The sequence below is a fragment of the Dendrobates tinctorius genome, unplaced genomic scaffold (genome assembly GCF_039654945.1).
Source record: "Dendrobates tinctorius isolate UK_male_01 unplaced genomic scaffold, ASM3965494v1 ptg000032l, whole genome shotgun sequence".
NCBI classification, from domain to species: Eukaryota; Metazoa; Chordata; class Amphibia; order Anura; family Dendrobatidae; genus Dendrobates; species Dendrobates tinctorius.
This window is the reverse complement of record NW_027361700.1, coordinates 10631537-11208252: the sequence shown is the minus strand read 5'-3', so window position 1 is coordinate 11208252 and position 576716 is coordinate 10631537. Positions and strand designations below refer to the sequence as shown.

At 44.4% G+C, this 576716-nt stretch overlaps 5 protein-coding genes across 11 annotated transcripts; 3 read left to right on the top strand and 2 right to left on the bottom strand.

Moving 5' to 3' along the window:
- Window positions 1–24259: 24259 nt before the first annotated feature.
- On the top strand, window positions 24260–63818 carry YWHAB (tyrosine 3-monooxygenase/tryptophan 5-monooxygenase activation protein beta). The gene is made up of 6 exons (XM_073572394.1): window positions 24260–24417; window positions 39310–39611; window positions 49307–49430; window positions 50962–51125; window positions 51443–51538; window positions 61422–63818. The coding sequence occupies exons 2-6, from the start codon at window positions 39318–39320 to the stop codon at window positions 61476–61478; spliced, it is 735 nt and encodes a 244-aa protein (XP_073428495.1). The 5' UTR covers window positions 24260–24417; window positions 39310–39317; the 3' UTR covers window positions 61479–63818.
- An 82665-nt stretch (window positions 63819–146483) lies between these two features.
- LOC141086401 (embryonic polyadenylate-binding protein) lies at window positions 146484–389715 on the top strand. Of its 7 annotated transcripts, none has more exons than XM_073572389.1 (16): window positions 146484–146623; window positions 159294–159492; window positions 159651–159844; window positions 160885–161000; window positions 260948–261087; window positions 286420–286514; window positions 287520–287657; window positions 330967–331062; window positions 331935–332201; window positions 335490–335577; window positions 336564–336689; window positions 337134–337190; window positions 347470–347594; window positions 381341–381434; window positions 387446–387576; window positions 389375–389715. In XM_073572389.1, exons 2-16 carry the CDS (start codon window positions 159300–159302, stop codon window positions 389453–389455), a joined length of 1941 nt encoding a protein of 646 aa, XP_073428490.1. In that variant the 5' UTR covers window positions 146484–146623; window positions 159294–159299; the 3' UTR covers window positions 389456–389715. The 7 variants fall into 7 exon arrangements, with proteins under 7 accessions (XP_073428490.1, XP_073428489.1, XP_073428488.1 ...); XM_073572388.1 differs by having other exon boundaries at window positions 146622–146733; window positions 336567–336689; XM_073572387.1 differs by having other exon boundaries at window positions 146622–146733.
- An 8794-nt stretch (window positions 389716–398509) lies between these two features.
- LOC141086399 (serine/threonine-protein kinase 4-like) lies at window positions 398510–471659 on the top strand. The gene is made up of 11 exons (XM_073572385.1): window positions 398510–398690; window positions 411516–411596; window positions 412908–413036; window positions 419876–419990; window positions 421639–421803; window positions 428400–428567; window positions 449509–449646; window positions 460920–461048; window positions 461648–461840; window positions 465395–465546; window positions 471289–471659. The coding sequence occupies exons 1-11, from the start codon at window positions 398656–398658 to the stop codon at window positions 471445–471447; spliced, it is 1464 nt and encodes a 487-aa protein (XP_073428486.1). The 5' UTR covers window positions 398510–398655; the 3' UTR covers window positions 471448–471659.
- A 508-nt stretch (window positions 471660–472167) lies between these two features.
- LOC141086400 (delayed-rectifier potassium channel regulatory subunit KCNS1-like) lies at window positions 472168–493707 on the bottom strand. Its single transcript, XM_073572386.1, has 3 exons — window positions 493529–493707; window positions 480595–481586; window positions 472168–472984 (listed from the first exon to the last, which is right to left on the bottom strand). Exons 2-3 carry the CDS (start codon window positions 481558–481560, stop codon window positions 472595–472597), a joined length of 1356 nt encoding a protein of 451 aa, XP_073428487.1. The 5' UTR covers window positions 481561–481586; window positions 493529–493707; the 3' UTR covers window positions 472168–472594.
- Window positions 493708–530959: 37252 nt separating this feature from the next.
- Window positions 530960–567313, bottom strand: MATN4 (matrilin 4). The gene is made up of 12 exons (XM_073572383.1): window positions 567217–567313; window positions 557511–558080; window positions 556285–556407; window positions 554737–554859; window positions 552784–552906; window positions 550316–550438; window positions 545090–545212; window positions 542343–542465; window positions 539411–539815; window positions 539067–539219; window positions 538083–538187; window positions 530960–531268 (listed from the first exon to the last, which is right to left on the bottom strand). Exons 1-12 carry the CDS (start codon window positions 567287–567289, stop codon window positions 531210–531212), a joined length of 2103 nt encoding a protein of 700 aa, XP_073428484.1. The 5' UTR covers window positions 567290–567313; the 3' UTR covers window positions 530960–531209.
- Between the last annotated feature and the right edge of the window lie 9403 nt (window positions 567314–576716).

Here is a 576716-nt window from a genome sequence, read left to right as displayed (position 1 = left end):
TAGAGAAAATTGGGTAGAAGAGGAAAGGAATAAAAAGGAGTTTTGAGTTATGTGTATTACAAAAATGTATCCTGTGAGCGGCCACCGCCATATAATGGTGGCACAGGGCCCTGTGCTACCTCCGATGGCAGCCATTTTGTCGATGAGCTATGTGTTAAATCTGGCGGCCATCTTATGGGTGGCAAATGTGCTACTTCTGGCGGCAGTCATTTTGTGGATGGAAAATGTGCTACTTCTGGCAGCAGCCATTTTGTGGATGGCAAATGTGCTACTTCTGGTGGTGGCCATTTTGTGGATGGCAAATGTGCTACTTCTGGTGGCGGCCATCTTAGAACGTCGCCCCAGATCATACAAACTGAACCATATCATCATGTGACTAACATAGATCTGTCTAAATTGAGTGAGGGACAATCCAGAAAGATGCACACAAATTCCGATGATGAACATCTTAGACTAAGGCTACACAACACACCACCAAATCCTTGTTACGCAGTAATGACCACTAACGGCCAATACTCTATTCCTTTGGGAAGTGAACAGGTTTTACCGATGTTCCCTGTCATAATGGTGTCCAGTGGGCTACCGACCCTTTCCCCTATCATTCCTGTCATGAATCCAGCAATCGTCCTACCAGGATCAACCCCAGCACCGACCCTTTCTACTGTCACTTCCACTGCCAATTTAGCCACACGAGATAGTTCAAGCAACGACCTCTCCTCCCAACGTTTCCGCTACAACAGCACTCTCACGCAGTCTACCTAACACTATACCCGGTACCTCACAGGTTCTTTCACAGTCAATTGCACACCTGTAAGGGACCGTGGCAACTGTATCAAGGGGGGCTCAGTCTGGGAGGGGGATGCTAACATCAAAGGAAGCACAAAGGCGAGGGAATTTTGGCAACCTATTCTTGAAAAAGAACTTCCTGAGGGACCCTTGTTAGTGGTGGGAAAGAGTGACATAACAACAATGGAAACGGACGCTATTGCTAATGCTGACAGCCCTCGGTTAGAGCACAATGGAGGTGTGGCTAGAGCTATAGTGGAAGCAGGAGGGGTGACTATTGAAGCTGACAGTCAAATCATTGTTGAGTCACGTGGTCAGATAGCTGTTGGGGACATAGCGGTGACTAAATATGGCAATCTTCCGTGTAGAATGATCATAAACGCTGTGACCCCTACTTTTGACCCTGTTCATCCAGACATTAATGCTCAACAACTTTGCGCAGCAATAACTCATATTTTAGAGTATGTGAATATTAGTGAGTAGATTGAGACCTTGACAATTCCCACTATTGGTGTTGGCATTATCGGTTTCCCTGTTCATGCATGTGCAAGAGAAATTGTTGGAATTATAATGAACAAGTGTAACACCCCAAGCATTTGCTGCCTCTCTGAAATCAGGTTAATTAGTAATGAGGACAGGACTGTTGAAGCTTTTAAGACTGCCTGCATCACCTGGACTCCACCTCATGATATTGGAGCTGGCCAAATATAGCCCCTCATTCCAGGACTGTTACCTCCTCCTGTTCCTCATACACAAGTGATTACATCTGTACTTGTGGTGCCACCTCTACTCCCACCTCAGGTCCCACCACCAAGAGTGCCAAAGCTCATGTCTGAGGAGCCCATCCTCTACATCAAGTTTACACCCCAGCAAGCTGCTACTCTGTTGAACCAACTTCCAGATCCAGAAAAACAGCCAATGCCTTTCTACAGAAGCATGTTTCAAATCCAAAGGAATTACTCAGCCACGTGGCAAGATCTCATTTCCCTGGCAAATTTTAAAGCAGGCGATGCATATTGGCCTGTTATGGAAATCGCGTTCAATGATGCCTCACTTGCCAGTGACACCACATGGGACTCTGGTGTTGAGTTCAGCCAACAACTTAAGACATGGGCCTCGGAAAAGTTGGCTGATCAGTCAACATCTGTCATGGGGCAGTTGGGACAAAGCAGGAGACGTGGAACCTGGGTCCCTGAACTGCCCCTCAGGCTAAGGGGGTGCCCTGACTCTCTTTAACTTGGGGGACACTTGAAGGTAGTGAGGCCAAAGTCCCCGACCTGTCCCTATCTCCTGTTTAGCCCTGAGCTAAACCACCAACCCCCTCCCCAGGAGGTGAGACAGGGAATAAGTGAACTGCACCCAATAACTCACAAAGGAAAATAAAACAGACACCACGGGGTTAAAGCAATTAAAACCCAAAACTTAGCTTTGCTCTGCTGCAAATGCTCCAAGCAACAGAGTAAGGATCCGATCAGCATCCAGCAGCAACTCCACTGCTCCAGATAAGCTGAACCCCCTCTCGACCAGGTAGGTCCAGTCTTCACCACGGTTGGATTACAAATGAACAATATTACCAACAGTGATTTACTGCACATGACGACCTTTTATAGGAAGGAGGGGGGAGTAGTCATCATCTGTTGGTTAATTCAAACGTGTAGTAACCCCAGCGGCCACCGGGGGCAAAACCAGCACCAAAACAACTACAGTTGTAGTAATCCCCAGCATCCACCGGGGGAAAAAGGTTTCTATAAGAATCCACATTCTGCCACGGCTCCAAAAATGGAGGATGTCATGCAGGAACCAGGGGAATCGGTGGAGAGATATCATGCTAGTCTAAATCAAATGTTTAATGACCTTGGCTTCAATAACCAAATAAAAGTTAAACGGACACTGCTAGTCTCCTCTTTTGTTGAGGGCCTTCAGGAAGCCCCGAGGAAGCAATTTCAAGCAATCAGAACTGATTATGCTACATTGGATCCTAAGCATGTTTTAACGATAGCTAAGGGATTCGAAAACACTCCTTGAGAAATCTACAACAACCTCGAACAAAAAGACCCATATTCTATGGACTGATGTGCAATATCAAAACCAGAAACCTCCGTCACCTCGTACCAAAGATGTCTGCTTCAATTGTGGTAGCCCGGGTCACTGAAAACGGGATTGTAGGGCCCTTCTTACAGGATGCAGATTCGAGAGCTACAACGAGGATAATCGCAGAATCAACTATCCTCATCACAATGACCAATACTACGAACAACCACCACAAGCTCAGATGCATCCAGATGCATCTACGTAACCGATACAAGGGCAAGCACGTGTCCACTACTGTGGCTTCTATGTCTGGTCCCATAGCCAAAGTAACTATCAACATTCAAGGCAAACCCTTATTGTTTCTTGTGGATACAGGTGCAGCCAGAAGTGTTATCAGATTACAGGACCTGCCTTCTCCCAATCTGATATCCTCTGAAGCCGTGACATGCGTGGGAGTGGATGGCAAGCCTACTTCTAACAAGCTCACCCACAAAATACAGGATGGACCATACGAAGATGTGTTTATGCATCTAGTGGTGTTCCCCACTTGTCCTACTAATCTTCTGGGAGCACACCTTCTCGAAAAGCTGAGAGTGACCATCGCCTATTCATCAGATGGTCTCATCATCACCATCACTGACCTGCTTGATCCGAGCGAAGAGTGTCAACTTCAAGCCGCACCTCTGCTTAAGATGATGGACGAAGCTGCTAACACCATCCAAAGTGTTCCGCCAGAAGTGATGTCACAAGTTCCATTTACTCTATGGTCTACTGACCCTGAAGATATTGGATGTCTTACTGTACCTCCGGTACGGGTCATTCTTAAACCTGGTGCTCAACTTCCTAGGGTGCCTCAATACCAACTCAAATCTGCCTAGGAAGAGACTTTGGGCACTCAAGTCAAGACTCTTGGAGAATGGGGCACTAGTCAAATGTAACTATTTCTGTAATACACTTTTGTTAACAGTAAAGAAGAGGACGTTAAAAGGAGAAGCCCCAAAGTACCATATGGTTCAAGATCTCCGGGCTGTTAATGCGGCAACTGTACAAGAAAGTCCCATTGTGTCCAATCCACATACATTATTATCAGAAATACCATCAAATGCTAAACGTTTCATTGTCATCGATCTGGTCAATGCTTTCTACAGCGTACCACTGCATCCAGAAGATTGGTACCTGTTTGCCTGGACGGTCTTACCACAAGGAGAACAGAACTCACCAAGTTATTTCTCTCAGGCCCTTGTCTACAGCCATGAAGGGAGATTAACCATCAAGTTGTCCTCTTTCAGTATGTGGATGATCTCCTATGTTGTCCTGATCGGGCAACCACTGAAGAGCCGAGTCTCAGTCTTCTCCTTCATCTTGCACAACAAAACTGTAAGGTGTCCCTCAACAAAGTCCAGTGGTGTCAGCCTAAAGTTGTGTTTTTAGAACACTGTCTCTCTCCAAATTTGAAACACCTAACAGGTGAAAGGAAACTTGCTATTAAGACCATTCCTCTACCAAAAGGACCAAAGCAGTTACAAGCTTTAAGACTTATCACATATTGTCATCAATGGATTCCAGATGCTTCCCAGCTGATGCAACCATTGTAAGATGACCTCAAGACGTCAGCGTTTCCACTATGTCCCAAATCCGTGGAAGCCTTCTACGCTCTTAAACAGGCCATACAGTCTGCACCAATTCTTGGAATCCCAAATTATCAACTACCTTTTTACTTGTTTGTCACTTAAGTAACAGGACATGCTTCCGGAGTCCTAGCACAGAAACATGGAGGAAGAACAAGACCAATCAGCTACTACCCTGCCCGCCTGGACTCTGTGTCTCAAGCTTCCCCGACTTGCCTCTGAGCCATACATGCTGCACATATGCTTCTGGACAAAACTCCTGATAAAAACATCCAGTTCTCTTAATGGCTCCACACGACATAAAAGCTATTCTTGACCAGACTCAATCTAAACACCTGTCGCTGCAGCGTCATATGAGACTCCAATGTTCCCTCTTGATTCCGGATAATGTCACTCTTGTCCGTTGCACCATCCTTATCCCATCCACGCTGCTTCCTCTTTCCAGGGGGGATGTGGATGATGATACTGATGCTCTTGGTGAAGACGCCTTTACACACTCAGTGGATCATGACTGTCTCGAACAAATGCAGGAAGAAGCAGCCTCCAAGAAAAACGTGTCTGAAGACCCATTCCCACATGCTGTCCTGACGTTCTTCACTGATGGTTCCAGATTTGCAGATGAAACAAGAAGGTTCCATGTGGGATATGCTGTGGTTACACATGACCAGGTCATCTCAGCCGGATTCCTACCACCGCACGTCTGAACAAGAAGCAGAACTTAAGTCTTTGACACTGGCTTGTCAGGAAGCTACGGAGAACGTGGTCAACATCTACATGGATTTAAGATATGTTTTCAGAGTGGGTCATGACTTCAGCAGTATCTGAGCAGCCAGAGTATACCTAACGTCCAGTGGAACTCCTGTAAAACATGCTGCTACCACACAAGAACTTGTGGCCGCTCTAGATCTACCTTCGGAGGTTAAGGTGATCAAAACCAAAGCTCATGGGAGATTGGATTCTCCAGAAGCAAGGGGAAACTTCTTCGCTGACAAAACAGCAAAAACTTATGCTGCAGATCCATTTGGGAAAGAGAACGCAGCTGTGTACATGTCACAAGACACTGAAGGGCCTCAAAGCTCTCTTATGAGGTTTATCCATCTACATCAAGACAAGACACAAGATGATAAAAAGAAGTCGTGGCAAGAAGGAGGAGCTAAAAAGGATGAAGATGGAGTCTGGAGGATGAACAAAAAGATCTGTCCACCCCGTAATCTGTACCCCTCGGTGACAGAATGGGCACACGGTATCACCCATAGAGGCAAGAATCAGATGAATGACTTGATTTGGAACACTTATATGGCACCTGGGATCTCTACTGTCACCCAAAAATATTGAAAGCCCTGCCTTGTGTATGCAACATGCAATCCAGCACCGCCTCAGAAAGTTACTCAGAAACATTTGGCTAAACCACTCTATCCCTTTCAGAGAATTCAAATCGATCATATTCAAATGCCAAAATTAGGGAAGTACGAGTATGTACTGGCAGTGACTGACATGTTCTCAGGATGGCCCGAAGCATATCCAGTAACCAACATGACTGCCAGAGTGACTGTTAATAGACTGATAACTGAAGTTGTATGCAGATATGGGGTCCCAGAGGTAATTGAGAGTGACCAAGAACCCGCATTCATTGCAGCACTGACTAAGGAACTATGGACATTAGTAGGGGCGGATTTGGGTTTACATACTCCATAACACCCTCAGAGCAGTGGAAAAGTAGAAAGACTGAAAGGCACCTTGAAAAATAAAATACTGAAATCCAGTCAGGAGGTCAGACTTCCTTAGCCTAGTTTCAGACTAGCGTTTTTGCCAGCAGCGCACGGTGGCGCCAAGCCCCGTCACGCTCCCTCCGGTCATCTCCGCCTAGTATCGCACATCGCTGCATGTAATCTGCACACCCTATCTTTAGCATAGGGTGCGCAGACCGTGCGCTGGCCGTGCGCTAGTAGGATTTTGCGTGCGCTGCGCCCTTTTGATGGTGCGCCGAGCGCACCAAAATGCAACATGGTGCGTTCGGCGCACCATCAAAAGGGCGCAGCGCACGCAAAATCCTACTACCGCACGGTCTGTGCACCCTATGCTAAAGATAGGGTGTGTAGATCGCATGCAGCGATGTGCGATACTAGGCGGAGATGACCGGAGGGGGCGCGGCAGGGGGTGGGGCTTAGCGGCACCGTGCGCTGCTGGCGAAAACGCTAGTCTGAAACTAGCCTTAGACATTTTGCCCACTGCTTTATACTCAGAAACACTCCAAGGGGTCCCATTAAACTCACTCAATACGACATTCTTTTTGGGGGGCCTCCAAGATTGGGTCAATATTTTCCACAACAGCTAGCCTTAGGAATTAATACTCTTGTAAATGATGTCATTGCTCTTACTAAAGAACTGTCAGTGACACATGCACAAGTTTTATCATCCATTCCAGATCCAGATTCCAGTGAAAGTACCCATACTTTCCAACCTGGTGACTATGTGCTGGTAAAGAAGTTCATCAGAAAGACATCCCTGGAGTTGAGATTTGAGGGTCCCTACCAAGTGCTCCTGACCACTCCTACTTGATGGAAGACCGACGTGGATACACACCTCTCACTGCAAGAAGTTCGTGCCTCCATCAGAACCTTCTACGTAATGTTGCATATCCTTTACTTTGCATGTTGTGCCATTCTATACTCCTTTGTAGGAGCACAACAGGTTGCAATCACCAAAGCTGGAGGGGGGAGTAATCACATTCTGGTATAACACCACTGCACACGTTGCTTCTTTTAAATTCGATCATTGTGGGCTACATGTACAGTGTGACACTAAATGGGTTTCATCACCTTCCACAATGAGTCAACCGGCACAGCTGAGATCAGGACAATATATACTGTATGTGTTACAGGTGATGGATGGGCACAAACTTGTAGTTCATGGAGGGCGGTCAAGTAGAACACTGGTGAAGATTGGGGGTATAGACCAAACACAGCCTCAAGAAAACAAGACTCACAGAGCAAATCCCTACTCACTAGGATGACATTCTCCCGTACAAAAGTCCTCAAGCCCTGTGATACCATTGGCCAATGCAACCCTTTAGTCCTCAACCTGGAGAACTTTCAATCTGTCGATAATGGCACCTATCTGCTGGGTACATATGTAAATGGAGTGTGTGCCAATTGTGCCCATCTAGGTCAGTTCATATTAGCAGACATAAAAGAAATGTCAATAAACTTAACAAAATGATAGCCATGGCAAACCCCACATTTGAAGATAATCTTGCTGTTGAAACGGGATACACTGAGAGCAACTTATGGTTGAATTGGATGAAATATACAGCCAATCAATATAATAAATCCAATTTCTTTGTCTGTGCAGGAGCGAGACTCCACTTAGGATCTGTCACTCTAGACTTACCCCCAGATGTGTAAAAATGTTTCCTGAGTCTGTTCACTAACAAATCACTTGACGAAACAAATTGCGAAAACTGGAAAAATAAGTAGCCCGTAGTCACAAAAACACCTAATCTGCGTCAAGGCATTACTATATACCCAGGAAAATACACCTGTTATACTAATATTGAAGGGAGCATATTTTTGCGGAATTTTAAAAAGGGATATTGCAGAAGATACAGTAATGCAACCAGAGGAGACCTGAGCAACCAAACCAAGTCTATTTCTGATATTTTCATGATATGTGGAGACATGAAGATCGGAACTCATTTAGAAAGAGAGTGGATAGGAGAAAGTACACTAGCCAAAGCCATAATGCCCTTCTACATAGCAGCAGAAGGTGAGGAAGCCCTAACTTTATGAGATCTCCACAGAACAAAAAGGGAAACAAATTCGGAACCAAAAGGCAGTTTCAACCCCGACATTTATATCGATGTTATAGGGGTCCCAAGGGGGGTACCACATGAATTTAAAGCCATTTATCAAGTCAAAGCAGGTTTTGAATCATTTATCTAGTGACTATATATAAAAATGTAGACTGGATCAATTACAACTATTATAATCAACAGAGATTTGTCAATTACACTAGAGAAGCTCTTCAATTAGGCCCTACATCAATAACGGTGTTTCAAAACAGAATGGCCCTTGACATGATATTAGCAGAAAAAGGAGGTGTTTGCAAAATTGGGAAATTTGCATGTTGTACCTATATTCCAGATAATACAGGTCCCACCGGAAAGGTTGCAATAACCATAAAAAAGATGAATTCCCTACAAAAAGAATTAAAAAGGAATTCAGGTGTAGAAGATCCCTGGGACCAATACTTTTCATGGATGAAGGGATGGCAGAGATGGCTAGCTCAGATAGGTGTTGTTATCCTTGTCATATAATTATTGCACCTATTATTGTTTGTTGTGTTCTTCCCTTTGTAAGGAAGATGATCGAGAAAGGAGTAGAAACATCAGTGCCCATTTTCCTAGCTCAAGAGGTTAGTTATTCTGCAGATATAGAACAGTTAGTCCCTCTTCAGTCTTTTACAGTCCCCAACTAAACCTGAGATTATGGAACCTGCAGACTGGGTTCTTGTGAAGGTGATAAAGATGAAAAACTGGCACCATCCCAAGTCCTGTTGACTACTCCTACTTCGGTCAGGATTGCTGACTGCCTCCTGGATTCATCTTTCACACTGTAAACTTGTCAGACAGGTAGGGACAGAGCAGGATCTGACCTGCTTGTCAAAGTCCAGCTACAAAGGGAGGTTTTCCACAAGGCAAAACTTGTCTCAAATTGGTGAAAATGCCAATTCCCCCCTCTCACGAACGAGATGGTCAGATCTAGGATGTGTACATCAGGGTTAGTCACATGTGTATTCTTTGTAACCATGGTGATGGAAGATTGGAGAGTAATAGACCCAGCAGGTTGGAAAGTCTGAGGACATGGGTAGTGCGCTCCTATATACCTCCTGATACCTCCTAATTGATCACACATTCCATGGTGCCTATAACATCCGTATTGTCATGAAGCCTCTGATGTCATAGTGACACTTAACACTGATGGGTTAGGGAACCACGGTAGGATCAAGGGAAAAAAAAAAAAGTTTAATAAAGTATTTAAGGGGGACTGTTGAGGAGAGCCATAAGAGCAAATACTTAACCTCAAGACATAAGAGATTGAGAGAAACGAACCATAAAGTGTATTATTTTACCTTACATAAGCTTGCTCAGATCAAAGTTTGACACTAGAGATGGCTGCCATTTCCTGTTTCACCACACACCATACTCTGGTATCCAAGATGACGCCTACCCTGATGACCTCATGCATCCGCCCACCCTAATGACCTCATGGACCAACCCAGCCTGATGACTTCATGGATCCGCCCATGGACTAGCTCATTGCCCAACCCACTATCCAATAGAATACATCAGGTCACTCCCATTTTAGAGCTAACCGAGCCCCCTTACAGGGGTTATATAAATCTATGTTCGGATTAAATAAAGGTTTTTTTGGAGCTGAGCCATATATTGATCAAGAGAGCTTACATCCAACTCTGTGTCTGGTGTTATTTCTTTAGTGCATGCACTTGATCTGCTAACAGCTAAATCAAATGGTCATTACTCCATGCTAATTCTCTTGGATCTCTCTGCAGCATTCGACACTGTGGATCATTAGCTCCTCCTCACTATGCTCCATTCCATTGGCCTCAAGGACACCGTTCTCTCCTGGTTCTCCTCCTATCTCTCCGACCGCTCATTTACTGTATCTTTTGCCGGTTCCTCCTCCTCTCACCTTTCCCTTACTGTTAGGGTCCCCCAAGGATCGGTTCTAGGCCTCCTCCTCTTCTCCTTGTACACTGCCCCTATTGGTCAAACAATCAGTAGATTTGGTTTCCAGTACCATCTCTATGCTGATGACACCCAATTATACGCTTCTTCTCCTGACATCACGCCAGCCTTTCTAGAAAACACCGGCGATTGTCTAAACGCTGTGTCTAACATCATGTCCTCACTATATCTGAAACTGAACCTGTCAAAGACTGAACTCCTGGTGTTTCCTCCCTCTACTAATGTACCTATACCCGACATTGCTATTTCTGTGTGTGGTTCCACTATTACTCTCCAGCAACAGGCCCGCTGTCTTGGGGGTCATACTTGATTCCGAGCTTTCCTTTGCCCCCCACATTCAATCAGTGGCTCGCTCTTGTCATCTGCACCTCAAAAACATTTCTAGAATTCGACCTTTTCTTACTTTTGACTCTGCAAAAACTCTTACTGTTTCTCTTATTCATTCTCGTCTCGACTATTGTAACTCTCTTCTAATCGGTCTCCCTCTTACCAAACTCTCCCCTCTCCAATCTGTCTTGAATGCTGCAGCCAGGATCATATTCCTCACCAATTGTTACACCGATGCCTCTACCTTGTGCCAGTCATTACAATGGCTACCCATCCACTCCAGAATTCAGTATAAACTTATTACCCTCACCCACAAAGCCCTCCATGGCTCAGCACCACTCTACATCTCCTCCCTTGTTTCAGTATACCACCCTACCCGCGCCCTCCGTTCTGCTGATGACCTGAGGTTAGCATCCTCAATAGTCAGAACCTCCCACTCCCGTCTCCAAGACTTTACACGTGCCGCTCCAATTCTTTGGAATGCACTTCCCAGGTCAATACGATTAGTCCCCAATCCCCAAAATTTTAAGCGTGCCCTGAAAACGCATTTATTCAGACTGGCCTATCGCCTCAACACATTAACCTAATCTATCCCTGTGTGGCACAGCTAAAAGTTTTACCATAACCAGATTTCCCGCATCATGTTCCCACATGCTTTATGCATCCATTAGCCCTCTGTGTTTGTACTGTTACACACTTATCATTATGGCTGGTCCATACAATCAGGGTAACTGTTACCACCCACCTTTCGTGTCTACCTCTTTCCTCATAGACTGTAAGCTTGCGAGCAGGGCCCTCTTTCCTCTTGGTATTTGTTATAATCTACTGTATGTGATTATTGTTATGCTGTAATGTCTATTGTCTGTACAAATCCACTACGAAATGTAAAGTGCTGCGGAATATGTCGGCGCTATAAAAATAAAATTTATTATTATTATTATTATTATTATTATCTATTAGGCCAGGAGCAGGCAGCTAGTGAACATTTCTTATTGTTCAACCTCACATTGTGAAGTGTCACCATGAAGGTTTGATGTGGCAGACGGACAAAGTCTATCTTCAGACTCTGTCTTACAATATTCAAAACTCAGCGACGGGGGAAGATGTTCTCCCAGGACAGGATAAAGAGGGAAAGTCTTCCCCCACCGCTGACCTGGCGTCATTAAGAGGGCTTTTAAAAAGATGAAGAGGGGCCACCGAACATAAATCCGGTCTCCTTTCTGTCCTTAATCTCCTACTTTTCTTTCTTTCCCCAGAGGACGTCCCCTATTAAGGATGACTTTCTCGTCTTACTAGGGAATCCGGGAAAGCCCTTAATTTTGTCACTGGACTTCTCCAGGATGTCATCTAATTTCTTTATAAATAGAAATTGGCCATAACATAGAATTGTGCATAGTCTATTTTTTTTACTGCAAATCCCCTGAACAGCCCTTTAGTCATAAGGTTCGTCTGGTCCCATTTGATAGGCCTGCTGACCTAGCCGCTTGCCTTACAGAGCCTGCGGAAGTGTCCGCTACAAATGCTGCAGCTTCATGTAACAGGGGCATGTTGGCCAGGATTCTCTCCCTTGGAGTCTTGTCCTTGAGCTTCTTCTCTATCGGCTTCAGACCCCCTGCAGCTGCCTCTCAGGTGTGCTTAAGATATCCATCCGCTTTCTTGTCTAGCGGATTCCTGAACACCTCGGAATCCTCAAAGGGTAAGGGGCAACCTTTTGATGACTTAGCTACTGCTCCATCAATTCTATGGACCTTTTCCCACATCTCTGAGTCCTTTTTCGGAAAGGGATATCTCATTTTTGAGGATGAGGGTAAGGCCCCAGTCCTTTCCATTTTTTACCATTTATTTAAGAGCACCTGGATTTTACTATTAACCGGAAAGGTGCCCTTTGTTCACTCTACTCCAACCCTCCGAACATTACGCCGTCCAAGGACCTAGATGTCTTCACTTTTTTCAGGTCCATTGTCAACCTAACGGCTCTGACTAACCCATCAGTGTCCTCTGCTGGAAAGCATGGTCTGCCCTCCATATCACTGTCCAAGGAGGAGGAGGATGTGGACTCACTACAATATTCTCACTCTAATAGTGGAAAATTTTCTGACTCAGTAGAGACCTCCATAGATCTTTTCTTTCCCTTTTTTAAAAGCGTCTTTAGGGAGCCTTCCAGTTCAGCCTTGATCAAAGACCTAAGGCTTGCGGCATAGTCTGGGGTCTCTTCCGCAATTGTTTTTTGTATGCAGTCTGAAAAGTTTCTTCTGCCAGTTCAGTTAGCAGGGTTTAAAGGTACTGTCACACTTAGCGATGCACCAGCGATCCCGACAACGATATGACCCGGTCAGGATCGCTGGTGCATCGCTAAGTGGTAGCTAGTGAGCTGCCAAACAGGCAGATCTCACCAGCGACATAGCAGCGGTCGGCGGTCGCTACTTACCTGTCAGACGAGGCGATGAAGACGTCCTCCCGCCTGCGTCCACGCGTCGCTCATCGCCACAGCAGGAAGCTGACGACGAGAAACAGCCCAGGCCGTTCTCGCGCGATCAGCGATAACCAGCGGGGGAGCCGGTCAGAGGTAAGTATCACACATAGCGATATCACTAGCAATATCGCTGCTACGTCACAAAACTAGTGACGTTGCTAGCAATATCGCTTAGTGTGACGGGCCCTTTACACAGGGCACACTCTCTATTCCTCTTCTTTGCGCTAGTTTTCCTAGGCTCCTATTGATTTAAACAAAGAAAATGGCCCTATTAAAAATGGTGACATTCACAAAGTTCACTCACCACCTGCTGTCACTTTAAGGGTCCCAGATTTGGAGGCAGTTCAGGGATACATATGACGTCATTCGGGCACGCCCATTCCCAGAGTGCCTTGCGCCCGTGACGTCAGAGGAACGCAACCCCGGAAGCTCAACCCCGCCAGAACCACAGAGTCGGCAAGCGGGGAGACGGAGGAGGGAGGGCGGCGGACCAAGACAAACCCAGCATATTTGTCTGTGCCGCCAGCATCCGCTCATACATTAGAACCCCCACTGGACCCTTGGACAGCGCTTCCAGCAACCAGAAGGCCAGTCCACAGGCATACCGCCTGTTCTTCCGGTACAGGGACAGGAGTGGGTAATAGAAAAAAATTAAAAATCTTCCTCTGTGAAACATCGATTTGATATCCAGCACAAAGGTCCCCATCAAGGACAGGAAACCAACTGATGCGGGGGAGAAGTCCCACCCTTTTATTGCAGTAGGTTTCCTGTCCTTACTGGATGGATTCCTCTTTCAGGTGTGTTGTCATGGGTAAAGGGAAAATCTGGATTAATCTGACCAACTGGTAATTTTTCACTACTGTGTGATTGCCTTTCTGTGTCCCTTATATAGCTATGGAACTTGATCTGGTCATCCGTGCCCCTATTCTTTAAGGAGTTGTTCGTTCAGACACCTTACTTAGAGATCCAGCATTGTATTCAACTGCAATATATCTGACTATGCAGCACCTGCTCTCCAGCATCAGTCTTAGGCCAGTTTCACACATCCTGATATTTCCGGTACCAGAAAAATCGGTACTGGAGATATTCGTGTCCATGTGTCAATTTGTCACATTCGTGTGGCATCTTGTGCTGTTGGTGTCCGTGTATTGAAACAATTTGTTTCAATGTTCACACTATGACTTTTAAAACGCACACAGATGGCACACGGACTCCATCCGTGTGCGGTACGTGTTTACATGGACCCATTGACTTGTATGGGTCTGTGTGATCCGTGCTGTCGCTCAAAAACGAACATGTCAGCGTGTTTTGCACATGGCCACCCGGTCCGTGAAAACACGCTGACATGTACATAGACCCATTCATTTGAATGGGTTTACGTGTGTCAGTGTCTCCGGTACGTGAGAAAACTGTCGCCACATGTACGTACCGGAGACACTGAGGAGTGAAACTGGCCTTACTGTAACCTTTTATCATTGATAATTTATGTCCCCTGGATGCCCTTTCGCTAGATGGTTTTTTCCTCAATCATAGGATCAATGTGCTCCACACAGCTCAGTATACTCAAAAGCCCTCCATACACATTAGACTGTCAGCTGCACCTACTGCTACTGAGAAGTTCAGCTGACAGTCTAGTATGTAAGGGGGCACTGGCAAACCGACTCTCAGGTGAGATCAGGCATGTGTCATTTCCGATTATCTTTCTGAGGTTTTTCATAGTGTCGGGATCCCTCAGATATCTCTTTCATCTGAAGGACCGATGTTCTTGGGTGTAAAGCACCATATGTCTCTAATTGATTGCTCCGTCGAGAAGAATAACACAGACAAGCTGTATAATACAACTCGGGATGCCTGCTGCGCGCCTCTCCCCCAGCCAGGCTTTTCCCTTCTTTTATAGTAAAAGAATTTAGATATCTACAGACATGCGCAATAAAGAAAAGAAAAATAGTTAAACAACTTGTCCTCCCACCACACAAATCACATAAGAAGGAAATATTCGACCTTGGTTAACAAGGGAGATGTCTGAGACATCTCCGAAAGAGAAAAGATAAAGTTCAGCATAAATTCATTTAACTCATTCAGTTCTTATCATTCCCCCCTTTGACATCTTCATTTTCCACAATCTGGAACACTGGATCCTGCAACAACAGCGGATAGTGGCTCGTTCACCAGGTACTATCCCAGGCCGACGGGTTGCCCGAGGGAGACAGGTCTTCTACCTTCTCCATCCCCCAGATACTGAAGCCACGTCCATCATTGCAAGAGTACGCTCCTTCATGCCAGAAATGAGATGTCACCCTAGGATTTAAAGGAATAATAGTTCAATTCTTGTTGTTTACAGTCAAACTTCCTTATCTATTTCTGCATCTTTTCTTGCATATAGAGATACACCAAAAAACAAGTTTCAGTAGCACATATATTACAAGGAGACAAACAGCAATACGTAATAAACTTAGTATAATCCCAGCTATCCAGCCTCCAATACCCTTAAACCAATTAGCTGGATTAAGAAAAGAGAAGGTGTCTGACCACCAACTGTCCTTAGTACGATTATTGTCTTTATCGTACTGATCTCTAAGTCTTTGAACATCCTCAATTTTTGATCTTAACTTTAAACTACTGTTGGGATCTATATAATGACAGCAAGCGGGTCCGATGACTTGACACATACCTCCTTGCGCTGCAGTTAAATAATCTAATACTATGGTATGCTGATTAGTGACTATGATAAGCTGATTTTGGACAGCAACGGTGGTGTTCAGTATATCCAATATATCCCATATTTGGTCGTCTAAGTAATCTGTAGCCCTGACTAATTTATCCCACATTTGAGTAATCATAGGATAAATAAAAATAGAACTGACAATTTTATTAGCCACACTCATCTGCACTATATGTGGTCTCCCAGAGAGGCGAGGTGTATTGTCAGCAGCTCTTTTGTACAATGTGTGTTTAGGTATGCTCTGAGTATTCAACTGGTCATTCGGAATAACAAAGGTAGCTGGAGTCAAACGACCCAGAGTACAAGCACCTTTTACCCCTACTGGCAACCATTTATATGCATCGTCTCCACATACCCAGTACATGTCACTAGGTAGGTCCCATAGGGCTGAATGTTGTAGTACCAGTCTATGAACTAAATCTATGAACGCAGATGCATTCTGGAGCATGCACCAAGGTGAAAATTGTCCTAAAGGACTACAATAACCTGCATCAGGGTTTCCACAAGGGGAGGTTCCCTTCTTATATTCCGAGGACTCGTTACAAGGCATATTACCAGGAATGTTAATACAAGTTTCGTTAGTGCCCTGGGGAAATAAATTGGAGTACTCCCATGACATATTATGTAACTTTCTTTCTAGCAACATTGGTTTGAAGGCATCAGTAGAATGAGAAGTTACATCAAAGCTAACTTGTAAACCATACGTTGGAACTTGCCCCAAGTAGGTTAACCGAGTCCTTTTCCTGGGTACCCAAGCCCCCCCTTTATATGCCAGATATTGAAGGTGTGTATTACTTCCTGAAAGGTTACCCTGCCACCAAGGGTATCCTACCCATCCCACAATAGGTATTCCAACAGTTGTGTTCCATAACTTCACATTATTTGTGGCATTATTAGCAAGTGTATCAGAACAACTGGTCCAGGCAAATAATTCCTCGGGTGGCACAGGAATAACAAGGAACGGAATACTAGTGGCTGATACTGGTGAATGTGTGCAGATCCAGCAATCTGCTGGAGACTGAGTGTCATTTGACCAATCATTCAGTAATTTTTCATGATGTTGTATAAACTTATTATTCAAGGACATTGGAGAATTTAGACTGTCCCACGCAGCTACCATTATTACAGATAATGCAACAAAACCAAACCAAAACATTATGCACTCTTATGCTTTGTTAATTCCTGTGGCTAGTTTGCAATGCGATGCGTGGATCCAGGTTGGTCGTCCTTCCAACTTAACAGAAGTAGGCGTTGTTAGGAGTACTTGGTAAGGTCCTTGATATCGGGGTTCAAGGGTCTTTCTGGAGTGTTTCTTGACATATACGTAATCACCAGGTTGTAGGCAGTGGGTTCCTTCCACACTGTCTGGATCTGGAAGAGAAAACTAGAGAATGCATTTGAGTTAAATGCTTTTGCAACTGGATTACATAACTTGTCAAATTATCCACATTGAGTGTTAAGACCTGTGGGTAGTACAACCCTGTGTTTGGTGGTCTTCCAAACAGTATCTCGAAGGGTGACAGTTTAGTTTTCCCCGTGGGTGTGTACCTTACTGAGAATAATGCTAATGGGAGACACTCTGGCCATGGTCTATGGGTCTGCTCCATGGTTTTCTGTATTTTTAATTTTAGTGTCCCGTTCATTCTTTCTACCTTCCCTGAACTCTGTGGGTGGTAGGGTGTATGAAATGCTTGTTCTACACCTATCATTTGCTTACATTTTGCATTACCTCAGCAGTAAAGTGTGTACCTCTGTCTGATTCAATTGTTTCAGGGACACCGAATCGTGGTACTAGTTCCATCACTAGTTTCTTTGCAGTGGTTCGAGCTGTAGCCGTTTTCACCGGGTAGGCCTCTGGCCATCCAGAGAACATGTCAACACACACCAGAACATATTCATATGGTCCACTCCTGGGGAGTTGAATGTAGTCGATCTGTAGTCTCTGGAAGGGATATAACGGCCTAGGACTGTGTTTCCGTGGAGTTTTCACTACCTGTCCGGGATTGTGTGCTAGGCATATGGGACAGGAGGTACAGTGTAGCTGCGCCACCTTCCCAAACCCAGGAGCAATCCAAACCTTCGTGACTAGGCGTGTCATTCCATTGGCGGACATGTGAGTTGGAAGATGAACTACTTCTGCCATCCTTGGGTACAAAACCCTAGGCAAGCAGTACTTCTGATCTTTCTTCCATATTCCGTTCGTCTTCTCAGCTCCCATCTTTTCCCAAGTTTCCTTGTCCGTCTGAGCGGAGTCTTCTTGGAACTTTTGTAAGTCTGTAAACAATTCTGATGCATCCTTGTGCACTATGTTTACTTTGTCTGGAGTCCCCAAGGCAGCTTGCTTCGCCACCTGGTCTGCTTTCTCGTTGCCTTTTGCTTCCATGTTGTCTTTTCTGGTGTGTGCTGGCACCCTCATAACGGCCACCCCCTGTGTCTGGGCCACATTCTCGAGGATTTCTCTGATCAGTGTGGCATGTTTTATGGGTGTTCCTGCTGCTGTCATGAAACCCCTTGTGCGCCACAAGACCCCAAAATCATGTACTATCCCAAAGGCATATCTCGAGTCAGTGTAGATATTTGCTGTTTTTCCTTTGGAAAGTTTTAATGCCTCATTCAGAGCTGTCAGCTCAGCCTCTTGTGCGGACTTGTGGGGTGGAAGTGCCTTTGCCACAATAGTCTCATGTGGTGATACCACAGCATATCCTGTGTGGAATTTTCCACTTTCATCGGCATATCTGCTGCCATCCACAAAAAATACAAAGTCTGGATTTGACAATGGTGTGTCTGTGACATTGGGTAAGCCAACAACTTCTTGCTGCATCAGTTCTATGCAATCATGTTCAACCTCGTGTGGGGGCTCAAAAGAAAGCGATAAGCGATAATGTGTTCTCATCTATATCCCCCCCTTCAAAATCTGCAATTGGCAACAATGTAGCCAGATTCTGATTCTGAGTTTTGGTAAACGTAACATTAGGAGGCATAAGCAAGGCACATTGCAATCTGAGTTGTCTTGCCATAGAAATATGTTTAGAAGAAACCTGATTCAGGATACCGTATATATCATGTGTGGTACAGACAGTTAGTGGGTTATCCAGTACAATATCAGAAACTTTGTCAAGTAGCAATGCGATTGCAGAGACTGCTCTGACACAGGATGGTGTTCCCTGTGCTACAGAGTCTAATTTGGCAGAATAGTATGCAAGGGGTCTATTCTTTTTGTCATGTTTCTGTGTCAAAATGCCAGTAGCATGCCCTCTAATTTCAGCGGCCATCAGTTGAAAGGGTATATCATAGTTAGGTATACCTAATGCTGGGGCTGACACTATGGCCTTCTTCAGATACTGAAATGAGTCTCGTGCAATGTCAGTCAGTTGGAAAGGTATTGTGTTGATGCAATCATACAGTGGCTGCATGTGTTCACTAGCATGTATGACCCATTGGCGGCAAGACGAAACTAAACCAAAAAATGCTCTCAACTGCTTATGGGTTGTCGGTTCCTTCATTTGTTGTACAATTGTGATTCTGTCATTGGTTAAGTGTCGGGTACCATGTGATAGACAATGTCCTAAGAATATGACTTTTGGTTGGCAAAACTGTAATTTTTCTCTGTTGACCTTACATCCATTGTCTGATAAAAACATCAGTAGTGAAAGTGTATGGATTCTACAGTTAGCCTCATCAGGTGCACAAAGCAACAGGTCATCCACATATTGTAAGAGCACAATATCAGGTGGATGTGGCCAGCCGGCCAACACAGACTGTAATGCTTGCGTGTACAATGTGGGTGAATGCTGCATGCCCTGTGGCAGTCTGGTCCAGGCATATTGTTTGCCCTTAAATGTAAAAGCGAACAGATGCCAACAGCTTTTGTGGAGGGGCACTGAGAAAAATGCGTTTGACAAATCAATCACTGAAAAACATTTCGATTGACTAGGGATTTTTGCCAATAGCGTGTGTGGGTTAGGTACTACTGGTGTCAAAGGAACAAGGACCTTATTTATCTCTCTCAGATCATGTACCATGCGATATTTCGGGGCATCACCTGGTCCTCCTTTCTTTTTGACAGGAAACAATGGCGTATTAGCTTGTGATTTAATTGACACCAATGCTCCATTGTTTACAAGATCAGTGACTTGTGCCTCAATAGCAGCCTCTTGTTGGGCACTGATAGGGTACTGCCGCAGCTGTGGCAACCTTGTGTCTGCGGGCACCTCCACCACAACTGGGGATACGGGAAGTAAGCCAATATCCGCATTCCCTTTTGCCCATAAGGTATCAGGTAATTTGTCTAGGGCTGGGTCCCATGGTTGTGATGTGGTGTCATCAGGATTTTGTGACTCGAGAGCTTGAATTATCGTGCAAGCCTCAAGAGCATCCTCATCCTCATCTGAGATAGTAAGATGTACTGTACCATCTTCAGCAAATTTGATATCTGCCTGCAGTTTCTTTAGTACATCTACTCCCAATAGGCAAATTGGTGCTCTTTTGACAAACAAAAATTTATTCAGGAACATTTTAGGTCCTATCTTAACTGGTAAAGGTTTGCTAAAAGGAATTAGGCTAGATTGTCCACTGAATCCTGAGACAAAAGTCGAATACTCTGAAAGGAGGTCTGGAGTTATTACTTTGTCATTGACCACCGAAGAGGTTGCTCCGGTATCTAATAGAAAGGGTACCTTTTTACCATTCACCTGAATTTTAATTACTGGCTCCCTAGAATCGAGTGTCATTCTAGTGGCATTTAGTCAGTCGGTTGTGTCCTCCTTTCTAGATTGATGTTCCCTATCTGCTTTTCTCTTTCGGCAATCTCTTTGAAAGTGACCAGGTTTCTTACAGTAATGGCAAGTAAAAGTCTTTCTCCTTGGTCTCCCTACCGGGTCTTCCAAATCTAGTGTAAGAAACACTTTCCCTTTTTCTCTTTTGTTTTCCCTTAAGTCCATCTCAATTCCCATGGCTCTCTGCTTTAGACCATGGGCATTGTCTGCTGACCTCCAATCGGGAGTACAATTTTTCAACTTCAATTTCATTTCTGGCGTTAACCCATCTATGAAGGACTTAGCAAGCAGTCTCTGTACCCCCGGGTTTGTAAGGTCTAGTCCCTCATCGCTAAATCCCATCTCTAATGTCTGGTAAAAATCAGCTACTGTTTGTCCAGGTTGTTGTGAAACAGCTGTCTGTGAACCTCGCTGTCTCTGTTTGTCTCCCATGAACGTGTCAAGGACTTCTAGGAATATTCCTGCTGATGCCTGTGTGCGAGGGTTGTCTGCTGCATCCTCCGCTGGCTTTCTAATTGTCAAAGCCTGCCAGAGCTCGTGTTGGAGTGGCAGAGGTAGTTTTAATCTGAGCATATCTTCCCCGTCATTCCAGGTACCTCTGTGTACCATCAACACCTGTCTTAAGTAAGCAGCAAATCGGGCTGGATTGATAATCGGGTCAGGGGCGTTAGACAACAAAGCCATACATTCAGTTGCAGTCCAAGGCTGGTAATGATTAGTAATTATATATCTAGTGACGTAATCCCCCTGTGCTGTAATCTCCCTGAAGGGTCTGCTTTGTGATCTGACAGGGGCTAATAGGTTGGGCGCATGGTATCGGGGTGCACCACAGGCAAGACAATTCTCCCTCCAATTGGGGTTTTGTTGACCACAATTACTGCAGACCCATCCAGGTTCATCACTGCCACTAGGTGGCTTAACAGCTATTTGCGTCTCTGGGTACAGCTTAGCCGGTGGTGGAGGTGAACTGGGAGTTGTGGCAGGAGCCATAGGTACTGGTGGTGGCACTGACAAAGGGGTTGGATAGGGTGGAGGCTCATGCATTTTCTCCACTGGGTCATCTGTCATTCTGACCTTCTTTGGACGTATCCATTTCCCTGTCTTCTCTTTATATGCCCACTTTTCCCTCTGAGCAACTTGTGAACATTTTAAACATGCTTCAACCTGTTCTCCCCATCCCGCATCTGCAATTTTTCCTGACTTCGTGTCTTTTATTTCTTTCCATTTATCCTCATTCAAAGCCTCTTTCCCTTCTACCTTGATTTTTTTAATACCTTTTCTAGGTCTCTTACTGAACTTTTTCCATATCTATCTTCAATTATATCACATAACCAATTTCCCTCCTCAGGTGTCTTTCCCTGACTGTTCCCCATTTCTTTATCCTGTTTCTCTTGTTCCTTCCTGTTAATCCTCCCTTCCTTAGGTGGTGTATTAGGTAAGCTCAAGACTAGGCTCTACTATACCTCGTTACCTTCTTCCTAAGGTGCTAACAGGCTAAATGGGGTGTCTGTTCCTCGTTGTACTACGTGTTTCGTGTACTTATATGCTATGTAACATCCGAACAGAAGCACTCCCACAACACACAGGATTGTAAACAAAGTATCCATCTATCGGGGTTCTTCAGTCATATCTTGTCACAGGCTCATTTCACGGTCCTGTGCTCATTCGATCACACTCTTATCTGTCACAAGGTTTATTCGTAAAGGGTGTTGATTTAAGCTTAGGCGGTGACCTCCCCGAAAGGACGCTGTCACATAACCCAGTTAGGCAATATCACCACTCTTTGAACGAATACCTACTGTGCAGCTTATTTTTCTACTTTCCACAACCTTTCAAATCAAAGTAGCCATTCAACAACCTCCCTGATTCCTAACACGGAATCTTCTATTGTGGAGAACTTGTCCGTCGGGGCTTTGCAGCATGAACTGTTCACCCAGCCTTATATTCCGTAATGTCAGACCTCTCCCATTTCGATTTGCATCAGCTCTTTTTCTAAAAATAGCTGTGCACAGACAGAACCTACAGTAACCTCTCATTCGAGCAGAAATTACATATGCGTGTCACACCCGATTTCCTCAGAGTTCTTATATGGACCTGATCTTACGGCCCCTCCTCTACTAGATTCCCCTTTATACGGACCTTAGTTATAATGATACATTATGAAGAGCAGAGAAGAGAAAAATTGATCTCTTACCTGGCCAGGTGTTTAGGTCTGCTGTTCACAATTTCATCAGTAACCGGAGTTATCCGTAGATCAGGTAGTCTTGGAGAGGTGCCTATATCAGGTCCCTGTTTCGGGCACCAGGAAACTGTCGGGATCCCTCAGATATCTCTTTCATCTGAAGGACCGATGTTCTTGGGTGTAAAGCACCATATGTCTCTAATTGATTGCTCCGTCGAGAAGAATAACACAGACAAGCTGTATAATACAACTCGGGATGCCTGCTGCGCGCCTCTCCCCCAGCCAGGCTTTTCCCTTCTTTTATAGTAAAAGAATTTAGATATCTACAGACATGCGCAATAAAGAAAAGAAAAATAGTTAAACAACTTGTCCTCCCACCACACAAATCACATAAGAAGGAAATATTCGACCTTGGTTAACAAGGGAGATGTCTGAGACATCTCCGAAAGAGAAAAGATAAAGTTCAGCATAAATTCATTTAACTCATTCAGTTCTTATCAATAGATAGCACATGAATGCTTGGCCAAGGAGAGTTCCTGTGTATGGGGTAGACCGCCAAGATGGCTGCCGGCTGAATGATCGGGCAGAAGCATCCTTCAGCCGGCAGCCATCTAATGTGTTAGGGGGGCCTTTGGACACAGATCAAATCATTAAAAAAAGGGCACTGGCTGTGTAATACAATGGCAAGTCTCCTCATCATGAAGTGGCTACTGACACTAATCAGGCTCTGTGAACAATGCTGTTAAAGGTTCCGTCTGTCATGTGTGCAGCCCATAGGAGACGCATAGTGCGGCAGGCACATAGGGAACACATAGGGCGGCAGATAGGGAACGCATATCTAAGGCCTGCCCTTGTGAGGGTGGGCGGCAATGGGATGGCTGGGCCAGACAGCACCCGGTTTTAGGAACTTATAGGGGTGCCATGTGACAGCTCCTGGATGACCCCCATGTTTAGTATCTGCAGATCCCGCCATTTTGATCACCTGCCAGGGTGAACTTGCTCCTCTTATACACGGTGTGGCGGTGTAACCATGATATGGGATAGTAACAGATGGGGCGCTAGCTGAACGCGGATGGCTGCCACCAGTCTATCGTTCTGAGTAGCTTCTGACCCTGGCCATCTCTCCTGCGCTAATATTACCCCTCGTTCACACCTGCATACAGTGAGGCGTAGCTCATCTAACTGGATTATTCAATGACTATTCCTCACATCTGACCCAGGCTATGTGCTCATGGCTGACGAATAATCTTTCTGAAATAGTTTGCAAAAACATAACAAAAGCACTGAGGCTAATTATTTCTACAAGTACACAATGACTGAGAATGAATATTCAAAATGGCGTCCAGTACGCTGAACGACTGCCAGGAGCGGTAGCAGTCTGGAGTGACACAGGCGCCATTATCCAGCACACTGACAGCCTTCACCATAGACACTGAGGCTCAGGCTTCTCTTCCCGCCCAGACGTACTTCCTCGCCTCTCCCGCGCCGCTGCACCCGATGACGTCACCGCGGTTACCATGGTGACAGTGAGATCACCCCCCCCTTCTCCCGGCAGCCGCTGGTCCCTTGTTGAGAGGCGGGTTGTGGAGTGGGGCGGGGCTTGAAGGAAGCGGAAGTGGCGGCCAGAACGGAAGTAGAACGGCATTGAGTCTGCAGAAGGGACAGTGAGGAAGCTGAGCTCGGTCGGATTACTATCGGCACGTTATCACCGGACAGCGGTTCTCAGGTGCGGACGCTGAAGGGTAGGGGACGGGGGAGGGATGGGCGAGGCACGGGCTTCCGGGGTTCTCGGGGAGTCGCTTCATACATGGGCGGGGAGAGTGGCGGCCTGCTCCCCGTAGTCTCAGTCCGAGGCCCCGTCATCTGCGGTGTCAGCCACCTGTCGCGCCCTCCCTGGCCGCCTGCTGCATAGCGGTGCTGTTATGTCTGCCGGCGAGGGGTGCGGACGGCGGCCTCCATTACCGCATGTGCAACGTGTGTGGCTCCCTGGGAGGATTAACCCCTGCTGGCCTGGCTTCCCATCCCCAGTGTGCGGTTTCCTGCCGGGCATGGTAATGAATCGGGGCCTCTATGGGGATCTCCTGTACTATTCATTGCATACAGTGGCATGAACGCAGATCCAGCTGCCAGCATTGCAGGACTTCTGGTCTTCACACTGTTGAAAATCTAATTTATAGAATCTTTTTAGATGGACTCAGCAGCACAGAATGACTGTTCACACCAATCCCACCGCTCGGTGCACCATGGCAGGGTTTATAATTTATTGATGCCTTCCCACCCGCTTGTGGCCCTGCTATCTCCACCCTCCTCCCTTATTGGATTGACAGCTCTGGCTTCATAGAGCCACAGAAGGGAGTAGATGGAAACTGGGAAGGTGTATGTAAATGTCTGGCTCCACCATGGTGGGGTCCCATGTATGGGGTTTGAACTCCATTCCTACTGATAGGGAATGTAGATTGTGAGCCCCATTGGGGGCAGCGATAATGTGTAAATTGCTGTGGGATTAATGGCGCTATATAAGTGAGTAAAATAATCCAGTCCCTCAAATACCCTATAGAGGGGGATGGGTGTTACTCCATTCCCTACTTATTAGCCACAGCATAGACTCCGAGCTAGTAATCTCTGGAGAGCTCGGGGCCATCTATGCATGATGTGACTCATCAGTGGGAATTGTGATACTTCACCGCTTATGACTTGATATTCTTGTAAAGAGACTATCATGAGGTACATTTATGGGTTATGCCTTACACTTCTGCCACATGTGCCCCACCTATGGGAACATGGCACCTATCCCCAGGAAGGGGGTCCCAGCTGTGAGGGGGAGGTGGCCATTCATTTCTATGGGGATTTTGAGCCCTGTTGAGTAGTTGCTGCTCCTAATACTTGCTTTTAATAGCACTTTACAGCTTAAATGAATGGTGAGAACGGGCACCAGCTTGGACAGGGTATTGGGCGAGCCCACTTCAGGAGATGGGTATGGATCCCAGCTCTAGAACCTGTACCAAACTTATATATGGTATTTTGTAGCAATATGCCCAAATATCTCATGAGACAGTACTTCCAACAATTGAGGGATTGATATGATGAAAATCCCTATCTGAAAAAGGGCTTACTTTATAATTTCCCTCTCTCAGCACACACTTGAGCCATTTTCATAGGATGCCAATAAACCAGTGAAGTACCTCCTTACATTGGGAGGTCCAAACTGCATGACACCATTTTATCACCTTAAAATGGCAGAACGATTTTAATTAAGGTTGTTCTAAAAGTATCTTTAAATGTGGTTAGAATATAAACTTGCAAATATATTAGTATGTAATGTATATTAATATGCCATGATCTTCAGGTATTGCCACCAGTCCCAGTAGCTCTGTCCGGCTGGCATTCGACTCAGGAGAGCATTTTATTTTGGGGTCAGCAGGTGACTATTGCTGTATGTGAAGGGGACTGGCTGACCGCTCAAGTCATTAGCTGAATCAGCCCCTTTCTCGCTCTACAACAGTCTTAACGTTACAAAATGAGCAGTCAGCCAGCCCCCTACATACGCAGCACTGGCCCCACATAGGAAACTCCTTTATGTGGACCACAAGCCAGAAGTGGATATGTCGGGACAACTTATGATTTTGAAAATCAAGGCACCTTTTATTCTCAGGCTGAATTCAGATGTCCTTAGACCTAGGTCTTGGTGAGGGCTGTGAAGTCCGGACTGACCATGGATCTACTGATCTGAACCCAACAGAATCATGCACGAATTTGGCCATAGCAGTTGACAATGCAGCTAGCTCTGAAAGACTAAGGCCCAGATTCATCTAGGCCAGTGATCTTCACACCTGTCTTGATGAGGTCAGTGTGGAGTGCAAGTCTCCTGATTCATTAAGAGATGCTTTTTTCTTAATGAATCATGAGCGTCTGACAAGTGCACCTCACAACAAATATACTTGCATAAGATTTCTGGTGTAGCAAATGCTGTAACTCATCAGATTTGACATTCGGGGGTCGCCACCCCCTCTTCCACCACAACACCGACCACTTTGTCACAGTTGGGTGAAAATCGTGTAAAACCTATAAAAGTTGCTAAATTTTAGGGCAGTTTCACATTGCCAACTTTTACTTTTTAGAGTTTTTTTTTTTTTTTTTTTTTTTTTTTTACTCCAAGTTTGATGTAAAAGCTTTGAATCTGGCAGCTTTTTTATTTCAGTGGTATCGGCTGATAAGCACTATTTTAGGTTAACTGCTCCATGAAGGATCAACCTACAATATTGCCTATAGGCAAGTCACACCACTGGGTGACAGCATGTGTAGTGTTCAGGAGCTGATTGCTGATACCGCTTATGTTACCTAGCATTTGTGTATAACAGGAGCAGCGGCGTTGATGTGGTATGCACACTGGATTCCATAGGCCCCCTGTGACTTGATCGTGGGCTGCCACCCATAGGTTATCATGGTAGTCAGGAGATTAACTCAAGGCCTCCAATGCTGTCATCTTGGTACTCCTGTTACATTCGGACTCAGACTGAGCTTCGTGGAGACCTGGATTCCATTATATTCTGCATTACTATTGTATTTTAGTATGTAGAATAAGCTATTGGGACATGTATAAGTCCCCTAATGGGACTAATAATTAAAATAAAAATTAAAGAATATATACAAATTTGAATGGTGTTCCTTTCCCACTTTAAAAATAAAGAATACAAAATATATATACGGTATCTGTGGAATGGGTTCCCTTTTAAAAAAAAAAAAAAAAAAAAAATCCTCTCCTTTCTTCTGAACAGAGGGATTTTTAACTTAATTGCTAATGGCTGATTGCCTTGGGTAACGCCCACCTCTCCTTTCCAGCAGCCATGGCCAAACATGTAGTGCTTACGAGTTCTTTGTAAGTGCTGGCCTGGAGCGCACTTCTAGTTCCCAGGTTAGCGGTGTATGGATGCCACTGGACCAAACTGTCAATCTGACCTGGCCACCCACGGCAAGCAGGAGGTTGGGGGGAGCACTGAGCTCCTGAAAAAGATAAGATTCCCCCTTTTAGTTTGACTTTAATTGGAGAACTAAATTTTACACGTGTAATGTATTCTTTCCTCCCATCAGGTGAGCAAGGAAGCTGCTGTTTTGTAATCACTATGTCTGTTTAAATGCCCATGGACTGGTAGTGGTGGCACATGTTAGCCCTCAGTGTGCCATCAGTTATTGCCACAACCAATGTGTGGCCTCCAAGTGCCTGATGCTGAGGAGCGGTGATCAGATAACTAGTTGTCTGCAGGTCACCAGTAAGGGTACCGTTACACTTAGCGATGCACCAGCGATCCCGACAACGATATGGATCGCTGGTGCATCGCTAGTGAGCTGCCACACAGGCAAATCTCACCAGCGACATCGCAGGGGTCGTGGGTCGCTACTTACCTGTCAGACGCGGTGATCCTGACGTCCTCCCGCCCACGTGTCGCTCGTCGGTGCCACAGGAAGCCCAGCAGTAAGCGCCCAACGAGAAATGATCCAGGACGTTCTCGTGCGACCAGCGATGAGCAGCGGGGGAGCCGGTCGGAGGTAAGTATCACATGTAGCGATATCGCTAGCAATGTCGTTGCTACGTCACATCGGTGACGTTACAGCGATATTGCTAGCGATATCGCTATGTGTAATGGGCCCCTTAATAATCTCAGGGCCAGAGCCACTCATTACACTTCATCCTCACTATATAAATTTATGGCCTAAAATGATCAGATGCCTGCACACAACCTATAGGTTGTAAAGTACTTGTCTTTTATCTTATGGCATGAAGAGGAAATCTAGTGCCTTGTGTACTGCCTGAATCTAATCATTTGTGATTGTAATCCTTTTTGATTCATTTCTTTTGGTTTACAGCATCTGCTATAATTTGGAAAATCTGTAATTAAAGAGAATGTCACTATGAAAATCAGCCCTGAAAAATGGGTAGATACCCGTAGACAGATTACAACCATGTCCTTATTTCTGGACTCGCCCTGTCTCCTGTAGTGATCCGACAGTCTGTGCTCTGTAGTGTATCATCTGGACTCCTAAGCTCTGACAAACTGTAACCGGACTCTTACATTCCCCAGTAGCATACGTCGCACAAGCTGCTTGGCAGCTTACTGCTGGCTGGTGAAATCCTGTAATTTTCTTTTCAGCTTTCTGCATAATGTAGAAGCTATGGCCTTTTTAGTAATGTGACAGATTTACTTGACAAGAATGCCTGCCTGCTTTGAAATCCCCAAATTTGAGAGAAAAGATCACCTCCTAACTGTGTGGATCGCCCATTTGCTGCTGTAGTGAAAAGGGGGAATAGGGATTTAAACACTTGATTCTTTTTTCAAGGCCAAATGTTGGAAGAGTCTTGCTGCTCCTTACACATTAAAGCAACCCTAAACACCTACATTAAATATGGCTATAGATTACTAATGTGTAGCCGCCTTACTGAATGTCCTCCATTATGCTTCCTCTGTCAGATCAGTGCTGTCTTCTCCCAGAATATCTACCAAGGGATTGACAAATGCTGTGGAAAGCCTGACCACTCCGCTGCCGCAGGACGTGGCTTTATAATGGATGCCAGTCCATCACACCCCAGTATAAAGCTATGGGAGGCCTGGCTCAGACTTTCCATAGTGCTCCTCATGCCGCCATTTAGGAGAGGAAAAAGGGGGTGCCAATCTGACAGAGGCAGTGGTAGCATATAGTGATTATACACAAACAGTAGGAATGTTTCGGCCCTATACAAAGCTCCATTCCTTACTGAAAAGTCTGCCGGAGCAAGATGTGCCAAATTCATTAAGAGGGTGTGCACCAGTGTAAGAAATGTACCCAAGTCCAGGGACTCTACTGCTTTTCTTTTGTAACTTATTCCACTTTTGGTGTAAATTACGTTAAGCTGCATTTTTTTTTTTTTTTTTTTTAATTTGCAAAATGTCATTTGTTATTTTGCTAGTGTTCTGGCAGAAACCGATGAATTTTGCATCTTGGTGTCTGGATTGGAGACACTTTACATTATGGATAACATCTTGCTACTATGTAGTATGAAAGGCACACTTCAGTATAATATAATTTTCGTTGTGGACCACGCTGCTTTTGGCATGATTTGCAGTAAATCTGTTAGCCAAGTTATCAACTTGTCCATAAACCTTAGGTTGCTGGCTACCAGACACTCCTTAGGGCGGTGGCTGTTCCTCCAGATCTCCGCCTTCCCCATATACATGTATGCTCAACTTGGCCGAATGTTCATGTGTTTTCATCAGAGTAAGCCTCCGCAGGACATTGGGGCTTATACCCCCTAAAAATGGTAAGGATTGGGCTGTGAAATGCAATGTGCCAAATGGTTCCTAACACACATGTTGGGGAAGTCCTCTATACACACAAGTTAGATGCCGTTTGTCACAATGACATAAAGATCGCAATGTTGCATAGCAACATTTACTGTGATTGCGCAACCACTGCAAAAAACAAACCTGTTTGATGGAGTCGGTCACCTCAAAAAACACACTTTACATTAACCATGTAGTCAAATAGGAGACTTGACCATTATAAAAATCATACATTTGATGTGCAAATGAGGGTGTTGGGTGCACTCTTGGTGTGGCCACGAGCGCTCAGTGCACCGTAACGCCCCTCAATTACCATGCTTTTCAGACTACATCTGTGAAGATTGACAGCGGTCATGTGACCAAGGTGAGTGCTGCTTGAAAATCCAGCCTGGGTCTCTGGCTACTCGATGTTAATGCTCGAGAAGGGAAGACCTTTTGCTCTCTGTTGTGGCTGCATTCTATATCAGCCTGTCAATCTAAGTAGAGGGAGGTGGCGGAGCATAGTAATTAAGGGTAGGGATGGTGCACTGAGCACTTGGCCACACCAAGGATGCGCCAAGCGCCCTCACTGGCAAGTTGCACAATCTGCTTTCTATATACATCAAAAACAATGGTTGTTACACCAAAGGTATGATTTCTATAGGGGCAGAGTCCCCTATTTGACAATGTGGTTAGGTTAACCCCTTAGCGACCGCCGATACGCCTTTTAACGGCGGTATTTATCTGTACTAAAACCACAGCGCCGCTAATTCACGGCGCTGTGGAGAAAGTGAATAGCGCCCCCCTGTCGGATTTTCTCCGGGGTCTCGGCTGCCGGGGTAGCCGAGACCCCAGAGAACATGAATCTGTCGGGTTTTTTTTTTTTTTTTTCCCCCGACCCCGCTTTTGCGATCGCCATTATTAACCTTATAACGGCAACGGCAAAAAAGCCGCGATTTTACATTTAATTTCTCTTTCCTCTGATGTGATCGCACATCAGAGGAGAGAGAAAGAGGGTCCCCGATTTTCCCCCCCCCCCCCCCCCCTCGGTACCTTTCCGTGGTCCTCTGTCCCCTCCCGGTGGTCCTGTCCCGCCGGCGTTCTCCGGTGGGCGCCGCCATCTTGGATCCGGGGAAAATGGCGGGAGTCTGCCGGCTCCAGCTGGCAGATTCCATTCATTCATTTTGATAAAATAAACAAAATAGTACATAACCTCCCCCCGTTTATCACGTTTAAACTTTATTTAGTTAGGCCAACATAACGAAATAAAGAAAATATTTTTTTTTTTTTTTTCAGTTTTCCATTGGGATTAAGGTTAGGGGTGGGATTAAGGTTAGGGGTGTAGCAAGAATTGAGGGGTTTCCACTATTTACCAACTTTGGGGGTCTAAAAATTGGTCTAAAAAATCACTTTTGTGGAAATAAGACTTTTTATTTTCACGGCTCTGCGTTTATAAACTTCTGTGAAGCGCTTGAAGGTTCAAAGTGCTCACCACACATCTAGATAATTTCCTTGGGAGGGGGGGTCTAGTTTCCAAAATGGGTGTCACTTGTTGGAGTTTTCCACTGTTTAGGCACATTAAGGGCTCTCCGAACGCAACATGGCATCCGATCTCAATTCCAGCCAATTATGCGTTGAAAAAGAAACAGCGCTCCATCCCTTGCGAGCTCTGCCGTGTGCTGAAAAAGTGGTTTACCCCCCACATATGCGGTATCGGCGTATTCAGGAGAAAATGTACAACAAATTTTGTGGTTGATTTTCTCTTAACACTTGTGAAAATAAAAAAAAATTGGTTCTGAAGTAATTTTTTTTGCAAAAAAAAAGTTAAATGTTCCTGTGAAGCACTTAAAGGGTTAATTTCTTGAATGTGGTTTTGAGCACCTTGAGGGGTCTAGTTTTTAGAATGGTGCCACTTTTGGGTATTTTCTGTCATGTACACCCCTCAAAATGACTTTAAATATGATGTGGTCCCAAAAAAAAAAAAAAAAAATGGCTTTGTAAATTTTGTTGTAAAAATGAGAAATCGCTGGTCAACTTTTAACCCTTATAACTTCCTAACAAAAAAAATTTTTGCTTCCAAAACTGTGCTGATGTAAAGTAGACATGTGGGAAATGTGTCACAAAAATTTCTTAAATAACATCTCTCTGATTAAGGGCATAAAAATGTAAAATGTTAAAATTGCAAAATTTTAAAAATTTTCGCCACATTTCCTTTTTTTCATAAAAAAAACACAAGACTTATCGAAGAAATTTTACCGCTAACATGAAGTACAAGTAGGAAGTAGCAGGATCCATTAAAGCGTTCCAGAGTTATAACCTCATAAAGGGACAGTGGTCAGCAGGGCTGTGGAGTCGGTGCTCATTTTGGTGGAGTCGGTATAAAATGGACCGACTCCGACTCCTAAAATATACAATAAATTGGGTACAGTAGTTCAATGCAGAATATGCTGAATTTTTTCATAGGAATTTGGGAAAGTTATGAAATGTCCTATAAATGACGGTTCTATTCCTGATCTAAGGCTACATTCACACACAGCGTTTTTCCTGCATTTTTTTGAGGATACGTTTTTCAGTTGCAAAAGCAGCTCATCTTTTTAAAAAACCGCATCACCTGAAAGGTTTTTGAGCTCATAGATAATGTTTTCAATAGCAAGAGCAGATTAGAAATCTGCTCTATCTATATATCCATTTATCCATATCTGTCTATCCATATCATATCTGTACCAAAGAGTGAAAGTCGGATAGCACACAGACTAACACTCCTTTTTTTTTTTTTTTTTTTTTTTTTTTTTTTGCACCAGTCAGGTACACTCATAGCTGCCCAAAAGGACGCCCAGGACAGGCATTGCTCGTCTTCAATAACATCAACTGATAGTTGGAATACATAGACTGCATTCATCACCACATCTTAAGGTGCAGGCTTTATTTTCAAGTGTAGGGGTGTGAAGTATGAGGTTCTGCAGCAGTTGAGGTGTGCAGTATGAAATTCTGCTGAACAGTATGAGGTTCTGCCCCCCCAGGTTTGATCCTGGCTGCGCCCATAGTGTGAATGTAGTCTGAGAATCTAGGCTTTATCTTAGCCGATATAAGTCATAGTGTGTGTGTGTGTATGTATGTGTGTGTATGTATGTATGTATATATATATATATATATATATATATATATATATATATATATATATATATATATATATATATAATTTTTTTTTTTTTTTTGATGCCTTCAGAGGGAATCTACAATTTTCATAGTCATGAAAATAAGGAAAACGCTTTGAGAAGGTGTGTCCAAACTTTTGGTCTGTACTGTGTGTGTAAAATTTTATATATATATATATATATATATATATATATATATATATATATATATATATTTTTTTACACACACACAGTACAGACCAAAAGTTTGGACACACCTTCTCAATCAAAGCGTTTTCCTTATTTTCATGACTATGAAAATTGTAGATTCCCTCTGAAGGCATCAAAACTATGAATTAACACATGTGGAATTATATAATTAACAAAAAAGTGTGAAACAACTGAAAATACTGTATCTTATATTCTAGGTTCTTCAAAGTAGCCACCTTTTGCTTTGATTTCTGCTTTGCACACTCTTGGCATTCTCTTGATGAGCTTCAAGAGGTAGTCACTGGAAATGGCTTTCACTTCACAGGTGTGCCCTGTCAGGTTTAATAAGTGGGATTTCTTGCCTTATAAATGAGGTTGGGAGCATCAGTTGTGTTGTGCAGAAATATGGTGGATACACAAGTGATAGTCCTACTGAATAGACTGTTAGAATTTGTATTATGGCAAGAAAAAAGCAGCTGAGTAAAGAAAAACGAGTGGCCATCATTACTTTAAGAAATGAAGGTTAGTCAGTCCGAAAAATTGGGAAAACTTTGAAAGTGTCCCCAAGTGCATTGGCAAAAAACATCAAGCGCTACAAAGAAACAGGCTCACATGAGGAGTGCCCCAGGAAAGGAAGACCAAGAGTCACCTCTGCTGCGGAGGATAAGTTCATCCTAGTCACCAGCCTCAGAAATTGCAGGTTAATAGCAGCTCAGAATAGAGACCAGGTCAATGCCACACACCGTTCTAGCAGCAGACACATCTCTACAACAACTGTTAAGAGGAGACTTTGTGCAGCAGGCCTTCATGGTAAAATAGCTGCTAGGAAACCACTGCTAAGGACAGGCCACAAGCAGAAGAGACTTGCTTGGGCTAGAGAACACAAGGAATGGACATTAGACCAGTGGAAATCTGTGCTTTGGTCTGATGAGTCCAAATTTGAGATCTTTGGTTCCAACCACTGTGTCTTTGTGCGACGCAGAAAAGGTGAACTGATGGATTCTACATGCCTGGTTCCCACCGTGAAGCATGGAGGAGGTGTGATGGTGTGGGGGTGCTTTGCTGGTGACACTGTTGGGGATTTATTCAAAATTGAAGGCATACTGAACCAGCATGGCTACCACAGCATCTTGCAGCAGCATGCTATTCCATCCGGTTTGTGTTTAGTTGGACCATCATTTATTTTTCAACTCCACAGCCCTGAGTAGCGTTTTTGAACGCTCAGGAAACTAGTTTCCTTCCCAGAAAACGCGCGTTTTTTCCACATGGTTTTTGCGCAAAAACTGTGCGTTTTGATGCGTTTTTTGCCGCACGTCTTTTGTACTATAGGAAATAGCCAAAAACGCAGACCTAAGCGGAAATTAATGAACATGCTGTGTTTTTTTTACCGCTAAGTGTTTCCTTAGCGGTAAAAAACGCATCCATTGGCACAAAAAGGCCAAAATACATTAAAATGAATGGGATGCTTCTTTTAAGCGTTTTTGATGTGGTTTGACCCTGAAAAACGCATCCAAAATGCTTAAAAACGCAACGTGGGCACACAGCGTTAAAGAACAGCTCCATGGGGAAGTACAGAACCCTTGAGCTACTTCTATGTAAATTACGTCGTTTTTTTTCTTAACTCATGCACTGAAAACCCAGTGAAATTTCTGTAACGTGCCTCAAACACTCAGGAATAACCCTATACGACCAGGTTTCTATCTCAATATGTAGTAGATGTAATAATAGCAAATACCGCCATGTTTCTTTCCTCATATGCAAAACTGTTATGAATGGGTCACCGAGGAGAAAAAAAAAACAAGCTAAGCCACAGAAAACCAGAGAATTCGGTAACTATGCAGATCCCTGATCTTACCACACAACTAGCAGTAGCCGTGGAGCGTGCCTACGATGTTCCTAGACGCCTCGTCACGACCGGAGGACTACATAAGCCTAAAGCAAGAAAAGGGAAAACTAACTGCCCCAGAGCAGACCCCCAAAGCAATAGATAGCCCCCACACATGTATTGACGGTGAAACAAGATGAAGGCACAAACACAGGCAGGAAAATAGGCTGAGCAAATGATGGGGCCCAAACTAACTAGACAGGAAAGGCAAGTCACTGTCTGCAACCTGCAAAAAACCCTACAAAAATAATGTCCAACACTTCTGATAGCAAAATTAACCCTGAAGTCACTAGACTTCTCCCACTATATCAGCACTCTGGAATATTCTGAGACAGAGCAAAAAGAGACTGAACTAGTAAGGGACAAAAAGCCAATTGGCAAAATACTGAAAAATAAGAGTGGAAATTCATCTCAGCCCCCAGCCGGGGCTGGCAGACCACACAAAAAACTGAATAGACCAACAAAATCAAGTGTGAACATTAGCAGAAAAACTTAGCTTTAGATGACTGGAACAGAGCTGACAAGCCAGAAGGAATCACCAGCAACTGAATAGGGCGTCGGCTGTCTTATATCCAATCTGAGAATCCTGAGATCCAATTGTCATCCTCATTCTCAGGTGGCAGATCTCCACCGATCAAACCAGCCGCACCACCTCCCGTCACCACCAGAGGGAGTCCAGAAGGGGAACTCACAACTGGTGAGAATGAACTCGCAACACAAAACATTGCAGGACCTCTGTTATCTATGGTTATAACCACTGACATAGGGATAGCTAGTTTCTAGTGGTTGTAGATTGTAGCTCAAGACCGGCCAACCCCTTCATGACCCAAGCTTTTTTCGAGTTTGTTTTTCGCTCCCCTTCTTTCCAGAGCCATAATTTTATTTTTCCGTCAATATGGCCATGTAAGGCTAGTTTCACACTTGCTTTTTTTTGCAGCGCGTTTTTCCCGCAAAAAAACGCATTGAAAAAACGCATACAAAAGCATACAACTGCTGCGATTTTTTTCAAGCATTTTTATGAGCATGCATGAAAAAAACGCAGCGTTTTTAAGCGTTTGTATGCGTTTTTAGTGCGTTTTTACCGCGTTTGCGTTTTTTCCAACATTTTTAGGTGGCCCCTCACACTACCCAAACCATGACTTTACTAACCCTGACCCTAACCCTGACCCTAACCCTTAACCAAATCATACTTAACCCTAACCCAAACCCTAAACCCTAACCCTGACCCTTAACAAAACCATACTTAACCCTAACCCTGACCCTAACCCTTAACCAAACCATACTTAACCCTAACCCTGACCCTAACCCTTAACAAAACCATACTTAACCCTAATCCTGACCCTAACCCTGACCCTAACCCTTAACAAAACCATACTTAACCCTAACCCTAACCCTGACCCTAACCCTTAACCAAACCATACTTAACCCTAACCCTGACCCTAACCCTTAACAAAACCATACTTGACCCTAACCCTGACCCTAACCCTTAACAAAACCATACTTAACCCTAATCCTGACCCTAACCCTGACCCTAACCCTTAACCAAACCATACTTAACCCTAACCCTGACCCAAAACCCAACCCTAACCCTGACCCTGACCCTAACCCTAAACCCCCTTAACTAACCCTAACTCTAACCCAAACCCCTAAATTCCATGGTTAAAAAAAAAAAACGCATATGCAAAAAAACGCTTACATGAGCATGCCAGTGCGCACATATGCGCATCCATAGGCTATAATGGCCATTTTTAGCGCAAAACGTGCGCATATGTGCGCATGCGCTTTTTTGCAGGGCCAAAAAATGCAACATGATGCGTCTGGAAAATCCAATCGCACACCCCAAAAAAACGCAGCGCATGAAAATCGCATACATGCGCTTACAAGCGCGCAGGTATGCGCACCCATGTTAAATATAGGGGAAAAAACGCATGCGCAGGTTAGCGTTTTTTTCCAGCGCTAAAAAACGCAAATGTGAAACCAGCCTAAGGGCTTTTTTTTTGCGGGACGAGTTGTGCTTTTGAACGACATCATTGGTTTTACCATTTCATGTACTCGAAAACGGGGGAAAAAAATTCCAAATGTTTTGAAATTGCCAAAAAAAGTGCAATCCCACAATTGTGTTTTTTTTTTTTTTTTTTTTTTTGCTAGGTTCACTAAATGCTAAAACTGACCTGTCATTATGATTCTCCAGATCATTGAGTTCATAGACACCAAACATGTCTTGGTTCTCTTTTATCTAAGTGGTGAAAAAAAATTCCAAAGTTTGCTTTAAGAAAAAAAAAAACCTGCGCCATTTTCCGAGATGTTTTTAATCATACCATTTAAGTGCAGATACGTTCTTTTGATCGCCTGTTATTGCATTTAATGCAATGTCGCGGCGACCATAAATCGTAATTCTGGCGCTTTGATTTTTTTTCTCGCTATGCCGTTTAGCGATCAGGTTAATTTTTTTTGTTGTTTTTTTTGATCGGGCGATTCTGAACGCAGCAATACCAAAGGGGGGTGATTTGAACTTAAGTTTTTTTTATTTTTAAAACTTTTTTTTTTTTACTTTTGGCATGCTTCAATAGCCTCCATAGGAGGCTAGAAGATGCCATAGCGCAGTCGGCTCTGCTACATAGAGGTGATGCTCAGAACGCTTCTATGTAGCTGAATTACAGCATTGCTATGAGTGCCGATCACAGGGAGGCTTTCATAACAATCTGCCATCAACCACCATAGAGGTCTTGAGGGAGACCTCTGGTTGTGATGGCAACGCAGCGATGACCCCTGATCATGTGACGGGGGTCGTTGCTGTGCGTATTTCTGGACCGGCGTCCGGAAGTGCATTTAAATGCCCGTTGTCAGTTTGACAGTGGCATTTAACTACTTAATAAGCGCGGGCGGATCGCGATTCTGCTTCTGCGTATTGCAGGCACATGTCAGCTGTTTAAAACAGCTAACATGTTGTGGCTTTGAAGTGGACTCACCACCGGAGCCCACCTCAAAGCAGGGGAGTCTGACCGCTGACATACTATTCCGTCAATTGGCAGTAAGGGGTTAGAGTATTATTTAATCAATAAAACACATGGACATTTTTTTTTTCTCTGCCAAAATTGATTCATTATCAGAATTATCAAATTCTGAGGTCAATTCTGTATTCAGTGAAGATTGTCTGTCCCATTACTGAGAGAGGAGATGGCAGCTGCTACTGATACAGTAAGTGTGTGCACATAGGAGGGGGAGGAGCTCTGGCTCCTTCCATATACATAGAATCTCATCAGCAGCACCTGTCATCTCCACTCTCAGTAATGGGACAGACTATCTTCACTGAATACAGATTTCACCTCAGAATTTTGATAATGACGGATCAATTCTAGCATAATAAAAAATAATTTCTCTAAGATATTACAAAGTTACTTATTTTCACGTGCACTATTGATTTATGAAATAAGAGTAAATCGTTCTATTAAGTTTCTGCAGAATGGAGGCAGCATTTGGAACACTGAGGTGTGGGTGCACCCTTGTGGTGGCCGAGGCTCATTGCATCATTCCAGCCACTGGATTTGTGTGTCTCGCCTCCCTCATTGGTGATTGACAGCTCGGGATTGGCTGGAGCAAGCACTGTTTGCACAGAAAGCTCAGGCAATCGCCAATGAGGAGGCGGGACATGCAAAAATAGTGGACGGAGCTGTTCAGCCACACCAAGGGTATCCACAGCTTGATGGCATGTTTGGTAAAGCTTTTGTTTCTGCATAAGAGGAGATTAGGTCACTATAAGGGCTATAGTGCTAACATATTCCCCCACACTGTATATAACGGCCTTGTACAGACCGTAAAGACATTAGCGTAACGCATAATTCAACAGATGCTTAGAGGAGCGACTGCCCTGCTTGCAATCTGTGCTTAGTTTGTACTATTTGATTGTGTGACTCTCTCCAACCCTCACTGTAACATGTAAGTCATAGTGGAAAGAAGTGGTTTCATGATTGTGTGATTCATCACTTGTCAGATCGACTTGCAACCAGTGTTAACACTCGCCTAATTTCTAACTTGTCACTGCCACCATCTCCTGTCCCATAGAACATGCATTAATTGTCCCACTTTTGTCTCTCTAGATTTCATCATGGACAAGAGTGAAATGGTACAGAAGGCCAAGCTGGCTGAGCAGGCCGAGCGCTACGACGACATGGCTGCTGCCATGAAAGCTGTGACTGAGCAGGGAAGCGAGCTCTCGAACGAGGAGAGGAACCTACTCTCTGTTGCCTACAAAAACGTTGTAGGTGCCCGTCGGTCCTCTTGGCGTGTTGTCTCCAGCATCGAGACGAAGACTGAAGGAAATGATAAAAAGCAGCAGATGGCACGTGAATATCGTGAGAAGATTGAGGCAGAGCTGACGGAGATCTGCACAGATGTTTTGGTAATGGCACAGCTATGATAAACGAAATCCATCACACATTCCCTTTAGGGATAGATATTAGTACATAGATAATTAACACGTTTGGTTTGTGTTATCATGGCTATACATTTTTACCTTTCAAAAACCCTTCCTTGCTGACTGCCATGTTGGAGTCGTACCTCTCCCGTATAGGCCATACTGCAAGGGGTGTGCACTGAATGGTAGCTGAAATGTATAGGACTTTATTGTCAGAATTTTTTTTTTAGGATGTGATGGAGTACAACCCCTGAGACCAGGGGACAGTCAATGTAGGACCATATTTGGTGGCATAGTGTCACCATATGGCCCAGGTGTTCTGACCTGAAGCATTTGGCACCGAACCACTGGAATATGGCTCATAGAAATGGAAGATAGTGGCAGGGGGTACAGACTTGACCGTGGACCTTTTTGTTCCTCACATTGTTTGGACCCCAGCACATGCCTCACTACTAATCTTGTATTAAAAGGTTATTTCATTTTAATAGGAACAGAAAGTTACTATATTTAATGCTTCATATGCATATTGAAAGGTGACATTAGACGTATGTGAGATATCAACATTTGCCCTGAACATTGCATGTGTAGGTCAGTCAATCCTCTGATTAAGATGTACAGTATTTTATGTTAAAGGTACTGTCACACTTAGCGATGTACCAGCGATCCCGACCAGAGATATGACGCGGTCAGGATCGCTGGTGCATCGCTAAGTGGTCGCTAGTGAGCTGCCACACAGGCAGATCTCACCAGCGACATCGCTGGGGACGGGGGTCGCTATTTACCGGTCACACTAGACGATCCTGCGTCCTCCCGCCCGCGTCCACGCGTCGCTCGTCGTCACAGCAGGAAGCGCCGCAGGAAGCTGACGACGAGAAACAGTCCTGGACGTTCTCGCGTGATCAGCGATAACCAGCAGGGGAGCGGGTTTTAGGTAAGTATCAGACACAGCGATATCGCTAGCACGTCACAAGTTATAGCGATATTGCTAGCGATATCGCTTAGTGTGACAGTACCTTAAGCCTGTGTTGGGGAAAGAAAGAATTGGGCATATTGAATTTCAACATGCCTGACCCTTTGTTCTCAAGGGAGATAAGCCACCACCAGTTGTCCTTGGGCTTTCTCTGATTTCCAAACACATGCTTGCATATCTGCTACTCTGTATTAATGTGTATGGGGGTTTTGGGAAGAGTAGTTGTCAGCCGACCGAGTGTGCAACCTGGCTCCTGGATAACTGGCCCGTTTTAGTAGCAGGTGATGTTTGAACACCAAAGTGTAAATGAGGAGGGATGTTTTGTGGTGTTTTCACAGATGTCAATCAGAGCTGAACCTTACATAAATGTACTATTATTAAAGTTCCTAAACCTGTATATTAAATATCTTGCTAGTATGAAGCTGGACGTACATGCGTTGAGCTGACAGCTACCTGCCCTACTCTCCCTGTAGAAGGACTGTGTATATTTCAGAGAGGGGAATGTATCATTGCCAGACATGTCTTTGGGGCAAATGCTGCAGATATCACTGGCACAATGTAAGGGAACACCCTTACACCTTATGTCAGCCAAACGCATGGCCTTTGGGCAGCTATAAGGCTTGGCCTACACAGCTATAGATTTCTCTTTCATGGCTACATGATGCCCACCCATCCAGTGCTGTCATCCGCCAGCTGTCTGTTACTCAGCAGTGGCCCATGTGTGTCCATCCACATCACTTCTGAATGAGCTGAGAAATGATTCACTAGTTTTCCTGATTCCCTATAAATGACACCAGCATGGCATTTACCCGGTTCCAGTGTCCCAGAACACGACTGGTTAATCTTTGCATGTTTTGGTTGCTATAGCAATACTTGTTCTCTGCATCTTTTAATAGCATTTTTCTTGCGATTGGTTGCACTTGGCATTAAGGTAGAAGTAGTATGAATCCACAGCGGGGCCATTTTTCTCATTCTCAGTGATGTCGTATCTAAATATAATCCATTGTGCGTCCACCTAATTCATAACTCATCTCACCTCTGACTGCTACTAGGGGCTTTATTCAGCTGCTCTATGATCCTGCAGGGGATCACTTCCTTATACTTAGGAGAGAACGGCCTCTTATTTTTAAGCTACAAATAGTGCAACATCTTGGCCTAATTTTTCCCTGTTGTGCTTCAGCAACTCTGAAGAATCCACACCAGTTCCAAAACAATTACACTATTTTTATTGGATGATTATGATAAAACATCTACTTTGGTGCTCCCCAACAGGGCCGCTTTGGCCTTTGTACTCATGAGATGAGACGTACCGGGAGGCTGAGTGTACTAAGATTTCTTCTCCCACTCCACTCTGGTTTTTGGCTGTTGCCTGAAGGGCAGTGTTAAGTGTGTGTTTTTTTTTTTTGTTTTTTTTTTGTTTTTTTTTGTTTTTTTTTAAATGCTGAAGTGGTTCTTTAAAATCTGCAACAATATCGAACATGGGTGCAGATTTTTTTTAAAATCTGAAACGAGTTACTTTGTGCAGATTAAATTGTGCAGATTATCTCAACCTTCCTGCCACTGTATTCCTCGGAGAATATTTTGTCAGTAAATGGTCAGCAATTCCACTGTGTGAACATACCATTATGATGGTACGTATCTTCCATTATAGAAATAAACATGGGCCTCATTTTTTCTATGGAAATGCCAAGTAACGGTGTCTCCTATATTGGTTTGCAGGTTAAATGTTTGTAACATGTCCCACAGGAGTATGAAATGCATTTTGTATGGAGACTAGTACTTAATGTGGCACTGTGCAATGCCCAGTATAGCAATGGACTTCATACTCATGTAGACGCAAAGTATGTAATGTAAGGATTCTTTTACACTTGCCATGTTTTTGCTGCTCCAATAGATTTCTATGGGGCTGCAAAAACACATTGGCGCGCTGTGTGCCGTATCGCCATGAGGCCGTATATGTGGGGCCTTGTATATGGGGCACTATATTTTTCACGGCCTCCATTTAAAACAATGATACCGCAAAAACGGTAGCTTGTTTTTGCGGTACACCGTATTTGCGGATTGCCGTTTTCCAGGACGCCCCTCCTAACAGCACCACCAGAAGGTTGTCCTTATCCTTGATAGGGACAGGAACACAAAGAGGTTAAATAGCCCCTATTCACCAACACCCTTCAGTGTTTTTCCTGTCCCTATCAGGGACAGGCTCAGAGGAGCGCAACGGTGCGTGTACCTGTGAGGCCAGCATGAGACGTCGGGACCCGGTAGCAAGAGCTACTGGGAGCGGTGCCCTCTCAAAGGGTTTTCCGGTGGTGATCCCCACCGCAGCAGCGCTGAGACTGCTGGAGGTCCCTCAGTGCTGGGATCAAGCTGGCTGCTCCCCGTCGGCGCGCAACCCCTCAGAGGGCTCGGCGCCACAGCAGCTGCTGCTTCTGGCTGCAGGATGCCGGCGCCTCAGGTCCCGGATTTCCGGCGCGCCGCATCATCGGGGGCGTGCAGGTGACTACTTCCGGGGGCGGTGCCAGAAAACATAGCGGCGCCCAGCGCAACGCAGCCTGGGCAGACAAGGTACCCCACAGGGCCGCTGTCGCAGGGATCCTGGCGCGCCCTGTACATGGAGGGGCGTCAGTAAAGGGTGGATAACAGAGCCGCACAGATCCGCGCACCGAAGGATGTGCAGCAGGTCATCAGCAGCAGCTGGGCTCGGAAGGAGGACGAATCAGATGTCTTGAAGCTGGGTAAGGCGACTACTTAAGACACACTGACTCAGAAGAGATGGAAGGTGGTAGCCATCTAGACGTCCAGTCCCTAGAGCCAGATCCGGACCATGTGAGTAAAGGGGTAGTAGGGTTCCTTACAGGTCTCCATACACAGACACACTGGACCCTCTTTCCTATATATTTTGCAGGCCAAAGAGGCACCTAAGCAGTCCACCTCTACCACCAGGAAAAAACCTAGCAAATGCCCCCTATGCTCGGCCAAGCTCCTGTCAGGACATACAAAAAAGTTATGTGAGGCCTGTATATCAGAATTCCTAAGACAAGAACAGTCCTCTCTCCTGGACAATATGAGATCTGTAATACGAGAGAAGGTGCAGTCCACAGTCGCAGCACTGGTAACGGCACAATCCCGCGCCCTAAGAGGCCCAGATGGGAGCTGGAACGGAGTTCGGAGGAAGGAGAAGTGTCAGACTACTCCGATCCTGACTCCGGCGAAGGTTTGCCCGGAAGAAAGGAAGAGATACCGCTTTTCGGCGGAAGATAGACGTACTCCTACAGGCAGTCCGAGATACAATCAAGGTAGATTCTAAAGAACCACGAACAACCCAAGATGAGATGGTCGGAGGGCTGAGAGCCCGTAGAAATACAGTATTCCCTGTTAATAAACATATAACAGCGATGATATTGGAAGAATCGGGGAAGAAATTAATAGTCCCAAAAGACTTCAGGTACCGTCTTCCTGTTGATCCAGAACAGACAAGTGTGGGAGACAGTTCCGAAGATCGACATACCTGTTGCCAGAGTGTCAAAGATAACGTCTATCCCCTATGAGGATTCATCTGGCCTAAAAGATCCGATGGATAAGAGATCAGAGGACCTCCTCAAGAAAGCCTGGGAACCTTCAGCACCAGTTATGAAAACTAACAGCAGCCACCTCGGTAGCCAGATCAATGAGCTTATGGGTGGGGGAACTAGAGGATCAGATTAGAGACAAAACCCCCAGAGAGGAGATCCTAAAATCACTATACCTCCTGAGAATGGCTACCGTCTTCATGGCGGACGCCTCGGCGGAATCGGTCCGTTTTGCCGCAAGAAATAATGCCTTATCTAATGCAGCAAGGCGGGCGTTGTGGCTGAGATCCTGGACAGGAGACACTCAGTCGAAGAACAAACTGTGTTCTATACCCTTCTCTGGGCTCCACGTCTTCGGGCCCGTATTAGATGAGCTGCTTGAGAAAGCTTCCGACAAAAAAGGCTTTCCAGAGGAAAAGCCTAAACAAACGCCTTTTTTTCAGAGGACCCGCTCCCATCCCAGACAGGACTATAGGGGGGAAGGGAAAGTCTGGCAGGTGGAGCTACCCGAAGGGAGGAAAAGGAAGTTCTCCTCAGGAGCAGAAGGCAAGACCTACCAGAGAATGACGCCAGGAAGATAGAAGGGAGACTCCATTACTTCCAAAACATCTGGAAGGATATTACCCAAAACCCGTGGGTTCGGAATACGGTCGCAGAAGGTTACAAAATAGAGTTCACCGAGCGACCGCCCAGGACATTGTGTAACCCAGTCTCAGGTGACCCACCAAAGACTTTTAAAGGATGTACAGGATCTGATAGAGATAGGGGCCATAACCCGCGTTCCCCATGCTCAGATTTCAGGGTCACTATTCAACATTATTCTCCATAAAAAAAAAACCAGGAGGAGAATACCGGACCATAATCTAAAGTTGTTAAATCTGTGGGTGACCTACAACAGATTCAAGATGGAATCTCTGAAAGCAGTCCTACCATTAATAAAAAAAAACTGTCATGTTCACCCTAGATTTAAAACGTGCCTATTATGTGCCCATCCACATATCTCACCAAAAATTCCTCAGATCACGGGAAAATACAACATTACCAGTTCCGTTGCTTGCCATTCTGACTCGCCTCGGCACCCCAGATCTTTACAAAACTCGGGCCATGATCTCTGCTACATCTAAGGAAAAGAAATACCCTTAACATACCGTTCTTGGACGACCTGCTGCTAGTGGCAGACTCTCCACAACAAATGGAGCAAGACCTTACATCCACCATATTGGTCCTACAGAGCCTAGGTTGGGTAATAAATTGGAAGAAGTCCAGCCTAAGACCAGAAAGAGAGATGTTTCTCGGAGTCATACTGAACTCTAGGAAAGTGTTCCTTCCTTCCCCTGCACAAACAGCAGGCAATCGCGCAAGAGGTCCAGTGGGTCCAGGGATGCAAGTACATCTCCATAAGGAAAGCTATGAGAGTCCCGGGTCTCATGACTTCATGCATCTCCAGTGTATAATGGAGCCAGTTCCACTCAAGAATCCTACAAAGAGAAGTCTTGGTGACCTGGGACGGCAGAGAAACATCGCTAGACAAAAACATGAGACTCTCCGAGGAAGGAAAGCAGTCTCTTTCCTGGTGGACAAACGCACAACACCTCGGAAAAGGAAGACCCTGGAGACTGTTGCCATGTACAAACATCACTACAGACGCCAGTCTCAGGCTGGGGGTCTCACATGGAAGGTCGATACCTCCAGGGGACATGGGGCCCATCAGTATGCAACCGGTCCTCGAATTAGAGAGCTAAGGGCAGTCTGGGAGTCGCTAAAAACGTGCCATTAAGAACTGAAGGGTCAGAATGTCGGGATCTTCTCAGACAACTCGACTACAGTTGCCTTCCTTCAGGGGAGGCCCCAGATACCATCACCTTCAAGACCTAGCGCACAAAATCTTTTGCTGGGCAGAACGGACAGTAACCTCAATTACAGCAGTCCACCTGAAAGGATCCAGAAATCAGGTAGCTGACTTCCTGAGCAGAGAGATCCAATCTGTAGAGTGGTCACTAAGCAAGGAGGTCTTCACACAGCTATCCCAACACTGGGGGACACCAGAGATCGACTTATTTGCCACATGAAAGAATTAAAAAAAAAAAAAAAATTTTTTTCCGCTCAACCCGGCAGACAATCCCAACAGGAGTAGACGCTTTAGCTCAGGAATGGAACATGGAGCTCGCTTATGCCTTCCCGTCGATCCCTCTTATACCAAGGGTCCTAAGAAAGATCCAGGAAAGCAGAGCATCAGTAATATTGATTGATCCTTACTGGCCCAAAAGAAGCTGGTTCTCCTTACTAAAATGGATGGCACGGGAAGACCCGATACTATTACCAGCGAGACGCGACCTGTTAGCTCAAGGACCCTTAGTTGTAGCATGTCTGGTTTCTGATGAACTATCGGCCTGGATCCTGTGGTGGAGATCCTAAAATCAAAAGGACTCTCTAACTTGGTAATATCTACTATGCAGAATAGTAGGAAGCCAGTAACCTCAGCGATATACCAAAAAATCTGGAAGACATTCTGTTCTCTGTGAGGGGCCAGTATCAGTCGTCCGGGGTCCAGATATCCCGCAGATTCTCGACTTTCTCCAGGCAGGCTTTGACAAAGGACTAAGGCCTAGTACGCTGAAAGTACAGGTGGTCAGCCTTAGGCTCATACTTCAACTTCCCCATAAGCCAATCATCCCTGGGTAGTGAGGGTAATAATAATAATCTTTCTATATAGCGCTAACATATTCCGCAGCGCTTTACAGTTTGCACACATTATCATCACTGTCCCCGATGGGGCTCACAATCTAAATTCCCTATCAGTATGTCTTTGGAGTGTGGGAGGAAACCCACGCAAACACGGGGAGAACATACAAACTCCTTGCAGATGTTGTCCTTGGTGGGATACGAACCCAGGACTCCAGCGCTGCAAGGCTGCAGTGCTAACCACAGTGCTAACCACTGAGCCACCGTGCTGAGGGTCATAAAAGCTACTCAGCGGATGAGACCCACAATCCGTAGCTCAATACCACCTTGGGATCTTAGCTTGGTCCTAAATGAGCTGCGCAAAGACCCATATAAACCACGAGAGCAGGCCCCCTTAATATCAGTGACATTTAAAACCCTATTTCTAGTGGCAATAACTGCTGCTAGACACATAGGGGAGATTCAGGCCTTGTCTATAGAGCATCCGTATTTGAAGATCCAGCAAGACTGCATCGTCTTAAAATTAAATCCAGCCTTTCTTCCCAAAGTGGTTACAGACTTCCACCGGAGTCAAGAAATTGTACTACCGGCTTTCTGCCAGAATTACAACAACGAGAAGGAACGCTCTCTCCACCTCTTGGACGTTAAAAGAGCTGTCCTCCCAATACTTAGATATTACAAAAGACTGGAGAGTAGACTCTAACCTCTTCATCCAGATAGCAGGCAAGAACAAAGGGAAGAAGGCATTGAAAGCTACCCTGGCTAGATGGTTGAAGTCAACTAGCAGTGCAGCATATGTGTCGGCAGTAGAGACTCCGCCAGAAAACCTTAGAGCCCATTCTCTAAGAGCAGTTTCTGCCTCATGGGCAGAGAGCGCGGGAGCATCTATGGACCAGATATGCAGGGCCGCAACCTGGTCTAGATTTAATAACATTTAACTTATGTTTGCAAAAGGTATCCTCAGACAGCCTTTGGGAGGAAAGTCCTCCAGGCTGTAATCCCGCCCTAGTTGGAGTAATTTGGTAATTCTCCTGGTGGTGCTGTCAGGAGGGACGTTCTGGAAAGTAGGAATTAGTCCTACCGGTAATGGTATTTCCAGGAGTCCATCATGACAGCACCCCTTATATACCCTCCCTTGAATTTCCTATCTAATATCTGATGTAACATGTGTGGTAGGAAGTTCAATAAAATTATGTTGCATCCATCCTGGTGTGGTACTTAGAAAATCACTGAAGGGTATTGGTGGGGAGGGGCTATTTAACATCTTGTGTTCCTATCAAGGATAAGGACTACCTCCTGGTGGTGCTGTCATGATGGACTCCTGGAAATACCACTACCGGTAGGAATAAAGGGCCTGTCACACTAAGCAATATTGCTAGCAATATCGCTATAACGTCACTGTTTTTTGTGATGTTATAGCAATATTGCTAGCGATATCGCTATGTCTGATACTTACCTCCGACCGCTCCCCCGCTGGTTATCGCTGATTGCGCGAGAACGTCCTGGACCGTTTCTCGTCGTTAGCTACCTGCTGGGCTTCCTGCTGTGGAGACGAGCGACGCGTGGACGCGGGCGGGAGGACGTCAGGATCGCCTCGTCTGACAGGTAGCGACCCCTGCAATGTCGCTGGTGAGATCTGCCTGTTTGGCAGCTCACTATTGACCACTTAGGCCTCTTTCACACTTCCGTTTTTGACCATGAGTCAAAATCCGCCAGTTTTGAAGAAACGGATCCGCCATTTTTTTTTGCGGATCCGTTTTTTTCCCCATTGAGTTGCATTACTGGCGGATCTTGACGAATGGGCCTTGCAACATTCTTTTTTTTTTTTTTTGCTGTTGGATCCGCATTTTCCATTGCGCATGCCCCGAGAAAAAGTCAGGGAGAAAATTAACCCTGAAATCCTTTCTGGCAGACGAAAAAAAATCCCCCCCCCCCCCCCCCGTAATATCGCTGGTCGGGATCGCTGGTGCATCGCTAAGTGTGACAGTACCTTTTATTCTTACTTTTTTTTCCCTCCAATTTGTTACAACAGGGAAAAACGTCTATCCGAGAAGGTTTTTTGCGGGAGACCGCAAAAATCACGGCAATACGGCCCGTAATAACGGGCTGCAAAAATAAACGGCATGTGTAAAAGAACCGCCAACACAGGGTACCATGACTGCTTTTATTGTAGCCTCTATACAATCCTGCAACAAAATCTCTTAGACTTCTTTATGTAAAACAGGTAACATCAGCATTGTGTGCATTCAGCCTAATTATTGCTGAATCCTTCTTCTGACTTTTTAATTACTGCAGCACCCCTTACTGGAGATGCAGTGCTATTGCAGTTCATAAAATGTTAACCCAACTCATTATTTTATTGTATCATTTTTCTTTAGTTTAGGTAGTTTTAACTTTAATTTGAAGGTGCCTATTCTGCACTTAGTGAGGATATTATTGACTGTTCTTTCTTTCTGCAGGACCTACTGGATAAGCATCTGATTGCAAATGCAACTCCACCAGAAAGCAAGGTTTTCTATCTGAAAATGAAAGGGGATTATTACCGATACCTTTCAGAAGTAGCCAGCGGGGATCAGAAACAAGGTGAGGTGTTGGCGTAGCGTGCATCGTTCTGCATTTGACAAATTTTGTAAGCAAAGGCTTCCTACAGTAAGTTACATGACAGACTAATCTTATTATCCAGGTTGCCTTTTTCCTCCACTAGCCATACCCTTCCTGGTCCCAGCTGCCTCACTTTTAATCCTGTACTTGACACAAGACAGTGTTGTCTCCGCACGTGATCAGAGCAGTGTATGAAGGAGGCTGACATACTTCATAGCCACATGAGCCCCCTTCTCTGCCGATGTGTCGGTGACATGGTCCATACAGTTGATTTACATAGCTGTTAAACAATGACAGGTATTGTCATGCTCTCATTTGTCACAATCTGTGACTGATACAAATTTGTTGCACTGCTTGATACATATTTGGCAAATTTTGGCCCGTGTAAAGCAAGCAGTGAAATCCTCTGAAATGACAACATATAAATTGACATTCTTTATATTTGCAGTCTGCAAATTCTGTGTGTAGATAAGATTTGCTAAAATCTTATCACCTTTGCTACGGATTTTCTGCACCCAAACCTAGCCAAATATTAGAAACTCATCGGCCTTGAGACCACATCCTTATACAGTGCATACGATGTGCAGGGGGAAAATCGATCTCATGGTTTTAAAGTACTTGGCTCAAAGATACATAAAGCCTCTTTTAGAAGTCAGCGATTTTTCTAGAACATAATTTTTTCCTTGTGTATTAAAAAGACAGCTTTTCCTATCCATTGCAAGTTTAGAAATGGACAACACACAGATGGAAATATGTGCTGTCAGTGACTTTTTTTTCTTTTTTTTTCCACAGACCCATACATTTGTGTGGGTAATTCTGATCCATGAAGCTTTTTTTTTTATTGTGTACAGTGTCCATAAATACCCAAATGTTTTATAGATAATGCATGTTCTCCGTGGAAAACACAAAACATGCATGTGATTGACAGATGACTGAATAAGTCCTGACTGCCGTCACTGACACTCGCCCAGAAAAGGTTTACAAATCTCAATAGTGTTTTTAATAGGTAATGGGCCTGACAAAAGGGATAGTTTTGAGTTGCTCTCTGCAGTCATTGTGGCAGCTTTATTCGACAATCCATAATTACATACTGATCGGTGGTCTTTTGTACAGCACAAAAGATCACTTCATAATTTAAATGAGAGTTTTACATGTTCATTAGGTGCCTGTTTACACTTCAAGATTATTGTGAAGTGTGTTCCTAGGAGCGCTTGTTCATGATCTTGCAGTGTAACTTGGATTACACTTGGATTGGTGTATTCTGACTACATGCTTTAGATTTCAATTTGCCAACAGCATTTAAGGAGTTAATAGCATCGAAAGGAGATCCTGGATCATTTAAGTACCCAACATTGGACATATCAATGCGTCCAATGTGGGAAGGAGTTAAGTAATTGCATGACATTGAGTTTTGTCTTTCACTTTTTGACCACTTGTGCTGGCCCAGAAAGTGGATTATCCAGTCTGTCTGTACATCTGTCATTCTGGTTTCACTTTTTCCCCCTCTGTGTAGGTACTGTAGCCAACTCCCAGCAGGCCTACCAAGAAGCTTTTGAAATTAGTAAGAGCGAGATGCAGCCGACACATCCTATTCGACTTGGACTGGCCCTCAACTTCTCAGTCTTCTACTATGAAATCCTCAACTCTCCAGAAAAAGCCTGCAGTCTAGCAAAATCCGTAAGTGTCTCGTGTACGGTGTTGATTTCACAGCAGACAGCTGATCCTATTGGTGTGCCATTTGTATTCTTGTCACTACCCAAATGTATATATGCTGTTTGGCGCAAATCGTGTCTGTAAGGGGAGATGGCGTAAAAAGTCTCCTTGATCTCTTTATTTGGAAATAGTACATCCAATATAGGGAAGATGTCTGGGCAACAAGCAGTCTGTCTGTAGCACTCCTGCCCTCTTATGGCCGCCCGTCATGCCCTTCTTACACTTGGCAGTTACTTGTCTTGTAGACGCATATGTTTAATAGTGAACACTTGTCTTTCCAGGCATTTGATGAGGCGATAGCTGAACTGGACACATTGAATGAGGAGTCCTATAAAGACAGCACTCTTATCATGCAGCTACTAAGGGACAATCTTACAGTAAGTATAAGGTGCCATTTCTACAGGGTCAGAGAGTTACCGAAAGCTCATTGACCGCTCTTATGGGAGTGCTAAGTGCACATATTACAGTGGGTATGGAAAGTATTCAGACCCCTTTAAATTTTTCCCTCTTAGTTTCATTGTAGCTGTTTGGTAAATTCAAAAAGTTAATTTTTTTCTCTGCACCCCATCTTGACTGAAAAAAAAAAAAATATAGAAGTGTTTGCAAATTTATTAAAAGAAACTAAATTTCACATGGTAAAAGTATTCAGACCCTTTGTTCAGACACTCATATTTAAGTCACATGCTGTCGATTTCCTTGTGAAACTCCTTGAGCTGGTTCTACTCCTACCCTGGAGTCCAGCACCCTGTTTAATTAAACTGATAGGACTTGATTTGTAAAGGCACACACCTGTCTATATAACACCTCCCAGTGCATGTCAGACCAAATGAGTCATGCGGTCAAAGGAACTGGCCAAGGAGCTCAGACACAGAATTGTGGCAAGGCACAGATCTGGCCAAGGTTGCAAAAGAATTTCTGCAGTACTCAAGGTTCCTAAGAGCACAGTGGCCTCCATAAACCTGTCAGCAGTTTTGGCCGATACAAGATGTGGCCACTGCCTGTCAAGGCTTATCTACAGCATTCTAGAATGCTGTGGATAAGCCCCCTGATCTGACCTGAAGGGTAAGAAAAATAAGTTTTATTATGCTCACCCACAGGGTGGTCCGGTCCGAAGGGTGTTGCAGGTCTTGGTCCGGCGCCTCCTATCTTCTTGTGATGCTGCCCTCCTGCTTGCTTCATGGCTCCCCGTCATCGTGCTCCTGCGCAGGCGTACTTATCTGCCCTGTTGAGGGCAGAGCAAAGTACTGCAGTGTGCAGTTGCTGGGAAAGGTCAGAGGCCCAGCGCCTGCGCACTACAGGAATTTGCTCTGCCCTCAACAGGGCAGATAAATATTCCTGTGCAGGAGCGTGATGCCGGGGAGCCTAGAATGCTGTAGATAAGCCCTGAAAGGCAGTGGCTGCATCTTGTATCGGCCAAACCTGATGACAGGTTCCCCTTTAACTGGAAGAAGTTTGGGACCACCACGAAGTCAACTGTCACTGCAGCCCTCCACCAGTCAGGCCTTTATGACAGAGTGGCCTGACGGAAGCCTCTCCTCAGTGCCAGACATATGAAAACTGACAGTTTGCTTAAAAACACATGAAGGACTCCCATACTATGCGATATAAGATTCTCTGGTCTGATGAGACGAAGAAAGAATTATCACCAAAAAGTTCTAAGCGGTATGTGTAGAGAAAACCAGGCACTTCTCATCACCTGCCCAATACAATTCCAACAGTGAAACGTGGTGGCAGCATCATGCTATGGGGGTGTTCTTCAGCTGCAGGGACAGGACGACTGGTTGCAATTGAAGGTAACATGTATGTGGCCAAGTACAGAGATATCCTGGAAGAAAACCTCTTCCAGAGTGCTCTGGACCTCAGACTTCGCCAAAGGTTCACCTTCCAACAAGACAATGACCCTAAGCACACAGCTAAAATAACAAAGGAGTGGCTTCAGAACAACTGTGACCATTCTTGACTTGCTCAGCCAGAGCCCTGACCTAAACCCAATTGAGCATCTCTGGAGAGACCTGAAAATGGCTGTCAACCAACGTTCAGCATCCAACCTGACGGAACTGGAAAGGATCTGCAAGGAAGAATGGCAGAGGATCCCCAAATCCAGATGTGAAAAACTTGTTGCATCATTCCCAAGACGACTCATGGCTGTACTAGCTCAAAAGGGTGCTTCTGCTCTATACTGAGCAAAGGGTCTGAATACTTATGACCATGTGATATTTCCGTTTTACTCTGTCGCCTTATTGGGGGACACAGAACCGTGGGTGTTATGCTGTCCACTAGGAGGCGACACTATGCATAATCTGAAAAAGATTAACTTTGGCTCCTCCTCTGCAGTATACACCCCTGGACGGCGTCAGCCTTCTCCAGTTTTTGCTTAGTGTCGCAAGGAGGCACACCTTTTTTCTTTTTTTCCTTTCGTCGGAACAGATGAAGAAAAGTGGGTCTCCAGCGAGACTCCCGGCATGGCTCCTTCCTTGGCCCCCTTTTTAGGGGTGCCCAGTTGAAGTGGAGATGGCGGTTCCCCATGTTGCTCCTTCCCCAGTCCCTCGGGTACTGGTCCGAAGTTGAGACCCCCCCCCCTCCTTCCCCAACCCCCTTCAGGGTCTGGGTTGAGGCAAGGATGAAGACCCCCTGACGGTGACAGACGCACCCTCCCTAATCCCCCGCAGGGGGCATTAGGTTGAGACGCCGCAGGTAGGGTCGGAGTACAGACAGCATTCTGCACCAGGGACCCCAGACCAGCTGTGGGATCCTGCTGGTGCCGGGGGAGGGTGCAGGCAGACGTGGCACAGCAGAGACAGGGCTTTCTGCGCCCCTGCCTCTGCAGTGGCTCCATGGCGCTCCAGGGACCCCCCACACAGGAACCGCTAGCCCTGCTGCCCCCACCGCTAGCCAGTCGCCCATTCCGGGGGGGTCCGGTGCAAATCCGACCCCCTCCCGGACTACCGCACCGCTCTGGAGCCCTCCTGGGCATCGGGCCTCTAATTTAGACCGCGGCTTCGGCCTAGCCGAAGCTGCCGCCTTTTCCCCGCCCCCCGGATGACGAAAATGACACTGCAGTGTCATAGAAGGGGCGGATCGAGGCAGGAAGGGCGCGCTTTTACATGGCCCAGCACGCCCTTTTCCAGCTCTCCGCCCCCTTCCCTCTCCACCTCAGAATCCGGTGGCCATCTTGCTGCACCTGGAGGAAGGCAGCACAGTCTCCGGGGGGCACAGGACGTGGGGCTTATCAGCGCTGGACCTAAGGGGAGCACCGGTGGGGTAAGATCACAGCTGGGCCCTTGGTACTCAGCTGTGAATTCCTATACCATATAGCGCTCTTCTACTCCTTTTTCCTCTGCGTAGATACCCCTGTAGGGCCTCTATTAATCAGCCTAGGTACTATGTCAGGCTCAAAGAAAAGAACCAGGCAAGACTGCTTTTATGCAGTCTGCACAGCCTGCAAGGTCACTCTCCCCAGCGGCAGCACGTATCCGCACTGCCGGGACTGTACCCAAAAAACCGGAGCAGAACCCCAAGAAGTCCCTACCAACGCTTCTGCGACCGCTACTGCGCCGGAATGGGCAACTCAGATGTCGCAGTCTATGGCAGTCTATAGATAACCTGACCTCCACATTACTGCAGGGTCATGTCTCGGCTATGAACGTTGCCCAGCAAAGGGACGTCCGGTCTCATTCCGACAGTTCGAGTAAGCGGACCCACAGGTCGCGTTCATCTGCGTCCTCACATAGCAATAGGCCTTCCCCCTCCAGGGAGAGACACAGTGGCTCCAGGTCACCGAGGCCGTCCCCTGATAGGGAAAGACAATGCTGATCTCCACAATCCCAGACCAGGGAAAACCTCCGCTCTAGTTCGCCCGCTAGGGAGCTCCTTAGCGATGCGCAAGACTCAGAGGGCATATGTGACTCCAACTCAGATAACGAAACAGGGGCCGCTCTGCTCCCTTGTCCCCCTAGCAATACTGCGATAGTTGAGGATATCGTCTCTTCCATCCTTCGGGTGCTGGACATTTCAGATCCAACCCCGGATGCACCAGAACACAAGGTTGCCTTTGAAAGTGTTCAGAAACCATCGAAGGTCTTCCCTAATCACCCGGAATTTAAAAAAAAAAAAAATCCTTTCTAAGCATTTTTCGCAGCCTGAGAAAAAATTCGCCAAACGCAAGTATTTGGAAGCAAAGTACCCCTTCCCACAGAGACACCAAGGATTGGACAGATCTGCCTGAAGTGGACCTTCCAGTCTCTAGACTAGCAGCACAAACGCTTCTCTCGCTGCCGGACAGTTCAACCCTCAAGGACACAGCAGACAGGCAGGTTGAACGCATGGCTCGTTCAATCTTTGAAGCGGCAGGTGCCTCTCTGGCTCCCGCATTTGCTTCAGTTTGGGCAGCCAAGGCCATCATGGCCTGGGCTGATCTCTTGCAAAAGGGCCTTCAAGCCTCAAATCCTCAGCTGGCGGACCAGGCGGTGCAAATTGCAGTGGTGGCAGATTACATGGTCCATGCAGCGTTGGACTCTGCAAGAGGGGTAGCGGCAATAGCATCAAACGCCATCACAATCCGGCGTATTCTCTGGCTAAGAGCATGGAAAGCGGATGCGGCTTTAAAAAAAAAAAAAAAAAAAAAAAGTCCCTAACAAATCTCCCGTACTTCAGTGGCCGTCTTTTCGGTGAAAAGCTGGATACAAAGATATCCAATGCTACCGGGGGCAAAAGTACTTCCCTCCCTCAATTAAGACCAAAACGCACGTTTAAAAGACGTAATCAATCTCGTTTCCGATCCTTTCGGAATTCTTCAGGCTGGTCCGTCTCACGCCCAGCACAAAACCGTAGTCGTTCCCACCGCAGGGACAACACACGTGCGGCACTGAGGCCGGACAGGAACTGGCAGTCAAAGGCAAGCCAAGCGAAATCTAAAGGAGGAAAACCTCAGACTTTTCCCTCATCTTGACTCATGCCCTCCGGAAGACACCCCACTTGTAGGCGGACGACTGCTACTCTTTCAGCAGGTCTGGCTGCCTATTACAGACAAGTGGGTCAAGGAAAGTGTCTTCAGGATACAAAATCGAGTTTACTACCAGCCCACCGCACAGGTTTTTTCCCTCTGTCCCTCCAAAATCCCCGCTCAAAGCTCAGGTCTTCTGTCAAGCGGTTTCTTCCCTCCGGCAAGCAGGAGTCATAGTGCCGGTCCCAGCAGAAGAGCGCTTCCGAGGGTTCTACTCCAACCTGTTCGTGGTGCCCAAGAAAGGAGGCAGCGTCCGACCCATACTAGACCTCAAGCAACTCAACAAGTATGTTCGAGTTCGTCACTTTCGCATGGAATCCCTCCGGTCAATCGTTGCGTCCATGGAAAAAGGAGAATATCTCGCCTCCATAGACATACAGGACGCATACCTGCATATACCGATTGCTCCCGCCCATCAGAAGTTCCTCAGATTCGCAATCGACCAAGACCATTACCAGTTTGTGGCCCTCCCGTTCGGTCTCGCCACGGCTCCCAGAACATTTACAAAGGTCATGGCAGCTACCATGGACGTTCTGCACTCCAGAGGCATAGTAGACGTTCCATACCTGGACGACCTTCTCATCAAGGCCCCCACCCTCAAGGACTGCGAGGTCAACGTCTCGATCACGATCGACACTCTGAGGCGCCTGGGGTGGTTAGCCAATTTACAGAAGTCCTCGACTACCCCGAGTCAGTCTGACCTTCCTGGGGATGTTATTCGACACCTCCAAGGGTCTGGTGATTCTTCCCAGAGACAAGGCACTGGCTCTCCGTCTGGGAGTTCACACACTCCTCCGCAAGTCCCCCAGATATCTCCGGTATGCCATGAGAGTACTTGGCAGGATGGCAGCAGCAATGGAGGCGGTACCGTTTGCCCAGTTTCACCTCAGACCCCTTCAACTGGCCATCCTCAAGTCCTGGGACAGGAATCTGTTCTCCCTCGACAGGGAGTTCCGGTTATCAGCAAAAACCAGGAGGTCCCTGCACTGGTGGCTCGAGCCAACCTCGCTTGCAAGGGGAAAATCCTTTCTCTCCGGTCAATGGAAGGTTTTGACCACCGACGCAAGCCTTATAGGTTGGGGCGCGGTGTACCTGCATCACAGAGCGCAAGGCAGGTGGTCACCAATGGAAGCGACCATGCCCATCGACATCCTGGAAATCCGGGCCATCTTCCTGGCGTTGAAAGCCTTCCATCACTTGCTAGCAGACTCTCATATCAGAGTACAGTCGGACAATGCCACGGCAGTGGCATACGTGAACCATCAAGGCGGCACCCGCAGCATCCAGGCGATGACCGAAGTAACACGTATCCTACAATGGGCGGAGAATGCGAGGTCGGTACTCTCTGCGGTTCACATTCCGGGTGTGGACAACTGGGAAGCCGACTATCTCAGCCGACAAGGAATGGACTCGGGGGAGTGGTCTCTCCATCCCGAAGTTTTCTGTCAGATCTGTCATCGTTGGGGCACCCCAGACGTGGATCTAATGGCATCACATCTCAATGCCAAGGTTCCCAATTTCATGGCCAGGACGCGCGATCCGCGGTCGCTCGGAGCAGATGCCCTGGTTCAGGACTGGACCCAGTTCCAGCTTCTGTACATTTTTCCACCTCTTCCCCTGATCTCCAGAGTCCTGAGGAAGATCAAGCAAGAGGGAGTTCCCACCATCCTGATCGCTCCAGACTGGCCCAGGCGTACATGGTACGCAGACGTCGTGCAACTCACAGCAGACGCTCCCTGGCGTCTCCCCACACGTCCCGACCTTCTGTCACAAGGCCCGTTCTTCCACCAGAACTCAGGAGTTCTCAATTTGACGTCGTGGCCATTGAGAACTGGGTTTTGACCCAAGCAGGTTTTTCACCGGAAGTCGTTAAAACCATGATCAGGGCTCGAAAGCCAACTTCAGCCAGGATTTACTATCGTACCTGGAAGGTTTTCTTCACATGGTGCGAATCTCGTGGACAGATCCCACTCCCCTATTCTCTTCCAAGGGTCCTCGGTTTCCTTCAGTCAGGCCTGGATGCCAGGCTATCCCTGGGCTCGCTGAAGAGATGTCAGCGCTTTCAGTGCTTTTTCAGAGGCGTATTGCTAACAAGCCGCAAGTGAAGACTTTTCTCCAAGGGGTTTCCCGATTGGCTCCCCCTACAAACGTACGTTGGAGACGTGGGACCTCAACCTGGTCTTGACAGCACCACAGTCACCTCCTTTTGAACCCCTTAAGGAGGTCTCACTCCGCTTTCTATCACAGAAAGTGGTTTTCCTGGTGGCGATCACCTCGCTACGCAGGGTGTCTGAACTTTCAGCTCTTTCCTGCAGACAACCCTTCCTGGTTTTTCATCAGGACAAGGTGGTTCTACGTACAGTCCCATTCTTCCTTCTGAAGGTTGTGTCCAGCTTCCATCTCAATGAGGAAATCTCACTACCGTCCCTATGCCCGGCTCCCGTTCATAGGGTGGAGAAGGCTCTGCATATGCTTGACCTTGTTAGGGCATTGCGTGTTTACGTGTCTAGGACTGCTCCTTTCCGGAAGTCTGATTCACTTTTCCTTCTTCCAGAAGGTGTTTGCAAGGGCCTACCGGCTTCCAAAGCCACCCTTGCTGGGTGGATAAAGTCCACCATTCAAGAGGCTTACCGCCTCAACAATTCTCTTCCGGCCGGTATCACGGCACACTCTACGCGGGCGGTAGGGGCCTCTTGGGCCATTTGGCATCAGGCCTCGGCACATCAAGTGTGTAAGGCGGCCACTTGGACTAGCCTGCACACATTTACAAAACACTACCGAGTGCATACCCAGTCATCAGCGGATGCGAGCCTGGGTAGACGGGTCCTGCAGGCGGCAGTACCCCAAGTCTAGGGGACTGTCAGCACAATATTCGTCCACTGCTTCCCGCCCAGGGACTGCTTTGGGACGTCCCTCGGTTCTGTGTCCCCCAATAAGGCGACAGAGTAAAGGAGATTTTTGTGTACTCACCGTAAAATCTTTCTCTTAGCCTTTAATTGGGGGACACAGCTCCCACCCTGTTGCCCTTGCGGGCCGTTGTTACGGTTGGGTTCTCATATTGTTGTTTGAGCTCGTTTATAGTAGCCTTCTTACAGGCATGGTTATGTTTCTAGTATTTTCCTCCTAATGCTTTTGCACAAAACTGGAGAAGGCTGACGCCGTCCAGGGGTGTATACTGCAGAGGAGGAGCCAAAGTTAATCTTTTTCAGATTATGCATAGTGTCGCCTCCTAGTGGACAGCAGCATAACACCCACGGTTCTGTGTCCCCCAATTAAAGGCTAAGAGAGATTTCACGGTGAGTACACAAAAATCTCCTTTTCTTGCTTAATAAATTTGCAAAAATTTCTACATTTGTTTTTTTTTTTTTTTTTTGTCAAGATGGGGTGCAGAGAGTACATTAATGAGGCAGAAATGAACTTTTTTGAATTTACCAAATGGCTGCAATGAAACAGTGAAAACTTTAACCCCTTTACTTTACCCCCAAGGGTGGTTTGCACGTTAATGACCGGGACAATTTTTACAATTCTGACCACTGTCCCTTTATGAGGTAATAACTCTGGAACATTTCCATGGATCCCGGTGATTCTGACATTGTTTTTCTCGTGACATATTGTACTTCATGTTAGTGGTAACATTTCATTCATATAACTTGCGTTTATTTGTGAAAAAAACGGAAATTTGGCAAATTTTACAACTTTGAAACTTTATGCCCTTAAATCAGATATGGCACACAAAAAACTTAAGTAACATTTCCCACATGTTTACTTTACATCAGCATAATTTTGGAACCAAAACTTTTTTGTTAGGAGGTTATAAGGGTTAAAAGTTGACCAGCTATTTCTCATTTTTACAACACCATTTTTTTTTTTTTTTTTTTTTTTTTTTTGGGGACCACATCACATTTTAAGTCACTTTGAGGGGTCTATATGATAGAAAATACCCAAAAGTGATACGATTCTAAAAACTGCACCCCTGACGGTACTCCAAACCACATTCAGGAAGTTCATTAACCCTTCAAGTGCTTCACAGGAATTACAATAAAGTGTCAGATCGCTGATCTGACACTTTACACAGCCCTGTCAGATCAGCCATCTGACAGGTGCTGCAGGGGCTTTCTTAGTGCCTGCTGAGGAAGCCGCCTCCCTGCAGGACCCAGAAGGCCTCGCAGCCATCTCGGATCCAGGGGCCTGCAGGGAAGAGGCCCTCGGAACACAGTGTACTTGGGGGAGCCCCCTCCCTGTGTGATTCTTCCCTATGCCCCCGGGAGACTGCGATCATGTTTGATCGCAGTGTGCCAGGGGTTAAAGTATCGGGGGCGGTCATGGACCGCCCCTCACACACAGTGCCGGGTGTCAGCTGTGATAATCAGCTGACACCCGGCCACCATCAGTAGCGCTCCCCCCGTGAGCGCCGCTGATCGTGGTGACGTACTATCCTGTCCCCGGTCATATGGGCCCAGGTACCATGGACTGGATAGTATGTCAGAAAGGGGTTAAAGGGGTCTGAATACTTTCCCTATCCACTGTACCGGTTTGGGAACTAAGAAAAAGCCACGTTCACACATTCAGTATTTGGTCAGTATTTCACATCAGTATCTGTAAGCAAAACCAGGAGTACGTGATAAATACAGAAGTGGTGTTTCTGTTATACTTTTCCTATGATTGTAGTCCACAAACCAGGAGTGGATCAAATACTGATGTAAAATACTGACCCAATACTAAACGTGTGAATGTGGCCTTAAGGCGTTTTTACTTTAGACCATTTCTTCTGTCTCCAATATTTGTAATCTCTGGCACTGACAAATCTATGTTTAGAGACAAAATGCAATTAAAACGTTGACTGTTCAAAGGTTGTGTTACTACTGCTGTAAATATTTCTGCCTGTGATTTTCCTGCCCATTTTGCAGCAAAGAACTAGTGTAAGTTGGCTTTCACTAACTTTTCTATAGTATAGGTAAAATATATCTTGTAATGCAAACAATGAGGTGTTTGCTACGCGTTAATACCTTTATCGAACTACTTGTTCAAGGAACCTTGTCACACTGAAATTTATTTTGGCCACCTCTCCAGTGCAGTCTAAGTTTAAACAGTCATTAATGTCTGCTGTGTGTGTGTGTGTTTTAACACCTGGATTGTTAAAAATATTTTTTTTCAGGGAAAAGGGCTGTAAATAAAAGCTATGAATCTGAATAAAATGGTTCTGATATTAGTGGTTGATGCCATTGTAACAAAGACTAATGCTGCACTTTGTTTTCCAGCTATGGACTTCAGAGCACCAGAGCGAGGAGCCTGACAACGTAGAGGGAGACAACTAACAACTGCCACATGTCATCTTTTTTTTTTTTTTCTTTTTTTTTTTTTTTTTTCCTTTTTTTCTTCCCCACTGTCACTCTGTATTGTATACCCCCTCGTGCGATCAGTAACTAGAATAGTACATCGACTTTCACAACCTCCGTGTAGCAGAATAATTTGTGAATTTGAGGAAAAAATTCAGGTGTTTTACCGGACAAATACATTCTAATATTCCTGTATATATGATATATCTCTACCTGTATATCATATATATGATTTAAATATGTAATTATGTCTTTTTTTAACTGAACACTGTGATTATGGGGTTTTGCTAGTAACATTCGAAGTTTAAGATGCCATCTCCCACCCACACCCCTCTCTTACAACATTACAACTTATTTTAGGACAAAAAAAGTCGAAGTACAATTCTGCTGTACCTGTACTACAGGATGTTGGTGACCATACTGTAACCCCCGGGGTGGATTGGGTTCATAACATGGTGTTTTGTTCCTGTATCGATCTGTTTTGATTGAGTTGAATATTACATATAATTTGTAAGCCTGGATATAATAAGTCTCTTTTTGATATTTAATCATATTTGTTTTTTTCTATTAGTGTGATGCTCACTTTTTTTGCCACTGTGTTAAAGGAAAAAAATTAGGACATTCTTACATCAGGGGCTCAAACAGGGTATACTGTAAAGTACACCAATATTGGTAACTATAAATGACTGTCGGATTTAGAAAAGGAGAAAATAGAGCGTATATGTAAGGTCTTCCCATCATTTCTGCTGTGGAGTATCTTCAAAATCTGGTCTTTTTCTTCCTTGCCATAGTATTTTAACTGTTTACATTTTTGCTTCTTTTAATCCATTTAACCCCTTGTTTTGTTCACACCTTATGGTGATTTTTTTTTTTTCATTTTTTTTTTTCTCTTCATCCCTTCCCGAAAGCTTTTTTTTTTTTTTTATTTTTTTTTTTTTTTTTTTAAAAGGGATTCTCCTGAATGTATAAAGATCTGATTAATAAGTAGGCCTGTGGCTACTTTCCGGAATCTGCAACCACCGCACCCTTCCTCAGTTCAACATAGTGGTTTTCCAGGGATTTATAAAAATGGAGACAAGAGATGGCAATGGGTTTAGAAAACAAACAAAAAAATTATTCACACTGTTGTGCCAGTTTCTGTAGCTATCATGGGGGTGTCAACAGTTAGATGACTGCTGCAGCAAATCACTTGCCCTTAGAAGTTGTTCCTTACATGTTTGAGGAGCTAATGTGATAGCTGTTAGAACCAGTCAGACAACCAGGGACCACATGTGGTGGGGGATGATTGAAGAAGCGAGCATAGGTTTGTATTTTAAATTCTGTGCTCTTGGTTTATATTTTTTTTAAATTCCCTTTGAGTGTATATTGCCATAAATCACTAGGTAAACTTTCCAAGTAATACTGCCGCTAAAATGCAGCCGCATCGTTTTTTTTTTTTATATGGAATGACTTGGCTTCTACAAAACAGCCTTCTCCTACCATGCTGCCAATCCAGTGCTGAATTATGAGATGGCCCAGTTGCTAGGAACACAAGACTATAGCTTTTTGTGTTGTCAGGTGGCACATCCCTAGCAACCAGTTTGTCAAATTAGGTTTAAGACCAGGCAGGAGAAAGGAGGTCTGGCAAGTAGCAAAGCCCTCCACTCTTTACTGCCGCCTTTATCAGAATTTTGTTACAAAGGTGAAGAGCCTCTTAAGAACGATCTTTAAAATGCGTGGCCCACTTTGACACTTTCACACCTTTCATTTATTTGGGAGTCACTAGTCATCACCAATATTCTAGGCATTATTGCATTAAAACGTAGATCGACGCCATCAGTTGTTCAGTCCTATTACGGCGCAGAGTACTGTATTTAGTTAGTCACTGTTCAGGCTGTCACAGCATCATTCCGACTCTTTACATTCCACCTGGCTGTATCTTTTTCTCAGCGTCTGTCTACTTCAAGGCAAAAATCCATGCACTGATATTTCAGTCTCCGAACAAGACGTACAGTTAATACTTGCGCTTTATAAATGCAGTAGTGAATGTGGAACTGAGCCTGTCTGTATATCTGGTAGCTCTTTATTTTTTTATTATTGTTTTGGCTTTGTTTTTACTGACCAGTATTCTGCCTAAAGGTTTGCTTCTGTGTTGGTTTGATTACCTAGCACACACGTGGTTGTGAAAAATTTAGTCTAGCGCAAAAAAAATAAAAACAAAAAAAAATGGTTATTGATGTACTCAAATTTGTGTATGTATTTTCAACAGTTCTAGTTTCACCCTACACAGAATAATCAGGAACATGTAACAATTCAAGCAAAATAAATAATCCATGTTAATTGTGTCCTGTGTGTTTACTGCTGTTTGTCACAATAGGGGAAAATCATTACTATTACATAATCTGATCACGCTCTGATGGTAAGAGCTAAAAATGCCTAACCAAGCTCTGAAACTTGATTTTTTTTTTTTTTTGCATATTTACTAGCTGAAGAGCCTGGCGTTGCCTGGGCATAATAACTAACTGTGGTTAGTTTAAAACAAATCTAATATATAATTACCTTGTAATGTCTTCACTTCCTGTTCCGTCCAGATGTGTCTGAATCCCAGAATTCCAAGCGGTGGAAGTTCACTGACTGCCATATTGAGACACCCAAGTGATGGATGTCTCAATATGGAAACTGCTGGTGGTACCAGCCTCTTGCGTGGTACCACCAGCGGAACACAGTCACGATCATGCTGCCGGGATCATCCAAATAATTCACTGACCGCCGCCATCTTTGTACAGGAGGAGAGCATGCGCAGTTTTAATGTGACCGCCGCTATCTGTCTGCACAAAGATGGCGGTGGTCTTATTTACTGCACCTGCGCAAATTCCGCGCAGGTACAGTAAATCATTCGGCTGATCCCCGCGGCAGATGTGCAGCGTGTCTACAGGCAGAGGAAGCCGGTCACGTTAAAGGGGTTTTCCTACAAACGAAAGTTCATTTTAAAAATCGTGTCTTACCGTGTACGGAGCATACCACATCTCCTGGGCAAAGGAGGAAGCAAAAGACAATACTGACATTACAGCAGGGGATCACAGAGGATTCATTTTGTGAGGTATAATATTTCACTGACTGTTTATAAACAAAATTTTGCCTAACAGAATGTATCCTCTGCGATCACCTGCTGTAATGTCTGTATTGTCTTTTGCTTCCTTCCCTGACCAGGAGCTGTGGTATGTTCTGTACACGGTCAGACCATTTTTAAAATGAACTTTCGTTTGTGGGAAGACCTCTTTAAAAAGCAAATATCAATGCCAACATAAAAAAAAAACCCAACAATATACTATCAAAGCAAGTTACTGCAGAAACATAAGGGGGATAGCATATGATGGGGTAGGCAGGTCAAAGAAGAGAGTACAGATGGAGAAGTCAGCACATGGGGGGGAAAGAGGGTGAATGAGCACATGGGGGGAGGAGATGCTCGACGCTGCAAAGCCTGCCTCCATCCGTGACATTACCGCCTTCCCGATTCGATAGCATCGGGCCTGCATCAAGTAATGATTATATTTGTACATAAAGACGTTTCATATATTCAACACTACAGATTTACAACACAAATTAAACGATAACTTAAGTATTGATAGTATTCTATTTTCATCTCATTCAAGAGCCTTTTGATAAACAACATTTTTGGTTTTTCCTTTAGATGAAAAGATGAACAGATTTTTGTTCTAAGTGCAACGAATCAATAGGCAACCCTGGCACAACATTCTCGCCAAAAAGCTTCGACAATCATCCAGGGTCGTGGAGGGGCGTTGGAAGAAAACGCGCCTGCCAGACGTCACTGCTTTCAAACAAGCTACACTTGCCTTCAAATTAGCCCTCGGCTAAACAGTCCTATTTCACAAACCTTGTATCATCCTACAACCCAAAACAACTTTTCAGCACATTCACCTCTACCCACCACTGCCACCTCCAATTCCCCTCATCTCTGCCGAGGACTTTGCCACCTACTTCAAAAGTAAGATCGACCAAACAAGGCAAACCTTTACTGTTCCACCACTCTGTATACCAGACCTCTGCCCTTCCCTAATAACCTCCCTCTCCAACATCACTGAAGGAGAGCTTACCCATCTTTCCAAATCACACCACACCTGTGCACTTTACTCCATCCCCACCTGCTCCCCAACCTCACTAACATTCTCATTCCAGCCCTAACCTATCTCTTCAACCTATCGCTATCTTCTGGCACCGTCCCCTCTGCCTTCAAACATGCTACCATCACACCCATCCTCAAAAAAAAAAAAAACCTTGACCCAACTGCTATGCCCAGCTTATCGCCCCATATCCCTTCTCCCGTTTGCTTCCAAACTCCTTGAGCAGCATGTCTATGCTCAACTTTTCACCCACCTCTCATCCAACTCCTTGATAACGTCCAATCTGGCTTCCGCCCCCCCCCACCACTCCACCGAAACTGCCCTGACCAAAACTACCAATGACCTACTCAGCCAAAGCTAACAGTTCTCCAGCCTCCTCCTTGACCTGGCCTCTGCCTTTGACACAGTTGACCACTGACTACTGCTTCAGATTTTCTTCCCTTAGCATCAAAGACCTTGCCCTGTATCGCCTCTTACCTTTCCGACCGCACATTTAGCGTTTCCCACTCCTATGCTACCTCTTCATCCCACCCTCTCTGTTGGAGTCCCCTCAAGGCTCTGTCCTGGGGCCCTGACTTTTTTCCATCTATACCTTTGGCCTAGGGCAACTCAAAGTCCCACAGCTTCCTGTACCACCTGTATGCAGATGACACTTGGATGTACCTCTGCTGTCCAGAATCCCAGAGTGTGTATCAGCCATATCCTTCACCTCTCACTTCCTAAAACTCAGTGTATACAAAACTGAACTCATCTTTCCTCCATCTCGTGTATCTTCCCTACCAGATTTATCTATTATGGTAAACTGCATCACGCTCTCTCCCGCTCCTGAAATCCGCTGCCTCTGAGTAACTCTCGACTCTGCCATGTCCTTCAAACCACACATCCAAACTCTTGTCGCCTCCAACTCAAAAATATTTCCAGAATCCGTCCCTTCCTCAGCTCTCAATCTAAAACTCTTGTGCATGCCCTCATCATCTGCCTCGATTACTGCAACATCCTCCTCTGTGGCCTCCCCACCAACTCTCTTGCACCACTCCAGGCTGTCCTCAACTCTGCTGCCCGTCTAATCCACCTCCTGGCTAATCCCCTGTTTCTCCCCTCTGCAAATCCCTCCACTGGCTCCCAATTCCCCAATGAATCCAGTTTAAACTAATACTGACCTACAAAGCCATCCACAACCTATCCCCATGCCATGTGCACACGATGCATTTTTCCTGCGGATCCGCAGTGGATTTTACCGCGCAGATCCGCAGTGTGATTTACAGTAGCATGTAAATCAATGGAAAAAAAAAACGCTGTGCACACGTGGTTTTTCCCCGCGCGGTACGAAAGAAGCAGCATGTCACTACTTTTGTGCGGTTTCCCACCTGCTCCATTCTCCAAATCTGCAGGGGGGAAAACCTCAAAAAAACAGGAAGAAATCCGCAGGAAAAATGCAGGTCATTTGACCTGTGGATTTCTTCAAAACTGCGCGGAAAAATCCGCAGGAGGAAAATCTACGTGTGCACTTAGCCTTAGCTGCAATGACAGGGTCCTCTCCCCTCTGCACCAGTCTGTCACTGTAAATTTCTTAACTGTAAACAATATCTATAACTTTGTATGTAATCCCTTCTCATGTACAGCACCATGGAATTAATGGCGCTATATAAATAAATAATTTTTGGCAGTTCCAACTCTTGAACAGGCCATGTAAAGTTGACCATGAGAAAAGCATGGAGATTGCAAATCGATCTCTACTATCAAGGACTGTCCTTGAGCCTTATTAATGGACATTGCAAATGCCAGTTGAAGTGGAAAATGGAGGCGTTTAAAATCAAAAGGCAAATCAGATGGAATGAGTGGAATTCTTGGAATGAAAATGTCCTCCTTTGGCACATCCTGTTGCTCAGCTGTGTACCTAATTCTGTCCTGTGTGATACTGTCTGCTGAGCTGTGTATCTAACCCTATCCTGTGGGATACTGTCTCCTGAGCTGTGTACCTAATCCTATCCTGTGTGATGCTGACTGCTGAGCTGTGTACCTAATCCTGTCCTGTGTGATACTGACTGCTGAGCTGTTTATTTAATCCTATCCTGTGTGATGCTGACTGCTGAGCTGTGTATTTAATCCTATCCTGTGTGATACAGTCTGCTGAGCTGTGTATCTAATCCTATCCTGTGTGAAACTGTCTGCTAATCTGTGAATCTAATCCTATCCTGTGTTATAGTCTGCTGAGCCATGTATCTAATCCTATCCTATGTGAGTCTGCTGAGCTGTGTATCTAATCCTATCCTGTGTGATACTGTCTGCTCATCTGTGTATCTAATCCTATCCTGTGTAATAGTCTGCTGAGCCATGTATCTAATCCTATCCTGTGTGATACTGTTTGCTGAGCTGTGTATCTAATCCTATCCTGTGTGATACTGTTTGCTGAGCTGTGTATCTAATCCTATCCTGTGTGATACTTGGCTCCCCCTACAGTCTGTCAGAGGGTGGTCTGTGTTGACACAGTAATAAATTGTTATTGCCAGCTTTACAGAAGGACGATAACACCATCGAAATGATAAGAATCATAGGCCTCAGTGACCACAACTGTCTACAAGGAAAACTGTTGCTCATAGCAATCAATCACATCTCAGCTTATTTTAAACAGCTCTGGGGAAATGAAAGATACTTAGTGATTGGTTGCTATGTGGAGTGGGCGTAGCTGATACACACACACACACACACACACACACACACTCATTTTTATATAGAGAGATTTATATAGCACCACTGATTCCATGGTGCTGGACATGAGAAGGGGTTACATACAAATTACAGATATCACTTACAGTAAACAAACTAACAATCACAGCAGGCTTAAGGGCCCGCTACACACGGCGAGATTGCTGATTTTGAGACACATCAGCGATCTCTCCAGCGAGATCGCTGTGTGTGACATCCAGCAGCGATCGGCCCCCCCGCGGGGTATCGCTGATCGTGCTGGATCATCCTGGGCCATTTTTTCATCAATGGTCTCCCGCTGGCCAGCGCGCATCGCTGTGTGTGGCAGCGGGAGCCAAGCGATGAGCGACGCTGCACGCGGGTTACCAATGTAAACATCGGGTTTCTAAGGGCTGCGAGGTCCTTAGAAACCCGATGTTTACCCTAGATACCAGCGTGCACTGCAGGCAGGGCGGCGCACAGATCAGAGAAGCTCTGCTATCTGCTACTCCAGTCTGTCAGACCGGAGAAGCAGATTGCAGAGCTACGCCGGTCTGTCAGCGCCGCTCTGCCTCCACCTTCCGCCCTGCCTGTAGTGCACGCTGGTATCTAGGGTAAACATCGGGTTTCTAAGGGCCCCACAGCCCTTAGATACCCGATGTTTACGTTGGTAACCAGCGTGCTCGCTGGTCCTGATCGCTGGAGGGGCTGTCTATGTGACAGCTCACCAGCGATCAGCTAACAATGTCCCAGCGATCCCATCCACGTCGGCTCGTTGGTGGGATCGCTGGGACATCGTTATGTGTAACAGTACCCTTACATTCTACAGGATGGTGGGGAAGGAGACAGTAGGTTGTGGGGTTGCAGTCATTTCAGGCTGTAAGCTTTCCTGAAGAGGTGGGTTTTCAGGTTCGTCTGAAGGATCCGAATGTGGATGATAGTTGGATGTGTTGGGGCAAAGAATTCCAGATGATGGGGGGATATTTGGTAGAAGTCTTGGAGGCGGTTGGGTGAGGAGCGAATAAGTGTGGAGGAGAGAAGGAGGTCTTGGGAGGACCGGAGATTACGTGAGGGAAGATATCAGGAGATTATTAAGAGATATATGAAGAAGGCAGGTTATAGATGGCCTTGTAGGTCAGTATTAGTAATTTGAACTCTATACGCTGAGGGAATGGGAGCCACTGCAGAGATTTGCAGAGGGGAGGAGTAGTGAGGAGAGAGATGAATAAAGCCCCCGTCACACATAGCGATCTCACTAGTGAGATCGCTGCTGAGTCACAAGTTTTGTGACGCAACAGCAATCTCACCAGCGAGATCGCTGTGTGTGACACTTCTCAGCGACCGGCCCCCCTGCCAGGTATCGCTGATCGTCCTGGAATGGCCAGGACATTTTTATGATCGCTAGTCTCCCGCTGGCCAGCATGCATTGCTGCGTGTGACAGGCGGGAGACCAGCGATTAGCTGGTGCAGGGAGCTGGTAACCAAGGTACACATCGGGTTTCTAAGTGCCACGCGCCGCTTAGAAACCCGATGTGTACCTTGGTTACCAGCTCCCTGCACCAGCACGCTGGTAACTAAGGTACACAGTTGGTAACTAAGCAACGTGCGTCGCTTGTTACCTACGTGTCGCTGGTGCTGATCGCTGGTGAAGCTGCCTATTTGGCAGCTCACCAGCGATCATATAGCGACACACCAGTGATCCTGACAAGGTAATATCGTTGTCGGGATCACTGGTGCATCGCTATGTGTGACGGGGCCCTTAGTCAGGCAGCAGAGTTAAGGATGGACTGGAGAGGTGCGAAGGTGTTGGCAGGGAGGCCACAGCAAAGGATGTTGCAGTAGTTGAGGCGGGAGATGATGAGGATGCATGCACAAGCATTTTAGTAGATTTAGTGTTGAGGAGAGGATAGATTCTGGAAATATTTTTGAGCTGGAAATGACAGGAGGTGGAAAGAGCTTGGACGTGCGGTTTGAAGGACAGGGCAGAGTCATGAGTTACTCTGAGGCAGTGGACTTCCAGTACGGGGAAAGCGTTATGTCTTTAATTGAGATAGATAGGTCAGGTAAGGAAGATCTGTGAGATGGAGGAAAGAGGAGATCAGATTTGTCCACATTACATTTGAGGAAGCGAGTGGGAGACACTGAATGTGCAGTTGGAAAGGTATGAGGAGATCCAGGATAGGGTGAGGTCTTAGATGCCAAAGGAGGAGAGGATCTGCAGTAGGAGGCAGTGGTCAACTGTGTCGAAAGCAGAGAACAGGTCTAGAAGGAGGAGTATAGAGTATTGTCCGATAGCTTTGGCTGTAAGTAGGTTGTTAGTAATTTTGGTCAGGACTGTCTCAGTGGAGTGATGGGGGTGGAAACCAGTTTGCAGATTGTCAAAGAGCAAGTTAGATAAGAGTTTGGAGGAAAGTTCAGCGTGGACGTGCTGCTCCATGAGTTTGGAAGCGAATGGAAGCAGCGATAGCTGGACATAGCTGTTGGGTTGAGGGTTGGCTTCTTAAAGATAGTTGTAATTGTTTGAATTCAGAAGGGAAGGTACCAGAAGTTAGTGATAGGTTCAAGAGGAGGGTTAGGGATGGGATAAGAGTGGTGTGGTGAGGTTGGGGAGGAGGTGGGATGGGATGGGATGGGGTCGAGTGCACAGGTGATGTGGTGTGATTTGGAGAGGAGACAATTAAGCTCTCCTTAAGTGATGTTGGAGAGGAAGGTTATGGGGTTTGGGCATTGGTCTGGTATACAAAGGGGTTGTGGTGGTTGAACAATGAAGACATGCCTTGTTTAGACAATCTTATTTTTGAAGTGTGTGGCAAAGTCCTCAGCAGAGATAAGGGAGGTTTGAGGGGGCATTGGTGGGCAGAGAAGGAAGTTAAAAGTTTTGAATAACTGTTTGGGGTTGTAGGATAGAGAAAATACAAGGGTTGTGAAGTAGGCCTGTTTAGCAGAGGTGAGGGCAGATTTGAAAGCGAGTGTTGCCTGCTTGAATGCAATGAAATTGTCTTGCAAATTTTCCTTCCAACGCCCCTCTGCAACCTTGGACACTTGATGGATCTTTTTAGTGATGTTATTATGCCAGGGTTGTCTGTTGATATGTTGCACTCTGCCATGAAAGAGAAGGGCGACCGCGTCAATAGCTGATGCGAGAGTGGCATTGTAGAAAGCAGTGGCACTGTCTGTGTCGTGGAAGGAGGATATGGATGCCAGTGGTAGAATAGAGTCAGAAAGCGTGTGGATGTCTAGGTGTGTGCAGTTTCTGCGGGGGAGCGCATGTTGCTGGACATGGGTGGCATGTGAGGACAGGGATGAGAAAGTGAGTAGATGGTGGTCGGATAGAGGGAGAGGGGAGGTGGCGAAGTTAGAGAGCAGAGACGTGTGACAACCGACCAGGTCTAATGTATGTACGTCTGTGTGGGTGGCTGAGGAGGACCATTGAGCAAGTCCAAAAGAAGAGGTAAGGGACTAGAGTTTGGAGGCTGTTGACTGAAGGGTATCAGTAGGGATGTTGAAGTCACCCATGATGATAGTGGGGATGTCAGTGGAAAGAAAGTGAAGAAGTCAGGTAGAGAATTGGTTAATAAAGGCAGTGGCCAGGCCCGGAGATCGGTATAGGACGGCCATTTGGAGGTTGGAGGGAGAGTACAGAGTGGACTTCAAAAGAGGGGAGGGAAGAGGTGGGATTGGGTTAAAGGTGCAGTTAGAAGAAAGGAGAAGACCCTCTCCTCCACCGTGTCTGTTGCCGGGGCGAGGAGTGTGGGTGAAATAGAGGCCGCCGTAACAGCACAGCAGGGGAGGCGGTGTCAGCCATGTTTCTGTGAGTCTGATGAAGGCAAGATTGCGAGAAAAAGGTCATGAATCACATGAAGCTTATTGCAGATGGAGCAGGCTTTCCATAGTACTCCAGAGAGAGGCAGCAGGGGGGGGTGGACGTCATGGACACGGGTTTTACGTTGGAGAAATTGCGGTAGTTCATATTAGATAGGGAGCGGTAGGAAATGGAATTAATAGGAAGTGTTAGCTGTGGGGGTCCAGGATTGGGAGATATGTCACCAGTAGTGAGGAGAAGCAGAGAGAGGGAGAGGAGGTGGAAGAAAGAGAGTGGCCGGCTTGTTTTATATTTTATAAGGCGAAATCTGAGGTTGAGGAGCAGGTTGGTTAGAGTGTGCTGGGGTTTGGGGATAGCGAAGGAGAGTGAGGATTAGTGGAGCAAATACTGTAAGGGCATATGTAAACATGGTGGAGTAAAATGGTTTAAAAGAAAAGCTAAAGGTACTGTCACACTTAGCGATGTACCAGCGATCCCGACCAGCGATATGATGCGGTCAGGATCGCTGGTACATCGCTAAGTGGTAGCTAGTGAGCTGCCACACAGGCAGATCTCACCAGCGACATCGCTGGGGACGGGGTTCGCTACTTACCTGTCACACTAGGCGATCCTGCGTCCTCCCGCCCGCGTCCACGCTCGTCGCTCGTCTTTCCACAGGAAGCTGACGACGAGAAGCGGTCCTGAACTTTCTCGCGCGATCAGCGATAACCAGCGGAGGAGCGGGTCGTAGGTAAGTATCAGACACAGCGATGTCGCTAGCAATATCGCTATAACGTCACAAGTTATAACGCTTAGTGTGACAGTACCTTAAGTCCAAGTGAAAATAAATGCTTACTCGGTAGACCTACCCAAAAGAGACAGATACATAGTGTAGGGTCCTGACTCCTGCCTTGACTAACCGCCATTGAAATACCTGCAACTTCTGTATACTTAGCTGCAGCTATACTTTGCTGCAGGACGCATGCATCCACCCCACACGCATGCACACCTTAGAATGCTACTAAATTTATAGGACTGAGTAGAGGATCAGGTGAAAGGGATTGTGGGAGCTGGTTTGGCATAAAATAGCAGTTGACTAGCACACCAGGGGTGGATAGATGGTCAAAGACGCTGGGCCTGGCTACATCTACATGCTATAACACCTTTCGCCAGATAACATCTAGAGTGACCCCAGCATGGATATACTGTAGTGAGCAGTGAGTATTAAGTACAATGCAACAAATGAATTATACCAAAGATTTAGCAGGTATATATATATATATATATATATATATATATATATATATATATATATTGCAGGGTGATAGGCAGCAGATGAGACAGCAAGCAGAGGTGTAGCATTGCATCATTAAAATATATTGCAGAGTGACAGGCAGCAGATGAGACAGCAAGTAGAGGTGTAGAGTTGTACCAAAGAGAGATTATATGCACTTCACACAGACAGTGAGATGCCAGGGAAAGTTGTGTAGATTTGAAGAATACATGGAATGCCGCTGATTATGTGTAGTCTCCATCACACGTTTCATCCTTTTTTCATCAGGGGTTGTGTGCCTGGGAGGGCCGGTTTAAATAGTATCAGCTATCCAGTCGTGGTACATTGTATCAGCTGGACAAAGTTTGCTCCGCTAGAGCAATCCATTTCGGTCAGCAGACTTGTGGACCACAAATGTACCACTGTTGCTATGAAATGGCACATGCGCAGGTGACCATTGTAGCCATCTTCAGAAGAACCACTCAAGGTGGACACAAGCGTGTCTCCGTGGAAAGTATGAGTCATATGAGAAAAACCTGTATGGCTGAGCCCTTTCTCTAAATCTCGTGTACACTTTAACATTTCCATTATCCTCTACTCATATTGTGGTAGTTATCTGGCCGATATGTGGCTGCACTGTGCTTTCTTACGCAGAAGGGCACTCCAAAAAAAATTGTAATTAAATATATATATAATTTTATTTATTTTTGGGGCCATTTCGTTCCCTGATCTGTCAAAATCTTCGGCAGACCCGGCCTGCTTCAGGGTACCGGGCCGCATAGTCCATGACCACTACGTTGTATTGATGCCCTTGTGCAGCCTGTTTGTTGGGCTCTCCATGCATGTGCTGTGACTGATGCAGCCGCGACACATGCAGCTGCGGCGCCGATCTGCTGTTCAGCCTGCACAATCCAGGAAACCAGGTTCTCTCTGCAGCTTATTCGGTAAGCGCTATAGCTTGCCGAATAAGAGGGAACCTGAACAAATTTGCTCAATTCTAGCTACAATCCATCTGCTTGGAAGACAAAGAACAACGAGCAGCTATGTGTCCAGGACCGTGACGACGCCAGCAGATCAGGTCTTTACCAACAGCCTTTGGCAACCCTTCAGAGTCTTCTTTGGACCTTGGACTTTCCTCAGTGGTGGCTCTGCTACCCCTCTTTTCGAACTCAGGCTCTCGCTGGGTACCCCAGTATGGAGATGCACCACCCCCTGGCTTCCTGAGGGACCTCTCGACTACCTGGTACCTTTCTACAAGGGCCACCTGGTCATCCGCATTCCGGGAGTTTCCCTGGGCAACCTAGGTCTGCATTGGCCTGGGGAGGGAGGGAATAAAACTGTCCATGACCACCCACTTCACTTGACTATCTGGGCTGGAGGGGAAGATTCTGGATGCAACCACTTCTGTACCAGATGCAGTAGGCCAAACATCTGAGCGCGAGGGTGTTTGTCACCACAATATGCCCAGTTATGAACCCTTTGGGCACTGACAGACATAGTGACCCTGGAGCATGCCAATATCTCTGTTTTTAATTCATCATATTTCCGGGCATCTTTAAGGCCAAGTCATAATAAGCCTTCTGGGGTTCATCAGTCAAATAGGGGGCCAGCACCTCCACCCACTGCAATGGTGGCAACTTTTCCCACTCTGCAACCCGCTCGATCACCGTTAAAAACGCCTCTAAACTGGAGGGAGGATCTCCAGTCCTGCCGAACGAAGACTGCCCCAGAAGTCCAGCTATTTAAAGCTCCAGACCACATCCTGGGGTGGAGATAAGGTGGACATCCTCCCACCCGCTCTATGGAAGTCCCCATAAAAGCCAACCCAATATGAAAATTAGCTGAACCCCACAGGTCACTTAGTGTGCTGGAAGAAAACAATCTGGGTCTCACATCACTGACACCATTAAGCGCAGTGACAAATATCGCCCCGCCAGTAATTTACCAGTGGCTTTGTGTGTATGTATATATATATATATATATATATACATACACACACACAGGTCCATATATATTTGGACAGAGACAACATTTTTCTAATTTTGGTTCTAGACATTACCACAATGAATTTTAAACAAAACAATTCAGATGCAGTTAAAGTTCAGACTTTCAGCTTTCATTTGAGGGTATCCACAATAAAATTGGATGAAGGGTTTAGGAGTTTCAGCTCCTTAACCTGTGACACCCTGTTTTTAAAGACACCAAAAGTAATTGGACAATTGACTCCAAGGCTATTTCATGGACAGGTGTGGGCAATCCCTTCGTTATGTCATTCTCAATTAAGCAGATAAGAGGCCTGGAGTTGATTTGAGGTGTGGTGCTTGCATTTGGAAGGTTTTGCTGTGATGGAAACATGCGGTCAAAGGAGCTCTCCATGCAGGTGAAACAAGCCATCCTTAAGCTGCAAAAACAGAAAAAACCCATCAGAGAAATTGGCTACAACATTAGGAGTGGCAAAATCTACCGTTTGGTACATCCTGAGAAAGAAAGCACTGGTGAACTCATCAATGCAAAAAGACCTGGTTGCCCACGGAAGACAACAGTGGTGGATGATCGCAGAATAATCTCCATGGTGAAGAGAAACCCCTTCACAACAGCCAACCAAGTGAACACTCTCCAGGAGATATGCGTATCAATATCCAAATCTACCATAAAGAGAAGACTGCATGAAAGTAAATACAGAGGGTTCACTGCATCGTTCAAGCCACTCATAAGCATCAAGAATCAAAAGGCTAGACTGGACTTTGCTAAAAAAAATCTAAAAAAGCCAGCACAATTCTGGAAGAACATTCTTTGGACAGATGAACCCAAGATCAACCTCTACCAGAATGATGGAAAGATAAAAGTATGGCGAAGGCGTGGTACAGTTCATGATCCAAAGCATACCACATCATCTGTAAAACACAGCGGAGGCAGTATGACGGCTTTGGCATGCATGGCTGCCAGTGGCACTGGGTCACTAGTGTTTATTGATGATGTGACACAGGACAGAAGCAGCCTAATGAATTCTGAGGTATTCAGAGCCATACTGAGTGCTCAGATCCAGCCAAATGCAGCCAAACTGATTGGTCGTCGTTTCATACTACAGATGGACAATGATCCAAAACATAAAGCCAAAGCAACCCAGGAGTTTATTAAAGCAAAGAAGTGGAATATTCTTGAATGGCCAAGTCAGTCACCTGATCTCAACCCAATTGAGCATGCATTTCACTTGTTAAAGACTAAACTTCAGACAGAAAGGCCCACAAACAAACAGCAACTGAAAACCACCTCAGTGAAGGCCTGGCAGAGCATCAAAAAGGAGGAAACACAGTGTCTGGTGATGTCCATGAGTTCAAGACTTCAGGCAGTCATTGCCAACAAAGGGTTTTCAACCAAGTACTAGAAATGAACATTTTATTTACAATTATTTAATCTATCCAATTACTTTTGGTCCCTTTAAAAACAGGGTGGCACATGTTAAGGAGCTGAAACTCCTAAACCCTTCATCCAATTTTAATGTGGATACCCTCAAATGAAGCTGAAAGTCTGAACTTCAACTGCATCTGAATTATTTTGTTTAAAATTCATTGTGGTAATGTCTAGAGCCAAAATTAGAAAAATGTTGTCTTTGTCCAAATATATATGGACCTAACTGTATATATATACAGCTCTGGCAGAAATTAGGAGGCCACCATATCAAAACCCTGTCATGGGCAGCCCATTCTCCAGACCTGAACCCCATTGAAATCTTCTGGAATGCAATCAAGAGGATGATGGATAGTCACAAGCCACCAAACAAAGAACTGCTTAGATTTTTGCACCAGAAGCAGTGTGTAAGACTGGTGGCAAGCATGCCAAGACAAGTGAAATCTGTTTTTAAAAATCATGGTTATTCCACAAAATCTAGATTTCTGTACTCTTCCTGAGTTAAAACATTAATATTGTTGTTTCTAAATGATTATAAACTTGTTTTCTTTGCATTATTTGGGGTCTGAAAGCACTGGAGTTTTTTTTTAATTTTGACCATTTCTCCATTTCAGAAAAAAAAACTAAATTTATTGCTTGGAAATTCTGAGACATGTTGTCAGAAGTTTGTAGACTAAAAGAACAATTTACATTTTACTCAAAAATATACCTATAGAGAGAAAACTCAGACAAACTGAACTTTTTGAAGTCGTCTCTTAATTTTTGCCAGAGCTGTATATGTTACATGCACGCCGCTAGGTTCAGATAGGTGCGGAACAGATCTCATGAATTCTTTGGAACTCTGGGGGAACCGTTACTCAGGGTGACCATGGACTGCAGCTTCCTCAGGCACAAGATGAATCCACTTGCTCACACAGATACAACTAATAGAGTCATCATGAACATGGACAGTATAGCTTAATGTCACAGCACATTCAGTACAATTCAAGTCTCTTACGCACAGGCCTTATAACAGTACAGCTGCTTCTTAGATGCACATTGTCTAACAGTTCAGCACAGATCAAGGCACTACAAAGGCACAGCAGTACACAGCATTTCTTCTAGCACAGTGAGATGGAGGAGGGGGAGGGTTTGCTGAGGGAGATTAACCCTGAAACACAACTTCTTATCGTACTTATCTTCCTGCTCCTGATAGACTTTCTCCAGTAGCAGTATAAGGATTAGCCCAGCTCCACTCTGTAATGGAATCCTGTGTCCCTATGGTTCACTTGCCTGAACGTATTTTAGATACAGATCATACACCACTCATCCCTTTCGGCTGCTGCCAGAAAGTAAACAAATTTCCCATAATCCCTCTGGGGCTCTGCTAACCACTCCCTGTCTCCTGTGACTGTGTTAACCCCTCTAGTTGCTTGATGTTTTTGAATCAACAGCAGTTTAGCACTATTTCTGTATGTCACACGCTTCCCTCCTTTTTGAATGCCGTCCTCTACATTTGCCTCAATTGATGGATCTGACCAGTTTTAAGACAGTGGTGGAAGTCATGCCACTTCATATACATATTGGCATAACATTCATAAATATTAATAACAACCTATTCTTATGACCTTTTACTTGTCAGACTCCTGTAAGAAATAAACAAAACAAACAGCATCTCTTCAGCTGGAGCTTTTCATACGTCTTCAACCAGCTCTCTTTCTCACTAGGCCTTAACAGTTCTTTGCTTGTAAAAAGTCTTTTAAGGAAAATCAGAGCATGAAAATAAGTCTTTCCACCAGGAAACATCTTCCATACTGCTTCTCGGTGGTGAATACAACTGAAGTGGGCTTACCTGGTCCGTATGCAGGGATACCTGTTTCCAATTGACAGTCCTTGGCACTTGACTAGGTTCACCAAGTGTCTCATACATCAGCATCACGGGCCTCCTCACTTCTCGAGTCGACATCCTTCTGATGGGTGGTTCCTCAGATACCACAGGTTCTTTGGTTGCAGGGGTTTCTTCTGCTGCACTCATATTCGTACTTCCTCAGATGCTCTTGGAACTGCCTCTGTAAGTTCCTGTACTTCTCCTGAATCATCTGGTTCTGCAAAGTCTGGTAATACCACTCCTTCTGAGTGTCGATCAGTCTTTGCAGTGATCAGTGTTCGATCATCAGAACTGAATTGGACTTCATCTGTTCTTCTTGTGAGAAACTCTAGAGCCTCTGGACTTAGTTCACTCTCCTGAGGATAGTACATCCCTCTCCTTGCCGGTCCGCGAGATACAACAATGTGCTCTTCTTCATCGGATCTCTCAAGGTCATTATCCACCTCCAGAGCTTCAGTTTTGGGGTAGTCCCGGAGTCGATCTCGATCTATGTCGATCTACTTCTGGGGAGACTTGCTGTGGTGGGAGATAATCACATGGTAGTAGTAAATTCTGATGGACTATTCTGGTTTTCTTGTCCCCCATTTCCAATCGGATTTCATACACTGGACTGTCATCGGCTTTCCTCCTTATGACCACATACACCTTGTCTTCCCAGTACGAATAAAGTTTTCATAGACCACCTTTGTCACTTATGTTGTTGACTAGCACCTGACTTCCCTGTGTTAATTCTGCTCCATAACTTTTCGATCATAGTACTCCTTACTCTTGCTCTGCCCTTGTGTAGCCACTTTGGAGACTATGTTGTATGCCTCTGTCATCCATTCCTTCTATTTCCGAACGTACTCCGAATACTTTCCGTAAGTCTCTGACACCGGAATGTTGAACATGATGTCGATTGGCAGTCTTGGCGATCGTCCATACAATAGGAAGAAAGGTGATTAACCCGTTGCCTTGGTCTTGGTTCAGTTATATGCATGTACCACTTTTGATAGCGAACTCTTCCAATCTTTCTTCTTGTCAGCTGTTAAAGTGCGCAGCATTGACAATAACGTTCCATTTGTCCATTACCCTCTGGGTGATAGGGTGTTGTATGGGATCTCTGAATTCTACCGTACTTTCCTAATTTGGCAAAGAGCTGGTTCTCAAATTCTCTTCCTTGATTGTGGTTTGGGAACCCAAACTTCAAAGTAAATTCATTGAAGATCTTCTCTGCCGCTGTTCGACCAGATTTATTAGTGGTGGCATATGCTTGAGCAAATTGAGAAAATGGTCCATCACCACCAGGAAGTATTCATAACCTCCCTTGCACGTCTCGAGATGTTAAAAGTCTATTGAGACCTTCTCAAACGGATATGTAGTCTGGATGTTGCCCATAGGTGCCCAGGTTGATGTGTTGGGACGTTTATCTTTTAGTCACCCACACTCTCTAGTCATGTACTTCTCAATATCTCTCTGCATGTACGGCCAGAAGAAACGTTCATGGATCAAGTTTTTTGTTCGTTCTACTCCCAGGTGTCCCATGTTTTCATGGAGTTCTTTGAAGACCAACCTACGGTACACTCTGGGTAGTACCAACTGCTGTTTTTGTCCTCCTTTACGATGCAGGATACCATCTTCACTGAGGTAGAGCTTCGTCCATTCTTTAAGTAAAACCGATACTGTTGGTGACTCATTATCTCTCTCTCGTTTACTTGGAAAACAATTTTGGTCCACATAAGGAAGTACTCTGCCAATTATCTGATCTTCCTGTTGTGCCCTATTGACTGTTCCTTTTGGTACTTGTTGAATGGACAGGGGGTGATCTTGTTCTATCACTTTTACAGTGGTTTCCACCATCAACGGACACCACAATGGTGTGTCTTCCTCTTGATGAGCTTGTACTGCTTGGGTAGTGCTCTCAATATCTTCCAGACTGACTTCCTCTGAACATTCTTGCATGAACTCCTAAGGCTCTATTGGCATTCTCGACAATCCATCAGCATCCACATAGCATTTCCCTGGCCTGTACTTAATACTGAAATGAAAGTCAGCTAGTTCCGCTACCTATCTCTGAACCTTTGCATTCAGTTTGGCTGTAGTGAGAACATAGGTCAAGGGGTTATTGCCCTTGTAAACCTCAAACTCTTTGCTGTAATAGAGATAATCTCTAAATCGTTCACAGATGGCCCATTTCAATGCCAGGAACTCCAATTTTCCAGAATGTAGATGGTAATTTCTCTCGGCGTTTGTCAATGTTCTGGAGCTGTAACCGATGACTCTCAATTTCCCATCTTGATGCTGATACAGGCCAGCTACCAGTCCAACTTGAGAAGCATCACAATGAAAAACAAATGGTGAGTTGAAATCAGGATATCCCAATATGGGTGGTTTTACGAGGTAATGACTAGTTGTTCCAATACCTCCCGGTGGTCTGATGTCCAGTCAATGGGCTGCTGGGATGAAACGGCGTTGTTTCTTTTAAGTCCAGTCTTGCCCGCGTTATTTTTTTTTTCCCTGGGTGTTGTTGAGATATAGTGGAGCGGCAATCCTGGAGGCGTTCCGGATATAAGTACGATAGTAGGAGAGGAATCCTATGATCCGCCTCACCTCCCCGACAGTAGAAGTCCGCTTATCTTTTAAGGCCAGTACCGGAGTGATTTCTGCTGGGTCCATGGTATATCCTTCTCTTGGCACAATTTTCCCTAGAAATTGGACTTGCCTTTTGAACAGTTCACACTTCTTTGGGGTCAACTGAACTCCGTGCTGTTTATACCGCTGAAGTACAGTCCTCACGTGTTCAACATGCTCTTGGAAGGTTTTGCTGTGCACCACACTGTCATCCAAGTACGGCTGACAGATATCGTCCCTCAGTCCTTCTAAACATGTCTCCATGCTCCTCTGGAATTCTGCTGGAGCTGAACTGAGCCCAAATGGTATGCGGATCCACTCATATAATCCCGATGGTGTGATGAATGCTGTCAAGGGTCTACTGGACTCCTCGACAAACCCTTGGTGATATGCCTTATCCTGATCGAGGACAGAGAACCAGGTATTTCCTGATAAGCTATCCAGTATATCTTGGATTTTTGGTATCGGGTGTCGATCAGGTACTGACCTTCGGTTTAGTTCCTGGTAATCACAGCAGAGTCTCAACGTTCCGTCCTTCTTCCTAACACAGAGAATAGGAGAGGAATAAGACAACTTTGACTTTTGGACCCAACCTCTGTTGATTAGATCTTGTAAATATTCTTTCACTTCACGGTGTAATGATGTTGGCACCGACCTATAACTTTTGGTTACTGGGGTCGTGTCTTTCAAATTAATTTTCAACTGCAATGACGGAATACAGCCTACAGTATATCAGAGTCATCTTTAGAGAATGCATGACACTCTTCTCTCAGCATCTGTTTTGCCACGGCTAGATTTTCAGCACACAAGTGTTCCAGGGGTATTGGGGGATCCCAGGATCCCGAGACAGGTTGTGCAACTTCCTCCCCTGGGCAACTCCTGTTCCTTGGTGAGGGGACTGAATTCATGGTAGACCACTGGGCAGGTCTCACACCAGCTGGATATACCGCTTTGATGGTTTCAATGTGACCTAACACAGTCTTTGGATCCAGTCTAATTTCATGTTTTGTGGTATTCATCACTGGCACTGTCACTTGGGCAAACCCACCAGTAGGAATCGTAAGCACAGTCTCACCTTAAACTAGGCCTTCTGGAAGTTCAGAGGAGTCTTTTTGGCATGAACAGCCTCTTCTGGACCTTTCTTCCCATTTCTACCTGGTCTCCACACCTCACTCCCACCATTTAATTTGCAGGGATAATGGTTGGGTGCAGGCCTACCTTGACTTCTTTCAGGTCCATTGTATTCTGTGCTTCCTTTACTCTATGAATCACATCTTCTGCCACAGCGTTTGTAACAATGTGGCAATTGCATCCACCATTAGTATCCCTGATTTGTGTTTTGTGATGACCTCACTGATTACATTATAACCCAGGATGGGATCCTCTGCCACATTCTGATCACTGGTCATGAGAAAAGGTACCAAAAGCTTGATGGTGTTGCTGTTCTTTGTGGCCCTGAGTTGGAAAACCACTTCCACCCAGCCTATGAAAGGAATTTTGGTCTGGTTGACAGCTTTGCCGTGGAGTTCCACTGGGGTCCTAAGAGTTCCATTAGTGACTGAAGGCAGATATTTGGTGTCTTCTCCATTCTTCATTTAAAAGGCTCGCTTGGGCTCCTTTGTCCCACAGTGCTTTTACCAGGAGTCCATCTAGCTGGCACTGCATATAGCACCTTTCACCGATTAGGCTGATGAGGCTATCTTTACTGAATCCTCCTCCCAGGAGTATGACGTTAGACCTCCGCACTGGGCATTAAGTAACTGATGCCCCTGTGTCTCTTGCAGCTGTTGTAGATGGGAACACACTTAGGGATAGTGCTGACGTAGTTATTTTACCCAGTGGTGGGATTCAAATTTTTAACAACAGGTTCTGTGTTTGTGTGTAGGAAAACCACCCCCATTTTTAAGCCACACCCATTATTAAGCCACACCCATTTACACACACCTTTTTCTCAAACATAAACAAGTAGGGGCACAGTCAAACAGTTGAAAAAAAATAAACTGGAATGGTCCCCAATAGGCAGGCACAGGTCCCCAATAGGCAGGCACAGGTCCCCAATAGGCAGCATTGTTCCCTATAGGCAGCACAGGTCCCCAATAGGCAGACACAGGTCCCCAATAGACAGGCACAGGTCCCTAGTAGGCAGCACAGGTCCCTAGTAGGCAGCACAGGTCCCCAATAGGCAGCATTGTTCCTTATAGGCAGCACAGGTCCCCAATAGGCAGCATTGTTCCCTATAGGCAGCACAGGTCCCCAATAGGCAGGCATAGGTCCCCAATAGGCAGGCACAGGTCCCTAGTAGGCAGCACAGGTCCCCAATAGGCAGGCACAGGTCCCTAGTAGGCAGCACAGGTCCCCAATAGGCAGCATTGTTCCCTATAGGCAGCACAGGTCCCCAATAGGCAGGCACAGGTCCCCAATAGGCAGCATTGTTCCCTATAGGCAGCACAGGTCCCCAATAGGCAGACACAGGTCCCCAATAGGCAGGCACAGGTCCCTAGTAGGCAGCACAGGTCCCTAGTAGGCAGCACAGGTCCCCAATAGGCAGCATTGTTCCCTATAGGCAGAACAGGTCCTCAATAGGCAGCATTGTTCCCTATAGGCAGCACAGGTCCCCAATAGGCAGGCATAGGTCCCCAATAGGCAGGCACAGGTCCCTAGTAGGCAGCACAGGTCCCCAATAGGCAGGCACAGGTCCCCAATAGCCTAGGCAGCACTGCACAGGTCCCCAATAGGCAGGCACAGGTCCCTAGTAGGCAGCACAGGTCCCCAATAGGCAGGCACAGGTCCCAAATAGCCTAGGCAGCACTGCACAGGTCCCCAATAGGCAGGCACAGGTCCCTAATAGGCAGCACTACACAGGTCCCCAATAGGCCGCAGCACATACAGTAAAACTGACCTGGCATTGGTTGAGTTGAGGGAGGCCTCCTGGATGGCCAGGCCCCGCACCGCCCGTCCTGCTCCTCTGGGTCACGGTGTGCACAGAAAGCAAATCACGCCTGGCCTGGGCTCAGCTCACATTGACTGGGCAGCGGTGACTCCTCCAGCGAGCTCAGCTCGAGCCTCCAGTTACCTGCCAATAGCCGCACTGCGCCGCAGGAATCAGTGCGCGGGGCGGGGGCCGCCGGGGTGTGCTGTGCTCTGTCCAGTAGTCAGAGTCAGACAGAGCAGAGCACGTATCAATGCGCGGTATCCGGCGGGCTGGGCTAGGAAGCAGAGCAAGAGTCCTCCTCTGCTCCTGCTCCTTGCCTGGCAGGCTGCAGCAACATCAAAGTACCGGATCGCGGCTCTGGATCTCCCCGGTTCGGGGAACCAGCTGCTTTTTTAACAACCGGTTCCACCAAACCGGGGAGAACCAGCTGAATCCCACCCCTGGTTTTACCTCATGCACCGTTCTGGGGGTTGGTGGGATTTGGACTTGCTTCTGGGGCCTCCTCTGTGTTGTGGTTACCAGTCGCCCCACACTGGCAACCTCCTGTCTTTTAACCCAAACGACCGTGACCATTGGCATTCCTTGGCATAATGTCCTTCCTCATCACACCTTAAACAGTGGACACATACCGCACTCTGATTTGATGAACGGCATGACTCATAAGCCGGGTATCTTCTGTTTTGGAACCCACTCCTGGGTCTGAGAGATACAGAGTCTAGCCTTGAACGAATCAGCTCTTTCACCTCCATCAGCTCAGCTCGCAGTTCTCCTATTACTTCTTCCCTGTCAGCTCTGGCTGTCCTCCATTTTGTTGGTGATTTAAGATTCACTCTTGGTGGTGGTACTGGGGGGTCTTCACAATGATCCTTGGAAGGCAGCCGTGGGTCTCTAACTTCAGCTGACTCATTTTGGTGGTTTTAGAAGCAGAGCCCTTCTTTAACTTCTGTTCGCTCTCTGACTCCAAACTAGCTGCCTCATTCATTATTTCAATTAGAACTTCGTCCAGAATGCCAGGATCTTCTAGGTACTGTTTCAGCAGTAACTTAATATCTTTGCTGATTATGCCAGTTCCCAATGATCTCAAGAACTTCTTCTGGACTAGCTCAGCATCAAACTGCTCCTCCGCCCCTACATCTCTACATGCGAACAATAGTTTATCCTTAAGTTGAATCGCACTGAACAAGAAACTTTGTGCTGATTCAGTAGAGTTCTGTGAGATGTTATTGAGATGGTGGAACAATTCTGAAGGACTCTCTTCTTTATAGTGCCCTTTTAAAATCATCTTCAACTGTGGTAGGGTAAATTGACTTCATCTCTAGCATACTGGAGAGGTTCAGTCCTGGGATGATCGCTTTCACCACCCCTTCAATGATCTCATCTCATCTGGTTGGTAGCCTTTCAATAATCCTGCATAGATCTGGTGCAACAAAAATAAAGATTATTATAAGATAGCTTCTCTTTCTGCTCACACTCTCTAATCTGTCCCAGGATCTTGAACTCTTTCCATATGATGATTTGTGGTGTTGAAGAGTACTGTTTTGCTGATTTATCAAGCCCAAGCAGGTTAAAGGTTCTGTCAGAGTCTGTCACATGTTCAGAGGGTTGGGTAGATTTCTGCAGGGCTGTTGTTAAGGGGAAGAGTCCTGAGGAGATCATTTGCATATTCTCAGTGCCTTCTGGGATAAGTGAAGAGTCTCCGCGAGCTCAACGATCACTGGGTTTTGGCCGTTGCAGCTGAAAAGAGGACATTGGAAAACCAGGGGAAGAGTCCTGAGGAGATCATTTGCATATTCCCAGTGCCTTCTGGGATAAGTGAAGTCTCCTGTCGGTGCGCGAATTTTGGCTCATCTTTCATCGTTTTTAAGAAATCTCAATATGGAGGAGGCCAGGAGCCATTTGGTGAGCTGCATTTCTTGATACATGTTCACAGACTTACCAGTGGAAAAGCCAAACTTCACATGCCACAAATGCAAGCTTGAGTCCCTGTTGGAGGAAAAGTTGCAAAATCTCGAAGAGAGGTTAGCTACGTTGAAGATCATTAAGGAAGGTGAAGAGTTCTTAGACAGAGCAGAATTATCTCTTCATGTTACAGAAAGAGAAGAAATTCGAAGTGCACCTGAATAAACAGAGGAATGTAAACATGTGACCCAGAGAAGCAGGAGGATAAGGAGGCAGTCAGCACCCATACTTCTCAGGAACCAGTACCAGGCTCTCACGCAGGAAAACGATGAAGAAATACATCAGGATAAGACTTTGCCCACAAATAGCAACCTTGTACGCCTTCAGAGTCCTCCTGGATGGAGAAAGAAAAATGTTATGAAGGGGACAAATTGGGGACAAATGACACCGCAAGAAACGACCTGGAAACCATCTGCAGAGACTTTGAAAACTTAGGCAAGAAAGTGAAAGAACTGGGAGCGCAGGTGATCTTCTCTTCCATCCTCCCAGTGGATGGCCATGGAACAAGGAGGTGGAATAAGATTCTGCAGGTGAACAACTGGCTACGTCGATGGTGCCATCAGCAATGATTTGGATTTCTGGATCACGGAGTGAATTACCTATACGATGGACTACTTGCTAGAGATGGGGTGCACCTTACGAAGACTGGAAAACATGTATTTGGAAGTCGCCTTGCTACACTTGTGAGGAGAGCTTTAAACTAGAACAACATGGGAAGGGAAGCAAAAGACCAGAAAAAGCCATACACCTGACAAATGCTATTGAGAACTCTGCTATTAGAAGTGGAAAGGAAGAACAAAGAAAAAAAAATCTAATTAATACAAATATTGGAGAAAGAGAAACCAATCACAAACTAAAATGTTTCTATACTAATGCACAAAGCATGGGCAACAAACAAGGAGAATTGGAACTACTAACACAGGAAAAGAAATATGATGTCATTGGAATCACTGAAACTTGGTGGGACAATACACATGATTGGAATACAAGACTAGAAGGATACAACTTATTTGCAAGAAACAGACTTGATAAACGAGGAGGAGGTGTCGCATTGTATGTTAGAAACGCGTATATCTGCACAGAGATTGAAGCTTCAGAGACTGGGAGTTCTGTGGAAACTGTTTGGGTAAGAATACAAGGACAGAACAATGGAAAGGACACCATTGTAGGCATTTACTACAGGTGGCCTGTGCAAGCTGAAGATATGGATGAACTCTTTATGCATCAAATGGCCAAGTTCTCCAAAAAATATGACATAGTTGTCATGGGAGATTTCAACTATCCAGACATTTGTTGGGAATCTCTCTCAGGCAAAACTAACAGGTCAAGGAAATTCTTATCCTCTCTTGCTGACAACTTTATCTTTCAAAAGGTAGGGGAGAAAACAAGGGGAACTGCTACCTTGGATCTAATCCTTATAAACAGGGAGGAAATGGTTGAGGAGGTAAAAGTGGCTGGAACTCTAGGAGGTAGCGACCATGCTATTTTAGAATTTTGGATAACTAGAGGAGGAAGACCTGTGAAGACTCAGACGTCAAGGTTAGATTTCAGAAAGGCAGATTTTAAGGGATTCAGAAAGAGAATTGGAGGGATCCAATGGCTGGATATCCTTAAAGACAAAAATGTCCAGGAAGGATGGGAAATGTTGAAAAATGAAATTCTCAAAGCACAATTGTTAACAATTCCGAAAAAAGGAAAGAATAGGAAGCATTTAAGGAAACCAGGATGGATGAACACAGAACTTAAGCACATGCTAAAAAGGAAGAAAAAAATGTTTATAAAATGGAAAGAGGGAGGCATATCTAAAGAAGAATATAATGCTGTCTGCAGAACCTGCAGGGCACAAATCAGATTATCTAAAGCTGACAATGAATTGAGGCTTGCAAGAGATGTCAAAAGCAATAATAAAGGATTTTGGGGATATGTCAAAAGTAAAAGAAAAGTAAAAGATGCTATAGGATTTTTACAGGATGAAAATGATGAAATGGTAAGACAGGATGTTGAGAAGGCCAAACTTTTAAATTCCTATTTTGCATCTGTTTTCTCTCAGAAAGGAAATGTAACATCAACTGTTCTTCACTGTCCCATTAAGGGAATAGAAGAATCCAGGATATCTATAAATAGAAAGATAGTGATGAAACACTTAGCTAACCTAAATAAATTCATGTCTCCAGGTCCAGATGAATTACACCCCAGAGTACTGAAGGAGATAGCAGAAGAAATTTTTGAACCCCTCTCCATAATCTTTGAAAATTCTTGGAGAACAGGAGAAGTCCCAGAAGACTGGAGAAGAGCAAATGTTGTTCCTATCTTCAAAAAGGGGAAGAAGGTGGACCCAGGCAACTATAGGCCGGTGAGTCTGACTTCTATACCAGGAAAGATCTTTAAACAAATTATTAAACAACATGTATGTCAGTACCTGGATAAGAATGAAGTGATTAAACAGAGTCAGCACAGCACAGGCTTTATAACAGTACAGCTGCTTCTTAGAGTCACATTGACTAACAGTCTCTTTTGTTAGCACAGATCAAGGCTCTACAAAGGCACAGCAGTACACAGCATTTCTTCTAGCACAGTGAGATGGAGGGGGGAGGGTTTGCTGAGGGAGATTATCCCTGCAACACAACTTCTTAGCATACTTCCTCCTCCTGATAGACTTTCTCCAGTAGCAATATAGGGATTAGCCCAGCTCCACTCTGTAATGGAATCCTGTGTCCCTATGGTTCACTTGCCTGAATGTATTTTAGAGACAGATCATACACCACTCATCCCTTTTGGCTGCTGCCAGAATGTAAACAAGTTTCCCATAATCCTCCTGGGGCTCTGCTAACCACGCCCTGACTCCAGTGACTGTGTTAACCCCTCTTGTTGCTGGATGCTTTTGAAGCAACAGCAGTTAGCACCATTTCTGCATGTCACATATATATATATATACACAGTATATATAATCCGTGCTACAAAGCAAGAATGCTTTTAATAACAAGTGCTAGCATTTTTTTTACAAGATTCAGAGTGAAGTTTGATGAATACAAGAGAATCTCAATCAATATAGAAGTTTTTTTTTTTTAAATCAAGAATAGGATAGAGGTGAAAGATAACGACAGAGTTGTAGCCATAGCTCCATTCTTAGGGCTTCGCTTACCCCAACTCTTCTCCTCGGACAGACAGGGTCTGTCTGTCATATCAACACATCTCGTACCCACTGTGCTGGCAGCTACATCTTCGCTGCTGTGTCCCCTTTTTCTTCCCTGCGTTCAAAGGACTGGAGGCAGAGTCCAAAGCAACTTTAAACAACACAGGTTTATTATCTTCAGGACACAGCACATCCATTACACTTCCAGCACATTCTTCACAATACCAGCAGCACATTTCCCTGTCTCCCTGCTTTTTCCTCCACATCACGGAATAAGTCAAAAAGATATAACGGGACAAGGTGCCCAGTGAAAATGCCACTGTGATATATCTCCCTTCAGCCTGCTTCGCCTCAGACTCAGAAATTCTCCCTACAGGGTCCTCCACCACGTCAATGGTTAATTTGCCTGCGCACTTTTATGGTGACTCACTCTATTTTCTTCTGCTACTCACTTTGCTTTCCACTCCACTGCTGTGCATACTGTGCTCTTTACTCTTCTCTTCCTCTCTCACTCTTCTACTTTCCAGGGATGGCTGGGCTTCTGCTTGTAACGTTAGGTGGCAGCCGAGCAACTCGGGCCATAGGCCGCCTGAGCACACACCGGGGCCTCCCCTCACTTCCCATGTGCAGCCAGACTCTCTATCCTGGTGGATAGATGGTGGAACAATTCTGAAGGACTCTCTTCTTTATAGTGCCCTTTTAAAATCATCTTCAACTGTGGTAGGGTAAATTGACTTCATCTCTAGCATACTGGGGAGGTTCAGTCCTGGGATGATCGCTTTCACCACCCCTTCAATGATCTCATCTCATCTGGTTGGTAGCCTTTAAATAATCCTGCATAGATCTGGTGCAACAAAAATAAAGATTATTATAAGTTAGCTTCTCTTTCTGCTCACACTCTCTAATCTGTCCCAGGATCTTGAACTCTTTCCATATGATGATTTGTGGTGTTGAAGAGTACTGTTTTGCTGATTTATCAAGCCCAAGCAGGTTAAAGGTTCTGTCAGAGTCTGTCACATGTTCAGAGGGTTGGGTAGATTTCTGCAGGGCTGTTGTTAAGGGGAAGAGTCCTGAGGAGATCATTTGCATATTCTCAGTGCCTTCTGGGATAAGTGAAGAGTCTCCGCGAGCTCAACGATCACTGGGTTTTGGCCGTTGCAGCTGAAAAGAGGACATTGGAAAACCAGGGGAAGAGTCCTGAGGAGATCATTTGCATATTCCCAGTGCCTTCTGGGATAAGTGAAGAGTCTCCTGTCGGCGCGCGAATTTTGGCTCATCTTTCATCGTTTTTAAGAAATCTCAATATGGAGGAGGCCAGGAGCCATTTGGTGAACTGCATTTCTTGATACATGTTCACAGACTTACCAGTGGAAAAGCCAAACTTCACATGCCACAAATGCAAGCTTGAGTCCCTGTTGGAGGAAAAGTTGCAAAATCTCGAAGAGAGGTTAGCTACGTTGAAGATCATTAAGGAAGGTGAAGAGTTCTTAGACAGAGCAGAATTATCTCTTCATGTTACAGAAAGAGAAGAAATTCGAAGTGCACCTGAAGAAACAGAGGAATGTAATCATGTGACCCAGAGAAGCAGGAGGATAAGGAGGCAGTCAGCACCCATACTTCTCAGGAACCAGTACCAGGCTCTCACGCAGGAAAACGATGAAGAAATACATCAGGATAAGACTTTGCCCACAAATAGCAACCTTGTATGCCTTCAGAGTCCTCCTGGATGGAGAAAGAAAAATGTTATGAAGGGGACAAATTGGGGACAAATGACACCGCAAGAAACGACCTGGAAACCATCTGCAGAGACTTTGAAAACTTAGGCAAGAAAGTGAAAGAACTGGGAGCGCAGGTGGTCTTCTCTTCCATCCTCCCAGTGGATGGCCATGGAACAAGGAGGTGGAATAAGATTCTGCAGGTGAACAACTGGCTACGTCGATGGTGCCATCAGCAATGATTTGGATTTCTGGATCACGGAGTGAATTACCTATACGATGGACTACTTGCTAGAGATGGGGTGCACCTTACGAAGACTGGAAAACATGTATTTGGAAGTCGCCTTGCTACACTTGTGAGGAGAGCTTTAAACTAGAACAACATGGGAAGGGAAGCAAAAGACCAGAAAAAGCCATACACCTGACAAATGCTATTGAGAACTCTGCTATTAGAAGTGGAAAGGAAGAACAAAGAAAAAAGAATCTAATTAATACAAATATTGGAGAAAGAGAAACTAATCACAAACTAAAATGTTTCTATACTAATGCACAAAGCATGGGCAACAAACAAGGAGAATTGGAACTACTAACACAGGAAAAGAAATATGGTGTCATTGGAATCACTGAAACTTGGTGGGACAATACACATGATTGGAATACAAGACTAGAAGGATACAACTTATTTGCAAGAAACAGACTTGATAAACGAGGAGGAGGTGTCGCATTGTATGTTAGAAACGCGTATATCTGCACAGAGATTGAAGCTTCAGAGACTGGGAGTTCTGTGGAAACTGTTTGGGTAAGAATACAAGGACAGAACAATGGAAAGGACACCATTGTAGGCATTTACTACAGGCCGCCTGTGCAAGCTGAAGATATGGATGAACTCTTTATGCATCAAATGGCCAAGTTCTCCAAAAAATATGACATAGTTGTCATGGGAGATTTCAACTATCCAGACATTTGTTGGGAATCTCTCTCAGGCAAAACTAACAGGTCAAGGAAATTCTTATCCTCTCTTGCTGACAACTTTATCTTTCAAAAGGTAGGGGAGAAAACAAGGGGAACTGCTACCTTGGATCTAATCCTTATAAACAGGGAGGAAATGGTTGAGGAGGTAAAAGTGGCTGGAACTCTAGGAGGTAGCGACCATGCTATTTTAGAATTTTGGATAACTAGAGGAGGAAGACCTGTGAAGACTCAGACGTCAAGGTTAGATTTCAGAAAGGCAGATTTTAAGGGATTCAGAAAGAGAATTGGAGGGATCCAATGGCTGGATATCCTTAAAGACAAAAATGTCCAGGAAGGATGGGAAATGTTGAAAAATGAAATTCTCAAAGCACAATTGTTAACAAATTCCGAAAAGAGGAAAGAATAGGAAGCATTTAAGGAAACCAGGATGGATGAACACAGAACTTAAGCACATGCTAAAAAGGAAGAAAAAAATGTTTATAAAATGGAAAGAGGGAGGCATATCTAAAGAAGAATATAATGCTGTCTGCAGAACCTGCAGGGCACAAATCAGATTATCTAAAGCTGACAATGAATTGAGGCTTGCAAGAGATGTCAAAAGCAATAATAAAGGATTTTGGGGATATGTCAAAAGTAAAAGAAAAGTAAAAGATGCTATAGGATTTTTACAGGATGAAAATGATGAAATGGTAAGACAGGATGTTGAGAAGGCCAAACTTTTAAATTCCTATTTTGCATCTGTTTTCTCTCAGAAAGGAAATGTAACATCAACTGTTCTTCACTGTCCCATTAAGGGAATAGAAGAATCCAGGATATCTATAAATAGAAAGATAGTGATGAAACACTTAGCTAACCTAAATAAATTCATGTCTCCAGGTCCAGATGAATTACACCCCAGAGTACAGAAGGAGATAGCAGAAGAAATTTTTGAACCCCTCTCCATAATCTTTGAAAATTCTTGGAGAACAGGAGAAGTCCCAGAAGACTGGAGAAGAGCAAATGTTGTTCCTATCTTCAAAAAGGGGAAGAAGGTGGACCCAGGCAACTATAGGCCGGTGAGTCTGACTTCTATACCAGGAAAGATCTTTAAACAAATTATTAAACAACATGTATGTCAGTACCTGGATAAGAATGAAGTGATTAAACAGAGTCAGCACAGCACAGGCTTTATAACAGTACAGCTGCTTCTTAGAGTCACATTGACTAACAGTCTCTTTTGTTAGCACAGATCAAGGCTCTACAAAGGCACAGCAGTACACAGCATTTCTTCTAGCACAGTGAGATGGAGGGGGGAGGGTTTGCTGAGGGAGATTATCCCTGCAACACAACTTCTTAGCATACTTCCTCCTCCTGATAGACTTTCTCCAGTAGCAATATAGGGATTAGCCCAGCTCCACTCTGTAATTGAATCCTGTGTCCCTATGGTTCACTTGCCTGAATGTATTTTAGAGACAGATCATACACCACTCATCCCTTTTGGCTGCTGCCAGAATGTAAACAAGTTTCCCATAATCCTCCTGGGGCTCTGCTAACCACGCCCTGACTCCAGTGACTGTGTTAACCCCTCTTGTTGCTGGATGCTTTTGAAGCAACAGCAGTTAGCACCATTTCTGCATGTCACATATACACTCACTGGCCACTTTATTAGGTACACCTGTCCAACTGTGTGTTAAGACTTAATTTCTAATCAGCCAATCACATGGCGGCAACTCAGTGCATTTAGGCATGTAGACATGGTCAAGACAATCTCCTGCAGTTCAAACCGAGCATCAGTATGGGGAAGAAAGGTGATTTGAGTGCCTTTGAACGTGGCAAGATTGTTGGTGCCAGAAGGGCTGGTCTGAGTATTTCAGAAACTGCTGATCTACTGGGATTTTCACGCACAACCATCTCTAGGGTTTACAGAGAATGGTCCGAAAAAGAAAAAAAATCCAGTGAGCGGCAGTTCTGTGGCCGGAAATGCCTTGTTGATGCCAGAGGTCAGAGGAGAATGGGCATACTGGTTCGAGCTGATAGAAAGGCAACAGTGACTCAAATTGCCACCCGTTACAACCAAGGTAGGCAGAAGAGCATCTCTGAACGCACAGTGCGTCGAACTTTGAGGCAGATGGGCTACAGCAGCAGAAGACCACACTGGGTACCACTCCTCTCAGCTAAGAACAGGCATCTGATGGCTACTTTCAGCAGGATAATGCGCCATGTCATAAAGCTCGAATCATCTCAGATTGGTTTCTTGAACATGACAATGAGTTCACTGTACTCAAATGGCCTCCTCAGTCACCAGATCTCAATCCAATAGAGCATCTTTGGGATGTGGTGGAACGGGAGATTCGCATCAGGGATGTGCAGCCGACAAATCTGCGCCAACTGTGTGATGCCATCATGTCGATATGGTCCAAAATCTCTGAGGAATGCTTCCAGCACCTTGTTGAATCTCTGCCATGAAGAATTGAGGCAGTTCTGAAGGCAAAAGGGGGTCCAACCCGTTACTAGCATGGTGTACCTAATAAAGTGGCCAGTGAGTGTATATATATATATACACAGTATATATAATCCGTGCTACAAAGCAAGAATGCTTTTAATAGCAAGTGCTAGCATTTTTTTTTACAAGATTCAGAGTGAAGTTTGATGAATACAAGAGAATCTCAATCAATATAGAAGTTTTTTTTTTTTAAATCAAGAATAGGATAGAGGTGAAAGATAACGACAGAGTTGTAGCCATAGCTCCATTCTCAGGGCTTCGCTTACCCCAACTCTTCTCCTCGGACAGACAGGGTCTGTCTGTCATATCAACACATCTCGTACCCACTGTGCTGGCAGCTACATCTTCGCTGCTGTGTCCCCTTTTTCTTCCCTGCGTTCAAAGTACTGGAGGCAGAGTCCAAAGCAACTTTAAACAACACAGGTTTATTATCTTCAGGACACAGCACATCCATTACACTTCCAGCACATTCTTCACAATACCAGCAGCACATTTCCCTGTCTCCCTGCTTTTTCCTCCACATCACGGAATAAGTCAAAAAGATATAACGGGACAAGGTGCCCAGTGAAAATGCCACTGTGATATATCTCCCTTCAGCCTGCTTCGCCTCAGACTCAGAAATTCTCCCCACAGGGTCCTCCACCACGTCAATGGTTAATTTGCCTGCGCACTTTTACGGTGACTCACTCTATTTTCTTCTGCTACTCACTTTGCTTTCCACTCCACTGCTGTACATACTGTGCTCTTTACTCTTCTCTTCCTCTCTCACTCTTCTACTTTCCAGGGATGGCTGGGCTTCTGCTTGTAACGTTAGGTGGCAGCCGAGCAACTCGGGCCATAGGCCGCCTGAGTACACACCGGGGCCTCCCCTCACTTCCCATGTGCAGCCAGACTCTCTATCCTACCCCCCCCCCCCCCGCTAACCCCTCCTATCCTAGGGCGGCACGGTGGCTCAGTGGTTAGCGCTGCAGCCTTGCAGCGCTGGGGTCCTGGGTTCGAATCCCACCAAGGACAACATCTGCAAGGAGTTTGTATGTTCTCCCCGTGTTTGCGTGGGTTTCCTCCGGGCACTCCGGTTTCCTCCCACATTCTAAAGACATACTAATAGGGAATTTAGATTGTGAGCCCCATCGGGGACAGTGATGATGATGTGTGCAAAGTGTAAAGCGCTGCGGAATATGTTAGCGCTATATAAAGATTATTATTTATTATTGTTAACTCCTAAGTGTCCTACAGCTAAACCTTACTATGCAGTGTACTCAGTGCCCCCATCTAGTGGCCCTTTTACCTAACTGCACTGTACCTATCGTACCTATAGTATAATGCAGCAATAATACAACAGCAGGAAATACACGAAAAAACATCACAGTGAGATACATAGCAATTATATACACGTAAATATAAATAGCAGCATAAGAATTTAAAGGAGTAAAGCTCACACCCCTTACAGAGGGATAAAAGATGAACAGAATCAGTAGACAAAATCATAGTCAGGAAGACAGCAAGGGTCAGATACCAGGTGATCAGTAAAAGCCAAGTCAGGAGAGCAGTATGGATACAGTGGAGCCTGGTGACAGAGGCATTACTGAAACATATCCAGGTAAAGATATTACAGTCAGAAGGCCACAGGTAGATGATGAAAGTCCTTCTATACAGGTCCAGCAGTGATGGGGGTCTGCTGAACTTGAGGGCGCTAGATGTGTAGGTTTTCCCTCTTTTAGATGACACTAGGGGAACAGTGACATCATGCAAATAAACGAGCAGCCCTGGATAATCCACGCCGACAGGATCATAAGACCTGGCAGAAGATCGAACCTAAGAGAAGAGAAATAAATATAATGTAAATGATGGGACTCCATATTAAATGATTCTACTGGGCGATCACTGAGACCAGACAACAGAGGAATCTTATTCATACAGATGTCAGGAATAACTTGCAGCCATCATACATGTGACAATCCCAACACGGACATGACATCTGCTCCTTATGAATTATTGTCACCGACTGGCATACATCATACAACATGGAGCTTACTCTCACACTTACCTCGTCTCTTTTCCCCCTTTTTTTACATTTTCTGAGTTTTCTTCCTCTATACTTTATTATTATTATTATTATTTATTGTTATAGCGCCATTTATTCCATGGCGCTTTACATGTGAGGAGGGGTATACATAAAAACAAGTACAATAATCTTAAACAATACAAGTCATAACTGGTACAGGAGGAGAGAGGACCCTGCCCGCGAGGGCTCACAATCTTCAAGGGATGGGTGGTAATACAGTAGGCGAGGGTAGAGCTGGTCGTGCAGCGGTTTGGTCGATCGGTGGTTACTGCAGGTTATAGGCTTGTCGGAAGAGGTGGGTCTTCAGGCTCTTTTTGAAGGAACTATACTCAGATTTATTGCAGATTTTACTTCCTCCTCAGCAGGAATTTCTGATTAGAAAGAAAAATAACTCAGTAACTACATATTCTTATAGGATCTGCTTTGTCTCCTGTATATACTAGAATTGTTCTTGTCCTGTCCCCTATAGTCTTGATAATCTGGCATTACATCATAACAGGGCAGAATAAGTTCTAAATACCGTACATGAGCTAATCTGAGGGCCATTAGATGTATCACTGATCTGGAGCAGTAAATGCCACGTGGCGCTTCACTAATGAGCAATATTCTACTACAGGCCTTTTAATGATATAGATTCCAGGATGATAAATCATAACTCACCGAATCCATAAACAAACTGGCCAAAATTAGGAAAATAGAGATACAGTATGGGCAACATAATTGGGATAAATGAAACGTGGATAACATAGGAGATCTATTACAGAAAAACCATGTGGAAATATTTGAGCCTTAATCCCTTTGTGACATTGGACATACTATTCCGTCCATGTGCCCTGGGACTTAATGCCTATGGACGGAACAGGACGTCATATGCGATCAGCCACGCTCACAGGGGAAGTGCGGCTGATCGCGGCCGGGTGTCAGCTGATTCTCACAGCTGACACCCAGCACTAAGTCCCAGGAGCGGTCACGGACCGCTTCCGGCACTTTAACCCCCGAAACATTGCGATCAAACATGACAACAGCATTCCGGGAGCAGGCAGAGGGGCTGTCAGCTCTGACAACCCTTCTGCCTTTGGATCTGAAACCCTGTAGAATACTAGCAGGTGCGTAGGATGCAGTGATGAGCAGGAGGCAGATCAAGTGTTAACGGGTGTTTTTATATAACAAGAGGAAAAAAAGATGACAAAGCTTTCTCCACGCAGGTAGTTGATATGTACAAGTCACACAGTGGTATTGCGCGGGCAGAAATATGAAAAATACAGTATAACGTGGTGACAGCCTGACTTCAGCTGTCACCAATGGTAAGCTAAAAATAGCTAACGACGGGAAAGGGAAAATGTAAGGTTTAACATCTCTGACGTCCAGAGGAAGGTGGTTGGAAGATGCCACGATGGTGCCTCAGGAGGTGCATCGCATTGATGATGAGGTCCTGGATGTACCGGAGGCATTGTCTCTTGGCAGCGGCAAAGAGTCTGGAAACTTTAGGTGGGCCGCTATATGTCCGGGTACCAGTGGTTCTTCTTCCGGCGAATGAGGAGGAGAGCTCCGGTCTCAAGGCCGCAGCCGCGGCTGAGCAGTTAAAGTCTCTGACGGCGGCTGTGCACCCCAAGCTGGTCACTGGTGCTGTTGCTGGGGGAAGGGTAGTACACACTCAAGCGTAGTCTGCCGAACGGAGGGTTGCCCGCAGGGAGGAAGCAAACAAAAGCCCCGGGTTCCCACTCAGCACCTTTTATAACAGACCCACCCTTGGCAGCAGGGGTCACAGGTCTGTTCCGGTCAGGTTCTCTGTCCCCCTGCAACACTAGTGGCAGTCCCAATGGTTCCGGCCCAGAGACACCGTTGCCTCTATTGTTCTGGTCCTTCCTCTCACAACCCCGCGGCATGACGCAGGGTCCCGATCGCTCGCATGGTAACCCGATGTCATCATGACAACATCAGGGTTACCAGAGCTCAGAGACTTCCTGTCATACGCAGTGCATGTCAGGAAGTCTCTAAGGTCAGTGTGCACAGAGTGCAGCGCTGACAGGTTATATGGCATGCAGACCTGCATGCCATATGAGCGATTAGCCTGCACAAAATGAGTGTCCCAAAGAGGGACACAGTGTAAAAGTAAGAATGAAATAAAAAATGTTTTTAAATAATTGTAAAAATATTTAAAAAATAATAAAAATAAAATCAATATTTATTCTATCATTAAATTAATATTTCAATAAAAAAAATCTAAAAACAATGAAAGGACCCATATTTAGTATCGCCGCGTCCGTAATGACCCGACCTATAAAACTGTCTCACTAGCTAACCCAGTCAAGTCGCCAAGCTCCATCACCAGAAAAATAAAAAAAGATATAGCTCTCAGAATAAAACAATGCAAAAATAATTATTTTTTTCTAGAACATAGATTGTATTGTATAAAAGCGCCAAAACATAAAAAATTATATAAGTGAGGTATCGCTGTCATCGTACAGACCCGAAAAATAAAACTGCTTTATCAATTTTAGCACACACGGAACGGTATAAATGCCCCCCCAACCCAAAGAAATTCATGAATTGCTGGTTTTTCTTCATTCTGCCTCCCAAAAATCGGAATAAAAAGCGATCAAAATTGTCAAGTGCCTGAAAATTGTACCAATAAGAACATCAATTTGTCCCGCAAAAAACAAGAGCTCACATGACTCTGTGGGCCAAAATATGGAAAAATAATAGCTCTCAAAATATGGTGATGCAAAAAATATTTTTTGCAATAAAAAGCATCTTTAAGTGTGTGATAGCAGCCAAACATAAAAACCCGCTAAAACACCTCTTTCACAAATCCTGATATTTCCGTTACCGGAGATGTCAGTGTCTGTGTGTGTAATCCTTGCGGCACACGTGTGTCATGCGTGTGCCGCATCAGTACCACATGGAGGGGCGCAAAGGAAGAAGCGTTACAGTAAGTAAGCACTGTTCCCCGGCTCTACGTTATAAACTTCTGTGAAGCACTTGGGGGTTCAAAGTGAAAACCACATATCTAGATAAGTTCCTTGGGGGGGTCTAGTTTCCAAAATGGGGTCACTTGTGGGGGGTTTCCACTGTTTAGGCACATCAGGGGCTCTCCAAATGCAACATGACACCCACAGACCATTCCACCAAAGTCTGCATTCCAAAACGTCACTACTTCCCTTCTGAGCCCCGACGTGTGCCCATACAGTAGTTTTCTCCCACATATGGGGTATCAGCGTACTCAGGACAAATTGGACAACAACTTTTGGGGTCCAATTTCTCCTGTTACCCTTTGGAAAATAAAAAATTGGGGACTAAAAGATCATGTTTGTGGAAAAAATATGATTTTTTTTTATTTTCACACCTGGGCATTATAAACTTTAGTGAAACACCTGGGGGTTCAAAGTTCTCACAACACATCTAGATAAGTTCCTTGGTTCCAAAATTGTCCTGGTGTAAAGTAGACATTGTGGAAAATGTTACTTATTAAGTATTTTGTGTGACATATCTGTGTGATTTAAGAACATGAAAATTCAAAGTTGGAAAATAGCGAAATTTTCAAAATTTTTGCCAAATTTCCATTTTTTTCGCAAAAAAGCAAGTCATATCAAAGAAATTTTACCACTATCATGAAGTAAAATATGTCACAAGAAAGCAACGTCAGAATCACAGGGATCCATGGACGTGTTCCAGGGTTATTACCTCATAAAGGGACAGTGGTCAGAATTGTAAAAATTGCCCCGATCATTAACGTGCAAACCACCCTTGGGGGTAAAGGAGTTAACAGAAATAAACACTTGAAATAGATCACTCTGTGTATAATGACTCTATACAGGGTCAGTCTGGCCTGGCGGGGTGCTGGGGAAATCCCCGGTGGGCCCTTGCAGAAGAGCAGGAGAGGGGAGAAAAAAGAAAAGATGTATTGGGCCCTTTAAAAGCGCGAGGGCGTGTGCACGCAGCTTGATAGCCGGGATGCACAGAATAGTGGAGAGCTGGGCTAGGGAGCAGGAGAACAGCTGGGGTCACACACACAGCCACGTCACAGCTATCAGACCAGGCTGTAGCCGCGTCTGGTAAAAGTGACATCATGCCGCGTGCCCTGCACTGCTGCTTCCGTCTGGAGAAGTGCTACAATAAAGCATGTGCCGGTGCCTACAAGTAGTATTCAACCCCCTGCAGATTTAGCAGGTTTGATAAGATGCAAATAAGTTAGAGCCTTCAAACTTCACACAAGAGCAGGATTTATTAACAGATGCATAAATCTTACAAACCAAAAAGTTATGTTGCTCAGTTAAATTTTAATAAATTTTAAACATACAAGTGTGGGTCAATTATTATTCAACCCCTAGGTTTAATATTTTGTGGAATAACCCTTGTTTGCAATTACAGCTAATAATCGTCTTTTATAAGACCTGATCAGGCCGGCACAGGTCTCTGCAGTTATCTTGGCCCACTCCTCCATGCAGATCTTCTCCAAGTTATCTAGGTTCTTTGGGTGTCTCATGTGGACTTTAATCTTGAGCTCCTTCCACAAGTTTTCAATTGGGTTAAGGTCAGGAGACTGACTAGGCCACTCCAACACCTTGATTTTTTGCCTCTTGAACCAGGCCTTGGTTTTCTTGGCTGTGTGCTTTGGGTCGTTGTCTTGTTGGAAGATGAAATGACGACCCATCTTAAGATCCTTGATGGAGGAGCGGAGGTTCTTGGCCAAAATCTCCAGGTAGGCCGTGCTATCCATCTTCCCATGGATGCGGACCAGATGGCCAGGCCCCTTGGCTGAGAAACAGCCCCACAGCATGATGCTGCCACCACCATGCTTGACTGTAGGGATGGTATTCTTGGGGTCGTATGCAGTGCCATCCAGTCTCCAAACGTCACGTGTGTGGTTGGCACCAAAGATCTCGATCTTGGTCTCATCAGACCAGAGAACCTTGAACCAGTCTGTCTCAGAGTCCTCCAAGTGATCATGAGCAAACTGTAGACGAGCCTTGACATGACGCTTTGAAAGTAAAGGTACCTTACGGGCTCGTCTGGAACGGAGACCATTGCGGTGGAGTACGTTACTTATGGTATTGACTGAAACCAATGTCCCCACTGCCATGAGATCTTCCCGGAGCTCCTTCCTTGTTGTCCTTGGGTTAGCCTTGACTCTTCGGACAAGCCTGGCCTCGGCACGGGAGGAAACTTTCAAAGGCTGTCCAGGCCGTGGAAGGCTAACAGTAGTTCCATAAGCCTTCCACTTCCGGATGATGCTCCCAACAGTGGAGACAGGTAGGCCCAACTCCTTGGAAAGGGTTTTGTACCCCTTGCCAGCCTTGTGACCCTCCACGATCTTGTCTCTGATGGCCTTGGAATGCTCCTTTGTCTTTCCCATGTTGACCATGTATGAGTGCTGTTCACAAGTTTGGGGAGGGTCTTAAATAGTCAGAAAAGGCTGGAAAAAGAGATAATTAATCCAAACATGTGAAGCTCATTGTTCTTTGTGCCTGAAATACTTCTTAATACTTTAGGGGAACCAAACAGAATTCTGGTGGTTTGAGGGGTTGAATAATAAATGACCCTCTGAATAAACTTTTCACAATTTAAAAAAAAATTAAACAAAGAAATAACATTCTTTTTTGCTGCAGTGCATTTCACACTTCCAGGCTGATCTACAGTCCAAATGTCACAATGCCAAGTTAATTCCGAATGTGTAAACCTGCTAAATCTGCAGGGGGTTGAATACTACTTGTAGGCACTGTATATGCCTGTGTGTATGTATGTATGTATGATGGTATATGCATATGCCTGTTTGTGTATGTATGCATGATATATGTGTATGTATGCATGGTATACTGTATGCCTGTATGTATATGCCTGGATGTATATGTGTCATGATCCCTGTGCAGGGTTTTTACCTGCACATCAGGGGTTAATTGTTGTGGCCTCTCTTTGGCTCAGAGAGGGCTTCTTATAGCACTTGGAAGCTCCCATCCCTGTCAGTTATACTTTTGCCCTCGGCTGAGTAGTTTGCACCTTGTGTGCTTGTGCCTCGTGCTGTTCTCTGTTTGATTCCCTGTCGCTGATCCGGTTCGTCCCCCCGTCTTGGTTTGTGTCTAGTGATTCGGTTCTGATTGCTGTCTGCCTGGTATTTGACTTCTGCTCCGCTCTGACTGCCCGCTTTGTCCATCCCTCCTGTACCTCTGCTGCCCTCTATTCTTCTGACCTTTGGCTTGTTCCTGACACCTCTTTCATCATACCCTCATTGGTACCGTTGTTACCTTTCTCGGTCCATATCCCGGATTTCCCAGTTGACACTCTCTGCTGTCTCCCCAGTGAGTGTCGTGGCAGACATCGCCCCCGTCCCACCTCTGGCGGTCACGTGTCGCAGGTTCTGCAACCCTGTGGGTACATATGCTCCCGTTGGCTCACGGGGTGCTACCTGGCCCCGTTCGCCACAGACTTAACCGGTTCCGTGCTGAGTGCACATCACCGGTTAGTGCTCATGATATTATGTATGCATGGTATATGTGTATGTATGTATGGTATATGCCTGTATGTATGTATGTATGTATGATAGTATATGTCTAGGTATATGTCTGTATGTGTATGCATGCATGAATCATAGAATCATAGAATCATAGAGTTGGAAGGGACCTCCTGGGCCATCTGGTCCAACCCCCTGCTCAAAGCAGGATTCGCTAAATCATCCCAGTCAGATGTCTGTCCAGCCTCTGTTTGAAGACTTCCATTGAAGGAGAACTCACCACTTCTCGTGGCAGCCTGTTCCACTCATTGATCACTCTAACTGTCAAAAAGTTTTTTCTAATATCTAATCTGTGTCTCCTCCCATCCAGTTTCATCCCATTGCTTCTAGTCTTTCCTTGTGCAAATGAGAATAAAGTTGATCCTTCTACAATGTGACAGCCCTTTAGATATTTGTAGACAGCTATTAAGTCTCCTCTCAGTCTTCTCTTTTGCAAACTAAACATTCCCAAATCCTGCAACCTTTCCTCATAAGACAGGGTTTGCAGACCGGTCACCATTCTGGTCGCTCTTTTCTGAACTTGCTCCAGTTTGTTGATGTCTTTTTTAAAATGTGGTGCCCAAAACTGGACACAATATTCCAGATGAGGTCTGACCAAAGAGGAGTAGAGGGAAATAATGACTTCACGTGATCTAGACTGTATGCTTCTGTTAATACATCCTAGAATTGCATTTGCCTTTTTTGCTGCTGCATCACACTGTTGACTCATATTCAGTCTGTGATCTATTAGTATACCCAAGTCTTTTTCACATGTGCTGTCACTTAGCCCTATTCCTCCCATTCTATATCTGCTTTTTTCATTTTTATTGCCCAGATGTAGTACTTTGCATTTCTCCCTGTTAAAAACCATTCTGTTAGTTGCTGCCCACTTCTCCAGTTTATTTAAATCTTTTTGAATCCTCTCTCTCTCTTCTCTAGTATTAGCTATCCCTCCTAGCTTTGTGTCATCAGCAAATTTAATCAGTTTACCCTCAATTCCTTCATCTAAATCGTTGATAAAGATGTTGAACAATACAGGGCCCAGGACAGAGCCCTGTGGTACCCCACTTGACACATTCTTCCAACTGGATGTGCAGCCATTTACGACCACTCTTTGGGTCCGATCACTAAGCCAGTTATGAATCCACCTAACAGTTGCCTTGTCCATTCCATACTTAGTCATTTTTTCAATAAGGATTGTATGAGAGACTTTGTCAAATGCTTTGCTGAAGTCAAGATATACTATATCTACAGCATTTCCTTGATCCACCCAATCAGTGATACCATCATAGAAGGAAATTAAGTTAGTCTGACATGACTTATTAGTTACAAACCCATGCTGACTCTGTTTAATCACTTCATTCTTATCCAGGTATTGACATACATGTTGTTTAATAATTTGTTCAAAGATCTTTCCTGGTATAGAAGTCAGACTCACCGGCCTATAGTTGCCTGGGTCCACCTTCTTCCCCTTTTTGAAGATAGGAACAACATTTGCTCTTCTCCAGTCTTCTGGCACTTCTCCTGTTCTCCAAGAATTTTCAAAGATTATGGAGAGGGGTTCAAAAATTTCTTCTGCTATCTCCTTCAGTACTCTGGGGTGTAATTCATCTGGACCTGGAGACTTGAATTCATTTAGGTTAGCTAAGTGTTTCCTCACTATCTTTCTGTTTATAGATATCCTGGATTCTTCTATTCCCTTAATAGGACAGTGAATAACAGTTGATGCTACATTTCCTTTCTGAGAGAAAACAGATGCAAAATAGGAATTTAAAAGTTCAGCCTTCTCAACATCCTGTCTTACCATTTCATCATTTTCATCCTGTAAAAATCCTATAGCATCTTTGACTTTTCTTTTACTTTTGACATATCCCCAAAATCCTTTAATATTGCTTTTGACATCTCTTGCAAGCCTCAATTCATTTTCAGCTTTAGATAATCTGATTTGTGCCCTGCAGGTTCTGCAGACAGCATTATATTCTTCTTTAGATATGCCTCCCTCTTTCCATTTTATAAACATTTTTTTCTTCCTTTTTAGCATGTGCTTAAGTTCTGTGTTCATCCATCCTGGTTTCCTTAAATGCTTCCTATTCTTCCCTCTTTTCGGAATTGTTAACAACTGTGCTTTGAGAATTTCATTTTTCAAGATTTCCCATCCTTCCTGGACATTTTTGTCTTTAAGGATATCCAGCCATTGGATCCCTCCAATTCTCTTTCTGAATCCCTTAAAATCTGCCTTTCTGAAATCTAACCTTGACGTCTGAGTCTTCACAGGTCTTCCGCCTCTAGTTATCCAAAATTCTAAAATAGCATGGTCACTACCTCCTAGGGTCCCAGCCACTTTTACCTCCTCAACCATTTCCTCCCTGTTTATAAGGATTAGATCCAAGGTAGCAGTTCCCCTTGTTTTCTCCCTTACCTTTTGGAAGATAAAGTTGTCAGCAAGAGAGGATAAGAATTTCCTTGACCTGTTAGTTTTGCCTGAGAGAGATTCCCAACAAATGTCTGGATAGTTGAAATCTCCCATGACAACTATGTCATATTTTTTGGAGAACTTGGCCATTTGATGCATAAAGAGTTCATCCATATCTTCAGCTTGCACAGGCGGCCTGTAGTAAATGCCTACAATGGTGTCCTTTCCATTGTTCTGTCCTTGTATTCTTACCCAAACAGTTTCCACAGAACTCCCAGTCTCTGAAGCTTCAATCTCTGTGCAGATATACGCGTTTCTAACATACAATGCGACACCCCCTCCTCGTTTATCAAGTCTGTTTCTTGCAAATAAGTTGTATCCTTCTAGTCTTGTATTCCAATCATGTGTATTGTCCCACCAAGTTTCAGTGATTCCAATGACATCATATTTCTTTTTCTGTGTTAGTAGTTCCAATTCTCCTTGTTTGTTGCCCATGCTTTGTGCATTAGTATAGAAACATTCTAGTTTGTGATTGGTTTCTCTTTCTCCAATATTTTTATTAATTAGATTCTTTCATCTTTGTTCTTCCTTTCCACTTCTAATAGCAGAGTTCTCAATAGCATTTGTCAGGTGTATGGCTTTTTCTGGTCTTTTGCTTCCCTTCCCATGTTGTTCTAGTTTAAAGCTCTCCTTACAAATGTAGCAAGGCGACTTCCAAATACATGCTTTCCAGTCTTCGTAAGGTGCACCCCATCTCTAGCAAGTAGTCCATCGTATAAGTAGTTCACTCCGTGATCCAGAAATCCAACTGTGTGTATGCATGTATGTGTATACACATGCATGTATGTGTATGTATGCATGGTATATGTGTATGTCCTTGGGTGTTTGCATATCTGTGTCTGTCTGCATATGAACTTCTGTGTATGTCTCCATGCGTGCGTCTGGTGTTTACATGTGCATTTCTGTGTGACTTTGAGTGTCTGCATGTGATTGTGTGTGTGCGTGTCTCCCTGGGTGTGCTTGTAGATGTCTATGTGTGCATTTGTGTGTATAAGTGTCTTCACTAGTGATGAGTGAGCAGGTAAATGCTCGGGTGCTCGTTGCTCGGATTGAGCAAATTGGGATACTCGGGTTCTCGGACAGAACAACGAGACCAATGTAAGTCTATGGGAGACCTGAGCATTTTTACTGCGATCCCCCCGGGGGGTCCTTTTCAGGTCTAAAAACATCTGAAAATGATGGAAACACTGCTCAAATGACATGGGAACATCATGGCACATCCCCCTGGAAGCATTTCTGACTCCTAGGTCATAGCTCTAAACAATGTTGTCAGAGTTTCACGCTCTTTTTACATGCGCACCAAAAAACCTACAAAAACGAAACCAAAATGGATTTTGCTGGGAAATATGTTAATGAACATCCTTTCCAGGTTAATGACTTTTATCTAAGACAAAATATTTAACCCAAAACAAAAATATTCCTCCACCACTTGGGCTATGTTCACACACAGCGTTTTTGAGGCGTTTTGCAACTTTAGAATTGCTTTCAACCAATACAAATGCATTCACTGGGAAATGTCATTGTAACATTTAACAACCCTAGCTGGCCATGTGGTGTGTGACACATAAGCAGACACATCTTGGCTAATTTATGAAGGAGGGACTCTTAAAGTCACAGAGCCTATTTTTACAGGGGCATCAGGTGGCATTAACCTTCTTAAAGTGCCATTATTAAACAGTGGGTCTCCTATGCTGTTATTGCCTATGCAGTGAGTGGATGGGCTGCCAAGAATTACGACGCACCCCAATACCCCTTTCACGAAAGGTACAGGAGGGCTTCCTGAAAATATGTTGCATTGAATGCAAGGTCTGGCCTGCCCCAAAGTTACATGCACCCCAATAAGCTTTTCAAGCCACATACTGGATGGCCACAGGAATATCAACTTCACATTATTCATTTTGTACTCCCATACTATTTTCTTATGCATTAACAGCAAGGCCTGCCCTGCTGCTAAGTCATATGCACCCCAATATGCCTTTGAACCCAGGTACTGGATGGGCACCGGAAAATCCGCTTCACAGTATTCATTTTGTACTCCCATTCTGATTTCTTATGCATTGACTGCAAGGCCTGCCCTGCTACCAAGTCATAAGCACCCCAATAACCCCAATCCCCTCCTTGGAAGAAACATGGAGGAGGGCCTCGTAAAAAAGTGTCCCATTAAAGAAGAGCGGGTCTCCTAAACGTGTAATGCCCATACACTAAGTGTATGGGCTGGCAAACATTTTCCCTGTGGGGTATAACTCAATCTTTTTTTCAACAAGTAGTTAACGCCCAGCATAACCATCCACCCTTGTTATTAATTCGACACTGGCTGTAGCAGCATGGAACACATTAACCCTGGTGATCTAGTGGCACTGGCAGTGGATAATAAGATGTGGAAAAAGGCCTCATTAAAAAATAGGCCCAATGTAAAGGAGCGGGTCTCCTACACTTGTAATGCCCATACACTAAGTGTATGGGCTGGCAAACATTTCCCCTGTGGGGTACAACTCAATCTTTTTTTCAACAAGCATTTTACGCCCAGCATAATTTGACACTAGCTGTAGCAGCATGGAACATGTTAACCCTGGTGATCTAGTGGCACTGGCAGTGGATGATGAGACGTGGAAGAAGGCCTCATTAAAAAATAGGCCCAATGTAAAGGAGCGGGTCTCCTACACTTGTAATCCCAAACATTTCCCCTGGTACATATTTTTTTAAATTTAGTGACGGGCATCATAACACCCTTGCCAAAAAATAGAGTGGCTGGAGCATGAAGGAATACGTTCACCCTGGTGATCGAGTGGTGATGGACGGTGAGGATGAGGAGAAGGGGGAGGAGGACATAAAATAGCAAAAATCAGGAAGCGTATACATGTGTGGGTGTGAAGAGGTGCATGGCAATACACCTCCCAAAAAGACACTACATTGGAGGGTATGTTTCGCTGTCATCATTTGGTGGTGTCGAGAAGTCTGGCCCAACCCATTTTTTGTTCATTTTTATAAGAGTCAGCCTGTCTGCATTTTCTGCTGACAGGCGAATGCGCTTATCTGTGATAATTCCACCAGCGGCACTAAAAACCCGCTCTGACAAAACGCTGGCGGCAGGGCAGGCCAGGACCTCAAAGGCGTAGAGAGCCAGTTCATGCCAGGTGTCCAGCTTGGATACCCAATAAGGCACAGAGGAATCACGGAGGACGTTGGTACGGTCAGCAAGGTACTCCCTCAGCATCTTATAAAACATTGCATTCCGTGTGACATTACCCTGCGCCTCAGGGCCAGGGCGATGGGAGAGTCTGAGAAAACTGTCCCAGAACTTTGCCATAACTTTACCAATGTTCCCCTGCCTCTGCTGGATTGGAGTTGTGTCTCTCCCACCTGTCCTCCTTGGTTGTCCAACAAACTGTTATCTCTGTCACCAGCGTTTTGAGATGGGATTTTTTTTAATAATTCTGCAACAATGGCCCTCTGGTACTGCACCATTTTAGTACACCTGTCTGCCTCTGGAACAAGAGATTGAAAGTTCTCCTTGTAGAGTGGGTCTAAAAGTGTCACTACTCAGTAATGACTGTTATCCAATATTTTTACAATACGAGGGTCATGGGAAAGTCAGCCATGAGTGCCAGATTGGTAACAAGCAAACCTTCCGTGTCCTCACCAACAGGAAGACTGACCAAGGTGTCCTCCTCCTCCTCCCTGTCCTCAGGCCATCCATGCTGAACAGACGGTATGACAATTGTGGTTGTAGTACCGTCTATAGCGCATGAAAGTAGCACCTGTTCTTCTTCCTCTTCCTCATTGTCAATCAATCCACGTTGGGATGACATGAGGCTGGGCTGTGTGTAATCACCCTGAATGGTTCCTTGCTCCATGTCCTCATGCTCTGCCTGCAATGCATCCTCTTTCATAGTGAGCAGAGAGCTTTTCAGAATGCAGATGAGCGTGATGGTGATGCTAATTACGGCGTCATCGCCGCTCACCATCTTGGTGGACCCCTCAAAGTTTTGGAGGATGTTACATATGTCTGACATCCATATCCATTCCTGAGGTCTTATCTGTGGAGTCAAACCTGAATAACGACGGCCTTGTTGATGCTGGTATTCAGCAACTGCCCGCTTCTGCTCACAAATCCTTTCCAACATATGCAGTGTAGAGTTCCAACGCGTGGGGACATCACACACCAGTTGGTGAGCCAGAATCTGCAATAGCTGCTGAAGCATGGCAAGGGCGCTGACTTTCTAAAATGGGCACACAGGAGGCGTACTTTCACAAGCAGATCCGGCAGCTCCGGGTAACTTTTTAGAAAACGTTGAACAACAAGGTTAAGCACATGGGCCAGGCATGGTATGTGTGTCAGTTCGCCTCGCCTCAGAGCCGCCACCAGGTTCCTGCCATTGTCACACACAACCATGCCTGGCTGGAAGTTCAGCGGTGTCAGCCACACATCTACCTGCTCTTTCAGAGCTGTCAACAACAGCACTGTGCGGTTTGTCACCTAAGCAAATTAGCTTCAGCACAGCCTGTTCCCGCTTGGCTTTGGCAGTGCTGCAGTGCTTCCAGCTTGTGACTGATGTGCTCATTTTGGAGATGGAGGCAGAAGAGGAGGAGGAGGTGCAGGACCTGTACACAGTGGGGGCAACCCTGATCGATGTAGGGCCCGCAATCCTTGACGTCGGGACGACGTGTTCCATACTAAGGTCTGACTGGGTCCCAGCTTCCACTATGTTAACCCAGTGTGCCGTCAGCGAGATGTACCGTCCCTGGCCACATGAACTTGTCCACATGTCAGTGGCTGGGGGAACTTTCCCAGTAACTGCATTGTTGAGGGCACGGGTGTTACATCTGTGCCTATACCTCAGCGAGACCCTCAGCGGGGTTCCCGTCCTCATGCTATGAGGGCTGTACCTCTGCGTGACCCCCGACGGGGTTCTCGCTCTCCATCCCTTGCCTGCTGTCTTGCTGCTCCCCATAGCTTCCTGTCGTGAGCCCAGAACATCCCTTGGTATGAGATTAAGGTCACGCGTGCGTGCTCTCTAGGTCTCTTAAAGAGACTGCATGCATTTTTCAAAAAGAGGAATTAGCCAATGGCAGCGCACTGATTGCTATTTCTAACCCCTCCGCCATAGGAAGGGCGCCGGTGCAACGAGTATCTACTGTTGCTAGTTCTGGTTCTGTGTCTGCTCTGTCTGCGCTTCTGCAGTATTCCATCTAGTACGCTGCTTACACTGTTTGTTTCCACAGAATATCAGCGACCTGTTATTTGGCTATCCAGGACGACGTTTGTACCAGCTGCTTCAGTTCCGTCTTCTCCAGCCACTTAGTCATCCGAACTTCTGCACTATGCCAGTTCCATTGGAGTCAGCTTCCTCTTGCATACCCGAGATTTCCCGGTCACCGTCAGGGTTAGCTTCTACCCGTATACCCGGCTCCCGTTGGTCAGCTCTACCATACCTGTATATTCTGGTTACCCGTTTGTCCCGCTTGGACAGCTGCGACGTGTCTAGGGTCTAACTGGAGGTGACACCTGTGTTCTCCCGGTACTCCATTCAGATTCTGTTCGAGGGGTCTTACTACAGATACCTGGGGCTCACAAGTCATTCCCCCTTCGGAGCCCCCTGGACCGTGGTCCCGAGGTTCCACTAAAAAAATAAATGAATGAGAACTTCACCACCTGTGCCTCCGTTTCCATTTGTTACAACGGGTAATGTTGTGGGACATGTGCTTGTGTAATGCCGGGACGGCACAGCGGTAGAAATAGTGGCGGCTGGGGACCAAGTACCTTGGGATGGCTGCAGAATAAAGCGATGCAAAATTTTTTATATAAAATTGTTTTCATAGCATAAAAGCGCCAAAACATAAAAAAAGACATAAAGGACATATCGCTGTAATCGTACTGACCCGAAGAATAAAACCGCCTTATCAATTTTACCGCATGCAGAACTGTGTAAACGCACCCCCCCAAAAGAATTTCATGAAATGCTGATTTTTGTTCATTCTGCGTCCCAAAAATCGGAATAAAAAGCGATCAAAAAATGTCATGTGCCCGAAAAGGATACCAATAGAAACGTCAACTCGTTTTGCAAAAAATAAGACCTCACATGACTCGGTGGGTCAAAATATGGAAAAATTATAGCTCTCAAAATGTGGTGATGCATAAACTATTTTTACAATAAAAAGCGTCTTTTAGCGTGCGACAGCTGCCTGTATTTCAAAGGTTCCAATGGATTGTGATGAATAAGAAAATGCTCACACAAGAATTGAATTGACTAAATTGAACAGTATAAACAATAAGTATACACGTGAATTAAACATACATTACATTATTCAGGTAGAATTCAGGTCCATCTCTTTCTCATCTCCGTGTCCTCGTCTGGTCTGTACACATCCCCTCTGCCCTCTGTCTCTCTCTGTGTCTATACTGTTTTACACATACAGCAGCCTGTTCTGCATCATGCTGAGTTCCAACACATTTGTCCATTACTAACTTATTCTGACCCTGTGCTACCACCAACGCATTCTGGGCCTCACATAGCTGTATTTCCAATTCCTGCACTTTAGTTAACATTCTTTGCAGGATCCAGCCACACTTACCAAGAGCACAAAATTCTTTCCCTTTTTCTACTTTTACTTTCTGCAAGCATTCTGCTACCTCAACAGGCTCTGCATCTTGCCCATATTTGTCCCAATGTTCACTTGAACCAACACTGTGCGACCACATAGTCGCCAACATATTTTATGGGGTTTGGGTTTCCTCCCACCCTGGAGTCTCAATAGACTCACTTACAACCACTTTTTGTTCCATTTCCGACAACTTTCTTTCCATATGGGTGTTTTGCTCATGCATATCTCGGTATGCACTGAGTAAAATCCACATACGCCGACCTAAAGACACTACATCACCTGCTTTAGCAGGGACACCCCTGAGTACATCAACAACATCAGTGGGTGCTGACCCTTTGAGCTAATTCTCCCAGGGTTCTGCCAATCCACAAAAACGCATTTCCTATAATATTGTATGGAGCTCTGGTCCAGCCAGGGATCTCCACACAGCCATCCTCTTTCTTTTTCCCTTTCTTAAACATTTTGTTTTTCTGACTTTGTGCCAAAAACCCAAACATTTTGGCCTAGTGCCAACAAATTATTCTCTTACTCTAAAATAAGTTAGGACGTGAGGATTATTTCTTATCCCAACAAAGAAAAAAAACTTCTGAGCCTTCTGCGTATCCTGCCGACTATGCCAATTTATGTATTGCCAACTGTTTAGCAATAAGGTTCGGATACGGCTTTAAAGAAGGCACCAATTGGATATGACACAATTTTATTATACAATGATTAATTTAAATGATAAAGCACCAACTTAATGAAATATATGACAATGATATAGCAATTACGGGAAATAGAAAATAGTAGGATATTGCATATACTTATATATTCAAACTACAAAGATTTTAGTACATATACTTACATCAGAAATTAGAAGAGAAAAGAATCTTCACTAGGGGCATTTACATCTGTCCGGAAATACTTCAGCTGGAGGAGCGGTCAGCGAAGACAGAATGCTTCCTAGGATCTACACTGTGAAGAGCGTCCTCTTACACAGGTCCACAAAGCTCCTGCCTCTTCTGACTGCCTCCCCGGCTTTTATATGCTTTAAAAGGTTTACACAATATAATATTGTGTAAACATGAAAATACACTGCCAAATATAAAAACCCACTATAAATAGTAAATCAAACCCCCCGTTATCACCCCCTTAGTTAGGGAAAAATAATAAAATTAAAAAAATGTATTTATTTCCATTTTCCCATTAGGGTTAGGGCTAGGACTAGTGTTAGGGCTGAGATTAAGGTTAGGGGTGTGTTGGGGTTAGGGTTGGAGTTAGAAGCACCTGAAGGGTTAATAAACTTCTTGAATCTGGTTTTGAGCATCTTGAGGGGTGCAGTTTTTAGAATGGTGTCACTTTTGGGTATTTTCTATCATATAGACCCCTCAAAGTGACTTCAAATGTGATGTGGGCCCTAAAAATAAAATGGTGTTGTAAAAATGAGAAATCGCTGGTCAACTTTAACCCTTATAACTTCCTAACAAAAAAAAATTTTGGTTCCCAAATTGTTCTGATGTAAAGTAAACATGTGGGAAATGTTACTTATTAAGTTTTTTGAGTGCCATATCTCTGTGATTTAAGAGCATAAAAAGTCAAAGTTGGAAAATTGCAAAATTTTCAAAATTTTCGCCCAATCTTCATTTTTTTCACAAATAAACGCAAGTTATATGAATGAAATTTTACCAATAACATGAAGTACAATATGTCACGAGAAAACAATGTAAGAATCACCGGGATCCATGGAAGCGTTCCAGAGTTATTACCTCATAAAGGGACAGTGGTCCAGTAAAAATTGGCCCGGCATTAATATGCAAACCACCATTGGGAGTAAAGGGGTTAAAATTGTAGGATTTTCACGTTGTGCTAGGAAAAGGATCTGGCTGTATTGTGCAGTGTCAAAAAGCAAATGGAGAAAAAAAAGGGTGCTTGATTGCTTTGCAATAAAATATGCTCTATTAACCTGGTAAAAAAAAATTTCATAGCCAATTAGACCTGGGGCTAGGTATATACGGTCAATATATCCTATAGGTAGCAGCAGCAGACAGGAAGGAAACGGACCCTCTTGATGTATGCAATGGTATGTATATACACACATACAGTGCCTGCAGGCCTTGCACTGATATGTATAGAGAGACGTACAATCCCCTGCCTACCTAAAACTGCAACGTATATATTCCGGAATTAGTCCTTAGAAGGACTGTAGGTTTAGCTGGATTTGTGTAGTTTAGGATGGTAGACGCCACACTGACTAATAAATCCCCTAATATGACCCTATCTCGGCAGCAGCTCTCCCTACCCTATCTAAATCCAGAGCTGAATGCACCAAGCAAGGGCGGCATCCAATCTCTTATACCCCTGATGATGCTGTGCGGCCAGCCAATCACTGCTTGACCACAACAAAGATGACTGCGGCATTTCGTTGCCTGGCAGACAATCCCCGCATCGTGATTGGGTCTCTAAAGACAACCAAAAAAGCTGGGTGGAGACCCAAGTTCCCGCCGCGTAATCCCAGAAATGCTCGGTGCTCGCCAAGTACACGGAGTACACAACGAGTAGTGGCGAGCACGTTCGCTCATCACTAGTCTTCACATGTGTGTGCATGCGTGTCCACATTTCTGTGTGTGCGCTTGTCTGAGTGTGAATTTCTGTGTGTGTATCTGTGTGTGTATGAGCATGACTGCCTGCATGTTTACATGTGCATTTTTGTGTGTAAGTGCGCTTGCCTGTGTGTATATTTGTGTGTCCCCATTTCTTTACGTGCAATCTGCAAGTGTGTGTCTGCTGCTGCATGCACGTGTGCGTGTCTTCGTGTATGTATGTGTGCTCTGCATGTCTGTGTGTGTCTTTGTGCTTTTCCAAAGATATATTATAATTGGGGAGATATGGGGGGAAGAAGTTTTATCAGACAGTATGGGGAGAATGTGTGAAGAAACAGCATGGAGAGGGGAATGGATGGCGTAACAGAAGAGGATGTATGAGGAGACATTATGAGATTAGGAGGAATGTGAGAGGAGACAGCATGGGGGGAGAATAGTGTAAGGGCACACAGAACAGAGACTAGGTAGTGTGGGGGAAGTACATAGATGCGGCAGTATGGGGTGACAGGGTGAGGGCACAGCAAGGGGGGAACAGGGGACAGTATGCTGAAGAGAGGTAGTGTGATGAGGGGGAACAGTATAGAGACTGTGCAGTATAGGGGGTGTGAGAGGACAGTGTGAAGAGGAGACCAAGTATAGAAAAGAGAGGACAGTGTGGAGGGCATGTACCATAAGAGGGACAGTGTGGGTCATATTTTGTGCAGGGAATCTAGTGAGGGGCAATTATTTATTCAGGGGCTCAACGTAGGGCAGATATTTCTATTCAGGGGCATTATAATGACACTGCTATTTTTAAGGGCATCATGTCTGGATGTGCTGCAGAAGACCGGAGAAAATGTAAGTTTGCGGAGAATAGCTGTGTATGAGAAGAGTCATCATGGAGTCTGGTCATGATGGAGATGAAAAGAAAGAGAAAGACTCTAATCAGAGAAGACATTACAGGTAAGATACCTGGATGTAAATGCTTATTTGTGATCCAGCCTTTGTCTCATCAGTGTTGTTGTTCCTAAATTTTCTAACCTTATCATAACTGTCACCTTAGGGATGTGATTGTATGGAGCGGGTTCAGGAGCTGAGCCTGCTCCATACCAGTCAGATGTTGGCAGTGATATATAGCCAGCATTTGCCTGTAACAGCAGTGAACAGAGCTCACCTTGATTGCTGCTGTTCACCAGCTCCCATCAGCCTCTTGTGACGCAGTTGCAGATTGCTGAAGGGTTGCCATGTGTTGATGCCATTTAGTCGTTCAATGTAGCCCAGCCTGAGGTTGGGCTCCATGGACGATGTCACGATCACAGTGCCGGGACGTTATTACAGCACGTTCACTTTGTAGTTAGCGGTAACTGTTATATCTCCCTTCTTGCACCGACCACTTCACAGGAAGCGACTGGCGGAAGGGAAAATAAAGCTTAATTTTCTCCCTCCAGCCAACGCTTTCCCATTAAGTCGGCTAACCAGGTTTTAAACCCCATTTACCTGCAGATTAACCATACTCGTATATCTGCAGATAAATAGTGTTTCTCAAGGTGACAACTTACCCTTAAAGGGACTCTGTCAGTACAGAATGACTATTCAACCTAAGTCCTGCTGCTTGGTGCTTCACGGCAGGGCCAATCATGAAAATTCACCTTACCACCTGTTTGTATTCCATCACTCTCCACCTCACTGTAATGTGACTGACAGCTCTGGCTTCATAGAGTCAGAAAAGGATGGAGATGGATGGAAAACAAGCAGGAGGGAAGGTGTATATATAAAAAAAACCCAAAAAACTGTAAATCAGGGGCCGGGTGTAGAGAAAGCCGGGAGGTCTGGAACATCAGGATTCATCACTTGCTGCTACCTAGAGTTAACTCTCCTGGTGGGCCCCAGGCACCCCAGTCCTACCCTGACTCTATATAATATATGAGTTTCACTTTTTGTATTGAAGAACTGAAATACATTAACTTTTTGATGATATTCTAATTTTGTGAGAAGCACCTGTATATCCTTACACAGATATTACTTGAGAAAGGCAGCTATATGCCGAAACGTCGATAAATTATATCTGTGTCCACAAAGGTTTAACCCCTTCCTGACATCAGACGTACTATCCCGTCCATGGGACCCGGGCCCCTATGCCCATGGACGGGATAGTACGTCTAGCGCGATCAGCGGCGCCCACGTGGTGAGCGCCGCTGATCGCGGCCGGGTGTCAGCTGATTATCACAGCTGACACCCGGCACTATGTGTCAGGGGCGGTCACGGACCGCCCCCGACATGTTAACCCCTTGCACACCGCGATCAAACATGATCGCGGTGTACCGGGAGTTAAAGGGAAGCATCGACAGGGAGGGGGCTCCCTCCGTGCTTCCCTGAGCCCCCCACAGCAGCGCAATGTGCAGCGCTGCTGCGGGGGACTCCTTTCCTCCAGCGCAGGCATGAGGAAGCCTTGTGCACTGCCTGTGACAGATTGCTGATCTGTCACAGTGATCTGTGATGTGACAGATCAGCGATCTGTCACAGGACAGTGATGTCCCACCTGGGACTATGTAATAAAGTTAAAAAAAATTAAAAAAAAGTGTAAAAATAATTTTAAAAAAATCGCCAAATAAATTAGTAAAAAAAAATAAAAATATTCCCCAATAAATTCATTTTTTGAAAATAAAAAAAACCCAAAACAATAAAAGTACACATATTAGGTATCACCGCGTCCGTAACGACCCACCCTATAAAACTGTCCCATTAGTTAACCCCTTTAGCGAACCCCTTAAAAAATAAAAATAAAAAACGAAGCAAAAAATAATGATTTATTATCATACCGCCAAACAAAAAGTGTAATAACGCGCGATCAAAAAGACGCATATAAATATCCATGGTACCGCTGAAAACGTCATTTTGTCCCGCAAAAAACGAGCTGCCACACAGCATCATCAGCAAAAAAATAAAAAAGCTATAGTTCGCAGAATAAAGCGATGCAAAAATAATTATTTTTTATATAAAATAGTTTTCATTGCATAAAACCGACAAAACATAAAAAAAGACCTAAATGAGGTATCGCTGTAACCGTACCGACCCGAAGAATAAAACCGCTTTATCAATTTTACCGCACGCGGAACAGTGTAAACGCACTCCCCCAAAAGAAATTCATGAAACGCTGGTTTTTGTTCATTCTGCGTCCCAAAAATCGGAATAAAAAGCGATCAAAAAATGTCACATGCCCGAAAATGGTACCAATAAAAACATCAACTCGTCCCGCAAAAAATAAGACCTCACATGACTCGGTGGGTCAAAATACGGAAAAATTATAGCTCTCAATATGTGGTGATGCAAAAAACTATTTTTACAATAAAAAGCGTCTTTTAGCGTGCGACAGCTGCCAAAAATAAAAACCGCCATAAATAGTAAATCAAACCCCCCGTTATCACCCCCTTAGTTAGGAAAAAATAATAAAATTAAAAAAATGTATTTATTTCCATTAGGGCTAGGGTTAGGGCTAGGGTTAGGGTTAGGGCTAGGGTTAGGGTTAGGGCTAGGGTTAGGGCTTGGGTTAGGGCTGAGATTAGGGTTAGGGGTGTGTTGGGGTTCGGGTTGGAGTTAGAATTGGGGGTTTCCACTGTTTGGGCACATCAGGGGCTCTCCAAATGCAACATTGCGTCTGATCTCAATTCCAGCCAATTCTGAGTTGAAAAAGTCATATGGTGCTCCTTCCCTTCCAAGCTCTGCCATGCGCCCAAACAGTGTTTTACCCCCACATGTAGGGTATCAGCCTACTCAGGACAAATTGCAAAACAATTTTTGGGGTCCAATTTCTCCTGTTACCCTTAGGAAAATAAAAAATTGGGGGCAAAAATATCATTTTTGTGGAAAAAAATGATTTTTTTATTTTCACGTCCAAGCGTTATAAACTTCTGTGAAGCACTTGGGGGTTCAAAGTGCTCACCACACATCTAGATAAGTTCCATTGGGGGGTCTAGTGTCCAAAATGGGGTCACTTGTTGGGAGTTTCAATAGTTTAGGTACATCAGGGGCTCTCAAAACGCACATGACACCCACAGACCATTCTATCAAAGTCTGCATTCCAAAATGGCACTGCTTCCCTTCCGAGCCCCGACGTGTGTCCATACAGTAGTTTTCTCCCACATATGGGGTGTCAGCGTACTCAGGACAAATTGGACAACAGCTTTTGCGGTCCAATTTCTCCTGTTACCCTTGGGAAAATGAAAAAATTGGGGACTAATTGATCATGTTTGTGGAAAAAATACGATTTTTTTATTTTCATGCCCGGGGATTATAAACTTCTGTGAAGCCCTTGGGGGTTCAAAGTGCTCACCACACATCTAGATAAGTTTCTTAGGGGTTCTCGTTTCCAAAATGGGGTCATTTGTGGGTGTTTCCACTGTTTAGGTACATTAGGGGCTCTCCAAAGGCAACATGACACCCGCAGACCATTCCATCAAAGTCTGCATTCCAAAACGTCACTACTTCCCTTCCGAGCCCTGACGTATGTCCATACAGTAGTTTTCTCCCACATATGGGGTGTCAGCGTACTCAGGACAAATTAGACAACAACTTTTGGGGTTCAATTTCTCCTGTTACCCTTGGGAAAATAAAAAAATTGGGGACTAATTGATCATGTTTGTGGGAAAAATACGATTTTTTTATTTTCATGCCCTGGCATTATAAACTTCTGTGAAGCCCTTGGGGGTTCAAAGTGCTCACCTCACATCTAGATAAGTTCCTTAGGGGGTCTAGTTTTCAAAATGGGGTCATTTGTGGGGGGTTTCCACTGTTTAGGTACATTAGGGGCTCTGCAAAGGCAACATGACACCCGCAGACCATTCCATCAATGTCTGCATTCCAAAACGTCACTACTTCCTTTCCGAGCCCTGACGTGTGTCCATACAGTAGTTTTCTCCCACATATGGGGTGTCAGCTTACTCAGGACAAATTGGACAACAACTTTTGGGGTTCAATTTCTCCTGTTACCCTTGGGAAAATAAAAAAATTGGGGAATAATTGATCATGTTTGTGGAAAAAATACGATTTTTTTATTTTCATGCCCTGGCATTATAAACTTCTGTGAAGCCCTTGGGGGTTCAAAGTGCTCACCTCACATCTAGATAAGTTCCTTAGGGGGTCTAGTTTTCAAAATGGGGTCATTTGTGGGGAGTTTCCACTGTTTAGGCACATTAGGGGCTCTCCAAAGGCAACATGACACCCGCAGACCATTCCATCAATGTCTGCATTCCAAAATGTCACTACTACCCTTCCGATCTCCGACGTGTTCCCATACAGTAGTTTTCTCCCACATATGGGGTATCAGCATACTCAGGACAAATTGGACAACAACTTTTGGGGTCCAATTTCTCCTGTTACCCTTGGGAAAATAAAAAAAATGGTGACTAAAAGATCATGTTTGTGGAAAAAATATGAATTTTTTATTTTCACGCCCGGGCGTTATAAACTTCTGTGAAGCACTGGGGGGTTCAAAGTGCTCACCACACATCTAGATAAGTTCCTTGGGGGGTCTAGTTTCCAAAATGGTGTCATTTGTGGGGGGTTTCCACTGTTTAGGTACATCAGGGGTTTTCCAATCGCGACATGGTGTCCGATCTCAATTCCAGCCAAAAACGTCAAATGGCGCTCCTTCCCTTCCGAGCTCTGCCATGCGCCCAAATAGTGGTTTACCCCCACATGTGGGGTATCAGCGTACTCAGGACAAATTGCACAATATCTTTTAGGGTGCTGTTACCCTTGGAAAAATAAGAATTGAGGGTGAAAAGATCATTTTTGTGGAAAAAATGATTTTTTAATTGTACGGCTTTATGTTATAAACTTCTGTGAAGCCATTGGGGGTTCAAAGTTCTCACCACACATCTAGATAAGTTCCTTAGGGGGTCTAGTTTCCAAAATGGTGTCATTTGTGGGGGGTTTCCACTGTTTAGGTACATCAGGGGTTTTCCAATCGCGACATGGTGTCCGATCTCAATTCCAGCCAAAAACGTCAAATGGCGCTGCTTCCCTTCCGAGCTCCGCCATGCGCCCAAATAGTGGTTTACCCCCACATGTGGGGTATCAGCGTACTCAGGACAAATTGCACAATAACTTTTAGGGTGCTGTTACCCTTGGAAAAATAAGAATTGAGGGTGAAAAGATCATTTTTGTGGAAAAAATATGATTTTTTAATTGTACGGCTTTATGTTATAAACTTCTGTGAAGCCCTTGGGGGTTCAAAGTTCTCACCACACATCTAGATAAGTTCCTTAGGGGGTCTAGTTTCCAAAATGGTGTCATTTGTGGGGGGTTTCCACTGTTTTGATACATCAGGGGTTTTCCAATCGCGACATGATGTCCGATCTCAATTCCAGCCAAAAACGTCAAATGGCGCTGCTTCCCTTCCGAGCTCTGCCATGCGCCCAAATAGTGGTTTACCCCCACATGTGGGGTATCAGCATACTCAGGACAAATTGCACAATAACTTTTAGGGTCCTGTTACCCTTGGGAAAATAAAAATTGGGGTGAAAAGATCATTTTTGTGGAAAAAATATGATTTTTTAATTGTACCGCTGTACGTTATAAACTTCTGTAAAGCCCTTGTGGGTTCAAAGTTCTCACCACATATCTAGATAAGTTCCTTGGGGGGTCTAGTTTCCAAAATGGGGTCACTTGTAGGGGGTTTCCACTGTTTAGGTACATCAGGGACTCTCCAAACGTGACATGGCGTCCGATCTGAATTCCAGCCAATTTTGCATTGAAAAAGTCAAACGGCGCTCCTTCCATTCTGAGCTCTGCCATGCGCCGAAACAGTCGTTCCCCCCCACAAATCAGGTATCAGCGTACTCAGGACAAATTGCACAATAACTTTTGCAGTCCAATTTCTCCTGTTACCCTTGGTAAAATAAAAAAAATTGAACCTGAAGTATTTTTTTTGTGAAAAAAAGTTAGATGTTCATTTTTTTTTAAATATTCAAAAAAATTGGTTTTGAGCACCTTAAGGGGTGCAGTTTTTAGAATGGTGTCACTTTTGGGTATTTTCTATCATATAGACCCCTCAAAGTGGCTTCAAATGTGATGTGGTCCTAAAAATAAAATGGTGTTGTAAAAATGAGAAATCGCTGGTCAACTTTTAACCCTTATAACTTCCTAACAAAAAAAAATTTTGGTTCCAAAATTGTGCTGATGTAAAGTAAACATGTGGGAATTGTTAGTTATCAAGTTTTTTGTGTGCCGTATCTCTGTGATTTAAGGGCATAAAAATTCAAAGTTGGAAAATTGCGAAATTTTCAAAATTTTTGCCAAATTTCCGTTTTTTTCACAAATAAACGCAAGTTATTTGAATGAAATTTTACCACTAACATGAAGTACAATATGTCACGAGAAAACAATGTCAGAATCCATAGAAGCGTTCCAGAGTTATGACCTCATAAAGGTACAGTGGTCAGAATTGTAAAAATTGGCCCGGTCATGACCGTGCAAACCACCCTTGGGGGTGAAGGGGTTAAATTTTTGGTTTTGCCTCTATTTCATATTTAATAAAATTTTCACACGTTGCATGCCGAATTTTGCCATTTTTTAAATTTATATTGTACTTTCTGATAGGGATAAAATTTGTTCAATTTGACTTGTGATGATTTATGAAAAAAATGGAAATTTGGTGAAAATGTTGAAAATTTCACAATTTACAAATTTTTAATTTTTACACCCTTAAACCAGAGTTCACAAAATAGTTAATAAATAACATTTCCCACATGCCTACTTTACATCACAATTTTTGAAACATAATTTTTTTTGTTAGGAAATTAGAAGGGTTAAAAGTTGACTAGCGATTTCTCATTTTTCCAACAAAATTTTCACAACCATTTTTTAGGGACTACACCACATTTGAAGTGACTTTGAGGGGCCTAAATACCCAAAAGTGACACCATTCTAAAAACTTGCACCTCTTGAAGTGCTCAAACCAAATTCAATAAGTTTAAGTCTTCAGGTGCTTCACAGGAATTAATAGAATCACAAACTAAAATGTTTCTATACTAATGCACAAAGCATGGGCAACAAACAAGGAGAATTGGAACTACTAACACAGGAAAAGAAATATGATGTCATTGGAATCACTGAAACTTGGTGGGACAATACATATGATTGGAATACAAGACTAGAAGGATACAACTTATTTGCAAGAAACAGACTTGATAAACGAGGAGGAGGTGTCGCATTGTATGTTAGAAACGCGTATATCTGCACAGAGATTGAAGCTTCAGAGACTGGGAGTTCTGTGGAAACTGTTTGGGTAAGAATACAAGGACAGAACAATGGAAAGGACACCATTGTAGGCATTTACTACAGGCCGCCTGTGCAAGCTGAAGACATGGATGAACTTTTTATGCATCAAATAGCCAAGTTGTCCAAAAAATATGACATAGTTGTCATGGGAGATTTCAACTATCCAGGCATTTGTTGGGAATCTCTCTCAGGCAAAACTAACAGGTCAAGGAAATTCTTATCCTCTCTTGCTGACAACTTTATCTTCCAAAAGGTAGGGGAGAAAACAAGGGGAACTGCTATCTTGGATCTAATCCTTATAAACAGGGAGGAAATGGTTGAGGAGGTACAAGTGGCTGGGACCCTAGGAGGTAGCGACCATGCTATTTTAGAATTTTGGATAACTAGAGGCGGAAGACCTGTGAAGACTCAGACGTCAAGGTTAGATTTCAGAAAGGCAGATTTTAAGGGATTCAGAAAGAGAATTGGAGGGATCCAATGGCTGGATATCCTTAAAGACAAAAATGTCCAGGAAGGATGGGAAATCTTGAAAAATGAATTTCTCAAAGCACAGTTGTTAACAATTCCAAAAAGAGGGAAGAATAGGAAGCATTTAAGGAAACCAGGATGGATGAACACAGAACTTAAGCACATGCTAAAAAGGAAGAAAAAAATGTTTATAAAAAGGAAAGAGGGAGGCATATCTAAAGAAGAATATAATGCTGTCTGCAGAACCTGCAGGGCACAAATCAGATTATCTAAAGCTGAAAATGAATTGAGGCTTGCAAGAGATGTCAAAAGCAATAATAAAGGATTTTGGGGATATGTCAAAAGTAAAAGAAAAGTAAAAGATGCTATAGGATTTTTACAGGATGAAAATGATGAAATGGTAAGACAGGATGTTGAGAAGGCTGAACTTTTAAATTCCTACTTTGCATCTGTTTTCTCTCAGAAAGGAAATGTAACATCAACTGTTCTTCACTGTCCTATTAAGGGAATAGAAGAATCCAGGATATCTATAAACAGAAAAATAGTGAGGAAATACTTAGCTAACCTAAATGAATTCAAGTCTCCAGGTCCAGATGAATTACACCCCAGAGTACTGAAGGAGATAGCAGAAGAAATTTTTTAGCCCCTCTCCATAATCTTTGAAAATTCTTGGAGAACAGGAGAAGTGCCAGAAGACTGGAGAAGAGCAAATGTTGTTCCTATCTTCAAAAAGGGGAAGAAGGTGGACCCAGGCAACTATAGGCCGGTGAGTCTGACTTCTATACCAGGAAAGATCTTTGAACAAATTATTAAACAACATGTATGTCAGTACCTGGATAAGAATGAAGTGATTAAACAGAGTCAGCATGGGTTTGTAGCTAATAAGTCATGTCAGACTAACTTAATTTCCTTCTATGATGGAATCACTGATTGGGTGGATCAAGGAAATGCTGTAGATATAGTATATCTTGACTTCAGCAAAGCATTTGACAAAGTCTCTCATACAATCCTTATTTAAAAAATGACTAAGTATGGAATGGACAAGGCAACTGTTAGGTGGATTCATAACTGGCTTAGTGATCGGACCCAAAGAGTGGTCGTAAATGACTGCACATCCAGTTGGAAGAATGTCTCAAGTGGGGTACCACAGGGCTCTGTCCTGGGCCCTGTATTGTTCAACATCGTTATCAACGATTTAGATGAAGGAATTGAGGGTAAACTGATTAAATTTGCTGATGACACAAAGCTAGGAGGGATAACTAATACTAGAGAAGAGAGAGAGAGGATTCAAAAAGATATAAATAAACTGGAGAAGTGGGCAGCAACTAACAGAATGATTTTTAACAGGGAGAAATGCAAAGTACTACATCTGGGCAATAAAAATGAAAAAAGCATATACAGAATGGGAGGAATAGGGCTGAGCAACAGCACATGTGAAAAAGACTTGGGTATACTAATAGATCACAGACTGAATATGAGTCAACAGTGTGATGCAGCAGCAAAAAAGGCAAATGCAATTCTAGGATGTATTAACAGAAGCATACAGTCTAGATCACGTGAAGTCATTATTTCCCTCTACTCCTCTTTGGTCAGACCTCATCTGGAATATTGTCTCCAGTTTTGGGCACCACATTTTAAAAAAGACATCAACAAACTGGAGCAAGTTCAGAAAAGAGTGACCAGAATGGTGACCGGTCTGCAAACCCTGTCTTATGAGGATAGGTTGCAGGATTTGGGAATGTTTAGTTTGCAAAAGAGAAGACTGAGAGGAGACTTAATAGCTGTCTACAAATATCTAAAGGGCTGTCACATTGTAGAAGGATCAACTTTATTCTCATTTGCACAAGGAAAGACTAGAAGCAATGGGATGAAACTGAATGGGAGGAGACACAGATTAGATATTAGAAAAAACTTTTTGACAGTTAGAGTGATCAATGAGTGGAACAGGCTGCCACGAAAAGTGGTGAGCTCTCCTTCAGTGGAAGTCTTCAAACAGAGGCTGGACAGACATCTGACTGGGATGATTTAGCGAATCCTGCTTTGAGCAGGGGGTTGGACCAGATGGCCCAGGAGGTCCCTTCCAACTCTATGATTCTATGATTCTATGAATGTGGAAGGAAGAAGTGAACAAACTTTTTTCCACAAAAAATATTTTTAGCCTCACATTTTTTTATTTTCACAAGGGTAACAGGAGAAAATGGACTGCAGAAACGATTGTGCAATTTCTCATGAGTACGCCGATACCCTGTATGTTGGGGAAAACTACTCTTTGGGCGAATGTCAGTGTTCTGTTCTCACTAAATGAAGCAGAATTCATGTAGCTTATACAGGCAGCTATACCGCTATACCGGGGTCCAAGCAGGAGACTGTAGGTTGAATATGTGCTTTATTGAACGTAATGGTATATTGGCGCAGTGAAACTACAATGCAAACATATATACACTCAGTCAGTACAGGGTACATTGGAATACATATATACATTATAAATCAACATCTGCACTACTAGCTGAGCAGGGAAAACTAACTAGAATATACAATGCAGGCTAAAAAAAGCCCTAGCCAGCTCACCAACCACAGCTGGAGCACGGAACCTCGTCTGGATCCAAACGAATGTCAATTGTAGACAAGGAAAGAAGAAATGAAATTGGAATACATATATACATTATAAATCAATATCTGCACTACTAGCTGAGCAGGGGAAAACTAACTAGGCAGGCTAATATGGGACAGAAATTAGATACAGGAAGCATGAGTACATACAAGTGATGCTGTCACAAAAGGAGAAGAGAAATTAGATGCTTCCAGGATGCAGGCTGAGGGAAAATGGAGAACTGCAGGAAAAATGGGGGCTGGACTAACCATAATCCTTTGCAAAGCTTACCAGAATGCATTGCAATGGAGGGAAAAAGAGATTCAGGAACTGAAAGTAAAATAACACAATAACACTGCGGTTATGACTCTGGTCACTAGAGGGAGCCAGAAACAATGAAAACAATTGAATCTATGGAAAAAACTGAACATTCTGCATATTCACTAGTAACCGCTGTAAATATTATCAGACAAACAATAGAAGATTATGAATTAAATGTCAGAGACAGAACACTCCCCGTCTGGCATCAAATGGATGTCACTATTCTTTTTCTCCGAAGACAACAATAGGACCAGCTCAGTTACTGGTCTGGAGACTGTCTTAAGTTCATTCCCTTTGTCCATCCTCAGTTCGACTTTGCAGACGTTGCCATCCTTACTCGGGAATGTTGCAGTCACTAGTCCAAGTGGCATAAACAAAAAATTTTTGGCACTCAACTCGTTGCAAAGATGAAGAATTTTTATTTGCAGTCACAAATATAGACGTTTCGGCTGTATCAACTAGCCTTCATCAGTAAACAAGACTGCTCCTATCTCTATAATTTTCTGGACATTATATTGTATGACCAATAGTAAATTAGGTGCTATTGGAGGGGATACCATCCACCATGTAAGAACTGGTATATAAACCTGTAGATTTCAATGAGAAGGGGTAGTAGAGAAATATTCCAAACGAGATCATATACAGGATTGTCAGATCTGTGACTTTGAAAAGCTCCAAAGGTTGCACCAACTAGAAGTTGGCATAAACATCCTATGGCTATGCCTGAAGGGAATTGTCCCAAAGGGGATTACTTGTGGGATTGTTAAATCCTGTGACTCATAGAAAACCCCAATTTCACGTTGTAAGAACAGCAGCTGGCTGTAGTTTCAAATGTCTGTTGGTGGGTGGCAGCAGGACCTGTGTGAACACGGCATCCACCGCTGGTGTGGCAGGTCCAAGTGGCCACTGGTTCCGATGGGCTTGACAGTCTTTCACAAGGATGAGGTCACCAATGCCTTGATTAGGCCTGGTAGATTGCCACTTTATCCGTGGCTGCAGGGTAGACAAGTATTGTTTGCGCCAACTGTCCCAGAATGTGTTTGCAAGACTTTGTACCTGTCTACATTGGTACCTGTAGAGGTCCTTGGCATCAAATCCTCCTGGAGGGGCACTGGATAGTCCTGTTTTCTGGGTAAGGAGAGTAGCTGGAGTCAATGTATGAAGTGTAGACACCTGAGGGCGGATTCCAGCATCTGAGTCCTCTCTCACTAGTTCAACGGTGTTTGGAAAACGTTCCTCAGTGTACAATAGTTTTGGTCCTGAGAGCCATGTTGTCCTTCCTAGTCGACTTGCGTCAACTGCTCTAGTTGCATGCTCTGCAGGATTTTGGTTCGTGGGGATGTAATGCCGCTGTTTTGGATGAACTAATCTCCTAATTTGTAGCACTCTGTTGTTGACATAAATGTAGAATCATCTAGTTTCAGTGTGGATGTATCCCAGGACTACTTTGCTGTCTGAGTAGAACTTGGCTTGTATCAGGTCGATGTCTGTTGTGAGTTCATTTTCCCCTTCACCATTGAGGTCTGATGAACTCCCTCTTCTGGTGAAGGAAGGTAGTGAGGCTGATTACAAAGCACCTGAGCAGAATAATGATGACTGGGTGACTGGGATTGCTGACTGGATATAAGGCAGCCGACGCCCTTCTGCCTTGCGGGTGATTACTCTGAGGGATTCTTGGAGACCAGTCTGATTCCTGCTCCTCAAAAGCTAAGTTTTCTGCTCTACTTTTTGCATTTGTGTTTTGGTTTTGTTTTGCCTTGTTTTTCTGGATTTCTGCCTTTCCCTGCTGGGTGAGCTGAATTCCTTTTTGCTCTGTCTGCAGATAATACCTGAGTACTGATAGTCTTTTTGAAGCCTAGCGTCTTCAGGGCTTTTTTCCCTATCAGTCTGTTGGCCCTTGTTTTTGAGAGGGTTTTGGCGGATTGCAGACAGCAGCTTTTCTATTCTGTCCTATTTAGTTAGCTTGGGCCCCATCATTTGCTCAGCCTATCTTTCTATCTGTGTGTTTTTTCATCTTGCTTCACCGTCATTATATGTTGGGGGCTGCCTATTGCTTTGGGGTCTGCTCTGGGGCAGTTTAGATTTCCCTTTCTGTCTTTAGGCTATGTAGTTCTCCGGCTGTGATCGAGGGGTCTAGGGCACCGTAGGAACCCCCCACGGCTACTGCTAGTTGTTGTTGTTAGGTTCAGGGGTCTGCAATCCGATAGCTGCCAACTTCTCTGGTTTTCTGGACTTAGCTAGTATTTCTGTTTTTGCCTCCTACGGTGACTCATTCATAACAGATGTCCATCTCGGATGCGATGAATTCAGCTAACTCTACGGCTAAGACTGCAGCACAAAGCTCCAACCTGGGTATAGTGTACTCTGGCTGTGGAGCAAGTTTGGCCTTCCCCATAAGGAATCCAATGTGGCTCTGACATTTGGAGTCTACAGTTTTGAGATAGGCAACAGCAGCAATTGCTTTGACAGAAGCATCTGCAAATGCATATAGTCTTTGGCTTTGTATTTCTGTAGATGGCACAGGGGTGTATGGTATTGGAACATTCAGGTTGGAGAGGGCTGCTAAAGAGTTCTTCCATACTTCCCACTGGATTCTCTTATCAGGTGGTAGAGGTGCATCCCAGTCAGATGTCTCCTTAGTTAAGTCTCTTAGTAAGGCTTTGCCTTGTATAGTAACAGGAGTTGCAAAACCCAAGGGATCATACAGGCTGTTGATGGTAGACAGGACACATCTCCGTGTGAAAGGCTTTTCTTTCTGGCTGACCTGAATGGTAAAAGTGTCTTACTGTAGATTCCAGAGAAGCCCGAGGCTGCGTTGCATTGGTGTGGGGTCTGACCCCAGGTCCAGGTCTCTGAGACCGTTACACAAGTCTTGTGAAGGGAATGCTTTCATGCGTTCTTGGCTGTTTGAGGCTATTTTGTGAAGCCTGAGGTTAGAGCAAGCAAGCATCTCTTCGGCTCTCTTGAGAAGACTGATGGCAGTCTCATTTGAAGGCATGGCTTTCAGACAGTCATCAACATAAAAGTCCTTTTCTATGAATTTTCTGACATCTGATCTGTATTCTGCTTCTCCTTCTTGAGCTGACCTTTTGAGTCCATAAATGGCAACTGCAGAAGGACTATTGCCAAAGATGTGCACTCTCATGCTATACTCTGTGACCTCTTTAGCAGGATCATTGTCTCTGTACCAGAAGAATGTTAGGAAGTTCCTGTCTCACTCTCTCACAAGGAAACAATAGAACATTTGCTGGATGTCAGCGATGAAAGCAATGGAATCCTTACGGAAGCGCATAAGTACTCCCAGCAGTTTGTTAATGAGGTCTGGTCCTGTCAGTAGAACATCATTTAGGGGGACATCAAACTTAGCACTGGAGTCAAACACCACTCTAATCTGGCCCGGTTTCTTAGGGTGGTATACTCCAAACATGGGTAGGAACCAGCATTCTTCAGAATTTTTGAGAGTGGGAGCTAGTTCTGCATGGCAGTTCTCAAAGAACTTTGACATGAAGGAGAAAAAGTGATCTTTCTTATCCGGTTTCTTTTGCAGATTATGTTTGAGAGAGGAGAAAAGTTTTAATGCCTGATTTCTGTTGTTTGGTGGATGTGGTCTGTGGGTTCTGAGGAGAAGAGGTACGACCCAGCTATTGGTCTCATCTTTTACATGTCCCTTGTCGATTACCTCTAAGAACAACTTGTCCTCTACCGACATTGCTACTTGGTTGTCTTGCTTAGTTCTCTGGAATACTGTGCACCCCAACTGATCCTCATAGCTTCCTGACACCACACTGCTGTCATGAGTAAAGTCTAGTAAATGATTGGGTAGTTGGATGCTGTGTGGTAGTTCCTTGACATGGAACTCGTTGTTGCAAGGTTGAAACAGAGATGGGCGTCCTTTCTCCAATGCATTTGTTAGCATACTTGTCACAGAAGATGGGGCGTGCATATGTCCCAAGCATACGTTTCCTATTATGACCCATCCTAGGTCTAGCCTTTGGGCATAGGGAGCATTGTGGAGTCCATTGATATAACATCTCACTTTATGGACCTGTAGGATATCTCTTCCCAACAGCAGTATTATCTGAGCCTGATGGTCGAGTTCCGGTATAAGGTGTGCTATGCGTTTTAAGTGAGCGTGATGAATTGCCACATCTGGCGTAGGTATTTCAGATCTATTGTCTGGGATCTGGTGACATTCGATGATTGTAGGTAGTGGTAGGCAGAATTGTCCGTCTAAGGTCTCAATTTGGTAGTCAATGGCTTTTCTACCTGCTGTCGTCACAGTACCTGCACATGTCTTTAATGAGTAGGGGGTGCTTGGTCCTTTGATGTTGAATTGGTCAAAGAATGTTGCTCTAGCCAAGGAGCTATTACTTTGATCATCCAAGATAGCATACAGTCTGACAGCTTTGTCTCTATGACCCTTTGGGTACACTCTGACGAGGCATATTTTTGAACAGGACCTACTGTCTATTGTCCCTTTACAGACATCAGTACATTGTGAAGTGATCTCTGGTGTAGCTGCATCAGTGCTCCTTTCCTCCCCACCATGCTCGCTGTCAGCTTGCGTGTTTTGTGCACTCCATGGAGCTGGGTCAGGGTGTACGGCAGTGTTATGATCTGTGGTGCCACATTCTGTGCATTTTACGCTAATCTTACAATCCTTGACGAGATGAGTTGTGGGTGAGCAGCACTTGTAACAGATACCATTCTCTTTCAGCGAACTTATGCGATCTGGCATAGATTTTCCCCTGAAGGCTGTAACGTTTTAGGTAAAACTACGTCAGAGAGTGGACCCTCTGGATCGCGGATCCGGAGCCCCTGGGCCGAGCACGCCAGGTGAAGACCGACCCCTATACAGGGATCGTTTGGGGCAGGACCACAGAGGACGGAGGCGCGACAGCCGGTACCAAGAGGGACGGCTCCACGGACATAAGGGGGCTCGGAAGACGGAGGGCTGAAATACGGGCAGGGACCGGAGGCACAGAGGAAAACACAATACGGGGAACGGCAAGAGGACAGGCCTGGGCTGACTGGAGACAGAGGAGAGGGGCACAGAGGATAGCAAGGCAGCAGCGCCTGGACAGACTGGGGAGGGCGAGGAAAACGAGGCCGAGGACGGCAGGAAGGCAGAGCCTGGAGGCCCTGGGGGAGAACAAGGCAGAGGACGGAAGGGCTACAGGAGTACTGTAGTGGCCAGAGGGTGCAGAAGCGACACGATCATCAGGCGTCCTCCTAACAGCGAGGACGCCTGAAATATACTAACCCCCGGAAGTACGTCCACCAGTCCAGCCCCTCAGCGCCGCCCACCACTGGAGAGAGAGAGCGGGAGGGGGCGTGCGCGTGGCAGGGGGCGGGTGCCAGGAGACGCAGTGAGGGCGAACGAGGGACGGGCGCGCGCCCGGACGGGGGCGCGCAGGTAAGGGAATGCTGCGGCGTGCGCTGCCGCTGGAGGGGCATCGGCGGGCATAGCCGCCGATGTCACAGTACCCCTCTCCTTACGTCCTCCCCTACTGAGATTGGCCAAAAACCTTTTCAGAATCCGGGGAGCGTTGATATTTTCTCGAGGCTCCCAGGACCTTTCCTCGGGACCAAAACCCTCCCAATCGATAAGAAAAAGGGTCTTACCCCTGACTCTTTTCATAGCCAAGATGTCCTTGACCTCAAAGACGTTGTCCGAGATAACAGGTGAAGGAGGGACGATGGAAACTGGTTGGAACCGATTCAGGACTACGGGTTTCAAGAGCGAGACATGGAAAGCGTTGGGAACCCGGAGCGAAGCAGGCAACCTCAGCTTATAAGCCACTTCATTAATGCGTCCAATCACTTCAAACGGCCCAATGTACCGAGGACTCAACTTGTAAGAGGGAACTCTCAGACGGATATGTCGAGTTGAAAGCCAGACTTTGTCACCTGGATGGTACGGAGGCACGTCCTTTCGTCTTTTGTCTGCATGTTTCTTGATTCGGTTGTTGGCACCTTTGAGCGCCTCCCTGGTCTCTCTCCAAATCTGCGAGAATTCCTTTGCGAGAGAATCAGCTGCGGGCACTCCCGTAGACATGGAAAAAGGTAACGGAATACCTGTGTTTTGACCGGTTACCACAAAGAATGGTGACTTGGCGGTAGATTCGCTGGGATGGTTATTGTGCGAGAATTCAGCCCAAGGTAGGAGCGCGACCCAATTGTCCTGATGGGCGTTGGAGAAGTGACGTAGGAAGGATGGTATGCGGAGGAGAAGTCGAGAGATGTACCCATAAGCCGGCAGAGAGCCCTCCAGAAGCGAGAGGTGAACTGGACCCCCCGATCCGACACAATCCGCTGAGGAAGACCATGCAGCCTGAAGATCTGGTGGATGAAGATCTCGGCCAACTTCGGGGCGGACGGCAGTCCCGGTAAGGGAACGAAGTGGGCCATCTTGGAAAAACGATCTGCTACGACTAAGATGGTGGTACATCCAGCTGAGCGGGGTAAATCAGTCACAAAATCCATGGCGATCTGCTGCCAGGGGGCCTCAGGAACTGGCAATGGGTGAAGAAGACCGGCGGGCAAAGCCCTAGCCACCTTGTTCCGGGCACAGATTGTGCACGAGGCTACATAGTCCATCACATCCTGGCGAAGCGTGGGCCACCAGTAATACCGGGAAAGCAGCAAGAGAGTCTTCTTAGTCCCAACGTGTCCAGCAACTTTGGAGGAATGCCCCCAGTGCAACACCTCTGTACGTCTGCCTTGAGGGATGAAAGTTTTACCAGGCGGAGGAATAGAAAAATTCACAGGGGCCACGGTGATCATCTTAGTAGGCTCGATAATATAGGATGGGACTTCATCCCTCTCCGATGACTGTAACGACCTGGAGAGGGCATCGGCCTTGATGTTCCTATTACCAGGTCGAAAGTGAAGTTGAAAGCCAAAGCGGGAGAAATACAGGGCCCACCTGGCTTGCCGGGCATTGAGTCTTTGGGCAGACTGCAGGTAAGCCAGGTTCTTGTGGTCCGTGAGGATGGTGAAGGGATGTACAGCCCCCTCGAGTAAATACCGCCATTCAGCCAAGGCCATCTTAATGGCAAGTAATTCTCGGTCTCCAATGGAGTAGTTGCACTCCGCAGGCAAAAAGGCTTTAGAAAAGAAGCCGCAAGGGGACAGCCGTCCGGATGAAGCCTGCTGGGACAGGACCGCCCCCGCTCCAGTGGAGGAGGCATCCACCTCTAGGACGAAGGGCCTGCTGGTCACAGGCCGATGCAAAATGGGTGCTGATGCAAAAGAACGTTTCAGAGCCAGGAAGGCGTTTTCAGCTTCGGGGGACCAGCTGTTGGGCTTCGTTCCCTTACGGGTCAAGGCCGTGATGGGTTTGGTAACCGTAGAAAAATGAGGCACGAAATGACGGTAATAATTTGCGAACCCAAGGAACCGCTGGATGGCCTTTATCCCCACTGGACGAGGCCACTTGAGTACCGCACTGAGTTTTTCGGGATCCATCTTCAGACCGGAATCGGTGACGATATATCCCAAGAAGGGCAGTGATGTCTGCTCAAAAAGGCATTTCTCAATCTTGGCGTAGAGTTGGTTCTCTCGAAGGCGATGCAAGACCAAGCGTACGCTCTTGCGATGGGAGGACAGATCGGGCGAGAAAACGAGAATGTCGTCTAGATAGATGACCACACAGGAATAGAGTAGATCCCAGAACACCTCGTTGATAAATTCTTGAAACACAGCTGGGGCATTGCAAAGGCCGAATGGCATGACTAAGTATTCATAATGCCTGTCACGGGTATTGAAGGCCGTTTTCCACTCATCCCCAGCACAGATCCGGACCAAATTGTAGGCTCCCCGCAGATCTAACTTCGTGAAGATCCGAGCTCCTCTCAGCCGGTCAAAGAGCTCCGGAATCAATGGAAGGGGGTATCGATTTTTAACGGTGATATTGTTTAGGCCCCGGTAATCAATACAAGGCCGCAGTGATCCGTCTTTCTTCCGGACGAAGAAAAAACCTGCGCCAGCAGGAGAGGAGGACTTCCGGATAAACCCCTTGGACAGGTTTTCATGAATATATTCCATCATGGCAGAGGTCTCGGCTGGAGAAAGAGGGTACGTTCTACCTCTGGGAGGAACAGCTCAGGGAATCAGGTCGATAGGGCAGTCATAGGACCGGTGCGGAGGCAGGGAGTCCGCTTCCTTCTTGCAGAAAACATCAGCGTAGGCGAGGTATGGAACAGGAAGGCCCGGGAGATCCGTTGGCCTAGGCTGAGAATGGGAACGAACAAGGGTACGCAAACAGCTTGCATGGCAGGTGTGCCCCCAGCGCAAGATCTCCCCGGAACGCCAGTCGACAACTGGCTCATGCCGCCTAAGCCAAGGTACTCCCAAGAGAATGGCGTGGGATAGTTGAGGCAGGACATAAAAGGCAATCTTCTCGGAGTTAAGTGCGCCAATTTGTAGTTTTACTTCAGTGGTAACCGTGGTGATGAGTCCAGGCAGAGGTTTGCCATCGACGGAGGTGATTGCTCGGGGATTACTTAAGACGACCACGGGAATCTGGAGTTTGTCAACCTCTTCCTGGCGGATGAAGTTGCCTGCTGCGCCCGAGTCCACATACGCCTCCACGGAGCCACGCCCCCGACCTGTAATAAGCAGAGCTGAAAGAGTAAGTGGAAGAGAGGGGGTCTGATCACCTAGGGGGCCCTCTCCTACCTGGCCTAGGCGGATGCGTTTCCCGGTCTCTCAGGACAAGTGCGTACGAAGTGATTGGCCCCTCCACAATATAAACAGAGTCCCTTAGTCATCCTCTCCTTGCACCGTTGTTCGGACAGCTTGACGCGATTCACCTGCATAGGCTCGGGAGCAGAGTTACTAGAGAGAGCAACAGCGCGCGGAATGGGAGCTTGGTATAATCTAAAGGGCCTCTTCTCCCTGGCTGACTCTCTAGCGCGTTCCTGAAAACGCAGGTCAATACGAGTAGCCAGAGAGATGAGATCTTCCAGGGTGGTTGGGGGGTCACGCCCGGCCAACTCATCCTTGATTTTACTAGAAAGACCTCTCCAAAAGGCACCGACCAGGGCTTCATTATTCCACCCCAGCTCCGAGGACAAGGTCCGGAAACGGATGGCGTATTGCCCTACCGTAAGGGACCCCTGGCAGAGGTTAAAAAGGGCCTCCGTAGAGGAAGCAAGGCGTCCAGGTTCATCAAACACCTTACGGAATGTTTCCAAAAAACTCTGGATATTAGTCACCACCGGGTCATCCCTCTCCCGCAACGGATTCACCCAAGCCAACGCCTCTCCCTCTAGATGGGACACTATAAAGGCCACCTTAGCACGGTCCGTGGGGTATTGTTGGGGCAGAAGCTCAAAGTGCAGTCTGCACTGGTTTAAAAATCCCCTACACAACTTTGGGTCCCCACAGTACCTAGGCGGCTTTCCAAGACGGGGAGGGGGGAATGAGACAGCGTCCCGGGCTTGGGTAGAAGCGGCCGCAGAGGACTGCAAAGAAAGCAGCCGATCATCCACGGACGCCATATACCCCAAAATGTGAGATTGCGCATCGCGCTACTGCGCGAGCTCCTGCTGGAGGCTGACTAAGAGAGGTGCATGCGCTGGGTCAGCGGTTTGCAGGGCGGAGAGCCGGGTGTCCATGGACTTCATGAATGACATAATTCGGGTCTGATTCTCTCTTAAGAAAAGCAGTTCTTTTTGAGTGGCAGCCGCGGCATCGGCGGGGTCCATGGCCTGATGATACTGTAACGTTTTAGGTAAAACTACATCAGAGAGTGGACCCTCTGGATCGCGGATCCGGAGCCCCTGGGCCGAGCACGCCAGGTGAAGACCGACCCCTATACAGGGATCGTTTGGGGCAGGACCACAGAGGACGGAGGCGCGACAGCCGGTACCAAGAGGGACGGCTCCACGGACATAAGGGGGCTCGGAAGACGGAGGGCTGAAATACGGGCAGGGACCGGAGGCACAGAGGAAAACACAATACGGGGAACGGCAAGAGGACAGGCCTGGGCTGACTGGAGACAGAGGAGAGGGGCACAGAGGATAGCAAGGCAGCAGCGCCTGGACAGACTGGGGAGGGCGAGGAAAACGAGGCCGAGGACGGCAGGAAGGCAGAGCCTGGAGGCCCTGGGGGAGAACAAGGCAGAGGACGGAAGGGCTACAGGAGTACTGTAGTGGCCAGAGGGTGCAGAAGCTACACGATCATCAGGCGTCCTCCTAACAGCAAGGACGCCTGAAATATACTAACCCCCGGAAGTACGTCCACCAGTCCAGTCCCTCAGCGCCGCCCACCACTGGAGAGAGAGAGCGGGAGGGGGCGTGCGCGTGGCAGGGGGCGGGTGCCAGGAGACGCAGTGAGGGCGAACGAGGGACGGGCGCGCGCCCGGACGGGGGCGCGCAGGTAAGGGAACGCTGCGACGTGCGCCACAGATGTTCTGCGTGGGTTTGCAGCTGGTGACGGTGTGGCATATGACATTGCAAAATCAAAGCTGTGATCATTTCTGATTGTCGCTTGTTTGTGTATAAAGTCTACAAAAACGAAGAAGGGAGGGAATGGAACACTGTGTTTGTATTTGTATGTGGAACCATGTGTGAGCCACCTCTCCTGTAGAATGTAGGGCAACTTTTGGACTATAGGGTTAACACCTTTGGCTGTGTCAAGGAATGCAAGTCTTTGTAGGTCACCTTCACAATTGGCAACTAGGACTTCCTTTAGCATGTCATCTAGTTCTCTAAGTTTCTGGAGATCTTTGTTAGATATTTTAGGAAAGTCATCGATTCTTTTGAACAAAGCTCTCTATATCACCTCTACTGAGCCGTAACACTCATCTAGCCTCTTCCAGATCTCTTTAAGGCCAATTTGAGGGTGGTTTGTATTAATGTCTCTGATCCTTACTGCGTATTTGCCTGACTCTTCTCCCAGGTATTTGACTAAGAGGTCTATCTCTTCCCTGTGTTGTAGCCCCAAGTGTCTAGTGACATTTTGGAAGGAAGCTTTCCAAGCTCTGAAACCTTCAGCGTGGTCAGTGAATTTCATGAGTCCCTTGGCAACCAGATCACATCGTGTGAAGAACTTAGCAAATTCTGTTGTGAACCGGTTGTCAGCAGAGTATACTGGTAATGGGTCACCCTGATAGTGATGTGAGGTGCGTTCATACCTGTTAGTATCCTCAGGGTGACGACAGCCGGTGCCATATTGCTTCGGTCTGATGTGTGGTGTGTCAGCAAGGTGATTCATGTTGGTTACCTGGTGAAGGGCAAGGTAGTTATTAGCAGAATTGTTTTGCTCCACGTTTTCCTGGAGCTGAGCCTCATGATGACTCTCACTCGCTTCACTGGATGTGTCATGTTCTTGGTTATAGTTTGGATCAGGAAGTTCATCAACATACTGAGATGTGCATTGTGGCGAATCTTGCAGTGGCAACTTCAGACTTGACGTACTGCTTTGGCTATGCAGCTCAGGATTGTGCGTGGCTTCTAGCGATTCTGCTTCCGCTAGTGCTGCAGCAGCTTCTCTTTTTACTGCTAGACTCTCTAAGGTGGGATCTACGCGTGCCTTCTCTAACTGCGTCTTTCTCTCTTCTTCATCTCTTTCTAAGCGTAACTGTATGCGTGACTTTCGCTCTTGGTCTTCTAAGCGTGCTTTTTCTCATTTAAGTTGCATCTCTTCTTCAGCATAGCTTGCCCGCATTTTCGCGACTTCAGCATTTACGCGTGCAATGGCGACCGCACTGCTGATGGATAAGTTACAGATTTTGTCCTGTGTGATTTGTGGGACATGATGTCTTGGGGGACTGCTGGGCTGTGCAGAGATTGCTGTAGTTGTATTAGTCTCTGTGTAGCCGGTGACGTGAATCTCACTAGATGGATTTCTGCAGTTTCACTAGTTCCGGCAAGCTGGGTGGAAGGCTGTTTTACTGGCCTCTGCAGGATGGAAGACTCTTCTTTCCCTGAGTTCCCACTAGCTGAAGTTTCACTGCTGTCCTGCAAGATGGAAGGCTCTTCTCTCTGCATTCCCACTAGCTAGACAGACGCTGTTTCACTGTTCTGTCTTCACTAAATGAAGCAGAATTCATGTAGCTTATACAGGCAGCTAAACTGCTATACCGGGGTCCAATAAGGAGACTCTAGGTTGAATCTGTGCTTTATTGAATGTGATGGTATATTGGTGCGATGAAACTACAATGCAAACATATATACACTCAGTCAGTACGGGGTACATTGGAATACATATATACATTATAAATCAACATCTGCACTCCTAGCTGAGCAGGGGAAAACTAACTAGGCAGGCTAATATGGGACAGAAAGTAGATACAGGAAGCATGAGTATATACCAGCATACCCGTGATGCTGTCACAAGGGGAGAAGAGAAGAGAAATGAGATGCTTCCAGGATGCAGGTTGAGGGAAAATGGAGAACTGGAGGGAAAATGGGGGCTGGAATAACCATAATCCTTTGCAAAGCTTACCTGAATGCATTGCGACGGAGGGAAAAATATTCAGGAAGTGAAAGTAAAATAACACAATAACACTGCGGTTATGACTCTGGTCACTAGAGGGAGCCAGAAACAATGAAAACAATAGAATCTATGGAAAAAAAATGAACATTCTGCATATTCACTAGTAATCGCTGTAAATATTATCAGACAGAAAATCAAAGATTATGAACTAAATGTCGGAGACAGAACAGTCAGGGCTCTGAAAGGAAGGAATGATGTTTTGGAACGCAGAATTTGATGGAATGGTCTGCGGGTGTCATATTGCATTTGGAGAGCCCCTGATGTATCTAAACAGTGAAAAACCCCCACAAGTGACCCCATTTGGGAAACCAGACCCTTCAAGGAATGTATATAGACATGTAGTGAGCACCTTGAACCCACAGGTGTTTCACAGAATTTTACAATGTTGATTTGTGAAAATGAAAAAATACATATTTTTCCCACAGAATTGTTGTTTTAGCTCCAAAGTTTTTCATTTTCACATGATAGCAGGAGAAAGTGGACCCCAAAATTTGTCATGCAATTTCTTCTGAGTACACTAATATCCAATTTCCGGTCAAAAAATACTTTTGAGGCACAGTGTAAAACTAAGAAGAAAAGTGTTAGGGGCTGGCGGAACATACCAAATAATAAAGATGGTATAAGGAATATGGTGCATTCGCAGCCCGGGGTCCCCCGTGCAGAGATGATAAACTGCAGCTAGACAATGACGAATGATATATAACAAGAGGTAGCCTGACACCGGCGGGTAACCACTAACCCGGTGCGTGCAAGGACAGACTCTGTTACTTCACGGAGTTCGCACTAGCCGGCGTATAGCATGACCTGTTAAACGTCACAGATCACAACTATGTAAACTACCGCTCAGAGCGGGTACAATGTCTACCCTGGTGGACACCACTAACCAGCATAAGAACAGTGCTGGTAAGCGAACGGCGTCGCTCTGGCAGACACTGCGGTATCAGCGTTATGTGAGGCCTGTGCGGCCCAGCGCCCCAAGGTGCTACAGGACGGAGAGCAGACTACACTGTGGTGCTAAGCAGTGCTAGTTGCTAACTCTTGGACCCTAACTCATGCGTATCAAAGGGAGGGAGTCTTAATGAGTCAGTCACCAGTCTCATACATCTGTCATCACTCACACCACTAAACAATTCAGCATCAAAGTCTATCATGGCGCATGGCGGGGCGACCATGCGAACCTCTTATAGCAGAGTCCTTCCGGGACCTTCCAGGTGGTCCAATCCAAGCTGGAGAATGACCTGAACATGTGACCTCCAATCTCCAATGGGAGATCGTCCCACGGTCATGCTCAGTGGACTGAAAGGAGGACTTAGCCCCTGGAATCATTTGCTGCTGGCCAGCATGCGTTGCTATAGCTGGACCAGAGGTGCCAGCAGCAACCAAACCCACAATGCTGGTGTGAGCACAGCACCAGGATCGACAAGTCTGCTGAGTAGGCTCCACTGTGGCTGGAGAGGAATGGGGGACCATCAAAGGCAAAGCTCGGGATTCCTGCTGTGCAGTGCCAGGAACCCGACGCCTAACATTACCCCAATGTTAGGCGTCGGATTCCTGACTCTGCACAGCAGGAATCCAGAGCCAGACATCCAGCAGTCTCCCATTCTGCTCCGGGTGTTGCTCAGCAATCACGGCGAGCCAGGCGTACTGCTCAAACTCGCTCTGACAGCCTGGGTGTTGCTGCCACCTCTGGTGCAGCAATGGTAGCGCAACCTGCTCTGCAGGGAACCGCTCCAGAGGCCAAGTCCTCATGCCGTGCTACTGGGCATGCCCGCAAGGTGACCTCTCACTGGAGAGCAGGGGTCACATGTTCAGGTCCTGTGTCGGATCTGATTGGTCCTTTCCAGGGTACTGGAAGGTCCCAGAAGCGCATGGCTATAAAAAGCCCGCATGGTGGCTTGGCCATGTGCTAGTGTAGCATATTATGCTGTGTGTGTATGGTGATGGATGCATGGACTGGTGTCTGACTTATTATGAAACCCCTTCCCTTGGATATTACGAATGGTGACTGTGTGTTGGGTTAGTCAGCTCCAGATTGTGGCAAGCTACACGCCACCAGCAGAGGGAGTTCATCAGACATCAAAGGTGAAGGGGAGAATGAACTCACAACAGGACTTGCTCCAACCAAGTATTCTTCCCGAGGACCACTATGTGAGGAGAGTGGCAACGCAACCAGGGAACTCCTAGGAGACCCTGATCGATGCCCTCGGGCATAATGAGGGGAGATAAGGTCTTTTGGTGGGACGGAGATAACGAGAGCCTAAGGGGAGCAGTCTGATGTGTAATTTGGGAGGGTAGTGTCGAGCCATTCACCACCATGATGGTAACGGGGTGAGGTAGCAGCACCAAAGGGACTGTGTGCCGTTGGGCAAAGGCTGAAGACATAAAATTGCCCTCTGACCCGGAGTCCATGCAGACCTCTACCACCAAGGTGGGAGCACCACTCAGTAGGCCTCCTCCGATTACCACTAGACGCGGGCGTTTCCCGACCGCTGTGGGCACCTGTTGGCCAGGTGACCAGGCTGTCGACACTGGAAACAGAGTATGGGGGTGCGCACCGAGCGGGACTTGGAGCCCGTGCGAGACACCTCCATGGCCTCAGGAGGCTCAATCCTCTGATCGGGGGGTTCCAGAGGTTTAGAGAAGGTTGGAGCCAACCTAACCCTCGATCTGGACTGGGAGCGCTTCAACCCGCGCTCCGTGAAACGGAGATCTATGCGGGTGGAGATGGTGATAAGTGCCTCCAGATTAACGGGAACCTCACTGGTGGCCATATCGTCCTTGACGTGCTCCGCCAAACCCCTCCAGAACACTGGTATAAGCACCTTGTCAGGCCATTCCATTTCAGAAGCCAGTGTCCGGAAACGGACGGCATAATGGCTGACCGAGGAGGAACCCTGTACCAGTGCCAACAACAGAAGTGCGGTATCATGTGTGACCCGTGGCCCCAGAGAGACCTGTTTCAGAGAGACCAAGAACTGGGAGCCACTCTGTACCACGGGGTCACCATGCTCCCACAGTGGAGTGGCCCATTCCAGAGCCCTACCCGACAGGAGGGAGATAATGAATCCCACCTTAGCCCGTTCTGAGGGGAATCGCGTAGCCAGCAGCTCAAGCTGAATAGAGCACTGGCTCACGAAACCCCTGCAGGAGGTGCTGTCCCACGAGAACTTATCGGGCAGCGGGAGATGGGATAACGTTGGGACAGGAATGGACGTGGAGGCGCGGGAGACAGCTTCTGCAGCTGCCTGAACAGCGACTGCAGTGACATCTGCAGCTGAGGCTGACCGCTCGAGAGCTGACAACCTGCCCTCCAGCTGCTGGACATATCTTAGCAGACGCTGATCGTCCGTCATTGCTAGCCAGACCCTGGCACTATGATAATGTTAGGGGCTGGCGGAACACACAAAATAATAAAGATGGTAAAAGGTATATGGTGCGTTCGCAGCCTGGGGTCCGCCGTGCAGAGATGATGCTAGACAATGACGAATGATATATAACAAGAGGTAGCCTGACACCAGCGGGTAACCACTGACCCTGTTCGTGCAAGGACAGACTCTGTTACTTCACAGAGTCTGCACTAGCCAGCGTATAGCGTGACCTGTTAAACGTCACAGATTACGACTATGTAAACTACAGCTCAGAGCGGGTATGATGTCTACCCTGGTGGTCACCACTAACTAGCATAAGAACAGTGCTGGTAAGCACACGTAACTGCGCACGGCGTCGCTCTGGCAGACACTGCAGTATCAGCGGTATGTGAGGCCTGTGCGGGCCGGCGCCCCAAGGCGCTACAGGACGGAGAGCAGACTACACTGCGGCGCTAAGGCCTGTTTCACTTTTTTTGGCGTCCGCCAAAGTGTGAAAAAACGGATTCGTTTCTGTTTTGCCACAAACGGATGCTACTGGATCCATTTTTTGGATGGATCCGCTTTAGCCACTAATGCAAGTCTATGGGAAAAAAAAAAGATCCGCCAAAAAAAATGGCGGATCCGTTTTTTTTTTTGCAAAACTGCGGATTTTGACGGACGTCAAAAAACGAAAGTGTGATCCATCTCTAAGCAGTGCTAGTGCTAGATGCTAACTCTGACTCTTGGACCCTAAATCATGCGTATCAAAGGGAGGGAGTCTTAATGAGTCAGTCACCAGTCTCATACATCTGTCATCACTCACACCACTAAACATTATAGCACCAAAGTCTATCATAGCGCATGGCGGGGCAGCCATGCAAACCTTTTATAGCAGCGTACTTCCGGGACCTTCCAGGTGGTTCAATCCAAGCTGGAGAAAGACCTGAACATGTGACCTCCAATCTCCAATGGGAGATCGTCCCACGGGCATGTTCAGTGGACCGAAAGGAGGACTTAGTCCCTGGAATCAATCGCTGCCTGCCAGCATGCGTTGCTATAGCTGGACCAGAGGTGACAGCAGCAACCAAGCCCACAATGCTGGTGTGAGCAGAGCGCTGGGATCGCTGAGTCTGCTGAGTAGGTGCCACTGCGGCTGGAGAGGAATGGGGGACCATTGAAGGCAAAGCTCGAGATTCCTGCTGTGCAGCGCCAGGAACCTGATGCCTAACAGAAAGAAATGCAATATTGGAGTTCAGATTTTGCAGAAATGGATTGAAGGTGCCATGACACACTGGCAGAGGCAGAGTCCTTGAAGTGCCAGAGGAACAGAACCCTTCACAAGTAACCTCATTTTACAAACTACACCCCCAATGATTTCAAGTAGGGGTGCAGTGATCATATTGACTCCACATGTACCAGTAAAGTGTAAGCCCCCTATATTTCCGTTAACAGATGACAGACCTGAGTGGGAACTTGTTTTTTTTGTGGATTGAATTGAAGCTTTTATTGTGAACATTTTACATAATATTTGGGATCACATTTATCCAGCGCTCTACACTGAGCACTTACATCAAGGTTTACATCTATATCTCCGAATGACATTCAGATGAAATGCCAGAGGGATCCATTCACTATAATGAGGCAGCAGCATTACTCCGGACTCCATCTGGCCTTTGTTCAGCATTGTCCTTATTTTCAGAAGTACACTAAACTGTGGCAGACTGCACACCTAAAAAGACGTACACCGCCGGATTGTAGGCGGCCAGAGAGCATCCACAGTGCTTCCATCTGCCTCATTATAGGGAATCTTCTGCCGGAGGTTCTATCTCAATCACGTATTTCAGAGTTTTACATGGAAATCCCGGGGGAAGCGCTCAGCACAGAGCGCATGATAAATGTTGTCCGGGCCATACTGCTGCAACAAAGGCAACCGGGGGGGGTAGTTAAGGCCGAGTCACTTAAAGGCACGGTCCACAGACAGAGTTCACTGAGCAAACGAGCAGCGAGTACCTCCGGCCCCTTGTACATAGATAGATGGGACCAATGTAGCTTTTCCCCACAGATTACCTTCTCTTCTGGTCACAGAAGTCCAGGCAAATAAAGGTTCCGGAAGGCAGCTGTATTCCAACAGGAAAAAGAATTCTTTAATGAACAGTGGTAAAGAAGGAGAAGGGCACGAGTACAACACTGGTTTTCCTGCTCTTTTCCTGTCACGCCGTCCAACCACACCCACAGCAGCTGCAACAGTCAAATATTATAGGAATTCCACGCGCTGGGATAACCCCTTCAGAAGTGGGGGCACTTCCAGAGTCCTGGGGCCCGTGTTGCTGTCCTTAGCCCTTTTGTCCAGTCCTTGGTCCGCAGCAACAGACCTCTCCTGTCTGGGGGGGGGGTCTGGAAGTGTCCCGTCTTGAAAACACGTCTGCCTGGGTCAACGTATCCAGGCAGTTCTGGCTGCAAGTCCAGCCTCCCTAATTCTGCTGGACCAGCCCCTATTTTAATGATTGCCTGTCCCTAACTCTGCAATAGTGACACATTTAGGAACATTATACATTGCATATACAACACTTAAAGGGAAACATCCCAATACATTACAGGTACATACCACATACAGCATAATGAAACAATAACATACAGGTGCATCATATGGTGGTTAAAGGGTACAACATATCAAGTACATGAGAGGTCACAAGGAAGGAAAAGGTGGCACAACTTAGGGGACCGGCCACCTTCTTACAGTGCGATCTTTGGGAGACAGAAAGGAACAAATCAACAGCAGGTAAAGAATTGATTTTATTTATTTTGTATGCTTTTTCTCTTACAGAATAAGTGGTTCATAGAATTAGATTAGACGACTTCATTCTTCTGGTCAGTGCGATTACAGTGATGCCAGATTTACATGGGTTGCTTCTGTTTGGCTGCTGTCACACACTAAAAGACACTTTTTTTATTGCAAAAACTAGTTTTTTCATCATCATACTTTGAAAACTATAATTTTTCTGCATTTTGTCTGACAGAGTCGTGAGGGCTTGATTTTTGTGGGACAAGTCATTTTTATTGGTACCATTTTCGGACACAACATTTTTGATCACTTTCTGTTCCAATTTTTGGGAGGCAGAATGAACAAAAACCAGCAATTCACGAATTATTTTTTTTGTAATGCCGTTCCACATGTGATAAAATTGTAAAGGCAGCTTTACTCTTCGGGTCAGTACGATTACAGCGATACCATATTTATACCGGTGTTTTGTATTTTGGTGCTTTTACACAATGAAAACGAATTTATACAAAAATAATTATTTTTGTATAGCTTTATTCTGAGAGCTATAACTGTTTTATTTTCTCACTGTATAGCGGCTTTTTTTGTGTGACAAGATGACGTTTTCCGTGATATCTTTTTATCTACATTTATTTTTTTGTGATCGCGTTGTATTCCACTTTTTGTTGGACAGTATGATGAAAAAGCGTCGCTTCCCCCCCCCGTTTTTTATTTTTTTATGGTGTTCACCGACTAGTGTGACAGTTTTTCCAAATGCGGCGATACCAAATATGTGTATCTTTTTTTTACATAGAAATACCAACTTATGGGTACAATATATTTATTTTATTTTTTTAATAAAAATATTTATCAATTTTTTTTTTATTTGTTTTTTTTTTTTTTACTTGTTTCCTCTATGGGATTTTCACTTTCATAGATCTGATCTGATCTTTGGAGCAGAAACTCCCATGTTTTCAGTTTTACGTTTTTGAGGAGGATTTGGAGAGTCTTTGCTAAGTTTCTTCTCCATGAACCTCTCAAAAACTCAGTGTGAACGTTCCCTAAAGGGGATTTTACATTGAATAAGCCAGGAAGAAAATTCAAAACATATTTAAAATGGATTTTTTTCTCCATCTATGGCTGATAATTTTTGGACATTATTTAAAATTAACCCCTGAACACTATAGCAGATATCTGCCGTGATCACAGGTGACTGTGACGGATATTTCCATCATACTTGTCGGGTGTGAACTACATCTGTGCCTGCGCCCGGCTCCAGTGGGATCCCAGCCTAATCCAAAATGGGGCCATTTTTGTGTTATTTTTCAGTTGTCACGGTTGCAGTTGGCGCAACCACGGCCCATAATGAACAGTCCATGACGTTTTTCTTGTATAGGGACTTAAAATGTCTCATAAATAGGTATTAATGTATTAAATGGTAAAAATAAATGGCACCACATATGACATAAAGTCTGCATAAAAATGAGTGCAGCCTGGGAGCACAGAAGTCCATAGCAACCAGGCAGGTGGGTGGTTGCTATGGACACTTCCAGCACTGTTAGAGCAGAGCAGCCTTCCCAGCATGCCCCACGGCCTGCACGCCGGAGCGCTCGCAGTCGGAGGCTATATGAGCGGCAGGCCCCGCCCCCCGGCCTGTGTCCCGCTCCTGCGCTGCGGGCTGTGCTGTCTGTGTGACTGACGCTCCACGGTAATGGCAGCGCCGGACTTCCCGCCATTATGTGCTGCATGGTGTAACGGAGCGCTGTGTGCCGGACCGGGGTCGGGGCAGGAGTGGCATACTTCTGGGTGATGCTAAAGGTTACATAGTGAAAGTTGTGCATTAGTGTTGGTTGAAGGGGCCCTCTATTCTTATACTACATGGCTGCTGATGGGGGGGTGAGGACTTGTGCACACTGTTAAACATTGCAGTATGGAGGTGCACATGACCTATTTATTTCCCTGATTTGTAACCGTGTGTGGGATATGGGTGATTCCGCCAAATTGGATGGTTAAGGCGAAGGCGCCCAGTGACTTATTCTCCCCGCGCAGCAATGCGCCGAGGGAAAGTATGGGGCAGGTTTTGGAGGCCGGTTTCACACTGATACACGTCCCCATTAGTCCATAGACTGATGACGCTCAATAAATGTGAGACATTTTTGACCGAGTCCCAGCTCTCGCTTCACGGGCGTGGAAAAATAATGGCTCGTACTCAGCTCTTTCCGTGTGTCATCCGAAGGCCGTGTGTTTGTTACGGTTTAATGGGCAGGAGAGGTTTTTTTATTTTATTTTTTTTTGCTTACAAGAAAACCAGATTTCATTCACCCTGGAGACAGACAGAAAATGGGACGCTGATGAAATATGGTCAGTTTCTGCTCAAATGCATAAAAAAGAGCGGTCTGAATGAGACCTAAAGGGGTTGTAGTATGATTGCAACCTTACCGCAAGCTATTTAAAGGGGCTGTCCTAGCTGGGTACACTATCACCTTTCAACTACTCGGGTCCAGAGTCCTCCATCTGAATGTGAATGGAGCAGGGGTCGATCACGTACACTGCCGCTTCGTTGTCAATGGCGCTGACGTTAACTAAGGTCGATGCTCGGCTGTTCCATAGATTTTGAATGAATCTGCAAAGTAAAAATAGAGTATGCGGATCCCTCTTATGGTCATCGGCAATTTATGTGCCATCCTGTGGATATGCTGCAATAGTTCAGACTTTCTTAGCTGCTGCTGGAGGCATTTAACTGCTGCTTAGACTGAAAGGGAACCCATTACCGTTTAGACCTTTATGCAGGTATTGTAGTAATGTGGTGTTTTTTTTTTTTATACAACTGCTTATAGTTGGACAAAATCAACATATATAATCACGGCTGACTGATTGCAGTAGCACCAGGACTAGTCTGGGCTCAGTAGCTGCAGTCACTCCTCTTTGTACTTTACTGATATGCCCTGCACTGCTTAGCCTACTTCTGATCCTCCCCATAGGCCTGACATCTTTGTCTGCTCATAGAGTGTAGCTCTCAAAAGCAAATGTTTCAGCAAGCCCCATGTAGAGTAGAGCTGTAAGGCCTCTTTCACACATCAGTTTTTTGCCTTCAGGCGCGATCCGGCTTTTTTTTTGTAAAACCGGATCCGGCAAAATGCAATGCCGGATCCAGTTTTTCCCCATTGACTTGCATTAGCGCCGGATCGTGCCGGATGGCATTGCGTTTCATCCGTTTTTTGCCGGATCCGGCAACTTGTCTCATGCCGGCATCTGGAAAAAACGGCTACTGTAACGTTTTCTGTCTCCGGCGAAAAAGCCGGAAGCGCCGGATCCGGCGCTTCCAGCTTTTTGCTACAATGAAAGTCTATGGGCGCCGGAATGCGCCGGATCCAGAAAAAGACGGATCCAGCCACCGGATCCGGTTTTTTTAAGTCTGCGCATGCTCAGATCCAATTGGCCAGCCCCCAGGAACAGATATAACCTGCTAGACGGATCCAGCAAAAAAACGGATCCGTTTCTACAGTTCTCCAAAATTTATGCCGGATCCGTTTTTTCTAAAAATAGCCGGATCCTGCCTGACGGCAAAAAACTGATGTGTGAAAGTAGCCTAAGTTGGAAGCACCTACGTCAGGACACAAACTACCTTGGATAATGGTAGGCTGAGGACACGTGAGCCGAGCAGGACTGCAGCTACTGCATCCAGACTCTGCTTAATAGACACCTTGCATGACTTGTCCGGGTTATTTTGCATACAGTGAGCGGATCTGTAAAAATAAAAACATTGCCACAGGTAGTGAGAGGGGCAGTTTAAAAACATTGATGGACCCGATTTTTCCCTTTTAACACCACATCTGTGTGTTTGGTAAATATGTTGCAAGTACCTCCCAATATTCCTAGACTTTTAGTATACAAACACACCCTTAAACGGTTGGATGTTTATATCTACTGAGTTACAGGGGTCTGACCAAGTTGCACTCTGACTGTTCAAACCAAGTACAAGCGTTTGGTACTTCACTGCAGGGCCAATCATTTATGTACACTTTCCCACCTGCCTGGTTTCCTTTTATCTCTGGCTCGATGAAGCCAGAGCTGTCAATCAAAGGGGGTGTGGAGACGGAGAAAACAAGCAGGTGGGAAGGTGTATTGAAATGATTGTCCACTGTGAAGCACTGAGCGATGTGACTAAGGGTGTCTGCACATGCTGCGGAATGCTCTGCCGATTTTTCCGCGCGGATTTAGTAAAATCCGCAGGTAAATCTGTAGGTCAAAAGACCTGCGGTTTATCTGTGGATTAGCCTGCGGGTTTGCCCTGCGGTTTATCATCTCTACAATGGAGCAGATGGCAAACCGCAGCGGAATCTGCAGAAAGAATTGACATGTCAATTCTTTCTGCGGATTTTAAACTGCAGCAAATCCGCGCGGAAAATTCCGCAGCATCTGTACTGCAGTTTTCATTTTGCATAGAAAATAAAGGTACTGTACAACGCAGCAGAATCCCCAGCGTGTGCACACACCCTAAGGGTGTGTGCACACGTTTCGGATTCTGCTGCAGAATTTTCCGCTCGGATTTGTCTAAATCCGCGGGTCAAAAGACCTACGGTTTATCTGCGGATTTATTGCGGATTAGCCTGCTGTTTTCCCCTGCGGTTTGACACCTGTCACAGAGCAGGTGTCAAACTGCGGCGGAATCCGCACAAAGAACTGACATGCTGCGGATTTAAATCCGCAGCAAATCAGCGTGGAAAATTCAGCACCATGGGCACTGCGTTTTTCTTTTTACATAGACTAAAAGGTTACTGTATAACGCAGCAGAAACTGTTGCGGATCCACAGGGCCAAATCCGCTGCGGATCCGCAGTAGAATCCACAACGTGTGCACACACCCTTAGATTGAAAAGTCACTCTCCTGATGAGTCCCTTTAATTCCCCCATACACAATAGTTGGCCATCAGCTAAATTATTGTTTGCACTGCACCTCACACAGGAGTGTTCAGCCTCTGTGTTCTCTGAGAGCCGCTGCCATAATCACCTCTGTAAAAAAGAATCAACTGTCTAATATGTTGGTGGTTTCAGTGTTGGGACTACCAAGTAGATGGGGTATGTTGCCATGTCCCTTTCCTTCCATGATACAGCTACTGAATAAATGTAGCTTTGGCCCAGTATCCACATAGAATTGTTCTGCCATTGACCTTCCCCCGCTGGTTGCACAGCAGAATCCACGTTGTATTTAGATTTTCCTCCAAATTACCCATGTGTTTTATCCCCTATACCAGTGATGGCGAACCTTTCTGAGTGCCCAAACTGCAACCTAAAACCCAGTTATTTATGACGAAGTGCCAACACGCGCCAAATGCCCCATCATGATCCCCTTCATGCAGAAATATGCCCCATCATGATCCCCTTCATGCAGAAATATGCCCCATCATGATCCCCTTCATGCAGAAATATACCCCATCGTGATCCCCCTTCATGCAGAAATATGTCCCATCCTGATCCCCTTCATGCAGAAATATGCCCCATCCTGATTCCATTCATGTATAAATATGCCCCATCATGATCCCCTTCATGCAGAAATATGCCCCATCATGATCCCCTTCATGCAGAAATATGCCCCATCATGATCCCATTCATGTATAAATATGCCCCATCATAATCCCCTTCATGCAGAAATATGCCCCATCATGATCCCCTTCATGCAGAAATATGCCCCATCGTGATCCCCTTCATGCAGAAATATGCCCCATCGTGATCCCCTTCATGCAGAAATATGCCCCATCGTGATCCCCTTCATGCAGAAATATGCCCCATCGTGATCCCCTTCATGCAGAAATATGCCCCATCGTGATCCCCTTCATGCAGAAATATGCCCCATCCTGATCCCCTTCATGCAGAAATATGCCCCATCCTGATCCCCTTCATGCAGAAATATGCCCCATCATGATCCCATTCATGTATAAATATGCCCCATCATTATCCCCTTCATGTAGAAATATGCCCCATCATGATCCCCTTCATGCAGAAATATGCCCCATCATGATCCCATTCATGTATAAATATGCCCCATCATGATCCCCTTCATGCAGAAATATGCCCCATCATGATCCCCTTCATGCAGAAATATGCCCCATCATGATCCCCTTCATGCAGAAATATGCCCCATCATGAGCCCCTTCATGCAGAAATATGCCCCATCATGATCCCCATCATGATCCCCTTCATGTAGAAATTGCCCATTCCAACACCTACATCATTTCCTCCTCCCCATCGTTGCCCTCTCCCCGTCACTCCCTTCATTGGCACTTTCCCCATCACTCCCTTCATTGGCACTCTCCCCATCACTCCCTTCATTGGCCCTCTCCCCATCACTCCCTTCATTGGCCCTCTCCCCATCACTCCCTTCATTGGCCCTCTCCCCATCCCTCCCTTCATTGGCCCTCTCCCCATCCCTCCCTTCATTGGCCCTCTCCCCATCCCTCCCTTCATTGGCCTTCTCCCCATCCCTCTCTTCATTGGCCCTCTCCCCATCCCTCTCTTCATTGGCCCTCTCCCCATCCCTCTCTTCATTGGCCCTCTCCCCATCCCTCTCTTCATTGGCCCTCTCCCCCTCCCTCCCTTCATTGGCCCTCTCCCCATCCCTCCCTTCATTGGCCCTCTCCCCCTCCCTCCCTTCATTGGCCCTCTCCCCCTCCCTCCCTTCATTGGCCCTCTCCCCCTCCCTCCCTTCATTGGCCCTCTCCCCCTCCCTCCCTTCATTGGCCCTCTCCCCATCCCTCACTTCATTGGCCCTCTCCCCATCCCTCACTTCATTGGCCCTCTCCCCATCCCTCCCTTCATTGGCCCTCTCCCCATCCCTCCCTTCATTGGCCCTCTCCCCATCATTGACACACACCCACCCACACACACACACACACACCACAGCAGCTTCACTGGCATAGCGACTACACTCACCTCTCTGCACGCCGGCAGCTTCCTTCCTCTCACTGGCACAGCAAGGATGAGGCGATGTCGCGTGCCCTCTCTGGCACGCGTACCGTAGGTTCTCCATCGCTGCCCTATACATTGAATGGGTGAAATCGACAGTGAACATTTATGCGCATGCGTTCGATATGACATCAGACAAAAATGAGTGTGTCTCATGGGATTTCTATTTGCATGCGTAGGCATGTCCTTGTGTACCAATGCGTTCCCATACACAGTAATGCGTTTTTCTGACGCATTCATCCACATGTGCATGCCTGCGCATATTTGACGCCTCAAAAAATGCAACATGTTGTGATTGGCAGACACTGCCGCACATGGCGAAATGACGCATGCGTACGCAAAATCACGTGAATGCATGCCTATCCCTGCGTACACCATGTTAAATATGTGTACGCATGCGGATCTCTGTGGAACAAACGCTGCACACACAAACGCTAATGTTGAAACCAGCCTTAGAGAGTCCATAGCAGACTGTTTTCTTTGGTGGATTTTTCTGACATGTGCAACAATCCACATGACTCTGGAGAGGTCGATTTCTCCCCACCCATACCTCCTCCTGGGCCCCCCGGCCCTCCGCCCTCCTTTTACGTTGATTAAAGACAAGCGACAACCATTTTCTTTGGGTAATAACGGCCACAGCAGCCTATTTATTGATATTATTGATGATCATGACACTTGGTGAGGTCCTCGAAGTTATGCCGGTCTCCCAGCCTTACTCCTAGCCGCGTTCTCCTCCGACTCAGAAGCAACATGCACCAAGGGAAGGGGTTCCGCTCTTGACCATGTGATCCCGACGTTCCATCGCCGGGAATCACCCAATCCCATATTAATGTGAACCCAATGTTTCATCGCCGGGAATCACCCGCGAACTTATGTTACTGTGATCCTGACGTTCCATCGCCAGGTATCACCCAAATGTCCAGTTAATGTGAACCCGACGTTCCATCGCCAGGTATCACCCAAACTCACCAGACCACCACCACCTCAAATGAAGGGGATCCATGCATTTAAAGAATCCCCAATACTAATTTTACCCAACTTCGAGGACCCACCAGCGCCACACCGAGAGCACCTTGACCACCTCAAGTGCTCGAGACCCCACCATTCAGCCATGCTGTGGCCTTTTCTATGCCCTCTTGCAATCCCAACGTCCACAAGTCAGTCCCCACAGCGTTCAAATACACTCTGTCTGCTAACCAAAATTTTTTATCCATATTGTCAAAACTCGCATGACGCACCGCAACCCCCCCGTTCTGCACCACGGAATTTGGATACTACTTTGTTGATTTTAATTCGAGCCTTGTTAATCCTTGTGAAGGATCGGGCTCCCCTCCAATGTTTCCTGGTTATCGTGTCAGACCATATTACTTTTATTTTTGGGAACGCCCCCCCATAGCTGCTTCAAGTCTATTTTGATGTCCCTAACCAGTGCATTCCCGGAGCGGACCCCCAGGTCATTACCTCCTACATGCAGGACTAAAATATCCGGCGTTCCGTGGCGCCTTACTGCCCGTTGAAATTCTTGTATTACCCGACTCCACACCAAACCCCTAAACCCCAACCACCTAATTAAGGCCACATCCCTCTTAAAACCTAGCTGTCTCCCGTCGGTCCTTATGTCGGCTCGAATTGCTCCCCAGTGAACATAAGAGTGCTTAAAATCCAGATTAAAAGTGGGTCTCGGCCTGTAATGAAACAAATATGAGTTAGTCCTTTTGCTTACTCAAGAAGTTGGCCACCTTGCACTTGTGTGGCTGTACATAGGACCGGTACCGTTGTGACTCCCACTGGCCAATTCTCCTTAGCACCTCTGAGCTCAAACCTCCTACCGCAGCCTCTGTGGCAGCGCTGATGCGGAAGGAATGACCTCCATAGCTGTGGGGATTCCTGCCCGCTGCTTCCAGGCACTTTCGGAACACCTTGATGAACTGGTATTTGGATAAGAATGACCCGTCCTCGTGACATAACAGGGGTCCCCCCTTGCATGGGCCTGCCGGCCATAAATACCTCAGAGCATTGCCAAGGGCACATAATAGACTCCTTTACCCATCCCAACCGTACTTTTTTACCCTTACCCCATTGATCTGTCTTCGACTTCCTGATCCAAAATTCTATTTCCTTCTGGTTGGACGTGATGTCTTCGGCTAAAATGCCCCCACTTTTGCTCTTTCCAGGCGCCACTAATTTACCTATTCTCATTGCCCCGAAAAAGGCTAACGAGAACTCCAACCTAAACAAACCTATCTCAAATTGCGACCTGCAGACTCCTTCTAACTGCTTCCCTAGTAATTCCAATAACCCGAATGACACCGGCCTCCTGTTATCCAATTGAATCTTTCCCTTACGGTAATCTCTGAGCGCCTGCCTTACTAAAAAATTCTTTGTCAGGTCTGTGTTTCGAAGTTTAAAACCAAAAGCTAACCCAGAAATTAACTGGTTTATCTTCGCTATGGATCACTTACCATCTGACACTCTCCTGATCCCCATCAATAACACGCCAACCTGCTCCTCGTCGGCTATCTTCGTTCCCCTCACCTAACCATTCCTCCCAAAGCTGCCATGCTCGCTGATAAGCTGCCCAAGTGCTGCTAGATAATGATAACCTGATTAATGGCTCCGCAGCCCTTATACCACACTACAGAGCTCGGGAGGGCATGGTAAGCCCTCTTCTTCCGCTTCCGGGGCCAATGCCCGGAACCGCTCCCACTGAAAACGAGAGAATGCATCAGCTATTTAGTTATGTTCACCTGGGACATGTGACGCGGTGAAATAAGCATTAATAGACAAACATGCCAACATCAACACCCTGCTTACTGGTGGGGAAGAAGCGGTAATATTATTTATTGCCATCACCACGCCCATGTTATCACATTGGAAACGAATCTATTTCTTAGTTTCTTTTTCCACAAAGACACGCCACCAAGATAGGGAAAATCTCCAAAAGCGCTATGTTTTTAACTAAGCCCGACCGGACCCACTCCTTGGGCCACCTTGCCGCACACAATTCCCGTTGAAAATACGCCCCAAAACCTGACCTCCCCGCTGCGGCCGTATACAGATCAATGTCTGAATTTCTGCACAAATTGTCCATCATCAGAGATCGCCCGTTATATTCCTTCAAAAATGTGCTCCAACCTTCCAAATCCGCTTTGTTTTCAGCTGACAAGCGCACAAAATGATGAGGCGATCTCGCACCCTCCGTAGCACCGGCCAACCTTCTTGAAAAGACTTTACCCATGGGCATAACCCGACATGCAAAGTTTAAACTGCCCAGCAGAGACTTCAACACTCTATCTACCTCCGCCTGTAGCGCCGCCACCTTCTCTTCCGGTAACCGACATTCCCATTTCTCAGTATCTATCACGATGCCCAGGAAAGAAATACACGACGTAGGGCGGACGATTTTTCCGGGCCAGGGGGACCCCGAATTCCTTAGCTACCCACTCCAGGCTCTCCAAAATGGTATAACACACCTGGGAGTTTGGTGGCCCTACACACCAGAAATCGTCCAAGTAATGGATCAATGACTCCAAACTTGAAATGTCCTTTACTACCCACTCCAAAAACGTGCTAAAAGTCTCAAACAATGAGCATGACAAAGAGCAGCCCATTGGTAAACACCTGTCCACAAAGTATTCCTCTTCCCAAAAGCAACCGAGCAATCGCTGACTACTAGGATGTACTGGCAGCAGCCGAAAGGCTGATTTCACGTCAGTTTTTGCCATTAAGGCCCCTCTTCCGTATTTCCTAACCCACCGCAAGGCCTCATCAAACGATGCGTAAACCACGGAGCATAATTCTGGGTCGATGCCATCATTGACGGACTTGCCCCGTGGGTAGGAAAGGTGGTGAATCATGCGAAACTTATTTGGTTCCTTTTTTGGGACAATATCCAAAGGAGAGACAATTAGCTCTTGCACTGGTGGGAACTTAAATGGACCCGCCATTCGGCTTAGCAGCACCTCTTTTTTTTAATTTATCTCTCACCACCTCTGAGTGCTGATAGGCCGAACAAAGATTTTTTAAATTCTTTTGTATTTTAAATGTTGGGGAAGGAATACTGAAACTGTCTCTGAAGCCTCGTGTTAGAGCCAAAGCAGATCTACTATCGGGGTATCTATTTAGATATGGGAGCATCGCGTGTAACTTGATTGGTGTTTGACCCCTGACCAAAACCTTGTGCTCCTGCCCTACCGCTACTCTTGCTGAAACATTTGGCTGCCCCGTGAGTGGACCTGTTACATGTTGCACATATGTGTTTGAATCTGCAGCCGTGTCCGAACTTACATTGGCTGTCATTAAATTGCCAACACAAACCAGTTTTTTGCGTTCCTGCTCGAGCCTGAAAACTACCTGCCGACTGGCTTCGTGACCCATACCCAGCATGGCCGGAATTACCGGCCCACCCCTGAAAGGGGTTTCCATGCCTATGATTATGTGCCATAAATTTTAACCAGAGGCTAATATCTTTCTGATCCCATCTAATCGAAGAACGAATGGCCTTACGCTGGCGAAATTGCTCGTCATAACGTAACCATTTTCAGGCGCTTTCTCCCCTACAACACTCGCCAAGATAGCGAAGGCCTGTAACCAATTCGTAAATGCTTGCGGTATCACCGGACCTCGCCGGCCTTCCTCTTCATCCTTTTTAGTCCCCCCTTTTCCAGACCTCTCAAAGCTCAACTTATCCGAAGGCAGAAGTGAGAAAATATCCACGTACTCATCTTTCCAAATTTTGTCCTCCACTTTTTTTAAAATGAGCGCCTAAGGGCCCCAAGAAACAAATGTATACCTACCCCCGTGCCCTGTCGTCCGAACGACTATTCTCCTCCTCTGCTAACTGCATTGTTTCGGACTGCCCCATGGCACTTTCACTCACAGTAGCGCCCCCCTTTGCAGAGTGTACGGGCTAGTCCAAGCTGCTAAGTGTGCTTGCCCTGACCTCCTCTAAGCGGTCTAGCCTATTCTGTAGGCTTGTCAGCAACGCAGTCAATTCGTTGCTGGGTAAACTGTTGGTCGGTGTGCTGGGAATTATATTCTCTTGGTATTTCCTGATCTCCCCCACCCCCATTTGACTGGCCCACTACCATGGACGAACAAAACACAGAGCCATAATTACCAGGCTGCCAGGGCGTTGATGTCCCTCCGGCCGTCACGGTTATGGAATCCACCTCGTTGTCCTCCACATCGGATTGGTCCTGGTCGGGGTGCCACACGGGTCCTGTGATGCTTGGTTCGGAGGCCCTGAACGGCCGTGTATTCGCTGGCTGAAGACTTAGCCGCCCGGTGTCTGCGCCTCTCCTCCCCGAATCTTGTTCCGGTGGCGTGTTGGGGTCCCTAGTCTGCCGCGGCCTGCTCCTCCTCACATCCCCTGGGCTCCGGTGGTCCCCCAAGGGACTGTGCTCTAACAGGCATGTCTAATGACAGCCTTTTAGAGGGCCTAGTTTCGCGGGAGGTTCTACGGGGCCTACCATTCCCTTCTGGCACTACAGTGGCCATCCCCCCACTCTGCAAATTTTGTTCAGGCGCCTCCCTGGACACCCTATTTCCAGGGGTCCTTTCTGAAGGACCCCGGAAACCAGATGGCGGCGCCCGTGTCCGGCGCCCAGCGTTACTTCCACCCTTAAGTGCGGGGGGGCCATCGTGCTGCGGGCCTGCAGTGTGGGTGCGCTGCTGGGTGATTAGCGCAGCGGGGGGGCCACCGCGCCGTCGGCACCTCTCAGCTGTGCCGTCACCGCGATGTTCTATGCAGGGGCCGCCGCGCTGTGAGCCTCGCCGGACAGGACTGGAGCTGCTGCTGTCGCTCTGGCGATCTAATGCTGCAGGGGGGTCGCTGCCATGCGTGGCCTGCTCTGCAGGGGGGCCGCTGTGCTTCGCTCTTTGTCCCTGCCTGCTTTGGCGAGAGCCATCCGCTGCAGGGTTGTCCCTCAATGGTCCCTGCTGTATCGCTGCCCCACCAGTACTGTGCCCTAATGCCCCTCACCTTCTCTGGGACCCCTCTCCTGACCTCCCGGAGGTTGAACGTCGGGACCTAATGGGACCCCCGCTGATGCCTAGGATCTTATTAATGGAATCCTCCAGCCACCCCAGAGAGTGCATGCTGTCTGCTTGCTGAAGCTTCCCTAACAGGTCCTCCATACCGGTGAGCCCTACGGGCGGCTTCTGGGTGGGAGATGCTGATAGTCGTCTTGCTGTCCAGTCCTTCGCAGATCAGAAAGGGGCTTCACTAGCCCTGGTCAATCCTTTTGTCTCCCTAACCCCACCTCTACTACCTATGTCATATCCCCTTTTTCCCAAACCCTTACCTCTTGTCTCATCTTACACCCCCCCCCCCCCCAAGCTGTACCTGCGTCGTCCCGCCCTCCCAGCGTCATGTCAGACTTTCTTTATCACTTTGTTCCCATGTTCAGCTGATCCTTGTATTGTGCTGTGGAATACGGATTGTAAGGGTGTGTGCACACTTTGCTGCAGGATTTTCCGTGCGGATTTGTCTAAATCCGCAGGTCAAAAGACCTGCGGTTTATCTGCGGATTTATTGCAGATTAGCCTGCGGTTTTCCCCTGTGGTTTGACACCTGTCACGGAGCAGGTGCCAAACCGCTGCGGAATCCGCACATAGAATTGACATGCTGCAGATTTAAACCTGCAGCAAATCCACTCTGAAAATTCTGCACCGTGGGCACGTTTTTTTTTCAATTTACATAGACTAAAAGGGTAATGTACAACGCAGCAGAAACTGCTGCGGATCCGCAGGGCCAAATCCGCTGCGGATCCGCAGCAGAATCCGCAACGTGTACACACACCCTAAATCTTGAGTTTGGCTTTTTACATCCACTTTTTAATTCTAAAATTGTTTGTGTGAATGGAGGTGCCCACTGCCGCTCCGTTGATTCTTAATGGAGCAGTCGGAGATGGCAGACCATTGCACTCAGCTGGTCTTTGGCACTTCCAGAGCCATCCCCCACTTTTCACACAATCCCTGGTTCTCGGGATCGGTGGAAGACCTAGCAGTTGGCCTCCCCAGTGATTGGGAAGTTCTCTAGTCCCATAGATAAAGATAAATTCTAAACTTGAGAATACTCAACGTACTCATACAGAGGTTGAATGTGTGAAGCTGACCTTATATAGTGAAATCCACGCAATTTGGTGTAGATTTTCGGTTGCCCCATGTGAATTCACCTGCGATAGATTTATGAAGTTTCTTCACGTGGCCTATTCTTCTGAGTGTGAAATCCATGTATTTGCTGCTGCAAGAACTCAGCTCTGACTAATAGAGTAGATTTCACTCAGAAAAAGTTCTGCAATAAATCTGCCGCAAGTATAAATGTCATCCCAATGACAACAGTCACATGACACATCTTCCAAATTGAGATAAATCGGATTCTTGAATATTTTTAACCTTTAAATCCTTTCTTAGCAAACCATGAATGCAACAGGGGCGGGATACCCATTGGCCTCACTATATGTAGGTGATCTGCATACAGATGTTACAGAAGCGATGCTGTATGAGAAGTTTTCCCCAGCTGGTCCGATAATGTCCATCAGAGTATGCCGTGACCTTTCTACCCGCCGATCCCTCGGCTATGCCTATATCAATTTCCAGCAGCCAGCAGATGGTAAGTGTACACTTTTGTTTTGTCTCTTCAGACCCTCAGTGTATCTAGGCACTTTATCATATGGAAATCTTGAAATGCCTGGTGACAACCCTCGTTGGAGAATATGTATTATCTTCATGGAAATATGTTTTTACACAATGCCAACTTTTTTTTTCTAGCTGAGAGGGCTTTGGACACAATGAATTTTGAGGTCATCAAAGGCAGGCCGATCCGTATTATGTGGTCTCAGAGAGACCCGGGGCTTCGGAAATCTGGTGTGGGCAATGTGTTTATCAAGAATCTCGATGAGTCTATTGACAACAAAGCTCTGTATGACACCTTCTCCGCGTTTGGGAACATTTTATCTTGTAAGGTAAGCCTGTATGTTTCATCTGATTCACTAAAGGCTTTTTTTTTTTTTTTTACAGTCTCTTTCCTCAACTGCAATGTGCAGGAAGCTGTACAGCAGCATATCGTCCAGACTTTGTCGTACTACAGAGGTATTGTCACGTTTGGAAGTTAACCAGTAGGATAGCTTCCCAATTGCCGGGGGTGACCGTTGGGACCTCCACTGAGCCTGAGAACTTGGGCCTCTGAAAATTCCTGTGTGGATTGAGTGGTGTTGATCATGTGTCTTTTCATGTCATTCATTCTTAATGGGGGCATCGGTGATACCTGAGCGCAGCTCTCGTCTGGACTTCAGCACTCACAAAAGAACAAATGGAGCCAAGGTGTCCATGATTGACCACCTATCCATTCACATTGGTCTTTTCAGAACTCAGATTATCATGATTGGTAGATGTCCCATTGGTCAGATCCCAGCAAATGGGAACTTACTCCCTATCCATAGAATTAGAGGATAATTTCCAAAGTTGAGAATACTCCTTGAAGTGGGGTTCAAGCCTCTACAAAAGCAACATGTCATGGGACGACAAGCTCTGTGTGGAGATGTTCGATGGAAAATGCAACAATTTTTCTGGCGTGTTCACACGACATGCAACATATAAAAGAAGCTTCATACGCCTTGCATGAGTCCCGCAGTACAGTACGTCCATACACTTCTGTGAGCACGATCTTATGACTCCATACAATTCTGCGTTTGTATGAAGCTGTAACACAAACTTGTGTGTGGAGATTTTTCAGAACTGGTGAAATGGAAAGTGACATAGTTGCCTATAGCAATCAGATGACAAAAATGGAAGCAGTTACCCGATGGACTTTCCCGCTGTCAGTTTTGATCAATTTTTACAATGTGTAGCAGCCACCGCCAGATGTTAAGAGTACACATGTAAAAGACATATTGTACAGTGGTGAATCCACTGAATAAATGAAGTGCAGTCTTCATAACAGAGATGCTTGTCATAAACCTGACTTTTAATTGCTTTATGTTGAAACTAAAATTCCATCTTCTAGGTGGTTTGTGATGAAAACGGATCAAAAGGATATGGTTTTGTTCACTTTGAAACACAGGAAGCTGCCAATCGGGCAATAAAGACCATGAATGGCATGCTGCTCAATGACCGCAAAGTGTGAGTACTTTTAATACATACTGTGATATCTTTATTCAGACTATACATGGATGGCGGTCCGACAGCTGCATTACCAGAATGGAGCGATATTCACACGTGACCGCAACTATAGTCATTCTCGATATGAGTGAATCTTTTAAAATTTGAGTTTGCACATTACAACATTTTTATCCAAAATTTGATTCACTGCAATTCCCCTGAAAAATCGTGTGTAACACTCCGGGGTCTCCTAGGACTGTATCCAATTTCTTTCCAGCTTTTTAACGCAAGCTTATCAGTAATTTCAAAGTGATATTAACATATGTCTATAGATGGTAATTGTTGGTAACTTTTTTTATAGTTATTAAAAGTCCATATTCCCAGTACCATAAAAAAATAGCATCCCATGCAGGGGGTATAGAATCGGCCAATCGGGGCTATAGGATCAATTTTGGCGGCTTAACCCCCTAGATACCACTAAGTGTCAGTGACCTCTATATTTTTACCAGATGCATGTGCTAATGGTTGGGTCTGCCGGCAACAATGGTCTATAAACAACTCTTGGGCTTAGTGTCAGTGTACCATTGACGGGTCTAATGCAATACGTTTTATATTAAAATACATATATATTATACAATACAGTATTGCAGTGCAGTAGACTGATTTAAAACTTAAACGAAACTGCAGAAAAAATATTTCGCCAAAGACAAGCACGACTAGAGTTCAAGTCCTTTTCCTCTCTGAAAAGACACTTTGCATGTTATATTTTTCCAGAGGAGCATGCAAGGTGTTTAAGTCGTCTTAAACCGGCATGCCATTTCTGGCTTGTCACTTTCCACAAGTAGAAACCTTACCTCTTAGATCTCAGTTTTAGCCTCTCAGGCTAAGTTCACACTTGCGTATGGCAGGTCAGCGGATGGCTGCGTGCGTCCTCCCTTAAGCTCCTCCTACTTCTGTATGCATCCTGCGTACCTATATTTAACATTGGGTACGCAGGGACACGCGTTGTATGCAGATGCGTCCGCATGCGGCATTTTGACGTGTCCGCCGACCGCACAGAAATGCAGCGTTGCGTTTCCTTGCGGTCGGAGGACACGTTAAAACGCATGTCCCTGCGTACCCATTGTTAAATATAGGTACGCAGGACGCATGCAGAAGTAGGTGGAGCGTAGGCGGAGCTTAACCCCTTCCTGACATCTGACGTACTATCCCGTCCACGGTACCCGGGCCCGTATGACCGTGGACGGGATAGTACGTCTACCGCGATCAGCGGCGCCCACGTGGTGAGCGCCGCTGATCGCGGCCGGGTGTCAGCTGATTATCACAGCTGACACCCGGCACAATGTGTCAGGGGCGGTCACGGACCGCCCCCGACACGTTAACCCCTTGCACACCGCGATCAAACACGATCGCGGTGTACCGGGTGTTAAAGGGAAGCATCGGCAGGGAGGGGGCTCCCTCCGTGCTTCCCTGAGCCCCCCACGGCAGCGCAATGTGCAGCGCTGCTGCGGGGGGCTCCTTTCCTCCAGGCCCCCGAATCCAAGATGGAGACGGGGGCCTGAGGAAGCTGGCTTCCTCAGTGCCTGCAAAGCGCAGGCATGAGGAAGCCTTCTGCAGTGCCTGTGTCAGATCGCTGATCTGTCACAGTGATCTGTGATGTGACAGATCAGCGATCTGTCACAGGACAGTGATGTCCCACCTGGGACTATTTAATAAAATAAAAAAAAATATAAAAAAAAGTGTAAAAATAATTAAAAAAAAAATCGCCAAATATATTAGAGAAAAAAAAAAATATTCCCCCAATAAATCCATTTTTTGGAAATAATAAAAAAAACAAAACAATAAAAGTACACATATTAAATATCGCCGCGTCCGTAACGACCCGCCCTATAAAACTGTCCCATTAGTTAACCCCTTTAGCGAACCCCTTAAAAAATAAAAATAAAAAACGAAGCAAAAAATAATGATTTATTATCATACCGCTAAACAAAAAGTGTAATAACGCGCGATCAAAAAGACGCATATAAATATCCATGGTACCGCTGAAAACGTCATCTTGTCCCGCAAAAAACGAGCCGCCACACAGCATCATCAGCGAAAAAATAAAAAAGTTATAGCTCGCTGAATAAAGCGATGCAAAAATATTTATTTTTTATATAAAATAGTTTTCATTGCATAAAACCGACAAAAACATAAAAAAACGACCTAAATGAGGTATCGCTGTAACCGTACTGACGTGAAGAATAAAACCTCTTTATCAATTTTACCGCACGCGGAAAGGTGTAAACGCACCCCCCCCAAAAGAAATTCATGAAACGCTGGTTTTTGTTCATTCTGCGTCCCAAAAATCGGAATAAAAAGCGATCAAAAAATTCCACGTGCCCGAAAATGGTACCAATAAAAACGTCAACTCGTCCCGCAAAAAATAAGCCCTCACATGACTCGGTGGGTCAAAATACGGAAAAATTATAGCTCTCAATATGTGGTGATGCAAAAACTATTTTTACAATAAAAAGCGTCTTTTAGCGTGCGACAGCCGCCAAACATAACAACCGCCATAAATAGTAAATCAAACCCCCCGTTATCACCCCCTTAGTTAGGGAAAAATAATAAAATAAAAAAAATGTATTTATTTCCATTTTTCCATTAGGGATAGGGTTAGGGTTAGGGCTAGGGGTGTGTTGGGGTAGGGTTAGGGCTAGGGTTAGGGCTAGGGTTAGGGTTAGGGGCGTGTTGGGGTTCGGGTTGGAGTTAGAATTGGGGGTTTCCACTGTTTGGGCACATCAGGGGCTCTCCAAATGCAACATGGCGTCTGATCTCAATCCCAGCCAATTCTGAGTTGAAAAAGTCAAATGGTGCTCCTTCCCTTCCAAGCTCTGCTATGCGCCCAAACAGTGTTTTACCCCCACATGTAGGGTATCAGCCTACTCAGGACAAATTGCAAAACAATTTTTGGGGTCCAATTTCTCCTGTTACCCTTAGGAAAATAAAAAATTGGGGGCAAAAAATATCATTTTTGTGGAAAAAATGATTTTTTTATTTTCACGTCCGAGTGTTATAAACTTCTGTGAAGCACTTGGGGGTTCAATGTGCTCACCACACATCTAGATAAGTTCCGTGGGGGGGTCTAGTGTCCAAAATGGGGTCACTTGTGGGGAGTTTCAATAGTTTAGGTACATCAGGGGCTCTCCAAACGCACATGACACCCGCAGACCATTCCATCAAAGTCTGCATTACAAAACGTCACTGCTTCCCTTCCGAGCCCCGACGTGTGTCCATACAGTAGTTTTCTCCCACATATGGGGTGTCAGCGTAGTCAGGACAAATTGGACAACAACTTTTGGGGGTCCAATTTCTCCTGTTACCCTTGGGAAAATGAAAAAATTGGGGACTAATTGATCAAGTTTGTGGAAAAAAATACGATTTTTTTATTTTCATGCCCGGGCATTATAAACTTCTGTGAAGCCCTTGGGGGTTCAAAGCGCTCACCACACATCTAGATAAGTTTCTTAGGGGGTCTCGTTTCCAAAATGGGGTCACTTGTGGGGGTTTCCACTGTTTAGGTACATTAGGGGCTCTCCAAAGGCAACATGACACCCGCAGACCATTCCATCAAAGTCTGCATTCCAAAACGTCACTACTTCCCTTCCGAGCCCTGACGTGTGTCCATACAGTAGTTTTATCCCACATATGGGGTGTCAGCGTACTCAGGACAAATTGGACAACAACTTTTGGGGTTCAATTTCTCCTGTTACCCTTGGGAAAATAAAAAAAATTGGGGACTAATTGATCATGTTTGTGGGAAAAATACGATTTTTTTATTTTCATGCCCTGGCATTATAAACTTCTGTGAAGCCCTTGGGGGTTCAAAGTGCTCACCACCCATCTAGATAAGTTCCTTGGGGGGTCTAGTTTACAAAATGGGGTCACTTGTGGGGGGTTTCCACTGTTTAGGTACATTAGGGGCTCTCCAAAGACAACATGACACCCGCAGACCATTCCATCAAAGTCTGCATTCCAAAACGTCACTACTTCCCTTCCGAGCCCCGACGTGTGCCCATACAGTAGTTTTCTCCCACGTATGGGGTATCAGCATACTCAGGACAAATTGGACAACAACTTTTGGGGTCCAATTTCTCCTGGTCCCCTTGGGAAAATAAAAAAATGGTGACTAAAAGATCATGTTTGTGGAATAAATACAAATTTTTTATTTTCACGCCCGGGCGTTGTAAACTTCTGTGAAGCACTGGGGGGGTCAAAGTGCTCACCACACATCTAGATAAGTTCCTTAGGGGGTCTAGTTTCCAAAATGGTGTCATTTGTGGGGGGGTTCCACTGTTTTGGTACATCAGGAGTTTTCCAAACGCGACATGGTGTCCGATCTCAATTCCAGCCAAAAACGTCAAATGGCGCTGCTTCCCTTCCGAGCTCTGCCATGCGCCCAAATAGTGGTTTACCCCCACATGTGGGGTATCAGCGTACTCAGGACAAATTGCACAATAACTTTTAGGGTCCTGTTACCCTTGGAAAAATAAGAATTGAGGGTGAAAAGATCATTTTTGTGGAAAAAATATGATTTTTTAATTGTATGGCTTTATGTTATAAACTTCTGTGAAGCCCATGGGGGTTCAAAGTTCTCACCACACATCTAGATAAGTTCCTTAGGGGTCTAGTTTCCAAAATGGTGTCATTTGTGGGGGGTTTCCACTGTTTTGGTACATCAGGAGTTTTCCAAACGCGACATGGTGTCCGATCTCAATTCCAGCCAAAAACGTCAAATGGCGCTGCTTCCCTTCCGAGCTCTGCCATGCGCCCAAATAGTGGTTTACCCCCACATGTGGGGTATCAGCGTACTCAGGACAAATTGCACAATAATTTTTAGGGTCCTGTTACCCTTGGAAAAATATGAATTGAGGGTGAAAAGATCATTTTTGTGGAAAAAATGATTTTTTAATTGTATGGCTTTATGTTATAAACTTCTGTGAAGCCCATGGGGGTTCAAAGTTCTCACCACACATCTCGATAAGTTCCTTAGGGGGTCTAGTTTCCAAAATGGTGTCATTTGTGGGGGGTTTCCACTGTTTTGGTACATCGGGGGTTTTCCAAACGCGACATGGTGTCCGATCTCAATTCCAGCCAAAAACGTCAAATGGCGCTGCTTCCCTTCCGAGCTCTGCCATGCGCCCAAATAGTGGTTTACCCCCACATGTGGGGTATCAGCGTACTCAGGACAAATTGCACAATAAGTTTTAGGGTCCTGTTACCCTTGGGAAAATAAAAATTGGGGTGAAAAGATCATTTTTGTGGAAAAAATATGATTTTTTAATTGTACCGCTGTACGTTATAAACTTCTGTAAAGCCCTTGGGGGTTCAAAGTTCTCACCACATATCTAGATAAGTTCCTTGGGGGGTCTAGTTTCCAAAATGGGGTCACTTGTAGGGGGTTTCCACTGTTTAGGTACATCAGGGACTCTCCAAACGTGACATGGCGTCCAATCTGAATTCCAGCCAATTTTGCATTGAAAAAGTCAAACGGCGCTCCTTCCATTCTGAGCTCTGCCATGCGCCGAAACAGTCGTTTCCCCCCCACATATCAGGTATCTGCGTACTCAGGACAAATTGCACAATATCTTTTGCAGTTCAATTTCTCCTGTTACCCTTGGTAAAATAAAAAAATTGAACCTGAAGTATTTTTTTTATGAAAAAAGTTAGATGTTCATTTTTTTTTAAATATTCAAAAAAATTCCTGTGACGCACCTAAAGGGTTAATAAACTTCTTGAATGTGGTTTTGAGCACCTTAAGGGGTGCAGTTTTTAGAATGGTGTCACTTTTGGGTATTTTCTATCATATAGACCCCTCAAAGTGGCTTCAAATGTGATGTGGTCCTAAAAATAAAATGGTGTTGTAAAAATGAGAAATCGCTGGTCAACTTTTAACCCTTATAACTTCCTAACAAAAAAAAATTTTGGTTCCAAAATTGTGCTGATGTAAAGTAAACATGTGGGAAATGTTAGTTATCAAGTTTTTTGTGTGCCGTATCTCTGTGATTTAAGGGCAAAAAAATTCAAAGTTGGAAAATTGCGAAATTTTCAAAATTTTCGCCAAATTTCCGTTTTTCTCACAAATAAACGCAAGTTATTTGAATGAAATTTTACCACTAACATGAAGTACAATATGTCACGAGAAAACAATGTCAGAATCACCGGGATCCATGGAAGCGTTCCAGAGTTATGACCTCATAAAGGTACAGTGGTCAGAATTGTAAAAATTGGCCCGGTCATGAACGTGCAAACCACCCTTGGGGGTGAAGGGGTTAAGGGAGGATGTACGCAGCCATCCACAGACCAGCCATACGCAAGTGTGAACTTAGCCTCACCTAGCCAAATCACTTCTCATACTTGGCACTGACCAAAGGCAATACATCTGCAAATTGTAATTATGGTGTGGCTTATATCCTTATTTATCTTTTAAGTCATGTTTCAAGGCTCGATAAATGGTCGATATTTACTTTTAGGATTGCTACTTCCAATATGTGGCACAATAGCGTTCTAGTCCTCTTTATTTCTGAAGAGACAATTTGCATATTTAAAAACAACCACTTAATTGGTAGCTCTTCCTCCATAAGTGGGGCTATAAATCTGCCATATTATTTACCCTTTATGATGAACTCCATAAAAAAAGCCAGGAATGTAGCAATGTTGCCTTTTCATCATGCTGACACACAGGAAGTGGAATAAATAGCTGTAAAAAAGTTGTTACAAAAAATACCAGAAAACAAAAAGCTAAAGTACACAGAAAAAAACTTTTTTTTTAGTCTGTAAAAGTAACACAACATGAAAAGCTTATAAAAAAAAAAATTGCTATCACTGTAATCATACTGATCCGAGAAATGACTGTCTTATCACTTATACCAACAAATAAAGTTTCACTCTGTAACACTATAGCAAAAAAACATGAAATGTATTCAATCTGGTTTGCGTTACGGCTCTAGAAAATAGGAATTATTGAGAATACTTAGCAAAGCAGTAATGCATTTCAAATTTCAGATATTTCATGTTTTTTTTGCTATAGCGCTACAGAGTGCTACTCTACTTTGTTAGGAAGGTTCACATTTGCGGTTGAGTCCACAGCATATCATCCACATTCCCAAACGCATGTTTACGCAGCGCTTTTTATCAGCATCATCGTACGCATGACGTCTAAAAAACGCAACGCTTGCATGCGTGTGTATCCGTTTTTGCACGCGTTTTTGTTTTTTATGCACATGCGTTTGATATGTCCAACTTTTTTCCAGTAACTTTTCCTTGACATCAGACACCCAGTAGGCGTGTCTCATGGGATTTCTATATATAGAGAGACACTGCACTGAGGAATTCCTCATCTTCGGCTGCTGTATCTAACAACAAGATGGATCTTGACCTGGACAGCTTCTTAGAAGATCTGGATTTACAATTGAAGTTGGCTGCTGCCTTTGCTTTTGCTTGTCAAGAACAAAGAAGAGAGACTGAGAAGACGTCGTCGTCGCTATTGGCAACACCCCATCTTTGAACTCCGAGAGAGCCATGGAGCCAACCACTCCTTGTACACCGAGCTGCCGCAAAACCCTGAGAAGTTTTTTGACTACACCAGGATGTCGCAACAGAGCTTCCATGAGTTGCTGCTTTCTCGTTCGCCTTATTGGGGGACACAGAGACCATGGGTGTATGCTGCTGCCACGAGGAGACTGACACTATGCACAAAAAAAGGTTAGCTCCTCCTCCGCAGTGTACACCACACCGACCGGCAGGGAATTCCTCAGTTTTAGCTTAGTGTCAGTAGGAGGTGGACACGGGTCTTTCATTAGACCCATATCTACCTCGATGTGCGTCGTTCCTTTTCAGGGTCGCCGGAGGGATACAGGGTGAATAGTCACCTCTGTAGTCCCACGAAGAGGCTGCGAGTACGGCGCGTACTGCCGCCCCGTATCCTCGCAGCTCTCTGCACCAGGACCAGCAGCCTTCCGTGCGGACGCCAACATGTATACGTGTCGGCTTTTCTGAGAGTCCTGGTCGTCCGTCTCCCACCCACTCGCCTGCCAGAGCCTGTCGGTCGGATGAGACGCAGACAAGCTTCACAGAAGGTACCTTTATTTTCAGGGTTCCCAGGGACAAGAGTTTGTAGCACTGCGGGCCCGGGACAGGGTGAGTATTAGATCCCCACTCGTCTCTGGACTTGGTCAGGAGAGATTGTAGCACTGCAGGTCTCCGTGGCCGTCCCGCGCTTCCAGGCAGCCTTTTTTGTGGTCAGCCGCTGTCCCTATCCCGGACAGGGGTCTCTTCCCCGGCAGCGCTCATGTTGCGGTTCCTCCGCGCCGCCCCTGTGCTGACAGGCGGCTGCCGCGATTAATTTAGGCCCCGGCTTCAGTTCGGGCCTACTCCTGTATCGCAGCCACGTTCCCGCCCCTTTCTACTAAGCGGGCTTCTCTCCCGCCCGTTCCAGGCCCTCCCACCGCTCTTCTCAGCCTGTTCCTGGCCAGGGGCGGTGCCGTTTTCAGCAGGTGGTTAGCCCCGCCCTCCTTCCCCTGGGAGCGCGTTTTTCCCTGATTCCTCTCAGGCGGTCGCCATCTTGCAGCCGCACAGCCGGACGCCCCTGTCAGCCGGATATCGCTCCCTGGGCCTGTCGCTCTGACCTGCAGATGCAGAGAGGTGGATACCTTCGTCTCTGAGGTCACCGGACCGTGAGTAGCTCTGCATCTGCAGGCTGACACCCTTCTCTGCACCCTGTCCCCCAACCTTCCGGCACTACCTCAGGTTTCACTATGTCTAACTCCAAATCTGACCGTAACCGCCCTGCGGCTCCCTCCTGCACTCTGGTCAAGTTCTTTGCATGCTCTTCTTGCAATCGCAAACTTCCCTCAGGTCAGTCCACTTCCCTCTGCCTGGATTGTAGCAATCCTATTCATCCTGATGCCGCCCAGGAGCCATCTAGGGCCCCAGGCGAGAGTGAACCCCCCATGCCTGGCTGGGCCTCGTCTCTATCACAGTCAGTGGCAGACCTCACCAGGGTGTCTCAGTCCCTAGTAGCCGTCCTGGATAAGTTGCCCCTGGACACCTCTACAGGGTCCAGCAGGCCTCAAGAGGTTCCATCTGAGTCGGCCAGCGTTAGTCGCAAAAGACCCAGGCAGGATCTCCAGCCGGAATCCTCTCCTTGCCCCTTGTCACCACATAGTCCTTCTCGGCAGCCTCCCTCCCGGGCCTCCTCTCCCGAGTCAGGTGAAGCGCTCTCGGACAGGTCAGCTGAGGGGATCTTAGAGCTGGATTCGGACCAGAATGCGAACATGAGGGTTACTGTGCAGAACCTCATTGCAGCGATCCATCAGACCTTTGACATTGCTGACCCCCCTGCAAAATCCTCAGATCAGGAGGTTTCGTTCAGACGGGAGGAAACACCCTCCAGGGTATTCCCTTTACATTCCGAGTTTGGAAAGATTTTTACCAGGGAAAGAGGGGATCCGACCAAATGCTTTCAACGAGGGAAGCGTCTCGGCGTTCTGTACCAGTTTGCTAAAGAGCTCACGGACAACTGGTCTGCGTCTCCCTCGGTCGATCCGCCCGTGTCCAGGCATTCGAATACCACGGTTCTCCCGCTTTCAGGCGTGGCGTCTCTAAAGGATTCTAATGATAGGATCATAGAATCCCTAGCGAAGTCTGCCTTCGAAGCGGCTTCGACGGCGGTATGCCCAATTTTTGCTTCATCTTGGGCAGCAAAAGCCATAGCCACTTGGGCAGAGGATCTTCGTCAGGGCATCCTAGAGAAAGCACAACCAGATCGATTGGCCGATCTTGCCAATCAGATTTCCCATGCGGGGGATTATCTGCTTTCTGCTTCTTTGGATGCCGCATCCTGCGCAGTTCAGGCGTCAAGTAACGTTGTGGCAATCCGACGTACAATTTGGCTCAAGGCCTGGCAGGCGGACCTGTCTTCTAAAAAGTCTCTTACTAATCTGCCTTTTCAGGGAGGGCGCCTCTTTGGATCCCAATTGGACCAAATTATTAAGGACGCCACCGGTGGCACGAGTTCTCTCCTGCCTCAGTCCAAGCCTCGCAGACCCCCACTGAGGCGTCAGTTTCGACCCTTTCGGGCTTACCGCCGTTTCAATACGGCGGAGACGTCCTCCAACCAACAAAGACCGCAGGCACGCCAAGATAGGAAGAAAGTTTCCTTCAGACCCACTCCCTCCTGGCGCTCCCACTCTTCGCAGGGCAGACCATCCAGATCCGGATAAAAAGAGAGAAGAGCCAGCACTGCCAGTGGTCAGAACGCATAACATGAGGTGCATATGCACATATCTTACTGCATTCAAAATGAGACATTTAGCAAAATATTGATCAATATATTGAGCCACCCCGTCACACCAAGGCAATCTCATATGGGGTGTCCTACTCTACATTTTTATTTATTCAATGTGCCATTGCGGCCTCCTAAATGTTTTAAAAGCAAGACCATATCAAATGCAATCCATACCTGAAGCATATCTGCATCACTCCCGTGCAGCCAGATGGAGCAGGTGCAGATGAAGGCCAACCAGGTCTGAACACAGACATCTCAGGTTTGACCTCCACACACTGCCTGACCAGCAAACACAGATGAAGGGCAATGCAGGCTCAGACATGGATGCAAAAATAAATAAAGCCTGGGGCAGGGCGGGGCTGCCGTGAGTGTGAACAGCAGCCTAGATCAATCACAATAAACACAGAAAAGATGGCGAACATGACCCAGCATGCACGGCAACAGTGGTGGTCAGCCACAAAACCAATTTGCAATAAAAAGAGAGAAGAGCCAGCACTGCCAGTGGTCAGAACGCATAACATGAGGTGCATATGCACATATCTTACTGCATTCAAAATGAGACATTTAGCAAAATATTGATCAATATATTGAGCCACCCCGCCACGCCAAGGCAATCTCATATGGGGGGTCCTACTCTACATTTTTATTTATTCAATGTGCCATTGCGGCCTCCTAAATGTTTTAAAAGCAAGACCATATCAAATGCAATCCATACCTGAAGCATATCTGCATCACTCCCGTGCAGCCAGATGGAGCAGGTGCAGATGAAGGCCAACCAGGTCTGAACACAGACAGCTCAGGTTTGACCTCCACACACTGCCTGACCAGCAAACACAGATGAGTGTTGTGCACACTCACGGCAGCCCCGCCCTGCCCCAGGCTTTATTTATTTTTGCATCCATGTCTGAGCCTGCATTGCCCTTCATCTGTGTTTGCTGGTCAGGCAGTGTGTGGAGGTCAAACCTGAGATGTCTGTGTTCAGACCTGGTTGGCCTTCATCTGCACCTGCTCCATCTGGCTGCACGGGAGTGATGCAGATATGCTTCAGGTATGGATTGCATTTGATATGGTCTTGCCTTTAAAACATTTAGGAGGCCGCAATGGCACATTGAATAAATAAAAATGTAGAGTAGGACCCCCCATATGAGATTGCCTTGGCGTGGCGGGGTGGCTCAATATATTGATCAATATTTTGCTAAATGTCTCATTTTGAATGCAGTAAGATATGTGCATATGCACCTCATGTTATGCGTTCTGACCACTGGCAGTGCTGGCTCTTCTCTCTTTTTATTGCAAATTGGTTTTGTGGCTGACCACCACTGTTGCCGTGCACGCTGGGTCATGTTCGCCATCTTTTCTGTGTTTGTGATTGATCTAGGCTGCTGTGCACACTCACGGCAGCCCCGCCCTGCCCCAGGCTTTATTTTTGCATCCATGTCTGAGCCTGCATTGCCCTTCATCTGTGTTTGCTGGTCAGGCAGTGTGTGGAGGTCAAACCTGAGATGTCTGTGTTCAGACCTGGTTGGCCTTCATCTGCACCTGCTCCATCTGGCTGCACGGGAGTGATGCAGATATGCTTCAGGTATGGATTGCATTTGATATGGTCTTGCTTTTAAAACATTTAGGAGGCCGCAATGGCACAGTGAATAAATAAAAATGTAGAGTAGGACCCCCCATATGAGATTGCCTTGGCGTGGCGGGGTGGCTCAATATATTGATCAATATTTTGCTAAATGTCTCATTTTGAATGCAGTAAGATATGTGCATATGCACCTCATGTTATGCGTTCTGACCACTGGCAGTGCTGGCTCTTCTCTCTTTTCATCCAGATCCGGATGTGGACGGCCCACATCAGCATGACTATCCTCGGACTCCCCAGGGTCCCTTCCAATTGGGAGGTCGACTCCTGTTCTTCAAGGACGTCTGGCTGGCCTCAGTAGAGGACGCTTGGGTCAGGGAGGTTGTATCGTCAGGATACAAGATAGAGTTCGTCTCTCTTCCACGGGATCGTTTCTTCGAATCCCGTCCTCCAAAAGATCCAGCTTTGATCCTGGGGTTCTTTACGGCCATCGTCTCTCTCCTCAGTTCCGGGGTGATTGTGCCCGTTCCAGAATCGGAGCGGTTTACAGGGTTTTATTCAAACCTGTTTGTCGTGCCGAAAAAAGACGGGGCGGTCCGACCCATCTTGGATCTCAAGCTGCTCAACAAGAGAGTCCGTTTTCGCCACTTCCGGATGGAATCGGTTCGTTCGGTAATCGCTTCCATGGTGGAGCAGGAATTCATGTGTTCAATAGACATCCAAGATGCCTATCTACATGTTCCCATATTCTCCAGACATCAGAAGTTCCTGCGTTTTGCGGTTCGCCAGGAACATTACCAGTTCGTCGCGCTGCCCTTCGGTCTCGCCACCGCTCCCAGAGTCTTCACGAAGATCATGGCTGCGTTGATGGCCTTGTTGAGGATCAGAGGTCTCGTTCTTTTTCCGTACCTCGACGATATTCTGATCAAAGCTCCCTCTTTCCAACAGGCACGCCTAAGTTTGACGATCGTCCTGGACACTCTTTCCGATTTCGGGTGGATCGTCAACAGGAAAAAGTCCTGTCTGGTCCCTACTCAACGTCTTGTGTTTCTGGGCCTACTGTTCGACACTCGTCGGTCAAGGGTCTTTCTCCCACAAGAGAAGATTCTCTCCCTGCAGCAGGCTGTACGATTGCTGCAGACCACACGATTTCCATCCCTCCGAACAGCTATGAGGGTCCTGGGAAAGATGGTGGCGGCGATAGAGGCAGTTCCCTTTGCCCAATTTCACGCCAGACCTCTCCAACACGCCATTCTGTCGAGGTGGAACAGGTCGGCTCTGTCCCTGGATCGCCCTGTTCGTCTTTCATGACGGATCAAGCGGTCACTCAACTGGTGGTTGACGTCTCCTCTCATCCTCTTGGGGCGGTCTTTTCTTCCTGTTCACTGGCAGATTGTAACAACGGATGCCAGCCTCCTCGGCTGGGGTGCAGTGTTCCGCAATCACACTGTTCAGGGTCGTTGGTCGACTCAAGTATCTGCTCTGCCGATCAACGTACTAGAGATACGAGCGATCCATCTGGCTCTCGTCCACTGGGAAAGGCTCCTCAGGGGCCTGCCTGTCCGGATTCAGACAGACAATGCCACAGCGGTGGCATATGTCAACCGCCAAGGAGGGACATGGAGTGTCTCAGCCCTGGCAGAAGTGTCCAAGATCCTTCAGTGGGCAGAGATTTCGGTACCGACAATCTCTGCGGTACACATTCCCGGCGTAGACAACTGGGCCGCAGACTTTCAGCCACGAGGGTCTCGCGGCAGGAGAGTGGTCCCTACATCCGGAGGTATTTCTTCAGATCTACAGTCGTTGGGGAACCCCAGACGTAGATCTGCTAGCTTCTCGCCTCAACAGGAAGGTCCCACAGTTTGTATCCAGAGCTCGAGATCCTCTCGCAGTGGGCGCCGACGCTCTGGCCATTCCTTGGTCACAGTTCGAGCTCCCCTACCTGTTTCCTCCCCTGCCTCTTCTTCCCAAGCTGCTGAAGATCAAAGCAGAAGGAATTCCAGTCATTCTCATCGCCCTGAATTGGCCCAGAAGGTCTTGGTTCACGGACATTGTCAACCTTCTTGCGGACGCCCCCTGGAAGCTTCCAGACAGGGCAGATCTGCTGTCTCAAGGTCCGGTTTGCCACCCCAATTCTCGGCCGCTCAATTTAACGGCGTGGCTGTTGAGACCGAGGTTTTGAAACGAGCAGGATTCTCCGGTCGAGTAATTCATACCATAATCCGAGCCAGGAAGCCATCATCTTCCAAAATTTACTACCGTACTTGGAAGGCCTATTTCACTTGGTGTGAGGCCAATAACATCGCGCCTATGTGCTTTTCGCTCCCTTCAGTTCTGGCATTTCTTCAGGCAGGGCTGGATGCGGGGCTTGCTCTCAGTTCCTTGAAGGGTCAAGTTTCGGCGCTGTCCATTTTATTTCAGAAGACTTTGGCCTCCCGCCCTCTGGTCAAAACCTTTCTTCAGGGCGTGGCTCACACGGCTCCTCCGTATCGAGCGCCCGTGGATCCATGGGATCTTAATCTGGTTCTTGAGGTTCTGCAAGGTTCTCCCTTTGAACCTCTCAGAGAAGTCTCCCTTTCCCTTCTCTCCTGGAAGGTAGCCTTTCTGGTGGCCATCACCTCCATCCGGCGCGTGTCGGAATTAGCGGCTCTTTCCTGCCGCTCTCCTTTCCTGGTACTTCACCAGGACAAGGTAGTTCTGCGGCCTCCGCCCTCTTTTCTTCCGAAGGTGGTGTCCTCCTTTCACCTCAATGAGGATATTGTTCTGCCGTCCTTCTGTCCGAGTCCATCTCACCCTCGGGAGCGGTCCCTGAACAAGCTGGATCTGGTCAGGGCGATGAGTCTATCTGTCTAGGACGTCTTCCTTGCGAAAGACGGGCTCTCTTTTCGTCATTCCAGATGGGGCGCAGAAAGGTCACCCGGCTTCCAAAGCTACTATTGCTCGCTGGATCAGATCGGCAATTTTGGAGGCCTACCGGGTTAAGCATCGAGTGGCCCCTCCGGGGATCAGAGCGCACTCTACCCGGGCAGTGGGTGCTTCCTGGGCGGTACGCCACAGAGCCTCCGCGCTGCAGCTTTGCAAAGCTGCAACCTGGTCTTCGGTTCACACATTTGTGAAATTCTATAGGGTCCACACCTACGCTTCGGCGGACGGACGCCAGCCTAGGTAGAAGGATTCTGCAGGCAGCGGTGGTGAGTCCACTGGCCTGATGGAAGTTTGTTTCCCACCCCAGGGACTGCTTTGGGACGTCCCATGGTCTCTGTGTCCCCCAATAAGGCGAACGAGAAAACAGGATTTTTGGGTTGCTTACCGTAAAATCTGTTTCTCGGAGCCTTCATTGGGGGACACAGCACCCTCCCATGTTCTACAACTCCTGTTCTTACTTTGGTTGATTGGTTACAGTTTTGTTCTGTTTTCAATCTATTCTGTTACTTCTACTGCTTTCTCACTAACTGAGGAATTCCCTGCCGGTCGGTGGGGTGTACACTGCGGAGGAGGAGCTAACCTTTTTTTGTGCATAGTGGCAGCAGCATACACCCATGGTCTCTGTGTCCCCCAATGAAGGCTCCGAGAAACAGATTTTACGGTAAGCAACCCAAAAATCCTGTTACCTGTCCAATGATCCATTGCCAGGCAGGACCAGGACACACCGCTCTGGCGAGCAATTCCTAGAGAGGAACGTCTCTTGGTCACCATTAGGTACGTAGTGTTGTATCTTTAACCCTACCCTATACCTTATCCCTAAAGCAGTGTACTGATTTTTGTTTTTCATTTTCTTTTCCGCAGATTCTTGGCTACTGGAGAGACATTGTCCTCATTACATTTCCAATTCCGGATTGGGGTATCAACCCATTCTGGGATTATTGTAGATACTTGTCCTGCTTTAGTTGGCATTCTGAGGCAAGAATTCCTCACCCAACCCACAAGTGAACTCTGGATTGAAAATGCTTCAAAATCCCAGGAAATTTGCAATTTTCCTAATTGTGTTGGGGCTGTGGACAGCAAACACATTAGGATTATGAAACCAGCTGGAAATGGAACAGAGTACTTTAACTATAAAAAATATTTTTACATAGTTCTAATGGCTATTGCGGATGCCGAGTGTAAATTTGTTGCTGTGGACATTGGCTCTTTTGGCCGAGGCAATGACTCGTAGACATTCAAAAACTCAGACATGGGCAAACGTCTGTATGGGAATGACTTTAATTTTCCGGCGCCACGACCGCTGCCCAACACTGATGGACCGCCAATGCCTCTTGTGGTTGTGGGTGATGAGGCTTTCCAAATGTGTACTAACCTAATTAAACCATACTCTAGTAGAAACTTAAATTACACCAAAAAAATTTTCAACTACAGAGTGACCAGAGCACGAAGAACTGTGGAATGTGCGTTTGGATTGTTGGTTTCAAAATGGCGAATTTTGGGTACATACATTAACCTGAAAATCGAAACTATTGATGAGGTTGTGAAAGCATGTGTTCTTCTGCATAACTACATTATGGTAAAAGAGCGACCAAGCCTACAACCTGAGGAACCGGTTACATTGCATGACTACCAAATTAACCCTCTCAGAACGACTGTTGAAGTTGCAAATATGAGGGATAAGTTTGCTGCTTACTTTATTTCAGATAATGGACGTGTGCCCTGGCAAAACGAAATGATTTAATCCGGTAATATAAATCTACCAGTTATGTTTTCTACCTGTTATTTTCCTGTAAGGTGAATTTTTAAATACCTTTTATGATTAAATGTACCTGTGATGTTAACATGTACATGTTTTACCCTTAGTTTTTCATGATTTAAATATAAACTACCTTTCCTCACATTAAAAATTGTGTATGTGTTGAATTTACCCTTAAAAAAAAAGTTTGTGTCTGCGTTAGCGCAGAAAGAAAAACAAGGTATAGCGGTTACAAAATAAAGTTTTATTTAACACAAATTTTTATTAACACCAAAAATAAAAAGTTACGGTTGGGGTGATTTTATTTTTTCGACGTGGTTTACGGGAGGTGTAATGGGTAGGACCTTGGGTATGTGGAGCTGGGAGGATGGGGTAACGGTCTACAGATGATAATACAGTGCAATCAGAAGGAACAGACAGACAAAAGGGAAGGTAATGACATATTGGAGGGTGAGGGTGGAGGTGGTGGGTTTAAGGTGGGAAATATTTTTTGGCTCCTACTTTTGGACCTGAGGGCAAGATTTTTGGTTTTAGATTTGCTTGACCTAGGTGGAGTGCTTGGCTCTGTAGCTGTGCTCTGGCAAGGTGCTGGACTGTGCAGGGGTGCTGGACTGTGCAGGGGTGCTGGACTGTGCAGGGGTGCTGGACTGTGCAGGGGTGCTGGACTGTGCAGGGGTGCTGGACTGTGCAGGGGTGCTGGACTGTGCAGGGGTGCTGGACTGGGCAGCGGTGCTGGACTGGGCAGCGGTGCTGTAGTGAGCAGGGGTGCTGGACTGGGCAGCGGTACTGTAGTGAGCAGGGGTGCTGGACTGGGCAGTGGTGCTGTAGTGAGCATGGGGTGCTGGACTGGGCAGCGGTGCTGTAGTGGCCATGGTTGCTGGACTGAGCAGGGGTGCTGTAGTGGTCATGGGTGCTGGACTGAGCAGCGGTGCTGTAGTGGGTAGGTGTGCTGGACTGAGCATGGTTGCTGGACTGGTCAACATACTAGATCCTGATGGCTGCAGGGTTGCTCTACTTTGGAGGATGGTGCCGACTGCAGGGTTGAAGGACTTGTCAGCGTGGTCGGTCGGTGAACTGGAGGCAGTGGTGGAGGTGGATAGTTCGGTGCTGTGGGAGCTGGATAGTACATTTGCTGCTGGTAGTATCCTCCGGCCTGTTGACTGTAGGATTGTGACTCCTGTTACTGCTGCTGTAATACATGGCTGCAAGCAACCTGGCAGGCCTGCATAACAGACAGCTGGAGTTGAGGTGTAAGGTTTTCCAGCACGTTACGCTCAATAGCTGGAAAAAAAGACATGCCAGTCTATTAAGGTCGGCTTCCAGGCCGTCTAGGCGATTGCTGACTTTCTTGAACCCACTCTGCACTCTGTCAGCAAGCAACCTAACCCCATCCTGAAAGACCGAGCTTAATTGCATAAACTCGGCCATGCCTGACCTCTCCCAGGCCCTCTGCCGCTTTCGAGAAGACCTACCAAAAGCAGAGGCAGAGGGCTGGGAGAGGGGGAAAACCTGATGGTCCAGCTGCCTCTTCCCCAGCCTGCGAAGCCTGCAAGGTTGCTCCATCGCTGGTGGATGACTGGGACTGTGGTTGTTCAGTGGCTCGTAGATAAGGGACCGCTTCAACCGAGGATGCTCTGGGTTGTGTGGTGCTGCACCAGTTTCTGTGAAAAAAAAGAGAATGTTTTTTTAGTGAATCAATAAATTATTCACTACAGGTTCTGTCTGTGGGGGAAAAAAAACACATTAGTAAAAAGAAAAAAATATATACTTACGTTCGCTGAGCCAGCGCAGGCCTTAGAAAGGCAAGGTCCTGGTGACTGCTCCTGCTCTTCATCATTACCAGGTACCTGTTAAGAAATTACAGGATTTAACACATGTGCAGTGCAGTATTGCCTGTCAATACATACCAATCAGTAAAGTGAAGGTAATTACTTAATCTTTGTCCTGTCCACCCTGGGAAGACTGTTCTTCAGTGGAGGACATAGTTAAAGAGCAGGCAGCAGCCAAATGAAACACTACAGAGAAAAAAAAAAAGACTAATTTAAAGATCAAAAAACAATTTACACCACAAAAAAAGACAACAATACTTACATTACAGGCAGTACTTCCAGCACCACAGCAGTCAGCACAGGCCAGGGACAGACGGCAGCAACAGGCTTCAACCACAGCACCAGGAGATGGCCACAGGAACAACACAGCACCAGGCCACACCCACTGCCCCACAGACAATCAGCCAGTCTAGAAGGAACAGAAAAAGCATTAAGAGACAGACATTTTGTAAGCTTCTATACTTACATACACAATCTTGACCTCACCAGGAGATGAGATGGTGGAAAACACAGCACCAGGAGACAGCCACAGGAAAAACACAGCGCCAGGCGGCACACCCACTGCCCCACAGACAATCAGCCAGTCTAGAAGGAACAGAAAAAGCATTAAAGGGAATCTTGTCACCCATATTTAGTGATATCATGTAAAGATATCACTAAATTGTGCGCCCCATAAGGATTCTAGTAGGGCTTTTGACTCCCCCCGACCCCGCACCTTTGAGGCATAAATACCTTTTTTAGCTTGTTGGGGATGCATGAAAATCACCGCGGTCCGATGGGCGTGGCTTAGTGGTCTTCTCCCCCCCCCCTCCTCGGCTTGCTCCACGTAATCTTCGTCTGTGAATACCACGGACGCCGTTGGTTTCCGTGCTTGCGCAATGTAAAGGCCCCCGGCGCCTGCGCAGTATGCTTTGCCCAACTGTGGTCGAAGCATAAAATCGCTACTGCGCAATCGCCGGTATTTTCCAGTGCGGTCTATGCCCCGGAAGTCTTCACATGCAGGACACACTTCCGGGGCATAGACCGCGCTGGAAAATACCGGCGCTTGCGCTGTAGCGATTTTATGCATCGCCCACAGTTGGGCAAAGCATACTGCGCAGGCGCCGGGGGCCTTTACATTGCGCAAGCGACGAAACCAATGGCGTCTGTGGTATTCACAGACAAAGATTACGTGAAGCAAGCCGAGGAGGTGGGGGGGGGAGAAGACCACTAAGCCACGCCCATCGGACCGGACCGCGGCGATTTGCATGCATTCCCAACAAGCTAAAAAGGTATTTATTATTATTATTATTATTATTATTATTATTATTTATTGTTCTAGCGCCATTTATTCCAATGGCGCTTTACATGTGAGGAGCGGTATACATAAAAACAAGTACAATAATCTTAAACAATACAAGTCATAACTGGTACAGGAGGAGAGAGGACCCTGCCCGCGAGGGCTCACAATCTTCAAGGGATGGGTGATGATACAGTAGGCGAGGGTAGAGCTGGTCGTGCAGCGGTTTGGTCGATCGGTGGTTACTGCAGGTTATAGGCTTGTCGGAAGAGGTGGGTCTTAAGGCTCTTTTTGAAGGTTTCGATGGTGGGTGAGAGTCTGATATGTTGTGGTAGAGAGTTCCAGAGTAGGGGTGATGCGCGAGAGAAATCTTGTATGCGATTGTGGGAAGAGGAGATAAGACGGGAGTAGAGAAGGAGATCTTGTGAGGATCGGAGGTTGCGTGCAGGAAAGTACCGGGAGACGAGGTCACAGATGTATGGAGGAGACAAGTTGTGGATGGCTTTGTATGTCATGGTTAGGGTTTTGTAATGGAGTCTCTGGGCAATTGGGAGCCAGTGAAGGGATTGACAGAGGGGAGAAGCTGGGGAATAGCGGGGGGACAGGTGGATTAGTCGGGCAGCAGAGTTTAGAATAGATTGGAGGGGTGCGAGAGTGTTTGAGGGGAGGCCACAGAGCATGAGGTTGCAGTAGTCAAGGCGAGAGATGATGAGGGCATGGACTAGGGTTTTTGCAGATTCTTGGGTGAGGAATGAACGGATGCGTGAAATATTTTTGAGTTGAAGTCGGCAGGAAGTGGAAAGGGTTTGGATATGTGGTTTGAAGGAGAGATCAGCGTCAAGGATTACTCCGAGGCAGCGAGCCTCAAAGGTGCGGCGTCGGGGGAAGTCAAAAGCCCTACTAGAATCTTTATGGGACGCACAATTTAGTGATATCTTTATATGATATCACTAAATATGGGTAACAGATTCCCTTTAAGAGACAGACATTTCCAAAGCTTCTATACTTATATATAGTCTTTTCCTCACCACGACAGAAAGCAGAGCCAAACTGGAACCACACTGGAGCTAAACTGGAGCCACACTTGAGCCAACAAGCATGTCTAAAATTAAACATAAAATTTTTTTTATAGAAATTAAAAAAAACAATGATAGACAGGTATTTTCTAAGGTTCTATACTTACATAGCCTGTGTTGTGGTATCATCCAGAGTCCAGATAGTTATGGCCTTGCTGTGTCCACACTTCCTTTTATAGAGCTCTCAATTATCAGCTAGATGAATCACTTCCTGGGCCAACTCATTAAAAAAAACCCGCATGCTTATAGGGCGCCAGTGCATATGCATGTCCTTGAGGACACATGCATTCCCATAGCCAGTAATGCATTTATTATGCACACTCATCCACATGCTCATGACTGCGCATATTTGCTGGAATTTTGCCGCTTCCAAAAATCCAACATGATGCGTTAGCCGGACCCCGCCGCACACCTATAAACAACGCTGACGCATGCGAACTGATGCAAACGCATGACCCAGCGTACACCATGTTACAGATGGGGAAACATGACACATGCTGATTGCTGTGAATGAAACGCTGTGCAAAAAGATGCAAATGTGAAACCAGCCATAGTTACAGTCATATGTTAAAGTTTGGGCACCCCTATTAATGTTAACCTTTTCTCTTTATAACAATTTTGGTTTTTGCAACAGCTATTTTAGTTTCATATATCTAATAACTGATGGACTCAGTTATATTTCTGGATTCAAATAAGGTTTATTGTACTAACAGAAAAAGTGCAATATTCATTTAAACAAAATTAGACCGGTGCAAAAGTATGGGCACCCTTATCATTTTCTTGACTCCTAACTACTTTTTACTGACTTCCTGAAGCACTAAATTGGTTTTGTAACCTCATTGAGCTTTGAACTTCATAGCCAGGTGTATCAAATCATGAGAAAAGGTATTTAAGGTGGCCACTTGCAAGTAGTTCTCCTATTTGATTCTCCTATGAAGAGTGGCATCATGGGCTCCTCAAAACAACTCTCAAATGATCTGAAAACAAAGATTATTCAACATAGCTTTTCAGGGGAAGGATACAAAAAGTTGCCTCAGAGATTTAACCTGTCAGTTTCCACTATGAGGAACATAGTAAGGAAATGGAAGAACACAGGTACAGTTCTTGTTAAGCCCAGAAGTGGCAGGCCAAGAAAAATATCAGAAAGGCAGAGAAGAAGAATGGTGAGAACAGTCAAGGACAATCCACAGACCACCTCCAAAGACCTGCAGCATCATCTTGCTGCAGATGGTGTCACTGTGCATCGGTCAACAATACAGCGCACTTTGCACAAGGAGAAGCTGTATGGGAGAGTGATGCGAAAGAAGCCATTTCTGCAAGCACGCCACAAACAGTCGCCTGAGGTATGCAAAAGCACATTTGGACAAGCCAGTTACGTTTTGGAAGAAGGTCCTGTGGACTGATGAAACAAAGATTGAGTTGTTTGGTCATACAAAAAGGCGTTATGCATGGAGGCTAAAAAACACAGCATTCCAAGAAAAACACTTGCTACCCACAGTAAAATTTGGTGGAGGTTCCATCATGCTTTGGGGCTGTGTGGCCAATGCCGGCACCGGGAATCTTGTTAAAGTTGAGGGTCGCATGGATTCAACTCAGTATCAGCAGATTCTTGACAATAATGTGCAAGAATCAGTGACAAAGTTGAAGTTACGCAGGGGAAGGATATTTCAGCAAGACAATGATCCAAAACACAGCTCCAAATCTACTCAGGCATTCATGCAGAGGAACAATTACAATGTCCTGGAATGGCCATCCCAGTCCCCAGACCTGAATATCATTGAACATCTGTGGGATGATTTGAAGCGGGCTGTCCATGCTCGGCGACCATCAAACTTAACTGAACTGGAATTGTTCTGTAAACAGGAATGGTCACAAATACCTTCATCCAGAATCCAGGAACTCATTAATAGCTACAGGAAGCGACTAGAGGCTGTTATTTTTGCAAAAGGAGGATCTACGAAATATTAATGTCACTTTTATGTTGAGGTGCCCATACTTTTGCACCGGTCAAATTTTGTTAAAATACAGATTGCACATTTTCTGTTAGTACAATAAACCTCATTTGAATCCAGAAATATAACTGAGTCCATCAGTTATTAGATATATGAAACGGAAATAGCTGTTGCAAAAACCAAAATTGTTATAAAGAAAAAAGGTTAACATTAATAGGGGTGCCCAAACTTTAACATATGACTGTTGTGGGGATGTGACTCGCTCAGGTGCAGCGGGAGACAAATGTGAGACAGGTTCTTCCACAGTGCTTGCAGTTTATTCACGGCATAAACGCACAAGGCAACGTAACACCAAACAAATAGCCTTTTAGCTCAGGCAAAATAACACAATGTCCGTAGTTGTAGACTCAGAGCAGGAGTCTCAGCACACATGGGAGGTTTAGTCCTCCCCACACACAACTCCTTGGTTCAGGAGCAGGCCACATTATAAGGCTGTAGCCACACCCACGTTCCCAGCAGCTGACTGGTCACCTGACTGTGACCTCACCACAGGTCCTTCAAACAAAAACAATAACAATATCTGTTATGCTTTACTTCTGCCTTACATTATAGAGACAAGCCATTTATGAGACACATATCTCCCATCGATTACACGACCCTTAGCCCTGCCACACTGTATATAATGAATGGAGATGGCTACTCTTAGATCGCACCTATACATACCTGTTTTGAAGTGACGGTCAGTCTTTTGTTTATTACTTGTAGTGCACTGTGAACAGTGCAAAGAAGAAAAAAATGCAATTCCTAAACTGCTGTTTGTGTTCATTCCACCTTCCAAAAATTAGAATATGGCCAAGTTCACTCCAAGTATAAAAAAAAAAAATCATCCGATTTTCTTGCATGAAAAAAAGGGATGATTTGTCATCCATTGCCATCAGTACGATATCTGTTTTTATTCATCAACCGATAATATGGACAACCCCTGCTTAACCCCTTAACGAGCGCGAATACACATAAAAACGGTGGCCTTTAATGGGCCTTATTCCTTCATCGGGATTAAGGGAATAGCGCCGCCCCATGACCAAAATTCCCACGGGTTACAGCTGTATATAATAGCAGGCACCCTGCAGCGTCAGCCCCCCAAACTGATTAAACTCTTACATAACGCTGTCAATCACGACTGTGGTATCTAAGTGGTTATAAACTGTGCTCACAGGCACTGAGACCAGAGGTCAGCGTAATAAATATACATGTCCCATAGTGGGACTTGGTGAAAAATGGTCAATGTGTAAAAAGCATAAAAAAAACTATTCAAGTCTGGTATTGCTGTAATCATACTGACACCACAAATTAATCAGTATTATCACTTTTACCACACGATGAATGGAGCAAAAAATAAACAATTACTGAATTGCTAGTTTGTTCTTTCTTTGTCTAAAAAATCTGAATAAAAATTGATTAAAAAAATTGTGCCCTAAAATGATACTAAAACAATCTCCAACTGGTTGCACAAAAAATAAGCCTTCATGCAGTTCTGATCTCCAAAAAAAGTTTCAGCGCTCAGAATGACAACTTTTTTAAATTGTTGTCAAAAGCATTTTTACTGTAACAACAAAACCTAAAAAAAATATAAATCTGGTATCACTGGAATCGCAGGGCTTGGAAGGGAAGGAGCGCCATTTCACTTTTTGAATGTAAAATTTGCTGGAATAATTAGCAGACGCCATGTCGTGTTTGGAGAGCCCCTGATGTGCCTAAACAGAGGAAACCCCCAACAAGTGACACCATTTTGGAAACTAGACCCCTTAGGGAACTTATCTAGATGTGTATTGAGCACCTTTAACCCACAGGTGCTTCACAGAAGTTTATAACGTTAAGCCGTGAAAATAAATAAAAATCACATTTTTCCCAGATAAATCTTTTTTCGCTCCAAATTTTGTATTTTCACAAGGGTAACAGGAGAAAATTGTTTTGCCATTTCTCCTGAGTTCCGATACCCCATATGTGGTCAAAAACTACTTTTGAGGCACATAAGGGAAAGTAAGCGCCATATTACAGTGCCAATTTTGCTGCACTGGTTTGACGGTGACATGTTACATTGGCAGAGCCCCTGAGGTGCCAGAACTGAAGAACCCCCCCCCCCCCCCCCCCCATAAGTGACCTCTTTACAAACTAAACCTCTCAATGAATTAATCTAGGGATGCAGTGAAGAAAAAATAATTTATATTTTTACCACCAAAGTTGTTAGCAAAATGGCAGCAAAATTTGTCCCACAATTTCTGCTGAATGTAGATATACCCCATGTGTGTGGCTTTACAGTACTACTTGACCATACGAAGAGACCTCGGGAGGGATGAAGCGCAATTTGACGTCTGGTGCACAGATTTTCCTAGAATAGTTTGCGGACTTCATATACAGAACCCCTAAGTGCTAGAAAAGCAGAATTCCCCCCTCAAGTGATCCTATTTTGGAACTTATACCCCTTAGGGAATTTATCTACAGTTATAGTGACGATTTTGACTCCATGTTTGTTTTACATAAACAAACAGCTGTGTAACATATTGCAAATAGAAACACCAGCAAAAAACGTCAAATGCCCATGCTATAAGGCGACTCAATATCATACTACAATGAAGGAGGAACAACGAGTAAATGTAGCCAAAAATTTAAAGAAATAATTATATTTATCAAACAAGTTAAACTTTAATAAATATTTGTAATACAAACATCATATATAGAACATGCATGGTCATATATCAATGTCATGTGACTGACTCCATAGGTCAATATAATGACCAAGAGAAGCGGGACCCACAATGTAAATAACATATGTACTGTTCAGAAAAAAAAAGGGTTTTTTTCCCATATAAAGAAGTTAGAGTATATTTTTAGATTCACATGTTATCCAGGGATAGGGATTTAGACAGTACTAACTTCCCCAAAACCCACTATTATTATACCGCTAAATGAATAACTTCCCATAGACACAAATTAGCTCCTTTATAATCCAGTGCACAGTAAAGAAATATCTAGAAGAAGGTAAGTGCAGAGTAATTACCCATAGCGGCGTGTGTGCAGTCCCGTCTGGACCTCTGTCAAATACCCCGACACGCGTTTCATGATGTCGCTTCCTCAGGGGGCTGTGTAACATAGTAACATAGTTAGCAAAATACATGCAGCTAAACGCTCCGATCCGAGTGCACGCGGCAGTGCCGGGTATTGACGTGCGAGACTCGTCTGAGTTTCTCGCATGTGAGTATGAACCCTAACTAAGATCCTCAAGTCCTTCTCCATGTCAGATTTACCCAGTGGTTTACTGTTCAGTGTGTAATGGTGATACTGATTCCTTCTTCCCATGTGTATAACCTTACATTTATCAATGTTAAACCGCATCTGCCACCTTTCTGCCCAAGTTTCCAACTTATCCAGATCCATCTGTAGCAGAATACTATCTTCTCTTGTATTGTTATTTGGGGCACTTGCGCACTGGTTGGGCTCTGGCATGGGTAAGAAAATATGGTGTCACTGCTAATATTCTGGCTATTACCTATGGGCTGATATCCATTCATTGGGGTAACCATTATAGACATTGTTGCATAATATAATATGGTTGGTTAATACAATTTTCTAAGCAACATTTAATGACCATTGTATGCCCCCCTTTTTCTCCCTTGTGACTGGTGATGTTCCAGGACATGCAATGATGTACTTGTATTTACATATTGTGCACTATGCACTTTATTACTGAATGCTGCTATATCTCGCATGTCAGGTATCTCCCCATCTGTTCATAGCCATGTCCTCCATTGCTCTCATGGTTATATTGCTGCCCGCTTGTTCTTTTCTGAATTGATTTCTAGTATTGGATTCAATTGTTCTATTATGCACGTGTGTTATTTCAATAAAGACAATTTGTAACTTTACAGAATTTGTCTTCTGACAATTTATAATTGAGTACGCCTCGTGGTATATCCATGCTAGTATTAGGACAAAAAAAAAAGCTCTCTCTGGTTTTTATACATTTCCATGTGTATAACCTTACATTTATCATTGTTAAACCACATCTGCCACCTTTCAGCCCAAGTTTCCAACTTATTCAGATCCATCTGTAGCAGAATACTATCCTCTCCTGTATTGACTGCTTTACATAGTTTTGTATCATCTGCAAATATTTGATATTTTACTGTGTAAACCTTCTAACAGATCATTAATAAATATGTTGAAGAGAATAGGTCCCAACACCGACCCCTGCGGTACCCCACTGGTCACAGCAACCGATTTAGAGAATATACCATTTATAACCACCCTCTGCTTTCTTTCTATCACTAAGCCAGTTACTGTATATACTCGTGTATAAGCCGAGACTTTCAGCACATTTTTTCTTGTGCTGAAAATGCCCCCTCGGCTTATACATGAGTCATTGTGCAGAAACCAGTGGGGGGGGAGCGGCGGCAGGAGCCTTGGACATCATGCTCACCCTCCTGTGTCATTGCTGAACGTCCCCTGCATGCTCCGTTGTCCCAGAGCTGGCAGCTTATTCCTGCGTTGAGCGGTCACATGGTACCGCTCATTAAGGTCATGAATATGGACGCAACTCCGCTCCCATAGGCGTGGCGTCCATATTCATGACCTTAATGAGCGGTACCACATGACCGCTCAAAACAGGAAGAAGCTGCCGCACCAGGACAACTGAAGATGCAGGGACATTCAGCGATGGTACTGCAGGGTGAGTATGGACTGGGGGGAAGCATGGGGGAGGATGGGGGAAGCACGGAGCAGGATGGGGGAGCACAGAGGTGGACGAGGGGGGGGGGGGGGGCAGGGAGCTGAGCCATACATTGAAGGATGGGATGGGTGAGCCGAGCCATGCATACTGGGAGGAGGGAGAGCCACACACAGCAGAGCAATGATGACGGGACAGTGTACACCCAGCTTATACTCGAGTCATTAAGCTTACCCAGTTTTCCGTGGCAAAATTAGGGGCCTCAGCTTATGCTTTGGTTCGGCTAATACTCGAGTATATACGGTACTTACCCGTTTACACACATTTTCCCCCAGACCCAGCATTCTTATTTTGTGTACCAACCTCTTGTGTGGCACATTATCAAACGCTTTGGAAAAATCAAGATATACCACGTCCAGTGACTCACCTTGGTCCAGTCTATAGCTTACCTCTTCATAAAAACTTATTAGATTGGTTTAACAGGAGCGATTCCTCATAAACCCATGCTGATATGGAGTTAAACAGTTATTCTCATTGAGATAATCCAGAGTAACATCCCTCAGAAACCCTTCAAATATTTTACCAACAATAGAGATTAGACTTGCTGGCCTATAATTTCCAGGGTCACTTTTAGAGCCCTTTTTGAATATTGGTACCACATTTTCTATGCGCCAGTCCTGTGGAACACACCTCGTTGCTATAGAGTCCCTAAATATAATAAACTAGCTTGGCCCGTGCGAAATTTTCGCACATTGGTCGTGGGGGTGCAGGCAATGTCAGAAAAAGTAAGCTGGTCAAATTTAAGGCTATGGGCCCACGTAGCGTTTTAAAACGCACAATGAAAACCGGACTCCTTCCCAGAAATCGCGCATTTTTTTCCACGCGATTTCACCGCAATTCTGTTCGCGATTTTGCCGCGATTTTCTCAAGCACTTTCCAAGCGATTTGAAGCATCGTTTGGAAAGTGATTGACAGGTTGGTCACACTCGTCAAACATAGTGTTTGACAAGTGTGACCAGCTTTTTACTATTGAGGCCGCCTATGCGGCAACAATAGTAAAAGCTAAAATGTTAAAAATGATAAAAAAATAAAAAATCGGGGTATATTTACCTTCCGACGTCCTGCGCTGCCATCCCGGGCCTCAGCGTTCCCAGCGATGCCTTGCGAGACCTGTGATGACGTTGGTCTCGCGTTACTATAGCGATCTCGCGAGACCACGTCATCACAGGACCTTGCCGCAAGGCATTACTGGGAACGCTGAGGCCCGGGAATGCAGCGCGGGATGTCGGAAGGTAAATATACCCCGATTTTTTTATTTTTTATTTTTTTTACAGGGGTATGGTACCCTGGGCCTGGAGGATAGTCTCCTCTCCTCCACACCGTGGGTACCAACCGCACATGAGACGCTTAACTTCCCGCATGGTGGGCATAGCCACATGCGGGAAGTAAGCGATTCTCATGCATTCCTATGGGTGCGGAATCGCGGCAATTCTTTGCGATTCCGCACAAAAGAATGATCATGCTGCAATTTTTTCCGCGATGCGATTCCGCTGTGGAAAAAAGCGCAGCATTAGCACAGCATGTGCGGAATGCCATAGGAATGCATGGGGTGCGTCATGTACAAGATTTTTAAATGTTTTCGCAGTGTTTTCGCGCCGAAAAAAGCGGCAAAAACGCTTAAAAATCGCATCGTGGGCAGACAGCCTAAATGTATTTCTTGAGCTGATGAACACAGACAGGTATTTATATATGTAGATTGGTAATACAATAAATTGGTTTGATAAGTAGAGGCCAAAAAATGTTTTCCGGTTGCGGTGCCGTCTGCAGGTCATTGTGTCTTTCTGCAGGTTTATGAAAATTGATGTTTAAACTGTATTAATTGATAAAATCGTGAATGTGTGGTTTGTTTGGCTGTTTTCTTGCTGAAGGGAGCAAGTTTACCTTTCAAATGGTGTATCATTTGTGTGTGTGGCGAAGTAATCACCGAAAGAGCTGTGCATTTTTACAAATGTGTTGGTAGTGTGCTTTGGGGTACTGTGGTGCCACCTGCAGGTCATTTTTCCTTACTGCAAGTTTATGAAAATGAATGTTTAAACTGTATTTTGTGATCAAATCGTGGATGTTTGGTTTGTTTGGCTATTTTCTTGCTGAAGGGGGCAAGTTTACCTTTCAAATGGTGTATCATTTGTGTGTGGGTGCAGTATGAACGGTGATACAAAGGAATCACCGAAGAAGTGTTTAGAAATAATAAAATGGATAATGGCTTGTCTATTACATTACTTAGTTCTCTTAGTACTCATGGGTGTATGCCATCCGGACCCGGAGATTTATCTATTTTAGTCTTATTTAGCCGTTTTCGCACCTATTCTTGGTTTAGATTGGTTTTCTTTTGTCTCTCGGCATTTCATTTTCCACCGTGAATACCGTGGAGAAGGTGTTTAACCCCTTAATAACCAAGCCATTTTGTAGGTCAAAGACCATGCCTTAATTTTGAAATCGGACCACTGTCACTTTATGTAGTTATAACTCTGGAACGCTTCAACGGATCCCGCTGATTCTGACATTGTTTTTTCCTGACATATATGTTAGTGGTAAAATTTCTTCGATATGATTTGCGCTTATTTATGAAAAAAATGGAAATATGGCAAAAAATTTTAAAATTTTGCAATTTTCAAACTTTTAATTTTTATGCCCTTAAATCAGAGAGATATGTCACAAAAAATAGTTAATAAGTAACATTTCCCACATGTCTACTTTAATTTTTTTTTTATCAGGAAGTTATAAGGGTTAGAAGTTAACCAGCAATTTCTCATTTTTCCAACAAAATTTACAAAACAATTTTTTTTAGGGACCACCTCACATTTGAAGTGAATTTGGGGGGTCAGTATAACAGAAAATACTCAAAAGTGACACCATTCTAAAAACTGCACCCCTCAAGGTGTTCAAAACCACATTCAAGAAGTTTATTAACCGTTTAGGTACTTCACAAGAATTGAAGCAATGTGGAAGGAAAAAGTGAACATTTAACTTTTTTTACCCAAAATTTTTGTTTGGACACAATTTTCTTTATTTTGTCAAGGGTTTCAGGAGAAAATGAACCACAATATTTGTTGTGAACTTTCTCCTGAGTACACAGATACCCCATGTGTGGAGGAAGACCAATCTTTAGGCGCACGGCAGTGCTCAGAAGGGAAGGAGCATCATTTGAGATTTTGAATGTCAAATTGGCTGGAATCGACAGCGGACGCCATGTTGAGTTTGGAGAGCCCCTGATGTACCTAAACAGTGGAAACCTCCCATAAGTGACCCCATTTTGGAAACTAGACCCCCCCAAGGAACTTATCTAAATGTGTGTTGAGCATTTTGAACCCCCAAGGGCTTCACAGAAGGTTATAACGTAGAGCCGTAAAATTAAAAAATCATATTTTTTCCACAAAAATGATCTTTTCACCCCCAATTTTTATTTTCCCAAGGATAACAGGACCCCTAAAGTTATTGTGCAATTTTTCCTGAGTACGCTGATACTCCATATGTGGGGGTAAATTACTATTTGGGTGCATGGCAGAGCTCGGAAGGGAACGAGCGCCATTTGACTTTTTTGGCTGGAATTGAGATCGGACGCCATGTCGCATTTGGAGAGCCCCTGTGTGCCGAAACAGTGGAAACCCCCCACAAGTAGCCCCCTTTTGGAAACTAGACCCCCCCAAGGAGCTTATCTAGATGTGTGGTGAGCACTTTGAACCCCCAAGTGCGTTACAGAAGTTTATAATGTAGAGCCGTGAAAATAAAAAAAATCATTTTTTTCCACAAAAATTATCTTTTTTTTTCCCCCAAATTTTTATTTTCACAAGGGTAACAGGAGAAATAGGACCCCAACAGTTGTGGTGCAATTTGTCCTGAGTACGCTGATACCCCATATGTGGGGTGGATCCACTGTTTGGGCGCATGGCAGAGCTCAGAAGGACCGATGCACCGTTTTGGAATGCAGACTTTGATGGAATGTTCTGCGGGCGTCATGTTGCGTTTGCAGAGCCCCTGATGTGCCAAAACAGTAGAAACCCCCCACAAGTGACTACATTCTGGAAACCAGACCCCCAATGGAGCTGAACTAGATGTGTGGTGAGCACTTCGCCCGGGCGTGAAAATAAAAAATCATTTTTTTCCACAAAAATGTTCTTTAATGAGCTATAATTTTTCCATATTTCGGCCGACAGTCATGTGCAGGCTTGATTTTTGCGGGAAGAGCAGACGGCTTTATTGGTAACATTTTTGGACACATAACGTTTTTTGATCGCTTTCTATTCTGATTTTTCTGTTCATTTTTTGAATGAACAAAAACCAACAATTTAGGAATACTTTTTTTTTTTTTTTTTTTTCCCCCTCTGTTCCGCATGTGGTAAAATTAGTATGGCAGCTTTATTCTTCGGGTCACTACGATTACAGCGATGCCTTTTATATAGTTTTTTATGTTTTAGTGTTTTTTACACTAACTTTTATTGAAAAAATAATTTTTGCATCACTTTATTCTGCGAGCTATAACTTTATTTTTTCGCTGATGATGCTGTATGGTGGCTCATTTTTTGCGGGACAAGATGATGGTTTCAGCGGTACCATGTTTATTTATATCTGTCTTTTTGATCGCGTGTTATTGCACTTTTTCCAAGCGGTATGATGATACCGCTTAGAAAGAATAATTTGCTGCTTTTTTGTTTTTTTTACGGCGTTCACTGAAGGGGTTAACTAGGGTGACACTTATAATGATGGGATTTTTACGGATGTGGCGATACCAAACGTGTTTTTTTTGTTTTATTTTTTTTACATAAAAAATGTAATTTTGAGGGGATTTTTTAGGGAATTTTTTTATTAATACTTTTTACATATTTTAAAAAAAAATTTTTTACATTTTTTTTTTTTTTACCTTGTCCCTTCATGGGACTTTGACTTTCACTTTCACATTAGGTATAATACATTGCAATGCTCCATCATTGTAATGCATTATACCAATGCTGAAAGCTGGTGTCGCCATGCTATGAGCATGTTCTCACCAGCTTTCCATAGGTAAATGACCCGGATGTTGTCATGGCACTGGTCAGGCCCCGCGATTACATCGCGGGGACCAACCTGAGGCAGAGGGAGCCCCCTACCCTCTGCCTTCCCCTCTGAACGCTGCGATCGCAGCAGTGAGGGGGTTAACAGCCAGGGGCGTTGGGGGCTCCGCTCCTGGCTGTCAGCGCAGGACGCTCAGCCACTGAAAGCGCTGAGCTCCTTCACTGACCGGGCAAGGAGAAGCTCAAATTTCAACTTCTCCTGCTCATACCTGCTGTGTTTGGTCTGTCAGATTGACTGACCAATCACAGCGCTATGGGTGCAGGGACCGAGTGCAAGGGTCCCTGCCTCCCTTGCTGTGCCTCTCAGCTGTCATAGACAGCTGTCGGGACTGAACTGAAACTGCGTGTTTACACGCAGTGACAGTTCAAAGGCAGGACGTGCAGAGTCCGTCATGGTGCGGAAAGTCACCTCCTGCCATGACGGACTCTGCTCGTCCATAGACATTAAGGGGTTAATAAATTAGCTTTTTCCAGGACGTCCCCATGACAGCACCATGGAGGACCTCCTCCTCCTCCTTGCAGGGACAGGAAAGCACACGAGAGGTTATTAGGTCCCACTCCAGCCCCTTTGCCTCAGTGTTTTTCCTGTCCCTGCATGGAGGGACACACGAGAGCAGAGCTGCGCAAGCTTACCGGCGGACTCAGGGGGATCGTGCGACTGGTCCAATCTCCTTCCCCCTGTCAAGTGGCCCAGGGCTGAAACTCCCCGGTGGGGAGTCCCTCTGCCCCAGAGACCAGTGAGTGGACGAGCTGCTGGGTAGAGCCGCTCCTCCCGGTGGGAGGCTCTCTCCTCAGGCGCCATGTCCTCAATCCAGTGGAAGTGCCGGGAACATGTGTTCCACATGGTGGAACACTGAAGCAGGCAGTCGACAGAAGGGGGCGAGCGGCACTTCTGGTGACGTCAACGTCCGGGGCCAGCGTGCGTTCCAGACAGTGGAACTCAGGAGCAGCAGCAAAGCTTGACAGAACAGGGCGAGCGTCACTTCCGGTGACGTCAGTGCCAGGGGCCAGCTTGCGTTCCACACAGTGGAATGCGGAAACCGCAGCGGTGTCAGGGCGAATGTCCCTGCACAAGGCCAGCTTGCGTTCCACACAGTGGAACGCCGAAAACGGCAGCGGTGTCGCGAACGTCACTTCTGGTGACATCACGGCCGGGGGCCAGCTTACGTTCCACACAGTGGAACGTGAAAACTGCAGCGGCGTCGGCTAAGCTGGACGAACGTCACGTCCGGTGACGTTAGCGCCGGGATCCAGCATGCATTCCATGGCGTGGAACGCGGAATCAGCCTCCTAGACGAATCAGTGACATCAGGCGGGCACGGAAATAAAGGGGATCTACTGTAGTGTGCGTCCCAGTTCAGGGAACGTAGACACTGCAGAGAGACAGCAGCTGCCAGACCTGATGCCTGAGATGGAGTGTGGAAACATGGAGGACAGGAGTGAGGACGCAGGGGTAAGTGCGCATAACGCAGAACTCGCACTCCTGACACTCTGCCCCCCTGCACTTAGACACTCAGGTCATAGCCCTCACTATCCCTATTCTTGTACCATCTAGGATAAAGATACCCCACAGGCTCCTACACTCACAGCAAAAAAGTCAGGCAAGGCCTCGGCAAAATTTAATCGCTGCCCCATATGCCACGTGAAGTTGCCGGATACCTACAGGAAAACCCTCTGTGACTCCTGTACATCCAGTATTGTTAGGGAGGAACAGCCATCCCTCCTGTCCGAAATGAGAACCCTAATTCGTGAGGAGGTGCAGGCCTCCCTATCCACTATAGTGCAACAGCAACTCCCCAGTCCGGGCCCGAGTTGTAAGAGGCCTAGGAGGGGAATCAGAGCTTGATCTAGGCTCGGATGAAGCATCGAACATACTTGACTCAGACCAGGAGGAGGGCTAACTGCCAGTAGAAAATCCGGAACAGAGCAGAAAGTACGTATTCCCAGTCGAGGACTCCGAAGAACTGGTACAGGCTGTAAGGAATGCTATGCACATGGAAGTCCCTCGACCACAGTCCAGGCAGGATGTAATGTTGGGAGCTTCACATCCCAGAGGCAGACAGTATTCCAAATAAGTGAACATTTCCGAGCCATGATATCACAGGAATGGAAGGAGGCTGAGTGTAGACTTACAATGTCCCGAGATTTTAAAAATCGCCTACCATTTGATCCGGATGACATCAGAACATGGGAGGAAATTCTTCAGGTGGACGTACCAGTGGCTAAAGTCGCAAAGAAATCGTCCATCCCATTGGAGGACTCGTCAAGCCTGAGAGACCCCATGGATCAGAAGGCAGACATTCTCCTGAGGCGTACTTGGGAAATGTCAGCAACCCTGATAAAGACGAACATAACGGCCACATCTGTGGCCAGGTCCATGTTCTTGTGGATGGGTCAGTTGGAAGAACATCTAGCCAACAGGACCCCTAGGGCAGATATATTGGACTCTCTACCCCTTTGAAATCTGCCACGGCCTTCTTGGCCGATACTTCGGCCGAGTCAGTGAGGTTCGCAGCTATAAACAGCTCACTGTCCAATGCAACCCATAGAGCCATCTGGCTAAAATCCTGGTCGGGGGGATAATGCCTCCAAGAATAAATTGTGCCATTCCCTTCTCAGAGTCTAGAGTATTTGGGCAGGCTCTAGACGACATTCTAGAGTTTGCATCCGATAGCAAGAAAGGTTTCCCCGAGGAAAAACCCAAGAGATTTCAGCCCTTTCAGAGAAGGCTGGCCCCTCGCAAACAACCTGACTATAGAGATCAGGGAAAATCCAGCAGAGGAACCTATAAGGGTTCCTACAACCAGAGCAGGAGGGGCAAGGGATCCCTTTTCGGATCTAGCTCTAGAAGGCAATGATGCCATCTGTATTGGGGGCAGGCTCAGTCACTGTGCGGAGCATTGGGGACAGGTCACCAAGAACAAATGGGTCCTAAGGACAATAGCAGAGGGCTACAGAATAGAGCTTGCATCAGCCCCGCCCCAGAGATACTTCACACCTACAACCATAGCCGCAGACTCCACGATGCTGATGGATCTTCAAGAGCTAGTCATTTCGGAAGTCATAACTTCGGTCCCCCCGTCAGACATAGGCAAGGGACACTACTCCTCCCTATTCTCGATCATGAAACCTTCCGGGGAAGCACACACCATCATAAATTTGAAACCGTTAAATGCTTGGGTCACATACAAGAGGTTCAGGATGGAGTCGATGAGATCGACGGTCCATCTCATAGACAAGGATTCGGTGATGTGCACTCTCGATCTGAAGAGTGCTTATTACCAGGTCCCGATGCATCCGACCTCACAAACTTCTGAGATTCGCCGTAAGCCTACCAGACGGTACCTGCCACTTCCAGTTCCAGTGCCTCCCGTTTGGCCTGGCCTCGGCTCCCAGAATCTTTGCAAAATTGGTCATGGAGGTGGTAGCCTACCTAGGAAGCCAGGTAATTACAATTGTACCTTACTTGAACGACTTTCTCCTGGTGGCCCGGTTGGCAGAAACCTTAGTTCGACACAGAGATCGGACCATTTCGGTAATGGACTACCTCGGCTGGGTGGTAAACTGAAAGAAGTCACATCTAACACCAGAGTCCTGAAAAGTGTTTCTAGGTATGCTCCTAGATTCCACTCGCAGAGTATCCTTTTTGCCAAAGGAGAAGCAGGAGTCTGTGAGAACCAGGATCGCAGAGTTACTAAGTCATCGAGTAACCATAAGGTCAGCCATGAAAGTCCTGGGGGTAATGACAGCATGCATCCCCTGCGTCAGATGGGCTCAGGCCCACTCAAGACCATTACAGAGGGAGGTCCTCAGCTTGGGATCGTCACCAGGCTTCCCTATACAAGACAATACATCTGTCAGCGGGAGTGAAAAGACGCTGGTGGACTCAACGCAGAAACCTAAATACAGGTGTCCTGTGGATCCCTTCTCCTTGTGTAGTAATCACCACGGAGGCCAGCAGGTGGGGATGGGGTGCTCACCTAGAAGGAAGAATCTTCAAGGGCAAATGGCCCGAAGACATCAGCTGCAGGTCATCGAACTACAGAGAACTTTACGCAGTGTGGGAGGCCCTATGAAGAAACCGTTTACGATTAAAGAATCAGCATGTGAAGATTTTAACAGAAAATGTTGCGGCAGTAGCATTCCTGAGGCACCAAGGGGGTCCCAGGCACAGACCGCTGCAGGACCTAGCGTGGAAAACATTCTGGACAGAAAACACGGTCCTCTAAATAACCGTGGTATACCTGGAGGGGGCGCAGAATGTGGTAGCAGACTACATGAGCAGGCAAAGAGTCAGCCCAACAGAATGGGAACTGTATCAGGATATATTTTGGATTCTGTGCAACCGCTGGGGTACTCTCCACATAGATTTGTTTGCCACAAGGAAAAATTCAAAAGTGGTCAGATTCTATTCCCTGAACCAGTCAGAGGTGCCGGAGGGGGTCGACGCTCTGAGTCAGACATGGGACAAACTGCTGTCCTACGCCTTCCCATCGTTGGCACTTATTCCAGCAGTGCTCAGGAAGATCAAAGAAGATCGAGCAATGGTCCTGCTGATCTTCCCATTCTGGCCGAGAAGGAGCTGGTTCCCGCTGCTGGGGTCAGTGGCCATAGAGAACTCAATCAAGCTCCCTCTGTGGAGAGACATCATCCACCAAGGTCCAGTCTTGCACCAGACCCCAGAGAGACTATACCTTTCAGCATGGATCCTGAGGGGGACATCCTGAACGCCCGTGGTTTATCTGATCAGGTCATATCCACCATGCATATGCATAAAGACTTGGCACACACAAGTGGATTCCGATGCAGAAAGATAATTTAATAGAGTACAGTACATACATACAGACGTTTCAGACTAAAACCTTCATCAATGTACTGTATATCAAGAATAATAAATCTAGTATAATTACTTACAGAAAATGTGAAAAATAAGTATATACAAAATATCTGGGTTACAGAGATTCGGAGCATGAGACAATAATGCACAGACACATCAAAAAACATTACAGCACAGTGCATATGGTAGAAAAAAGGATTCAGAACAATATTGCGGACCAAGACAGATAAGATAGAGACATATGCAAAACACAAGCCGCGGAGACACCATCACATGTTTCTCAACGCAAGCAATGACTAGCCAGGTCTTTCCCCGGGAAGTAACAACCACGGGAAGGGCAGTCTCCAATGAAGGAAACCACCTATGCCAAAACATGGTATCCATCCACAGACAGCTGTTTCGGGGTATTGCCCCTCATCAGTGTGGAGTAGGAAACTGGCCAGTAGGAGCAATGCCTAGTAGAAGACTGTGAAAAATGAGGATGAATGAACTCATGGAGATCAACATCCAACACTGCGGAGACACCACCACATGTTTTGGCATAGGTGGTTTCCTTCATTGGAGACTGCCCTTCCTGTGGCTGTTCCTTCCCGGGAAAGACCTGGCTAGTCATTGCTTGCATTGAGAAACATGTGATGGTGTCTCCGCGGCTTGTGTTTTGCATATGTTTACATATTTCCCATAAGGGATGGGGGCATTGCTCTAGAATCACTGCGTTGAGAAACGTGATGGTGTCTCCGCAGTGTTGGATGTTGATCTCCATGAGTTCATTCATCCTCATTTTTCACAGATAAGATAGGCACATACCAAAGTGTTGTACTGTGAGCTCTTAGAGATTGGGCCTAGAGTCAGACCTAGGAAGAAGATAGGTCTGCTTAAAATGAGTAGGAGTGGATAAGTACTAGGTGTGTATAGTCAAGGAGCTAAAGAGGTTACATACCAATTGATGAGGAGGCATCTGGGCCGTCTCTCTATAAAGGGGAATGAGAGATGCGGCTAAGTAAGGTAAGGTCACATGCAAAGATGTAACACACTAATGGGAGTGTGAGAAATGCCAATAGTTTCTTACCGTAGCTGGGTGAGCGTTAAGTGTAGCGGGTGGATGCGCTATCCGCCGCGAATCTGTGGCGCTACATTGTGAGGAGCGTCAGGGTTTATATCCAAGACAACATGGTGGCCGAGCGGAAGTGCGCAACAGGAAATGGACCGACGTGCGCTCCACCAACAGCATGGTGCGCTTCAGGCACTGGGAAATGATGCGACAAGGGGGCGTGAATAAGACATGCCTACCAGGGTGCGCTCATACATACTATTGGATTGGCCGGTTACCATAGGAGTGCAGAATAGTGAGTCTGTTGTCATAGTTACTAACAGGACGTTGGAGCAGGAAGTGCCAGAGTGTTAGAATGAAGGCAGTGGATTCTCATGCTCAGGAAGTGGTGACTCAAACAATTCATAGCTGTTGGTTCTGTAATAAAGATAGGTACAATTAATATCATGAATGCAGTATTGTTATGAACTAGTTTGGTCACACAAGGTTACAACTATGTCATGATAAAAGAGATGACTGCACATCATCTTTATTTAACCCCTTGGGTGCCAAAGTGTTGAGCTCATGGATCCAGTAGGCCTCTCTTCTTTTTAATAAATTAATGCTGTTACCCCCCTGCGTAAAGGATGGATTTGTTCCACAACCTGGAATTTTATTTGTGCAATTGAATGGCCAGTATTGATGGAATGATAAGGGATCTGAAGAAGCATATTTTTGCACCGGATGGTGGACTTGTGCTTGGATATCCGATCCCTTATGTGCTGTGTAGTTTCACCTACATATAGTAACCCACAGGGGCATTTTATAATGTATACTACAAACGAGCTATAAACAAGTGTAATACTCTGTAATGTTATACTTTTTCCCAGTGTGGGGATGATGGAAACAATTGCCTTTTTGAACATTATTGCACTGAGTGCATTGGAGACAGGGGAAGGTACTGAATTTTGGATTAGTCAGGAAGCGTTATTTGGGGGGATGAGGAGAACCCACATCTGCTTTGATAAGAATGTCACGAATATTGCGTGGTCTCCAGAAACATGGAAGGAAAGGTTCTTTGAATGTACCTACATTAGGATGAGCCCTTGTGAGAAGGTGCCAAGGGCGCCTAATGCTTGAATGATGATGATAAGCTAGTGGATGGTAATCGTGCACAAAAGCGATACGATTGGTCAATTTTGGTAAGGGAGGAGAGGAAAGGTCCCAGGTATTAAGTGTATTCTGAGGATAACCCCTCTCTAAGAATTTTGTACGCATCTCATTCATGCGTAACTGTTGGACCTCTGGATTAGAAGCTATTCTCTGTACCCTTTTCAATTGTGAATTGGGTATCGCATTTTTCATCTTAGTCGGGTGGAAACTTTCATAATGGAGCAGGCTATTACGGTCTGTGGGTTTCCTGTAGAGATCAGTAGAGAGAGAACCTGAATCATCCTTAATAACGTGTCTAGAAAATTGATCTGATTAGTATGGTGTGACATTGTGAAACTGAGACCTGGCCAAGATGTTTGTAGGAGGGAAAGAAAGGATTGTAGTGTATCTAAGGACCGTCCCCAGATAAAGAAAATATCATGAATGCAGGGCTGTGGAGTCGGTAAGCCACAGTTGCGACTCCGACTCCTGGATTTTATCAGGCTCCGACTCCAGCTCCGACTCCTTCATAAATGGCCAATTCATAACAACAAATTTACTGTTGTAAAATATTAAACATCGTGCTTATTCAGTTTCTCACCATCATATAAGTAATCAGACCACTTAGAGCAAAAACTACATTTATTAGAATACAATTAGAATATAGAAAATAACTTTTATAAACTTTTCTAAACTGTAAGTAAATATGCAATAAACACTTTTGTGCAGTTAATAAGAAGAAATCTATAAATTTGTCCTCAGAAAAAGTATTGCCTCTGTCAGATCCTCCTTCATGGATGCCCTCAAATCTGATCTAATTATTTTGAGAGCAGAGAACAACCTCTCTACACTAACTTGTGTTGGTGGCAAAGCAGTAACCACTCGGGCAACATCTCTGACAATGTCAGGATACAGAGGAATCGCTTGTTGCACTGTTATTTTTGATGAACGGTCAAATTTCTCAATTTCTTTTAGTGCACATGAAAAATTCTGCTGAAATGTACTGGCTGTGTTCCTTGATGGGGATGACTCTTCTATGCGGGAACGCTTTGCACGGTCCTTGTGATCCAAATATTTTTCGAAATTAAATTCTTCATCAGTTGATGATGAGGGTGAAGATGTGGCAGGACGACCAAATTCTTCTTGTTCCTCCTGACTGCAACCCTTTCATCCTTACTGCTATTTCAAACAGAGCTTCTTTTCCTTTACTTAGCTGTTGATCATCTAGAAGAATCCGATGCATTGGGTCTACATAAACAGCTGCCAAAAGAATGTTATTTTGTAATAGTAGCTCCTCTCTCCGTTTCATTGATGTAGCAATGCCACTTGCAATTAACCCTCCTCTTTGGGACAGGCGAAACATCAGGTTCTTCCACTCCTTTAAGAAAATACCTGCAGTTAAGTCCTCTGCTTGTAATTTTTAGTCACTGTAAATGGGTGCTCTAGCAATTTTTCCAGCTCAGTCACCTGATTCCACTGACTTTCATTTAGCGTCAGTTGAGGGTTAGCCATGTCTACAAGAAAGGTTTTCAGTTCAACCAAGCGCTGATTCATTAAGTAAGTACTGCCCCATCGTGTGGCTTGATCAATAATTGCCCCTTTTCCAGCACGTCTCTTCAAAATTGAGTCAACTTTGGGGGTTCTGGCAACAGTAGCCAATTTTCTCACCTTGCCAATCAGTGCAGCAGCATGTCCTTCTTGCAGACTGTCTCTTATAGCCAGCTGTAGCGTATGCACAACACAGCACATGTGATGAATGAAAGAACATATTGACACAGTTTCAACAAGATCATCTAAACTATCATGTTGCTGTTCATCTGAAGCAACTTCAGTTTGCTCCTCAGTTACAATACTGTGTTCCTCTATTTCAAACATTTCTGTGTCTGTGGACCCAGAATGTTCTTCTAGCTGCTGGTCACCATCATTACTCTCATTCATTAGCTTAATAGTACTTATCATATTTGAAGCATTGTCAGTTACGACAGAAAGAACTTGCTCTTTTTTAAGTTCATAGTCTTGCAGAACCTTTTCCACCAAGACCTGGAGAAACTCACTGGTGTGATGAGCTTTGGTGTCTTTTACTGCCAATGTCTTGGTAACTATTTCATTTTTGTCACAAACAAATCGGACATTGATGGCAAAATAATTCACTCTGTGACGTGTGCAGGCATCCATTTTAAGAAACAGAAAGCGTCCCTTGAGAGTTTTTTTAAGTTCTTCCTTTTGTTTAAAAGCTTCTTCGATTACTAATTTTCTAATACTCTCTCTCTCCAGAGAAACACCAAGCTTGCGGGCCATTTCCCCATTCAGACACACAAAAGCTGGTCGTGAAAATAATGAAATAGGCACACTATCCTTTACAACAAGCTCTATGATCTGTTTTTTAAATGTATCTACTGTCATTGTCACAGTAACTTTGTCACTGACAAAATATCTTGCAACTGATGGCTGCAAAGTTCTCTGCTCCTTTGTTTGGCTGGAAGAGCTGGGCACTGGTTCATTGGTTTGGATGCAGTCTTTCTCATCCACTGCTTTCAGTACTTCTGGATGAAAGCGCTGTAAATGTCTCTTTAGATTAGAAGCTCTGGTAGGAGCATTTTTATCTTTGCCTGAATATGCACTCATCTTGGCTTCACAGCATTTGTTTTCGTCTGGATCATTTGTCATACACTGACAGACATAATGTTTTCTATCTTGAGTGATGGTGAAATGTTCAAATACAGCTGATTTAATGTGATGCTTCTTTGACATTCTCAGGTTTTTAATTCTGCATTCACAATCCAAATGACAATTGTTTTTCCTAAAAACAATTGTACAAAATTATTGCCAGGTCGTACAACTGATATAGTGGTCAGTAATACTGTTATTATTCCTCATGTACTCACAGTTAACTGATGCAAAGTTTGTTGAAAGGATAATACTTCTTACAGTCTTCCTCTTCTGAGTAGCAGGCAGCTGTGAGATGCTTGGAAGATGCACACCTAGTATGATCTAGTCTAGAGGAGGAGCTTTACTACTAAGAATTTGCAACACATTTTCACTTTCAGTTTCATACATTGTAAGTAGGGGGGTTGGGGAAGCATGAGGTTAACCAAGTATAAGATTAGATAAGGGCAGTGGAGAACAGTGACACACAAGAAGTAAGAAATGTCTCTATCTCCAGCAGAACTGCTTATCACTGTTGTTCATAGTTTGATAGAACATATATATTTGAGTAACATTTATAAAATTCATATGAAAGTTCAATTATGAAATATTAATACATTTTTTTTAAAGCTGGAGTCGGTACATTTCTACCGACTCCGACTCCAGCCAAAACTAACTCCGACTCCACGACTCCGAATGCGACTCCACAGCCCTGCATGAATGTACTTCTTCCACACCAAAGCATGAGTGCGGAGGAGGTCATCTTGGTATATGATAGACTCTTCAAAATGGGCTACATAACCATTTGCATACAGAGGTGCAGTGTTAGAGCCCATTGCGGTCCCCTTCGTTTGTAGGTAGTATGTGTCTTCAAAAAGGAAATAATTTTTTGTTAATACAATGGACAAAAGTTCACAACACAAATTAATTTGTTCAGGATGGAGGTGGGACGACTCTAGCAATCTACGCACTGATTTTATACCCTCCGTATGGGGTATAGAAGTGTATAAGTCTTTGACATCAAATGTAACTAAGATGGCATCATGAGGAACATGACCTAAATTACGAATAATATCCAGAAAGGCCCCTGTGTCTAATATAAAAGACCCTGTTTGTTTAATAAGGGGTGTTAGGATTTTCTCAAGATATTTTGAAATGGGGGAGAAAATGGACTCCGTGGAGGCCACAATGGGTCTCCCTGGTGGGTTATTCAGATCTTTGTGTACTTTGGGAAGTACATAAAAAACAGGTGTTATGGGCAATTGTTTGGTTAAATAATCACATGATTTTTGGTCTAACATCCCCCTCAGTTTATACTTGGTTAATGTATCCTGGATTAAATGTCTAACTTCATTCGTTGGTTCACCCCTAAGTGGTTGATAAACCGATGTGTCGCTTAATTGGTTATAGACCGCCCCCAAGTACAATGATCTGTCCAGGACCACTATCGCTCTCCCCCCCCCCCCCCCCTTGTCCGCTGGTTTAATAATTATATCCTTATCGTCTCGTAGGGTTTTTAGAGCCTGTTGGTCAAGTGTGGTAAGGTTAGAAGGAAAGTGAACTCTCCCTTTATTGATGTCATCTTTCAGGTTCTGAAAGGTGTCATCTATGAAGGAGATAAAGGTCTCCAGGGCATGGGATCCCATGGGTGGTCTATAATTGCTCTTATTCCTGAGGCCTAGACTGTCTGAGGATATTGGTAAAGACTGTGGTGGTACAGGTTCATCCCTGGGAATTGTAGTATTCGAGAAATGTAAATTTAATCTTAGTGATCTATAGAACCTTTGTAGGTCCATATCAAGATCAAATGTATTGTATCTATAACTAGGACAAAAAGAGACCCTTTTGTAATGCACGGTATTCAGCTATACCTAGATTTTTTGAAGAGATGTTGATTACTAGAGGGTTGTTACCTGTGAGCGTGTTATACGACTGAAGTCCATATTTCTGCGAATGTCTCTTCCCCCTGCTGGTCCTCTTCTTCTTGACGATCTGCGCCTCTGTCCTAAAAAACAATTCGATGGAGCCTGTCTCTCGTAGTCTGAGCCTGAGGATGAGATGTCCGTGGTGGATCTGTAGTTTGAATGGGTGTTGAAATTGCCGGAGTTGTAGGATTCTCGCCATTTGTAGACTCTGTTCTTGTCTCGGTATCCCTTCGGTGTTGTTCAATAACTCCGTTAATCTTGGTCTTCAAATTGTTGAATTCCTCTGTAGTGGTTGAAGATGCTAGTTGCGTCTCAATATTGGATATTTCTTCATTGCACTTTGCGATTCCCTGGTGCAGATGCTCTAACGTGAGGGTTATAAGGTCAAAAGAACATTTGTTGTTCATTTGCTCAAAACGTGAGCAAAACTCATGTGAATCACTGAAGAGAGTGGGACGTAAGGGGATACGTAGTCCCCTGGGTATCCTCTGTACTTTGAGATATTCCGTTAGTGACACAGTGTAACTCAAAATTGGTGCAGCATCTGAGTTCCTTCTCCAAATCGCGACCTCTGGTCTCTTTGGGAGGAAGTCTGAGGAAATCGCTAGGCAGAGTGGTTTGTGCTATAATATTTGATATCTCCCATGCATTATAAGAAAAGGTAAGTGATGTCATGGCCCATACCCCATACAGAGGGTATAAAATCAGTGCGTAGATTGCTAGAGTCGTCTCACCTCCATCCTGAACAAATTAATTTGTGTTGTGAACTTTTGTCCATTGTATTAACAAAAAATAATTTCCTTTTTGACGACACATACTACCTACAAACAAAGGGGGCCGCGATGGGCTCTAACACTGCATCTCCGTATGCAAATTGTTATGTAACCCATTTTGAAGAGTCTATCATATACCAAGATGACCTTTTCTGCACTCATGCTTTGGTGTGGAAGAGGTACATTGATGATATTTTCTGTATCTGGGAGGGTCCTTGGATACACTACAATCCTTTCCCTCCTACAAACATCTTGGCCAGGTCTCAGTTTCACAATGTAAAACACAAGCCGCGGAGACACCATCACATGTTTCTCAACGCAAGCAATAACTAGCCAGGTCTTTCCCCGGGAAGGAACAACCACGGGAAGGGCAGTCTCCAATGAAGGAAACCACCTATGCCAAGACATGGTATCCATCCACAGACAGCTATTTCAGGGTATTGCCCCTCATCAGTGTGGAGTAGGAAACTGGCCAGTAGGAGAAATGTCTAGTAGAAGATGAAAAATGAGGATGAATGAACTCATGGAGATCAACATCCAACACTGCAGAGACACCATCGCATGTTTCTCAACGCAGTGATTCTAGAGCAATGCCCTATCCCTTATGGGAAATATGTAAAAACATGCAAAACACAAGCTGCGGAGAAACCATCACATGTTCCTCAATGCAAGCAGTGACTAGCCAGGTCTTTCCCCGGGAAGGAACAACCATGGGAAGGGCAGTCTCCAATGAAGAAAACCACCTATGCCAAAACATGGTATCCATCCACAGACAGCTGTTTTGGGGTATTGCCCCTCATCAGTGTGGAGTAGGAAACTGGCCAGTAGGAGCAATGCCTAGTAGAAGACTGTGAAAAATGAGGATGAATGAACTCATGGAGATCAACATCCAACACTGCAGAGATACCATCACATGTTTTGGCATAGGTGGTTTCCTTCATTGGAGACTGCCCTTCCCGTGGTTGTTCCTTCCCGGGGAAAGACCTGGCTAGTCATTGCTTGCGTTGAGAAACATGTGATGGTGTCTCCGCGGCTTGTGTTTTGCATATGTTTACATATTTCCCATAAGGGATGGGGGCATTGCTCTAGAATCACTGCGTTGAGAAACATGTGATGGTGTCTCTGCAGTGTTGGATGTTGATCTCCATGAGTTCATTCATCCTCATTTTTCTCAGTTTCACAATGTCACACCATACTAATCGATAAATTTTCTAGACAAGTTAGTTATTAAGGATCATTCAGGTTATCTCTCTACTGATCTCTACAGGAAACCCACAGACCGCAATAGCCTGCTCCATTATGAAAGTTTCCACCCGACTAAGATGAAAAATGCGATACCCAATTCACAATTGAAAAGGGTACAGAGAACAGTTTCAAATCCAGAGGTCCAACAGTTACACATGAATGAGATGCGTACAAAATTCTTAGAGAGGGGTTATCCTCAGAATACACTTAATACCTGGGACCTCTCCTCTCCCCCCTTACCCAAATTAGTCTGTGCGGCCCCCACTGCTCCACCAACGCAAGATGGTGGTGCTGCATGGCGGCGGACGGTCCCTCTCCTCGCCCCTGCAGGGCAGACGGAGCTAGGGTGCCTGCACCGTCCAAAAATGGATTACCTCATGGCCTCGGCTGAGGGCACGTATGGATGACTGGGGAGGGCCCCGGGGCAGCGAGAGGCTCCAGGTCAGCTAGGGCTCGCAGGTGATCCAGCAGGCTCCATTCCTCTCCCTTCTCCCTTCTCCCTCCTCCCTTCTCCCTCCTCCCTTCTCCCTCCTCCCTTCTCCCTCCACCTGCACGGGAGGGCCGCATTAGGAAGATCCCCCAGCGGGTGAGGACTGCCGGCGGGATCATCGGGATAGCGGGGCCGCCAGTGCTTGGGCGGGCAGTGACTAAATTTAGCCCGCGGCTTCGGCCAGGCCGCGGGTGGAAGTCCCGCCCCCCCGGCGTGACATCATATCCAGCGCCGCCCCCCATGGCCGGGGCGGATGCAGGATAAGATTGAGGCCCCAGCTTCAGAGCAGGGTAGGCTGCGATCGGGAGAGCACTCGCAGCCTACCCAGAGGTGAAGGAGCAGGCAGACTCAGGGGCGCGGGAGAGACACGCAGGAGCCGGGTAAGTGCGACCCCGTCCCGGAGCCACACTAGAAAGGGTTACCCTCCTCCTACTCCTCATTCCCCTTGAAAGGAAAAAAAAAAAAGATATATAGGGAGAGAAAATTGGCCTATTTCAGCGGTATGTCTGGGAAAGGAAAAAAAGCACACGTTCCTTTATACCGCAAGCGTTTCCTGTGGGGTTATGTTCCCACGAGCGCAGACTGTTAAGTTATGTGAAGCCTGTAGTTCCGAAAGCGCCCAGGAGCCCTCCCCCGCAACGGAGCCCAGGGGTCTGGATCCCCCGGAATGGGCGTTATCACTTTCTCGGTCCATGGTTTCGCTTATGAAGGCGATTGAGACCCTTCAGGCTTTGGATAGCGGTAGAGACGACGGCTCGCCTGTTTGGGAGGGTTCATCCACCTCACAAGAGCCTCCGGCCTGCAGGGGCCGTACACTCTCTAAGCAGACGCATAGGGAGAAAACCCATATGGTGTCTCCGGGCCCCTCCGGTGCTTCGGCATCCGTGAGTGCGGCGTCTCGCTCACCGTCACCATTTTCTGGGAGCGAGCAGAGTTCAGGTGATGACGTGGAGGAATCCTTGGACCTGGATACCCCGGGGTGTCGGGAGACGGTAGACAGTCTCATTGAAGCTGTCAATCAGACTCTAGGTATTGAGGAGGATGTGTCCCTAACCGCAGGGCATAAGATATCCTTCAAAAAGGCCAGGCGACCACATAGAGTGTTTAGCACTCATCCAGAGTTCGAGGACATAGTACAGCGGCACAGGGAACGTCCAGACAAGCGTTTTTCAGGACAAAAGACGCTAGAAACGAGATACCTGTTTGCACCAGAGCTCTGTAAGAGATGGGCGGAATCTCCGATTGTGGATCCCCCAGTGTCACGCCTGGCCTCAAGATCCCTGTTGTCAGTACCTAGTGGTTCTTCCATTAAGGACCCCACGGATCGGCTCATAGAAGGTTTAGCCCGCTCGGTGTATGAGGCATCAGGAGCAGCGCTCTCTCCTTCATTTGCGGCAACATGGGTAGCAAAAGCCATGATGTCATGGTCGGATTCTTTGAATAAAGTCCTACAAGATAGAGACTTGCCTACGGAGGTATCTGAGATAGCAAATCAGATCGCGATGGCGGGTGACTATTTAATTAATGCGTCCTTGGATGCGGCTAATTGCGCGGCACTAGCGGCAGCAAATGCCATCGCCATTAGGAGAGCCTTGTGGCTAAGGCTATGGCGGGCTGATTCGATTTCTAAGAAATCGTTAACTTCCCTGCCGTATCACGGTAACCGGCTATTTGGTGAGAGATTAGACAAACTCATTTCGGATGCCACAGGGGGAAAGAGCAGTTTTCTCCCACAGCAGAAGATTAGACTGCCTTTTCGTCAGCCTCAGGCGCGCTTTCAAGCATTTCGCACCCCCCGGATGGGCAACAGCGGCCAGTTCTTCCGCCCCAGTTCGCTACAACCAGGACAAGGAGCGTCAGGTCACGTACAGAACCAACCCGCTGGGTAGGATGCGGGGCCGACCGCCCAGGTCAAGGGAGGCCAGGTCCCAGAGGCCCTCAGCAAAATGACTCGAGGCATCAGGTACTCGAAGACAGCAGAGTAGGCGGACGTCTGCTCAGGTTCCGCCACATCTGGGTCGAAGTGGCACACGACGCATGGGTGGCGGAATTAGTGTCATCCGGGTACAAAATTGAATTTGTCAGAAATCCTCCAAGATGATTTTTTGTTCCCGTCTTCCCAAATCGGAATCCCGGGCAGAGGCATTGCTAGGGGCCATCAGGGTTCTTCAGCGCAGCGGGGTCATTGTCCCGGGACCACAGTACGAAAGAACTCAAGGATTTTATTCCAACCTGTTCGCGGTCCCCAAGAAGAACGGAACAGTAAGGCCGGTTCTGGACCTAAAGCTCCTGAACAGGTTCATCAGAGTCAGGCACTTTCGAATGGAATCCCTCCGGTCAGTGATATAGGCCATGGAGCAGGGAGAATATTTGGCCTCGATCGATGTCCAGGATGCTTACCTGCACATCCCTATTTTTCCCCCGCGTCAAAGGTTCCTACGGTTTGCAATCGATGGTAGACATTTCCAATTTGTGGCCCTGCCTTTTGGGTTGGCCACGGCCCCCAGGATATTCACGAAGGTAATGGCGGTCGTCTACCTTCTCGGGGCATAGTGGTTTTGCCGTACTTAGACGACCTCTTGGCAAAGGGTCCGTCCTTTCGGGCATGCGAGGAAAATGTCAGCATCACGCTGGATACCCTATCTCGCCTAGGATGGTTGGTCAACGGGAAAAAGTCATCCCTTATCCCTGCTCAGAGGATTCCGTTCCTAGGGCTGATTTTCGACACCTCCCGATGGTTGGTAATTCTCCCTCAAGACAAGGCTCGGGCGCTCCGGCAGGGAGTTCGGAGTCTTCAGCAGCCAGGCCCTCACACTATTCGATTCGTGATGAGGGTTCTAGGGAGGATGGTGGCGGCGATGGAAGCAATTCCATTCGCTCAATTTCATCTTCTTCCCTTGCAGCACGCTCTCTTGGCAGCTTGGGTCAGGAGTCCGTTCTCCCTCGATCATCGGAGCAGGTTGTCCTCTCAAGTCCGACGAGCACTTCGGTGGTGGACGCGTGACTCTTCGCTTCTGCAGGGGAAACCCTTTCCCCCAGATCAATGGTTGGTGATCACAACCGATGCGAGTCTTCTCGGTTGGGGAGCAGTGTTTCGCCATCACACGGCTCAGGGGCAATGGTCACCTCAGGAGGCTCGGCTCCCGATCAACCTGTTGGACATTCGCGCGGTGCGGTTGGCACTGCAGCATTTTCAGCACTTGCTAGCAGGACGCCCAGTCCGGGTTCAATCAGACAACGCCACGGCAGTGGCGTACGTGAATCACCAGGGAGGCACGCGCAGCAGGGCAACCATGCGCGAGATAGGGCATGTACTCCGTTGGGCCGAGAGGCACCACTCGGTAAACTCAGCAGTTAACATACCAGGCGTGGAAAATTGGGCAGCAGATTTCCTAAGCCGGCAAGGTGTCGCGGCCGGGGAATGGTCCCTGCACCCGAGGTCTTCCAGCAGATTTGCCAACGGTGGGGGACTTCGGACGTGGATCTGATGGCCTCCAGGGAGAACGCCAAAGTGGACATGTTTGTCGCTCGGTCTCAGGACCCGCGAGCAATCACAGTGGATGCGTTGGTCCTACCATGGAACCAGTTTCGGCTCCCATACCTGTTTTCCCCACTGCCTCTTCTTCCGAGGGTCATCAGAAAGATCAAGACAGAGGGGGTCCCGGCAATTCTGCTGGCCCCAGACTGGCCCCGTCGAGTATGGTACGCGGATCTAGTGCAGCTTTTCGCTGACGTGCCTTTTGAGGATGTTTTTAAACATTTCCCATTTATTATCTGTATTCTTATTTTTGAGGATATTGTCCCAGTCAACCAGATTAAGGGCATCTCTAAGCTTGTCAAACTTTGCCTTCCTAAAGTTCAATGTTTCTGTGACTCCCTGACAAGTCCCCATAGCGAAAGACAAGCGAAACTTGACATTATTGTGGTTGCTATTTCCTAGTGCCCGACCACCTGCAGATTTGTTATTCTCTCAGGTCTATTAGATAGTATTTGGTCTAAAAGTGCTACTCCTCTGGTTGGATTCTGTACCAATTGTGAAAGATAATTTTTCTGGGTTATTAGCAGAAACCTGTTGCCTTTATGGATTTCACAGGTCTCTGTTTCCCAATTAATATCCAGGTAGTTAAAGTCCCCCATAACAAGGACCTCATGGGTTGCAGCTTCCTCTATCTGCCTTTGCAGTAGATTTTCCATGATTTCTGTTATATTTGGGGGATTGTAACACAGACCTCAATGAGAATTTTGTTACTATTTTTCCCTCCATGTATTTTGACCCATATGGACTCGACATCCTCATTCCCTTCGCTGATATCGTCTCTTAAATGGACTTTAGACAAAACTTCACATAAAGACAAACCTCTTCTCCTTTGATTTTTATGATCCTTTCTAAACAGACTGTAAGGGTGTGTGCACACGCAGTGGATTACTTTACTGATATGCCCTGCACTGCTTAGCCTACTTCTGATCCTCCCCATAGGCCTGACATCTTTGTCTGCTCATAGAGTGTAGATCCCAAAAGCAAATGCTTCAGCAAGCCCCATATAGAGTAGAGCTGTAAGATGTAAGCACCTACGTTAGGACACAAACTACCTGGGCTAATGGTAGGCTGAGGACACGTGAGCCGAGCAGGACTGCAGCTACTGCATCCAGACTCTGCTTAAGGGTGTGTGCACACTCTGCGGATTCTGCTGCGGTTCCGCAGCGGTTTTGGCCCTGTGGATCCGCAGCAGTTTCTGCTGCGGTGTTCAGTACCATAATATCCTATGGGATATGGAAACCGCAGTGCAGACGGTGCGGATTTGCTGCGGTTTCTAATCCGCAGAAAGAATTGACATGTCAATTCTTTCTGCGGATTCCGCTGCGGTTTACCATCTCCTCCATTGTAGAGGTGATAAACCGCAAGGCAAAACTGCAGGCTAATCCGCAGGATTTACATGCAGATTTTGCAAAATCCGCATGGATCAATCCGCAGCAGAATCCACAGCACACACCCTAACTCTGTAAGTTAACTGCCCAGTCATAGCTTTCATCTAACCATGTCTCGGTTATTCCCACTATGTCATAGTTACCCGTAGATATTTCTTCTTTGCCTCATTGGGGGACACAGACCCATGGGTGTTATGCTGCTGCCAATAGGAGGCTGGCACTAAGTGAATACAAACAAGGTTAGCTCCTCTGCAGTATACACCCTCCTGCTGGCTCCCAGAGAACCAGTTCTTGCTTAGTTTATGTAGGAGGCACATGAGTCTGGTTTTCAGACCAGAAGTTTTTATTTTATTTTTCAATTTTAACTTTTGACCCCTTTTTGATTTTTTACTTCTTCCATGGATCAATGTGGCGACGGATCCTGTCAAGGTTCCGATCTCGCCTAACCATCAACAGGCGAGAACGGCAAGTGTCGCCTCCCCGTATCCTCTCCTGTGATGTGGGATGCCATTGCCTGGGCTGATTTTTAGCGGCGACGGGTCCCTTAAAGGGCACCGATCTCCCCGCACTATCAACAGACGAGCACATGGAGTGTCACCTCCATGTATCCTCTTCTGCAGTCAGGCTTAATGCTGGACAACTGGGCCTGTCCACCCTGGGGCTTAAACTCTGTGGATGTACAGGGGCACCCCTTTGGCGTCTGTGCAGCCCCCACTGCATCTCCACTGATAAAGCAGATGATGCAAGGAGGACGACGGTCCCTCTCCACCTCCCTAACAAAGGGAGGGTGGATCGAGGGTTCCCTGCACCGTCCAAAACAGCAGCAGCGTCCTAGAGCTTTTTTTTTTTTTGTCTCTGACCTGCTGGATAAAGCTGCGTACTCGGCCATCCGGGAGCTTCCGGGTAAGTGCCAGGTCTGAAGCGGCTGAAGGGCTCTGCAGCGGTCCGGGAGGCGGTGGACGGCGGATCCATGTTTTTTTTCTCCTGCGGGGAGGGGGTTTCTTTCATTTTCCCTGCTTGGCGTGATCGGCACCAAAAATTTAGTCCCTGGCTTCGGCTTTGTGTAGGCCGCAACCCGGAAGCTCTGCCTGCGCTATGATGCGCTCTGGCGGCTCCGCCCACTTTTTGAGCGCTTGTCGTCCAGGACTAGAAGCGCCTCTGCAAATCTCGGTGGCTGTTTTCATCCTCCTGCCACTTCCGGACACGAACTGGCATCTGGAAGCGGCTGCTCACAGGCCCCGCTCCCTCCTTTATCTCCTGCTGCTTCCAGACACGAGCTGGCATCCGGAAGCTGTGACTGCCCGGCGATATATGGAGCTGAGAACAGCGCTATTCCAATGCGGACGCCGGGGATCACATGTTCTGGGTAAGGAGGCCCCGTTCACTCCCCCTCTGCTTTATTCCCCTGCAGTCTTCCCTGGTCGGGGATGTCCCTATTAAAGGCAGTATGGGTAGAAATCTCTATTAAAAGCACCACATAGGGGCCCAGTCCCAATAGGACTATTACATTCTTCTTCACAAAGCCCGCGACCCCAAATGAGCTCATGAGCCCTCCGCCGCCACTGATCCCAGTGTATGATAGCCCCCGAGTGAGCTTCATCACTATCGCAATCAATGGCTTCTCTGGCCAAAGAGATTGAATACCTCGGTGAGCCATCTGTAGATCGGCGCATTCGCAGGACTGATACAGATGGATCCTCTCCTACACAGGAGCCGTCGGCTAGCAGGGGCCGCAAGCATTCTAGAAACGTACAGGCGTCTAGAAAACTGATCAGTAGTACGTTACCTGAGCAATCATGTGCCTTGGCGTCCGTGAGCTCTCTCTCTCGCTCTCTCTCACCAGAGGTTTGCAGCGTCGGCGAACAGGACTCTGAGTAGGAATCGGATGTTTCCTCAAATCTGGACTTGCCAGAGTTCCAGAATACGGGGGATTCGCCTTTTAGGGCCGTTATCCAGACTCTGAAGGTTGACGAGGATTCCGGTTCTGTCCTGGAACCCACAATGTCTCACAGGAGGCTAATCGCCCTCATACAGCGTTTGCCATTCACCCAGAGGTTCGGGTTATACTTAATCGGCACAGAGAGTGACCTGATAAACGCCTCACAGGTCAGAAACCTCTGGAGGCGAGGTACACCCCCTTTTTCAGCTGATCTGCGGAAAGATTGAGCTGAATATCCTGCTATAGACCCACCAGTATATTGTCCGCATCCAGAACCCTTCTATCCTAACCGGATAGTTTATCAACCCACGGAACTCGGGTTCATCACTATCTACTGTTTGCCGTGGTGGGGGTAGCTAAAGCCATAGTTTCCTTTTAGATGCGGCTAGCTGCGCTACACTATCAGTGGCAAATGCCATCACGTTCAGAAGGACATTATGGCTCAGTAAATAGAAAACGGACTCTGTGTACAAAAAGTCTGACGTCTCTTCCTTACCAGAGTGGCTGTTTATTTAGAGTGACGCTGGTTCAGCTTGTGGGTTTTGTCGCTGTCGCAGCCCATGACGTCACTGGTCACAGCGATACAGTCCCTTCATGAGCCTTTCTTTATCGGTCAGGGTCTTCGCCAGCCTGCCTCGGATGATTCCGCCATCTCTAACGCAGCACGTGGGTTCAGTAGATTAGCATTGCAGCCTTGCAGCGCTGGAATCTTGGATTCAGATCCCACCAAGGATCATACAAACTTGTTGATAAGAGGGGAGTTTCTAACATCCATTGACAACGGGACCTCCATATTCAGATTTTCCCCTCTTTAGACATTCCTGTGCTTCGCCATTCCCAAACAGCATGCTACCTTTCCCACAGTGCTCTCGAAGGTCATGACGGCCATCATGTCCTTCTTGCACTCTCGGGGTGCGATCGTTCTGCCCTACTCAAGACAGCCTTCTAATCAGGGGTCCATCCTCCAGGACTGCGCAAAGTGCCTTAGTTTCACTGGCGATATTCTTTCTCAACTGAGCTTGCTGTTAAATGTATTCGTCTTCGCTCGTTCCAGCCCAGCGGATATCCTTTATAGGAATGACCCTGGACACCTCCGAGAGTTGGAGATTCTCCCTCAAGACAAGGTCTGAGCCCTTCAACAAAGAGCCCCGCGCTCTTAGCCACTCATCCCATCATTCCATCCGGTTTGCCATGAGGGCAATGAGGAAAAATGGTCGCAGCAATGGAAGTGGTCTCCTTCACTCAGCTGCATCTCCTTCCCCTGCAGCATGCTCTTCTGGCGGCTCGGGACAGGGACCCGTTCTCCCTCGAGCGCCAGTGCCGCTTGACCCGGCGGGTCAGGCAACCTCTCAGGTCATGGACATTGAGGTCTTCTGTCTTCCAGGGGAAATCCTTTTCTCCCGGTTTAATGGCTGGTAGTGACTATCGATGCCAGCCTCCTTGGCTTGGGAGTAGTTCTTTCGTCACGACACTGCTCAGGGGCGCTGGTAAACTCGTGAGTCGAGCCTCCCCAGGAAATCCGAACAATCAGGATAACCCTACTACAGCAGTTCCATTGTCTCCTGGCTGGTCACCCCATCCGAATTCAATCGGACAAAGCCACGGCTGTCGCATAGATCAATCATGAAAGGGGTACCCGTAGCAGGGCGGCCATGCACGAGGTAGCCCATATTCTCCAATGAGCAGAGGAACCATTCAGTATTTTCAGCAGTCCATATCCCAGGCATGAAAGATTGGCTAGGAAAAACTGCCGCCCGTCAGTCTCACCTTTGGACAGTGGGAACTTCATCTGGAGGTCTTTCGACAGATATGTATTCGTTTAAGGACTCGGTCGTGGATCTGTTGGCTTCAAGATTGAACGCCAAGCTTCTCTACATAAGAGCTCGGTCTCGGGATCCCAAGACCATCACGGTGCATGCACGGGTCTCTCCTCGGCACCAGTTTCGTCTTCCGTACGTGTTTTTTCCCCGCTTTCTTATCTTCCGAGGGTCATCAGGAAGGTCTAAACAGAGGGGACTCCAGTAATCCATGTCGCCCAGGTTTTGTCACGCTCGGCATGGTATGCAATTTAGTGCAGATAGTCGCCGATGTCCCGTGGTGACTACCGGATCATTCAAATCTGCACTGCCAATGTCCGTTTTATCATGAGAACTCGGGGGCCCTGTGTTTAACAGCCTGGCCAGTGAACCCTGGAAGCCATCTCAAGCTGGGTTCTCTCATCAGGGCTTCCCACCATGATTGCGTTGGGAAGCCTGCATCAGCTGGCATCTATCACCGCACCTGATAATCTTTTTTGCACGGTGCAGGTACTGCGGACGTCCTCATGTCTTCTGTTACCTCCGTTTTGGGAATTTTCTCCAGACTAGTATGGAATCAGGTTTGACGCTCTCTCGCGCGCTCTCTCTCTCAAAGGCCAGATCTCGGCCTTATCTGTTTTATTCCAGTGCCGGATTGCTTCCATTATGTAAGTGATGATTTTCTTTTAGGGAGTCTCCCATGTGATATTCCACCAAAGAATACCGTGAGACCTGGGACCTTATAATGATCCTGGGCGCTCCTCAGCAGACAACTTTCGAACTGTTGCAGGATGTCTCATTGCCAGTACTGTCTCTGAAAGTCGTCTTTTCTTGTTGCAGTGCCGTCTATCAGGCAAGTCGCAGACCTAGCCACTCTGTCCTGTCGTGTTCCTTTCCTGATTTTTCCACTGGAACAAGGTGGTCATCAACTCGCCTCCGTTCCTTGTTGTTCAAGGTGGTCTCGTCTTTCCACCTTTAAAGAGGACATTGTCCTTCTCTCTTTTTGTCCAGCAGCGGTACATCGGGTGGAATGAGCTCTTAACACCCTGGATGTAGTGAGGGCTCTCAGAAGGTTCGTCTCGAGGACAGCACCCTTCAGTAGGTCGGACACCCTATCCTTGCTTCCTGAGGTTCTCAGGCAGGGTTTAGCTGCTTCAGGGCCACAATACCAAATGGTTTCGCTTGGCTATTCAGAAGTCCTACCACAACAGAGACAAGCCTATCCCAGCGGGGATTAAGGCACACTTTACTTGGTCAGTGGACGCTTTTTGAGCCATTCGACATCAGGCGTCGACAGAGCAGGTCGGCAAAGCAGCGACTTGGTACAGCCTACATTCTCAGACTTCTGCACATGCGGCCCTTCGCAGACGTATTCTGCAAGCTGCGGTAGCGCAACTTTAGTCAGTTGAGACATGGGGGGGGTCGATCTTTTATGTGGCTCCCCACCCATGGACTGCTTTGCAACGTCCCATAGTCTGTGTCCCCCAATGAGGCGAAGGAGAAATAGAGATTTTTGTGAGTACTCACCGTAAAATCCTTTTCTCCGAGCCTCTCATTGGGGGGGACAGCACCCACCCTGTTAATCTTTTTGGACAGAGACAACATTTTTCTAATTTTGGTTCTAGACATTACCACAATGAATTTTAAACAAAACAATTCAGATGCAGTTGATGTTCATACTTTCAGCTTTCATTTAAGGGTGTCCACATTAAAATTGGATGAAGGGTTTAGGAGTTTCAGCTCCTTAACATGTGCCACCCTGTTTTTAAAGGGACCAAAAGTAATTGGACAGATTAAATAATTGTAAATAAAATGTTCATTTCTAGTACTTGGTTGAAAACCCTTTGTTGGCAATGACTGCCTGAAGTCTTGAACTCATGGACATCACCAGATGCTGTGTTTCCTCCTTTTTGATGCTCTGCCAGGCCTTCACTGTGGTGGTTTTCAGTTGCTGTTTGTTTGTATGCCTTTCTGTCTGAAGTTTAGTCTTTAAGTGAAAGTGAAATGCCTGCTCAATTGGGTTGAGATCAAGTGACTGACTTGGCCATTCAAGAATGTGCCACTTCTTTGCTTTAATAAACTCCTGGGTTGCTTTGGCTTAATGTTTTGGGTCATTGCCCATCTGTAGTTTGAAACGACGACCAATCAGTTTGGCTGCATTTGGCTGGATCTGAGCACACAGTATGGCTCTGAATACCTCAGAATTCATTCGGCTGCTTCTGTCTTGTCACATCATCAATAAACATTAGTGACCCAGTGCCACTGGCAGCCATGCATGCCCAAGCCATCACACTGCCTCCGCCGTGTTTTACAGATGATGTGGTATGCTTTGGATCATGAGCTGTACCACAACTTCGCCATACTTTTCTCTTTCCATCATTCTGGTAGAGATTGATCTTGGTTTCATCTGTCCAAAGAATGTTCTTCCAGAACTGTGCTGGCCTTTTTATTTTTATTTTTTTTTTTTAGCAAAGTCAGTCTAGCCTTTTGATTCTTGATGCTTATGAGTGGCTTGCACCGTGCAGTGAACCCTCTGTATTTACTTTCACGCAGTCTTCTCTTTATGGTAGATTTGGATATTGATACGCCTACCTCCTGGAGAGTGTTTTTCACTTGGTTGGCTGTTGTGAAGGGGTTTCTCGTCACCATGGAGATTATTCTGCGATCATCCACCACTCTTGTCTTCCGTGGGCGCCCAGGTCTTTTTGCATTGATGAGTTCACCAGTGCTTTCTTTCTTTCTCAGGATGTACCAAACTGTAAATTTTGCCACTCCTAATGTTGTAGCAATTTCTCAAATGGGTTTTTTCTGTTTTTGCAGCTCAAGGATGGCTTGTTTCACCAGCTCCTTTGACCGCTTGTTTCCTTCACAGCAAATCTTCCAAATGCAAGCACCACACCTCAAATCAACTCCAGGCCTTTTATGTGCTTAATTGAGAATGACATAATGAAGGGATTGCCCACACCTGTCCATGAAATAGCCTTGGAGTCAATTGTCCAATTACTTTTGGTCCGTTTAAAAACAGGGTGGCACATGTTAAGGAGCTGAAACTCCTAAACCCTTCATCCAATTTTAATGTGGATACCTGCAAATGAAAGCTGAAAGTCTGAACTTCAACTGCATCGGAATTGTTTTGTTTACAATTCATTGTGGTAAAGTCTAGAACCAAAATTAGAAAAATGTCTGTCCAAATATATATAGACCTAACTGTAAATGATCTCCTACTGCTTTTGCACTGGACTGGTTCTCTGGGAGCCATCAGGAGGGTGTACACTGCAGAGGGGGAGCTAACTTTTTTGTATTCATTTAGTGCTACCCTCCTAGTGGCAGCAGTATAACACCCATGGTCTGTGTCCCCCAATGAGTGGCTTGGAGAAAAGGATTTTACGGTGAGTACTCACAAAAATCCCTATTTCTGCTTCTAGTTCTTCATCTTGTTTGTCAGGCTTCTGGCATTTGTGAGCATGCAGTTCAGAAGATTTGATTTGGTTTTGTTCCAATCTCCTCTCTGTGGATTGTTTTAGAAATTTCCTTGTTTGTTTTAATCATCTTATTAGTTTTAACCAGTTCAAACAATACAAATATAACATGTTCTACATAATATATGATTAATTGAAACAATCATCTCTTAACAAGTGTCCACAGTGTGGAGATTAATACACTTTAATGTAATAATAATATTGATAGTCCTCAACGCCAGAGACTAATTACCATATATACTCGTGTATAAGCCGACACCCCCCCCCCCCCCCCCCATTTTGCCACAAAAAACTGGGAAAACTTATTGACTCACGTATAAACCTAGGGTGGAAAATGCAGCAGCTACTGGTAAATTTCAAATATAAAAATAGATGCCAATAAAAGTAAAATTAATTGAGACATGAGTAGGTTAAATGTTTTTGAATATCCATATTAAATCAGGAGCCCCATATAATGCTCCATACAGTTCATGATGGGCCCCATAAGATGCTCCATACAAAATACACCCCATATAATGCTACACAAAGGTTAATAATGCCCCCATAAGATGCTCCATCGAATAATAGGCTCCATAGATTATACCCCCATAAGATGCTCCTTAGATTATGCCCCCATAAGATGGTCCATAGATTATGCCCCATAAGATGCTCCATAGTTATGCCCCCATAAGATGCTCCATAGATTATGCCCCCCATAAGATGCTCCATAGATTATGCCCCCCATAAGATGCTCCATAGATTATGCCCCCCATAAGATGCTCCATAGATGATGCTCCATAGATTATGCCCTTATATGCTGCTCCATAGAATATGCCCCCATATGCTGCCCCATAGAATATGCCCCCATATGCTTCTCCATAGAATATGCCCCCATATGCTGCCCCATAGAATATGCCCCCATATGTTTCTCCATAGAATATGCCCCTATATGCTGCCCCATAGACTATGCCCCCATATGCTGCTCCATAGACTATGCCCCATATACTGCTCCATAGATTATGCCCCCATATGCTGCCCCATAGACTATGCCCCCATATGCTGCCCCATAGACTATGCCCCCATATGCTGCCCAATAGGATATGCCCCCATATGCTGCCCAATAGGATATGCCCCCATATGCTGCTCCATAGAATATGCCCCATATGCTGCTCCGTAGACTATGCCCCCATATTCTGCCCCATAGACTATGCCCCCATATTCTGCCCCATAGACTATGCTCCCATATGCTGCCCCATAGAATATGCCCCCATATGCTGCCCCATAGAATATGCCCCCATATGCTGCTCCATAGAATATGCCCCCATATGCTGCTCCATAGAATATGCCCCCATATGCTGCTCCATAGAATATGCCCCCATATGCTGCCCCATAGAATATGCCCCCATATGCTGCCCCCATATGCTGCTTCTGCAAAAATGCCACACTCACCTTTCCTGCTCAGGACCCCGCACCTGAGATATTCACCTGTCCGGGGTCCATCGCTGCTCACCGCTGTCTGCCGCTTCCTGTGTCAGTGACTGTTCAGCCAGCAGAGGGCGCAGCACGCACTAACCATGTCACCGCGCCCTCTGCTGCCTAAACGTCACTGACAGGACGCAGCAGACAGCGGTGAGCAGCGATGGACCCTGGACAGGTGAATTTCACTATACGTACCCCCTCCTGGCGCGGTCTCTGCAGCCCCGCTTCTCCACGGTCTCCCGTCCTGCCTTCAGCGGTCACGTGATACTGCTCATTACACTCATGAATATGCGCATATTCATGAGTTTAATGAGCGGTACCACGTGACCGCTGAAGGCAGGAAGGGAGACCGTGGAGAAGCGGGAGGGCTGCAGAGACCGCACCAGGGGGGGTCAGTATGATCTCAGACACCCCCACTCCCTCTCCCCTGCTGACCCCCAGGTATATGACTCGTGTATAAGCCGAGGGGAGGGGGAATACCAAAGATAAAGAAAGATAAGAAAGAGGACAGGGGGGAAAGATGGAGAGGGTTGAGGTGCCATCCCATTGAAGGATGGGTGGAAGGAGCCGCGGTCAGGGTAAAATCTGGCCTTATCTAAGAGAAGGTTTAGCGATAGATTGTGATTATATAGTGGTTTTAAGATATCTTGTTGATTCGAACTCAGGTTGTCTCAACTATCCGTTGAGGTGGAGGTCAGTCTCCCCACTAGATCACAGTATTCCTTGCATTTCCTGTATGGTACCAATGGAGCCCAAACCCTACTAAATTTATTATGTGAGAAATGGGCATAAGCAGCTATTTCTTCAATGTAATATAGCTGGTCTACTTTCTAAACCCATTCCGAAGTGTTCGGACAAATTTTGGTACTCCATTTAGTGGGAATGAGGAGTTTGGCTGCTGCAGAAAAATAAAAATGTTTTATGCCTTGACTTGGGTGAGCTGTTCATACAATTGAGGAAGACGTGAATCTGCTTAGGGGGTTCAGAGAGCGAGCACACCCTAGTAATAATTCCCAGAATATTCCTCCAGAATAGTTTTATCTTCTCACATGACCACCTTATATGTAAGAACGACCCCTCTGCCGACTTACACCACCAACACGTTGGAAGGATGTTGGGGAACCAAATGTGTGTTTTGTCCGGGGTTGTGTACCATCTTGTAACAATTTTGTAAGAGTTTTCCTGTACTCTAACGCACTTGGAGGGGCCAAATGGGCTTTTGTAGATGTGTTCCACTTCCCTCTCCCCCAATTTGAGAGCCAATTCCTTTTCCCACATTGATATGAATGCTCTTCTTAAGGGAGTCAGTACTCTCTGTGGTTATTTAATCTGAGGGCCCCGTCACACATAGCGATCTCGCTAGCGCGTTCGCTGCTGAGTCATAAGTTTTGTGACACAATAGCGATCTCACCAGCGAGATCGCTGTGTGTGACCGCAATCAGCGACCGGCCCCCCTGCCGGGATCGCTGCAAGAAACCTCTGGACATTTTTTTTCGTCGCTGATCTCCCGCTGGCCAGCACACATCGGTGTGTGTGACAGGTGGGAGACCAGCGATCAGCTGGTAACTAACGTACACATCGGGTATCCAAGGGACGCGCTGCCCTTGGATACCTGATGTGTACGTTAGTTACCAGCGAGTTGGTGCCGCCGCCTCACGCTGGGGACCAGGAGCCCGCGGAGTGTGTACCTTAAGTTTGCCGCCGCACGCTGGGGACCAAGAGGCAGCAGGACGCCGCCAGGAGAGGCCGGGGATGCAGGCGCGCCCTCTGCTGGTGGAGGACTGGAACAGCAGGCACACTTGTCCGCTGCTCCCGGGCTTGCTTCTCACCTCGGCGTCGGCGTGCTGATCGCTGGTGAAGCTGCCTGTGTGACAGCTCACCAGCGATCACATAGCGACTTACCAGCGATCATGACACATTTATATCGTTGTCGGGATTGCTGGTAAGTTCCTATGTGTGACTCCAGCTTGAGTTAAGTGTTTCAAAGATTGTTGGCTCTCTAGTTGGGATGCCAGTCAGCAGATAGACTCTTATTGCCTTTTTGAGTCTGGAAAAATGAAGAAAATTAATCGTGTGATTAGTATGAGTAGCCTTCATCTCTGAAAGTGAGGCAAGTGCATCATCCACCATGAGCGTTTCCACTCTAGTTTTGATCATATGGAGAAAATCTGCTGACTTTGTTCTAGTCTGGTCCAGGTAAAGTCCTGGCAAATCCATGATTCTAGCTAACGGTGATGGGAGCTGCATCAGTATTGTTGAAGTGCTTAGCCCAAGTATGTAAAATGTGCCTAGTGATTGCATTCGGTACTTCCAGGCTATATATGAACTCCTTAGACGCATGCAGGATAGCGCAGACCGGCATTGGAGTCAAGTTAACTACTATCCTCGTCCACAATTTGTTTTTGGGGCTTCTCGCCCAATCGACAGCCATCGATTATATATCTGCTGTGTGGTATTTCTGTAGGTCAGGTACTCCCATTCCCCCTTTTGTTCTAGGCAGTGAAATGGTATTAAAGTTGAGCCTAGACTTCAGTCCTTTCCAGAAATATCACCCAAATATGGAGCGTGCTTTATGGAAGAAAGCAATGGGGACCTTTATAGGGAGTATTCTCAAAACATAGCGAAATTTAGGTAAAATGAAACGTTTAAGCATATTTTTACGTCCCATCCAAGAAATAAATGGTCCGCACCGTGACCTTAATTGTCTCTATTTTGGAATTCAGGAGTGGTAGGTAATTAAGCGCGAATAGCGAGTGCCACTGAGGGCTTACTTTAATGCCCAGATATGTACCGTAATCTATCGGGAGGTCCATTTGATTGGAAATTTAGACTTAATTTCCTGTAGAGACTTGGTCTGAATATTCATGCACATCGCTTCCAACTTGTCTAGGTTAATTTCAAAATTTGATATTTCTCTGAATTTTTCAAATAAACCCAGTGCCGCTGGAATTTCTTTATTCGGGTTGGTTACTATCAGTAAAAGGTCATCCTCAAAGGCTGCCGCTACATGCGATTGCGCCGCTATCTGGACACCTTCTATGTCTCAATGCTGCCTGATGTTTTGGATCAAAGTTTTCATAGCTAGTATGAATAAGGACGGGGACAAGTGACGTCACTGCCGGTTGCCATTTCTAATCTTGAAAGGTGGGGACAGGTCCCCATTCACCTTCACTCTTGCAGTTGGGCACGTATACATTTGAAAAATAGCCTTATTATTGGGGGATGCCAAGTTTATTAAGGGTTTCTTTCATATAAGTTCAGTCCACCCTGTCGAACGCTTTCTCCACATCTGTTACCAACAAAATCAAGGACCTACGGTGAATATTCGCGTGCTGCATCACATACAACACCCGTATTGAGTTGTCCTTGCCTTCCCTGCCTCCAATAAAACCAGTTTGTTATGGTGAAACAAGCAAATCCATGACCATGCCCAGTCTCTTGGCAAGCATCTTTGCAAATAGTTTTAGGTCATTGTTTAACAATGATATTGGTCTATAACTAGCGCACATTTCTGGATCCTCGTCCTCTTTATGGATTAGTGAGCTGTGGGCCTCAAGAGCTTGTTTTGGGAATGTCTCTCCCGCCAGTACCTCATTGCCAAGTCTCAGAAGATGAGGACTTTAAATTTCTTGAAAGGTTTTGTAGTAGGGGAAGCAGGTAGGCCATCTGGTCCTGGACTTTTACCCACGTGGCAATTCAACAGGGCGGACCAGAGTTCCCGTGCAGTGAAGGGCCTAATTAAGCTGAGCTGTTGTGCCTCTGATTGTTTTGGGATATCAAAAGACCTAAGGAAATCTTGTATGTCTTCTCGCCTCTTATCCAATTGCGCCATGCTTTCATGAGAACGTAAATTGTAGAGGGAAGACTAGAAGTTTCGGAAAGCTGTCTCTATACTATCTGGATCTCTAAGTTTAGGATTATTTGTGTCTTTTAAGATATAAATGAGCGATCAAGCCTTCCTTTTTTTTTTTTAATATGGGAGACCATGACTTTTGATGCTCTAACTCCATGTGCAAATAGGCAGTGTTTCCAGTGCATAAAGTTTTTTGCTGAGTTTTTATTCAGAATATCTCTTAAAGCTTGTGTTTTTTGAACTAGAAGAGTTAAGGTCCGGTTACATTTAGCGATGCACCAGCGATCCCGACAGCAATCCGACCCGGTCAAGATTGCTGGTGCATCGCTAAATGGTCGCTAGTGAGCTGCCAAACAGGCGGATCTCACCAGCGATGCAGCAGCGGTCGGCGGTCGTTACTTACCTGTCAGACGGCAGCTCTGCTGACGACTTCCGCCCGTGTCCATGGAGTCGCTCGTCGGCGCCAGCAGGAAGCCGACGACGAGAAATGAACCAGGACGATCTCGCGCGATCAACGATAGCCAGCGGGGAGCCGGGTCACAGGTACATGTCACATGTAGCGATATCGCTAGCGATATCGCTGTTGCGTCACAAAATCGTTGATGCTTTAGCGATATCGCTAGCGATCTATGTGTGAAGAGGGCTTTAGAGTATCTCGTGTGTGTAAACGCTTGAGTTTTTTTCCAGGGCTTGAATCTCTTCATAAAGAGAGTCAATAGTGGTCTTTTTTGATTTGGTAAGGTATGAGGCAATTGATATTTCTCCTCTTACCACAGCCTTATGTGCTTCCCAGATTATAGGGAACAGTACCTGATCTTGAGTATTAAGTTCAAAGTGTGTGGTTAACGTTTTAATTAATCTATCCTTGGAAGCCTGATTGGACATAAGAGATTCATTTAGTCTCCATACGTTATTTTGGGGTCTATGGCCTATTGCAACTTGAATTATAAGTATGGAGTGGTCTGAGTGGACATTAGATACTATTTGAACATCTTTCAGTTCTGATAGTGTTAGGAAAGGGACAAAGAGGTAATCTATTCGACCATATGATGACTGAGCTTGTGTGTAATGGGTAAAATCTTGTGCATCAGGGTACAAGCATCTCCAAGTGTCTATCAGATGTTCTGAGTGTAAACTGAAGAAATACGGCTTAGCGCTTTTTTGGATAGGGTGGATTTCCCTGTAGAGGTATCCATCTCTGGTTCCAAAGGTGCATTTAGATCCCCTCCCAAAACTAAGGTCCCTTCTATGTTTCCTCCCTCTACTAATGTACCTATACCTGACACTGCCATTTCTGTGTGTGGTTCCACTATTACTCCCCAGCAACATGCCCGCTGTCTTGGGCTCATATTGGACTCCAAACTTTCCTTTGCCTCCCACATCCGATCACTGTCTCGCTCTTGTTATCTGCTCCTCAAAAACATTTCTAGAATTCGACCTTTTCTTACTTGTGACTCCGCAAAAACTCTTACTGTTTCTCTTATTCATTCTCGTCTCGACTATTGTAACTCTCTACTAATCAGTCTCCCTCTTACCAAACTCCCCGCCCCCCCCCGCCCCTCCAATCTGTCCTGAATGCTGCAGCCAGGATCATATTCCTCGCCAATCGTTACACCGATCCCTCTACCTTGTGCCAGTCATTACACTGGCAACCCATCCACTCCAGAATCCAGTACAAACTTATTACCCTCACCCACAAAGCACTCCATGGCTCAGCACCACCCTACATCTCCTCCCTTGTTTCAGTATACCACCCTACCCGCATCCTCCGTTCTGCTGATGACCTGAGATTAGCATCCTCAATAATCAGAACCTCCCACTCCCGTCTCCAAGACCATACACGTGTTGCGCCAATTCTTTGGAATGCACTTCCCAGGTCTATACGATTAGTCCCCAATCCCTACAATTTTAAGCGTGCCCTGAAAACGCATTTATTCAGACTGGCCTACCGCCTCAACACATTAACCTAATCTATCCCTGTGTGGCACAGTCAAAAGTTTTACCATAACCAGGTTCCCCTCATAATGTTCCCACATGCTTTATGCATCTATTAGCCCTCTGTGTCTGTACTGTTACACACTTAACATTATGGCTGGTCCATACAACCAGGGCAGTTGTTACCACCCACCTTTCGTGTCTACCTTTTTCCTCATAGATTGTAAGCTTGCGAGCAGGGCCCTCATTCCTCTTGGTATCTGTTATGATCTATGTGATTATTGTTATGCTGTAATGTCTATCGTCTGTACAAGTCCCCTCTGAAATGTAAAGTGCTGCGGAATATGTCGGCGCTATAGAAATAAAATTTATTATATTATTCCATAAATTTTTTGGCATCTCGCATTATGTTTGCGAACCAGATATCCTGTTTTGTGATAGGGGCATAAATGTTCCCTATTGTAATCAGTTTGTGGGCGAGTTTCCGTTTAGGCAGTCTGTTTAACGGATTGTGTTACAAAGCGTCATTAACGCGATGTAACGCATCCGTTAACGCTACCATACACTGCCATTACCGAGCGCATCGCTAACACGTCATAAGTGGCATGAGTTAGAGATGTGCCGTCATTCTGTGATGGACCCTCGGACGCGGTCTGCAGCGTTCAAGGGTCAGTCACTGCTAGTGCAGATGGAGCATCTGCGCTAACGCGATCAGAATATAAGTAGCGTTAGCGCAGTCTAACGCTATGTGAACCTGGCCTAAACAAAGATATACTGGCCCTCGCCGTCCCCCATCCCGTCCATAAACTGAAAAGGAGTGTGTTTAGAGATTACAATTGCGACACCCCTTGATTTCCTTGAAGACGAATATGAGTGAAACCAATTGTTGTAATAGTGCCTTTCTAAGTTCGGGGACCTCTCCTGAATGATATGGGTCTCTTGAAATAAAGCAATATCTTCGCCTAATATTTGATGTGTGTAAGAAGCCGCGATCTCTTAACCGGTAGTCCTCTTACATTATATGACGCTATAGTCGTTACTTGTGTCTGACCAACCATGGTAAGCTACTGTGGATATAGGTATCTTCTGTGTGACCTCTTTCCCATCAAAAGGTATAGAAAATAAGGAAGAAAAGGGTACAAAACAAGAGAAGAAATTAGGGATAAAAACATCTTAACCAAATATTCGTAATATCATTAGTGAAATGTACATCTCAACTAGGGAAACTTGTTTAACCTGATAATGTGGTATTATGCTATTCAACCTCCAAGCTAACTGTTCACTTAACCAGGGCTGTGGAGTCGGAGTCGTGGAGTCGGAGTCGGTGCTCATTTTGGTGGAGTCGGAGTTGGAGTCGGTATAAAATGGACCGACTCCGACTCCTAAAATATATAATAATTTGGGTACAGTAATTCAATGCAGGATGTGCTGAATATTTTTTCATAGGAGTTTGGGAAAGTTATGAAATGTCCTATAAATGGCTGTTATATTCCTGATCTAAGGCTACATTCACACACAGCGTTTTTCCTGTGTTTTTTGAGGATACGTTTTTCAGCTGCAAAAGCTGATCATCTTTTTAAAAAACTGCATCACCTGAAAGGTTTTTGAGCTCATAGATAATGTTTTCAATAGCAAAAGCAGATTAGAAATCTGCTCTATCTATCCATTTATCCATATCTGTCTATCCATATCGTATCTGTACCAAAAAGAATGAAAACCGGGTCGTACACCAATATATATTCTGTTCTATCTAAATATCTTGATTATTGGATCATAAAAATGATTAAATGTCTGAGGTTCACATTGTACTACAATAAATTTTTCACTTAAATATAAGCAATGTGTGGGAGTCGGAGTCGTGGAGTCGGAGTCGGTGTAAGGGAAATTGAGGAGTCGGAGTCGCAGGTTTGGCTTACCGACTCCACAGCCCTGCACTTAACTATATAATTCTATAACATCCTGTGAATAAAATAACAAAATTATTATACTCATCAAGTCCCTTATAGACTTCAGGTGTTCTCAGATTGATTGGGCTTCATCGCTTTCTTCTTGGTTCTCTGGGTCTTTGGAGCATCGACTTTTTTCCACTGGTCCTGAACTGTAAGTCCAAGATTCCACAAATTATATCCCTTGGAGGTTCCGATGGTTTTGGTTTGGTCTTTAATGCCCGATGGGCTCTCTCCAGGACCAGTAGGGGTTTGTCATTGGGATCCAGAAGAGAAGAGAATAAATCTGTCAGAATCCCTGTGGTATCCTCCTGCCCGGTAGCCTCTGGCACCCCTCTGATCCTAAGGTTGTTTCTTCTCTTTCTGGTCTCCATGTCCTCAAAGGCTTTGTGCAGAAGATTAATATGGTCCTCATGGAGTTGTAGGCCTGCTGATTACCTCTTTTGCGTAGACAGATTAGCTTGTGCCCCCTCCAATTCTTCAACTCTATGTCCTATGTTGTATATCTTTCTTGATCACAGCTAGATCCTTTGCCAAAGGTGCAAGAGAGGTTGTGAGGATGTTCTTGATAAAATTCCTGGAGATTGGTTTATCTGCATCTGTGGAATCATAGCCCTCCTCTTCCTCTCCCTCCGCTTCCCTGAGTAGGTCCTCAGATTGAGGTGCACCTTGCTTAGTTCCTTTTTGTTTTGTGAGGAATTTCTCCATCTTGCATACTGAGACAGCTTCACCAGATGTGCGTCCAATTTTGACCATACTGATTTACTTTTGCTTGGTTAGGTTGAGTTTTGGTTTCCCTATTGTTGAGAAGGGAATTAAATTTACATTTTAATTACTGTTGGTTGCTTGAGACTAGAAAGACTTCTAAGTTGCCACTAGATCTTTAAGTACTACAGGAACTACAGCCACTAGATGGTGCTCGTGTTACACTCACAGGTAATTAGCTTTCTGAAAATGCACTTACCATATATACTCGTGTATAAGCCGACTCCCTTAATTTTGCCACAAAAAACTGGGAAAACTTCTTGACTCGCGTATAAGCCTAGGGTGGAAAATGCAGCAGCTACTGGTAAATTTAAAAAATAAAGATACCAATAAAAGTAAACTTGAGACATCAGTAGGTTAAATGTTTTTGAATCAGGAGCCCCAAATAATGCTCCACACAGTTCATGATGGGCACCATAAGATGCTCCATACAAAATACGCTCCATATAATGCTGCACAAAGGTTGATAATGGCCCCATATGATGCTCCATAGAATAATATGCCCCATATGCTGCTCCATAAAGGTTATGGGCCCCATAAGCTGCCCCATAAGATGCTCCATAGAATAGGCCCAATAAGATGCTCCATAGATTATGCCCCCATATGCTGCCCCATAAGATGCACCATTGAATATCCCCCATATGCTACCCCCATAATATACTCCATTGAATATGCCCCCATATGCTGCCCCATAAGATGCTTCATTGAATATGCTTCCATATGCTGCCCCCATAAGATGCTCCATTGAATATGCCCCCATATGCTGCCCCCATAAGATGCTCCATAGATTATGCCCCCATATATTGCTGCTGCCGCTACTGCAGGTATTAAAAAAAAAAACAAAAAAAAACGACATGCTCACCTCTCGTTGCTAGGGGCCAGGTGCCGGTGTGCTGAGCAGGCGGACACCGGCGCGCTATGGGGGACAGGTGTCGTCGCTGGCTCAGGACCTGGCACCTGAGATATTCACCTGTCCCGGTTCCAACGCTGCTCGCCGGGTCCCTCTGTCAGGGACATCAAGCAGAGGGCGCGCACTGACTGTCATCGCGCCCTCTGCTGTCTGAACGTCACTGACAGAGGGACCCGGTGGGCAGACAGCGGTGAGCAGCGTTGGAACCGGGACAGGTGAATATAGTATATACTTACACCCCCCAGCGTAGTCTCTGCAGCCCTGTTCTCCCACGGTCTCCCTTCAGCGGTCACGTGGTACCGCTCATTAAAGTCATAAATATGCACATATTCATGACTTGAATGACGGTACCATGTGACCACTGTAGGAAGGAAAGGAGACCATGGGACAAGCAGGGGGCTGCAGAGACCATGCCAGGGGAGGACAGTATGATGTGACTCCGCCTTCCCCACCTACCCCCTGGCTATATGACTCGCGTATAAGCCGAGAAAGGGGGGGGACTTTCAGCCCAAAAAAATGGGCTGAAAATCTCGGCTTATAGGCGAGTATATACGGTAAGTAACTTTAAACAGCTTTCCTCCAATCTTCCTGAATTATTTTTGCAGACTACAGATTGATGGGATTCAGCAAGTTCAGGACCCCCATTCATGGCGCCATGTACAGTAATTCTTTGCAACATGGGGCCTTGCTCTCAGGCAATATATAAATAAAGGCTGCGTTACTTGCTATGTGTGTACACTGTTGGTCTGCCTCTCTGCTTAGGATTGTAATCTGTGGCTATTGTCTCTGCACCATAATGCTGCAGTGGCCCTGCTTTTGCCTGTTATCTGTGGCGATGCCTATTTCCCAGTTTCCTGCTCCTTCTGCCAGGTAATCCTTCACTGCGGTCTCTACTGCAGCTTCACAGTCTTCCTTTTGCGCCACCCTGGGCCGCCTGATCTTCCTGCCGGATCCGAGCTCTATGTAGGGTCGGCTAATAGCCAAAGCCGCGTAACTTCCAATGTCCGTCTCCCCCTCCACCCCGCTCCAATACTTTAGCAGCGTCAGGGCGTTGTAGCCAAGGCCAGTCCTGGGGTAATCCTAGTCTCGGCGGCAGTTAAACCTGGCCACTGGAGCATGAGCGCTAGTGGGGGGGGATGGTGCAGCTGATACTTACCATGTTCTCTCTCAGCCTCTAACCCTGACCGTCGATCCGGCACTCTCACTCCACAAGCTGCGCAATGTCAGTCTCTCTTCCTTCGCAAGATCTGGACACAAACACCAACATGGGTGCGTAGAGGGAGCGTCCGATGCGTGTAGGCTTCGTGGGATCCATGTAGGCCCAGCTCCTTCATAATCTTGCTGAGTCTTCCGGTTCCCAGGACCAACTCAGACAGGAAAAATACTTTCTGCAGGTGGGCTCTACTGCCCTGGGTGTTGTATGTCCCAGATGTCACTGCCTAATGTGGCTTCCCGGGGTTAGATGATGCAGATTTCTAGTCAGGTTCAGGAGCTTTGTTACACACTTCCTGTGTCCTCAGCAGCCATCTTTCATCCCCCTTTAGAAATTTTCTTACCTCCCTTCCGAGTATGATGTCTTGGGTCATGTTTGCCGCACCTCATATCCTTGATCAGTATATTTTCTGGTTTCATGTTCGAGTCTTTTTTTCTTCCCGTCCCCTCTTCTTCTAGTTTAATGCCCTCCTGATGAGTGTAGCGAGTCTTCTGGCGAATGTGTGTTTACAAGGTTTGTTGAGGTGTAGTTCATCTCTGGCGAGGAGTCCTTCGTACAGGTAATTAACACTGTGGTCCAGGAATCCGAACCCTTGTTGTCTGCACCATCGTTTTAGCCAATTTGCATCAAGGATCCTATTCAATCTCCTGGTGCCATGCCTGTCTACTGGAAGGATAGAATAAAAAACTACCTGTGCATCCAGTTCTTTTATTTTCTTCCCCAGCTCTTAAAAGTCCTTGAAGATTATCGGTAGGTCCTTCTTTGTTGTGTCATTGGTGCCAACATGTATCAGAAGAAATGGGTGGACATCCTTGGAACTGATGAGCTTTGGTATCCTATCGGTCACATCCTTGATCTTCGCACCTGGTAGGCAGCATACTTCTCTTGCGGTTATGTCCGGTCTGCAGATGGCTGCTTCTGTGCCTCTCAGTAGTGAGTCTCCCACCACTACCACTCTTCTTCGCTTCTTGGCTGTACTTTTTGTTGTCACTTCTGGGTGTTGCTGTGTGCCCTTCTCTTTGCTTACTGGTAGTGACTCATCCTTTGATGTGCCATCTTCGCCCTCCACAAGGTCTTGGTATCTGTTTCTCAGTTGTGTGGTTGGTGATGTCGCCATGGTCGTCTTCTTTTGGTCACATGCTTCCACTCGTCTGCTTTTGTAGGTTCTCTGACACTTTCTTCACCTTCTGTGATCAGTAGAGATGCTTCTGTTCTGTCTAGGAAGTCTTCATTTTCTTTGAGTTTCAAAGTTGCAATTCTTTCTTCCAGATTCTTTTCGTCTAAAAGGGCCAGTAGGCTACACTTCTGGCAGGTGAAGTTGGATTCTTCTGGTCCATCTGTGAACATGTAGCACATGTTGCAGCTCACTAGGTTGTCCCATCTGCCATGTTCCTCCTAGATCCTGCTGACTTGCTGTGTATCTTCTTTCTTGTGTAATCTATCTACTCAATCAGCCAAGCTTTCTTGCAATAATGTCCTAGAGGCACAAATTTGCACGCTGTAAGGTGCGCGGTTTGGAGATGCTTTACAAGCAGCTGGTCCGGCTGTACCTAATGATCTTCTTGCTGAGGGAGACTCGTCACTTCTCCCAGAAGGCACCTGGAATATGCAAATTGTGCTCCTCAAGCTTCAATTCCTGCTTTGGTGATGCTTTCCATGCAGCTGGAACCGGCTGTACCCAACAATCTTCTTGCTGAGTGAGACTCTTCTCTTTTCTCAGAAGGCACCTGGAATATGCAAATTGTCCTCCTCAAGCTTCAATCCCAGTGGATGTTGCGGAGTGAAAATTACAAACTGCCGTTGTAGTGACCAGTACATTATGCCCATCTCATGCATCTGGAGACTCGCACATGTAAATTAGGTGGGCTCTCATCACTATTGATGAGTGATTTTGTTCGGAAAACTGTCGCCAAGCATAATAAATTTAGCACGAATATGGCACATTCGGATTCGTGATCGGAAACCTAATCAAAATTTTATAAAATCGGTAAACAAAATAAGTGCGCGAAAATAATTGTTGCCACAAAAATAATTTCAGCACTTTAGCAATGATAATGGTGTATCTTGAGCGTTTGGCACATGTTTGAGGGGAGGGGGATTGCAGAGCTCAGAGGCACGGCGTTCTTGTAAGCACAGCAGTCATTTTTTCCCCCTAACTTTGTGTGCACATTGCGGCTAGCCAATCAGGGTGCAGGAAACACCCACAATGTCTTGGCACAACGGCTTGTGTCATTAGCTGCTCAAATCACATGTCCATCTCCATATAAATAGCGGACATCTTGTTTTAGCACCATTTTGACACTGTAACAGCGCAGAGAGGCATCTCCTGACGCTGGCACTGTTAACAGCAAGATTTTAGCTAGTTAGGCGTTTGAGTCAGATAGTGTAGCTGGACAGTGTCCAGTGTGGCTGTAAAATTTACCTTCCGGAATTTTTTTTTTTTGGGGGCCATTATTGTGGTCCACAGACAAAACTAGCAGGGCACATGTTGTGCACAGCTTCTATTGTGCTCTGTGCACGAGTATAGCATTCTAAATAATATTATTTCTCTAGGTAAATGTGAAAAAGCCTGCTGTATCCCACATTTTAGCTCGTTAGCTAGGTGGTTGTTTATCAGTCAGATAGTGTAACAAGCTACTGTCCAGTGTGGCTGTTAAATTTACCTTCCAGCATTTTTTTCTTTTTTGGACATTGCTGAGGTGCCCTGCTGCCTTTCTTTGCGGACGTGTTGTGCACTGATTCTGTTGTGCTCAATGCACGAGTATAGCATTCTAATTCACATGTAGCTAGTGAAAAAATATTAAACAGCCTGCTGCATCCCACCTTGTCATTTAGTCTTGTGGGGATCTAAAACTATCTGCAGACCTAAGGCACATTTAAAAAAAAAAAAGTTATAATCTTTTCTGTTGCTAAATGTGATACAGCTTGCTGTATCCCGACGTTGTCATTTTGTGGCGGTGATATGAACCTGTCTGCAGAACTAAGGCATATTAAAAAAAATATATAATTTTTCAATTGCAAAAAGTTAGACAACCCGCCGTATCACGCTTTGTTTGGGTTGAAATTAAGCTGTAGAGGCCTGATCCATAGGCCACAAAAGTAACGGCGTACAGTAAGGGACCTGACTTTAAAATAGTTTGCAGCATCTAGTGTGTTATAGAGGGCTTCATCCATGGGCCACAAAAAAATTCTTCTGTTCCTGGTGTCATACAGTAGGGGCCCGAACTTGAAAATTGTTTGTAGCATAACTTTTGTCATACAGGCCGCATTCACACTCAATTATTTTTTCTGTGACTAACATGATACAGCATGCCATATTTCAACTTTGAATTTACTGTCACTGAAATTCAGTTGTTTTGCAGAGGTGGTGCAGAGTTTAAAATCTAGTTTTTGGTTGCTAATATTGTGCTCCTACCACATTATCTGAGCAATATGACTGGGAAAAAGCAAAGCTGTGGTGGAAGGGCAATTAGGCTTGGTGTTCAAGGTGTACGTAGGGTAGGTGGTAATGTTTGTGAAAGCACTAGTGAAGGAACGTCACGTCCTATGCAATGACAACTGACAACTTATGTTACTGGACAGGCTACACCACTACCTACCTTTCTTTGGCAGACGCACAGCGGTACGCCTTGTCGATGATGCCCAGAAAGAGCATGTACTCTAGTGGATGGCAAGTGTAGCTTCAACTGGCGCCTCCTCCTCTTCCTCCACCTCAATATCACACCCAGTACAGTCCACAGAGGTGGCACCCAAACTCCCCTTGCTTCCCCCCGCGTCCCAACTATCCAGCCGTTCAACTGACTGTACGGAACCACAGATGGGTGAGTCTGAAGAGCTGTTCACACATTATATGCCATGTTTATCAGAAGTGTACTCAAAAGCTTCCCAGAATCAAGTGGAGGATATCTACACCGACGCCCAAAATTTTTTTTAGCTTGGATCTGGGGCAGGGTGAAGTACGGTCCGAACAGCATCCTGACCCTCATCAGACGTTAACCCCTGGGGGTGGGGGGAGGCGTTCCTGATGAGACTCAGATATCTGAGGCTCACGCAGACTGTACTGTGCTGTCAGGGCAAGAAGAGGAGGAGGGTGACTCCAAGGGTGAGGAATGTGATAACACAGAGGATGATGTTACATCCCAGTTGGGGTGAATGTAAAGAGGCACACAGCTGAGTAGGTCATCTGAGGAGGAGGTTACGTTGCTCCTTATGTCACAGACACATAGTTTTGCAGCGACGACGAGCGATGCATCCTCAGCCACAACTGTGCCTCTGATCAGCAGCGTCCGTGGGTCTGCAGCTCGCAGGGATGGCAAGGGTTGCCTAGCCTGGGCCTTTTTTGACTCTGCAAAGGATGAGCCAACTCACGTTATCTGCCTACTTTGCAAAAAAAAACTGAGTCGAGGTAAAAAGTGCAATAATTTGATGATTACATGTATGAACCTTCACATGTGCAATCAACATGCTTTACTGTGGGAATCCCACTGCGCAAAAATATGGACTTCAACAACCATCAGTCGCCCCATCAATCGCATCTGCTGCTTCCTCCTCCTCTTTTACGATACAATACCCTTTATTGATCCCGAAGGAAATTGTTATTACAGCAGCGTTACAAATAGCGTTCCAAACACTACAACATTACAAACAGCATTATGTAAAGGAATTCCTAGACTCAGATCTTCCACATGACTAACCACATTAAGTAACAAACAATTTGTGTAAGTGCAGGTACTTAAATCTTAGATCTCTGATCATTGCTATTATTGCACCAGCCATAGGTCATTGTCGTCTTTATCCCTTAGGAAATTGTTATATATCCCCATCGTAGTAGGCACAAACTATTTCCTGAATTTCTCCTTCTTCCACCTAAGTAGGATTAGACGGCTGCTTTATGTGCTCTTCTACTTCAAGAACAGCTTGTATAGTGGGTGTGTATTATTATTCATTATAGCCCTACACTTCTTCTGAATCCTATCTTCCACTACCGCCTCAAGAGTCAAGATGGAGGCCAACAGCCACGCTTGCCTTCTTGATAAGTTTGTTGAGCTTATTAGCGTCAGCCACTCGCACACTACTGCCCCAACAAATGATGGCAAAAAAGATGACGCTTACCACAACGGACTGGTAAAACATTTTGAGCATTTTACTGCACACATTGAAAGACCTGAGTGTCCGTAGAAAGTACAGTCTGCTCATTCACTTCTTGTAAACCTTCTCCGTATGACCCATCCAATCGAGTTTGCTGTCAAGGTGGACCCCCAAATATTTGTAGCTCTCAACCATCTCCACCTCCTGGCCAGCAATAGGGATCAGTAAGTAATCCTTTTTCCTTCTATAACTCACCACCATCTCCTTGGCTTTCTTCACATTTAGTTCTATACAGTCTGGCAGCAATCCACAAAGTCAGAAACCACCCTTGCATATTTCTCCTCCCCCTGGTCCCCCACAATGCCCCCTACAATCACTGAGTCATCTGCAAAGCCGGTTGTCCCCTGAAAGTGTTGACTGCCTAACTTGCATTAAGATGAACAAGTCATGGATCTCCAAGGACTTTTGCACCACAATCGCAGACTTTACAGACTAGGTGATATTGCATTTTTTATTGTGATGTAGTAATGTCACGTAACTGCACTCTATGATGTCTTTAGTGTGGCGGCTGCTGCTGCTGATGTTAACACAAATTTGTGGAAATGTGAACAGTCATAGTTTGTGTACACCTGCTGGGTTAGCTGTAGTGGAAGTTGTCTCGTCTCAATTGTACTATTTCTATTCTCGTGACCGTTATTCGACTTCGGTGGTGTCAGGCCCTCATTTTTTTAAAATGTGAACACTCCTTGTTGGGTGTCCATCTGCTGAATTGGGTGTAGTGGAAGAACTGTCGGTCCTTATTATACTATTTCTTTTTTTTATTCGTTTATTGAACTTCAGGACATAAAACATGTACAACATACAATTGGCCCATGTTAATAAACATTTTCCACAGAGCATACATGTTTCCATCCATTATTAGAATATAAAGCCAAATAATTATACACTATTTTTTTTTTTTCTTAAAAGAACACAGTAGTATTGTACATAACCTTCCCAGTATGCGCAAAGGACAGTTGGTTATATATCAGAAAACATGTATATCGAACAAATCACATAAGCCTTTTAGCATATTATTCGGATGAGTAAATCTAATCAGAAATTCCTAAACTAAACAACAACAACCACTACATCAACCTATATCTACTATTTCGCAGCCTAGCATCCTGCAGCATATTATCTCGTATGTGATGTCTCAACCTTGCAGGGTAAGGTGGGAGGAGTTCCACCTCCCCCAAATCTTTTCAAATTTACCCGGGCATCCCCTGTTTTGGTATAACGTGCGCTTGTATGGAATAATCGAATTCACCAAGTCATCCCAAATTCTAAGAGAGGGGGACAAAGTTCCCATCCACCATTATGCCAGTACCTTCCGTGCCATAAACAACGTCTCACGCAGGAAGACCCCATCATATCGACCCCAAATCTCCTCATCCCATACCCCAAACAAGCAGACCAGTGGCTCCAGAGGGGCCGGGGCCTGTATTAGGGATGACAGTAATGATGTCACCTCTCCCCAGTAATGCAGGACAGTGGGACACTGCTATATCATATGAATAAAATCTGCTTCTGGTGCGTGACACCTTAAACATTCTGATGACTGGTAACGGCCCATCCTGAAAAGTCTTGTCGGAGTCAAGTACGACTGGTTGATTATATATAATTGTATCATTCTGTTGTTAGATGCTGATACTCCAATTGGAGATTCCAAAATCTCCTCCCACTCCTCATCCTGCGTATTAGGGATGAGCCGTTACGTCTTTCTCCTGACAGAACTTATGGCAGATTCTGCTCCCGCTGACAACATGTATGTGTATAAAGAGGAGATGAGACCCTGAGGGCCCTGCAATTTGAGGATTCCTATCAGAGGCAGAGATGAAATACTGTAGTATGGCCCACACCCCTACCTCTTACATGCGATTGAAGAGCTGATCTCAGTTGTAAATAGCGGAAGAATTGGGATCTTGGGATATCATGCGCGACCTGTAAATTGCTCAAAAGACTTCAAGGTCCCCTGATCATATAAGTCTCCCATCGAAGAGACATGCTGAATCCAAAATTCAGTGGATGGGTGGTTTAGCAATTCTGGAAAATAATCATTATTCCACAGGGCCATTTCGGCTATAAAATCTTTAAACCCAGACACTTTCTTGATTTGCCTCCATGTTACTCGTGCCAATCGAAGCAGGGGTAGCAAACGAGGGGCATTAGTTCTTTCTACCTCAAGAAAACCCAGTAGGCAATCAGTCTGTGCAGCATGAAGCAGGTGACTTTCAGAGTTGGGAATGTAGCTACCCGGCATCCAGTTACTTAAAGCTTTAGCTTGCCCAGCCAAATAATACAGGAAAAAATTTGGTAGCGCCGCTCCACCTTCTTTTTTTGGTCTTTGTAAGGTAGCCAATTTAAGTTTGGGCCTGGTTTTCCACCATAGAAAAGACGTGATCTGGGAGTTAAGACTCACGAAGAAAGATCTGGGCACCATCACAGCACTGTGCTGAAGGGAGTAGCTAAGCTTGCGAAGCAATATCATTTTAATCAAGTTAATGCGTCTGGCTACAGACAACGGAAGTTTGCTCCAGGATGTAAATTTAATTTTAACTAGTTCCAGCAGTAGGTGGACATTAAGTTGTAAATCAAACGCACTATCACGGGATATATAGATACCCAGATATTTAAAATTAGATACAATAGACAGTGAGGAGAGAGCCTCCGGCTGCGGCATCGGGACATGAGAAAGGGGTAACAGAGCCGACTTCTCCCAATTTATATATAAGCCTGAGTATTTTCTAAATCTGTCTATTAGGGCTATCACTTGCGGCAAAGTTTCTTCGACTTCATCCATGAAAACCACCATATCAGCATATAAACCTATTGTGTCCACTCGACCCGCTACACCGATTCCCTTAATGCCAGGGGAAGACCGTATATGAATTGCCAGTGCCTCAATTGCAAGAGCGAAGAGGGCAGGGGAGAGGGGGCAGCCTTGACGAGTCCCCCTATGTAATGGAAAAGACTCAGATATAGAGTTATTTACTATGATTCGGGCCTTGGGTTTCATATATAATATTTTGATCCACTTTATAAATTTATCACCAAATCCATATCTTTGCAAGCACGCAGAGAGAAAAGGCCACTCGAGAGTCAAAAGCCTTGGCGGCATCTAACGACGCTGATGCCCATTTGTTGTCAGTTATTAGGGAGCTATATTGGACTATTGACTGAACCCGTCTGATATTAATGGAAGTGCTCTTACCAGGCATGAAACCCGTTTGATCAGGATGTACAAGGTTCAATATAATTGAGTTCAGCCTGGTAGCTAGGATCTTAGTAAAGATCTTATAGTCCACATTCACTAATGAAATAGGATGGTAAGATCCACATTCCAAGGGGTCCTTTCCTTCCATCCTAAGCATTATAATATTGGCCTCATAAAAAGAATCAGGCATAGGCTCCTCCTCCCAAATTCCTCGAAATACCTTCAACAGAAGTGGCACCAGTATATCTCGGTATTTCCTATACGATTCAATGGGGAACCCATCTGGTCCTGGGGCCTTTCCAGAAGCCATGCCCATTATGGCATTTTCTATCTCTTCTGCGGTGAATGCAGCGTCCATAAGGGATCGTTGTTCAGGGTCTAATATTCTACTATTTCTACTGTGGTGAAATCGATGCCACTTTGGTGTCTGCCAATAATTTTTGGAAATGTGAACACTCCTGGTTGAATCTCCTTCATGCTTGTTGCATGTAGCAGTAGGCCTCAGAGACCGTCAGTCCTCCACTTCCTTGGACTCAACTACCCGTGTTATTATCCTTACATTTTTCTGACAATGGTGGTCTAGAAAACTGATATTTGTGCCGTGCCCCCTGATTGTGGCTCAGCATGAAAGCAGGTAGAGGTGTTAAATGTGGTATCAGGGCTCCCAGCAAAGGGGCCCTACACCAATCCCTCCACCCACCTTGTCTTACTGTTCATTTGAAAGCTGTAAATGCTGACCAAGACACCGATACCTCATGCCTGGCTGATTGCTGCAGTACCATGCTAAAATCTATACTGTGGGTGAATTGAGGCCACTTTCCTAGTGTCTGTCCCTCGTTTGATGTGTTTTGGCAGCATTTGGGGCTGTTATAAGGTGTTGAGCATGTGATTGTTTTTGCCTCCCATTGACCTGAATGGCATTTGGTAATGTTAGGCGAATATTCGACAAATTAATTGGCGAATATTGCAATTTCGGCGAACATAATCCAAACCGAACATTACAATATTTACTCATCTCTACTCCTCACTAAAGAAATGCCAAACATGTGGGAGCTAAATGTGGTTTAGGCACACTGGGGCTCAGAAGGGAGGCATTTGGATTTGGGAGCTGAGAATTTGCTGAATTTCTTTTGGAGGGCGAGGAGCCATTTTGCTTTTCCAGTGCCTTTATGCTACCAGTAAAGTGGAAGACCCTATATTTCCGTTAACAGATGAAAGACCTGAGTGAGGGCTTGCTTTTTTTTTTTTTGGATCGAGTTGAAGCTTTTATTGGCAACATTTTACATAACATTTATCACATTTATCCTGTGCTCTACACTGAGCACTTACATCGGGGTTTCCATGTAAATTTCCAAGTGACGTGACCGATGAAACCCCTGATGGATCCATTCACTAGAACGAGGCAGCAGAGTTACTCTGGACTTTGTCTGGCCTCTGTTAAGCGATTTCCGTTTCAGAAGTGCACAAAACTGTGGCCGACGGCACTTTTATGCAATACTGAAAAGACTGACAACGCCGGATCACATGTCCTATGGTGTCCACAGTGCAGTGCCTTCATCTGACTCATTATAGAGAATCTTCCGGCAGAGATTCCGTCTGAATCACATATTTCAGAGATTTACACGGAAACCCCGGTGTATGCACTCAGCGCAGAGTGCAGGGTAAATGTGCGCCTTACTTCGATTTTTGGGAGGTAGAATGAAAACATCCACAGCAGGTGAAGAATGTTTTATTTTTTACGCTGCTCATGCGGTATAAGTAATTAGGCGACTTTATTATTCGGTTATTCCAAACAAAGGAGATTTGCTAGATATTAACCCTAAATTTTTACATTAAATTTTAAGTAGACACCATAAACATAATACCAAAAAAATTCTACTTAAGAAAAATTCCAAAACTAAATTATTATTAAATATAAATATATATTAACCCCTTCCTGACATCCGACGTACTATCCCGTCCACGGTACCCGGGCCCGTATGACCGTGGACGGGATAGTACGTCGGGCCCTTTAATGCGATACCGCGACTAAAGTCGCGGTGATCGCATTAAAATTCCGACGCCATCTCACCATACAAAAGATGGCGTCGGCATCCCGGGCTGCGATCCGCCCCCCCGGCATCCAGAGCGCTGTGATTGGCTGTTCAATTCTGAACAGCCAATCGCAGCGTTTCTCATTGTTTCAGCCAATCAGCTTGGCTGAAACAATGATGTCCTAGGCTGAGATCGAGTACTGATGTACTCGATCCTAGAGCCGGTGCCTGGCAACGCCAGGCACCGGCAAAAAGCACCCGGATTGGCGCGATCGCCGATCTGATCGATCGCGCCAATCGCAGTGCACAGCGGCGCTATATCGCCGCTGTGCCCTGCCAGTACCGGCCGGATCGGTGCTATATTAGCACCGATCCTAGGCTGGAGCCTGATGCAGGCCCAGCAGGGCCTGCAGGAGTTGGCTGGCGCGATCGATTAGATCGGCGATCGCGCCAACCACAGGGCACAGCTGCGGTCACCATGTGACCGCTCTGTGCCCTGCTAGTGACCTGGGCATGACCTGCCTAGTAATCGGAGCTGTGAGCTCCGATTCTAGGCAGTTGCCATGGTCACCAGGCAGATCAGGGATTGGTGGGATCGATGTAATCGTTCGATCCCACCAATGACAGGTCACAGCAGCGATGTGACCGCTCTGTGACCTGCCCCCTGACCTGCCTCTGACCTGTCTGACCTGTCTGCAGGGGTCCTCACTCTAGCTGAGGATTCCTGCAGAGGTCGGGCGCAGCAAGAGCTCCTGTGCTGGGTATTGTGGTGCCACAGCTTGTAGCATCACAATCCCTGCAGAAGAAAAGAAAGAAAACTACAACTGTAAGTGCTAATTGATCCCTGATCCCCTGCCCAATCTATCTTCACCCCTCCAATCTATCTTCACCCCCCCAATCTATCTTCATCCCCCCATCCCCCCCTCCACTCCCCCCTCTTACCCCCCTTCACCCCCCTTTTACCCCCCTCCACCCCACTTTTGCGCCTCCTCCGTGCGCAGCCGGCGAGCGTTGATCGGTGACGCAGTTCACCGATCAACACTCGAGCTCGCTTTTTTCCTTAGCCCCCTTTGCGCCACTTCCGTACACCCATCCCGCAGCCGCAAAAGTTGGATAAGTGACACACGTCACTTATCCAAGCTTGTGCCTGCCGTTTTTCATTTTTTTTCACCCCCCTTTGTGCCACCTAACTACAACCCTAACTGTTGATCCCTGCCCAATCTCTCTTCATCCACCCCAATCCCCCCATCCCCCTTCCCCCTATTTTTACCCCCCTCCACCCCACTTTTGCGCCACCTCCGTGCGCAGCCGGCGAGCATTGATTGGTGACGCAGTTCACCGATCAACACTCGAGCTCGCTTTTTTTTCCTTAGCCCCTCCGTACACACATCCCGCAGCTGCGAAACTTGGATAAGTGACACAGTTCACTTATCAGAGTTTGTGCCTGCCGTTTTCCTTTTTTTTTTTTTTTTTTTTTTTCCACCCCCCCCCTTGCGCCACCCCATGCGCACATCCAGCAGCCTAGTTTTGATAAGTGACACTTATCAGCTAGGGCCTGCTGTTTTAGACTTTTTTTACACAGCTTTTTCTTTACAGAAAGTTTACACCAATCACTCCCCCCCCCTCACGTACACATACAGTTTTCAATAAAGTGTACACCCAAGCACCATATTTACACAAAAATGTCATCAAATTCATCCCAACAGCGCTATTCAGTGGAGGAGGCATATGCTTTACTTGCCTCCGACACTGATAGCGATTTGGATGGCGATCCGACTTTTCTTTATTTTTCGGATTCTTCATCCTCTTCTTCTTCGTCTTCCCCCTCCTCATCTTCCTCCTCGGGTCCTGCGGAACCGCCATGCAGACGCTCCAGGACAGAAGATGAGGCAGCGCCCACCATGCCCGCAGCTGACCCAGTGCTCCCCGTATGGACCTCGCCCCCCGAAAATTACGAGCCACTGCAGTGTTCCGAATGGTAATGGCCCGGACGCGTTTTGAGGCCATCCACAAGTTTCTGCATTATACTGATAATGCAGAGTGTCCCGCACAAGATGACCCCAACTTTGACCGTCTGTTCAAAGTTCGGCCGGTCATCGAACACTTCAAAAAAAAGTTTGCTGAAGTGTACGTGCCCCAAAGGGACATCTGCGTGGATGAGTCCTTGGTTCACTTCAAGGGAAGGCTGCGATTCCGTCAATACCTGCCCAGTAAGAGGGCCAGGTATGGAATCAAACTCTATAAGTTGTGTGAGAGTACCTCAGGGTACACCCACAAGTTTAGAGTTTACGAAGGGAAGGACACCCGGATTGAACCCCCTGAGTGTCCTCCTTTCCTGGGAGTGAGTGGGAAAATTGTGTGGGATTTGGTGCACCCACTGCTGGATAAAGGTTATCACCTCTACACTGATAACTTTTATACCAGCATCCCACTCTACAAATCCCTCTCTGAGCGATGTACCGCAGCCTGCGGTACTGTCCGCAAAAATCAGAGAGGCCTCCCGAAGACGCTACTTGGGCAGATGCTCCGAAAAGGTGAGAGCAGAGCCCAATGTAGCGACCACCTGCTGGTGGTCAAGTACAAGGACAAGAGAGATGTCCATCTCTTGACCACCATACACGGTGATGGCAGTACCCTCTGCACTGTACGGGGTACCTCTACACAGGTGCTCAAACAGACATGTGTAGTGGGGTACAACAAAGACATGGGGGGAGTTGATCTCTCCGATCAACTCCTCCAACCGTACAATGCATTGAGGAAGGCCAAGGCGTGGTACAAAAAGCTGGCCGTGCACATCGTCCAAATGGCAATGCTCAACGCATTCCTGCTGTCACAATGTGCATGCCCCAGCGATACGGCGTACCTTCATTTCCATGAGGTAGTGGTTATGGCCCTGATGTTTGGCGCTCAGGAAGGAGCGGGCCCCAGTACTTCTGGTACTGAAGGTGCTCGTATTGTCCCAGGTCAGCATTTTCCGGGGGTGGTCCCGCCAACCCCAAGAAAAGGTAAGCCGCAAAAAAGGTGTCGAGTGTGTTACAAAAAAGGAATACGCAGGGACACCACTTATCAATGCGACACCTGCCCCGAAAAACCTGGCCTGTGCATGAAGGATTGCTTCAAATTGTACCACACCTCCATGCACTACTAATTTACATTAGATTAGTTGGGGGCACTGTGACGAACAGCCCACGGCCGTTCGTCCACTTACGGAGGCGACTAACGGGGGTCCCGCTGCCACCAAAACGCGACGGACAGCGGACCCTGTGTCACCACTATGTCACAGTCCCACCACTGACACGGGTGTATCAGAGGACGGTGGGACGAGACACAATGCCGGCACACGGCTATCACAGGCACAGTTGGGGCTTATCTTAGTTATCCCACCACTGGCACCATGTGACAAAAATATCCAGCAAGCTAATCTCGCTCTACAATTTGCCGCAGGGGGGGTTAATTTGGATCCCCCACCACTGCTATCAATCTTCCAAGTACTGCGGGGATTTTTGTATATCCCACTTTCTCAGTTCCACTTTGGAACTCGCAGCTCTCCGGCGCCCCCCTTACCCTCAGGTCAGTCAGGGAACTGCACCTAGGATAATTAGTTGCCGGACGGGCTGCCTGTTGTGAACCGGCAATCAGGCTTCTGCAGTAAGGGAATTACCAATGCTGTGGCCGCAGCCCCTCATTCAGCAATATAAGACCCTTCTAGACTGCTAGCAAGCCGCAATAGCCGTACACAACGCGCTGCCACCAGTCACGGTTACTTAATTCACAGTGTTAAATTAAGAGGGTCCGTGGCAAACCCCTTGAATTAGTAGCGATTATCTATCAAAGGCGTATAGTTCGATTCTTAGAGCATGGAGAAAGATCTAAATAATTAAATCATTTATTTTCCGAAAGAGGACAGTGATTACAGATAAAAGTTGCTATAAAATTGAGACATAAAATATGTACAGTACAGGTATAAAATAAAAGTGGAGAAAACAAAGAGATTACACTCACAGTTCCATATTGTTCCTTAGGCAGACCATGCGGCTTTAAGGGGGGAGGAGCCACACGTCTCCACTCATCTGGAGTTCTTGTCAGCACGGACTCTGCAGCTGTTCTGTTCTGGTTTGCCCAGGGAATGCCTTATAGGCTTTGCTTTGTGACATCACGGAGAGATGCATTCTGGGTTGATCCCACCTCTCTCTTTTGGATGTAGAATTACACTAGAAAACTTATACTAATCATAACTCCGTGGGGGCAGCCCGCACAGACACATATAGGGCATCATTGGTTGTGATTTGTTGAGTACAATGATTCAAGACCAAATATGCAGTCGTTCTGATACACCGTTTAGAAGGAACCCATATTTCAGGTTCTGTAAGTCTGAGAATTATGCCACAGGCGCCGTAAGGACGCCGGGGTCGCGCAGATCACAAAAATGATTGTTATATCTCTGCTGGGTATGGTTTTCGTAATATGACTTATTTTTATGTTTCCCATATACCGGCATACAGCCTGTGTTTTTCCGAACAAAGGGATCCCTTCCCCCTGCTCTTCGAGAGGAAGTTGGTTTAAGGTTTCAGAGCTAGCCCAGGCAGGGGGGCACTGGTCAGTGTGTGTGAGCCATGGGCGAAAAGAGGAGGGGGGGGGGGAAGGGGCTGCATGAGCTGACAGCCTGCATTGTATATCACAGGCACATCTAGATTTGTTCTTTGGGGGTCTAGTATCCAAAATGATGTCATATGTGGGTTTTTTTCCTGTTTAGGCACATCAGGGACTCTGCAAATGGAACATGACGCCAGCAGACCATCAAAGTCTGCATTCCAAAACAACACTACTTCCCTTTCGAGCCCCGACGTGTGCCTAAACAGTTTTTTCCCACATGTGGGGTACCAGAGTACCCAGGACAAATTGGACAACGACTTTTGGGGTCCAATTTCTCCTGTTACTCTTGGGAAAATTAAAAATTGGGGACTAAATGATCATTTATGTGGGAACAAAACAGGATTTTATATTTTCACGCCTGGGCATTATAATCTTTAGTGAAACACTTGGGGGTTCAAAGTGCTCACCACTAGTGTTGAGCATTCCGATACCGCAAGTATCGGAATTCCGATACCGACATCCGATATTTTTTCAATATCGGGCATCGGAATCGGAAGTTCAAAGTTGATTGACAGCCGAAATGACGTCATCATGATGCGCGGTGTGTGCGCATCATGATGCGCCGTCATTTCGGGCCTTCCGGGGGTCTCTGCCGGCCTGCCGGGGGGCTGTGTGGACTGCCCGGGGTCTGTACCGGCCTGCCGGGGGGCTGTGCCGGCCTGCCGGTGGTCTGTGCACCCTGTGGGGGTCTGTACCGGCCTGCCGGGGGCTGTGCTGATGTCCGGGGGTCTGTGCAGGCATCGTCCGATGGGACTACAAGTCCCATCGGGCGATGCCTGCTACCATGACAGTGATTGACACATTAGCCAATGATGGGACAGTAGTAGTCCCATCATCCGGCTAATGTGTTAAATGTTTAAAAAAAAAAAAAAAAATACTACATACATACTACATGCATGCTACATACATACTACATGCTACATACATACCACATATATACTACATGCATGCTACATACATACTACATGCTACATACCACATATATACTACATGCATGCTACATACATACTACATGCTACATGCATACTACATATATGCTACATGCATGCTACATACATGCTACATACATGCTACATACATGCTACATACATGCTACATACATGCTACATACATGCTACATACATGCTACATGCATGCTACATGCATGCTACATGCATGCTACATGCATACTACATGCTACATACATACTACATGCATGCTACATACATACTACATGCTACATACATACCACATATATACTACATACATACTACATGCATGCTACATACATACTACATGCTACATACATACTACATACATACTACATGCATGCTACATACATACTACATGCTACATACATACCACATATATACTACATACATACTACATGCATGCTACATACTACATGCTACATACATACCACATATATACTACATACATACTACATGCATGCTACATACATACAACATATATACTACATGCATGCTACATACATACTACATGCTACATACATACCACATATATGCTACATACATACTACATGCATGCTACATGCTACATACATACTACATACATACTACATACATACTACATGCATGCTACATACATACCACATATATACTACATGCATGCTACATACATGCTACATACATACTACATGCATGCTACATACATACTACATGCTACATACATACCACATATATACTACATACATACTACATACATGCTACATACATACTACATGCATGCTACATACAATACATTCATACAATACATACATAGACATACAGTACATATAACATAGAGTAACATACTTACCAATACTTGTCACATTGTTCCCCGAAGCCATTGTCGTCTACGGAATAAATATTAAAATAACAAACCACAAAAATACTCACCCATGATCCGAAGCAGTCCACGAGTGTGTCCCACGACGATCTTGGGTAGAGAACTGTCCCAAGATCGTCGTGGGACACACTCGTGGACTGCTTCGGATCATGGGTGAGTATTTTTGTGGTTTGTTATGTTAATATTTATTCCGTAGAAGACAATGGCTTCGGGGAACAATGTGACAAGTATTGGTAAGTATGTTACTCTGTTATATGTACTGTATGTCTATGTATGTATTGTATGTAGTATGTATGTAGCATTTAGTATGTATGTAGTATGCATGTAGTATGTATGTAGTATGCATGTAGTATGTATGTAGCATGTATGTAGCATGCATGTAGCATGTATGTAGCATGCATGTAGCATGTATGTAGCATGCATGTAGCATGTATGTATGTAGCATGCATGTAGTATATATGTAGCATGCATGTAGTATGTATGTAGCATGCATGTAGTATGTATGTAGCATGCATGTAGTATGTATGTAGCATGCATGTAGCATGCATGTAGTATGTATGTAGCATGCATGTAGTATGTATGTAGTATGTAGCATGTAGTATGTATGTAGTATGTATGTAGCATGTAGTATGTATGTAGTATGTAGCATGTAGTATGTATGTAGTATGTAGCATGTAGTATGTATGTAGCATGCAGCATGTAGTATGTATGTAGCATGCATGTAGTATGTATGTAGCATGCATGTAGTATGTATGTAGCATGTATGTAGCATGTATGTAGCATGCAGTATGTATGTAGCATGCAGTATGTATGTAGCATGCAGTATGTATGTAGCATGCAGTATGTATGTAGCATGCAGTATGTATGTAGCATGCAGTATGTATGTAGCATGCAGTATGTATGTAGCATGCAGTATGTATGTAGCATGCAGTATGTATGTAGCATGCAGTATGTATGTAGCATGCAGTATGTATGTAGCATGCAGTATGTATGTAGCATGCAGTATGTATGTAGCATGCAGTATGTATGTAGCATGCAGTATGTATGTAGCATGCAGTATGTATGTAGCATGCAGTATGTATGTAGCATGCAGTATGTATGTAGCATGCAGTATGTATGTAGCATGCAGTATGTATGTAGCATGCAGTATGTATGTAGCATGCAGTATGTATGTAGCATGCAGTATGTATGTAGCATGCAGTATGTATGTAGCATGCAGTATGTATGTAGCATGCAGTATGTATGTAGCATGCAGTATGTATGTAGCATGCAGTATGTATGTAGCATGCAGTATGTATGTAGCATGCAGTATGTATGTAGCATGCAGTATGTAGTATGTATGTAGTATGTATGTAGCATGTAGTATGTATGATGCATATATGTAGTATGTATGTAGTATGTATGTAGCATGCATGTAGTATGTATGTAGCATGCATGCAGTATGTAGTATGTATGTAGTATGTATGATGCATATATGTAGTATGTATGTAGCATGTAGTATGTACGATGTATGTATGTAGTATGTATGTAGCATGCAGCATGTATGTAGCATGCATGTAGTATGTATGTAGTATGTATGTAGCATGTATGTAGCATGCATGTAGTATGTAGTATGTAGTTAGCATGTAGTATGTAGCATGCATGTAGTATATATGTACTATGTATGTAGTATGTATGTAGCATGCATGTAGTATGTATGTATGTAGTGTTTTTTTTTTTTTTTACATTTAACACATTAGCCGGATGATGGGACTACTACTGTCCCATCATTGGCTAATGTGTCAATCACTGTCATGGTAGCAGGCATCGCCCGATGGGACTTGTAGTCCCATCGGACGATGCCTGCACAGACCCCCGGACATCAGCACAGCCCCCCGGCAGGCCGGTACAGACCCCCACAGGGTGCACAGACCCCGGGCAGTCCGCACAGCCCACCGGCAGGCCGGCACAGACCCCCGGCAGAGACCCCCGGAAGCCCCGTACAGACCCCCGAGAGGCTGTACAAGGGCAGGAAAGGGTTTTTCCAATTCAGATACCGGAAGTCTCATAGACTTGAATGGGACTTCCGGTATCGGCATCGGCGATACCGATACTTTTTTTAAAGATCGGCCGATCCATTCCGATCCGATATTTTGAAGTATTGGACGGTATCGCTCAACTCTACTCACCACACATCTAGATAAGTTCCTTAGGGGGTCTAGTTTCCAAAATGGGGTCACTTGTGGGGGGTTTCTACTGTTTAGGAACATCAAGGGCTCTGCAAATGGAACATGACGCCCGCAGACCATTCCATCAAAGTCTGCTTTCCAAAACGTCATTACTTCCCTTTCGAGCCCTGACGTGTGCCCAAACAGTAGTTTTCTCCCACATGTGGGGTATCAGGGTACTCAGGACAAATTGGACAGCAACTTTTGGCGTCCAATTTCTCCTGTTACTCTTGGGAAAATTAAAAATTGGGGACTAAATGATCATTTATGTGGGAACAAAATAGGATTTTTTATTTTCACGCCTGGGCATTATAATCTTTAGTGAAACACTTGGGGGTTCAAAGTGCTCATCACACATCTAGATAAGTTCCTTAGGGGGTCTAGTTTCCAAAATGGGGTCACTTGTGGGGGGTTTCCACTGTTTAGGTACATCAGACGCTCGTCAAACGCGACATGGCGTCCGATCTCAATTCCAGCCAATTTTAGGTTGAAAAAGTCAAACGGGGCTCCTTCCCTTCTGAGCCCTGCCATGTGCCCAAACAGTGGTTCCCCCCCACATATTGGGTATCAGCGTACTCAGGACAAATTTGACAACTTTTGGGGTCCAATTTCTCCTGTTAACCTTGGGAAAATAAAAAAATTGTTGCTAAAATATTATTTTTGTGACTAAAAAGTTAAATGTTCATTTTTTCCTTCCACGTTGCTTCTGCTCCTGTGAAGCACCTGAAGTGTTAATAATCTTCTTGAATGTGGTTTTGAGTAGCTTCAGGGGTGCAGTTTTTAGAATGGTGTCACTTTTGGGTATTTTCTGCCATATAGACCCCTCAGTGACTTCAAATATGAGGTGGTCCCTAAAATAATGGTTTTGTAAGTTTTGTTGTAAAAATTAGAAATCGCTGGTCAAATTTTAACCCTTATAACTTCCTAACAAAAAAAATGTTGTTTCCCAAATTGTGCTGATGTAAAGTAGACATGTGGGAAATGTTATTTAGTAACTATTTTGTGTCACATATTTCTCTGTTTTAAGGGCATACAAATTCAAAGTTTGAAAATTGCAAAATTTTCAAAATTTTCGCCATTTCTGTTTTTTTCATAAACGCAAGTTATAGCGAAAATTTTTTACCACTAAAGTGAAGTACAATATGTCACGAGAAAACAATCTCAGAATCGCCTAGATCCGTTGAAGCGTTCCAGAGTTATAACCTCATAAAGGGACAGTGGTCAGAATTGTAAAAATTGGCTCGGTTATGAACGTGCAAACCACCCTTGGGGGTGAAGGGGTTAAATATATTATTCGGGTTGGTGTGATTACAGAGATACCAGATTTATATCGGGTTTTTGTTTGGCTGTTGTCACACTAAAAGACGCTTTTTATTGCGAAAACTAGCTTTTGCATCACCACATTTTGAGAGCTCTAACTTTTCCATATTTCGGCCAACAGGGTCACGTTATAGCTTGTTTTTTTGTGAGACGAGCTGACATTTTTATTGGGTACCATTTTTGGTCATATCACATTTTTTGATCGCTTTATAGTCTGAGTTTTGGGAGACAGGATGAACAAAAAACAGCAATTCGGGAATTGCTTTATTTTTTTTTTTTTTTTTGTACCGTTCCACATTTGGTAAAATTGGCAAGACAGCTTTATTCTTCGTGTCAGTACTAGAGTTGAGCGAAACGAGTCGGTCAATTTCAAAAGTCGCCGACTTTCGCAAAAGTCGGGTTTCATGAAACGAAACCCGACCATAGCGTGAGGTCGGCCACGAGGTCGGCGACCATGGCGCCAAAGTTGCGTTTCAAATGATGCTTCAGCGCCCTTTTTCAGCCAGTGATGGAGGACGCACACTGTGGGCAACGCGATGATATAGGCAGCGGTCACCACCATCTTTGAGAAGGGCATGCAAGTGATTGGCTTGCTTTGTGTGGCATCACAGAGGCTATAAAAGGGCGTGCACACCGACCGCCATCTTACTTCTGCTGATCTCAGAATAGGGAGAGCTGCTGCAGCTGCTGATTCTGTAGGGAGAGCGTTAGGCAGGGAAGAAGATACAAAAATCTGCTTCTGCTGCTAGCGATTTTGCCTGTACAACACACCAGTTAGTGTGCAGTGCAAGGGGAGGCTATATTTTGGTGCATCAGCTCTGTTGGTTATTAGGCTGCCTTATAAGGCTCCCTGATAGCTGCATTGCTGTTTTCACACTGCTGTGCAAACTGCTTTTTTAAAAGCAAAAATACTTTTCATCCTCTTTTTTGCCCAGTTACCAAGCGTTCATTTTTCCACACTTTTGTGTGCAGCAGTCCTGCTTTATTAGGCTGCCTGCTGCCATACTTGGGACTGAGAGCATCATTGTCAGCTTGCTAAAATCTCTAGGGAGATTCAAATTCTCCCCAGTCCTATATAGACATTTTATACACCATCCAATTTCAGCCTGTTATATTGAGGTGTAATCTACACTGGGCCTGAGATATTAGTTCAGTGTCCTCAAGTCTGTAGGGAGATTGAAATTCTCCCCAGTCCTATATAGACATACACCATCCAATTTCAGCCTGTTATATTGAGGTGTAATCTACACTGGGCCTGAGATAATAGTTCAGTGTTCTCAAGTCTGTAGGGAGATTCAAATTCTCCCCAATACTATATACACCTTGTACCTTGTTTTACAGCACCATATTGCTGGTGGTATTTTGGGTACATTTTCCCAAAATGAGGAAGTGTGTTGGAAGAGGCCGTGGAAGTGGGCGGGGGTTGCCAGCTGGTAATGATGGTGTTGGTGGTGGTGGATTTGCTGGTAGTGGCAAAAGCACAATAGCACTTAATGCAGGAGGTGTTGAGCCTGCGTCATCGTCTGGCTCCATAAGGCCTCGAAGGCTCCCTTTTCTGGGAGTAGGTAAACCACTTTTAAAGCCGGAGCTTCAGGAACAAGTTTTGGCTTACTTTGCTGACACAGCCTCCAGCTCTGTCGCCTCCTCTTCTGAACTTTCAAAAAATGAAAGCACTGAGTTGTCATTGGAGGCTCATGGTCAGGAACCACACCTTTCCTTGTGTCCTTCAACCCTTCCAAAAGTAAAGGATACAGCAGGCCACACTACAGATTACTCCATGGAGCTCTTTTCACATACCATGCCTGGGTTATCAAGTCAAATTGTGAATTACCCAGTCCAAGAAGAATCTGACATGGAGTGCACTGATGCACTGCCACTGCTAGATTTATCTGCTGGTACATTCACTCTGAGCACTACATTGTTCTCGCAGTATACTGAGCCAGAATCTGACCCTGATGAAACTCAGGTGCCCCTTCCCACATACTATACCACCTTACATGGTGACACAGAGGAAGGTGCACATGACATTGAAGAGGAGGTGATGGATGACCCAGTTGTTGACCCAGATTGGCATCCATTGGGGGAAGAGGGTGCCGCTGCCAATAGCTCAGAAAAGGAGGAGGTGCATCCGCAGCAGGCATCGACATCGCAACAGCTGTTATCTGGCAGGCCCGAAGCCGTCCAAAAACGGGTTACAAAAACCAAAAGAGTTGCAGGACAGCTAGGCCAGATGGTCAAATTAGCACAGCGTGCAAGGCCTCAAAATGTCTTCCATAGTAGGAAGAGTGCAGTGTGGCACTTTTTTAAACAAAATCCTAATGATCAGGCCAAGGTTATCTGTAAGAAGTGCGCAAAGACCTTTAGCCGAGGGAAAAATCTGAGAAATTTGAATACCAGTTGCATGCTTAGACATTTAACCACCATGCACTTGCAAGCGTGGACGGACCACCAAACCTCACGTACCACATGTGCAACTGCTCCCAATGAAGGTAGTCAGCAACGCTACATCATTTCCCCCACTGTAAGCCCACCGGTTAGCACACCACCAGCAGCAAATGTTGAGGTGTCGTTGCAAGGCCAAAGCAGTCAGGGAATCAATGTTATTGCTACGAAAGACTGAATCTAGGCCATCAGAAAGAACACCAACTCCATCACCATCATCAACCCTCTCTCAGACCGCCCTGTCCACCGCTAGTTCCACCATATGCAGCTCTCAAGTCCAGCTCACCCTACCAGAGACTGAGTAGGACAAGAAAGTACTCATCCTCCTATCCGCGTACACTGGGTTTGAACGCCCACATTGCCAAACTAATCTCGTTAGAGATGATGCCCTACCGGTTGGTTGAAAGCGAAGCTTTCCGCGAACTCATGGCCTGCGCAGTACCACGCTATGACCTACCCAGTCGGCACTTCTTTTCTCGCAAAGCCATCTCAGCCCTCCACCTTCATGTGAAAGACCGCATTGTCCATGCACTCAAGCAATCAGTGAGTGGAAAGGTGCACCTCACAACAGATGCATGGTCCAGTAGGCATGGCCAAGGGCCGTTACGTGTCCATCACTGCGCACTGGGTTAATGTGGTGGATGCAGGGTCCACGGGACAGCGGCGGTGGGACAGTGCTGCCTAGCCCACGGTATAGGAAACAGTTGGCTGTAGGCGTTCGACCCGACTCCTCCTCCAGAAGCGAAAGGTCGTCCACAGAGCGCAGTCGCACGAGCACTCCATCCGCAGCTGCCAGTGTTGCACACTCTGTGTCCCACTATCGAACAGCTAGTGGTAAGCGTCAGTAGGCTGTGTTGAAGATGATGTGTTTGGGCGACAACAGACACACCGTGGAGGTACTGGCCGACTACTTGCAGCGACAAACTGAGTCATGGCTGGGCAGTCTACATCTTGAGGCAGGCAAGGTAGTTAGTGATAACGGCCGGAATTTTGTGGCAGCCATAGCCCTTTCAAAACTCCGACACATACCTTGCCTGGCTCACACCTTGAACCTGGTGGTGCAGTGCTTCCTCAATAATTATCCTGAGTTAACAGGCCTGCTCCAGAAGGTCCGAAGACTGTGCTCGCACATCCGCCGGTCGCCCGTACACTCCAGTCGTATGCAGAAGCTGCAGCGATTGCTCCAACTTCCCAAGCACTGCCTAATTATCGACGTTGCAACAAGGTGGAACTCCACCCTGCACATGGTTGAGAGGCTGTGCGAACAGAGGCAGGCTGTAATGCATTTGTGGGAGGATACATGGCCAGGCACTTTGAGGGCAGACATGGAGTTGTCGGGTGTGCAATAGTCAAAGCTGAAAGACCTCTGTAAAGTCCTTCAGTGTTTTGAGGAATGCACATGACTGGTAAGCGCAGACGACGCCATCTTAAGCATGAGCATCCCACTTATGCGTCTGCTCATGCAAACTTTGACGCATATTAAGGAGCAGGCGTCTGCAGCCGAGGAGGATAAGGAATAGGAGGAGGGAAGCCTTGATGAGTCAGCCATTGTCTGCTACGGGATCTCTCCTGGACGAGGAGGAGGAGGATGATGGGGATGATAATTTAGGGGAGGAGGATGCTTCTCGTGGGGGCAAGAGAAAATGTTGGCGTGGCAAGGTCTGGTACAGGGTTTGTGCGTGACTGGAGGGATGTGGATTTGCCAGAAAGTGCTCCTCCACCCAGCACTCGCAGTGCATCATTGACACCTGGAACATTGGCCCACATGTTAGATTATGCCTTGCAGATCCTAAAAAGGGACCCCCGCATTGCCAAAATGATGAACGATGACGACTACTGGTTGGCCAGCATCCTGGATCCATGCTATAAAGGCAAATTCCAAAACATCATGCCACAGGAGAACCTTGACCTAATATTGGCTAACAAACAAGCAACTCTGGTAAGCCATTTGTTTGAGGCATTCCCAGCACACAGCAGCGGTGATGGTTCTCCAACGAGCCGTAGGGGGAAATATGGAAGAGGTGTTGGTGGTGCACACATCAGAAGTGGCGTTGGAGACGGGTTTCATGACCATGTTGTGGACTGACTTTTCAAGTCCTGCTCACACGACTGGTAATACTGCATCGATTGAAAGTGACAGGAGACAGCAGTTGTCAACTATGGTTACAAACTACTCGTCCCATATCGATGTTCTCCCTCACAGGTCATTCCCCTTTGACTATTGGGCCTCTAAACTGGACGCCTGCCCTGAAATGGCACAATATGCCTTACAGGAGCTCGCTTGCCCTGCTGCTAGTGTGCTATCGGAAAGAGTCTTCAGTGCTGCTGGCTCAATCCTGACAGAAAAAAGGACCCGTCTGTCGACCCAAAATGTTGATGATCTAACCTTCATTAAAATGAACCATGAATGGGTTTCAAAGGATTTTGTCCTCCTCTTCCTCGGACTACTCCAATTCCTTCATTTGCAGCTGCTGAATGTCCAACATCAACATATGCCATTTTTTAAACCTCCCTAACTGGGCTGTCTCCCCCCCCCCCCATGGCCGGGGTCATCACCTAGCGCACGCAACCGTGTGAGTGCTATTGCCCTGGACAGGTGGGTGGGCCGACTCTTGGGCGCGTGCACTGGCACAGGGTCCCTCATAGTGCAATCAAATGTCTCTGACGGTGGGGGTGCACACCCGCCGTCACACACCGGCGTACTATGAGGGGCCCAGTGCCAGTACCGATGCCCACGAGTGGGCCCCCCTTGCTTGGGCAGGTCCCCAGCATTTGCAATATTTACCTCTCCCTGCTCCTCCGCTGTGTTGTTTGGGCTGTCAGATCCTTCCCTGGGACTGCCACTACAAATTTGGTGAACTGATAGATGATGGTTAAGACGTAGCTATGCCCTGTCCTGCTGGCCGGGCTCTAGCTTCAGATGATCAATGGCTTCCATTTCTTATGGACGTCGACTCACAATGAGATGCAGTGGTGGTTTATCATCAGCTTTCACAGTTTTCCTACTCACAGACGTGTGACATTCCTGCCCACATTTTTAAATGTGCCCCCTCATGCCAATCCAGTAGAATCGCCTACAGCCTGTGACTTCTGTCTGCTGCACTCCAAAGTTACCTGACAGATCATGATAGGCAGTGAGGACCATGTCTACATCTCTCCCTGTGATCAAAATTTGATGGAGATGAGTAACGGTGATGGGATCAACGGTACTGCGATACAGCAACCCTTTCTTCACAAAGAACTGTTTTCGCTGTCTCCACACACAAAGTAATTGAGGGTCAGCATCGCCTCTGAGATTTCTCCAGGGAGTTTTTCCCGTGACTAGTAATTCCTAAATTTCTGCAATCACTTGACTTTGTCTGTACTTTTATCCTTCTATTTCCTCTTGCGGAGAGTCTGGACTGTCTTACTGGGACAGAAATATATGAAATATATGAAGATTTAAAAATACCACAACAGTGTATACTGGTATAATATAAATCTTTATTTTGAGACTACAGGTAAAATTAGCAACAAATGCATACAATAGTGACACCAAGAAAAATTGGCAGCATGAAAGAGCACAGTGTACCTATATCAGATGGTATCAAATAATCAGGATGTGCTGGATAGTAAATAGAGTTAGCATAGAAGAACCCAGAGAGACAAAAATTACTAAACCGGCATAAAGCCAATGAGTGGCCAGAAAAACAAAGGTAAAAGTCCTTGCCAACTAACATCAGATTATAATGGAATAGATATACAAAGTCCCTTAGGGCTTCAAGAGCCATAGTAACTCCAGCACATACCAAAGAAGGGGTTAACACGGGGCTACCACACACTGCCAGACCCCAACGCGCGTTTCAGATAAAGTTCCTTCCTCAGGGGGCGTATCATAGAACTGGTGTGAGCGCTATAAATAGGGGGCTGAGAAAAATAAGGCCAATAGCGCAAGAGAAATCGGACGGTCCCCCCCCTCCTGAATCATAACCGCTGACGCCGACAGTTGCACGGGGACCCGTGGTGTCAGGCGTCAGACCGAGACCAGGAGGAGGCGGAACAGGAAGTCGCGCCGGTTCGCGCTTGCGCAGAGAGGGAGGGAAAGTACCGCGGCCATCTTGGGAGAGGGCAAACATGTGGGAAAAGAAAAAAAGGGTATATATCCAGCACGATCTAAGTAAGACATGTAAAGAGCAACATAGAAGGATAAATATAAGCAAAGTGACAGCGCCCAAAGTTAATGCAGTTAACAAGACATATTAAATATACAGCGCATATGTAATAAGAGAATTATGTCAGAGGGTAAATATTATTCTAGGGTAGATAGAATAAATGAAATACAATAGTCCATATACAAAATTGCGTCCATACAAGAATACACAGTACATTACATAAAGGCGTAATAATACAAATGCATGTATAAAAATCACGTATATAAATATGGCACCCAAAATTCATAGTAACAGTGTTGAAGACATATATAAAAAAGCCATACAAAGTTAGGCTAGTTTCACACTAGCGTTTTTGAGCGCAGCGACGGCCTGCGCACGGCCGCCGCTAAGCCCCGCCCCCTGCCGCGCCTCCGCCGGTAGCTCCGCCTACCGGCGCATGACGCTGCATGCGCCTTGTGTCCCCTATCTTTATCACTGGGGGCGCAGGCCGTGCGCAGTATACGTTTGGTGACGCATGCGTCCTTTTGACGGTGCGCCGACCTGCGCCAAACGCAGCCTGCTGCAGTTTAGTTGCACTGGCGCACCGTCAAAAAGGCGCATGCGCCGCCAAACGCATATTGCGCACGGCCTGCGCCCCCAGCGATAAAGATAGGGGACGCAGGGCGCATGCAGCGTCATGCGCCGGTAGGCGGAGCTACCGGCGGAGGCGCGGCAGGGGGCGGGGCTTAGTGACGGCCGTCGCTGCGCTCAAAAACGCTAGTGTGAAACTAGCCTTACCCTGATTTTAATATACTCTAAATGACCCCACTTGACCACCCAACACCAAATGGCTATTAATATAATGTAATCAGTATCACTATTATGACAGCAGCTCACAAGTGATTAAAGAAATGGAGCGAAAAAATTTTGGGGCTAAAAGATTATTTTTGTGAATTTTATTTTATTTTCATGGCGCAACATTAAAAACTTTAGTGAAACACTTGGGGGTTCAAAGTGCTCACCACACATCTAGATAAATTCCTTGGGGGGTTTAGTTTCCAAAATGGTGTCGCCTGTGGGGGGGTTTCCACTGTTTAGGCACATCAGGGGCTCTCCAAACACGACATGGCGTCCTATCTTAATTCCAGCCAATTTTGCATTGAAAAAGTAAAACGGCGCTCCTTCCCTTCTGAGCTCTGGCATGCGGCCAAACACTGGTTTACCCCCACATATGGTGTATAAGCATACTCGAGACAAATTGCACGACAACTTTTGGGGTCCAATTTCTCCTGTTACCCTTGGTAAAATAAAAAAAAATGGATCTGAAGTAAATTTTTTGTAAAAAAAAGTTAATGTTCATTGTTTGCAAACATTCCATAAATTCCTTTGAAGCACCTGAAGGGTTAATAAGCTTCGTGAATGTAGTTTTGAGCACCGTCGGGTGCAGTTTTTAGAATGGTGTTTCTTTTGGGTATTTTCTATCATATAGACCCCTCAAAGTGACTTTAAAATGTAATGTCTTAAAAAAAAAAAAAAATATGGTGGTGTAAAAATGAGAATCTGGTGTTTAATTTTTAACCTTTTATAACTTCCTAACAAAAAAAAAAATTTGGTTCCAAAACTGTGCTGATGTAAAGTAAGACATTTGTGAAATGTTACTTATTAAATATTTTATGTGCCATATCTCTGATTTAAGGACATGAAAATTCAAATTTGGAAAATTGCAAAATTTTCTAAATTTTTTGCCAAATTTCCGTTTTTTTTTTCCCCAAACGCAAGTCATATCAAAGAAAATTTACCTCTATCACGAAGTACAATATGTCACGAGAAAACATTGTCAGAGTCACCGGGATCCATGGAAGTGTTCCAAAGTTATCTCATAAAGGGACAGTGGTCAGAATTGTAAAAATTCACCTGATCATTAACATGCAAACCACGCTTGGGGGTAAAGGGGTTAAATGGGTTTTCCATTTTCATAAAAGCAGCCCATGGAGGGCACTACCGCTTCATCCTAGCGAGGATAAGTGCCAACATCTGGGAAATAAGGGGTTCCTAGCAGATGACTTTTCCCCCTCACAAATTCTGAAAATGAATCCCCCAAATGATACTGATGCTTACATTTCTTTTTCGTTTTCAGATTTGTTGGCCATTTTAAATCACGGCGGGAGAGAGAACTGGAATATGGGACAAAAGTTATGGAATTTACGAATGTATACATCAAGAATTTTGGTGATGAAATGGATGACATACGACTAAAGGAAATTTTTTCTGCCTTTGGTATGTATCACATAAAATATCACACTTATACAGAGAAGCTACAGAAGCAAGGACTGGGGGAAACTATATGCAGAAGGGTAAGGAATTGGCTAAATAACAGGAAACAGTCGTCATAAATGGTACATTCTCTGTGCTGGGGCCAATTCTTTTTAACCTCTTTATTAATGACCTAGTGAATAGGATTGCGAGTAGTGTCAGTTTTTCCTGACGACTCCAAACTATGTAGGATACAAAAGCCTAACCTTGACATGACAATATTGCGAATTGATCTGGATAAGATGTATGAATGAGCAAACACTTGGCAAATGAAATGAGAGCAGTCGCTGAGAAAGCCTGCAGCAGTGCCTGTCAGATCGCTGATCTGACACAGCGCTGTTCAAAGTGTCAGATCAGCGATCTGACACTAGACAGTGATGTCCCCACTGGGACAATAAAATAAAGTTAAAAAAAATACGTGTAAAAATGTACAAAAAATCCCTAAATAAGTAAAAAAAATATTCCCGAATTCATTTTTTGGAAATAAAAACAAAACAATAAAAGTACACATATTGCCGTGTCCGTAACGACCCGCCCTATAATAAAACTGTCCCACTAGCTAACCCCTTTAGTTAACCCCTTAAATAAAAATAAAAAACAAAGCAAAAAACAATGCTTTATCATCATACTGCCGAACAAAGTGCAATAACACGCAATCAAAAAGACAAATATAAATAACCATGGTACCGCTGAAAACGTCATCTTGTCCCTCAAAAAACGAGCGGCCATATAGCGTCATAAGCAAAAAAATAGTTATTGTTCGCAGAATAAAGCGATGCAAAAAGAATTTTCTATATAAAAGTTTTCATTGTATAAAAGCGCCAAAACATAAAAAAAGACATAAATGAGGTATCACTGTAATCGTACTGACCCGTAGAATAAAACCGGTTTATCAATTTTACCACACGCGGAATGATGTAAACGCACCCCGTAAAAGATATTCATGAAATGCTGGTTTTTGTTCATTCTGCGTCCCAAAAATCGGAATAAAAAGCGATCAAAAAATGTCACGTGCCCGAAGATGGTATCAATAAAAACGTCAACTCGTCCCTCAAAAATTAAGACCTCACATGACTCGGTGGGTCAAAATATGAAAAAATTATAGCTCGCAAAATGTGGTGATGCAAAAATTATTTTTACAATAAAAAGCGTCTTTTAGCGTATGACAGCTGCCAAACATAAAAGCCTGCCATAAATAGTAAATCAAACCCCCCTTTATCACCCCCTTAGTAAGGGAAAAATAATAAAATAAAAAAAATGTATTTCCTTTTTCCCGTTAGGGTTAGGGCTGGGGTTAGGGTTGGAGTTAGAATTGGGGGGTTATCACTGTTTAGGCACATCATGTGCTCTCCAAGCGCAACATGACGTCTGATCTCAATTCCAGCCAATAATTCTGCGTTGATAAAGTCAAACGGTGCTCCTTCCCTTCCAAACTCTGCCATGCACCCAAACAGTGGTTTACCCCCATATATGGTGTATCAGCCTACTCAGGACAAATTGCACAACAACTTTTGGGGTTCAATTTCTCCTGTTACCCTTGGGGAAAATAAAAAACTTGGGGCAAAAATATCATTTTTGTGGAAAAAGATTTTTTTTATTTTTATGGCTCTACATTATAAACTTCTGTGAAGCACTTGGGGGTTCAAAGTTCTCACCACACGTGTAGATAATTCCTTGGGGGGTCTAGTTTCCAAAATTGTGTCATTTGTGGGGGGTTTCCACTGTTTAGGCACATCAGTGGCTTTCCAAATGCGGCATGGTGTCCAATCTCCGTTCCAGCCAAAAAAGTCTAATGGTGCTGCTTCCCTTCTGAGCTCTGCCTTGCGCCCAAATAGTGGTTTACCCCCACATATGGTGTATCGGTGTACTCCGGACAAATTGCACAATAACTTTTGAAGTCCTGTTACCCTTGGGAAAAAAAAAATTGGGGGTGAAAAGATCATTTTTGTGGAAAAAATGATTTTTTTAATTGTACGGCTGTACGTTATAAACTTCTGTGAAGCCCTTGGGGTTTCAAAGTTCCCACCACATATCTATATAAGTTCCTTGGAGGGGGTCTAGTTTCCAAAATGGGATCACTTGTGGGGGGGTTTCCACTGTTTAGGCACATCAGGGGCTCTCCAAACGTGACATGGCGTCCGATCTGAATTCCAGCTAATTTTGCGTTGAAAAAGTCAAACGGCGCTCCTTCCCTTCTGAGCTCTGCCATGCGCCGAAACAGTGGTTCCCCCCACATATCAGGTATTCAGGACAAACTGCACAATAACTTTTACAGTCCAATTTTTTCTGTTACCCTTGGAAAAATAAAAAAAAACTGGACCTCAAGTAATTTTTTTGTGAAAAAAGTTAAATGTTCATTTTTTTTTTTTTTTTTTTAAAACATTCAAAAAATTCATGTGACGCACCTGGAGGGTTAATAAACTTCTTGAATGTGGTTTTAAGCACCTTGAGGGGTGCAGTTTTTAGAATGGTGTCACTTTTGGGTATTTTCTATCATATAGACCCTCAAAGTGACTACAAATGTGATGTGGTCCCTAAAAAAAAAAATGGTGTTGTAAAAATGAGAAATCGCTGGTCAAGTTTTTAACCCTTATAACTTCCTTAAAAAAAAAAAATTGTGCTGATGTAAAGTAAATATGTGGGAAATGTTACTTTTGAAGTTTTTTTGTGTGCCATATCTGTGATTTAACCCCTTCACCCCCAAGGGTGGTTTGCACGTTCATGACCGGGCCAATTTTTACAATTCTGACCACTGTACCTTTATGAGGTCATAACACTCGAACGCTTCCATGGATCCCGGTGATTCTGACATTGTTTTCTCGTGACATATTGTACTTCATGTTAGTGGTAAAATTTCATTCAAATAACTTGCGTTTATTTGTGAGAAAAACGGAAATTTGGCGAAAATTTTGAAAATTTCGCAATTTTCCAACTTTGAATTTTTATGCCCTTAAATGACAGAGATAAGGCACACAAAAAACTTGATAACTAACATTTCCCACATGTTTACTTTACATCAGCACAATTTTGGAACCAAAATTTTTTTTTGTTAGGAAGTTATAAGGGTTAAAAGTTGACCAGCGATTTCTCATTTTTACAACACCATTTTATTTTTAGGACCACATCACATTTGAAGCCACTTTGAGGGGTCTATATGATAGAAAATACACAAAAGTGACACCATTCTAAAAACTGCACCCCTTAAGGTGCTCAAAACCACATTCAAGAAGTTTATTAACCCTTTAGGTGCGTCACAGGATTTTTTTTAAATATTTAAAAAAAAATGAACATCTAACTTTTTTTCATAAAAAAAATACTTCAGGTTCAATTTTTTTTATTTTACCAAGGGTAACAGGAGAAATTGAACTGCAAAAGTTATTGTGCAATTTGTCCTGAGTACGCAGATACCTGATATGTGGGGGGGAACGACTGTTTCGGCGCATGGCAGAGCTCAGAATGGAAGGAGCGCCGCTTTTTCAATGCAAAATTGGCTGGAATTCAGATTGGACGCCATGTCACGTTTGGAGAGTCCCTGATGTACCTAAACAGTGGAAACCCCCTACAAGTGACCCCATTTTGGAAACTAGACCCCCCAAGGAACTTATCTAGATATGTGGTGAGAACTTTGAACCCACAAGGGCTTTACAGAAGTTTATAACGTACAGCGGTACAATTAAAAAATCATATTTTTTCCACAAAAATGATCTTTTCACCCCAATTTTTATTTTCCCAAGGGTAACAGGACCCTAAAAGTTATTGTGCAATTTGTCCTGAGTACGCTGATACCCCACATGTGGGGGTAAACCACTATTTGGGCGCATGGCAGAGCTCGGAAGGGAAGCAGCGCCATTTGACGTTTTTGGCTGGAATTGAGATCGGACACCATGTCGCGTTTGGAAAACCCCTGATGTACCAAAACAGTGGAAACCCCCCACAAATGACACCATTTTGGAAACTAGACCCCCTAAGGAACTTATCTAGATGTGTGGTGAGAACTTTGAACCCCCATGGGCTTCACAGAAGTTTATAACATAAAGCCATACAATTAAAAAATCATATTTTTTAAACAAAAATGATCTTTTCACCCTCAATTCTTATTTTTCCAAGGGTAACAGGACCCTAAAAGTTATTGTGCAATTTGTCCTGAGTACGCTGATACCCCACATGTGGGGGTAAACCACTATTTGGGCGCATGGCAGAGCTCGGAAGGGAAGCAGCGCCATTTGACGTTTTTGGCTGGAATTGAGATCGGACACCATGTCGCGTTTGGAAAACCCCTGATGTACCAAAACAGTGGAAACCCCCCACAAATGACACCATTTTGGAAACTAGACACCCTAAGGAACTTATCTAGATGTGTGGTGAGAACTTTGAACCCCCATGGGCTTCACAGAAGTTTATAACATAAAGCCATACAATTAAAAAATCATATTTTTTCCACAAAAATGATCTTTTCACCCTCAATTCTTATTTTTCCAAGGGTAACAGGACCCTAAAAGTTATTGTGCAATTTGTCCTGAGTACGCTGATACCCCACATGTGGGGGTAAACCACTATTTGGGGGCATGGCAGAGCTCGGAAGGGAAGCAGCGCCATTTGACGTTTTTGGCTGGAATTGAGATCGGACACCATGTCGCGTTTGGAAAACTCCTGATGTACCAAAACAGTGGAACCCCCCACAAATGACACCATTTTGGAAACTAGACCCCCTAAGGAACTTATCTAGATGTGTGGTGAGCACTTTGACCCCCCCAGTGCTTCACAGAAGTTTACAACGCCCGGGCGTGAAAATAAAAAATTCGTATTTTTTCCACAAACATGATCTTTTAGTCACCATTTTTTTATTTTCCCAAGGGTACCAGGAGAAATTGGACCCCAAAAGTTGTTGTCCAATTTGTCCTGAGTATGCTGATACCCCATATGTGGGAGAAAACTACTGTATGGGCACACGTCGGGGCTCGGAAGGGAAGTAGTGACGTTTTGGAATGCAGACTTTGATGGAATGGTCTGCGGGTGTCATGTTGCCTTTGGAGAGCCCCTAATGTACCTAAACAGTGGAAACCCCCCACAAATGACACCATTTTGTAAACTAGACCCCCCAAGGAACTTATCTAGATGTGTGGTGAGCACTTTGACCCCCCCAGTGCTTCACAGAAGTTTACAACGCCCGGGCGTGAAAATAAAAAATTCGTATTTTTTCCACAAACATGATCTTTTAGTCACCATTTTTTTTATTTTCCCAAGGGTACCAGGAGAAATTGGACCCCAAAAGTTGTTTTCCAATTTGTCCTGAGTACGCTGCTACCCCATATGTGGGAGAAAACTACTGTATGGGCACACGTCAGGGCTCGGAAGGGAAGTAGTGACGTTTTGGAATGCAGACTTTGATGGAATGGTCTGCGGGTGTCATGTTGCCTTTGGAGAGCCCCTAATGTACCTAAACAGTGGAAACCCCCCACAAATGACACCATTTTGTAAACTAGACCCCCCAAGGAACTTATCTAGATGTGTGGTGAGCACTTTGACCCCCCCAGTGCTTCACAGAAGTTTACAACGCCCGGGCGTGAAAATAAAAAATTCGTATTTTTTCCACAAACATGATCTTTTAGTCACCATTTTTTTTATTTTCCCAAGGGTACCAGGAGAAATTGGACCCCAAAAGTTGTTGTCCAATTTGTCCTGAGTACGCTGACACCCCATATGTGGGAGAAAACTACTGTATGGACACACGTCGGGGCTCGGAAGGGAAGCAGTGACGTTTTGGAACGCAGACTTTGATGGAATGGTCTGCGGTTGTCATGTGCGTTTGGAGAGCCCCTGATGTACCTAAACTATTGAAACTCCCCACAAGTGACCCCATTTTGGACACTAGACCCCCCACGGAACTTATCTAGATGTGTGGTGAGCACTTTGAACCCCCAAGTGCTTCACAGAAGTTTATAACACTCGGACGTGAAAATAAAAAAATCATTTTTTTTCCACAAAAATGATATTTTTGCCCCCAATTTTTTATTTTCCTAAGGGTAACAGGAGAAATTGGACCCCAAAAATTGTTTTGCAATTTGTCCTGAGTAGGCTGATACCCTACATGAGGGGGTAAAACACTGTTTGGGCGCATAGCAGAGCTTGGAAGGGAAGGAGCACCATTTGACTTTTTCAACTCAGAATTGGCTGGAATTGAGATCAGACGCCATGTTGCATTTGGAGAGCCCCTGATGTGCCCAAACAGTGGAAACCCCCAATTCTAACTCCAACCCGAACCCCAACACGCCCCTAACCCTAGCCCTAACCCTAGCCCTAACCCTAGCCCTAGCCCTAGCCCTAACCCTAACCCTAGCCCTAGCCCTAACCCTAACCTAACCCTACCCCAACACACCCCTAGCCCTAACCCTAGCCCTAACCCTAATGGAAAAATGGAAATAAATACATTTTTTTTATTTTATTATTTTTCCCTAACTAAAGGGGTGATAACGGGGGGTTTGATTTACTATTTATGGCGGTTTTTATGTTTGGCGGCTGTCGCACGCTAAAAGACGCTTTTTATTGTAAAAATAGTTTTTGCATCACCACATATTGAGAGCTATAATTTTTCCGTATTTTGACCCACCGAGTCATGTGAGGTCTTATTTTTTGCGGGACGAGTTGACGTTTTTATTGGTACCATTTTCGGGCACGTGAAATTTTTTGATCGCTTTTTATTCCGATTTTTGGGACGCAGAATGAACAAAAACCAGCGTTTCATGAATTTCTTTTGGGGGGGGTGCGTTTACACCGTTCCGCGTGCGGTAAAATTGATAAAGCGCTTTTATTCTTCGGGTCAGTACGGTTACAGCGATACCTCATTTAGGTCTTTTTTTATGTTTTTGTCGGTTTTATGCAATGAAAACTATTTTATATAAAAAATAATTATTTTTGCATCGCTTTATTCTGCGAGTTATAACTTTTTTATTTTTTTGCTGATGATGCTGTGTGGCGGCTTGTTTTTTGCGGGACAAGATGACGTTTTCAGCGGTACCATGGATATTTATATGCGTCTTTTTGATCTCGCGTTATTGCACTTTTTGTTTGGCGGTATGATAATAAATCATTATTTTTTGCTTCGTTTTTTATTTTTATTTTTTAAGGGGTTCGCTAAAGGGGTTAACTAATGGGACAGTTTTATAGGGCAGGTCGTTACGGACGCGGCGATACCTAATATGTGTACATTTATTGTTTTTTTTTTTTTATTATTTTAAAAAAATGAATTTATTGGGGAATATTTTTTTTTTTTTTTACTAATTTATTTGGCGATTTTTTTTAATTTATTTTTACACTTTTTTTTAAATTTTTTTTTACTTTATTACATAGTCCCAGGTGGGACATCACTGTCCTGTGACAGATCGCTGATCTGTCACATCACAGATCACTGTGACAGATCAGCAATCTGTCACAGGCAGTGCACAAGGCTTCCTCATGCCTGCGCTTTGCAGGCACTGAGGAAGCCAGCTTCCCCAGGCCCCCGAAGGCCCCCGTCGCCATCTTGGATTCGGGGGCCTGGAGGATAGGAGTCCCCCGCAGCAGCGCTGCACATTGCGCTGCCGTGGGGGGCTCAGGGAAGCACGGAGGGAGCCCCCTCCCTGCCGATGCTTCCCTTTAACTCCCGGTACACCGCGATCGCGTTTGATCGCGGTGTGCAAGGGGTTAATGTGTCGGGGGCGGTCCGTGACCGCCCCTGACACATTGTGCCGGGTGTCAGCTGTGATAATCAGCTGACACCCGGCCGCGATCAGCGGCGCTCACCACGTGGGCGCCGCTGATCGCGGTAGACGTACTATCCCGTCCCCGGTCATACGGGCCCGGGTACCGTGGACGGGATAGTACGTCTCATGTCAGGAAGGGGTTAAGGGCATAAAAATTCAAAGTTGGAAAATTGCGACTGACCTGACCGAACGGAGCATGTAACGTTTTTTCTCCCTCCGGATCCGCTATTCTGTGTTTTAACCCGCAATTCTGTCTGGCTGCTGGATGAAAATCTCTCTCTCGCGCTCGCTCTCTCTCTCGCTCTCCTTACCGCTCCAGCGAAATCCCCCACATCACGGCTGCTGCTCCCGTATGTCCATCGCAGCTATTCATCTCATGGCCCCGACATAGCTGGCTCCCGTGAGGTCAAGGCCCCGAGGCTCCCGCGAGATTACAGCCGCTCCCGGAGAACACTACATCACCGGTATTTTTTTTTTTTTTTTTTTTCCAGGCGCGGTTCCTTTAAATTTTCACCATCGGCATTCCTTTAGATTTTCACCACTATTTTGGCGGATTTGGACTGACAGAAAAAACTGAAGTGTGAAACAGGCCTAACATGAAGTACAATATGTCACGAGAAAACAGTGTCAGAATCACCGGGATCCATGGAAGCGTTCCAGAGTTATTACCTCATAAAGAGACAGTGGTCAGAATTGTAAAAATTAGCCCGGTCATTAACGTTCAAACGAACCTTGGGGGTAAAGGGGTTAATGGACTTCTCACAGTAGTGTTGATATTTCTATCTGCTTCAGATCTGTTAGTCCTCTAAGCGATGTGCTGTCTAACCCCACCCCCAATTCTGTACATAAGCAGAAAGCTGGCAGTCAGTCAGTTGAGATGGGAAAACTCGAATAGTAAGGTACTGGGTCCATATTGAACACCTAGTGTTTGTGCTTGGCCCCCGAACATGGACTACTCCAGGATGTCCTTGTTACTGTTCTGGTTCGGCACCCCGAACATCAGCTGTTTCCCATGCTGTCAGCTGCATGACGGTGCAAGAAACACTGGCGGCGTTGATCGGCAGTAAGATTGCCACCAGTCAGAGACTTGCGGTCCCCACTGGTCACAGGCGTCGGTTGATTAGCGATTGCTACACTCATCGGCTAAAGCCTGCTGTCGCTGATAACAGTGAGAGCATGCGCCACTGATGAAAGTATTCATCAGCCGGCGCCTGTGCGCTATAATAAACGAAAAAAGACATGTGGTTTCTCAATTTTTGAGAACTAGCCCAGGCAAAACTGACAGCTGTGGGCTGCAACGCTGAGCTGTCGGCTTTATTATGGCTAGTTATCAAGAATAGAGGGGTCTCCCGGCGTTTTTTTATTTAAATAATTTAAAAAACGACATGGGGTCCCTCCCCAGTTTTGACAACTAGCCAATCTAAAGCAAACCGCTGGATGCTGGTCTTCAGACTGGTAAGTGCCCATGGATATTGACCACCCCAGCTTAAAAATAGTCTGCAGCCACCCCAGAAAAGGGCATCTATTAGATGCACCGATAATGAATAAGAATAAAAGCTAAAAATAAAAAACAAGAGAAAATGAAATTAAAAAATATAAAGAAGTATAAAAATGAAAAAATAAAAAAAATTTAAAAAAGGTATTGCAGGAAAAAATATGAAAATTTGTATACAAGAAAAAATATTACATGGGGTAATAGAATAAAATTTGTTGAAAGGACAATGAATAATACATAATGTCAGAAAGAAAGGGGAAAAAGGATAGACCAGATACTAATAAAAAAGAGAGCTAAGATAAGAAATATAGTAAAGGGACATATATGAAATAGAAACCACACCTGTATGGGGCCATATGCATATAGAGAAAAAAGGGAAATACCTGGTAAGGATGTGGTGTCCAATGTAGTCATGCTGTAAGATGGCGCAATAGAAGTGCATGTGAAGCAGGGCGTCTTAAATATGTTGTCATAGGGTGAAAAAAAACACCCCCTTCTTTTGTCAGGCAGATGTCAAGTGCGCTTGCGCAGTATATGGGGCGTTCCTATACTATGGCGAGCAGAGGATGCATGCGCCGTTTGAATCTGTTACTGAATATAAGATGCGGGCACTAGAATATACTAGTGCTTGAGTGTAGGAAGCATAATGCGCAGGCGCGCGCGATATGTGATAAATTGTAGGTGATTGAAGGAGGAAATGAAATGCACAGATGCAAGCGCTGGAATATTTTAGCACTAAAATGTAGGTGGTTAAAGGAGAGAACATTAAATGAGGTGCAAGCACTTGATCTATTACAGATCTATCATGTAGAACAGTCACATCGGGAGATCACTGAGCTGCCGTGAGAGAGGTCACGGGAGTTCATCAGCTGATCAGCTTTGGTGATCTTCCTTACGGCACCACTGCTGCGTGAGAAAGCATGTTTTGAACTTTGTAGAAAAGTTAGGATGGACTTGTATCCCAGTTTGGTGGAGCGGGAACTGTATATGATGCACTCCTTTGTGTTCAGATCGCCTCTATGTAGCAGAATTACAGCATTGCTATGAGCGCCGACCACAGGGTGGGGCTCATAGCAATCCGGCATCAACATCCACAAGCTCTCCAAGAGACCTCTGGTTGTTATGCCGACGAACCGATGACCCCCAATCACCTGACGGGTCAGCGGTGAGCACATTTCCGTCTGGATGGCCTGGAGCGCTTGTTAAATGCCGCTGTCAGAGTGACAACGGCATTTAACTAGTTTAGACCAGGTTCACGTAGCGTTAATGCAGTCCGTTCAGCGCATAGCGTTGAGGGACTGCATTAACGCTACTCACATAACGCGATCGCGTTATGTGAGCCCGCTAGCGCAGATGAAGCATCTGCGCTAGCAGTGACGGACCCCGAACGCTGTAGCCCGCGTCCGACGGTCCGTTACAGAATGACGGCACATCGCTAGCGCATGCCGATTTAGCTCATGCGCTTTATGGCATGCACTAGCAATGAGCTCCTAATGGGGGTGAATGGCAGCGTTAACAGATTGCGTTACATCGCGTTATGCCGCGGTGTAACGCAATCCGTTAAACAGACTGCATTAACACACTGTGACTCCAGCCTAATAGGCGCGGGTGGATGGCGATTCCACCCCCGCCTATTTATTGCAGGCTCATGTCAGCTGTTCAAAACAGCTGACTTGTCCCGGCTTTGATGCGGGCTCACCACCGGAGCCCACACCAAAGCAGGGGGGTACTGCCATTGGACGTACTATCCCGTTCGGTGGCAGTAAGGCGTTAAACAGGAACTCTTTACTCTCTACAGAGAGTTGGGCAGAATAGAAAAGATGCAAATTGTCTCTTTAGAGTGGAAGTGGACTAGAACTCTAGTGCCACCTATTGGAAGTAATAATCCTAAAATTCAATATTGACCCTCTAATGATAATAAGAATAACTTTCTTTATGCCTTTTTTTTGAACATCTGTAAGCTATTCCCTACCTTTCCAAAGCCAGTTTTGGGGGTAGTCCTCAGAAGGGCTAATTAAATATTCACTCTCCGGAGCTTTACACTCTTCAGCAAGATTTATCTCCCTATTAGAAAATTCCCTCTTAATATATGAAGAGGAGGATCTAACACCCCTTAGATCACTTCAAATGTATCCCATACTATTAACCTATCTTAAAAATCTTTATGGTCAACCTGTTAACCATCCCCAACTGATCAGGGATTCTATCCTGCTCTCCTATAAGAGATATCCAAATTTGGTGTATGCAAAATCTTTTGGGTCTGTTCAGATCTGCCGTTTGTTGTTGTATTACCATTGTGTAGTGATCTGACACTGCTGCAGGAAGATGCAACTCAAATCAGAAAATACAATATTTATTACCAATTACATGATCTATTCTAGATAATCATCTGGCTTCTGGTGTGTAATGAATTCATTCTTAACCACTTAACGACCAGAGCTATTTTTGATTTTGCACTTTCAGTTTTGCTTCCCTTTTTCCCAGAGCCATAACTTTTAAATTTTTGGTCAAAAAGGCCACATGAGGGCATCTTTTTTGTGGGATGAGTTGTACTTTTTAACGACACCAGTGGTTTTAACATAACATATATTGGAAAGTGAGAAAAAAAATTTCAAGTGCGGTGAAATTGCAAAAAAAAGTGCAATTCCACAATTTATTATTTTTTTTTTTTACTATGTTCACTAAATGCTAAAACTGACCTGCCATTATGATTCTCCAGGACATTTTGAGTTTCATAGACACCAAACATGTTTAGATTCCTTTTTTTATCTAAGTGTTGAAAAAAAATTCCAAAGATTGTTTAAAAAAAAAAAAAAAATTGCGCCAATTTCTGATACACCTAGAGTCTCCAATTTTTGTCATCTCGAGTTTGGGTGTGGGCTTATTTTTTGCACGCCGAGCTGGCGTTTTTAACCCATTTCTGACATCAGATGTACTATCCCATCCATGTGCCCTGGACCTATTTGACCATGGACGGGATAGTACGTCTCACCGATCGGTCGCGCACACGGGTGGTGTGCGGCGGGTGTCAGCTGATCCTCACAGTTGAAACCCGACACTAAGTGCCAGGAGCCACTCCCGGCTCTATTTCCCCCAGAATACTGCGATCGAACACGATCGCAGCATTCCGGGAGCATGCAGAGGGCTGACAGCCCCCTCTGCCTTTGGTCGGAGACACCGCTGTGTGACGCGTGGTCTCGATCGCTGCCATGGTAACCCGATGTCATCATGACGACATCCGGGTTACCAGAGCTAAGAAACTTCCTGTTATGTGCAGTGCATGATCAGGAAGTGTCTCAGGTCAGTGTGCAGGAAGCTGCTTCATCTGCATGCTATAGAAGCAATCAGCCTGCAAAAAAAGATTGTCCCATAGTGGGACAAAGTGTAAAAGTCAGAAAAAAGTTTAAAAAAAAAATAAAAATCAATATTCTATCACTGAATAAAGATTTGAATGCAAAAAAAATCTAAACAATAAAAGTACACATTTGTTATCGCCGCATCTGCAATGACCCGACCTATAAAAGTCCCACTAGTTAACCCCTTTAGTGAACACCATAAAAAAAGGCAAAAAACAATGTTTATCATCATACCGCCGAACAAAAAGTGGAATAACACGCGATCAATAAGACTGATATAAATAAACATGGTACAAATGAAAACGTCATCTTGTCCAGCAAAAAAACAAGCCCCTATACAGCTCCATCACCGGAAAAGCAAAAAAGTTATATCTCTCAGAATAAAGCGATGCAAAAATAATTTTTTTATATAAAAGTTTTTGTGTAAAAGCGCCAAAACGTAAAAAAAAAATAAATGAGGTATTGCTGTAATCGTACTAACCCGAAGAATAAAACTGCTTTATCAATTTTACCACACGTGGAACGCTATATGCCCCCCCCCCCCAAAAAAAAAAAAGAAACTCATGAATTGCTGGTTTTAGTTCATTCTGCCTCCCAAAAATCGGAATAAAAAGCGATCAAAAAATGTCATGTGCCCGAAAATGGTACCAATAAAAACATCAACTTGTCCCGCACAAAAACAAGACCACACATGACTGTGGGCCAAAATATGGAGAAATTATAGCTCTCAAAATATGATGATGCAAAAACTATTTTTTTGCAATAAAAAGCGTCTTTTAGTGTGTGACAGCAGCTAAATCGAAAAACCCGCTATAAGGCCTCTCCTGATATTTCCAGTACTTGAGATGTCAGTGTCTGTGTGTGTAATACTTGCGGCATACGTGTGCCGCATCAGTAACACAAGGACGGGTGTCAGGGAAGAAACGTTTAAAGTAAGCGCTGTTCCCCGACGCCGGGAGCTGAACACTGCTCTCATTCTCCTCTGCTTTGCCGGCGATCGGCACAAGCAGGGGAGAGTGATGAGAGCCGTGTTCAGCACCCGGTGCCAGGGAACAACGCTTACTGTAACGCTTCTTTTCCCTTCCCCATGAGAGCACCGCACTTGAGAGATCGTATCCGCTCCCAGGAACAGGAAACCTGTAGCAGAGATAAAAGAAGGGGGCAGCACCTCTCTCCTTAGTTTGGTTTCCTGTTCCTGCAGGCGGATGCCTGTGGCAGACTGCTCACCTCTAGGGGGATCTCCCTCTGACTAAAGCCGGTCCGGAGGCTGAGGTCCACGGGCTTTGTAAGCAGCTGGGCACGGTAGCGCGCGCCCGGCGTCCTGGGAGCTGCAGCACGTGCCCTATCCTCCGCTGGACTCCCCGGCGGTCGCTCCTGTTGGGAGGCTGGGCCGGGGGAGGCGTGTCCACAATGACGCTGACGCCGACTGGGTCGGAGACTACTTCCGGTCACATCGGAAGTGACTTCACACACCGGAGGAGACAGTGTGCTGGACACTTCCAGGAGGGAGCAGCTCCAGGGGCGCACACACCACTCCTCCACATAAAAAGATACGGTGCGCAGGCAGTAGAGAGGCAGCAAGCTTCTCCAGCATGGCGGACCCAGAAACTGAAGTGCGCGCACTAGAGGAAGACCCGCAGGCTAACGGGGTACCCAGAGGGTTTGGGCGAGTGCCTTTATAAGGCAACACATGTCAGTAACAATTGCCCCATGTCATGTCCCTTCTTTAGGGAAAGGCCGCATCTAAACAAAAAAATAAGGAATGTGCATTATGCAAAAAGACCCTGGCTAAAACTTATGACAAGCGACTCTGTCGTTCATGCATTAAGAAAACAGTGGCCGAAGAGTCACTGTCCCTATTTCAAAGTATTAAGGCTATTATCCGGGACCAAGTAAAGACAATGTTAAAAGAGCAGTTCAAAGAGCATACTGCACTTAGCTCCGACAAACCCACCGCAACCCCAACCTCACCCCCACCTCCTACGGAAATTGGGACCCATGTAGACTCAGAGGAAGAGCCGGGAGAAGTAGGCTCCTCTGATGACTCAGACCTGGACTCCTCAGACGAGGATATCGGAAAGTTGCTCAAACTCATAAGGTCTACCATGGGGGTTGAAACACCTAAGGAGCCGCAGACTATTCAAGATGCCATGTTTAGTAATTTAGAAGGGAAAAAATGCAGAGTTTTTCCCTTTCATGATAACCTGCTAAATTTAATAAAAAGGGAATGGAAAAAGCCCACAAAAAGATATCTATACCACAGACACTCAAACGTAAATACCCGTCCGATGAGGAGGTATGCGAGAAATGGGAAAAAGCTCCCAGATTGGATGTTGCCATCGCCAGTACCTCCAGAGGAATAGCACTGCCATTTGAGGACATGGGCGCCTTAAAAGATCCCCTCAACAAAAAAGCTGATGCGTTTCTAAAATCTGCTTGGGAGGCGTCAGCATGGTCATTCAAACCAGGGGTAGCCGCCACTTGCACAGCGCATGCTATGGTCAAGTGGTTGGAGGAATTGAGTGAGCAAATAAAGAATAAATGCCCAAGGGAGAGGCTGCTAGAAGCAATACCTTCCCTACAGAAGGTGGCAGGATTCCTGGCTGATGCCACAGTGGATTCCGTCCGAGGTGCCACCCGTGCATGCGCCCTTTCGAATTCAGGTCGCAGAGCACTTTGGTTAAAAAATTGTGCAGCAGATTTCCAGTTGAAGGTCAAGCTCTGTGCCGTCCCTTGTGAGGGGCAGTACCTCTTTGGGAAGGTGTTAGACGAAATTTTGGAGAAAGCGTCAGATTGGAAAAAACGATTACCACCCCCCTTCCCTAGGTGCCGGTGGGGTGACGCTCGCTCGTCCTTTCGTGGATCAGGGAATAGAGGGAGCCTAGGCCGCCCGGATGATAGGGCCATGCGGGGCAGACCCTGGAGGGGAGAGGAAGGAAAAGGGATTCCTCTTCAGTAAGGCCACCCCGAAATCTGATACTTAACAATGACGCCAGAATACCGGTGGGGGGAAGGCTTTGGTTTTTTGTTCATCAGTGGACAGCATTACCCGCCTCAAAGTGGGTAACCGATCTGTTATCCGGAGGTCTGCGACTAAACTTTCTGAGCCTCCCGCCGCAGCGAATAAAAATGACCCAGGTGGCCGAAAAGAATCAGGCCAAGCTAGAAAACAAGGTTCAACTCGTACAAAAAGTACTAATAAAGGTACCATACCATCAAATAGGGAAAGGGTTCTACAGCACCCTGTTCCTCACGCCAAAACTAGATAGTTCGCTGAGAACAATATTCAACCTGAAAGCTTTGAACCAATATATCAGAACGGAAAAGTTCAAGATGGAGACCTTAAGGTCTGCAGTGAAATTACTCGACCCAGGCTGCTACATGGCAGTAATAGATCTGACCGACGCCTACTACCATGTGCCAATATGGGGGGAACATCAGCAATACCTAAGGTTGGTAGTGGAGATTGCTCAAATCACCACTCCTCTCCAATATTAGTGACTCCCCTTCGGGGTGTCAGTAGCCCCTCGTATATTCACAAAGATCATTGCAGAAGTAGCGTCCTTTGTGAGAAATGAAAACATACTATTAGTGCCCTATTTGGACGATTTCCTTGTCATGGCAAACAACGAAGAAAATTGCGGGAAGGCGGTCGTGGAGGTTCTGGAAATATTAACCAGGTTAGGCTGGATAATCTAAAAAAGTCCAGATTAGCTCCGGTTCAGATGCAGGAATTCCTCGGAATTCAATTAAATTCAGTAGAGCAACAGTGTGTCCTCCCAGAAAGAAAGATTCGGACTATCCAACAAAGGATACAACAATTACAACCCGGTCAGGCTATATCGATAAGAGAGGCAATTTCACTCCTGGGTACCTTAACAGCAACAATCCCAGCGGTCCGGTGGGCACAAGCCCACACAAGAGAACTATAGTGGCAGATCCTATCCGAGCAAGGGAAGGATCCTTACAACTTGAATCAGAAGATCATCTTCTCGCCTCAAGTTCAGGAATCATTAAAATGGTGGCTAAGCACCAAAACTTTGAGCAGGGCAATGCTCTGGACTGTTCAAAACGCGGTGGTGCTAACCACGGACACAAGTCCGGTGGGTTGGGGGGCACACCTAGGAGATCGAATCCTACAGAACTAATGGGAGCCCTCAATGAGGAGAGCATCCTCAAATCTAAAAGAATTGGCAGCTGTAAGGCAGGCCCTTCTTCAAGTAAAAGTAGTTCAAGGGAAGCTTGTCACAATATTATCCAACAGCACAGCTATAGCCTACATAAACCGGCAAGGGGGTACAAGGTCAACAACCTTGATGGCAGAGGCCAGAGAGTTATTCACACGGGCAGAAAACAACCTCTTGTCCTTGTCTGGTACACATTTGAGAGGGGCAGACAATTATCTAGCCGATTTTTTTTTTTAAGCCGTCATGTGTGGCACCAGGGAGAATGGTCCCTAAATCACAAAATATTTGGGGAAATCTGTGCCGCCTGGGGCACGCCGGAGGTAGATCTGTTCGCTACAACAGAAAATCGGAAAGTAGACAGGGTCTACTCTCTAAACCCAATAGAACGTCCAGAAGGGGTGGATGCACTACTACACCACTGGAAGTTTCATCTAGCCTATGTGTTTCCCCCGATCCCGTTGATCCCGGTAGTCTTGAAAAAGATTCGGGAAGACAAAACTCCAATAATCCTTGTCGCTCCCTTCTGGTCAAAGAGGGCATGTTTCACATGGCTCAGACGCATGTCTAATTCGGACCCATGGATCCTCCCGGATATCCCGAATCTTCTATATCAGGGCCCAGTGGAGCATCCTCTGGTTCACAGACTCCATCTCACGGCGTGGAACTTGAGGGGACTCCTTTTAGCAAAGGGATCTCAGCCCCGTTGGTGACCACCCTGCTCGCTAGCAGGAAGAAGGTAACCTCACTCAAATACCAAAAAAATTGGGAAAAATTCTTAGAGTTCACAGGCCGACAGTTATCCGAAACAATCCAGGAAGTCCCAATAAAGGAGATCCTGGAATTCCTCCAAAAAGGGCTAGAAAGATTGTCCACAAGCACCCTAAAGGTGCAGGTATCTGCCCTGGGTGCGTTGTTTGATCAAAAACTTCACGATCACCCTTGGGTCTACAGGTTAATTCGAGCCTCCTTCACAATCAGACCCTCAAAATTACTAACTAAGGTAGCTCCCTGGGATCTAAATTTAGTATTAAATGCCCTATCATCTCCTTTTGAGCCTATTACTTCCATCTTGGTAAAGGCGTTAACATTGAAAACAGTACTCCTGGTTGCCCTGACGTCAGCTCGACGTGACTGCGAGCTGAAGGCCCCATACACTACCTTTCTGGATGAAAGAGTAATCATAAAGACTGACCCGGCCTTCCTGCCGAAGGTTAATTCCAAATTCCACAGGGACCAGGAAATAATTTTGCCCTCGTTTTGTGCCAACCCCAAAATCCCAGGGAGAGCAAACCTTTCATTGTCTAGATCAGGGTTCCCCAACTCCAGTCCTCAAGGCCCACCAACAGATCATGTTTTCCGGATTTCCTTAGTATTACTCAGGTGATAACTGCATCACCTGTGCAATACAAAGGAAATCCTGAAAACATGATCTGTTGGTGGGCCTTGAGGACTGGAGTTGGGGAACCCTGGTCTAGATGTCAGACGTTGCATCCTTCAGTATATAGAAGTCTCAAAGTCATGGCGACAGTCATCAGCCCTTTTTGTCTCCTTCCAGGGGACAAACGGGTAAAAAAAGGCTTCAAAATCAACAATTGCACAATGGCTACGTATGGCTATTTCACTGGCTTACTCTTCTTCAGGTCAGACTCCCCCCACTGGGTGTAACGGCTCACTCTACAAGGGCCATAGCCACATCCTGGGCTGAAAGGGCAAATGCATCTGTAGAACAGATTTGCAGAACAGCAGTATGGTCTTCACCATCCACTTTCTTCCATCACTGCAGACTAGATGTAGGGTTCTCAAATCTTGCCTTTGGGAGAAAGGTGTTATATGCTGTTGTCCCACCCTAGGAGTCTCTTCTATTTCTTCCTTTCTTCCTCTCATGTGCGTTGCCGTCATTGGGAAGGGAAAAAATTATAATTACTTGCCGGTAATTTGATTTTCCAGAGCCATGACCGTACCGCATTAATTCCCGCCCTATCTTGGTGATGGTTGTGTGGTGCACCAAAGTGTGTGTGTGTGTATATATATATATATAAAATAATATAAAATATATAAGAAAAAAAAAGGTGGATATGAGTAACCTTGTCATATAATATACATGTGAACTAATAAGGCGGCTACCTTGCATACTCTGAAACAAACTGGGGAGAGAGGTGCCGCCCCCTTCTTTTATCTCTGCTACAGGTTTCCTGTTCCTGGGGGCGGATACCATCTCTCATGTGCGGTGCTGTCATGGCTCTGGAATATCAAATTACCGGTAAGTAATTATCATTTTTCCTGCCGCAGATGTGTCACATGGATGACATCCACATGTGTTATGTGTATGCACGTGTGCTGGATGTTTTGTGGCCCATGCTGACATTAAAAAAGCAATTGAGAAAAAGAAGGGGAGACTGAAAGCTCAATAGGGTCTTATCCCACGTTACACAAGGATGACACACCAAGAGAACTCACCTGAAGATGAGGTACAAGCATGTAATAATGGCGGATGCTTCAGATCCACAGGTCGATCCACTACCTGATACAGTATATGCTCAGTAGGAAGAGAGGATTATCCCCGCGCTGCCGTAATAAATAAATTCCAGGAGTGGTTAAAGGATTCAACGTGGTTTATTCAACGCGTTTCGGGGTTCAAGTGACCCCGTCGTCAGGACATACCACATACAAAATTCTGACACACCCATGCTGTCAATATGATCACTGCAACCTAGATGAATTCATTGAGAGGTGTAGTTTGTAAAATGGGGTGACTTATGGGGGGGTTCTGCTGTTTTGGCACCCCATGGACTCTCTTAGTGGGTCATGGCACCTGCAAACCATAAAGGTAAAATCTGGCGCTCCTTCCCTTCTGAGCACTGCCATGTACCCAAACAGTGGACTACCCCCACATATGGGGTATTGGCATACTCAGGACACATTGCACAATAACTCTTGGGGTCCAATTTCTTCTGTTACCCTTGGGAAAAAATTGGGGGTGAAAAGATCATTTTTGTGGAAAAAATGTGAATTTTTTTTTTTTTTTTATTTTTTTTTTATTTTTATTTTTTTACAGCTCTGTTATAATCTTCTGTGAAGTACTTGGGGGGGTTCATTGTGCTCACCACACATCAATATAAGCTCCTTAGGGGGATCCAGCTTCCAAAATTGTATCACTTGTGGGGGGTTTCCACTATTTAGGCACATCAGGGGCTCTCCAAATGCAACATGGCATCCAATCTCAATTCCAGCCAATTTTGCATTGAAAAAGTAAAACTGCCCTCCTCACCTTCCGGGCTCTGCCATGTGCCTAATCAGTGGTTTACCTGCATATATGGGGTATCGGCATACTCAGAAGAAATTCCACAACAACTTTTGGGGTCCAATTTCTGTTAACCTTGGTAAAATAAAGCAAATTGGATCTGAAGTAAATTTTTTGCGAAAAAGTTAAATGTTCATTTTTCTTTTCTTTTTTCAAACATTCCAAAAATTCCTGTGAAGCACCTGAGGGGTTAATAAACTTCTTGAATGTGATTTGAGCACCTTCAGGGATGTAGTTTTTAGAATGGTCACTTTTGGGTCTTTTCGATCATATAGACCCCCTCCAAAGTGACTTCAAATGTGATGTGGAAATGATGTGGTGATGTAAAAATGAGAAATCGCTGTTTAACTTTTAACCCTTATAACTTCCTGCAAAAAAAAATTTGATTCCAAAATTGTGCTGATGTGTAAAGTAGACATGTGGGAAATGTTAATGTATTTTGTGTGATTTAAGGGCATGAAAATTGCAAAATTTTCTCCAAATTTCCATTTTTTCACAAACACACGTATGTCAAAGAAATTTTGCCACTATCATGAAGTACAATATGTCACGAGAAAACCGTGTCAGAATCACCATGGAAGTGTTCCAGAGTTATTACCTCATAAAGGGACAGTGGTCAGAATTGTAAAAATTGACCTGGTCATTAACATGCACACCACACTTGGGGGTGTAACGATAATGTAAAATATCATGTATGATTTCCCTGGAACATTCCAGAAACTTCCATTCTCTACACTTTCTAGAAGAATGCATAGCTTCCCAGAGATAAGTGAACCTCCCCTGTTCTTTTCCCCCTTGTCACACATTGCAGCTTTTTATTCTCCCTCTGCCTGACTGTAATGTGAGACTCCAGTGTGTGATCCACTCACTCTTTCCTGTCCACCCCCTCCTTCCTCAGGAGTGTCTTTATTAGCAGAAAGAATTTCCTTTGTCTCTTTTCCACCATGTGAAGCTACTCTCATAGACAATAATGAGAATCTAATCATTTGGTCATATAACACCGCCAGATTATAATAGAAATATGAAAATGACATATTGGGACGTGCTCCGATCGGGCTTCCCTACAGTGGTTCTTGCTAAATTCTAGCACCAACAGAACCAGAGAAATGGATTTCTCCAACAGAGTGGAATAGACCGCTAGTGTTTGATGTCATTACAGAGCTAATTTCAATATAAGATGAATGATGTTTCTGCTGATATTCTGCTAGGTTCTCAAGCCAAGATATAATGGTTATAAGTTTTCAGAACCCAAATCTGTACTTTGAGAAAGGTGAGGCCTGTCACAAGCCAGCCCCATTAGTGATGTCACAAGCCCAAAGGTATAAGGTATTTTCCCCTACCCCTCCCTCATTCTAGCCTGGGATGCCGTGGCAATAAGATCTCAAATGAATGGTGACATTTGGCTCCTCCTCCCCACATGGTTCTGTCTGAAATGATCTAAGCAATATGTAAGTTTCTCTTTTTTTTAAATCCCTTTTATTTGTAGTTGCATTGTACATACTGCTATTGTCTCATATCTTAAAACCTTTTTATCTTCTGTAAACACTGCCCATCTTTTGGGAATAAACCATAAAATTTATTAGTTCTGTCTCCTTGCTCTGTGACAAATTCACTTGCCTATAAGCTAATTACGCTACTAATTTGGGTTAGCTTCGAACCCCTCTATTAATTTTAAATATTAATAAGAGAAGTCTGAAGATGGTGGCAGCGAAGTGTGCTCTGGGCAGGTGGGCCAGCTGGCAGAGACGGAAAGGGTTTTATAAGCTGATTTGTCTTGCTGCGGCCAGGATTAGTTAAAATTCCCTCACTGCAGCGGCCTAATAGCCAGTGCACAACAAGTAACCCGTCCGGCGACTAATTATCCTAGGTGTAGTTCCCTGACTGACCTGAGGGTAAGGGGGTGCCGGAGAGCTGCGAGTTCCAAAGTGGAACTGAAAAGTGAGATATACATAAAATCCCGGCAGCTTGTAACCTATTGTGGCAGCGGTGGGATAACCAAAATAAACTCCCCTGCGGTAAATTGTGAGGGCAAGACTAGCTTGCTGTTTATTATCACATGGTGCCAGCGGTGGGATAACTAAGATAAGCCCCCCTGTGCCTGTGATAGCCATGTGCGGCCAAAGGTCACACCCCCTGATCGTGACAGGGGGTAAAGGGGTTAATGATACCATTTTGGTGGAGATATGATCTTTTGATCGCCCGCTGTTGCATTTTAATGCAATGTTGCGGTGACCACAAAAGCTTAATTCTGGCGTTTTCACTTTTATCTCGGTACACAGTTTAACAATTGGGTTAATTCTTTTTTTAAATTGATAGATCGGGCAATTACCAAATATGTTATATTTAATTTTTCTTTTTTAAATGTTTTATTTCAAATGGGGTGGAAGGGCGGTGATTCGAACTTTTATATTTTTTTACTTTTTGAATATTTTTAAAAACATATCTTTATTCTTTTGGCATGCTTCAATAGTCTCCATGGGAGACTAGAAGCTGCCATAACCCGATCAGCTGTCATACAGGCGATGATCAGATCGCCTGTATGTAGCAGAATTGCTGACTTGCTATGAGCGTCTGCCACCGGGCAGCTCTCTCAGCAGTCCGGCACTGACAATCATAGAGGTCTGCAGGAGACCTCCGTTTGTCATGCTGACACACCGGTGACACGCGATCACGTGACAGGGGCATTTAACGAGCGCTTCCAGCAATCACACTGGAAATGCGCACACCGGTGATCCGCATCACGTGATCGCGGGTCACCGGTGTGTAAGCATGACAACCGGTGGTCTCCTGGAGACCTCTATGGTTGTCAGTGCTGGATTGCTGTGAGCGCCACCCAGTGGCCAGCGCTCATAGCAAGTCAACAATTCTACTACATAGAGGCAATCTGATCATCGCATTTATGTAGCAGAGCTGATCGGGCTATGGCAACTTCTAGTCTCCCATGGAGACTATTGAAGCATACCAAACGTTAAAGAAAAATGGAGACGCTACGGGTATCGGGGAAAATGGCGCAATATTTTTTTTTCCTTAAAGGTTGGAATTTTTTTTCACTACTTAGATAAAAAAGAACCTAGACTTGTTTGGTGTCTATGAACTCTCAATGAACTGGAGAATCAATGGCAGGTCGGTTTTAGCATTTAGTGAACCTAGCAAAAAAAGCGAAACAAAAAACAAGTGTGGGATTGCACTTTTTTGCAATTTCATCACACTTGGAATTTTTTTCCCGTTTTCTAGTACACGACATGGTAAAACCGATGCTGTTGTTCAAAAGTACAACTCGTCCAGCAAAAAATAAGCCCTCACATGGCCATATTGATGGAAAAATAAAAAAGTTATGGCTGTGGGAACGAGGGGAGCGAAAAACGAAAAAGCTCTCGGGTGAAGGGGTTAAGCTGAGCCATACTGACTGCAAAATAATAAGGTTCAAAATACTGCTTAAGTGTAAATATTTGTGATCTCCAGATTCCCACTAACCTTAAGAATGTCTTCATTGCTTGTAACTATAAACAGACTAGATGGTGGCCCGATTTTAAAGCATCGGGTATTCTAAAATGTATGTAGTTTATCTATGAAGATTTAAGAGGCGCTGATTGGTCGTGGCCAGCCAGCCGTGACCAATCAGCGACGCGGGATTTCCGTTACAGACAGACAGAATTAGACGATTATATAGTAGATATGGTAAGTAAGATTCTGCCAACAGTGGGATTTAAGAAGCAAATGGGGTTGTTCATGAACTCTCCTCACGTCGAACTTAGGCATTATCCTTCTTTAGATCTGAACTCCCTGAGCTAACAATTATCACAAATCTGTATAACATAGTTCCTAAAATCCCCTCTCCATATAGTTTTGTGGGCCATATCAGAGTTATGGGTAACAGACCTGTTAGACAACAGAATGGAGCAGGGACACCAACTGATGAGTTCCCTCCTTCATCCCGATTCTTACTTCAACCTGTCTAAAGAGCCCACATTATACATGAGCATTAACGTGTCCTATATAATTGTCTTAATCTCCCTTCTCTACCTTTTCTCCTGGAATCTCAATCTGCCAACTTTAAATTATTTTACATTTGTCATTATTACCTCTTATTTTACTCTTATATTGTGCCATTAATACCACAGCGCTTCACAGACCTTACTTCTTACAGCTGTATGTTGACAGCTGAGTTACTTTTCACCCATTTTCACCGCTCAAAAAAAGCTTTTTTACTAAGCTGTGAATCACTAATGCACTATAAAATTTACAACATATCTGTCAAAAGGAGATTACATTGTAAAATGTGATAATCTGTCTCCTTTATGACTTTATGTAAATCATCCACTCAGCCAGCACCACAGCTTGTATACCAGCCTGATGCCCTTTAATTTCCATCCACCATACTTTGATCTGCCTGTAATGTGATGTCTCCACTTTACATTAGAAGAATATTTAGAATTGAGAGTCCTCAGTGGTTGATACCATCTTTTCAGTTAGCCATTAAAAGGTAACAAATTGCAAGCTTTCGAGACTACTCAGGTCTCTTCATCAGGCATAGACTAATACAACATCTGAAGAATCACATTTATGCACAGCACAGCTTGCAATGTGTTACCATCTTTTCAGTTAGCCATGAAAAGGTATCAACCACTGAGGACTCTCAATTCTGAATATTTTTCTATCTACTGGCAAACACGGTACAAAGATATATATCTTTCCTGTATCCACTTAAAATTATACACCTAGTGCGTACACTCAGTCCATTTCTCGGAGTGGTAATTTCAGGGGCACTTTGAGTCGAGCACTAATTCATCAGGAGGGACATGTACTGTACATACATTACTATAGGTTTATTCTATGCCGTTCAGATTTATAGACCAAAGGTGTTTTTTTTAATCGGCCTCAGTATCTTCAGTGATGCTTCTCTTTTTCTTCTCCCCTCATCTGGAGTTTTTTGGTCATGCTGCACTTTTGAAGGACTTTAAAGGTAACTTCAAACTCCTCTTCAGAGAACCCAGTTACTTGTCAAGAATTTTAGCTTTCCAGAAACCTTTCAATAACCCAATGCAAGGTGCTTCCTGTGCAGACTGTAGTGCTGCTGTATGTGCCGGCGCTCTGCCTCTCTTGCGGTCATGCTTTGATAACCTTTTGTTTTTTGTTCTCATTCCTCTTTTTAAAATGTACATTTCCATGAAAGATGATGACTGAATATACATAAAAAACATGTAGTTTTCTTCTTTAGGAAACACTTTAAGCGTAAAAGTAATGATGGATGAGAGCGGCCGCTCACGTGGATTTGGTTTTGTTAATTTTGGAAATCATGATGAAGCACAGAAAGTAGGTGTTCTTGTATCCTGCCACGAGTGGACAGTGTTCCCTGCTAACTGAATTAATAACATTTATTGATATGTAAAGTTTAACTAATTTTGAATATGTTGAAATGCATGCAGTTTTCCGTGCAGTAATTGGTCACATTAGGCTGTGTGCACACGCTGCGGATTTTGCTGCGGTTCCGCAGCGGTTTTTGGCCGCTGCGAACCCGCAGCAGTTTTTGCTGCGGTGTACAGTACCATGATTCCCTATGGGAATCAAAAACCGCAATGCAGACGGTGCGGAATTTTCCGCGCGGATTATCTGCGGTTTTCAATCCGCAGAAAGAATTGACATGTCAATTCTTTCTGCGGATTCCGCTGCAGTTTGCCATCTCCTCCATTGAGGAGATGAAAAACCGCAGGGCAAAACCGCAGAGCAATCCGCAGGTAAAACCGCAGGTCTTTTGACCTGCGGTTTCACCTGCGGATTTTACAAAATCCGCGCGGATGAATCCGCACCTAATCCGCAGCGTGTGCATACAGCCTCAGTTTTCTACAGAATAAAAACATGTATGTTAAGGATTCTCTTCCATGAGATGCAAAAGAAAACTTCTAGCATAAATTGAACACTGCTGTACATTTTAATAGTTTTGTAGCAAATCCACAATTTCTGCAGCAGTTTTTGGATTATCTCATGGGTGCATTTGTTTTAAAAGCCTTTCTTATGAGCAAAATTTGAAGTGACTTCCTGTCCCCAAATCTTTATCTGCAATGGGAAATGAAGCATATTAAGCCCTTGCCACCAATCCCTTCATATGAAGGTGAGAAGGAACCTGTTTTCTTGTCAATTAGAATTTTTTAAAACCTTTTTTAAAAAAATAAATAAAACTGTGTGACTTTAATGAAGGCAAATCTTAATGTGCTTGTGGTCAGTGATGATTAATTGGTCTTCATATATAATTTTGATTTTAATATCATCTTCGTGTACAAAGCATTTTTCTGTTAATATGATGCTCATTATTCACTTCAGGCAGTTACAGAAATGAATGGCAAAGAAATAAATGGACGCTTGCTTTATGTTGGACGAGCTCAGAAGAGGATAGAACGTCAGAGTGAACTGAAACGCAGGTTTGAGCAGATCAAACAGGAGCGAATCAGTAGATATCAGGTAATAAAGGTCTTTACCTTCTAATAAAATAGTATTCTATTATGAGTGTTATGTGTTATAACCTGCTGTGGTCCTCTGGTAGTTTAGCAATGAAAAATTGTCAAACCCAGCACGTGCTCTCGAGGAGGGTAGAGATAGATTGAAAACATGTAGATGGAAAGTTGCAGTTGCGCACACACGTTTGCACACTGCATGTGCTGGATTTGCAGTTATTTTTGTCACCTGTGACCGCACCAACGAGAAAGGGGATCCGCACCCTCAAGGACAGATGTCTTTGATGGAGCATTCTTGGATAGCGGTTGAAGATAGAAGAGAAGACAGAAGTTTTTCCAGACCTGGGCTGGTCAGTATCGGGCAAGGCACGGTCTCTGATTCGACCGGCGCCAGGGGTTTGTAAGTGCTGCGGGGGCCCGAAGGGCTTTCGTCTGTCTGACAGTGTGTGCCTCTGTCACCTTCACTGTTTGGTGGCCCGCAGTCACAGGGCGCTGGGACCTTTCACCCGGGGTTGTACTTAAATTCATTCAGGGGCGGGTTCTGGAAGATGTAGGAGCATGCCAGCAGATTTAATTTAAGGGAAGATTTCCAGGCAGGGGTTCATGTGTACCACCATGGAGAGGGGGAAAGGGTTCTACTCCCCACTTTTTCTCATAAATAAAAAGTGGGGAGTGCTCATACAGGATGATAATTAACCTGAAAAACTTAAATTCCTAAAGATCCACACGTTCAAGATGGAGTCAATATAATCAGCCGTAAAGCTGCTCTTCCCTGGTTGTTATATAGCCGTAATAGACCTATGGGATGCCTATTACCACGTACCAATACATGTGAAATTCCAGAGATTTCTCAGGGTGACGGTAACAATAGGGGGAGACAGGAGGCATTTTTAATGCAAGGCCCTTCCATTTGTTCTGGCAGTGGCACCTTGGGTGTTTACAAAGTTAACATTGGAAGTTATGGCTTAACTCCAAGGAAAAACAAACTGATTATTCCCTTTTTAGACGACAACTCTACGAATCATAGAATCGTAGAGTTGGAAGGGACCTCCTGGGCCGTCTGGTCCAACCCCCTGCTCAAAGCAGGATTCGCTAAATCATCCCAGACAGATGTCTGTTCAGCATCTGCTTGAAGACTTCTAATATCACAAAACAATCACTGACCTCAGGGAGACCAGTCAAAGAAAACACTGCGGCAGGCGGCAAAGGCGCTCAATCAGTGAAATCCTAGGTGCAATTCTCCCTGGGAAATACGAATATGCAAATAAAGGCCGTGGAGCCTCATTTAAGAGTCTCAAACATGGGACTAGCCAGATCTTCCTCCAGGGAAGGACCCAGCCAAGGGGTGGCTCCTTTCGGAAACCACCATTACCACCATATTAAGTGGCCCTTAAAGTCAATATCCAGCTCTTTACGAGTTTACATAAATGACAAGGGAAATACCAAGGCCAGGTATCCATCCACAGACAGCTGTTTTGGGGTGTTGCCCCTCATCAGTGTGGAGTAGGATTCTGACTAGGTGGGAGCAATGCCTAGTAGACCATCATCACGAAACAATCACTGACCTCAGGGAGACCAGTCAAAGAAAACACTGCTGCAGCCGGCAAAGGCTGTCTGTGGATGGATACCTGGCCTTGGTATTTCCCTTGTCATATCTGTAAACTCGTAAAGAGCTGGATATTGACTTAAAGGGCCACTTAATATGGTGGTAATGGTGGTTTCCGAAAGGAGTCACCCCTTGGCTGGGTCCTTCCCTGGAGGAAGATTTGGCTAGTCCCGTGTTTGAGACTCTTAAATGAGGCTCCACGGACTTTATTTGAAGACTTCTAATGAAGGAGAACTCACCACTTCTCGTGGCAGCCTGTTCCACTCAGTGATCACTCTAACTATCAAAAAGTTTTTTCTAATATCTAATGTGTCTCCTCCCATTCAGTTTCATCCCATTGCTTCTAGTCTTTCCTTGTGCAAATGAGAATAAAGATGATCCTTCTGTAATGTGACAGCCCTTGAGATATTTGTAGACAGTTATTAAGTCTCCTCTCAGTCTTCTCTTTTGCAAGCTAAACATTCCCAAATCCTGCAACCTTTCCTCATAAGACAGGGTTTGCAGACCGGTCACCATTCTGGTCGCTCTTTTCTGAACTTGCTCCAGTTTGTTGATGTCTTTTTTAAAATGCGGCACCCAAAACTGGACACAGTATTCCAGATGAGGTCTGACCAAAGAGGAGTAGAGGGCAATAATGACTTCACGTGATCTAGACTGTATGCTTCTGTTAATACATCCTAGAATTGCATTTGCCTTTTTGCTGCTGCATCCTGTGATCTATTAGAATTCCTAAGTCTTTTTCACATGTGCTGTTGCTTAACTCTATTCCTCCCATTCTGTATATGCTTTTTTCATTTTTATTGCCCAGATGTAGTACTTTGCATTTTTCCTTGTTAAAAACCATTCTGTTAGTTGCTGCCCACTGCTCCAGTTTATTTATATCTTAAAATCTGCCTTTCTGAAATCCTCAGGACTCTTCCCCTGGTTTACCGATTTCCTCTTTTCAGCTGCAATGGCCAAAATCCAGTGATCCTTGAGCTCGCAGAGACTCTTCACTTATCCCAGAAGGCACTGGGAATATGCAAATGATCTCCCCAGGACTCTTCCCCTGGTTTACCGATTTCCTCTTTTCAGCTGCAACGGCCAAAATCCAGTGATCCTTGAGCTCGCAGAGACTCTTCACTTATCCCAGAAGGCACTGGGAATATGCAAATGATCTCCCCAGGACTCTTGCCCTGGTTTACCGATTTCCTTTTTTCAGCTGCAACAGCCAAAATCCAGTAGGAAACTGAGTAAGAAACTCATTCAATCATTGTCAGAGACAAGTGGAGGAAGTATGCGGCACCTTAACAAGCTTAGGATGGTGTTTGAATGTAGAAAAATCAAGATTAGAGCCAAAAAGACACAAATCTTTTTAGGGTCCCATGCTGGACTCAGACCGTTAGGAGTGCCAATTTCCAAAGCAAAAAAAAGTGTAAGAAAAAAACAAAACAAAAAAGTCTGATCTCTGTGGCAATGCTAAATCTAATGACTCAGGAAAGTGATGTCCGTTCTAGGCTCCCTAACCTCCTGTATCTCAGCAGTTAATTGTGCCCAGATCCACACACAAGATTTACAGTGGAATATTCTAGAAAACTAGATTGCCTTACAAGGACATCTAGAAGGCAATTTAACACTTCCCAGAGGAGTAATCCATTCTCTCAATTGGTGGTTGAGGATAGTTAGTCCTAGAGAGTGGGTGTGCCTTTGTATCCAACATCACCAGGGAAGTTACCACAGATGACAGACCCAGGGTTTGGGGGGGCTAATTTGGACAGTCATCTAATCTAAAGAGCCCGTTACACTAAGCGATATCGCTATAACGTCACTTGTTTTGTGACGCAGCTGCGATATTGCTAGCGATATCTCTGTGTGTGACACCTCCGACCGGCTCCCCCGCTGATTATCGCTGATCGCGCGAGAGCGTCCTGGGCCGGTTCTCGTCGGCCACTTCCTGCTGTGGTGACGAGCGACGTGTGGACACGGGCGGGAGCACGTTAGGATCGCCTCATCTGACAGGTAAGTAGCGACACCCGACCGCTGCTAGGTCGCTGGTGAGATCTGCCTGTTAGGCAGCTCACTAGCGACCACTTAGCGATGCACCAGCGATCCTGACCGCGTCCTATCGTGGTCGGGATCGCTGGTGCATCGCTAAGTGTAACGGTACCCTTAGGTGCATGGACAAAAGAAGAGAAGATGGGTATCTCAAACATGTGGAAACTTCTTGCAGGGGAAAACGCACTGAGCAGATTACTGCCCCTCCTGCAGGGCCACCACGTGAGACTGCTCTCTGACAACCATGTCACGGTCGCATACATAAACCACCAGGAGGGTAATCACTCCAGAGTCCTGATAATCACAAAGCAGATATTTAAGCTGGCAGAAGCAAACTTCCTGTCATTGTTGGCCCGTCTTATGAGTGCGATGGACAATATCAAAGCAGGTTTCCTGAGCCGCAAACTGCTGCGACCGGATTGTGGCCATGAGGGGTGGTCCGGAAATAGATCTTTTCCCTTCACCTGTGACAGCACGACCTGAGAGAGGGATCCGCCCCGCCAGGACAGGAACCTACTGAAATATAAGGGGCGGCACCTCTCCCCCGCTTCAGTTGGGTTCCTGTCCTGGAACGGGATCCCAGTCTGACAGCGGGCGGTGCCTGTCATGGAAAATGGACGCAGGGCCATCCCGGCGCAGGAAGAGCAGGTCAGCTTACCTGCAGTGCCGGCCGTCGGTGGCCTGGAAGCGCAGTCCCCGGGGTTCCTCCTGCAGGCCCCGGGTTTGTGCCGGTGCGGTATGGCGGCCTCAGCAGCGGGGCTCTCCTCCGTGTCTCCCTCCCCCTGCGCGCGCCCAATCCTTCTCCCTGGGACGACGGGGGAAGCTGGGGTGGCTTCCGGCGTCTGACGTTAGCGGCGCGATGCACCCTGGGAGTGCGCCGGCTGACGTCACACACGCGACGGCAACATGGCGCCTGGTGCGGCGCCGGCAGCAGTAAGAAGAGCGGTCGGCAGTCGCAGGGGGGAGGGGTACCGACCACTCACCGGATACACCTACAAAAAGGAGGGCAAGGAGCAGGACAGCCAGGTGTTACAATAGGGTCACAGCAGGAGTGTTCACCGTCTCCACCGTCCCTGCCCCCGTCGCAGACCTTTGCACGTAAACATGGGAGCCGTTCAAGCGGCAAGAGCAGCAGCCGCCCGAGCCACAGATCGAGGGATTCCTCGACGTCAAGAGAGCGCAGACCGCATGCTCCAACACAGCCTCAGAGTCCGGTACCCGACTTTGTGGGTGGTGAGTGAGCTTTGAGAATGTTAGACCAATATTAGTAGGGTCCTTCTTGTGTGTTATTTTTTCCTTAGGGAAAAGGCAAAAAAGCAGGGCGCAAAAGGAATAATAGAGAGTGTGCTATATGCCAGAGCCCCCTAGCAAAAGATTGGCAAAAGGACCTTTGCGCCAGCTGTATCCAGCGGACTATGGCGGAGGAGGTACCGAGCCTTGCAACTACCTCAGATCAGTCATAAGGTCCGAGGTAGAAGGCTCACTTAAAATATTATTAAAGAAAAAGAAAAAAGTAGGAAAGACTCCCCAACTTCGTCGTCAGACTCTTCCTCGTCTGAATATCAGGTCGAACACAGGTCCTCCTCCTCGGATAGTGATACGGGGGGCAGGCCGTGTTTTCCGGTAGAGGATACAGACGCTCTCCTTAAGGCCATTAGGACAACCATGGGCCTACAGGAGGAGAAAGCAACTAAGTCCCTAGAAGACGTAATGTTTGGGGGGTTACAGGAAAGGAAAAAGTGCACCTTTCCGGTTAATGAGAAAATTCAGGCGCTCATTGAAAAAGAGTCGAAGAAACCTGAAAGATCAGGTAACCTTCCCTCCTCTTCAAAAAGGAGATATCCCTTTGAGCCTAAAGATACGGAAATATGGGACAAGGTCCCAAAAATTGATGCAGCAGTATCCAGATCATCCAAAAGGTCGGCCCTGCCCCTAGAAGACTCAGCAGTGCTGAGAGATCCGCTAGATAAAAAAGCAGACTCCTACCGAAGACATGCATGGGAAGCAGCGGCATGGGGACTGAAACCAGCAATAGCTGGCACCTGCACAGCCCGCTCCTTAATGATCTGGTTACAGCATCTAGAAGAAAAACTCGCATCCAAGGTGTCAAGGGAAAAATTTTTGGGAGAAATGTATCTTCTACATGGAGCAGCCGCCTTTTTAGCAGACACCTCTGCCGATTCCATGAGATTGATGGCAAGGGCAGCGGGGTTATTAAACGCCGTAAGGCGTGCATTATGGCTTAAAGGCTGTCCTGGAGACCTACAATCAAAAGCTAAATTATGCTCTCTTCCATGTGATGGACAATTTCTTTTTGGGAAAAATTTAGACGACATCCTGGAAAAAGCAGGGGACAGGAAAAAGGGCTTCCCCAGATTTACGGGAGATCTAAGACGACCGCCCTTTCGGAGGGGAAAATTCAATAGGGGCCGTCCTCCGGGGGATCGAAAAAGATGGGAGGACAAAAAGAAAAAGTCTGGATTCATGTTTGGGGGAGCCGCTTCATCCGCAAAGAAGTCCCCACAATGACGCCAGTATCCCTGTAGGAGGGAGACTGATGCTCTTTTATCAGGCCTGGGAAAATATATCTTCCAACACTTGGATTTTAAACATCATAAAAAAAGGCCTAAAATTTCCTTTTTTTTTTTTCAAAGGCCGAGAGCATTGTTTGTGGTGACCCCCGTCAGGAAAGGGTTAGAAGAGCAGTTGACCCTAGAGGCAGAGATCCTAAGTCTGCTGGACAAACACGTTCTGATCGAGGTTCCTAGCGAACAGGAAAGAAGGGGTTTCTACTCACCCCTCTTCCTAATGAAAAAAAAAACGGATCATTCATTCAGGACGATTATAAACCTCAGAGGCCTCAACCAATGGATAGAAACCAGACCTTCAAAATGGAGTCAGTGACTTCGGCCATAAAACTGTTACACCACAATTGTTTTATGGCCGTAGTCGACTTAAAGGATGCCTATTACCACATCCCGATCCATCCAGAGTACCAAAAATACTTAAGGGTAGCTCTCTACATCCAGGGCAACCTCAGACATTTTCAGTTCAGAGCCCTTCCATTCGGCATATCCATAGCCCCGGGGGGTGTTCACGAAGGTAGTAGCAGAGATGACAGCCTTCCTCCGAATCCACAACACAATTATAATACCCTACTTAGACGATTTTCTAATTGTGGGCAACTCGGAACGTCACTGCACAGAACAGGTGGAAAGGGTAAAAAATACCCTACAGAGACTGGGCTGGATGGTGAATGTCAAAAAGTCAAGGCTACAAAAAGGCAAATGTTTTTAGGATTCATCTTGGACTCTGAACAGCAAAAGTGTCTTTTACCAGAGGCCAAGGTGGAAAAGGTGAGGAATATGACCCTGGCAGCAATAGACCAACCTCACACGACCCTGAGAGGGGCAATGTCCTTACTAGGCACACTGACAGCCCGTATTCCAGCGGTCAGATGGGCACAATTTCATACCCATCAACTGCAACCAGAGATCCTATCAGCACAGAAATTGCTAAAAGGGCGTTTAGAAGGAAGGCTGGAACTTTCCTTAAAAGTCAAAAACTCTCTCAGATGGTGGCTAGACAGAACAAACCTCGTAGCAGGTACATTATGGCACAGGCCAGTATCCGATGTGATTCTGACGGACGCAAGTTCCTTGGGGTGGGAAGCACACCTGAGGGGACGGGCAGCCCAGGGGCCCTGGGGACACCAAGAACAAAACGCATCCTCCAACCTAAGAGAATTAATGGCAGTAAACAAAGCCCTAAGGATATTCATCCCCAGTCTAGAAGGCCGCAATGTCCGGGTCATGTCGGACAACAAAGTGACAGTGGCTTATATCAACCACCAGGGAGGGATAAGGTCACACTCCCTAATGAGCGAAACCAACGAAATCTTTCGCAGAGTAGAACGACACCAACACTCTCTAATTGCCTTACACATCAGAGGGGTGGGGAACATACAAGCCGATTTCCTAAGCTGCAACACATTGAGGCAGGGAGAATGGGCCCTAAATCACTTGGTGTTCCAGAAGATAGTACAACTCTGGGGAGAGCCAGTAATAGACCTCTTTGCCAACAAAAGCAACAGGCAGGTAAAAAGATTCTGTTCATTGAACCCAAAAGAAGACCCATGGGCAGTGGACGCATTGCAAATTCCGTGGAATTTCAAACTGGGTTATGCCTTTCCTCCGGTAGCTCTAATCCCAGCAGTGGTGAAGAAAATGAGAGGATCAGGCCAGAGTGATCTTAATAGCCCTGTTTTGGCCGAAAAGGCCCTGGTTCTCACTACTACAGATGATGTCCCTCTCAGATCCATGGGTGCTGCCAGAGATTCCAGACCTGCTAGCTCAGGGTCCGGTATTCCACACACAAGTCAAGGGGGTTCCATCTGACGACTTGGAATTTGAGAGGTCACTTTTAAAAAATAGAGGGTTCTCCCCTGGGTTGGCGGCTACACTGATGAAAAGTAGAAAGCCAGTAACAACTAATATAGACGATAGGACATGGAATAAGTTTCTGCAGTTCCTAGGAACACCGTTAGACCAAGAACCCCAGATCAAGGCCATCTTAGAGTTCTTACAGGCAGGACTACAGCTAAGCCTAGCGGTAAATACACTGAAAGTACAAGTTTCAGCACTAGCCGCTCTATATAACTGCAATATAGCAGCAAACAGATGGGTAGCCAGATTCATTAAATCATGCCAGAGGTCTAGACCAATCCCTTTGCCAAAATATAGCTCCCTGGGATTTAAACCTTGTGTTAGAAGCTCTCACGAAGAAGCCATTTGAACCAGAGCAACAACAACCAGTAAAATATCTTACCCTAAAAATCATTATTTTAGTGGCCCTTACATCGGCACGTAGAGTGAGTGACTTGCAGGCCCTCTCAGTTAACCCACCTTATACCCAGGTGTACCAGGACAGGGTTGTCCTAAAAACAGACCCTGCTTATTTATCGAAAGTTGTATCAGATTTTCACCGAAGCCAGGAAATTGTCCTCCCCTCCTTCTGTGACAATCCAAAAAACCCAGGAGAGGAGAAATTCCATAATCTAGACATTAAAAGAGCCCTCTTAGAGTATTTATCAGTAACTAGCCAGTGGAGGAGGTCCCAGTCCCTATTTGTAGCCTTCCAGGGTGCCAGGAAGGGTTACAGAGTATCGAAAGGGACTATTGCCAGATGGATTAGGGAGGCCATTAGTATAGCCTACTCAGCTAGTGGTGTTCCGATTCCTAACGGCATCAAGGCTCATTCCACCAGAGCCGTGGTGACCTCCTGGGCTGAAAAAGCAGAGGTATCAATTGAACAGATTTGTAAGGCCGCTACCTGGGCCTCACCCTCAACCTTTTTTAAACACTATAGATTAAATATCCTCCTCTGCTGACTTAACCTTTGGTAGAAGGGTGCTGCAAGCGGTGGTCCCTCCCTAAGGTGTTCGAAGTCTCCAAAAATCTCTCAGGTGGTGCTGTCATGGGTGAAGGGAAAACCACAATGGTTACTTACCGGTAACCGGTTTTTCCGCAACCCATGACAGCACCCGTATATCCCCCCCCTTTTTCACCGTATGGGTGTGCACGTTAACAGGGTGTGTTTGTGTGATGTGGTGTTGGATAAACATGTAACTAACCGGGAAGTCCTCTAAATGCTCTGTAACCAACTGAAGCGGGGAGAGGTGCCGCCCCTTATATTTCAGTAGGTTCCTGTCCTGGCGGGGCGGATCCCTCTCTCAGGTGGTGCTGTCATGGGTTCTGGAAAAACCGGCTACCGGTAAGTAACCATGGTGGTTTTTGCAACCAGGCAAAACGGCAAACTAGATTGTTCTGTTCATTGAATCTGAGGGAAGACCCTCAGGTGGTAAACGCCTTTTTGATCAAATGGGAATTCAGCCCTGCCTATGCTTTTCTTCCGATATGTCTAATTCTGCCTGTTCTAAGGAAGATCAGGGAGGAGGCAGCAAGGGTGGTTCTCATAGCCCCCTTCTGGCCCGAGAACTTGGTGGTTCTGGCTGAAGATGTCAATCACCGAACCCTAGATTCTTCCAGAAATCCCACACCTTCAAGATTAGTGTAAAGGGTTCTCTTCTAATTTGGTCTCCACCTTATTCGGTAGTAGAAAGCCAATAACCAAGAAAACATATGGTAGCATCTGGAAAAAAAATTCCTATAGTTTACAGGAGCTACGGTGGGGGGTGCTTCTCAAAGCTATCCTTCAATTCCCTCAGATGGGGTTAGATCGAGACCATTTCATTACTACCCTAAAGGTTCAACTTTGTGCCCTAGGGGCACTGTATAGCTGCAACCTCTCAGGCAACGAATGGGTGTATAGATTCATTAAATTGTGTATAAGATCCAGACCTATCCCTATATCAAGAACTCCTCCTTGGGATTTGAATTTAGTGTTCAATGCGTTAACAGAACCACCCTTTGAGCCTCTAAGTTCAGGGTCTATAAATATTCACACTAAAAACTATACTACTGGTAGCTTTTACATCAGCTTGTAGGGTGAGTACATACAGGCTTTATCAGCAGATCCTCCCCTTTTCCCTGGTGCTGGATGATAGTGTAATTTTGATGCCAGACCCGGCTTTTCTACCTAAGGTCATGTCTAAATTTCATAGATAACGAGAAGTAGTTTTGCCATTCTTCTGTCCTGACCCTAAAAATTGTAAAGAAAAAATTCATACCCTAGATGTTAGAAGATGCCTTTTGCAGTATTTAGCATCTACGGAGTTTTGGAAGGAAGGATAGGGCTCTACTTGTCTCCTTTTAGGGCAATAGGAAGGAATCAAGGGTTTCGAAAGGTACCTTATCGAGGTGGATAAGAGAAACCATCAAGATAGTCTATATGGGGGCAGGAGGAGCGAATAAAAAAAGATCTGAAAAGCCCACTCTACGAGATCAATGGCAATGTCCTGGGCAGAAAGATAGGACATATCCATCGAACAGATCTGAAAGACTGCAACATGCTCTTCCTCTTCTACCTCTTCTAAGCACTGTAGGCTAGATCTGTCTTCCTCCTCTGACCTCACGTTTTGGGGAGGGTTTCTACATGCTTTAGTCCCTCCTTAATATATTTAATTCTCTGTATTTCTCTTGTTGGTGCTATCATGGATGACAGGAAAACACTTATTACTTACCGGAAATGTGTTTTTTTTCTGAACCCATGACAGCAACCTTATACTGTGGGCTAAAAATGCTAGGGAAGCCTTCTGCCAGCTAATTCAATGAGAATCCTGAAGTGCTGTGAATGTGATTAGTAATTTTCCTTTGAGTATTTGCAGTACGTTTTATTCTGCATAATGTCAAGTCTTTGTGCTGATTTTGTGTTTTTCACCCATTGACTTCAATTGAGTCAAATACGCATCAAAAAATGTAGGTAGAAAAATGTTTGCGGATTTGCTGAGTTTTTGTGGGCTTCCTATGGAGTTTCCCACGCTTCATCTGTGTGACAGCTTGAGAAACTCCGGAGGTTCTGATCAGCGGTAAGATCGTTACTGTCGGTCACACAGTCGGATGTCTGCGTGACCCTGCAACTGTGGTCCGCGATAAAAAGCGTACCGCAGGTCGTCAGCCTCATGGCAGCTCAGCTCTATACACTGCGGGAATGATGACTCCTGTCAGTCTGTAGCAAGCGGCCGGTTAGAGCAGTCACATCTACCTACCGTTCTGCAACTGAGATCGCCGTGAGACACTCTAAATTTACATGGACTATGGCGCATAGAGTATTTTGTTTTTTTATTGTTTACAGGGGACATGGGCATTGAGGATTAGGTGTTCGGTGACTATGGTGAATTTAAATTTAACCCCTTTCCTACAATGGACGTAATATTCCATCCATGTGACCTGGGACCTAAGTCCCATGGACGGAATATTACGTCATAGCGATCAGCTGCACCCACGTGGTGAGCGCCGCTGATCGCGGCCGGGTGTCAGCTGATTATCACAGCTGACACCCGGCACAATGTGTCAGGGGCGGTCACGGACCGCCCCCGACACGTTGACCCCTTGCACACCGCGCTCAAACACGATCGCGGTGTACCGGGGGTTAAAGGGAAGCATCGGCAGGGAGGGGGCTTCCTCCGTGCTTCCCTGAGCCCCCCACAGCAGCGCAATGTGCAGCGCTGCTGCGGGAGGCTCCATCCCTGCAGGCCCCCGAATCCAAGATGGCGACGGGGACCTTCAGGGGCCTGCAGGGAGCTGGCTTCCTCAGTGCCTGCAAAGCGCAGGCATGAGGAAGTCTGCGTCTATGCCTGTGACAGATCGCTGATCTGTCACAGTGATCTGTGATGTGACAGATCAGCGATCTGTCATAGGACAGTGATGTCCCCCCTGGGACAACCTAATAAAGTTAAAAAAAAAAAAAAAAAAAAAAAAAGTGTAAAAATAATTTAAAAAAAATCGCTAAATAAATGTAAAAAAAAAAATATTCCCTAATAAATTCATTTTTTGGAAATAAAAAAAGACAATAAAAGTACACATATTTGGTATCGCCGCGTCCGTAACGACCCGCCTTATAAAACTGTCCCATTAGTTAACAAACTTTAGCAAACCCCTTAAAAAATAAAAATAAAAAACGAAGCAAAAAATAATTTAATATCATACTGCCGAATAAAAAGTGCAACAATGCACGATCAAAAAGACGCATATAAATATCCATGGTACCTCTGAAAACGTCATCTTGTCCCGCAAAAAACGAGCCGCCACACAGCGTCATCAGCGAAAAAATAAAAAAGTTATAGCTCGCAGAATAAAGCGATGCAAAAATATATTTTTTTATATAAAATTGTTTTCATTGTATAAAAGCGCTAAAACATAAAAAAGACATAAATGAGGTATCGCTGTAACCGTATTGACTCGAAGAATAAAACCGCTTTATCAATTTTACCGCACGCAGAACGGTGTAAACGCACCCCCCAAAAGAAATTCATGAAATGCTGGTTTTTGTTCATTCTGCGTCCCATAAATCGGAATAAAAAGCGATCAAAAGATGTCACGTGCCCGAAAATGACACCAATAAAAACGTCAACTCGTCCCGCAAAAAATAAGACCTCACATGACTCAGTGGGTCAAAATATGGAAAAATTATAGCTCTCAATATGTGGTGATGCATAAACTATTTTTACAATAAAAAGCGTCTTTTAGCGTGTGACAGCTGCCAAATATAAAAACCCGCCATAAATAGTAAATCAAACCCCCCGTTATCACCCCCTTACTAAGGGAAAAATAATAAAATTAAAAAAATGTATTTATTTCCATTTTCGCATTAGGGTTAGGGCTAGGGTTCGGTTTAGGGTTAGGGCTGGGATTAGGGTTAGGGTTGGAGTTAGAATTGGGGGGTTTCCACTGTTTGGGCACATCAGGTGCTCTCCAAACGCAACATGGCATCTGATCTCAATTCCAGCCAATTCTGCGTTGAAAAAGTCAAATGGTGCTCCTTCCCTTCCAAGCTCTGCCATGTGCCCAGTGTTTTACCCCCACATATGGGGTATCAGCCTACTCAGGACAAATTGCAAAACAACTTTTGGGGTCCAATTTCTCCTGTTGCCCTTAGGAAAATAAAAAATTGGTGGCAAAAATATCATTTTTGAGGAAAAAATATGATTTTTTTTATTTTCACGCCCGGGAGTGGATTTACTGCATTGCTGTCATGTTACCAATAATTTTTAACTGCTTCCCGACCGCCCACTGTAGATAAACGTTGGCGCTTGCTGGGCTTTGTGCAGCGCCGACGTTTATCTGTCGGCGGTTTTGTGCCCCCCGGGACCCCCACATACCTTATAACGCGGGGATCCCGGTGCACAATGCATGCTGGGACCCCCGACGTCATCGAGACCTGATTGGTTCAGGTCCTGATGACGTCAGCGTCACAGCAGCCAATGGGAGCGATCGCTGGGAAAGCTGCTTGTTTCCCGGTGATCTCACTCATTGTAACGCGGCTTCTCCTCTGATCTCACACTGACAGATGATCAGAGGTGAAGCAGCGTTACTGTGTGACTAGATCGCTGCCTGGCACAGCTGATCGCTGCCTGGCACAGCTGTGCCAGGCAGCGATCTTGTCACACAGTAACCCTGCTTCTCCTCTGATCATCTGTCATTGTGAGATCAGAGTAGAAGTCGCGTTTTATTATGTGCCAGGCAGCGATCTTGTCACATAGTAACGCTGCTTCACCTCTGATCATCTGTCAGTGTGAGATCAGAGGAGAAGTGGCGTTACTATGAGTCAGATCGCAGGGCAGCGATCTTGTCACAAAAAGAAAAAAAGTAAAGAAAAAAAGCAGTTACACAGGTTAGGGTTAGGGCTAGGGCTGGGATTAAGGTTATGGGTGTGTTGGTGTTAGGTTTGTGGTTAGGGTTATGGTTAGGGCTGAGATTAGGGTTAGGGGTGTGTTGGGGTTAGGGTTGGAATTAGAATTGGGGGTTTCCACTATTTAGGTACATTCCATCAAAGTCTGCATTTCAGAACGTCACTACTTCCCTTCCGAACCCACCGTGTGCCCAAACAGTAGTTTTCTCCCACATATGGGGTACCAGCATACTCAGGACAAATTGGACAACAACTCTTAGGCTGTGTAAACACACAGCGTTTTTTTAGCGGTTTTTACCGCGGTTTTCACTATAAAACCGCTATAAAACCGCTAAAAATAAGGTGCACAGTCATTTCTATGCATTTTGCACTTTTTGTTCACATTGATGCGTTTTTTACCGCAAAAAAACCGCATCGCGGTAAAAACCGCAGCATGCACATTAATTTTGCGTTTTTTCCGCGGTTTAGGCTTCTCCCATGCTTTTAGAAACCGCTGCGGTAAAAAACGCATCAAAAACGCATCAAAACCGCGCAAAAAAACGCACAAAAACCGCCGCGGAAAAATAGGTGCGGTTTCTGGGAAGGGATTCAGGTTTTTGTGCAGAAATTTTCTGCAACGTGTGCACATACCCTTAGGGTCCAATTTCTCCTGTTACCCTTGTGAAAATAAAAATTGGAGGCTAAAAGATCATTTTTGTGGAAAAAAAATGATTTTTTTTATTTTCACGGCTCTACATTATAAACTTTAGTGAAACACTTGGGGGTTCAAAGTGCTCACCACACATCTAGATAAATCCCTTGGGGGGGTCTAGTTTCCAAAATGGGGTCACTTGTGGGGGGTTTCCACTGTTTAGGTACATCAGGGGCTCTGCAAACGTGATATGACACCCGCAGACCATTCCATCAAAGTCTGCATTCCAGAACATCACTACTTCCCTTCCGAGCTCCACCGTGTGCCCAAACAGTAGTTTTCTTCCACATATGGGGTACCAGTGTACTCAGAACAAATTGGACAACAACTTTTGGGGTCCAATTTCTCCTGTTACCCTTGTGAAGATAAGAAATTGGGGGCTAAAAGATCATTTTATGGAAAAAAAAAATGATTCTACGTTATAAACGTCTGTGAAGCACTTGGGGGTCAAAGTGTTCACGACACATCTAGATAAGTTCTTTAAGGGGTCTAGTTTCCAAAATGGGGTCACTTGTGGGGGGTTTCCACTGTTTAGGTACATCAGGGGCTCTCCAAATGCGACATGGCATCCGATCTCAATTCCAGCCAATTCTGCATTGAAAAAGTCAAACGGCACTCCTTCCGTTCTGAGCTCTGCCGTGTGCTCAAACAGTGGTTTAGCCCCACATACGGGGTATTGGCGTATTCTGGAGAAATTGCACAAAAAATTTTGTGGTTCATTTTCTCTTTTTACACTTGTGAAAATAAAAAAAATGATTTTGAAGTAAAATGTTTGTGAAAAAAAGTTAAATGTTTATTTTTTCCTTCCATATTCCATTCATTCATGTGAAGCACCTGAAGGGTTAATAAACTTCTTGAATGTGGTTTTGAGTACATTGAGAGGTGCAGTTTTTAGAATGGTGTCACTTTTGGGTATTTTCTGTCATATTGACCCCCCAAACTCACTTAAAATGTGAGGTGGTCTCTAAAAAAAATGGTGTTGCAAATTTTGTTGTAAAAATGAGAAATTGCTGGTCAACTTTTAACCCTTATAACTTTTTTTAAAAAAAAAATTGTTTCCAAAATTGTGCAGATGTAAAGTAGTCATGTGGGAAATGTTATTTATTAACTATTTTGTGCGATATCACTCTTTGATTTAAGGGCATAAAAATTAAAAGTTTGAAAATTGCAAAATTTTCTAAATTTTCGCCAAATTTTGATTTTTTTAACAAATAAGTGCAGATCATATCTAAAAAAAATTTACCACCATCATGAAGTACAATATGTCATGAGAAAACATTGTCAGAATCAGTAGGATCCGTTGAAGCGTTCTAGAGTTATGACCTCATAAAGTGACACTGGTCAGAATTGAAAAAATTGGCCCGGTCACGAAGGCAAAAACAGCCTCTTGTGCGAAGGGGTTAATAAATAAAACATTGAAAACAAACTTCTGTGAAGCACTTGGGGATTCAAAGTGCTCACCACACATCTAGATAAGTTCCGTGGGGGTCTAGTTTCCAAAATGGGGTCACTTGTGGGGAGCTTGAATAGTTTAGGCACATCAGAGGCTCTCCAAACGCACATGACACCCGCAGACCATTCCATCAAAGTCTGCATTCCAAAATGTCACTACTTCCCTTCCCAGCCCCGACGTGTGCCCATACAGTAGTTTTCTCCCACATATGAGGTATCCGTGTACTCAGGACAAATTGGACAACAACTTTTGGGGTCCAATTTCTCCTGGTACCCTGGGGAAAATAAAAAAAATTGGGGACTAATTGATCATTTTTGTGGAAAAAATACAATTTTTTTATTTTCACGCCCGGGCATTATAAACTTCTGTGAGCACTGGGGGGGTGCAAAGTGCTCACCACACATCTAGGTAAGCACCTTCCATCACGAGTCTGCAGGAGATGCACATGAGTAGAGATAATCTCTCAATACCTAATAAGGCCTGGCTGAGTCACGCTTTTCATTCAGTGGGATCAAGTTATGCAAGAGGAGTTTTGATTCTTATACACAAAGATACTCAATTTGATCTTCTCCGCTGTAAGATAGATGGAGAAGGGAGATACATCTGCCTCCACTGTAGAATCTTTAGACAGGAATATATACTTGTGTCAGTGTATATACCTCCCCTGTACAACTATTCAGTAATGAGGGAGGTTATGTCAACTGTAACTTTACCCATGCACAAAACCCGCATCTCTTTGCAGAAAACGCAGGTGCGTTTTTGATGCGGTTTTTCAATGCGGTTTTGACTGCAGATTTGTCTTCGTTTTTGACAGCAATAAAGATACCTAAACTTTGACAAACTTCACTAAGGAAAAAAAAAATTGTGATGTCATTTCCTTGTCCAACCTTTCTTCTTCCATTCTCCATTTTGCAAAAAAAAAACCCCAATATGAGTGGACTGTTGCTCGAAGAGTAGAGCGCAGAGCAGACCCAACAGCAGCACAGAAGGAGAAGGAGAGCACGAAAAATGTGGGTGCACCCTATCGTTGCTGAGCGCACATAGAAGGGGCACTTTTATGTGCTCCTCACAGATTTGAGGAGGTAAGTTACCAAATATCTAAAGAAAATATCCTAATTAAAATGTGTCCGAAAAAATAGTCATATACTAACTAACCATTTTTTTTAATGTCAAATTTTATTACGGACTACCAGACAAATTTGTATAATTCTGCCGTCTAACGATCCCAGCATTTGACAGACTACTCGCAATATTGTCACCCCATCTAACATTGTCCGATATGGTCATGAGGAAGGCGATCACTGCTGAGGAGAGACTGCTCATCACCTTGTGGTAAGTACTTTTTTGTTTGTATGTCATTCATTAGGCCTTTTTCACACGTCCGTGTGTCTGGTACGTGTGGTGAAAGTTTTCGCATGTCCCGGAGACCAGGGCTGTGGAGTCGGTAAACCAAACCTGCGACTCCGACTCCTCAATTTCCCTTACTCCGACTCCGACTCCACGACTCCGACTCCCACACATATTGCTTATATTTAAGTGAAAAATTTATTGTAGTACAATGTGAACCTCAGACATTTAATCATTTTTATGATCCAATAATCAAGATATTTAGATAGAACAGAATATATATTGGTGTACTACCCGGTTTTCATTCTTTTTGGTACAGATACGATATGGATAGACAGATATGGATAGATAGAGCAGATTTCTAATCTGCTTTTGCTATTGAGTAACATTATCTATGAGCTCAAAAACCTTTCAGGTGATGCAGTTTTTTAAAAAGATGATCAACTTTTGCAGCTGAAAAACGTATCCTCAAAAAACACAGGAAAAACGCTGTGTGTGAATGTAGCCTTAGATCAGGAATAGAACAGCCATTTATAGGACATTTCATAACTTTCCCAAACTCCTATGAAAAAATATTCAGCACATCCTGCATTGAATTACTGTACCCAATTTATTATATATTTTAGGAGTCGGAGTCGGTCCATTTTATACCAACTCCGACTCCGACTCCACCAAAATGAGCACCGACTCCACGACTCCGACTCCACAGCCCTGCCGGAGACACTGACACACGTAGACCCACTCAAATTAATGGGTCTATGCACGTGTCATCGTGTTTTCATGGACCGTGTGTCCGTGGGCAAAACACGCTGAAATGTCAGATTTTTTCCAGTTGCACGGTCCACAAATTGTCACACACACGTGCACACAGAGAACGCACATTGATGTCCACTGTGTGACACGCATTGCACTGGTGAAGAAACGCTACCGGAAGCACTGTTCCCTGGCGGCAGGTGATGAATATACTGTCATCATTCTCCAGAGCTCGGCAGGATTTCAGTGTGATCAGGGAAGGAATGGGACTTGTCTTCAGCACCTGCCACCATTTAACTGCGCTTAGGCCGGTTTCACACTAGCGCATTTTCAGCGCGCGCACGGCCGGGGGTAGCTCCGCCCCCGATCCGGCTCTCTGCCCGGCGTGCCCGCCCCTTCCTTGTAGCGCCGCCTCCTAGCGGACAGCGGCGCCTGCGATCGGCGCACCCTATCTTTAGCATAGGGTGCGCCGATCGTGCGCAGGCCGTGCGCTAGTTGCGCTTTGACCTGCGCTGCGCACTTTTGACGGTGCGCCGTGCGCGCCAAAATCAAACTTTTCGGATTTTGGCGCGCACGGCGCACCGTCAAAAGTGCGCAGCGCAGGTCAAAGCGCAACTAGCGCACGGCCTGCGCACGATCGGCGCACCCTATGCTAAAGATAGGGTGCGCCGATCGCAGGCGCCGCTGTCCGCTAGGAGGCAGCGCTACAAGGAAGGGGCGGGCACGCCGGGCAGAGAGCCGGATCGGGGGCGGAGCTACCCCCGGCCGTGCGCGCGCTGAAAATGCGCTAGTGTGAAACCGGCCTTACTGTAGCTCTTTTTCCCTGCTAGACATCCATGGGGGAATGATGCAGCACATGGTTGCCACATGTGTGCCACACAGACACATGGAAATGGATATCTTTGGTAGTGTTTTACGGTACCGGAAATATCATGATGTGTAAAATTCGCCTGGAACCTGTCAGCATTTTTTGCCGCTATAAGATGCGGCCACTGCCTTTCATAGATTATCTACAGCATTCTATAATTTCCCCCCCCCGGGTCAGAGGAGAAAAATTAGAAAAATAATTTTGAATATAATCACCTGTGGTGCGCCATGGTTTGATCTGATCCGATAGGTGTCGCAGGTCCAGCGCCTCCCTCCTTCTTGCAATAACACTCTCCTGCTTGCTTCATCGCTCTACTGCACAGGCGTACTTTTGTGTCCTGGTAAGGATAGACCAAAGTCCAGAGGTGTGCATGCTCTGTCCTCAACAGGCCAGATAAGTAGGACTGAGCAGTAGAGCGTTGAAGCAAGCAGGAGGGCGGAGACGCAAAAAGATGGGAGTGGCCTGACACAGACCTGCAACTCCCGTTTGACGTGACCGCCCCACACAGTTGTCTAATTTTTTTTACATTTTTAGCTTTCGTGTCGGACCGGGGTGTTATCGACAGCATTATAGAATGCTTCAGATAAGACCTGAAAGGTGGTGGCCGCATCTTAATAGCGGCCATAACTGCTGACAGGTTCCCTTACATTTTTGTGTGACATTTCTAATAATCCTTTCTTTTCCTTTGCAGATTTCTGGCCACAAGAGAGCTATACATCACTACAACTCCAATTTAGAGTTGGTAAATCCACTATCTCTCAAATTGTGAGGTGCACATGTAACATGATCTGAGAGAAGTTGCAGCTCATCGTGATGCCTTCCCCAACCGAGGAGACTTGGCTGCAGGTTGCAGCAGGCTTTCAGTCTGTGGCCAATTTCCCAAACTGCATAGGTGCAGTTGATGGTAAACATGTAAGGGTTCAGCAGCCACCACGATCAGGATCACGCTGCTTTAATTATAAGAAGTATTTTTCTGTGGTCCTAATGGCAGTGGCTGATGCACATTACAAAAATTGTTGCCATTGATGTTGATGACTATGTCAGTACTGGGGACTCTCGGGTGTTGCGAACATCACAGATTGGTCTGCAAATTCTTCGAGATTGCGTAATGCTTCCAGCCCCACGACCTTTGCCGGGTTCCACACATCAAGTGCCCTTTGTGATGGTATGAGATGAGGCATTTCCCTTAATGACCACCCTTCTGCGCCCATACCCACGAAGGGGACTGGATGCCCAGCGGACAATTTTTAATTATCGGCTGAGTCATGCACGCAGATAGGTGGAATGCACCTTCGGAATCATGACTAGTCAGTGGAGGATCTTTCACACACCCATCCAGTTGAATTCAGACACCGTTGACGCTGTGATTAAGGCATGCTGTATACTCCATAACTATGCTCGTCGGTACAGCTCGGAGATAGATGTTGAGTACCAACAGCCAATATTTAATACAGTGCGCAATGTGGGTCTGGAAAGGCCATCCAACTCTGGTGTGCGTATGCGAGAAACCTTTACTGACTATTTTATGAGTCCAGAATGTGCCGTACACTGGCAAAACTCCTGTGTTGGTGTTGTGCAACCTCAACAGCAGAGAAGGATGGAAGAACATTGACCAACCCAAAAGAACAACACAAGATCATTAACAAACTGTTTTTTTTTTTCGCCAAAAAATGTTAAATCTATTTTTCTGTAACAAAAAAATTAAGATTGTTAATTTGATGTGCTTTATCTTTTATAATTTCTAATTGTAGTTTGTTGGAACAAATTATGATTATCCTCCTTCCCATACTCCAGTGCCCATATACCCATCATACATATCCTCCTTCCCATAGTCTAGTGCCCATATACCCATCCTACATATCCTCTATCCCATAGTCCTGCGCTCATATACCCATCACACAGAGATAGAGCCCTTGTATAGCCCCCTTATGCTAATGTATATAAAAAAAAGCTTACATTTTGAAAAGATAACTTTATTTTATAACCAATAAAAACAAAATGACAAACATTGCCCCTTTTTTTCAATATGAAAACATTATTGTAAACTTATGGCCAAATAAGTTAATTTTTGGGCCACATAACAAGAGAGTTGCCTTACTTCCAAAAAGGTGATTAGTCTCTTGGTCGTGAAGCGGGCCTTGTGGTGGCAACGTCAAACTTGGCGTTGCATACTTCAGATATCTTCAACAAAACGTGCAACCTAATTTAAATATTGGTACTCCAGGCAATACCCATAGGATGTTGCTGGATCTGAAGGGAAATTTGCGGTCGGAGGGTCCCAGCCATTGTATGCTGCCTGTTGGGAATAACTGATGGCAGGTCTACTATATCTTTAGTCAGGTTCTCGTTGTTGGGGTTGTCTCGGACGGAAACTACTGAGGACTCTCATCAAAATGTCTGGAAATGAAGCAATTGGAGCAGGGTCCTCCAAAGCTGTCAGTGCCGTATGCACTGTACTCATAAAGATTGACTGCCTATCCGGTGGCAGCGAGCGAGCCTTGCTTGCAATAGTCAAGGTAAAAAATCGAAATTATCCTGTGTAGTTGATTTTTTTATCAAATCTAGAGTATAGTTTGCGATTTTTAACAGTTTTATCGTCTTTTTTTTTTTTTTTTAACTCCGCTCTCCTGCCACCGGATAGGCAGCTCTTTCTCTCCTCTGTTACATCAGCTGCTGTTGAAACTGATGCTTCAACAGCTGCAGAAGCAGATGTGCCAGCATCTGCTGAAGATGTGGCACCAGCAGAAGCTTTTGCACCAGATGGAGAACATGTGGCACCAGCTCCAGAAAAGTTCCTGCTCCGTCTTCAGAGTCATCTTCATCAGGAAGACAAATGTTCCCTTCAGTGCTGTCTGGGGAAAAAAAGAAGACAATTATTCATTATTAGGGTATGTTTCCCCGCCGCGTAGGAGCAACGCTTTGGATGCAGCAAAAAGCCTGCTCCGCCCAAAGCGCTGCCCCGTTTTTTTGTTCGCGTGGTGATAACGCATGTTTTCATTGAACACATACGGAATCACAGCATGCTATCAATACACTGTGCTAGTTATGTTGCGGAGACAGAGCGCCAATGCAAGATAGACATGCTGTGGTGTAGAAAGACGTGCCGCATGTCCGGTGACGTAGGTCTGCCACCTGCATCTTTGTACGCATAGTGGAAATGGGATTTCAGAAAATCCCCTCCACTATGCTATAACATATGGACGCTGCGGATTGAACGCTGCGGCTGTACGCAGTGTTAAATACACAGCCAGTTGTGCTGTATTGCGCCATGTGGAAACAGAGGCTAGATATATTGTTAATTACAGATTGATCTATTTTTTTTGAAAAACTTACCTCTGCAATGTCCTGCTGGTGAGAAGAAATTGCAACTCCTCAAAAAATGGAAAAGTTTGACTCGTGGGAGAGGAGCCACTTTTTTGATACTTGGTGAGAAATTTATTGAACCTGTCCCTCACTGACCACCTCTGTTTAATATCTTTCTCTAAAGAACAAAAATAAACACTATTATCAATTTTAGTCCATTTTTAAAAAAGTATAATATTAATTGTTAAATAACGTTATAATTACCAATTTGCAACTGCCTTGCATTTGTGTAGGAATCCCATTCGGGATATAGCTGTTATAAAATTTTCGTCCAACATATGTCTGTAAACAATTTGTCCTTGTACGACTCATCAGCAGGTTTCCAGATCGCAGGAAAATCTCGTACCTACAATGTATACTTAATGTCATTAGATAAGATAGCCAACACCCAAATAATAAAAAAAGAATAAAAAAATTATATTTCGTATATACTTATATCTAACCCTAGGCCTAACCATAGCCAAAACACCCTAACCGTAATCCCAACCCTAACCCTAATCCCAACTTTTTTTGATCCAATCTTATTTATTGGTGTTTAAACATGACAAACAAAAACTGACATAAACATCAGTGCTACAACATTAGAACATAATATGACAGAAGAAGACATAAGCATTAACATACAGTAAATATCTTGCATTAAAATTATAGCAGGAAAAAAAACAACTCAGGCTTATCTCCCGGAATGATAGTGTAATAAGTCTCTTGCCATCGGATGTATTTCAAAGGTAGGACCCAAACCCCACACACTAAAACAGTAGAACCAGTTTTCAAATGTATGTTATACATCACATGACCTCGACACATTTGAATACCGGCTTTGCAGCCAGGGATCCCATATACGCTGAGTCTTCTTTTTTGCAGAGGCTGTTTGTGTAAAGGCTAATTCATGCTCACAGTGAAAGTTAATTTTTTCAACTACTTCTGTAATGGTTGGAACTGTAGTACATTTCCATTTAGCCGCCACTAGCAATCTGCTATCAGTATGTGAGATAAGGCGCCCCTAATCATATGCGGAAACTCCTCTATTCCAATATGTAAAATTACCAGGCTAGGAGACAGCGTCAGGCCTACCCCAAGGACTTCTAGTATTAATCTGGCAATGTCCTTCCATAGATTATTCAGAGCTGGACAGTCCTACCACATGTGTTCTAGTTTCCCCCGAAGCCCACATCTCTTCCAACATAATGGGGTTTGGTCTGGGCCAAGGTGAGCCACTTGTACCGGAAACCTATACCAAAGAAGGTGAATTTTTTTCAATAGTTCAAGATGGTTAAGACATGATGAGACCCGTAACACCTCTCCCAGAGCATCTCTCCAACCCCCGGCTCCAGGGATATACCCAGTGAACGATCCCAGAGAGACATATAAGGAAGTTAGTTTAATATCCACATCAGGATCATTCAGAGCCTTGTATAGGATGGACACTCCTTTGGGGCCGGATTCTGGTATTAAGAAATATCCATTAGCTCTGCAATCTATTTTGGAGTTAATAAAGGGTGATTCCGGTGAAGTTGACAAAAGATGGCGTATCTAAGTATTGATAGAAATATCTGCGTATACCTGGGTGTTTGCATGCTAAGTGATCAAAGGGCAGAATCCCCGAGCTCCCCATCAAGTCCTGAAGGTTCCTAATCCCTGCCGTTATCCAGACTTGCAAGTCTATATATGGAATATGTGCCTCAAGAGCTCTGAGACACAATACTTAGGGGGATTTTAATTATTGACGGGGCTAATTTCCTCCAATAATGTAATGCGGCTACCATTGTTGGCAAACCTGGTGTATACTGGCTAATATTAATAGCTTCAGCTTCCAAAACTAGGCGAGGAGAGTTCCTTTTAGCATAGAATATTTCAATTTGAATCCATCTGTGGTCCCTGTCCATATGCCACCAGTCCCTGAGTCCAGTTAGAACAGATGCTCTGTGATTTGCCAAGAGATTCGGCATGCCCATGCCTCCAAGATCATATGGATAATATACAGCAATAGGTTACTCGCTATCCTTGGCTGTTTATGTGCCCAGATATAATGATTGGCCATTCGTTGAAGTAACAGGATATTCCTATTAGGGATTTTAAAAGGGATGCACCTGAAGAAATAGATAATCTTGGGAAGTATTATCATTTTCAAAATATTGATTCTCGCTATCCATGAGGTCATAATATTATGAAGTTTATCTAACTCTGATTTAATAGTTTTAGCTAGATTAGATAAGTTATTATCCACTACATTTTGGGAGCTTGTTAGTGTAATTCCTAAGTATGGGATACCGTCTGGCATCCACTTAAAGGGGAATCTATTCTCAAAAGATCTGCGCAGTGCATCTGGGACTGCAACTGGATATATCAAGGATTTCGTAGGCTTTATTTTGTAATATGATATTTTACCAAATTCCTCCAGCACGGACATGACAGCTGAGAATGATGGCCCAATATTCACACACGAGATTATGACATTGTCTGCATAAAGTCCCACTTTATGTGTTACCAGGCCCACTTTGATCCCCGAGATATTGGAATCTAATCTTATGCGCTCAGCCAAAGGTTCTATACATAGTGTAAATATAATGGGGGATAGGGGGCAGCCTTGTCGTGTTCCATTTGTTATTTGGAAAATTCCAGACAAGAAACCCGACGACAGTACCCTAGCACAGGGAGTCGAATACATTGAACTAATTGCTGAAAAGATGAGACCCACAAAGCCAAATTTAGTCAAGACAGCCCGTAAATATCCCCAGTGCACCCTGTCAAACGCTTTTTCAGTATCCAGTGACAGGAATGCACTGGGGACACCAGAAAGCTCCGCTACCCCTATCAAATCCAGCATTGTCCTTGTACCATCTTTTGCTTCGCGTCCAGCCACGAACCCTACCTGGTCCGGAGAGATCAGTGATGGAATAATCAATTTCAAACGTGACGCCAGAATCTTTGTGAATCGCTTGACATCACAGTTCAAAAGTGCTATAGGTCTAAAATTGCCTGGGACCGTGGGGGACTTCCCCGGTTTAGGGAGGGTAGTGATCGTAGCCTCCAACCCGGGCGTAGACAATTTGCCCATTTTTCTCCACGCTGTAAATAGACGTAATAGAAAGGGAATCAAATTTTGTTGAAAACATCGGTAATAGACATTTGAGAATCCATCCGGACCAGGGGCCCCATATCGTTTTGTATGGTTTATAGCGAACTGAACTTTTTCCTCAGTGAAAGGGGCATTCAAAAGCGTTAATTGATCTGGGGAAATATGGGGCAGATTGATTGATTGAAGATATTTGTCTATTTCTTGTTGATCAGGTTGCGGAGTAGATGTATCGTCTTTCAAATTATAAATATGGTTATAGTATTTGGAAAATACTTATACAATTTCAATTGGATTTCTAACAAGCCGTCCCTCAGAAACCACTAAATATTCCACTCTAGATTTCACTTCCCTATGGCGAACTCTACGAGCTAGCAGGGCACCCGCCCTATCACCTGTGGCATATACTTCTATTCTAAATTTCTTTATATTATGGGCATATATAGACAGGAAAGTTTCACGTAGTTTAAATCTAATCTGGAAAATTTATTTTGAAACAGCAAGAGAAGGATTAGACTTATTTGTGGACTCTAAGTGGTGTAAGCAGGATATAAGGTCATTTCTGCTTTTTTCCCTTTTACGTTTTAAAAAGGGCGCCTGTTGTAGTTAAATTCCCCTAATCACCACTTTGTGAGCGGCCCATCAGTGATCTCTTTGGAGTTATTTGTCTGGAAATAGTGCTTCAGTTCAGATTTAACCTTTGCAACTACCCCATCATTCAGTAATAATGACTCATTCAATCGCCACCTGAAGGCTGAGCTAACCTGATGATAGAGTGCTAGTTGAAGAGAAATAGGCGCGTGGTCAGACCATGTGATTAGGCCTATATCCGCAGATATACACCTCCGGAGGACAGAACTGTCTATCAAGAAATGATCTATCCTGCTGTATGTACGATGTCGGAAGGAATAGAATGTATAGTCCCTTTCACTCGCATGGGAGTATCTCCAGAAATCTTGATAGTGATATTCATGTGCTAGCAATCTTAGCTCCCTCCGACTTTGCCTTTTTCCTTGTGAACAATCCAAATTTCTATCCATAGGGAGATTAAAATCCCCACATACTATTTTCCCCCCTTGTTCCAATTCGGAAATTTTTTTGAAAGCTTTCCTCAGAAAAGAATGTTGTCCCTCATTAGGAGCATAAACAGCTGTCATAGTGTGAGGTTCACCATTAAGGGTGCATACAAGAATCATAAATATACCCGCCGGGTCTGCATATCTCTGCATGCATTTAAAGGCCACTGTATGCTTCACCATAATACACACCCCTGCCTTCTTATTAGGTATTGGCGAAAAATATATGTGGGAAATGAGGATGACGTACCCTACAGTTATCCTTCTCTAGCAAATGTGTCTCCTGCAGACAAACTATGTCAGCCCGAGATTTCCTTACTTCCCTCCACAACATGGATCGTTTACCAGGGGCGTTTAGGCCTTTAACATTTAACGATAAGAGCTGCACACTCATGATTGTAAACGTGGGTGAAATACTTTTGCATAAATGTATATATTAATTTTGCCTCAGAGGGGTATATACTGGCTGTCACATAATTATATCCTATAAGCATATATTCCATCACACTTAAGCTACCAAAATAGACGCGCCTGAAAAAACAAAAAAAATAGACAAATAAGAGAAAAAAGGAAAAACTTGTAACCCATAACCATGAACCAGGGTCCTGGTGGACACCAGGTAATGACCGGCATAGGTCGGATGTGGCGCAGAATCAAAATCTGCAAAGGGCAAGGTGAAACAGTCACAGTCCAGGAGTCCAAACAGAGAAAGGACCCGTCAGCGAGCTCCGGTCATCCCGACCACGACCCTTCCCTCATTTCAAGCCGGAGTCCAGTCTGGAACAATTCTTTTCTCCCCTGCAGATGGCTGTCTAGGTGGCAGTGGAATCTTCCAATTTGTCAGCTTATCTTCTGTTTGTTTAAGAGATGAACATGTCACCGTGTGACCTCCATACATGATGATCTATTTTACAGGATTAAATCCCCATTTATACTTAATGTTGCCATCTCTGAGGGTCTTGTATATATGAGCGTATTCCCGTCTTTTAGCCAAGGTTGCTGCTGATAGATCTGGGAATACCTGCAGATTGTTTGTTTAGTTCAGTAGGTAATTCAGGAGGTTTCCTCATCTGCTGTATAAATGCATCCTTAGTAGAGAAGAGATGGATACGGGCTAAGGTGTCTCTAGGCAGAGCATGATCTATGTGCCTGGGTTTTAGAATTCTATGAATCCTGTCAATCAGGAGATCCCTTGGAGACAGTGTGGGAAGTACAGCTTGTATAAAATTATGCATGAAGGGGGCTAGGTCTTTATCAGCTACCTCTTCTGGTATACCCCGTATACGAACGTTATTTCTCCTGAATCTGTCTTCCAGGTCATGCAATTTGTCAAGCACATGAACTAGTTCCCCCTTAAGTGCCTCATTTTCATCCACCAGGGCATTAATGGAAGTAGCATATTCCACCATTTTGTTTTCAACATGTGAAGTACGTTCTCCCAGGGAGCGTATGTCCCCTCTTATTTCTTTTAACATGGAGTGCATGTCCTCGTTTAGGGAGGAACGGATTGGAGGCTAAGAATTCCCTCATATCCCCTTTAGTCAATGGGGTAGAGCTGCTATGCCTGTCCCCCTCTGTGTTCATACCTCTTCCAGAACCTTGTGAGGACATTGAGGACCTGGAGGGGGATGCAGCCGCCATCTTCCCTGAAACGTGCAGTGTCCCTTAGGAAAGAAATCTGGCAGCTGCTGCGGGGATCTTTTTTTCTGCGTCCTACCGCGTGTCATCATGAGCCCAGATATGTCAGGCAGCCGGCAGTTACTTTTTTGAAGGTTGAGTGCACCGTGGAGAGCTGATATGTGCTGTTTTCAGTCGGTAGATGCTGGAGCTCTGGCTCTAAGCAGCCATCACAGTCTGCATGCAGGCCACACCTCCCCTAATCCTAACCCTAATCCCAACTTTAATCCCAACCCCAACCCTAATCCCAACCCAAATCCTAATTTGAAAATAGAATTTTTTTCCAAAAATTCACTTTATTATTTTGCCATAATTAATGGGCTGATACACAAGGGGTTTTATGATTGTAATTGCATGTTTTTAAATTTTTAGAACCTTTTCATGGGGTTAACAAAAGGGGTTGTGAAAAAAAAATTGCATGGGCTCCCGCACAATTTTATGCGCCAGAGAGGGAAAAGCCTGCAACTGGGAGCAGATGTTTATAGCCTGTGAAGGGGTTAAAATCCATGGATCTTCCCAGGCCATGAATATCGGTATATAAATCCAATTGGCCTCCTCTATCTCTGCTCCAAGAGAAAGTTGACCAAAGAAGCACAAGATACCCTATTTTGCTGGCTATTAAAATAGGGGGACCCCCCCCAAAAAAAAATGACGTGGGGTCCCCGTATATTTTATAGCCAGAAAGGCTACGCAGACCACTTCGGGCTGATATTCATACCCTAGGAAGGGCCATTGGTATTGGGCCCCCCCCCGGCTACAAACACCAGCCCGCAGCCGCCCCAGAAATGGTACCTCTGTAAGATGCTCCAATTCCGACGCTTAGCCTCTCTCTTCCCACTTCCGTGTAGCGGTGGCATATGGGGTGATAAGGGGTTAATGTCACCTTGCTATTGTAAAGTGACATTAAGCCCGGTTAATAATGGAGAGGCGTCAATAAAACGCCCATCCATTATTAATCCTAAAGTATCAAATGGGGAAATAAAACCACAGACGTTACATAAAAGTATTTTAATGAAATAAATTTTTTTTGACAATTTTGTCTCCTTTTATGTCCGAAACACTCATTCTCCTAGAAAAAAAAAACAAAACAATTGTATACTCCCTGGTCCGATGCAGTCCATTAATATCGAGTGTCCCATGACGATCTGCCATGGAGAACAGTCACATCAGGAGATGTGACTGCTCTCCTCAGCTCCAGCAACACACTGACAGGAGCTGGCTCCTGCAGTGTGTCACAGCGCATGTGCGAGAGTTTACCGGAGTTCATTGACTCCGGTACTCTCGCTTTACGGCACAGCTACGTGGAAAAAGTCTCACACAGCTCTAGTGCCGTAAAGTGACAGCACAGAGCTGCTAAACTCAGGCGAAGTCAGCGATACACTGCCAGGAGCATAGCTCCTGGTAGTGTATTGCCGGAGGAAGTGACAGATCGGCGTGGGATTCTCGTTTTATTGGATTTCTGCGGACCAAGGAGTATATTATTGATTTATTTTTTTGGATTTTTTTTTAGGGGACAGAGGGCTTCGGGGAATTGGGTGTGGTGTATGGTAAGTATGTACTCTGTTGTATGTACTGTCTGTAATGTATGCTACATGTACTGTATGTGTATTGGATGTGTATTGGATGTCATATGTTTTGTGTTTAACTCACAATTGTACTCAGTCGCCGGACAATGGGACTGCTCTCCCATCATAATAAACGAATGGGAGCAGCAGTCCCATACGGCGACTGAGTACAATTATGTCGCACTATTGTCGCATGGGGACACACAGACGCATACAGACTGACACACACAGACCCTCACACACATACATACCAGGTCAATCTGACGCCTGACATCCATCTCCATGTGGCGATAGGCCTCCATTTTGGCTCCAAGATGGTGACTTCCTTCCTGCACACACACACACTCTGCCCATACACTTGAGATCACTTTCCTCTGCAGCGTTTTTGACACCCTAATCCACAGCAAACCGCAGATCTTTTTTACGTCTGTGGTTTTGCTGCGGATTGGACAAAATCAATGAAAGTCAATGGGTGCAGAAACGCCTCAGATCCGCAAAAAGAATTGACATGTTGCGTAAAATAAAACGCAGTGTGTGCACAGCGTTTTCGAGTTTCCCATAGATTAACATTGTATGCACAACACACTGCGGATTTGAGGCAATTCCATGCGTCCAAAAACACTGCGGAAACTCCTCAAAATCCACAACATGTGCACATACCCTAATAATGTTATAGCTTAAGGGTTGGTTAGAATGAGTCAGGGTTCATGCTCTGAGGAGGGTTGGAAATATAATTCGGTCTCGAAATTTGGGGAACTTCTGTCGGAACTCTCACTTAATGATCTATGGAGGTTGAGACATCCTGATATTAAGTAGTTTTCTTGTTTCTCAAGTTCACATAACACAATGTCTCGTATAGATTTGGCTTTCTGTACGGACCCAATATTCCAACAATTGGAAGCAATAGAATACCTCCCTAGATTGTCAGATCACTTGCCATTTATTAAAATTTTCCAATAGTATTTCTCTGCCCAAACTGTGGCGTTTTAATGCATTTTGGTTGCAGATGATTGATGGTCACTTGATAGAACAGGCCATCAAAGATTATTTCTTATATAATTCGGAACAGTGTCTTGAGATACTTTGTGGGATGCAATGAAGGCCTGTCTTAGGGGGGCTATTATTCAGACAGTGACCAGAGAAAAGTTAAAGAACAGACAGTTCTGGGAATTCCTTAGATTGAGGTTTCAGGATATGGAACAACTTTTTGCCTTAAGTGAAGAAAGAGCGCATCTTCTTGAGATGAAGGTTGCTCAAGATGCTTACAATTCACATGTATTAGAATCAGCTAAAGTTAAGAGATCATTTCAAAAACAATTTTACTTTGATGAAGGTGAAAAAGCGGGACATGTCCTAGCATTAATAGCAAATACACAGAGGGGGCAACATATATTGCGGCACTGAGGGATGAGACTGGGGCGATGATGTATGAAACCCCACAAATATTAAAACAATTTTAAACGTTCTATGAATCCCTGTATATCCAGGGCAACTGGGACGCAATCCCAGACGCAGGAATTTGTGCGAGAAATAGGTCTCCCTAAGTTCTCAGATGGTAGTTCTTGGACAAGCCAATCACATTGGAGGAATTGGATGGGGTGTTGGCAGACATGGCAAATAATTAATCCCCGGGCTCTGATGGGATCCCCATTGAATTGTATAAAAAATATGGGGTTATACTGTTACCTAAACTTTTAAGTATGTTTCAGGAACCCATTAAATCACATTCATTACGTAAATCAATGCACGAAGCCATTATGGTAATGATAACTAAATAAGATAAGTATCCCCTACAACCAGATTCATATAGGCCCATTTCCCTTCTCAGTATGGATGTAAAGATAATAGCTAAGGTTCTGTCCAATAGACGTGCCAGGGTTATTTCTTCTGTTCATCACGATCAGTCCGGGTTTATGCCAGGAAGGTCCACGGCAAAGAACATAAGACGTCTATATTTGAATCTGCAGATGCCGGTTGATAACTCGGGATAGTCATTTGCTCCTTAGACGTGGCCAAAGCTTTCGCCAGTGTGAAATGGGGATTCCTGTGGTCAGTTTGCAAGAATTTGGATTGGGGGTGGAATTTTTAAATTCGATAAAAATCTTGTATACCAATCCTACATGCAGGATAAGAGTGAATGTTTCCTTATCAGAAGCATTGGCATTGGGGAGAGGTACTAGACAAGGTTGCCCCTTGTCACCTTTGCTTTTCACATTGGTGAGTGAGCTCCTGGCAATTCTGCTACAGAAACATTCTGGGATAGAGGGGTTTAGAAGAGGGGGGTTGGAAGAGAAAACTGCACTTTATGCGGATGACATTTTACTCTTTCTAGCTAAATGCGTTTACGTTTCTGTCCTTGGCAATGGAGGTGATCCAGTCTTTTGGGACCTACTCTGAGCTGGTGCTTAACTGGTCTAAATCGGTGCTGATGCCATTAGATGAGAGGGGAGGGTCAGGTTGTCTATCCACGTTGCTCTGGACTGCAACATGCATCAATATTTAAATATTTAGGAGGCAATTAAAATAAAATGATATGGATGTCCCAGTTGCTGTATCAGCTTCACAATTCACCGATATGGATCCCTTTTAGTTTTTTCGGGCTATTGAAGGGGTGTTTAGATCTCTGTTTTGGATGGGTGGAACGGCTTGTATTAAATTGGAAATGCTGCAGAGGGACAAATCAGACGGGGGTTAGCGTTTCCCAACCCATTAGTCTATATCTTGGCTGCCCAAGCTCAATATTTTAGAGGATGGGAGGATACAGGTAAAAATTTGTTAAAGGATCTCTTGCAGTGGGGGGTAAATAGCCGATCTTTATGCGAAGCACTAAGAGGGTAACAAATTCAAATCTTTTCTAAAAAAAACTTCCCACATTATCGTTAATGCATAAAATATGGTGGAAAATAAGAGATCTGTAACAAATAGAGTTGTTCACAATTTATATCAATGTGGGACGCCTCATGGTTAATTAACCCCTTCCCGACCAGTGACACCCCCCCGGTACCTCCTATGTCCCTCTGGCCGTCCTGGTGTCCCGCCGTCCCAGATCATGCACGCCGCCATCTTGGAAAATTGCGGACGCATGCGCAGTGCGCCCGTCGAATCTGCAAAGCTGCAGATTCATTCATTTTGATCACTGTGATGAAATTTCACAGTGATCAAAATAAAAAAAAAAGTAATTAAACCCTCCCTTTATCACCCACATAGGTAGGGACTAATAATAAAATAAAGAAAATATTTTTATTTTTCCATTAGGGTGTGTGCACACGCTGCGGATTCTGCTGCAGATTTTTCCGCGTGGATTTTGCAAAATCCGCAGGTAAATCAGCAGGTCAAAAGACCGGTTTATCTGCGGATTAGCCTGCGGTTTTCCCCTGCAATTTGACACCTGGACAATGGAGCAGGTGTAAAACCGCTGCGGATTCCGCACAAGGAAATGACATGCTGCGGTTAGTCCGCGTGGAAAAATCCACACCGTGTGCACTGTGGTTTTTGTTTTCCATAGAATATAAAGGTACTATACACCGCAGCAAAAACTGCTGCGGATCCACAGCAGAATCCGCAGCGTGTGCACACACCCTTAGGATTAGAATTAGGGTTAGGGATAGGGTTGGAGTTAAGGTTAGGGGTGGAATTAGGGTTGGAATTAGGGTTAAGGTTAGGGGTGAGATTAGGGTTAGGCTTGTGGTTTGAGTTGGGATTAGGGTTTGGGGTGTGTTGGGGTTAGGGTTGTGGTTAGGGTTATGACTAGGGTTGGGATTACGGTTAGGGGTGTGTTGGGGTTAGGGAAGGAGTTAGAATTGAGGGGTTTCCACTGTTTAGGCACATCATGGGGTCTCCTAACGCGACATGGCGCTACAATTTATTCCAGCCAATTTTGCGTTTAAAAAGTCAAACCGTGCTCCTTCCATTCCAAGCCCCGACGTGTGCCCAAACAGTGGTTTACTCCCACATATGGGGTATCAGTGTACTCAGGAAAAATTGCACAACAACTTTGGGGGTCTAATTTCTCCTGTTACCCTTGGGAAAATAAAAAATTTTTTTTGTGGAAAACAAATGATTTTTTGTTTTCACGGCTCTGTGTTATAAACTTCTGTGAAGCATTTGGGGGGGTTCAAAGTGCTCACCACACATCTAGATAAGTTCCATGGGGGGGGTCTAGTTTCCAAAATGGGGTCATTTGTGGGGGGTTTCTACTGTTTAGGCACATCATGGGCTTTGGAAGCGCAACATGATGCCCGCAGAACATTCCATCAAAGTCTGCATTCCAAAACAGTGCTCCTTCCCTTCTGAGCTCTCCCATGCACCCCCAAAAGTTGTTGTGCAATTTGTCCTGAGTACACCGATACCCCATATGTGGTTCCCCCCCACATATGGGGTATCGGTGGACTAAGGACAAATTGCACAACAACTTTTGTGGTCCAATCTCTCCTGTTAGCCTTGTGAAAATAAAAAATAGCGGGCTAAAAAATAATTTTTGAGGAAAAAAATGATTTTTTTATTTTCACTGCTCTGCGTTATAAACTTCTGTGAAGCACTTGGGGGTTCAAAGTGCTCACCAAACATCTAGATAAGTTCCTTGGGGGGTCTGGTTTCCAAAATTGGGTCACTTGTGGGTGAGATGCAATGTTTAGGCACACAGGGGCTCTCCAAATGCGACATGGTGTCTGCTAACGATTGGAGCCAATTTTCCATTCAAAAAGTCAAATGGTGCTCCTTCCCTGTTGCCCATGTGAAAATGAAAAAATTGATGCTAAAAGAAAATTTTTGTTGAAAAAATTAAAACTGTCCATTTTTTCCTTCCACATTGCTTTAGTTCCTGTGAAGAACCTGATGGGTTAATAATCTTCTTGAATGTAGTTTTGAGTAGCTTGAGGGGTGCAGTTTTTAGAAAGGTGTCACTTTTGGGTATTTTCTGCCATATAGACCCCTCAAAGTGACTTCAAATGTGAGGTGGTCCCTAAAAAAAGTTTTGTAAATTTTGTTGTAAAAATGACATCACTGGTCAACTTTTAACCCTTAACGTCCTAACAAAAAACATTTTGTTTCCAAAATTGTGCTGATGTAAAGCAGACATGTGGGAAATGTTATTTAGTAACTATTTTGTGTCACATAACTCTCTGGTTTAACAGAATAAAAATTCAAAATTTGAAAACTGCGAAATTTTTGCCAGATTTCCGTTTTTTTTTTTTCACAAATAAATGCAAAAATTATCGACTAGAGTTCAGCGACTTTGGTCGAATCGGGTTTCGTGAAACCCGAATCAAACAAAATTTGTTTCGGTTGAAACTGGTCCGACTAGGGTAAAAAAAAAGTGGAGTTTCGTCTGAAACCCGACCCCAGTGCAAGTCAATGGGGAATAAAAGTCGGCATTGAGCGGATGACATTCATCCACTCAATGCCGACTTTTATTCCCCATTGACTTGCATTGGGGTCGGGTTTCAGACGAAACTCCGACTTTTTTTTGCCCTAGTCGGACCAGTTTCATCCGAAACAAATTTTGTTTCATTCGGGTTTCACGAAACCCGATCCGACCAAAGTCGCTCAACTCTATTATCGACCTAAATTTACCACTGACATGAAGCCCAATATGTCATGAAAAAGCAAACTTAGAATCGCTAGGATCTGTTGAAGCGTTCCTGAGTTATTACCTCACAAAGGCACACTGGTCAGAATTGCAAGAAATGGCCTGGTCATTAAGGTCAAAATAGGATTGGTCATAAAGGGGTTAATCTGAGAAGTATGGTGGGTTTTGGGAGGTGGAGGGGGGGTGGGCAGGGTATCCTAGCTGCTATTAGATAATGTACTCAAATCTTATGAAGAATTATGGGAGGGGTTTGATCTCAATCCAAAGGACATTTATAAATACCTCCAGCTACGTCATGCATTCAATCCGGACTTTACGGAGAGTGGTTTGAAAGTCTATGTGCCAAATACGGTTATACAGTTAATTAGTAGATCAAATGGTTCATTTGGGATAGTATTGCGGCTATATAGATCTTAACATTAGTGCTAAGCAAACACCCAATTCATAGTAAAGCGAGATGGGAGGCAGGGATCGGCCCAATAGAAGGTCAATGGATCGAGATATTGGAAAGGGTACCTCAACTCTTAAGGGTACTTCACACATAGCGAGATCGCTGAAACGGCTCAGGTTTTGTGACGCAACAGCGACCTCGCCAGCGATCTCGCTACATGTGACACATAGCGGCGACCGGCCCCCGCTGCGATACAGCTGATAGTGCTCGAATGTCCTAGGCCATTTTTTGATCGTTTGTGTCCCGCTGGCCAGCATGCATCACTGTGTTTGACGCCATAACAACGACGAGCGACCTCGGCGACTCAGAACTCAGGGAAGCAGGCGTGATTTTGCTGTCTTTTCAACGACCCCTCAGCTCCGATTGGTGGTCACAAATTAGGATCTTTGTGTAGCGTTTCCTCTTATAGGTCAGCTATCAATTATATGCAATCATAACATTTAACATGTACAGTTATAATAATCGCGTGTCCCAGTGTCAGTGACTGAGGATCCACGAATAAATAACGCACTAGCGACTCAGACAGGGATACTGAAGCAAACCGCGTAGTGATAGCGCAGTAGTGGCCACCAATCGGAGCAGAGGGGCGTGGAAAAGGAAACACTGAAGCGCGCCTATCGAGGTCTGAGTAGTCCGAATAGCTGCTGTGTGACGAGGTCCCAACGACTGTCGAGGTCGTTATACGGATCGCCGTATCGTTGCTGCGTCGAGTTGATCTGCCTGTTAGCTTATTACTAGTAACCATGTAGCGACGTACCAGCGATCCTTACCAGGCTGTATCGTTGTCGCGATTGCTGGAGCGTCGCTATGTGTAACGGGACCCTTAGTGAAGCGCATAGATGTTCTCAACAAAATAAACTGGTTTATAAGTTTGGAAAAAGGTGTGTACAAAAAAAGAGGTAATAATAAATTTGAACAGCTTTGGGCTTCCTGGATGGATAAACCAGGGCTCACGTCGATGGAATTGGTGAGCTATAGATTGGGCTTGATAATGAGAGATATGATCCATGCTTATCTCATGAGCAGTAATGATTGCACTGCTAGAAGCTCCAAAATGAGCTTTTTTTTAATAGTTGATGAGGTTTGCACACGTCTGGAGGAATTTTCGTCCTCTCCTCTTTGCAGATCATCTCTAAATCATTAAGATTTTGAGATTGTCGCTTGGCAACTCGGAGCTTCAACTTCCTCCATAAGTTTTCTATGGGGTTAATGTCTGGAGACTTGCTAGCCACTCCATGACCTTTGTGCTTCTTTTTGAGCCACTCCTTGGTTGCCTTGGCTGTATGTTTTTGGTCATTGTTTTGCTGGAAAACCCAGCCACAACCTATTTTTAATGTCCTGGCAGAGGGAAGGAGGTTGTCGCTCAGAATTTTACGGTACATGGCTCTATCCTTTCTCCCATTGGTGCGTTGAAGTAATCCTGTGCCCTTTGCAGAGAAACACCCCCAAAACATAATGTTTCTATCTCCATGCTTGACAGTGGGGATGGTGTTCCTTCGGGTCATAGACAGCATTCCTCTTCCTCCAAACACGGCGAATTGAGTTAATGCCAAAGAGCTTAACTTTTGTCTCGTCTGACCACAGCACTTTCCTCCCAATCACTCACACAATCATCCAGGTGTTCATTGGCAAACTTCAGACGGGTCTGCACATGTGCCTTCTTGATCAGTGGGACCTTACGGGCACTGCAGGATTTTAACCCCAAAGCTTTTTTCTGTTTTCGTTTTCCGCTCCCCTACTTCCCAGAGCCATAACATTTTTTATTTTTCTGTCGATATGGCCATGTGAGGGCTTGTTTTTTTGCGGAACAAGTTGTACTTTTGAACAACACCATTGGTTTTACCATGTCGTGTACTAGAAAACAGTAAAAAAAAAAAAAAAAGTTCCAAGTGTGGTGAAATCGCAAAAAACATAATTTTGGCTTTTTGACTCGTTTTCTCGCTACGCCACTTAGGCTGTGTGCACACGCTGCGGATTTTGCTGCGGTTCCGCAGCGGTTTTGGCCGCTGCGGACCCGCAGCAGTTTCTGCTGCGGTGTACAGTACAATGATTCCCTATGGGAATCAAAAAACGCAGTGCAGACGGTGCGGAATTTTCCGCGCGGATTATCTGCGGTTTTCAATCCGCAGAAAGAATTGACATGTCAATTCTTTCTGCGGATTCTCCTGCGGTTTGCCATCTCCTCCATTGAGGAGATGAAAAACCGCAGGGCAAAACCGCAGAGCAATCCGCAGGTAAAACCGCAGGTCTTTTGACCTGCGGTTTCACCTGCGGATTGTACAAAATCCGCGCGGATGAATCTGTACCTTTTCCGCAGCGTGTGCACACAGCCTTAGCCATCAGGTTAATCCTTTTTTAGTGATTGATTGGGCAATTCTGAACACGGCGATACCAAATATGTGTATGTTTGATTTTATTTTTGTTTTATTTTGAATGGTGCGAAAGGGGGGTGATTTTAACTTTGATATTTTATTAATTTTCTTATATTTTTAAAAACACTTTCTTTTTACTTTTGACATGCTTCAATAGTCTCCATGAAAGATTAGAAGCTGCCACAACCCAATCGGCTCTGCTACATAGAGTCAATGATCAGATAACCTTTATAGAGCAGATTTACTCACTTTTATATGAGCGCCGACCACTGGGTGGTGCTCACAGCAAGCTGGCGCAGACAACCATAGAGGTCTTGAGGAAACCTGCGGTTGTCATTCCAACACACCGGTGACCTACGATCACGTAACGGGGGTCACTGGTGTGCGTATTTCTGGTGCGATTGCCAGAAGCGCTTGTAAAACGCCGCCCACCCCGGTGAGTATAATATAACGTGTTTTTCTTATCTTTCAGGTTACAGCGGAGACTTATCTACAACATTACAGAATGCTGTAGTTAAGCCCCCGATGTCTATGCAAGCAGCTGCAAGGCCAAAAAAAGGGTGACAGATTCCCTTTAAACCATATACATTTAGTACAAGATGTTAAGCTTGATACAAAATATACATATTCAAATAGCATGAAAACGTGAGGCATAATATGTGCATCAATTGTGTGTAAATAAAGCAAACATAATATCAATTGAATTACAGTAGTATTGTGTTATTTTACCAGTAATAAAACCTGCCTGGCTTCTAAACGCTATCTACATCTACCAAAACAAACTATTCCGCAGCCTACTTCTATATAATGAGTAGTTTACTGTGCGACATCTCCGCACTGCAAGGTAAGGTGAGAGGAGTTCTACCTCTCCCAAATCTTTTTAAATTTACCCGGGCACCCTCTATTTTGATACAGTGTCCGCTCATATGGGATAATCGAATTTACCAGAGTGATCCAGGACCCAAGAGAAAGAGGTGAATTCCCCATCCGCCGTAATGCTAGTATCTTCCGTGCCATGAACAGTGTCTCCCGTAGAAAAATCCCAACATAATGATCCCATGCCTCCATCCCACACCCCAAACAGACAGATCAGTGGCTCAAGGGGAACTGGGGTTTGTATCAAGGATGTTAATAATGACGTCACCCCTCTCCAGTATTGCACAACAACAGGACAGCACCAGATCATATGTATAAAATCTGCATCCATTGAGTGGCATCTCAAGCATTCCGATGACAGGTATCGGCCCATCCTAAAGTGTCGAATTGGGGTCAAATATGATTGATTAATAATATACAGTTGTATCATCCTGTTGTTGGTAGACGGAGATACCCAGATTGGCGACTCCAGGATTTCTTCCCATTCCTCACCCTGTGTATCAGGGATGAGCCTCTCCCATTTATTCTTAACGGAATCTAAGGCACATTCTGTCACCACTGACAACATATAGGTATATAGAGAGGAGATGAGACCCTGAGGTCCCTGAGACTTGAGGATCCCTATCAAGGGTAAAGACGAGATGGCACCATCTATATCTAGACTTCTCATATGCGATTGAAAAGCTGACCTTAGTTGTAAATAACGGAAAAACTGGGATCTCGGGACACCACGATTAACCTGTAAATGCTCGAAGGACACCAAAGTACCATGATCGTATAGATCACCTATCGTAGAGACACTGTATTGGACCCAGAACTCAGCGGATGGATGTTCACGTAGCACCGGGAGGTAGTCATTATTCCACAGGGGCATTTCAGCTATAACATCTCTAAATCTAGTCACCCCCCTAATCTGCCTCCATATTGATCATGCCAAGCGATGCAGAGGCAATAGTTTCGAGACATTTATTTTCCTCATTTCAAAAAAACCCAGTGGCAACCAGTCCCTGCAGCATGGAGTAGATGACTCTCAGAATTTGGGAGGTGACCTCCAGGCATCCATGTACTTATGGCCTTGGCCTGTCCAGCTAGATAATATAAAAAGAAATCGGGTAATACTGCCCCCCCTCCCCTCCTGGGCCTCTGTAGAGTGGTTAATTTGAGTTTAGGCCTTGCCTTACCCCAAATAGAGGATGTGATTTGGGAATTTAGATTAGCAAAAAAGGATTTGGGCACCACCACCGCACTATGTTGAAGAAAGTAGCTTAGTTTGGGGAGCAATATCATTTTAATTAAATTAATACGTCCTGCTACAGACAGTGGGAGCTTACCCCAAATCGCAAATTTACCTTTGACCGTTTCCAACAATGGTTGTATATTGAGTTGTAGATCAAATTTACTACCCTTAGAGATATTAACACCCAGATATTTAAAACTGGTCACAATGGGCAGTAAGGAGAGAGTCTCAAGTCGTGGCATTGGGGCATGGGAGAGAGGCATCAAAGCAGATTTCTCCCAATTTATGTATAGGCCAGAATATTTACTAAATTTATTTATAGTGGTGATCAGGTCTCTTCCGCTTTGTCCATAAATATCACCATATCGTCAGCATATAGGCCTATGGTATCCGTCCGACCCGCTATTTCTATACCAGCAATATCAGGGGAGGATCTTATACGAATTGCCAGTGCCTCAATAGCAAGAAGCAAAAAGGGCCGGGAAAAGAGGACACCCCTGACGAGTTCCCCTATGCAGTAAAAATGATTCAGACATGGAGTTATTTACAATGACCTGGGCCTTGGGCTTCATGTATAAGACACTGACCCACCTTTGGAATCTATCATCAAATCCATACCTCCGCAAATATGCACGGAGAAAAGGCCAAGCGAGTCGAAGGCCTTGGCAGCATCTAGTGATGCCAGTGCCCATTCATTATCCGGTACCAGAGAGCTATGTTGGGCCACTGACTGGACACGTCTGATATTCATGGAAGTACTCTTACCCGGCATAAAGCCAGTTTGATCAGGGTGTACAAGATCTAATATAACTGAATTTACTCTTTTGGCCAAAATTTTTGTAAAAATTTTATAATCCACATTTACCAATGATATAGGCCTGTAAGATCCACAATCTAAAGGGTCCTTCCCCTCCTTTTTAAGAACTATTATATTGGCCTTGGATGTTGACCTTCCGAGCGCTCAGGCAGCCCAACAATACGGCTATTCCGGCGCATTCTGTTTTCTAAATCATCCGCCTTCTGCTTCCAAGCATTCATGGAGCCCGCCACCTTCGTTAATTTAGCCTCCATAGGTGTAATGGTGTCTTCCACCCTGGACACCCTCGTCTCCACCTCCGTAATGCGTCCCTTCATGGCCTGCATATCCTGACGGAGTCTCCCCACCTCTGTATAAACATCCTCAATTTTCTCCGTCAGGGATGTCCTGGTCAATAAGAGAGCCTGCATCAACTGCTCAGATGCTTGTTTAAGGGTCAATTCTTCCTGTTCCATCTCCTCCTCACCCCCAGAATGGTGATTTTTGCGCTGAACTTGAGAGGATGTGCTCCTATTATGCCGCTCACTTTCAGCGGGGTCAGGTCTAGCAAACTCCTTTCATTTTTCCGCCGCCACTCCCGACCCTTTAAGTCAGCTCATGATTGTCTGCAGTGCTTTCTAATGAAATAATTGAGGTGTGCGATCCAGATATTCACTACAGATGGGTATCACAGCGGGCTGGCAACAGTTAAGTATAGATCAGGCTACAGGGGGATGCCTGAAGGATTACAAGGACGGCAGCCAGGCACAGTCCAAATGACCTTTATGGCCCGGGGAGGGAGGAAGGGGGGGGTCCTGTCCCGCAGAGGCAGCTGCAGTGGGGGAGGGTGCATAGAGCCTCCCTTAATGATGGCGCCAGCCGGCACAGTGAACGGATAGGAGAAGAGGGATACCACGCGGAGCCCGTTTTTCCAGGGCATTCACCGCGCGCTCCCCCAGATTGTCCTCTGGTTTTCTTCTCTGCCCGGCGGCGGTGCAGCTCTCAGCAGCTGAGCTACGCGCCCAAGATGGCCGCCGCCTCGTGGGGGAACCAGCCGCCTGCTCCTATCTCCCCCGTCGCCCGCTCCCAGAAGCCGTCTCCCGACCTGCCACGGAGTGCCCAGGAGGTCAGCAGCAAGTGGGTTGTTAGGAGAGGGTCTAGAGACCAGGATCAGTCAGGATTATGCGGAGCTCTCCTCACCAGCGTCCTCTCCCTCTCACGGCATAGCCACGCCCCCCTTAGAAAGCTCTTTGATCTTGCTCATGTTGTAGAAGGTAAGAGTCTGACTGAGGCCAGGGTCACACTTGTTAGAAATTCGCACGAGTCTCATATCTCAATACCCAGCACTGCCGCTGGCACTCGGACCGGAGTGCTCAGCTGCATAGAAATACATGCAGCTGCACAATCCGGTCCTGAGTGCCAGCAGCAGTGCCTGGTATTGAGGTGCGAGTTTCTCGCAAGTGTGACCCCGGCCTAAGTCTATGGACAGGAGTCTTTTATAAAGATGAATGTTTGACAGCTGTCTTTAATGCAAGTAACGAGTTGATTAGGAGTGTGTAACTGTGTTCCCCAACTCCAGTCCTCAAGAGCCACCAACGGTTTGTTTTCAGGATTTCCTTAGTATGACCCAGGTGATAATTGTACTACCTGCACAGGCAATAAATAACTCCATCACCTGGGCAATACTAATGAAATCCTGAAAACATGACCTGTTGTGGTGGCTCTTGAAAACTGGAGTTCGGGAGCACTGAGTCTCTATCTGGTCTGTAGGAGCCAGAACTCTTAATGGTTGGTAGGGGATCAAATACTTATTTCTCACTGCAAAATGCAAATTTCTTTCTGAAGAGGCTATTTGCATAAAAAAGTATTAACTTTTTGTTGAATCCTTGACCATTCCAGTGGTCCCAGCTTGGTTTGCACCGATGTCCTCTCCTTCATTCATGTGACCGCTGCATCTAGTCACAGCTACATTGTGACATTTGTTTTTACAGCATATAAGAAACCAATAATTGACACACTGCAGTGATTATGTGAATGATGGATGGGACGACATTACTGCAGGGAATTGGTTATTTAATTTAGAACATTACTTGGACTTAAACACATTTTACGAAATACCAAAAACCTCTTTAATGTCTGTGATTTTTAAGTGGTTTAATCCAAAGAATTTTCTATTGCAGGGAGTGAATTTATATGTGAAAAATCTGGATGACGGAATTGATGACGAAAGGCTAAGAAAGGAGTTTTCTCCGTATGGTACCATTACCAGTGCAAAGGTGATCTTGCTTTAGATTCTGAGTTCATCAGATCGACAGGTAGCACAAGATAAAGCATTATTTTTAGGTACTTCTATGTACCGTTCAACAATCTATGCTCTTTATAGTCAGGCGCAACACAATTGTCTCGTTGCTCATAGACAACATAACATTTTTGAATGCTACAACCAATCACAGAAACTCAATTGTGAACATAGCCTTGAATTATGCTCTTATGTTTATGGCTCACTCAGATGCCCGAGTATCATGGTTAGAGTATGGACCTTGGTGCATGGACTGGCTCCTGACCTGAACTTGACAGCTTCATATATACATATGAGACACTCAAGTGAGTGTCAGGAGACAGGCGGTCGGTGCTCGGACCGTGATACACGGGCGTCTGAATGAGCCCTTGCGTGTACAATCCTTACCATTTTTGATTTGGGCAGTGACAATTGTCATTCTATACGTACATTATCTTTGACTGAATGGGTGATGAGCTTTCACCTTGTGCCACAGAAGCAGGCTTAAAACTTGGCAGGTTAGATTGGTAAATTTATTGGCAGCAACTTGGAGCAATAAATACACTAAAAGGGTCTATGTGTGCATATGCGTGTTCTGCACAGACATCAGTGTGAAATCCATGTGAATTCCGCCTCCCATCGATTTGACTGGGATTCTTTCGCAGAAAATGTGTCAATTCTTGGAGGTTTTGACACTGGGATGTTGTGTATGGAATAGCCGCATTGAATGGACCAAGCTTCACGCCTTTGAAATTGGCTTCTGATTTTTTTTTTTTTTTTAGCCTGAAATATCAGCCATGTGAACATGCCCTAAAGAGGAGAAAAAAAAGTAAACAATCTCTCTACAACGGCTTTCCATTTCATTCTTAGGTCATGACAGATGGAGGACACAGCAAAGGGTTTGGATTTGTGTGTTTCTCCTCACCAGAAGAGGCTACCAAAGCAGTCACAGAGATGAACGGACGTATAGTTAGTACAAAGCCTCTCTATGTAGCACTGGCGCAACGAAAGGAGGAAAGAAAGGCAATTCTTACCAACCAATATATGCAGAGACTTGCAACAATGAGAACCATGCCCGGCCCTATGATGGGAGCGTTCCAGCAGGCAACAAGCTTCTACTTACCCCCTATGCCACAGGTAAGCTCTAAAATACTCTAGTTCTAGTATAGGTACAGCTAATGTAGGCAACCATAGACCTATATTTCTCCCCCAAAAATGTCCCCATTTTGTACCTGATCACATATTCCAAATTTTTCAGATTTTACTGGTTGAAATCAGACATTGACATTTGGATTTCGGCAGATCTACAGCCTCATTCTTTTTCTGTGAGGCTTAGCTATGGCCTTTCTGTGCAGAATCCGTTCTACTAATTGCCACGCTGCAGATCCTAAAATCCATTGCACAGTTATTTTACAGTGCTCTTTCTTTCTGCATGTGGTTAGGATATTTAATACACAATTCACTTGCATGAAATGTTCAATGTCTGAAGATTTCTGAATGGATTAGGATTAGGTCTAAGGCAGACAGCTGCTATTAAACCACATCCAATCTAAGTGTTATGTATAATCAAGAACAGTTCTCAAATAGGAAACTTTCTGAAATGCTGATTACTGGTAGTGGATTCTGTGATAGCGCTCTCAAGCATGTCCGTAGAGTACAGATGAGCAATGATTGTAACTTTAAGGATAACGTATACATTGATGTGTAGCAAGTCTCTCCATTTGTCTTTACAACTTTTTTGCTGATTGCATTTTTGACCTTTGAAAAGACAACTTATTTACGGATTCCATTTAAGAGGCTAAAAACTATTTTAGTCCGGTTACACACTAGCGCTTGTGTGCACAGCGTAGGGCTGCGTACTTCCCTTAAGATCCGCCTGCTTCCGCATGCGTCCTGCGTACCTATATTTAACATTGTGTAGTCAGGGACATGCGTTGTATGCGGATGCTTTCGGAGGACACGTCAAAACGACGCATGGGAACGCCCATGAGGAATGGGATACGACTCCTCAGGAACTCTAGCAAAACGAAAAGACTGAGCTGGACTATAAGCTGGTATATGAGTACAAGTGTAAGAGCATGTTCACTCTGTGGACATTTCACAGACAAAACTAAAAAAAAATTAGCATATACCTTTCAGCAAGTAAATAAGGCCTGCTTCACATTTCCGTTTTTTGACGTCAGTCAAAATACGTCACTTTTAGGAAAAAACGGATCCAACCCTTTTTTGGCGGATCCGTTTTTTTCCCCCATAGACTTACATTAGCGCCGGATTTTGACTGACGGCTGTCCGTCTCACCCATTTTTTTGACGGATCCGTCAGAATTTTAGCGGTTCCCGGGTGGATGAGACGGACTCTGAAACGTTTTTTCAGAGCGACGGTCCGCTATTTTGGATTGCGCATGCCTGGCAGATTTGCTCTGGCAGGGATTTTAACCCTGAATAGCGTCCGGGAAAGAAAGCCATTAAAACAAAAATCTCTCTCTCATGACGGAGACGGATCCGTTTTTTAACCGCCTGGCGGATTTTGACTGAACTTGAAAGACGGAAATGTGAAACAGGCCTAAAAGCCATCACGCTGCAACAATGCACCCCCATCGGGATTGTCCTAACCAGTCTCTAGCATTAAAATTTTACCATGTGTCAAACAATGTCAAGGTGAATAAAGTCAAGTTACAACATGACCCGACTGAGACACCCATCCATGGGAAGCTATGCAGATGAAATACCGTATTTTGTGGACTGTAAGACGCAACGGATCATAAGATGCACCAAAAAATTTGTAGTGGAGAATAGGAAAACTTTTTTTTTAAAGAAAATGGTGGTGTGTCTTAGTCTACTTTAATGGTAGCTTAAAGGGGGGGGGGGGGTGGCGGTAGAGCAGGCACAGTCGCTGCTTCAGGAGGCCGGCGGAAGGAGTGGGGTGATGCTGCAGGCCATGAACTCTCATAAGATGTCGGCGTCAGTGAGCGTAGTCCCCCTTCCCATTGATATTCCTGCGTTGGGGTCCAGGAAAATGACTCCTGAACGCTGACATCTTATGCCGTAGCCCACAGCATCGCCCCACTTCTGCTGCCTCCTGAAGCAGCAGCAGCCCTGCCTCCTGTGACCCCACTCCACCGCAGCTGCCCACCCCCGTTAATCTACCTTTTGGATTATAATTTATAATACGCATCCCCATTTTCCTCCTAATTGTGGAGGAAAAGAGCGTCTTGTAATCCGAAAACACAGTGCTTGGCTTAGGAACTCTGCTAGAAGGTGGTGTCTTGCTATTCATATTGTTTGCAGTAGGTCATAACAACCATATGGTGTCCTACTAAGTACTAAATATGCTTGGCAGTTATTAATCTTTCTGCAGGTTTTTGCTATTTATTCTGAGTGCAGCATAAGGCCATTGCAGAGACCATGATTCTAGCAATATCACTTACTGGGCTGTGTGTTTCAATAAAATCACTGTTTTATTAGCAGGAGATTCTCACTAAAGGACTAGTAAACCTGCTGCCATGCAGTCATCCATATTCATGAGCTCTGCAAAACTCTTCACCCACCACTGATTGGCATCTTTCTGGCAGCTTTGTGTACACTGTGCATAGGCAATCAGTGGTGTGGGTGAGGTTATACAGAGCTCAGCCTTCAGAGAACTGGTAGGTGTGCTGCAGATAAAACTGGTTTATTACAACTGCAGTAAGCAACCAGTAAATGACACATCACAGGATTCAGTCTCTGTTCCTACATTGTGCTCCTCGCAAGATGGGTTAGCAAAAACCTGGGGACAGATTTCAATTAAAGGGGTTGGCCAATACTTTTGTATTGATGGACTATTTTTTAGGATCGGCCATCAATATCTGATCTGTGGCAGTTACCGGCGGAAGTTCTTTGATGCTGCTGGAACATAGGAGCTCCGTCATTTCTATGGTGGCCGAGACCTGGTACTGCAGATGCAACCACTATTACCCAGCAGTAGCCACTATAGTCTTGACTGACTTGCCGTGTTACAACAGTATCCGAGAACTTCTGGCAGACGGCTGCTGGCAATAGCTGATCGGCGGGGCTGTTGGGTGTTGTACCAATCAGATGTTAACAGCCTATCCTGTGAATAGGCTATTAATAAAAAAGTTATGGCCCTCGTTTTTAAGTGTTGAATTTGCTGAAACCACTTGTTGAGTTATGTAAGTTGTGCTAGTTTCATTGCTTTATTGCACACAGCAGAAAGTTTGTAAATTTTGGTTATCAACCTAATTTGCGGTTTGGGGGGGGGGGTTGAATGCTGTTCACTATGCAATAACATTTAATGTTGAGACCAGTGCAGTCCAGTAATAGTATTATGCGCTACATAGACATTTCCTATAGCATCCATATTGTAAGATAAGTAGCCACGTGTGCTGCCATGGTGGGAATGTTGCTAACTGCTGTGTTTCCTTTGAAGCCACCAAGCAGAACCTATTATAATCCAAGTCCGGTAGCTCCTGTACGTCCCACGCCTCAGTGGACAACCCATCAGTCCAGGCCTCCACGTAAGTGACTGGAACACAGAAAGGACATATTTAGTTTTGTTATTCTATATAATTTCTCTCAATTTTTGGCCTGTCGGTTACTTCAGAGTGATTGTTTTCTTCTATGGAGCTCTCTATGACCGATCCATTCTAGATAGAGGGGCTTACCCCAAGATTGAACTTGCTAATCGCTGGGATCTGACTGCAGGAACTGTCAGCAATGTAAAGAATGCAGCACAGGTTGAGCGTATGCACTTTGCTCCATTCACTCGCTATTAGGTTGGCTCTCTCCCCCCCCCCCCCCATTGATTATTTTCACTTGTATCTTGAACAACTTTTGAGATTCATTACTGGTTGCATAAATTGCACTTTATGTCCGAAGATCCTAAGAAGTTCTAGGAGGAAAGGTTGTCTCTATAAATAATCTGTTCTTAAATCTTCATTGTCCTCTTGAGACATAATTTTATATTAAGTGAAATCAAAAGTAAAATTAAAATGCAGTTTGTGAATGTGGCATAACGGGGGTTGTACATAAAAATGCAAAAAGTGTTTTATCATGTAAGCAGTCTTATTTTGCCCTCAGTCCCCAATACTGAATACCTCCATCATTGATTGCATGATTAGATGCCCAGGCCGGCGCCTGATCATGTGGCCACATCTTGCACATAGAGTATGCAGAACTTTGCCTACAAATAATGTGCTCCTATAAGGACAAGCTTTTCCCCTAGCGTTTGGTTGCAAATATTCTGCATCATGGACCTTGTTAAAATTCATCAAAATTTGGATGTATGGTCTAGTGATGGGAAAGTATTTTAGACTTGGCCCTACATTACCAAACCTGCAGAATTTTGAGAGTTGTGTTGGGGACAACTGGCTGACTTTTTAATGTGGTGTCCAGATTTCCTCTGTCTGAAGAAGAAAAGGTTTGACATGTAAAGTATATGGAGTAGTTCAGGACCTCCGACAACCATCTGTAACATTTAATATGTCTATCTTTCCTGTTAAAGCAGAATACCATTCGTCTTCTCCAATGCTGAGGGCAGTTCCTCCAAGACGCACCGCTTCTAACATAAGTACAATGAAGCAAGCTTCAACACAGATGCCCAGGGCCGGTCCTCAGACTCAGAGAGTTTGTAAGTGTCATTTTCAGGATCTTAAAGTGTTAAATTCCTAGTGTGACTGGGACCTCTACCCAACAGAGATGTCTTTCTCATACTTTATGTGGAATGCCGAAGGTGACAACCTTCCTAAACAAGCATGTTAAAAAGTTGCACAAACTGCATTTACACATTATTTACAATGTGAAGCATTAAAGGGAATTGGTCACCAGGTTTTTTCTACCGCATCTGACAGCAACATGATGAAGGGAAAGAGACCCTGATGATTGATCACTGAAGTTGCTTGCTGCAGTTTTGACAAAGGGTCATTTCATTTCAAGTGAACCAATGCAATTTTCCTCTGTTTTTAATTCTTTTAAGATTTTTTTCTTTGGTGATGGTATGTTAGAGAATGCATCACTAACTCATTGGGGGCAGTTTAATACACAAAAATGACATGACAGGTTCCCTTTAACTCAGGTGGAGATTGTGGACAAGATTACATTTTACCCAGTAGAATGGACAAATTGATAAAAGGTCAGTGTAAAGACTTATTATTAACTAGCTGAAGAGCCCGGCGTTGCCTGGGCATAGTAACCAACTGTGGTTAGTTATAACAAATTATAATGATTATATTGCGCATAAAAACATTTCACATCATATATTCAACGCTACAGATTTGCAACACAAATTAACTAAACGATTTCCCAAGTATTGATAGTATTTTATTTTCAACTCATTCAAGATCCTTATGATAAACAACATGTGTGTCTGTGTACCTAACCCTATCCTGTGTGATGTCTGCTGTGTACCTAATCCTCTCCTGTGTGATACTTTCTGCTCAGCTGTGTATCTATTACTATCCTGTGTTATACTGACTGCTGAGCTGTGTATCTAATCCTATCCTGTGTGATACTGACTGCTGAGCCGTGTATCTAATCCTATCCTGTGTGATACTGACTGCTTAGCTGTGTATCTAATCCTATCCTGTGATACTGACTGCTGAGCCGTGTATCTAATCCTATCCTGTGTGATACTGACTGCAGAGCTGTGTATCTAATACTATTCTGTGTGATACTGTCTGCAGAGCCGTGTATCTAATCCTACCCTGTGTGATACTGATTGCTGAGCCGTGTACCTAATCCTATCCTGTTACAGACTGCTCAGCCGTGTATCTAATCCTATCGTGTGATACTGACTGCTGAGCCGTGTATCTAATCCTATCCTGTGTGATACTGACTGCAGAGCTGTGTATCTAATCCTATTCTGTGTGAATACTGTCTGCTGAGCCGTGTATCTAATACTATTCTGTGTGATACTGTGTGCTGAGCTGTGTATCTAATCCTATTCTGTGTGATACTGTGCTGAGCTGTGTATCTAATCCTATCCTGTGTGATACTGACTGCTGAGCTGTGTATCTAATCCTATCCTGTGTGATACTGACTGCTGAGCTGTGTATCTAATCCTATCCTGTGTGATACTGACTGCTGAGCCGTGTGTCTAATCCTCTCCTGTGTGATACTGACTGCTGAGCTGTGTATCTAATCCTATCCTGTGTGATACTCACTGCTGAGCCGTGTATCTAATCCTATCCTGTGTGATACTGACTGCTGAGCTGTGTATCTAATCCTATCGTGTGATACTGACTGCTGAGCCATGTATCTAATCCTATCCTGTGTGATATTGACTGCAGAGCTGTGTATCTAATACTATTCTGTGTGATACTGTCTGCAGAGCCGTGTATCTAATCCTACCCTGTGTGATACTGACTGCTGGGCAGTGTATCTAATCCTACCCTGTGTGATACTGTCTGCTGAGCAGTGTATCTAATCCTATCCTGTCATTCCGTCTGCTCAGCCGTGTATCTAATCCTATCCTGTGATATTGACTGCTGAGCAGTGTATCTAATCCTATTCTGTGTGAATACTGTCTGCTGAGCAGTGTATCTAATACTACTCTGTGTGATACTGTGCTGAGCTGTGTATCTAATCCTATCGTGTGATACTGACTGCTGAGCCATGTATCTAATCCTATCCTGTGTGATATTGACTGCAGAGCTGTGTATCTAATACTATTCTGTGTGATACTGTCTGCAGAGCCGTGTATCTAATCCTACCCTGTGTGATACTGACTGCTGGGCAGTGTATCTAATCCTACCCTGTGTGATACTGTCTGCTGAGCAGTGTATCTAATCCTATCCTGTCATTCCGTCTGCTCAGCCGTGTATCTAATCCTATCCTGTGATATTGACTGCTGAGCAGTGTATCTAATCCTATTCTGTGTGAATACTGTCTGCTGAGCAGTGTATCTAATACTACTCTGTGTGATACTGTGCTGAGCTGTGTATCTAATCCTATCCTGTGTGATACTGTCTTCTGAGCTGTGTATCTATTCCTATTCTGTGTGATACTGACTGCTGAGCTGTGTATCTAATCCTATCCTGTGTGATACTCACTGCTGAGCCGTGTATCTAATCCTATCCTGTGTGATACTCACTGCTGAGCTGTGTATCTAATCCTATCCTGTGTGATACTCACTGCTGAGCCGTGTATATAATCCTATCCTGTGTGATACTCACTGCTGAGCCGTGTATCTAATCCTATCCTGTGTGATACTCACTGCTGAGCCATGTATCTAATCCTATCCTGTGTGCTACTGACTGCAGAGCCGTGTATCTAATCCTATTGTGTGAATGCTGTCTGCTGAGCCGTGTATCTAATACTATTCTGTGTGATACCGACTGCTGAGCTGTGTATCTAATCCTATCCTGTGATACTGACTGCTGAGCTGTGTATCTAATCCTATCCTGTGTGATACTCACTGCTGAGCCGTGTATCTAATCCTATCCTGTGTGATACTCACTGCTGAGCTGTGTATCTAATCCTATCCTGTGTGATACTCACTGCTGAGCTGTGTATCTAATCCTATCCTGTGTGATACTCACTGCTGAGCCGTGTATCTAATCCTATCCTGTGTGCTACTGACTGCAGAGCCGTGTATCTAATCCTATTGTGTGAATGCTGTCTGCTGAGCCGTGTATCTAATACTATTCTGTGTGATACCGACTGCTGAGCTGTGTATCTAATCCTATCCTGTGATACTGACTGCTGAGCTGTGTATCTAATCCTATCCTGTGTGATACTGACTGCAGAGCCGTGTATCTAATCCTATCCTGTGTGATACTGACTGCTGAGCCGTGTACCTAATCCTATCCTGTGTTACTGACTGCTCAGCCGTATATCTAATCCTATCCTGTGTGATACTGACTGCAGCCGTGTATCTAATCCTATCCTGTGTGATACTCACTGCTGAGCCGTGTATCTAATCCTATTCTGTGCGATACTGACTGCTGAGCTGTGTATCTAATCCTATCCTGTGTGATACCGTCTGCTGAACCGTGTATCTAACCCTATCCTGTGTGATACTGATTGCTGAGCCGTGTACCTAATCCTATCCTGTTACAGACTGCTCAGCCGTGTATCTAATCCTATCGTGTGATACTGACTGCTGAGCCGTGTATCTAATCCTATCCTGTGTGATACTGACTGCAGAGCCGTGTATCTAATCCTATTCTGTGTGAATACTGTCTGCTGAGCCGTGTATCTAATACTATTCTGTGTGATACTGTGTGCTGAGCTGTGTATCTAATCCTATTCTGTGTGATGCTGTCTGCTGAGCTGTGTATCTAATCCTATCCTGTGTGATACTGACTGCTGAGCTGTGTATCTAATCCTATCCTGTGTGATACTGACTGCTGAGCTGTGTATCTAATCCTATCCTGTGGGATACTGACTGCTGAGCCGTGTGTCTAATCCTCTCCTGTGTGATACTGACTGCTGAGCTGTGTATCTAACCCTATCCTGTGTGATACTCACTGCTGAGCCGTGTATCTAATCCTATCCTGTGTGATACTGACTGCAGAGCCGTGTATCTAATCCTATTCTTTGTGATACTGACAGTTGAGATGTGTATCTAATCCTACCCTGTGTGATACTGACTCTGAGCAGTGTATCTAACCCTATCCTGTGATTCCGTCTGCTCAGCCATGTATCTAATCCTATCCTGTGTGATACTGACTGCTGAGCCGTGTGTCTAATCCTCTCCTGTGTGATACTGACTGCTGAGCTGTGTATCTAATCCTATCCTGTGTGATACTGCTGAGCCGTGTATCTAATCCTATCGTGTGATACTGACTGCTTAGCTGTGTATCTAATCCTATCCTGTGTGATACTGACTGCTGAGCCATGTATCTAATCCTATCCTGTGTGATACTGACTGCTGAGCCGTGTATCTAATCCTATCCTGTGTGATATTGACTGCAGAGCTGTGTATCTAATGCTATTCTGTGTGATACTGTCTGCAGAGCCGTGTATCTAATCCTACCCTGTGTGATACTGACTGCTGAGCAGTGTATCTAATCCTATCCTGTGTGATACTGACTGCTGAGCAGTGTATCTAATCCTACCGTGTGATACTGACAGTTGAGACGTGCATCTAATCCTACCCTGTGTGATACTGACTCTGAGCAGTGTATCTAATCCTATCCTGTGATTCCGTCTGCTCAGCCGTGTATCTAATCCTATCCTGTGTGATATTGACTGCTGAGCCGTGTATCTAATCCTATTCTGTGTGAATACTGTCTGCTGAGCAGTGTATCTAATACTATTCTGTGTGATACTGTGTGCTGAGCTGTGTATCTAATCCTATCCTGTGTGAATACTGTCTGCTGAGCAGTGTATCTAATACTATTCTGTGTGATACTGTGTGCTGAGCTGTGTATCTAATCCTATCCTGTGTGATACTCACTGCTGATCTGTGTATCTAATCCTATTCTGTGCGATACTGACTGCTGAGCTGTGTATCTAATCCTGTCCTGTGTGATACTGACTGCTGAGCTGTGTATCTAATCCTGTCCTGTGTGATATTCACTGCAGAGCCGTGTATCTAATCCTATTGTGTGAATGCTGTCTGCTGAGCCGTGTATCTAATACTATTCTGTGTGATACTGACTGCTGAGCTGTGTATCTAACCCTATCCTGTGTGATACTGACTGCTGAGCCATGTACCTAATCCTATCGTGTTACTGACTGCTGAGCCGTGTATCTAATCCTATTCTGTGTGATACTGTGTGCTGAGCTGTGTATCTAATCCTATCGTGTGTGATACTGTCTGCTGAGCCGTGTATCTATTCCTATCCTGTGTGATACTGACTGCTGAGCTGTGTATCTAATCCTATCCTGTGTGATACTGACTGCTAAGCCGTGTATCTAATCCTATCCTGTGAAGAGGAGGATGAATGAACTCATGGAGATCAACATCCGACACTGCGGAGACACCATCACGTGTTTCTCAACGCAGTGATTCTAGAGCACTGCCCCCATCCCTTATGGGAAATATGTAAAACATGCAAAGCAGAAGCTGCGGAGACACCATCACGTGTTTCTCAGCGAAAGCAATGACCAGCCAGGTCTTTGCCCGGGAAGGGCAGTCTCCAATGAAGGAAACTACCTATGCCAAAACATGGTATCCATCCACATACAGCTGTTTCGGGGTATTGCCCCTCATCAGTGTGGAGTAGGAAACTGGCTGGTAGGAGCAATGCCTAGTAAAAAGACTATGAAGAGGAGGATGAATGAACTCATGGAGATCAACATCCGACACTGCGGAGACACCATCACGTGTTTCTCAATGCAGTGATTCTAGAGCACTGCCCCATCCCTTATGGGAAATATGTAAAACATGCAAAACAGAAGCCGCGGAGACACCATCACGTGTTTCTCAACGCAAGCAATGACCAGCCAGGTCTTTGCCCGGGAAGGAACAACCACGGGAAGGGCAGTCTCCAATGAAGGAAACCACCTATGCCAAAACATGGCATCCATCCACATACAGCTGTTTCGGGGTATTGCCCCTCATCAGTGTGGAGTAGGAAACTGGCTGGTAGGAGCAATGCCTAGTGAAAAGACTATGAAGAGGAGGATGAATGAACTCATGGAGATCAACATCCGACACTGCGGAGACACCATCACGTGTTTCTCAACGCAGTGATTCTAGAGCACTGCCCCCATCCCTTATGGGAAATATGTAAAACATGCAAAACAGAAGCCGCGGAGACACCATCACGTGTTTCTCAACGCAAGCAATGACCAGCCAGGTCTTTGCCCGGGAAGGAACAACCACGGGAAGGGCAGTCTTTTTACTAGGCATTGCTCCTACCAGCCAGTTTCCTACTCCACATTGATGAGGGGCAATACCCCGAAACAGCTGTATGTGGATGGATACCATGTTTTGGCATAGGTGGTTTCCTTCATTGGAGACTGCCCTTCCCGTGGTTGTTCCTTCCCGGGCAAAGACCTGGCTGGTCATTGCTTGCGTTGAGAAACACGTGATGGTGTCTCCACGGCTTCTGTTTTGCATGTTTTACATATTTCCCATAAGGGATGGGGGCAGTGCTCTAGAATCACTGCGTTGAGAAACACGTGATGGTGTCTCCGCAGTGTCGGATGTTGATCTCCATGAGTTCATTCATCCTCCTCTTCATAGTCTTTTTACTAGGCATTGCTCCTGCCAGCCAGTTTCCTACTCCACACTGATGAGGGGCAATACCCCGAAACAGCTGTATGTGGATGGATACCATGTTTTGGCATAGGTGGTTTCCTTCATTGGAGACTGCCCTTCCCTTGGTTGTTCGTTCCCGGGCAAAGACCTGGCTGGTCATTGCTTGCGTTGAGAAACACGTGATGGTGTCTCCGCGGCTTCTGTTTTGCATGTAATCCTATCCTGTGTGATACTGACTGCAGAGCCGTGTATCTAATCCTATTTTGTGTGAATACTATCTGCTGAGCCGTGTATCTAATACTATTCTGTGTGATACGGTGTGCTGAGCTGTGTATCTAATCCTTTCATATGTGTTACTGACTGCTCAGCCGTGTATCTAATCCTATCCTGTGTGATACTGACTGCTAAGCTGTGTATCTAATCCTATCCTGTGTGATACTCACTGCTGAGCAGTGTATCTAATCCTATTCTGTGCGATACTGACTGCTGAGCCGTGTACCTAATCCTATCCTGTGTGATACTGACTGCTCAGCCGTGTATCTAATCCTATCCTGTGTGATACTGACTTCTCAGACATGTATCTAATTCTATCCTGTGTGATACTGACTGCTGAGCCGTGTATCTAATCCTATTCTGTGATATTGTCTGCTGAGCCGTGTATCTAATCCTATCCTGTGTGATACTGTCTGCTGAGCCGTGTATCTATTCCTATCCTGTGTGATACTGACTGGTGAGCTGTGTATCTAATCCTATCCTGTGTGATACTGGGCTCCTCCTGCAGTCTGTGTCAGGGGGTGGTCTGGGTTGACAGGGTAATAAATTGTGTTATTTCCAGCTTTACAGAAGGGCGATAACACCATAGAAATGATAAGAATAATAGGCAAAATTGTTTTATGAATTGGAATGCGCGGGGTTAAAATTTTGCCTCACAACATAGCCTATGATGCTCTCGGGGTCCAGACGTGTGACTGTGCAAAATTTTGTGGCTGTAGCTGCGACGGTGCAGATGACAATCCCGGACATACACACATACATACATACAGTTAGGTTCATATATATTTGGACAGAGACAACATTTTTCTAATTTTGGTTCTAGACATTACCACAATGAATTTTAAACAAAACAATTGAGCTGCAGTTGAAGTTCTGACTTTCAGCTTTCATTTGAGGGTATCCACATTAAAATTGGTTGAAGGGTTTAGGAGATTCAGCTCCTTAACATGTGCCACCCTGTTTTTAAAGGGACCAAAAGTAATTGGACAATTGACTCCAAGGCTATTTCATGGACAGGTGTGGGCAAGCCCTTCGTTATGTCATTCTTAATTAAGCAGATAAAAGGCCTGGAGTTGATGTGAGGTGTGGTGCTTGCATTTGGAAGGTTTTGCTGTGATGGAAACAAGCGGTCAAAGGCGCTCTCCATGCAGGTGAAACAAGCCATCCTTAAGCTGCAAAAACAGAAAAAACCCATCCGAGAAATAGCTACAACATTAGGAGTGGCAAAATCTACAGTTTGGTACATCCTGAGAAAGAAAGCACTGGTGAACTCATCAATGCAAAAAGACCTGGGTGCCCACGGAAGACAACAATGGTGGATGATCGCAGAATAATCTCCATGGTGAAGAGAAACCCCTTCACAACAGCCAACCAAGTGAACAACACTCTCCAGGAGGTAGGCGTATCAATATCCAAATCTACCATAAAGAGAAGACTGCATGAAAGTAAATACAGAGGGTTCACTGCACGGTGCAAGCCACTCATAAGCATCAAGAATAAAAAGGCTAGACTGGACTTTGCTAAAAAAAAATCTAAAAAGCCAGCACAGTTCTGGAAGAACATTCTTTGGACAGATGAAACCAAGATCAATCTCTACCAGAGTGATGGAAAGAGAAAAGTATGGCGAAGGCATGGTACAGCTCATGATCCAAAGCATACCACATCATCTGTAAAACACGGCGGAGGCAGTGTGATGACTTGGGCATGCATGGCTGCCAGTGGCACTGGGTCACTAGTGTTTGTTGATGATGTGACACAGGACAGAAGCAGCCTAATGAATTCTGAGGTATTCAGAGCCATACTGTGTGCTCAGATCCAGCCAAATGCAGCCAAACTGATTGGTCGTCGTTTCATACTACAGATGGACAATGACCCAAAACATAAAGCCAAAGCAACCCAGGAGCTTATTAAAGCAAAGAAGTGGAATATTCTTGAATGGCCAAGTCAGTCACCTGATCTCAACCCAATTGAGCATGCATTTCACTTGTTAAAGACTAAACTTCAGACAGAAAGGCCCAAAAACAAACAGCAACTGAAAACCACCGCAGTGAAGGCCTGGCAGAGCATCAAAAAGAAGGAAACACAGCGTCTGGTGATGTCCATGAGTTCAAGACTTCAGGCAGTCATTGCCAACAAAGAGTTTTCAACCAAGTACTAGAAATGAACATTTTATTTACAATTATTTAATCTGTCCAATTACTTTTGGTCCCTTTAAAAACGGTGGCACATGTTAAGGAGCTGAAACTCCTAAACCCTTCATCCAATTTTAATGTGGATACCCTCAAATGAAAGCTGAAAGTCTGAACTTCAACTGCATCTGAATTGTTTTGTTTAAAATTCATTGTGATAATGTCTAGAACCAAAATTAGAAAAATGTTGTCTCTGTCCAAATATATATGGACCTAACTATACATACATTGAGCTTTATATATTAGATTGTTTAAGACTAGTTCATATTGTTTTATTTTATAGCTTGATGATTGAACTACTGTACTATTTTTTAAAAAACTTTGAAAAAGGACGTCTAGTGACTGAATAATAAAAAAATTTACCTGTATATTTAAAAAGGTGTAAAACATATTTTAATTTATTGTTAAACATATATGATTAGGATGAGACTGTATTAAGAAACTCACACTTATGGTTTTACCAAGATTTCAACTTGAATTCCTGTGCAAATGTAACCAAGAACATATTTTTAAAATGTATAACATACCGTATTGTTTTCCCGAAATCACCCATCAAAAATTTGAATTTGACTTTTCAAAACAAAATAGCAACAGTCTTGTGACATATCAAATTAAAGCTTTTACAATTCTAAACAAATTGTTGCCTATCCCATCTCTTTCTTATTTCTAGCCTGAGAGAGGATGATAAATGTAAAATCATACAAGCCCACAAAACACCAGAGAAAATGAATATCCTTAGGGTAAGTTCACACTAGGCATTTTTTTTCAGCATTTTTTTTTCTGCAGTGAAACCTGATCTCTTGGCAGGAAAGAAGCTGCATGGAAAAAAAATCGCTGCAATTTTTGGCATGCTAGATTTGTCTCCTGTGCATGCTGATAAAGTTTAGCATTGGGGGAAAAAAGGCCCATTTCACAGAATCAGGTTTTGGCCCAAAAAATGCTGCAAAAGATGATACCTGCATTTTTGGTGGGGTTTTTTTTCAGCATTTTTTCACCACCCATTCAAGTCAGCGGGTGAAAAACGCTGAAAAGTCAGGTTGTATATTCCAAAAACCATGCAAAGCACAAAATACGGTTGATAAAAAACCCATGTGTGTGCATGAGATTTCTGAAATCTCATAGGCTTTGCTGGTACTGTAAAATGCAGCTGAAAATTAGCATATTAAAAAGCAGCAAACATGCCTAGTGTGAACTTAGCCTAAGATGTGGTGTAAAAAAAGATAAAAATTCAAATTTGTATCACTTGAAATAGAATGACTGTAAGATCACGATTTTATCTGCTACAGATCTACCATTTCTCGAAATGCAGAGTTCTGTATAGCCCTGCACACCCCATTGATTGACTGACTGCTTTCTGCCTATGCATAGTGTACACAAAAATCTGACAGTGGTGAGGGTGGAGTTATACAGTGCTCATGAATATGGAGGAGTACATGGCTCACGTGTATGTACTATTGCTATAGTGATGATATGATAAAACTGTGATTTTATCAAAACTACAGCAAACAGCCCAGAGAGTGACACATTATTGGAATCGGGGTTTCTCTCTCTAAATTATGCTGCTATCAGATTAGGTGACAGAAGCCTGATAACATTCCCTTTTAAGACTGCATTAGTAACTCTTTAGCTACTTATCTGCTGTATGTATATTATAATTATTGATAAATATCATTTGGCATTGAAGCAGTTTTTGTCATGTTGGTTACAAGTTTCACATTTTACAATCTGCTTTTACACATTATTTTCCTTCTATAATATGTTTTGGCTTAATGTTGCTTTCTGCTTAGCAAATATAGGCACTCAAACGGCTGGTGCTCGGGCCCAAGCTAACCCATCGGCCCCGCGCTCAATGACACAATACAGATATTCTTGTTCGGTACGAAATGCGCAGCCAGTTGTGAACAATGTGCACCTGCGTCAGGTACTGCATTATATCTGACTGTTTCTGCTTTAAGCTATCTCTGCATATTGTTTACTCCATGTAATCTGTTAGAGCTAATATTTATTATAAAAGTAGATATTTCTGTAGATTTTATCCATACAACGTGCTCTTTACTTTTTAACTAGAGGTACACATCAAAATTAAAAGAATTATGTATTGGAAAGAAATAATAGATTGGTCTCCTAGCTTTCCAGATGTATTGCAGGAGTATATGTTGCAAATCTCCTTTTAAATACCACAGGAGTCTCAGAAGGTGGTTTTGTGAGGCATAGGGGAATTTTGGATTGATATTTTCATTTTATCATGAGCATAAAGTTTGTCAGCCAGTGTTGACAAAGAGTATGATGATTACTAAAGTATGGTCTGTTCCAGACCTGCTACAACTTCTTACAGTAAGTAAAGGTTTGGGTTGTGTACACTTATGGTAATACAAAACGCATTAACCTATATAATATGAAAAATCCAGCATTTTAAAATCATGCTGGATCGCTTAGCCATACTGGCGAAGCCAAGTCACATTGGCGTCAAGGGCGCAACTGCCGCAAAACGGTCTTGTGACTGTGTCTCGTAACTGCTAAGGTGTGACCTCTCCAGAGAACCATCAGCATCTGCTGCCTTTTCGCACTCCTCTTCTCGTGGTCTGTAGTTACCACATGTGTTTAAGGCTACTTTCACACTTACGTTTTTTTTTGCGCTGCGTGCGCACGCGCATAAAAAATGCATCATGCGTTTTTTTGTGCGTTTTTTCTTGTTTTTTGCGCATGGTTTTTGCAAAAAAAGCATGCGTTTTTTGCGCTGACGTGAGCATGACCATGCACACGTCAGCGCTCCCATAGACTTTAATGTGTTTTTGGCTGAATTTTGTGCGCATTGCGTGCGCATGCGTGTTTTTTTTTTTTAGACAGGTCGGACGCACAAAAAATGCAACAGGATGCAGTTTGTGCGCCCGGGCGCACACTACAAAAAAACGCATGCGCGTACAAACGCATGCCAATGCGCACCCATGTTAAGTATAGGAAAAAAAATGCATGCGCATTTATGCGCAAAAACGCAGCGCAAAAAAACGTAAGTGTGAAACCATCCTAAGGGTCCTGTTTCACATAGCGACGCACCAGCGATGCCGACAACGATACGACTTGGTAAGGATCGCTGGTGCGTCGCTAGTAAGCTGCCAAACAGGCAGATCTCTTCAACGACGCAGCAATCCGACGGCGATCTGTATAACGACCTCGCCGGTCATTGGGACCTTGTCAAACAGCAGCTTTTCTGACGACTCACGCCTGCGTCCCTGAGTTCTGCGTCGCCAATGAGGTCGCTCGTCGGCGTTAAACAGAAGGATGCGCGCTGGCCAGCGGTACGCTGACGATGAAAAAATGGCCCAGGATATTCGAGCACGATCAGCGATATCCAGCGGGGGGGCCGGTCTCCGCTATGTGTCACTTGTAGCGAGATCGCTGGCAAGATCGCTGTTGCAGCACAAAATCGGTGACGCTTCAGCGTTCTCGCTAGCGATCTCGCTATGTGAGACAGGGCCTTAAAGGAGAGAATCTCTTTGAGAGAGAAATCCCACAGTCAGATCCTGACTTGCTTTTATATTAGCCTTATAACATTGTCAATGAGACTCTTGCCATCACTGAGCAAGACTCCTCTTCCTCCAAGGAGACAGTTTCCTTTGAGTATCCTTGCTGAACCTAAACTTGTTTTCCCTCACATTCAGAACTTGGAGAAGAATGTGCCAAAGCAATAAACATACCTGGCAAACATTTATCCACTATATATATCCTTTTTTGGAGTATACATTACAAAAATGGCTTTCCCTCAAAATGTTTCTTCTGCACTACCCCTTGATTTCCCCATCTTGAGCAGCCACTTTTTTTTTTTTGCGCCATCCAAACTATATCGGAGGAGGGGTTCCCCAACCAAACAACTGCAATTTTTATTAAAAACGTTTTGTTCCCAGTGTCTGTATTCCCCTTTTGCTTCCTCGCCTGGTCAGATGCAGTATTATAACACCATGTTTCTGTGTAATCAAACACAGCCATTAAACAGCACATAGCAGAGGCACATTTATACGATTATCTCAGCACAGGAACGTTTTTTTAACATATCCAATTGTAGAACTTATTATTCAAAGATCTATTGATTAAAATGTTGATTAAAATTAACTTTGTTCATAGGAACACCACTTTTAAGACATATGACATTAAACATATGTCCGTGTAATGGCAGAAAGCCTTTACAGATGATTAGCTGAACAATGCACTCCCCTTCTGAAAGCCTTGAATTTCACTATATTAACAGTCTTGAAGTGGAAGTGTTTCCCTGAAGTTCACTGAAGGATACCTCAACCTGAAAGACGAAAACAAGGCATGCAATACAATAACTTTTAACGTATGAACAAGTTGCTGGAATAGCCCATCTTCGGATTAGAGAAGCCTCACTTGGCCAAACTGTCTCCAACTTCATTCTAATTCAATGGTTTAAGTTCCAGTTCAATTAGATGAGCGTATTAAGTGGCCCCAAAGTTCCTTGAAAGTTCCAAGTTCAGGTTCCAGATGTGATGGCGCAAATAAGCCTTGACTAGAGATGAGCGAACCTCTCAAGGTTCGGTTTGGATTCGCTAAATGGGCTCAGTTCACTGAACATACCCAAACCCATTAGATTCAATGAAAGGCCAAACCAAACGCATAGACAAACCTTAAGGGGTGACAAAAACCTTCCTAAACAGCTAAAATTAGGGGCAGACACCAAGAAAAGTGGCATCAAATGACCCATAGTAGAAATTTGCAAATGGCACAGCAGCAGTCAGCCATGGGTCATGTATGAGATATCAGGGTCTAACATTCACAGCCTAGAATTGAGGTTTTAATGAGGACCTGGTGGTTAAGGGAGCGGTGTAAGACGTCTTAGCTGGGAGATCAAACACCTCCATTTTTTTTTTTAATCCAGCCACACTCAGATGGAACAAACATCAGTTTTATAGACTACTATTCATAGAAAAATGTAAGAATAGTAACACAGGTAGTTGACTGATCAATTGACCCACAGTAGAACCTGTTACAATGGCACAAAAGCAGTCAGCCATAGGCCATGCATAAGGTATCTACAAATATGCAAATAAAGTCCGTGACACCTCATTTAAGAGTCTGGGGTGGCTCCTTTCGGAAACCACCATTACCACCATATTAAGTGGCCCTTAAAGTCAATATCCAGCTCTTTACGAGTTTACAGATATGACAAGGGAAATACCAAGGCCAGGTATCCATCCACAGACAGCTGTTTCGGGGTGTTGCCCCTCATCAGTGTGAAGTAGGATTCTGGCTAGGTGGGAGCAATGCCTAGTAGACCAACATCACGAAACAATCACTGACCTCAGGGAGACCAGTCAAAGAAAACACTGCGGCAGCCGGCAAAGGCGCTCAATCAGTGAAATCCTAGGTGCAATGCTCCCTGGGAAATACAAATATGCAAATAAAGTCCGTGGAGCCTCATTTAAGAGTTTCAAACACGAGACTAACCAGATCTTCCTCCAGGGAAGGACCCAGCTTTGACTGGTCTCGCTGAGGTCAGTGATTGTTTCGTGATGTTGGTCTACTAGGCATTACTCCCACCTAGCCAGAATCCTACTCCACACTGATGAGGGGCAACACCCTGAAACAGCTGTCTGTGGATGGATACCTGGCCTTAGTATTTCCCTTGTCATATCTGTAAACTCGGAAAGAGCTGGATATTGACTTTAAGGGGCACTTAATATGGTGGTAATGGTGAGTGTGTCTTATAATGCCAGTGTCCGTCTTTCAAATCATATACCGTACATGTCCCTCATCCTGGCATATTGCCCCCTTGTGCTGGCACATAGCCCCACACATCCCATCCTGGATTTGGGCCCCCCGATCACTATATGCCCCCCTGCTGGCACATACATGGCCCTCCTCTCTCTATACGCCTCCCTGCTGGTACCACACGGCCCCTGCATCCCTATTTTACCCCCAGCTGGCATTCACACGGGCCCCTGTCCCTATATTCCCCCTGCTGGCACACATTGTCCCCATCCCTATATTCCCCCCTGCTGGCACACATTGTCTCCCCCCCCCCCCCCCCCCCCGTCCCTATATTCCCCCCCGTCCCTATATTCCCCCCCGTCCCTATATTCCCCCCTGTCCCTATATTCCCCCCCGTCCCTATATTCCCCCCTTCTGGCACAAATGGCTGCTTGTTCATATATTCCCCCCTGCTGGCACACATTGTCCCCCCGTCCATATATTCTCCCCTGCTGCCATACATTATCCCCCCATCCATATATTCCCCCCTGCTGGCACACATTGTGCCGCCCGTCCCTATATTCCCCCCTGCTGGCACACATGGCCCCTCGTTCATATATTCCCCCCCTGCTGGCACGCATTGTCTCCCCCCCCCGTCCCTATATTCCCCCCCCTCTGCCCCCTGCTGTCACACATGGCCCCCGTCCCTATATTTTCCCCCTGCTGGCAAGCACATGATAAAATAATAGTTAACTCACCTTCTGATGATTGCTCCTGCTCCCAGCTCCCCCTGTGGCTTTCCTGTGTCTGCTGAGATCCTCCTCCTGCGAGGGCGCGCGCAGCTGCAGCTCATTCAGGCAGCTCATTGTAGCTTCAGGACCTTCCATGATATGACCAATAGGACCTGCAGTCACGTGACTCGCAGTGCACACTGGGAGTCACGTGACTGCAGGTTCTATTGGTCACATAATGGAAGGTCCTGAAGCGATTAACTGCCTGAATGAGCAGCTACTGCCGTGCGCCCTGCAGGAGGAGGATTTCAGCAGACACAGGAAAGCCATGGGGGGAGCTGGGAGCAGGAGCGATCATTGGTAGGTGACTATAGGGGCGGGAGGGGGAGTGCAGGCACATGTAATAGGCACCGCTCCCCTGTCTACCAACTCGGCGCTGCTTCAGCACCGAGGTGATGGCCAGCGGGTGCAGTGAATATTACATGAGCCTAATGAGCGGGAGCACTAGACATCCCACTGTCTCTGCAGCCAGCCCCCTGACACCACTCCAGAGCCGGCCTCCCACTCTATAGCACAGCAGCACACAGATTCGCATTATAAGACGCACCCCCCCACTTTCCCCCAAAATTTGGGGGAACAAAAGTGCATCTTATAATCCGAAAAATATGGTAAAAGGGTCCAAATGCCACTGATGTCATGGATATTGAACTCCAGATACTTCTGCACCATCCTCTCCAGACTGGTACTCTCTTCTGCTGGTGCACAGGCTGGTTTAAGAAATGTGTTAAAAGACTCACAGAAATTGCTTATGCCACTTACACTGCTGCTACTAATGTTTTGGCGATGACTCATTGATGTTCCCGGGGATGGACGTCTACAACTGTGTGTGCCTCACTGCTGTCTTTACTCTTGTAGTAAGGCTACTTTCACATTAGCGTCTTTGTGTGCTGCGCATCTTGCGCAAGTAGAAATGCATGCAAACGCAGCGTTTTTTAAACGCATCAGCGTACGCATGACGACAAAAAAAGCAGCGTTTGCGTGCATATTCCTGCGTTTTTGCATACGTTTTTTATGCGCTTGCGTTCTCTTGGTGTAACATTTCACAGGAGGAAAATCCTTGAAACAGACTCCACCAATGGGACACCAGTGGGTGTGTCATGGGAATTCTTTATATAGACCCTGTTACATCTGAATTCTTCAGATTTTGCTGCTGTTTCCTTTGTCACCATGGATCTGCGTTGGAAGAGTTTTCGCTTCTACTTGGATCTAGACTTCGCGCTGTTTCAGGCTTTTGCATTTGCTTGCCAGCAAGAAAAGCAGAGAGAGACAGCGAAGACGGCAGCGGTGGAGTTTTTGGATACATCCGATTATTGAACTCCGGGAGAGGCGTGGAGCGTACCAAACCCTCTATAGCAAGCTCCAGGGGAACCCGGCGAAATTTAGTGACTATACCCTGATGTCCCAAGAAAGCTTCATGGATTTGCTTGGTCGTGTTCAAGGAGCCATCCGGAGACAGGACACACAGCTCCGTCATGCGATTCCTCCTGAGGAACGGCTCCTGGTCACATTATGGTACGTAATATTTAAAAACCAATGCCTGCATAATTTTTTGTTCTGCCATGTACTAATCCAAAGCCTGCAGAATTATTGTTCTGCCATGTAGTACACAAAAGCGTGCAGAATTATTATGCCATGTATTAATAATTTTTCATTTCAGTGTTTTGCAAAACCCTAGACATAAATATTAATTTTTTTTCTTTCTCTGTTTGGCAGATTCCTGGCTACTGGAGAGACCCTATCATCACTCCACTTCCAGTATCGGCTTGGAATCTCCACCTTGACTGGAATAGTTGCGGACACCTGCCGGGCTTTGTGGGATGTTCTTTGTCCAGAATTTATACCCCTGTCCACCGCGGAAAAGTGGATTGAAATTGCTTAACAATTCTTGACAGTCTGCAATTTCCCCAACTGTTTGGGAGCGGTGGATGGGAATCACATCAGAATAATCAAACCCGCAAGAAGTGGATCGGAGTACTATAACTATAAAAAGTACTTTTCTACAGTACTCATGGCCATTGCGGATGCAGACTGTCGGTTTGTTGCGGTGGACATTGGGGCATTTGGCCGGGGCAATGACTCCCAGGCTTATAAAAACTCGGACATGGGCCTTAGGTTGTATGGCAATCATTTTAATTTCCCCCTGCCACAGCCTCTTCCCTGTTATGAACGGGTAGCCGAGGAGGAAATAAAGGGCAAACAAGCTAAGTCTCAGAAAACCAAAGAGGTTGGTAACTATGCAGACTGCAGACCCCTGATCCTAACACGCAACTAGCAGCAGTCGTGGAGCGTTCCTACGGTGGTCCTAGACGCCTCGTCACAACCGGAGAACTAAATAAGCCTAAAGCGGGAAAAGAGGAAAACTAACTGCCCCAGAGCAGACCCCAAAGGAGAGACAGCCCCCCACATGTATTGACGGTTAAACAAGATGAAAACACAAACAAAGGCAGGAAAATAGGCTGCACAAACGATGGGGCCAAACTAACTAGAAAGGACAGGAAAGGAAAGATACTGTCTGCAATCTGCCAAAAAACCCTTACAAAAATGTCCAACACAACTGATGGCAAAATAAACCCTGAAGTCACTAGACTTCTTCCACTATATCAGCACTCTGAAATATTCTGAGACAGAGCAAAAAAAGGCCAATCCAATAAGGGACAAAAAAGACAATTTGGCAAATAAGTGTGGAAATTCAGCACAGCCCAGCCGGGCTGGCTGACCACACACAAAACTGAGTCCTAGACCTGAGAAGTAGACTGAATCACCAGCACTAGGATAGGGCGTCGGCTGTCTTATATCCATTCTGATAGTGACAATTTATCCACCACTTGGTCCCATATCTGCTGCATTCTCACAACCACAGTGTCCACACCTGGGCAGGACGAAGATTCCACTTGCCCTGAAGAGAATCGAGGATGAAACCCAAAATTACAAAAAAAGGGTGACATCAAGGTGGCAGAACTAGCTCTATTGTTCAGCGCAAATTCGGCCAAGGGCAAAAATGAGACCCAATCATCTTGATCAGCAGATATAAAACATCTTAAATAAGACTCCAGGGTCTGGTTTGTTCTCTGTCTGCCCATTGGTCTGGGGATGAAACGCAGAGGAGAAGGATAACTGAATTCCCAGATTGGAACAAAAGGCTTTCCAAAATCTGGAAACAAACTGGACCCCTCTATCGGACACAATGTTCTCAGGAATCCCGTGTAACCGAACCACCTGTTGTAAAAACAAGGGTACCAACTCAGCGGAAAATGGCAACTTTGGGAGTGGTACAAGATGGACCATCTTCGAAAATCTATCACAAATTACCCAGATAAGTCATTCTCTGAGAGACAGGAAGATCAGAAATAAAATCCATTGAGATATGGGTCCATGGCCTCTTGGACACAGGCAGGGGCATCAGCAACCCAGTAGAATGAGAACAGGGTTTAGACCGAGAACAGGTCCCACAGGACTGTACAAAATTCCTGACATCACGAGATAAGGCAGGCCACCAAAACGACCGACTCACCAAATCTCTGGTACCAAAAATACCTGGATGACCAGCCAATGCGGAGCAATGGACTTCAGACATAACTCTCTTTCTCCACTGGTCCGGAGCATACAATCTTCCCATAGGGCAACGCTCAGGTTTATCCTCCTGAAATTTCTCCAGGGCGCGTCTCAAATCGGGCGAAATGGCAAAGAACTACCCCCTCACCTAGGATAGTAGTAGGCTCGGTCACATTAAGAGAATCAGCAAAGAAACTCCTGGAAAGGGCATCTGCCTTAACATTCTTAGTGCCCGGAAGAAAAGAGACCACAAAATTAAAACGCGTGAAAAACAAGGCCCATCTAGCCTGTCTAGGATTCAAGCATTTGGCCGACTCCAGATAAGTCAGATTCTTGTGATCGGTGAGGACCACAAATTGATGTTTAGCTCCCTCCAACCAATGTCTCCACTCCTCAAATGCCCATTTCATGGCCAACAATTCCCGATTCCCCACGTCATAGTTGCGTTCAGATGGGGAGCACTTTCGAGAAAAGAAGTCACAGGGTCTTTTTGGGACAAAACAGCTCCTGCACCAATCTCAGAAGCGTCTACCTCCACTTGAAATGAAAGTGAGACATCAGGTTGCCATAAAACTGAAACTGAAGTAAACCTCCGCTTAAGCTCCTGAAATGCTGAGACAGCCTCAGGAGACCAATTCAGCACATCACCTCCCTTCTTAGTCAGATCAGTCAGTGGTTTGACAATACTAGAAAAATTACCTATAAATTTACGATAGAAATTAGCAAAACCCAAAAACTTCTGAAGAGCCTTCAAAGAAGTAGGCTGAACCCAATCATAAATGGCCTGTACCATTACCGGGTCCATTTCAATAGTCGATGGAGATAAGATAAATCCCAAAAATGAAATCCTCTGTACACCAAAGAGACATTTCGATCCCTTAACAAACAGGGAATTCTCCCTCAGAATCCGAAACACAATCCGGACATGTTCCACATGGGAATCCCAATCACTAGAAAAGATCAAAATATCATCCAGATAGATGATCAAAAACTTATCCACAAAGTCTCGGAAAATATCACTCATAAAGGACTGGAAGACAGTAGGGGCATTGGACTGCCCAAAAGGCATCACCTGGTACTCAAAATGTCCCTCCGGAGTATTAAACGCCGTCTTCCATTCATCCCCATGCTTGATGCGAATAAGATTATACGCCCCCCTGAGGTCAAGCTTAGTAAACCAGCAGGCACTCTTAACTCTGGAGAATAAATCAGACATCAGAGGTAACGGGTACTGATATTTAACCGTCATCTTGTTAAGGGAACGATAATCAATACACGGTCTTAATGAACCATCTTTCTTGGCCACAAAAAAAAACCCAGCACCTAAAGGTGACGAGGATGGTCTAATATGACCCTTCTCCAACGACTCCTTAATATAGGATCGCATAGCATCATGTTTGGGTACAGATAAGTTAAAAAGCCGACCCTTGGGAAATTTACACCCAGGCATCAACTCAATTGCACAGTCATAACTCCTATGAGGGGGCAAAGACGCAGACTTACTCTCACTAAATACATCAGAGAATTCAGCCAGGTAATCAGGAATATCATGAGACTGAGGAGAGGTGGAGAAAACAGGAGCGTCCCTAAGAACACACTGACAACCCCAACTCACCACAGACACCGATTTCCAATCCAAAACTGGGTTATGAGTTTGCAACCAGGGGAACCCCAGAACAATAGTATCATGCAAATTTGCAATTTTCCTGGTGGTCTGGGGCAACTTCCGCCAAAGGAGTGGCATCAATACCCCTCAAAGGAATAGGCGTCTGCAGAGGCGTCATGGACAAACCACAATGTTTAGCAAAGTCCAAATCCATCAGATTCAGAGCTGCTCCTGAATCCACAAAAGCCTTAGTGGAAAATGTGGACAAGGAGCAGATCAGAGTAATTGCCAAAAGGAACTTGGGTTGTATACTGCCCACAACAAATGTGTGTTCAAAACGTTTCTCTCGTTTAGGGCAGACAGAAATAGTATGAGAGGCGTCACCACAGAAAAAACACAGCTTATTACGCCTTCTTAACTCCCGACATTGCGCCCTAGACAAAACCCCATCACATTGCATAGGTTCAGACATTTGTTCAAAAGGTGGCAGCGCCTCCCGTGTATTTTTACGTTCACGTAAACGCCGATCAACTTGAATGGCTAATGCCATAGAGCCATCCAGACCAGACGGAACAGGAAATCCCACCATAACATCTTTTACGGTCTCTGATAAACCTTTCCGAAAGAGGGCTGCCAATGCACTATCCGCTGCACCCACTGATTGACTTTTACGTTCTACAGTCTTGGTGCTTATCTATTTGTATGGCTTAATTGTAAGGCCTGTTTGCACTAAATGAGCTGTATTTTGCACATATATGGTGCACCTAATTTATGCAGCATATCCTGTGGGATTAACCTTCATTACAGCCACTGTGCCAGGGGATTATTCTAATTTAGTTAGGATCCCAGTATTGTCAGTAAAGTTTCTTTCAGGATCCCTGTATTGCATGTGAAATTGTGAATAGACGTATTGCACCATATTCATTGTGTTATAGCTGCTTTACATTTGTGATCTGGTGTCCCCTGTCATGGCTATCTTGCTGTCTGTATACTGTTTTTAGAAATTTTTCTAATAAAATATACACCTTTTATTCTCGATTGTGGGATCTCTTCTTGTGCCCTTCATTAGACGATGGGGGACTAGTTGTAACATATGATTGAAGTGCCCTATGTATTTTTTGGACACTTTGGTTGATATATGTAAGCAGTGTTGCAGCCTTGCATCACATTCAGCTGGAGATCAGGACTAAGGTGTTCCGCCATGCCCCGTTCAATTTCGTTAAAGAAATGGTGCACTGGTCTGTTGAGGTCGGCTTCCAGATGGTCAAGGCGACGGTCGACTGCCTGGAAGCGAGTTTCCATTAAGTTAAAACCGCTTTTCAGTCTGTCTGACAGCGCCTTAAGGCCATTCTGAAAGCCTGAGCTCAAGTGAAGGAACTCGGGCATGACAGACCTGTCCGAGGCCTTTTGCCGCTGGCGGGAAGTGCCCGCAAAACCAGTGGCAGAGACCTGGGGCAGGGGAACACCTGATTGACCAGCTTCCTGGTCTCCAGCTGTCTGTGGTGCCGACCCGCAAGCTGCTTATTGTCTGTCGGATGGCTGAGATGGGTCCGAGGCAGCTCGATGAAGGACCACTCCAGGACCAGGTTGCAGGGTGCTGCTCCAGGTGGTGTGAAAAGAAAAACATTAGTATCATGCATTTACAATAGTCAAAGCGCCAACTCCTGTGGTATAGAAAAACACAGAGCAAATACAATACAACAACAAAATACTTACTGTCTGGTGGCAAGGACCGGTCTTAAGAAGGCCAAAACACGATGGTATCTGTATTTTCTGGAGGTCCTTGCTGCAGCACCATTGCGACCCTGGCTCTCCTGACAGACATCCCTGTTGAAGCGGTCCTTCAATAAACGCCAACAGGTTCTGACTTTGTTCACTGTGGAAAAAAACAAAATTAGACTGCACTGTAGGCCGGGATAACACAAATGTGTGTGATGCTAGAAACTCGCTGGAGTTACTAGCATCACACACAGTTGTGTGATCCCGGCCAAAGTCACTGCCGCATCACACAGCATTGAAATACGAAATTCCTTGCGGACCTGTTGAGAGGTGTTGTCCCAGCCATCCAGCATCGCTGTGGCCATCTCATTCCAGAGCCACCAGATCACCACTTTGTCCGAGTGCAGTGGATCACGGCTGTCCCACAAGGGGACTCGCTCCTGGACTAACTGGATCAGGGCGTCCTTGTCCAGGGCGAGTTCTTCATCCCGTTGTGGAGCCTAGAAAAGAAAGAAAAACATTAATCTTGGAAAGATTTAGAAATTAAAAAGATAGAAAATAAGCAAGATTGAAGAGGAAAAATGGGCAACAAAAATGTCAGGGGAGTAAAAAAAAAAAAGTACAATCAGTCAGTCTATACTTACATGCTGTCTCCCCGCCTGCACTTGCACTGGCTACTCCTGCTTGTTCCTCCACTGTTGTGGACGATGAGGTCTGAAAAAGAAAAAAATAATTTGCCACATATGTAGATGCCACAGCGATTACTTACCAATCAGTAGGGAAGGAAGGTACTCGCTTCACTCTCTGCTTGTGCCAGTTCACCAGGGGCTGGTACAAATTAATCTCCGGGGCATCAGAGGGCAGGCAGGCATATCACAGAAGAGGCAGGGGAAATAAAGAACAGGCAAGGGGTATCAAAGCAGGCAGAGGCAACAGAGAGCAGGCAGGGAAATTGAGAAAAAAGGACAGGCAGACATTAGGTTTACTCACATTCCAGTTGATGCTTCTCTTGCAGGCTGTAGGATGCTTCTCTCTTGCAGGCTGTAGAGTAGTGGACTGCCAGTGCCAACACCTTTTATCTTAACTACCCCCCAAACAATGTTTCTTTGTTTAGGGGGTGGTTTAGACATGTTTAACTCTTACAACGCATGCGTTAGAAAACGCAGGCGTGCGCATGTCTATGCGCACGCCTGCGTTACAATAGACTGTAATGTATAAATAACGTGATCTCAAGAACAGAGCACATGTTCTATGTGGCAATAGATCCGGGTATACAACCAGGATATGGAGGGGAAGAAAAATCCCTATGGAGCTCCCTAACAACTAGAAAACAAGAAAAAATGGAGCAAAATATCCATATTTTTGACACAAATATCAAACTTATTTTATTGATACAAAAATCATCATAAAAATATATCATCACAATGTATTGACAAAGACAGTCACTGAACACAGGTCAGAATGCACCAACATATACAGTAAAAACCATGCTGCACAATGAGCACCACAATAAAAAAGGTTAGGCCGACATATTACCCTAAGGATCCCACAAGATACAAAATAGTACGGTATACAGTGACCATCGCATAAGTACCCCAAATGAATGGGGGCAGCATAGTGGAGTCCTATCACTCCTTAGCCTTCTAAACCCCCAAAAGAGCCAATATTAACAAACATAGTGTCCTAACAGGGTATATCCATCTCTGGCTCAGAAAGGGAAGAAGGAGGGAAGTCCCTGGTTCGTAAAGGGTTTCAGCCATTACCCGTACTGATGTCCATGTGCCAGCGCGTACCCCTACGTGCGTTTCGCGATAGCTTCCTCGGGGGGGGGGGTGTTGGTGTATAGTGTACCTCAGAAACTCCTTAAATACAGTGCCAGGGTTCACCTTAATCGGCGCATGTCGCCGGTATATAGGGGCGGGGCCAAACAGCGATAACTGCGTCAAGATGGCGGCGCAACTCCCGCGAGACACATGTCAGCGAGAATCGCGCGCCATCCCGCGATACCGGAAGACATGCGCACTAGTGGACCACGGTGCTCAGCGCCAGCTTAGTACTGGGCAAAACAGAGCCCATACTTAGCGCACATAAGAATCACGTTACTCCTGCCTAAGATAAGGGAAAGTTTGTTATATGCAGCAAAACAACGCCCTCAAGCACCCATAGCATTAGAGAGGACAAAGCATGCTAAAATAGAACATGCAAAGTACATAAAAAATTAAAGCTTATATATCACGCACATACGCCTCATATAATACTAAAATACATCACAAAGTACAAGTTTTTTATAATTTTAGCAATATTAACATATCAGTTATAGACAGCAAATATAACAGGCATTGTAACGCAGCTGTACATGATGATGATCATTACATTAAGAATCATTTTTTTCTTTTTTTTCCCCCTTAAGATGTGTCATCCTTTAAATCATCCTAGGCAGCAGGTATATCGTCATTAGATAGATGAATCAAGGCTATAGTATCATATTCCCCAAAGGATCACCGAAGCACTGATAAGGAATGATGTTAGTGTTGCGTCAAAGACTACGGAATAAACAGAGACAAACACCAAATTGAAAACAAAATAATAAAAGTGACCATCAGTACCAGGACAAACACTACTCATAGATAAGAGGAGAAGCTAAGCATTTCATTAAGGCCAGCAGGAGCCATGGTCCCCAGTGTCACAATCCATCGACACTCCCTCTGATTGAGGGAGCGCACGCTGTCGCCACCACGGATTCCCATATTTACGTGGTCTATACCCCTAATTTGAAGGGAATCAGGATTGCATTTATGTTTCGATTTAAAGTGCCTGGGGAGGGTTTTCAAAAGACCCACATCCCGAGCGGCCTCAATATTACGTACATGCTCACGGGTTCTAAAACGTAACTCACGTGAGGTTAAACCAACGTAAATTAGTTTGCAACTACATGTGGCATAATAAACCACATGTGTAAATTGAGCATGTGATATTGTCCCTAATTTTGAACACCCGTAGGCCGTCGGATGATGTGAAGGATGTGGATCTAACATGATTCCTGCAGGCCAAACACTTTCCGCATGGGAAGAATCCAACGTTCCTGCCCCTAGACCCAAACAGCGCGACTTTGCCGTATAGTGACTAGAAACCAACATGTCCTTTAAGTTTTTACTCCGTCGTGCTGTCATCAGTGGAGTGGGAGATAGTCCCTGACTACGTATTGGATCCGTCATAAGGACCGCCCAATGTTTTTTGAGGACGGATCGCATCGTATCCCACTGTTGGTTGTAAATGGAGATGTATCTAATTTTACCATAACCATCCTTCTCTTTCCTATTTTTTCATGAATAGCTAGAAGCTCGCCCCTCTTGGTGTTCTTTGCTCTACAGTAGCCCTTACGGACGCTCCTGTTGCTGTACCCCCTATCCCTGAACCTCCGCCCAAGGTCCCTCGCCAGTCCCTCGAACAACATATCAGTGGTGCAGATTCTCCGTGCCCGGAGAAATTGGCCCGTCGGGATCGCATTGATTGTGGAGATAGGGTGAGACGACGATGCATGTAGGAGAGAGTTAACAGACGTTTCCTTCCGGTACATGTCAGTCACAACAAGACCCTCACCAGTCACCCTAATCTCCACATCAAGAAACGTTACCCTGCGTTGATCATACGTGTATGTAAGTTTTATATTAGACCCATTGCGGTTCAGACCACCCATAAACGTGTCAAGATCACTCGTAGATCCCTGCCACATAAAAAGGATATCATCTATGTAGCGATACCATCCTAGGATCTGGGGAGCGGCCTCCGCGCCGTCCAACAACAAACCCCTCTCCCAAAACCCGAGAAAGAGGTTTGCGTAAGCCGGCGCACAGGCCGCTCCCATTGCGGTACCCCTCCTCTGTAAGAAGAAGCGGTCCTTAAACGTCAAGAAGTTATGGGTGAGAATGAAGCGCAATAGGTCCAGTACCAATTCCCGAATATCAGGGTCCAGATTACTGGCCTCAAGATAGAACCGTGTGGCCTGCAGTCCGTCCTCATGCCGTATGCATGTGTATAAGGATTCTACGTCTGCCACCATTAGATGTGTCCGAGTCGAGGGACAGACCATCGAGACGCCTCAGGACGTCCGTAGTGTCCCTGACAAAGGAGGGACCTGTGGTTGTAGATAATATTCAATAAACTTACATATTGGATCACACAGCCCCCCAATGCCAGAGACGATAGGACACCCCGGGGGGAGGTGGAATCCTTATGAACCTTGGGAAGGAGATAGAAGGTCGGGACAACAGGAGCGCCCGTGACCAGGCCATCAAGGACTTTTTTGGAGATGATGCCTCTGTCAAAAGCAATCTCCAAAATCGAGAGGAGTTCACTTCTAAATCTTTGCAATGGATTATTTGTCAACTGCGTGTATGTATTAATATCACGCAGCTGTCTGAAAGCCTCCCTTTCATAATTCGCCACCGGCCAGACAACCACGTTCCCCCCCTTGTCGGCAGGATTAATAACCACATCATCCAATTTACCAAGTTCCTCCAATGCCCTACGTTGTGCAAATGTTAGATTATCATTGGCACGGCGATTCCTGATCTTCCTGAAATCCTCCGTAACCAGCTACTTGTGGACAGATCGACAAGGGGGGGAAAGTGGTTGACTTAGGATGGATGGGGGGCAGGCGGTTACCTCTAAATCCCGGATTTGACTCCTGCTCGAGTTCCTCCAATGCCCTCACAGCTTCAAGCTCAAGATTAATATCCACATCTAGTCTGGGGCTTGCTTTGGAATGTAATTTTCGCAGGATCAACTTCCGGGAGAAGAGGTCAAGGTCTTTCAGTGCTAGAAAAAAATTAAAATTATTAGTGGGAGAAAAATTCAAACCAAGACTTAATACTTCCTTTTGCGTATCAGATAATAGATGGGAGGACAGATTAATCACCTCCAGTGCATTTGTTCTAGCCTTTTTATCCGCTGGGGACGATGTGGGATTTTTTTGTTTAGACCCTTTCCTATCGTTCCATTGGGGTTTATTCACTCTTTGATGGTCTCTTCTCTCCCAAAGTGATCTATAATTGACAGGGTCTGAACTCCTATCCTCCACCGATGACACAGATGAAACTGACGTAGAGCGGGAACGAAATGTGGACTTTTGTCCACGTTTTTTATCTTTCCATTTATAGACCTGATCGGTCTCAAAAAATCGGTCTGGTCCCGTTGATATTTTCGTGATTTTGTTTCCACGATCTCTTTTTCCCAATTACTCTGCGCTACATCGATTTCCTTTTTCAATTTCTCTACTTTATCAGGAGAGAGTAGTTTATTAATGTCATCTTCAACATTTTTCAATTCCTTATCAATATTCGAGAGTGACATTTCATTTGACCTAACCAATAGCTCAAGGAATGTCTTAGAGCATGATGAAGCTGCTCCCTCCCAGACCTTAACAAAATCATTGCTATCAATGGGGAACGAGGGAAACACCTGGATTCTTAAACCACGCGGAATGAGACCACATGAGATGTATTTCTCAAGGAATGCTTTGTTCCACCAAATGCGGGCTCGTTTGTGTAGCAACTCCTTGTATTGTCTAATGAGTACAGTGTCATCCTTGGACCTCTGGTCACTCGGGGCATCTGAACCCCCGTCAAAGACTCTGTCGAGTTTAGTTTGCCAGGCTTCTTCACGCTCACGGAAATCCATCTGGCTTGAGATAGAGGCTGTGAAAACACAGAAAACAATAAAAAGCTTGATCTCAAGAACAGAGCACATGTTCTATGTGGCAATAGATCCGGGTATACAACCAGGATATGGAGGGGAAGAAAAATCCCTATGGAGCTCCCTCCATCTTCCCTTTCTGGGCCAGAGATGGATGTACTCTGTTAGGACACTGTTTGTTAATATTGGCTCTTTTGGGGGTTTAGAAGGCTAAGGAGTGATAGGACCCCACTATGCTGCCCCCATTCATTTGGGGTACTTATGCCCCACGGATCGCCTTATACAGAGCTTAGTTAGCTCGCTTAGTATATGAGGCGTCAGGGTCAGCACTTGCTCCCTCGTTCGTGGCAACTTGGGTAGCCAAGGCTATGATATCATGGTCAGAAACATTAAACAAGGTCGCGCAGGAGCAGGATCTACCTGCAGAGATTTCGGAGGTCGAATGGCGATGGCCGGAGACTATGTAATCAATGCATCTTTGGATGCGGCAATTTGCTCGGCACTTGCTGCCGCTAATGCAATTTTTCGATCAGAAGAGCCGATTCTTCTTCTAGGAAGTACTTGACTTCCCTGCCTTATCAGTGCGGCTGCCTATTTGGGGAGAAGTTGGATCAACTTATCTCCGACTCCACAGGAGGAAGGAGCGGGTTTCTCCCTCAACAAAGGGTCAAACTGCTTTTTCGTCACCCGTTTCAGGCATGTTTTCGGGCCTTTCGCAACACCGGGTGGACTACAGCGGCCAATTCCGCCGCCTCAGGCCGCCCCAACCAGGATAAGGGAGCGGCAGGTCTCATATAGAGCCAACCCATTGGGGAGATTGCGTGCTCAGCAGCCCAGATAGAGGGCATCCAGATCCCAAAGATCGTCAGCCAATTGACTGGAGGCCTTTACCCAGATGACACTGGCAAGGTGGGCAGCCGCCTACTCTGGTTTTTCCACGTCTGGGCCAATGTTGCTCACGACGCATGGGTAAAGGAATTGGTGGCCTCAGGTTACAAAATAGAATTTGTCAGATACCCGCCAAGACTGTTTTTTCTTTCCCGGCTTCCCAGAGTGGATGCCCAGGCAAGGGCTCCATTGGGAGCCATCAAATCGCTCCAGCACAACGGAGTCATTGTTCCAGTGCCGGAACACGAAAAAAAAAAATCAGGGGTTCTATTCCAACCTGTTTGCGGTTCCCAAAAAGGACGGGTCTGTCAGGCCTGTTTTGAATCTGGAGCTTCTGAACAAATTCATCAGGATCAGACATTTCCGGATGGAGTCTCTCCGGTCAGTCATATCGGCCATGGAGCAGGGAGAATACTTCCGGATGGAGTCTCTCCGGTCAGTCATATCGGCCATGGAGCAGGGAGAATACTTGGCCTCAATAAATATCCAGGACGTATATCTGCATATTCCCATGTTTCCTCCTCATCAGAGGTTTCTACGCTTCGCCATCAGCGATCTACATTTTCAGTTCGTAGCCCTACCCTTCGGGCTAGCCACGGCCCCAGAGTGTTGACAAAGGTTATGGCAGTCGTCATGGCCATACTGCATTCTCGAGGCATAGTCGTCTTGCCTTATCTGGACGACCTCTTGGTCAAAGGCCCTGCAATACGGGCATGTGAGGAAAATGTCAACATCACGCTAGATACTCTTGCCCCCTTAGGGTGGTTGATCAATGCGAATAAGTCATCCCTTGTGCCAGCTCAAAGGATCTCCTTCCAAGGAATGATTCTCGACACTCGCCGAGGGTTGGTAATTCTCCCTCAGGAAAAGGTGTGAGCACTCTGGCAGGGAGTCCGGACACTTCAGCAGCCAGTCCCTCATACCATCCGATCTGGGATGAGGAGTCTAATGAAAATGGTGGCAGCAATGGAAGCGATACCGTTCGCCCAGTTCCATCTTCGCCCCCTGCAGCATGCCCTTTTGTCAGCTTGGGAAAAGAATCCCTTTACGCTCGATCGGCAGTGCCGACTTTCTTTTCAAGTCAGGCAGTCGCTCGGATGGTGGTTAACCAGTTCCTCTCTGACCCAGGGGAAACCTTTCCCCCCAGACCATTGGGGTGATGACAACCGACGCCAGTCTCCTCGGCTGGGGAGCGGTGTTTCGCCACCACACGACCAAAGGACGTTGGTCGCCACAGGAGGCATGCCTCCTGATCAACTTATTGAAGATACGAGCAATTCGGCTGGCTCTGCAACGTTTCATCACTTTCTAGCAGGCCGCCCTGTCCGGATTCAGTCGGACAACGCCACGGCGGTTGCTTACATAAATCACCAAGGGTCACCCACAGCAGAGCAACCGTGCGTGAGGTGGGGCACGTTCTGCAGGGGGCCGAAGCTAACCACTCGGTGAATATGAGCAGCAAGGCAGCGCTCATGTGTCGGGCGCTTCCATGAGTTCCAAGTCCATGATTTGTTGGTGGCAGGGTAACACTCAAGGTTGCTTCCTCCGTCCCCTCCCCCCAACCACAGAAAACAGAGAGAGGGGATTATTATCCTCTTCATCTCCTGACTGTTGCGCGTCCATCACCTTGTCCTCAATTTGTTCCTTGGCTCCTGCATCTTCATTAACAGTTTGTCTGGTATCCTAAGCTCCCCTTGATCGCTGTAAGCCACCCTCCCATATCACCCACCTGTGCCACGACAGTCTGGAAATTTGATGGTTATCTCTTCTGCAAGCATCTCTTCCTTTGGGACAATCAACTCCTCATGCAGACTATTCACAGTGTGCTAAGCAAAACAACGGAGTGTAGATCCAATAACAATGTAAAAACTAGATGTGTATTTCCTGAAGGAAGTACAGATAGTGCTTTGAAATGGTGCCCGGACTGCCCCTGCAAGACTTTCAACTCAGGATCCGTTTTAACTGCGGCTGCTTCTCAGGGGCCACTTTGGCCTGTGGGGCCCTCAGGGTCTGATTTGGTGGGTGGGGCCCCTCAGGATCCGATTCGGTGGCCTGGGCTCCTCAGGGCTTGAATTGGTGGACGGGATCGGTCAGGGTCCGATTTGGTGGGCGAGGCCCCTCTGGGTCTGATTTGGTGGGTGGGGCCCCTCTCTGGGTCCGATTTGGTGGGCGGGGCCCTTCTGGGTCCGATTTGGTGGGCGGGGCCCTTCTGGGTCCGATTTGGTGGGCGGGGCCCTTCTGGGTCCGATTTGGTGGGCGGGCCCCTCTGGGTCCGATTTGGTGGGCGGGGCCCCTCTGGGTCCGATTTGGAGGCCAGGGTGGCTCAGCCTCCGATTTGGCGCGCTGGCCCTTTAAGAGCCAGTTTGGCTCACTGTGCTTCTAAATCCACTTTGGCGCACATTCTCTCTCAGGGGCATGCGTCATGTGATGAAGCTAGATTTGCATTTGTGCTTTGGGTTTCGCTTTAAGAGCTGATATTATCTGCCAGAAACTCTGTCCTGGAGGGGTCATGAAAAGTTCGTAGGCGTTGGCATAGTAACTGGGTGTGCCTGTGCATATCAATGAGCTTAACTGCCATTTGAATCGCCTCAGGGCATGTTTTCCCTGTGGCAACATTTTCCCATTGAAATGTATTGAGGAAAATGTTTTTTCAAACGCAAATTGCGCAAAAACTGCAAATCCGATCGACACGAAAATTACTTAGCACACCACTCGTGGACGCTGGCTTCGAAACGACACCTCAACGGAGTCTGTGCGTGTAGCGGTTCGGGCCGCATTAATTGCGGAAAATCAACTGAATAATAAGAAGCAGAAAAAGAAGTTAGCAGCGTTCGGATTACAAGATAGTGTTTTTTTCAAAAGCACTATAATAATCAAATTTATTCAAAATAGAAAAAACATCACATCACAGAAATTTCATAAGAAATCTACAAGACAGGTAAAATACAGGGGAAAGAGCAAGCAAATGTAGATGTATATACAGGGTCTTAGAAAAATATGAAAAAGTGGGTAGGTGGTAGCATTGACTAGATCTCACATAGATCACATTCACTGCAGCATAAAGTGCAAAAATCATGGACTAGTATAGTAAAAAAAAATTCAGAGAAATCCTCTATTCAATGGAGAATATTCCCAATTGTGACAACTGTCTAAACTGCTGCAAAGAAGGTGAGTATCCAGAAATATTATTAAATCAGGCAGTAAGCACCACACTTGGCCATAGTCCCTCACTAAGGTACCCGGAACACGCAGCCCCAAAGCGCGTTTCAATTGGAAATTTCCCTGGTCCCGGTATAAACTTTATTAAAGGACCAACTATGACGCAGTGATGATGTATTCTGTTCTTAATTGTATATATATTCAGAGTGTGCTACAGCATGTAGATGACCAGAATAGTGATGCCGATGATGGCATCGTCAGCGCTAACAATCTTGGTAGCCATTTCAAAACTGTGCAGAAGGGTGCAGAGGTCCTTCACCTGTACACACTCCGCAAGCGTGATTTGCACCACGCCCGTACTGCGTTGACCCAGGCTATGCAAAAGGACATACTGCACCAGGGCTCGTTGCTGCTGCCACAGCCACGCCTATTCCCCCTTCCACCACGACCTCGCTTTTTTTCTTCATTGGTAGTCTCTTCAAACTAGTCAAGAAGGAAATCCGGTCCTGTTAACCAAGTAGAATTTGTGAAAGCACCAACAGACCCTGGCTTAGTAGCAAAGTCGGGGTTAAGATGGGATGGAACATACTGCCATTTTCAGGTGTAGAAGTTACCTGGTCCTTGCAATGTGGTTACTGACATATAATAATTTTGTCTGGTTGTATATGTAACCCAGAACAACCTTGTTGTCTGTGTAAAGTCTTGTCATCCACATGAGTAGCTAGCTCGCTCTGTATTAAGTCTGCAATCTCTATGACTAGTACAGCCCCACAGAGTTGAAGTTTGGATATGATGTGCTAAGGTTTAGGAGCCAATTTAGCCTTCCCAAATAGAAATCCAACAGAAACTTCATTGTTAGTCTAGAACCTTTAAAATAGGCAACGACTGCAATAGCTTCAGTAGAGGCCTCAGATAATATATGTATATCTTTCCTTTGACTCATAAGGTATGATGGAGTGTAACAATGTGGCATGTGAATCCTATTCAAAGCATAGAGATTCCATCCAGGACCTCCACTGTAGTTGTCCGCAGGCAGTGGTCCGTCCCAGTCCTTAATAGACTGAGAGGTGACTATACAAAGCTTGCTTTGTATAGTCAGTGGAGCAAAAATTAGAGTAGATCATGTAGACCAGGGTTCCCCAACTCCAGTCCTCAAGGCCCACTAGCAGATCATGTTTTCAGGATTTCCTTAGTATTGCTCAGGTGATAATTGCTTCACCTATGCAATACAAAGGAAAGCCTGAAAACATGATCTGTTGGTGGGCCTTGAGGACTGGAGTTGGGGAGCCCTGATGTGGACTGTTCATCAATGACTGAACCCCATGCTTAGTAAATGATTTTTCTGTTCACCGAATCTGCAATCCGTAAGAGTCCTTCAACAATTTCCATGTCAAAACCAGACTTCTTGGTACTAGTGGGTTCTCTAAACCTAGATTCAAGTCAATGATCGTTAAGGTGAAAGGCATTCATGACCGCACTGTTGGAGGCAATTTTATGAAATCTCAGATGACCTTTAGAAAGCATACTTTTCATCCCTTTGAGCAGATTTATGGCTTATTCTGCTGTAGGCAGGGATTTGAGACAGTCGTCCACATACATGTCCTTTTCAGCAAACTGTTGGGTGTACTGTGATTTGCTATCTGAGGCCGTCATAAGTAGGCTATATGTAGCAACTACAGGAGAACTGTTTCCGAATGCGTACACCTTCATGCGGTATTCATCCACTTCCTTGCTGGGGTCTATGAGGAGCTAGCCACTTAATAAAGGCTATGAGATGAATGGACTAGAGTAGAGTCCACAGCTCTAAGGGATTTATTAGATATTTGCTTACTGTGTTTTATTAGTGATTTGCTTGCTTGTCAGTTCATTCTCAGGAATCAATGTTTCCATTCAGTGACAGCAAGCAGAGGAAGGTGTGCCGGTTGGATCTTATGTATACCTAAGGGCCCCGTCACACACACGACTCACCAGCGATCACAACAACGATAAGAACTTGTCAGGATCGCTGGTGTCTCGCTACTTGATCGCTGTGTACCTTAGATACCAGCGCGCTGGTGCTGGGAGCTGGTAACCAAGGTAAACAGCGGGTTTCTAAGCGCCGCCCGGCGCTTAGAAACCCGCTGTTTACCTTGGTTACCAGCTCCCTGCACCAGTGCGCTGGTAACTAAGGTACACAGCGGGTTTCTAAGCGCCGTACGACGCTTAGAAACCCGCTGGTTACCTTGGTTTCCATCTCGCTGATCGCTGGTCCTCCCGCCTGCCACACGCAGCGATGCGTGCTGGCCAGCGGGAGACCAGCAATCAAAAAGTGTCCAGGGCTTTCCACAACCATCAGCGATACCTGGCAGGGGGGGCCGGTCGCTGATGGGTGTCACACACAACGATCTCGCTGGTGAGATCGCTGTTGCGTCACAAAACTTGTGACTCAGCAGCGATCTCGCTAGCAAGATCGCTGTGTGTGACGGGGGCTTAAGGCTAGACAGGAGACTGCCAAAGATAAATGTAAAGCAATCCTTCTATCATATCACCTGTATCTCAAGGTCTCAATCCATTATACTCACAATCCCTAGGCCCATTGTGTGGATGGGGATTGTAGACCCAGGGTTGCTGTCACCACCGGGGGTCTCACATGGAAACCCAGGTGATGGGCTTATGGAATATGCTTCTTTCTGTGATCTAAAGGAAAATGTTTAAGGGGAGAGAGAAAAAGATGCCACAGCTTTAGTCAGGAAGTTGTTGAAGTGACTTCGAAGGGAGAGGATCCTAGCTGGGAAGTATGGATGGTCTATAGAGTTTTGGAGATCAGTTGCTGGCTTGGCTGGATACCCCTGCTATGAATGAGGGATCTGTCATCTGGATTTCACAAACTTTCTTAAGGATTTTTGGAACTGAACACATGGACATTGGTTGTGATATTTGTCGTCTTGAGGAGCCTGGACTGTGATTACAGACTAAACTGACGTGAGATCCGAAACCTGTGGGCAATCCAAAAGTTGGAAGGCAGTGGAACTATCTACCCCAAAGAGGGGATCTTGTGGACTTAGGACATTGAATTTTGGCCATCTACCTGGATTTGTTGTAAAACCATGGATGTATGGAATAAAAAATAGTAGCATTGTTAACCTGCTTAGGTGATTATTGCATCCCACAACCTCAGATCTTAACAGGGTCGTTGTCACACTTAGCGATGCACCAGCGATCCCGACCAGTGATATGACGCGGTCAGGATCGCTGGTGCATCGTTAAGTGGTCGCTAGTGAGCTGCCACACAGGCAGATCTCACCAGCGACATAGCAGCGGTCGGGGGTCGTTATTTACCTGTCAGACGCGGTGATCCTGACGCCCGCCCTCGTCCACGTTCGGTTACACGGGATTCCTGAGAATATTGTGTCCGATAGAGGGGTCCAGTTTGTTTCCAGATTCTGGAAAGCCTTTTGTTCCAATCTGGGAATTCCGTTATCCTTCTCCGCGTTTCATCCCCAGACCAATGGGCAGACTGAGAGAACAAACCAGACCCTGGAGACTTATTTAAGATGTTTTATATCTGCTGATCAAGATGATTGGGTCTCATTTTTGCCCTTGGCCGAATTTGCGCTGAACAATAGAGCTATTTCTGCCACTCTGATGTCACCCTTTTTCTGGAATTTTGGGTTTCATCCTCGATTCTCTTCAGGGCAAGTGGAATCTTCGTCCTGCCCAGGTGTGGACATTGTGGTTGTGAGAATGCAGCAGATATGGGACCAAGTGGTGGATAAGTTGTCACTCTCAGGAAAAGGCCCAGTGTTTTTCCAACCGGCGTAGGACCATTGGTCCCCGGTTTAAAGTGGGTGATATGGTTTGGCTGTCGTCTAAGAATATTCCTATGAAGGTTGCATCTCCAAAATTTAAGCCAAGATTTATTGGACCTTATAAGATTTTGGAGATTCTTAATCCTGTTTCTTTTCGATTGGCTCTTCCAGTTACATTCAAAATCCATAATGTATTTCACAAGTCACTGTTGAAGAGGTTTGTTGAGCCAGTAGTTCCTGTGGCGGCACCTCCTGATCCTGTATTGGTTAAAATATGGAATATGAGGTAGAGAAAATATTGGATTCTCGTTTGGTTAGACGGAGACTCCAGTATTTGGTCAAATGGAAGGGTTATGGCCAGGAGGATAATTCTTGGGTCTCTGCCTCTGATATTTATGCCAATAAATTGGTTCGTGCTTTTCACCGGGCCCATCCTGATCGGCCTGGTGGCATGGATGAGGGTTCGGTGACCCCTCCTCAAGGGGGGGGGTACTGTCATGAACTCATTTTCTGCTCCACCAGTTGAGAGTTCCCCTTCCGTTCTCCCTCTGGTGGTGACATGAGGTAGTGCGGTTGGTTTAAGTGGTAGTGATCTGCCACCTGATGAGGAAGATAACAATTGGATCTCTGGAGTATCAGACTGGATATAAGACAGCTGACGCCCTATCCGGGTGCTGGTGATTCAGTCTGCTTCTCAGGTCCTGGACTTCAGCTCTCTTCCAGTCTTCTCAAGTTGTTTGTTTTTTTGCTAATGTTCATACTTGCGCTTGTTGGTCAATTCTGTTTTTTTTTGTAATCAGCCTGCCCCTGCTGGGGTTATGCTGAAATTCCTCTCCTATTAATCAGTATTTGCCAATCTGCTTTTTGTCCCTTATTAGATTGGCCTCTTTTTTGCTCTGTCTCAGAATATTTCAGAGTGCTGATTTAGGTTTAGAAGTCTAGTGACTTCAGGGTTAATTTTGCTATCAGAAGTGTTGGACAATATTTTTGTAGGTTTTTTTGGCAGATTGCAGACTGTGTCTTTCCTTTTCTGTCCTTTTTAGTTAGCCGGGCCCCATCGTTTGCTCAGCCTATTTTCCTGCCTTTGTTTGTATTTTCATCTTGTTTCCCCGTCAATACATGTGGGGGGCTGTCTTTCCTTTGGGGTCTGCTCTGGGGCAGTTTTCCTCTTTCCCTGCTTTAGGCTTATGTAGTTCTCCAGTTGTGACTAGGCATCTAGGACCAACGTAGGAACGCTCCACGACTGCTGATAGTTGTTGCGGGTAAGATCAGGGATCTGCAGTCTGCATAGTTACCAACTTCTCTGATTTTCTGAGACTTAGCTTGTCTTTTTTTCCTCCTCGGTTTCCCATTCATAACAGTTGACTGTGTATGGAGCCGCTTATCCCTTTGTTTTGAAGATCTCAAAGAGTTTGGGCTTTGCTAGAGACTTGTTACTTTGCTCATCTATTATGGCATACATTCTGGAGGCCTTGTTGAGTTGTTCTACTGAATAAACCTGACCAGATATAATTTAGGACTATCCCTTCCCCACATACTTCAATTCATGAGGAGTAAATGGCGGTTGCATTTAGATCAGGAACTTGTGACTCACTGCCATGCTTTTGAGCAGGGTTGGATGCTACAGAAGGTTGTGAATTGTGTGGAACTGGTATGAGATGGATAGACGTCAAGTGTTTCATTTCTGCATTCAGTGCACTTAATAACAGCCTTACAGTCCATAGCAACGCAACACGTATAACATTTCCTGAGCTCCTTGAGAGTATCTCTTCGCTCCTGCAAAGCCTTTGCCCTGAGTCAACGACAGTCTGCGAGTGGGTGAGGCCTTTTGTCGGTCTTTCTCATAGATACTATGTCTTTTAACGTTTAGTGTTAATGTTATCATACCTTGTAGATGATGGTAGTTCAGTGAAGTCGAAGCTGGGATCGACGTTCTTGCAAGCTTGACGAACTTGAAAAAGGGGGAAAAGACACATGCTCTTTTTTTTTTTTTTTTTTACCTTGAGCCGTGATCTGCCCATTTTTCCTGTATGCTGTATGGCAACCTGGGCACTACTAGATTCACTCCATGAGCAGTGTCAAGGTAAGTCAGTCCTGAAAGATGTGGGTCTAATTTTGCCAATTTTATTTCCTTTAGCAGGTCACTTAATTCTTAAAGTTCCCGGTTGTCGTTGTTCGTTATCTTTGGGAAGGTTTTCAGTCCCTTAAATAAGGCACATTCTATGACTTTTGAGCTGCTGTAGGTTATTTTCAGTCTTTACCATGCTGCAATAAGACCTGCTTCTGAATGTTCCACATGAACTGTTCTTATTGTCTTGATACGCTCCAATGATTCGGGGTCTAACTAGTTAACAAACAAAACCACAGTTGTTCTTTGGCGCTGAGGTTAAGGTCTTGGATTACTGCTTGAAAGGTCGTCTTCCAGGCTATATAGTTCTCTGCAGGATTTCAAACTTTAAGACTCATTTTTATTAACTCCCTTTGAATCATGTCTGTCAAAGTCACACATGTCTGATCTCCCTGTCATAGTTGCAAGATTAACTAGTGGTAACCCTGGGGAATGTAAGTTCTTGGTTATGACTGTGACATATCAGGATAAAATGATGCGGCATGAGGGTTAAGCGTACCAGTGGCAGGCGGCAACATCCCTTGCCTTGCGGGTGCGTTGATATGGTAAATTGAAGGTGGCATTAGTACAGATTGTAAATGTTTTAGCATGTACTCAGTAGTGCGATCAGCTGGGTCTTCCACTTCTCCTGGAATGAAGCAGTCCATATCAGCATCTTATCCTAGTGCTTGTTCGAGGACTTTCAGTTTAGCGACGGCTGTTGCTTCTTCCCTTTCTGCTTGAGTATTTTTAATTAGACCTCCATCTTGTTTCTTTGGGCTTTCATCTCTGCTTCCTGCCTTTTTTAATTGGGCTTACATCTAATTTCTTGGGCTTACATCTGCTTCCTTCCTAGCAAAGGCGCTTCTAACTTTAGCTTCCTCTGTAGTTGCACAAATTTCCAGTAGCTTGTCAGACAGTGTTGACTTCCTAGGGTGAGATAATCTGGAAGATCGAGATGTGATTTTGGTCCACGTTGTACGATGTTGCCTAACTTCCTGGAGGTGTGCTATGCAGAGTTCTGCCTTATCCTGAGCATCTCACACTAATGCAGTCTTTTCTTGTAGAAGGCTCTTTCAACTAGCTCCGCTGTGGTATTGTGTCCATGTACTTTGCAGACAGTCTCTGGAAGCGATCATAGGCAGCAGATAAATGATTCAAAGTGGTGGCTAAATATGCTACGTTACTATTAGAGCGCAGAAGATCTGGCTGAATAGTGATCAACTCTGCCCCATCAGTCATATAGGTTGTCACGGAACTCATTTCTAGTTGTCTTAGTTCTCTGACCTTTGTTGGCTTGGTTAAACATTTGTGACGTACGCCATATTCTGCAGTAAGCGTAGACTCTGCTCCTTGTGCATCTGTGGTGTCATGAACATGATGCCCTTGCCTCACAGAGGAATCCATAGAGCTTTTTGTGGACATGCCTTAGCTAAGATGGCGGATGGTTATAGACTTGCTAGCAGACAGTGCATATGCACACAGACACTGTGGGACATAGTTCTGTTACTATTTTGCCACCGATGTACCTAAATTAGATGTCTCTGAGGGATTTGAGGAAGGATCTCTGTACAAGCAATGGCAGATAATTGCTGGCTACTCTTTTCCCATGCTTAACCAGCTGCTCTTGGTAAATCCAGGAAGGATGATGCAGTAATTATTATTATAGCACCATTTTTTCCATGGCGCTTTACATGTGAGGAGGGGTATACATAATACATACAAGTACAGTAATCTTAAAACAAGTCATGACTGGTACAGGATGAAAGAGGACCCTGCCCGCGAGGGCTCACAATCTACAAGGGATGGGTGAGGATACAGTAGGCGAGGGTAGAGCTAGTCATGCAGCGGTTTGGTGGATCGGTGGTTACTGCAGGTTGTAGGCTTGTCGGAAGAGGTAGGTCTTCAGGTTCTTTTTGAAGGTTTCCATTGTAGGCAAGAGTCTGATATGTTGTGGTAGAGAGTTCCAGAGTAGGGGGGATGCGCGGAAGAAATCTTATATGCGATTGTGGGAAGAGCACATAGGAGAGTAGAGAAGTAGATCTTGTGAGGATCGGAGGTTGCGTGCAGGTAAGTACCGGGAGACGAGGTCACAGATGTATGGAGGACTCAGGTTGTGGATGGCTTTGTATGTCATGGTTAGGGTTTTGAACTGGAGTCATTGGGTAATGGGGAGCCAGTGCAGGGATTGACAGAGGGGAGAGGCCCTAATAAGTTAAAGTAATGAATTTTAACTTATTTTATTCACATTACCTTGCTGAGATGAGGGAGGATGATGAGGTAGAATATGGAGGGTAGAGGAGAGAGGTAACAGAAGAATCCTTTCTTCAGTCCTGATGCACGTGCTGCCAAGATGGCACTTACCAGAAAGAAAGGATGTGAGGAAACAAGATAGGAGTTGCCCAGAGAGGCGCATTATGGGAGATCACAGCTATAATACATGAACAACATATAACAGTAGCCAGTAGACTGCAGCAAAGTACAACATATGCACTACCATCATATCCATATATGGTAGATGAATGAATTAAGACATTAAGACATATAACATTAGGCATACATCCTTTTAATGACAGAAAACCTTTGCAGATGAGTAGCGAAACAGCACAGTGTACCTTATTGTCCATATTTGCCAAACTCCATAACATACGATCGGTTGAAGTCATTACAATTTTGTAAGACACACATTTACCATGGCTACTGTCAAGGCTGTGTCAGATGCAACAGACAGTCTCTCTGCATCTGTCTGTAGAAGGTCTCTGCGTTTGGCAATTGCAGACGCCTTCATAATACTTCTGACTTTTAGACCCAATGGCAACCTCCCTCCGGCTCTAATTGACACACCTGGACCTGGGTGTTTATAGACTCTGTCTGCTTCAGGGAGCCTCTGGTGATATTCACATTTTCCCTTGTGAAGCCTTGAAACTATAGCAGTCAGCTTATCTCCTCTCTGGTGCTCTTGAAGGACGTTTGATGTTGCCTCTCTGAAGTCCGGTCAATCTAAGTTTTTTCCCTCTTGTTTGTCTCTCTTCTTGTCTTTAGTGTACAGTGGGGGCTGACCAGTGCTTCCCCCCATTCCCTGTTCAGGGCCTAGCTCTAGGGATCTAGAGGACTTGGGTTTCATGCTCAGCGATTTGGTGTGGAACCAATATAGGAATGGTAGGGTAGGCAGACTGCTATTCCACTCCCCCTTTCCCTAGCATTTGAGCTTCTTTCCCCTCATCTCCTTGTGCACTTAGTCTTCCCACCTTTTGAGTGAGAGCTACAGTCCAATATCAGTTTTTCATTCCTTGCACTTAAAGACAACCGGTATTTATAACCTGTATTTATAATAATAATGGTCAAAGGACCATCTAGAGCTGACAAAAAAATAAAATATTCACAACATTCCAGGAATGCTAACCCGCGTAGGTTGGATCAATCCCCCCCAAGTTCTTTATCCTTGCAGAGTATAATCTTTGTGGACATGGGCATCGACAGCAATCTGTCCACAATTTTCCTATTGTCAGAAAAATTTCAGACCCTCTAGCAGTACATCTTCTTCCTTGATGGCCTTAGCAAAATCTAAATCTAGCATTGCGTGCGAGTTCTGGGTTTCATGGTGTCATCAGTGGAAGAGATTTCATATTCTCAAATTCACATGTACTCTTCTAGCAGTCCATTCTAAATTCAAAAATTCCTTCCTTTCACTTCAGTGCTGAATGAACTCCAGTCTACTCCACATGGATGGAGTCTTAAAAGAACAGAGTCCAAGAAATCTGGACCCCCTCAACTTCCTTTTAATTTCCTGAAATTTGAGGGACATAATTCATCTTTTGACGGGTCCACTAGTCAGAGTTTTGACGGGCTTTGTAACAACTGACACATACCTGAATCACCTCACCAGGTCACAACCCGAAGTACAGCAGCAATATTGGAATCTACCAAAATCCTGTTATCGACCAACACATCACAACTCTCCCATCATGTGTTCATGTTCCAGGTGTAGACAGTTGCAGACTTTCTCAGAAGAATTGTCACTATACATCCTAGGTGTTTGCCTAAAGCCCCCGTTACACATAGCGATATCGCTGTAACGTCACCGATTTTGTGACGTAGCAGCGATATTGCTAGCGATATTGCTATGTCTGATACCTCCGACCGGCTCCCCCGCTGGCTATCGCTGGTCGCGCGAGAACGTCCTGGATCATTTCTCGTCGGGCGCTTACTGTGGCGCCGACGAGCAACGCGTGGATGCGGGCTGGAGGACGTCAGGATCGCCGCGTCTGACAGGTAAGTAGCGACCCCCGACCCCTGCTATGTCGCTGGTGAGATCTGCCTGTGTGGCAGCTCACTAGCGACCACTTAGCGATGCACCAGCGATCCATATCGTTGTCGGGATCGCTGGTGCATCGCTAAGTGTAACGGTACCCTAACTCTGCTCCCCAGATATTGCCCTCTGGAAATCAACTTCAGGGCCTCCAGACTCTGCACAAGTTGTCTAGATATGTGTCCAGGTCTTAGAATCCCAGAGTTAGTCAATGGATACTAAGGGTGTGTGCACACGATGCGGATTTTTCCGAGCAGATTTGGCTTAATCTGCAGGTCAAATGACCTGCGTTTTACCTGCGGATTTAGTGTGGATTAGCCTGCTGTTTTCCCCTGCGTTTTGACACCTTGTAATGGAGCAGGTGTCAAACCGCTGCGGATTCCGCACAAAAGTGATATGCTGCGGATTTAAAACCGCAGCAAATCCTTGCGGAAAATTCAGCAGCGTGTGCACTTCGTTTTTTATTTTCCACTGAAGATAAAGGTACTGTACAACGCAGCAGAAACTGCTCCAGATCCGCAGGGCCAAATCCACTGCGGATCCGCAGCCGAATCGTGTGCACATACCCTAATTATTCCTTATAACCAGTTTGAACTGCTGTAATATACCACCCACTTCCTATCTTTCCGCAGTTTTTCAGTATGTCAAAACTGAGAGCATATCAGTGACCCTTATTGCACCAGACTTACTCATGTGGGATGAGTATTTCCTGGCTTACGTCCCATGGTGACTTTTTTCGTCAAAATATTTCTCCCTCTTGCAAATTTAGCTACACTTCATTTAACAGTGCAGCTTTAACAACTACAAAGTTTCTTAACTTTACCTGCTGGACAAAATTATAAAAACATAATGAAAGTTTAGTTACTCTTTAAGGCAAGGTCATGACTATCGCCCCCACATTTGCGACAGAATTTGGAAGCGCACAGCCGGCCTGCATTTGGACTTGTTTGTACTAGCTCTGCGGACAAATATTGGCACACTATTTTGTTCTCTGTCCACTAATTTGTAAGTTATCCATGGTGCTACGTCTTGTAAGGAGGGGCTTACATAGTCGCTCTTTACCACCAACCTAAAATCCCTACATACTATCGGCTTATAACTGCACTCTTATAAGTTTTCTCATGGCCATTATCCATCAAGCGGGTGTCAAAATTGGTCTTCGAAATTCCTGTTCACGGTTTGTCACCAGAGTAAGGTAGTTTTCATCCCGATATCCTCATATTTTATTATTGAGTCCCCTTCTCATTTTCACTTTCCTTCACATATCATGGAAATGTTCCTTCATTTGTATTATGTAGTCTGCACATTGCCTCTCCACTTCTATCAATCTGCCTTTTTCAAGCACTCAGTTTTTGATCTATTGTTTTTACTAAACAAACAACTTGACATGCTGTTTCCGTTTTCTCACAAAACAGACAAAAGGGAAAAAAATAATGGGCCAAAAAACCCTCACCATTCTTACAGGTTCTGTTAACATAGTCATCATAGTTCATTAGATCTGGTCAGCTGTAAGCGAGGCCTTCCATTTGTAGGGCAAGTTGCCACCTTTCTTCATGACTATCCATTCTACTGGGGCAGTGGAAGTGTCATCACAAAGCCTCTTATCTACTGGAGTTCAAAACGGCCATGTGGTTGTCACTTCATACTTTCGAAAAATTTTACATGGTGCAAAGTTTGCATCCTACATCAGTGTCAGCTAAATAGACTTGCCACTTTACGGCATTGTTGCTTTACTCTAGGGACTGCTTTAGTAGATTGCAAGGTCTTGTGTTCTCCCAATGGCACCTGTGTTCCCCAATGGTGAAAGCCTTTTCTTGTATCGTGAATTGGGAGACAACGCACCTACCAACGGCAATTGTTTTTTCTATAGTTATCAACAGTCTCCTCATTTCACTTGGTTTTTATGTATTATTGCCTCTCCTACTGCTACTAAATTAATTGACCAGAAGGGCTATAACTTCTGGGAGGAGCAAACACTTTAATTAGTTTCTACCACCAGGTGGGTAGACACTATTTCCTGAAGTCCTGTGTTCCCCAATGCATACTTTGAGAAAAGGCTTTCTTTTACCAGTAAGTTACAAAAAGCTAATCTCTAGTTCATTCCACCTCTCAAAAAACACAACCCCAAATTACCTCAATAATAATTAAAAATCAGCCCACAAAATAGGCTCTTAAATCCTGTTTGGTTGGGATAAATAAATGTTCTGGGTACTTTTTTTATGTGCTGACGTTGAAAAAAAATTGAACCATATAAATTTAACTCTGTAATCATAACCACAAAAAAAAAATAATGTTCTTAATATGACTTGGTGAGCGCTGTAAAAACTGGTAGTTTTTTTGTCTTTTTACAGGTCATGGAGCCAGCTGTACGAATGCAAGGACAGGAGCCTCTCACTGCATCTATGTTAGCAGCTGCCCCACCACAAGAGCAAAAACAAATGCTTGGTACTTGTCATTGAATCTTTAGTATCACATCCCCCATTTTATATATAAATAAATCCTTAGTATCAAATTCCTATTCTTTTTTTTTTATAAATTTATAGTATTTCATTCCTGTTATTTCTAAAAATGTCTTTCAGACCCAAAAACACACTATGATCGTTGGATTTTTATCTTAGGGATCTGTCTCCAGACTATAAGATACACACACTTTTTAGGAAGATTTTTTTCTTGCTAAGGCCTGTTTCACACTTGCTTTTTTTTGCAGCGCGTTTTTCCCGCAAAAAAACGCATTGAAAAACGCATACAAAAGCATACAACTGCTGCGTTTTTTTCAAGCATTTTTATGAGCATGCATGAAAAAACGCAGCGTTTTTATGCGTTTGTATGCGTTTTTAGTGCGTTTTTACCGCGTTTGCGTTTTTTTCCAACATTAGGTGGCCCCTCACACTAACCCAAACCATGACTTTACTAACCCTAACCCTTAACCAAACCATACTTAACCCTGACCCTAACCCTTAACCAAACCATACTTAACCCTAACCCAAACCCTAACTAACCTTAACCCTAACCCTTAACCAAACCATACTTAACCCTAACCCTGACCCTAACCCTTAACCAAACCATACTTAACCCTGACCCTAACCCTTAACCAAACCATACTTAACCCTAACCCAAACCCTAACTAACCCTAACCCTGACCCTAACCCTTAACCAAACCATACTTAACCCTAACCCTGACCCTAACCCTTAACCAAACCATACTTAACCCTAACCCTGACCCTAACCCTTAACCAAACCATACTTAACCCTAACCCTGACCCTAACCCTTAACCAAACCATACTTAACCCTAACCCTGACCCTAACCCTTAACCAAACCATACTTAACCCTAACCCTGACCCTAACCCTTAACCAAACCATACTTAACCCTAACCCTGACCTTAACCCTAACCCTGACCCTAACCCTTAACCAAACCATACTTAACCCTAACCCTAACCCTTAACCAAACCATACTTAACCCTGACCCTAACCCTGACCCTAACCCTAAACCCCCTTAACTAACCCTAACTTTACCCAAACCCCTAAATTCCATTGTCTAAACTAATGGTAAAAAAAAAAACGCATGTGCAAAAAAACGCATACATAAGCATGCCAATGCGCACATATGCTCACCATAGACTTATAATGGGTGTCTTGCTGTAAAAAAACGCATTGCGCGCGCATGTGTTTTTTTGAGGCAAATCGGACGCACAAAAAATGCAACAAGTTGCATTTTGTGCGCCCGAGCGCATACCGCAAAAAAACGCATGCGCGGTAAAACGCGTACAAACGCATGTGTATGCGCACATAAGCGCATCCCATGCAAAGTATAGGAAAAAAAACGCATGCGCTATTTAGCGCTAAATTACCGCGAAAAAAAACGCAAATGTGAAACCAGCCTAAAAAGTGCATTGTCTTGTCCAAAAAATATAGTAATTGGATTGTTAAAGTATTTACTTTATTATAAACAATAGGAACATGATTGTAAATTTCAGAATCCTGGTAAGAAAACAGAACCATATTAGTGTTAAAAAAAAAAAAAAATAAAATAAAACATTTGGCAAAAGAAAATGTCCCTCAGAGGTGTATTGTTGGAGACAGTTCTATAATGTTGCTAAAAATATTACTAGACATAAGGCTTAGAAAAGTGAACATGTGTAAGAACCTACCCATATATACTCGTGTATAAGCCGACCCGAGTATAGGCCAAGGCACCTAATTTTGCCTTATTCCCACCCTTGTCTGTATGGCTCCTTATTCCCATCCTTGTGTGCATGGCTCCTTATTCCTATCCTTGTCTGCATGGCTCCTTATTCCCATCCTTGTCTGCATGGCTCCTTATTCCCACCCTTGTCTGCATGGCTCCTTATTCCCACCCTTGTCTGCATGGCTCCTCATCCTTGTCTGCATGGCTCCTTATTCCCATCCTTGTCTGCATGGCTCCTTATTCCCACCCTTGTCTGCATGGCTCCTTATTCCCACCCTTGTCTGCATGGCTCCTTAGTCCCACCCTTGTCTGCATGGCTCCTTAGTCCCACCCTTGTCTGCATGGCTCCTTATTCCCATCCTTGTCTGCATGGCTCCTTATCCCAATCCTTGTCTGCATGGCTCCTTATTCCCATCCTTGTCTGCATGGCTCCTTATCCCCATCCTTGTCTGAATGGCTCTTTATTCAAATCCTTGTCTGCATGGCTCCTTATTCCCATCCTTGTTTGCATGGCTCCTTATTCCCATCCTTGTTTGCATGGCTCCTTATTCCCATCTTTGTTTGCATGGCTCCTTATTCCCATCTTTGTTTGCATGGCTCCTTATTCCCATCCTGGTCTGCATGGCTCCTTATTCCTATCCTTGTCTGCATGGATCCTTATTCCCATCCTTGTCTGCATGGCTCCTTATTCCCACCCTTGTCTGCATGGCTCCTTATTCCCATCCTTGTCTGCATGGCTCCTTATTCCCATCCTTGTCTGCATGGCTCCTTATTCCCACCCTTGTCTGCATGGCTCCTTATCCCCACCCTTGTCTGCATGGCTCCTTATCTCCATCCTTGTCTGCATGGCTCCTTATCTCCATCCTTGTCTGCATGGCTCCTTATTCCCATTCTTGTCTGCATGGCACCTTATCTCCATCCTTGTCTGCATGGCTCATTATTCCCATCCTGGTATGCATGGCTCCTTATTCCCACCCTTGTCTGCATGGCTCCTTATTCCCACCCTTGTCTGCATGGCTCCTTATTCCCATCCTTGTCTGCATGGCTCCTTATCCCCATCCTTGTCTGCATGGCTCCTTATTCCCATCCTTGTCTGCATGGCTCCTTATCCCCATCCTTGTCTGAATGGCTCTTTATTCAAATCCTTGTCTGCATGGCTCCTTATTCCCATCCTTGTCTGCATGGCACCTTATCTCCATCCTTGTCTGCATGGCTCATTATTCCCATCCTGGTATGCATGGCTCCTTATTCCCACCCTTGTCTGCATGGCTCCTTATTCCCACCCTTGTCTGCATGGCTCCTTATTCCCATCCTTGTCTGCATGGCTCCTTATTCCCATCCTTGTCTGCATGGCTCCTTATCCCCATCCTTGTCTGCATGGCTCCTTATTCCCATCCTTGTCTGAATGGCTCTTTATTCCCATCCTTGTTTGCATGGCTCCTTATTCCCATCCTTGTTTGCATGGCTCCTTATTCCCATCCTTGTTTGCATGGCTCCTTATTCCCATCCTTGTTTGCATGGCTCCTTATTCCCATCTTTGTTTGCATGGCTCCTTATTCCCATCTTTGTTTGCATGGCTCCTTATTCCCATCCTGGTCTGCATGGCTCCTTATTCCCATCCTGGTCTGCATGGCTCCTTATTCCTATCCTTGTCTGCATGGATCCTTATTCCCATCCTTGTCTGCATGGCTCCTTATTCCCACCCTTGTCTGCATGGCTCCTTATTCCCATCCTTGTTTGCATGGCTCCTTATTCCCATCCTTGTCTGCATGGCTCCTTATTCCCATCCTTGTCTGCATGGCTCCTTATTCCCACCCTTGTCTGCATGGCTCCTTATTCCCACCCTTGTCTGCATGGCTCCTTATCCCCACCCTTGTCTGCATGGCTCCTTATCCCCACCCTTGTCTGCATGGCTCCTTATCTCCATCCTTGTCTGCATGGCTCCTTATTCCCATTCTTGTCTGCATGGCACCTTATCTCCATCCTTGTCTGCATGGCTCATTATTCCCATCCTGGTATGCATGGCTCCTTATCTCTATATTTGCATGCATGGCTTTTCATCCTGTTCTTTGCATGCATGGCTCCTCATTCCTATCCTTGTATGTGTGGCCCCCGTGAGAAAAGCATAAAAAAAATCCTACTTGCCTTCCTGCGCACCCTTGCAGCATCTTGTTCCAATGCCAGCAGCTCCTGCGGCCGAGCGATCACTTGTCCCCGCTTATTAAGTGAATGAATATTCACCTCTCTCTACGCCTATGGGAGTGGATAGAGGTGAATTATTCATTACATTGATGAGCGGGCACCCGTGGCTGTGACTGTGCGTGCTATAAGAGAAATGAGTATTCATTGCCAGTACATTGAAACTTCTGCTATGAGGCCCCATAGTTTCTTTAGACGCCTTTATTTATGTACTCGTACTGACATGGAGACTCATATTGCCAGGTCACTTTTACCATATAACATACCATAGTGAACATGATAAAAAAAAAAAAAAAAAACTCCCCCAAAATAGTGAAATTGCATTTTTTTTTTTTTTTTTTTTTTTGCAGTTTCAGTGCGCTTGGAATGTTTTCACGTTTTACAGTACATTATGTGATAGAATAAATGACGGTGCGAAAAAACAGAAATAACAACAAGAGCAATAGTGTTTTATCCACGTTACATTTAGGAGACCAAAGACCGTGGTACTCGCGTGGTATGGTTGCTTGACCACAACCACTAAATAAGTACAATGCTGCTGCAGACCCACAACTAAGGCTAGTTTCACACTAGCGCTTTTGAGCGCAGCGACGGCCTGCGCACGGCCGCCTACCGGCGCATGACGCTGCATGCGTCCTGCGTCCCCTATCTTTATCACTGGGGGCGCAGGCCGTGCGCAGTATGCGTTTGGCGGCGCATGCGTCCTTTTTAACGGTGCGCCGACCTGTGCCAAACGCAACCTGCTGCAGTTTGGTTGCGCTCGGCGCACCATCAAAAAGGCGCATGTGCCGCCAAACGCATACTGCGCACGGCCTGCGCCCCCAGTGATAAAGATAGGGGACGCAGGACACATGCAGCATCTTGCGCCGGTAGGCGGAGCTACCGGCGGAGGCGCAGCAGGGGCGGGGCTTAGCGGCGCTAGTGTGAAACTAGCCTAAAAGCAACTGAAATGTAAAGAAAGGGTTAATTCTGTGCAGCCAGTAGATCAAAGATGGAGGATAAAACAGTATCGAGAAATACGGTTTGTCAACATGTTTCGAAGTTACGATCTTCATGGGGACTAACCATGGTGTGCCTTGTCCTGTTGAAGTTTGTAACTTCAAAACATGTTGATAAATAACCCGCATTTCTGGATACAACTTTATCCTCCATCCTATCTACTGGCTTAGCAGAATTAACCCCATCTTTCCATTTCTTTTACTTGTAGAATGAATAGTGTCATTCAAAAGTACAGTCCGTCCCTCAAAAAACAAGCCTATCATATGGCGTTATTGACGGAAAAATAAGTCATGGCTCTTACATTACACGCACATTTATACAATGGAGAAAAAATCTTCCTGGAAGAGCTTCTTTAAATTGGCTATTTAATTATTAAAGGTAATAACATTCTTAATCTATTAAAAGGGAACAAAATATGTATTGAGTTATTATACATTCAACACTAAAAATGTTCAGCAATTGAATTGTCCATGCGGTCTGTCTTAATGTAGATCAAACTAGACCAATAATATCAACATAGATCAACTATAATATAAAGCAAATATGCAGAAAGGGAGAATTGATCAAAAGAGAAGTGTGACTAAAAAAAACACAATGTGAGCGTTTTGCAATGGTAAATAGTGGAAAAGAGTATTATAAAAGAGAGGCACAAGGCAACTCCTGGAAAAGGAGGTATTTTGGATACAAACACTGGGGACATTTGCTCTAATAGAGATCAATGAAAAATGTAATTTTATTGTATTTTTTATTAATTGGATATAATGCTGATGCTGGCTTATATTGTTTCTTGGAATTGTATGTAATTCCATATGTTTCTATGACACTATAGATATTCATGAGTGCATGAAGGTCACAGTGTGAGAAGGGGACGTGGCCTCCGTAACGCTGCAGTGGGGGGCTGCTCCTGCTGACCACCATATATATGTCTTTAGAAGCTATTGAGCTCTGCACTGATCAAATGTCTGTATTTGGTTAAATGCTGGGATATCTAGTTCTGATGTTTTTGAGTAATAACGGAGGAGCATTTTCTCTCACTGTATTACGTTATTAACTCTGGTAATATTTCTAGGTGAACGGATTTATCCTCTAATACATAGTATGAATTCATCACTTGCTGGAAAAATAACAGGCATGTTGTTGGAAATAGACAACTCCGAGCTGTTACATATGCTGGAGTCTCCGGAGTCTCTTCAAACAAAGGTATTTTAAAAGTGAAACATTTGCTGTCAAGTGGCATTGCTAATAAGTCATTAAATGGCATGAACATGCTTTTCATACTTTCATTCTGTACGTCTGCAGTTACTGCAGCCCACTAGACTATAATGTGTTTTAAGGGGCTCTGTCACTGTTTTTGCTACCCAATTTGAGAGCAGAATGATAAAAGGACAGAGATCCTGATTCCAGTGATGTCACTTACAGAGCTGCTTGCTGTACGTTTGATAATAGATCCGCAGCTGACCAAGCAGTGATATCAGTTCTCTGAATGCTGAGCTCTGTATAACCCCGCACCAACCGGTGATTCATTGACCGCTTTCTGTGTACACTGTGCATGGGCAGGCAGCTGCCAATCTGGTGGGGGAGGGATTATATAGAGCTCATGAATATACAGGACTACATGTCAGCAGATTTACTAGTCCTGTAATGATTATCATCTTCTGAGAAAAGTGACTTTATCAAACTACAGCAGTCCAGTAATTGAAAAATCATTGGAATCCTGTTTTGTCTGTAGATTAAGCTGTTCGTAGAGTAAAGGTACTGTCACACTTAGTGATGCACCAGCGATCCCGACCAGCGATATGACACGGTCAGGATCGCTGGTACATCGCTAAGTGGTCGCTAGTGAGCTGCCACACAGGCAGATCTCACCAGCGACATCGCTGGGGTCGGGGGTCGCTACTTACCTGTCACACTAGGTGATCCTGCGTCCTCCCGCCCGGCTCCACGCTCGTCTCTCCACAGGAAGCGCCGCAGGAAGCTGACGACGAGAAACGGTCCAGGACATTCTCGCGCGATCAGCGATAATCAGCGGGGGAGCGGGTCGTAGGTAAGTATCACACACAGCGATATCGCTAGCAATATCGCTATAACTTCACAAGTTATAGCGATATTGCTAGAGATATCGCTTAGTGTGACAGGCCCTTAAGTGGCAAAAATCTGGATTTGCTTCAACTGGATGGAAATCTGGACATGAGACTGACAAAAGGCGAAGCGAGCCAGGCAATTTCTCACACTTTTGACCAATACAATTAAAACCTAAACTAATCATATGTCTCATACCTAAATATTTTCTGACAGTAGATACCTTGTATATTGTAATAATCCCTCCAAGCACTTTACCCCACTAGCTGCCTTCCTCTAATTTTGCATCAAATTGTAATGAAATAAACACCCCCACAAAATCCCAACCCTATATGTAGTGATCAGAGATTGTCCTCCTTAATAGCTTGTGGTAAATCCTATGAAGAAAAGTTATTTCTCCTCCCTGGGGTAATTTTGGGGATGGAAGGATGACAGTTGCAGATAGTTCTTCCTGTCTCGCAGCTTCCACCCACCAGGTGCATTGCAGTAACAGATTTGGGAGGTAGAACGTAAAGCTTTTGTTAAGTTCAGAGACTACTGTCCTAGTCCCCTGAAGCATTTAGTCATGACATGCGGCTTTCTTGGCTGAGGAATTCTGAGTCGATGCTTTCCACCTACTGTGGCGTCTATGCGATTAGTAGAGCACACAGAAGCTGTGTCGGCACTGGCAGCAGATCATGGTAACATGCTGACTGTCCTAAACGCTGCTGCTAAGCAATGATTGATGTGATATTGGTATTAAATCTTGTACAATACAGCAGCTCCAAGCATGTGCTGACAGCCAAAGACGGCAAGGGCATGTTCAGATTGTATTCTTGTAGCAGCTGGAAGGCTGCAAACTAGAGACTGATGTATTAGGAAATTTCTTATAAAGTTAGCTTTTCCTTCTGTGGTAAACTACAGTATGTGTTCCCCACAGGTCGAAGAAGCCGTCGGCGTCCTACAAGCCCACCATGCTAAGGAGACTTCACTAAAAGGCGGCCATCCTTCCCTGATGTGAAATGCTCCTGCCGATCAGAGCCACGTGTGGACTTGGACCTTCACTACACTGTGTCACGCGCGCAGTGGAAGGAAACTGTATAAATTTAGGAAAGCTAATCATATTTTGTTTGTGTATAAATATAGTATTATGTAAGGTAAAGTAAATTACATCCCCAGTGATGAACAACAGCTATATATAGTATAATTTCTTTATCTTTTATTATTGTGTGTTCTTGTTTAATTTTTTTTCTGCATTAAATAAAAACTTGCAAAAGCAAATATGTTGTATATTTAGTTTATATCCATTCTGTCCCATAGACCTTGGCAAAAAGGATCGGGGACCGACTCACTACTAAGGAAATCTCATGTCTCCCATTCCTCTCTTGGGTGTCCCTGGAAAATCACAGATGAAATAAATGTCACGTTTCACTCTCACTAGTAGTTGGGGGGGTTTGAGTCCTCTGTTTCTCACTTGCACAGCCATGGCAGTCCTGTGTAAGGGGCAGTTCAAGCTGTAGTTTTCAGTTACTCTTATTTTTCAGACTATAGGACTCGCTTTACAATAAGACGCAATCCAGGACTAGCCTGGAGGAAATAGGGAAAATAATAATTCCTGCTAATTGAACCTTCTCTGCCACTGGAAAGAAGTGGAAGGGTTCAAAATCGCAACTCTGTCCCATGGACCAATACTGACTATACATTACAGCATTTTGAATTTCTTTCCACACGTGACTAATTCCATGACCTGAAAGTTCTTCAGCTAGCCAGGACTTGCACTATCTGTCCTTGTCCTGCATAAAAACAGCAATTTTGGCATCGCTTTGCATCATTTTTTATGCATTTAATGTGTAAGATAAAAATTGTAATTGTAAAAATAATTATTGGGTCATTACAGACATAATTGTTTAGATTTTTAGGCTTTTTAACTATAATTTCTTATACTTTTAAAGAGTAACTGTTTTAATTTTAATTTCATAAATCAATAGTATACATCATAATCAACTTGTATATCTTATCACAGCAATCCAATTTTTTCAGGACTGATCATTTGCAAAATTCTCAATTCACAGATAAAATCTGTATTCAGTGAAAAGACTTCCCCATTACTGAGATAGGAGATGGCAGGTGGGAAGAGGAGGGCAAAGCAAGAGGCAGAGCTATTGATGTCATCAGAGTGCAGTCTGATTTTTCTCACGGACCCATAGACTTGCATTGCCTTTATTTTGATCCGAGACACTGATCAAAATCAGTCATGTCTGTTGTTTTTCCCATGGATCACTTGGTCCAAGGAAAAAAATTGGACATGTTTATAGCCCAATATCACTCGTACCTAATACGGTATATATATCTGAGAAAATCAAAGAAAAGCTGCACATTCCATTAGGATGTGAAAAGTCATGCCGGGGCCAGGTAGTGGATAAATTAAGATTTAGAGCAGTGGAGTTGCACCGTCAGTATTGTACTATAACAAATTTAGAGTAGTAAGGTAAACTAGAAGCCTTATATTAATAGAACATGACTAGTGATGAGTGAACGTGCTCAGATATAACAGTCTCGCTGTGTATCCGGTTATCCTCTCAGGAATGCTGGAGCGTCACCATACAAGTTCAGTCAGGAATAACTCGCTTGCCAGCAGTGGTGATGGGCTAAATATCTGTTACCTGAGGGATATTTGTAACCTGTCCTAGTCCTTGGGTACTCAATGTTCACTCTTGGTTGGGCTGGATCATTGACAATTACTTCTGAAGGTTTCCCACATCTGCAGCCTACGAAGAGATGGAGTCCAGAAGCCTTCATGTATGGGGCTAATGCACTGGTTTCTGCTGGATGTCATGAAGGGGAGTCCCCAGCTTGACAGTATCATCTGATGCACACTTTAGTCTGTATAGGCTCCATGTAATACATGATTTCCCCTAGAGCTACTGGCTGCACACATTTTTCTGTAGATGGTAGATATCTATGTTCATGGTGTAATGAATTTATATTCGTGTTGGGAAGAGCTCTGCAATTAATGTCCATCATTACAGGTCCCTCAGGAGTCATCACCCTGATGTTACAGGTTCCTGCAGCCATGCTCTGCCCCTATATCAATGCGATTTCCCATACAGGGATATTAAGTTGTGTGACCACCACTGGGAGCTGTAGGCGCAGTGGCCATATCTACGTTACCCACAGAGAAAGTCTGAAGAGAACAATTTGACAAAAGACATCTGTGCACAGGATCTAAGCATGCCATGTGTGTATCCTGCTGGGTTGGAAACATCTGTAGATTTCTTGTGAGAACCAACTTGTCTTAGGACAACACTGCCAATTTGTTGTGAAGATGTTTGCTCATAACTAAACTGTTAACTAGATTTGTATCTGCTCTAGAACTTCATCCTTATCCAAGAGACTCCCCTGTGTTGCTGAACCTAATAAGCGTCCGTCTACACAAACCATCCCCCCCATAAGAAGCTGCGACTGAAAATAGGAAGTCGCTGGGCACACATTTACTTTTCAGTCTCTTGTTTACACAATGGGATGTGCCATCTACAATTTATCATTTTAAGCCTTCAACAAACAAGCGTTACTAGTTAGACCGGTGGGTAATAATAGGGAGAATGTACGGGCAGCACGGTGGCTCAGTGGTTAGCACTTTGCAGCGCTAGAGTCCTTGGTTCAAATCCCACCAAGGATGAAATCTGCAAGGAGTTTGTATGTTCTCCCCGTGTTTGCGTGGGTCTCCTCCAGGTTCTCCGGTTTCCTCCAACATCCCAAAGACATACTGATGGGGAATAGTGTCTGTAAAGCGCTGCGGAAAATGATAGCGCTATATAAGCAAGCGTACTAAAAATGAACTTTCCTATGTAAAGTCACTGAATACATTAGGTAAATTATTCCCCTAGCCCCAATGAAGGCGTCTAAAGGAAGAAAAATACCCAAACTGTTTTAATATCTATTATATAGCACTCTGTGTCTCTCAAACATCTGTGCCCCCCAATCCCCACAGAAAATCACGCTGAGAACTCTGCTCCCCTTCCGTATAGCAGCAAGCTTCTAGCAGCTCCCACCTTACCCCTATTTTGTATTCCTGCATCAAGTACCCCCCACCAGACTATCACATTGAGCTTCAAGCACCCCTATAACGGGCAGTATTCATCCTATCTCCACATTACCATGTCCAATATATGTACATGTAGATCTGCTGTGCTGGGCTATTTCGACAAGTCACCATATTCTGGAGATCTGCTCTTGATACCTATTTAGACCTGGTGCTAATGTACCAAGCTAGCATACAGTTGGGAGCCACATGTTGGGAACTCTTGGGCATATTTACACATCAAAGTCACCCACAGGTGATATAAAAAATCCAGTATATAGTGTGTGTATGTGTCTGCATTGTATGTGAGCATTCTATTGAGGTTGAAGGAAGACTTAACTCTATCTAGTTCAACCTACAACACAACATAATCCAGAGGAAGGCAAAAAATGTAAGGCAGATGCTAATTACCCAAAAAATTCCTTCCTGACACCACATACAGCAATCAGACTGGTTCCTTATTTCAACATCCCATCACAGATTTTCAACCCATAACCTGCAATATTCTATTTTTCAAGAAAAGGGGTCCAGACACGCAAACTTTTGTAGAGAATCAACCATTGTAACATCATATGGCAGAGTTCCATAGTCTCACTGCTCTTACAGTAAAGAATCCGCGTCTGTGATTATGATTAAACCTTCGTTCCTCCAGACATAGAGGATGCCCCCTTGTCACCATCGCAGGCCTAGCAAAAGATCATTAGAAAAATCTCTGCATTGTCCCTTTCAGTGATTTGTACATTTTTATACAATCACCCATAAGTCTTTTTTTTCCAAACTGAATAATTCCATGTTTGATAACCTGTCTCAATATTGCAGTTCACCCATTCTCTTAATAGCTTATTCTCCCCTGCCACGGGTCCAGCACTGCCTCATGGCCCCCGCTCCTTTCTTTGTTTATTGTTTGCAATCAGGCTTGGACTGAACCACAGGAGAATGGGATAACCCTCCGGTGGGCCCCTGTTTGAGGGGGCCACCACCTCTTATATGATCAGTACTTGGCACTATGTACTTGAATCACTATGTACAGACAGAAGCGGCATCTTATTCATCTAGCAATCTACTCCATTCACTGTTATATACATTTGTGATTGAGGATAATGTCACATCTACATGTAGCTGAAAAGTGGGGCCCTGTAATTTGTTACTGGTGGGCCCTTGGCATTATCCTTAATCACAAATTCATATAACAATGAACTGAGTAAATTCTTAGATGAATAAGATGTCGCCTTTGTCTGTACATAGTGATGTGTATAGTGCCAAGTACTGCTCATACAAGAGGGTGATGGCGGCCCAACGGAGGATTCTCCTGTTCTCCTGTGGGCCAGTCCAAGCCTGTGCAATGCCTTTTAGCCTCAAAATATGGTGTGCATTATGGCATCCAAGGAGTTCAATTTTGGTCTCCTCTGACCAGACTATATTCTTCCAGTATTTCATAAGCTTGTCTAAATGTTGGGCCAACTCCCTCTGTCTGAAATTTTGAGGAGTGCACCTGGTCATGGCCAGATTATGGTGAAATGTTGATCTTCTCACTTCCAGATTATGGCCCCAGCAGGGCTCCCTGGAACCTTCAGTAGTTTAGAAATTCTTTGAAACCAATGCCATTAGTATGTTTTGCAACACTGAGGTTGAGTTGAGACGGGCCACTGGTTTTACCCATCATCAGATGTTTATTGTGTGGCACCTTGGTAATGTGATACTTTATTATCCGGCCATCCGTTGAACCAGTGATGATATTATTCACTAAGGGGCAGGATTGCTTTCTAATTACTGGTAGATTTCAGCTGCTGTCATGACTTTCCAGGAGCCGAGGGTCATTAGCATCTTGCATCGGATGCCATTCGCTGGTGTGACTCCGGCCTAAGTCAGACATTTCGGGACTTATTCATTAACACTGTGCTCCAGTCCACTAAAATAGTGTAAATTTTTATGAATTTTGATGGGTGGTGTAGACAAGCCCCTATCCCAGCCAAGCTATACTCATAATGGTGTAGATGGTTCACACTGGCGGGAAAAGGCCAAATATAGAAATGTTTTTTGCATCTTTCAAGTTGCACAAAAATATTGTTTTTTTTAGCTAGAATTCTGGCGTAACAGATTAATGAATCGGTTCCTTCCTCTCCAGGGAAAACAAAAGATTTGACATTTATTGTCAAATAGCTCAATGCTTCTCCCTCCTAGCCATCATCTAGGGAGGGAGGAAGCAAAATTAGATGGTCGTCCAGTCCCACCTAAATCGTCTGGTTAGGCCAAATTCACTGCCTGTACTGGAAAGATTTAAGGGAACTTGCCAGCCCCTAAACGATATTAGCTTGCAGAAATGGGGTTAACCTGCTGGTTAATACTGTTAAAATGCTATCCGTCCGCCTTGGGCTAAGTTCACATTTGCATATGTGTGCACAGCGTATCATCTGCATGCGCAAACGCATGCTAACAGTGTTTTTTATCCACATCTTTCGCATGATGAAAAAAAACGGTGTTTGCATGCGTTTTTGCATGCGTTTGTGTTATTTATGCGCATGCTTTTCCAGAACTTCCTTGACACAAGCCACGTCCAATGGAAATTCTGTATATAGACCCTTGTACAGATGAAATCCTCAACTTTTGCTGCTGTAGCCAGATGCAAGATGGATCTTGGCATGGAAAGCTTCTATCATAATCTGGATTTGGACTTGAAATTGGCTGTTGCCTTTGCTGTGGCTTGTGAAGAAGATAGACGGAGAAGACGTCATCGTCGCTACTGGCAACATCCCATCGTTGAAGTCCGAGAGAGCCATGGAGCCTACCACTTGTTGTACACCGAGCTGCGTGCAAACCTTCAGAAGTTTATCGACTACACGAGGATGTCGGAACAGAGCTTCGATGACGTGCCGCAATGTGTCCGAGGATCCAGCACCAGGCAGGACACAAAGCTATGCTAAGCTATTCCTGCTGAGGAATGTCTGTTGGTGACCCTAAGGTACGTAATTTTGAAAAAGAAACACCTGTCACTAATATTATTGTTATAAAAGCCATGTACTGATTTTTTTTCCCCATTTTCTTTTCCGCTGATTCCTGGCTACCTGAGAGACCTTATCTCTACATTTTCAATTCTGCATTGGAGTGTCCACCCTTTCTGGGATTTTTAGAGACACCTGCTGTGCTTTATGTGACGTTCTGCGTGAAGAATTCCTCCCCCAACCCACAACTGAACTCTGACTGGATAATGCTGCAAAATTCCAGGACATTTGTAATTTTCCTAATTGGGGGCTGTGGACGGCAAACACATTCGGATTAGGAAACGTACTGGAAGTGGATCCGAGTATTTCAATTACAAAAAATATTTTTCTATTCTCATGGCGATTGCAGATGCTGATTGTCGATTGACGTTGGCTCATTTGGACGAGGAAATGGCTCACAGACTTTCAAAAACTCTGAGATGGGCCAACGTTTGGGAATAATTTCAATTTTCCACAACCACGACCTCTTCTGAACACTGAAGGACCACCAATGCTGTTTGTTGTGGTTGGGGATGAGGCGTTCCAAATGTGTGCCAACCTCATAAAACTGTACATCAAATAGATTTACAACTACCGACTGACAAGGGCACGAAGAACTGTGGAGTGTGCCTTTGTATTGCTGGTATCTAAATGGCGCATTTTGGGAAACAGCCATCAGTCTTAAAACTGAGACAATTGATGAGGTTGTGAAAGCGTATGGTGTTCTGCACAATTACATCCTGTTGAAAGAGCGACAACACTTAGAACTTGAGGAACCTGTTACTACCACATTGCAAGATTACCAAGATCACCCTCTGAGGACTACAGTGGAAGTTGCCCAAATGAGGGATACATTTACTGCCTACTTTGTTTCTGATATTGGACGTGTGGCATGGAAAGACGAAAGGGTTTAAGTCGCTAATAAGTAAAATGTACCTGTAATGTTTGCTGACTTTAATACTAACACCTTCACTGTAACGTTAATACTAAACACCTTGAATGTAACACCTGTTAATACTTCAACAATACACACGTTTAAATAAAGAAGATAAAGGAAACATAGGGAGACAGACTGTGTGAAAAAATTTTTTTATTAAAAATAAAAACAATGCTTAATTTAACACTTCCTGGACTTGCTCGTTCTGAAGCATGCATGCGTACGCATGTCCTTGCGTACCAATGCGTTCCCATAGACAGTAATGAGTTGTTTTGACGCACTTCATCTGCAATCATCCGCATGCGTATGGCTGCGCACATTTGACGCCTCAAAATATGCAACATGTTGCGTTCGCCGGACACCGCCGCACAATGCAAAACAACGCATGCATACGCATCCGCAAGCGAATGTGTGCAAACACACGTTCCTGCGTACGCCATGTTAAAGATATGTATGCATGACGCATGCGGATCAAACGCTGCGCACAGATACGCAAATGTGAAACCAGCCAACACAGATGTCCATGTATCACGCACGTATTCTATGCGTGACTTTTACGGCTAGAACATGTACCCATAGAAGCCTATAGGCTGCTCTCATGGCTGTTATTTGCCAGCACCAAGGATGAAAATTGCTGATGGAAATCTGAGTCTGTGAAAATCATGGGCAGCACCCGGGGTTACCTGTGTAGTCTGTGTGCCCCATGATTATCACTGTAGTGGATAGCAGAAGTTTTGTCGTTTATCCAAATATGAAAATCGCTGATAAAACTGATGGTAAAAACAGCCACAAACACTGATGACACTTGTACCGTTCATTCTTATGTATGTCTGAATGAGACAAAGCCCAGCGTCTGTCGTAACACTGCACCATTTACTGCATAGAATGGTAGAGTTGGAATGGACCTCCTGGGTCATCTGGTCCAACCCCCTGCTCAAAGCAGGATTCACTATATCATCCCAGTCAGATGTCTGTCCAGCCTCTGTTTGAAGACTTCCATTGAAGGAGAACTCACCACTTCTCGTGGCAGCCTGTTCCACTCATTGATCACTCTAATCATACTCGCTGGGATTCGTTATGCACAGGGCCGGCCGAGAGATTACGGCGCCCTAGGCGAAACTATTTTGTTGCGCCCCTACTATTCTTGGCAGTAGATGAAAACTTGGGATATAAATTTAGGAGCAAAATAAACCGCAACAACAATGATTAATTAACTCTCTCCTAACTCTTTAATCTTCTGAGAAGTTGTATAGGACAAATATATACAAAGTAATCAATAACACAAAACAAAAACGACCATAGGTAATTAAAATTTTTGTTTCCTTGCCTTTTTTTTTTTAAAAGGATGACACTAAGTCACCGAGATTAATTTGTTTAGCAACTTCAGATTCTATCGAAATTGTTGCCAACCCAACCAACCTCTCTTGCGTCATATTTGCCCTTAGATATGTACACTTTTCTTTCCATCCCTAAAACTTTTTGCCTTTTGAAAAGATTTTTTATAATTTTTTTCTATTTTTTCGCTGGCGCCCCCTTTGGGTCGGCGCCCTAGGCGGCCGCCTAGTTCGCCTATACGTTCGGGCCGGCCCTGGTTGTGCATACAGGACCCCTGAGAGTGACGACCCCCTGCACATCGGGCTGGTGACTGCATGGATGGGACGCCATCGCCTTTTCGCCTTTGTTTCCTGCGAAGACCACAGAAGGAGACAAGAATTAAAGTGGTGTGTATTATTTCCTTTATTTTTTTTTTTATTAGGAGCCATTTTTGAAAAGCTTTGAACCCCCCCTTCTTAATATTGTGATAGGGTTTAAAGTAACAAAGCAGTAAAAAATAAATAAATAACAGCAAGCAGTGTGGATCCAGCCCAAGGATGCTCTTTTCCTATCGGTAATACATGCAATCGTCTGGTGGTAAAAATGACTTGTCTGGCAGTGTATGCTGGCAGTTGTAGTTCTACAGCAGCCCAGCATTGGCTAAAGCTAGACATAAGCTGTCACCACAAGGAAAGTCACCTGCAGGCTGCACTCTGCCTTATCAGAGCTGACATCAGCTGCTGCTGTAAGTGCTGCACTCGCTTCCTGTTCCGACTTCCGCTCACTAGTCTCTAGTGTCTGTGCACACAGCGCTGTGTGTGCGATAATAGCCCCGAGCGTGCTGTGCAGCAGGTCCATGTAGCGCTGGAGGGAGCGCTGGGGACACTGCATCCCCGATCACTGGCGGCAGGATGGAGACGGTGCAGCTGAGGAGCCACCCGAGGAGGTAGAACCGTGTGCACACTGGCGGCGATCACTGCCGCTGCGATCTGATCGGGGCGATCTGGCCTCTACAGTATATTGTATTATTTAGGACTCCTTCATATATTACTTAGTTTCCTTTGTGTATTAGATTTCTGGATGTCTTTTTAGTTTTTGTCTCTGGCAGCACATGTTAGTACAAGCATCTCTATTTGCTTGATGAGGCCAGTGGGGCCATTTTTGTGCTTTACTATGAGATTTTCTGAGAGTTTCTTGATCTGATTTTTGCACTCCACACCTTGGATAAAACGCATTTTTCCTCCAGCCTCGTTCACACCGGGCGGTTCTCATACCCCTGCTTACAGATGTCATTGCAGCCATAATTAGTGTGTGGACTCGGATCGGCCATCTTTCCGTTCCCCTGGGAGGCTTTATTCCGAATATTAGCCGTTCCCTGGGATGATCACTCGTCACAATGACAATTTGTCTGGTTTAGATTAGCCGTTTTATTAGCTCTGGAAGGGGGGATTTTAGACACTGCTTTTTGCTAAAAATCCCATGGTTTTTGTGCATTTTTTTTTTTACTCAAAGTGCATAAAAAGCTCAGTTAGATATTAGTTGGGAGTTAGTAAGAAAATCTGAAAAACACTAAAAGGCTGTGTTCACACTGAGTCTATTTGATGAGTTTTTGGAGCAAAAACAGCATAAACTCCAAGTTTTTCAGGAAGATCTGGAGGAGTTTCCACTCAATCCACGAAAACGCAGCAAAAGCACTCAGTGTGCACATAGCCGAACAGGGTCTTGTTAACACTTATGGTGACTTTATTTTTGTTTTTCTAGTTCCCTGCCTTGTATTCGCCCATAGGTTTTTCTAAAGGACAAAATAGGCGTTGATAACAAGTGTGTATGAAAATAATGGTGATATTTAAAGAGATGCGGTCACCAGATTTTCCCACTATAAAGGATTTTTACCCCGTTTCACAATATTGTAGGAAGATGTATAGGAGTCTCCAACCCCCAAAATATCATGTCTAATGCCTCCATACGAAGGGCAGGCTCGGACTGGCCCACAGGGTAACAGGGGAATCCACCGGTAGGCCCATGTGCAGATCTGGGCCCCCAACCCCACTGTATGGGCAGTACTTGGCATAATTCAATTGATTCAATCTGTGCAGAAAAAAAGCAGCATCTCATCAGTCATTAACCATACTACCCAGTTTATTATTTTATAGAGATACAGGTAAATTTGTTGACGAGGGTAGTGTAATATTTGTATGCAGGTGAAAAGGGGGCCCCTCAAGGTCAATTTTACTGGTGGACTCTTAGCACTCCAGTCCGCCACTGACAAAGGGGTCTGATCTCATGGGTTTTTCTGTTCTTGATCTGGCACCTCCTGTAGGCCTGCAATCGTCCTCTTTCCCTGCTCCATGTGGATGACGTGTCCCCCATCACGCTCCTGCGCAGGCGCACTTCTCTCTGTCCTGTACTGCGCATACGCCGAGAAAAGGCCAAAGACCTGGAAGTAAAGTCGCGACTACAGTACTTGGTTCTGCCGTCGGTGGGGCAGAGTGAGGTATGTCTGTGCAGGAACACAATGGGGGACACTGTGTGGATGACGTAGGACACGCCGTCCACATTATACTGTCAGTCCGGAACCAAAACCTTGTATGTTGTTACTAACTTAATTTACATATTAGTATTGCAGGGACACTAAGGAGATTATGGCTATGTTCACACAATGAGTGTTTGGTGAGGTTTTAATGTTGCAGATTTTCCAAAAAAAACACAATTAACCTATTTTACTTATTGGGTGCAGACTATGCAGCTCATTGTGGGAACGTGGCCTCAGACCACCGGCTGATTGGTAATTGGATCCGGTCCTTGTTAGCTTTGACTAAACCCCCCACACTAGATTGTCTGCAGATATTAGTGCCATACACCGATTACTCCATCTGTAGCAGCTCATCCTCTAACATGGCCCATGCCAGAATGGGGCCGTCCGTGGAAGAGTCATGATAGAGGAAGTGTCGGCCGGTATATGTCACGCCATGGCCGGCTGTGGATGTTCTTACATTTAGGTAACTGTAACATAGGATTGTGCAATGCGATATTGGCCAAGTCTCCTTTCTTCGCTTCTGCTTTTGTGCATTAGTAACCAACCAGAAGGCGCTCGCTCTCACAATACCCTACTATTCACACCGACTTCCTGCTCTGACGCTTGTATTTCTTTGGTTTGCTATTTAGAATCGAATGTTACAAGGCAGTCTCCATGCCTATTGTGCATGGTGTACGAGTTTTTTCTATAACTTGTACATATTCCACTACATGGAGAATGCCGGTAAATGGATATTCTCAACATTATACTTAAACTGCAAACTGATTGTACAAATAAGAACGTCGCAATTTTTAATTTTATAGTTTACTGCTCTTTGTCCAGGTTACCGCTGCAGTCTGTCAGAGGTGGCAGGTCGTCTCTGGAAGGAGCTCAGCATTTACGAGCTGTTTGCTATAGAACGTACAAGCCCTGCTGTGAAACTGTAAGGCCGGGGTCACACTAGAGAGGAATACGGACGGGTGAGAGGTGTTAAAAGCACGCATTACACACGGACAAATGATTCTCTATGGGGCAGCTCCCAACAGCTGTATATTTCTCATCCGTATTCTACACTCCGTGCCAATCGCAGCATGCTGCGATTGTCAGCGTACTACGGCCGTAATACGCCAATGCAAGTCTATGGGTGCGCAAAAAATACGGATTACACACGGACCACACATGTGACTTGCGAGAAATACGCACCCGGTGTCTTTTAGCAAAGCCGGCAATTCAGTGCACTATACAGTAAACTCACACTGACAGGTTTAATAAAGAAAGAATAGATATATACACATAGAATACACATATATATATATATATATATATATATATATATATATATATATATATATACATACATACATGTCATAGTGACAAACATAAATATATATATTTATATGTCACAGAGTTCTTCATAGCAGAATAGCCGCTAATTAAATTGCCGGCTTCTATCAAATCATTCCCCAACCCGACATGAAATGACACATGGTTTACATTCAGTAAAGCATTTCATTTCATGTTTTTTTTATATGTCCCTGACTAATAATTAGATGAGAGCTTGTGTGCAAAATTTGGGAGTTGTAGTTGTTATTTTAAGGGGTTAATTCTTTGTTAAAAAAATGCGTGGGCTTCCCATTGCCCTATATTGGTGGCGAGTGGGTTACTCTAACAAAGGGTTAATGTCACCATTCAATTGTAAGGTGACATTAACCCTTTGTTAGATTAACCCATTCGCCACCGCTACAGGGCAATGGGAAGCCAACGCATTTTTTAATAAAGAACCCCTTAAAATAACAACTACAACTCCCAAATTTTGCACACAAGCCCTCATCTAATTATTAGTCAAGGACATATAAAAAAACATGAAATGAAATGCTTTACTGAATGTAAACCATGTGTCATTTCATGTCAGGTTGGGGAATGATTTGATAGAAGCCGGCAATTTAATAGCAGCTATTCTGCTATGAAGAACTCTGTGAAATATATATATATAATATATATATATGTATAATGTTTATCTCAATGACTTGTGTGTGTGTGTATATATATATATATATATATATATATATATATATATATATATATACACACAGTGTGTATATATATACACTCACTGGCCACTTTATTAGGTACACCTGTCCAACTGTGTGTTAAGACTTAATTTCTAATCAGCCAATCACATGGCGGCAACTCAGTGCATTTAGGCATGTAGACATGGTCAAGACAATCTCCTGCAGTTCAAACCGAGCATCAGTATGGGGAAGAAAGGTGATTTGAGTGCCTTTGAACGTGGCATGATTGTTGGTGCCAGAAGGGCTGGTCTGAGAATTTCAGAAACTGCTGATCTACTGGGATTTTCACGCACAACCATCTCTAGGGTTTACAGAGAACGGTCCGAAAAAGAAAAAAAATCCAGTGAGCGGCAGTTCTGTGGCCGGAAATGCCATGTTGATGCCAGAGGTCAGAGGAGAATGGGCAGACTGGTTCGAGCTGATAGAAAGGCAACAGTGACTCAAATTGCCACCCGTTACAACCAAGGTAGGCAGAAGAGCATCTCTGAACGCACAGTGCGTCGAACTTTGAGGCAGATGGGCTACAGCAGCAGAAGACCACACTGGGTACCACTCCTCTCAGCTAAGAACAGGAAACTGAGGCTACAATTTGCACAAGCTCATCGAAATTGGACAGTAGAAGATTGGAAAAACGTTGCCTGGTCTGATGAGTCTCGATTTCTGCTGCGACATTCGGATGGTAGGGTCAGAATTTGGCGTAAACAACATGAAAGCATGGATCCATCCTGCCTTGTATCAACGGTTCAGGCTGGTGGTGGTGGTGTCATGGTGTGGGGAATTTTTTCTGGGCACTCTTTGGGCCCCTTGGTACCAATTGAGCATCGTTGCAACGCCACAGCCTACCTGAGTATTGTTGCTGACCATGTCCATCCCTTTATGACCACAATGTACCCAACATCTGATGGCTACTTTCAGCAGGATAATGCGCCATGTCATAAAGCTCGAATCATCTCAGATTGGTTTCTTGAACATGACAATGAGTTTACTGTACTCAAATGGCCTCCTCAGTCACCAGATCTCAATCCAATAGAGCATCTTTGGGATGTGGTGGAACGGGAGATTCGCATCAGGGATGTGCAGCCGACAAATCTGCGCCAACTGTGTGATGCCATCATGTCAATATGGTCCAAAATCTCTGAGGAATGCTTCCAGCACCTTGTTGAATCTCTGCCACGAAGAATTGAGGCAGTTCTGAAGGCAAAAGGGGGTCCAACCCCTTACTAGCATGGTGTACCTAATAAAGTGGCCAGTGAGTGTGTGTGTATATATATATATATATATATATATATATATATATATATGCATTCTATGTGTCTAAATTATTTAGTTTCTGTTAGAAACCCTGTCATAGGGCTCCATTATATGTCCATTTTACAAGGCGGCGAGAAAATCTCGCCATACAGGATTACATACGGATGATGACATGCGCAAAATACGCAACCACACCTTGCTTACAGATGACATACGGAGCACTATTTAGGGGTCATTCATCCGTATTACGCCTGTAAACTACGGACCGTATTTTACGTCGGTTAGTGTGACCCCGGCCTTAGGATTCAGCAGGTTTCAGTGCCACTGCACTCCTCCTTTGCAGCACAAGAGAGCGCACCGTTGCCACCAGCGGCTCCACGGGAGAGCGCACCTTTGCCACCAGCAGCTCCACGGGAGAGCGCACCGTTGCCACCAGCGGCTCCACGGGAGAGCGCACCTTTGCCACCAGCAGCTCTACGGGAGAGCACACCACTGTCACCAGCGGCTCCACCATGCTGTTGGTCCAAACTTTCAATTGTGAGGAGTATACCACACCCTGGCAAGCAGTGGGGGGGCGAGTAGTTTGCTCCTAAAGAGAGCTATGTTGGTATCACGCTTAGCGCGCAGACTATTCATGATGGTACGAGCAACATGTGTTGTTGTGTTGAACAAGTTCTTTGGAGAATTGGCTGTACCTCTAGTTCCACAACCATATAAGTGCAATAATGAGCCGTTAGTGTTCATGGAATGAAGATTAGAAAAGTCCGACTTGCCACCCCACACCATGATCCTGCAGGTAGGACTGGTGTGACTCCCTCATAAAGTTCTCTTCATGACATTGCCCATACGGTCTCTTGACCAGTTTCCGTCTATCAGCAACATCTCTGGAATTGGACAAAGTGAGCTGCCAGCAGCGGATCTTGATGATTTTCCCACATAGGCCGGGGTCACACTTGCGAGAAACTCATGCGACTCTCTCGCATCAATACTCGGCACTGCCGCCGGCACTCCGGAACGGAGTGTGCGGCTGCATAGAAATACATGCAGCAGCACACTCCGGTCCTGAGTGCTGGCGGCAGTGTCGGGGTATTGAGACGCAAGACTCTTGCGAGTTTCTCACAAGTGTGACCCCGGCTGTACATTCAGTGTGGCAGAACCTTGCACAGACATTCATTAATAACCTAATTGGTAACAGCCAGGGTGTGTAAGTGCGGATATTTCTGCACGTGACGCTCATACTCGATTCTTAAAAAATTTAGATTTTTTTTTCCCCACATATGTATATCATTAGCATGTCTAATGATCCCAATAGTTGCATCATTCCATGACTTTTCTTCCTGGTGTTGCAATTTCAAAGTTGAAGAGCGTATATATTGGTGATAACTGTCATGAAAATCCTGTCTGTAATGACAATGAGATGAATACTGACAAGTAATATCTGCAGAACAGGAAGTGTCAGACTATTATTAGACTTAGTGACCAAAGTAAAGCTTTGAGGACTTTTTAGAGACCTGAAATATTAGACAGCATCCCCAAAATAAAAAAAATACACTGCTCCCCCCAAAAAATAAAGGGAACACTTAACCCCTTCACTACCAAGGGTGGTTTGCACGTTATCTCCCGGGCCAATTTTTACAATTCTCACCACTATCCCTTTATGAGGTAATAACTCTTCCATGGATCCCGGTGATTCTGAAATTGTTTTCTCATGACATATTGTACTTCATGTTAGTGGTAAAATTTCATTCAAATAACTTGTGTTTATTTGTGAAAAAAACAGAAATTTGGCGAAAATTTTGAAAATTTCGCAATTTTACAACTTTGAATTTTTATGCCCTTAAATCACAGAGATATGGCACACAAAAAACTTAAGTAACATTTCCCACATGTTTACTTTACATCAGCACAATTTTGGAACCAACATTTTTTTTTGTTAGGAAGTTTTAAGGGTTAAAATTTGACCAGCGATTTCTAATTTTTGCAACATAATTTTATTTTTACGGACCACATCACATTTGAAGCCACTTTGAGGGGTCTATATGATTGAAAATATCCAAAATTGACACCATTCTAAAAACTGCACCCCTTAAGGTGCTCAAAACCACATTCAAGAAGTTTATTAACCCTTCAGGTGCTTCACAGGAATTTTTTGAATATTTAAAAAAAAAATGAACATTTAACTTTTTTTCACACAAAAAATACTATAGGTTCAATTTTTTTTATTTTACCAAAGGTAACAGGAGAAATTGGACTGCAAAATTTATTGTGCAATTTGTCCTGAGTACGCTGATTCCTGATATGTGGGAGGAACCACTGTTTCGGTGCATGGCAGAGCTCAGAAGGGAAGGAGCACCGTTTGACTTTTTCAATGCAAAATTGGCTGGAATTCAGATCGGACGCCATGTCACGTTTGGAGAGCCCCTGATGTACCTAAACAGTGGAAACCCCCTACATGTGACCCCATTTTGGAAACTAGACCCCCAAAGGAATTATCTAGATATGTGGTGAGAACTTTGAAGCCACAAGGGCTTCACAGAAGTTTATAACGTACAGCAGTACAATTAAAAGGGAAGTAGTGACGTTTTGGAATGCAGACTTTGATGGAATGGTCTGCGGGTGTCATGTTGCCTTTGGAGAGCCCCTGATATACCTAAACAGTCGAAACCCCCCACAAATGACACCATTTTGGAAACTACACCCCCTAAGGAACTTATCTAGATGTGTGGTGAGCACTTTGAACCCCCAAGTGCTTCACAGAAGTTTATAACGCCCGGGCGTGAAAATAAAAAAATCATATTTTTTTCCACAAAAATGATATTTTTGCCCCCAATTTTTTATTTTCCTAAGGGTAACAGGAGAAATTGGACCCCAAAAGTTGTTTTTCAATTTGTCCTGAGTAGGCTGATACCCCATATGTGGGGAAAAACATTGTTTGGGTGCATGGCAGAGCTTGGAAGGGAAGGAGCACCATTTGACTTTTTCAACGTAGAATTGGCTGGAATTGAGATCAGACACCATGTTGCATTTGGAGAGCACCTGATGTGCCCAAACAGTGGAAAACCCCCAATTCTACCTCCAACTCTAACCCCAACACACCCCTAACCCTAATCTCAGCCCTAAACCTAACCCTAGCCCTAACCCTAATGGGAAAATGGAAATAAATACATTTTTTAAATTTTATTATTTTTCCCTAACTAAGGGGGTGATAACGGGGGGGTTTGATTTACTATTTATGGCGGGTTTTATATTTGGCAGCTGTCACACGCTAAAAGACGCTTTTTATTGTAAAAATAGTTTTTGCGGAACAAGTTGACGTTTTTATTGATATCATTTTTGGGCATGTGACATCTTTTGATCCCTTTTAATTCCGATTTTTGGGACGCAGAATGAACGCTATTTGGCGGCTTGTTTTTTGCAGGACAAGATGATGTTTTCAGCGGTACCATGGATATTTATATGCGTCTTTTTGATCCTGCGTTGTTGCACTTTTTGTTCGGCGGTATGATAATAAATCATTATTTTTTGCTTCGTTTTTAATTTTTTAAGGGGTTTGCTAAAGGGGTTAACTAATGGGACAGATTTATAGGGCGGGTTGTTACGGATGCGGCGATACCAAATATGTGTACTTTTATTGTTTTTTTTTGTTTAATTTCCAAAAAATGAATTTATTAGGGAATATTTTTTTTTTTTAATTTATTTAGCGATTTTTTTTTTAAATTATTTTTACATTTTTTTTTTTTTAACTTTATTAGGTTGTCCCAGGGGAGACATCACTGTCCTGTGCCATCCTGGATGAGCTGCACTACCTGAGCCACTTGTGTGGGTTGTAGAGTCAGTCTCATGCTACCACGAGTGTGAAAGCACAACCAACATTCAAAAGTGACCAGAACATCAGCCAGAAAGCATTGGTACTGAGATGTGGCCTGTGGTCCCCACCTGCAGAACCACTCATTTATTGAGGGTGTCTTGATAATTGCCAATATTTTCCATCTGTTGTCTATTCCATTAGCACAACAGCATGTGAAATTGATTGTCAATCAGTGTTGCTTCCTAAGTGGACAGTTTGATTTCACGGAAGCTTGATTTACTTGGGAGTTACAGTTGTGGCCAAAAGTATTGACACCCCTGCAATTCTGTCATAATACTCAGTTTCTTCCTGAAAATGATTGCAAACACAAATTCTTTGGTATTATTATCTTCATTTAATTTGTCTTAAATGAAAAAAAACACAAAAAGAATTGTCCTAAAGCCAAATTGGATATAATTCCACACCAAACATAAAAAAGAGGGTGGACAAAAGTATTGCCACTGTTCGAAAAATCATGTGATGCTTCTCTAATTTGTGTAATTAGCAGCACCTGTAACTTACCTGTGGCACCTAACAGGTGTTGGCAATAACTAAATCACACTTGCAGCCAGTTGACATGGATTAACGATGACTCAACCTCTATCCTGTGTCCTTGTGTGTACCACATTGAGCATGGAGAAAAGAAAGAAGACCAAAGAACTGTCTGAGGACTTGAGAAACCAAATTGTGAGGAAGCATGAGCAATCTCAAGGCTACAAGTCCATCTCCAAAGACCTGAATGTTCCTGTGTCTACCGTGCGCAGTGTCATCAAGAAGTTTAAAGCCCATGGCACTGTGGCTAACCTCCCTAGATGTGGACGGAAAAGAAAAATTGACAAGAGATTTCAACGTAAGATTGTGCGGATGTTGGATAAAGAACCTCGACTAACATCCAAACAAGTTCAAGCTGCCCTGCAGTCCGAGGGTGCAACAGTGTCAACCCGTACTATCCATCGGCGTCTGAATGAAAAGGGACTGTATGGTAGGAGACCCAGGAAGACCCCACTTATTACCCCGAGACACAAAAAAGCCAGGCTGGAGTTTGCCAAAACTTACCTGAAAAAGCCTAAAACATTTTGGAAGAATGTTCTCTGGTCAGATGAGACAAAAGTAGAGCTTTTTGGGCAAAGGCATCAACATAGAGTTTACAGGAGAAAAAAAGAGGCATTCAAAGAAAAGAACACGGTCCCTAGAGTCAAACATGGCGGAGGTTCCCTGATGTTTTGGGGTTGCTTTGCTGCCTCTGGCACTGGACTACTTGACCGTGTGCATGGCATTATGAAGTCAGAAGACTACCAACAAATTTTGCAGCATAATGTAGGGCCTAGTGTGAGAAAGCTGGGTCTCCCTCAGAGGTCATGGGTCTTCCAGCAGGACAATGACCCAAAACACACTTCAAAAAGCACTAGAAAATGGTTTGAGAGAAAGCACTGGAGACTTCTAAGGTGGCCAGCAATGAGTCCAGACGTGAATCCCATAGAACACCTGTGGAGAGATCTAAAAATGGCAGTTTGGAGAAGGCACCCTTCAAATATCAGGGACCTGGAGCAGTTTGTCAAAGAAGAATGGTCTAAAATTCCAGCAGAGCATTGTAAGAAACTCATTGATGGTTACCGGAAGCGATTGGTCGCAGTTATTTTGGCTAAAGGTTGTGCAACCAAGTATTAGGCTGAGGGTGCCAATACTTTTGTCTGGCCCATTTTTGGAGTTTTGTGTGAAATGATCAATGTTTTGCTTTTTGCTTCATTCTCTTTTGTGTTTTTTCATTTAAGACAAATTAAATGAAGATAATAATACCAAAGAATTTGTGTTTGCAATCATTTTCAGGAAGAAACTGAGTATTATAAACCACATATCCAAGCCCTTTCCGCTTCCTGCCGACTTCAACTCAAAAATATTTCGCGGATCCGTACATTCCTCAACCAAGAATCTGCAAAAACCCTAGTCCATGCACTCATCATTTCCCGCCTTTACTACTGCAATCTCCTGCTCTGTGGCCTCCCCTCTAACACTCTCGCACCCCTCCAATCTATTCTTAACTCTGCTGCCTGACTAATCCACCTGTCCCCCCGCTGTTCTCCGGCCTCTCCCCTCTGTCAATCCCTGCACTGGCTCCCCATTACCCAAAGACTCCAGTTCAAAACCCTAACCATGACATACAAAGCCATCCACAACCTGAGTCCTCCGTACATCTGTGACCTAGTCTCCCGGTACTTACCTGCATGAAACCTCCGATCATCACTAGATCTCCTTCTCTACTCCCCTCTTATCTCCTCTTCCCACAATCGCATACAAGATTTCTCCCGCGCATCCCCTCTACTCTGGAACTCTCTACCACAACATATCAGACTCTCGCCTACCATCGAAACCTTCAAAAAGAACTTGAAGACCTACCTCTTCCGACAAGCCTACAACCTGCAGTAACCACCGATCCACCAAACCGCTGCATGACCAGCTCTACCCTCGCCTACTGTATCCTCACCCATCCCTTGTAGATTGTGACCCTTCGTGGACAGGGTCCTCTCTCCTCCTGTACCAGTCGTGACTTGTATTGTTTAAGATTACTGTACTTGTATGTATTATGTACACCCCTCCTCACATGTAAAGCGCCATGGAATAAATGGCGCTATAATAATAAATAATAATAATCTGACAGAATTGCAGGGGTGTCAATACTTTTGGCCACAACTGTATATTCTGTTGTTTAAGTGTTCCCTTTATTTTTTTGAGCAGTGTATGTTACTAACATAAAAGCTTGATTTAACCTATCGCTCATTTTATGATAATGCATTCCCCTTAACCCCTTCCCGACATTTGCAGTACATGTACATCATGCTGATCCCAAGCGCACAGGGGTCTGTGTGCCTTCGATTGCTGCTGTGTGTCAGCTGATTCTGACAGCTGACACTCGTTTCTCTGTGCCATACTCTGTCCATTTTAACCCCCTAAATGCTGTGATCGGCAGAGGGAAGAAAGCCACTCTGCTCTAGGATCGGAGACCCCGTGACGTCATCGTCGGGTACCGATCATTGCCATGGTGTCCAGAAGTAAAATAAAAAAAAAAAAAAGAGTGAAGAAAACTTGGAATAATATTTTTTTTGAAAAATCACACACACAAAAAAAATGTTGTTCCCATAAATAAATATTATTATGAAAAAAACAAACAATAATAGTACACATATTTGGTATCTCTGAGTCCCGAACCACTCAACCTATTAAACTGTCCCACTGGTTAATCCCTTTAGTGAACACCATAAAAACAATGCAAAAAACAAGGCTTTATCATCATACCGCCAAACAAAATGTGAACTAAACCATGATCAAAAAGACGAATATAAATAAACATGGTCTTGTCTCGTTAAAATCAAGCCACCATACAGCTCCATCAGCCGAAAAATTAAAAAGTCATAGCTCTCAGAATAAAGCGATACAAAAATAATTACGGTAATTTTTTTTTTTTATAAAATAGTTTTTACTGTGTAAAAGTGCCATAACATAAAAACATATACAGTGGGTACGGAAAGTATTCAGACCCCTTTAAACTACTCACTCTTTGTTTCATTGCAGCCATTTGGTAAACTCAAAGTTCATAATTTTTTCTCACTAATGGACACTCTGCAGCCCATGTTGACTGAAAAAAAAACAGAAATTTTTGCAAATTTCTTAAAAAAAGAAAAAAGAAAATATCACATGGTCATATTACATTAAATATCAGATGTTGCAGCATAGTCCACAGATGCCTGCGGATCACCCGCGGAGACTGACGTGTTCTACAGACGCTAGCCACCGCAAGAGAAATTTCCCCAATAGAATCTATTGGACACATGCGGATTCCCCTGCGTTCAATAAACGGCAATAGTAGCTGAGTCCAAAGTGCTGTTACTTCCTTACTTGGAGCATGTGCGCCCGGCCTAAGAGGCATGTCTGTTGTTAGATCATTGTGGACCCCTTCATTCTAGGAAATAGTGGTCGTACTATCTTCTGATCACTTTCCGTGAGAAGCGCGAGTACATGTATGACAGGACTGTTCTGTGCTGTATGTTGTGTTTGCTAATATAAATCTCTTTTTTCTGATCTTTCCTACAGGCAATTAAAAAAACTCAGTGAAGACAATCTAAATAAACAGCCGGAGGAAGTGTTCGATGTCCTGGAAAAACTTGGGGAAGGGTAAGTGATGAAGATTTTGAGGTGTTATTTTTCTGACAAATAGAAATGCGCATTATTCACCATAATATGATATCTACCTGAAAGGTAAAGCCCAACTCATCTAAACCCGAAAGTCCAGCCGTGACTAAAGTGGCGCCTGTTAGCCCATTTCATCCTTGTCATGCTTTGACTTGGAGATTCTGGATAGGGGAACTGGGGTCTTTGGTCTTACATATAATGCAGCTATAGATATGCCTACAGCCCTGAAAGACCTGCTCATCATCTGTAGCCTTTAACCCTGTAGAATTGCTTCTTTTTAGTAACGCTATTACTTTTAAGAAACTGCTGTGCTGTAAAGATGAGTAACACGTAAGGCTTTGTGCACATCTGTGTGTGAAGCTCCGCTGAAAAGATGGTACCACATTGCAAGCTTTCGAGACTACTCAGGTCTCTTCATTATTATTATTATTATTATTATTTATTTATTGTTATAGCGCCATTTATTCCATGGCGCTTTACAAGTAAGGAGGGGTATACATAAAAACAAGTACTATAATCTTAAGCAATACAAATCATAACTGGTACAGGAGGAGAGAGGACCCTGCCTGCGAGGGCTCACAATCTACAAGGGATGGGTGATAATACAGTAGGCGAGGGTAGAGCTGGTCGTGCAGCGGTTTGGTCGATCGGTGGTTACTGCAGGTTGTAGGCTTGTCGGAAGAGGTAGGTCTTCAGGCTCTTTTTGAAGGTTTCGATGGTAGGTGAGAGTCTGATATGTTGTGGTAGAGAGTTCCAGAGTAGGGGTGATGCGCGAGAGAAATCTTGTATGCGATTGTGGGAAGAGGAGATAAGAGCATTGACTAATACAACATCTGAAGAATCACATATATATGCACAACACAGCACAGAAAAAATGCAATAGATAAAACAAGTGACGTGAAGCAGAATTATCATTATGGGATAGGGAGAAACATAAATATTGGGCCAGTTCATAGATAAGGAGTCTGGATGTTTTATTGTCCTCTGATTGGGGTCTCCTAATGTGTTGTGATGCCCCCACAAGGTCTTAGGAGCAAATTCCTTCATTGATGTAAAAAGACATAAATCCATGCGACACATTCATTCCAGCACTGAGAGTGTCAAAGGTCGTCATAAATTTATACTCCCAGCCCCTATCAACTTTTAGATGTTGCTCATACATTGGGGTGTAAATGTCGGTGTATCTTTTTTTTTTATTTTAACAGTTGGATGAATCGGTGAGGTATGTCACAGATAAATGCAGAGCCACTTGAGTATCTAATGCTTTTCATGGTTTTTGTTTTTCTTCCGTAGGTCATATGGCAGTGTATTTAAAGCCAGCCATAAAGAAACCAGCCAGATTGTGGCCATTAAGCAGATTCCTGTGGAGTCTGACCTGCAGGAAATCATAAAGGAGATCTCCATAATGCAGCAGTGTGACAGGTACACTACACAGAACACTTTTAAAGAAAAGATCAAGTCTAAACTAAAGTGTAGAAAGCCTGTTGAGAAATTCAGAAATTGGATTCAAGACCCCCATACTCGTTAGGTGTCTGTCAGTCGAACGATGCTTTGGCTAACCATCACAGCCGTCTATCCCATACACAGGAGCATACGCTTGGCCATGTGCTCATGTTCTCTATGAGAAAGCAGTCGGCTGACGTGTCCGGTAATGGCATATCTCAAGGAGAGCAGACCGATCAGCAGTCCAAAATCAGACATGCCTGATAGACATCTCCAACTCCACTGGTTGGCCGGCACCACCATACACATTAGTGTGCTGGCCGAAACTGTTGAAATCTGCAGGTTCAGATAACATTGGCCTAATGTGTATGGGGGGGCGTAAGTTCTTAAATCCCCCACCACCATTGCGTCAGACAGTGGACCGGTATTCTCTTAGTAATCCGTGGTCTCAAAGGTGGAACAAACAGAACTAATAACCAAAGTAGAAAAGGACAGCAACATGGATTCCAGATTTCTATATACTCTCCAGCATATACCTGTCAACAGAATGCAGACAACCTTTACTGTGGCCTCTGCTGTGTTGGGTATGAAAAATTCTGTCAAAAATGCAATGATGATCAGGCTGTTGCTGAACTTTACCCAAGTTCTCATTAACATCATCCTCTTTTGGAGGTCTGGAACCTAGGTGGTAATTCAATTTCTGGGCATAAACCATACCAAAGTTAGCAATGTACTAAGCAGTGATCTCCTTTGACCTCAATTAAGCATGCATTACAGATTGGAAAAAGATGGAAACTGACCATCATATCTCACAGCAGCTTATCTTTCAGAGCAGCATTAGGTCAGTGTCTCCATGATCACCACAGGATCCCTGCTGTAAATGCCAGTAGGACTTCTGCTGTATCATCTGGGACAAGAGATAACTGAGATCCTGGACATTTAAGCCCTTGGATACCTTGTTCAATGCTGACATTGGCATGGCCTAATAAGATGCTGCCAGACTTATTTTAGCAAGTGTAAGTGCAGAAGTATCACAGTTACTATACGGACGATCAAACTCATAGAAGTACAATTACCCTGCAGAAACCAATGAACAACCACAAAAAAGCCATGTTATTTAGCCTGAATATTGAATTCCATAAAATCAGTGCTAGAATTGCATTTTTTTGTTCATTCTGCAACCCAGAAATTTAATTAAAAGCAATCAAAAAGTCTTAAGTGCCCCAATAGTACAATAAAAGCGTCAATCCATCCAGCAAAAAACAAGTCCTCACACGGCTCCATGAGCAGAGTAAAAAATGTATTGTTCTCAAAATATGGCTAGTCAAAAACACATTTAAAAACAAAATGATGTATTGTAAGAGTCAGTCAGGAAAAGTGAAGTGGTTGACAGCGTATATGTGTCACTGAGGAGGCTGGACTCGATGTAAAAACGTATATGTGTCACTGAGGTGGCTGGCCTCGATGTAAAAGCGTATATGTGTCACTGAGGTGGCTGGCCTCGATGTAAATCCCAGAAAGTCTGTACCAGTAACATTAGGTTATGGAGTAGTTTGTTTGAATGAATTTTGGGCCTGGGATTTAGGAGCAACCAAAAGAGCTTGGGGTGGGAAAGGTCATTCCTGTACTCCAGTCCGGGTCTTACAAGCTGAATGAAAGGAGCTTAACAGAGATGTGATTGTTGCTGAAAGCGTTTAAAAATGCTTTCGCTGCTATGGCCGGAAATGCCAAGATTGGTAAGATTGTCACATTTACTTTGTTGTATTGTGCTGAAGAAAGGACTGTTTGTTATTCATCTGTGCTGAGGAAATGTTGCTTTCACTTTGTAGCTGTAAAGTTTTTATGAAGGACAATAAACTTTTGTATTTAAGTGCCTACTAGAGAGCTGAACCTCTGCAATATATACTATGCATAAAAAAAATATCATTGGTGTCACTGTAACCAAACTGACCTGCAGAATAAAGATACCATACTATTAGTTCAGCAGGGTGAATGGCACAGCATCTAAAATTTAGAAAGGCAGTGACCGAATTGCTTTTTTTCCAACACAGTTTAAAAAAAAAAAAAGGGTAATAAATTGTTTGTAACCCAAATTGAAAAAGTACAAATCTCTCGAAAAACAAGTTCTCATTTGGCATTGAGTGATGTTTAAAGCTGCTAGGGATCTACCTTTAAAGGGTTTTTCCCGTCTTCATAGATGGATATTGATAATGGTTGTAAAAACTAGCATTTTTTGCAATTTACTTCTAAGATATGAACACTTGTTTTTTCTTTTGTTTATAGCTCGTTGCCTAGGAGACTGACCACTGCAGCTGTCTAGCTTGAAAATCCCTCACTGAAGCTGTCCAGGATTAGGAAGTTACAGCGCGCTTCTGCTATCATAGCCAGCTTCAAAACAGTGCTTACAAGCTTTGTGCAAAAACAGCTTGTAAGCACTGCACTTATTCTGCTGTCTGGCATCAGTGGTCGGCTGCCAAGGCAACGGACTGTAAACAAAAAAGAAAATCGTTAATATCTCAAGAATGGCTGAAAATTTTAATAAACAGTAAATTGCAAAATTGCTTGCATTTACAAGAACTATCCGACAATACCTAATTTATGAAGGTGGAAATAACTCTTTAAAATGAGGCCCTTGGTTTTTTACTCTTGCTTACTTTTTTCCATGAAACTTTGCCAATAAGGCTACATAAGTTGTTAGTCGCCTTAGGTAAGGACGACCAATGTCCCCTCCCGGCCCCCACCTCAATCCTTGATTTGGTGGAAAATTCCATGGAAAATTTGGCTGCTAATGTTTATACATCAAATAACATTATTGAAATTATGCAATTAATAATCCCAAATGTGAGCAGCTACATGAATTCTTTAAGTAAGAGATGTGATTTCCTTGGAGGAAATGTGTGCTTAGTTTTCCCATCATACTCTGCTTCCAGAGTTCTTTCATATTTCTGGAGAGTGCTAAGGAGTCTATGGAGAAAATGCTGTGAGGACACGAGGGAACCGGGGCTCATTTATTATGGAAAGCTTTCTAAATTATTAAGTCTTGACCTTTTTATACAGCCAAGTGATTTCCTCTTCAGTTCATTTAAATGAGTTTCCTGTGAATCCATTTTACACACAAGTCATGCGGAAGCCTCATATTTGAGGTGGATGAATTGGATTACTTTTAAGTCAGCTGACACGTGTCCTGGTTTTTCCAGGACAAACTCTGATTTTACATTTTTAATGCCCATCTCCTTAGCTAAAATATAGATGGAACCAATCCCTATGTTGGCTCTGACCATCAGCTAAATGCCGTGTACCGTTTCCAACCAGTCCAATGGTATCATTCTAAAATAGAAATCCTGTGGGTTTCATACCTGCCAGTAATTGTTCCTAAATAGTTTAATGGAAATGTTCAGAAAATGACCAATTGTTTATATCCATTTTTTGTGTTTGAAGGTATTTTAAAAAATTGTTGGCAATTTCTTTTTCAGTATTGTAATATGAACGATTAGTTAGAAATCTTGCAATTTTCACAGTAGCCATTATGGCTATTCTACACTCATACTTTCTCTTGTTTCAGGAAATACACATGTATATTAGCAGCAATATACTGACTCAGATCTTCTATCTTATATTGAAGCATCTAATGAGCATGTGCAAAGGTCATTGTGAATGGAAGGGGATCAGGGTCTGCTGTGAGTGGCGTCACGTGTGGGGTGGCACTAGTCTCTGCACGCCGGGTCTTCTAATATTATAATAGTGCGCTCTGTTGCTTACTTGTTTCTATACATCTGGTCCGGTAAGAGAGTGCACTGCAATTGTGCATATCACACAGTGACAGAGCAGGGATTAGCCCGACTCCTGCAATGAAGTTCATGATAATGATTCGTTTCAGGTAGGGGCAGGGCTTGTTTGAGTTTCCCAGGTGCATTGGTTTACTCAAACAAAGCATCACTAAAAAGGAAACTGTAAAAAAAAAAAAAAAAAAAGTTGGAAGGGTAGGGACATTTTTAATTACCGTAAATTATATTAGAAAATAGATACAATTTTTTGCCATTAAATGCATAGGGATTTAGGATGAAAATTTTATTTGTATTTTGGACCACTCATTTAACACAAAAACCTGATTTAAACAGTCGTTTTCTGAAGATGCATCCCCTTTAAATCCAAAAGTCAGGAAGCCGTAATAATTTTATATTCAGACTCGATGGTGGCTCGATTCTAACGCATCGGGTATTCTAGAATATGTATGTAGTATATTTATGAAGATTTAATGCAATAATGCACCCCCCCAGTCCTAATATGCATGGTCCTCTCACCCCCCAATCCTGATATGCATGGTCCTCTCACCCCCCAATCCTGATATGCATGGTCCTCTCACCCCCCAATCCTGATATGCATGGTCCTCTCACCCCCCCAATCCTGATATGCATGGTACCCCTCACCCCCTATCCTGGTATGCATGATCCCCTCACTCCCCTATCCTGGTATGCATGGTCCCCTCACCCCCCCAATCCTGATATGTATGGTCCCCCTCACCCTCCAATCCTGGTATGCATGGTCCCCCTCACCCTCCAATCCTGGTATGCATGGTCCCCTCACCCCCCTTTCCTGGTATGCATGGTCCCGTCACCCCCCTTTCCTGGTATGCATGGTCCCCCTCACCCCCCTTTCCTGGTGTGCATGGTCCTGTCACCCCCCCTTTCCTGGTATGCATGGTCCCGTCACCCCCCTTTGCTGGCATGTATGGTGGTCACCCTCACCTCCCTTTCCTGGTATGCATGGTACCCCTCACCCCCCCTTTCCTGGTATGCATGGTCCCCTCACCCCCCTTTCCTGGTATGCATGGTCCCCTCACCCCTCTTTGCTGGTATATATGGTCACCCTCACCCCCCTTTCCTGGTATGCATGGTCCCCCACACCCCCCTTTCCTGGTATGCATGGTCCCCCTCCCCCCCTCTGCTGGTATGTATGGTCACCCTCTCCCCCCTTTCCTGGTATGCATGGTCCCCTCACCCCCCTTTCCTGGTATGCATGGTCCCCCTCACCCCCCTTTCCTAGTATGCATCGTCCCCCTCACCCCCCTAACCTGGTATGCATGGTCCCCGTCACCCCCCTTTGCTGGTATGTATGGTCACCCTCACCCCCCCTTCCTGGTATGCGTGGTCCCCCTCAAGCCCCTTTCCTGGTATGCATGGTCCCCCTCACCCCCCTTTCCTGGTATGCATGGTCCCATCACCCCCCTTTCCTGGTATGCATGGTCCCGTCACCCCTAGGAAACTGCACACATGCAAAAAAACCCAAACATTTATACTCACCCATCTTTCCTGTGGTCCAGCGCTGTCCCGTTTTGCCGGAGGCTGGGGGAGCCGGGAGGAGTGTGGCACTGGCGCCAGAGTACGCACATGCCCATACCGCACTGTCCGGTGCCATTTTCCTGAAGACACACTGCAAATGTGTCGTCAGGAAAATGGCGCCGGATAGCGCTATGCGCATGCGCGATTCTCACGCGCACTCCTGCCCCTGCATCTTCCTGGTCCCAGTAAGGCTTAGCGCGAAGGACCGAAGATGACGTCACTCTCGCGAGCGCGTGACGTCATCAGCGTTCTTTGGCGCAAAGCATTACTGGGACCGCGATGCCGGGCGCGTGGTTAGAGTAGAGAAGTCCGGGGAGGAGCCTCTCCTCCGGACCCTGGCTACCATCTGCATTAGGCTGCGACCAATCAGCGACGTGGGAGGCTTGACAACACGACCAAGGCGGGATTTCCGTTACAGACAGACAGAATTAGACAATTATATAGTAGATACAGTGGGTACGGAAAGTATTCAGACCCCTTTCAATTTTTCACTCTTTTTTTCATTGCAGGCATTTGGTAAATTCAAAAAAGTTCATTTTTTTCTCGTTAATGTACACTCTGCACCTGACAAAAACAGAAATGTAGAAATTTTTGCAAATTTATTAAAAAAGAAATGCTGAACTATCACATGGTCATAAGTATTCATGTAAATGCTCAAATGAGCAATTGTAAGTACATAGTGCTATATAATATGATTGCAATATATTAAGAGGATAAAAACTTTCATGGAGTGCATCTTTAAGGATGGCACATCAACCCTAGAACCAAGTAATCAAAGAGTGACAGAAAACAAATAATCTAGACAGGTGTATGATGAGTGTATGTCTATATTTTTTTTTATAGCTTCAGTGGTTGTCCAGAAGATTGGAAATAGGAGTATTTCCGTGACAGGTATTTATGGCATAGCCAAAGAATAAGGAGTTAAAGGGAATCTGTCAGCTGTTTTTTGCTATGAAATCTGAAGGCAGCATGAGGTAGGGGTTAAAAACAGATTTCAATAATGCCTCGCTTTTCAAGCTCTGTCCTGTTTTTTTACTTGCAATTATTGTTTTAGCACCAGAAGCTTATTGTTGGGACACAGAGGTTGAGCCCAAGTCAGACTCTGCCCCCTTCTGTGATAAGCAGCTCACTGTCTATAGACTGTGTACAGAGCGAGCCTGGTGTAGGCGGGGTTAGCTTTCTCAGCTCTGCTACATTGCTAAATCTAAAAACTCTGTATCAGAACGTCTGCACCCAGTATGCTAAGTGATAAATTGTTGGATTCCAGGGTCTCTTTGCCTACATCATGCTGCTGTCAGATGAGGTAGCAAAAACCTGCTGACAGATTGCCTTTAATACCAGATGGTTGCAGATTTCACAATCCACCCATGGTTTCTCCATTCTCGTCACTGCCTTTGTAGAGACCCTCAATTACTGAGCGTTCCTTCTGCAATCCAGCACACTAGATTTACCTATATGTTCACCGCTCTTGTTTTTCAGCCTTCACGTAGTGAAGTATTATGGCAGCTATTTTAAGAAGAGCGACCTTTGGATTGTTATGGAGTATTGCGGAGGGGGATCTGTCTCCGACATCATCCGACTACGGAAACAAACTGTACGTGCAATTTATCATTGAATTTCGGAGTCCAAGTCCTACCAACGTTAATAAATAAATGAATGCAAGGCTTTCATAGGATTTGTTATAGGACACAACACATAAAAGCTTCTGTGCACATTGTCCTTGGTCAAGAACGATATTTACATTGGTCTCTGTTTATAGAGTCCTACAAAGAGGAAGTACTTAGATTGTAATCTGAACGTATTATTTGTCAGGTTTCACTTCATGTTTTGCCCTGAACAGGTGTCCAGTACTAGACACGGAAATATCTGGTGTGTTTAATATCACCGAAATGAGTAGAAACATTGGCCTTAAAGAGGATTTCTGAGACTCTAACATGGAGGGTCTGACTCCTGGCCAAACGTTGCAGTGCCCCAGATACACCGCTGTAAATGTGGCTGTAGTTGGTCCTGCAGCTCATTCCCATCCAAGGAAATAGAAATTGAGCTGCTGTACCAGGCACTTAGGAAATCAATGGTTCCTTCATTCAGCAGAGCAGCAGGGTGACAGGACATGAACCCCCAAGATAAATATCAGTTGCCTATCCTAAGCACAGAAAAGTAGACTGATAAAGAAGGGGGCAGTAGAATTTACAGGCTGGGAGCAAAAAGAGAGGTGGAAACTAAGAATTGAGGGAACAAGAGATATTAGAAAAAACTTTTTGACAGTTAGGTTGATCAATGAGTGGAACAGGCTGCCACGAGAAGTGGTGAGTTCTCCTTCAATGGAAGTCTTCAAACGGAGGCTGGACAGACATCTGTCTGAGATGGTTTAGTGAATCCTGCATTGAGCAGGGGGTTGGACACGATGACCCCGGAGGTCCCTTCCAACACTAACATTCTTTGAATCTATGTGTGTAGAACCAAGCGTTCAAAGGAGGCTGAATGCAGAAGGTACAATTGAAAGAGGTATACCCATCTCAGACATTTTTGGCTTATTCACTGACGGGACCTGATCTTATCTCAAGAACAGGGCCATGTCTTGGCACACCTACTATACAAATTTCAGAGCTCCAATAGAAGTGAATAAAGAGAGCTACACATGGATGGGCACTTCTTAATTCCCGCCGTCACAACAAGACAGGATCTGTTATCGAGATAGTGTGGGTTCCAGAAGTAGAGTCTGCATCCATGAGACATTTATGGCATATCCTTAGATGGGAATGCACATTATTAAATGGGTTGTCACTTTATTTCCCTATGTAAAATAATAACAGCGTATACTCCCCTCCAGTGCGAACGCCATTTCATTGTTGTAGGTGTCTGGTCTCCCGGGACTCATGTGAAATCACTGAAACGTTGTCGTCGCCAGAGTTAAGTATAGACTGTTACTTTTCTACATGGGGAAATATAGTGATTTAGAAGGGGGTTGTTTCAGTAGTAGAAAATCCCTTTAAGCCCAAATTGTGACAGGGACTGATGAGAGTGATCTGGGCACTTTACAATATCTGAGCTTTACACAAATAATAAGATGTATGAGGAATGTAATGATAATATTCTTCTAACTCCACACTTTAGTGTGTCCCATTACCATAAAACAGCTTTGTTCCTTCTCTTGAGGTTCCTCAAATGTTGTGTGGTAGATGGTGCTTTCCCTGTTATTCTATAACCTCTATGGCAAACATCATTTCCTTATCTCTTCCCAGTTAAAAGAAGATGAAATAGCAACCATTTTGCAATCAACATTAAAAGGACTTGAATATCTTCATTTCATGAGGAAAATTCACAGAGATATAAAGGCCGGGAACATATTACTTAACTCTGATGGGGTTGCCAAACTAGCAGATTTTGGGGTGGCAGGACAGCTGACTGTAAGTGTTTCCCTGTATATTTCACACAATATGTAGATTACTATCACTTTAATTTTTCCAATATTTACAGTGGGGAAAAAAAGTATTTAGTCAGCCACCAATTGTGTAAGTTCTCCCGCTTAAAAAGATGAGAGAGGCATGTAATTGACATCTTAGGTAGACCACAAGTATGAGAGTCAAAATGAGAAAACAAATCCAGAAAATCACCTTGTCTGATTTGGCAAGATTTAGTTTGCAAATTATGGTGGAAAATAAGTATTTGGTCACCTAAAACATGCAAGATTTCTGGCTCTCACAGACCTGTAACTTCTTCTTTAAAAGGCTCCTCTGTTCTACACTCATTACCTGTAGTAATGGCACCTGTTTGAACTTATCAGTATTGGGCTGTGTTCGCACACAGCGTTTTTTTTTCGCGGATTTACCAAAAAATCCACTCAACCGCTTAAAAGAATCTTCCCATTCATTTTAATGCATTTTGCACTTTTTGTGCATATTGATGCGTTTTTCACCGCAGTGTGTCATTGGGGGACACAGGACACTGGGTGTATGCTACTGCCGCCCGGAGGCTGACACTAAGTGGATGAAAAAAAGGTTAGCTCCTCCTCCGCAGTAAACACCCTCTCCTCGATTTGCAGGCGGAATCAGTTCTTGCCTAGTGTCCTAGGAGGCACACACGTCTGGTCTTTTTTCCAGACTTGTTTATTTTTTTTTTCATTTTTTCCATGAAGATGAGACAGGGGCAACGGACCCTATTGAAAGGGTCCGATTTCCCCAAACCAACAACGGGCGAGGCGAGCACGTGCGAGTGTTGCCTCCACGTATCCTTTCCCGCGATGCGTGACATGATGCCGGACTCGCCCTGACCACCCTAAGGTGGAAAACCCTAGGCTGTACAGAGGCCTACGAATATTCCGTGCGGCCCCCACTGCACCGCCAAGGCTAAACTGCGGTGCTGCAAGGCAGCGGACGGTCCCACTCCTCATTCCTTGGAGGGAAAGATGGAGCTAGGGTGCCTGCACCGTCCTTGATTTGGATGCAGCCCCCCCCCAAGCTGAGGATCAGCTGGAGCTCCAGGGGTGAGGCGCTGAAGGAGGTGGGCTGGGAGGGCTCCTGAAACCCCCAGGGTCGGCATTCCCCTGGGCGGCAGCAGCGGTCGAGCGCCAGCATGCGCCCCCTCAGCGGTAGCACTCGGCAGCGCATGACCTGACCAGGCCTCGGTTTCTTGGTGGTCCCGTGTCCGGGCGGGCGCCATGAATTTAGTCCCCGGCTTCTGCCGGTACTAGGCCGCGGGCGGAAGTCCAGCCCCCGTGACGCACATATTTCCGGCAGACCCGGAGCCTCGGGTGAGTGCCGAAAAATTGAGTCCCCAGCTTCAGCCGGCACTAGGCCTCGAGCAGAAGCTCGGCCCATAGGACATCACTGGCGGCGCCTTCTCTCCCTGCAGAACTGCCCACACACCAAGGCGCACTTTTTGGAAAAGGGTGCAGCGATTCGGCAGGCTGGACGCCTAAAGGGGATCTAGGACTGGGCACAGGACTGGGGTAAGTGCTACCCCTGAAGGAGGAAGGCCACCCTCTGTTTTTTTTGCCAGAGGCTAAGCAGTAGAACCCTGCAGGCATATCACCTAGCAGGGCCACCATGCCCAGAGCAGCTAAGACGTACACGTTTCTGTATGCTGTGTGCACCTCCTTTCGGTCCGCCTTCCCACATGAAAGAAGCCCTCCCCTGCGACCGCCCGGAATGGGCTCTGCCTCTGTCGCAGTCTCCGGCATTACAAGAGCAATCGAGTCCCTTCAATCCCCAGATAGGGGCAGGGATAGTGGCTCGCCTGTCTTGGAGGGGTCCTCCACCTTACAGGAGCCTCCGGCCTGCAGGGGCCGCTCTCACTAGGCAGACGCGGGGGAATCGAACCCACACAGCGTCTCCCGGTCCGTCCGGTGCCTCAGCATTCGTGAGCTCTGCCTCTCGCTCGCCCTCGCCAGTAGTCGATAACGAGAACTCTGATTACGACTCTGACGAGCCCCTTGACTTAGTTACTCTGGGTTACCAGGAAACAGTGAACAGCCTTATCGAGGCCGTCAACCAGACCCTAGGGATTGACAATAAATCCACCCTGGCCTCAGGGCACAGGGTGTCATTTAAGCGGGTCAAGCAGCCTTATAGAGTTATTGCCGCTCACCCAGAGTTGACGACATAGTACAGCAACACAGGGAACGACCGGACAGGCGTTTCTTAGACCAAAAAGCGCTTGACGTTTGAGGTGGGTGGAATCCCTGGCAGTAGATCCACCCGTGTCACGCTTGGTCTCTAAAGCCCCGTTGTCCATACCTAACGGTTCCTCTATTAAGGATCCCACCGACTGTCTCATAGAGAGCCTGGCGCGCTCAGTATTGGAGGCGTTGGGTTCAGCACTTTCTCCCTCGTTCGCTGCAACTTGGGAAGTTAAGGTCATGGGCTCTGGGTCTGAATCATAATACAGGGTATGGACCTGCCTGCGGAGATAGCAGATATTGCTAATCAGATTGTGTTGGCCGCAGACTACTTGATTAATGCGTCTTTGGATACGGCTAGCTGCGCAGCACTCGCTGCCGCAAATGCAATCTCTATTAAGAGGGGCTCTGTGGTTGAGGACTTGGTGTGCAGATTCAGCCTCCAAGAAGTCCCTAACTTCTTTACCTTATCAGAGCGGCTGCCTATATGGGTGCCACCGGCCATTCTAGGCTGAGCGTGGCTGCATTCGCCCATTTGGTGAAAGGTTGGACCAGCTTATCTCTGACCCCACAGGGGGCAGGAGCAGTTTTCTCCCTCAATAAAGGGTTAAACAGCTTTTTTGTCACCTGCTTCAGACACGGTTTCAGTCCTTTCGCAACCCCATGGGGGCTTCAGCAACCAACTCCGCCGTAGCAGGTTGCCCCAACCAGGACATAGATCTTCAAGTCTCATATAGAGCCATTCCATTGGGGGAATGCGATCCCAACAAGCCCAGATCAAGGGAACCTAGATCCCAAGGATCTTCGGCCTAATGGCTTGAGGCAAATGCCAGGCGACATCAGCAGGATAGGCGGTCGCCTACGCTGGTCTCGCCATGTCTAGCTCTCCTTCGCGCACGACACATGGGTAAGGGAGCTGGTATTCAAGGGGTACAAGTTAGACTTTGTCAAACAGCCCCAAGACGATTTTTTTCTCTCTCGTCCTCCCAAGGTGGAATCCCGGGCACAAGCCTTGTTCAGGGCCATCGAATTGCTCCGGAAACACAGCGTTGTCATCCCCGTACCGGAAGGCGAAAGAGGTCAGGGTTTCTATTCCGACCTGTTCACGGTCCCCAAAAGGGATAGGACTGTCAGACCCATTCTGGACCTAAAGCTTCTGAACAGATTTGTCAGAATCAGGCAGTCCCGGATGGAGTCTCTCCGCTCGGTCATAGCTGCCATAGAACAGGGAGAAGGTTTGGCTTCTGTCGACATCCAAGACGCGTACCTGTACATCAGAAAGTCCTACGCTTCACTATCAGCGGCCTATACTTTCCGTTTGCGGCTCTCCCCTTCGGGCTAGCTACCGCCCCGGAGTGTTTCCAGAGGTTAGGGCGGGTGTCATGGCCATCCTGCACTCCCGGGGCATAGTCGTCTTGCCTTATTTAGATGACCTCTTGATCAAGGGCCCCTCATATCGAGCTTGCGTTGTGAGCATCAACATCACGCTAGATAGATTGCCCGCTTAGGGTGGTTGGTCAATCTGGAGAGATCATCCCCAGTCCCAGCTCAGAGGAGTTCCCTTTAAAGGATGATCTTCGGCACCTCCTGAGGGTTGGTAATCCTCCCTCGAGACAAGGCCCTAGCTCTTCGGCAAGGAGTCCAGATACTTCGCCAGCCAGTCCCTCATACCTTTTGTCTTTGCATGAGTGTCGTAAAGAAGAGGGTGGCAGCAATGGGAGCAAGTCCATTTGCCCAACTCCATCCTCGCCCCCTGCAGCACGCCCTCTTGGCATCATGGGACAAGAACCCATTCTCACTCGGCCACTAGTGCCGGTTGTCCAGGCAGGTCAGACAGGCACTTGGATGGAGGACAGTCAGTTTCTCCTGTCTTCAGGGGAAACCCTTTCCCCCGGACTATGGGTTGGTGGTCACAACCGACGCCGGTCTCCTCGGCTGCAGAGCAGTCTTTTTCACCATCACACAACCCAGGGACGGTGGTCGCTGCAGGGGGCGCGCATCCCAATCAACTTGTTTGAAATTCAAGCAACTCGGCTGGCTCCGCAACATTTTCATCATCCTCTAGCAGATCACCCCGTCCGGCCGTGGCTAACATAAATCACCAGGGGAGCACCCGCAGCAGAGCAGCCATGTACAAAGTGAGGCACATCTCTCACTGGGCCGAGAGGAATCACTCTGTGATCTCGGTCGTCCACATTCTGAACGTAGAGAGCTGGGCGGCAGGCTTGCTCAGCCGGCAGGGTCTTGTGTCCAGGGAATGGCCACTACACCCCGAGTTTTTTCGGGCAAGTATGCCGATGTTGGGGAACGCCGGACGTGGACCTGACGGCCTCTGGGGTAGACGCCAATGTGGTCGTGTTGGTCGCCTCAGTCCCGGGACCCGCAGGCAAGCGCCGGGAATGCGTTGGTTCTGCCATGGAACCAGTATTCGCCTCCCATACACATTTCCCCCGCTGCCGCTATTCCCAAGGATCATCAGGAGGATCAAGGCAGAAGGAGGTTCCAGTGGTGCTACTGGCCCCAGATTGGCCTCGGCGGGCGTAGTACGCAAAGCTGGTGCAGCTACTCGCTGACATTCCCTGGCGACTGCCAGGGCGACCAGACCTACCTTCTCAGGTCCCGAGCTACCACCCGAACCCAGGGGCCCTGTGTTTGACGGCTTAGCCGTTGAATCTTGGATTCTGACCTAGGCTGGGTTCAGACGCAATGTGGTGACTACAATGGTTAGTGCCCAGAAGCCCGCCTCAGTACATATTGTCCACCACATCTGGAGGATTGTCTTTTCATGGTGTCAGGACCACGGTCATTCTCCACTGGGATTCTCTATTCTCAACATTTTGGCGTTTTTTCCCAGTCCGGCTTGGACTCGGGTTTAGCTCCAAGTTCTCTTAGGAGACTAATATCTGCCTTATCCGTCCTGTTCCAGAGCAGAATCGCTACCAATCTGCAGGTATAGACCTTCAGCCAGTGGGTCTCATGATTGGTACCCCCCTATAGGACCCCTCGGAACAACTGGGACCTTAACCTGGTCCTAGGCGTTCTGCAGGAAGCTACATTCAAGCCACTACAATAGGTATCTTCGACATACCTTCCCTGGAAGGTGGTGTTCCTTGTGGTGATAACATCAATCAGGCGGGTCCCAGTGCTGGCCACTCTATTTTGCCGAGCTCTGTTCCTGATATCTCACAGGACAAGGTGGTTCTTAGGCCAGCTCCCCCTTTTTCTGCAGAAGGTTGTTTCCTCATTATATCGTTTTAATGAGGACATTGCCTTGCCCTCCTTTTTTCCTGGCACCAGTACACCGGGTGGAAAAGGCTCTTCATACGTTAGACCTGTGGAGAGCTCCCAGGAGGTACATGTCACGGACGGCATCCTTTCGTCAGACAGACACGCTGTTCGTGCTCCCGGAGGGTCGCAGGAAGGGACTTGCTGCCTCAAGAGCGACCATAGCCAGGTGGATTCGGCTGATGATTCAGGAATCCTACCGCACCGGAGGCGCAGCTGTACCAGCAGAGACCAGAGCGCACTCAACTCGAGCAATGGGCAACTCTCGGGCTCTTCGGCACCAGGCATCAGCGGAGCAGGTCCAGGTCCAGCCGGCACACATTCTCCAAACATTACAAATGTCCATACGCTGGCTTCAGCACATGCAGCCTGGGTAAAAGGATTCTCCAAGCAGTGGCGCATCCTTACACAGTAGGTGCGTGTAGCTTGGACCGGTGAGTCGACTCCCCACCCAGGGACTGCTTTACGACATCCCACTGTCCTGTGTCCCCCAATGAGGCGAAGGAGAAACATGGATTTTTGTGATAACTCATCATAAAATCCTTTTCTCCGCGACGCTCATTGAGAGACAAAGCACCCAACCTGTTAGCCAATTGGCTCCTTTTTTCTTTATTAATAGGTATTTATGATACCAGGTGGGTTTTCTAGACAGGTTGTTACCTGCATTGAGGCTGATTTTGTCTTGTAGATCTCCTACTGCTTTTGCACCAAACTGATTCCGCCTGCAATCGAGGCGAGGGTGTATACTGCGGAGGAGGAGCTAACCTTTTTTCATCCACTTAGTGTCAGCCTCCTGGCGGAAGTAGCATACACCCAGTGTCCTGTGTCCCTCAATGAGCGTCTCTGAGAAAAGGATTTTATGGTGAGTTATCACAAAAATCCATGTTTCTGGATTTTTCTCATTTTGACTCTCATAGTTGTGGTCTACCAATGATGTCAATTACAGCCCTCTCATCTTTTTAAGTGGGAGAACTTGCACAATTGGTAACTGACTACATACTTTTTTCCCCACTGTATATATTTATATTATGGTATCGTTAACTATAAGATATGGCTATATGGCTGCTTTATGTTGTTTAGCTATTGGTTATTTCTCACCAGGATACTATGGCGAAGAGGAACACCGTTATTGGGACTCCATTTTGGATGGCTCCAGAAGTGATCCAAGAGATTGGGTATAACTGTGTTGCAGATATTTGGTCCCTTGGCATAACTGCCATTGAGATGGCTGAAGGGAAGCCGCCATATGCTGATATTCATCCAATGAGGGTAAGAACTACTAATGGTGACTATGACTGAATGAAAACCATTTGTTATGCTATTAGAAGACATCTAAAATGTGATTTAGACAATTTTGTATTACAATTGAATTATGAAATAATATTATTTCATTTCTCTTGATATTATTCCACGAACATATTCTAAATCTGTGTTCATCCATGTCAGTCCAGAGGGCTCGCCATCTAATTTTGATGCCTCGGGTATGTACATTGGGGCTTTTGCTGTTTAGGACAACCTCTATACTGTGAATATAGCACCTTCATATCATTAAAGGACTTGTCCAAGTTTTTCATGAAAGGCTGCCGTCACTCTATGTGACCGCAGACTGGTAAATTCTCACAGCTGGCACTGTGAGGATTTTCTGGTGTCGGAGGCAAGTATGTGAAGCCTACTTCCAGCCAGACTTCTACCGAGTAAGCCCATGCACATATAATCAAAGCGAATTGAGTTAGTCTACGCACGTCTTGTCAGAATGTGGCTGAAAGTTGGCATAACGCATATTTGCAGGTCTCATGACTTATTGATCTCGCCGCTGACATCAGAGAATACTCACAACGCATTCTTCACGCAGTCACATAGTAACTACAGACTTTCATGACAAAGATGGGCAATCCCTTTAAAGGGAATCTGTCACCTCAATTTGGCGTGGTATGTAAATGAGTTGTGTTCCGTCCGATGGGCGGTGTTTTGGCTCCTTTGCCACTGTACGCAATATTTCAGGCAATTTCTGTAGTTGTCGCCCAGATTACGCACGTGCGCATTGCAATCTCCCATCGCACATGCGCAGTATGCTTTGCCCAACTGCGGGCAAAGCCAAAAAGAATTAGTGCGCATGCCAGTGAACTATGTCCCGGAACACAGAAATGGCAGCAAAATACTTCCGGGACATAGTTCACCAGCACATGCGCACTAATGCTTTTCGGCTTTGCCCGCAGTTAAGCAAAGCATACTGCGCACGCGTGATTGGAGGTTGCGTATCGTGACCAAGGAGGGCTGGAGGGAAGGAGCCAAAACACCACCCATCGGACCGGACACAACTCATTTACATACCGCACCAAATTGAAGTGACAGATTCCCTTTAATTCACACCTGGTGCATTGCCTGTAAAATTCCATACTCCCCTGTTCTCCTAAACCCCTTCCCAATGTGTGCCATGCGTGTTTGTCATATGTCGGGTGCTGTGCTATACCGCAAGCAACCGCCTTTAATATAAGCGACCATAACGATCTTCAATCACAGGTTCGCGTCCACTATACTGACTAAAAAGTAAAGTGAAAAATACAATATTTTAAATCAAAAAATGAAAACAAAATATACATGACCCCCGTTTCTAAGTTTATAATAGAGAAATAAAACAATAGCACATTTGGTATCGCTGCTTCCATAGAAGTCTTCTGAAATAACTTTATGTTTATATAGATAAGTACAGTAAATGCTGTGAAGCAAAAAAAATCGAAACCCCAGAATTGCCATTTTTTAGTCAATGGACCATCAAAAAATGCAATAAGTTATCTAAATGTCAAATTTTATCCTAAAATGATACCAATTAAATCATTAGTTGGCCATGCAAACGATCATATACGTAGCTCCTTCAATGGCAAAATCAAAACGTTATGAATAACAATAAGGCTGTGTGCACACGCTGCGGATTCCGCTGCGTTTCCGCAGTGGTTTTGGCCGCTGCGGACACGCAGCAGTTTTAGCTGCGGTGTACAGTACCATTCATTTGAATGGTAAAAAAAAAACGCTGTGCCGACGCTGCGGAAAAAACCGCGCGGATTTGCTGCGGTTTTGAATCCGCAGAAAGAATTGCATGTCAATTCTTTCTGCGGAAACCGCTGCGGGTTCCTATCTCCACCATTGTGGAGATAGTGAATCTGCAGGACCAAACCGCAGGCAAAACCGCAGATAATCCGCAGGTCTTTGGATCTGCGGTTTTTGCAAAATCCGTGCGGATTAATCCGCAGCGGATTCCGCAGCGTGTGCACGTACCCTAAATGACAAACCCACGCTTTTTTTTTTTTAACAAATTTTCAGATTTTTTTTTTTTTTTGCCACTTAAATTTAAAAAAAAAAAGAAGAAACTTTACAAGTTTGATATCACATAATTGTAATCGTGCTGACCTTGGGAATCATGTTGCCAGGTCATTTCACCACATTTCGAATTGCATTTTTTTTCGCCATTTTGCCACACATGGAAGGTTTTCCATGTTTTCCAGTGCATTATATGGTAAAATGAATGTCAAGAGGTCCTCATATGAGTATGGCTCTTGGAAAAGGGGGAAGAGAAAAAAAAGGCCAAAAAAAAAAAATATATAAAATCACCCTAGGGGTAAGGGGTCAAGGAGAACCAATGTTGCCTCAAGGATGTCACACTGAGCCAGCCAGACTCTGCTCCAAGCTGATGAGGGGCCCCAAAACAGGCTGTCTGGAAACGAGTTTCCGGATTGATTTTTCTCCATAGTCATGTTGCAACGCTCTATAGAGGGTCTGACGTTGACTTCTAGGGTAGACGCCTCTTAGGCTAGTTTCACACTAGTGTTTTTTTGTGCTGCGTTAGGAGCGCACATGAAACGCATGTGAAAAGCGCATACAAACGCTTGTAAACGCTGCGTTTTTTTGTAGCATTATTGTGCGCATAACGACCAAAAATCGCAGCGTTTTTATGCGTTTGTAAGCGTTTTTCATGCGTTTGCATTTATTATGCGCAATAAACTAGAGAAAAAATCCTTGGAAAATTCTTGCAACACTCTCAAGCAATGGGAAAGCAGTGGGCGTGTCTATGGAAAATCTTTATACTTTATAGCCCCTTTTTACAGCTGAATTCTTCACATCTGCTTGCATTTGACTTGAGAAACATGGATCTGCGCTGGAAGAGCTTTTACTTTGACTTGGATCTGGACATGAGGATGGCTCAGGCTTATGCCGTTGCTTGCCATGAACAGAGGAAGAGAGAGAGGCAGCGAAGACGGCAGCAGCGGCGTATGTGGATACATCCCATTATTGAACTCCGGGAGAGCCGTGGAGCGTACCACATCCTCTACAGCATGCTCCAGGCAAACCCGGAGAAATTTACGGATTATACCCGGATGACCCAAGAAACCTTTCACTATTTGCTTGGTGGGTAAAAAAAGTCATCGGGAGACAGGACACGCAGCTCCGGCGTGCGATTACTCCTGAGGAACGGCTCCTGGTCACATTAAGGTACGTAGTTTTCATAAACTAATGGCTGCTGATTTTTCTTGGTTGTGACATGTACTCGTCCAAATCTTGCAGAATTACAGTTCTGCCATGTCGTTAACTAATAAAACTGCGGTAATTTTTTCATGGCATGTATTAAACCAAAGGCTGCAGAATTTTTTTTTTCTGGGTTTTTAATTAAACGTGTGTAAAAAAAATTACGTATACACAAATATTAATTATTGTTTTCTTTGTGTTACAGATTCCTGGCTACTGGAGAGACCCTCTCGTCACTGCACTTCCAGTACCGGATTGGAATCTCCACGTTGTCTGGAATTGTAGCGGACACCTGCCGGGCTCTCTGGAACGTTCTTTGTCCCGAATTCATGCCCATGCCCACTGCAGCAAAGTGGTTGGAAATCGCCGAAAGATTCTGGACTGTATGCAATTTTCCAAACTGTTTAGGAGCGGTGGATGGGAAACACATCCGGATTATCAAGCCCAAAAGAACTGGCTCTGAGTTCTAAAACTACAAAAAGTACTTTTCTACTGTACTGATGGCCATTGCGGATGCAGACTGTAAGTTTATTGCAGTGGACATTGGGACATTTGGCCGTGGGAATGACTCCCAGGCTTTTAAGACATTGGACATGGGCAGGAGGTTGTATGGCAACAACTTCGATTTCCCCATGCCACGGCCTCTTCCCAACACCGTAGGTCCGCCACAGCCATTTGTAATGGTTGGTGATGAAGCGTTCCAGATGTGCCAAAACCTCCTCAAACCCTACTCCAGCCGGGACTTGGACCTACAAAAAAGAATTTTTAATTACAGGCTGACCAGGGCCAGGAGAACAGTAGAGTGTGCTTTTGGTATACTTGTATCGAGATGGCGCATTCTTGGCACAGCTATTAATCTTAAACTGGAAACAGTGGATGAGGTGGTCAAGGCCTGTGTTGTTCTACATAATTTCGTAATTTCTCATGAGCACCTGAACTTTGATCTTGATGATGTTACTCTTAATCCTTTGCCAGAATTTATACAGCACCCTCTCAGGTCATCCGTTGAAGTTGGCCAAATGAGGGACCAATTTGTAGCCTACTACTAACTCAGATGTAGGACGGGTGGAATGGCAAGAGCAAATGTTGTAAAAAAAATTTATTGCATGTTGTTGGTATGCTAATAAAAAAACCTGTTTTGATACCTGTACTGAGTGCATTCTCTGTTTTTACACTCCCAATTCCATTAGCAAGTAGCCAGGTGTATCAGTGAATTTATGATGCTGTGTTTTGTGCATCATGAATTCACTAATACTCAAGGTTCCCCAACTTCAGTCCTCAAGGTCCACCAACAGATCATGTTGTAATAAAAAGAGGATTCCATACAACATGATCTGTTGGTGGCCCATGAGGACTGGAGTTGGGGAAGCGTGCAATATTACAAGAATGTAGAGATTGCTGTGGAAAAGACAAGTCATGTAGATTGGTTTGGGTTTTTTGAAACCAATCTATATGATTTGTCTTTTCCACAGCAGTCTTTACATTCTTGTATATTGCACAGACTGGATCCACCAGGGTTCCCCAACTCCACTCCTCAAGATCCACCAACAGATCAAGTTGTAATGAAATAAAAAGAGGATTCCATACAACATGATCTGTTGGTGGCCCATGAGGACTGGAGTTGGGGAACTGTGTAATATTACAAGAATATAGAGATTGCTGTGGAAAAGACAAGTCATGTAGATTTGTTGCGTTGACAACACATATCTCCAAGACTGACACAAGAAACATGTCAGTAATGGAGATATCTCGTGGCAAAAACGCTAAGTGTACGGCGCAGTGTGTGTACGGCGCAGTGTGTGTAGTTGGCGATAGACACAGTAACCAATCCAGATTTTGTGAAAGCACAAGTGCACATTTATTTTGTAACAAACAAACAAAAAAAAAATATTTTATTAGGAATGACCTTTGGGGGAAGTTTGGGATACTTTGGGTGTGTGGAGAGACGAGGAACGACTGGAGGTTGAGGAAGGGGTTCTAGAAGAAGGGGCGACGAAAGTACTGGGGGAAGGGATATCTGGAATGGACAAGGAGGCATGTTGAGAGACATTAGGAGGAGAGGGTGGATGGACGAACAAAGTTGTTTTTTTCTCCTTTTCTTTGGCGCAGGAATATCCTGCCCGGACCGACTAGCAGCCTGTGAACGCCTTACTTTTGTTGACCACCTGGTGACGGTGGACTGTGGCGTTGCCCTGTAAAAAAGTGAATGCGGATCCCCACTTTGCTGCTCTGTGGTGGCGGTGCTGCTGGAAGTGGCAGGGGCGGTGCTCCTAGAAAGGGGGAGAAAGTTGGGTCGGTGCTCCGAGCAGGAGGCTGCCTGTCTGGGATCTCAGGCAAAGTTCTTTGGGGACTCCGAGGAGGAGAATTGGTGGCGGTTATCTTTCGATGAGGAGTGGTGGTGTTGCTCCTTTGATGAGGAGTGGTGCTCCTTTGATGCGGAGTGCTGCCGGTGCTCCTTAGATGAGGAGTGCTGGCGGTGCTCTTTTGCTCAAGAGTGCTGGCGGTGCTCTGTTGCTTAGGAGTGCTGGCGGTGCTCTGTTGCTTAGGAGTGCTGGCGGTGCTCTGTTGCTGAGGAGTGCTGGCGGTGCTCTGTTGCTGAGGAGTGCTGGCGGTACTCTGTTGCTGAGGAGTGCTGGCGGTGCTCTGTTGCTGAGGAGTGCTGGCGGTGCTCTGTTGCTGAGGAGTGCTGGCGGTGCTCTGTTGCTGAGGAGTGCTGGCGGTGCTCTGTTCCTGAGGAGTGCTGGCGGTGCTCATTTGTTGTTGACTGGTGGTGTCAGTGGCCCAAGCAGGTTGTGTGGTGGTTTGGCTCCAAGCTGGTGGTGCTTTGGCGGTGGTGGTGCTCCATACAGGAGCAGCGCTTGACATAGTGGTGGTGGCGGAGGAGTGTCCAGCAGCACTCAGACTTGGGGTGGTGTAGTGGTGTCCGGCTCCGCTGGGAATGCAGGTGGCCGTGCAGTGGTATGCAGCAGAAGTCGGTAGTGTGGTAAAGCGAGTCAGCGGTGGAACTGTTGGAAATGACACCACTGACTGCTGAACATACCGATTTTGCTGCATAGCCTGCAAGTAAGCAGTGTTGCAGGCCTGTAAAACACTCAGCTGTTGCTCAGGACTAAGGTGTTCCGCCATGCCCTGTTCAATTTTACTGAAAAAATGGTGCGCCGGTCTGTTGTGGTCGGCCTCCAGACGGTCAAGGCGCTGGTCGACAGAGTGGAAGTGGTGTTCCATGTGGTTAAAACCACGTTCCATCAGGGAAAAACCGCTTTCCATTCTGGCGGACAGCGCCTTAAGGCTGCCCTTAAAGGCCTCGCTCAAGAGCATGAACTCGGGCATGACAGGCCTGTCCGAGGCCCTCTGCCGCTGGCGGGTAGTGCCCGCATAACCAGTGACAGAGACCTGGGACAGGGGAACACCTGATGGACCAGCTTCCTGGTCACCAGCTGTCTGTGTTGCTGACCTGCAAGATGCTTCCTGGCTGTCGGATGGCTGGGACGGGTCCGAGGGCGATTGATTAAGAACCGCTCCCGGGACAGGTTGCAGGGTGCTGCTCCAAATGCTGTGGAAAGAAAGGGAAAACATTAGTATCATGCATTTATAAGAAGCATCACCTGTTGAATTGAAAAGCACATAGTAATAACAAAACAAAACAAAAAAGATACGCTCTGCTGGCAAGGACCGGTCTCAGGAAAGCCAACTCTCGATAGTAGCGGTACTTTCTTCTGCGCCTTGCCGCTGAAGCACTCCGAACCTGTCCCTCAGCACGAACATCAGTGTTGAAGCGGTCCTTCATCGAGCGCCAACGTGTGCGGATTTTGTTCACTGTTGGGAAAAAAAAATAAAAAAAATTTATAAAATGCACTTAAGACAACTTAATTATCAGCACACACAACAGATTGGACTTTTCACTACAATATATCTTGCCAGAAAAACACCAGCACCATTAGGACCATAAATCAATGCAGCAGTTGAAGACCAAAATCAATCACAGTGTGCCACATGGCATTGGTGTTTTCAATGCAAGAATATATCTTGCCAAGAAAACACCAGCACCATCAGGACCATAAATCAATGCAGCAGTTGAAGACCAAAATCAATCACAGTGAGCCACATGGCATTGGTGTTTTTAAGGCAAGAATATATCTTGCCAAAAAAACCACCACCATCAGGACCATAAATCAATGCAGCAGTTGAAGACCAAAATCAATCACAGTGTGCCACATGGCATTGGTGTTTTCAATGCAAGAATATATCTTGCCAAAAAAACACCAGCACCATCAAGACAAAAAATTCAATGCAGTATCACAGAGCATCTTTATACTTACTGAACGCCCTTTTGGAAGCTGCAGAGGCACTGTCCCAGCTATCCATCAACGCTGCGGCCACCTCATTCCAGAGCTGCCGGGTCACCACTGTGTCTTTGTACTGCTGGTCACGGCTGTCCCACAACGGGATACGCTCCTCAACGAGGCGGATCAGGTGCTCGTTGTCGATGTAGACTTCTTCGTCATCCCATTGTGGAACCTAGAAAAGAAGAAATATATTAGAATTATTGTAATTTTGGAGAATGAAAAAGATAGAAAAAGAAACAGAGAAGAAGCAAGATAAAAGATGAAAATAAAGACAGAAAAAAAAGGCACATTATATACTCACATTGCGTCTCCTCGCCACGACTTGACTACGCTGCTCCCGCTCTGAATCCTCCCGCTCAGACCGCTCCCGCTCAGACCGCTCCCGCACTCCATCTTCACTGCCCGTGTCCGATGTCTGTAAAGAAATCAAAAATTAAAACACATTTCTAGAGGCAGTTATACTTACCCAAAGGCAGCAACATCCTCACCTCGCGATCAGCTTGGGCCAGTTCTTGCCGAGATGGCGAATAGACCGATCCAGAAGAAGGCATGCTGAAATGAAAACAAAAAATACATTAGTACATTATAAAATTGTACAGGACACACAGACATTATGTTGAAGAATACTCAGATTTTGGCTCCTGAAGCTTGAATCCACACTTGTAAAGGCTTTTCTAGGCTCTTGTCTGGTCTCTCTGCAAGGCTGTCTGTAGAGTAATTGTCCCTGAAGACACCTTCTTTTATCTACACTCCTCCCAAACAATGTTGCTTGTTTAGGGGGAGTTTTAGACAAGTGTCTAGACATTGTTTACTCAAAGCGCTTGAGCGCACAAGGCGCTGACGTGCGCGGTGCCAAGCGCACGTCAGCGATCACATAGACTGTAATGCTATTTTTGGGCACACACCGAGCGCACACGTGCGCGCGTGATTTTTTATAAGTATGTAGGTGGAACAAAAAATGCAACATGTAGCGTTCGGCACGTCTGGGCGCACACCCGTAAAATGCGCAGCGCACGCTAACTGCTGATGAGCACGTATATTCGCAAGACCCTGCGATCACCATGTTAAAGATAGGGGAACATTGCGCGTGCGCACGATGCGCTGCGCGATCAAGCGCTAGTGTGAAACCAGCCTTAGATGGTACTTTTTAATATAGTTTCTTTCATTTTGCTGGCCTCCATTACTCACAAATTTTGAAGCAACCTTTATGAGATCCACAAGAGGGAGACAGTGATCTACCAGAGAAATGCTGCGATCTCCAAGACAGGGGGATTCTGCAGATCTGACATTACAAGTATATTCTAGGATAAAGATCTTTCTTTATGGGAAGCGAAACATAAGTTGATGCTCAGCTATTGAAAATTCAAGTGAAAATCATTTAGCAGGCACAATATACATACCGATGCCTTGGTGTCACCAGTATGTACCTTCTGCCGTCCAGAGGGTGACCCAGCTGGGGACCTACTGTAAGTATAAGGAGCTCTGGGATACCCTGTTCTTATTTATTTCAGATCCTAAAGGATACCATTATTAATACTTATGTTAATAAACACCATCTTCTGTGTACTGGAGTTCCCCTATTAAGCGCAGTACAGCGTAGGTTCTGTTCACATGTGCAGTCAAACACTGTGCTGGATCTCTCATATGATGGATATTACTGGTGCACTATGGACTCTATTAATTTATGGTGCCCATTTGGCTGAACCTGATAATTTTGTCTGATAATCCAATGTGTATGGGGGCATATAAATAAACTCTCCATAGCAGATGTCGTGAGAAAAGAAGGATCAGGCATGTTGTATTTCAACATGTCTGATCTTTTATTTCTGTGGAAGAAAAGTAGCTGCCAGAGGAGATATATGTAGCCAAGAAGCCTGTCTGAATAGGTCAGCAAAAACACAATGAACGATTAAAACTTTCATTTGTTGGGTGTGATTATTTTTTAGCCTCCATAATAATCAACATTATTGGCAGCACGTGCCGGGTTTACACAGGAAAATCAGGATGCTCTTTGGGCACAGAACGATCTCGTTAACAATCGTTCCTATGTGCCTATTACTTGTGTTGGCATACCTAAGCAGGCCACGTAATGACCTGTGATAGGGTTGTATGTAGCCAAATTAAAGAAATGAGCCGGAGCTCATGCCGTATACGCGCATTGTATAAGATCACGTTCACACTGTGGCCATTCCAAAGACCAAACCCAAGAAAAAACAAAATGAGCATATACCCTATAGTAAGTAAATGGTAATACCACATGTAAATAACAGGGTACTTGGTTAACACTATTTTAATCATAAAAGTATAAAGGCCATCCCACCACGACAAGTTGTACCCGGTCGGGACAGACCTATCCTCTCTGGTGTTTAAAATCTTATCTTGTGTGAGGCGACGTCAATGTGACTAAGGGCAGAGCCGGACACGGGCCCCGACTGTTCAGCCACCTCTCCATGAAACGCTTTTATAGATAAATGTCTAGCTCAGAAATAGGGGTCAATCAGTACTCATTTAATGGGCTGAAGAAGGCCATCCCACCACGACAAGTTGTACCCGGTCGGGACAGACCTATCCTCTCTGGTGTTTCAAATCTTATCTTGTGTGAGGCGACGTCAATGGTGACTAAGGGCAGAGCCGGACACGGGCCCCGACTGTTCAGCCACCTGTCCATGAAACGCTTTTATAGATAAATGTCTTGCTCAGAAATAGGGGCCAATCAGTAGTCATTTAATGGGATGAATTGTGCCATGTAAAGCCATTGTTACTCCACTCTCCCCATCGGGAACGCTATAGAAAGATAGGAGATTTTAGCCAACAGTTATGTTAGGTGAATAGGCAACTTTATCTTTTCTCCTTCACTCTAAAGCTGGAAAAAAAGCCTAACCTAACATAAAACATAATGGTTTGTACCATGGACTTGCCACTTATTCCAGATATTTCTCGCCTTATCAAAAAAAGAACCATAGAAATCCCATGTGCAGGAGGAAGTTGTACTAGGACTAATTTCACTATGGTGTTCCAGTGTTTTAGAAAAGGTCATAAGTTTAACCACATGGGTATTTGCAATGTTTTTGTGACATTGGGAATTTTTGCAAATAATTACTATCTAGCAAAGAAGCGCCAAACAAATTGTGACTAAAACTAAACCTCTTCATCTCTCCGGATACCCCTAAATGATTGCATGTAATTAGGATCTATGGTGGCTGGCATTATTATATGGGTCACCTGCAGTGCATTTGTCTGGAGGCCTGGACGGGTAAACCGCTCTGCTTTTTTGCTGTTTTCTTGTATTATTGGAGGATTTTTAAGTCCTCTTTTTGTGCTATTTCAGTGTTAGGATTTAGTGTTAGGACCCGTACATGTGGGGACCTTTGGCGCAGTTTACGGGCTCACATATTTTGGCCAAAATATCAGCTAATACCTCACATGTTTTATGTGTTTTTTGCACTTTTTCGGGGTGCAGTTGGGCCCATTTGGTCTTGTAAACTGCGGTGTCTGTTCACATGGCATGCATTTTGATAGCGCTGGGCAGCCCGCCTGATCTAATAGAACGATGTCACTACTAGGCTGTTAACCTGGATGCTGTGCATTGCCATAGTGTGAACAATGCCACATACAAGTTTTCATTGTGCATTTATATACCAAGCAGCCACCCCCTCCATGTATTGGTAGGATGTGAGCGGTTGTCTCATCGGTATTCTTGCACCTGTGTTGCCGCCATCTTAATTATATGGGTCCACTGCATCCTGCATTTGTCTGGAGGCCTGGACGGGTAAACCTTTCTGCTTTTTTGCTGTTTTCTTGTATTTTTAATTCCTCTTTTTGTGCTATTTCAGTGTCTGGCATCATTCACATAAGCCTTTCCTATTTGTAGTGACATGAATGAGCGTCATTGGCATTTGGAGGAAGCCCTTTCTCCCAGTATATGGCAATAACGGAATGATGTACTGATGGCTTCACAGTCTGACTACAGTATATAACAATAATGTGGCCTATCCTCGGAATTAAAAATTAATTTCCAGGAGGTGGACCAGTGTCCCTTACAACCCCAAACAGTTATACATTATTTGTCGATTGCATTTTTTTTTATTTTTAGTCCTTGTATGTAACCCCTTCATGCCACAGCCCTTTTTAGTTTTTGCATTTCTGTATTTTGCTCCCCTTCTTCCCAGAGCCATAACTTTTTTATTTTTCCATCAATATGGCCATGTGGGGGCTTGTTTAGTACGGCGCATGTCGTGCAGGGGTTAAAGGGAACCGGTCACCAGCTTTTTGCAACCCCATCTGATAACCGCATGATGTAGGGTCAGAGACCCAGATTACAGCGATGTATCACTTACTGGGCTGCTTACTGCAGTTAGAATCATAGAATCATAGAATCGTAGAGTTGGAAGGGACCTCCTGGGCCATCTGGTCCAACCCCCTGCTCAAAGCAGGATTCGCTAAATCATCCCAGTCAGATGTCTGTCCAGCCTCTGTTTGAAGACTTCCATTGAAGGAGAACTCACCACTTCTCGTGGCAGCCTGTTCCACTCATTGATCACTCTAACTGTCAAAAAGTTTTTTCTAATATCTAATCTGTGTCTCCTCCCATTCAGTTTCATCCCATTGCTTCTAGTCTTTCCTTGTGCAAATGAGAATAAAGTTGATCCTTCTACAATGTGACAGCCCTTTAGATATTTGTAGACAGCAATTAAGTCTCCTCTCAGTCTTCTCTTTTGCAAACTAAACATTCCCAAATCCTGCACCTTTCCTCATAAGACAGGGTTTGCAGACCGGTCACCATTCTGGTCGCTCTTTTCTGAACTTGCTCCAGTTTGTTGATGTCTTTTTTAAAATGTGGTGCCCAAAACTGGACACAATATTCCAGATGAGGTCTGACCAAAGAGGAGTAGAGGGAAATAATGACTTCACGTGATCTAGACTGTATGCTTCTGTTAATACATCCTAGAATTGCATTTGCCTTTTTTGCTGCTGCATCACACTGTTGACTCTTATTCAGTCTGTGATCTATTAGTATACCCAAGTCTTTTTCACATGTGCTGTCACTTAGCCCTATTCCTCCCATTCTATATCTGCTTTTTTCATTTTTATTGCCCAGATGTAGTACTTTGCATTTCTCCCTGTTAAAAACCATTCTGTTAGTTGCTGCCCACTTCTCCAGTTTATTTAAATCTTTTTGAATCCTCTCTCTCTCTTCTCTAGTATTAGCTATCCCTCCTAGCTTTGTGTCATCAGCAAATTTAATCAGTTTACCCTCAATTCCTTCATCTAAATCGTTGATAAAGATGTTGAACAATACAGGGCCCAGGACAGAGCCCTGTGGTACCCCACTTGAGACATTCTTCCAACTGGATGTGCAGCCATTTACGACCACTCTTTGGGTCCGATCACTAAGCCAGTTATGAATCCACCTAACAGTTGCCTTGTCCATTCCATACTTAGTCATTTTTTCAATAAGGATTGTATGAGAGACTTTGTCAAATGCTTTGCTGAAGTCAAGATATACTATATCTACAGCATTTCCTTGATCCACCCAATCAGTGATACCATCATAGAAGGAAATTAAGTTAGTCTGACATGACTTATTAGTTACAAACCCATGCTGACTCTGTTTAATCACTTCATTCTTATCCAGGTATTGACATACATGTTGTTTAATAATTTGTTCAAAGATCTTTCCTGGTATAGAAGTCAGACTCACCGGCCTATAGTTGCCTGGGTCCACCTTCTTCCCCTTTTTGAAGATAGGAACAACATTTGCTCTTCTCCAGTCTTCTGGCATTTCTCCTGTTCTCCAAGAATTTTCAAAGATTATGGAGAGGGGTTCAAAAATTTCTTCTGCTATCTCCTTCAGTACTCGGGTGTAATTCATCTGGACCTGGAGACTTGAATTCATTTAGGTTAGCTAAGTGTTTCCTCACTATCTTTCTGTTTATAGATATCCTGGATTCTTCTATTCCCTTAATAGGACAGTGAATAACAGTTGATGTTACATTTCCTTTCTGAGAGAAAACAGATGTAAAATAGGAATTTAAAAGTTCAGCCTTCTTAACATCCTGTCTTACCATTTCATCATTTTCATCCTGTAAAAATCCTATAGCATCTTTGACTTTTCTTTTACTTTTGACATATCCCCAAAATCCTTTAATATTGCTTTTGACATCTCTTGCAAGCCTCAATTCATTTTCAGCTTTAGCTAATCTGATTTGTGTCCTGCAGGTTCTGCAGACAGCATTATATTCTTCTTTAGATATGCCTCCCTCTTTCCATTTTATAAACATTTTTTCTTCCTTTTTAGCATGTGCTTAAGTTCTGTGTTCATCCATCCTGGTTTCCTTAAATGCTTCCTATTCTTCCCTCTTTTCGGAATTGCTAACAACTGTGCTTTGAGAATTTCATTTTTCAAGATTTCCCATCCTTCCTGGACATTTTTGTCTTTAAGGATATCCAGGCATTGGATCCCTCCAATTCTCTTTCTGAATCCCTTAAAATCTGCCTTTCTGAAATCTAACCTTGACGTCTGAGTCTTCACAGGTCTTCCGCCTCTAGGTATCCAAAATTCTAAAATAGCATGGTCGCTACCTCCTAGGGTCCCAGCCACTTTTACCTCCTCAACCATTTCCTCCCTGTTTATAAGGATTAGATCCAAGGTAGCAGTTCCCCTTGTTTTCTCCCTTACCTTTTGGAAGATAAAGTTGTCAGCAAGAGAGGATAAGAATTTCCTTGACCTGTTAGTTTTGCCTGAGAGAGATTCCCAACAAATGTCTGGATAGTTGAAATCTCCCATGACAACTATGTCATATTTTTTGGAGAACTTGGCCATTTGATGCATAAAGAGTTCATCCATATCTTCAGCTTGCACAGGCGGCCTGTAGTAAATGCCTACAATGGTGTCCTTTCCATTGTTCTGTCCTTGTATTCTTACCCAAACAGTTTCCACAGAACTCCCAGTCTCTGAAGCTTCAATCTCTGTGCAGATATACGCATTTCTAACATACAATGCGACACCCCCTCCTCGTTTATCAAGTCTGTTTCTTGCAAATAAGTTGTATCCTTCTAGTCTTGTATTCCAGTCATGTGTATTGTCCCACCAAGTTTCAGTGATTCCAATGACATCATATTTCTTTTCCTGTGTTAGTAGTTCCAATTCTCCTTGTTTGTTGCCCGTGCTTTGTGCATTAGTATAGAAACATTTTAGTTTGTGATTGGTTTCTCTTTCTCCAATATTTTTATTAATTAGATTCTTTCGTCTTTGTTCTTCCTTTCCACTTCTAATAGCAGAGTTCTCAATAGCATTTGTCAGGTGTATGGCTTTTTCTGGTCTTTTGCTTCCCTTCCCATGTTGTTCTAGTTTAAAGCTCTCCTTACAAGTGTAGCAAGGCGACTTCCAAATACATGCTTTCCAGTCTTCGTAAGGTGCACCCCATCTCTAGCAAGTAGTCCATCGTATAAGTAGTTCACTCCGTGATCCAGAAATCCAAATCGTTGCTGACAGCACCATCGACGTAGCCAGTTGTTCACCTGCAGAATCTTATTCCACCTCCTTGTTCCTTGGCCATCCACTGGGAGGATGGAAGAGAAGACCACCTGCGCTCCCAGTTCTTTCACTTTCTTGCCTAAGTCTTCAAAGTCTCTGCAGATGGTTTCCAGGTCGTTTCTTGCGGTGTCATTTGTCCCCACATGTAGTAGCAGGAATGGGTAGTCATCTGTAGGTCTGAAGAGTCCTGATATCCTGTCAGACACATCTTTAATTTTTGCACCTGGAAGACAGCACATTTCTCTTGAAGTTATATCCGGTCTGCAGATAGCGGCCTCTGTTCCTCTCAACAGGGAATCCCCCATGACCACCACTCTCCGTTTCTTCTTCACAACATTTTTCTTTCTCCATCCAGGAGGACTCTGAAGGCGTACAAGGTTGCTGTTTGTTGGCAAAGTCTTATCCTGATGTATTTCTTCATCGTTTTCCTGCGTGAGAGCCTGGTACTGGTTCCTGAGAAGTATGGGTGCTGACTGCCTCCTGATCCTCCTGCTTCTCTGGGTCACATGTCTCCATTCCTCTGTTTCTTCAGGTGCACTTCGAATTTCTTCTCTTTCTGTAACATGAAGAGATAATTCTGCTCTGTCCAAGAACTCTTCACCTTCCTTAATGATCTTCAACGTAGCTAACCTCTCTTCGAGATTTTGCAACTTTTCCTCCAACAGGGACACAAGCTTGCATTTGTGGCATGTGAAGTTTGGCTTTTCCACTGGTAAATCTGTGAACATGTAGCAAGAAATGCAGCTCACCAAATGGCTCCTGGCCTCTTCCATCTTGAGATTTCTTAAAAACGATGAAAGATGAGCCAAAATTCGCGCGCGTTTTTTCCGATTTCCTCTTTTAAGCTGCAACGGCCAAAACCCAGTGATCGTTGAGCTCGCGGAGACTCTTCACTTATCCCAGAAGGCACTGGGAATATGCAAATGATCTCCTCAAGACTCTTCCCCTGGTTTTTCCGATTTCCTCTTTTCAGCTGCAACGGCCAAAACCCAGTGATCGTTGAGCTCGCGGAGACTCTTCACTTATCCCAGAAGGCACTGGCAATATGCAAATGATCTCCTCAAGACTCTTCCCCTGGTTTTTCCGATTTCCTCTTTTCAGCTGCAACGGCCAAAACCCAGTGATCGTTGAGCTCGCGGAGACTCTTCACTTATCCCAGAAGGCACTGGGAATATGCAAATGATCTCCTCAAGACTCTTCCCCTGGTTTTTTTTTTTTTTTTTCAGTCGAATGGGCTGAATTCTCTGAAAATTCTGAGCTCTTTATAACCCTCCCACACCACTGATTGAACGCACTGTGGACACAGAAAGAAGCCAATCAGTGGTGGGGGCGGGGTTACAAATAGCTCATAAATATTGAGGACTACCTGGCAGCAAGTTTACTAGTCCTCTAGAGATTATCTCCTGATGATAAAACAGTGATTCAGCTAGCAGCCTAGTAAGTGACAAATTACTGGAAATAAGGTCTCTATCTCTACATTATGCTGCTTGCAGATTAGGTGACATCGCAAGCACCTGGTGACAGATTACTTTTTAGGCCAATATGAGTATAAGTAAAGCTGATTTATTCTTCAATGTGGAAACGTCTAAGTGCCCTCACTACAACAGTCAGGAAATGGAGTATGAGCCATTTGTATTATGCGTACACCTCAGTGGCTTCTGTTATTAAAAAATTTGTTTAACTTGTCATACAATCCTCCCCCTCCCAAGTGATTGATCTTTAAGTAATGGATCCACTTATAGGCCCTATTGTCCTCTTACTGCCCGTCCTCCTTCTCTTGGGGCTCTGCCCAGGAATCTTTATTGATTGAAATCTGCTCAGATAAATGAAATCAAGTCAGAGTATTAGATAGAAGAGCAGACGGCGTGTTTATGGCAGGAAATGCATTTATGCCAAAGAGTTCACACAGCCAAAGTAATGCATTTAAATTTCTGAAATAGTTTTAAGGGCCAGTTATATATTTTATATACAGCCAGTTTTAGGTTTTATATGTGGCCAATTTTATACTTTTTTATATATGGGGCAGTTTTATATTTTACATAAGCCAGTTCTATATTTTATATATTGTCAGTTTTATAAATATATATATATATAATTTTATAGGGCCAATTTTATATTATATATAGGGCCAGTTGTAAATGTTATATACCGTAAGGCATTTTTTGTATGCCCTTCTAGATTGTTTTGAAGTCTATGTTATGTACGGTAAGTGTTCAACTTGTACTCAGTGCCAGAGACTTGAACATACTTGGAAACATTTGCGATTCGGTGTGATAGTTGCAATAGGTTCCAAAGTCATACTTCATTACTATAGAGAGTGATTAGATCTGATGTTGCAATGCGACCCTGATATGCTTTTTGTTTGGCATTCCCAACAATGTTGCGCAGACTGCATTTTCTTTCTTTCAGCTGGACAGGAGGCAAAAGGAAGAAAATTTATGACACTTCTGTTCTCATTCCAACAAAAGGTTCCTTACTGGAACATTTTTTTTTTTTTCTCCAATTTTTATTCTCCCAAAATCGATCCAGAAATGGAAATAGCAAGTGGACATGTAACATGAATCTAATAAACGCTGGTTGGGTCTGATGGAATTGGCGAGTTTGTCCAACATTAATGGGTCTAGCCAATTTAAAGAGAACCTGACGGCTGATACTTGCTTACATGCTGCCCGTTCCATATGGAGCATGTATTAGACACTGGCTGCACAATTTCTGCCATGTAAAGCTGGTGAAATAGAAAATTGGTGACGTGTTCAATACTTAAGTAAATTTATTTTTAACATCACCAGATGTCGGTAACAACCTATCCAATCAAAATGGGCAAATAAATCAAGCCATAGATGTCCATAAATTAAGTTACTGTATGTATAATAATGAAAAAGTATACAGGGAAAAAGTATTGAACACATAAAGAAAAAGAGGTGCAAAAAGCCATGGAAAGTCATGACTCCAGATGAAATCTATCAGTAATTAGAAAGCAATCCTACTAGCGATGAGCGAGTATACTCGTTGCTCGGGTTTTCCCGAGCATCCTCGGGTGTCCTCGGAGTATTTTGGTGTGCTCGGAGATTTAGTTTGTGTCCTCACAGCTGCAAGATTTTCGGCTGCTAGACAGCCTGAATACATGTGGGAATTCCCTAACAAACAGGCATTCCTCACATGTATTCAGCCTTTGTAGCAGCTGCAAATCATGCAGCTGTGATGACCCAAACTAAATCTCCGAGCACGCCAAAATACTCGGAGGACACCTGAGCATGATCGGGAAAACCCGAGCTACAAATATACTCGCTCATCACTAAATCCTACCACTTAGTGAAAAATATCTGCTGGTTCCACTGATGACCTATAAAAGGGTGTCTCATTTCCAAGGTGCCACTGAAGAAACATCTCATGATTGTTAAAACCATTGATCTATCTCAAGACCTTCGTGATCTTAGTGTTGCAAAACATACTGATGGCACTGGTTGCAGAAGAATTTCTAAACTGCTAAAGTTTCCAGTAAGCACTGTTGGGGCCATAATCTGGAAGTGGAAAGATCATCATTTCACCATAAACCAGCCACTACCAAATGCTCCCCACAAGGCTTCAGACAGAGAAGTGAAAAGAATTGGCTGTCCTAAAGCCAAGGACCACCTGTGGAGAGCTACAGAAAGACCTGGAATCAGCAGGTACAATTGTTTCAAAGAAAGCAATAAGTAATGCACTCAACCTCTATGGCCGGTGTGCACTCTCACTAGGCAAGACTCCATTGCTGAACATAAAAAATGTTCAAGCACGTTTAAAGTTGGCACAACAACATTTAGACAAGCCTGTGAAATGCTGGGAGAATACAGCCTGGTCAGATGAGATCAAAGTTTAACTCTTTGGTTGCTATAATACACACCATGTTTGCTGGCCAAAAGGCACTGCATGTCACCCCCAAAACACCATACCACCAGTGAAGTTTGGAGGTGGGAACATTATGGTGTGGGGGTGATTTTCAGCATACAGCACTGGTAAACTTCATATAATTGAAGGAAGGATGAATGGACAAATGTACCGAGACATTCTTGATAAACATCTGCTGCCATCTACCAGGATGATGAAGATGAAGCAAGGGTGGACATTTCAGGAAGATAATGATCCCAAACGCACACAAAGGAAACTCTCAATTGGTCTCAGAGAGAGAAAATAAAGCTGCTAGAAAGGCCCAGCTAGTCACTTGACAAAAATCCAAGGAAATTTTATGTAAGGAACTAAAGCTCAGAGTTCATAGAAGATGCCCACGGAACTTTAGGATTTGTAGAGTGTTTGTGCGGAAGAATTGGCCAAAATCACAACTGAGCAATGCAAAGTTTGTTTAATGGCGCAGCATTTCAGAGAAGAATAAACATAGCTTAATAGCTGCCAGGTACCAAGCTGCTTGGGAGACTAATTAGCGAGGCTGGTCCCGGCAGCTAGTCCCCGTCCCCACCTCTTGAGTGATGGACTTCCTGCCATACTTGCATGCTGTCTCTCCAGCCCTTTCACTGACCAGCAGCTAGCGAGGAGCAGTCATCAGAGGCTCGCCTGTAAATATAGTCTCCTGTGCAGCTTGGTCCCCTGCGGTTATTGAACTGTGAGCAAACAGTTCAACATAAGTACCAAAGTCATAATCAAATGGTATATGTATATATGACAAAGCCCGGTGGATTTGGTACTAAAGTCATGGACCAAAATATGGACTGATCGCAATATGGAAACACACAGACCAACAGAAAAATACGATCATGAAGTCCAAAGTTAGTATGAAAAAATTCATAAAAAATCCTTTATTATATGAAAGAATACAGGTGAGGTGAAAACACCACATTGTGAAAACAGCAAGAAAAGCTAACGACGCTGACACGTCACACTGACACCTCATCCATATAATGTATTATAGGAAAAATAGCTCATCATAAATAATCTCCTCTGTGTCTATCTCTGTATCATAAATCATAATAGTAACCCAAATCACTTCTCTAAATCATGTGCCAAGAGATTAATTAGAGTGAGCATCCGCTAGCACATGGATAAATGCCTGCACCAGAGGACAATCACATAGCAATAGCAAATAAATGATAAAGAAACAGTCATACCTAATTAAATGAACAACAGCAGGGGGCAGGAGGCAACAGCGTTCAGTGTCCAAGCGTCTCCCCGACGCACGTTTCGGAGCACCTGCTCCTTCTTCAGGGGGCGTTATTAAACTGTGTTGGACTCTAAAATGCTGCTGCATTTCAGTGAAAAACATACCAGGATGCAATTCAGACAGCCAGTGCCTGCTACTTGCTGCCTAAATATCGGGCAGCATGTTTCAGCTGTCAGGTTCCCTTTAAGAAAAACTGGTAAATAGCATCTTGACACTTACCAGGTAGAATAGAATCCATCAAGAGCAGTTTGTTCATAGTTTTTCAGATTTTTTTCACCCTGCATAGGGTACATGTAAATTTCCCAAGTATTCCTGTATATGAAGAAAGTAGCCAAATTTTCTAATGTGCGTGAAGACCTTTAGCCGAAACTGAAAATTAAATGAGAATATATTCTAATCTAATTTTCAATTTCTCTGACCTAATACTACCCTTCATAAAAGCTTCACTACATTCCCACCAAACTATTTTCTGTGGCTCGATATATATTTGTGTGTCTAATAGGATGGTTAGTTAGAGAGCATATGATGTTTTTCTTAGCCAATACAAGAATCATATACCAAAGAATGTGGCATTCTAGATTTAGGGGAACCTAAGCACACAATATGGCTCCACAGCTGTTCATGATATTATATTTATGTGTGTTTCTTTTTCCTCAGGCTATTTTCATGATTCCTTCAAACCCACCACCAACGCTTCGAAAGCCAGAAAATTGGTCTAAACAGTTCATAGATTTTATTACCCAGTGTCTAGTGAAAAATCCAGAAGAGCGAGTGAGTGCAACAGAACTGCTACAGGTATAATAATATTGATTTCCAAATCTATATAGGCCGCTTACACTTCAGTACAATTCGACCACACCTAAGTCACACCATGCATGGGTGACTGTCCTGAATGTATTTAGGAGGCCGCTGAACCTTGTGAAAATGCTTTTAGGGAGCTTTCAGGAGGCTTTATCGGCACCTAGGATGTTTGCCAACGTCTGGAGGTCTCGCTGTTCTTCTGGAAGCCTCTCAGAGGTTCCGAGATAGTTAGTCAACGTGCCAAAATGTATTGTTTCATGAGCTCTGGCACTAAACATGGGGAAGAAGAAGATGAATGCCACCTCGAACATATAAAATCTGATCCTTTTAAACACAATTTTCCATTGAGAAGGCAGGTGAAATTGAGCTTCCTATTAGTTGCTTGTGCATCATAAATATGGCTATTCCTGTTGGGATCTCTCAGAACGAGGATTTCCCTCCAAGACCATGAGGATTTCTATTAGTGTTTTTTACTTCTGAAGACAGAAAATGGGCATGCACTCTTCCGGTTGAGGAAAGACATGACTTCAGAAAACTAGGACATGATGTGGTGGGAATAGTTTGTACTGTAAATATTTCACTGAATAATTTATTAACCTGAGAATTGGCCTCTGCCAGACACAACACATACGAAATGAAAACTAAATAAACCCAAGTGTTATGTGTTAATGCATCGGCTGTACGGATATTTTGTATTTTCCCAGAGGTCACATCAGTGTAACGTCACTAGGATTAGGACTTGCCCTCCTACAAACAGTAGTTACACTATGGTCAAAACTGATACACTGTGTTCTACTTTGTGCAGCGCCCAAGAAGATGGTGCTTGACACAATGTAACAGTTCTACCCAAGCTGTAAAAATGAGCATTCAAGAATTGTCATATTTAGTTTCGCACCAACTCAAGTATTAAACTAACGAATTGCAGGACTCGGTCCATCGGCCATGAGAGTAATCTATGTCTGCTAGACAGGAGTCCGGAGAATGGCCTCCTCCGTACCGGCATCTGCGGTTCTTCTTTTGATTTCTAAGCCTGGTACAGTGTTACACACATGACAAACAAATGTTACACTTTTTTAATACACTCTTGTGATCCCAACCTAAGTATGAAAACCACACATAAGTGATCACGTGATGACTGTTGGAACTGTCATGCAGAGCCTAATCCTGACAGTGCATACATCTTAGTATTTGGCATGCCGCAGTGCCTAATTTGAAAATTACCGTCGATCTCCTAACATAAATACAGATCTAAGACAGCACAATACTTTATCAATATAACCATGTGTCCCCTTATCTGACAAGTTATGGATTGCTATGGGTTACAGGATCAGAACAAATCACAGTACAGAAATACAGCATCAGAACCAGTCTCAGTACATTAGTACAGCACCAGAACCAGCATTAGTACTTGAATACATCGCCAAAATTACTACAGCGATCAACTGCAATATCAGGTCAGCTCACTACAATGTAGTAGCATGAACCTACAATTCCCAGTATGTCCTTAAAAGAGTTGTCCAGGCTTAGGGTTGAACTCTATGCACAGTGCATGCTGTCGGGATTCTCCAATGCCAGGAGCGATTTGCATACTTCCTGCCACATTCTGAATAGATGTGTCTAGCTTTGTTCAATTTACTTGTACTTAGCGAAGATGCACAAGTCTAGTAGGCACATGACTGTATGTATTGTGGTGTGACTGGTGGTCGCGTGGTTAATGGGAGGTATATGTCACATGGATGGATGCTCCCTGCGATGCAACCCGGAGTATTTTGTTGTTAGTGTATATGAGCACTAATATGGCGTTTAGTGCACGGGGTCCGGGTTGCGGGTAGCTATGAGAGATGGGAGGGTCTGGCTACTCATATTGTCTCACCTCTGGGTGAGGGTGCTGACTGTACCCGTTTTCCTTCATGACCTGCAGGACCTGCCGTGAGGTCATGATCATGTGACCAGCCCATGTGATCCATATCTCACCTGTGGGTGTGGTTACAGCCCACATAATGGAGGCTGGGTTTAGCACATGGCAGTGAGTGTTTTTGGGAGTCTGTCAGAGTGTGGACAGGCTTCCATGTGTCCATGTCAGACATTACAGAATGGTCTGTGTTCTCAGGAGGGAGAAGCCTTCCTGTGTCTGTGGCTGCAGATAGAGCTCTGCTATGGACATTGCCCTGGCCTGTGTGTGCACAGGACCTGAGGGAACCAAGCCCAGCTAAGGACTGTTTTGTGTTTCATAAAGACTGTTAGCCTTTCTGTTCTGGATTTGATGGTTTGTGAAGCCAATAAACTCGCAAGGACGTTAAAGAGAATGTGCCTCCTGCTTCCTCCTACGCAGCTGAGTGAGTACAAACCTTACAATTGGTGGAGAATGCAGGCAACGGTCCAAGAAGCACATGTGGCAGAGCTGGCGATTTTGAGCAAGGAGAGTGTACGATTTGACAACTGTGAGTAATACTGATCGGGGTCAGTGAGAGCTATTTTTGGGATACCTCTGTGAAAAAGAGGGATCCGCGAACCTGTGTGGCCAACAGGTAATGGAACAGAGTCCATGTTGTGCTGACCAGGGTCAGTGGAAGACTGTGTGAGTAGTGGCTATAGGGTGCCTCTGTGGATAAGAGGTAACGGACAGGAGTCCGTGTTGTACTGACCGGGGTCAGGGAGAGATTGTGTTTTTGTTTTTTTTTTCTCTTTCTATAAATTTGAAGGTGATTGCTGTGGCTCAGCGGGGTCAAGAAGTTTTTCTTTTTTCCAAGACAACTTGCGGTGGCTCGGCGGGGTCATGAAGGTGACAAGCGTCTGGCTGTAACTCGGCGGGGTTATGAAGCTTGCGGTGGATCGGCGGGTCCACGAAGTCTGCAGCAGCAGGAGCTGCAGTGGCAGCAGCAGCAGCTTGTGAGCGACATCCGGAGGTGCCAGTGGTTTGTGGCTGCAACAGGAACAGTGGCCGTGCCAGTAGGGGCTGGTGACGTATCATAGGAAGACAGTGTGAACCAGGTCACACAAACTCTTAAAGGGCCAGTACAAGCCCAGAAAGTCCTAAGTGTACTGTGGTTACTGTTGGGGCAGATAGACTGCTGTGTACAGGCCTCTAGAGGGGACATGGGGAAATCCCGAAAGGGGGTGGTGGCCCAAAAATGGAGGGAGTCCCAGAGGGAGGCGGAGTCCCAAAAGGGGATAGTGGCCCAAAAAGAGGTGGAGATTTCAAAAGGGGCGGCACTGGTTACCTCAGTGGACATGTCTGGGGTACAGCTGTGTTTATGTCTTACCTATTCTGAGTGCGGCATAGACTTTCCGGCTGACGACAATTCGCAGGTGTGTACCGTGATGCTACACCGTGAAGGAATCTCTGGACGACTGGATGCAAAGAGTCGGGTGACTCTGACAGGAACTTCTCTTGTTTTCTGTCTGACTGAAAAAAAGGTCAAAGTTCGCTGCAACCATGGGGTCACTGTGGACTATACTGTGGACAGAGTGATGATTGAGATGTCCAAAAGTGTTGAGTTCCAAGGTGGCAGTATGCCACCAAACTTATTGTATCCCTTTGAGAGGGGCCGGGACTTTGTGTTCTTTGAAGATACATGTGAAGTTGATGAAGTGTGGGGTGGCTCAAAGGTGGAGGTAGGAGCCCCTAAGGTCGATAGTCCAGAGTTCCGGGTGACCGAGAGGAAGTGTGGGTCTGGCCAACTCGGGGTCTTAGCTGGGGTGACCAAATGTGTGACCGTGGGAAACGGGGTACCTCCAGGAAAGGGGTCCGACACCTGTGTGAGTGGAGACTTGCTGTCCCAGGATGACAGGGTGAGTGGTGACTCCAATTCAGACTGTGACTCGTACACAAGGGAAAGAGTGTGTAGTAAGGAGGTCACTTTATCTTGGACAAACCCCAGCACAGAGGGAGTTAAGGTACTGTCACACTTAGTGATGTACCAGCGATACCGACCAGCGATATGACGCGGTCAGGATTGCTGGTACATCGCTAAGTGGTCGCTAGTGAGCTGCCACACAGGCAGATCTCACCAGCGATATCGCTGGGGTCGGGGGTCGCTACTTACCTGTCACACTAGGCGATCCTGCGTCCTCCCGCCCGGCTCCACGCGTGGCTCATTGTCACAGCAGGAAGCGCCGCAGGAAGCTGACGACGAGAAACAGTCCAGGACGTTCTCGCGCGATCAGCGATAACCAGCGGGGGAGCGGGTTGTAGGTAAGTATCACACACAGCGATATCGCTAGCAATATCGCTATAACGTCACAAGTTATAGCGATATTGCTAGCGATATCGCTTAGTGTGACAGTACCTTATGTGATGGGCTGGAATTAAAACAGACCTGTAGTAGACCCGCTGAGACCATAGAGGCGGATGCAGGAACAGGTGGAGCTCTGGAGAGGCAGAGTGTAGGTGGGCAAGAGAGCCCATCTGAAAGTCTAATTAAAGAGCTGATGGTGCGACACATGCTGGCCAAAAGAGAGCAGGACCATGAGGGAGAGCTGCTTAAAGAGACAGTTGAGCGAGAAAGTGTCCTGACACAAGCGACTGAGCACAGAGTGGATGAACTGGAGAAGGAAGTCTCTGAGCTCAGAGGTCACCTGTCAGCGTGTAAAACTATGAACAAGGCCCTGTTGGAAGATATAGAAGTGCTCAGAGAGGCCCAAGAGAAGCATCAACAGGAGATTCTCCAGAGAGAGGATAAGCGTTGCTGCCTGGCAGAGGAGCGTGATAAAGTTCTCCAAGAACTTAAGATAGAGAAGGAGGCTAATGCCCAGCTTCACAAACACATGGTTGACCGGGAAATCGAACTGTCGCGCTCTCTCGGTCTTATTGCAATGAAGGAGAGTGAACTGGAGAGTCTGACCAAAGAAGGGGCTTCCACAGAGGAAGAAATCCAACAGGGGAATTGCCATGCAGACGACCACATAAGGGAGGTTGACGTCTTGGAGGGCTGCGCTGTCTCTTGGGATGAGGAGATCCAACAGTATGTCCAAGAAGGGGAGACTTCACTTTTCAAGAGTATAATAGAGGTACCGAAGACATCCGAGATGCCTGTGCCATTGAGGATGTGCATGAGGCCTTTAAAAAGGCGGTAGAAGCTTGTAGTGTGCAATGGGCACCAGAGACAAACCAGTTGGTGATACTATCGACTAGGGGAGTCACAGTAAAGCAAGTGGCTGGCCTGAGGCATATGCATCTACAGTGCCTGTTGAGGAATAAGGAAGCCGGTCAGTGTTTAGAGCGTGCAAGGAAAGTTCACAGTCAGCGGGGCATTGCAGAAGACATCATTCAAGTGCCCAGAGGTCTGGTGGGGAAGGTCATCGGAAGGTTTGGGAAAGTGATGCAGGAGATGGTAAATAGGTCCGGTGTGATGAGAGTGAGGATTCCGGCTGATGACGAAGCCCAGGACATGGGTGAAGATGGGATGATTCCATTCCTCGTTGTCGGATCCATGGAGAGCCTCGGGAATATCCTGATGCTCCTGGAGTATCGCGTGGCTTACCTGAAAGAAGTAGAGCAGCTAAGATTTGAGAGGGAGCAGATCAACAGAGAGCTGCAGGAAATGGAAAGAAGATGGCCGCCACCTTCAACTCACGGTATAGAGAGGCGAAGAGGTTCGCTTAAGATTGGAAGTCCTCAAGCTGGAGATAACAGAGAACATAGAGACAAATGGAAGAACTGCTCTCCAGGCAGTAAAGACCATAGGAGAAATGGCCAGCAGAGAGATGACAAAAGGTGGCCTGATGGAAGAGGAAGTAGTGATACCTCAGTTAGCTCAGGGCTGAGTGACCTAGGCGGGAGACCCTGTAGCAGACGTGGTGACAAAGAGTCAGTCCAGACAAGCGGTATGGGTGCAAGGGAGTCGCAACACCATACTGAATGCCGGGGATGCGGGTGGTCTGACAAGGGGTCATCTCTATTAAAAGACGTGATGGATGATGGGTATCTGAAAAAGGGTTCAGTAGCAGGGCCCGACTTTGACAGATGGTTTGAGTGGCAGAGACGACCGAGAAGGATCTCTGGTCGAGTAATAGAAAGTGCCAAGTCCCACGGCTTTAGGCAGAGGGGGGGAATATGTGGTGTGACTGGTGGTTGCATGGTTATTGGGAGGTATATGTCACGTGGATAGATGCTTCCTGCGATGCAACCCGGAGTATTTTGTTGTTAGTGTATATGAGCACTAATATGGCGTTTAGTGCACTTTGTCCGGGTTGCGGGTAGCTATGAGAGATGGGAAGGTCTGGCTACTCATATTGTCTCACCTCTGGGTGAGGGTGCTGACTTGTACCCCTGTTTTCCTTTATGACCTCAGGACCTCCCATGCGGTCATGACCATGTGACCAGCCCATGTGATCCATACCTCACCTGTGGGCGTGGTTACATCCCACATAATGGAGGCTGGGTTTAACACATGGCAGTGAGTGTTTTTGGGAGTCTGTCAGAGTGTGGACAGGCTTCCATGTGTCCAGGTCGGACATTACAGAATGGTCTGTGTTCTCAGGAGGGAGAAGCCTTCCTGTGTCTGCGGCTGCAGATAGAGCTCTGCTATGGACATTACCCTGGCCTGTGTGTGCAACAGGACCTGAGGGAACCAAGCTCAGCTAAGGACTGTTTTGTGTTTCATAAAGTCTGTTTGCCTTTCTGTTCTGGATTTGATGGTTTGTGAAGCCAATAAACTCACAAGGACGTTAAAGAGAACGTGCCTCCTGCTTCCTCCTACGCAGCTGAGTGAGTACAAACCTTATAGTATGCAAATGTCCCCAGCCTCTACCAGCACAGGAGAATCCTGAGAACGTGCTGGTCGCCGTGAGAATTCACAAGCCTGCAGTCACGTAGAGTGACTGCATACTTGAACTCCAAGCCTGGACAAACCCTTTACCAATGGTAAGGAGATGCCGGGAATTGTTACATGCCACCATCAGACTGTGAACGATACAGGAGCCACAGTACTGATGAGAATTCGAGAATTAGTCAGTATCACAATTAAACCTTTACATCCAGGCACCTTACCTGTGATTGGAGTCGTTCTCTTTGTTTTTTTCTCCATCTTGTCCAGATGCCATGATGACTTTTCACATCCACAGTTCCATCTCTGCAAACTTCTCTTTTTCGTCTTCTGAAACATATGTCGAGATGGTGCCCTTAAAGATAGCAGTCATTATAATGCTCCTGAATAAAAATATCTGCCCACCTCGCTGTCCGCTCTTACTAGTTATACTTGTTACACTGTCACAAACATCAGTGTCCATCACCTGCTGCCCTTTTTTTTGCATAGTTGGGCCCCTTTCTCATGGTGCCCCCCTCTGCATTCTTTCCCACAAATTTTGCCCTCACGCTGTCAATTTTTTTTAGACTGTGTCTCACAGTGTCCACTCACACTGTGTCTCCTGCATACTGACCAGTCTCTATAGTATTCTCTCTTCTTATACTTTTCCCCCTTTTGCAAACTGTGCCCTCACACTACCCCATACTGCCCACTCTCTATACTGTATCCCACACTGTTTTCACTGTGAACCCTTTCCGCCCCATACTGCCCTCCCATATTATTTCCGCCCCAATAAAACCCCACTGTATTTTTGGCTCTATTGATGCGCTTACATTCCCACTGTCTTCTCCTCCTTTGCGGTGCAGGAGTGACGTCAGTAGTGTGTTCAGGTCGCCTGGTCACGCTGCTGTACATCACGCTGACCCTGGAAGTGCTGGCGGTCATATTCATATCTAACAGACGATAGCCCAAATGACAGTGAGGAGCCGGTCTATTACCTCCTCTCTGAGTTGGCTGTCAGTTTTCTTTAAATAAATAAAAATGAGTTTTAGTAGCATTTTTTTCTTTTTATTTATGTATGGAGCAGAGGAGCGCACGCTCAACCTCCGTTGCTTTCCGCGACCGTCCCATAGACAGCAAATGGAGTGGAGGTCGAGCGTTCTTATTTTGTGTTCCATTGAAGATGGGGTTGCTGAGCATCAATCATGGGATGGCAGGGGATCCGCGCAGTTGGACTCTTATAAAGTTATTCCATGTCCTGTGTTTTTTTTTGAGGGGGGAGGTATGCGAAGAGGGTGGCGGGCAAAGAAGGGGTCGTGAGGGATAACCCTTAAATGCATTTATTGTGTACTTATTAAACAAAAAAAGGCCTGAAAAAATTTAGTGTTATGCAGGGAGTGAAGGAAAATCATACATCACTGATTTTGCTCCTCTCCCTGCAGCCGGACATTTGCCCCAGGGGAATTCGGAGAACTAGGTCACTCTGGAAAGATTTTTTATTTCATGTAAACAATGAATATACAGTGGGGCAAAAAAGTATTTAGTCAGTCAGCAATAGTGCAAGTTCCACCACTTAAAAAGATGAGAGGCGTCTGTAATTTACATCATAGGTAGACCTCAACTATGGGAGACAAACTGAGAAAAAAAAATCCAGAAAATCACATTGTCTGTTTTTTTTCATTTTATTTGCATATTATGGTGGAAAATAAGTATTTGGTCAGAAACAAAATTTCATCTCAATACTTTGTGATATATCCTTTGTTGGCAATGACAGAGGTCAAACGTTTTCTGTAAGTCTTCACAAGGTTGCCACACACTGTTGTTGGTATGTTGGCCCATTCCTCCATGCAGATCTCCTCTAGAGCAGTGATGTTTTTGGCTTTTCGCTTGGCAACACGGACTTTCAACTCCCTCCAAAGGTTTTCTATAGGGTTGAGATCTGGAGACTGGCTAGGCCACTCCAGGACCTTGAAATGCTTCTTACGAAGCCACTCCTTCGTTGCCCTGGCGGTGTGCTTTGGATCATTGTCATGTTGAAAGACCAAGCCACGTTTCATATTCAATGCCCTTGCTGATGGAAGGAGGTTTGCACTCAAAATCTCACGATACATGGCCCCATTCATTCTTTCATGTACCTGGATCAGTCGTCCTGGCCCCTTTGCAGAGAATCAGCCCCAAAGCATGATGTTTCCACCACCATGCTTTACAGTAGGTATGGTGTTTGATGGATGCAACTCAGTATTCTTTTTCCTCCAAACACGACAAGTTGTGTTTCTACCAAACAGTTCCAGTTTGGTTTCATCAGACCATAGGACATTCTCCCAAAACTCCTCTGGATCATCCAAATGCTCTCTAGCAAACTTCAGACGGGCCCGGACATGTACAGGCTTAAGCAGTGGGACACGTCTGGCACTGCAGGATCTGAGTCCATGGTGGCGTAGTGTGTTACTTATGGTAGGCCTTGTTACATTGGTCCCAGCTCTCTGCAGTTCATTCACTAGGTCCCCCCGCGTGGTTCTGGGATTTTTGCTCACCGTTCTTGTGATCATTCTGACCCCACGGGGTGGGATTTTGCATGGAGCACCAGATCGAGGGAGATTATCAGTGGTCTTGTATGTTTTCCATTTTCTAATTATTGCTCCCACAGTTGATTTCTTCACTCCAAGCTGGTTGGCTATTGCAGATTCAGTCTTCCCAGCCTGGTGCAGGGCTACAATTTTGTTTCTGGTGTCCTTTGACAGCTCTTTGGTCTTCACCATAGTGGAGTTTGGAGTCAGACTGTTTGAGGGTGTGCACAGGTGTCTTTTTATACTGATAACAAGTTTAAACAGGTGCCATTACTACAGGTAATGAGTGGAGGAAAGAGGAGACTCTTAAAGAAGAAGTTACAGGTCTGTGAGAGCCAGAAATCTTGATTGCTTGTTTCTGACCAAATACTTATTTTCCACCATAATATGCAAATAAAATGAAAAAAAAACAGACAATGTGATTTTCTGGATTTTTTTTTCTCAGTTTGTCTCCCATAGTTGAGGTCTACCTATGATGTAAATTACAGACGCCTCTCATCTTTTTAAGTGGTGGAACTTGCACTATTGCTGACTGACTAAATACTTTTTTGCCCCACTGTATATGTCTTTATATAATGCATGAGAAATATACGGTAATACTACTCGCACGCATATTGCCATCACCTATACACGTCACTCCACCAGGACTATTACCGCGCCAACACACCCCACTAATTCACAACACATGATGCACACATGCACCTATAACTTGGAGCACACGTCACATAACAGTGCGGTGCTCATCTGCCTTTTTTTCCAAACTGTTGTCCTTGGAAACCACCAGGCACCCTTCCTGCACTAAACAGCGTGTTTCCAGTGAAGCGACGTCCCCTTTGCATCAAGCCCCGCTCATCACATGATGTTCCTACAGCCTCTTTGCATTATTTGGGTGGTGCGAAATACAGGGATATTCTTGAGCAAAACATGTTTCAGTCTGTCTGATTTGAGACTGGGACAAGTTGCCTTCCAGCAAGATAATGACCCAAAGCATATGCTGCTAAAGGAACACTTGAGTGGTTTAAAGGGGAACGTGTAAATGTTTGTGCGTGGTCTAGTCAAAGCCCAGACCTTAATCCAATTGAGAATCTGTGGTCAGACTTGAAAATTACTGTTCACCAGAGGAAACCATCTAGCTTGAAGGAGCTGGAGCAGTTTTTCCTTGAGGAATGGGCAAAAATCCTAGAAGAAAGCTCATAGAGACTCATCCAAAGCGACTTGCAGCTGTAATTACGGTACCTCAAAAGGAGGCTCTACAAAGTACTGACTTTAGGAGGGTGAATAGATATGCACAAGAAATTTTCAGATGTGCTATTTCTTGTTTGCTTCACAATAAAAAGAAAACCAAATGTTCACAGTTGTAGACATGTTCTTTACATGAACTGATGCAAACACTCAAAAAAAAATGTGACATTCCAGGTTGTGATGTAGCAAAACACAAAAAAATGCCAAGGGGAGTGAAAACTTTTGAAAGCCACTGTAGATGAGTAGACTATAGGATAGTAAGGAATCCTAGTCAGACATTGCAACTGTGCATCGTCATAGACGCTAAGCTGGTGAATGTCAGGGATAGTAATGGGCAAGTAGACAAGGACAATAACTATTATAATATAAGCCGTGCCAGTAATACAAATTTCAAGAATAAAATACCAACTGGACTTTATTATTCAGACATATTGATGCCTTGGTATTTGCTCTGTTGGCCCTTAAAGAGGCCAGTGGTCTGTGCATGCGCGCGACCTAGAACATGGAGAGCTGCGGCCTGGAAAAGGACGCCAGGTACCACAAGTAGGACTGCAGATATAATAACTGTAGTGAGAAACCTTTCTGTGTATTAATTGTACTTACAGTGTGAAAATATATCGGGTGTTCTTTGTAGCAGCCTTTAGTTGGGGATCCCCATTTTGATCTCATTTATGATGTAGACTTAGTAAAATACCTTTTCCATCTTACCCAGCACCCATTTGTAAAAACAACCAAAGGAGCGTCCATTTTGAAACGTCTAATAAATGATGCGATGGAAGAAAAGATCAAACGTAGTGAATTACAGCAACGTGAAGTGGAACCAGAAGAGGAAGAGAATGCGGTAGGTAGTTTTTTTCATGTATATACAGGGACTTTTGCATGTTTTATACATGGCACATTGCAATATACTGATCGTCACAGGAGCACTTACTGTAGCCACATAGTTGTTAACACATTACCTCCAATAACACCTGGAGAGCAAATTACTTTTAACGAACAGCTTAATCTATCATCTGAGAGCAGCATCATGTAGAGACAGAGACCCTGATTCTAGTGATGTGCCACTTACTGAGCTGCTTGCTGCAGTTTTAATAAAATCACTGCTTTACCTGCTGCAGATTTACTAGTTCTCTGAATGCAGAGCTCTGCATAACCCACTCGAGCACTGAAATAAAAAAAATGCAGTACTGATGCTTTAACTGATTGGTCCCGCCATGGTACACTGAGCACCTGTTCTTGGTGTGAACAGCCATTTTATGCCATTTTGTCACTACCAACAATGTCAACCCAAAATTGAGCCCCCTAAGAAATATGCGTGACCAGTAATCCTCACAAGTCTTTAGGCTAAGCATAAAGTACTCAGTTACTATCCTACTAGAATAGGTATTTTTTTTTAAAGTTTCTCTTAGTATGTTGTGTTTTTTTGTTTGTCTTTTTAAGGAAGAGGATGATGTTGATGCTGGCACAATGGTTCAGGCTCGAAAATTAGAATTTACCACAATGCAGGAGTTCGACACTATGAGTGAAAGGGTTGATGGCACAATGGTGGATAATGAACACTTAGAAACACAGCTTGGCACCATGTTAATAAACGAGGAGGATGAAGATGAGGAGGAGTCCGGTACCATGAAGCGTAAGATATTAAGTCTAATGAATCTTTTTGCTTTCATTGATATCTGTTGTATGGTAAATTAATGAAAATTACTCACAGACGCACTCACCCTAAAAAGCACCCTAATATATTAGTCAGTGGGAAAATTGGCATCTGTAAAATGGGGAGTGATACAGTTATATGGACCTTTCTTGGCATGTGATTGCTCAAGAAGACTTGGACTAGTTTATTCACATATACTTTAATGTCTTTTTTTAAAAATGTTGTGCACAGAACTGGACACAGTATGCCAGATGAGGCTTGTCCAAGGAGGAATAGAGGGGGATAATTACTTCTCATGATCTAGACTGTATGCTTCTGTTAATACATCCAAGAACTGTATTTGCCTTTTTAGTTGCTGCATCACACTGTTGACTCATGTGCAGTCTGTGATCTATTAGTATACCCAAGTCTTTTTCACACGTGCGGTTGCTTAGTTCTTTTCCTTCCATTCTATAGATTTCAATTTTTGTTTTTCTTGCCCAGATGTAGAGTCTTGCAATTCTCCCTGTTAAATACCATTCTATTAGTCGTTGCCCATTGTTCAAACTTATATAGACATGTACAGGTTGCGCATCCATTGTACTGCTGACAAAAGGGTTCTATTTTTCAATGGTCTATTAGAGCTTTAAAATAAATGTTTGTGTATTTTACATTTGCCAACTTGTCTTAAGGGGCAGATGGGGCAGTTGGCCTGGAAACTGTGCCAACAGTGTCCACACATCAATGAAGTGATTCAGCTGCCAGTACAAAACCTCTGCTGAAGATAAAGTTACACAATACAATTAAAAGAGCTTTTCTTCTTATAGACTTTTCATTAAAATCAGTACTATGCGTTTTCATAAAAGTTGTATTGCTGCTTTGGAAACTTGTATGTATGGTCCTATGACTCCTAATGATATTTTAGTCTGGCTTTAGGGGTTTAGCAACCTGTGAAGGGTGGTATACCTAGCCCTTTTTAAAGCCGTTGCCCAATGTTATGCTACAATCCCTAGTGTATTGTCTGGGCAGTGCTATTTGGCATCTTACAGAACTGTTATACGGAATATGCAGTATATGATTGGATTATTTGGGCACTATATGGTAAGTGCTATGAGAGAGCATGATAATCAGTTACTGCATAGGGCACAGAGCAATATGAAGCTGGTCATCTAGGTTGCCTGATCACCTCTTTTGTGGGAACTAGGAGCGCGACCCAATCACTTTTCTCACTGATAGGGTCGTGAATCCTTAACCCCCACTACTTGCATGTCTGATGGGACTTCTCTGAGTAATGGAATACTGAGAACCACGTAACTCGGAGAGATTACAGCTCTGTCCGCCATCATCCTGCAGACTGCATCACATTGCACTACGCCGTGACCAGGTTCTGGGTAGTCCAAAACATTTATGTTGACCACCTTTTTGAAATGTGGCATAACTTGAATGTCATATGCTGACCTATCGTTGAAGCTGCCGTGTTCACTGCAATCTAACCGAATGTAGTGGTTTTCTGTCCCCTAACCTTCGAATTTACATCCTACCACTGCGCACCACCAGTTGTCTAGAGCGCTGAGGATCTTCCTACTTCTTTGTGTGATGGATATGGCTCATTTTTTTACTTAAAATACCAAAGTGTGTGTTGGTAATGAACTACAGAAAAAGTTTGTGCCAAGTTCACCAGGCTGCTCACTCTTTGACATTGCTTTGATTGATGTTGATGGGTTGTGCAGCCAGTGCTACGTAATTGTATCCCACTGCAGTCTTAAATTTGCTCCTAGCAGGCTCACCAATACTTGAGTCTGAAAGAATATACTCCCATAGGAAGAAAAGCTTTTACCGTATCTTACAATAGGGGCCTGTCCTTCGCTGCTCAGTCAAGGTCATATCAAAACTGACGTATCTCACCCACTTGCAGGGAAACATCTGTCCTAGCCTCAGGCGTATGAGACATGCTAGATGCAAAAATGATCATATGCTCATAACAGTAGACGAAGCTCAGTGATGTATGCGAGACAGGATGAAACGTGATACAGTGCTGAGAACCACAGAATGAAATTATCACCCACATACAAGGTTTATTTCTTGTTTTACAGTAATTGACGCATTTTTAGAATTGGAGAATTTCACAATTTAAGTTTTAATCTTTTTGTTTTAATTCTTTACAACCATTTTATAGCGTAATCATCATTTTAATTTTGATTGATTGAATAGTACACATGAAAGTAAGCAACTTTGTGATATACCTTATCAGAAAAATAAAATGTGCTTCTTTCTCCTCCGGGACTGATCTTTCACTATCAGTTCATGGGTAATATGCGTATTTGGTGAAGACAGATATTCTCATGACTGAGATGGGAGATGGCAGTTGGTGCTTTTAAAGTTATATGGAGGGGGAGGAGCTAGAGGCCAACATAGGCATTCTGCTGCAAGTTCTCCTGAATTGGCAGTTACAGTTCTCTCTATAACTTTGAGCCCAAACTGCCATCTCCTATCTCAATATAGGTGTATGACAAACATTGATGTAACAGGGGAGATATAGGCTAGTATTATCCAAATAATTAGTACAGTTATTAGGTATATAATATACTGTGTGCCTCTGGTCAATGAAAAGAACCCAATGTGGACAGATTGTTATATTGCTATAACAGGGGAGGGGAAAGCCAAAATTACAATCATAGAGTCCGTATACATAAATACAAATTATCTTTATTGATCAAATGTACAAGTTAATGTAGACAAAGTTAAGAGGTGGATAAAAACACAGTCCTGCAGTGCGGAAAGCAGGTGAGACCAAACATATTATGTGTCAGTCTAACATATGGTTGTATTCACCATCATAAAGGATCCACTGTACAATATTCCAACAGTGTATAGTTTGCCCGAACATATCCAAGCAATCGTACAGAGCATACGGATAGATGTTAAATTTATGCAGTATGACACTTATCAATCCAAAGTTCCACAGTATATTACATATGCTCAAATCATTGGTTACCTGGAAGTGGTGGCATTGGAATCCCCTGTGGTCGACCCGCCCGTCCCTATGCACATTTCAGAATACTCCTTCCTCGGGGCATAGCTAGTGTACCCAGAGCATCTCCTATCTCAGTAATAGGAGAAGCTGAATTCACTGAAGACTGATTTTACCTGTGAATTGAGAATTTTGATAATGTCTTATCAGTCCAGGAGTAGAAAGAAGAGGATTTCCCTAACCAGATACAATACGAAGTTTCTTTATTTTCATGTATACTATTGATTTATGAAAGAAAATTAAAACTATTGTTCCTCTTTAAGATTTTTCAAATTAGCGTCCGTTAGTTGATTCCCAACAGATTACATTAAATCCTGATGGACTCATTGACTCTTAATAGGGTCTTTCAGTTCTCTATGTTCTATTATTTCAGTGGTCAAAATGGTGCTGCGAAATGCTCTATTCTTGAAGTAAAAAATATGATAAACCCTAGGGCAGATGTGAAAGGAGATTTGCACCATCACATTTTTAAATGCCCATGGTAAAAAAAATATTATATTGAAGTTACCATTTGATATTACAGAAAGTAATGAACCTGCACAACTTGCCAAGCCATCATTTCTTGAGTACTTCGAAAAGAACGAGAACCAGTTGGGTGCATCACATAAAAAGTCCTCAGAGAACTCTTCAAATTCCTCTGAATTCAAGATACCTCTGAATGGAGACTACAGCTTTGTAAGTTCTGCTGAAATAACACTTCGTAATGACGATATGTGTGATGATCTTTGGCTTAATCTTCCAAGTAGTATCATGACTGAGTAAGGTTCCACCATCTCTTCTTCAAATAAGTGCATGGCCACTCTGGTCACCACAGGAGCATAGACAGACAGCAGCAAACTACAGCTTAGGACACAAGTCTTTGTGGAGACGAGGGAGAACTTAATCCATGTTCTGCAATACCTGTGTCCGAGTGCTATCCGATATTTCACACACACCCATAGACTTGTATGGGTGCCCGTGATCCGAATATAAGAGCCACTCACAGCATCACGCCATTGTTACCTCATGAAAAATCAGCATGAGAAAATAATCACAGATCTGCACTGCTCCATAGTACAAAATTGGCCAGGTGCTATCCAATAAAACATCGTACAGCATTCGGCCGTTTTATACGCTAGTGGGGCGTACCGTAAATTGTATTTTTCTTTTGAACTTTTGCTCATTTAAAGCTTTGAAGTCCAATCTTAATCAGTGACTGACAAGTGATGATTGTCAATTATTGATTTTAGCCAGCTACTGGACACCAAAACACAGTTAAAAGGCTTGTTCGGGCACAACATATCATTGAGTTGTCCCTAGGATACGTCCCAAAAAAATTGCTAATAAAGACACTAAGGTTGGACCCTCTATTAATCCCAATATCTCACTAGGATAGATCATTAATATCAGATCGTTTGGGTCTGACAACCGGAACTCCACCAATCAACTATTTCCTCTAGTGGTGGGTGGCCAGATATAAATACTTTGAATTAAGTTGTAAAGCCCTACTTCATTCATTGTGTAGTGTAGTGCACCAATTCACCACATGAGATATATTCTTTGTCCGTCAAATGAAATTATCAGCTGATCAGTGAAGGTGCTGAGTGTCAGACCCCCCACTAATTTGATATTCATGATCTATTCAATGGATGGGTTATAAATATGTTGTGCCGAGACAATCCCTTTAAAAAAAACAGTGATCAATCAATAATTTGCAAGTAAGGTCGGGGTCACACTTGCAACTGCAATTGCAATGTGAGAAACTCATATCAATACCTGGCAATTCCACCAGCACTTGGTACCGGAGCGCTCAGCATGCTGCCGCATACTCCGTTCCCGAGTGCCGGTTATTGAGACGCGAAACTCACGCAAGTTTCTCACATTGCAGTTGCAAGTGTGACCCCGGCCTACTGAATGTTGTCCCACAAAACTATATATCAATCTTCAGAGCTCCTCCTGCTCTCTAACATGATGCTATTAGATTGAAAAGAGGACCTGTCATAAGGTCAAAAGTGACCAGTTTGTATTTCTGCTGCTCACCAGAGTATTCAATTTTTTGTTGTTTTTTTTATAGTCACTTTACGATTCCAAAGATACGGGAATTTTCATCTAGTGCTTTATGGGCTTTACCAACTGTGGCCCATACAATTAATATGGCGGCGTGTCGTTAGGCTTTTTGCTTTATTACCCTGTAAGCACACTAAATAAAAAAATCCTGTATCTCTGGAATCATATGGTTGATTAAAAAAAAAAAAAACCCTAAATACTCAGTGGAGCAGCAGGAATAAAAGAGTAACACTGCCACTTTTGACCTGGTGACGGGTCCTCTTTTAACATTTAGTATGGCAATTCTGATACTTTCCCAAGCAAAGAGAACCTTGTGACCAATGACCATTGCAGGATATGGGTTATTACATTCCAGATGTTCAGATAATTGCCATGTAATACATAGATGTGGAAGGTCCACCAGATGGAGAGCCACTTGTTGGCATCTCTAAGCTCAGGCTTAGAGGGGTTTCCATTACCCTTCAGTGACATTCCTACATATGTCTTGTCTATAGGCTGTCAGACATTGAGCTGCAATCCATGGACAAGGGTGGCGCTATTTTCCTCATAAGCCAGACCTTTTACATACCTTATACAACCACTTTAGTTTAGGTGGAATTGTGCATTCAGAAAGGATACCATATTTGTAACGCTTTACCCACGATACATGAAGAATTTAATGCCCCTGAAGTTCCGGGATTCCTGGAAACGGCCATTTCATAGACATAGGAAAATATAATAATTTCCTTTCCTTATCTAGATACCTGACACATCCGGACCATTATTACCCCGCGCAGAGGCGCTCATGCAGTAATCGGATATGGCAGGTTGAACTCTCGGAATCAATACAGTTTAGAGACTTCATTCCGCACTTCAGTAGAATCTGCCACAATTGTGATTATTTTTTTCTCTCTCCTTTAAATCAATCAGGTTTATTTTAAACATAATGCACATATGGATTTTTACCAAGGTCAGGCTAGAGTTGCAGAAAGAGATGGATTTCAGGAAACTGCCAGGTCCTCTTTTAAAGGGCACCATCGCCATCAACAGAGCAGCTATCACAAAGTTTATAAATGGAAAGATGGTGCTATCATACACCAGTATGCATACAGATATTACTGATCTAGATGTTATTTTATTAAACAAGTCATATACATGATCAAAGGGGCAGACGTTTCCCTGACATTAATCCTTTTGAAGAATCTGACAGTCTTTTCCCAGCCTGAAATAACTGATAAAAGGGAATAATTGACTTATTAAACTGTCAAGCAAATGTATAAAGGTGATGGTATAGATTTCATTTTCTATTAAAGGGGTTTTCCAAGCTACAGAGAAAGGGTTTACTCCTTTTTTCCATAAACAGTGCCCCTCCAATCCATTGGCTGTGCCTAGTACTACAGCTTTACGTATTGAAGTGAATGGGGCTGCATTGCAGTACCAGACACAGCCACATGTATGGATGTAGCCTGGATAAACTCCCAATAAGCCGCAGCGTTCTCCTGCCCATTCAGTGTGCTGATCATGGGGAAGAATACTTTTTACAATGCCTTGAAAAAGTATTCCTAACCCATGAACTTTTCCTCATGTTTTTCACATTACACCCACAAATTTAAATGTATTTTATTGGAATTTTATGTGATATATCAACATTAAATAGAAAGTATTTGTGAATTGTAAATGAAATTATACATATTTTTTAATGATTTTAAAAATATACATCTGAAAATTGTGACAAGTATTTGTATTCAGCCCCCCCCCCTGTAGTCTGATACCCCCTAGATAAAATCCTGAGTGCTTTCAGAAGCCACATAATTAGTAAATTGAGTCCACCGGTATGTAATTTATTCTCAGATTAACCACAGCTGTTCTGTGAAGGCCTCAGAGGATTCTTTGAGAGCACTAGGGTGCAGGCAGCATCATGAAAACCAAGGAACACACCAGTCAGGTCAGAGATAAAGTTGTGAATAAAAGCAGGGTCAGGTTATAAAAAAACAAAAATCCCAAGCTCTGAACGTTTGATAGGACTGTTCACTCCATCCTCCAAAAATGGAAGGAGTATGGCACAACTGCAAACCTACCAAGATATTGCCATCCACCTAAACTGACATCGCAAACAAGGAGAACACTAATTAGAGAAACAGTCAAGAGGCCCATGGTCACTCTGGAGGAGCTGCAGAGATCCACAGCTCAGGTGGTAAAATCTGTCCACAGGACAACTATTAGTCGTATCCTTTACAAATCTGGACTTTATAGAAGAATGTCAAAAAGAAAGCCATTTTTGAAAGCAGGCCATAAGACGTCCCATTTTCAGTTTGCACAAAGCCATGTAGGCGACACAGCTAGCATGTGGAAGAAGGTGCTCTGGTCAGATGAGACCAAAAGAGAAATGTTTGGGCTAAATGCAAAATGCTATGTGTGACAGAAAACTAACATTGCATATCACCCTGAAAACATCATCCCCACTGTCAACCATGGTGGTGGCAGCATCATCCTGTGAGGATGCTTTTATTCAACAGGGACAGGGAAGCTGGTCAAAGTTGATCAGAATATGGATGGACAAATATACAGGGCAATCCTGCAGGAAAACTGTTAGAGGCTGCAAAAGAATAGAGACTGGGGTGTAAGTTCACCTTCCAACAGGACAACGACCTTAAATTTACTACCAGGGCTACAATGGAATGGTTTAGATCAAAGCATCTTCATGTGTGTGAGTGGCCCAGTCACAGTCCAAACCTAAATCCCATTGAGAATATGTGGCAAGACTTCATTGCTGTTCACAGATGCCTCCATCCAAGCTCACTGAGCTAGTTTACAAAGAAGAATGGGCAAACATTTTTGCCTCTAGATTTTCAAGAAGTATAATTTCTCTTTGTGGAGATTGACATGCCAAGATGAGGAGACTTAAAGCCACAATGCTCCTCTGGGGAATATGTAAATTGTCTCTTCAGAGAGGAAGAAGACTAGAACTCCAGAGCTACCTATTGGAAGTAGCAATCCTAAGGCTATGTGCCCACGTATGCAGAAAATTTCTGCATCAAAACCAGAAAACGCACAGTTTTTTCCACGCGTTTTCCGGCCTTTTTTTGCACAAAAAAAGCGCGTTTTTTTCCCGCGCGTCCCCAGTCTCATAGAAAATCGCTAAAAACACGGACTTTTCTGCAAAATTAATGAGCATGCTGTGTTTTTTACCGCAATGCTTTTTTTCGCAGAAAAAAACGCATCGATATGCACAAAAAGTGCATAATGCATTAAAATGAATGGGATGTTTCTTTTAAGCGATTTTTAGGCGTTTTTTGCCTGTAAAAACGCGAAGAAAGGCTTACGTGGGCACGCAGCCAAAAAGTCAATGTCGACCCTTTAACAAGCCTTGCCACATGACTTAAGAAAAAAGTCAAACCAGAATCACAATTTGCAGACACTGTGTTTCGGGGTACTGCCCCTCGTCGACTTTGCACTGACGAGGGGGTACCCCGAAATGCAGTGTCTGCAAATTGAAATTCTGATTTGGCTTTTTCCTAAGTCATGTGACAAGGCTCGTTAAAGGGTCGACATTGACTTTTAGGATTGCTACTTCCAATAGGTGGCACTAGAGTTCTAGTCCTCTTCCTCTCTGAAGAGACAATTTGCATATTTCCCAGAGGAGCATTGCGGCTTTAAGTCTCCTCATCTTGGCATGTTAATCTCCGCAAGGAGAAACGATACTTCTTGGATATCGGTCAGACGCCTCTCTCACAGCCAAACCAGATCTCACACTTTGCACTGACGAGGGGCAGTACCCCGAAACACAATGTCTGCAAATTGAGATTCTGGTTTTGCTTTTTTCCCAAGTCAAGTGACAAGGCTTGTTAAAGGGTCGACATTGACTTTTAGGATTGCTACTTCCAATAGGTGACACTAGAGTTCTAGTCCTCTTCCTCTCTGAAGAGACAATTTGCCTCTAGGTGTTCAAATCTGGTAGAGACATACCCCAAAAGATTTGCAGCAGTAATTGAAGCAAAATGTGGTCCTACAAAGAATTGACTCGGGGGGGATGAATGCAAATGCATGTCACAATTTTCAGATTTTTTTTTTAAATCATTAGTAAACCATGTATCATTTGCTTTACACTTCAGAAATACTTGTTACATAGTGTTGGCAAATCACATAAAATATATTTCAGTTTGTGGGTGTAACATGGAAAAATGTGGAAGAGTTTTTGGGGTATGAATACTTTTTTTTCAAGACGCTATGTGGCCTATACTGAGGATATACCAATTCTTACAGATTTTATAGTAAGGGAAGAAAACCTACAAAGACTGATTTATATAGTTTCAATACATTACCTGTACTACCAAGAATATATGTGCATTTATTTTTACTTAAGGTAATTGTTTCTGTCCTGTTCTCTTTAAGTTAAAAGACTGGAGTGTGACCGAACTGCAGATGAGACTGAATTCACTTGATCCATTGATGGAGAGAGAAATCGAAGAAATTCATCAGAAGTATCAGGCCAAACGACAGCCCATTCTAGATGCCATAGACTCAAAGAAACGAAGGCAGCAAAATCTCTAAAAACCCTTTACGCCATGTCTGGATTTCTGATTTAATTTTTATCAAACTGAATTTTTTTTTGTAATATTTTTCTAGTGAGATATTTTTATATATTGCTGTGACTTCTTAAATGCATAAGATTGTACATATATATAAATGCTGGTAATGTGTGACGTTTAGTAAATTTAAAAGGGTCGTTCTGGTGTAAATAAAGCTTCTACAGCTTTCTAATATGCTTTGTGTATTATTTAGCTTGATGTTAGTGAATGGGAACATTTTTGTCCATATTTTGTCTGAATGACAAAATTCAATGGCTTGTTACAAGCCACCTAGCTTTATACAACCAGGCAGTCCTCAAAACTTCTGACCCATTTGAACCTACCCTAATGCAGGATCTATGCCACACGTCACCAATCAGGGCAAGGTTAAATATGGAGATATATCCAAGGCATCCAGGTGATGTCTTAGAACATTTACTGCCCGCGTCATCCTTTTCTCCAGTCCCCAGGTAGATTCCCAAGGACTGCACTGCTCAAGCAAGGGACCTCATTGTTAGGACCGGGGACCAAAGTCTGCCAAAAGCCAGCCCTTTAATTGCTCCTGTCACAGCGTGCGCACGCACAGCGTTCACTACTGAACACTGTGGCACAGAGAATGAAGGATTACGCCCTGACGCGCGCCAGACCATACTAAATAGCGTCTTTTTCTTAAAAATATTTAAAAAAAATACACAAGTCAGCCTTCAGGGGTTCACACGTTTATTTTTTTCTGTCTGGAAATGATGAAATAACACATCCATATTCAAAGGAAACAATTCTTATTGTATCGTGTTAGTATCATAGATTTTCGAGTGTACTTATGCCTGTGTGGAGTTCCTTTCAGGATAACCATCGTTATTTATCACATATGTATATACATGCATAGCCACAAAATAATAAATGTACACGACTCTCATAGGCATCTCACATTGTGTTTTTGCCTTTGTCGGGGGTTTCATCTGATTGTCCAAAAAAATGTAATTTGAACCGAACCTCAAACAGATCCATAGATTGCAATGAAACACAGTACAGACATACTGATGATTTGTTTGTCTCATTGCACTCTATGGCACTGTTGAAGGTTTTGGACAGATGGCGCTCCCTAAGGAATGCTCCTCGGTCGTTGCCCATTACAGTTCCGTAAGATTCTCTGATTCTCTTTCACCTTCGGCACTGGATTCTCTGATGGGCCTCCTGTCGCTGTTCCTCACTGCATTCTCCAGAGCTTTCTGTCTTCGGTAGAAGTGTGAAAACTTGTTGAATATGATGGTTATTGGTAATGCCACAACTAGTATACCACCCAAGATACAGCCAGAAGCCGCTAGTTTTCCAGCTACGGTGGCAGGCACCACATCTCCATAGCCTACTGTGGTCATGCTAACAGTTCCCCACCACCAACAAGAAGGGATTGTGTCAAAACCTGTGTCTTCATCCTTCTCAGCTGTGTATGCCATTCCAGAAAAGACGGAGACACCAACAGCCAGATAAAGGAGTAGGATGCCCACTTCTCTGTAGCTATGCTAAAAGAAGAACAAAACAAGTGTAGAATATAGACAGAGGATCACCAAATACAAGGTACAATCTTCGTACTCCACATTTCACCTTGTCAACTTGAAAGACTTACAATCTCCCCGGCGATTGGGACATTTCTACAAGGGACTTGATCAATTCATGATCCGCTAGAACCTGACTGTCTTTCAAAGAATTATACTAGTCATGGTCTGGACTTTTTTGCATTTTGCACTTCCTCGCACATTTATGTTTTCTCTTGGGAAAAAAGGGTTCTAATGAAAAATAATCATCTCTTGATCACAGGATTCAGTTGGCAATAATGTCCACTTTTTACGGTATGCTCATACTGCCGTATAACACGGCCGAGTGCTATCTGATGTTTTATCACTTAGTCCAATATTATATACTATGTGGCTGTGCAGATCTCGGATTTTTTTCATGCTGAGAGAATAATCACAACATCTTGCGAGTGGCTCCGATGGGTGTGTGTGAAACATCGGACTGCACTCGGATGACACAAGATGGAGAAATGAAGTTCTCAATCTTCTCCGTGCCTGTGCTGTGATTTCTCTCATGCGAGAGAATCTGATCACAGTAAGATGACACTCGGATCTAACTCCGACAGAGTTTGAGTAGAGTGTCATTTACATAATTGGTCCAATTCTCTCACATTGGCGAACATAAGGCAGTGTGAGCGAGCCATACTTTAAAGTTCACTAGCCACATTAATGTTGTTCCCAAGGTCAATCACATAATGCCGCTTTCACTTCCATGAAGCATACAGAGAAGGGGTCTCCATTCTGGTGGGATGTACTCTCCTTATCTACTGCTACATTAAAAGGAGTTGTCCGGGAATATTAAAAAAAAATATATGTATAGAAAAGGGAATTAATAAGTTCCTAAATAACTTTAATTAGCAAATCACTGAATTTGTCCATAAACTACAGTACATTGTCTGCAGTACACTAGAGTGGCCGCTGTGTTCTTAGGGCTTGTACACACATTGATTATTTGCAGAATGAAAAGGTTTTAAAAAAGGTGTATTTTTGTCATGTTTTGATGTGTTTTTATCTGCATTTTTTTTTCCATTCATTCGAATGGGTGAAAATCACTGAAAGAATTGACCTGCTTCACATTTGAAAAACACTTTTAAGGTTCAAATCTGCTAGGAAAAAATAAGCAGCGTGTGCGCGAGACTTCAGAAATGTCACTCACTTTGCTGGTACTGTAATGCTAAAAATAGAAAAGGTTTTAATTCGGCCCACCATTCCGGTGTTAGAGATGAGTACCCCAGGAGACTTCCAGGGGAGACAGTCTGTGGTCTGGGTGTGGAGCACAAAGTATGTAACAATCAGATAGACAAGGTGGACAGCAATGTGAGCGGCTTTTTCTTGCCTCACCACCCCTGGTATCTTCAGTTTCTGACGTCCATTATTGTCTATAGTTCAGATTTCATATTGACATTGTCGCAGTCACGGTGAGCTCCCTACTCCAGCAGAGCCGCTGATCTCACTGATTGACTGCAGCACCGCCATAGTGACGTCAGCACTGCAGATGATAGCCGATACCAGGAACAGAAGCAGAGACTCCATCTGTGCTAGCAGTGACGGACCCTTGAACGCTGCAGACCGCGTCCGAGGGTCCGTCACGGCATGACAGCACATCGCTAACGCATGCCGATTAGGACATGGCAGCGTTATGGCAGCGTTAACGGATGTGTTACATCGCGTTAATGTCGCGTAGTAACGCAATCCACTAGACGGACTGCCATAACACAATGTGAACCCGGCCTAAGAAATGAGAAAGGAATAGGGGGAAACTAGGTGAAAATGCAACTATCTACTCCTGATGGGTCTTGTGGCATGAACCCCAAGAAGAAAAGGTAATCCATTATGTTATGAGGCTCCTGGTGGATGTGCACATTCTGGTGAGGCCTGCATTTAAAGGGTTAAGCGAATTTTCTTTATTTTATCAGATGTGTGGGGATATGGCTTTCTGGAATTTACTAATAGAGTACATATACGGAATATTGCAGGTTCTCCACCTTTGCAAAATACTTATATGTTAAGGGCCACAAAATCGCATCTCCAACATATTTGTTAAAATAAAGTGGGCAACCCCTGTAAGTAAAGCCCTCAATCTGTGGTACATGTATGGGGTACATATCATGCATGTAGGAATTACCGGCACATTCGTGATGCCATGGTTGTAGACGGTACAGTACTGTTCATGATCAAATTCTTGGGGCTACTTTGATTTATTTAGGAAACTAGAGCTTAACTAACACACATTAAAAACGCCTTGGGGGAATTTATCATTTATGACGTTGCTAAACAGGCCGTCAATCGAGCAAGAAAAATTCTTGTTCATCAGATGAAATGATTTTTAAAGTTTCTTAAACATCCTCATTCTCAGCAGCACGTCTGGGTTAAACAGGAGATGTGCTGCCAAGAACCAGTGATATTCTATGCACCCAGAACGATCATATTAACAATTGTTCTGTGCATATGGAAGTGCAATCAGCCTGTGTAAACCGCCAATCAGATTAAGAGCAGCCAATCGGTGGTTGTTTATCAGCTGCGATCGGGAGGTCACAGAGCTGTCTAGGTCACGTGCTTTGTGCTGAAGCATTTTGCGCCTGATGTATGAAAAGGAATCTTGTGCAGTTGACATTGGTTCCTTTTCTTAACATTCAGCAAGAGCAGAACAATCTTTTTATGCCTCCCCTCGAAAACAGAAATCTGACATGTGCTGTGGAAACATTAAAAACAGGAGCAAAAGCCTTTTATATCTGAAAAAATGGGCCACATTGACGCCATAAAGAATAGACGATATTTAGGGCGATGGTCAAGCCTCAAAATTTGTGTTAATCCTACCTCACCTTAAATTGTTGTAAAATGTCGGCTGTTGCTTGTCATAAATGGCTCGCCTCCAAAAACCAAATTATCCCACATTTCTTGAAGTAAGTGTTGGGTAAGTTGAAAGCTCTATAAAAGCTTTGCTTATCTTTATTTCATAAGTTTAACTCCGAGCTGGACTGTTTATTGTGCATTTATAATAGCTGGCTCGTTATTAAAGCGGAATGACTAATCTCAGCCTCTTTAGGACTTTATCTAAAAACATTCTAAGAAAAGCGAGCTTGTTCCATGTCGCTAGCAGGGTTCCGCTATTTGCTAGAAGTGTTGGGTATTTCTTTTACTCGCAGCATCTTTCATGTATTGTGCTTATTCATATGACAATGTTGCAGCCAATATCAAGCAAATGATCAAAATGAAGTTTCTATAATAATTGTGCCATAATTGTCAAAACATGGTTATTAGAGGGGTTGTCCCACAAATAAAGGACATTTTAATTAATAGATCTTGGAATAAAAATAAGTTCCACATTTGAATATTTTAAAAAGGTAACATCATACTCATTGCAGATATCTAAAATGCACCAGTGACCGCAGAGATATAGAGAATGACAGCCAAGTACTCTAACTAATGCTAATAACACAGATAGACAGTGTGCAAATCAACTTTAAGTGGTTACACATACTGTTCCAGTGCTTGCTTCAAAGGCCCCGTCACACTAAGCGATATTGCTGGCAATATCGCTATAACGTTTTTTGTGACGTAGCAGTGATATTGCTAGCGATATCGCTATGTCTGATACTTACCTCCGACCGCTCCCCCGCTGGTTATCGCTGGTCGCGCGAGAACGTCCTGGATCATTTCTCGTCGGGCGCTTCCTGCTGGGCTTCCTGTGGCGCCGACGAGCGACGCATGGATGCGGGCGGGAGGACGTCAAGATCGCCTTGTCTGACAGGTAAGTAACGACCCCCGACCCCTGCGATGTTGCTGGTGAGATCTCCCTGTGTGGCAGCTCACTAGCGACCACTTAGCGATGCACCAGCGATCCTGACCGCGTCATATCGCTGGTCGGGATCACTGGTGCATCGCTAAGTGTGACAGTACCTTTATGGTGACAGATGGAGATGTAATCCAATTGTCCTGTTAAGGAGTATTTTAACCCCTTCATGACAAACTGTACATTTTACTAGTACTGCGCATGTCATGTCTCCCCCTTTGATGTGGGCTCCGGTGCTGAGCCCACATCTTTTCCGGCACATGTCAGCTGTTTTGAACAGCTAATGAGCCCGTAACAGCCGTGGGTGGAATCGCGATCCACCCATGGCTGTTAACATGTTAAATGCCGCTGTCAAACTCTGACAGCGGCATTTAACGCTCGCTTCCGGCAATTGCGCCAGAAATCCCGCCCAGCGGTGACCCCGTCACATGATCGCAGGTCACCATGACAACCAGAGGTCGTCTGCAGACCTCTATTGTCACTGCCGGATTGCTATGAGTGCCGCCCAGTGTCCTATGTACTGTGTTAGTAATAATTACAAGGGCACATCAGCTGGTAGTGTCCCTGGTAACTACGTTCATAGACCTGACATGTGATGTCACTTTTCTGAAAGGCGGAGAGGCCAAGATTAGCCCCTGTAGACTGTGAGCCCTCGCGGGCAGGGTCCCCTCTCCTTATGTACTTGTGTGTCCCTTGTCTTACACATGTTTATTGTACCTGTCTATATGTCCCCTTTTCACATGTAAAGCGCCATGGAATAAATGGCGGTATATAAATGCATAATAATAATAATAATAATAAATATGACGTTTTATGGCTATCCTCAGTCACTGTACCGTACCTTTCAGTAAAGTGACGTCACACGCCATCTCTAGGAACTTGCACACGTAGACACCAGGGATGCTACCGGCTGGAGTGCCCTGGTAATAACTACTACTGGCACACAGGACACTAGAGGAGACTCCACTATGAGCCTTTGGACTATACAGTATAAGGTACTTTGCTTTTTACATCTCCAATCTGTTATCTGCATAGGAGAAGCAAGCACTGGTGAGTTTAACCCAGTCACACGTCTACATTTGGTTATTTGAGTTGCACAATGTCCATTTGTGGTATTATCATTACTAGAGTGGTTTGTTGTCCCACTCTTTATCACCTCAGTCACGTCCATTTTGGGCATCTACATTCAGGACAATGTTGCCCATTTTTAACTATTTAATTCTACATTTTTAACAAGTTTTACACAGGGCTCGCTTAGGTCCACCAGCTTCTGCAATTGTTAAGCTATTATTTTGGCGCTAGTGTATACAGTGGCTTGCGAAAGTATTAACCCACTTGGCATTTTTGGTGTTTTGCTACCTCACAACCTGGATTTTCACAGTTTTTTGAGGGTTTGCATCAGTTCATGTAAAGAATATGCCTACAGCTGTGAAAATTTGTTTGTTTTTTTGTGAAGCAAACAACAAATTCAGTGTGCATAACTATTCACCCCCCCTAAAGGCAGTACTTTGTAGAGCCTTCTTTTGTGGGAATTAACAGCTGCAAGTCACTTTGGATAAGTCTCTGAGCTTTCCACATCTTGCCACTGGGATTTATACCCATTTTGCCCATTCTTCACAGGCAAAACTGTTCAAGTTCCTTCAAGTTGGATGGTTTCCTCTGGTGAATAGAAGTCTTCAAGTCTGACCACAGATTTTCAATTAGATTAAAGTCTGAGCTTTAACTAGGTCGCTCCAAAACATTTTCATTTTTCCCCTTAAACCACTCGTGTTGCTTTAGTTGTATGCTTTGGGTCATTGCCTTGTTGAAAGGTGAACCTCCATCCCAGTCTCAATTCAGTGACAGATTGAAACAGGTTTTGCTCAAGAATATCCCTGTATTTTGCATGATCCATCTTCCCCTTGACTTGGACTATTTTCCCTGTCCCTGCTGCTGAAAAACATGCCCACAACATAATGCTGCCACCACCATGTTTCACTGTGGGAATCATGTTCTTGGGGTGAAGACTTGTGTTGTTTTGGCACCAGATATAGCATTTACATTAGTGGCCACAATGCTCAATTTTTGTCTCATTTGACCACAGCACCTTCCTCCATACATTTGGGGAGTCTCCCACATGACTTTTGACAAACTGAACACGAACCTTATTATTTTATGTGTAAGTAAACGCTTTTCTCTGTCCACACTTCCATAAAGGCCACCTCTATGGCTTGTATGACTTATTGTGGTTGTATGGACAGATACTCTAGTCTGTGCTTGAACTTTACAGCTCCTTCAGGGTTACCTTTCGTAGTGGTGCCTCTTGATTAATAGTGCTGCAGCCAATGTCGCCTTTCAGAAAAGGTGTGTATATACTGACAGACCATGTGACACTTAGATTGCACACAGGTGCACTTTCACTAAGCATGTGAGGTATGAAGGTAATTGCTTGCACTACAAAGTTTTAAGGGCTTCATTGCAAAAGGGGTGAATACATATGTGCATGCTAATTTTTAATTATTTGATCCCATAAATTTAATTTATGCCTACATTTTCTCACTTCACATGACATGACTTAGACTATTTATTGCTGAAAAGCCAAGGGGAGATAGGTTTAAATACTTTCTCAAGCCACTGTACATCCTATTTTCAAGTTCCACTATTGGATATGCTCTTGCTATGTACTGTGTAATGGCTGTGTCTCACCATGCAGTGCTGCTCTAGTTTGTTCACCACATTCTACAACGTCTGAGCAGTGGTGGAAGCAATAGTCACTTATGATAGTTAAGTATACAGGTGAAGCAGCAGGAGCTCGCAGCTGCTACTTTCTGAGGCAGCACATTTCCCTGCTTGTTTTATCATAGCCAAGGAAATATGAGTTTCTACCAATTCTCCAGTCCTGTAAGCTCATCATAACTCATCAGTGACATATAGGCTCTGCACTACTGAAGCTCCTGCCTCACTGACCTGATTTATGATGAGATCAGAAGGTTAGAAACATGGTAGAAATACTCACTCCTATGTTACTTCAGGTAGGGAAATACGTTGCCTCAGAAAGTAGCAGCTGCAAGCCCTTACTGTTTCGTCATATCCTAAGTGACTTATGCTTCCCACAATTGGCTCGTTGGACAACTTCTTTAAGAACATTAAAATCTCTAAATGTCCATTTTGTCAGTTGGGATAATGTATTGTTAGTGTGGTAGTAAGAAGTACATTTAAGAACTAAAGCCACTCCAAAAATGTAAAAATCATAAAAAATTATGTAAATACTAGTTTCTATTCATTATCTGGATGGCTAGTGAGAAAACCAGAGTTACAAAAATAACCGTAAATGTAACATAAATTGTGACCTTTCCTGGGCCTATTTATAGTTTTGGAAAATGAGGCTATACCTCTTTTTAAGACATTTTGATTTCACATCAAAGTAAAATTTTAAGTTCTACTATCATTGTGCAGCCAAAAGTCTTAGTGAAGGAAATAACCCTCCTGTAATTTCTAAATATACTTTCTAAACCAGTTTTAAAATGGACTTTTTACAATTATTTTGGGAGCCTATTGCATGAAGTAAATATTTGCACCCATCCCTGCTTTGGAATTACACTTTAGGGGCATATATACGCTTTTACAATGTATTAGACTCTAGGTTATTAATACGAGAAAGTGCCAAAAAAATCTAGATAATTTGTGGTATCAACATCTAGTGGCTGACTAATTTACGTATATCGGTAAAATGATTATTTTTTTTACTGAGCAGACAGTTGTGAAAATTAACATCTGCTAATTTTACCTTAAGTGTAGCTCCAAGTGAGCGAAGGCCGGTTGAATGTCTCGCCAATTTGAGGACTCGAAAAATCCTCATTAGTCTAAACACTTGTACCACTTTTCCCACATTATCTAATTCGTGATCACTGCCGATGGTCAGATCTACCAAGAGGGTGAAGTAGAACGGAAGAACTGAAACAATGTCTATCAAGTTTAATGGATGTTTAAAGAACTTCTTGAGGTTGGGAGCCAGAAGCAGCCTAGAAGATACTTCAAATGTAAACCAGGAGATACAGAAATACTCCAGATTGTGAAGAATTGGATCGTCAATGGGTACATCATCCTCATCTAGGTTTTGATATTCTGGCATGCTGTTGATACACATGGTTGATATCGAGAGCAGAACTACGCAAATGGAGACAAAACTGAAAATCTTGCTGGGAATTGAATATCCAGGATTTTCCATAGTCAGCCAGAGCCTTTTGCGTAAGTTACCACATTGTAATGTGTTAAAACGCATGAGATCATGATTAAAGTCAGAAATCTCATCTACAGATGTGTCCACACTGCTCACCTCACTCTCTTCATCCCAGTTACGTCTTCTGCTTTCTAACTTTCGTTCATGGTATCGATAACTGCAGCAAGAGTCTAAGAAATACTCACTGATTCCCCAGTATTCTATTTCCTGGGAAAAGGAGAAGGCACATAGGTCATCCATCATGTGCAGTTTGCCAGTTTCATAAAAATACAAAACGTATGGAAAAAGGCCTGGATTACGGTCAAAGTAAAACTCCTTAGATACCAGGTCGTAATCATCACAGATTTGTAGGATGGATTCTTCAGAGTCACAAAATAGTAAACGGCCAAGCCTGGTGTCTGGAAACTGTGACAGTGTGATTGAGCTGATTTTCTTTTTCAGTCCTCCAACATTTATATTGATGGCATGGTCCTTGAAATTCCCAATCCAAAAAGATTTACTTTTATGAACCATGGTCACTGATTATTGCATTGCTGTGCCTGAAAATGAAAAGCATAAAATTAATAAAAGCATAAAATAGAAACAATTTTACATTGAAGTTAATGCTCTAGGAAAGCTATAGTAACAGCAGAGAATATTCATGAAATAAGGTTCACTTTTATATGGGTAAAAGGGGTTGTCCCCTAACAGAAGAAAAAAATTACCAGTTCAGTTTATTGTAAAAAATAACCCCAAAACTTTATTTTTCCTCCTTGAGTCCAGCACTAAGCAGCACTACTCTGTGATCGTACAGTCATATGTTAAAGTTTGGGCACCCCTATTAATGTTAACCTTTTTTCTTTATAACAATTTTGGTTTTTGCAACAGCTATTTCAGTTTCATATATCTAATAACTGATGGACTCAGTTATATTTCTGGATTCAAATGAGGTTTATTGTACTAACAGAAAATGTGCAATCTGCATTTTAACAAAAATTTGACCAGTGCAAAAGTATGGGCACCTCAACATAAAAGTGACATTAATATTTCGTAGATCCTCCTTTTGCAAAAATAACAGCCTCTAGTCGCTTCCTGAAGCTATTAATGAGTTCCTGGATCCTCTATGAAGGTATTTGTGACCATTCCTGTTTACAAAACAATTCCAGTTCAGTTAAGTTTGATGGTCGCCGAGCATGGACAGCCCGCTTCAAATCATCCCACAGATGTTCAATGATATTCAGGTCTGGGGACTGGGATGGCCATTCCAGAACATTGTAATTGTTCCTCTGCATGAATGCCTGAGTAGATTTGGAGCGGTGTTTTGGATCATTGTCTTGCTGAAATATCCATCTCCTGCATAACTTCAACTTCGTCACTGATTCTTGCACATTATTGTCAATAATCTGCTGATACTGAGTTGAATCCATGCGACCCTCAACTTTAACAAGATTCCCGGTGCCGGCATTGGCCTCACAGCCCCAAAGCATGATGGAACCTCCACCAAATTTTACTGTGGGTAGCAAGTGTTTTTCTTGGAATGCTGTGTTTTTTAGCCTCCATGTGTAACGCCTTTTTGTATGACCAAACAACTCAATCTTTGTTTCATCAGTCCACAGGACCTTCTTCCAAAATGTAACTGGCTTGTCCAAATGTGCTTTTGCATACCTCAGGCGACTCTGCTTGTGGGGTGCTTGCAGAAACGGCTTCTTTCGCATCACTCTCCCATACAAAGTGCACTGTATTGTTGACCGATGCACAGTGACACCATCTGCAGCAAAATGATGCTGCAGGTCTTTGGAGGTGGTCTGTGGATTGTCCTTGAATGTTCTCACCATTCTTCTCTGCCTTTCTGATATTTTTCTTGGCCTGCCACTTCTGGGCTTAACAAGAACTGTACCTGTGTTCTTCCATTTCCTTACTATGCTCCTCACAGTGGAAACTGACAGGTTAAATCTCTGAGACAACTTTTTGTATCCTTCCCCTGAAAAGCTATGTTGAATAATCTTTGTTTTCAGATCATTTGAGAGTTGTTTTGAGGAGCCCATGATGCCACTCTTCATAGGAGAATCAAATAGGAGAACTACTTGCAAGTGGCCACCTTAAATACCTTTTCTCATGATTTGATACACCTGGCTATGAAGTTCAAAGCTCAATGAGGTTACAAAACCAATTTAGTGCTTCAGGAAGTCAGTAAAAAGTAGTTAGGAGTGTTCAAATCAAGAAAATGATAAGGGTGCCCATACTTTTACACCGGTCAAATTTTGTTTAAATGCAGATTGCACATTTTCTGTTAGTACAATAAACCTCATTTGAATCCAGAAATATAACTGAGTCCATCAGTTATTAGATATATGAAACTGAAATAGCTGTTGCAAAAACCAAAAATGTTATAAAGAAAAAAGGTTAACATTAATAGGGGTGCCCAAACTTTAACATATGACTGTATGTAAGCTGAAGAAGTGATGTCACATCAACAGTGCTGCAGGCAATCACTGTGCTAAGTGATTGGCTGCAGCACTGTTGACATGATGTTACACCTGCAGCCAAGCAGAGACTAGATTAGTGCCTGAAACGTATTTGATCAGAGATGGGAAAGGGTGCATTCCATTGTGCTCCGGCACCCATTCTTTGGTCCCGTCGGGGCCTACATCTGAATCCCCCCACAAAACGGGATTCGGACATATGCACCAAAGGGGCTATAGACTATAATTGTGCTGGCAGAGCAAACGTGCATCATTTTCAGGTGTGTACACTTACTGCAGGCGAACACTCAGATGTAGTAGTCTCCCTCGTAACATAAAAATAATAATTTGACGTGACGTGAGCCAAGCAGCGGCCCCTATTAGGTTGCTGCACGCTTACTTCCCACAGATGTATCTTTGACAAGGGAAAGTCGTGAGAGAGCTGCAGCCTAATGGCAGTTGCGGATTGGCTGCAGGGCTCACGGGGTATAACAATGTTACATGAGCCTTGGGATTTTACAAGGCGGACTACTTATTTTAAAAAGGGTTTGTCCAGGTAGTGGACAATCTTCTTAACTCATTTTGCAGCCAACAATAGACCAGGCTATAGAAGACAAATGGTGTAACATTATTAATGAAGCCCACTTCCAAAAATTATTTTTAGCCAAAAATACATGCATTTATGTATGAAAAAAATGTCTCCAAAGGTGCTAAAATTTAAAAAAACTCTAAATAGGAAATGATGTAATTTAGTGTAAATTTGAAGTTCATAACGGAGACCATTCATGTTTTACATGCAGCAATACCTATTGACAGCATGGTACAGAGAAAGAGAAGCTAGCAGAACAATAAATAGTTTTGTTGGAAAATATTCAATTTAAATCCCTGGTGTTTGGATGCATGAGGCCAGATGGCAGTCCTACTTCTGGATTAACAGCTGTCTCTGCATGCACAGTAGTACAGGGAAGACTGTCCGTCACTGAGTAGAAAAACTCACTCTACGCTTATACACATCAACCCCAGAGATTTCAATAAATATCATTCACTTAAACACTTCCCACAAAATTGCATATGAATCTGATTAGCTCCTTCAGTTCTACAGTGGCGTCGCCAGCGCCAAAGATCCGGGGCTCACGCCCCGAACATGTTGGCCGGATCCACGGATCTCCTGAGACAACTGCATTGAACTGTGTCAGCATCAACATGGTGCCGACAAAGGTCAATCCTGTGAAAAAGCAGGGAGATACGAGCTCCTTGCCCTATCAATGTCCGTCTCCTTGTAAATCGCAGACTGTGGCTTACGAGACATCAACGCGCTCAAGCAGGGCAACTCGATGACATCATTTCATTGCGCCGCTTTGCATTCAAGAAGAGAAGACAGGAAGCAGGATCAATATAAACTTAATTATTTTTTATATGAACAGGCTGTGGGACCAACAAGCCATATATATGTGGAGACCATCATGCTTTATTATGACAGTATGCACTGACGTATATATCCTCTTGGTTAACTGTGCTATTATGGTTACTGTAGTCATATTCTCTGTCTTGTTTGGTGTCTGTAGTCACTGCTATAATTCCATTCTAACTGCTCTTCATCTTCAGCATCATATCACTATACTAGAGACTGTGCGTCTCAAGTTGATTATGATTATTTTTATGAGGGGTAACTGTTGGAATAATGCATATTGATCTGTATGTATTGCAACAACTACTACTGTACTGTTTTATATATTGTGCATATTGTGAGATTGTTAACAAAGTTCAGTGACAAAAAGAACAAAACAGACAGGATGCCCTCTCCTTCTCTTCCCTTCTTGTTGTTGTAATGCTCCCATGCTGCTAGCCACAGCAGATACCAGACTGATCACATTTCATGCTGTAAGCTGTTCAACCTTGATATGAATAAATCTACATTCTGTGTTGCTGACTCTGGATGTTACGCTGATTAATCCGCTGCTAACAGGTTATGGGCCCAGAGTCCTAGAGTCCCAGATCCCCAGAGCACGGAGAAAAGAAAAGAAAGGAAGACAGCAAAGATGGCCACCAGCAGCAGCAACTCCATGAAGTTTACAGTACCAAGTCTCACTAACCAGAATTATCAATCCTGGAAATTCAAAGTGAAAATGCTGCTGATAAGAGAAGGTACATGGAAATACACACAGGAGCCTAAACCTGACCCAGTATCACAGGAGTGGATAGAGATGGATCAGAAAGCACAAAGTACCATATCACTCAGTATAGATGATGATCAGATTGTGCATGTGTGTAAAAGTGAAACTGCAAGAGAAATGTGGGAGCAGCTGCAAAAGGTGCATGAGAGGATAAATTTAAGCAATAAACTTTATCTCATGAGAAAATTGTACCAGTCTAAACTACAGAATGGTCAGGATATGCAGGACTACATAGCAAGCATTCTAGAGATTGTAGAACGCCTGAGAGGCATTGGGGAAGATTTGAAGGACTTTCATGTAGCCGCATTACTCCTTAGTGGTCTTCCAGAAAACTATGACACGCTTGTAACCGCCCTAGATGCGCGCCCAGATGATGAGCTTACATTGGAGTATGTCAGAGGGAAGCTCATAGATGAATATAAGCAGAAAGCGGAAGGTGTAAACAGCAGGACATGCGATGCAGAATCTGCTTTACAGACACAAAATCTAAATGATAACAGAAAGCACCTAAAAGAAACACATGAATGTTTTGTTTGCAAGAAATCAGGACATTTGAAAGCCGACTGCAGAGTCTGGAAAGCTAGAATGAATCAGCTGAAAAAGCAAAGCAGTCTTTAAAGGGTTAAAAGTGCTGTGTCTGCAGAAAATGATTCTGTGAATACTGAAACTGCATTTACTGTCAGTGTAAATACATCAAAGCATGCATGGTGTATAGACTCTGGAGCAACTAGTCACATGACTAATAACAGGGACTTCTTTTCTAAGCTTAACCAAAGTAAGTCAGAGAAAGTGATTATGGCTAATGGTCAGTACATGACTTCACAAGGTATAGGAGATGATTATATTGATTGTCAAATCTCACCAACACAAAGCAAGAAGATCCCAGTAAAAGATGTGCTCTATGTGCCTAGTCTTGAGAGTAATTTACTATCTGTGAAGAAACTCATAAAACAAGGAAATGAAGTTACATTTAAACATGATAGCTGCATCATCTCAAAAGAGGGCCACACACTAGCAGAAGGAAAAATCACAAATGAACTTTACCAGCTTAAATGCAAAGAGTGTGTGTATACTGCTCAGGAAGAAAGGCTCAATAACTGCATTCATGTATGGCATAGGCGCCTAGCACACAGAGACCCAGAAGCAATAAGGAAGTTAGTTCAAAAGCAACTAGCTGAGGACATTTCAATTGATCTATGTAACCAGATAATGAAATGTACTAGCTGCATCAAAGGGAAAATGTCTAGAAAAGCTTTTCCTAAGAGAAGTACTACAAGAACAGAACAGACACTAGATTTAATACATACAGATGTCTGTGGTCCAATGAGCACTCAGACTCCTTGGAAGAAGAGATATTTTCTCACATTTATTGATGATCATTCAAGATATACAGTTGTCCATCTGCTTCACAGCAAGAAAGAAGTTCCAGAGAAACTTGAAGTATGTCTAGCTGAGGTATATAATAAATTTGGGAGAATGCCAAAGATTCTACGTGCAGATAATGGGACTGAGTACACAAGTAATGAGACACAGAGCATTTTAAAGAAAAATGGAATCCTATTTCAGACCACTGTACTGTACAATCCTGAGCAAAATGGTGTCGCGGAAAGAAGGAACCGAACACTCTGTGAAAGTGGAAGAAGTATGTTGTTTGATGCAAATCTGCCCACAGCATATTGGGGTGAAGCAATCATGACAGCTTGCTATCTTCAGAACAGACTACCAGGTAAAGTTACAGAGAAAACTCCGTTTGAGCAATGGAACAGCAGAAAGCCAAAACTACATCATATAAGAATATTCGGAAGTAAAGCGCTTGTACATGTTCCCAAAGAAAGGCGAACTAAGTGGGAATCTCACGCTAAGGAAGGGATCCTGGTAGGCTACAGTGAAACCCAGAAAGGTTATAGGATTCTACACCCAGAAACAAACAAGGTCACAATAAGTAGAGATGTAGTGATTGATGAGAACTTTGTGTCCCCCAAGTTCTGTGACATCACGCCAGTAGTCCAGCTGAAGTCACAATTACAAGACAATAACAAGGAGGATGTAGAGGTCTGGCTGGATTCTTCAACCACTGAAGGAACAACAGAAAAATCAGGTGAATCTGAAATCAGGAGATCTTCAAGATCAAACAGAGGCGTACCAGCTAAACGTCTATCCTACATAGTCAAGACACTACCTGAATCAGAGCCGCAGTCATGGGATGAAATGCAAGAACTATCTGTCCATTAAAGAACAAAGTGGATCAATGCTGCTAATGAGGAAATCAAATCGCTTCATCAACTTCAAACTTGGAAACTCACCAAGCTGCCACAGGGCAAAAAGGCAATCAAGTGCAAGTGGGTCTTCAAAACCAAATATGACTCTGAAGGTAAAGTCCACAGATTTAAAGCAAGGTTGGTGGCAACAGGATATTTCAAAAGTATGGCGAAGATTACGATGCTACGTTTGCTCCAGTCGCTAAACAGACCACGTTCAGAGCTTTGTTAGCTGTAGCTGCTGTACAAAAGATGAATGTCGGTCATTTGGATATAAAAACTGCCTTTTTAAATGGTGACATTGAGGAGGACAACCAAGGATGCATTAAACTTGCATGCAGTGAAAAGATCAATGCTAGAACCAAGCACATTGACGTCAGACATCATCATTTACGTGATTTGATAGATCGTGGCATAATTCAGTTCGTCTATTGTGAAACTGACTGATAAGATGGCAGCTGACATTATGACAAAGCCATTGCCACGAGCCAGGTTCCAAGAATTGAGAACCACACTGGGACTAAGAGGATAAGTAGTTGTTGAGTGGGGGTGTTGGAATAATGCATATTGATCTGTATGTATTGCAACAACTACTACTGTACTGTTTTATATATTGTGCATATTGTGAGATTGTTAACAAAGTTCAGTGACAAAAAAAAAAAAAACAGACAGGATGCCCCCTCCTTCTCTTCCCTTCTTGTTGTTGTAATGCTCCCATGCTGCAAGCCACAGCAGATACCAGACTGATCACATTTCATGCTGTAAGCTGTTCAACCTGGATATGAATAAATCTACATTCTGTGTTGCTGACTCTGGATGTTACGCTGATTAATCCGCTGCTAACAGTAACTTTACTGAAGCTATATAGAACCTAATCCGTTACTATGTATTTTAGCAGTAGTTGTAGTCAGTGCATAATGGCGTCTTTCATACGAAGCACTCTGTAGTTTTTTAGTTGTTTTTATATTTGGATTTAAATAAAGATGTATTACTTTTTATCATGGTTCTCTTCTTATTTTTGGGGCTAATTAATGTTAGCCTTCATGTGTTTGGAGATTATATATATGGGGAGGACCATCATACTATATATATGTGAGGGCCATCATATTATATATACAGGTGCTTCTCACTAAATTAGAATATCATCACAAAGTTAATTTATTTCAGTTCTTCAATACAAAACACGAAACTCATATATTATATAGAGTCATTACAGAGTGATCTATTTCATGTGTTTATTTCTGTTACTGCTGAAGATTATAGCTTACAGCCAATGGAAACTCAAAATTCATTATCTCAGTAAATTCAAATACCGTACTTTTTTCATCCTGCTTGAAAATTATTTTAAAATATGAAATGTTGGCCTACTGAAATGTATGTTCAGTAAATGCACTCAATACTTGGTCAGGGCTCCTTTTGCAACAATTACTGCATCAATGCGGCATTGCATGGAGGCGATCAGCCTGTGGCACTGCTGAGATGTTATGGAAGCCCAGGTTGCTTTGATAGCAGCCTTCAGCTCGTCTGCATTGTTGGGTCTGGTGTCTCTCATCTTTCCCTTGACAATACGGTTAAGGTCAGGCGAGATTGATGGCCAATCAAGCACAGTGATACTGTTGTTTTTAAACCAGGTATTGGTACTTTTGGCAGTGTGGACAGGTGCCAAGTCCTGCTGGAGAATGAAATTTCCATCTCCAAAAAGCTTGTCGGCAGAGGAAAGCATGAAGTGCTCTAAAATTTCCTGGTAGACGGCTGCACTGACTTTGGTCTTGATAAAACACAGTGGACCTACACCAGCAGATGACATGATTCCCCAAACCATCACTGATTGTGGAAACTTCACACTAGACCTCAAGCAGCTTGGATTGTGAGCCTCTCCACTCTTCCTCCAGACTCTGGGACCTTGATTTCCAAATGAAAGCACCAAGCAACAGTCCAGTTCTTTTTCTCCTTAGCACAGATAAGATGCTTCTGGTGTTGTCTACTGGTCATGAGTGGCTTGACATGAGGAATGCGACACTTGTAGCCCATGTCCTGGATACGTCTGTGTGTGGTGGCTCTTGAAGCAATGACTCCAGCAGCAGTCCAGTCCTTGTGAATCTCCCCCAAATTTTTGAATGGCCTTTTCCCGGTTGCTTGTGCACCTTTTTCTACCACACTTTTTCCTTCCACTCAACTTTCCATTAATATGCTTTGATACAGAACTCTGTGAACAGCCAGCTTCTTTAGCAATGACCTTTTGTGCCTTACCCTCCTTGTGGAGTATTTCAATGACTGCCCTCTGGACACCTGTCAAGTCAGCAGTCTTCCCCATGATTGTGGAGCTTACCAAAACAGGCTAATGGACCTTTTTATACACTTAGAAAGTCTTTGCAGGTGTTTTTTGTTAATTATTCTAATTTATTGAGATAATGACTTTTGGGTTTCCACTGGCTGTAAGCCATAATCATCAACACTAACAGAAATAAACGCATGAAATAGATCACTCTGTTTGTAATGACTCTATATAATATACGAGTTTCACTTTTTGCATTGAAGATCTGAAAAAAACTAACTTTTTGATGATATTCTAACTTTGTGAGAAGCAGCTGTATACACTCACTGGCCACTTTATTAGGTACACCTGTCCAACTGTGTGTTAAGACTTAATTTCTAATCAGCCAATCACATGGCGGCAACTCAGTGCATTTAGGCATGTAGACATGGTCAAGACAATCTCCTGCAGTTCAAACCGAGCATCAGTATGGGGAAGAAAGGTGATTTGAGTGCCTTTGAACGTGGCAAGATTGTTGGTGCCAGAAGGGCTGGTCTGAGTATTTCAGAAACTGCTGATCTACTGGGATTTTCACGCACAACCATCTCTAGGGTTTACAGAGAATGGTCCGAAAAAGAAAAAAAATCCAGTGAGCGGCAGTTCTGTGGCCGGAAATGCCTTGTTGATGCCAGAGGTCAGAGGAGAATGGGCATACTGGTTCGAGCTGATAGAAAGGCAACAGTGACTCAAATTGCCACCCGTTACAACCAAGGTAGGCAGAAGAGCATCTCTGAACGCACAGTGCGTCGAACTTTGAGGCAGATGGGCTACAGCAGCAGAAGACCACACTGGGTACCACTCCTCTCAGCTAAGAACAGGCATCTGATGGCTACTTTCAGCAGGATAATGCGCCATGTCATAAAGCTCGAATCATCTCAGATTGGTTTCTTGAACATGACAATGAGTTCACTGTACTCAAATGGCCTCCTCAGTCACCAGATCTCAATCCAATAGAGCATCTTTGGGATGTGGTGGAACGGGAGATTCGCATCAGGGATGTGCAGCCGACAAATCTGCGCCAACTGTGTGATGCCATCATGTCAATATGGTCCAAAATCTCTGAGGAATGCTTCCAGCACCTTGTTGAATCTCTGCCACGAAGAATTGAGGCAGTTCTGAAGGCAAAAGGGGGTCCAACCCCTTACTAGCATGGTGTACCTAATAAAGTGGCCAGTGAGTGTATATGCTATTTTAAATGACTGGGATGGGGGGGTTATATGGGGAGACATGCTCTTTGGGGCTTGGGCCCCTGATCTTATAGGACCCTAGCAACACCCCTGCATTTCTATGATATCCTGTTATAAATATTGGGAAATCACAAGCCCCCAAGATCAGCTGCTTCCAGAGCAGTTTTCTTAATCACAGCTCTCACTTTCCTGAGAGGGACTTTCATAATGGGATCAACTCCAAATTAGCTCATATGTATTTAGAATGGATTTCATGTAAGCTCCCGTAGGTGTCACAATACTTTTGTCCACAAAGTGCTTTTGATCCATAAAAGATTTTAAACATCAAATTATAAAAAAAACAGTTATACAGTTACATTTGTTTCTTGTAACTTGGGATTGCCACCAGTATGTTTGCTATTAAAGCTCCCACAGTGGTAATCACTTTTCTTTTCTGAAATGCAGATTGACAAATGTGCGATCCATCACTAAGCATGATGATAACCCTGGTAAGCGCTTTGTTGGTAGCTAATCATTGGGGCTGTTGCAGTTATAGAACTGTCATTATCGATATAGGATATGCTGTCCCGTGTAGGACGCACTAAATATAACCTGGTTTGTGATGCCATGCATGCCTAGTGGTCACTATCCACCACTACTGACCTTTCTATGCTGTGCAGAATGCTAAATGTGTCCCATATAGAATGGTATATATACAGTTTATATACAGTAAATGTGAGGATACTATCTATCTATCTATCTATCTATCTATCTATCTATCTATCTATCTATCTATTATCTATCTATCTATATATCCCATATCTGTCTATCTATCTATATATCCCATATCTATCTGTCTATCAATCTATTATCTATCTATCGATCTATATATATCCCATATCTATCTATCTATCCCATAACTATCTATCTTTCTCCTATCTATCCCATATCTATCTATCTATCTATCTATCTATCTATATCTATCCCATATCTATCTATCTATCTATCTATCTCTATCCCATATCTATCTATCTATCTATCTATCTATCTATCTATCTATCTATCTATCTATCTATCTATCTCTATCCCATATCTATCTATCTATCTATCTATCTATCTATCCCATATCTATCTATCTATCTCTATCCCATATCTATCTATCTATCTATCTATCCCATATCTATCTATCTATCCCATATCTATCTATCTATCCCATATCTATCTATCCCATATCTATCTATCTATCTATCTATCTATCTATCTCTATCCCATATCTATCTATCTATCTATCTATCTATCTATCTATCTATCTATCTATCTATCTATCTATCTATCTATCTATCTATCTATCTATCTCTATCCCATATCTATCTATCTATCTATCTATCTATCTATCTATCTATCTATCTATCTATCTATCTATCTATCTATCTCTATCCCATATCTATCTATCTATCTATCTATCTATCTATCTATCTATCTATCCCATAACTATCTATCTTTCTCCTATCTATCTATCTATCTATCTATCTATCTATCTATCTATCTATCTATCTATCCCATATCTATCTATCTATCTATCTATCTATCTATCTATCTGTCTATCTCTATCCTATGTCCATGCCCTTTCTCTAGGTGAATGTCTACTTTATTAGTTTTTAAATGTATTTACTTATTATAATGTGGCAATGTGTATAATGTATAGGTGTATTATATATAAGTGCAGGTAAACTGTTTCCTTTATTTTAAAAAAATCCCCATCATTACAAACTTCTACATCTTATACGTCCTTTTATATCAGCGTTGACTAGGTTGCAACAGATGACGATGTTCGAAATAAAATGTGTCCGCTAATAATTATACAATACACACCGTGCTACGATGTAATATGTCCAGTCTGTTAATCTTCCAATATAATAAAAACAAAGTGCTTATACTCTTCTACAATACAGCCTTTTTCTTAATAAACTCCAATTTAAGGTGTAGATGTAGTAGAGCTGAGTTTGCTACTTGACAGAACGTCATGGTGTGATATAGGACTGCAGATCATCCAATACATGTACATGTCATTTTTAGTTGTGCATACAATTTGATCAACAGAATCATAAGAGATTTTATTTGAACTCACCCATACGCGTCGCCCGAATCCACTTTGCTCCTTCATGGAACGTCAAACAGTATGTACGGATTGTCGACGATCTTTACTAAATCCAGCTTAAAACTGAAATTGATACAAGGGTCTAATGACTGAGGATCCGGAGCTCCGGGCCACCACAGCTCATGACCCTGTGTACAAGGTTTGGGAATGAAGCATGGAAGCCCCAGGACCAGGCAGAGCTGCCGTCATGTGAATCTCCTCCCAGCTTTCTTGGGCTCGTAGTTAGATCTAGTTACTTAAATATTGATGTACTGTACACATACTTCCAGGCAGCATCAAATCTGAATTGTTACGTAAATTTTCAGGAGACTAAAATATTAACCTCTTGATTAGCAGCTGGCTCCGCAGGGACCAATGTAATTGCAATACACTGAAATTAAAGGTCCCGCAACATAAAGGAACTGTTTATGTCTGATGCATTTCTAGGTTAAGGTGAAGCTTTGTGTGGTGTCATTTTAAAGGGTTTTCCCGTTTCAGACAGGATTTGCCTTAAAGGACTTTTCACACAAATGAAGTACATGTTAACCAATAGATCTTGGAATAATAATAATTTCCATAATAGGATGTGTTAAAATAAAATGTTCCTGCGCTGAGATAATCTTAGAAATGTGCCCCTGCTGTGTAATGGCTGTGTCTGACTGTGCAAGAACATGGTCTGATCATAGCACAGCTCCTGGGCAGGGGGGGAGGGAAAAGTAACGGACATTACAGCATGGGATCACAGCGGATTCTTTGTTTTTGGTAAAAACAGGCAGGAAAATGTTTCATCTAAAAAAAAAGAATCAGCTGTGACTCCATGCTGTCCTGTCTGTATACTCTTTTGCTTCCTTAGACCATGATGTCTCAGTTGGAATGATCAGATCATGTTCTCAGCATAGGAACAGTTTTATTTAACACATCCCATTATGGAACTTATTATTATTCCAATTTCAATTGATTAACATGTACTTTGTTCGTTGGGGAAACTTCTTTAAAGCAAACCTGTCACCAGGTTTGGCCGATATGAATACGACCACCGTCTTTCAGCGCTTATCTACAGCAATCTATAATGCTGTAGATAAGCCCCCGATCCGACCTTCAAGAGAAGAAAAATAACTTATACTCACCCGGGGGCGGTCCGATCCGATGGGTGTCGCAGGTCCAGGTCCGGCACCTCCCATCTTCTTGTGATGCCGCCCTCCTGCTTGCTTCATGGTTCCCCAGCATCGCGCTCCTGCGCAGGCGTACTTATCTGCCCTGTTGAGGGCAGAGTAAAGTACTGCAGTGTGCAGGCCCCGGACCTCTCTGACCTTTCCCGGCGCCTGCGCACTGCAGTACTTTCCTCTGCCCTCAACAGGGCAGATAAGTATGCTTGCGCAGGAACACAATGCTGGGGAGCGATGACTCAAGCAGAAAGGCGGCGTCACAAGATGGGAGGCGCCGGACCTGTGACACCCATCGGACTGAACCGCACCGGACTGCCTCCCCCCGGGTGAGTATAATAAAGCTTATTTTTCTTATCTTTCAGGTCAGATCGGGAGCTTATCTACAGCATTATAGAATACTGCAGGTAAGCCCTGAAAGGCACTGGCCGTGTCTTATATCAGTGACAGGTTCGCTTTAAATGTCTGGTCTGCAGGTCCTAGCTCTGGTACCTGCACTTTTCATCTTCAATTAACTCCTTTTGGCGTTAGGAAAATGGATTCACAAGGTATATTTCAGAATTGCTTCCTTGGGATATTACTTGTTATATAATTCCGTGTATACTTAGTCCGTATGCTAAGCAGAACATTTCAAATCTGTCTTCTTTAGATAAGATAACCATTCTTGTTTATTAGGCTATTTTAGGTGGTGAAAGTTCCCCACTGTAAAAACTAAAACCAATATCAGACTGGGTACCTTGGGCCCACCCCACTGATGTACAGAACATGTATATTTCCACTTTGCGAGTCAATCCTGTCATGATCCAGGACGGGGTTTCGCTTTGGCCCGTCCTGGTCTGACTGGGGGTTAATTGTTCCGCCTCTCCCGGGCAGAGGGAGGCTATTTAATGCTCACTGGACCTAGGTCCGGTATCAGTTATACTCCTGCCCTCGGCTGAGTTACTTGACCTTGTGCGTATGTGTGCCTTGTGCCTGATATCTTGCTTGCTTGTTTGGTTTTGATCCGGTTCTGTCCCTGTTACGAGTTCTGCCTGTCCCTCTTGTACTGCGCTACCTCTCGTGTATGACTCCCTGCTTGTGACCCGACTTCTCTCTGCTCGTCCCCTTGGTACCACGTCGCCCTCTTGTGTATGACCTTTGGCTTTGTCTGACCTCCCGTCTGTTTATCCCTCCTGTACCTCGCTGTCCGTACTGTGTATGAACTCCATTTTGCCTGACTCTGAGTTTTCTATCTTCTCTGAAAGCAGGACGCTAAACCCCACCCCCTTGCAGTCACGTGACCGTAGGTCCCGTGCCGGCTTGCTAAACTTCATCACTCAGGTCCTGTGCACCTATACTTTCTGGCTGTCCTGATCCCCAGGGGTCCCTACAGTGCAGGTGAGTCCCTGCTCAGCGGAGGCTGTACGCCGGCGCTGTCAGGATCCTGATAAATCCAGTTTCTCTTCTTGACAATCTGTTGATGCTATTGGCAAAGCACACTGTGGTTGCTACTGTATAGGGGTGAACACAGCAGCTCACACGCTATATGGGGCTACTATCTTGGCTGGTTCTGTATCAGGGACATACTTGCAATATATTGAACACATCAATGAAGTACATTATATCATACCATATATAACAATACATACTATATATAACTTTGATCAACTCTGTAGAAGGATACAACAGCTGCAGGCTTACACTGGAGGAACTATCTTGAGTGGACAGCAGATGGTGCTGTGTTTATTGTTAAAGATTGTTTATTCTGAAAATTGTTCCTGCATGTCCCAAGTTGAACAGTTCATTCTCGAACAGTATCTAAGTGCTGATGATTCTGCTGAAAGCTGAAATCTGCAATAGGTTATGGGCCCAGACACAGGCACAGAAAGTGCACCACACAGCTTGGTGCACAAACTGATACAGGGAATCTTCCATAAGTCCTCAGCTCATGTACACAAGTAATAAGCTCAGTAAATACATGTAAAGGAGAGAAGAACCAGCATCTCAGCTAGAGCTGAGGATATAAAAGAGGTTTGTTGCATCTACGTTGCTCTGTGTAGTTTAACCGCCACATATAGTCCAAAGATTAAAGCACTAGTGACACGGATTGAAACAGACCTGATACTAGAATTTGTAAAGACCTAGCTAATAGATGAATACTAGAAAACAAAGGAACTTGTTCAGAACTCCATAGAAGGTGACAGTGGAATCCTTCTTGAAGCAATGAATATAGGGTCACACAAGAAAGATACTAGAGCATGTTTCAGATGCCATGAACAGGAACACTTAAAGATAGACTGTGAAAAATGTAAAGCCGAACTACAGTAACAATTTCCATTTCCAAACGGGGCCAATAAAATAAAGCTAATGCAAAAATAAGTCATAAATACCCAAAAAACAAAAATTGGACAGAGGAGCAAATAATAAATTGATATGTACAAATTGTATCAACACATATGTAGAAGACAACAGATAAAAAAAAGGTAAAAAAGATCTTATAATGATAAAGGGATAGCGACACCTAAGTGCCATGCCCAAAAAGGTTAGCATACAAATCCTTCAAAACGCCAAAGCAGGGTCAAAAAGAAAGAAATTTAGGTCTTCACAAGTAAAGTTATTCTCAACAAGATAGAATAATAATGCACAATAAAATAAAAAAACCCTTTTATATAAAGGAACCAATAGTCATAATATGTAAAGGCATAAGTGCAGCAGCATGGTCAAAGCAGACCTACAAATAAATAGAAGTCCATATATAATTTGGAAGGAGGGTTGTTAAAGACAAGTGCAAGATAGGAGACAGTTACATAGTTTTAAATATATAAGACCCAAATATGTACAAAAAGACCATATGGTCAGCTATGCATACATGTCATTCTATACAGCAACCTGATAAGGGACGTGAGAAGTGGGACTCCAACGCGCGGTTCGCAATTGTGCTTCTTTACTGAATGACATGTATGCCTAGCTGACCATATGGTCTTTTTGCACATTCTTCCTCTGCCTGTAGACACATCGCGTATCTGCAGCGGGATCAGCCAAATGATTCATGGTGCCTGCACAGTGCGACGGTGTTCCACTGGTGGTACCGCGCAAGAGGCTGCGAGAGTGTGAATATGTGTGAGTGTTACTGTGAGTGTGCGAGTGTGAATGTGAGTGTGTAAGTGTGTGTGTGGTGCGTGCGGCATATAGAGTGTGTGTGTGTGTGGTGCGACGGTGTTTCGCTGGTGGTACCGCGCAATAGATAGGTCTCCCTCTTACCAAACGTTCCCTCCTCCAATCTGTCTTGAATGCTGCAGCCAGGATCATATTCCTCGCCAATCGTTACACTGATGCCTCTACCTTGTGCTAGTCCTTACACTGGCTACCCATCCACTCCAGAATCCAGTACAAACTTATTACCCTCACCCACAAAGCACTCCATGGCTCAGCACCACCCTACATCTCCTCCCTCATTTCAGTCTACCACCCTACCCATGCCCTCCGTTCTGCTGATGACCTGAGGTTAGCATCTTCAATAATCAGAACCTCCCACTTCCGTCTCCAAAACTTTACACGTGCTGCGCCAATTCTTTGGAATGCACTTCCCAAGTCAATACGATTAGTCCCCAATCCCTACAATTTTAAGCGTGCTCTAAAAGCGCATTTATTCAGATTGGCCTACCGCCTCAACACATTAACCTAACTATCCCTGTGTGGCACAGTCAAAAGTTTTACCATAACCAGGTTCCCCGTATCATGTTCCCACATGCATTATGCATCCATTAGCCCTCTGTGTCTGTACTGTTACACACTTAAGGGGGTTTTACACATAGCGATATCGCTAGCAATATTGCTAAAACGTCACTGGTTTTGTGACGTTATAGCGATATTGCTAGCGATATCACTATGTGTGATACTTACCTCCGACCGGCTCCCCCGCTGTCCATCACTGATCGCGCGAGATCGGGCGGCTCCATTTCTCGTCGTCAGATTCCTGCTGGGGCTTCCTGCTGTGACGACGAGCGACGTGTGGAGGCGGGCGGGAGGACGTCAGGATCGCTGTGTGTGAAAGGTGAGTATCGAGCGCTGCGTCGCTGCTGCATCGCTGTGAGATCTTTCTGTGTGACAGCTCACTAGCGATCATTTAGCGATGCACCAGCGATCCTGACCGGGTCGGATCGCTGGTCGGATCGCTGGTGCATTGCTAAATGTAAAAGGGCCTTTAACATTATGGCTGGTCCAAGCAATCAGGGCAATTGTTACCACCCACCTTTCATGTCTACCTTTTTTCCTCATAGATTGTAAGCTTGCGAGCAGGGCCCTCATTCCTCTTGATATCTGTTATGAGCTATGTGATTATTGTTATGCTGTAATGTCTATCGTTTGTACAAGTCCCCTCTGAAATGTAAAGTGCTGCGGAATATGTCGGCGCTATAGAAATAAAATGTATTATTATTATTATTATTATTATTATTATTATATTATTGATTGGTACCAGCAGCAGTTTCCATATTGAGACACCCATCACTTGGGTGTCCCAATATGACGGTTGTTGAACTTCCTTCGCTTGGAATTCTGGGATACGGTGACATCTGGACAGAACAGGAAATGAAAACATTACAAGGCAATTATATAAATAAATTATACACATAACCTGAGGCAGCCACAAAAATGGCACCGCAGAGCATTATAAACAATAAAAATGTAAACATTATATATATATATCTATATATCCAACAATGTAGACCAGCTCACTCCTGTGAACCACCTGGAACCTCAGCTGACCTGGTTAACTCCGTTGTGCCCGGATCTGGATGTAGGAGTCCATCCATACAAATGTGAACAACGACAAAGCAAAGTCCAGCAATAACGTGAGCAATTCAGGATGCTGTTAAAAAAAATTTTTCTTTCTTTTTATTCATAAATCCATTAGAATACAATGGTCCAAGCAGTTCAAAACAGCAATAACGCAGGAAAGTAGTGCAGATAGGACTACGCGTTTCAGCGGTAAAACCCGCCTTCTTCACGGTCCAGAATCTAATCTGCTTTCCAAACATGGAACCTTACATACATCCCACTCCCATTAGAGTAATTATAAACATATGTGAGAGACTAAAAAACATGTGCTATAAAAGCAGATCAAACATATAAACTATCCACATATTGATCAGTATACAACATGCATAAAAATTATAAAGAAAGGATTCAACATATTGGAGAAAAATACATTAGAAGTGTCCAATAACCTGACCATAAGATTTAAATGGTACAAGATCATATAACAATAGTACTAACCAGTGTTGTATAGTACAGATATATCAATAGTGCATAATGATATCCAGGCGGTTATTAAAGCCCTGTGGCATGCGAGTCCCCAACTCAAATATCCACCTACTTTCTCTTGCAAGCACTTTTTTGTGAAAATCTCCACCCCTCAATGGTTTTTTTACATGCTCAATGCCCATAAAGGAGAAACCACGTAAATCTCCATTATGTTGTTTTGAAAAATGTCGGGATACTACTGATGCACCAACCATAGGCAAATTACTAGCATCTGAAAGGTGTTTGCGGATTCTAGTTTTAAGGGGGTTTATCGTACAACCTACATATTGCATACGGCATATATTGCAATTAATTAGATACACTACATTCTCCGTATTACAGTTTATAAAAGAACAAACATTAAACTTTTTTTATTGGAGATAGATGTAAATGTTTTAGATTTATTAGCAAAACCGCAGCACTTACAGATATTGGCACCGCATTTAAAAAATCCTGTTATTTTTAACCAATTGCTAGGGGAAATCTTATCCGGATCTTTGAACATGCTGGGTGATAATAATGTAGCTAAAGTCGGGGCTCTTCTTGCTACAAAAGCAATATCATTATTTTCCACAATATTTTTCAAAACATCGTTCTGAGACAACAAAGGAAGATATTTTTTGATGATTTTAACAATAGAGTTAAACTGAGGACTATAATTGGTACTGAAAACCACCCTAGATTTTTTAGAGTCAAACTGTCTTTTTTTCTCAGTAGATTCCAACAGCTTAACCCTATCCATGCCTGCTACCATTTTCTTGGCTCTCTCCAAGGACCAATTAGGATATCCCCTTTTTTTTAAATTATTACAGGTCATTTCAATTCCTTCCTCCAATTTGTCACCAGATGTAGTATTCCTTTTGAGTCTAATAAGCTCCCCTACAGGAATATTCTGAATGACATGTTTGGGATGGTTAGAGGAAGCCATTAAAATACTATTGCATGCAATCGATTTTTTATAGGGAGATATCAGAACCCCATCATTGTCCAGATCTGCGGTCAGTTTCAAGTCCAAGAAGTTAATTGATACCTCATGACCACTACTAGTAAATTTTAGATTGAAATCATTCAAATCCAAATAGGAGAAAAAACTTTTTGCAGACGAGAGACTACCCCTCCAGACAAATATCAGATCATCAATAAATCTCCCCAGCCAAACAATATTATCCTTGTATGGGTTATCAATATTAAAGATATAATTTTCTTCCCACACAGACATAACCAGGTTAGCTAGGGAAGGTGAAAACTTAGCACCCATGCTCACACCCTGTGTCTGGAGGAAATATCTCTCATCAAACACAAAATAGTTGTGGCTTAAAAGAAATTGAATTGAGGAGACAATAAACCTCTGAATGGAATCCTCATAATTACTGTATCTGGACAAATATTATGTGATGCATCGTAACGCGACGTGATGGGGGATAGAAGGATATAACCCCACCACATCGCAAGATAACCACACATAATCAGATTGCAAGTGAAATTTTTCCAGAATCTGTATTATACTTTTGGAGTCTTTAAGATGACTTGGTGTTAATGGCACTTGGAGAGAGCCAAGAAAATGGTAGCAGGCATGGATAGGGTTAAGCTGTTGGAATCTACTGAGAAAAAAAGACAGTTTAACTCTAAAAAATCTAGGGTGGTTTTCAGTACCAATTATAGTCCTCAGTTTAACTCTATTGTTAAAATCATCAAAAAATATCTTCCTTTGTTGTCTCAGAACGATGTTTTGAAAAATATTGTGGAAAATAATGATATTGCCTTTGTAGCAAGAAGAGCCCCGACTTTAGCTACATTATTATCACCCAGCATGTTCAAAGATCCGGATAAGATTTCCCCTAGCAATTGGTTAAAAATAACAGGATTTTTTAAATGCGGTGCCAACATTTGTAAGTGCTGCGGTTTTGCTAATAAATCCAAAATATTTACATCTATCTCCAATAAAAAACAGTTTAATGTTTGTTCTTTTATAAACTGTAATACGGAGAATGTAGTGTATCTAATTAATTGCAATATATGCCGTATGCAATATGTAGGTTGCACGATGAATCCTCTTAAAACTAGAATCCGCAAACACCTTTCAGATGCTAGTAATTTGCCTATGGTTGGTGCATCAGTAGTATCCCGACATTTTTCAAAAAAACATAATGAGGATTTACGCGGTTTCTCCTTTATGGGCATTGAGCATGTAAAAAAATCATTGAGGGGTGGAGATTTTCACAAAAAAGTGCTTGCAAGAGAAAGTAGGTGGATATTTGAGTTGGGGACTCGCATGCCACAGGGCTTTAATAACCGCCTGGATATCATTATGCACTATTGATATATCTGTACTATACAACACTGGTTAGTACTATTGTTATATGATCTTGTACCATTTAAATCTTATGGTCAGGTTATTGGACACTTCTAATGTATTTTTCTCCAATATGTTGAATCCTTTCTTTATAATTTCTATGCATGTTGTATACTGATCAATATGTGGATAGTTTATATGTTTGATCTGCTTTTATAACACATGTTTTTTAGTCTCTCACATATGTTTATAATTACTCTAATGGGAGTGGGATGTATATAAGGTTCCATGTTTGGAAAGCAGATTAGATTCTGGACCGTGAAGAAGGCGGGTTTTATCGCTGAAACGCGTAGTCCTATCTGCACTACTTTCCTGCGTTATTGCTGTTTTGAACTGCTTGGACCATTGTATTCTAATGGATTTATGAATAAAAAGAAAGAAAAATTTTTTTTAACAGCATCCTGAATTGCTCACGTTATTGCTGGACTTTGCTTTGTCGTTGTTCATATATATCTATATATATAATTGTCTTATCATGTCTGTCTGTAACCGAAATCCTGCGTCGCTGATTGGTCGTGGCAGATAGGCTGTGACCAATCAGCGACAGTCGCTTAGTCGTCGCGGCAACAATGCCGCATCGCTTATTGTACAGGCACATTACAGCCGTTAAAGGCATCACTGCTGCGTCGCTCATTACACAGGCACAGTCCTGTACATATAGAATACATTAGGTAAGATCAGAACAGTGACTGCAGCTCTGGGTGTAACAGGAGTACATTAGGTAACAGCAGAACATGGACTGCAGATCTGGGTGTAACTGGAGTACAATACATTAGGTAACAGTAGAACAGTGACTGCAGCTCTGGGTGTAACTTGCGTACAATACATTAGGTAAGAGCAGAAAAGTGACTGCAGCTCTGGGTGTAACTGGAGTACAATACGTTAGGTAAGATCTGAACAGTGACTGCAGCTCTGGCTGTAACAGGAGTATAATACATTAGGTAAGAGCACAACGGTGACTGCAGCTCTGGGTGTAACTGGACTACAATACATTAGGTAAAAGCAGAACAGTGACTGCAGATCTGGGTGTAACTGGAGTACAATACATTAGGTAACAGCAGAACAGTGACTGCAGATCTGGGTGTAACTGGAGTACACTACATTAGGTAACAGCAGAACAGTGACTGCAGCTCTGGCTGTAACTGGAGTACAATACATTAGGTAACAGCAGAACAGTGACAGCAGCTCCAGGTGTAACAGGAGTATAATACACTAGATGGTAGCCCGATTCTATTGCATCGGGTATTTTAAAGTCTCTGTTAAAATAAAAAATAGTTATATACTCACCTTCCGACAGCCCCCGGACTCTTTCCCTCCTCTCATCACGCGCCCGGCATCTTCCGGTTCCAGTAATGCTTAGTGAGAAGGGCTGAAGATGACATCACTCTCGCGAGAGTGCGACGTCATCAGCGGTGTTTCGCACAAAGCATTACTGGAACCGGAAGATGACGGGATCGTGGAGAGGAGAGAAAGAGTCCGGGGACCATCGGAAGATGAGTATATCACTATTTTTTATTTTAACAGAGACTCTAGAATACCCGATGCGATAGAATCGGGCTACCATCTAGTGTATTATACTCCTGTTACACCTGGAGCTGCTGTCACTGTTCTGCTGTTACCTAATGTATTGTACTCCAGTTACAGCCAGAGCTGCAGTCACTGTTCTGCTGTTACCTAATGTAGTGTACTCCAGTTACACCCAGATCTGCAGTCACTGTTCTGCTGTTACCTAATGTATTGTACTCCAGTTACACCCAGATCTGGGCCACCATCTAGTATATATATATATAACAACTGATAAGTTTGGTCCAAAAGCAACCCCTAATGGATATTCGTAGCCTCAACACACCGGCCCACGGATTAGGTATTAATATCCCATAATTAATACCCCTACCCTTGCAGGGCCTACTCCTACAAGTTACCTTCACCTGTAACAGAAGCCACTATTCCCCACTAGTGACTTCTTAACAAAACGGACATTACCACTAACCAGCCTCTGAACCAGACCTATCCCCCGCCTCAGACCTGGCTACATGACACCTTAAATAGCCTGATCCTGCCCAATTCCCAAGGTTGTGTGCAATGCAGTTTCTTGAACCTGACATCCATAAATCCATCCCGATTGCATTGAGATGAACCCCATCTGACCTCAAATGTTCATTTGAAGGCACCTACAAATCCTTGTGCCTCACCACTATACCACCGTTCCTTGCCAGTAAATGAGCCATTCTTTTGTTGACTTTGATCTTTGTCTTTTTGATCCGCTACACCGATTTTGCATACCACCAGCTCCCCTGAGCCACAATGTCCGACCAAACAATAATAATTCCCGGATAGGATAACCATAGCCTTAAAAGATCAATCTTAATATCCTTGATTAACTTCCAGGACGATCTAACTCCAAGATAATTTCCTCACACATGTAATACCAGCACATTTGGAGGTTGATCCACTTTCCAATATTACGAAACTTTGGACAAAACCCTCCCACACATCATACCACAAATGTCGAGCCATTTGATCAGCACCATTGACCTAGCCTGCCCGAGATGCCAACTATTTTGACAAATATCGGTCCCCAACGCCCCCAGAACACATGCTAGTGACACAGGATCCAAATTAAACATGTACCTATAGCAAAACAAAACAATCACCAAATTAATACACATATTACCACCTCCAAATCACGTAAACATCGCCTGATCCACTCAATCTTATACAGTCAAAAAGTGAGGATGGACATAAGAATGAAAACTTGTGGATTCCCAACGGCCAATTCGTTAAACAAGCTCCTCTCCTAAGCCCCAACGCGAAGCCCCCATCGCTGACCCAATGCGAAAAGAATATGAACAATATTCTTCGGGCCTCTTCCACATACTCGCCAAACATGGTCTAAATCTCGCAATGAATTGATATTTTGACAGTGAAGAACGATCTCTATTCCTCAAGAACGAACCTGGAAAACCACCCCAAATTTTCACATAGTGTCTTACCACAGCAATAGGGCAGGTCTCATGACACGGAACCTCATACAAAACCACCAGCTTGCCTGGACCATACGTCTTAGATCACCGTAATAAACATTCCACCCTGTCAGTTATTTAGCAAACATCGCCCAATTTTAACACCCCGTCAACCAACTGTGAAGGACTAACCAATTAACTAATACAAAACACCCCATAAAAGGTCGAAACAAAAAGCTGCAGAAAACAAGAAAACCTCATATTTTGAAAGACAGACTTAATTCACACAACACAACAACCTACTCAACTGTTCAAATGAAACCGGTCTCCTTCTATCCCGACTCACTGACCCTTTCCAAAAACCCTTCTTCTCCTGTCTTGCCACAGAATCCTTTGTTACATCATTCACGTCTTCCAATTTAAACAAAAATGCCAACACTGCTAATCTCTGGGTCACTGCTGACACTGATTACTCAGACACAAAATCCTGCCCTAAAAAGGATAATACCAAAAACAACCTATATCTATCAGAAGAATTGACTTCTGCACGGACACCAGAATCATCCCACTCCACCCAAACCTTTTGATAATGACTTCATGTAGCCTCTGTCACCGATTTCCTAAGTCTACACTACACCTTCACCAGATTACACAGCAAATTGGGACATGGACATTCTGCTTCCACTTTGTCTGCCCAGGATACTAAGTCTCGGAACCTTTCAAACTGAAAAATAAAGACAGTGCATTAGCTACTTCATTATCATGCATAGCTATTATGCACACATTCAGTTTCAAATACCGCAAAACCAAATGATGCACATATGTTATCACCGGAGGAGATTAATCTGAAAGCTAATTTATTGTGTAAACCACCAACAAATTGTCACAATAAAAATACTCCTTCTTTCTGCCAAATTCAAACCCACCCCACACTTCAAGAGCCACTACAATAGGAAATATTTCCAACAAGGACAAATTCTTCACTAAGCCTGCGGCCTGCCATGACACGGGCCAATGCAAGGGCAGCATCCGTGTAAAGCTGTAAGTAACCATTGGACACCACCTTCTCTATCCACAAAGTGCGACCATTGTATTCCTTTAAAAAGGAATCCCAAAGCAACACACCAGCCTTGATCACCTGAATAATGCAAACAAAATGATGAGGTGCAGCCTTCCCTGACACAGTCACTGATAGCCGCCTAGAAAACACCCTGCTCATTGGCATAATTCGGCGAGCAAAGTTAAGCTTATCTAACAATGACTGTACTACTTTCAACCTAACTTTTTTGACTAGAAGCAATCCTGTTACCGCCATGAGAAAATCAACCATTTTGTCTTACGGAAGCCTACACTTCATGGCAATACTATCAATCTCTATGCCCAAGAAATACATCACCATAGCCAGACCCTTAGTTTTGTCTGCAGCCAATAAAATACCGAACCATGCAGCCACCTTTTTTAATGTCACCAATAAGACTGGACATACTAACGAACCTGAAATCCCCACACAAAAGAAGTCGTCCAAATAATGAATAATCGAACGAACACCTGATATCCTGTACAATCCACTCAAGAAAAGCCTCAAAATATGAGCACGAGATGGAGTGTAACACAAGGGCAAACACAGATCAACATAGAATTCACCATCCCACGCACACCTCAACAGATGAAGACTGTCAGGATGTTCTGGAAGCAGGCAAAAGTCTGCGTCAATGTCAGACTTTGTCATCAAAGCCCCGTGTTCTGCAGCCCTCACCAAATTCAATGCCATATCAAATGAGACATATGACGCTGATGATAACTCTGCTGGGATTCCGTCATTCATCGAATCCCTGGCTGGATAGGATAAGTGATGGATAAGCTGGAACTTATTAGGTTCCCACTTGGGAACGACTCCCAAGGGGGAAATCCTCAATTCTGTCCACGGTGAATCCCAAAATGGACCCACTATGTGCCCCAAAGCTACTTCATTGCTCAACTTCTCCATCACTACCCCGGATGTTGCCTTGACGACTTCAAATTTCCTGGTCGAAAATTAGGCTCTCCAGTATCGAACGGGATTCTGAATCCCTCTGAAAAAACAAACTTAAGTAACTTTGCTGCCTCCGAATAAATGTATCTATTTAAAAATGGAAGCATCACCGAGGTCCTCTCTTTTTCCAGTAGCTTCACCTCACTTTCCCTTTGCTCATTTGAAGCATCTGCTGAGCCCTTGACTACTCCCATAACTTGAACATTAAACATACATGTTTCACCAAACTTGCACTGCCCCTTGTTAAACTGCCAACAGAAACCTTTCCTTTAGGTCGCCGAAGATCCACTGGCTGAGTTAGAACCTTCAACACCTCCTCTAAAGGTCTGAGTTGGGGGAGCTGTCATCAAACGCATCCATAAGGAAATATCCTTATGATAACCCTGTACGCCTCCGCTATCACATCTATATATCCAAAAAGAGCTAGGCAGTGCTCTAGCTCCTTCTTCTCAATCACACTTGCCAGAATTGCAAACACCTGTAACCAATTTGCAAATGTCCTAGGATTTAACTGATACCTATGCTTCTCTTCCTCGTTCAGTTTTTTTTAATCACTAGGTTTCACCTTATCAAGATTAAACTTTTTTAAAGAGAGCAAAGAGTATATCATATTTTTCGGACTATTATACGTACTTTTTTCTTCCAAAAATGAGGAGAAAAATGGGGGGTACGTCTTATAGTCCAGATGTACCAGCTTTGGCTGTGGTGGGGAAGTGGGATTGGCGTAGCAGCAGATCACAGAGGCAGGAGCCGGTTGCTGCGGCTAACTCTTGTGCCCGCTGCTAAAGAGATATGAATATTCACTGCATTCCATGCCCATGGGCGTGGAGGGCAATGAATATTCATTTCTTTTTAATAGCATCCTGGTATGATTGGCCCCCATCCACATCCTGTTATGCATGGCCCCATCCTTATCCTGGTATGATTGGCCCCCATCCATATCCTGGTATGCATGGCCCCATCAGAAAACTCCTGTGCCCGCTGCTAAAGAGAAATGAATATTCACTGCATTCCATGCCCATGGGCGTGGAGGGAAATTAATATTCATTTCTCTTTAATAGCATCCTGGTATGATTGGCCCCCATCCACATCCTGTTATGCATGGCCCCATCCTTATCCTGGTATGATTGGCCCCCATCCATATCCTGGTATGCATGGCCCCATCAGAAAACTCCTGTGCCCGCTGCTAAAGAGAAATGAATATTCACTGCATTCCATGCCCATGGGCGTGGAGGGAAATTAATATTCATTTCTCTTTAATAGCATCCTGGTATGATTGGCCCCCATCCACATCCTGTTATGCATGGCCCCATCATTATCCTGGTATGATTAGCCCCCACCCTTATCCTGGTATGTATGGCCCCATCAGAAAACATTAAAAATAAAAACCATTACACTTATCTTTTATCAGTGCTCCCTCTCAGCATCTTGTCCTGATGCCAGCAGCTGCTGTATGCTTGTAAGCAGCGCATGGCAGGGACGTCATGTGCTGCTTGCAAGCTGAAGGGCAGCTGCCGGAATACTCCATGCTCTGCACATTGGGACAGTGTGCGCGCAGAGCAGTGAATATTCATTGCTCTTTAATAGTGAGCACAGTGTCAGCCGGAGCCTTCTTTTAGCTGCCGGCAGTCACGTGTGCCACTACTTAAGAGACATGAATATTCACCTCTTTCCACGCTCATGGATCGCCGTGACCACCCTCCCTAACTCCATCAAGGCCATAAAGTCCACCATGGCTCTTCCATTTGTGGTACTGATGTATCCAGCAGCGTCCCAGGAAGTAAAGTGAGGTAACAGTCCCATACAACTTCTTTCATCCCCCTTATAATCCCGCCCCCAAGTACACCCCTCCAATCACAAAACCCCACTTGTATCCCTACTCCTTATTCAAATTCCCTAACTCTATACTCCCCCAACCCCTTGCATTGTCATTGTCATGTGGCCGGTATGCCCTATGGGCTCCCAAGCCTTTCTATACATGCACAACTACATTGAATGTCACCTTTAAAGTGACAAATAATCAAACACTACAAGTTTGGTGCTTTGACTACATAGCTACTAGTAGAAGCTTCTTCACAGAATTTGACTTAAATAAGAATGAAACAACCTATCTACATGATGAAAGCAGAATAAATGCAGGAGGTACTCGACATGGAATCCTTATGTACCTCAGTAAATATGCATAACATTTAGCCATACCAGAAAAGAAACGTATGTTTCTAGCCTAGAAGAAGGGCTGTCATCTATAAAGCATATGACAACCGAAGGATGCACAGTGAGTGGAATTGCAAGGTGAAAATTATGCTATCCTGTACGGGAAGAAGGTGATAACTAACGACAAAGTAGAAGAGCATTTACAGTTTTGCTCAAACGTTTACACACTCTGCAGACTTTTTGCTTTCTTAGCCTTTTTTCAGATAATATGAATGATAACAACAAAACTTTTCCTTCACTCATGGTTAGTGGTTGGGAGAAGCCATTTATTGTCAAACTACTGTGTTTTCTCTTTTTAAGTCATAATGACAACCTAAAACATCCAAATGTCCCAAAAGTTCACAAACCCCATTTCTTAATACCGTGTATTGCCCCCTCTTACATCAATGACAGCTTGAAGTCTTCTGCGGTAGTTGTGAATGAGGTTCTTTATTTTATCAGATGGTAAAGCTGCCCACTCTTCTTGGCAAAAAAGCCTCCAGTTCCTGTAAATTCCTGGGCTGTCTAGCATGAACTGCGGGCTTGAGATCTCCCCAGATTGGCTCAATGATATTAAGGTCAGGAGACTGAGATGGCCTCTTCAGAACCTTCACTTTGTTCTGCTGTAGCCAATGACAGGTCAACTTGGCTTTGTATTTTGGATCGTTGTCATGTTGGAACGTCCAAGTATGTCTCATGCGCAGCTTCCGGGCTGATGATTGCAAATTTGCATCCAGTATTTGCTGATAACATGCTGCATTCATCTTCCTTCAACTTTGACCAAGTTTCCTGTGCCTTTGTAGGTCACACATCCCCAAAAAATCAGCGATCCACCTCTGTGCTTTACAGTAGAAATGGTGTTCTTTTCATCATAGGCCTTGTTAACGTCTCTCCAAATGTAACATTTATGGTTGTGGCAAAAAAGTTCCTTGTTTCAGAAGTTTTGAGGCTTGTCTCTGTGCTGTTTTGCTTATTGTAGGTGAGATAATTTGTGGCATTTGCGCAGCAATAGCTTTCTTCTGGCGACTCAACCATGATGCCCATTTTTCTTCAAGTGCCTCCTAATTGTGCATCTTGAAACAGCCACACCGCTAGTTTTCAGAGTCCAGTATATCAGCTGATGTTATTTGTGGGTTTTTCTTTGCATCCCGAACTATTTTCTTGGCAACATCCTCTTGTATATTTCTCATGAACGTCATGGAGTCCTCCTATTGACTTATTATTTACCTAGTTTAGTCCTGTAGGTATGTTCAGTCCTGATCTATTTACATTGCTTTGTGATCCACTTAAAAGCATTTTGCTTCCATTTATTTACTCTGGGTTTTACTTGCAAAAATTTCCTTCTGATTGTTGCTTATCTGTGATGAACTGAATTTATCCTGTTGTTCAATGTTTGCTATCTTGTAATTTTTTTGTGTATTATCATCTCTTTTTAAAAAAAATGTTTTTAGATATGGCTCAATAAAATTTCTATTTTTATAACAATTTATTGGAGGATCTTTTGTCTTACATTTTCTCTGTTCTTACGGTCCATACTCTGAGGCAGTTTTTTGTATTTTCCTGGCAGTTGTGGACGAAATTTTTGTTGGTCTACCTGACCGTGGTTTTGTTTTTACAGAGTCCCTGATTTTCCATTTGTTAATCACAGTTTGAACGCTGCTGACTGGCATTATCAATTCCTTGGATATCTTTTTGTATCACTTTCCTGTTTTATAAGGTTCAACTACCTTTTCCCGTAGATCCATTGACAATTCTTTTGCTTTCCCCATGACTCACAATTCAGAAGCATCAGTGACAGGATGAAAGATGCAAGAGTCTGTCTGGATCCCAGAAACTCACCCAGCTTTTATGATGGTGAGGATGTTACCTTTAGTAGCCAGTGAAACCCATTTGTGTCAACTTCTGTGCATGTTATCAGGCCAAAATCACCAGGGTAGGTGACCTTTTGATCAGGGTCATTTGGATGTTTTGGATTGTCATTATGATTTAAAAAGAGAAAACTCAGTAGTTTGACAATAAATAGCTTCACCCAACCACTAACCATGAGTGGAGAAAAAGTGTTGGTGTTATCATTCATATAGGCCAAGAAAGCAAAAATTCTACCGGGGTATGTAATCGTTTGAGCACAACTGTATATAGTCTCAACAAATATAAGGAAGAGGTGAGACTTAGTACACATATGATAGATGTCTGAGTCAAAGATAATGTTAAAGAGCCTTTCACTAGTTTTAGCATATTGAACTGTTCACATCATGGAATAGTTACTATAGAGCTGAGTAAAACATATTTTTTATTTTTTACTTTCTCTTCACTGTTGTGGAGATTTTATCTTGTAAAGTTTTGGTTATAATTTGTGTTGCGGTGCATATAGGCATTACCAGAGATTTGTCTCTGGGAGCATGTACTTCTTCCCCTGTGTGAGGTTGTCCACTCATAAGCAGGCAACATCATGTAGGAAAAAATAGAACACACCCTTTTCTCCCCACTCATCTGTACTTCTACCATGTAGAGAAACAGCAGAGTTGAGTTATGTATTAGTGCAAAGACTTTCAGATCCCATCTCACAATGCTGTCTACCCCACCCCGACACAGACTGCCATGAGATGAGGTCTGCAAGAGTTTATAATCAGGTTTTTAGATTTTTTTTTACAACAGAATGAGCACTGCAAAAAGTAAAACCCAAAAAACCATGTTGGAATTGCATAATTTCACCATTTCACAGCACTTGAATTTTTTCTTGTTATTCAGTTCATGATACAGTAAAATGAATGGTATTGTTCAAAAATACATTTTTTTCAGCAAAAAAAATCCTCATACAGCTATGTTAAGGAAAAATGTAAAAAGTTATGGAATTTGGAAAAAAAGGAAGAAAAACAAAAGCACAAAAACGAAAAACGGAATGTGACAAAGGATCTTGTAGTGTTCACTTGTTCACATACTGTAAGATTTGCATCCAGGTATTTTATAAGTGACATCTTATCTGGCTGGAATCATTCCTATACCTTTTATCTCTATATAGCATAGACGCAACAATGAGATTTCTTGCCCAAAGATTCTCTTTCCAGTCTTGTCTCTACTCTGTCTTTAGCAACACATAGTAACATAGTGTCCTTAAAAATAAAAGCATAATTATATTGCCCCATAAATAAAAATATCTCCCATGCTCTGCCCGTGAATAAATAATTGACCCTCATTATCATAATACATATGGGGAGGGAATGATCTATAACTAACTTATTCTTTGTCAGTCTGTGTAAAGGGGCCGATGAACAAGAGTCAAATGACTTTAATATAGTTGATCGGTGATCATATTTGTATTTCAGCCATTGAGAGAGCTTTGTATCAACCATCTTCATAGTCATAGTGACCTCCTCCGTACTCGCTCCTTCTTCCACTTACAAAACATTTACTTAGTGGCCGCTGAAATGCCGCTTCCTACCATATGATTACTCTTAGGCTGGGATCACACACAGCGAGATACGGCCGAGTCTCGCAGGTTAAAATCAAGCTCTGGCGCCGGCACTCTGGAGCGGAGCGTGCAGCCGCACAGCAATACATGGAGCTGCACGTTCCGCTCCGGAGTGCCGGCGCCAGAGCTTGGTTTTAACCTGCGAGACTCGGCCGTATCTCGCTGTAGTGTGACTCCGGCCTTACTGTGTAAATTAGTGGTAGTCATCATACCATAAATAAGAAGACTAAAATATTGTTACCTGGCGGTCATTGCTTGTTATTATACAATATTAGTATCTAAACTGTGGCCCTGTAGCTTTTTCTGGCATCTCTTTGGTTGCAGCTTGTCAATATTCCATCAGGGCAGATGGCCGCTGTGATGAAATAGTAAAGGATGCAGCTGAGGAGCGTCCTCCTACTGGTTGCAGTCTGCACATGACAAAAGTCATGCCACTCTTTGAAAACAGGGTCACCAATATCGCTGAAATGGTGCCTTCATGGGAGGAGAATATCCACTGTTTTTTACTTTAATTCCTGAATTGATTAAACTGGGTGCCCAGTAGTGGATCCTCCATTCAGTTTAATTATCAGCGTTAAAACAAAATGTATTTTATATTTATAATTTTGTATTTACGTCAGAAATGTATATTCACAATACACTATATTGGAAATAAACGCTAGATCGAAGAGATCCATATTTTACAGTCAGCACTGTTTCTAATGCCAGGGCTGAATTTTAGTCTCCAAGTCCGTGATATACATGTGCTTCTCACAAAATTTGAATATCATGCAAAAGTTAATTTATTTTAGTTATTCCATACAAATAGTGAAACTCATATATTATATAGAGTCATTACAAACAGAGTGATCTATTTCATGTGTTTATTTCTGTTAATGTTGAAGATTATGGCTTACAGCCAATTTAAACCCAAAAGTCATTATCTCAGTAAATTAGAATAATTAACAAAAAACACCTGCAAAGGCTTCCTAAGTGCTTAAAAAGGTCCCTTAGTCTGTTTCGGTAGGCTCCACAATCATGGAGAAGACTGCAGACTTGACAGATGACCAGAAGGCAATCAGTGGCACACGCCACAAGGAGGGTAAGCCACAAAAGGTCATTGCTAAAGAAGCTGGCTGTTGACAGAGGGCTGTATCAAAGCATATTAATGGAAAGTTGAGTGGATGGAAAAAGTGTGGTAGAAAAAGGTGCACAAGCAACCGGGATAACCGCAGCTTTGAAAGGATTGTTAAGAAAAGACCATTCAAAATTTGGGGGAGATTCACAAGGAGTGGACTGCTGCTGGAATCATTGCTTCAAGAGCCACCACACACAGATGTATTCATGTTGGAATATGTTTGATGCAACAACTCCATTCTTGTCTATGAGGGTTTAGTTGCTAGATTTGTATGCTGTTTATAAAATAAAAAAAAACTCCCAGAGGCTCACACAGGGAGAGCACGTGACTGTATTTCCTGTTTTCCTATGTCTGTATATCAGAGATGCAGCCTGCTGTAGATGCTGCACAGATTGAGACACACAAATGATTTATTCCTGATCTACTAAGCTTATCATATATCATTCCTATTTGTTCCTGAATAAAGAAGCTCTGCTGTCACATGCTTGGAGAGTATCCTGAATAATCTGCTGCCAACAATCCAGGACATGGGCTACAAGTGTCGCATTCCTTGTGTTAAGACATTTATGACCAATAGACAACGCCAGAAGCGTCTTACCTGGGTCAAGGAGAAAAAGAACAGGACTGTTGCTTAGTGGTCCAAGCTGTTGTTTTCAGATGAAAGTAAATTTTGCATTTCATTTGGAAATCAAGGTCTCAGAGTCTGGGGGAAGAATGGAGAGGCACACAATCCAAGCTGCTTGAGGTCTAGTGTGAAGTTTCCACAATCAGTGATAGTTTGGGGAGCCATGTCATCTGCTGGTGTAAGTCCACTACGTTTTATCAAGACCAAAGTCAGCGCAGCCATCTACCAGGAAATTTTAGAGCTCTTCATGCTTCCCTCTGCTGACAGGATTTTTGGAGATGGAAATTTCAATTTCCAGCAGGACTTGGCACCTGTCCACACTGCCAAAAGTACCAATACCTGGTTTAAAAATAACAGCATCACTGTGCTTGATTGACCAGCAAACTCGTCTGACCTTAGCCCCACAGAGAATCTATGGGGTATTGTTAAGAGGAAGATGAGATACACCAGACCCAACAATGCAGACAAGCTGAAGGCTGCTATCAAAGCAACCTGGGCTTCCATAACACCTCAGCAGTGCCACAGGCTGATCGCCTCCATGCCACGCTGCATTGATGCAGTAATTGAGGCTAAAGGAGCCACGACCAAGTATTGAGTGCATTTACTGAACATACAATTCATTAGGCCAACATTTTGAATTTTTAAATCATTTTTCAAGCAGGTGTTATAAAGTATTCTAATTTTCTGAGATAATGACTTTTGGGTTTATGGCGCCCCTGAGGGCCCGGTCGCCACAGAGGTACTACACCTCATCCAGAGGTGTGGTATTCCACCCTCAGGTAAGGAGGGAGTACAGTCAGAGCATCTGGGTGTACCCTTTGGGAGGATGGCCTCATCCCAGGCTGGCTAGGAAAGGATGATGGGAAGTGGGTGGAGTAGTTAGGTGAATGAGGAAAGGTAGAGAAGAGGGAGGAGTTAAGGAGATGGTGTGATAAGGAGTGTAGCCCATCAGAGAGTGAGTGGGAGGAGCTAATCCTGAGGCTGATAGATCTTTCCAGAAAGTAGTCAGTTGGTGACGGGACAGCGAAGGAGTAAGAGGCGTCAAAGCCAGAGTGAAGGAAGAAGAACTGAAAGGGAGTTTAGAGTGAACAGAAGGAGTCCTGAGGGGCATGGAAAGTGCAGCAGCCACCCATCGGGCCCACTCCAGTTTGGAAGGACTAGGTCGCAGTGATGGTACCGGCCCCTGAACCCAGTGGAGAAGAAGACAGACTCAGCTAGCAAGCCGGAGGCTGAGGTGACTGCAAGTACCTCAGCCACATCCACATCAATTCCCTGAAAAGGTAGCCATAGAGATAAAGGATCCCGGGGCCTGACCCACGTCACCCAGCAAGGTCCAAGGCTGCTGGCTTAGGGACACTGTTGTGAAGTTGTTAGGCGAGAGGAAAGGAATGACCAGAACAGGGAGACGACCTGAAAGAGAGGGAAAACACAAAAGGAAGTCCTGGAACGGTGTTTCCCAAACTAACTGAGAGTAGGCTGGACCCCTTACCCGGAGGACACAGTGCTAAGCGGGACACCTGAGTGCACAGGTCAAGTGTGAGTAAAAGCCGTGAAACTGCACCTCACTGTGTCATTTGTGTCCCACTTGCTTAACATTGCCCATAACATAAGAGTCACCAACTCACCAAGTAACATCCTAGCTGCCCTGGGGCACAGCTCTGCCAGTGGAGAGCTACACCATCTCTGCTGCCTTACCACTGTTCCAGAGGATCTGTATAGCAGCGTCGGCTACCCTAGCCGAATACTATGGGTGGCGTCACGATTCTCCCTTTCCCTATCATTTTCCTACCATCTTCCCCCTCATTGAACTTCCATCTTCATTGGACACCCAGGGCCACGGACCGGGTCACTACTACCATTGTGACACTTCCCCTTTAAAAGAGCCTGACCGGCCTGGTACCGAGTAACCCCCGGCCCTGCAGGGCGCTCCAACTGGCGTCATGAACAGGATCATCGAGCTCAGCAAAGCTGGGTACATAGAGCTCGGCAAAGCTGGGTACTTGGAGCTCGGCAAAGCTGGGTACCTAGAGCCTGGCAAAGCTGGGTACTGTGTGCCAGAGTCTATAACATACTGAGTGCCAGAAGCTTTAATGTATAGTGTGCCAGAAACTTACTATTTTGTGTAAAAGAGATTTTGTAGTATTGCTAAAAGGATTATCTGTATTGAGTAATAGCGAGTTTGTAAGGCTGTTAATTCATCGCCTAACTGTGCCATTGTTTACTGCGTCACTGTCACTGAGTGCTGGTTAAATCGTCACAGGTTGTGTGGGCTTGTCAAATTACAGCCAGCAGGAGCTGAGCGGAATGAGCTGCGGTGGGCGGGGCCAGAGAGTGAGTGCAAGGATAATGTCCGCCCACCACCAACATCAGCATGTGATGCAAAGGTGTCTGTCAGGAGGAAAGGCCCACCTCCTGCATTACTTTGATAGGCATAAAGAGCAGAGGAAAGCCAGCCCCCGGAAGGAGTCAGGGGTGAGCAGGAAGAACAGAGGAGACAGAACAATAAATATGGCAGCAGCAAGGTATGCAGAAGGAGGCAAAAGTACAAGTGCAGAGAATAAAACCATCTATGCAGAGGAGCTGAGTAACCAGCTCCTGGATCTGTCTCTGACTGCGGTAGGAGGATGGGATTCAGAGCAGGTCAATCCACCAAATACCGCAGCTGCGGCTGACCCAGTCATCGGGTCTGAGGATAACCTGATATGTCTCCTTCCTGTCCCCGCAGCCCCTACACCTGGATGGGCACATTATAATATAGTGTGTGATCGGGCTACCCAAACCTCGGTGGTAGACCCAGAACAGCTAGTGATTACTGGTGTAGTTCTCTATACAGAACTGTCCCAGCCAGGGTGTAGCCAGTCCCAGGTATTACCCTGGAAGCAAAAGTAAGACAAATTAAAAAAAATGGTATAACTGTAAATAGTTAAAAGGTTAATTTATATTACCCTAGATAGCTAGTGTTACCTGAATTTTATGTTGAGTTATAAAGATTGGTTAAGTATGATGGAACTGTGAGGTCATGAACGGTGAATAATCCACAACTTTTAATGTAAAAAGTTAGCACTTCTTAAGGTGCTTCATCTTGGTTTTACATCAGGCCTTTGGAAAGTGCCTTAATGCCAGAGAACAAAAACCTGTTTGGCGTGGCCGAAAACGTGGTACAACGTACAGATAAACCATGCCTTGTAGCCCACCCAAGGCATCCGTTGGGGGTTTGAGACGGGTCCCTTGCATCACACCAAAGGAAAATACCCCGGTCAGGGATGAACTGAACTTTGATGAAAATGTTTTATTCTGTTTGTATTGTGAGCAAGGGTTAAATAATCGTATTTTAATGCCAAAGTTATTTATATTTATAGAATATAGTAAATGAATTGTATGAATGTCTGTATGGTAATATTAATGCTTTGTTACTTGATACAGGTATTTATGTTGAATAGATAGTGTTATATTAATTTAATTTTATAAGGTATATATTTATGAGAGTAGTTATTTGTAACGGTTAAGAAAAGTGCCTCCCATAAAGGGAAGAAGAGTTATTTGGCTAAATTGTTAAACTGTTTATCCTGTTGGAATGCATTCCAGAAAAGTGCTGCATGTTGTAACATCTGTTTTCTACTCTACTTTGTTACAGCCCGCGGACGTGCTGTGTTTAACGAGGGTGGTATGTGGTGCCCCTGAGGGTCCGGTCGCCACAGAGGTACTGCACCTCATCCAGAGGTGTGGTATCCCACCCTCAGGTAAGAGGGAGCACCACCTGGGACTTCAACACTTGCACTCAACACACACTAGTTCAGTCAGGGCATCTAGGTGTACCCTTTGGGAGGATGGCCTCAACCCAGGCTGGCTAGGAAAGGGTGTTGAGAAGCGGGCGGAGTAGAAAGGTGAGTGAGGAAAGGTAGAGAAGAGGGAGGAGTTAAGGAGATGGTGTGATAAGGAGTGTAGCCAATCAGAGAGTGAGTGGGAGGAGCTAATCCTGAGGTAGATCTTTCCAGAAAGTAGTCAGTTGGTGACGGGACAGCGAAGGAGTAAGAGGAGTCAAAGCCAGAGTGAAGGAAGAAGAACTGAAAGAGAGTTTAGAGAGAACAGAAGGAGTCCTGAGGGGCACGGGAAGTGCAGCAGCTACCCATGGGGCTCACTCCAGTTTGGAAGGACTAGGTCGCAGTGAGGGTACCGGCCCCTGAGCCCAGTGGAGAAGAAGACATACTCAGCTGGCAAGCCGGAGGCTGAGATGACTGCAAGTACCTCAGCCACATCCACATCAATTCCCTGAAAAGGCAGCCATAGAGATAAAGGATCCTGGGGCCTGACCCACGTCGCCCGGCAAGGTCCAAGGCTGCTGGCTTAGGGACTGTTGTGAAGTTGTTAGGCGAGAGGAAAGGAATGACCAGCACAGGGAGATGACCAGAAAGAGAGGGAAAACACAAAAGGAAGTCCTGGAACGGTGTTTCCCAAAATAACTGAGAGTAGGCTGCACCCCTTACCCGGAGGACACAGTGCTAAGCGGGACACCTGAGCGCACAGGTCAAGTGTGAGTAAAAGCCGTGAAACTCCATCTTACTGTGTCATTTGTGTCATTCGCGTCCCACTTGCTTAACATTGCCCATAACATCACACTCACCAACTCACATCCTAGCTACCCTGGGACACAGCTCTGCCCGTTGAGAGCTACACCATCTCTGCTGCCGTACCACTGTTCCAGAGGATCTGTATAGCTGCGTCGGCTACCCTAGCCAAATACTACTGGTGGCGTTACGATTCTCCCTTCCCCTATCATTTTCCTACCATCTTCCCCCTCACTGAACTTCCATCTTCATTGGACACCCAGGGCCACGGACCGGGTCAATACTACCACCGTGACGCTTCCCCTTTAAAAGAGCCTGACCGGCCCGGTACCGAGTAACTCCCGGCCCTGCAGGGCGCTCCAGGTTTTTATTGGCTGTAAGCCATAATCATCAACATTAGCAGAAATAAACACTTGAAATAGATCACTGTGTGTGTAATGACTCTATATAATATGAGTTTCACTTTTTGTACTGAAGAACGGAAATAAATTAACTTTTTGATTATATTCTGATTTTGTGAGAAGCACCAGTGTGTAGTTTATATAGCACAATCTGGGGGTGACAGAAGTGAATCATAATAAAAAAATTATAAAGAATCATGAAATTGTAAAGTGAATATATTGTGTGGGTCAATAGCAAGCACTGTACCCTTGCAAGGTTGGTGTCTTGGACTCAAATCCCACCAAACACAACATATGAAAGGAGTTTGCATATTCTGCCCGTGTACGTTGGATACTCCGGTTTCTTCCCACACTCCAAAGACATACTGATATGTCCCAATCGGAGCAGTGATGATGATGTTGATGATGATGTCTGTACAGCGCTGTGGAATGTGATAGTGCTATACAAGTAAGAATATTACATCAAATATAATTACTACAATAAAGCAATATATTGCTTGTGGTGCATAGTATTCACCACTAGATGGCAGCATTCACCTTCATATATTATACATTTATTTGGCTTGTTATTGTAAAGTTGGGTGCACATCTGCCTTCAGGGACCAGTGATGCCAATGCCCAGAATTTCCAAACCCTTTCTGCACTAATAAACATTTATTTTGGACACAAATTATCTATCTAGTCTAACTATCTTTATTACACATCACTTCTCTTGTACTGCACAGGGTTGCCAATTTGACTCTTTATTTTTTCTGGACATCTTATAAAAAATCACGCACTGACAATATATTATAAGGACATATTAGAAAACGATAATAAATCATTATGATTATAAGTGATCCATGTCTACAGCCCATAATTCTGATACGAAGACATCAGATGCATTCACTGTGAACTGTAAATTGATAAAATTACAGTCAAAAATGTCTATTTCTTTAACCTGAAAAAATCACTGACGCCTGAAATTTTTTTTTACAGAAGGGCAAAAAAGTTCTGTATTTTTAATTACTGCTCTGGAATTTCTGGACAGATGGCAACCCTGACCTGTATACTTAGGATTATTTTTTTATCCTAGTATAACAGTGCTGACATAGTGTGACCTGTCATTGTCTTAGATACAATTTTATTTCATTTAGCTGTCATCAGGACGATGTTTTCATTGTTGGTTTTTGTGTTGGTTAATTAACGATAAGCCAAGTTTTTCAGCACATTTTTTTTGTGCTGAAAACGACCCCCTCGGCTTTTACACGAGTGAATTGTCCCAGAAAGACGGTGGGGGAGGGGGAGCTGCAGGTCACAGAGGTGGGAGCCTGCGGCTGTGGCTATAGCCTGTTCCGCTGGTAAAGAGAAATGAATATTCATTTCTCTTGTGGTGTAGTGACCACTGTGTCCGCTAGGGGGCGCTGTGTGGGTGTCCCAGGAGAAAGGATGAGTGGCAGGATGCTGAATGATCGTTATGTATCCCAAGGTAGGTGGCCTTGGGATGGAAGCTTGAATATGAGTGTTGATCAGCAGAGGTACTGCTGTGCTTTCGTTACACTGTGTCAGGGAGAGCTTTCCAGGTAGCTGGTGAGACGGGCAGGACCAGCTACCTACAAACCCACCTAGGGGCGGGTATCTAGAATGCCATAGTAACGTATATGTGTGTGAATGATTGAAGGACCTGTGATGAGGTCATAGCCATGTGATCCAGTGGGCGTGGCTACAGACCATATAAGGTGGCTAGGGTAGGTCACATGAGTGAATGCTTGGACCCGGTTGGTCCGTTTGGAAGGTCTCGCTGGAAGATGCGTCTGCCTTCCTGAAGTGCCTGTGTGTATAATGGCTGCATGTGACTGAGAGTTCCCAAAGGAGGGAATGGATGTCTGCAGTGTGGTGAAGCAACCATGAGGTAACCCTGATGGGGTGAGATAACAGTGAGGCTAGAAAGCCTGTGTATTGGACATTGCATAACCTGTGTGACTACAGGGTTAACAGAGTGGAGCTCTGTCATGGACGCTATGCTGTTTGATATGAACTTTCATTTGCTTTGGTTTATGATGCCTGAATAAACCACATGGACTGTTGATGTTTTATGGAAAACCCGTGCCGGATCTGGTTATTTGGCTGCAAAGCGAGTATCCCCAACCTGAATGACGAGTGCTACCTTACACTCTGTTATAATGCACAGTGACATCCGCAGCTGCTGGCTTCCAGCACACATCCTACTCACCTTCCTGCGCGCCCTCTGTGCATCTCGTTCATCCCAGCGCCAGCAGTTCTTATGGCCGAGTGATCATGTGGGCCTGCTCATTAAGGTAATGAATAATAATGCCTCTCCACTCCCATAGGCTCATTACCTTAATGAGCGAGCCACGTGATTGCTCGGCAGGAAGAGCTGCTGGCGCTGGTACGAGATGCAGCGAGGGCGCACAGGTATAAGGTTCGGCCAGGACCGTAGCCATGGCCGAGGACTCTGGGGCAACGGAGTCCTGGCCTCCCCTCACATAGACATGACCGTTTTCTGTAAACATACCGGTCGCTTTCTCCAGCTCCCCCTCAGGGCTTTCTGTTATGCTCTGCACATTCTCCTCAGACGATGTGGAACAAGCAGAGTCACAGTCCTGTTCAATACTTGAACAGTCAACTTTACTATTTCCTTTACACAGCGCATACATATTCACTCCAGCATCAGCATCAGGGTTGGCAATAGACATTTTCTTCTCTGTCCCTGTCTTTCCCTCTCTCCCACTAAGCTCGCTTCCAGGACGGACCGTGCTCTCCGGTCTTTCAGCACCAACTCTGCTCAGTCTTACTCCAGTAGGGGACCCTCTTAACTGTTTAGCCCCAGTCTCAAGAATATCCACAGATGAAATAAACCACCACATTCTGAGTGACCTGCCCGCACTGCTTAGTCTTCTTCTGGCAACTGCAGACCCACTAATCCTGCATTGTCAGCACTTCTCCTGGTGTTACTCCCCGATGAGATACTGGCCCAAATTCTGTATGACTGGGCTCTTGACTTTAATGTTACGGAGCCAACAGCCCTGTCAGGATGCTCCCGCCCAACTGATTCAAATTCCAGATGCTCCCTGGCTTAACAGCTGTTAGCCCCTCCTACTTGAATTATTTACAAGCTGAGCATGTCTAACCCCATCTAGTGGGCAAACTAAGGTACTACACTTTCCCTATCTATATAACAGTGTCCAATGTTAAATACATGTAACAAATACAATAAATAGACATTTACATGACATGTACAATAAATATGAATAACGTTAAAGGGAAAGGGTACCTTACATTAGACATTAAAAAAAAAAAAAAAAATATATATATATATATATATATATATATATACATACACACAAGTATATATCTGTACACTTACGAACACTCCTTTGTGTCCCTTACGCAGGCAAGGTAAGTAGGATTTTTTTTTATAGGCACCATGCATACAAGGATAGGGGATAAGGAACCATGCATACAAGGATAGGGGATAAGGAGCCATGCATATCAGGATAGCGATGGAGCAGCCATGCATACAAGGATAGAGGATAAGGAGCCATGTATACAAGGATGGGGATAAGGAACCATGCATACAAGGATGGGACGGGGGAGCCATGCATACCAGGATAGGGATGAGTGGGACAATGCATACCCGCCTTATACTTGAGTCAATAAGTTTACCCAGTTTTTTGTGGCTAAATTATGTGCTTCGGCTTATGTTCGGGTCAACTTATACTCGAGTATATACGGTAATTTACATACTCTATTGTCAAGAATCCAATCTTAAAAATGCCTTTCTTGTCTGAGTCTGAACTCAGCCCTAGTCATTGGAATGGAGCTGGGTTGCAATCCCTGACACAGCCTATAAAACAGAGCGAGGCTGTATTCTCATATGATTGTATGAGGAGCAGACAAGAGTAGAGGAAAGAAGGGGGTCTTTTCGAAACAGACCTTACATTTGAGGAACAGGAACAGAATGAAGGGTAGACAGAGGTAGGCGAACCCCTCGTGTGCTACCATACCTCCTGCCAGCCTGGCTGTTAGTCACTGTCAGTAAACACTGGTGGTGAGCAGTGTCACTATGTCCTCAGGAAGATCCTTGTCAGTGATGGCCGTGGCACAGGCAGACTGATGAGCAGTTTTAGTGACTCACTGACACGGCTCACTGTCTTGCCTATGCCCAGCCATTACTGATATAGAGGACACTAGGCGCAGGGGACACAATATCCCAGAGTGAGGAGTGGCGGCTAAGCAGCCAGCTCAGAGTCTGTGCATGCTTTATTTGCATCAATTCCCTGCAAGGTCTGGAGTTAGAGTATTAGGGTCCCGTTACACATAGCGATGCTCCAGCGATCCCGACAACGATACGACCTGGTAAGGATCGCTGGTACGTCGCTACACGGTCGCTAGTAAGCTGTCACACATGCAGATCTACTCAACAATGCAGCAACGATACGGCAATCCGTATAACGACCTCGGCGGTCGTTGGGACCTTGTCACACAGCAGCTATTCTAACGACTCAGACCTCGATAGGCGTGCTTCAGCGTTGCCTTTTCCATGCCCCTCTGCTCCGTTTGGTGACCACTACTGTGCTATCACTATGCGGTTTGTTTCAGCGCCCCTGTCTGAGTCGCTAGTGCGCTATTTATTCGTGGATCCACAGTCACTGACACGGGGACACGCGATTATTATAACTGTACATGTTAAATATTATGATTGCATACAATTGATAGCTGACCTATAGAAGGAAATGCTACAAAGATCCTAATTTGAGACCACCAATCAGAGCTGAGGGGGCGTTGAAAAGACAAAGCAAAATCACGCCTGCGTCCCTGAGTTCTGAGTCACCAACAAGGTCGCTCATCGTTGTTATGGCGTCAAACACAGCGAAGCATGCTGGCCAGCGGAACACCAACGATCAAAAGATGGCCTAGGACATTCGAGCACGATCAGCGTTATCTCAGAGGGGGGCGGTCGCCGCTATGTGTCACACGTTGCGAGATTGCTGATGAGGTCGCTGTTGCGTCACAAAACCTGTGACATTTCAGCGATCTCGCTAACGATCTCGCTATGTGTGAAGTACCCTTTAGTCCTTCAATTAACTTGTCACTGATTGGGTGGTGGGGGTGGCAGAATTACAGTAGTCACAAGAATTTGAATAGGGTTGTTTATTACCCAGCTCGCAAAGGCCATGTTTACACACTGTGTTTTTTGTGTTTTTTTCAGCTGCATTTTTTATGCAGAGAATCTGCTGGATTTACCTATCCAAGCAAAGTGGAAGTAATTTCCTGAAAACGGCCCACTATGCGGCTAAAGATGCTGTTAAACTTTGCATTTTTGATGCAATTTTTTTCTCTATAGGCTTCATGGGGAGTCAGAAAAAAAAATATGTAAGAAAGCAAAGTTGCGTTTTTAAATACAGAATCAAAGATTTTCTGTAATATATTAAAAATCTCTGCTCCAAATTCTAGCTATATTCCCGCGCTGATTATTTGATGAGGTTTTGACAGCAGTTTTTCTGCACCTATTAGGTAAATTAGGTTAGGACACTCTGAAATTCTGGGCAGTAGGCTGGAGTCACACTTGTGTGTGTGATGCGAGAAACTCGCGCATCGATACCCAGCACTCGGGACTGGAGTGTGCGGCTGCATAGAAATACATGCAGCCGCACACTTCGGTCCAAGTGCCGGCGGCAGTGCTGGATATTGATGCGAGAGACTCGTGCTAGTTTCTCGCATCACACTCGCAAGTGTGACCCCGGTCGTAGAGAGAAATCTGAACCAGAGAGATACATTTACATAGTAACATAGTTATTAAGGTTGAAGGGAGACTTTGAGTCCATCTAGTTCAACCCATATCCTATCCTAACTTGCCCTAACATGTTGATCCAGAGGAAGGCAAAAAAAACCCATGTGGCAACAGTAAGCTTCACATTGGGGAAAAAAATTCCTTCCCGACTCCACATACGGCAATCAGACTAGCTCCCTGGATCAACGCAATATTAAGGAGACTAGTGTATATACCCTGTAATATTATACTTTTCAAGAAAGGCATCCAGTCCCTTCTTAAATTTTTGTAGTGAATCACTCATTACAACATCATATGGCAGAGAGTTCCATAGTCTCACTGCTCTTACAGTAAAGAATCCGCGTCTGTGAGTATGCTTAAACCTTCTTTCCTCCAGACGTAGAGGATGCCCCCTTGTCCCCCTTGAGTATCTTTAGCATAGAAGTGGTGCTGGAGGCCATGGGATTCTATGAGTTGGCTACAAAGTTTTTGATAGAGGATTGGGGCCCAGGACAAAGCCTTCCAGGAGAGCAATAAAGAGGAGGCGAGATAAAAAGGTAGTATGAGAACGGATGTCAGGATGTAATCTTTCATTGCACGCCCATCAGCGTGGAGTAGTGAAAATTGGGTGTGTGCTCACAGAGCAAGAAGAAATGAAAGGACTGGCAGCCATCAAAGTACAGCTGCCGACCAAAGCACTGCAGTCCCTGGGAATCTGCCTGGGGGGGCGGAGAAAAGGTCATCAAGGGTCCTAAAGGACCCACGGGCATGAGAGTCGCCATGCTTGCTCTACGAGGACAGAACTATTGCGTTAACGATTGTTTTGTTCCCATCAGTTTTCTTCAGTCTGGGTAAACAAGCCAGTGAACAAGTGATAATCATCTTTTAGATAATTATTGGGCTGCAATCGAACCATCTAAATGAGTCTTTCCTATTGGGTTGCAAGTATTTGCAAAGGGGGCCAAGTTTGATTTTGCCTATCGAGCTCCCTCTTTTTCAGTTATGACTGGTATCGGTGGACAAACTAGTGAAAAGAGATGCCGCTATTGAAAAACCTGAAATCTGTCAGTTTGTACCCAGTTATCTTACTGATTTTAATGAAAATTTATGAGCTATTGAAGTCAAACACTGATTTGTAAATGTAGATGCAATAGATGCAGTCAGACACAGTTATGTTCTTTACAGAATCCCATGGAAATCCACTTTGACTCCTGTTTAAAAATTTCTTTTCCATCAAAAAATGACAAAAAGGGACATAATAAACTGACAAGTGTGAACAAGACCTGAGCAGATTTAGCTAGGCATATGGACAAATGTTGGTTTATACAGTGGCCAGAAATCTGATAGTTGTCAGGTCAGTGGTCAGGAACCTGATAGTAGTCAGGAGGAACCTGATAGTCCCTCCACTGCCACCATAACGAGTATGATGCAGTAAACAATGCCCAATCAAACCAATCCAGGAAAGCACAGATCTTCCAGAGGGAGAGATATCTTTGGATGAGCATACTAAACAAGGGACATGTGCTTCAATGAAAAAAACTCAGAACTGAAGCATTATTCTCTTGAAAAATTCGGTGGGTTCAATGCAGGTGCACACAGTTGAAAAAGAAATCTTGTGCACAAACCCTTGTACTTTAAATTCTTCTGTCCTGCACAACCTTTTTACAGCAGTATCTACTCCAGGTCTCTTTTTTAGTGATGATAGCATACCTCTTCAGCTTCCCTTTTGCGAGTTAAACTGTTCCTATGTGGTTGGTATATACACTATTCTGACTCGAAAGCCCCCGTTACACACTGCGATATCGCTAGCAATATCACTGTAAAGTCACCGATTTTGTGACGTAGCAGCGATATTGCTAGCGATATCGCTATGTCTGATACTTACCTCCGACCGGCTCCCCCGCTGGTCGCGCGAGAACGTCCTGGATCATTTCTCGTCGTCAGCTTCCTGCGGCGCTTCCTGCTGTGACGACAAGCGACACATGGACGCGGGCGGGAGGACGTCAGGATCGCCTCGTCTGACAGGTAAGTAGCGACCCCCGACCGCTGCTATGTCGCTGGTGAGATCTGCCTGTGTGGCAGCTCACTAGCGACCACTTAGTGATGCACCAGCGATCCATATCGTTGTCGGGATCGCCGGTGCATCGCTATGTGTAACGGTACCCTTAGGTTGCGAAAGTGAGGCTCTTGAGATAGCATTTCAATATATATCTCTATGCACCAGTACTCAAGCAAAGTGATTTAATCAGATAGCTTGAACTCATCTGCAGAGGCACATATGAAAATTCCAGAAGAAGGTTTATTTTCAAGCTGAATTCTTGTAGTATGCATAATAGCAGTAGCTGCAACGGCAGCAGTAGCACATTATCAGTAGGTCAAAAGCCAGTTCTGAAGCAGAGATGTATAGTGATCAACCTCAGATTAATATGGCTGAGAAAGATTGAATAGAAGGAAGACGGCAGGGGTTATTTTACCTCAGAGCTGGGCTACAGGGAGAGAGGGAGGACAAACTCCTAAAAAAACAAACCTTATTGCATAGCAAGGCAACAGCAACAATGCAATGCTGTATGATTGCAAAGTCGTTGGATATGACATATACTAAGCTGGATGTATCATTGGTTATACATTTGTGCTGTTGGGTTACAGTATTTCTATCTGTATTGGAGTTTATGCATTTTTTTTTTGCATCTTTTCAATTTGATTATTTGCCCCTAGGCATGGTTATAAAATATTAGCTGTAATTTCTTACATAAGTATATTGTTCTGGACAGACAGTCAGACGTTTCTTGTGTTCACATCGTCCTACTTAAGTCAAGTGTTTTTAACCCTTTCTGTGAAGATTCAATATCCCTTTAAGGTTTCTTTACACATCCATGGGAATTTGCCATACTTGAGAATTGGACAGATTTTTCTCAGCTGTCATCTTGGTTGCATCTGTGTGTTGTGCGTTTTTACTCATCCGTTTATTTTTTGACTGTAGAGGTGTATCTGTTCCTAAGCCAATGTAAAAATCCCTGGAAGCTCACGTTTTTATTCAAATTTATTACTAAGCGATTTGCACCCGTGTTCCATGGATTCCCATTGACATCTAAGGCCGTAACATAGATCAGTACAGAATCTGCCCTGAGCCTTATAGATCTTACACAGGGATTCGATTCATGATTTTCACTGATGTGTTAATAGATCCATTCAACTCTATGGATCTGTGAGCTGTTTGATAAGAAAATTGAACAGCGTTGAGATTTTACACTGATGTGTGAATTCAGCCTTATGCTGCACACACACATCTGCTTGTCATGGTCTGAGTACAGACCGTGGTGGGTGGAATGTCCATGGGTCCCCAGACCGAATTTGACAGCCTCAGAGGCAGACACTAGGCTGTCCATACTCAAAACGTGACACACTCAGCAGAAGGTGAATGGCATCTTTCAAGGCTTGATAGATCTATCAGCTTCTTGCGAGCTTTGCTGCTCTGCAGAGACACCTCTTGTGCTGGATCAGCAGGATTGTATTTGTGCCTCACATAAAGGACTCTCTATAATATTCTGGAGTTGGATTGCCATATCAGTAAGAAGCCTGTTATTACACACCTCAGAATGTGCACTTTATATTGCCAAGTTTTCCTGCTAATGGCGTTAGAAATATGGTATTAATTACATTGTGATGGTTGGCTCAAAAAATGTCTGTATTTAGGAAATACAAACTGAGAGCTAAATGATTCTCCTGTCAGTCTGTGGTAAGCGTTATTCTGCAGCAGGCAGAGAGAGTAGAAATCTATCTGTCTGTCTATATTTCTATTAGTGATGAGCGAGCACTTAAATTAGCGGGTGCTGATTGCTCAGGTCGAGCAAATTGGAATACTCAGGTAATCAACCCGTGCAACGAGCCCAATGTAAGTCTATGGGAAATCCGAGCTTTTTGCCGCAACACCCCCCCCGGAGGTCTTTCTAGGGTGTGAAAATGTTGGAAATGTATGGGGACAGGGCTCAAGTGACATGGGAATGTAAAGGTACTGGAAGTGAAGTTCGTTGGACGCAGTGAAGAGCAGGAGGCAGAGAAGGGGTTAACAGAGTTTACTTTAAACAGGATATTGAGTACAAGATACTCCGCACAGGGAGATGAACTCAACAACAAAATGGCACAGAAACACAGCGCAACAACAGAGTTTGCACAAAACACAATACTTGGGGAAAGAGGTGGATGAAAGAAATAACTTAGCGCTTGAAATTCTTGTTGGGGAGAGGCTGGAATATCTCCCGCCGGCATTGCAGTCCATGGACAATGTCTCCCGACCGTGCCGATGTATCCAGGCTTGCTTGGCTTGAGTACGTTGGTATGTGGGAACAGTCTCTTTTGTTGATTCCTCTGGGATGTCACAGAACACGAGCAGCATGAAGGCTCACTATGATCAGAGCGAGTAATTGTATCTTTCACTACGAGCAATAAGTACCGGACCTGTACGGAAACATCCGGGGGCAGCTCAGTCAGAACTCTCTCTGATGGTAAGTCAATCTGAAAGGAACTGGAGTATGTGGCGTTCGCAGTCACTTTTTTGCCAAAACCGTGTCAACCAAATACCCTGTTTTGTTATCTTTTTATTAGCACTTGCTCTTTACTGTTACTTTTTTACAGCAGAGTATTTTTGTACGTTTGTTTTACTGTGTTTTTCATTGTTTCAGTCTTCTGGTGGTGTGAACACTGTCCTACAGACTTGTTCACTGTGTGCATAGCCCATGTGTTTGTATTCAATTGGTTTCTTGTTTTTGCAAGATTGGGGAGGTCTCCACCCCTCCCTTGTGGGCCATGCACATAAAAGCCTTCTTCTACAGCATGTCCACATCCGACATGATCTGTCTGAATCCTGCTCATATAGGTACTATACACATGATCAGGTTTTTAAATACATCGGTTAGGGACTGCTCTGATGGGGTTACCTTGACGTTTGGTAGAGCGGCTTAGTATACATTTTTTGCAAAAAAGTATCAACCAAATACCCTGTTTTGTTATCTTTTTACTAGCACTTGCTTTTTACTGTTACTTTTTTACAGCAGAGTATTTTTATACGTTTGTTTTACTGTGTTTTTCGGTGTTTCACATTGATATTGTTGTTGGCAAGATCCACTTCTGTATTTTTCTTGTCTTTTTCTGAAGTAGTCGTTCAGTTCTAGATTATGTAACATATCTAATACTAAATTAAACCAACAGATTTTAGCGAAATTTGAGCACTTATATACATGTTTAAGTAAAGTACTGTTACCATGAGATATGATTCATTTTGTTTAGTTTTATTAAAAAGTTAAACCAAAAAATTAAATAAAAAATACCTCCTAATGCTCTATACCAGGGTTCCCCAACTCCAGTCCTCAAGACCCACCAACAGATCATGTTTTCAGGATTTCCTTTGTATTACACAGGTGAAGCAATTATCACCTGAGCAATACTAAGGAAATCCTGAAAACATGATCTGTTGGTGGGCCTTGAGGACTGGAGTTGGGAAACTCTGCTCTATACCACTAGCATGGTTCCCATTTCCTACAGAAGAAAACAGTAAAATCATTATAATAATAAACAACAATCTATTCACATTTATTTATATATAGATAGTTTTACAGCTCTGCTTGGCATGCCAGTCTATGCCTCCAGAAAGGGATTACAAAATAATACCATGTGACAACAAAAAGTCACATAGATCTCTTCATAGCTTCTTCAGTTTTGTTTTTTCTTTACAAGCATCTTCATTTCTTATCAGCCAGCTGGTTTTCCAGGGATTCAAGTCTTGCTGTCAGCTGAGCTAGTAAAGAACATTAAGGGAAATTTATAGGATATTGGACAATTGTTTATAAGTGCTTTAGATTCCATCATATTTAAAAGGAAATGCATATATCATTCTCTTTTTCACTAAAATGAACCATGACCAATAGAGGAACCTGACTCACATATCAATGGGGTCTGTGGGGCGCTGCTGGTTTCCGTCCAGGAGCAATTCATCTGGAACATTCATGTGAACAGTATCTTACTAGGTAACAAGTGGAAAACATAAAGATGAAAGTCTACAAGTTGAGGTTCTACGCTTGCTCTACACTTAAATGAGTTATGCCAAGAACAACATTTATTACCAATTTGCATGTGGTTGGACCCCCAGCGACCATATACTAACCCCTTAACCCCCCAGGGTGGTTTGCACGTTAATGAACGAGCCAATTTTTACAATTCTGACCACTATGACTTTATGAGGTCATAACTCTGGAACGCTTCCATGGATCTCGGTGATTCTGACATTGTTTTCTCGTGACATATTGTACTTCATATTAGTGGTAAAATTTAATTGATATAACTTGCGTTTATTTGTGAAAAAAATGGAAATTTGGCGAAAATTTCATAATATTCCAACTTTGAATTTTTATGCCCTTAAATCACAGAAATATGGCACACAAAAAACTTAATAAGTAACATTTTACACATGTTTACTTTACATCAGCACAATTTGGGAACCAAATTTTTCTTTTTGTTAGGAAGTTATAAGGGTTAAAAGTTGACCAGCGATTTCTCATTTTTACAACTCCATTTTATTTTTAGGGACCACATCACATTTGAAGTCACTTTGAGGGGTCTATATGATAGAAAATACCCAAAAGTGACACCATTCAATAAACTGCACTCCTCAAGGTGCTCCAAACCACATTCAAGAAGTTTATTAACCCTTCAGGTGCTTCACAAGAATTTTTTGAATGTTTAAAAAAATGTACATTTAACTTTTTTTCATAAAAAAAAATTACTTCAGGTACAATTTTTTTAATGTAACAAGGGTAACAGGAGAAATTGGACTGCAAAAGTTATTGTGCAATTTGTCCTGAGTACGCTGATACCTGATATGTGGAGGGTAGCCACTGTTTCGGCGCATGGCAGAGCTCGGAAGGGGACGAGTGACGTTTGACTTTTTCAACGCAAAATTGGCTGGAATTGAGATCGGGTGCCATGTCACGTTAGGAGAGCCCCTGATATGCCAAAACAGTGGAACCCCCCACAAATGACACCATTTTGGAAACCAGATCCCCCCAAGGAACTTATCTAGATGTGTGGTGAGAACTTTGAACCCCCAAGGGCTTCACAGAAGTTTATAACGTACAGCTGTACAATTAAAAAATCATATTTTTCCCACAAAAATGATCTTTTCACCCCCAATTTTTATTTTCCCAAGGGTAACAGGACCCCAAAAGTTATTGTGCAATTTGTCCTGAGTATGCTGATACCCCATATGTGGGGGTAAACGACTATTTGGGCGCATGGCAGAAATCGGAAGGGAAGCAGCGCCATTTTACTTTTTTGGCTGAAATTGAGATCGGACGCCATGTCGCATTTGGAAAGCCCCTGATGTGCCAAAACAGTGGAAACCCCCCCAAATGTCACCATTTTGGAAACTAGAACCCCCATGGAACTTATCTAGATGTGTGGTGAGAACTTTGAACCCCAAAGGGCTTCACAGAAGTTTATAATGTACAGCCGTATAATTAAAAAATCATATTTTTTCCAAAAAATGATCTTTTCACCCCCAATTTTTATTTTCCCAAGGGTAACAGGAACCCAAAAGTTATTGTACAATTTGTCATGAGTACGCTGATACCCCATATAGCGGAGTAAATGACTATTTGGGCACATGGCAGAGCTCGGAAGGGAAGCAGCGCCATTTGACTTTTTTGGCTGGAATTGATATCGGATGCCATGCCGCTTTTGGAAAGCCCCTGCTGTGCCAAAACAGTAGAAACCCCCCACAAATGACACCATGTTGGAAACTAGAGCCCCCAAGGAACTTATCTAGATGTGTGGTGAGCACGTTGAACACCCAAATGCTTCACAGAAGTTTACAACACCCAGGCGTGAAAATAAAAAAAAATCATATTTTTTCCACAAACATGATCTTTTAGTCCCCAATTTTTTTATTTTCCCAAAGGTAAGAGGAGAAATTGGACCTCAAAAGTTGTTGTCTAATTTGTCCTGAGTACGTTGATATCCCAAATGTGGGAGAAAACTACTGTATGGGCACGGAAGGGAAGTAATGATGTTTTGGAATGCAGACTTTAATGGAATGGTTTGCGGGTGTCATGTTGCCTTTGGAGTGCCCCTGATGTGCCTAAACTGTGGAAACCCCCCACAAGTGACCCCATTATGGAAACTAGACACCCCAAGAAACTTATCTAGATGTGTGGTGAGCATTTTGAACCCCCAATTGCTTCACAGAAGTTTATAACGCCCGGGCGTGAAAATAAAAAAATCATATTTTTCCACAAACATGATCTTTTAGTCCCCAATTTTTTTTCCCAAGGGTAACAGGAGAAATTGGAACCCAAAAGTTGTTGTCCAATTTGTCCTGAGTATGCTGATATCCCATATGCAGGAGAAAACTACTGTATGCGCACATGTCGGGGCTTGGAAGGGAAGCAGTGACGTTTTGGAATGCACTTTGATGGAATGGTCTGCGGGTATCATGTCACGTTTGGAGAGCCTCTGATGTGCCTAAACTGTTGAAATCCCCCACAAGTGACCCCATTTTGGAAATTATACCCCCCAAGGAACTTATCTAGATGTGTGGTGAGCACTTTGAACCCCCAAGTGCTTCACAGAGGTTTATAACGTAGAACCATAAAAATAAAAAAATTATATTTTTTTTTCCACAAAAATAATATTTTTGCCTCCAATTTTTTATTTTCCCAAGGGTAACAGGAGAAATTGGACCCCAAAAGTTGTTGTGCAATTTGTCCTGTTTAGGCTGATACCCCATATGTGGAAGGGAGCTTGGAAGGGAAGGAGCACCATTTGACTTTTTCAACGCAGAATTGGCTGGAATTGAGATCAGACACCATGTTGCATTTGGAGAGCACCAGATGTGCCTAAACAGTGGAAACCCCCCAATTCTAACTCCAACCCTAACCCCAACACACCCCTAACCGTAATCTCAGCCCTAACCCTTGCCCTAATGGGAAAATGGACATAAATACATTTTTTAAAAATTTTATTATGTTTCCCTAACTAAGGGGGTGATAAAGGGGGTTTTGATTTACTATTTATAGTGGGTTTTCATGTTTGACAACTGTCATACGCTAAAAGACGCTTTTTATTGTAAAAATAGTTTTTGCATCATCACATTTTGAGAGCTATAATTTTTACATATTTTGACCCACTGAGTCATGTGAGGTCTTATTTTTTGCGGGACGAGTTGACATTTTTATTGGTACCATTTTCGGGCACGTGACTTTTTTTGATCGCTTTTTATTCCGATTTTTGGGACGCAGAATGAACAAAAACCAGCATTTCATGAATTTCTTTTGGGGGGTGTGTTTACACCGTTCCGCATGTGGTAAAATTGATAAAGCGGTTTTATTCTTCGGGTCAGTACGAGTACAGCGATACCTCATTTATGTCTTTTTTTATGTTTTGGCGCTTTTATGCAATGAAAACAATTTTATATAAAAAATAATTATTTTTGCATCGCTTTATTCTGCGAGGTATAACTTTTTTATTTTGTCGCTGAAGACGCTGTGGGGTGGCTCATTTTGTGGGACAAGATGACATTTTCAGCGATGCCATGATAATTTATATCCGTCTTTTTGATCGCGCGTTATGGCACTTTTTGCTCGGTGGTATGATGATAAAGCATTGTTTTTTGCTTTGTTTTTTATTTTTATTTTTTAAGGAGTTCACTAAAGGGGGTAACTAGTGGGACAGTTTTATAGGGCAGGTCATTATGGACGTGACGATACTAAATGTGTACTTTTGTTGTTTTTCTTATTTCCAAAAAATGAATTTATTAGGGATTTTTTTTTTTTTTAAATTTATGTAGTGATTTTTTATAAATTATTTTTACACTTTTTTTTAACTTTATTAATTTTTCCCCGGGGGGAGGAAATTACTGTGAAGTATCTGATCGCTGATCTGACACTTCATAAAGCGCTGTGTCAGATCAGCGATCTGACAGGCGCTGCACAGGCTTCCTCGTGCCTACTTTCAGCAGGCACTGAGGAAGCCACCTCCCTGCAGGCCCCCGAAGGCCCCCGCGGCCATCTTGGATCCGGGGACCTGCAGGGAAGGAGACCCTCCGAGCAGCACAGCGCATCGCGCTGCTCGGGGGGGCTCAGAGGAGCACGGAGGGAGCCCCCTCCCTGCCGATGCTTCCCTAATCCCCCGGTACACTGCAATCATGTTTGATCGCAGTGTGCCAGGGGTTAACGTGCCGGGGTGACGGTTCATAACCGCCCCTGACACATAGTGACTGGTGTCAGCTGTGATAATCAGCTGACATCTGGCCGTGATCAGCAGCGCTCCCCCCGGTGGTGCCGCTGATCGCGATGACATACTATCCCGTCCCCAGACATAGGTGCTCGGGTACCGTGGACGGGATAGGATTTCAAAAAGGGGTTAATCTCCTACTGAAATAAGGATGTGGAATAAACATCTTTGTGGAATAACCACTTTAAGATAATTGTCAACATGTATCTCTCCTGCATCCTTGAGTTTGTATGTTTTTTCAATGGATAAAGAGAAATAGACTACATGCTCAAATTTGCCCGAGAGTTGCTATACTGATTTTACATTGCCAAAAGAGTATTGTGCATGGCCAGTGTCAGACTAGGATGCAAAGGACCCACCAGTAATATTGATTCTGAGGGCCATTGTTCAGTTACGTGCAAATATTACATTAACCTCACTCATAAATTCTATTCTGCTTCTATATAATAGTGAACTGGGTAGTTTTATAAATGAATGATGATATATTGTCTTTATCTGTACATAATGAAACAAGTGTATTGTGCCAACCACTGCTCATGGGTGTGTGTGTGTGTAGTAGCACACTCCTGTACACATGCCCACTGGGGGTTTCACCAGTTCCCATGGGCCAATCTGTGCTTCTTTTACATGGATCCAATTGGATATATGCAAAATAGTCTCCAGGCATGCTGGAGCATCATAATATGCTAGTGTCACATCTCCACTAGGACCTGATCCTCTGAACTGTGCTTCTTTCACCAGGTGCCACTGTATTCATTCTGCAGGTGGCACAGGTGATAAAAGGGTGCCTCAACGAGAAGCTCTGGATGGCACATGTGGCACCCCAGGAGTCACAGTGACATTGCCTCCCTCACAGGGAGTAATGTTATGCCTGGAAGCAAGGAGGGGTCCCCATACCAGGTGTCAGTAAGAGAGAAGTCAAGCAGAACCTGGGGACTGGAGCTGTGATTAAACTCGCCCCAGAGCTGAGCGCTATGAACCGGATACAGGAGTCCGTGGTTGCGTGGGTACTGAAATCCTGGCAGCTAAATCCAGAGGGCAGGGGACTGCAGGTCTCCTGGCCCGATCTAATACCCAGTGGCACAGCAGCATACCAGAGCCTGGAGCCGACACAAAGGAGCAGCACCTGTGATAGGCTCGAGCTGCCTGCATGCGGGCAACGGTTTGTTTTTAAAAATAGAGAGAGACAGTTAGCAGCAGGAACAAAATAGGAGAGAGGAGGTGGCGCTCCTGGTGTGATACCCGGTGGTCAAATAGAGAAGGTTAGGAACAAAGTACACTAACCTGCCGTGGATATGCTGCTGGAGGATGAGCTGCTAGGCAGCAAAGAAAAAGGGACGACAGCGCAGAAGGAAAGCCTCCGTACCTACCTGGACAGGTGTATCCAAAATTACTTCCAGGCTGTCCGGCTCTCCAATACGATCTGTTAACAGTGCCCCGGTCTGTACTATCAACCATCAGGTAAAGGGAAAGAAAACTACAGTCCTTCTGTCCTCCATTGATCTCTTGAGCCCTGAGTCCTGCACCACAAGGTACACAAAGCCTGACATAAACGGAACCGGTAGCCCTGGGGGCCAGCTCCATCTGTAGGGAGCAGAACCATCCCAGCTGCGTCACCATCAGCCCCAGTGGTCTCCTTTAGCAGTGTCGGCCATCCGTTGCCGAACACAGGTGGCGTCACGTTAAATATATACATATTCCCCATTTTACGGCACAGCCAGGGCCTCGGAGTCGGGTCACGGCCCCGTAACTTCCGCAAAGAACTGTAACCCGGTTCTGAGTACCCCACAGCCCTGGTGGGCGTGTCACACAGCTCTGCCAAGCCACTAAGATTAAGTTGACTTGGACCTGCAGTGCTGTCCTGTCTGACACTTTGGCTGTGTGTGCTGTTCTGCTAGAGTTATCAGCTCCCTGCTATTGGAAAGCACCACACTCTACTTAAGTTCCCAGCTTACTGCAGGAAGCTTCCAGATATAGCCTTGTGTTCCTCTGGTTTAGTTCAGCTCCTGTCTAATGTATTTGTTTCATGTTTTGACCTCTTGTTTTGCTAACTATTCTTGAGTCTTCTGATTTTGCACTTTCTCTGCTCTCTTGGTTTGTACTTGGCTACCTCACCACTCCTGCCAGTCTGTATCATCGAACAGAAGCTGCCTCTGTGGCCCTTGCCCAGGGAACCTTGTGTAAGTCCAGAACCCTGTACAGGGGTTAAAGGGTGAAGGTCAGGGCAACTCCTGGGATCTTCTATACTGAGTGGCTTGCACCAAGCCATTTTTACCTTCACCTGTATTTAGAATGAATATTATAATACTAGAATATAGAAAGGATATGTTTGTCTGCCAGGTTTCCTAGCGTCGTGAGGGTATTTGTCTGGAAACTGACGAGATGCTCACAGTCACAGGGGTTCTTAAACTCTGTCTCTCCCTTTATCTCCTCTGCAAATACAAAGTATAATTTCTTTACTATTATGCTTCATTAATAAAACAAAATTCATGCAGAAAACTGTTCCTCGGTCCCTAAAGAGAACATTTGTATTATAAAAGGGATCCTTAGACATATTCCTGTCTAAGTAAATCTTATCAAAAAGTCGGTCCTGTTGCAACTAGGCTAAATCACCTCAGGCAGACGTGTTATCTGTGTGCCTGAGCTAGAGAGAGAAATACTGTAGATTCAGTATGATAAAGATAATATTATAGACATACTATATTACGTATTACTAATATGTATAGATTTTCTGGCTCAGGATGTTATGCTAAAAGAGTTGTCCAAGAGTAGAAAAGGGTTGTGCTTCTTTTGCATAAACAGCATCTCTCTTGTCAATATGTCGTGTTTGGTTTTGCAGCTCATCCTCATTTAGAGGTAGTCTGTCTGCTCAAAATGACTGTCAACGCTAAGCACGAGGCTTCAGTGCTCCCTGGCCAAGCAGTTCAGAGCCCCTTTCAACCCACTTATATTTTACCTTTCTCCAACTTTCTCTGATTTCTGTAAAGCCAGAGCTGTCAATCAATCAAGGAAGAGGAGTGCGGAGATGCAAAACTAGTAAGTGGGAAGGTGCACTGAACTGTTTAGTCACACCAAGGGTGAATCAAGTGCCTCTTTTGGTTTTCACAGTCATTTTGTACTGACAGACTCACGTTAAGTGAATGAGTTTGAAAGTAGTCTATGAACAATGGTGACGTTGTTTCCATCATCGGACTGCGGGAGAGGGTCCATAAGCCTCTTTAACACATGTTAGTTGATGTCAGCAAATGATAATCATAATTTACATTTTACACACCATAGGAAGAGAAACCTCTCTAGTCTGTACATCTTACCTGGGCAAATATTAAGTTTTAGGTCTTCAGCAATTACATTCATCGTAGTAAAGTCAGCTGTGTAGAAGGAATGCTTGTTCACAGGATCTGATGCAATTTCATTGAGTTCATCTTCAACTGCTTTCCCAACACCCACAGCATACATAGTAATTCCTGAAACCCAGAATGTAGAAAATGTACTAACACATACAGTAGCACAGTCCCTGCACCATGTGAAATTTTGCAAATCCATGTGATTCAATCTTGATTGATTTTGTGTCAGTTAAAGCATCTTAGTACTTACATTAAGTCAAATATACTGTAGGTCGCACATTATGTTTCCCAAACATTTTGTCTTCTCTTACCTGCTTCCTTGGCTTTTTTGGCCCATTCAGAGATGTCATCTTGGGAACGACCATCAGTGAACACCAAACCTATTTTAGGGACATTTGGCCTGGCACCTTCCTGCTGAGAGAAGCTATGCTCAACCATATGTTTCAAAGCCAGCCCGGTCATGGTGCCCTTCTCCATGTAAGCGATGTTATTTACAGCATTCTTGATATCCTTAGCAGTTTTAAACTGGTTCAATGAAAACTCAGTGCGCACACGGCTAGAGTACTGAACAAGGCCAACATGTGTGCCATGGGCAGAAACATCCAAGGTATCGACGATCTTAATCACAAACTGCTTCACAAGCTCGAAGTTCTGGGGTCTAACACTTTTAGAACCATCAATCACAAATACCAAATCGACGTATCCAGTGGAGCATTCTAGAAAACAGAAAATCATGCCATTATTACACTATATTACTCAAATGAGCCTTCAAAAAAGACCAATCACTTTTGGAGTGCATTGGAGATGTTGAGTCGGGGGAAAGGATGGCTATAATAAACTCCACTGAGCAATTTAGAAGAAATAAGACACACTTTTACTAACCCCTTTATTAAAGTGTAAAGTAAGACGTATAGATAGTTGGCAAAAGGAGGATTTTTGTTAGGCACACTAATACATTTGGAATAGCTGGAAATATTAATCAATTTGTTTTGAAACAGGAGACTCTTAAAGAGAATTTGTCATCAAATATACCATCTCTAAATATAACAATAGCTGTCTACAAGTCTCCATTTCTGAAATGGTCCTTAGAGCATAAAATAAAAATTGTCATAAACATAGCGAGCACTACCTTTAAAGAGTCAAGAGGTGGTCCTGGTCTTCTCCAGAGCCATATGTTCCTACCACTACAAAGCAGCTCCAGCGCATATAAAGCCGAGCCCAGTACATCTTACTTCACTGTCCGTGTGCCAGATTCCATTGGAGCTACATTTTAATGCCAAGACTGTGTCACTCCAGAGGAAACTGGGATGGATTTCTCTCTCTGCTTCTCAATTTCTCTTCTCGATCTCTGACGATATCTCTCTCAGTTTCTCTCTCTCAAGCTCTCTCTCGATGTCTCTCTCGCTCGATCTCTCTCTTTCTCACTCAATCTCTCTCCCTTTCTCTCCCGCTCTATACTGTATATACAGTGGGGCAAAAAAGTATTTAGTCAGTCAGCAATAGTGCAAGTTCCACCACTTAAAAAGATGAGAGGCGTCTGTAATTTACATCATAGGTAGACCTCAACTATGGGAGACAAACTGAGAAAAAAAAATCCAGAAAATCACATTGTCTGTTTTTTTTTTCATTTTATTTGCATATTATGGTGGAAAATAAGTATTTGGTCAGAAACAAGCAATCAAGATTTCTGGCTCTCACAGACCTGTAACTTCTTCTTTAAGAGTCTCCTCTTTCCTCCACTCATTACCTGTAGTAATGGCACCTGTTTAAACTTGTTATCAGTATAAAAAGACACCTGTGCACACCCTCAAACAGTCTGACTCCAAACTCCACTATGGTGAAGACCAAAGAGCTGTCAAAGGACACCAGAAACAAAATTGTAGCCCTGCACCAGGCTGGGAAGACTGAATCTGCAATAGCCAACCAGCTTGGAGTGAAGAAATCAACTGTGGGAGCAATAATTAGAAAATGGAAGACATTCAAGACCACTGATAATCTCCCTCGATCTGGTGCTCCACGCAAAATCCCACCCCGTGGGGTCAGAATGATCACAAGAACGGTGAGCAAAAATCCCAGAACCACGCGGGGGGACCTAGTGAATGAACTGCAGAGAGCTGGGACCAATGTAACAAGGCCTACCATAAGTAACACACTACGCCACCATGGACTCAGATCCTGCAGTGCCAGACGTGTCCCACTGCTTAAGCCTGTACATGTCCGGGCCCATCTGAAGTTTGCTAGAGAGCATTTGGATGATCCAGAGGAGTTTTGGGAGAATGTCCTATGGTCTGATGAAACCAAACTGGAACTGTTTGGTAGAAACACAACTTGTCGTGTTTGGAGGAAAAAGAATACTGAGTTGCATCCATCAAACACCATACCTACTGTAAAGCATGGTGGTGGAAACATCATGCTTTGGGTCTGTTTCTCTGCAAAGGGGCCAGGACGACTGATCCGGGTACATGAAAGAATGAATGGGGCCATGTATCGTGAGATTTTGAGTGCAAACCTCCTTCCATCAGCAAGGGCATTGATGATGAAACGTGGCTGGGTCTTTCAACATGACAATGATCCAAAGCACACCGCCAGGGCAACGAAGGAGTGGCTTCGTAAGAAGCATTTCAAGGTCCTGGAGTGGCCTAGCCAGTCTCCAGATCTCAACCCTATAGAAAACCTTTGGAGGGAGTTGAAAGTCCGTGTTGCCAAGCGAAAAGCCAAAAACATCACTGCTCTAGAGGAGATCTGCATGGAGGAATGGGCCAACATACCAACAACAGTGTGTGGCAACCTTGTGAAGACTTACAGAAAACGTTTGACCTCTGTCATTGCCAACAAAGGATATATCACAAAGTATTGAGATGAAATTTAGTTGAGGTCTACCTATGATGTAAATTACAGACGCCTCTCATCTTTTTAAGAGGTGGAACTTGCACTATTGCTGACTGACTAAATACTTTTTTGCCCCACTGTATATGTCAAAGTGACAATAGTTCTAATGTCCATATGTATAGTTAACTCTTCATCTACCGCAGATAGTAATTTAGCTAACACCCTTAAATCCTTTTGCGAAAATTAAATCTCTACTATGGATTATATATAAATTACTCTCTTTGGTGGAGGAAGAGTTAGCTAGTTAGCTATACGTATGGTCGGTACAAGTAGTGTGATGTTGACTTATTGTTCTCTCTTTGTAAAGTATATATATCATTACAGACAACATGCACCTGGCACATGAATACTCACTATTGCAGGTTTTTCCATCTGCTTGCAGTTCTTGTCCCTCTGGACAAATGCAGTGGTATGATCCAGGTGTGCTGACACACTTAAATTCACAGCCATGATCCACAATATTGCACATGTCAGTAGCTGAAAGTATATTAGAAATTACAATACAGATTGTAATTGTCCATGGAGAAGAGAAAACATTGATGTTATTTTCTTGGCATGCAATATCGCTTTTTTGATCCGAGCCCTTTTGAAAAATTAAAATTGTATAATAGTTATGCATAGTGGTCATGTGTTCATTCTCACTGGGTAGATTATTATAGTAACGCTCTGTTCACACTGTATTCATGGCTTACATTTGCATCCGGCATCCATGTTTACAAACTGGCATTGGACTTAAGCCATCAATATATTCAAAGTAACATAGGTCTGCCATTGAGTCTCATTGTAAAAAAGATAACATGGTAATACTGTATGTTTTTGATGGGATCCCCTTGTATTGAAGAGCATAGTTAACTATACTTTTCGCTACAGTTGCAAAGGTATACTGACCTATGGTGGTCAAATATGTTTGGTAAAGACAGTTTATGGGCACATTGGTATACTATATATGTAAAATGAACATAGCTTTGCAGAATATTGCCTTCTTGTCCTTTACATGTTTCTACATATGGTGGTCTTCATGGATAAAAAGGAGATTTTACCTTGGGCTTCTAGAAATATGGAAGACTAATCATCCTTTGAAACAGGGTGAATGATTCTCCGTGCATTGTGTCATTTATTATTAAGGAAAGTTGGCTAAGATGTCTACAGAAGTGGTTACTCTCTTTCAGAAGTGACTAAACAGGAAATACCAGGCTTGCAAACCATGAACGTGAAGGATGATATTCATAAACTGAAGAAATGAAAACAGAGGCTAAAACAATTATTTTGCATTCTTCACATTGAAACTTTTTCTTGTTGGAGCAAACCATTCTGTTTATGGAGTGTATTAACTTCTGTATCGTCTCCAGTCTGAAATTAAATATGGAACTTTAACTACTGTTCTCATGATTTCCTGCCCGAACGGCCCTAGACTGTAAATCCTGCCAAGAAAAATTACATTGAGCACTTATCAAAGCCATAAGGTCTCACAACTGGAGAGGGACATAACGAAAGAGTATGGGAATTTCTGTATAAACAAATGATGGCTAATGATAATCTCGCTATCGATTGACTGACGGAGGTTTGTGAAAAACAAATTTTCAATGGTCTAAGATCATAAATAAGCAAATTTATCAGAATACTATCATAGGTTATAGAAAATGCCATAACCAACTTTTTTAACCTCCTAAGTAGCTTCTTAACAAAATAATCATTAATCAAATTATATTTATTTTAATGTGATATCGACTCTCTGTACTTAGATTATATAAACAAGAAGCAACTTTGATATTTGAGGTGATGAACAATTAAGATGCCTAAGGAAACTGAAAATGAGGGAGTCAATCAAATATCTGTATACACAGTATGGCTTTAAGATCACTAGATGGCCATAGAGAAATAATTCCCAACATTTTCACCACAGCTAAACCACTGCCAAAAATGCTCTCCTCACAGGAAATTGATCTTTGTGAGGAACCCCTACTACAATACCAACCATAAAGTAAAAGTGGCATCAATTGCTGTAGCTGTTTTCTGAGGAACACCCAAGTTAGAAATCCTAGTTAGGAAACACCTTTAATAAAGCCTCTATTGACGGCCAGCCATTGAAAGATAGAAACTTGAAGATTATTGTAAGCAGCCTACATGTACCGAGATATATATCAAACTTGGAAACTCTCCTCAAACACGTGGAAGGCTCCTGGGAAAAAAAGTAGAGCTGCTGGACAGTGAAAGGAGTTGACAAATCACCTACAAATCACAGGAGTCTCCCAGAACCTCCTGAGAACCAGTGCTCTCTACTGGTTTCTTGTTCCCAGTGCCAGGATGCTGCAGCATCAGACTGACCCTGGTATCCATATGCACAGGGGGCAAAGTCTATAAAAGGGGTGTTGTATGCAAAAAATGTTTTTGGATAGTGCGCTGAGTCTTCTACCAGACCATTTCAAACAGTTGACCGGTATGGTGTAATTGAGAAATATTTCCATCTTTAAGACAGTCATGGTTACAGATCATAAGTCTACATGAATTCTAAAATGAAGACAAGCTCCATGGGGATGATGTCCTCCTAAATCCTGTTACTAGACAATTTATTATTTATTATGAAACCTGAAATGAACATATTAATATACTAAAGAAGGCAACACAGCACTTATTTTCTTCCTGGAATGATAATATCATGATAATGTTAGGTGAATGTAAGGTGAGTACAAATGATAAATGCAAATCAGAAAAAATATTTTGTGAACCCTTGTCTTCTATGACAGAATCTGAAAAATAGACATCCTTTGCCATGGAGTTACACATGTCCTGCATGTGAATGGTTTCACCAATAATATGGAGTCCAAACCACTCTGAAAAATGGATTCATAGTAATGTATCTACATACTGCACCTGTATGAACAGAAGAAGTCATTGGGAACATTTTTGACTTGGGTAGGGAGCAGTAAATTTAACAGCTTTGTGATAAGTGGTTGATATTCACCAATTTATCAACCGCCCTTATGGCTATTTTCCACCATATAATTATTAATGAAGAAATTAATCAAGGACACATATGGAATCAACAAAGGTGACCCATTTGGGAACACCCATAATGTGACGGGACTTTACATTCCACTTACACAGACATGTCTTGCCATCGCTCTGAAGAGTGTAGCCCTCATTACAGCGGCAGTAATAGCCATTCAGGATACCCACACACTCATGCTGACAGCTGTGATTCCCATATGAACAGTAGTCAATCACTACAATCCAGAAGACAGATATTAATAATACACAGTTATGTGACTTGGATCCCTCAAACCCCATCAAATTATTTGTAATAATGTCTTCACAGTATCTGCAGGAATGTAAGACATTTTAGATTATTTGATGTTTCAGAAAGGAATCTTTGTGGAAAAAGGTCAGGAAAATGAGGTAGTTTTAGCTCCAGTTGGATCAACATGAAAGTTGATTTCATTATTGTTTTAATGACACAAGCACCGGTATCTAGTTCAGACAGATCTTTCATGCAGGATTCAAATAAAAGCCCCTTGTTGTCTTTATGGGATTTCTTCAGTTTCATAATCAAGACCAGAAAAATGCTGTCTGTGAAGAGTCACTTGACTATAACATCAACTTACTAATCAAAAGCACAACATAAAAGTGTACCAACAACAACACTGGGATTAAGAAAAGACTAGGAATTTTGGGGGGCTCGGTTCTCAGGTTTGTCTTAAGTGGAAGCATTATGGTGGTCACATGAAGGCTGGTTCTGTCAGATAGTTATCAACTGATTTGCTCATCTATGTAAGTCTCCAGTATTATAAAAGATAGATGGAGAATACAGCAATGACAGCACTGGGTAAGGGACAAAACCTCATGTACCATACCAGTTAACTTACCATTGAAGAGAAAACAAATGTGAACCCAAAATACAAATATAATTCCTATGAAAGCAATCCCATTTCCAGAAAGTTCTCTGATTTTTTTTGATGCAACCCTGTCTAAACTTTTCCTCTTGCCCAAGATTGATGGATCTTCCTTGATTAGGCAACTGTCTTATTCACATGCGGAGTACATGAACAAGGACTTTGCCGACAGAAGGGAGAGTACCATAAATCCACAGAACTTGAAACTCCCGGTAAACATGTGAGATTCTAGCACAGGACGCAGTAATGTTTCAATAACGTGGAACTATCAATCAAAAGTAAAGGAGTGGCAATAGGCAAAGGTTGACAACAGAGAATAAAATCACTTGCCAGGATTGGGATTGACTTCAAACCATTTTGTGAATTTTTTTTGTATATTAATCAATATTATATTTTTTGTCTCCTACTCAGCATTGACAAACTCGGGATAAAACAAACTATAGATACCCATACAAATTAGACAAATGATAACAATAATCTAATGCAAACTGGGCATCCTGGCAGTCCTTCACTGGCAAGTATCAGGGAGGCTAATTCTAGCATATGAGGTTTTTACTTGTATAATCCTTTGTTTTGTTGGAAGACAAGCCATTATTAGCAATGTCGGGCAATGGCTTGTCTCCCTCTTTCTATTGGGTAAAGTTGAGTGTATATTTTTTAAGAGGGTAAAGGAACACAAACAAAAGAACATTTGCCTAAAAGTTACTTTATATGTTTAGCTAAGATTAGACATGACTTCAGGTAGACCACCCAGAGTTGACTACGTAAGTGGGTATGGCAGAAAGTAAATGATGCCTTTGCTAACATTTGAACAATAATTAAGCAAGTCCATATTTCAGAATAAGAAACACTGTTTTTGCTATTAGTGTAAATGTTCTTCCTTTTATTAATAGATGTGCTATATTATTCCATGCTTTTGAGTCAGCATTTTAGTCAAATAGTTCACAATGACCAACCATACAGTCAATCAAAGTATTGTCATATCTGATCCAGATCTTTGTAACTTGGTCTAAAAATTATCTCCATGGTTTTATAATGATCAGCCAACTAATGTAAGTGTGTAAGGCCGCACCATCAATGTCCTCCATGCTTTTTCTGCTATATACAGTGGGTATGGAAAGTATTCAGACCCCTTTCAATTTTTCACTCTTTGTTTCATTGCAGCCATTTGATAAATTCAAAAAAGTTCTTTTTTTCTCATTAATGTACATTCTGCACCCCATCTGGACTGAAAAAAACAGAAATGTAGAAATTTTTGCAAATTTAATAAAAAAGAAAAACTGAAATATCACATTGTCATAAGTATTCAGACGCTTTGCTCAGACACTCATATTTAAGTCACATGCTGTCCATTTCCTTGTGATCCTCCTTGAGATGGTCCTACTCCTCCAGTTTAATTAAACTGATAGGACTTGATTTGTAAAGGCACACCCCTGTCTATATAAGACCTCACAACTCACAGTGCATGTCAGACCAAATGAGAATCATGAGTTCAAATGAACTGGCTAAGGAGCTTAGAGACAGAATTGTGGCAAGGTTACAAAAGAATTTCTGCAGTACTCAAGGTTCGAAAGAGCACAGTGGCCTCCATAATCCTTAAATGGAAGAAGTTTGTGACCATCAGAAGTCTTCCTAGACCTGGTCGTCCAGCCAAACTGAGCAATCGTGGGAGAAGAGCCTTGGTGAGAGAGGTAAAGAAGAACCCCAAGATCACTGTGGATGAGCTCCACAGATGCAACAGGGAGATGGGAGAAAGTTGCACAAAGTCAACTATCACTGCAGCCCTCCACCAGTGGTGCCTTTATGCAGAGTGGCCCAACGGAAGCCTCTCATCAGAGCCAGACATATGAAAACCCCCATAGAGTTTGTTAAAAAACACATGAAGGACTCCCAGACTATGAGAAATAAGATTCTTTGGTCTGATGAGACTAAGATACAACTTTTTGGTGATAATTCTAAGAAGTATGGGTGGAGAAACCCAGGCACTGCTCATCACCTGCCTAATACAATCCCAACAGTGAAACATGGTGGTGACAGCATCATGCTCTGGGGGTGTTTTTCAGCTGAAGGGACAGGATGATTTGTTGCAATTGAAGGAAACATGAACGCGGCCAAATACAGAGATATCTTGGATGAAAACCTCTTCCAGAGTGCTCTGGATATCAGACTTAGCCAAAGGTTCACCTTCCAAAAAGACATTGACCCTAAGCACACAGCTAAAATAACAAAGGAGTGGCTTCAGAACAACTCTGTGACAATTCTTGACTGGCTCAGCCAGAGCCCTGACCTAAACCCAATTGAGCATCTCTGGAAAGACCTGAAAAGGGCTGCCAACCCATGTTCACCATGTAAGGGGAGGTCAGGACTGTAGTCATGGCCAGAGTCACTGAAGCATCTGTATCCTGATCTTCCCTCACAGAAAACTGTATTCCACTTCTCAGTGTACCTGCGTCTCCAGTTTCATTTCCCAGGCAGCGACGGTCCCTCTTCCAGGCGACCCCCAGTAATGGGAGACACAGTCCAGGATGACTTGAACATTCTCTTTACTTAATACTTCACACGTTACATCCACAGCTGGCACATCATGGAATTCACTGGTTTCCTCATCTTTCCCTCCTTTGCTGACGCTTCTATGTGAAACATGTCCGGGCCAGACTGTCTTAGACTGCTCCCCAGATCCTTTCTGGCCTAACCTCGCCATGATGACAATTCCTTCTGCCTGTTTCGCCCCAGACTCGAAATCATCAGCCACCCAGTTTGGTTGCCTCTGGAAAAGCATCCGGCCTATCTGTATGGTTCCCGTCGAAGCTCCAACTTTCTTCAACTTCTCTCTCCAACCGACTCCTGCCCTAAAGACATCTGCTCAGGCGATGAGTCGCCACATCATTCTTCTCTTGTACTGGCTGACTGCAATGATGCCCAGTGGTCATGGATAACGTGGGCTGCAGCTATTTAAAGTTGCGTGGCTGCCAGGCTGTCTGGGTCTATAGCCCATGTGGACACTTCAGGCACCCTGGCCTCGTCTGAATAAGCTTCACTAAGACTTGCAGCTTACCACCTGGCAGCTACTCCTACATTAACCCCCTACAACTTTACTATAAACTACACCTACAGTGCACACTAGTATGCCCCATCTAGTGGTTCCCGCAAGTACTACAATTACCCTTAGTTATAAAGAACTGCAAACTATAGTGCCCCCCTCTATTGTCCAAAGTGTGCAATAGACTTTCCCTACCAAATGAACATAAATACAATACTCAATATTACATAACAGGACATACAATGATAACACGTACAGGAATGCAACATCATTTACAAAGGTATACAAGGAATGGTAACACATATACAAATATGGCAGTACCATAAATGTGGACGGTAATACATACTGCTATGTAGCAGTACCTTCCGATATCGATAAAGGATATAATAACTAATAACACATTTAAGAACAACAGGAGGGAGGGGAGCAAGGTGGTAATTCTATCTCACCCCCTTACAACCATCCAACCTGACGGAACTGGAGAGGATCTGCAAGGAAGAATGGCAGAGGATCCCCAAATCCAGGTGTAAAAAGCTTGTTGCATCATTCCCAAGCAGGGCCGGACTGGCCATCTGACAATTGTGGCAAATTCCAGACGGGCCTGTCTGGTCATGGGCTGCCTGGTCTGCTACGTTGTTGGCAGAATCAATGTTCTCAAGACACCCATGCTGTTAAGAGTAGTGATGGAGCACAAAGTCGCTGACTCCGTCACTTACGCCAGCAGGCCACAGGTATCATTAGAAATATTGGTCCTGTAGTAAATCTTGCTTACCTCTATCCAGGGTATTATTAGTAATATATCCCATCTGGTGCTTGGGGACGGGGACAACATGGGCCTGTGTGATTTCAAATGCCAGGGCTGAATTTCAGCCCCAGTCCGAGCCTCTTCCCAAGAAGACTCATGGCTGTACTAGCTCAAAAGGGTACTTCTACTCAATACTGAGCAAAGGGTCTGACTACTTATGACCATGTGATATTTCAGTTTTTCTTTTTTAATACATTTGCAAAAATTTCTACATTTCTGTTTTTTTCAGTCAAGATGTGGTGTAGAATGTACAGAAAAAAAGGAACTTTTTTGAATTTACCAAATGGCTGCAATGAAACAAAGAGTGAAAAATTTAAAGGGGTCTGAATACTTTCTGTACCCATTGTACACCGTACACTATTTCCCAATGAACTGAAGCTCTGAAAATAAATTGTAATACTGTACATTACTCCTGAAACTCATACCTTTCCACAATAATTTACAGAGCACAAAGCAAAGTCATCGGCAATTAGTCGTACCCTTTTTATCTTAGTGGTTTTATGCTAGGAGGTAGATATATCACAAACAGAAGACAATGGATGCCACAAATTTTCTGAATATACATAAAATATTAATATAATGGTCTACTTACTTGTGCAAGTCTTTTTGTCACTGTTTAGCTGGAAGCCTGTACGACAGGCACAGGAATATGAGCCAAGGGAGCTAACACAGAGCTGTTCACAGCCGTGATTGCCTTGAGCACACAGGTCTACCACTAGGAAGAGATAATTCCAGATTAAAACCAATCCCATTCATTTCATTAGAGTTGAGCAGCAGTGCACGAGAATGGTCAGTACACAGGACATGGAGCTGTGGTATTTTAGCTGTCTAAATCCGTGGAGCTGCAAACAGCCGTTCTGTGGGGGTGCTGGGTTTTGGACCTCCACCTATTTGATATTGATCACATATTCAAAGAATAGCTCATCAATATTCAAATTCAGAAAAAAAACGTTTAAGAAATTAAAACCTCTATACTTCTAATAAATTGGTTTTGGTAATCCTCTGTATAAAATATGCCAATACCACAAATCAATCAACTTACACTACACTTTACATTAGACACGATAATGTGGAAGTATTAGTGGTGCACACCATTGTTTGTATGTGTGTATCCAGATTGCCAAATAAATATCATCACAACAAAAGCAAGAATCTCAAACATTGCAGCTATTATAATTATAATGCATTATGTTCAACTAAGAGGCTCATTGTAACTTACAAGAGTTGTACGTTAATTGGACAACCCCATCTTAAATACTGTAATATAGCGATATTCAACCTCCCGTTTCGGCACAGTTAGGATGATGTTGACTCCAGGTCTCCATGTGCTTGCATGACATTGTTGTGCTAAATGAGTGCTGCAGTCAATCAGCAGCCACTAATAACTTGCTTCACTCAAACTTCCCTCGGATTAAACTCGGACGCCCAAGAGAAGTGTGAGAACTGCAGCCTATTACAGTAGGCCTTCAGTACTGGCATCACTGAAATGGTGCATACTCTAAATACAACATTTGTATCATAGGTACACTTTAACTGTGAGAGACAGAATTTAAAAATAAAAAGCTCAAAATCACATTGTATAATATTAAAATAATTAATAATTTTATTGCATGAAATAAGTATTTGATCACCTACCAACCAAGGAGAACTCTATCTCTCACAGACATTTTAGAGTTTCTTTAAGAAACCCTCTTACTCTACGCTCATTACGTGTATTAATTACACCTGTTTGAAATCGTTACCTGTATAAAAGACAACTGTCCACTTAATCAGTCACACTCCAACCTCTTCACCATGGCCAAGACCAAAGAGCTGTCTTAGGACATCAGGGACAAAATTGCAGACCAGCACAATACTGGAATGGGCTACAGGACAATAGGCAAGCAGCTTACTGAGAAGGCAACAACTGTTGGCACAATTTTAGAAAATGGAAGAAGCACAAGATTTCTATCAATCTTCTTCGGTCTGGGGCTTCATGCAGGATCTCACCCTGTGGGGTAAGGATGATTCTGAGAAAGGTCAGGAATCAGCCCAGAATACATGGAATTACATAGTCAATCACCTAAAGAGAGCTGGGAGCACAGTCTCAAACATTACAGTTAGTAACGCACTACACCGTCATGGATTAAAATCCTGCAGGGCACGCAAGGTCCCCCTGCTCATGCCAGCACATGTCCAGGCCTGTTTGAAGTTTGCTGATGACAATCTGGATGATCCAGAGAAGGCATGGGAGAAAGTCATGTGGTCAGATGAGACAAAAATAGAACTTTTTGGTATGAACTCCACTCGTTGTGTTTGGAGAAATAAGAAGGATGAGTACAACCCCAAGAACATTGTCCCAACCGTGAAGCACAGTGGGGGGAAACATCATTGAAGGGAGGATGGATGTGGTCATGTATAGCGAGATTTTGACCAAAAACCTCCTTCCCTCAGTAAGAGCATTGAAGATGGGTCGTGGCTGGGTCTTCAGCATGACAATGACCCGAAACACACTAAAGAGTGGCTCCGTAAGAAGCATTTCAAGGCCCTGGAGTTGCCTAGCCAGTCTCCAGACCCGAACCCAATAAAAAATCTTTTAGGGGGAGCGGAAACTCAATGTTGAAAGATCTGAAGAAGATCTGCATGGAGGAATGGGCCAAAACATCGTGTCTGACATCTGTAATTGCAAACAAAGATTTCTTTACGAAATATTAAGTTCTGTTTTTCTACTATCAAATTCAAATACTTATTTCATGCAATTGAAGTTGAAGTGTACCTATGATAAATATTATAGACCTCTTCATTGTTTGTAGGTGGGAAAACTTGCAAAATCGGCAGTGTATCAAATACTTATTTTCCCCACTGTATGTAATATCTGGACATGCCAGGTCCCCAGTAGAGACCTATAATATTTGAGGTTGCACTCCGCTCTAGCTAATAAATATGGATCCTAGACGGAGTCTTCACACTATTAACCAATAATAGTTTAGTACAGATAACCCCTTTAAACATTAAATCAGCCCATGCATTTAGGGATAACTAATTTTTCTATATACTAAGAATATGAGAATATGTTCTTACTTGAACAAGTCTTCTTGTCATTGTTGAGTTTGTAACCTGTACGACAGGCGCATGAGTAGGATCCAGGGGAACTGACACAAATATGCTCACAGCCATGATTCCCCAAAGAGCACAGGTCTATAGCTGAAAAAAAGACATAGTTGTGTGTATTAGGCCATAAAACACACTGTGGAAGTACTGTATGTTAATGCACCTACATTAAAATTCATATACTGTGTGCTCAATTATTAGACAAGTGAGTATTTTGACTATAGCAGAATTTTATGCAGATTTTACAACTCCAAGATGTATAAAAGTTGATAAAACAAATCAAGTGATGTGTAGTGAAGTGGTGAGGACTAAGGATACAACACCCTTTATCAAGGTGTGCAGAATTATCTGGCAGCTTGTTTTCTCTCAGGCAAAATGGGCCAAAAAGAGATTTAACTGATTCTAAAAAGTAAAAAAATTGTTGCACATGTCACAGTGGGATACAGTAGTATTGAAATTGCTGAGATATTGAGTTGAGATCACAGAACCGTCAACAGTTTTGTTGCAAATAGTCAAGAGGGTCGCAAAAACATGTTGAGAAAAAAATGCAGAATAATTGCTGAAGGTATGAAAAGAATAACATAGGAAGCGACTAAGAAGCCATTATCCTCCAGTGCTGTCACATTCCAGAATTTCATCAGTCCATAAAACCTTAGAAAAATCTATCTATAGATATTTCTTTGTCCCAGTCTTGACATTTCATATTCTGTGTCTTGTTCAGTGGTGGTCAGGCTTCAACCTTCCTTACCTCGGCCAGGTCTCTGGGCACTGAACACCTTGTACTTTTGGGCCCTTCCAGGGAGGTTGCAGTTTTGGAATATGGCAGCATAAGAGGATAGGAGGCTAACCCAGAACTTAGCAACTTCATGACTATTGCATCCCTCTGTAAGACAATTTTTGAGTTTTCTGAGTCAACTGCCTAATAATTCAGCACACCTTGATGAAGGGTGTTGTATCCTTAGGCTGCACCCTCCACATTACACAAATACACATCACCTGACCTGCTTCATCCAATGAGCATTTATGTTTATACAGCTTGATGTTGGGAAATCTGCATAAAAATGATTATTTGGTCAAAATACTAGCTTGCCTAATAATTGTGCGCAGAGTGTGTAAATATACATAGGTTTAGCCAGTAACAAGTTTATTTGGAGTGCTTCTATGAGAAGAAGTGATAGAGTTTACTGATATAATTGATGTGTCTGTGTTTTGCCATATTTTTATAATCACATTTAATTGAGGGAATATTAGCAAAGTACCCAACAATATTACGCAATGTTTGGTATACACTGTAAGTAATCATTACAGCCCTATGTAGGAACTATATGTCAGTTTTATGAGCGTTACCTAAAAAAAGAATATTGGCTGGATACAGCATAGAACAGAGGCAATATTTGGCAGCCATATCTTGGCACTATACATGGATGTTATGTGAACAGAAGTTAGGAGAAAAAAAACATCTTTTACCCTATATTTTATTAATTTTCAAAAAGTTAAATTAGCAGAAAAAAATTCCAATATCATTACTAGTTATTGTTATAGCGCCATTTATTCCATGGAGCTTTATATGTGAGGAGGGGTATACATAATAAAAAACAAGTACAATAATCTTACACAATACAAGTCACGACTGGTGCAGGTGGAGAGAGGACCCTGCCCACGAGGGCTCACAATCTACAAGGGATGGATATGGAAACAATAGGCAAGGACAGAGCTGGTCGTGCAGTAAGTAGGATTTGTATGCATTCCACATGGTATTATAATCAAAATGTTTCACAATATACACATAATAAGCTTAGAGGAAAAAATCTAACTTTCACATGTAGAGGGTACAACATTTTTTGGTTCCAATTTTCATAAACTCGGTAATGGTTTACATGAAACCACAAGTCCCTGGAGTGACTTTTAGGTCTTAGTACTCACCTGAGCAAGTCTTCTTATCATTATTTAGCTTATAGCCTGCTCTACAGGCACAGGAATAAGATCCAGGAGAGCTGACGCAGAGCTGCTCACAGCCATGATTTCCCTGGGCACACAGGTCAATTACTGCAAAACAAAGTTTTTTTTATTTTGTGTTTTTTTTAGCACATATTTGCTGTTGTAACAAAATAATCATTGACTATTTATATATTATTATTTATTATAAATCCTATTGATTTCATTGTAACTAACAGAGATGTGAGGACCCCTGGATGTTCAGGTCCTGTGGGTTCAACCAAACATTTAAAAAAGTTTGTGTTCGGGTACCAGAACGGTACCCGGACCTGAACTCTATTCACTTAAATGAGGGGCCTGAACATCCAATGTTTGCCACGCTGTCATGTGCATGATAGCGTGGCAAACACCACTTCTGATATTCAGTAAAATCATTACCTCCTGTCAGACAGCTGTGGTTCCCATGTTGTCAAATGAGGGGCTGCAACCCTCAGCTTTCAGCGTTAGCAAGGTTGGTTATCAAGAATAGAGGGATCCCCATGCCCTTTTTTAATTAATTAAATGAATAATTAGAAAAACGCTTGTGGGGTTCCCCCCATTTTTGACAACCAGCCTTGCTAAAGCAGGCAGCTGGGGGCTGGTATTTTCAGGCTGGTAAGGGACCATTGACTTTGGCTCCTCATAACCAGCCAGTAAAGGTGCATCTTTTAGATACGCCAATTCCGGTGCTTTGCCCAGCTCTTCCCACTGCCCTGTAGTGGTGACAAGTGGGGTTCATATTTGTGGGGTTGATGTCACCTTTGTATTGTCTGGTGATATCAAGCCCACGGCTTAGTAATGGATAGGGGTCTATAAGTTAATAGCAGCAGCAGGCGTAGGCAGATGGGAGCAGTAGTCTCATCAGTCCATGCCAGTGACCAGATGTAAATTTTATACCTCCAATCACAGCTGCGGCCTCACACAGTCATTTAAATCATTACCGCCGATCAGAAGCAGAGTTTGCTGCACTGTCATGCACATGACAGGGTGACAAATATCCACTATTCGGGGGCTGAACCTGAACAGTAACACAGACTTCCTGGTGAAGTCCATGTTTGGTGACCATGCTTGAACAGTAGGTGTTCGGTACGGACGCCGAACTTTACTGTTCTGGATCAGCCATCTCTGGTAACCAACCCTCACTGATGTAGAAAGTTATATCCAAATCTCATACATTGCCGGAAAGATTGCAGAAAACGTCTACCTGCAAAGTCTGGGTTACTTGTAAGAGTTTTAGCCACGATATAAGGATTACCCAAGTTCATGACCATCAGATGTGGGGGTCAGCGGCAGAAAATTTTCCACTCTAGAAAAATGTCCAGTGAAGTGTTGATAGTAAAAGATAAGCTTTCATATGGAGCCATAGGAGAGTGATCGCTAACGCATTGGTGGGTGGGATACATTCAAAAATATCCTTCAGTTTCCCGGATAATTGACCCAGTAAAGCTGCAGTAAATAATAAAGTAATATTAAAGTTTATTTGGTGAATGCACCTACTAGAACATGTCTTTCCATCTGCATTAAGTTTGTAGCCTGGTTTACATTCACAATAGTAGGAGCTGGGAATACTGACACAGGTATGTTGGCATCCATGGTCCATTTCAGTGCACATGTCCACACCTGAAAAGAAAAGGAGTTATGTTCTTTAAATGAGCGAGTTCTGAATATTTTAATGGATTTCTTGTGTTGAGGAACATGAACATTAATAACACAGCACTTGTATTTTATATTCGCAATATCAGGTGCTTATGTAAGGTTTAAGTGGGAAAGTGGGGTGAGAAACATACTTTAAAGATGCTGCCTCTGGCAAAAGCCAATATTATATTTGAATTTAATGAATATTGGCATTTGCCTTACCACACAGTGATTTTAAACAGAATTTGTCAGCAGATTTTTGCTATGTAATCTAAAAACAGCATGATGTAGGGTCTGAGACCCTGATAACAGTGATGTATCACTTAGTTTACTAAGGTGCAGCAGTTGAGATAAGGTTGCAGTTTTCTCTGCTGCAGATGTGGCAGAGCTCGGAATGTTGAGCTCTGCATAACCCCGCCCACACCACTGATTGGTAGCAGTCTGTGTATATTGACAGAAAGCTGCTAAGCAGCTGTGGGAGTGGTTGGACAAGGAGGTACGAGACACTTAGTCCTGTAGTGATATTATCAAGCTGATGAAGCAGTGATTTTATTGAAACTGCAAAATAAAACCCAGTATGTGACACGTCGCTGGAATCAGGGTCTTTGTCCCTACATTGTGCTGCTCTCAGATTACATAGGAAAAACCTGATGAATTAGAAATCTATACATTTTATACTCATTCTGCTCTTGCTACACTGGAAACCAGCTTATTGTGCACTGATTTTCTTGTGGGCCTAGGACAAACGGGTGTTTCTACACTGCAGCCAATCAGGGGATGCAAAGCTGCATGGGGAGTCGAGAGCAGCAGTCTGGACCAATGATAAAGCAGGAGGTGTGTCTCAAACTACCCGAGACACCTGGTAGGAACAGTTACTAAGTTGTAGTCACAGATCACAGCTCTGCCATAAGGCAACTGAAAAGCAGACAAGAAGCAAGATCTGAGAAAGTAAAAAGCAGGTATGATGCCCCTGTAGGTACTGATTTTCCATAAAATATTTGACATCAGGACTGGAAAATTGCTTTTACAGAGACTGGGATCTTGGAGAACCATATGCAGTCAATATTATAAAGCGTAGCATTACTCACCACATAGCTTATCTTGGAACTGGATTGCAAAGTGCTGAATTAGATCAAATGACTCTACATAAAACACGTGGTCATCAATTGGAGGGGATGCCATTGCCCGGAGAGAGTTAACATCTGCTCTCTGTACACCAACAGCATAGATCTCAATTTGAGCTTCGCGGGCTTGTGCAGCCACCTCTGTAACGCGATCCTGAGGTCTGCCATCAGTCACAATAACGGCGACCCTGGGAATCCTTTTAGAAAGTGGTCGAGCTCCTTCTTCAACAGTAAATGCAACGTTCATGGCATACTGTATTGCCAGACCTGTCATTGTCCCTTGTGCTAGAGGGATAATATCATTGATGGCCTTGTGCATCTCAGCCTTTGTAAAGTATGACTTGAGAGAATACACATTTTGCACTTGGCTAGAGTATTGCACCACACCGACCCTTGTGTGAGTGGGTCCAATCTCGAGGGAATTCACCATATCAATCATAAATTTTCTCATGTTTTCAAACTCAAATGGTCGAACACTTCTTGAACTGTCAATGATGAAGACCAGATCCATAGGACCAGCTTTACATGAGTTTTCTGGAACAAAGAAGAGATGACTAACATTATCAATGCTATGAAAACAAAAAATGGTGGTAAAGAGGGGGGATGAAGATGACACATTGATGAAAACCCTGACCGATAGGATGGGTTGCATCCTTCTAATATTCACATAGACCTTATTCTTTCTCCCTGGCTGTATCATGGGTGCAGTAGTGAAGAAGGAGGAAAGGTTATCTCATCTAGGAAGAGCTTTCTGATAGGACAAATTAAAAGAGTTCTCTATTTTTTTACATTGTCTACACATAAATTGCAAATAAATCCCAATGGAAATATCTTATGCATTACATTTCGAGACAACCCACATATGTCTAGCCGATATTCCGCACAGTACTCCAATAATGTGTTGGAGATGGTACTGCTTCAATGGGCTATTGATTGAAACGTTCTCACTTTTTTGACAATATTCACATTTCTTTCTGCCTTGTGGAGCAGTTCTGGGTAACTTAGCTTAGCTCAGACATCAAAATGTAACCACATCAGGGAAGGAAGTCCAATGTGTTTTATTGACATAAACTTGGCCTAATCCAATGTTTGCTTTTAGCTGGAGTGTGGATACTGTTAACAAAAGCCTTCTCTATAAATAATCTGGTTGAGGCTGCAGACCTTTCCGTGCAGTGTCTCACACAGCACAGTGAATGGCATCTCCTGAGGCTTGATAGATCTATCTGCAGTGTGCAGACTCCTCTGCGCTGCTGAGACCTCGTCTATGCTGGATCAACAGGAGTTCATTTGATGCCACATAATGACCTCTTTATTTGAACAAATCTGAGTCATATTGTATAAGGAAACCCTACCATAGCTGCAAAATGGTAATGTTACAGAAATGAACAGCTTCTAGTAACTGATATGTAAGGAAAATGAATCATTCATATGGGAAGGTTTGCAAGGGTCTATTATTATTTATTATTATAGCGCCATTATTCCATGGCGCTTTACATGTGATGAGGGGTATACATAATAAAACAAGTACAGTAATCTTAAACAATACAAGTCCCGACAAGTACAGGAGGAGAGAGGACCCTGCCCATGAGTGCTCACAATCTACAAGGGATGGGTGAGGATGCAGTAGGAGAGTGTAGAGCTGGTCGTGCAGAGGTTTGGTCGATCGGTGGTTACTGCAGGTTGTAGGCTTGTCGGAGAAGGTAGATCTTCAAGTTCTTTTTGAAGCTTTCCATGGTAAGCGAGAGTCTGATATGTTGTGGTAGAGAGTTCCAGAGTAGGAGTGATGCGTGGGAGAAATCTTGAATGCGATTGTGGGAAAAGGAGATAAGAGAGGAGTAGAGAAGGAGATCTTGTGTGGATCGGCGGTTGTGTGCAGGTAAGTACCAGGAGACGAGGTCACAGATGTATGGAGGACACAAGTTGTGGATGGCTTTGTATGCCATGGTTAGGGTTTTGAACTGGAGTCTTTAGGTAATAGGGAGCCAGTGCAGGGATTGACAGAGGGGAGAGGCCGGGGAATAGCGGGGGGGACAGATGGATTAGTCGAGCAGCAGAGTTTAGAATAGATTGGAGGGGTGCGAGAGTGTTAGAGGGGAAGCCACAGAGCAGGATGTTGCAGTAGTCAAGTCAGGAGATGATAAGGGCATGGACTAGGGTTTTTGCAGATTTTTGATTAAGGAATGTATGGATCCGGGAAAAATTTTTGAGTTGAAGTCGGCAGGAAGTGGAAAGGGCTTGGATATGTGGTTTGAAGGAGGAGAACAGTGTCAAGGATTCTCCTGAGGCAACGAGCTTGTGGGACTGGGTAAAATGAGCAACCAATTACTTTAATGGATTGGTCCATTGGAGGGGGTCGAGTGAGATGAGGGAAAGATGATTAATTCTGTTTTGGCCATATTAAGTTTTAGAAATCTAGCGGAGAAGGATGAAATAGCAGACAGACATTGTGGGATTTTGGTTAGTAGGGAGGTGATATAGAGATGTGTTATGAATGAGTCACCGGAGGAGGAGAAAACAAAAATACAAGCTAAGTCCAGAAAACCGGAGAGGTTGGTAGCTATTGGATTGCAGACCCCTGATCCTATACGCCACAACTAACAGTAGCCGTGGGGGGTTCCTACGGTGCCCTAGACCCCTTGTCACAGCCGGAGAACTACATAAGCCTAAAGAAGGAAAGGGGAAATCTAAACTGCCCCAGAGCAGACCCCAAAGCAATAGACAGCCCCCAACATGTATTGTCGGTGAAAAACAGATGAAAACACAAACACAGACAGAAAGACAGGCTGAGCAAACGATGGGGCCCAAGTAACTAGATAGGACAGGACAGAAAAGATGCTGGCTGCAATCCGCAAAAATCCCTACCAAAAATGTCCCAACCGTCTGATAGGGAAAAAGGCCCTGAAGTCGCTAGACTTCAAAATCACTATATCAGCACTCAGGTATATTCTGAAAACAGAGCAAAGAGATCAACTGATCAGAGACAAAAATGGAATTCAGCCAGTCCCAACCAGGACTGGCTGAATACAAACACTAAGGGAACCAGACAAAATCTCATGGAATAATAGCAGGGCAAAACTTAGCTTTTAGTAGACAGGAACTAAGCTGGATGCAAGAGCTCAGAGCAGAAAGGATCACCAGCAGCCCTGCAGGGCGTCGGCTGCCTTATATCCACTCAGAAATTCCAGATGTCCAATCACACTCCGCCTGTTCAGATGACAGGTTCTTCCCATCCCAATCAATTTCACTACCTCTCTTCACCAGCAGAGGGAGTTCATCAGACATCAAAGGTGAAGGGGAGAATGAACTCACAACAGAGATGATACTGAAAGCCATGATATTCTATGAGGCTGAATGTGTAAGAGGAGAAGAGCATGGGTCCTAGAACTGAACCTTCTGGGATTCTGACAGATAGGGGGTGAGGTGAGGAGGTGGTTGTGTGAGTGGGAGATGCTGAAAGTCTGGTCTGTTAGGTATGACGAGATCCAAGATAGGGTCAAGTCTGTGACGCCAAGAGATGAGAGGTTAATAGGGAATTGTCCACTGTGTCAAAAGAAGAGGACAGGCCCAGGAGGAGGAGAACAGAGTAGTGTCACTTGGCTTTGGTGGTTAATAGGCAATTGGTGACTTTAGTTAGGGCAGCTTCAGTAGAGTGATGCCGCCGGAAGCCAGACTGTAAGCGGTCGAAGAGGGAGCAAAAAAAGATGTGGGAGGACAGTTCAAGATGGTCGTGTTGTTCTAGTAGTTTTGAGGCATAAAAGTGATATGGAGAGTTTTGTCTTGTACTGCACCCAATAAACACTAAGCCACGTTCACACTATCAATATTTTGCCAAAGTATTTGTAAGTCAAAACCAGGAGTGGTTGAAAAATGCAGAAGTGGTGATGTGTTTCTATTATTCTTTTCCTCTGATTGTTCCACTCCTGGTTTTGGCCAAATTTCGAGGTGACAGGACTTTTCATGTTACATAGTACAGTACAGAACAAACTTCCATTTCTTTGAGAAGACCAAAGCGTAATCTAGATCAGCTTTTTCCTGTATGTTGTCCCTCTTCATGAGGGGAATTCCAATTATTATAGCACTATGGGGTCATAGTGTGAAAGAAGTTACCTTGTAAATGTATATAGAAAAAAACGTAATTTCCTGACCTTTTGTCAGTCCAGCACTGACAGTTATAAAACATTGCAATTGCATTATGATTAGGCTGCTGAAAATGAAAGTCCCATAAAAGGAACAAAGTAAAAAATGTAAAAAAAAATTGTAAAAATACATTTTTTTAAAAAAATCACAAAATAATAAAAATAATTAAAAATATATTGTATTGAAAAAACAAACAAAAAAAGTACACTTGTTACTTGAATGTAATCAGGAGGATGATGGATAGTCACAAGCCATCAAACAAAAAACTGCTTAAATTTGTGAGCCAGAAGCAGTGTGAAAGACTGGTGGAAAGCATGCCAAGACTCATGAAAGCTGTTTTTAAAAATCATTGTTATTCCACAAAATATTTATTTCAGAACTCTTCATGAGTTAAAACATTAGTATTGTTGTTTCTAAATGATTATGAACTTGTTTTCTTAGCATTATTTGAGGTCTGAAAGCACTGTTTTGTTCTTTAAATTTTAACCATTTTTCTTTGTCAGAAAAAAATGCTAAATTTATTGTTGGAAATTCGGAGACTTGTCGTCAGAAGTTTGTAGACTAAAAGAACAATTTACATTTTACTCAAAAATATACCTATAAAGAGAAAAATCAGGTAAACTGCACATTTGAAAGTGATCTCTTAATTTTTGCCAGAGCTTGCGTGGGTTTCCTCAGGGTTCTCCGGTTTCAAACCACACTCCAAAGACATACTGATAGGGAATTTAGATTGTGAGCCCCATCGGGAACAGTGATGATAATGTGTGCAAACTGTAAAGCTCTGCGGAATATGTTAGCCCTGTATAAAAATATATATATTGTAAGGTAGCGCTTATTGCTAGTGTTGGGGGACACTCATTTGGCATCAGATTAATAGGGTCAGGCACAGGTTTTTCCACATAAACAGTCCATTTTGATTTATTCAAACATCATAAACCGCTGTAGGTCATGTTACACTTCACAGGCTTAACACATAGTCCAGCATAGTCCAGAACATTTACAGGTTATGGCTTTTCCTTGCAGTCCCTAAACACGCTGGACCTCTCTGTCCAGTGACCGTTGGCGACCGCACGCCAAACAGTTCATTAACATTCATAGAACCTCACAAGCACGAAAAGTTATATCCCCATGTCGGAGGATACCTCGCAGGAGCTCCTCCTCCAGATGCCGACTCTTTGTCAGTCCTCTCTCTCAGGGAAGCTGCTGAACTGGGATCACCATCCCAGAAAATGCCTAGCTCACCAGGCCACCTGACAGTCCAGATCCACAGATGGACAGTAGATTCCCCAATGCAGTGCCGTCACTGACTCTGCAAACACACATGGCCTGTCTCTTTTTTTATTCAGGATGTCCGTCCCCACTTTGGAACCATCCAACACACAGGCCTCACCGGATGCTATTCAAGGATCCAACCCTCCTCCCAGGGTCTCCCAACACACCGGCCACCAGGTCCAAGGCCTCAGTGGGTGCTATTCGGGACATCCATCCCCTGCTAAGACCGTCCAACACTCACGGCTCACCAGGTCCAAGGTCGCAGCATGTGCTCCAGAGATCTGATTCTTCTCCCAGAATCTTCCAACACTGACCCTCCAGGACCTTGCACCCTGAACTATTCAGGTACACATTCTCTCTCATGTGACCAGACCTCAGGCACATTATATGGTACATAACCACACCCACAGGTGAGGTATGGATCACATGGTCATGACTTCACTACATGTCCTATTACACACACCCAGCCACACACATTCAGGCTTTACATTGGGCGTTCAGACACATGCCCCTGGGTGGCTTTGTAGGTGACTGATCCCAACCATCTCACCAAATCACCTGGAAGCTTACCTCATACACAGTAACAAACCCTAAGGAGTACCTCTGCTGATCAATACACGTTCCAGCTTCCATCACAAGGCACCCACCGTTGTGCTACATATCGGCCATTTACAATCCGGCCGCTCACCATTTCCCCATTACAATAAAGGAAACGCCTGCATGAATGTCCTGGGAAGCCCATACAGCATCCCCTAGCTGTCACAGGGGTCACTGCATCACAATATACACAGTATGCTGTATATAAAATATATATAATAAATATGTATATCTATAATATTTATATTGTATATATATTACATATATAGCTATAACATATATATTATATATGTCATTGACATATACTGTGTATATATATATATATATTCAAACAATGTAAAGAACATATAGCCAGCTCACCATAAAGGAGTTCCTCTTAATGCAATAGTCGGTGTTCACCTTATATTCTGCACGGATCCAGGCAGGGAGTGTGCCCCAACAAATAGGAATATAAGAGAATTGGGATCCAGCAAAAAGATGAAAGTTCACCAGAATTATAAAATCTTCTTCTTTTTTATCCATTAATTCATATAAAAAATGTATGAGGAACTCCAAACAATTGGTAACATTCCAGCAAGGGAATGCTGGAATGTTACCAATTGTTTGGAGTTCCTCATACATTTTTTATATGAATTAATGGATAAATAAAGAAGAAGATTTTATAATTCTGGTGAACTTTCATCTTTTTGCTGGATCCCAGTTCTCTTATATTCCTATATATATATATATATATATATATATATATACACTCACTGGCCACTTTATTAGGTACACCATGCTAGTAAGGGGTTGGACCCCCTTTTGCCTTCAGAACTGCCTCAATTCTTCGTGGCAGAGATTCAACAAGGTGCTGGAAGCATTCCTCAGAGATTTTGGACCATATTGACATGATGGCATCACACAGTTGGCGCAGATTTGTCGGCTGCACATCCCTGATGCGAATCTCCCGTTCCACCACATCCCAAAGATGCTCTATTGGATTGAGATCTGGTGACTGAGGAGGCCATTTGAGTACAGTAAACTCATTGTCATGTTCAAGAAACCAATCTGAGATGATTCGAGCTTTATGACATGGCGCATTATCCTGCTGAAAGTAGCCATCAGATGTTGGGTACATTGTGGTCATAAAGGGATGGACATGGTCAGCAACAATACTCAGGTAGGCTGTGGCGTTGCAACGATGCTCAATTGGTACCAAGGGGCCCAAAGAGTGCCCAGAAAAAATTCCCCACACCATGACACCACCACCACCAGCCTGAACCGTTGATACAAGGCAGGATGGATCCATGCTTTCATGTTGTTTACGCCAAATTCTGACCCTACCATCCGAATGTCGCAGCAGAAATCGAGACTCATCAGACCAGGCAACGTTTTTCCAATCTTCTACTGTCCAATTTCGATGAGCTTGTGCAAATTGTAGCCTCAGTTTCCTGTTCTTAGCTGAGAGGAGTGGTACCCAGTGTGGTCTTCTGCTGCTGTAGCCCATCTGCCTCAAAGTTCGACGCACTCTGCATTCAGAGATGCTCTTCTGCCTACCTTGGTTGTAACGGGTGGCAATTTGAGTCACTGTTGCCTTTCTATCAGCTCGAACCAGTCTGCCCATTCTCCTCTGACCTCTGGCATCAACATGGCATTTCCGGCCACAGAACTGCCGCTCACTGGATTTTTTTTCTTTTTCGGACCATTCTCTGTAAACCCTAGAGATGGTTGTGCGTGAAAATCCCAGTAGATCAGCAGTTTCTGAAATTCTCAGACCAGCCCTTCTGGCACCAACAATCATGCCACGTTCAAAGGCACTCAAATCACCTTTCTTCCCCATACTGATGCTCGGTTTGAACTGCAGGAGATTGTCTTGACCATGTCTACATGCCTAAATGCACTGAGTTGCCGCCATGTGATTGGCTGATTAGAAATTAAGTCTTAACACACAGTTGGACAGGTGTACCTAATAAAGTGGCCAGTGAGTGTATATATATATATATATATATATATATATATATATATATATATATATATATATATATATATATATATACAGTGTATCTGTAAAGTCATGGTGCTCTTTTGACCAGTCACAGAAGACCAACAAAAGATGATAGAAATGTGAAATCTGCACCAAATAAAAGGAAAACCCTCCCAGTTTTCAGTATTCGTGACCAAAGTGCTACGTGAATATCGGCGCGTTTATAATGAAGCGCCACCACACAGGAATAACATTACTCGGTGGGATAAGCAGTTGAAGGAAACCGGCAGTTTGGTGGAGAAACCCCTTTCTGGTAGACCATCAATCAGTGACAAGTCTGTAGGGGCTATACGGGATAGCTACCTAAGGAGCACATTTCTATTATCTTTTGTTGTTTTGCAGTGACTGGTCAAAAGTGCACCATGACTTTACGGACACACTGTATATTATATATATCTTTATATTGCATAGAGATATAGATAGAAGATTAGCCGTTAATTCATTTGTCGGCTTCTGTAAAATCAATACAGAAGCCGACAGGATAGGAGACATGGTTTACATACTGTAGATAATTGCAGAACAGTTAGATTTATATATGTCAGTGACTAATAGTGTTAGTAGTAAATGTGTGTAAAATTTGGAAGCTGTATGTATTTAATTAAAGAATGCAATCACAATTTTTTGCGCCAGAGAGGGAAAGCCAGTGTCTGAGGGCAGATATTAATAGCCTAGCCTAGGAAGGGACCATGGTTATTGGCCCTCCCCTGGCTAAAACATTTGCCCCCAGCCACCCCAGAAAAGGCGCATTTGTAAGATGTGTCAATTCTGGCACAGCCTCTCTCATCCCACTGCCCTGTAGTTGTGGCATATGGGGTAATAAGGGGTTAATGTCACCTTTGTATTGTAAGGTGACATTAAGCTTGGTTATATATATTATAGTGAATGGATACCTCTGGGGTTTCATCTGAATCACAGAGATTTAGATGGAAACCCCAAAGTAAGTACTCATCGTTGACCACCTGATAAACTGAACCTAAACGTTATGTAAAAATTTGCAAACTTTGACCTGGTCATGAAGATGAAAACAGGCTTGGGGGGGTAAAGTGGTTAAAGGGGTTCTATACTGCATTATAATAGTTCATAAAAGATTCATAAAAGTTTGGAACTGAGATAGAGAAAACTTTTTAATGTCTACCAAATCCTAAGTCTGCCTCTTTGCACAGAGCGTTTATGATGACACTTAAGCTCATGCCATGGTCTAAAGGCTGAACCTGCCTCTGGTGTATATTATTTCATTTTAGGAATAGTAAACATGTAATTTATTCATTTAAATAAAGTGACTATGGGGGTCAACATACATGAATTCTGTATTGAACTTTTGGCAGTGTCTAAACTAGTATTTTGATCCATACGGCAAAATTGTGTCTTATATTTGAATTCACATGACGTCTTAAAAGTGGATGGATAAGTTGTGATAAGGCTATGTTGACCTAGTATTATCATTGGATCTAGTTTGTGCTTCATTTGGCTAGGTGGCAATATACAGTGTTTGGTCCTACTTGACAACTAGTAAAAATGTATGTCCAAAATTGCATTTTGCCTTTGGAAAACTTAGCTATAGAATAGACTTTTCTTTACATACAAATGGTAAATCCAGCAGAATGATGATTATCCCTTAACATGCTCTAGAAATCTTCTTACCTTCAACTTTTGGCCTTGCCTCGAGTTGAGTCCAGAGAACGAGGAGTAGCGTTGATAAATACAGCAGCTTCATCTTGCAGTTTGGAAATCTGAAAATGATTTGCTGCAGGAAAAAACACGAATAAAGTGTGAAATATGATATTAAACCATTTGTACTAGTTAAAAAAAACAGCTAAATTTATTTTTTAATTCAGTTTATGTTCAGTTGTTTGGTGACCAAGAATTTCTCCCATCTTTAGTCAGGGGAAGATATGAGTGGATCTTTATGATTGCTGCAGTTAATCAACACTTAAAGGGTATCTGTCAGTAGGATCAACCCTCCTAAGCCATCTATATGGGCATGTGGGTCATAGGAAGCTGAAAAAAATGCTACCTTGATATCTGAGAGCCAATGTCTCATTCCAGAGAATCCTACATTTTTGTTAATATGTAAATGAGCCGTTAGTCATAGTGGAGAAATGCAAGTGTGGCGCCCCTGAGGGTCCAGTCGCCACAGAGGTACTGCACCTCATCCAGAGGTGTGGTATCCCACCCTCAGGTAAGGAGGGAGCACCACCCAGGACTCCTAACACTCGCACCCAACACACACTAGTTTAGTCAGGGCATCTGGGTGTACCCTTCAGGAGGATGGCCTCATCCCAGACTGCCTAGGAAAGGGTGTTGGTAGGTGAGTGAGAAAGGTAGAGAAGGGGAGGATCTAAGGAGATGGGGTGACAAGGAGTGTAGCCAATCAGTGACAGAGAGGTGACAGTTAGTGGGAGTAGTTATTGTGAGGTAAACGGAAGATTGTTCTGAAAAGATCCAATCAGTCAGTTGGTGGAAGGACAGCGGAAGAGCAGGACTGATGTGAGAGGAGTGAGGGTCAGAGAAGCGAGAAACATCCTGAGTATGCTCCTAGACAGGAAAGAAGGGGTCCTTGGGGCACGGATAGTGCGAAAGCCAACCATGGGGCCCGTATCCAGGAAAGGAAGGACCAGGTCGCATTAAGGGAGCCGGCCCCTGAGGCTAGTGGAGAACTACAAGGCTCAGCTAGAAAGCCAGAGGCTGAAGTAACTTAAAGTGCCTCAGCCAAATCCACAAGCATTCCTTAAAAAGGCAGCCGTGGAGATAAAGGACCCCGGGGCCTGACATACGTCAAGGTCCGAGGCTGCTGGATTGGGGACACTGCTTATGAAGGCACAGGGCAGGAAAGAAGGGAGAGATCAGCGCAGAGACATGGCCTAGAGAGGAGACATAAAGAGAAGTTCAGAAACGTTGTCGCCAATCTACCTGAAAGTTGGCTAGACCCCTTCCCATGAACGACACAGTGCCAAGCGGGTCATCGTGTGCACAAGAATTGTGAGGAAAAACCCAGAAACTGCACCCAACTGGTTACTCGGTGCCGGGCAGGCTCTTTTATAGGGGAAGTGTCATGGTGGTAGTAGTGACGTCCGTGGCCCTGGGTGTCCAGTGTAGATGGAAGTTCGATGAAGGGGGGAAGATGGTAGGATAATTATAGGGAAAAGGGAATCGTGACGCCACCCGTAGTATTCAGTTAGGGTAGCCGACGCTGCTATACTGATCCTCTGGAATGGTGGCACGGCAGCAGAGATGATGTAGCTCTCCACGGGCAGAGCTGTGTCCCAGGGCAGCTAGGATGTTGCTTGTGAGTTGGTGACTGTGATGTTATGTGCAATGTTAAGCAAGTGGGACGCGAATGACACAGTAAGGTGCAGTTTCACGGCTTTTACTCGCACTTGACCTGTGCGCTCAGGTGTCCCGCTTAGCAATGTGTCCTCCAAGTAAGGGGTCCAGCCAACTCTCAGTTAGTTTGGGAAACACCGTTCCAGGACTTCCTTTTGTGTTTTCCCTCTCTTTCTGGTCATCTCCCTGTGCTGGTCTTTCCTTTCCTCTCGCCTAGCACCTACAGGTGGCGTCACGATTCCCCCTTTCCCTACAATCCTCCTACCATCCTCCCCCTCAGTGAACTTCCATCTTCATTAGACACCCAGGGCCACGGACCGGGTCATTATCACCACCGTGACACACTTCCCCTTTAAAAGAGCCTGACCGGCCCCGTTCCGAGTAACCCCCGACCCTGCGGGGCACTCCACAATCATCAAGATGAAATTCAATGTTATTTTTCCCTTATGCTTTCCAAAATTTTCCAGGTCTTCATTGTGGTATTGTGTAATAACAGTTCTAAATGCAAGACAGGGCCACCTGGATGTATTTGCCAAATGCATTGAGATAAGAAAAAGCAGTCCTGTTGTCTATGTGCTGGACCCAGATCTCCCTGAGAATTTGCCTCCAGAACTTATGTCAAATGAAAGGGTTTTTCTTTGCAGTGTGAAACATGTAAGACATGTAATGACTGAAAGTCTGCTCTCTGGATCTACAGTACATGCCTCACTGCATTTAACATAAGCTCTGGAGGTCGATTTTCAAGAGATCTATATCTTAATAGCTCATTTACATATTAAGAAAAATGTTGATTTCTCTGGAAATCCTATTGAAAGAATAAAAGAATCCACACTATTAATAAAAAGAGAGATGGCGAGGGAACACTTTGCTAGTTTAAATGAATTTAAATCTCCTGGTTCAGATGAATTACATCCTAGGGTACTGAAAAAGTTAGCAAAGGGAATTCCAGAACCACTAGCCAGAAAAATCCTGGATAACAGGAGAAGTCCCAGAAGATTGGAGAAGGGCAAATGTTATCCCTATCTTCAGAAAATGAAAGAAGATGGAGCCAGGAAATTACAGGCCTTACTTTTATACCAGGAAATATTTTTGAACAATATCTTTGAACAAATTATTAAACATCATGTATGTAAGTACTTGGATAAGAATATAGTTATTAACCGGAACCAGCATGGGTTTGCAGGAAACAAGTCTTGCCAGACCAATCTAATATCCTTCTATGATGGAATCATTGCCTGGGTGGTCAGGGAAATGCGGTAGATATAGTCACTTTTTGACAGTGACGGTGATCAATGAGTGGAACAGGCTGCCACGAGAGGTGGCGAGTTCTCCTTCAATAGAAGTCTTGAAACAGAGGCTGGACAGACATCTGTCTGGGATGGTTTAGTGAATCCTGCCCTGCATTGAGCAGGGGGTTGGACACGATGACCCTGGAGGTCCCTTTCAACTCTAACATTCTATGATTCTATGAGTGAAACATCAGATTTCAGATATCAAGGTATCATTTTATTCAGCTTCATATTACCTGCATGCCCATATAGACAGCTTAGAATGTTTGATCCTATCTTACAGATTTCATTTAAACCTTTAGAACACATCACAAAATATCTAAATATACACAAACTCAAGAGGAATCACACAAACTAAACCACAATAGATGTATTTTGGAAAATCTCCTAGTGTTTAGGCTCATAAAGTATCTGTGCTTGCTCTGTATCAGCCTGGCCATACATATTTGATTTATATTAGCCAAATCGGTTGACCATCTAATGTGTATGGGGGTCTTCGACTCTTCCTTGTCAGCAGAAGTCAATGATAAGGATTGAACAATTGGATTTTAGAATCTTCATCCATTAGTCACAAAATAAAGCCCCTACAATGAGCATCTATTGCTCTGGAGGGCTTGGAATGTCCCTTTGTTACATGAGCAACCAACTAATTTCAGTGGGCACATTTATTGTTTAGTTTCCCCTACAGTAGAGTGGCAGGAGAATTGAACAATTTCGTCTGTGCTCCTTTAAAAATTACAAGTGATTGATGATTAACAAGGTATCATTATATTGAAAAAATCATTGACAATGTGGACAGCTCCTTCACTGAATAATTTATTGTTATACCTTAAAGGGTGACAAACAGCACAAAAGTACTGCTCAAACGAGTGCTCGGTGCAGCCTCAGTGTGGCCAAACATTTAAATGCACCTTCTCAACTACCTATTTTTCCTCTATTGCCATACCCCTTCTGCTTTGGTAGCTCTGGCTTTATAGAAGGGTGGAAGATAGATGGACAACAAGTAAATGGGAAGGAGCAATTAAGAGTTTGGCCACGCTAAGGGTGCACAAAGCGTCAATACTTGGTTTGACCAGTCATTTTTTGCTGACAGACTCACTTTAACCCTTTCATGCACTATGATGTACAAGTATGCCATGGAATTTCTTTAGTTCAGGCACCAAATTGCAGTTGCCCAGTTTCATCAGGCGCTGGGATCATTGTCATTGTTGGTTTTAAAAAAAATCAGCTGTTACCAAGATGGGATTGGTATTTTACTTAAGTTTTTTAATAGATTACATATATATGCACACTAATAAATTCTGTATATGTCCCAATAATATTTTCTTAAAATAAAGTAAAAAGAGTAAGTTGTCCACTAAAAATTAAAATATTATGCAGTACTCCTTCTAGTAATAAGCTTGAGCACATTAAAACAGACTTTTGACTTCAGTCCAGTTTTTTAGATAAGATCTCTCAGCAAAGTCAGCTTTCCATTTTGACTGGCCAAGTGCCAGTGAGTGTAGGTCTTATTAATATATTCACTGTGAAAAATTTCTTCTACTTGTACAGAAGATTCAGTGTACTTGGACATATTATTACTTTGTGAAATATTTAAAAATGACAACTAGATTCCCAGTAGTATTTCATTATTAGATATAAGGATATGGTTCATACATACACCATCAAAAAAATTTGAAATATAAACACTTAAATTGGTTGTCTGGGCTTAAACCAGAAGTCTACGGTCACATTATGTGACTGCAGACTTGTGAATCTTCACATCTCATGCACTGAGCGCTGTGAGGATTTTCCAGTGCTTAATGCAAATGTATTAAGCGAGGCCGTTAGCGAGTAGTCATGTGACCGCAAGTATGTAACTTACATACTTCCGGCCACATTCCGACTAGACTGTATCTGCTCAAAAAGAGAAAAAGAAGCCAGCTCATCTGAAGGCATGTGTAGTGGATAGCCCGGACCACGTGCAGTCTTCACACAGTAACCAAGGAAAAAGAAAAAAGATCCAGCTTTGCAAATTCAAGTCCAATTTATTGTTAAAAACAAGTCCAAAACAGAGCAAAAAATGGTGTGTTCACATGAGTAACAAGTAGTAGATTACGCATTTCAAACTTTTTTTTGAGATAGAACAAGCTATTGTTCGAAACGCGTAATCTACTACTTGTTACTCATGTGAACACACCATTTTTTGCTCTGTTTTGGACTTGTTTTTAACAATAAATTGGACTTGAATTTGCAAAGCTGGACCTTTTTTCTTTTTCCTAGACTGTATCTGGCCTCACTCAATACATCTGTATTAAGTGAGACCGGATACAATCTAGTCAGCGTGTGACCGCATATATGCAAATCGAATACTTGTGGCTTGCGGTCATGCCTCATCCTTTTCAGGCATAGGCACTGAAGAATCCACACAATGTGTGCGTGATGCTAGGATTCACAAGTCTGAAGTCACAGAGTTGTGACTATAGACTTGTAGTTTAATACCAGGCAACTCCTTTAAGATATATTTGTATATCACAATATAATCGCAAGTTAGCAGTTTAGTCACCCATACAGATAATTGTAGAATTGCAAGTGCCTGGAGGTCTAGAATTCAAATTTAAACAGAGATCAGAGAACGCGAGATATTCGGGGAATAAGGATCACCTGTTTAACTGGACAAATGTTGATTTCAGCTGGTGTCATGACTTTTCATGGCTTTTTGCACCTCTCTTTGTTCATTTGTACAATATTTTTTCACTCTGTCATTTCTCATTAATACACATAATTTAATTTATGGACCTCTATGGTTTGACTTCTTTGCCTGTGCGGACTGGATGGGTTGTTACCGACATATATTTACTTAGAAAATTGGTGACGTGTTCAATACTCATTTCACCCTCTCTATACGATGCAGAGGTAAATTTATACATGCCAAATAATCTTAGTTACAGCACTTAAATTTAGAATAAGATGCAGCATTTATAGAGGACTAAGTAGATAGTATTACCTGATTTCCTGTGTTTTTAGAGTAGAGAACCAAATACTGGGCTCTTTCAGAAAGACAATTTACCATTGCCCAAGTTAGTTTTCGGTAATCTGACACATATGAAAGAGCCGTAATAAGGTTAGCTTGCTCCCGAGACTAAACACTGCAAGACGGTCATGAAAGCCCCTCAAAAGGAAATAAAGAACACATTTCCAGCTCACTTGGTTTATGTAAGGTGAATTGAATGGCCCAGTATGGATTTAATGGGATCACAGAGGGTATTATTCAGAGCAGAGTGTACAAAAACAATAGAATATTAATGGTGTGTATCATACTTCCTCTCAGACACAAAAGCAACCATAAAATCCCAAGCTATGAAAGAACGACCAACTGTACAAATCTCTCATGCTTTTAATTCCACCTCCACTTCTTAGTTTTGATTGTTACGAGAATATATCATGCAAACAGGAGTATATAAAATAAGACCAAACACCTTGTTTCCTTTTAAGTTTTTGTACATTAAAAATTTTCTGAGTGACCATATCTAAACCAGGGAAACAGAAAATATATGCAAGAGGGCCTAATAAGTATCAGAATGAAGGATTTAAGTCAGCGAGACTAAATTATTTTGTAGGCCTACTGTCTGTGGTATTTTAGTATTTTAGCTCAAACCTAGCTAATTTCATTACTATATTTGTGGTTCATATAAAGTTCAAGAAATTTGGGCCAAAAAACATCAAATTGAATTAAAGAAAGCGGGTTAACATTTCCTAAATACTTAAAACAGAGATTTTTTTTGTTCTCGTAGAGAAATATAGCATTGAGGGACAGCCGAAGCTTAAAAAAGCTTTTGGGCCCTTGATCATGCCTCCATGCAACTCAGAAGTTGTGCTCAGCTGTAATAAAGCCATGTAGATGAGACATTCTAGTATTGTGTATTACCTTAGTTATAAACAAGGTGAAACAATAGTTGTCTTAGAAGAGTCATCAAAGGACATGGTTCTCATGTGTCTTTGGCGTTAAGTGAAAGGCGTCTTGTTAAATCTATTGAAGTTGGATTTATCTTCATCAGTTTCATCTTTTGGCAGACAAATTGAAAGATATTTAATTTCTGAAGTAGAACAGTTTAAGAGTAGAAGTGAAACCACAAAAAAATAGAGTTTTTATGGTATCAATGGGAGAGATATATACAGTGGCGCACGGAAGTCATGAACCCCTCAGAAATTTCCATATTTATGCATAAATATTAACCTAAAACATCAGATTTTCACACACTTTCTAAATGTAGATAAAAATAACCAAATAAAACAAATGAGTAAAAAATATTAGACTTTTCCAGTTTTTCAATGATGGAAATGATCCAATATCACTTCTCTGTGGGTGTCAAAATTATTTGGACCTTTAGCATTAGTGGGTCGCCCTCCCAGGGCTGTGGGGTACTCGGTACCGGGCCTGTGTCGGCGGGATGTGTCACAGCAGCAGTGACCCGGTCCGTGGCCCTGGGCGTCCAATTAATGGGGGAAATTGAATGGCGGAATGTAGTTAATGGAATAGTTTGTGACGCCACCTGTGGTGTTCTTCAAGTGAGATGTTAAACCGATGCTGCTGGTAGATCCTCTGGGGCTGGTGGTGTGTTGCAGCCAAGATGGTGAAGCTCCCCACAGGTGAAGCTGTAGCCCCAGGGCAGTGTAGATGTGGAGTTAGAGGAGAGGCACAAGCAGTGTAGAAGCTGGGACCCAGATGTAGCAGTGCTGGGTGTGTTGATGCAAGAATCAATGGAGGACACCAGGGCTTGTAGTTCCAAAGCTTTACTCACAGTCTGTAGTACACACAGGTGCCTGCCTCCGTACTGTGTCCTCTGGGTTAGAGGCTCAATCAACCTCCAGGTCAGATGGAATGCTCCCTTCCAACGCTCAGCCAACATGTACCTTTCTGAACGTCTCCTCTTATAGCACCTTTGGTGTAAAGTACTCCTAGTACTGAGTTACACTGGAGTTCCTCCTGACAGATGTTCCCAAGAACTCTACTTGTACGGCAGACAGCTGTAGCCTGCTTCGGGGACTCCTCACTCCTGAGTCCCGGCTCACTATCCAAGTTGCTGTTGTGCCCCCAAGTCTTAGATGGGAGTAGTGCATTTACAACCCACTTCTCCACCGGTGTCTGCTGCAGGACCATTAGCATCCATACAACCTCAGGGACCGAGCCCCGGCCTTGCGCTTAGAACTTCTAGGCAGGGTTCTCTCCTAACCCACGTCCTCTGATCCCTTTTACTCCTTCATTCCGTACTAATCTCTCTCTCTTATGGAAGATCAGGTTTCAGTTCAATGTATTTCTCCTTCTTTCCTTTCCTGTGCCAGCAGACCCAGGTCACTGAGGTCTGCTGCAGCACCTCCTTCCTCCATCCCTCTCTCTGGGATCTTCTTTCCTCACTCCTCTCTGAGTGGCTTCCTCTCCCAGACTGACCTGTAATCCTAAACATTCCCGCTCTTTTATGTGTTCTCAACGCCACCCGCCTCCCAGCACGTTTTGTGTTCCAAGCAGGGAGCCACCAAAGGTGCTCTGCTACACTCCAAGCAGGGAGCCGCAATGTGGCTTTGCTGAACTACTGTGTTGTGTGGGGTGCGAGTGTTGGAGCATGGTCAGGAGCCTTCAAGTTACCTGGATGGTAGGGCACCACACCTCAGGAGGAGGTGCAGTACCTTTGTGGTGACTGAGCCTCAGGGGCGCCACATTAGCATATAATTTGAAGGTAAAATTAGAATCTGGTGTTTTCAAACAATGAGATAACAATCAACTGTGAATGGGTTGACCTCAGAAGAAGATTTACCAGGCGGGAAAAAGTTAGAAAAACATCCATCAGCGGAATCTAAAAATAACGGTAACCATGTAGAAATACAATGACCCAGAGCACACGTCATTCTACAAAAGAATTGTCACGATTCCTCCGCTCAGTGAATGATTGCTATGCTGTTCTATGGAAACTGTCTTGCGGAGCTGTATGTGCCTTGATTGACAGCTTGGATTTCCAATCCTGTGATTGGCTTGCTGAGCTGTCGTTGCTTTGATTGACAGCTCTGCTGTCCAATCTGTGACTGGGATGTGCAGGACTTTCTGCAGATGTTCAGTGTTCTGGTGATCGCCCAACTACTTAACTGAGCTGTCTGCTCCTAATCCCTGCCAGACGTAGTTTGTGCTTCTTAGTGAGTGTTAGCCTGAGTCTGTTGCTCTGAATTCTGATTTTCCGCTGCTTGACCCTTTGGACCGTGTTCTGACTATCCCATTGTCTTGTCCTTCGGCTTTTGATCCACTGTTTCTTGTTATTGACCCTGGACTGTGACCTGACTTACACTTTTGTCTTTTCCCTTGGTATTGACTCCAGAACGTCTGACTCTTCTGCCTCACGGCTTGTCTGTGAGTAGCGACTTGTGTCACAAGAATGGCTAAAGAATAAAGTTAAACTTTTAAAATGGCCAACTCTATGACCTGACCTTAATTGTATAGTAATGTTGTGGAAGGACCTTAAGTGAACAGTTCTTAGGAGAAAACTCACCAACAAAAGAAAG

What these genes read in the sequence shown, in the direction of transcription:
- LOC141086400 (XM_073572386.1), bottom strand. Translation starts at nt 481,560, where the DNA reads ATGGTTCATAAAAGTAAATCTTTTTGGATTGGGAATTTCAAGGACCAT. An exon ending in CACTTGGAGCTACACTTAAG is followed by an intron (nt 472,985 to 480,594) that starts GTAAAATTAGCA and finishes TTCTTCTTTTAG; the next exon opens with CATAGCTACAGAGAAGTGGG.
- LOC141086399 (XM_073572385.1), top strand. Translation starts at nt 398,656, where the DNA reads ATGGAGACGGTGCAGCTGAGGAGCCACCCGAGGAG. An exon ending in CTGAGGAGCCACCCGAGGAG is followed by an intron (nt 398,691 to 411,515) that starts GTAGAACCGTGT and finishes TCTTTCCTACAG; the next exon opens with GCAATTAAAAAAACTCAGTG. An exon ending in GGAGTCCGGTACCATGAAGC is followed by an intron (nt 461,841 to 465,394) that starts GTAAGATATTAA and finishes TTGATATTACAG; the next exon opens with AAAGTAATGAACCTGCACAA.
- MATN4 (XM_073572383.1), bottom strand. Translation starts at nt 567,289, where the DNA reads ATGAAGCTGCTGTATTTATCAACGCTACTCCTCGTTCTCTGGACTCAA. An exon ending in GTTCCAAGATAAGCTATGTG is followed by an intron (nt 556,408 to 557,510) that starts GTGAGTAATGCT and finishes TTTTCTTTTCAG; the next exon opens with GTGTGGACATGTGCACTGAA. An exon ending in AAAACTTAATATTTGCCCAG is followed by an intron (nt 538,188 to 539,066) that starts GTAAGATGTACA and finishes TTGTATTTGCAG; the next exon opens with AGGAGATAAAGGGAGAGACA.
- LOC141086401 (XM_073572387.1), top strand. An exon ending in GTACCATTACCAGTGCAAAG is followed by an intron (nt 331,063 to 331,934) that starts GTGATCTTGCTT and finishes TTTCATTCTTAG; the next exon opens with GTCATGACAGATGGAGGACA. An exon ending in ACTTACCCCCTATGCCACAG is followed by an intron (nt 332,202 to 335,489) that starts GTAAGCTCTAAA and finishes TTTCCTTTGAAG; the next exon opens with CCACCAAGCAGAACCTATTA.
- YWHAB (XM_073572394.1), top strand. Translation starts at nt 39,318, where the DNA reads ATGGACAAGAGTGAAATGGTACAGAAGGCCAAGCTGGCTGAGCAGGCC. An exon ending in AGATCTGCACAGATGTTTTG is followed by an intron (nt 39,612 to 49,306) that starts GTAATGGCACAG and finishes TTCTTTCTGCAG; the next exon opens with GACCTACTGGATAAGCATCT. An exon ending in CCTGCAGTCTAGCAAAATCC is followed by an intron (nt 51,126 to 51,442) that starts GTAAGTGTCTCG and finishes TTGTCTTTCCAG; the next exon opens with GCATTTGATGAGGCGATAGC.